At 46.6% G+C, this 576,716-nt stretch overlaps 3 protein-coding genes across 14 annotated transcripts; 2 read left to right on the plus strand and 1 right to left on the minus strand.

The window, feature by feature from the left end:
* Window positions 1-3,933: 3,933 nt before the first annotated feature.
* On the plus strand, window positions 3,934-163,556 carry secisbp2 (SECIS binding protein 2). Of its 3 annotated transcripts, none has more exons than XM_072516780.1 (18): window positions 3,934-4,066; window positions 22,572-22,714; window positions 26,617-26,899; window positions 34,764-34,884; window positions 35,614-35,846; window positions 50,832-50,916; window positions 54,109-54,251; window positions 54,361-54,501; window positions 68,260-68,373; window positions 82,568-82,723; window positions 84,623-84,755; window positions 84,929-85,101; window positions 88,576-88,726; window positions 95,409-95,556; window positions 99,373-99,593; window positions 125,056-125,210; window positions 132,666-132,864; window positions 155,305-163,556. In XM_072516780.1, exons 2-18 carry the CDS (start codon window positions 22,623-22,625, stop codon window positions 155,475-155,477), a joined length of 2,721 nt encoding a protein of 906 aa, XP_072372881.1. In that variant the 5' UTR covers window positions 3,934-4,066; window positions 22,572-22,622; the 3' UTR covers window positions 155,478-163,556. The 3 variants fall into 3 exon arrangements, with proteins under 3 accessions (XP_072372881.1, XP_072372880.1, XP_072372879.1); XM_072516779.1 differs by lacking the exon at window positions 3,934-4,066 and adding an exon at window positions 4,106-4,397 and having other exon boundaries at window positions 34,764-34,881; XM_072516778.1 differs by lacking the exon at window positions 3,934-4,066 and adding an exon at window positions 4,108-4,397.
* A 24,981-nt stretch (window positions 163,557-188,537) lies between these two features.
* Window positions 188,538-455,253, minus strand: sema4d (sema domain, immunoglobulin domain (Ig), transmembrane domain (TM) and short cytoplasmic domain, (semaphorin) 4D). Of its 10 annotated transcripts, none has more exons than XM_072516789.1 (19): window positions 455,110-455,253; window positions 313,743-314,064; window positions 278,305-278,450; window positions 277,406-277,468; window positions 276,727-276,825; window positions 276,539-276,632; window positions 274,855-274,956; window positions 268,392-268,543; window positions 259,010-259,185; window positions 256,526-256,682; window positions 254,192-254,414; window positions 250,419-250,531; window positions 237,267-237,439; window positions 234,521-234,573; window positions 225,446-225,766; window positions 223,063-223,185; window positions 204,390-204,593; window positions 190,901-190,998; window positions 188,538-188,655 (listed from the first exon to the last, which is right to left on the minus strand). In XM_072516789.1, exons 2-19 carry the CDS (start codon window positions 313,846-313,848, stop codon window positions 188,650-188,652), a joined length of 2,409 nt encoding a protein of 802 aa, XP_072372890.1. In that variant the 5' UTR covers window positions 313,849-314,064; window positions 455,110-455,253; the 3' UTR covers window positions 188,538-188,649. The 10 variants fall into 10 exon arrangements, with proteins under 10 accessions (XP_072372890.1, XP_072372889.1, XP_072372892.1 ...); XM_072516788.1 differs by having other exon boundaries at window positions 188,538-188,660; XM_072516791.1 differs by lacking the exon at window positions 223,063-223,185 and having other exon boundaries at window positions 188,538-188,660.
* A 115,406-nt stretch (window positions 455,254-570,659) lies between these two features.
* LOC140429585 (growth arrest and DNA damage-inducible protein GADD45 gamma-like) lies at window positions 570,660-572,499 on the plus strand. The gene is made up of 4 exons (XM_072516792.1): window positions 570,660-570,851; window positions 571,280-571,381; window positions 571,514-571,727; window positions 571,868-572,499. Exons 1-4 carry the CDS (start codon window positions 570,796-570,798, stop codon window positions 571,979-571,981), a joined length of 486 nt encoding a protein of 161 aa, XP_072372893.1. The 5' UTR covers window positions 570,660-570,795; the 3' UTR covers window positions 571,982-572,499.
* Window positions 572,500-576,716: the final 4,217 nt, after the last annotated feature.

Below are 576,716 nucleotides of genomic sequence, written 5' to 3' on the forward strand. Positions count from 1 at the left end.
TTCCACATCCTTCCTAAAATAAGGCGACCAGAACTGTACACAGTACTCCAAATGTGGCCTTACCAAAGTTTTGTACAGCTGCATCATCACCCTACGGCTCTTAAATTCAATCCCTCTGTTAATGAACACGAGCACACCATAGGTCTTCTTCACAGCTCTATCCACTTGAGTGGCAACTTTCAAAGATGTATGAACATAGACCCCAAGATCTCTCTGCTCCTCCACATTGCCAAGATCTCTACCGTTAACTCTGTATTCCGCATTCATATTTGTCCTTCCAAAATGGACAACCTCACACTTTTCAGGGTTAAACTCCATCTGCCACTTCTCAGCCCAGCTCTGCATCCTATCTATGTCTCTTTGCAGCCAACAACAGCCCTCCTTACTATCCACAACTCCGCCAATCTTCGTATCGTCTGCAAATTTACTGACCCACCCTTCAACTCCCTCATCCAAGTCATTAATGAAAATCACAAACAGCAGAGGACCCAGAACTGATCCCTGCGGTACACCACTGGTAACTGGGATCCAGGCTGAATATTTGCCATCCACCACCACTCTCGGACTTCTATCGGTTAGCCAGTTTGTTATCCAACTGGCCAAATTTCCCACTATCCCATGCCTCCTTACTTTCTGCAGAAGCCTACCATGGGGAACCTTATCAAATGCCTTACTAAAATCCATGTACACTACATCCACTGCTTTACCTTCATCCACATGCTTAGTCACCTCCTCAAAGAATTCAATAAGACTTGTAAGGCAAGACCTACCCCTCACAAATCCGTGCTGACTATCCCTAATCAAGCAGTGTCTTTCCAGATGCTCAGAAATCCTATCCTTCAGTACCCTTTCCATTACTTGGAAAGACACTGCTTGTGTCATCATGGAACAGATGACGGAGGGCATCGGAGGGGTGCGCGTCTATGTTGACGACGTCATCATCTGGTCCACCACACCACAGGAGCATATCAGTCGTCTCCAGCGTCTCTTTGCGTGGATACGGGAACACGGCCTGCGCCTCAACCGAGCCAAGTGTTCTTTCGGCCAAACTGAGCTAAAGTTTCTGGGGGACCACATATCCCGGTCAGGAGTGCGTCCGGATGCAGACAAGGTGAGTGCCATTACAGCCATGCCGCAGCCGGCAGACAAGAAAGCAGTGCTACGCTTTCTAGGCATGGTCGACTTCCTGGGGAAGTTCATTCCCAACCTTGCCTCCCACACAACGGCTCTTCGCCACCTAGTAAAGAAGTCCACGGAGTTCCAGTGGCTGCCCGCACACCAGAAGGAATGGGAGGAGCTCACAATTAATCTCACCACAGCCCGGTATTGGCGTTCTTCGACACCTCTCGTGATACGAAGATCTCGACTGATGCCAGCGAGTCCAGCATTGGGGCGGTACTCCTGCAACGGGATGACACTGCATCATGGGCCCCGGTCGCCTATGCCTCGCGGGCCATGACCCCCACAGAACAGCGCTATGCGCAGATCGAGAAGGAGTGCCTGGGTTTGTTAACCGGCATAGACAAGTTCCACGACTACGTGTATGGTCTCCCCCAGTTCACCGTTGAAACCGACCATCGCCCCCTGGTCAGCATCATACATAAGGACCTGAATGAGATGACCCCTCGCCTCCAGCACATCCTACTCAAGCTCCGGAGGTACGACTTCCAACTGGTCTACACCCCGGGAAAGGACCTCATCATTGCGGATGCCCTATCCAGAGCAGTGAGCACACCGCCCGACTAGGAGGGGTTCGGCTGTCAGGTCGAAGCGCAGGTGGCCTTCACATCGGCAAATCTGCCAGCTGATGATTCAAGTCTGGCCCGTATTCGCCGGGAGACTGCGGCTGACCCCCTTCTACAACGTGTGATGCGCCACATGACGGGAGGATGGCTCAAAGGACAGTGCCCACAATTCTACAATGTTTGGGACGACTTGGCCATCATTGACGGTGTCCTCCTAAAGCTGGACCGGATTGTGATTCCACACAGCATGCACAAGCTGATCCTCGACCAACTACACAAAGGCCATCTGGGGGTTGAGAAGTGCAGACGGAGGGCCCGAGAAGCTGTATACTGGCTGGGCATCAACGATGACATTGCCAACATGGTGCTAAACTGCCCCACCTGCCAAAGGTTTCAGCTGGCGCAACCCCCTGAGACGCTTCAGCCCCATGAGTTGGTGTCGTCCCCCTGGGCAAAGGTGGGTGTGGACCTTTTTCATGCTCTTGGCAGGGACTACGTCATCATCATAGATTACATTTTGAATTATCCAGAGGTCATACGCCTGCACGATTTGGCGTCGTCCGCTGTCATAAGGGCATGCAAAGACACCTTCGCTCGCCATGGCATTCCGTTTATTGTCATGTCGGACAATGGGCCCTGTTTTGCATGCCAAGAATGGTCTTCTTTTGCTGCTTCGTATGGCTTCACACACGTGACATTCAGCCCTCTGCATCCCCAGTCAAATGGCAAGGCGGAAAACGGCGTTCACATCGTCAAGCGGCTCCTCTGCAAGGCTGCTGATGCCGGATCGGATTTCTGCTTAGCCCTGCTGGCCTATCGCTCGTCCCCACTAGCCACTGGCCTCTCACCAGCCCAGCTGTTGATGAGTCGCGCCCTCAGGACCACTGTGCCATCCATTTTGGTCCCTACACCCAACTATTCTCCAGTGCTGCAAAGGATGCGACAGCAGCGTGCTCAGCAGAAGGTGGCACATGACACTCGGGCAACTGATCTTCCTGCCCTGGCACCTGGAGACAACGTCCGCATCCACCTACCAGAGGGTGGCTGGTCGGCAACTGCCGAAGTTCTCCGACGCGTGGCTCCCCGCTTGTTCCTGGTTCACATGCCTGATGGCCTCATTCGCAGGCGCAATCGCCGGGCTCTTCGCCTGCTTCCGCGCTCGCTACGTGATCATGCACCGGTGCCACGCCCTCCTATTGTTCCTGATGTCGACTTCGTGGAGCTTCCTGCCACTATGCCCATTCCTCTGTTGCCTGTGGCCAGGCCCATTCCTCAGCCGGTGGATCCTGACCCATCCTTGAGGCGGTCAACCCGAATTCGTCACCCACCTACTAGGCTGGTCTTATGAGCCTGTTTGAACAATGAACTCAATGATGTATTATGCCACAATGTTAATATGTTTCTCTTTTTGTCATTACAGGAGTTCATTTTGATGCTTAATGGTTACACGTGTTTTGTTTACGGTACAACCTCGTTGCTATGTTGCACCTGACACCTTCCTATGTATATAGTTTAGCCTCATGTACATGTTGTAGATATTGCACACACACATTCAGCTGCACTCAGTACACATCTATATTTATTACCACATAGGCACATATTCTTGTAAAAAAAGGGGGGATGTCATGATATTCAGATAAACATCATGGTGCAAACATACATACACATGATGGACAGATCAATGGACCAATCAATACACACACAACATCACAGCCAAGAGCATACACACTATAAAACGGGGAACATGACACTTCCCGCTCATTCCAGCAGGAGACAGCTCAGGGCATAGAGCTCACAGCAAGCCACTCAGACATTCACCATGTGCTGAGTGCTTCTCCAAGATAGTGTTAGGGCTAGGTCCACAGGTTAGAGAGTAATGAACGAACCACAGTAACCAGTTTACAGATGTTGTTATCGTTCGTAATAAAACTGAGTTGTACCAACCGCAACCGTGTTGGTTTGTCTATGTAGCAGAGCACCCAACACGACAGTATGGATGATTGGTTTCTTTCTCTAAAAATTGGTCAACAATGAGGATATTTTTACGACAATCCACCAACTTTAAAAAAAAATCTTTATTAGTGTCACAAGTAGGCTTACATTACACGGCAATGAAGTTGCTGTGAAATTCCTCTAAATTCCTGCAGATGCTGGAATCTGAAACAAAAACAGAAAATGCTGGACAATCGCAGCAGGTCACACCATCCGTTGAGAGAGAACGGAGCTAACATTTCGAGTCTGAACGATGTTGTTTTCGGGTTCACCAACTGAATAGACTAACAGAAATGAACCGAAGGGCAAATTAAAAGGGGCCGCACCTGGTAGGAGCATGCCCGAAAAGGATATCAAATCAAAGTGTGAAAAGAGGGGTCGATAAAGCAATCGAGTCTGAATGACTCTTTGTCAAAGCTGGCTTTATTGCAGCTTTTCAAAATTGAATTGAGATTCGCGGGTTATAACCTGTCTGCGGCTAGGGCGGGAGGAGGAGAAGCAGCAGTCTGTGCTTCATGCAGGTTGCTGGTCTCTCCGGCCTCTGAGCCTTCCGGGCTGCCGTAGTGAGGCGGGTGTTGATGTTGTGACAGCGGCGCCTGGGAACGGCTCTGAAAGATCGAGGCCATGGCCGAGCGGGGCAGCGGCCGTGCCGCCGCAAAGGTAACTCGGGGCGCGGGGCCGGTGCCTGTTCCCGGGCGAGGGAAGCCGAGTGCCTGTGCCGAGGGAGGACCGGGGGGGTTGCGGGTGGGGGCCGTGCCGCGAGGAGGAGAGTCGATGTTTCAGCACCGGCCCAGGTAACCGGCGGCACCAATTCAGGCCGAGAGTCGACAGTGAAAGGAAACGAACGGCTCAGCACTCCGGGGACAGGGGGCCATCGGCCGCTTCTGGAACTTTCTCTCGGCCTGTTAATCTGCAGTCTTTTCAAATACCTTCAGACCAAGGGAATTAAACATTATTGCAATCCTATTAATGGGAATGAAGTGAAAGACTTGGTATTCACTTGGCATTTCCGACCTCGGGACGTCACAAGTCGTTTTAAAGCAAGCGACTTAGTACTTAGAAATGTAGGTCATCTGTTTGAAAAGAATACGTCCTTAAAAATTGTACAGCCCCCCCCCCCCCCCCCCTCAGATTTCATGCCACTTTCAGCCAAATATTGACCGATTTACCGAAACTGTGGTTACTAAATATTGACTTGTTTGATCATAATTTGTGTCACTCGATAGTGGCTGGCGAACTAGTTGGTTATTTGTCCAGCTGTTTTTCGCCTGAAAATGTCTATGTTCCTATCAATGCAACAGAACGAGTTTGGAGTTTTGCATCATAGTGTTCCAGGTCATTACCGATCACAGTGGGTTTTGTTTCATATGCGAAAATGAAAACGCTACTTTACCTTCACCTAAGCCAGATTTAAGTTTTTGGTTATCAGCTAGTATTAATTGTAATCGGTCAGCATGTATTAATTATAACTGGTCAGCATTTTACAAACTCATGTATAAAAAGATTTCTGTAAACTCAAGAAAGCAGGAAGTATGTTGAGAAAGCAGTAGGTTAAAATTAATGCAACCAATCTCAAACTAGACTAAGCAGATAAATCCTTGGGAAAAAAACTATCTGAGGATGTTTACATGATATCTCTAAGAAAATTGGACAGAGTACAGAAATCTACCAAATGAAGAAAAAAACTGTGCAAGCTTCAAATTTAAGAACAGTAAAAAGAATGGAAATAATCAGCAGGTTAGTATCTGTCAAATAGGGGTGAAATTCTCCCATCCCAACCAAGAAGTCAAAAAGTCGAAAACCTGCCAGTGTAACCTCATGTTACAATTCTTCCAATGGCAGGTTGGTCTTTCCACGAACTGGTGGCATCAACGCTATTTGCATCTCATGAATGGTTGCCCACTGGCATCCCAGCAGACCGTGCACTCTTTGATCACTCCAGGAAATTGTCAGTCTAAAACCTGTTTGCTAAAGAGTGGCGTGCACAAGGCAGTCCTCTGTTCACAAGATACTTTGAGGTGAAAGAGATAATTGGAAGGTGGGCTGTGCAAGGAGGTGGCACAGGGGAAGGTGGAGGACAGCGGCTCACGATGGCAGGCAGAGGGACAAGGTGGAGGATGAAGAAGTTGAACAATGCAAGCAGAGGGAAGACTTGAGGGAGGGAAGCTGGACCCTGAGAAGTCTGCATGGAAAGCTCACAAACAAGCGGCTCAAAGGAATACCACATTGTTTACTGGAAGGGAATGCACAAAGATTGCAGATGTGGTGGTAGGTAGGGGTTCAAGTAAGCCATGGACATCTCACAAGACTATGGGCTCAGGGGAGTGTGGTTGAATCAAGGAGCTGACTTCTTGAGGCTGCTAACCATTAGCTTCTGGATAGCTGATGTCCTGCATGGTCTGATGAAGACTGGTGTGCTAAAGAGGGTAATAATGTGTGCTGCACTGTTAGGTAGATATGGCACCAGTTGATGGCGGGCGGACAAATGAGTTGCCAGCCCACCAGGAAATTCCGAGGGTAACCTGCCTGTGCATAATTAATTGGGTTCCAAGTGCAAGATCCTGCCATTCTGGCTCGTGGGAAAGGCACCACTGGAGTGGCTCGCCACTATACTTTGTCTCAGAAATTGAGAATTCTGCTCTAGAAGTCAATAATTTAGGTCTTAGACTTGCAGTGGTATCAACCTACAGCCTGCAGAAATGTTTTATATGGCCAGCAAACTTCCCACAAATATCCAGGCTAAGATTGTCCAGGGAAAAGTTCCTGGAATGATGAGGCTGATTTTTTTTTTTTGACATACACTGATTTGGAGGACAAATGGATATTTTACCAGATACAGATTGAAAGATGCAAATGTTTTGAATAGTAATATGGATTAACAGCAGGAAGCTGAGCCAATGGATAGAAATAAAGCCAAAAACCAGAAGGGTGACAGTAAGTGTGTGTGGGATTGAAAGACTGGATGTGGAGAGTCGTGAGTCTTTTGAACACTCTTTCTGAAAAGGTGGCGGAAACTGCGCCTTTGAATAGTTTAAAGCATAGCATGGTAGGTTCTTGATAACAAGGGAGGGTGCAAGGCTATTGGGGTTCGGCATGAATATGGGATTGAGGTTGCAATCAGATGAGCCACAAGAGTATTGAACAGCGGAGCAGGTTTGAAGTGCAATTTAAGGATTAAAATCCTGGGGTTATAGTGTGTTTTGAGTGTAGTGGTCGTGTTTTTGAGTGTATAAGTCATGTTTTTAAAAAAGGATGTTTTTTGTAAACCCCTGGTAGCTTCTAGGAGCCAGAAGGTGAAATTGACCAAAGGAATGTGGTTTCAATCTGGGCTAATGCACTGTGTTTGGAGTTAATGTATTTTCAGTCTGTAGATTTAATTTTCTTTACAACTTGGGGAGATGAAGTCATTGCTGGGGGGAGCTCAGGAATGCAGAGAGTCAGCTTTTGGAGAAGGCTTTGGAAAGAGAAGAGGCAAAGTCTGAACTGTCTGAAACTGAGTCCACAATTCTCTCACAGTAGGATAGTTATAAACGAGTAATATGTAAAGCAGAGAAGTCTTGTCTAGGGACAAAGAAGAAGTTGAAATACGCCAGATGTTATAACCTGCCTGATTACTACTGACTGGGGACTAATGGCAATCCCACAATCCTTAGTAAGTATGAGCTTCCCCAAGGGGCGGTGACATCATTAGCAGAGTCCCTGCATAAATAGAGCTGGCCAGTGTGGAACCAGCTAGAGAGGAGTGAGCAGGTGTGTGTGCATAGGTACGTGTGTAAGTAAGACGTTTGATGAACTGGTGACCTTTGTGGGGCAACATTTTAACTCAACCTCGTCCACGATAGGTCAGCATTACCGTTTTAATACCGCAGAGAGGACCCCAGGAGAATCCCTTGCTGAGTTTCTATTCAGGCTACGCAGGATTGCGGAGAACTGTAACTGTGGTGAAACTTTGTCAGAAATGTTACGCGACCGTTTGGTTTGCGGTATGAACAACGTGGCCACCCTGAGTAAGTTGTTAGCCGAGCCGACATTGACTTTTCAAGAGGCCATTCAGTTGGTTTGGCCCGAGAGAGTGCAGAACGGGGAGTGCAGGAGCTTCAGCGAATGGAGGTGCATGCCTTGGGGTGCAAACCCTTCGTCCAAAAGTGCCTCCCCGCACCCCTGCCGTACCTTGGGCGGGGCGGTATCTGTTTCAACACCAGTGGCTGCCGGACGTTCCTCCCCGAAGGGAGCCTTCTCCAGTGGCTGCCGGACATTCCTCCACGAACGGAGCCTTCTCCAGAGCCGATGGATGAGGAGCCATGTCAGTGTCGGACTTGTGGGCGCCGACCCCGTCGCGGACGCCGGTCCTGCGGGCGCCAGAGGCGCCGTCATTCTGACAGAAACTGGGCCAGCCCAGGGGCCGTACCATCCATTTGGATGAACTTGCGGCGACTATTCCTGAGGATGTGGAGAAGGAGGACGACTGCCTGCAGCTGAATTGTGTGGTAGCTCCTCGTGTGGCCCTCATTAAGGTGACAGTATGGGTCAATGGTCACCCGCTTGAGATGGAGTTGGACACTGGCGCAGCCGTCTCCATGATCGCCCAGAGGACATTCCACCACATCAGGCAGGGTATACAGACCCTACATTAACCAATACATAGGCCAGGTTGGCCACCTATATGGGTCAACCATTGGACATGAATGAAATTAAATGAATGAAAATTGCTTATTGTCACAAGTAGGCTTGAAATGAAGTTACTGTGAAAAGCCCCTAGTCGCCACATTCCGGCGCCTGTTCGGGGAGACTGGTACGGGAATTGAACCGTGCTGCTGGCCTGCCTTGGTCAGCTTTGAAAGCCAGCGATTTAGCCCAGTGTGCTAAACCAGCCCCTATTGCTGGAACATTGCTGGAACTACAATGACCCCCCTGGTTTATGGACGCCAGGAGCGGCGTTTCTTGCTTATCGTGGTGCGCGGCCACGGGCCTTGCCTATTGGATCTGGACTGGTTGCGCCATTTGGGGCTGCAATGGCAGCACATCCTTCAAACAGATTCTGGAGGGTTGACGGAGGTACGAGGATGAAACCCAGATGTATTCCAGCCCGGTTTGGGGAAGATAAAAGGGGCCGTAGCCAATATCCAGGTTGAACCTGGAGCCACGCCGTGCTATTTCCGGCTCGCCCGGTGCTTTACGCCTTGCTCGAGAAGGTAGAAGGGGAACTCACTCGTTTGGAGACCTTGATTATTATCAGGCCTGTCCATTTCGCATACCGGGCAGTGCCAATTGTACCTGTAATGAATGAAGCCAGATACCACGGTTCGCTTGTGTGGAACTATAAACTTACAGTGAATACGGCTTCCCGGCTCGACCGATATCCAATGCCCCGCATAGAAGATCTCTACACGAAGCTTGCAGGCGGACTCTCGTTCACAAAATTAGATATGAGTCACGCCTACCTACAGTTGGAGCTGGACCCTGCCTCCCAGCCATATATAATTATTAATACACACAGGGACCTGTATGAATATACACGGTTGCCCTTTGGCATATCCTTTGCCTGTGCTGTCTTTCAACGCGTGTTGTCTTTCAACGCGTGCTGTTTACTTAAACGACGTTTTGATTACGGGGACATCGGAGTAGGAACATTTGGACGCTGCCTTTCGACGCTTTTCTGTTTATATTGTTAAAAGTGCGTTTTCGGGCGAAGGACGTGGTCTACCTGGGTTATCGGGTGGTCCGTGAAGGTTTGCACCCCGTCGCAGAGAAGGTGCGCGCAATTCAACAGGTTCCCGCCACGACTGACAATTCGCATCTTTGTTCTTTTCCCGGCCTCATAAACTATTACGGGAAGTTCCTCCCCAATCTGACAACTACGCTGGCCCCGTTGCACCTTCTGTTAAAGAAGATTCACATCTAGGTTTGGGGTCAGACGCAAGAAAACGCTTTCCGGCAGGTGAAACCGCAATTGTCGTCGTCTGGGTTCCGAACCCACTATGATCCTGAAAAGCCTTTGCTCATCATGTGTAATGCATCCGTATATGGTATTGGGGCCATCCTGTCCCAGAAGATGGAGAACGGAGCCGAGCGGGTGATAACTTTAGCCTCCTGCACATTGACTGCAGCGGAAAAGAAGTACGCGCAGATCGAGAAGGAGGGCCTGGCGGTGGTTTTTGCGGTTTTTCGCTGGCTACGAGTATTCTCTACATCATAAACCAGGGACCCAGATAGCAAATGCCAATGCACTGAGCCGATTGCCTTTGTCGACCGGCCCCATGTCGACCCCCACGACCGGAGAGGTGGTTGCAACCCAACGTTTTATTAACTCCTTGCCTGTCACGGCATCGCAGATCCGTGAGTGGACCCAGACGGATCCAGTCCTGTCAAAGGTTCGGCACGTAGTGTATGGTGGGCAGCATAGACAGCTCCCCAGGCAAGTTGCGGGCATTTTACTCCAAGCTGTCAGAATTTAGTGTGGAAGACTGTATCCTCTTGTGGGGGACGTGTGTGATCGTTCCGGAAAAAGGACAGGAGCTGATACTAAAGATACTTGCACAATGGGCATCCGGGTGTGACCAAAATATAAATGTTGGCCCGGATCCGGGTGTGATGTCTGATGCCCAGGCCTCGACGTTGACATTGAGAAGGTGGCCCAAAACTGCTGCATTTGCCAGGAGCATCAGAAGCTTCCACTGGCCACGCCCCTACATCACTGGGAATGGCCAGGGCGGCCTTGGGCGCGCTTGCGTGCGGATTTCGCCGGCCCTTTTCAAGGATCCGTATTCCTTTTATTAATCAATGCCCAAACTAAACGGCTAGAGGTGCATAAGATGGTAGGCACAACGTCCTGCGCAACGATCGAGAAGATGCGTTTGTCTTTCAGTCCGTATGGCCTCCCCGAGGTGCTTGTCCCGGACAATGGCACTCCTTTCACAAGTGAGGAGTTTGCAAGGTTCATGAAGATGAATGGCATACGCCATATCCACACCGCTCCATACCACCTGGCTTCCAATGGGTTGGTGGAGCGCGTAGTGCAGACGTTCAAATGGGGCCTAAAGAAACAGTCTTCCGGATCTATGGACACTAGACTGGCTCATTTTTTGTTTTCGTATTGGACCACTCCACATGCAGTGACTGGGGTAGCTCCCGCGGAACTCCTAATGGGCCGGAGACTTTGCACCCTCCTTAGCATGGTTCCCCCGGACATTGGCGCAAAAGTACGCCGCACTCCAGAACGGCAGGGGCAGGGCCTTTCTCGGCATTGACTAATTCGGCAGTTTGCGCCTGGTGACCCAGTGTTCGTTCAAAATTTTGCTGGTGGTGCCAAGTGGGTCCCTGGCGTTATCCTTCGTTGCTGAACGGGTCCTATCTCTTACCAGGTGCAAGCCCAGGGTCGTCTCCAGCGCAAAAATGTAGACAACATTCAGTCCAGAAGGCCGCCTCTTTAAAAGATTCCCCGCTCCCGGAGCTCCCTTCTACAGCCACAGAGACCAAACACAGTGGAGGATAATCCTCACGGTCTTCCACTGGCGCCGCACTCAAAGCCTGCGCAGGTCGTTGCAGATCGGATGGACATAAGGACGCCGAGATGATGGAGCAGTGGACTCTGACTCAGGGATCGAGACACGGGATGCCTCCGAGTGCGAGTCCTCGGTCCCACAGCCCGTGGGTGTACAACCATTACGCCGTTTATCACGGAAGTGCCGTTCTCCTTCTCGTTACACACCACCCGATCCAGCGCTTCATTTAAATGGTGTCTGGCATGCGGCAAAACGAGTCCGACGCCCTCCTTCGCCAGGGTCTTCGGTGGATTCATTGGACTTGGGGTGGGGGGGGGGGGTGGTTGTTACAACCTGCCTAATTAATACTGGCTGGGGACTGATGGCAATCCCACAATCCTTAGTGAGTATGAGCTTCCTCAATGAGGGGGGGCGAAGAAATCATTAGCAGAGTCACCTGCATAAATAGAGCTGGCCAGTGTGGAACCATCTAGAGAGGAGTGAGCAGCAAAGGAATACTGCTGGTGTATATATGTAATTGTAAATAAAGTTATTTCTTTCAATTCTGCAAACTCGTGCTGGATTCTTCGTGGCCCTCACAAAACCAGGTCAATCAGCTTTTTGAAGATATTCAGCCAAAGGGTTCTAACAGGAACAACATTTGTATTGTAAAGCAAGTATTATTCCATGCCAAACAAGGTAGATTGAGAGCTGTATGTTTCTTGTTGTTTAATGGGAAATTGAGAAGTAGAGTTTGAGGAGTTTCAGGAGTAATTGTAAGCTGTTTTCTCCAGGTGTGAAGAGTTTAATATTGTATTCATAATAAAGCTTTGTTCTAAAGAATACCAAATCCCTATTTCCTCATGCAATCACTCCTGGAGTGAATTGTTCCTTCTGCTCAGTTGGAATTCATAACCTGGAACAAAGAAATGGCTGAGGAACTTAAATTCGTACTTTGCTTCTATCTTCACAAAAGAAGACATGAATAATGTACCGAGAAATGTTCTGAGAAATACAAGTTTTAGTGAGGAGCAAAGCTGAAGGAAATTAGCATTAGTAAAGAAACGGTTTTGGACAAATTAATGGGATTGAAGGTGGACAAATCTCCAGGGCCTGATAATCTTCATCCCAGAGTACTCCAGGAAGTAGTCCTAGAAATAGTAGATCCATTGTTGGTCATTTTCCAAAATTCTTTGGACTCTAGAACTCTGGAATGGTTCCTACAGCTTGGAGGGTAGTGAATGTAACCACCCTAATCAAAAAGGGAGGTATAGAGAAAACAGGGAACTATAGATCAGTGATCAGTCGGTAGTAAGGGATTTGCTGGAATCCATAATCAAGGATTTCATAGCAAAGCATTTGGAAAGCAGTGGTGTAACCAGACAAAGTGAGCATGGATTTATGAACTGAAAATCTGGTTTAGCACACTGGGCTAAATTGCTGGCTTTTAAAGCAGGCCAGCAGCACGGTTCAATTCCTGTACCAGCCTCCCCGAACAGGCGCCGAAATGTGGCGACTAGGGGCTTTTCACAGTAACTTCATTTGAAGCCTACTTGTGACAATAAGCGATTTTTATTTCATTTCATTTCAAAATCATGCTTGACAAATCTATTAGAATTCTTTGATGTGACTAGTAGAGTTGACCAGGGAGAACCGATGTATGTGGTTTATTTAGACTTTCAGAAGGCTTTCAACAAGGTCTCACATAGCAGATTAATATATGTAAAGTTAAAGCGCATGATATTACGGGTGATGTCTTGAGATGGAAATAAAGCTGGTTAGCAGACAGGAAGCAAAAAGTTGGAATAAATTGGTCTTTTTCTGATTGGCAGGCAGTAACTAGTGAGGTACCGCAGGGATCTATGCTAGGACCCCAACTGTTCGCATTATATATTAATGATTGGGACAAGGGAACTAGATGTATTATCTCCAACTTTGCAGATGATACAAAGTTAGGTGGGAGGGTGAGCTGGGAGGAGATTGCAGAGATGCTTCAGCGGGATTTGGACAGGCTGAGTGAGTGGGCACAAGCATGGCAGATTCAGCATTATGTGGATAAATGTAAGGTTATTCGCATCGGTAGCAAAAATAGGAAGGCAGATTATTATTTGAATGGGTGTAAATTAAGAGAAGTGGATACTCCGTGAGACCTTGGTGTCCTGTTGCATCAGTCACTGAAAGTAAGCGTGCAGGTACAGCAGGCAGTAAAGGAGACAAACGTTATGTTGGCCTTCATAGCGAGAGGATTTGAGTTTAGGAAGAGATCAGAGAATCAAAGAATTTATAGTGCAGAAGGAGGCCATTCGGTTCATCGAATCTGCACCGGCCCTTGGAAAGTACACCCTACTGAAGCCCAAACCTCCATCCTATCCCAGTAATCCCACCGAACCTTTTTGGACATTAAGGGCAATTTAAAATGGCCAATCCAACTAACCTGCACATCGTTGGACTGTGGGAGGAAACCGGAGCACCCGGAGGAAACCCACGCAAACGTGCAGACTCTGCACAAACAGTGACCCAAGCCGGGAATCAAACCTAGGTCCCTGGCGCTGTGAAGCAACAGTGCTAACCACTGTGCTACCATGCCACCCATGTTTTACTGCAATTGTATAGCGCATTGGTGAGGCCACACCTGGAGTATTGTGTGCAGTTTTGTGGTCCTTATCTGAGGAAGGTTTACCAGGCTGATTCCTGGGAAGGCGTGACTGTCATATGATGAGAGACTAAATCGGTTAGGATTATATTCATTGGAGTTCAGAAGAGTGAGAGGGACCTCATAGAAACTTACAAAATTCTAACAGGATTAGACAGGGTAGATTCAGAAAGAATGTTCCCGCTGGAGGGGGAGACCAGAACTATGGGTCATAGTTTGAGGATAAGGGGGGCACGGTAGCATTGTGGATAGCACAATTGCTTCACAGCTCCAGGGTCCCAGGTTCGATTCTGGCTTGGGTCACTGTCTGTGCAGAGTTTGCACATCCTCCCCGTGTGTGCGTGGGTTTCCTCCGGGTGCTCCGGTTTCCTCCCACAGTCCAAAGATGTGCAGGTTAGGTGAATTGGCCATGATAAATTGCCCTTAGTGTCCAAACTTGCCCTTAGTGTTGGGTGGGGTTACTGGGTTATGGGGATAGGGTGGAGGTGTTGACCTTGGTTAGGGTGCTCTTTCCAAGAGCCGGTGCAGACTCGATGGGCCGAATGGCCTCCTTCTGCACTGTAAATTCTATGATATGATAAACCTTTTATGACTGAGGTGAGGAGAAATTGTTCACCCAGAGAGTGATGAATTTGTGGAATTTGCTACCATAGAAAGTAGTTGAGGCCAAATCTTGTGTAATTTCAAGAAGGAATTAGATATAGTTTTGGGGGCTAAAGGGATCAGGGTATTGAACTTGATGATCAGCCAAATGAATGGCTTGAAGCATGGAATGGCCTCCTCCTGTTTTCTATGTAACTAAACTAAAATATTGGGATTTTGGTCCAGTATCCCAGCCAATTTTGTCTGGCCTGGGATCGTAATAGTTGAGAAACAGCACCTAATCTTCCTAGCAGGCAATTTACAGCTCCACCCGTAACATGAAATTTAACAACTTCAGACATTAACTACAATTCCCATTATTCTCTCTGGTCGTACATGTTGCCATAGTTGGATATTTGTGCCAAGGGAGAGCTCCAGGGTCCCAGGTTCGATTCCCGGCTTGGGTCACTGTCTGTGCGGAGTCTGCACGTTCTCCCCGTGTCTGCGTGGGTTTCGTCCGGGTGCTCTGGTTTCCTCCCACAGTCCAAAGATGCGCTCGTTGGGTGGATTGGCCATACTAAATTGCCCTTAGTGTCCAAATAGGTTGGGTGGGGTTACTGAGTTACCGATGGGGTGGAGGTGTGGGCTTGGGTAGGGTGCTCTTTCCAGGGGCCGGTGCAGACTCAATGGGCTGAATGGCCTCCTGTACTGTAAATTCTATGAACATCTTCAAACCTGAGACGTTTTGCAGGTGACACAGAGGCCAGCTTGACAGAGTACAGCTTGTGTACACAGCACTTAACTCAGAAATTTAGAAAATGTAAAGGGTATGTGGAACAACGTTCCAGTGAGGAATTAATAATGTTTCGCTTCAGCTCCTTCAAAAAGCAACTTGATAATTGCCTGCTACTGAAGTTTGTAATGGCTCATATCACATTTCTTACTGGGTGCAATGGTTCAATATTTTTGGAAGTGGGAAAGCTTCCAGATAATCAGGATTGTGTGATAGAGTCATAGGGATAGTTAGAAACTCTATAGTATTGTTTGATTACCTTGGGGTAGTGGCCTCCTCCTGTAGATCTTTCCCCTGAGGTTATTAGATCCATGGAACGAAGCCTGTAATACAACGTGTGGATATGGTACATATTTAAAACTGGGTTTCATAAGCAAGAGGATACTGACTTTTGGATTTTTATGTTTGAAACTGGTCATGGTATAGCGAGAGTAGATGAAGCAGGAAATATTTTGGAAATGGAAGAAGTCGATATGAAAAAGAAGTCAATTCAGTGTCTTCCAGGCTGGCAAGGTTTTGTATCTGCAGGTTTAGCTCAAGTTCTTGGACAGGGATGTTGATGCAATTGTGAGCAGTGGCTTAGAGGTGCTGATAGGACCGTAGCTTTGGTTTTACCCAACATGAAGCTGGTGGAAATTGTGACTTAGTTAATTCTCATTTATATTGTCAATTGTAAACAAAAACCCTTTCCATTTTTGGTGTGCTTAATTGACTTTCTGCAGTTCTTCCAGACATGTCATCTCCATATTAAAAATGGATATTGAGAGCTAGAGAAGGTACAGGGAAGATTTACAAGGATGGTTCTGGAGTTGAAGTTAAACTTGCCAGAAAAGGCTGAACAGAGGGGTCAAAGTCTGTGTGATGTCACACGCAGGGTAGGAATGCAGATTCTAACCTATTGTTTAGCCATGATATTGTGTCACTTACTTGTATTTTGGACCAGTCAGTGGACAATCTGGAGGATGCTTGCAGACCGCCAGTTGTCCATGGACCACATTTTGAGAGGCACTAATTTAACTGGAATCTGTATAAACACAGGAGAGGAAAAGGAACAGGAAGGACAGCACTGTGCACTGCTGCCACATAGTATCAGGGACCTGGGTTCGATTCCGACCTCTGGTTACCTTCTGTGTGGAGTTTTCACATTCTCCCTGTGTCTGCGGGGGTTTCCTCTGGGTGCACCAGTTGCCTCCCACAGTCCAAAAGATATGCAGGCTAGGTTGATTGGCCATGATAAATTGCCCTAAGTGTCCAAAGGTTATGTAGGGTTAAAGGGATAGGGTGGGGGATTGGACCTAGATGGGGTGGTTTTTCAAAGTGTCGGCGCAGACTCGATGGGGCAAATGGCCTCATTATGCACTGTGGGATTCTATTCTATTCTATGCTGATGGGTTAGATGAAGAGGGAGTTAATGTGCCAACATAGACCAGTTTGGCTGAATGGCTCGTTTCTATGCTATTAATTTAATTGATGCTTGTGAAATATGCTTTGGGTTGATCTGGAATACAATGAAAATGACACGGGTTGTTTAGGTGCTAGGCAAACTGAAGATTTTAAATTTGTCAGTTTATTAGTTTGTTTTTCAATAGGACTTGGCATCATCTTGTTTTCTTAGCTGCTTTTATGTCAGACTCAAACCAGTTCTTCAACCCAACTAGCTTGCAGATATTAGCTTAAAGCCTCCTGCAGAATGTTTGAGGTGAGGGTCCGTGTCCCTGCTGATTTCACCTGTGGGAAGTGCACCCATCTCCAGCTCCTCAGAAACCGCGTTAGGGAACTGGAGCTGGATGAACTTCGGATCATTCGGGAGGCAGAGGTGGTCATAGATAGTAGCTTCAGGAATGTAGTTACTCCGAAGAATCAAGATAGATGGGTGATGGTGAGAGGGGCTGGGAGGAAGCAGTCAGTGCAGGGATCCTCTGTGGTTGTTCCCCTCAATAACAAGTATACCGTTTTGGATACTGTTAAGGGGGACGACCTACCAGGGGTAAGCCACGGTGAACGGATCTCCAGCACTGAGTCCGTCCCTGTGGCTCAGAAGGGAAGGAGGGAGAGCAGGAGAGCAATAGTTATTGGGGACTCGATAGTTAGAGGGACAGATAAACGGTTCTGTGGCAGCAAAAGAGACTCACGGATGGTATGTTGCCTCCCGGGTGCCAGGGTCTGTGACGTCTCGGACCGTGTTTTCAGAATCCTTAAAGGGAGGGGGAGCAGTCACAAGTCGTGGTACACATCTGTACCAACGACATAGGTAAGAGAAGGGACGGGGATTTAAAACCGGAATTTAGGGAGCTAGGGTGGAAGCTGAGAGCCAGGACAAACCATGTTGTCATCTCTGGTTTGTTGCCGGTGCCACGTGCAAGTGAGGTGAGGAACAGGAAGAGAGTGCAGATAAACACGTGGCTGCAGGGATGGTGTAGGAGGGAGAGTTTCAGGTACGTGGATAATTGGAGCACATTCTGGGGAAGGTGGGACCTGTACCAGGACAGTTTGCACCTGAACCAGAGGGACACCAATATCCTGGGAGGGAAATTTGCTACAGCTCTTCGGGGGGGTTTAAACTAATTTGTTAGGGGGCTGGGAAAACGAGCTGTAGTCCAGAAGCCAGTGTCGAGAGTAGTGAGGTACTGAGGAGGGTATCAAGGTCGCAGGAGTGTACCAGCTGACAGAAAGGTGGGTTGAAGTGTGTCTACTTCAATGCAAGGAGCATCTGGAATAAGGTAGGTGAACTTGGAGTGTGGATTGGTACTTGGGACTACAATGTTGTGGCCATTACGGCGACATGGTTAGAACAGGGACAGGAATGGTTGTTGGAAGTTCCGGGGTATAGATGTTTCAGTAAAAGTAGGGAAGGTAGTAAAAGAGGTGGAGGAGTAGCATTGTTAATCCAGGATAGTTTAACGGCTGCAGAAAGGCAGTTTGAAGGGGATCTGCCTACTGAGGTAATATGGGCCGAAATTAGAAATAGGAAAGGGGCAGTCACATTGTTAGGAGTTTTCTATAGGCCCCCAAATAGTAATAGAGATGTCGAAGAAGAAATTGCAAAACAGATTATGGATAGGTGTGGAGGTCTCCGGATAGTTGTCATGGGTGACTTTAACTTTCCAAATATTGATTGGAACCTCTATAGGTCAAACAGTTCGGATGGGGCAGTTTTTGTACAGTGTGTGCAGGAGGGTTTCCTGACAGTATGTGGATAGGCCGACAAGAGGGGGGGCTACGTTGGATTTGGTACTGGTTAATGAACCGGGCCAAGCATAAGATTTGTTTGTGGGAGAGCACTTTGGAGATAGTGACCACAATTCGGTGTCTTTCACTATTGCAATGGAGAGGGATAGGGCCATACGGCAGGGCAAGGTTTATAATTGGGGAAGGGGTAATTATGATGCGATTAGGCAAGAATTAAGGAGCATAAGATGGGAACAGAAACTGTCAGGGAAAGGCACAAATGAAAAGTGGAGCTTGTTCAAGGAACAAATACTGCGTGTCCTTGATAAGGCAGGGAGGAAATGGCCATGTGAGGGAACCATGGTTCACAAAAGAGGTTGAATGTCTTGTCAAGAGGAAAAAGGAAGAGTATGTAAGGATGAGAAAACAAAGTTCAGTAGGGTCGCTTGAGGGTTATAAGATATCAAGGAATGAGCTGAAAAAAGGGCTTAGGAGAGCTAGGAGGGGCCATGAGAAGTCCTTGGCGGGCCGGATCAAGGAAAACCCCAAGGCTTTTTACTCTTATGTGAGAAATAAAAGAATGACCAGGGTGAGGGTAGGGCCGGTCAAGGACTGTAGTGGGAACTTGTGCATGGAATCAGAAGAAATAGGAGAGGCGTTGAATTAATACTTTTCTTCAGTGTTCACAAAGGAGAGGGGCCATGCTTTTGAGGATGACTGTGTGATTCAGGCAGGTAGGCTGGAGGAAGTAGATGTTCTGAGGAAGGATGTATTAGCAATTTTGAAAAACCTGAGGGTCGACACGTCCCCTGGGCCAGATGGGATATACCCAAGGATTCTTTGGGAGGCAAGGGATGAGATTGCAGATCTTTTGGCTTTGACCTTTGGGTCCTCGCTGTCCATGGGGATAGGGCCCGAGGACTGGAGAGTGGCCAATGTTGTTCCTCTGTTCAACAAAGGGAATAGGAATGATCCTGGTAATTATAGGCCAGTTAGTCTTACTTCAGTGGTCGGGACGATAGTGGAAAATGTACTGAAGGATAGGATTTATGACCATTTGGAAAGTTGCAGCTTAATCCGGGATAGTCAACACGGATTTGTGAAGGGTAGGTCTTGCCTCACAAATTTGATTGAATTCTTTGAGGAGGTAACTAAGTGTGTAGATGAAGGTAGAGCAGTTGATGTCGTATACATGGATTTGATAAGGCGTTTGATAAAGTTCCCCATGGTCGACTCATGAAGAAAGTAAGGAGGTGTGGGATAGAGGGAAATTTGGCCAATTGGATAAGTAACTGGCTATCACATAGAAGACAGAGGGTGGTGGTGGATGGAAAATTTTCAGACTGGAGACCAGTTACCAGCGGTGTACCACAGGGATCAGTGCTGGGTCCTCTGCTATTTGTGATTTTATCAATGACTTGGAGGAGGGGGCTGAAGGGTGGGTCAGTAAAGTTGATGACACCAAGATTGGTGGAGTAGTGGATGAGGTGGAGGGCTGTTTAAGGCTGCAAAGAGACGTTGATAGGATGCAGAGCTGGGCCGAAAAATGGCAGATGGAGTTTAACCCTGATAAGTGCGAGGTGATTCATTTTGGTAGAAAAAATTTGAATGCGGATTACAGGGTCAACGGCAGTGTTCTGAGGAATGTGGAGGAACAGCGAGATCTTGGGGTTCATGTCCACAGTCTCTGAAGGTTGCCATTCAAGTGGATAGAGCCGTGAAGAAGGCTTATAGTGTGTTAGCGTTTATTAACGGGGCTCGAGTTTAAGAGCCTTGGGGTTATGCTGCAATATACATGACCCTGGTGAGACCACATTTGGAGTATTGTGTGCAGTTCTGGTCAACTCATAGGAAGGATGTGGAGGCATTGGAAAGGGTGCAAAGGAGATTTACCAGGATGCTGCCTGGTTTGCAGGATAGGTCTTATGAGGAAAGGTTGAGGGAGCTAGGGCTTTTCTCTTTGGAGCGGAGGAGGATGAGAGGCGACTTAATAGAGGCTTATAAGATAATGAGGGGGATAGATAGAGTGGACGTTCAGAGACTTATTTCCTTGGGTGGATGTAGCTGTTACAAGGGGGCATAATCTATAAGATTCAGGGTGGGAGATATCGGAGGGATGTCCGAGGTAGGTGTACTCAGAGAGTGGTTAGGGTGTGGAATGGACTGCCTGCTGTGATAGTGGAGTCGGACCCTTTAGGACCTTTCAAGCAGTTATTGGATAGGCACATGGAGCACACCAGAATGACAGGGAGTGGGATAGCTTGATCTTGGTTTCGGACAATGCTCGGCACAACATCGAGGGCCGAAGGGCCTGTTCTGTGCTGTAATGTTCAATGCTCTATGTTAAAAGGTGTTTACCAATTCCCCCCTGTGTTGACCAAATGAGGATGAGATGATGCAAATCTTGTCCTTGTGATAAAATGATGCAGACCTGTTGCCTTGTTCTCCCTTTCCATACAGGCACCAGAATATCTGGTATTTTCCAAGGACAGCCAAAGACTAAACATGACTTGCAGGATCAGGAAACATCCTTTCATGTTTCAGTCACATTTGTTGTGGTGTGCTACACATTGTCAGAGTTCAGGACTGCATTTCTTGCAGCTCACAATTACAGGTTTTGCAAGTGCTTTAAACTCATTTTGTTATTTCAGAATTTACTTTAGGGTGTCTTTTCTGCAAAATCTGCAGGGTGATGGATGGTTCCTTGTCTATTTCCTGTCTTTTAAAATAGGAAGTAAATATAGTCTAGCCAATGTAAAAGCCATACCTTCAGAATCGGCCACACTGACAAAGGTCTGGCAGCAGGCATTGTTGGTCAAGGAATGTGTGTTTAACAGAAAACAAAGATCATGTTAGAAAGAAACATTTCTTATTATTTTATGGGATGTAGCGCCGCTAGAGAGGCCAGCAGTTTTGCCTGTCATTAATTGCATTTGAGAAGGTGGTGGTGAGCTGCCTTCTTGAACTGCTGCAGTCAATGTGGCTTACGGTGCGAGTTCCAGGAATTTGACCCAGCCATATTGAAGGGCCGGCGATATAGTTCTATGTCAGGATGGTTGCAGATACATTAACGATGTTCCAAATACATGGATAGGATGGATATAGAGGGGTACGGCACTACGAAGTGCTAAGGGTTTTGGCCAAGGGTGGTATCATGACCGGCACAGGCTTGGAGGCTGAAGGGCCTGTTCCTCTACTGTATTGTTCTTTGTGGAGAGGGATTTATAGGTGCTGGTGTTCCCATGCATCTGGAGAGTGACTTAACCCACAACCTTCTGACTCCAAGGTGAGGTCTAGCCAGTAAATCAGAGCTGGCATTGGGTAGTGCTAATTAAGTAAATTTGGCCTTGTTAACTTCTTATTAATTCGTTGGCTTTGGATATTGTTGGCAAGATCAGCATTTAAAAAAAAAAAAAAAAAAAATTTAGACTACCCAATTATTTTTTTTTCCAATTAAGGGGCAATTTAGCATGGCCAATCCACCTAACCTGCACATCTTTGGGTTGTGGGGGTGAAACCCACGCAGACATGGGAAGAATGTGCAAACTCCACACAGACAGTGACCCAGGGCCGGGATTCGAACCTGGTTCCTCAACGCCGCAGTCCCAGTGCTATCCACTGCGCCACATGCCGCCCTGGCAAGATCAGCATTGATTGCTCGGTCCATAGATAGCTTTGAGAAAGTGGTGCTGAGTCACCTTCTTGGACTGTTGTCATCCATGTAGTAAAGGTGCTCCCATAGTGCTATTATTAGGCAACAAGTCTCAGGATTCTGTGTAGTGACAATGAAGGAACCATGATCTGTTTTCACGTTATGATGATGTGTGACTTGGAGGAAACCTGGAAGTGGCGGGTGTGCCTTTGTCCTTCTAGGTGGTAGAGGTTGTGCATTTTGAAGGTGCTGTCATTTTGTAGATGGTAAACACTGTATCCACGCTGTGGTGGTGTTTATAATGGATGGTGTCAAGCTTTATAAGTGTTGCTAGAGCTGTACCCATCTAGACAAATGGTGATATCTAGATGAGGAATCGGGACCTAAACTATGAAGGAGTCGATTAAAGAGCTTGATACAGTATGTGAAATAAAATGAACTGTATGTTTCATTTTCATTTTGTGTTAATGAAATATAGTACAAAATATATTCCAACCTTTCACAGGGGACCAGATTATCAGCTGATGTTGAACCATTTGTGCCAAAACAGCAAGTAATGGGAGCCAAATGGTATGAATCTTCACCCGCAACACTGCCCAGATATTTAACAACCTGCTATCCTTTTGTTCAAGATCCTTATGTGGACAGGTAAATATTAATTTACAGTTCTGTAGCTTGTTTGCATTACAGCAGCTGAGAAAATGAATGATATAGCAATCCGGATTGACATTTCCAGTGTAATAGGATGACTACAGCACAGATGTTGGCTATTTGACCTTTCTTGTCTAGGTCAGCTTTTTTGAAGAACAATATAGCAAGTCCTTGTCCCCATAGCCCTCCAAATGTTTCCCCTACAGTACAGTGTTTATCCAATTTCCTTCTGGAAGGCCATGATTGAATCGGCCTTCACCACTCTTTCAGGCACTATATTCCAGATTTATAACCACTCACTGCAAAAAACATTTTTTTTTATCAGGCAATGGTTGGTCCTTTTGCTAACCTTAAATTGGTGGTGCCCTCTGGATCTCGACCCTTATGACAATTGGAACAGTTTATCTCCCATCTTATCTGTTTGTACCCCTCATGATTTTGGACACCTATCAAATCTTTTCACCCTTTTCTTCTCTAAGGAGAACAACCCCATTTTTCCATCTACCAATGTAATGAAATTCCTTGAATCTGGCGCCATTGTTGTCAACCCTTTTGTGTGCCCCTCTAAAGCCTTCACATTTGTCCTGAAATGAGATGCCCAGAAGTGAATACAGTAGTTCAGTTGAGATCAACCAGTTTTGCAAAGGTTCCTTGTCTTTATGCTCTGGGCAGCACGGTAGCATAGGGGTTAGCACAGATGCTTCACAGCTCCAGGGTCCAGGTTCGATTCCTGGCTTGGGCCACTGTCTGTGCGGAGTCTGCACGTTCTCTACATGTCTGTGTGGGTTTCCTCCGGGTGCTCCGGTTTCCTCCCACAGTCCAAAGATGTGCAGGTTAAATAATTGGCCATGTTAAATTGTCCTTAATGTCCAAAAAGGTTAGGTGGGGTTACTGGGTTACAGGAATAGGGTGGAGGTGTGGGCTTGAGTAGGGTGCTCTTTCCTAGGGCCAGTGCAGACTCGATGGGCTGAATGGCCTCCTTCTGCACTGTAAATTCTAGGATCCGATGATCTCTGTCTTTATTTATAAAAGCCAGGATCATGTCTGCTTTTTTTAAAAACACAGTTTATTCAAACTTGTACGAACAGCTCCTCAAACACGGTCACAAACATCCCCCACCTTTTCTCAAACTCCCCTGCTGAGCCCCTGACTCATACTTTATCTTCTCTAACCGCAGGAAGTCGTACAAGTCACCCAACCATGCTGCTACTCCCGGTGGCGATGCCGACCGCCACTCCAGCAAAGTTCGTCGCCGTGCAATCAGAGAGGCGAAGGCCATGACATCGGCCTTCCTCCTCTCCATGAGCTCCGGCTTCTCTGAAACTCCAAATATCGCCACCAAAGGGTCCGGGGTCCACTCCCTCCTCCATTATCCTGGCTAAGACCGTGAACACTCCTGCCCAGAATCTTCCCAATTTTTCACAACCGCAAAACATGTGCGCATGATTCGCTGGCCCCCGCCCACACCTCTCACACTCATCTGCTACCCCCTGAAAGAACCCACTCATTCTCGCCCGGGTCATATGCACCCTGTGCACCACCTTAAACTGTATCAGGCTCATCCTTGCACAAGAGGAGGTCCCGTTTACCCTTCGCAGTGCCTCACTCCGTACTCCCAATTGATCTCCATTCCCAACTCCGCTTCCCATTTCATGTATGCCAATTAAGCACTTTTGCAACCTGCCCTGCCACCTTTCACAAATTGTGCATAAGTAACTCCAGTTCCCTCTGTTCTGTACCCTTTTAGAATGTATCCTTTATTTCATACATTGCCTCTTGTATCACCATACACTTCCCTACATTAAATTTCATCTGTCTGCCCCTGGTGAGAAGCTGTTAAATATTGGATCTTTGTGGGGATTTTGGATGTCCTTGTATATAAATAACACACAGTAAACATGCTGATACAATTGGGCAGACAGAATAGTGTGTTCTTTTTATTGCAAGGAGAGGAGTACAAGAGCAAGGAGGTCTTGCTCAAATTGTACAAGGCTGTGGTGACTTCTGTGTAATTATACGTGGGGGACAATATGTGGGTGGCAAGGTAGTACAGTGGTTAGCACTGTTGCTTCACAGCGCCACGGACCTGGGTTCGATTCCTGGCTTGGGCCACTGTCTGTGCAGAGTCTGCACGCTCTCCTCGTGTCTGTGGGTTTTCTCCGGATGCTCCGGCTTCCTCCCACAAGTCCCGAAAGACGTGCTTATTAGGTGAATTGGTCATTCTGAATTCTCCCTCTGTGTACCTGAACAGGTGCCGGAATGTGGCTATTAGGCTTTTCACAGTGGCTTCATTGCCGTCTTAATGTAAGCCTACTTGTGACACTAATAAAGATTATTATTATATATAAAACCTAATCTAAAAATAAACCAGGGAAAGAAGAAATCCCACTTTTCTTGCTTGCCTTGTTTCTTTATTGTAAGTTTGTTAAAGAAACTACAGTCATGTTTCTAAAATGCCACAGTATGACTTCTTTGACCTTCGCTGAACACATTGACTAATGGGAACTGTCTTTGGTACATACTGTACTGATTATTTTACTTTTTAAGTAATTTTGTATTGATCCAAAAATAAACTGTACAACATGCAATACATTTATTCTTGTGGTACTGTGTCCAGTTAATTTCCTGAGCTAGCTGGTCTCTAGTTGATGTACAATTGCTGGCTGGACTGGAAAGGGGCAAAGTTCGCAAGGTTCCTCCTGCTTATTAGTCTCCAATGATTTCAGTGAAGGTGCATCGGTTGTCTGATGTCATTGCTGATCGTTTTAGAGATACCTGTCCCCCTTCATACTACCAACTAGAGTACCGTACTCTCGCTCAGTGTTTAGGCATGTACATATGTTTAAGGTACCTGATGACATCCATCCTATATTTCTTTTTTTTTTTAGAAAGTATTTTATTAAGGCATTTATAATTTTAACATTTTAAACAAAGAGATCCAACAAACACACGAAACCCACAATAACATACCCATTTCCCCCCAAGCGTAGACCCCAACTATAATAGTCCATGCATATGAGCCCTGTGGACCACCTTGAACTGGATCAGGCTGAGCCTGGCACATGGCGAGGACGCGTTCACTCTCCACAGGGCCTTCTCCCATAACCCGACTTCCAGCTTCCCTCCCAATTCTTCTTCCCACTTCTTCCTCACCTTCCCTGTTGGAACCCCTTCCCACTCCATCAGTTCCTTATATATTTCCGAGACCTTCCCCTCCCCAACCCCTGTTTTTGACAGCACCTTATCCTGTAGCCCCCTTAGTGGGAGGTGAGGGAAGTCCGGGAAGCCCAGTAATAGTTAATAAAGTTTGGAAGGGCCAATCCCCTCCGCGCCTCTGCTCAAGTAGGACCTTCTTCACCCGCAGAGCCTTCCTGGCCCATATCAAACCCGAGATCGCCACATTCATCTTCCTAAAAAATGCCTTGGGGATGAAAATTGGGAGACACCGAAAAACAAACAGCAATCTTGGGAGGACTGTCATTTTCAAAGTCTGTACCCTCCCTGCCAATGACCGCGGGAGTACATCCCACCTTCGGAAGTCCCCTTTCATCTGCTATCTCAACCTGCCCAAATTTAATTTGTGAAGCTAACCCCATCCAGTACATTTCAAATGCCTTAGCAAAAGAGTGGGTGAAATTTAAAAAAAAATCTCCTGTGCTGTATTTGACAGGATGTAGAAGCAAAAGACCACAATGTAAGGTTTTCATTTTTGAAAAATATGCTGGCTCATACTTCATAGGATATAATTACGCAGAGATGTTTTGAATATGCTGGTTCACTGATGGATGAAATGTACCCCTTGATGAATATTTATACAAGAGGAAATTGACTTTTCTTGCATTAGCTTCACAGCCATATTAGTCAATAAGCTATGATTTTTTTCCCCCTATCCATTTTAGGCTGCACACATCAGAGAATGGCTGCAATAACCTGTCTCAGAATTTTTCAGAGTTGCACCCATCCTATCCAGATGTGTCATCTCACCTCTCGGCAGATTATTCCTTGTGCTATGCATACAAACAGTCATCTGATTCTTCATTGAATCTATACGCACAAACACCTTTACACTGCGATGACAATTGCTTTTCAAAGCACAAGTATGGTGGCAGAGGTAACAAGAAAAAACAGCTTGGCCAACAAGACTCCACAAAGGAGAAACCATTTTTGAACCAATCATCTAAGGTACTGTGATGCATTAGGACAGCAAAACATTTTTCCTGTGTCTGTGTGAAAGATTATACTGTGCTATATGGTAACTAATTTAAGCTGCATATGTATATTTCCAAGGGAAAATTCCACGCTGAGGGCTCATCATAAGTGGTTAATTAAAAACGTTAAAAACAGTCACAGAGATGAGTAGCGGGTCAGCAGATTGGGAAGAATATAAAGAACAAAGAATGAGAAAAAGATTGATACAGAGGGAAAAACTAGACTACGAGAGAAAACTAGCAAATAATATGCAGGTGGACAGCAAGAGTTTCTATAGATATTTAAATTAAAAATTAGTTAACAAAATGAAAATTGGGGAAATTGGTCATGGAAAGTAGGGCAATGGTGGATGAATTAAACAGGTATTTTGTATCTGTCTTCACTGTAGAGGACACCTGTAAGATGCCAGAAATAGCTGTAAATCAGGAGGTGGGAGTGAGGAGCTGCAAAATTACAATCGCTAGGGAAATGGTATTGACCAATTTATTCGGTTTGAGAGCTGATAAATCCCCTGGCCCGGATGGGTTTCACCCTAAGGTCATTTTTTAAATATTTTTATTCAAGGCATTTTCATTTTGTATACTAAGCACACAATACAATACAGCCATCTTTCTCCCATTTCCTTAAACCAAAACACTCCATCCACCTTAAATCCCACTTGTCCCGCTTTATGGCTGAAATATAACACAAAAATAATTGAATAACACCCACCGCCCACCCGCTGATGTTTAGCAGTCCTTAAAGAAGGAGATGAACAACTTTCACCTCAAGTGGAACCCCCACAACCCCCCATGGCAAACTTTATTTTCTCCAGATTCAAAAATTCTGCTAGATCACTCACCCAACTTCCTACCTTGGGCGGCTCCGGAGTCCACCACCATGATCCTCCATCAGGCTATCGGGGAGGCAAAGGCTAAGACATCAACCTCTCTCACCACCTGCAGACCCGAATCCTCCGAATCCCCAAATATTGCCATCCATGGTTCGGAGCCACCTTTACCCCTAAAATTGCTTGACATCATCCCCGCAAAAGATTTCCAAACTCCGCAAATTTCATACAAGACCAGGACACGTGAATGTGGTTTGCCGGCCCCCTTCATCACCCACATCTATCCTCCACCTCTGGGAAAAATCAACTTGCATGTACACCCTATACATCACCTTTAAATTGAATTAAACTCAATCTCGCACACGAGGAGGTCGAATTTATTCTTTGCAGGGCCTCACTTCAAACTCGCCCTTCAAATCCACCACCCAGCTCCACCTCCCACTTCCCCTTTATCTCCTCTCCTTTTCCATTAACCATCCCCTATCTTGTCCTTGGACACAATCTTTTCGAGCAACGAAGGGGGTGGCAACTGCTCCTTCCTCACAAAATATTCCTGATCTGCAGGTACTGAAATCCATTCACCTTCGACAATTGAAACTTCTCTACCAGCTCTCCCAACTCTGCAAACCTGCCATCCACGAACAGATCCCTCAACCTCTCTACTCCTTCCTGCTCCCATGCCCTGTACATTGAATACAACCTTGCTGGGATGAATCTGATTACCACAGATTGCCGACCACAGCAACATTCCCTCTATCTTAAATGTTGCCTGAACTTATTCCATACCTTTAACATGACAACCACTACCGGACTCGTGGAGTATTTCGCCGGCAAGAATGGATGAGGCATCATCATCAGTGCCCTGAGATTTGTCCCCCTGCACAAAGTCTCCCCCACATCCGAACCTTCTCCACTTTCGCCACCCACTGATAATTGAGCAATGCCAAGCCACTCGTCCGCCTGTCACTTTCCACCCTAAGGTCTTTAATGAAGTAACTAATAAGACAGTTGATGCATTGATTTTAATTTTGCAAAATTCCCCATTTTCTGGGAAGGTTCCATTAGATTGGAAGATGGAAAATTTAATTCAAAAAGGGAGGGAGACAGAAAGCAGGAAACATAACATTAGCCTAACATCTTGACATAGGGAAAATGTTAGAAGCTATTATTAAAGATGTTAAAGTAGGGCACAGGAAAAATTCAAAGCAATCAGAATCCTCATTGTTTTGAGTAAGGGCATGTTTTTAAAAAAATGTATTTTATTACAAACATGTATCAAAACAGGTTACAGCGAACAAACCCCCCAGGAAACATACTTCCCAACAATCAACTATACAGTCTGTTCATATTTTTCCCTTTTTCACCCCCCCCTCCCCCGCAACAAACAAAACCCCTCAAACATGGTCACAAACATCCCCCACCTTTCCTCAAACCCCCCTGAAGAACCCCTTAGCTCATATTTTATCTTCTCTAATCACAGGAAGTTGTACAGGTCCCCCAACCAAGCCGCTACCCCCGGTGGTGATGCCGACTGCCACACCTGCAAAATGCACCGGTGTGCAATCAGAGAGGCAAAGGCCAAGACATCGGCCTTCCTCCTCTCCATGAGTTCCGGCTTCTTTGAGACCCCAAATATCGCCACCAAAGGGTACGGGTCCACCTCCTCCTCCACTATCCTGGCTAAGACTGCGAACACTCCCGCCCAGAATCTTCCCATTTTTTTGCAACCGCAAAACATGTACGTGTGATTCGCTGGCCCTTGCCCACACCTCTCACACTCATATAGAACATAGAACGATACAGCGCAGTACAGGCCCTTCGGCCCACGATGTTGCACCGAAACAAAAGCCATCTAACCTACACTATGCCATTTTCATCCATATGTTTATCCAATAAACTTTTAAATGCCCTCAATGTTGGCGAGTTCACTACTGTAGCAGGTAGGGCATTCCACGGCCTCACTGCTCTTTGCGTAAGGAACCTACCTCTGACCTCTGTCCTATATCTATTACCCCTCAGTTTAAAGCTATGTCCCCTCGTGCCAGCCATTTCCATCTGCGGGAGAAGGCTCTCACTGTCCACCCTATCTAACCCCCTGATCATTTTGTACGCCTCTATTAAGTCTCCTCTTAACCTTCTTCTCTCCAACGAAAACAACCTCAAGTCCATCAGCCTTTCCTCATAAGATTTTCCCTCCATACCAGGCAACATCCTGGTAAATCTCCTCTGCACCCGCTCCAAAGCCTCCACGTCCTTCCTATAATGCGGTGACCAGAACTGTACGCAATACTCCAAATGCGGCCGTACCAGAGTTCTGTACAGCTGCAACATGACCTCCTGACTCCGGAACTCAATCCCTCTGCCAATAAAGGCCAACACTCCATAGGCCTTCTTCACAACCCTATCAACCTGGGTGGCAACTTTCAGGGATCTATGTACATGGACACCTAGACCCCTCTGCTCATCCACACTTCCAAGAACTTTACCATTAGCCAAATATTCCGTATTCCTGTTATTCCTTCCAAAGTGAATCACCTCACTCTTCTCTACATTAAACTCCATTTGCCACCTCTCAGCCCAGCTCTGCAGCTTATCTATATCCCTCTGTAACCTGCTACATCCTTCCACACTATCGACAACACCACCGACTTTAGTATCGTCTGCAAATTTACTCACCCACCCTTCTGCGCCTTCCTCTAGGTCATTGATAAAAATGACAAACAGCAACGGCCCCAGAACAGATCCTTGTGGTACTCCACTTGTAACTGAACTCCATTCTGAACATTTCCCATCAACCACCACCCTCTGTCTTTCAGCTAGCCAATTTCTGATCCACATCTCTAAATCACCCTCAATCCCCAGCCTCCGTACTTTCTGCAATAGCCTACCGTGGGGAACCTTATCAAACGCTTTGCTGAAATCCATATACACCACATCAACTGCTCTACCCTCGTCTACCTGTTCAGTTACCTTCTCAAAGAACTCGATAAGGTTTGTGAGGCATGACCTACCCTTCACAAAGCCACGCTGACTATCCCTGATCATATTATTCCTATCTAGATGATTATAAATCTTGTCTCTTATAATCCCCTCCAAGACTTTACCCACTACAGACGTGAGGCTCACCGGTCTATAGTTGCCAGGGTTGTCTCTGCTCCCCTTTTTGAACAAAGGGACCACATTTGCTATCCTCCAGTCCTCTGGCACTATTCCTGTAGCCAATGATGACATAAAAATCAAAGCCAAAGGTCCAGCAATCTTTTCCCTGGCCTCCCAGAGAATCCTAGGATAAACCCCATCAGGACCCGGGGACTTATCTATTTTCAGCCTGTCCAGAATTGCCAACACCTCTTCCCTACGTACCTCAATGCCATCTATTCTATTAGCCTGGGTCTCAGCATTCTCCTCCACAACATTATCTTTTTCCTGAGTGAATACTGACGAAAAATATTCATTTAGTATCTCGCCTATCTCTTCAGACTCCACACACAACTTCCCATCCCTGTCCTTGACTGGTCCTACTCTTTCCCTAGTCATTCTCTTATTCCTGACATACCTATAGAAAGCTTTTGGGTTTTCCTCATCTGCTACCCCCTGAAAGAACCCACTCATTCTTGCCCGAGTCATATGCACCCTGCGCACCACCTTAAACTGTATCAGGGACAGGAAACAGTTGGCAGAAATGTGTCTTTTTCTAGTTGGCAGGATGTGACAAGTGGTGTGCTACATGGATCAGTGTTGGGACCTCAATATTTTACAATATATATAAACAACTGGATGAAGGGACTGAAGGTATGGTTGCTAAATATGTTGGTGACACAAAAATAGGTAGCAAAGTAAATTATGAAAAGGATGAGAAGGAGGCTACCAAAGGACATGGGTTGAGTGAGTGGACAAAAATCTGGCAAATGGAGTATAATGTCAATTTAGCCATTTTGGCAGGAAGAATAAAACTTTGCAGTACTCCGCGTGCAGAGGGATCTGGGTGTTCTAGTGCAGGAAGCCACAACTGGCTGGTATACAGGTGCAGCAGGTAATTAGAAAAGCTAATAGAATTATTTATTGAGGGGGAATTGATTACAAAAGTAGGGAGATTATGCTTCAGTCGTACAGGGCATTGGCGAGACCACATCTGGAGTATTATGGAGTATTATGTAGAGTATTGGTCTCATTCAAGGAAAGATGTAAATGTGTTAGAAGCCATTCAGAAAAGGTTTGCTAGACTAATACCAAGAATGGGCAGGTTGTCTTATGAGGAAAAGTTGGAGAGGTTAGGTTTGTATCCAGCAGAACGTTGAAAAGAGTAAGAGGCCACTTGATCAAAACCTTTAAGATCCTGAGGGGTATTGACAGAGTGATTGTGGAGAGGATGTTTTCTCTTGTTGGCGAATGCAGAACCAGGGGGTCACTGTTTAAAAATAAGGGGTTGCACATTTAAGATCAAGATTAGGAGAATTTATTTCTCTTTGGGGCCGTGAATCTCTGGAGCTCTCTTCAGATGCAGTGGAGGCAAAGTCTTTGAATATTATCAAGGAAGAGCTAGCTGGATTGATGATTATCAAGGTCTGGGGTAGGCAAGAATGTGCGATTGAAGTTACAAACAGATCACACATGCGGCGCGATCGAACTGCCTCGTTGTGACAGACTCCATGAAGCGACAAGTTAAGCCATTAAGCTCATTTAAATAGTCTGCACCAGATTATCCCAGCGCCCGGGAACTAACACTGGTGCGTGGGAGATGTTGCCATGGTGCCGTTTAGCACTGGTCCACAAACGTGGACCAGGCGTAACGGCATTTGGGACGGCGCGTGGGGGGGACAGCGGGGGGGAGGGGGGGGCAGTCCATTGGAGACCTCTGGATGGTCAGGGACAGGGTAGGGTGGCACCATAGCTCTCCCTCTGGCACCTGGGCACCTTGGCACTTCCAAGGTAGTGGTACCGCCAGGGTGGCAGTGCCAACGGTTGGGGCCTGAGAGGAAGAGATAATGGGCGGAATTCGTCATTCCAGCGACTAAGTGCCGGCGCTAACTGAGAATCTGAGGGTGGTTCACGACAGGAAAATCAGCCCAAACCCCTCACCGGTTCCGTTACCGGTGAGGGGCTAGCACCGGCGCTTCGTGAATCACCTGCGGATTGCGTGGAGGAAGGCCAGGTCCAGGGCCTCGCATGCGCAGGGCTCACGCCCTCTAACAGTCGCACCGAAAAACATGGTGCCGGCATACTGGGACCCTTACCCGCTCAACCTGACTCCACAGCCCACGCCCTGTCCACCCCCCAGCAGAAACCCCCCCGACCAGCGGCACAGACCCCGGATGAGTGTACGCCACTGGACACCGTCCGCAGCCGCCACGCCGAGTTCCCGACAGGCTGGGACCACACGCGACCTACGCCGTCAGGAACCCGGCCGGTCGGGGGCGGAGCATTGCCCGAGGCCATCGATACGTGGCGGGGTGTACTAGAGTACGGCGCTTTGGAGGGAGCAGAGCATCGCGAAAGCGGCGCCATCCCGATTTGGTCGGAAACTTGGATTCTCTGGCCGATCGCCGACCGCGATTTCTGCATCGGCAGCTCAAGAATCCAGCCCACTGTCTGCCCTGCTTAGTATTTCCAGGAGTATTTTCTGATTTTATTTTGGTTTTCCAACATATTTTGTTTTTATACTAGGTCTTGGTGTAAGTTGGGACTTGAGCAGCAGAATTTTAAATGACCTAAAGTTTAGGAATGGTGGAGGATGACTTGCTAGGTGTGTTTAGGAATATTCAAGTCTAGAGAATATTCAAGTCCAGAGATAACAGCAAGGGCATGGAAGAGGGTTTCAGTCAGAGATGAGCTGAGACAGGGGTGAAGTCCAGAATGTTATGATAATAGGTGGTCTTAGTGATGGCAGCTCTGGATCACATATGTCACCAAGGTTGTGCACATTTGAGTTCTGTCTTGGATATTCGCAGGGTGGCTATGGAATGGAGTTTTCATTGGGGACCAATCAATCGTCATCATTCATCTCCTCAAAACAAAACAGATTTGACGACTCTGTCTTTCCAAACTACCATCCCATCTGCAACTTCCCTTTCCGGTCTGAACATTTTGTCACCTTCCAAGTTCTTGTCCATCTTTTCCAGAAATTCATGTTTAAAACCTCCAATTAGGTTTCAGACCTGCCACAATACTGGAACAAAAACAGAAATTGTTAGACAATCTCAGCAGGTCTGACAGCATCTGTGGAGAACAGAGCTAATGTTTTGAGTCTAGACGACTCTTTGTCAATATTGGAACTGCTCGTTTGAAAGGGACAAATGACATCCTATGAGGCTGTGATAAAGATAAACTATTGTTTCTTATCCTTCTTAACCTGCCTACGGCCTTGGACATGGATGACCATCCATCCTCCTCTAATTTTAGATTTGAAGCGGAAGATATCAATACCCAGGGGGAGAGAATTCTTAACTCAATCAGCTCACATGGAAGTGAAGTTGGATGTTCAGAAGTTTAATGGAAATAATATCGAGGGATTGGGAGGTGGCTTCATGGGCAAGATGAGCTCAGAGGGCATAAGGGGAGATGCAAAAGAAACCAGAGAAATATGCAAGTTCAGGGTTAGGAGAGGGAGGACACCAAAGGAAGGTCTGCCTCTGAGGGGCAGAAGAAGGGAGAAAAGGGGTAGAGTAGTTGATTTGCTGATCTAAATCTTCGTAACAAGGAAGTCCATAAGCCCCTTGCACATGTTGGAGGTGAGACTGAATGAGACGTGAAAATATGGAGTCTTGAATCAAATCCTATTAGTTAGTTTGCAGTGGTTATCATGGAACTATACTTCAGCAATGACTTAACTTTAGAGAATGAAGAAAACTGATCAGAGAAAATGATTTGAAAATGTAACAAATACCTAATTTAAACACAGTAAACACATGCTCTTTAGCCTGTGTTGCTTATAAAAGTCCAAAGATGTATATGTTCTGTAGCTCGATCATCAGCTAACTCATTGATGTTTGCAGCTTCTGTAATTTCTAGGAAACCAGGGCCAGGAAAGAGTTGAGAAACAAGGGACAAAATGTAAATGAAGCACCTGAGGCTGGAATAGGTGAACAATTACAACAGCCAGATGCATTTGGGGATAATGCAGCCAAAGGTCGTAAGTACTTGTATATTTAATTTTATTTTTGTAAAATTTATTCTGCATTTGAGACGTGGAGTTCTCTGCAAGTGATTTCTTTCCAAACTATTTTGTATCAAAATTATATTTCTTATTGGATTTGGTTTAATATGAACTGAACCTAAAAAGCAGTTATTTTAACAAACTATTTGAATAATTAATCCATGTGATATATGCAGTTGTTTAGAAGACTGTGATGTATATAATTTTGTTGCCACAAATAGATGTAGCATTCCTATTTGGTTTATATCTGATTGATGACCCTGTGAGAGACCCTGCTTCTGAAACTCAGCAGTTCCACTGAGCATCCTACACTGATGTGAGAAAAGTGGAAACACAACTGCGTGAACCCCTGACACCCCCCCCGAGACACTACAAAAAATTCTGAGAAATTGCAAAATTATTTGCCTTTAGTTGCATTCTGTTACTGAAATGAATGAAATGAAATGAAAATTGCTTATTGTCACAAGTAGGCTTCAATGAAGTTACTGTGAAAAGCCCCTAGTCGCCACATTCCGGCACCTGTTCGGGGAGGCTGGTACGGGAATTGAACCGTGCTGCTGGCCTGCTTGGTCTGCTTTAAAAGCCAGCGATTTAGCCCAGTGTGCTAAACCAGCCCCAGTAGCTCTGTCCTTGAGCTCTATCTTATTAGCCAGTTTCTGCATGCCTGGCATTTAGATTAACAAGTATATTTTTAATCTTGTACAGAGGACAAGCAGCCTAACAGATGCCAGAACAGCAAATCAAAGCCACTTCAGAAAATTCAAAATGAATCTGAGCCTCAGACTGTGATCACACCTGAAATTGTTTTAAGTGATTTCCCCGTATTACAGAGTCCAATAATGAAGCAATCTAGCTGTGACCTCAGAAATTCTCGGGTATCCAGTAAAGTCTGCGAGCAGTCTGCCAAAATATGGCCATCAGATGATACGACAGATATGGTATGGGGAGCAGTACTATAAAATCAATTTAGATTATAAATTAACTGTTTTAATCAAAACTTATTTATCATGTGCAATCTTAGTTCTACTTTGAGGCATCTTTGGTTGCATCCAAAAGGCTGTTCATATCATTAAATACTGATATCAGAATTTGACTGATTAAGGAGAAGTTTAAAATATTGGACAAGTGCTCAAGTTAGTCCAAAAATGCCCAGAACTTAAAGAATCTAAAATCGCTAACCGACATCCGCTCCCAATCAATGCCTTGATTGAAACATTCTCTTCCTTGTTCAAAACCTTTCATTGCCTTGTAAGTCAAATCCTTTACTTAGTGACCAAATGAAAATGTTTATTTTGTCAAATTTAAATCATTGCTGGTAGTTAATATATTGTTTCAGTCGAGTTTCTCTTAATAGCAATGCATAGTGCTCTGTAATCTTGATTTAGAATTTGAATCGCCTCTAATCTTTATGAAGCTTACCTGTTTTACATTATTATATTTTTGGGGGGGGGGGGGGGGGTGGCATGGTGGCGCAGTGGTTAGCAATGCTGCCTCACAGCACCAGCAACCCAGTTCGATTCCGACCACAAGTAACTGTGCGGAGTTTGCACCTTCACTTCGTGTTTGCGTGGGTTTCCTCTGGGTGCTCCGGTTTCTTCCCACAATCCAAAGATGTGCAGGTTAGGTAGATTGGCCATGCTAAATTGTCCCTTGGTGTTCAAAGGTTCGGAGGGGTTACAGGGATAGGGCGGGATTGGATCTGTGTAGGGTTGTCTTTCAAATGATCAGTGCAGCCTCTATGGACCGAATGGCCTCCTTCTGCAGTGTAGGGATTCTATATTACCTGGATATAAAAAGATTTCCTCTTATTGAAAGAAATCATATGCATAATCAGATTTGGCATGCATTTGCAAACATAACAATTTGAATCCAACGGACATAGTGCAAGGAGAACTGTAGGGAACAGGAAATGTCAAAAATTGCCCACATGTCTGTCCTTGATCTGTTGCAATGCTCCAGTGAAGCCCGGCTCAAGCTGGAGGAACAGCATCTCCTCTTCTGATCGGGCACAGTGCAACGCTCAGGACTCAATGTTGAATTCGGCAACTTCAGATTTTGACCTTTCTCCTCCATCCTAAATTCTTCCCCCCCCCCCCCCCCCCCCCCCCCACCCCACACTTTTTAAAAATAATATTCCATACATGTATTGCCTCAATGCAAAGCACCTCCTCCCCTCTCACACCAGGCCATCTGTCATTTGCTCTTTAAAGTTGGTACTTTTTGTTGCGGTTTCTACAGCTCTTAATATTGTTCAAACTTTTTTCCCGGGACCCTCTTTTACCAACCGGTCGACCTTCGTGACTCATACCTGGTGACCTTAGTGACCCATGCCATCTGAACTTCATGACACACCATTTTTGTTTACCTGTAATGTGACAGGTGAGCCTGCTTGGTCCTCACAATCTCACTTGCTTTGTCATTCAATGTTACTTTTCTGCAAAGGACTTCAGTTGATGATTTAAGTTCTCGCTGCATTCTTTGAAAAAAGTCAAAAGATTTGTCCTCAAACTCGCCATACTTACTCTACAAATGCCTTTGAATCTGCTGGAGAGAGCTTCACAGGAGGGTTTTAAACTTTCATTTGCCAGCACTTCCCTGCAATAACACACTTGGGCTTTGCATCCCGATTTGCATTGGCATAATCCCCGTGTCTGCGTGGGTTTCCACCGGATGCTCTGGTTTCCTCCCACAGTCCAAAGGTGTACAGGTTAGATAGATTGGCCATGCTAAATTGCTCCTTAGTGTCGAAAAGGTTAGGTGGGGTTACTGGGTTATGGGGATAAGGTGGAGGCATGGGCTAAAGTCGGTGCTCTTTCCAAGGGTCGGTGCAGACTTAATGGGTCCAATGGCCTCCTTCTGCACTTTTGGGATTCTATGAATTATTAAAACTATACCTCAAGTATTCCCTTTATACTGCATTGTTCCAGATTTCAGCTTCTCAATGGCTTGCTCATCGGAGGCCCTGGAGCTCACACCAGCACTGCTTTGACGTGCCGTGGACAATCCTAAGAAGCCCTCCCCAGCAGATTCAATTGTGCGATCCTGGCCTGTTTTTGTCTCTGCCCCTCTCTTCCTCATTACAAAATGATCAGTTCTTCACACAGTCCTGTTGTTTGCTTGCTGGCAGCTACAAAAAGGAGGAAACTCTCCTCTATGATTTTGTGTCAGAGCACCTGACGTCAGTGTATGACCTGCTCTCTGGCGGGTAGACGCCATCCGTTTTTTAAAAGATCTGGGGCGTCATTCTCCGACCCCCCGCCGGGTCGGAGAATGGCCGTTGGCCGCCGTGAATCCCGCCCCCGCCGAAGTCTCCGGTACTGGAGATTGGGCGGGGGCGGGAATCGGGCCGCGCCGGTTGGCGGGACCCCCCGCTCAATTCTCCGGCCCGTAGGGGCCGAAGTCCCGCCCAGAAATTGCCTGATCCGCCGGCGTAAATCAAAGCTGGTATTTACCGGCGGCACCAGGCGTCGTGGGCGGGGTCCTGGGGGGAGCGCGTGGCGATCTGACCCCGGGGGGGTGCCCCCACGATGGCCTGGCCCGCGATCGGGGCCCACCGATCCGCGGGCGGGCCTATGCCGTGGGGGCGCTCTTTCCCTTCCGCCTCCACCACGGTCTCCACCATGGCGGAGGAGGAAGTGACTCTCCCCACTGTGCATGCGCGGGAAACTGTCGGCGGCCGCTGACGCTCCCGCGCATGCGCCGCATTTCCGCACCAGCTGGCGGGGCAACAAACGCCATTTCCGCCAGCTGGCGGGGCAACAAACGCAATTTCCGCCAGCAGGCGGGGCGGAAATCCCTCCGGCGCCGGCCTAGCCCCTCAATGTTGGGGCTCGGCCCCCAAAGATGTGGAGCATTCCGCACCTTTGGGCCGGCACATTGCCCGTCTGATTGGCGCCGTTTTTGTCCACGACCCGCCCCGAGTGTGAAAATGACTGCTCTAATAAATCCTCCATCCTTTCAGTTCTGACAATCGGTCTATGATTGAAAATTAACTCTGTTTCTCTCCTGATAGATGCTGGCTAAACTAAATAGTGGGGGGGAGGGTTCAGTTGTATGGCGAACTAGAAAATCAAAGTTAAAGGAGAAGGTAGATGTGCAGAATAATGACAAGAACTTTAAACCAGTTAAAGGGCTGAGGGCTCAGGAGAGGTTAGTAAAGTTTCCAGAACATGTGATAGAACAGAGAGTTTAGAAGGTGGCAGGAAGACTTCCGGGTGCGGCGATGACCAGCTGAGTCGCACGTTTCGGCAGCTCCCTGTGAAACGGACTTTTGGGCTCTTGATAGGAGCCCCAACGGCAATTTTAACGGCTAAAAACACCGTGCGGTAAACCAGGAGGGTGTTCCCCCTGGACACGGATGGAAAAAGGAGAGGAAAGTGGCCGGATTGCAGCGGATCCTTTGGAACAACGGCAAGGAAGGCAAGCAAAAACCAAGATGGCGTCGGAAGGTGGCAGTTTCATATGGGGCTCTGAACAACAAGAGTTCTTGAAATGCTGCGTGGAGGAGATAAAAAAGGAAATGAAGAAAGAGTTGTTGGCCCCGATACTACAGGCGATCGAAGGGCTAAAGGAGGAACAAAAGACCCAGGAGCAGGAGCTTCGGGTCGTGAAGGCGAAAGCAGCCGAGAATGAGAACGATATACAGGGCCTGGTGGTGAAGTCGGAGATACAGGAGGCACACCAGAAACGATGTGTGGAGAGGTTGGAGGCACTGGAAAACAACGCAAGGAGGAACAACCTGAGGATTCTTGGCCTTCCTGAAGGTGTGGAGGGGGCGGACGTCGGGGCATATGTGAGCACGATGCTGCATTCGTTAATGGGAGCGGAGGCCCCGACGGGTCCGTTGGAGGTGGAGGGAGCGTACCGAGTGATGGCGCGAGGATCGAGAGCAGGAGAAACTCCCAGAGCCATAGTGGTGAGATTCCTCCTAAGGATAGAGAAATGGTCCTTAGATGGGCGAAGAAAACTCGGTGCAGTAAATGGGAGAACGCGGTGATCCGCGTTTATCAAGACTGGAGTGCGGAGGTGGCGAGAAGGAGGGCGAGCTTTAATTGGGCCAAGGCGGTACTTCACAAAAGGAAGATAAAATTTGGAATGCTGCAACCGGCAAGACTGTGGGTCACATATCAAGGGAGGCACCACTACTTTGAGATGGCGGATGAAGCGTGGACTTTTATTGTAGAAGAAAAACTGGAATGAGTGGAGTATGAAAAAGAACGTTTGGACAAAGTGGTGGGGCGAATGTGGGGGGCAAAGAGGGGTTTTATATACTAATCCTGCGATGTGGTAACTTTTCTTTCTCCCACAGGTGGTGATGGGGGGAGGTGGGGAGGGAGAGGAGATGGGGCGTTGGCCATGGGAGGCGGGGCCGAGGGAGAGGCGCGGGCTTGGTTCCCGCGCTATGATAATTATGGCGGGAATAGAGAAGCAGGAAGGAGGGGGCGTCGCACGGTGCGAGCCGTGGTCACGGGGGGAAGCCGAGGTCAGCCGAGTTTGCTGACTTCTGGGAGCAACATGGGGGGAGTTAATTACGCTAGCGGGGGGTCTAGCGGGGGGGGTGGGAGGGGGGAATTACTGGGTTGCTGCTGCTGGGGAAAGGGGGGAGTGGGTACGGGAGAGGATGGGCGGGGGGGCACCGCCTGGGGGTGATACAGCTGCGTGGGAAGCGGGTAATGTTCGAGGCAAAGACTATAGTGGTGGATAACGGGGGCAGATACGTGATGGTGAGTGGCAAATTACAGGGAGAGATGGTGGTTTTGGTAAACGTGTATGCCCCGAACTGGGATGATGCCAACTTTATGAGGCGAATGCTAGGACGCATCCCGGACCTAGAGACGGGAAAGCTGATAATGGGGGGAGACTTTAACACGGTGTTGGAACCAAGGCTGGATAGGTCGAAGTCCAGGACTGGTAGGAGGCCGGCAGCAGCCAAGGTGCTTAAGGATTTTATGGAGCAGATGGGGGGTGTGGACCCGTGGAGATTCAGTAGACCTAGGAGTAAGGAGTTCTCGTTTTTCTCCTATGTCCATAAAGTCTATTCGCGCATAGACTTTTTTGTGTTGGGTAGGGCATTGATCCCGAAGGTGAGGGGAACGGAATATACTGCTATAGCCATTTCGGATCATGCCGCACACTGGGTAGACTTGGAGATAGGGGAGGAAACAGGAGGGCGCCCACCCTGGAGAATGGACATGGGACTAATGGCGGATGAGGGGGTGTGCCTAAGGGTGAGGGGATGTATTGAAAAGTACTTGGAACTCAATGACAATGGGGAGGTTCAGGTGGGAGTGGTCTGGGAGGCGTTGAAGGCGGTGGTTAGGGGGGAGCTGATATCAATAAGGGCACATAAAGGGAAGCAGGAGAGTAAGGAACGGGAGCGGTTGCTGCAAGAACTTTTGAGGGTGGACAGACAATATGCGGAAGCACCGGAGGAGGGACTGTACAGGGAAAGGCAAAGGCTGCATGTGGAATTTGACTTGCTGACTACAGGCACTGCAGAGGCACAATGGAGGAAGGCGCAGGGTGTACAGTATGAATATGGGGAGAAGGCGAGCAGATTGCTGGCACACCAATTGAGGAAAAGGGGAGCAGCGAGGGAAATAGGGGGAGTGAGGGATGAGGAAGGAGAGATGGAGAGGGGGGCGGAGAGAGTGAATGAAGTGTTCAAGACATTTTATAAAAAATTGTATGAAGCTCAACCCCCGGATGGGAGGGAGAGAATGATGGATTTTTTGGATCGGCTGGAAATTCCCACGGTGGAAGAGCAGGAAAGGGTGGGACTGGGAGCACAGATTACGGTAGAAGAAGTGGTGAAAGGAATTAGGAACATGCAGACGGGAAAGGCCCCGGGACCGGACGGATTCCCAGTTGAATTTTACAGAAAGTATTTGGACTTGCTCGCCCCGGTACTGACGAGGACCTTTAACGAGGCAAAGGAAAGGGGACAACTGCCCCCGACTATGTCTGAAGCAACGATATCGCTTCTCTTAAAGAAGGAAAAGGATCCGCTACAATGCGGGTCCTACAGACCAATTTCCCTCCTAAATGTGGATGCCAAGGTCCTGGCCAAGGTAATGGCAATGAGAATAGAGGAATGTGTCCCGGGGGTGGTTCACGAGGACCAAACTGGGTTTGTGAAGGGGAGACAGCTGAACACGAATATACGGAGGCTGTTTGGGGTAATGATGATGGCCCCACCAGAGGGTGAAACGGAGATAGTAGTGGCGATGGATGCCGAGAAAGCATTTGATAGAGTGGAATGGGATTATCTGTGGGAGGTGTTGAGGAGATTTGGTTTTGGAGAGGGGTATGTTAGATGGGTGCAGCTGTTATATAGGGCCCCGATGGCGAGTGTGGTCACGAATGGACGGGGATCGGCATATTTTCGGCTCCATAGAGGGACAAGGCAGGGATGTCCTCTGTCCCCATTACTGTTTGCACTGGCGATTGAGCCCCTGGCGATAGCGCTGAGAGGTTCCAAGAGATGGAGGGGAATACTTAGGGGAGGAGAAGAACACCGGGTATCTTTATATGCGGATGATCTGCTACTATATGTGGCGGATCCGGCGGAGGGGATGCCAGAAATAATGCGGATACTTGGGGAGTTTGGGGATTTTTCAGGGTATAAATTGAACATGGGGAAGAGTGAGCTGTTTGTGGTGCATCCAGGGGAGCAGAGTAGAGAAATAGAAGACCTACCGTTGAGGAAGGTAACAAGAGACTTTCGTTACCTGGGGATCCAGATAGCTAAGAATTGGGGCACATTGCACAGGCTAAATTTAACGCGGTTGGTGGAACAGATGGAGGAAGATTTCAAGAGATGGGATATGGTAGCACTGTCAATGGCAGGGAGGGTGCAGGCGGTTAAGATGGTGGTCCTCCCGAGATTCCTCTTTGTGTTTCAGTGCCTCCCGGTGGTGATCACGAAGGCTTTTTTTAAAAGGATAGAAAAGAGCATCATGGGTTTTGTTTGGGCCGGGAAGACTCCGAGAGTGAGGAAGGGATTCTTACAGCGTAGTAGGGATAGGGGGGGGCTGGCATTACCGAGCCTAAGTGAGTATTATTGGGCCGCTAATATTTCAATGGTGAGTAAGTGGATGGGAGAGGAGGAGGGAGCGGCGTGGAAGAGATTAGAGAGGGCGTCCTGTAGGGGGACCAGCCTGCAGGCTATGGTGACAGCCCCATTGCCGTTCTCACCGAGGAACTACACCACGAGCCCGGTGGTGGTAGCTACACTGAAGATTTGGGGACAGTGGAGACGACATAGGGGAAAGACCGGAGCATTGGGGGGGGTCCCCGATAAGAAACAACCATAGGTTTGCCCCGGGGGGAATGGATGGGGGATATGGAATGTGGCAAAGAGCAGGAATAACGCAACTGAAAGATCTATTTGTGGACGGGAAGTTCGCAAGTCTGGGAGCGCTGACCGAGAAATATGGGTTGCCCCAAGGGAATGCATTCAGGTACATGCAATTGAGGGCTTTTGCGAGGCAACAGGTGAGGGAATTCCCGCAGCTCCCGACACAAGAGGTGCAGGACAGAGTCATCTCAAAGAAATGGGTGGGGGATGGTAAGGTGTCGGATATATATAGGGAAATGAGGGACGAAGGGGAGACTATGGTGGACGAACTAAAAAGGAAATGGGAAGAAGAGTTAGGGGAGGAGATCGAGGAGGGGCTGTGGGCAGATGCCCTAAACAGGGTAAACTCGTCGTCCTCGTGCGCCAGGCTAAGCCTGATTCAGTTTAAGGTATTACACAGGGCACATATGACTGGAACACGGCTCAGTAAATTTTTTGGGGTGGAGGATAGGTGTGCGAGGTGCTCGAGAAGCCCAGCGAATCATACCCATATGTTTTGGTCATGCCCGGCACTACAGGGGTTTTGGGTGGGGGTGACAAAGGCGCTTTTAAAAGTAGTAGGAGTCCGGGTCGAACCAAGCTGGGGGTTGGCTATATTTGGGGTTGCACAAGAGCCGGGAGTGCAGGAGGCGAGAGAGGCCGATGTTTTGGCCTTTGCGTCCCTAGTAGCCCGGCGCAGGATATTGCTAATGTGGAAAGAAGCCAAGCCCCCGGGGGTGGAGACCTGGATAAATGATATGGTGGGGTTCATAAAGCTAGAGCGGATTAAGTTCGTCCTAAGGGGGTCGGCTCAAGGGTTCACCAGGCGGTGGCAACCGTTCGTCGAATATCTTGCGGAAAGATAGATGGGGGAAAAAAGAAGGCAGCAGCAGCAGCACAGGACTTGGGGGGGGGGGGGGAGGGATGGGGGGGGGTGGGTGGGGGGGGTATAGCCTGTGACAAGGCAGTTGCCAATTAGGGCTAGTTTTCATTTTTGTTATTTAATATTTATTTATTTGTTGTTTTTTGTTTATATAAAAAAAAGGTCATTATTATCTGTATTGTTATAATGTTGTGTAAAGGATGCACAATGTACTGTGTTGGTTGACCAAAAATTTTTAATAAAATATTTATTAAAAAAAAAGAAGGTGGCAGGAATCAGGCAGAGCAAAAAAAGGGACAATATGAGAAGGGAGGTGGTCAATGCAGGACTGAGGTTTTGTACCTAAATGTGCGCAGTATACGGAACAAGGTAAATGAGTTTGTTGCGCACATTGAAATTAGCCAGTACTGTTGTGGGCATCACAGAGACGTGGCTGCAAGGTGATCAGGGCTGGGATAAGAAGGGGGCGCCGCCGAGCGCTGCCCCCAGGAATCCACTCCCCACGGGGGGAGAAGAAAGGTCCCCAAGCCCCTTAAGTGAAGGGAAGGACAGGGTTAGTCAGGCCCCTTGGCCAGAGGAGGTCCGGACCGGACAGTCGGACCCAGTGGACGGCTGGCCCCAGGGAAGCGGGGTCCAGTTTTGAGTTGGCCACCCGGTGAATAGATTTAAAGTAAACTTTGGAATTGTCAGTGTAAGGTTTATTGTGTTGGTTTATTTCATAGTACTCGGGGGTTAAAGACTTCTGGTGTTTTCGTTTTATAAGAATAGTGGTTTTGTTATGTGTGGTTCGTCGTTGTGTTCGTAGTAAAACTAGACATGGAGAAGTCAGGCCGGGAGTTACAGAACAACTGTTACAGCCGGTGGGCTGTAATCAGAGCACCAGGAGGAAACCCACACAGACACGGGAGAACGTGCAGAGACCACACACAATGACCATTAGACATCTACAAAAAAAAAATGGACACTTCATGACAATCCAATTTGCATGAGATATTAGATACGATGAAATAATGGGCACTTACAAAATATAAATGATAAATAACCTTAATTGCCCCAAATTGTATTGTTGTAATTTATACATCTAGACAGACAGCTCACAGCTTGGTGTAGTTCTTTAGAATGTTCAAATTACTGCATTTGTATCTAATTCAGGTGGCTGTCATAAAGCTGTTCCTGGGAATGTGCATACGAATTTGAGCTACCAGTCAACAATTCTGTTGTGCAGTTGCACAGTCCTGGTGGTCATTTGAGTGCCCAGCAACAAAAGGATGCATTTGCAGAAGGATGACTCCCCGTTGGCCATCTTCACCCAATCCCTGGGTTTGAACCCACTCTTTATTCCCCCTTCCAACCTCTTGTGGTCACTGTCCCTGCCAGGGTGCCTCTAATTCACATTGCTCCTGAAGACAACTAAAATATTTTTACCTAATGTCAACAGAGATCAGGGAAGCATCCTTCACAGAGTGACACAGTGGTTAGCATTGCTGCATCACAGCGCTGGGCACCCGGGCCCCGGCATTGGGTCACTGTCTATGTGGAGTTTGCACTTTCGCCCCATGTCTGCGTGGGTTTCCTCCCACAGTACAAAGATGTGCAGGAAAGGTGGATTTGGTCATGATAAATTGTCCCTTAGTATCAAAGATGTGCAGGTTGGGTGGGGTTACGGTGATAGGTCGTGGGAGTGGGCCTAAGTAGAGTTCTCTTTCAGAGGGTCAGTGCAGCCTCGGTGGGTCAAATGGTTGCCTCCTGCACTGTAAGAATTCTATGATTCTAGTAGGTGTCTCTTCACTCAGTTGGCTGGACAGCTGGTTCATGATGCAGAGTGAGGCCAATAGTGTGGGTTCAATTCCTGTACCGGCTGAGGTTATTCATGAAGGCGCTGTCTTCTCAACCGTACCCCTTGCATGAGGTGTGGTGATCCTCGGGCTAAATCCCCACCACTCAGCTCTGCCCCTCAAAAGGGGAAAGCAGTCTACAGTCATCTCGGACTGTGGCAACTTTATCTCTTGCACTATCAAAAGCAACTTATTAAGTCACACACCATGGGCAGTCATTTCGATTTGCACTCTCACTACTGTATACCATTATTAAAACTCTCAATATTTAAATCATTGTTGTAATTTTTTTTAAACCTTGGAATTTGAATCAATTTGCGTTAGGCAACTGAAGACTACCTAGCGCTCATAGAACTTTTCACCAATAGAGTTTAGTGCTTTTCCTACATTACAACAGTAACTACGCCTTAAACTGGGGGTAGAATGACAGGTTTGTCAATTCCAGGAACTGGTCAAATGGGATGGCGACTATTTTCATGCCATCGGTCCAAAACTACATACATAAAATAACATTTTCTTTACGTATTGTTATTTGAGTTTTTCCATTTTTTTTTCTAAACCAAAAATTCTAAACCACTTAAAACCTGTACATTACAACACAATCAATTCACTATAAATTTAAAAAATAACCAGCACAGTTAATTCATCTAACCTGCCGCTTCCACATAAAGGAACAAGTAAAGAAAACGAGTGACAGGATGGGGAGAAAAAGGACAAATAATATAAAGAAATGGAACAGGGGCACACCCCCTTGCCTACACTGTTAGAGAAATATTGCATAATCTACGGAAAGCCTTGGAGTAAATCTGACAATGCGGAACCTGTATATTTAAGATTGGGATCCCATCCCTTTTGGAGTGAGTCCAATTTAGGTGAAGTATACAAATTACCGTGGGCAGCACGGTAGCACAGTGGTTAGCACAGCTGCTTCACAGCTCCATTGTCCCAGGTTCGATTCCCAGGTTGGGTCACTGTGTGTGGACTCTGCACGTTCTCCTGTGTCTGTGTGGGTTTCCTCCTGGTACTCTGATTTCCTCCCACAGTCCAAAGATGTATAGGTTAGGTGGATTGGCCATGCTAAATTGCCCTTAGTGTCCAAAAACGTTAGGTGGGATTATGGGGATAGGGTGAAGGGTGCTCTTTCCAAGGGCCGGTACAGACTCGATGGGCCGAATGGCCTCCTTCTGCACTGTAAATTCTATGAAGTTAGAAATTCCATTGGGATATACTCCATAATATTTTTGTACCGAGGTGGTTTATTATTAATCCAGGAGCATAAAATATTTTCTGAGCTGTAAATGTTGGAATATTATAAAACTGTTTCTCGTTGACATCAATTATCTGTTTATCTGGGAACCTCCGAATCAAAAACACAGGATTAATCTCCAAGATAATATTTAAATATCAAGTATGCCCCACCAATAGCTTTTAATTTTGACACAGTACCAGATACAGTGAGTATATTACCAATTTACACTTTTGACACGGTGGATATGCCGGGATCTATCTTGTGTCTTCAGCTTGGTGTGATATGCAGACTATGGAGAATTTTTAGTTGAGTCTCCTTCGTTCTATTACAAACCAAGATCTTATTCGCATTCTCCCAGATAACACCCCAGATTTCATCATCAATATTCACTGCAAGGTCCTTTTCCCAAATCTGCAGAACCTATTGCCTATTCATATTGGATCTAAAGCAGTGTGTCATAAAACTTGTTATCCATGGTACCAAAGCGATTAATTCATAAGATTTTTTTCCATTGGAGAAAACCTGGCGTTAAGATGCAGGTATAAAGTCTAAGCTGCAAAATATATATTTTTTTTAAATCTTGGGATATCACATTGCTCAAAAGATAACCAGAAAGCTCCTCTAAACAGGTCCCCAGTCTAATAAGCCCCTTATCCTCCAAATGTCAAAACCATAGTCTATGAGATCTTGAGGAAAATCTGGGTTACTCTGTATGGAAGAAGGAGGAGAAGTCGGCATAGAACTTCAACCAAATCACAGACCAACCGCCACGCTCTTGAGTATTAGTGATTATTGGATTCTCACATTTGCCTGGTAGCATCTTAAAATCTCTAAGATACAGCAGAGTTTGTGAAGGGTATTGAGACTGACGAGCTTCAATATTAAGCCAAATGGAAGTGGAGTCCTCTCTTATCCATTCATGTATAAATCTAAGGTGAGAGACCAGCTGATACAATTTAATGTTCGGCACACCAAGGCCACTTTTTGAACTCGGGGAAATTGCAATTTGGCCAAATTTAAACGAGGTCTCTCTTTTTTCCTTCCATACGAAAGAGCTAAACTCCCAATGGGAAATTAGCAGAAAATAAAATTGGTAGCATCTGTAGTGGGCACAGCAACCTAGGTATTATATTCATCTTAATCAGAGCTATTCTGCCCAACCATGTTATGGGTGGAGAAGAGCAGTGATGTAGGTTCCACCGTACATACACATAAGGGAATAAAGTTTTGACTATACAAAGGACAGAATGAAGAGGTAATAGGAACACCCAATTAGGTAATAAAAATAATAATCGCTTATTGTCACAAGTAGGCTTCAAAGAAGTTACTGTGAAAAGCCCCTAGTCGCAACATTCCGGCGCCTGTTCGGGGAGGCTGGTACGTGAATTGAACCTGCACTGCTGGCTGTGTTCTGCGTTGCAAGCCAGCGAAACCCTGAAGGGGACCATCTGAAGGGGAAGGAAAAATAATCCGTTTTAAAAACGAGGATATCTGCAAAGAGTACTGCTGATACCCGTCCATAATTTACAAATTTAGATGTATGTCTGTAAGCATAGGCTGGTGCTATGACCGGATTTATGTGATTTCCTTCATCTGGCTCTTTTTGAAAAGCATGTTGGGGATGTTACAAAGTCATAAAGTTGGCCATCAAAAGCAAGAAAATAAATGACTTGCATTTATCGGGCTAGATTTTACCAGCCCCCTAGGGACATGATAGGTAGCAGGTAACTCATGATATGATAAGAAAAAGAGGGGGTGAGAGTGCCTGTGGGATTGCCTGCCACCATGGCATTCTGCCAATGGTGGGAAAAGTGGAGGACAACCCTCCCATCCAGAGGCCAATTGTTCCACTTTTAAATGCCCCCCACTTACGGGCCTGTTCCAGTTTTCGGCATTTTACCAGGGTTGGCTTGATCCTCCACCTCATGGGGAGACCGTCTGGTTACCTCCCTGCTGGCTCGGTGGGAAGGATGGGTGTGCCCAAAATAAGCAGTCCAAATGGCAACTCGATCCCCTGTTCTCACTGACCACTTTTTCCTCTAGCCCCGCACCCTCCAATAGGCTGGTGGTTCTTGGGGGTGGATTTCCGTTCTCTAAAGGGACAGGAGCCTCAACAGCTCCTGATTAGCTACATGATGGACCTAAAATGTGGCCAGGTGCCCTCCAAACCGCCAGGGCAAGGTTGTGTTCGTTTTCTGGCCTGTCATCCGGTCTCCTGCCACCCCAACAAAATTAAGCCCATCTAGTGCCTTTCACAATCTAGGAAAATACACCAGGCATTTGTGCAAAGGGAGGTCCAGCGGCAGCAAAATAAATTGCCAGGTAAATGCTGTTTTAGTGTTTGTTGATTTAGTAAATGTTAGGCAGAAAATGAGAAACTTCTTATACCCATTGGAATTTAAATGAATGAGAGGTGATCTTATTAAAACATACAAGAACCTGAGGGAACTTGATAGTGCAAGAGAATGTTTCATTGTGGGGAACCTAGAACTACAGGACTGGAGTTTAAAAATTAGGGGTCCCCATTTAAGACTGAGATCAGGATAAATATTTTCTCTGAAGGTTACGTTTGTGGAATCCTCTTGGAGAGCAATGGAGGCTGAGTCATTGAATATATTCAAGGCTAAGTTAGACTTTTGATTAACAAGAAGGTCATGAGTTATGGGGAGAGCAGACTGGAAAGTGGAATTAAAGCCATAATCAAATCAGCCATGATCTTATCAAATGTTAGCCAAATGTCCTCCTGCTGCACTTGTGTTCCTCTGCTCTTTGAAAAGTGCATTGGATGTTTTTGATGTCCACTAGAGCCAAGGTGGGTCCTCAGTTTAAGGTAATCCTAAAAAGATTTAAAAGGTGAATTTGCAATTTTTTGTTAATTTGTTAGAATGTTTATTTTTCTCCCAAGCATATCTTTTTTTATATAAATTTAAAGTACCCAATTATTATTTTTTTTCCAATTAATGGGCAATTTAGCGTGGCCAATCCACCTACCCTACATATCTTTGGGTTGTGGGGGTGAAACCCACGCAGACACGGAGAGAATGTGCAAACTCCACACAGACAGTGACCCAGGGCCGGGATTCGAACCTGGGTCCTCAGCGCCGTAGGCAGCAATGCTAACCACTGTGCCATGTGCCGCCTCTCCCAAGCATATCTGACAGATATTCCCCATGCAAATGTTGAAATATCTGGTTCTATTAAATTTCGGAATCCAACTTCTTGAATGTAAATTTTGCTTGGGAACGCAGTAGAATATCATTGGAAGATGCCAAATGTATTCGACAAAACAATAAATGCTGAGCAAACTGATTTATTGCTGTAAAAAAAGACATGTCACCAAAGCTTTTCATCAGTCATCAGAACAGAATCACAACATCACCAAGTGCAGTATAAATTGTTGTTCCCTTTTGAGATATGGTATTCTTGCAGTTCTGTTCTGATTGGTGCAAGATGAAAAGTTTTGACAGCAGTCTCTTTTTCAGCAATTCTCCAGTTCTGTGCAGCCAAGCAACAAAATTACTTTTATTTATTTTCCTTTTCATTTGTAGCTGCAATTCATTTATTTGATTTTCACACTTCCATTTGTGAAGTAAGTTTTACCTCTTGCTCGTTTTCTAGGATGAGAGTTTGGGGACAACCCAGCTACCAGGACTTTCAACTTCTTCAGTGAAATATTCTGTCCCTGATTCCATGACTGTCACAGGTAGGTACATTTGCCATCCTGCCTTGTTTTTGCTTTGGATTATGTTGTGGTATTTCTAGAACTGACTGGTCAGTAAAAATATTTTTCAACATAAGTAGCCTTAGTTTCTGAGAAAACAAGGTTGAACAATAAATATATTCTCCAGATAATTATCTATACAATTTTTTTAAACAATACTTAAAAGTATTATTTATGTATGATATGTAAAATTGCAGAAAATGTTTACAGATGCATATACATATTAATGCCTTTTATTTTAAAAAAAGTTGAAATTATCAGCAAATTTTGAAAACACTTCGTTTTCATAACATTCAGAGATAGAAGTTATTTTCATATATTTTATTTAATCTAGCTTCCCAGTAAGTGTTTAATAAGATTTCAAAACATTTTAAAAATACCACTGTTAAGACCACAGCAGATATTAATTGCTGAACTTGCCAAATCCCAGAGAGAACATGACTTACGGACCATAACCTTTTTTTGGTATTCTGAAATGTACTGATTTCAGCAGCATATACTTCCAGTAACACCGTTGGGATTTTGAACAAATTAAAATATTTATTAGTAAGAAAAGAAAACTTAAGCACAGAAGTTTCAGTCACACAGTTAAATAGTCTTACAAAACATCCCCCCTCCCCACCCCCTCCCCAAATAAACCTTCGATCCACAAGTAAACACCTTGTACCACTCTCGTGAGATGTTTAGCTATAACAATAACATTACCCAAGGCAAAACTGTTGTTGTTGTAGTAAGGTTATGCCACACAACATCACTTCCACTCTGCTGTGGAAGCCCAAGAAACTTCAGAAACAAGACTGCTTTCTGAAACCCAAGGCTTTTCTGGATGACCACTTCAGACTTTGCGTCGTCCCTCAGCACATTCAGCACAAAGCTTTTTCTAGGGTGTCTTCCCCATATACATACAACCAACCCCAATTCAGCTCAACATCTCTCCTTGGATATCCTTTTTCATCTTCGATTTCATTGTTCTCAGGGCTTCTTTAAACTGTGCTTTTCAAAAATACAAAAACCTTGCATATTTTCCTATGCCCTCTACTTGAGGGTCAAATTGAATTTAATCGCCTTCCCTTGTTTACTTATGAAACCATTGCAAGTTGTAAAAGTTCCTTACACCCCTTTGAAATTTAATACTTGAAAACCCAATTCGCTATCAAGCTCCTAATGCAAATTTCTTTTTATTTATAAAAGATTTAGTGTAGCCAATTATTTTTTTCCAATTAAGGGGCAATTTAATGTGGCCAATCCACCTACCCAGCATATCTTTTGGGTTGTGGGGGTGGGACCCACACAGACACTGGGAGAATGTGTAAACTCACAAGAACAGTGACTCGGGACCAGGATCGAACCCGGATCCATGGCGCTGTGAGAACAAAGAACAAAGAAATGTACAGCACAGGAACAGGCCCTTCGGCCCTCCAAGCCCGTGCCGACCATGCTGCCTGACTAAACTACAATCTTCTACACTTCCTGGGTCCGTATCCTTCTATTCCCATCCTATTCATATATTTGTCAAGATGCCCCTTAAATGTCCCTATCGTCCCTGCTTCCACTACCTCCTCCGGTAGCGAGTTCCAGGCACCCACTACCCTCTGCGTAAAAAACTTGCCTCGTACATCTACTCTAAACCTTGCCCCTCTCACCTTAAACCTATGCCCCCTAGTAATTGACCCCTCTACCCTGGGGAAAAGCCTCTGACTATCCACTCTGTCTATGCCCCTCATAATTTTGTAGACCTCTATCAGGTCTCCCCTCAACCTCCTTCGTTCCAGTGAGAACAAACCGAGTTTATTCAACCGCTCCTCATAGCTAATGCCCTCCATACCAGGCAACATTCTGGTAAATCTCTTCTGCACCCTCTCTAAAGCCTCCACATCCTTCTGGTAGTGTGGCGACCAGAATTGAACACTATACTCCAAGTGTGGCCTAACTAAGGTTCTATACAGCTGCAACATGACTTGCCAATTCATATTTGTGCTAACCACTGCGCCACCGTGTCGCCCAACTAATGCAAATTTCTAACTCTACTTCGTTAAAAATCCACTTGCTTCATTGCTAATGCGTGCATTCAGCACCTCTACTCCTTTTTGTCTCTCAACTCTCCAGACAAGCTGGCTCCATTAACTTTGTCCAGCTTAATTAAATAATTTACGCAGCCTTCCTTACAGAATAACACAATGTTTCCCCAAAATGATTTTACAAAATAACATCGAATCATAGAATTTACAGGCTGAATGGCCTCCTTCTGCACTATCTACTCTGCATCAGCCCTTGTAAAGAGCCCCCTATTTAAGCCACACCTCCACCCTATCCCAGTAACCCCACCTCAACTTTTTGGACACTAAGGGCAAATAAGCATGTCCAATCCACCTTACCAGCACAATCCACCTTACCAGCAACTGTGGGAGGAAACCGGAACACCCAGAGGAAACCCACGCAGACACTGGGAGAATGTGCAGACTCCGCATAGACAGCGACCCAAGCCGGGAATCGAACCTGGGACCCTGGATCTGTGAAGCAACAGTGCTAACCACTGTGCTACCATGCCGCGCATCATCCTAATCATAAACTGTGAAGAAGAATCGTATTGGACTCAAAGCATTAACTCTGTTTCTCTCTCCACAGATTCTGCCAGAGCTGCTGTGTTTTTCCTGCATTTTATCATTTTATTTATTACAGAAAATATCACACATTGGTTAAATAATTAGAGGCAGGAGAAATGCTTCATATCCCAAAATTGTGATGACCTACTAACTCATGTTGTTTTATGTTCTATTACATTAAATAATAAGAATTGGTTTGGGGTTGTGTATTAATTTGCAGATTAAGTGTTTGTTCCTGTAGCACTAATGTTTCACTTCCTTCCCCAACCCCTATCAAAGTGATAGAAGTTTTTAATTTTATATATATATTTAACTATAAATCTTCATGAAATATGAAAAATATTTCTAGAGGTGTCACCTTTGATATGATATAAACTTAAACTTGAGCCATTTTAATTTTTTATATATATATATATATTTAACTATATATTTTCATGAAATATGAAAAATACCTCGCGAGGTGTCACTTTTGATATGATATAAACTTAAACTTGAGCCAATGTGTCTGCATTTTTTCCTGTATGCTAATGCTGTAAAATAAATTGAGTTATTCATTTTGTTATTGCACCAGCAAGCACAGTAGCACCACCTGCATCATCTCCATCTACTGCCACCCCATCTGCGTTGTCATGGGCCAGAATTGTTTCACAAGCACCTAAGAAACCGGTTCTCAGTTCAGCTCCACCAAAGATATCTACACGTAATGTTTCGCAGGTCAGGGTAGAACCAAAAATGACAGTTGCTTTACAGTTTTAGCTTTGAAAATAATCTAATTTTTAAGTGTCAATGTGATCAAAATGTGAAATATCAAATTATTCTGCAGAGCAATGATGATGAAACAAAACTGAAAGAAGCAGCTGGGAGAGTGAAAAAGAAGAAAAGCAAAAAGAAGGCAAAGGAACCTAAAGCTGCTTCAGAACCGAATGAGTCAAAGACAACTGTACAAGAGCTACCTCGATTTGAGGTACTTAATTTTTGTATTTGAATGTTTTAATGTGGTGGTTGAGGAGGGATAAATATGCGTTCTGAACTTACAATTTCCCTCAGCATATCAGGAGGGCTTGCAAGATTGAATGTCAAATGTCACACAGTAACTAAAGATTCATTCAACAGCAGTACTTGCAGCCAAACCTGACAACTTTATAGTAGGTTGTCTTAAATGGGCTCAGGATACAAACTACAGACTTACAAACTACAGACTGTAAAATCCATGAACGTTTTTAAACTGTAACATTTTCAGTTTGATTTTTTTCTATTATTTTTAATCTCCAACTTTATTATTTTGTTGCTAGTAACAAGAATATCAATTGAAATTTTCAATTATAAATCTGTACATTACATAACAAATCTGCTGCTTCTGTCAAGGATGATGTAGTTGCAATGTTCCCTTCAGAACTTGTCAACTAATTGAAGTTCACTGCAGTGTGTCATGTGAGAGTATCTTTAAGAAATGGGTGTTTATTATTGCAGTGATGTCAGAGTGTGGGTGGAGCTGTGCTGTCTGTCAGCTTTTTGCTGCAGGGTGTGTTTTAGTTTCGTTTTCAGAGCTGGATAGCTGCAGTCACAGCCAGAAGGTGTATTAGAGTCTCTCTCTGTAATCTAAAGACTGTAAATCGATTCTGGTGATTTAAACCTAATAGTGACTTTAACCTGATGTGCTTCTGGTAAAAGGTATTTTAAGTCTTCTGGATGTTAAAAGGAAAGCTTAAAGGATTACTTAGTGTTGTATTCTTTGAGGGTTGTATTTGAATTAATGGTTGCTAAGATGTTCACTGTTTTAAAAAGGTTAACTTGAGTTCATAGAATAAACAGTATTTTGCTTGCTGTACCGCACCTGTAGAGTGGGCCGTGTGCTCTCCATACCATAATCTATTAAAATCTGGGTCAGGTGAACTCCATGATACACTTTGGGATTCTTTAAACCCTGGCCCATAACATGTGCGTAGTGCAATGTCTATTAATGGTTTAAACTGACTATTAATACAAACAGTTAATTCAACAGTTAAGTGGTCACTGCGTCTAAATTGACTTGTACTTCATCAATTAACAGGCAAAAGCTAACGGTTACTCTACTGCAATATGCAGATAAATAAATATCAGTATAAGATTACGGGCCTTAGGATGGTCCGATCAATGCCTTTTTTTAACAATAGAAAACTGAAATATTTCAGCTTGTCTGCTTTGTTATTGATAAACTAGATTAAACTAAGCAAAATATACAATAGTATCGCTGCTGGACAAATAGCATGTCTGTTCATGGTGTGCTAACCTTCAGTGCATGTAGTGAAAGCCAATATTCAGTATCAACAAGTTCTAGCTGGCCCTGAGCTATTGAACTGAATTTCAGTATTGGGAAATAAATCGATCCTGCTCCACTCTGGGGAAAATACTCATTAAACATGTCATTTGAGGGGTCATATCGTGTGATCCAGGATAGTAGATCTCTTAACCTGCTTTTTGCAATGGCAAAAAGGACAGTGTCTCTATGAAAGGGAACAGTCTCAGTTACTTATCCCACTCTCAAGTAAGGTCTCTGCTTTTATAATTATCTTGTGAATCATTTAGACTCCAGTATTCATTAAATGCCCTTTTACTTTGCAAGACAGTTGCTCACGGAAGGAACAGTTCCAGTGTCTAATGTGTTTTAAAATTTTTGTTTCTCCCATCTAGTTCTTCACCTCTCCATTTCTTTATACACCTGTACCATATAATCTATTTTGTTTATAAAAAAAATAAAAATAAAAAAAATGTTACAGAGGGAGACTTATAAGGCTGCAGCTGGCAGAAAAACCTGGTACAAATGATAAAAACTATTAATCATATTAACTTATCACAGTGGGTACATATTGACTTATCACAGTGGGTACATAGTGCTGCCACCTAAAACAGTGACACTCCAATAAAGCCTAGGAAGTAGTTATAGTTCACCTTTTCATGCAGTGGGGAATTTTAACCAGATGTGTTAAGAGTCTGGTCTATAGTTAATTTTGGAGGGGGGGGAGATTATGACTGCAACCTAGCTTCAATGTACCATCTTCAATGGGACAGGTTTGGTTGAAACCAAGTAACCAGCTTGTAGTGCGATCAGTAACTGATAATAGGATGCTGTGGTAATTTGACCTTAAAAATGTAGTTGAAACGCATTGCTAATAAATTAGTAAATATAGTTGATCTTTAACATATAAAAATAATGACGTTTAATATACAGTATGGACACAATTGGGAGCAACTAGTAAACATCAAAATAACTAACTGGATAGAATTAGAATTAACAGCAATTAAATACCAATATACACAAGTAACAACAGCTAATTATGTCACAGCACTTACTGATGACATCTGCAATGGATTTAAATACAATGGATTTAAATAAGAAGATGAATAATAATAACTCGATAACATATGCAAAGGAAGGCCTTTTAACCTGAATTTAACTTTCCTTTGGAAAGCACTGTGGCTTTCCCAGGGCTCAGGATATTGACCAGTAAAAATAAGGCAAGTTTAAGGTGGTTTATAGGGTTATATCAATGTCAAATAACTTGAACTCTCAATCTTACTTGTAGCGGCTTTATCCATTTCCTCTGGCGAATATTCTTGTCACTGATAGGCTTTGGAGAAGTTTGAAGGCTATCACGCAGCCACAAATTGATAGTGTGACATACCCCCAAGAAAAAGAAAAAAACTTAAGGAAAAAAAGTTTAAGCCTGAGATCAGGAGTTTGGATGTTAGGAACTATAGTCCGTGGCAGGCCTTGAGCTTTCTCTGACAGAGCACTCCACCGAAGCCCACTCCCTTGCCCTATCCCCGTGAACCGACCTAACCTGCACATCCTTGGACTAAGGGGGAATTTTATCATGGCCAATCCACCTATCCTGCACATTTTTGGACCGTGGGAGGAAACCGGAGCACCCAGAGGAAACCCATGCAGATACAGGGAGGAAGTGCAAACTGCACACAGACAGTTATCAAGGCCGGAATTGAACCCGGATCCTTGGCGCTGTGATCTCACCACAGCATGTTGCTGCTGCCATGAATGGTGATTGCATTTAAAAAATCCAAGATTCCTCCTATTGTTACAACTCCAGCTGATAATACGAGACAAATTAGATCCTAGAGTGAAACCTGGCTCGACAAATATAACTATAGAAATGTTACTATGCAGAAAGAGGCCATTCGGCCTATTGTCTATCACCAGGCAAAAATAATAAAATTAGCCGGTCATTTTAATCCCACTTGCCAGCATCTGGTCCAGAGCCTTGCAAGTTACAGCTCTTAATATACAGGTTCATGAACTTTTTAAATGAATTGAACGTTACAGTCTTGACTACCAACTTAGGCAATGAATTCTAGACGCCCACTGCCCTCTGGATGAAAAAGCATTTCCTTATGTCCCCTGTAATCCTCCTACCAATCACCTTAAATCAATGACCCCTGGTATTTGACCCTCTCATCTAGGGGAAATGAGTCTTTCCGGTTTACCTTATCTAGGCCCCACATAAATTTTGTACAGTGCAATTAGGTCACCCCGTTGCTTCCTCTATTCTAAAGAAAACTACCTTCGCCAATCCAATCTCTCCTCGTAGCTACAATTTTCAAGTTCTGGCAACATTATTGCAAATCTCTTCTGCAATCTCTCCAGAGCAATTATGTCCTTTCTATAATGTGGTGACCAGAACTGTACACAAAATTCCAGCTGTGGCATAACCAGCGTTTTCTCCTGTTCCATCATTACGTCCCTGCTTTTGTATTCAACACCTCGTCCAATAAAGCATTCAAAATGCTTTCTTGACCAAATTGTCCTCCTGTCCTGCCGACATGCACTGCAAGATCTCTCACTTCCTCAACCCCTCTCAATATCTTTCCGTTTACGGGGCGGCATGTGGCGCAGTGGATAGCACTGGGATTGCGGCGCTGAGGACCTGGGTTCGAATCCCGGCCCTGGGTCACTGAAAATGAAATGAAATTAAAATCGCTTATTGTCACAAGTAGGCTTCAATGAAGTTACTGTGAAAAGCCCCTAGTCGCCACATTCCGGCGCCTGTTCGGGGAGGCTGGTACGGGAATCGAACCGTGCTGCTGGCCTGCCTTGGTCTGCTTTAAAAGCCAGCGATTTAGCCCAGTGTGCTAAACCAGCCCCTGTCTGTGTGGAGTTTGCACATTCTCCCAGTGTTTGCATGGGTTTCACCCCCACAACCCAAAGATGTGGTTAGGTGGATTGGCCATCCTAAATTGCCCCTTAATTGGAAAAAAAATAATAATTGGGTACTCTAACTTTATATTAAAAAATAAATATCTTTCCGTTTACTGAGTATTTCCTAGTTTTGTTTGCTCTCCCCAAATGCATCACCTCACACTTTTCTGGATTGAATTCAATTTGCCACCACTGCCAACTCAACCAAACCATTGATGTAATTCTGGAATTGATAACTATCCTCTTCACTATCAATGACACAGCCAATTTTTTGTCTCTTCTGCAAAGTTCCCAATCATGCCATCCACATCTGAATCTATTATTAATATAAACAACAAGCAGCAAGGACCCCAACACTGAGCCCAGTGGAACATCACTGGAAACCGTTTTCCATTCGCAAAAGTATTGAGACTATTGCCCGTTGCTTCCTGTCTCTGAGCCAATTTTGGATCCAACCTGCCACCTTCCCCTATATCTCATGAGATCTCACTTTTTCGACCAGTCAACCATGTGGAATGTTGTTTAATGCCTTAATTAAATCCACATGGACAATATCTGCTGCTTCCTCATCAATCCTCCTTGTTATTTCCTCAAACATTCTATTAAGTTAGTACCTGAACCGGCGCCGTAGTGTGGCGACGAGGGAATTTTCACTAACTTCATTGCAGTGTTAATGTAAGCCTACTTGTGACACTAATAAAGCTTATTAAGACATGATCTTCCCCTAACAAAAGCAATTTGACTATCCCTTATCAATTGTGCTTTTCTAAGTTACAGTTTACTCCAACTTTGTTTTTTAAAGAAACCATGGAGATAAATTATTCGGCACCTTTTCACTTTTGAGCTTGTTTGCCTGCTGCACAAGTGCAGGACTGGCTTGCAGCCTGAAGAGCTAAAGGAACAAGCTGCACATGTGTGCAGGCCAATTCTCGATCTAAACATAAAATACACGACCTGCGCATGTGTGGCCATTCTACATGTGCAGAAACCTCAAGTCGAGACCAACCCTCTGAAAGAATACCCTACCCAGGCCCACGCCCTATCTTTGTAACTCCATCTATTCTTTTGCACACTTAAGGGGCAACTTAGCATGGCCAATCCACCTAACCTGCACATCTTTAGACTGTGGGAGGAAACCAGAGCACCCGTAGGAAACCCACGTAGACACTAGGAGAACGTGCATACTCCACACAGACAGTCACCTACGGCCATAATTGGACCCGAGTCCCTGGCGCTGTGAGGCAGCAGTGCTAACCAGTGTACCATGCCGTCCATGATTCATTCTTGGAGGCAATTCCTGAATTGTTTGTTCCAGGGAACGGCCTTACGGGTTGGTTCATAGGGGATGAGGGATATTCACTTCAAATTTAGCTCCTGAGACCCGTGTAGAACCTTGCCCATTATGTGCAAGAACACTACAACCAGATGCAGATAAATCATAGAGCAAACTATCGGAATTTTGCAGATGGACTTCACATGCTTAGAGAGATCTGAAAACATCCTTGAGTATGCGTCAGTGAGGATACCCAGAATAATGATGGTGTGCTGTATCCTGCACAACATTGCACAGGGTGGTAAACCAGTGTTCTGATATTCGAGGTTGTATGGTAGAACCTGCACTACAGGTTCACCTGTGGCTCCTGCATGCTAGCTCCGCCCAGGAGGCGGGGTATAAATATGTGTGGCCTCCAGCTCGCAGCCATTTCGCCAGCTCCTGTGGGAGGCCACACATCTGATGGGCAGCACGGTAGCATTGTGGATAGCACAATTGCTTCACAGCTCCAGGATCCCAGGTTCCATTCCGGCTTGGGTCACTGTCTGTGCGGAGTCTGCACATCCTCCCAGTGTGTGCGTGGGTTTCCTCCGGGTGCTCCGGTTTCCTCCCACAGACCAAAGATGTGCAGGTTAGGTGGATTGGCCATGATAAATTGCCCTTAATGTCCAAAATTGCCCTTAGTATTGGGTGGGGTTACTGGGTTATGGGGATAGGGTGGAGGTGCTGACTTTGGGTAGGGTGCTCTTTCCAAGAGCCGGTGCAGACTCGACGGGCCGAATGGCCTCCATCTGCACTGTAAATTCTATGATGATAATCTGATACGAATAAAGCCTCAGTTTGGATTCAACTTTGTCTCCGGTCAAATTGATCGTGCCTCACACAGCAAAGAGGATTATGTACGGAGGAGGTTAAAGGTGCTCTCAGGAAATTTTGGATGAGGAGAAAACAATGAAGAGGAAGCAGAATATGAAGATATGACCAGACCAGTTGTGTACATTCCTGTCGGGGATGCCCTTATAGCTCAAAGCTTCAGCTATTTGTGACTCTTGCAAGAGGAAACAAACTGAAATCCTCTGCCATACCCACGCCACCAGCACTAAGCACTTCCACATCACCAGTGCCTCCTTGCACTCAATCGTCCTTCAATTATGCATTCGCGCATCACACATTGGCCCAGTGGGTACCATTATGTATCTATTAATCATGAAGTAAGTGAAAGGGTGAGTTGACACTAGGGTTGATAAAGTGAACAATTGCATAAGTGGTGCTAATTATTGTACTTTGTGTCATAAGAAAAGGAAACCTAGCAACATAATGTTTTACTTTGAGCATACCTTTGGTGAACTACACTTTGTTCAACTTGCACTTCTACTGCTTCTACGTGCTGTATCCTGTGCAGCTTACCAGTGCAAGAGATAGGCTGCTCAGATCTCTGCTGTGATTGCTGAGAAGTTTTTGTCCCATATCCTCTGGGTTTTAGGACCTTTTTCTTGACCTAGTTATGCCATTAAACTGCCTCTTGCACTCTTCCAAGACCTTAGCATAGCTCTCATGCTTACCATCTCAACTACCTCAGTGCTGAGAGCAATTGGTTTCAAGTCCCGCTGCTGTGGTAAGGTATGTCCTTCTTGTTCCTGACTGCATCCTGTAGTAATTCCAGGGATGTGGAAAAACAGCATAAGTGTACTTTACCTGAATGCTCGTAGTATACGAAATAAGGTAAATTAGATGATGGCGCAAATCATCGTGAATGACTATGATTTAGTGGCCATTACTGAAACATGGTTAAGAGATGGTCACGACTGGGAGTTAAATATCCAAGGGTATCAGACTATACGAAAGGATAGAATGGACGGTAAGGGCGGTCGTGTAGCTTTGTTGTTTAAGGATGGCATCCGGGCAATAGTAAGGGATGATATTGGTGCCATGGAGGACAAGGTTGAATCAATTTGGGTGGAAATCAGGAATAGTAAGGCGAAAAGATCACTGATAGGAGTAGTCAATAGGCCACTATAGGAGTAGTCTATAGGCCACCAAATAGTAACAGGATGGAGGGCAGGCAATAAGCAAAGAAATAACGGATGCATGTAGAAATGGTACAGCGGTTATCATGGGAGATTTTAATCTGCATATCGATTGGTTTAACCAGGTTGGTAAAGGCAGCCTTGAGGAGGAATTTATAGAATGTGCCCGGGATAATTTCCTGGAACAGTATGTAATGGAACCTACAAGGGAACAAGCGGTCCTAGATCTGGTCCTGTGTAATGAGGCAGGATTGATTAATGATCTCCTAGTTCGGGATCCTCTTGGAAGGAGCGACCACAATATGGTGGAATTTAAAATACAGTTGGAGGATGACAAGGTAAAATCAAACACTAGTGTTTTGTGCTTAAACAAAGGCGATTACGATGGGATGAGAGAAGAACTAGCTAAGGTAGACTGGGAGCAAAGACTTCATGGTGAAGCAGTTGAGGAACAGTGGAGAACCTTCCGAGCGATCTTTGACAGTGTTCAGAAAAGGTTCATACCGACAAAAAAGAAAGACGGTAGAAAGGGGAAAAATCGACCGTGGATATCTAAGGAGGTGAGGGAGAGTATCAAATTGAAGGAAAAAACATACAGAGTGGCAAAAATTAGTGGGAGACTAGAGGACTGGGAAGTCTTTAGGGGACAACAGAAAGCTACTAAAAAAGCCATAAAGAAGAGTAAGGTAGACTATGAAAGTAAACTGGCTCAGAACATAAAAGCAGATAGTAAAAGCTTCTACAAATATATAAGACAAAAAAGAGTGGCTAAGGTAAATATTGGTTCTTTGGAAGATGAGAAGGGAGATTTAATAATAGGAGACTGGGAAATGGCTGAGGAGCTGAACAGGTTTTTTGGGTCAGTCTTCACAGTGGAGGACACAAATAACATGCCAGTGACTGATGGAAATAAGGATATGATAGGTGAGGACCTTGAGATGATTGTAATCACTAAGGAGGCAGTATTGGGCAAGCTAATGGGGCTAAAGGTAGACGAGTCTCCTGGCCCTGATGGGATGCATCCCAGAGTGTTAAAAGAGATGGCTAGGGAAATTGTAAACGCACTAGTGATAATTTATCAAAATTCACTAGACTCTGGGGTGGTCCCAGAGGATTGGAAAGTAGCAAACGTGACACCACTGTTTAAAAAAGGAGGTCGGCAGAAAGCGGGTAATTATAGGCTGGTAAGCTTAACTTCGGTTGTAGGGAAAGTGCTGGAATCTATCATTAAGGAGGAAATAGTGGGGCACCCGGAGGGAAATTGCCCCATTGGGCAGACGCAGCATGGGTTCACAAAGGGTAGGTTGTGTCTAACTAATTTGGTAGAATTTCTTGAGGACGTTACCAGTGCAGTAGATAACGGGGAGCCAATGGATGTGGTATATCTGGATTTCCAGAAAGCTTTTGACAAGGTGCCACACAAAAGGTTGCTGCATAAACTAAAGATGCATGGCATTGAGGGCAAAGTGGTAGCATGGGTAGAGGATTGGTTAACTAACAGAAAGCAGAGAGTGGGGATAAATGGGTGTTTCTCTGGTTGGCAACCTGTAACTAGTGGGGTCCCTCAAGGGTCAGTGTTGGGCCTGCAGTTATTCACAATTTACATAGGTGATTTGGAGTTGGGGACCAAGTGCAATGTGTCAAAGTTTGCAGACGACACTAAGATGAGTGGTAAAGCAAAAAGTGCAGAGGATACCGGAAGTCTGCAGAAGTATTTGGATAGGTTAGGTGAATGGGCTAGGGTCTGGCAGATGGAATTCAATGTTGCCAAGTGTGAGGCTATCCATTTTGGGAGGAATACCAGCAGAATGGATTATTATTTAAACGGTAAGATGTTAAAACATGCTGCTGTGCAGAGGGACCTGGGTGTGCTGGTGCACGAGTCGCAAAAAGTTGGTGTGCAGGTGCAACAGGTGATTAAGAAGGCTAATCGAGTTTTGTCTTTCATTGCTAGAGGGATGGAGTTCAAGACTAGTGAGGTTATGCTGCAATTGTATAGGGTGTTGGTGAGGCCGCATCTGGAGTATTGTGTTCAGTTTTGGTCTCCTTCCCTGAGAAAGGACATATTGGCACTGGAGGGAGTGCAGAGGAGATTCACTAGGAATGATCCCAGAGTTGAGGGGATTAGATTATGATGAGAGGTTGAGTAGACTGGGACTGTACTCATTGGAGTTTAGAAGGATGCGGTCTTATTGAGACATATAAAATTATGAAGGGAATAGATAGGATAGATGCGGGCAGGTTGTTTCCACTGGTCGGGGAAAGCAGAACTAGGGGGCATTGCCTCAAAATAAGGGGAGGTAGATTTAGGATGGAGCGTAGGAGGAACTTCTTCACCCATAGGGTTGTGAATCTCTGGAATTCCTTGCCCAGTGAAGCAGTTGAGGCTCCTTCTTTAAACGTTTTTAAGAAAAAGATAGATACCTTTCTAAAGAATAAAGGGATTCGGGGATATGGTGTACGGGCCGGAGAGTGGAGCTGAGTCCACAAAGATCAGCCATGATCTCATTAAATGGCGGAGCAGGCCAGATGGCCCACTCCTGTTCCTAGTTCTTATGTTCTTATGTGTCATTAAATCTGGGTACTAACCTGGCTCTCCCTTTACCCATCCTAAATACCTCCTAGTACTACGTTGTCCCTTTAGTAGACTTGAGATTATCTGCTGCGCATCTTGGAGATGGTAAATATATTACCTCAAAGAAACTGAAAGCCGAGAATCCAACGTGCTGACTTTACTTCTGTGTTTAACCCATGTAATTCCACCCTCACTAATAGAGTTGATATTTGGGGCCTTAATGCCCTTGGCACATTTGCTGTGCTCACACCTGTAAGACTGCATTTGTGACTGATCATACTGACCTTCAGGACTGTTCTTTTCCTTACATGAATTTACAACCGGGTTACCCAACCACAAATACTGTGAAGTGACTTTTTAGATACTTGCTTTGCAGATTGTTTTCTTTTCCCTGGGGAAATGCATGACTTCACCCAGCAGCAACAAAATTTGGGTTCTGGGGCTTACTATGGAAATTGTAGATACCAAAATGTGGTGCAGAATTTTGTAACACTGACTGGAGTTACGATGCCTGCCAAAAATTTAGCATGTAACACATTTTTTAAAAAATAGTGAATTTCTAACCAAATGTTTTCTCACAATGAGTGTAGCTTCTGAGAAAATTGAAGATAGTAAGTCCGTTGGAAATGAAACTGTTTCACAAATTTTGGTGGGGGGGGTGGGGTTTGTGAAAATTGGATAATAGAAAACAATATGGCTAAATGCCAGACTGGTGGATGGGTTTGAGACTCATTTCATTTCAGTACATCATCTACACTATTTATGTTATCATAAAATATGGATGAGCCAAGAAGAATTGGTCTAAACTCCATTAAGTCAAACATTCTCTGCTGCTTGAAGGAAGTCTTGAAATTGCAAGTGATTGCCTTATAAGGGTGATTGGCATCAACCGCTTAAAGAAAAGCAATGCAAATGGCTAAAATAAATAAATTATTCAAGTGTATATTTCCTTCTGATTCCCAGTCATAAATAGACATTATTAAAATGTGCACATTATAAAGAGTAGAATGACCAATGATTTTAAAAATATTTCAGAAAACTATTACTGGTATCATGTTATATGTATGTACATATGGTTGTGCAACACTGTGATTTGGGAGCAAAGAGGATCACATCCATGAACAAAGAACAGCTCAGGAACAGGCCCTTCGGCCCTCCAAGCCTGCGCCGATCACGCGTCCTATCTAGACCAACCGCCTGTATCCTTCTATACCCCGTCAGTTCATGTGTCTATCTAGATAAGTCTTAAGGTCGCTAATGTATCTGCATCAACCACCTCACTTGGCAGTGCATTCCAGGCCACCACCACCTTCTGTGTCAAAAAACTTCCCCTGCACATCTCCACTGAACCTATCCCCCCTCACCTTGAATTAGTGCCCCCTTGTAATTGTCATTTCTGCCTGGGAAAAAGCCTCCAACTGTTCACCCTATCTATACCCCATATAACTTTATAAACTTCTAACGGGTCGCCCCTCAGCCTCCGTCTTTCTAGGGAGAATATCCCAGTTTATACAATCTCCTCATAGCTAATACCCTCCATAGCAGGCAACATCCTGGTAAACCTTTTCTGTACTCTCTCCAAAGCCTCCATGTTCTTCTGGTAATGTGGTGCCCAGGGGCGAAATTCTCCCGAAACGGCGCGATGTCCGCCGACTGGCGCCCAAAACGGCACCAATCAGACGGGAATGCTCCGCATCTTTGGGGGCCGAGCGCCAACATTGAGGGGCTAGGCCGACGCCGGAGGAATTTCCGCCCCGCCAGCTGGTGGAAACGGCCTTTGTTGCCCCGCCAGCTGGCACGGAAATGACATGTCGGGGCGGCGCATGCGCGGGAGCGTCAGCGGCCGCTGAAAGTTTTCCGCGCATGCGCAGTGGAGGGAGTCTCTTCCGCCTCCGCCATGGTGGAAACCGTGGCGGAGGCGGAAGGGAAAGAGTGCCCCCACGGCACAGGCCCGCCCGCGGATCGGTGGGCCCCGATCGCGGGCCAGGCCACCGTGGGGGCACCCCCCGGGGTCAGATCGCCCCGCGCCCCCCCCCCAGGACCCCGGAGCCCGCCCACGCTGCCTTGTCCCGCCGGTAAATAGGTGCTTTAATTTACGCCGACGGGACAGGCAATTTATCGGCGGGACTTTGGCCCACCCGGGCCGGATAATCGAGCGGGGGGGCCCGCCAACCGGCGCGGCACGATTCCCGCCCCCGCCGAATCTCCGGTGCCGGAGACTTCGGCAACCGGCGGGGGCGGGATTCACGGCAGCCCCGGCGATTCTCCGACCCGGCGGGGGGTCGGAGAATGACGCCCCAGAATTGGACACCATATTCTAAAGAAGCAATAGGAAGTGCAAGTTTCAGATTCCAGCATCCACAGTAATTTGCTTTTATACAGTATTCTAAATGTAGGCCTAACCAACGTTCTATATAACTGTAACATAATTTGCGAACTTTTATATTTGATACCCCGTCCGATGAAGGCTAGCATGCCAAATGCTTTCATTGCCACCATTTCCACCTGTGCTGCCACTTTTAAAGATCTGTGGACCTGCACGTCCAAATCTCACGGTGTGTTTATGCGTCTGATGGTTCTGCCATTTATTTTATAGCTCCCACCTGAATTGAGTCTACCAAAATGTATCACTTCACATTTGTCCGGGTTAAATTCCATCTGCCGTTTCTCCTCCCAATTTTGCAGCCTATCTATATCCTGCTGTATTCTCTGACAATCTTCATCACTATCCGCAACTCCAGCAATCTTAGTATCATCTACAAACTTGCTAATCAGACCTGCTACGTTTTTCTCCAAGTCATTTATATATATTACAAACAGCAGAGGTCCCAGTACTGATCCCTGCAGAACACCACTAGTTACAGACCTCCATTCGGGAAAAACACCCTTCCACTGATACCCTCTGCCTTCTAATGTCAAGCCAGTTCTGAATCCATCCAGCTAGTTCATCCCTGACCCCTTGTGATTAATCTTTTGCACCAGCCTGCCATGAGGGACCTTGTCAAATGCTTTACTAAAGTCCATGTTGACAACATCCACAGCCCTTCCCTCTTCAATCATTGTTGTCACCTCCTCAAAACACTCAATTAAGTTAGTGAGACATAACCTCCCTTGTACAAAACCAGGGGGTCTGTCGCTAATAAGCCCACTTCCAAATGTGCATAGATCCTATCTCTAAGAACCTTTTCCAACAATTTCACTATCACTGACGTCAAGTTCACTGGCCTATAATTACCCGGATTATCATTGCTACCTTTCTTAAATAACAGGACAACATTGGCTATCCTTCAATCCTCTGGGACTTTCTTCACCTCCCTTAAAAGACAATGTTTTCTAAAAGTGGACTGCTAGTTTCGGTTATGCTTTTTTTAATGATGGCCTCAAAAGGGAAAACGATGGTATCAGTCACTTTCCGCTGTATGCAGGGAAATAATAGTATACTTGAAAATAAATGTTAATAGAAGAGAATGGTCATGATATGCTTTGCTGTTGTTCTGTTTATGATTTAAGTGTACATTTGATTTGAAATATCTATGATGAGCCTGTAATTGGTTTCTGCGTTTTACATAATCCATTATCCTACCAAAATTTACCATTGTGTTACAGCATATTTACATGAAAGTTTAATGTGAGAACCTAATTAATTCCTCTTGTAGGATGATGAAGAGTTTCCGGATCTGGCGTCTGCAATAGGAAGTTCTGACAAAGCCAACAGTATTGGGCAAGACAAGTTGTTTTCCCACAAACAGGTTACTAAAACACTGTTAAAGGTAAGAACTGAATTGAGGACTGAAGTAATATTTATATTTTAAGATACACAAGACTAAAATTCAGTTTATTGACTGACTTGGAAAATGGTGTTATTTGATTTAATTCAAGTGAACCACTAGGTTCTTAATTGCCCAATTAAATTGCAAGCAAGATAATACAATTTAAGTGTAAATCATACTAAGTCATTGGCTTGTTGCTTGTTTTCCAAGCAAAATTAACTTTATTAAGATAGTTTTTTTCAATTCCATGCTAAAACTAGCAATTTTATAATCTCATTAGTTGTGACTTTTGTTGCGATTCAAGAAACACTCAATTAAATAACCCCTAAAGAGTTAAACTTGCACAATCATTGAATAGTTGTGCCTTTGTTTGCAATTGGAACCATTGGAAAATGTCATTCATAGGAGTGTTGGGAAAGGACAAAGGAATGGGAATTAGGTGGTCCACTCTTTCAAAGGTTGGTACAGGCACGCTGCTTTGCTACAAAATCATGAGATGGTAGTTCCAGTTCAGAATTCTCTCAGTCAATTTTAAAGAAAGGAAACTTGTGGGCTGGCAAGGGCAGACACACAATTTCTACTCCTGTGATTCTCGTTAGATCTATTATTTCAAACTTGTATAATTGAAACTTGCATATAATTATTGGAGCTCTTTGCAGGAGCGTATTTTTCCTGAGTGCTTTTGAACATTGATTTTTAGAGCTGCACTTGCGTCAAAGCAGCATCAATTGACGAGTTATAGTGCTAGTAACAAAACTGTGTACATTGTAATCGCCCAGATTTTGCTTTAGAGCGCATTTTACAGTGTACCCCAACAGCATGACTTATAACGATAGCAATAAGATGAACAATGTGATCAATAATTTCAAATATTTACCAAATTTCACCAGGAGGGAAAGAATAATGGATGTCAATTAAATGGAGTTTGTAAGCAAGGAATGGAGCAGCACAGCACCTTTTCTGGCTGACAAATTGAATTTACTACTGCATGAAGTGGACGTGAAGACATTTGCCTGCTTTGTGCTCCAGGCCACAGTTAGTCTGAGACGCAATGTGCACTGTTGTCCTGGGGAAAAATTGTCTGTATGGTAAATGCTTACTATGCCACTCTAAACTCTTGAGAATCCTGCCCATCAGCACAGTGATGAGCACTGTTGCTTCACAGCGCCAGGGGCCCGGGTTCGATTCCCAGCTTGGAGTTTCTGTGTGGAGCCCAAACGTTTTCCCAGTGTCTGTGTGGGTTTCCTCCGGGTGCTCCGGTTTCCTCCCACAAGTCCCGAAAGACGTGCTGTCAGGTAATTTGGGCATTCTGAAATCTCCCTCAGTGCGCTCGAACAGGCGCCGGGCTGTAACGATTAGGGGATTTTCACAGTAATGTTATTGCAGTGTTAGTAAGCCTACTTCTGTCAATAAAGATTATTATTATTATTGTTGGATATTGGCTATTTGTGGGAGGAAACTGGAGCACCCGGAGGAAACCCACACAGACACTGGGAAAATGTTTGGCTCCTCACAGACAGTAATGGAAGCTGGGAATTATTATTGGAGTCTGGCGACTAGGGGATATTCACAGTAATTTCATTGCAGTGTTAATGTAAGCCTATTTGTGACACTATAAAGTTTATTTTTATTATTATGGTACAGTATTCTGTGAAATGATGCCTCCGATCGACAGGGGATGAAGTGTCCATTACAAACAAGATCTCCACTTAATGCATCTATGGACAGTTTACTGACTGATTGATATAGAATAGGTCATGTTGGTGGTGTAAAAAATTTAATGCAGCTGTGATTTACATAGAAGAGCTATCCAGCTGGTGAACCAGTTTGCCCAGCTTAAGACTGTTGGGGGAAAATGCAAGTACTATGATGAGAGCTGTTACACATGGGGGCCGGTTTAGCCTAGTTGGTGGGACAGCTGGTTCGTGATGCAGAGCGAGACCAACAGCATGGTTTAAATTCCCATACTAGCTGAGGTTATTCATGAAGGCCCGCTTTCTCAACTGTGTCCCTCGTCTGAGGTGTGGGGATCCTCCGGTTAAGACACTACCAGTCAGCTCTCCACCTCAAATGGGAAAGCAGCCTATGGTCATCTGGGACTGTGGCGACTTTATGTTTTTACATGTCCTTCATAGTTACCTCAGCACCACTCGTCTGCTCCAGAACTGTTATTCCTCCTTCAGATATTGGAGCAGCATTGGAACACCCAAAGGAATTCTAGTCCTGTCCCAACCCATTTTGGTTGTGGCAAGTGAAATGGCAGTTAGAACCAAAACTGTTGTAATAAATAGATTTGGAAATAATGCTCTTGCAAGTCCCTAGACAGCCACAAAGATCAATGCACAATTCAAAATCCAGTTAAAGTCATATAGCAGCATAGTTTTAAAAATACAGCAAACAATGAATGACTCTGGGATAAGAGACTCCGTTATCTGGAGATGCTGGTGTTTGGAGTCTTGGAGCAGGGAATACTACGAGGCGATTTGATAGAGGTGTTCAAAATCAACAGTTTTGACAGTAAATAGGGTTTTTTTTCCTGTGACAGGAGGATTGGCATCTAGAGAACACAGATTTAAAATAACTGGAAAAAGGCATGAAGAAAAAATATACTCTGGCATACAATGTGAAATGGCGGTGGAAGTAATTTCATTATTATCTTTCAACAGTCAATTTTATTTTTTTTAAATTGAAGATAAGATTTTGAATGGCAATGGGGAAGAGCAAGGGAGTGAAAATTAATTGGGTAATTCTACCAAAGGTACAGGCATGATGGACCAAATGATTTTCTGTCCTGTATAATTCTACAATAATTAAAAGTGATTGCTTTAAAAAGTTGACTTCTGCAGGTTAGAATGTCAACACACAGCTGCACCTTGTTTGGGTAGATGACTGTGCTGTTGGCAAAGAGATGGCAAAGGAGCCATTGCATCTGGTGTTTGAATAGATTTTGCTGTTATTTGGTTTGTGATGGTAAGTAGCATAACGTATAACATTATTTTGGCCATGAACTAGGCTGCTGGGAATCTTGTGTACTCATCTCTAGTGAAGCTCCATGACAGAGTTTAATATGCATATCAATTTGCAAATAGAAACTAATTAATTGAACTGGTGATTTGATCATTTGTCAGGGTTATCCGTAGAACAGGGAAGCTCAGATTCAATTTTTTTATTCAATAATTCTAAATTTGATCCTTTTTGGGTGGGGAAGTTGCAAATCTTGTCTTGAGTTTTGGTGTTGCACTGTAGTACCGTCCAGCCCCACCACCAATGGAAACCATAAAGCGGGCAATTAATGTGAATAGGAGCATCATCCAGTTGCTGCTGCTGGTATTAACCCAGTCGCGGCTGGGATGTCCGCTATGTGGAAAGCATGAGAAGCAAACTCATGCAGAGCTGCTTGTATGCTTCTGGGTGGGGTGATGGAGGATTTCCCTAGTTCAAAGGCACTCAATGGCATATACAGGGACAAGGCATCGGGAAGAGAGTGGCCGGCTGAGAGTCACTCCTCCTCTCCATCTGTCCTCTTGCCATGTCTTGTGGCATGGGATCCAGCAACGATCCTAGACCTCTGGTGGATGTTGTACCTGCAGCAGCCACCACTCTGCTGGTAGCACTGCCATTGATAGGCTGATAGGCCAGCAGCTCTTGGCAGATCCGGGTGAAGATCCGCTGCTGTCCAGTTGTTGGGCCATCCATAATAGTCTACGACTGACTTTCACCAACTCTTCAGCTGACGGGCAGACCCATGTCACTTTCGTTAAATACCTTCCTTAATGTTTAAACGTAACTGCATTATATAACTATACAGCATAATTTTTTCACCTGTTTTTAAGAACAGTTCTGAATGGTTTAGGATAAATTATCCAGCTTTCCATCCCAACAGAATCTTTATTTTTCAATGATCATAAACCTTTCAGTAAGGAAAGATTTGCGAACTCTCTTTGTGACTGGAAATTGCAGCTTCTGTCACCACATAGATAATACTGCTCTTCTAAGATTAGAATGAGCTGGGTACAGCATGCCGAACCTCACCCCCTTCTTGAAGAAGGCCGATTTTACTTTATTGAAGCTCGCCCTTCTTTTGGTCAGTTCCGCACCCACGTCCTGGTAAATGCGCAGCTCGCTGTCTTCCCATTTGCGGCTCCTCGTCTGCCTGGCCCACCTCGAGATCTGTTCCTTATCCAGGAACCGGTTCATTCGTACCACCATCGCCCTCAGCAACTCATTCATCCGCGGCTTCCTCATAAGCGCTCTGTGCGCCCTGTCCACCTCCAAGGGCCGAGTAAACGCACCTTCCCCCAGGAGCTTCTCCAATATACGCGGCACATATGCCCCTGCGTCCGATCCCTTGCTGCCCTCCGGGAGGCTAACGATTCTCAGGTTCTGCCTGCGTGACCTGTTCTCCAGATCCTCCACTTTCTCTTGCAGCCTTTTTTGGTGGTCCTTCATCAGCCCCATCTCCACCGCCATTGCGGTTAGTTGGTCCTCGTGCTCAGCCACCGCCTCTTCCACCTTCTGGATCGCCTGGCCCTGGGCTTCCAATCTTTGCTCCACCCAGTCAATCCCCGTCTTAATCGGGTCTGGGGCTGGATTCTCCATAGACCCGCGCTGAAATTGCGTTTGCCACGGGGGCAGAGCATCGACGTTCCCGACCGGATTGCGTCCGGCACCGCTCCATTAATTCTCCGAGCTCCGGAAATTTGCTCGTCCATGAATCATGCCGCACGGGTGGGGGGCCATTGCCAGAGGCCCTCCCAGTGATACTCTGATCCCGACCAGCCGATTTCCCGGCGCCGTGGTTCTAACCACAACGTATGGCCGGTCGGGACTCTCACTCTGTCCACTGCGGCGCTGGTGGGTGGCGAGGGGATCTAGCACCGGGGGGGTGCCTTCTGGGCGGCCAAGGCGAGGTGGTCCGATGCAGGGGCGCGGAGCCAGTCGGGGGAACCGTGTTTCTTCGTGATGGTCTGAGTCCGCCATGACGCTCGGCGTGGCCGCTGCCGTGTACATGCATGGACTCGGAACCGGAAGTGCAGGGGCCCGAATCCATTGCCAAAGCTGCGTGAAGCTCCCCGGTCCCTGCTAGCCCCCTGCAGGTAAGTGAATAGCTCTTTATTTTTTGCAGGAAACTGGGGAGTGAAACGCAAGCGTTTTTACATCGGTGTGGGGACATAGCCTCATTTTTGGAGAATCCAACCCTCTTGTCTTTGCTTGGCAAAGCTCTCCTGAAGGAATTTCACCAGTTGCTCCGTTGACTGGCAATCCCATTCCCTGAGCCTCCGCCATGTTTTCCTGTGCTGCCGACTCCACTCCCTTCTTTGCCCAACGATCTCTCCTTATCAGACCACTTCTGGTCCACAAATCCATAAACTGGTGGGGATTCTTCTCCTCTACCTCCCCAGACTCCTATTTTACCGATCAAATCCCCCATAAGTCGAGGGTGGAAAAAGGATCCCAAAGGTCCACCATGAGCGAGAGCTACCAAATAAGCGACTACTCACTCCATGGCCACCACTGGCACTGGAATATTGTTGAGTTCACAGAACAGAAGCAGCCAAACAGGAAGTGTAAGCTATAAAATAATTGTTAACAGAAGAACGAAGACACTATGTACACTGTACCAGAAGGGGCTACCCACCTCCTCCACAATAGTGCTCAATACCGGGGCCCCGCAAGACTGCGTACTTAGCCCCCTACTTTACTCCCTGTACACACAAGACTGTGTGGCAGAATTTGGTTCCAACTCCATCAATAAGTTTGCTGGCGATACGACCATAGTGGGCCGGATCTCGAATAACGACGAGTCAGAATATAGAAGGGAGATTGAGAACCTAGTGGAGTGGTGCAGCGACAACAATCTATCGCTCAATGCCAGCACAACTAAAGAGCTGGTCATTGACTTCAGAAAGCAAAGTACTGTACACACCCCTGTCAGCATCAACGGGGCTAAGGTGGAGATGGTCAGCAGTTTCAAATTTCTAGGGGTACACATCTCCAAAAATCTGTCCTGGTCCACCCACGTCGACGCTACTACCAAGAAAGCACAACATTGCCTATATTTCCTCAGGAAACTAAGGAAATTCGGCATGTCCACATTAACTCTTAACAACCTTTACAGATGCACCATAGAAAGCATCCTATCTGGTTGCATCACAGCCTGGTATGGCAACTGCTCAGCCTAAGACCGCAAGAAACTTCAGACCGCCATGAACACAGCCCAGTCGATCACACGAACCTGCCTCCCATCCATTGACTCCATCTACACCTCCCACTGCCTGGGGAAAGTGGGCAGCATAATCAAAGACCCCTCCCATCCGGCTTAATAGCTCTTCCAACTTCTTCCATCGGGTAGTGGATACAGAAGTCTGAGAACACGCACGAACAGACTCAAAAACAGCTTCTTCACCGCTGTTGCCAGACTCCTAAACGACCCTCTTATGGACTGACCTCATTAACATTACACCCCTGTATGCTTCACCCGATGCCGGTGTTACTTAGTTACATTGTGTGCCTTGTGTTGCCTTATTATGTATTTTCTTTTATTTCCTTTTCTTTTCATGTCCTTAATGATCTGTTGAGCCGCTCGCAGAAATATTCTTTTCACTGTACCTCGGTACACGTGGCAGTAAACAAAATCCCAAATCCGCACTCGGGCTGGGGTTTTCATTCCAGTCCCGTCCCCCCGCTCCCAAAAACGTGTCCAACAAAAATGGAGGAGGAGCCCTGCACCTCTTTGCCTGTGGCTGCCCCCTCAGGAGTCGTCGGGGCAGGGCCAGGTAGCGTAGATCGGTCAGTTGATCAACATTTTCTCGTTGATTGTCACGACGGTACCACCTTCGGTGGCCAATCATCAGGAAACTCGTATCTGGAAACATCCAGCAGTGGCACCTCCATTTTAGAGTCTGAATCCTCGGCATCTCAGCATTGAAATCCCCGTGGGACTGTTTCTACAGCGGCATTGGGATGTCCAGGGGCTGGGCCGGGACCTCCAAAAGGACATCGCACAGGACGGAACTCCTACCGCGGAGATGGTCAAGGTGCCCATTTGATTGCTGGTCCTACACATGAATCTGGTACGACACCAGCCAGGCCTGCAGAACGATAGTGCCCGGAACCCACTTGACACCGTCTCCGAAATTGCATACATGGAGTCTGTCGTCTGATGCGAACCATCTAGATGGGGCATGTCCGGCATGGCAATGTCCCAGCTGTCTACCTTTCCACCAATATCTGGTAAAGCCAGGCTGAGGCGAGTTAGAAGCTTACGACCCATAAGTTACAACGGGGGACTTCCGGTTGCGGCTATGCGGAGCTAAGTTGCACGTTCGGCAGCTCCCACTAGAAACTGACTTTTGGGCTCTTTTTAGGGCCCCCAACGGTACTTTTTCGACGATTCCCAGTGTGGGAAGGGGACAGCAATATTGCCCCGGCACTGTATGGATTGGACCAGGAGTGGAGCGGTGAAAAAAGTGTAATTGGAGCAGAGAAAGGTGCGAGGGAGGAAGACCAAGATGGTGGCGGGTGGAGAGCAGGCAGCGTGGGCGCAGTAGTCACAGGAGCAGCAGGAGTTTCTCCAGCGCTGCTTCAGGGAGCTGAAGGCAGAGCTGCTGGAGCCGATGAAGGCGTCAATTGACAAGCTGCTTGAGACACAGACAGCCCAAGGGGCGGCGATCCGGGAGGTCCGACAAAAGGTCTTGGACAATGACTTCGAGATCTTGGGCCTGGTGGTGAAGGTGGAGGCGCACGAGGCGCTCCATAAGAAATGGCAGGCGAAGTTCGAGGACATGGAGAACCGGTGGAGAAAATAGAATCTGCGGATTCTGGGTCTCCCGGAGGGGCTGGAAGGATCGGATGTCGGAACCTACATGTTGAACACGCTGATGGGCGTGGGGGCCTTCCAGGGGCCCCTGGAGCTGGAGGGGGCCCATCGGGTGCTGGCGAGGAGGCCCAAGCCCAGCGAGCCGCTGCGGGCGGTGCTGGTGCGGTTCCACCGTTTCGTGGACAGAGAATGTGTCTTAAGGTGGGCCAAGAAAGTGCGGAGCAACAGGTGGGTGAACGCAGAGGTCCGGATTTATCAGGACTGGAGCGCGGAGGTGGCTAAGAAGAGGGCCGGGTACAATCGGGCGAAGGCGGTGCTGCATCGGAGTGGGGTGAAGTTCGGCATGTTGCAGCTGGCGCGACTGTGGGTCACCTACAGGGATCGTCACCATTACTTCGAGTCACCGGAGGAGGCGTGGACCTTTATTCAGGCTGAAAAGCTGGACTCGGATTGATGGCTGGGGCCGAGGGGATACTGAGGGGGGATGGGTCGTGTTTTGGGGGGATTGTGCGGTTGATTGGGCAATGTTTCTTCTCTGTCTGTTGGGTGGGTTCGTAGGAGGGGGGCAGGTAAAGCCTGTGGGCATTGGTGGCTGGAAATGGAGATGGGGCCCCGCGGGGTGGAGGCCCGAGCCGGGGGAATAGGGACTGGGCCTGGAAAGGAAGCTGCGCCAGAGGAGGCGGGGTCGGGTGGGGGGAAAGCGCAAGCTTTTTCCCGCGTTAAGGGTGGAAAGGGGCGGGGCCGGTGCTAGAAAGCGCGTGCTTTTTCCCACACTGAGAGGAAGGGGGTGGGGTCGGGGGAGGGGAGAGCCCGTTGACGGACAGGAGGCGGGAGGGGAGACTCCCACAGTGGGGGGGTCGATGGAGTGGCCGGGGTCAGCAGGAGTTGGCTGACTCACGGGAGTGCAATGGGGGGAGCAATGCTGCTAGGGGGAGATCGAGCTAGCTGCCGGGGGGGGTGGTTGCTGCTGAAATGGCCAAGGGGGAGCTGGAGTCTGTAGAGGAGGTCGGGTCTGCCGCTGGGGGGGAATGGGAAGTGCGGGGGGCGCGGGCATGTGGCTGGCCTAGAAAGAGTTATGGCTAATCGGCGGGGGCAGCCCCCTGATCCGGCTGATAACCTGGAATGTAAGAGGCCTGAACGGGCCGGTCAAACGGGCCCGTGTCTTCGCGCACCTGAAGGGGCTGAGGCCAAATGTGGCCATGCTCCAGGAAGCGCATCTGCGGGTGGCACATCAGGTAAGGCGAAGAAAGGGGTGGGTAGGGCAGGTGTTCCATTCTGGGTTGGATACAAAAAATCGGGGGATGGCAATTTTGGTGGGGAAGCAGGTGTCGTTTGAGGCGTTGAGCATCGTGGCAGACAATGGAGGTAGGTATGTGATGGTGGGAGGTAAGCTGCAGGGGGTGAGGGTGGTCTTGGTAAATGTATATGCCCCGAATTGGGACAATGCGGGTTCATGCGGCGCATGTTAGGCCGGATCCCAGACTTGGAGACAGGGGGCTTGATAATGGGGGGGGGGGGACTTCAACACGGTGCTGGATCTGGCATTGGATCGCTCTAGGTCTAGGACGGGCAGAAGGCCAGCGGCGGCCAAGGTGCTGAGGGGGTTTATGGACCAGATGGGAGGAGTGAATCCGTGGAGATTTGCAAGGCCAGGGGCCAGGGAATTCTCATTCTTCTCCCATATTCATAAGGCCTACTCTCGGATTGACTTTTTTGAAATGAGGAGGGCGCTGATTCCGAGGGTGGAGGACACGGAGTATTCGGCGATAGTGTTGCTAACTTTTGGTTGGCTCTTAATTTGTTACCCGTTGTATCTTTACTTAATTTGCTCTGTTTCTATAACCTTTGCTATAGAGACACCAGGTATCTTTATGATACCGCCACGAGGTTCAAGTTCAAGTACTGATCAATAATTCAATACACCAGTTAGTAAGTTTCAAATCCAAACACAGTTATCATACACAGTCAATCACTACTCATGCATGAAACTCTACTTTCTAGACTATCTCTACACTATAGGCCTATACTTAGCTATACTATACTTATACCAGGTCAGGGGAACAAATGGCCTTTCGTTCGGGTTCTGAATCTGCAGGCTTCAAAGCTGGTATGGACTAGTAGCTAGGAGCGCCTATCTCGTAGCGTGCGTTGGCTGGAGACTTACTTGGTTGGTGCAGCAATTTAGGCAGTTCACTGTCAAGGGTTGGTTCGCTGCTGAGTGACCCTGCCAAGAAGGATGAATTGAACTTGGGGACTCTATTTTATAGTCCCCAGGGGCTTCCCGCCCCTTTGGGCGGACCCCGTACCTGGTTCCAAGTGATTGGACTGCGTTCCGATCACTTGGATCGATTTCTCCAATACTGGAGCCGTTCCCTGATCGCTGGTCGGTCCCTAAGTGTCCATTGGCCTTCCTTTGTCTTGGCTCCTGCTGGCGCCGAGGAGTCTGGCTTGGCCTTATTCACCTTAAATGTTTCAATTGTTCCCGGGGATCGCTCATTAGTATGCACATGGCTGTGAGTTTCAGTGCTGTCTGGGCTTCTGCAAGTTCTAATACACAGGAGACTTTGCACTTGCTAGTTTTTGCCTGTGTTGGCTGAATTTCCCTGTAGTCTTTGCGGATCTCCATTTTAAGTCGGGAAGTGGCCAACCCAGGTGGCTACAATAGCCATCTCTGACCATGCCCAGCATTGGATGGACCTCAAGCTGGGGGAGGAGAGGGACCAGCGCCCGCTGTGGTGCTTGGAGGTGCGGTTGTTGGCGGACGAGGAGGTGAGCGGGCAGGTCCGGGGGTGTATAGAAAGGTACCTGGAGGCCAATGATAATGGGGAGGTGCAGGTAGGGGTGGTCTAGGAGGTGCTGAAGGCGGTGATCAGGGGTGAGTTGATCTCCATTAGGGCCCACAGAGAGGGGAAGGAGAGGAGAGGCTAATGGGGGAGATGGTAAGGGTGGATAGGAAGTATTCAGAGGCCCCCGATGAGGGACTACTTAAGGAGCGACGGAGCCTCCAGGCCAAGTTCGACCTGTTGACCACCAGGAAGGCGGAGGTGCAGTGGAGGAAGGCGCAAGTGGAGGTGTACGAGTACGGAGAGAAGGCTAGCCGGATGCTGGTACACCAGCTTCGGAAGCGGGAGGCAGCGAGGGAGATCGGGGGAGTTGGGGATGGAGGGGGGAGCATGTTGCGAAGTGCGGTGGGTATTAATGGGGTCTTCAGGGACTTTTACGAGGGACTGTATCGGTCTGAGCCCCCATCGGAGGAGGGGGGGGGGGGATGGGTCGCTTTCTGGACCGGCTGAGGTTCCCGAGGGTGGAGGAGGGGCAGGTGGCAGGGCTGGGGGTGCCGGTTAGGTTGGAGGAACTGGTCATGGGACTGGGGAGTATGCAGGTGGGGAAGGCACCGGGGCCAGATGGGTTCCCGGTGGAATTCTATAGGAAGTACATGGACCTGTTGGGCCCGCAACTGGTCAGGACTTTCAACGAGGCAAGGGAGTGGGGGTTCCTGCCCCCAACGATGTCTAGGGCGCTGATTTCTCTAATTCTGAAGCGGGACAAGGACCCTGTACAGTGCGGATCGTATGGGCCGATTTCACTCCGTAATGTGGATGCGAAACTGCTCGCAAAGGTATTGGCCATGAGGACTTTGTACCGGGGGTCATACACGAGGATCAGACGGGTTTTGTGAAAGGGAGGAAGTTGAATACCAACGTACGTAGGCTCCTGAATGTAATTATGATGCCGGCGGTGGAGGGGGAGGCGGAGATAGTGGCGGCTATGGACGCGGAGAAGGCCTTTGATAGGGTGGAATGGGGGTACCTGTGGGAGGTGTTGAGGAGGTTTGGGTTCGGGGAGGGGTTCGTCAGCGGGTGAGGTTGCTGTACGAGGCCCTGGTGGCGAGTGTGGCCACGAACGGGGGGAGGTCGGAATATTTCCGGCTATACCGAGGGACGAGGCAAGGGTGTCCTCTATTCCCCCCTGCTCTTTGCGCTGGCGATTGAGCCCCTGGCCATGACTTTGAGGGAGTCTAGGAACTGGAGGGTGTTGGTGCCGGGGGTGGGGGGGAACACCGGGTGTCGTTGTATGCGTACAATCTGCTATTGTATGTGGCGGACCCGGTGGGGGGAATGCGGGAGGTGATGCGGATCCTTAGGGAGTTTGGGGGTTTCTCCAGGTATAAGCTCAACATTGGGAAGAGCGAGCTGTTCGTGGTGCACCCGGGAGACCAGGAAAGGGGGATTGGTGAGCTTCCGCTAAAAAGTGCAGAAGGAAGTTTTAGATACCTGGGGGTTCAGGTGGCTAGGAGCTGGGGGGCCCTGCATAAGCTCAACTTAACGAAGCTGGTGGAGCAAATGGAGGAGGAGTTCAAAAGGTGGGATATGCTGCCGCTCTCCCTGGCGGGTAGGGTGCAGTCGGTTAAAATGATGGTGCTCCTGAGGTTTTTGTTTTTGTTTCAGTGCCTCTCCATCTTGATCCCTAAGGCCTTCTTTAAGCGGGTTGACAGGAGTATTATGGGGTTTGTGTGGGCGAAGAAAACCCCGAGGGTGAGAAGGGTGTTCTTGGAGCGGAGCAGGGACAGGGGGGGGGTTAGTGTTGCCAAACTTATGTGGGTACTATTGGGCTGCCAACGTGGCGATGATTCGTAAGTGGGTAATGGAGAGGGAGGGGGTGGCGTGGAAGAGGCTGGAGATGGCGTCCTGTGTGGGCACGAGACTGGGGGCACTGGTGACGGCACCGCTGCCGCTTCCTCCGACAAGGTACACCACGAGCCCGGTGGTAGCGGCCACCCTCAAAATCTTGGGGCAATGGAGACGCCACAGGGGGGAGGTGGGGGCTTCGGTGTGGTCCACGATACGGGAGAACCATCGGTTTGTCCCAGGGACAATGGATGGGGGGTTCCTGAGTTGGCACAGGGCAGGTATTAGGAGGATGGGGGACCTGTTCATAGACGGGAAGTTTGCGAGCCTTGGGGAGCTGGAGGAGAGATTCGGGCTCCCCCCTGGAAATGCTTTCAGATATATGCAGGTAAGGGCGTTCGTTAGGCGACAGGTGGTGGGGTTTCCGCTGCTGCCGGCACACAGGGTCCAGGACAGGGTGCTTTCGGGGGGGGGGGGGGGGGGGGGGGGTGGGGGGGGGGGGGGGGGGTTGGAGGGGTTGGAGAGGGTAGGATCTCGGCAACTTATCAGGTGATGCAGGAGGAGGAGGAGGAGGCCTCGGCGGAGGAGTTAAAGGATAAGTGGGAGGAGGAGCTGGGGGAGGAGATCGACGAGGGTGTGTGGGTGGATGCGCTGGGAAGGGTAAACTCTTCCTCCTCTTGCGCGAGGCTCAGCCTGATACAATTTAAGGTGCTGCACAGGGTGCACATGACCGGGGCAAGGCTAAGCCTTTTTTTGGGAGTGAGGATAGATGTGCGAGGTGTTCGGGGAGCCCAGCAAACCACACCCACATGTGCTGGGCATGTCCAGCGTTGGAGGAGTTCTGGAGGGGCGTAGCGAGGACAGTGTCAAGGGTAATGAATTCCAGGGTTAGGCCTAGCTGGGGGCTCGCAATATTTGGGGTGTTGGACGAGCCGGGAGTGCAGGAGGCGAAAGAGGCCGGTACGCTGGCCTTTGCATCCCTGGTAGCCAGGCGAAGGATTCTGCTTCAGTGGAAGGATGCGAGGCCCCCAAGCGTGGAATCCTGGATTAATGACGTGGCAGGGTTTACTAAATTGGAGAAGGTGAAATTTGCCTTAAGCGGATCTGTGCAAGGGTTCTTCAGGCGGTGGCAGCCGTTCCTAGACTTCCTGGCGGAGCGTTAGGAGATGGTCAGCAGCAGCCGTGTCTGGTAGGGGATCCACTATTGTTTACTGTTTAACGTTTATTTGTTTATTTATGCACTTTTGTTCTTGTTGTTTTATTATTTGTGTAAAGGGGGAGGGGTTCTATTTTTCTGTTCTGATAATCTGTGAATAATTTTGAATACAAATTATTATTATTTTTTTTAAAAAGTTCCGCCGGCTTGCAGTGTGGTGCCGGAGCAAAAATGGAGGCGAGCGCCAAATGCGCGTCAAGGGCCCTTGTGGACTGCTTGATCATTCCATGCTGGACCGCCCGCTCGGCCAAACCGTTGGGAGCGGGGTGATGTGAGACAGTGCATATATGGCATACTCCATTGGTCCTCGTATCCTGGTGTCTTTGAAATCCAACAAGCAATAGTTTTTTTTCTGTGCATGGTTGCCAGCTAAGAGTAAATAGTAGTTACTTCTCCCCTGGCTCTTTTTGTTTTAATTCAGGTACAATATTTTATTGCTACATATGACTTTTGGAATCATAAATTTTAAAAATATATTGTTACTACAGCCTATATTTGTAAAATATTGAGCATTTTTGTTTCTCTTTTCAGCCATCAGTAGATGAAGAACTAGTTTTCAGTGTGGCCATCTCCCATGCTATTGGTGGTGAACAGATCTCTTTGGACCTAAACCAGAAACCAGTCCAAATTTTGAGAAAAGAATCATTTCAAGAATATGTATCCAGTAGTCACCAGAAGAAAGCTGCGGTTTGTACAGAACTCTTGACTGCTTTCAGTTGAATAAAATTCCTGTGTAATGTGGAGAACACACTAAGGATAACCAAAGGTGTTTGCCTTGTGGTTTTGTTCAGGGAATAATTTATCTTCTAAATCGCACAGTATCTCAGATACAGGTTGATATTAAATAAATGCATTTCTGCTTCGTTTGAGGGTTGTTCTACGTTATATAATAATCGGAAAAATAACCCCACCATGAGCTCCAGGAATATTTTAAAGAATACGTTAAGTAGAAACATGTGCCTCAATATTTAGCGGAGTGGGTGAAACTGAGAAATTTGGCACAGCCAGGGACATGATGATCTCATGCCGAACTTGACAATGGGGCCTCATTAACGCTTTTATTTCCGTCCCCTGGCCAACAGGATGAATCGAACATTAGTGGGAAGAGACCATTCCAGAGGATCATTGGGGAACATAGGAAAAGAAGAAAGCCATTCAGCCCACTGAGGATGTTCTGCCATTTAATTAGATCATGGCTGATCATCTACATCAAAAACACTTTCCTGCACTATCTCCATTTCCTTTGATATCATTACTCTACAGAAATCTATTCATCTCTGTCTTTAACAAGCTCAATGATTGAGTTTCCACAGCCCTTTGAGGTAGAAAATTCCAAAAATTCCTCCTCAACTCAATCTTCAATGGCCCACCTCTTACTCCGAGATTATGTCCTCTGGTTCTAGACTCACCAGCCAAATGAAACAAGCTGGGTGTGATTGAACGGGGAAAAAGTTGATAGCAGGGTGTCTCTCGGCTCCTGCAGTACCAAGAATGGCACGCTATCAAATGGGGCTCCTTTTTGGCCTCGGTGAAGAACATCCCACTGAGACCGCACTTACCTTCAGCTCATCAGTGCAGAAGGAGATTGGGGTGCCATTTTTAAATGTTGCCCCGATCTCTCGATTCCCCCACCCCCTGACTGCGGCCTCTGGGCCCCCTCAATGCCCCAACTTACCTGTTAGGGGATCCTGGAGCCCACCCTCGCCCCACCTCATCATGGCAGGTCACCCCCGGGCCCGATCCCTGGCACGGGCAGCCTGGCACCTGGGCACTGCCAGCCTGGCACCGCCCCACTAGACTGGCAATGCCTGGACACCTTGACACTGCCCAGATGCCTGGCTGGCAGCGCCAAGTTAGCCGGGTGGTAGTGGGGGTACTACACCCGCCCAGAGCGTGAACACCTGGTGCCCACCCCCTCAGGTGCCATTACGCCTCGTCCACATTTGTGCGGGCCAGTGCTAAAAGCCGCCAAGTACGGTCTCCCAAGTACGGACATTTGTTCCAAGGCCTTGGGAGAATCCGATGCCAACATATTTATGTACGCCTAACTGCTCACTTAAACATGTAAATCTGTGGGCGTAATCCAGATTGCGACGTCTCGCAAGATCTCGTTGAATCGGGTGAGGCGCAAATCTTGTGAGAGGCCTCACCGGGTCAGGCGCAACGAGGCCATTCAACGGCGCCCCTTATCTACATCCACCCTGCCAGGTCCTGTAAGAATTTTACACGTTTCTATTAGATCCCCTCCCTTCACAACTCTAGAGAATACAGTTTTCTTAATCTCTGGGTATGTGGTTCCTTCATGGGTCTATTTGAATATTTGTTAGGATGAAGCACAAATACTTTGGTGACTGGTAGTGAGTCTGCTTCTGTTTTTCATAGAGATCCTGCAACTCCAAATTTTTTCCGGGCTTTATAACTGAAAACTGGAAATTTCAAAATAAAGTCACAATGTTGTAATAAATACACTATTGTACAATAGATCTTTAATATGTGATAATATTTAATGACTTTGGGTGCCTCTGATCATAATAAATGCACTTGCAATGCAAATATTGTCAATAACAATAAAATTGCTTTGTTTAGGAAGCTCCAAAGAAGAGTGGTAAAAAGAGTAAGGCGCCCATGCAGCTTGACTTTGGTGACATGTTGGCTGTCCTAGAACAGAAACAGCAGGAGAAGAAGTCCAAGCACACACCTAAGCCAATCGTACTTGCAGGTCAGTATTTAAATTACTCCATTCCATCTCTTCCCCTGTTGCATATTTTCAGGCATCTATTTCTTACTGTAGTTAGTGCTTTATGCTTTACATCATTCTACTTTTGAAGCATTAATTATGATTCCTTCTAGATAATCTTTTATTTTTGCTTTGTTGTGAATTGTGTGTTGCAGTTGGAGGGATGTTTCCATTGGTTTCCAAAGAAACCACATCATCCAAGAGACAGCCTCAAAGCTCAGGTCAGGAAAAGGTTCCTCACAACCCCTTGGACTCAAGTGCCCCTTTAGTAAAGCGAGGAAAACAGCGAGAAGTCCCAAAGGCGAAGAAACCAACATCATTGAAAAAGGTTAGTTGATGTAACTATTGTTAATTTTTTCCAGTTAGATAAATATTCTTTGTAGATGGAGAAAAGCACTTATGATCCTATTTGGATTACTTCCTGTTACAAAGTAAAGAAATATTGTTGTCAGTGCTCAAAAAAATACATCTCCACTGTGTCATTTTCCAAACACGTTGATTTACAGAACAATGCTGTGAAAGCAGCAGCATAACACATTCCCAAATCTGCGAAGTCACATTATTACTTCAACAAATGAGCTCATCCCCTTACACAATTACCAACCTGGATTCCACTCTTTAACTCACTGCACGGTTGGAGGTATGTCTTCTGTTGGTATCAACCAGTTCATAAAGTTTTAAAATTATTATTGTAGTTGCACTTGATAATTGCAATAATAATGAGAAATTGAATGTAAATATGCCATGGGGATATCTGCTAAGGAGGTATCTATGACCCTCATTATTTTATAGACCTCTGTAAGATCAACCCTATGCCTCCTTTGCTCCAGGGAAAAAAGTCCCAATCTATCCAGCCTCTCCTTATAATTCAAACCATCAAGTCCCGGTAGCATCCTAGTAAATCCTAGTAAATGCCCTAGGTAGCTGCCTAGGGGCAGCACGGTAGCATTGTGGACAGCACAATTGCTTCACAGCTCCAGGGTCCCAGGTTCGATTCCGGCTTTGGTCACTGTCTGTGCGGAGTCTGCACATCCTCCCCGTGTGTGCGTGGGTTTCCTCCGGGTGCTCCGGTTTCCTTCCACAGTCCAAAGATGTGCGGGTTAGGTGGATTGGCCATGATAAATTGCCCTTAGTGTCCAAAATTGCCCTTCGTGTTGGGTGGGGTTACTGGGTTATGGCGATAGGGTGGAGGTGTGGACCTTGGGTAGGGTGCTCTTTCCAAGAGCCGGTGCAGACTCGATGGGCCGAGTGGCCTCCTTCTGCACTGTAAATTCTATGAAATCTTTTCTGCACTCTTTCTAGTTTAATATCCTTTCTATAATAGGGTGACCAGAATTGTACACCGTATTCCAAGTGTAGTCTTATTAATGTTGTGTACAACTTCAGCAAGACATCCAACTCCTGTATTCAATGTTCAATGAAACCAAGCATGCCAAATGCCTTCTTCACCACCTGTCCACCTGTGACTTTACTTTCAAGGAGCTATGAACCTGTACTCCTGGATTTCTTTGTTCTGTAACTCTCCCCAACTCCTTACCATTAACTGAGTAGGTCCTGCCCGGATTCGATCTACCAAAATGCATCACCTCACATTTATCTAAATTAAACTTCATTGGCCCAATTGATCAAGATCCCGTTGCAATCCTAAATAACCTTCTTCACTGTTCACTTTGCCACCAATCTTGGTGTCATCTGCAAACTTACTAACCATGCCTCCTAAATTCTCATCCAAATCATTAATATAAGTAACAAATAACAGTGGATCCAACACTGATCCCTGAGGCACACCGCTGGTCACAGGCCTCCAGTTTGAAAAACAACCCTCTACAACCACCCTTTATCTTTTGTCGTCAAGCCAATTTTGTATCCAAATGTCTACCTCGCCCTGGATTCCATGAGATTTAACCTTATTCACCAACCTACCATGAGGGCCTTGTCAAAGGCCTTGCTAAAGTCCATGTAGGCAACGTTGACTGCACTGCCCTCATTTACCTTCTTGGGTACCCCTTCAAAAAACTCAAGCAAATTCGTGAGACATGATTTTCCACTCACAAAGCCATGCTGCTGTCCCTAATCAGTCCTTGCCCCTCTAAATGCCTGTAGATCCTGTCTCTCAGTATACCTTCTAACAACTTGCTAGACCCGTCTGTAGTTCCCAGACTTTTCCCTCCAATCTTCACGCACCTCACCTGTGGCTGTCGATGATTCAAATATCTCTGCTGGGGGACCCGCAATTTCCCCCCTAGCTTCCCGCAATGATCTGGGATACATTTCACCAGGTCCCAGGGATTTATCTATCTTGTTTAATAACTCCTCAATTAATTGTATTTTTTTATTCTGGCTCCTGATTTAGACAATTCAAGTTTTGTTTTTTTTAAATTCCGATATTGAGTTACCCCATTCCAAAATTAGTTGTAAAATTTTAATCTGTATTTGTGTAATTATTTGATAATCTAGATAAATTGATATCCAGAACAGTCCTATAATTTTGGAAAAATAAGTTGTGCAATAATGAATTCACCACCAGGTGTCACTGTACATTTAGTATATCATCTTCAGAAAGTTTACCAAGATACTAGCAGCAAAACATTCTTGCTACATCAGTGAAGTGAAAGTACTCAGCTGGTCCATCACCATTTAAGTGCAGAACCCTCTTCAGTGGAAAAAGATGTCACCAAAGTATTATTAGGTTGATTAACCTGCAAACTGCTTGATAGAGGACCAGTAACCCGGGTAAATAATGTAATAAAGATCAACTGAGTGAAAAAACATTACAAGAACAAAACACTCAAAAAGCTGCAATGATGAAAAATGAGGTCGGAACTAAATATGAAAGATCCCACACCAAAGCTGTGTTCTGATGAAGAATCCACATTCGGATATGTAAACCCATCTCTCCTCTTTCAGTGCACTACAAGTCATATTGGTTCATTTGGAAAGAAATTGGTGTGGGGTTTGCCAGCCCGGAGGTTTGAAGATAGTGTTTATCTTAGTCAGAGCATTCTAAGGGCACTAAGAGATTAGAGTTAGAGTGGGTATAGGAGAGAGATGAGTTGGAGGAAAGTCTGAACCTTGTGGACAGAAGGGAGGAATTCCGACAAAAGATCATTAGATCGAAAATGCCTAATACATTGTGAAAAAACACAGTGAAGGAAGTACATGTCTGAAACATTAGTGTGCATGCAGGGGTGTGTGGGGTGGTGCACGTGCAGGCAGAGGTGTGTGGGGTGGTGCATGCACAGAAGGGTAGCATACGTGCTGGCGCAGGGCGGGGTCAGCGGCCGTGACTTCCCAACCCTGTGTACGTGAATGACTGTTCTATATCCCCCCCCACCCGCCCCCTCCCCCACGTGTGCAGGGCTACACTCCTTCCCCCCCCCCCGCTCTTCTCCCCCCCCCTCACATGCGTGACACCCCCTCGCTTTTTCCCGACGTGCGCGTGGCTCTCCCTCCCAACCCCACTCCTTTGCGTGTAACTCCACAACTCTCTCCCTCCCTCCCCCCCCCCCCTCCCCCAACTCTCCCTCATGCACAACTCCCACCCCACACCTGACTCTCTTTTTCAGCCCCCCCCCCCCAAGCTCTCGGGATCCTCCCCTCTGCCACCTCCTTTCTTTGCCCCCCCTCCCCATTTATTTATTCCTCTTAATGCCAATGTACTTATCCTTTGATTTGGTTTCGGCACATGATTTTGTATTGACTTACCTATTCTCCCTTGCAATCCCTGGTTCAGATTTTGGATGCCTCAGGTTTGGTTGTGATTTGCTCATATTTAAAATTAACAGTAATCTTTTTCAATTAGATTATATTGAAGGAAAGAGAAGAAAGGAAACAGCGGCGTTTGCTGGAAGAAAAAGGACTGAATCCATCAAGTTGCGACATATTTTCTCAAGCACTTGCTGTAGATCAGGATGTGAATCTGGACACACAAAATGGAACAGCTGAATTAAATGGCAAGTCATTTTGTGACCATTTTGTTTGAGTCCTCTTTACCCCATAGCAGGAATGAATATTATCCCAGAAATTCTGAAACTACACATATTTATTCTGCAGTTAAGCTTTGTAAAATATCCATAGGAATCTGATAGAAATGCCTGGACCCAGCAATAGTGTAATTAGAAACAGTGACTGTCTATTTAAAGGTGACCTGTTGAAACCGGTCAGATTGGCAACAGCGGAGCATGCAATCTTGTGTTGTCCTGCACGTTGAGCTTTTCAGCACCTCTGCTCCGATGAGTGAACTCTTCTATTTTTGTTCACTAGTCAAGAGCAAGTGAGGTATTTCCAATGAGTAGGGTTAGAGGGTGGAGGATAAAAAGGACCTAGAAAAGGGAGAGTAAAAACAACTAGAAGACTGAGAAAGGGAAAGAAGGTGGGATGAGGGAGAAGGCGAGAATGTTGACATGAGTTTGATAGGGAGATGTGGAAGGTAAAGTAGAGAAAAAGGACACAAGGGGTGGTGTTGGGGAGGGGAGTAGAGGATGGAGGGGAGAAAAAGAATGATGGTTAAGTGGTCTGCTCCGATGAGGTGGCTTGATCCTGGTTGCAAACATGTTTGGGAGATGGGAGCTGTTACTTGGCTGAAGAGTATGAGCTTCAGTCGCCTGAATGAAGATTGATGTGGGTAAGATGCACATGTGAGATGTGTGTGATCCTATGCATCCACCTAAAAAGTGGATAGAATCTGTTTAATATTTTACCTGAAAGGCCAGACTGCCAGCCGAGATATTGGACGCGATTTTCTGGAAAAATGTCTTAAGTTAATTTGTGGCGGGTTTTTCAGTGAGTTTCCCGCCGGCTCTGCCAGCGAGTTCCCCACCACTATTCAATGTTACTTAGTCATTTTTGGGGACCCTGGGGAGTTTCTTGCTGGTTTAGCCCACACTTGGAATTTTCATTTTGCACTGGGGAGCTGAACTGAGATTGGGGCCACCATTTTGAAAGGGTGCCCCTATTTCTAAGTGAGCTTGTGGGTCCCCCACATCCCCCACCCATGGGCAATGTCACCCCCCACACACATGGGCACGATCCCCCTCCCCCCAAAGCCCCCTTACAGCATTCCCTCCCTTCCAGGGCCCCTACGTACCTGCCCTGCACACCCCAACCCTTTCAGCTCACCTTCCACTTTCCTTTCATGGGCATGGCCCGCCTCAGCCCCTGGCCCTTGGCAGTGCCACCCCGGCACATGGGCACCCTGGAACCTAGGCAGTGCTCCTGCCAGCTTGGCTGTGCCATTCAGGTATCTTGGCAGTGCTAAGGTGCCCACGTTCCAGGGGGGGAGCTGGGGGCCACCCTGCACTGACCCAAACCATCCAGGAGTTTGCTATGGCCCGGGAGATCCCCTGGGTGCCGTTCCACGTTTGTGTGGACCAGTGTTGAATGGTGCCTGGCTGCGGCCTCGCTGGTGAGGTCGGTGGATCCCGCAATGCCGGTGAATGCTGAGTAAATTTGCCTAAGCTGGTTTAAAACCGGCTTCGGGGCACGCCGTTGGTCCCACCCCTTGTGGGCGGGATTCTGACTCCGACGCCTCGCGGGACTTGGGTGAATCAACATCTGAGAAGCCTGCTTGAGGGTTCTCCTGGCATTCACCGGCTGCACCGCGTTCAAGCGAGAGAACAAGGTGGCTGGTCGATCACGCCCATTTTGTTCAAATCTCTGGAGTGGAATTTGAGCACACAACCTTCTAACCCCGAAGGGTGCCACTACTGAATCATAATTGACAGAACCTTTTTTACTTTCCGTTCTTATTAAATTTACAGCTTGACGTCTGTTAATTTGATTATTGCGATCTTCCTAGTTCCTCTGATTAATTTTTCCACAGTTTGAATTGAATAAATACATTTAAATCTTAGTTTACATCAAAAGAAACCTGGACCCTTTCCTAATTCTTTTTGCCACAGCAATCCTTCATCTTTCTCGCAGTCTTTCCATAATTTGATTCTATTTCTTTACTCCTTCTGACCATTTTGCCAGCACATTAGCACCCTTTCTTTTCAGATGTAGATCATTGTTTTTCAAACTTTTTTGCCCAGGAACCATTTTTACCAACTGGCCATCCTTCAGGATGCACGCAGCCGAACTTCGTGACCCACGCTGCCCAAACTTTCATGACCCACTATTTTTGATTACCTTTAACGTGACAGGTGAGCCTGCTTGGTACTCATGATCTCACTTGCTTTGTCATTCAATGTTACATTTCTGCTAAGGACGTCAACTGATAATTTAAGTTCTCACTGCATCCATTGTAAAAAATCAGAAGCTTTGTCCTCGAACTCAAGATGCTTACTCTTCAAATGCCTTTGAATATTTGAGGGTTTTAAACTTTCATTTTGCCAGTACGCCTCTGCATATAACGCACATGGGCTTGGCATCCTGATTTGCATTGGCACAATTAATAAAGTCATACCTTAAAAAATCTGCTTTATACTGCTTTGTTTCTGATTTCAGCTTCTTAATGGGTTGCTCGCCATAGGCTTTGGAGTTCACACCACCACTGCTTTGTCCTGCTTCTGAACAGCTCTCTCCTGCAGATTCAGTTGTGAGATTCTGGCCTATATGTGTCTCTGGCCCTCTCTTCCTTATCACAAAACGATCCACTTTCAGTTCTTCAGCGCTGGCAGCTATAAAATGGAGGAACCTCTGCTCAGTGATTACACGCTGGGAATTCGCTATCCCAGAGTGCAAGGGATGCTGGGACAGTGAGTAAATTTAAGGAGGAGTTAGATGAGGAACATGATTGAATGGCGGAGCAGACTCGATGGGCTGAATGGCCTAATTCTGCTCTTGTATCTTATGAACATGTGACGTCAGTGTATGTGGCGCGTGACTAACTCACTACTGCCACTTCCGGTGGGAGGACTCCATGGTTTGCTTATAAAACTAGTCCTGGGACAATGCACTGATGCCATGAAGAGGCTCTGGGACTCTGCACTGGCAGATTCGGCTGAGGGGGCACGCATGCGCGGGACGGCCGGCAATCTCAGAAGTCCATCGCAGCTGGCATTTTTAAAAGCCGGTCGCGGCTGTTGGGCATTCCTCCCGTGATCATGAACGCCGCGACCATCCCAACACTCACCACGACTCTCCCGACACCCGCCTGTGGATCGAGACCCAGAGTTTGAAAAACCCTCATAAGAACTAGGAACAGGAGTAGGCCATCTGGCCCCTCGAGCCTGCTCCGCCATTTAATGAGATCATGGCTGATCTTTGTGGACTCAGCTCCACTCTCCGGCCCGTACACCATATCCCCGAATCCCTTTATTCTTTAGAAAGGCATCTATCTTTTTCTTAAAAACGTTTAAAGAAGGAGCCCCAACTGCTTCACTGGGCAAGGAATTCCAGAGATTCACAACCCTTTGGGTGAAGAAGTTCCTCCTACACTCCGTCCTAAATCTACCTCCCTTTATTTTGAGGCTATGCCCCCTAGTTCTGCTTTCCCCGACCAGTGGAAACAACCTGCCCGCATCTATCCTATCTATTCCCTTCATAATTTTATATGTCTCAATAAGATCCCCCCGCATCCTTCTAAACTCCAATGAGTACAGTCCCAGTCTAATGTATACCATTCTTGCATCATGGGTCCCATTTGTTCCCGAATTGGAGTCAGTGCCCAATGAAGTGCAGTCCCCCGTCCCCCCCGCTGCCACTACACCTTTAACCACAATTTGATGTCCTACTCTCCCTGTTTATTCTAGCACATGCCAGGGTATATAATTCTGACAATACCCAATACTGCTCCTAGCATTGTCTCCCAATCTTCTAAATTCTTTTAATAGGTTTTTTAGGTTTCTTGACCTAATATTTTTGATTCCATCCATAAGTTCACGATGATTGGTTGCTCTTTCTCCTGTACAAAACTTTTTTTCTAGTCTATGCGCCATGGACATATCATGATTACATTTCTAGCTGTGTTACAATTTTTCTTCCTTGAACTAGCTCTTTATTTGTGCAATTTACTTTCAATTAATGACCCTGGCCAGAGTTCATATTTTTCCATAAGCTAGAGCTTCTAATTTGTTCAGAGCATCAATTTCTCAACCACTTCTCTTAGATTTTGAGGTTAATTTGCAACAGCTGTGTGAATTTATGACATTTCCCAAGTCAGCATTTGATGTCAAAAATCCTACAACTTGTAAGAATCACGGGCGGGATTCTCCACTCCCGCGCCAAAGTGCCCACGCCGTCGTGAACGCCGTCGAGTTTCACGACGGCGAGAAACGGCCCCTATCCCGACCGATTCAGGGCCCGATAATGGGCTAGGAGCGGGGCCGCGTCATTTACACGCGCCAGGCCTTGTCGCCACGTAAAGGCGGCGCCGCATACATGACGCGGCCGGCGCCGCATAACTGGCGTCACCCGCGCATGCGTGGTTGCCGTCCTCTCCGAGTCCGCCCCGCAGGAAGATGTCAGACGGATCTTGCGGGGCTGCGGAACAAAGGAGGTCCTCCTTCAGAGAGGACGGCCCGACGATCGGTGGGCACCGATCGCGGGCCAGACCCCATTTGAGGCCCCCCCTCGGTGCGGGATCTCCCCCCCCCCCCCCCCCCCCGCAGACTGCCCCCCCCCCCAGCGTACCCGCGCTTTTCCCGCCGGCAGCGTCCAGGTGTGGACGGCGCCGGGGGGAACCTGCCGTTTTGGCCTGGCCGCTCGGTCCATCCGGGCCTGAGAATAGCAAGGGTGCCGGAGAATCGCCATTTTGGGTGTCTCGGGCGATTCTCCGGCCTGCGCCACGGGGAACTCGGCGGGGCCGTTCTCGCCGCTTGGGAAAATCGCGGGAGGGCGTCGGACCGGTGTCGCGGGAAAATTCGGCGACCCAGGCGATTCTCCCAACCGGCGCGGGAGTGGTTAATCCCGCCCCACACCTTCCTATGCTCTCGTTTCAGGTTTAGCTAGTTCTATAATCTATTGTGGTGTACCTGATTCCCACTCCAAGCAAATTTTTGTTTTAGTGGTGCTTACTTCCTTTACCGGTTCACGTTGTGATATGCTCTTGGCTCGGTATTTTTGCAGATATTTTGGGTTGTCTGATCTTGAGTAAAATGCTTTTGCAAGTGAGGACACCCCGCTTCCTATTCAGGCCCCCTAAGCCCCTTCCAGCACCCCCTCCTAACCCATTACACCCCAGCCCCCCAACCTCACGGAGGTCCCTACTTACCTGCCCCGCACTCCCCCACCCTTCAAATCCCCCCTTCACCCTTGTTTCATTGGAATGGTCCCCTGACCCTTGACAGTGCCACCCTGACACTTGGGCACCCTTGCACTGGCACCCAGGTAGTGCTCCTGCTGGCTTGACAGTGCCATCTGGGCACCTTAGCAGTGCCAGGGTGACAGTGCCAAGATGCCTGCGTTCCAGGGGAGGGCCACTGTGTCACCCTGACCACCTAGGGGTCTCCGATGGACCGGGAGACCCCCCCCAGATGACATTCTGCCTGGTCCACGTTTGTGGAGAATCAAGGAAGGGCAGTGGATCCCACGCAGGTAGGTCGTAAGTCGGTTTACAACCTACTTCTGCGAGCGTCAGTCGGCCCCGCACATTTGGGGCGGAGTTCCAACGTCCAGCGGGAATCTGGAGAATCTCACGAGGCGTGGAGCCTGTCGGGCTCCCTTGAGCCCAACGCGGCTGGAGAATCGCGCCCTAATTGTCATTGAATAGCAGTGGGCAACTCACTGAAAAACCCATAAAAATGAACTAAAAAGATTCTTTCGGAGAATCGTGCCCAATCTTACAAATAAAGAAAAAATATTGAGGGTTTAATCAGTATCCTAGCCTCTGTTAGAGTCTGGTCTAGGGTCGTAATACTATTAAGGTTAATGTAGGTACCAAGTGCAAGGAATGCTTGGCTCAAGAGGAGAGGGAACAACCGATTAGTCAGTATGTGTACAAATTTTATGTTCTTAGCTGTACCTCTTACATGGAGTTTTCTGAAAACAGAATTTTCAACAGAAAAGTTAAAGGACTAGAACTAGGAGGAGGAGTAGGCCATCTGGTCCTTCGAGCCTGCTCTGCCATTCAATGAGATCATGGCTGACCTTTTGTGGACTCAGCTCCACTTTCCGGCCTGAACACCATAACCCTTTATTCCTTTATTCTTCAAAAAACTATCTATCTTTATTTTGAAAATATTTAATGAGGGGGCCTCAACTGCTTCACTGGGCAGGGAATTCCATTGATTCACAACCCTTTGGGTGAAGAAGTTCCTCCTAAATTCAGTCTTAAATCTACTTCCCCTTATTTTGAGGCGGTGCCCCTTAGTTCTGCTTTCACCCGCCAGTGGAAACAACCTTCCCGCATCTATCCTATCTATTCCATTCAAAATGTTATATGTTTCTACAAGATCCTCCCCGCATCCTACTAAATTCCAACGAGTACAGTCTACTCAACCTCTCCTTGTAATCCAATCCCCTCAACTCTAGGATTAACCTAGTGAATTTCCTCTGCACACCCTCCAGCGCCAGTATGTCCTTTCTCAGGTAAGAAGACCAAAACTGAACACACTACTCCAGGTTCTGTTGAGCAGAATGCTTTTGATGAAAATACTTAATTTAGGAAATTTTGTTCTGCAGTGTATACTATTCTGCAACCTGGAAAACATTAATGCTCTTTATAATTTTATTATTTACATCATTTTGATTCAGATTCAACAGAAGATTTGGCTAATTCTGCACCTTCATCACCCTGTCAAAATTTACAACCCCTTTCTGAAAAAAACCCTGAAGGAACATGTACAGAAAACATTCTGATGAATCCCAGTCGTCCGAAGATACATAGCAGGAGGTTTAGAGAGTAAGTGAAGTTCTGGTGCTATATGCTGGAATGAGTTTCATAATTGAAAGTGTCCCTTAATTTACTCCCTGAAGATTAGTGTTTGAATATATTGCATCAGATTCTGTAACATTCTGATCCTCTGGTATGAACGCCTGGATTGAGTGGCACTTCAGAGAAATGTGAGTTGCTAGACTGTGAGGACTGGAATGCATACAGGTGTTAGACTACTAACAATCAAACATACATCAAGCAGTAGACTTCTTGAGACCAGAAACACCCTTCAGGTCTTCCACCACTTCTCCCTTCAGCATTTGTAGCCTGCTTTCCAACTCTGTTTTCATCCCCTCCCAAAACCATGATCGATATCTCTTTCCCTCAACGTCAATTACATCCTTTTCAGAACCAAAATCATAACACCCACCAACATTTTTGCAAATACTACCTTAAATCTTGTTTTTATAAAGCACTTTCTCGTCCTTCATATACCACTCTCTCTTCACATTCATCATTGTTGCCCAACTAAGTGCTCACCTCTCTAGCTACTCTCTTTTCCAGATTCTTGCCGTAGCATCCAGACGATCCTAATCAGTTTTATAATTGGAATGTAACTAGGATTTCTTCTCTTCAAGTTCCCACTTTTCTGGCTCAGAATCTGTCGGTCAGGCTATAATGTGCGTTGAGATTTTACTTTTATATAAGGCGCATGATGTAAATATTTTCTTGTGGTTGAACTACAAAATGCAATACTGGAGATTAGATAATGACAACAACTTGTATTTATATAGTCCCTTTAATGTACTAAAATATCCAAAAGCATCACGATACTGAGCCATATTGGGGCAGATGGCTAAAGCTGAGCCAAAGAAGTAGTTTTAAGGAAGGTCTTAAAGGAGGAAAGAGAGTTGGAGAGGCAGAGATGTGTAGGGAGGGAATTCCAGTGGTTAGACCCTTAGCAACTGAAGGCCAGAATTAAATGGGTGCAAATATCTGGAGACTTTTGGGACTGGAAGAAATTACAGGGACGGGGAAGGATCAGGTTTTGAAGGTATTTGAATTTAAGAATTAATATTTATACATCAAGATGTTGCTTAACCAGGAGCCAATGTAGTTCAGGGAGCAATGGTGTGATGAGTGGGCAGGACTTGGTGCAGCAGAGTTTCGGATTGCCTCAAGATTGCAGATGGTAAAACGTGAGAAGCCTGTCCGGACTGCATTAGGAATCAAGTCTAGAGGTAGCAAACGCATTAATGAGGGCGTCAGCTGATGAATTCTGACGGGCAGAGTCAGGTGATGTTATGGAGGTGAAAATAGACTGTTTCAGTGATGGTGCAAATGTGTGGTCAGAAGCTCATCTCAGGGTCAGATATGATAGCAAGGTTGCAAACGACCTGACAGCCCCTGGTAGTTGCCGGGAAGTGGCTTGAATCAGTGGCTAGGGAATGGAGTTTGTTGTGGGGTCTGAGGCCAATGTTGGATAAATTGGAGACAGTGGAGGAATCAAGAGACTGATTTTCCACTTTCTCTCAGTGTGCCCTATCTCACCTTCTGAACTGCTAGGAAAATGGACGTCATCATGGTTAATCATAAGTGCATGTGTACAAATTGCACCATCATAACAAATTTTAGTGTAGCGGCACTATTCACCTACAGCAAACATCATGAAGGAAATGTACTTAAATGTGTTAGAAAAAAATATAAAAAACAGTTAAAGTGCATATATCTTGGTTTAATCAGTGTGAGATAAGCATTTCCGCTTGGGACAGCCTTGAGCTTGAGTATAAACTAGTATCGTGTGCAGACTTTCGGGCTCAAGTCACAAGTTTCCGACGTTTGCCAGGCACATGGTTTCGGTGTTGAGAGGGCGGGGGGCTAGCAATTTAACCACAAAATTAAGCTGCAACTCCATTCAGCAGCTAAAGTATGTGGTCTCCTCTGAAAACCAATCAATAAGTCTCTTTATATAACAGGTTTGAGTTTATTGAACAGAAAGGCAGATATCTGAATCTAGCTCTCAAGTATGCCACCGCATTTGGAAATTAAATATAATTACTTTGTATTGTTACCTTTTATAATTGGCAAATTAATTTCTCACCAAGATATTCATTAGATCCTGTATCTGTTGGTGCAAGGGAAAGTTTGGTCCTGGGGTTGGTGGTTTCATGGCAGAATAATGTGTGGGGAACTCTGCGTTGTTTCTGATTTTGGTGAGCATGATGCCATCAGTGAATACTTGGATGTTCTGTTTCCCCAACGTGGTTGACTTTAACTTAATATTGCAAAAATATTTTAATTTGCGTGAGCATTAACCGTTTATCCCATTATTAGGAAGGTAAGAACGTTAAGTGGTTTGTAAGTGAGACAATTGGGAGTTTTTTAAAAATACATTGTTCACTATTTGTCTGTCACTGTCTGCTGAGATCATGAAGTTGCATCTGTCTGGGGTTTAACCACAAAGTTTGGCATTTTATCGCAATGTTCATAATTTACATACCGTAAAATACATTTCCACATTCCTCTACAGGATGTGAAACCTTGCAGTTGTGTGAAATCTTTGATGTTTTGAAGCTTTATTTCAGAATGTATAAGCACTTTTATGGGGTAAAAACCTTCATTTGATTTGAGAGATTTTCTGAGGTCAATTACCTTCTCCTTGTCAGTTTTAATTCTATTAGTTTGTCCATTTTCTTGCCAACTTTCTGCATCAATACCTCGCCTCCCTCTGGGTCCACAGTTACGTTCTTGTCTCTTGTTCACATATCCATTATTCATATGTAATTTTTGATGGTGAGGTGACGACTACCCCACAATAGGAAGCATCACAAAAGTGTAACTCTACCCTCTCCCAACAGCACACATACTCACATGCACGTACACACATTGTTTGGGAGTAGATGAAATTTGCTTTTCCCGCATGCTGAGTAAATTCTAAAGTTCCTACTACTGACCTGGCTGAAATGAGCTAACTCCATTTCAAGGTGAGGATTGACCTTCTTTGTCATAGGGCTCTTTGTCCATAGGGCTCAGCTACTCGCACAATAAACCTGCTTAACCTGAATGTCTGTCTCTCTGTATTTAGTCCATTATAGCCTGAATGTTGCATTCTCATGAACAACCCATGACACAAACTTTTAACTTGGTCATAATTACATTTGCGTATTTCAGTGTGATATTTTGGTATTTTTTTAAAGTTTCTTTCTGGTCTTATTTTGTAAATACTGCAGACTGCAATGGTGTAGACAAACCTCAATTGTGGATCCTAAAAATACCTAGTTTGGTATCAGCTATGGGCGGCCTGGTGACCCAGTGGTTAGCACTGCTGCCTCACAGCTCCAGGGACCCGGGTTGAATTCCGGCCTCGGGTGACTGCGGAGGCTGCACTTTCTCCCCGTGTCTGCGTGAACTTCCTCTGGGTGCTCTGGTTTCCTCCCACAGTCCAAAGATGTGCAGGTTAGGTGGACTGGCCATGCTAAATTTCCCTTGGTGTCCAAAAAGATTGGATGGGGTTAGGGTGGAGGTATGGGCTTGGGTAGGGTGCTCTTTCCAAGGGCGGGTGTAGACTCGATGGGCCGAATGGCCTCCTTCTGTACTCATCATTATCCTTATTGTCACAAGTAGGCTTACATTGCAATTAAGTTACTGTGAAAAGCTTTGTAAATTCTATGATTAATTGCCCCTCAGTGTCCAAAATGTTAGGTGGGGTTACTGGGTTACAGGGATAGGGTGGAGATAAGGGCTTAAGTAGGGTGCTCTATCCAAGTTTTTTTTCTTGCATAATATGTACTTTATTGGAACATTGTTGACGCACCTCACCATGTTCATGTATTTTTCCTTCAGATATTGCAGCCAGGTGCTCAGTAAAGAAGTTGACAATTATGTGACTGACTTGCTGAAAGAACTTGTTCGTTTCCAAGATCGCTTGTACCAAAAGGATCCAATTAAAGCTAAGAAAAAACGTAGGATTGTCATGGGGCTGAGAGAAGTTTTGAAACATCTAAAGCTGAAAAAGCTGAAGTGTGTTATCATTTCTCCTAACTGTGAAAGAATACAATCCAAAGGTAAGTTCTTTATAACTGTTTCTTTTACAGGATGTAGGAAGGAGAAAAGTTAATAGGCACAGGAGTATGCCATTAAATGCACCAAGTCTGTTCAGCTATTCAGTTATATCATGGCTGACCATGGCTGTCCCAACTCCATATCCTTTTAATGTATGGATAAATATCCGTCTTAGATTTATAAATAACAGTTGACTTAGCCATCAATTGCCATTTGCAGAAGAGTGTTCCAAACTTTGCATGTGAAAGTGTTCCTAATATCACTGCTGAAAGATCAGACACTAATTTTTAGACGAGGCCCCTTAGCCCTAGACTCGTCAGCCAATAGAAATAGTTTCTATCCACCCCATCTTACCCCCTCTTAACACCTTCAACTTTGACCAAATCACCCCTTAACTTACTAAATTCAGCCTTAATTTGTACAGTCTCTCCTTGTAATTCAACCCCTGGAATTCAGATATTGTTCTAGTAAATATACACTGCACATCCTCCCGAGATCAATATATGCTTCCCATGGTGTGGTGCCCAGAACTGTTCACAATACCGCAGATGTGGCCTACTGAGTGCCTGTTTAGATGTAATTTAACTTCTATCCACATGTACTCTCATTCTCTAGATATCAAGGCAAGCATCTACTAGCCTTTCCCTGTTATTTTCTGAAATTGTCTCTTCAGACTCCACATTTTATAGCTATTCACCATTTTAGAAAGTCTTCTGTTCTATTGTTTTTAGGTCCAAAATGGATGTCTTCATATCTGCCTACATTTGCCACAATTTTGTATATCCATGTAATCCCAACAGTGCAGAAGGAGGCTATTTGGCCCATCGAGTCTTCACTGACCCTCTGAAAGAACACACAACCTAGGCCCACTCCCTGCCCTATCCCCGTAACCCTGTAATCCCATCTAACTGTTGGACACTAAGGGGCAATTTAGCATGGCCAATCAACCTAACCTGAACATCTTTGGACATTAAGGGGAAATTTTAGCATGGCCAATCCACCTAACCTCCACATCTTTGGACTGTGGGAGGAAACCAGAACACTCGGTGAAACCCACACAGACACGGGAGAATGTGAAAATTCCAAACAGTCACCCAAGTTCAGAATCAAACTCAGGTCCCCCCTTTGTCATCTATGTTTTCACCTGCAGCACGTATCTTTGTATTATGGGAAAATGTGGATATCTGTAGCTTTCTATACCACCTAAGTTGTTAATAAATACAGTGAATAGTTAAGGCCCCAACGCACCTTTTCCAGGGCACCACTGGACAGCCTGTCGATTAGAGAACCTGCGCCCATTGTCCCTGCTAGTCTCCTGCCACTCAGCTAATTTCCTAACCAGATCAATAATTTTACTTCAGTTCCATATGCTTCAACTTTAGCTAACCACCTCATATGAGGGACTTTATATGGGAGAACATTCCAACCAGACAATGTGCAGCTCGTTCAGAATATGCATTGGCCATGGTTGCAGAGAAGGCTGCAGCTGCACTGCAGTGTCTTTTGCATTAAGGGAGAACATAAGAAATTGCAACAGAGGGCTCTTCTGTTGCTTTCCTTTGTTATAACAATTCTGGTACATTATTGCATTATAACTGTTGCATTGTTTCACTTCTTGACCAAAAACGGTAGCAGTTACAAAAAGAACACATTGAATTTAGAACAGAACTAAATCCATTGTAAATCGGAAGCATGTTAATACAAGTCTTGCTGTGTTGCCAAATGACATTAAGACACAAAGTTTAACAATTCTTATGACTGTGAACATTATTTTTGGTGTTATACGTAATTATATCTAGTGTTAAATGGGAGGAACAACAGGTTAATTTTTTTTTGCCTTTTTTTCTTTCGTTCAGAATATTTCAGTGAAACCAGTGTTTTATATAGGACTGCATTTTCTGTGTCAATGCGTACATATGGAAATTAACCATTTTGGGAAGTTGCTGACTGTGGGTTTAATGAATGACTAATTGTTCCTCATGACATTGCACATGGACTATTGGACAAAAGGGCATGGAGTAGACCTCTTGGGCCCTCCCTGACAGCAGCTCTTGAAATAAAATGTCCATATTTCTGATGACCATTTTAGCTGTCCTTCTACTTTCTCATCACCCTCTTTGAATAGAAATCTTGGGATGGTCCAGACGCCCAAACGGGTGAAATAGCCTCCGTGAACATTGAACGAGGATTATTCAAATATAGCAAGGCCAAAGCCAGGCTAGTAAAGTTAAAAACGATCCAGGATGGGCCAGTGGAATTTAAAATAGTCTCATAAATATCCCAGAATTAAACGGGGACCAGAGAAGTCCCAAAACAGAAAAAGAGAGAGTCAAAGAGCCTGGAGGAAGGCAAGTTATTAAACCAGGTAAGGAAAAGTTAAGGAACTGCTTGTAGTCTTCTTTCCACATTTAAAGAGGGACAAAGGGAGTCTCCAAACAGACGAGCAGATATGGAGGGAGATGCCTCATTCACTTGAAAAGCCACCAGGTGATACACTGATAGCTGACTGTCCACTAGAGGTCAGTACTGTTTCAAAAACATGGAGTTTATGGCACAAGAGAGGGACCCCAACCAGGTTGGATCCCATAACCACCCACCCTAATGCAGAATCATGAGGCAACCTGACAGGCTTATCCACTGCATTTAAAATCATCCATAACAACACCCCCACCACAAGCTAGAGCACTGTAGCCCGATCTGTTGTGGATACAGGAGAGGCCCCTTCCAGAAGGCAATCTTCCTATCATCTGGGCCCAGTAAATCTGGCCCAAGTTCAGGAGCAGACTGACCACCTGTCGTGCCCAGCAACAGAAACTGGAACAAGCCCCGAGCCAGACGCTGAACCGGAATACCCGAGAAAAAGGCCCAAGTCCTGTTAAAATGTCTCAATCTCCAAACATATAGCCTAATTACAGTTTGAGCAGCTGAATTTTCAGGTTCCAAAGTTGATCGGGAGGAGCTTGTTGAGACTGGAGCTGCTCAGACTTGTGATCAAATGGCCAGGCACTCATCGAGTGAGATGCACAGAGGCACAGTGGTTAGCACTGCTGCTTCACAGCGCCAGGGAGCAGGGTTCAATTCTGGCCTTGGGTAATTGTTTGGAGTTTGCACTTTCTCCCCGTGACTGCGTGAGTTTCCTCTGGGTGCTCCAGTTTCTTCCCACAGTCCAAAGGTGTGCAGGTTTGGTGGGGTTGCAAGGATAGGATGGGGAAGTGGGACTAGGTAGGGTGCTCTGTCAGACAATCTGTGTAGACTCTGTGGGCCGAATTACCTTTTTTTTTGCACTGTAGAGATTCTATTCCCATGTGGATTGCCCAGACAAGCTTGACAATCATTCACCAACTGAGAGCCAAGCATCCTGTAAAACCCCAGACCCTACTTAATCAGGAGTTAGGCAGGGTTCTGCTTTGATTATGCTTGATCCCCAACAGAGGAAAATCAGAATTCTAGCCCAAATAGACTCTCCTCCAAGGACCAATTCAAATCCTCCCAAGTCACTTAAACCTTTGATATCCAAAGACAGGATAGTGCCAGAATGAAATTAACGGTGTGTCTGACATTCCAGTATGAATGAGAGAATGAATGCATACTCTTTTACTCCCTATTTTTCCTTCATAAGATCACACGTACAAATGTATCAAAAATGTTGGATTTAATTTTTTCTCCCAAGACTGCAGGGCAACTCATACCCCACTCTATATATTAAATGTATGCAGATATCCTCATGGCTATTTCTGCAAATTTAAAAACTGGACAATTTAAAAAATGACTGTAGCTACGACTGTATGACTCTCTATCAAAAGGAGCTTCCAAGGCATTATCAAGGAAACTTGCAACTTGTTATTTCTGAAGAGTCACTAATGATGTCCCTGTGGGCTGCACAGACCAAATTGAAAGAGAACTATACAAAGGCCATCTGTATTTCAAAACCCAGGCTGGCCAACTGGAGTCTACTCATCTGCGAAGGACCCCGTAACCTTCCTTTTCGTTCTTAATGGCTGGGACATTTAACAATCCCAGGATCCCAGACAAAGGATATACTTCCCTTGCCAATGTGGAGAGTTGGGAGTCATATGACATAGACCTCTAGTTTGTGAATTAATATTATCTTGTGGGACTACAATCTCAGTCTGCAGTTTACCGTACTACAAGCATTCTCACAGAAAAAGACTCTGCTTGGGTATGGACACCTGCCCCCATCTACATTGCAATTATTGAGATTTCTGTACCATCACCTAGAACATTAATTGGGGTTGTCACATTGTAAAGAGTTTAGAAGGAGCAGATTTCTTGGAATGTATTCAAGAGAGTTTTTTATATCAACATGTCAAAGGTCCAACAAGGATAGTGCAGTGCTGGAGCTTGTTCTGAGGAACGAAACCAGACAGTGTTCGAGGTAGCAGTGGAGGAGCATTTTAGTGAGAGCGACCACAATACCCTATGTTTTAAATTTGTCATAGTAAAGGAAAAAGATGCTCTGGAAAAAAAGGATTGGGGGAAGGCTGATTTTATTAAAATAAGGCAGGATCTGGCCAAAATAGACTGGTAACAGCAACTTCTGGGTAAATCTACAGTAGAACAGTGGAGGTGTTCAAATTGGAATTGGTGAGTGTACAGATCCAACATGTTCCCTTTAGGTTGAAATATAGGAGCAACAAGCCCAGAGAACCCTGGATGTCTAGGAATATTCAGGACTGGATAGGAAGAAGAAAAAAAAAGAGGCTTTTAACAGGTACAAAGGAAGCAAATCTAGAGAGGTACTCATAAAATATAGAAAGCGCAGGATGGACTGAAAAAAGCAATTAGACGAGCAAAGAGCGAGCATGAAAAAGCACTGGCGGGTATGATTCGGAAAATCCCAAAATATTCCATCATGCAAAAGGATAACCAGGGAAAGAATAGAATCCATTAGAGACCATGGGGGTAATCTATGCGTCGAGCCGGAAGACGAGTACTTTACATCTGTCTTCAGGGTGGGGTGATGATGGCATAGTGGTATTGTCAATGGACTGATGATTCAGAGACCCATGATAATACTCTGGGGACCTGTGTTCGAATCCCGCCAAGGCAGATGGTGGAAATTAAATCCAATAAATATCTGGAATTAAAAGTGTCATGCTGACCATAAAACCATTGAATATCATAAAAACCGCTACAAAGTCAATAAAAAAGAAAGAACCCGGACGGACCACCTGGCAGCGACCTAGGCACTGGAAAAAAACAATGGCAAACCCAGTCCTGTCGACCCTGCAAAGTCCTCCTTACTAACATCTGGGGCCCTGTTCCAAAATTGGGAGAGTCGTCTCACAGACAAGTAAAGCAACAACCTGTCCCATCAGCAGAGGTGTCGGTATACAGTTGGGAGGGAGTTTCCCCGGGAGTCCTCCACATCGACTCCAGACCTGCTGAAGTCTCATGGCTTCAGGTCAAACATGGACAAGGAAACCTCCTGCTGATTTCCACGTACCGACACCCTCAGCTGATGAATCAGTACTTCTCCATGTTGAACACCACTTGGAGGAAGCACTGAGGGTGGCAAGGGCACAGATGTACTCTGGGTGGGGACTTCAATGTCCATCACCAAGAGTGGCTCTATCACCATTACAGACCAAGCTGGCCGAGTCCCAAAGGACATAACTTCAGACTGGGTCTGTGACGGGTGGTGAGGGAACCAACAAGAGGGAAAAACACTAGTCCTCATCCTCACCAGCCTGCCTTCCACAGATGCACTTATGACAGGAGTGACCACTGCACAGTACTTGTGGAGACAAAGTCCTGTCTTCACATTGAGGATACTGCCTGCTAATGGTGTTGTGCAGCGCTAAATGGGATAGATTCAAAACAGATTTAGCATCAATGAGACGTTTTGGCCCATCAGCGGCAGTAGAATTGTACTCAGCTTAGTAATATGGCCCGGCATATCCCCCACTCTATCATACCACCAAGCCAGGGGATCAACCGTGGTTCAAAGAAGAGTTCAGGAGGGCATACCAGGAGCAGCACCAGGCATACCGAACAATGAAGCTACAACACAGAACTACTTGCATGCCAAACAACATAACAGCAAATGATAGATAGGGCTAAGCGAGCCCATAGCCAACGGATCAGATCTAAGCTCTGCAGACCTACCACATCCAGTCGTGAATGGTGGTGGACAATTAAACAAGTCACTGGATGAGTTGGCTCCACAAATATCCCGATCCTCAATGATGCCGATCCTCAATGATTGAGGAGCCCAGCACATCTGTGCAAAAGCCAAGGCTGAATCATTTGCAGTAATCTTTAGCCAGAATTGCCGCCTGGATGATCCATGCTGGTCTCCTAAAGAGGTCCCCAGCATTACAAATGCCAGTCTTCAGCCAATTTGATTCGCCCCACATGATATCAAGAAATGGTTGAAGACACTGGATACTGCAAAGGCTATGGGTCCTGGCAATATTCTGGCAATAGTACTGAAGACTTGTGCTCCAGAACCTGCCACGCCTCTATCCAAGCTGTTCCAGTACAGCTACAACACTGGCATCTAACCAGCAATTTGGAAAATTGCCCAGGTGTGCCTTGTACACAAAAAGCAGGAAAAATCCAACCCAGCCAATTACGGCCCATCAGTCTACTTTCAATCATCAGTAAAGTGATGGAAGGGGTCATTAACAGTGAAAATGGAAAAAAAAAATGAAAATCGCTTATTGTCACAAGTAGGCTTCAAATGAAGTTACTGGGACTTCTGGTTGCGGCGATGACCAGCTAAGCCGCACGTTTCGGCGGCTCCAGCTCCAACGGACCTTCGGGAAATTTTTGCACGACGAAACCCGGTGTGGGGTGAGTTAATAGGCAGTCCCCCCCCCAACGAAAGAGGAAAATATCGGCGGCGGCGGCGGCTACAGCGCGAGGAATCCTCGATGATAGGGACAGAAAGGAAAAAGAAGCAAGATGGCGGCGGAGAAAGCCCAGGCGACATGGGGGCCCGATCAAGACAAATTTTTAAGACGGTGTGTGGAGCTACTAAAGAAGGAGGTGCTGACCCCGATGCTACAGGCAATTGAGGGGCTTAAGGAGGCACAAAGGACCCAGGAGACAGAGCTCCGCATGGTGGAGCAGAAGGTGACGGATAATGAGGACGAGATCCTGGGCCTGGCGGTCAAAACACAGACGCACGAGGCGCTCCACAAAAAGTGCATTGAAAGGATTGAGGCCGTAGAAAACAGAGCACGAAGGAAGAACCTTCGGATTCTGGGTCTCCCTGAGGGAGTGGAAGGAGCGGACTGCGGGGCTTACGTGAGCACGATGCTAAGCTCGCTGATGGGAGCTGAGGCCCCTTTGGGCCCCTTAGAAGTGGAGGGGGCTCATCAGGTCCCGGCGAGGAGACCAAAAGCGGGAGAACCACCTAGGGCGACAATCGTGCGATTTCACCGCTTTAATGATAGAGAAGTGGTTCTGAGATGGGCCAAAAAGGTACGGAGTAGTAGATGGGAGAATGCAGTGGTACGGGTGTACCAGGATTGGAGTGCGGAGGTGGCGAGAAGGAGGGCGAGTTTTAATCGAGCCAAGGAGGTGTTACACAAGAACAAGGTGAAGTTCGGGATGCTGCAGCCGGCGCGACTATGGGTCACGTACCAGGAGAGACATCACTACTTCGAAACAGCGGAAGAAGCATGGACCTTTATTAAAGATGAGAAATTGGATCGGAACTGAGGGACTGGTATTATAGGGAAATGTTACTGTCGATGTATATAGAGATGTAAATTGGGAAGGGGGGAGACACTAAGAAATGTGGGCGCCGGTGGGGGGGGAAAGAAGAGACAGGCGGAGGATGAGGAATGGGAGTGGGGTGGGAAAGGGAGCTGCGCCACAAGAGGCGGGTCAGCTACAGAGATGTTCCCGCGCCAGAAAGATAATGGCGGGAAGATAGGCGCAAGGTAGATGGGAGTTCCCCACACGGGAGGGGTCAAGGAGTGAGCAGGAGGAGCCGGGGTCAGTTGAAGTCAGCTGACTTGCGGAAGTAATATGGGGGGAGCAATCACGCTAGAGGGGGATCTAGCGGGGGGGGGGGATAACTGGGTTGCTGCTGCAGAAATCAAAGAGGAACTGGCTAAAGAAAGGGTGGTCGGGGCTGGAATGCGACACCTGGGGAACGAGTGGGAGCGCGGAATCGGGACGTGGGACTGGCCTAGAGAGGGTGATGGCTAGTCGACACGGGAAGGGGGCAGGTAGCCCCCTAGTGAGGCTGATCACGTGGAACGTGAGAGGCCTAAATGGACCGATTAAAAGGGCCCGAGTGCTCGCGCACTTGAAAGGACTGAGGGCAGACGTGGCTATGCTCCAGGAGACGCACCAGAAGGTGGCGGACCAAGTTAGGTTAAGGAAAGGATGGGTGGGACAGGTGTTCCATTCAGGGCTAGATGCAAAGAATAGAGGGGTGGCCATACTGGTGGGGAAACGGGTATCATTCGAAGCAAGGAGCATTGTAGCAGATAGTGGAGGCAGATATGTAATGGTGAGTGGCAGGCTGGAGGGAATGGAGGTTGTGTTGGTTAACGCATATGCCCCGAATTGGGACGATGCGGGATTTATGAGGCGGATGCTGGGACGTATACCGGACCTGGAGGTAGGAAACTTGATATTGGGGGGAGACTTCAACACCGTGCTGGACCCAGGGTTAGATAGATCCAGATCTAAGACCGGAAGAAGGCCGGCAGCGGCCAAGGTGCTTAAGGGGTTTATGGACCAAATGGGGGGAGTGGATCCATGGCGATTTCTTAGACCGAGGGCCAGGGAGTTCTCCTTCTTCTCCCATGTTCATAAGGTGTACTCCCGGATAGATTTTTTTGTTTTGGGAAGGTCGTTGATCTCGAGGGTGGAAGGAGCTGAGTATTCAGCCATAGCTATTTCGGATCATGCCCCACATTGGGTGGACCTGGAACTAGGAGAGGAGAGGGAGCAGCGAGCACTCTGGCGATTAGATGTGGGATTGTTGGCGGATGAGGGAGTCTGTGGAAGAGTGCGGGGATGTATCGAGAGGTACCTGGAGGCCAATGACGACGGGGAGGTCCGAGTGGGAGTGGTATGGGAAGCACTAAAGGCGGTGGTCAGAGGAGAGCTGATCTCCATCAGGGCCACAAAGGGAAAACAGAGGCCTAGGAAAGGGAAAGACTACTGGGGGAGATCTTGAGGGTAGACAGGGAATTTGCGGAGACCCCGGAGGAGGGACTGTACAGGGAGAGACGACGACTCCAGACGGAGTTCGACCTTCTGACCACCAGGAGGGCGGAGGTGCTGTGGAGGAAGGCACAGGGGGTGAGGTATGAGTATGGGGAAAAGGCTAGTCGCCTGTTGGCCCATCAGCTGCGAAAGAGGACAGCGGCGAGGGAGATAGGGGGAATTAGAGACGAAAAGGGAGCTACGGTGCGAAGAGCAGGGAAGATAAACGGGGTGTTTAAGACCTTTTACGAAAGACTTTATAGGTCCCAACCCCCGGAGGGAAAAGAGGAGATGCGGCAGTTCCTGGACCAATTAAGGTTCCCGAGGGTGGAGGAGCAGGAGGCGGAAGGCCTGGGGGCACCAATTGGGGTGGACGAGGTTACCAAGGGCCTGGGGAATATGCAGGCAGGGAAGGCTCCGGGACCAGATGGGTTCCCGGTGGAATTTTATAGAAAATATGTGGACCTGCTGGCCCCGCTGTTGGTGAGGACTTTTAACGAGGCCAGGGAAGGAGGGACTCTACCCCCGACAATGGCGGAGGCGACGATATCGCTAATTTTGAAGCGGGATAAAGATCCGCTGCAGTGCGGGTCCTATAGGCCTATTTCACTATTAAATGTGGACGCCAAATTGCTAGCAAAGGTGCTGGCATCGAGGATAGAGGACTGTGTCCCGGGGGTGGTGCACGAAGACCAGACAGGATTCGTAAAGGGGAGACAACTAAATGTCAACGTGCGACGGCTATTAGGGGTGATAATGATGCCCCCAGTAGAGGGGGAGGCAGAGATAGTGGCGGCAATGGATGCAGAGAAGGCATTTGACAGGGTGGAGTGGGAGTACCTATGGGAGGTGCTAAGGAGGTTCGGGAATGGGTTTATTAGCTTGGTCAAACTCCTTTATGGGGCCCCAACGGCAAGTGTGGTCACGGGTCGGCAAAGATCGGAGTATTTCCGACTATACAGGGGAACAGGACAGGGATGCCCGCTATCTCCATTGCTGTTCGCGTTGGCAATTGAACCACTGGCCATGGCGCTGAGAGACTCCAGGAAATGGAGAGGGGTGATTAGAGGGGGAGAAGAACACCGAGTGTCACTCTACGCGGATGACCTACTGTTGTATGTGACGGACCCAGTGGGGGGGATGATAGAGGTCATGCAGATACTGACGGAGTTCGGAGATTTCTCGGGATATAGGCTTAACATGGGGAAGAGTGAACTTTTCGTGGTACACCCTGGGGACCAGAGTAGAGGGATAGATGGCCTGCCTCTAAGGAAAGTGGAAAGAAACTTCCGATACCTGGGGATTCAGATAGCCAGGAGCTGGGGAACTTTGCACAGACTTAATCTGACACGATTGGTAGAACAATTGGAAGAGGACTTCAAGAGGTGGGACATGCAGCCACTGTCATTGGCGGGCAGAGTGCAGGCAATTAAGATGATGGTCCTCCCGAGGTTCCTATTTGTATTCCAATGTCTCCCTATACTGATTACTAAGGCCTTCTTTAAAAAAAATAGACAGGAGCATCACGAGCTTCGTGTGGGCAGGGAAAGTCCCGAGAGTAAGGAGGGGGTTCTTACAACGTAGCAGAGACAGAGGGGGACTGGTGCTGCCGAATTTGGGCGACTACTATTGGGCCGCCAATGTGGCGATGATCCGTAAATGGATGATAGAGGGAGAGGGAGCGGCGTGGAAAAGACTAGAGAGAGAGAAAGTCCTGTAAAGGGACGAGTCTAGAGGCGCTGGTCACGGCGCCACTACCGCTCTCACCAAAGAAATTTACCACGAACCCAGTGGTGGCGGCAACATTAAATATCTGGGGATAATGGAGGCGACAGAGAGGTGTGCTGGGAGCCCTGGTGGGGTCCCCAATCAGGAACAACCATAGGTTTGCCCCAGGGAGGATGGATGGAGGATTCCAGAGCTGGCACCAGTTGGGAATTAGGAGGGTGGGAGATTTATTTATAGACGGGATGTTTGCGAGCTTGGGAGCGTTGGAGGAAAAGTATAAGCTGCCCCGGGGAAACTTCTTTAGGTATATGCATGTGAGGGCGTTCACAAGACAACAGGTGAGGGAATTTCCATTGCTCCCGACACAGGGGATCCAGGATAGAATGCTCTCGGGGGTGTGGGTCGGGGAGGGCAAGGTGTCAGAGATATACCGAGAGATGAGGGAAGAGGGGGAGGAGATAGTGGGCGAACTAAAAGGAAAGTGGGAAGAAGAGCTCGGGGAGGAGATAGAGGAGGGTATGTGGGCTGATGCCCTAAGCAGGGTAAATTCCTCTTCCTCGTGCGCCAGGCTTAGCCTGATTCAATTTAAGGTGCTACATAGAGCACACATAACGGGAGAAAGGTTGAGCAGGTTCTTCGGAGTGGGGGACAAGTGTGGGAGGTGCGGCGGAAGCCCGGCAAACCGCACACATATGTTTTGGTTGTGCCCGGCACTGGAGGGGTATTGGAGGGGAGTGACGGGAGTGATTTCGAAGGTGGTGAACGTCCGGGTCAAACCAGGCTGGGGGTTAGCTTTATTTGGAGTTGCGGATGAGCCGGGAGTGCAGGAGGCGAAAGAGGCCGATATGGCCTTTGCGTCCCTAGTAGCCCGGCGTAGGATTTTACTCGTGTGGAAGGAAGCGAAACCCCCCGGACTGGAGGCCTGGATAAACGATATGGCGGGGTTCATAAAACTGGAGCAGATGAAGTTTGCGCTGAGAGGATCGGCTCAAGGGTTCACCAGGCGGTGGCAGCCATTCCTCGACTACCGAGCGGAACGTTAGAGGGAAGTTAGATGACCAGCAGCAGCAACCCGAGGGGGGAGGGGAAAGTTTTATTTTATGTTAATTGATTAGTTTACCATGTTGGTTAGTTACTTTTTATTAGACTGGTTATTATGTTACATGTACGGTTAAAAAAAAAATTTATGTTTGATGTGTAAAGGGAAAAAATTGTGATCGAAAAATTTTCAATAAAATATATTTCAAATGAAGTTACTGTGAAAAGCCCCTAGTCGCCACATTCCAGCACCTGTCCAGGGAGGCTGGTACGGGAATTGAACCCGTGCTGCTGGCCTGCCTTGGTCTGCTTTCAAAGCCAGCGATTTAGCCCTGTGCTAAACCAGCTCCTGTGCTATCAAACGTCACTTACTTAGCAATAACCTGCTCAGTTTGGATTCCGCCAGGGTCACTTAGCCCCTGACCTCATTACAGCCTTGGGTCCAAATGGACAAAAAAGTTGAACTCGAGGTGAGAATGGCTGGCCTTGAGATCAAGGCAGCATTTGATTGTATATGGCAAACTAGCAAAACTGGAGTCATTGGGAATCGGGGGGAAAACTCTCCACTGGTTGGAATTATACCAAGCACTAAGAAAGATGGTTTTGGTGGTCAGTCTTTTCAGTCCCGGGACATCACTGCAGGAGTTCCTCGTGGTCGTGCCCTAGGCACGACCATCTTAAGCTGCCTCATCAATGACTTTCCATATGTGGGGATGTTCGCAGATTGCACAATGTGCAACACCATTCAAGACTCTTCAGACACTGAGGCTGTCCAAATGGAAATACAGCAAGACCTGGACAATATTCAGGCTTGGGCTGACAAGTGGCAAGTAACATTTGCGCCACACAAGTGCTAGGCAATGACTATTCTCCAATAAGAGAGAATCATACAATCGCTCCTTGACATTCAGTTGTATTATCATTACTAAATCCCCCACTATCAACGTCCTGGGGATTACCATTGACCACAAACTGAACTGGACTAGCCATATAAATACTATGGCTACAAGAGCAGATCCGAGGCTAAGAATCCTGCAATGATTAACTCACCACCTGACTCCCCAAATAATGTCCACTACCTACAAGCTCCAAGCCAAGAGTGCGATGGATTACTCCCCACTTGCCTGGATGAGTGCAGCTCCAACAACACAAGAAACTTGATGCCATCCAGGACAAAGCAGCCCATTTGATTGGGACCCCTTTCACAAGCATTCACTCTCTCTACCACCGACACACAGTAGCAGCAGTGAGTACCTTTGACTAGATGCACTGCAGGAACTCACCAATGCTCCTTGGGCAACACTTCCCAAACCCACGCCACTACCATCTAGAAGGACAAGAGGAGCCAATACCTAGGAACCCCACCACCTGGACATCCCCCTCCAAGTCACTCACCATCCTGACTTGGAAATATATTGCCGTTTCTTCACTGTCGCTGGGTCAAAATCCTGGAACTCCCTCCCTAATAGCACAGTAGGTGTACCTACACCTTGTGGACTGAAGCGGTTCAAAAAGGCAGCTCAGCACCACCTTCTCGAGGACGATTAAGAGATGGGCAACAAATGCTGACATACCAGTGAAACCCCCATCCCATAAAAAATTAATTACAATTTTGGAGAAGGAGGATGTAGGTTAGGACATCCTGGGCAAGCGCGTGGTCAATTCCAACCCCATTCGTCCCAGAGCCGCAACGCAAGTGAATTAACCAACGATTCTTGTAAAAATTCCCAAAGTCATTGACCCTTAGCTGCCCAATGATTACAGTCAACAGGTTTGTAAGTAGAAACACAATTACTGTTTATTTACAGCAAGAATGATTAAATATGCAATAATTACAACTGGATAACAAGCAAGCTAATCTCCTACCCCACCCTCTATCAACACATACAAGACAGACAAATACAAGGGTGAGGGTGAGGAGTGAAAACAATAAGGATAAAAGTAAAAAAAATAAGAGTCTTTGCTTCCAATGGTGGTTCTGTAGCAGGTTTTCCTTGCAGCATGCTGGTTAATCAAAGTCCTCAGTTTGCAGCTGATGACTGTCTTATTTGCAGTCATTCATTCCGTTCAGGCATCAGGCCTTCTCACTTTAGTTCTTATCAAACTGGGGTTATCAGCTTGAGGTTTACACTGGGCCCTATTTCTTTCTTGACACTTTATCTCGCATCATACCCTGCTTCCAGCTTGTGATTTCACTTAGACGTCCAGCCTCCATAGAACGGCACCCAATCCTGCTGGAGAGAGAGGGTCAGCCTTCACAGTGCCCTTATGGACAGCGTTCAGCTGGATCTTTTGAGAGTGAATTAATTAGAACCCCCAACCCAAGCTGCAGAATCAAAAGTGAGACCAAACTCATGACTCTGAGAACATTCCAGTGGGATCAGATTCAATCATCACCCGTTACCGGCCAGAGCACAGCCTTTTTGGCCCAGTCATTGGTTACCAGCCAAATCAATCAAACTGAGTCATCACTGACACTGGCCAATCAGCAATCATCAGTCTATGTCAGCACAGATTTCTGGATGCTGCTGTTTGGTTTAAAGGTACAGGCTGCTTTGTCTTAAAAGTCACAGTCCATGGATCAAAAATGTAACGGCTAAAATAAAAGAAAGGAAAAATAACGGAACAATCAGGAAGAACTCTTAAATGCTGCAGAATTCAGACTGAGGGGCTGTGAGGTTCTTGAGCAGTTTGCCATAGGGAGTACGGAGGTACTGGAGGTTTAGGCAGGCTTAAAAATGGACAAATCCCCTGGTCTGGATGATTTGTATGCCAGGCTGCTCTGGCACACAAGGGAGGAAATTACAGGGGCACTGACCCAAATTTTTCATTCCTCTCTGGCCACAAGGGAGGAATGGCCAGAGGACTGGAGGACAGCTAATGTGGGTCCACTTTTCAAGAAGGATGGTAGAGATAAACCAGGGAATTACAGTCCAGTGAGTCTCATCAGTGGTCAGGAAATTATTGGAGAACAATCTGAAGGACGGAATCAATCTGCACTTGGCGAGGCAAGGTTTGAACAGTCTGCCTGGCTTTGTCAAAGGGAAGTCATGCCTAAAAAATGTGATTAAATTTTTTAAGGAGGTGACCAGGTGTGTAGATAAGGGTAGTACAGTTGACATAGTTTATATGGATTTCAGCAAAGCCTTTGACAAGGTCCAACATGGGAGACTGATAAAGAAGGTAAAAGTACAAGAAAGCCACGGAAACATGGCAAGTTGAATCCAAAATTGGCTTAGTGGTATGTTCTGAGAGTGGTGGTGGTAGAAGGCTGTTTGTCTGGCTAGAGGCTGGTGTCCAGTGGCATACCACAGGGATCAGTCCTGGGTTCTTTATTGTTTGTGATGTGATATATATATATAAACAATATAGAAGAAGATGTTGGTGAGGGTGATGACATGAAGATTGTCCGGGTGGTTGATAGTGAAGAAAAAGGTCTTGTCTGAATCTTTAACAGTTATTACTATTAGATTCAGTCTCTTCTTTCTTATGGACACCTCCAGTCTTCGAATTCTCAGAATCTGGTTCACTACCACTGTCATTTGATGTATGATTAACGTCTGTCAACATTTTCTCAATTGAGTCATTCAATGCCCAATGAGCTTTCCTGATTACCACATGCCCTACAGTTGGTACCTCATGTGCTAACTGCAGTACTTCTTTCGGACTCTCTGTAATCATAGGTGAAATTACGACCTTCACTTCTGCCAAATCATTCTCCAAAAAGCAAGTTTACTCCTACCAAGGGGATTCCTTAACCACTCCGGCAACTGGACCTGAAACTAAATCACACTCTAATTGTACTTTATACAATTATATTATTTTTTAAATAATCTTTATTGTCACAAGTAGGCTTACATTAACACACAATGAAGTTACTGTGCAAATCTCCTAGTGAAACTGGGATACAATTTGCACCTATCCAATTTACTACTACCTCAGCTTTCATTGAGTTCTCTGTAGGGAAACCAAATCTTTCTCCAGTAAGAGAGTTGACTACTGCCTGTGTCCATTAGGATAGTTATGGGTTTGGCTGCATCAGACACAAACCCAGCATATCACTCATCCACCTCATTTTTCACACCTCCCTCAGCAGTGTTAACTTCAGTCTCCCAAGTCCAATTACAGTTTGCCCTATAGTATTCTCCACTTTTGTTCCCTTTTCGGAATCCTGCTTATGAACTCCCACAAGTCCTAAGTACTTTCCTGAAACTTCCAATGAACGTGTCCCACCTTGTTACAATGGTAACACCTAGACTTCCAAATCTCACCTTCACCCTCAGAATCTTTCTTCGTGGTCTGAGGAGGAGATCATGGAATCCCTACAGTGCAGAAGGAGGCCATTAGGCCCATCAAGTCTGCACCAACTCTCTGAAAGAGCACCCAACTTCAGCCCACTTCCCCGTAAACCCGTAACACTAAGGGACAATTTACCACAGCCAATACACCTAACCTGCACATCTTTGGACTGTGGGAGGAAACCCATGCAGACCCGGAGGAAACCCACACAACCACTGGGAGGAAGTGCAAACTCCACACAGTTACCCGAGGCCAGAATTGAACCCAGATCCTGGCACTGTGAGGCAGCAGTGCTAACCACTGTGCCAGTGGCCATCCCATAATCTCGGAACATTCCTAGCTATCCATTCCTTACCTTGGCTACGTACCTGCCTTCCTTTCACTCTCCCACTTCCTATACTTTTCAAAATTATGGGGGTGATGGAACAAAGGTTTAAATTTATGGATTAGCTCATAATCGGCTAACATAATTGCTGCCTGCCTAGCAATCTTCACCCTCTAGTCTTCAACATGTGGTCTTACGAAAGGAGGTAGGGAATTCTTAAACTCTAAGGGAACAACCTCTCTGAGAGCCTAGTTTCAACTCCCAATGCTCGAACCCACTTATTAAAATTATTCTGCTTAACCCATTCAAATTCTGCATAAATCTGTCCCCAGCTGCCTTCTTAAATTCCAAAACTTTTGCCTATAAGCCTCGGGAACCAATTTATATGCATCCAGAATAGTCTTTTTAACCCCATCATAATTCTTGTCATCTGTTCTGACAGGAAATCATAAACATCCTGTACCCGCCCACATGCAATTTACTCTGCATGGGGAACCAATTTATATGCATCCAGAATAGTCTTTTTAACCCCATCATAATTCTTGTCATCTGTTCTGACAGGAAATCATAGACATCCTGTACCCGCCCACATGCAATTTACTCTGCATGGGTAATGTCCACTTTTCTCTTGGCCACTTCATTGGGTTGCTATTTTCTCTTAAGCCCTAAAAAAAGAGGTTTCTACTTCCTCATCAAATTTTAGGAAGGTCTGTATAAATTTAAACATCTCGCCACTGGGTTCTGTTCTGTGCCTTCCTCTACTTTCTGGCAACTTCCCACTAATTTCCTATGCCTTCATCTACGGCATCTCTCCCTTTTGCTTTTCCCTCTCTCTCAAGTTCCAACTTCCTCATTTACATCTCCATCTCTTTTTCTTTTATCTCTCTCTCTCTCTCTCTCGTCAATTCTACTGATTGTTGCCATGACCCAGGCTGTGTTTCTTGCATTTCTTGCATTTCTTTCAAATGTAAATGTTGAACAATTACTTCAATTATCTCCACCTTCTCAGCTTTAGTCGGCACCTCTATTTCTAATTCACCTACTTGCCTTTTCGAAGCTCTTTTAAAGATAAGTCGTTCACCTTAAGAAGAATCTTAGCTTCCAGAACCATCCTGTTATATCACTACAAACCTGATGCGTGTTTCAATTTAAACTGTAACCCAAGTTTACACTGGTAAACGACATGAGACCACGCTCCCAGAATCTACACAGCTCGCCACGCCTCGCGGGATCTAATGCGATCGTGCGAGATGTCGTGATGTGAAGTCCGTCCATTGTTGGCGGGATCACCTTTTTCCGATTCTGCATATTAGAGTGAGACAGCTCGTCTCACTCTTAATATGCAGTTCCCTGAAGTAACTGAAGCGTTGGGATCTATCCTCTTCGCCTTTGAGACCTCCAGCAAGCGCCATTCAGTACTGGTTTCCACAAATGGGGACCGGACGGCACAGCACTCATGGGGGTCTCCCAGTGGATTGGAGGCTGCAAGGTGCATGTTCTCTGTGCAGGGTGGTACCCTAACACTGCTTGTACAACCTGGGCACCTTGGCACTGACACCAGTAGTGCCCATGCTGCTGGCAGGGGCATTGCCAGGGTAGGTTGGCACTGCCAAGGTGATTGGGTATGAGGGTGCCCTGTGCGTGTGAGTGAGGGACTGGGGACCCCCTTACAATGAGTTGGGGCTCGCAGGGGGGTTTGAGGCTGCACGGGGGGCTCGAGATATCGGGACATCATTAAAAAATGGAGTCCTGATATCTCCCTGCACTGTGGCGTTTCGGCGAGCGGGGTTCCTCAATGCAGGAAACGGGACTAAGTGTGACTGGAGTCACGTTGTGTAGTGCTGTGAGCGCCGGGAAACACGTGTTTAAACGTGCTTGCTATGAAACATAATTCCCATTTGGTTAAATCATGCCCTACATTTCTGATCAAACTGGGCCTTCAGCTCGAGGTTTACATTCAGGCCTATATGCTTTCAGCTCGTGGTTTGACTTCAGTCTCAAGAGCACAACATGCAGACTTGCTGGAGAGAGAGTCTGCCCCACAGTAATCTTTTGAAGAGGATTACTAAGATCTTTTTGGGGAGAGTTAGTTACAATCATCCATCCAGGCTGCCAGAGCCAAAAGTGAAACAAAACTGGAACCTTGTGACTCTGAAATCATTCCAGTGTGATCAAATCCAATCACCGCCTGTTACATGGCAGAGCACAACCTTTTGAGCTAATTCATTGGCCATCAGCCAAATCAATCAAACTGAGTGGCCGGTCTGTAAACACCAGTCTAAATCAGCACACCCTTCCGGATTTTTTTTTGTTTGAATTAAAGGCACAGGCCATTGCTTCCTTCTGCTTGAGGCTGCCTTAAAGACGCATATCCATAAATCATCCATGGATCAAAAATGTAACTGTAAAAATAAAAGAAAGGGGATATAAGAGAATAAAAAACCAGGGGCGGGATTCTCCCCTATCAGGCGGGGCGGATTGTCCCGGCTGGATGGAGTGGCATGAACCACTCTGGCGTCGGGCCGCCCCTTTAGGGGCCAAGCCCGCATCTTTAGGGGCTAGGCCCACCCCGGAGTGGTTGGCGCCCCGCCGGCTGGCGTGGAAGCCCTTTGGCGCCACACCAGCCGAGGCCGAAGGGACTCCGCCGGCCGGCAGGAGTCCGCGCATGCGCGGGTGCGTCAGCGGCTGCTGACGTCATCCCCGTGCATGCGCAGGGGGGGGGGTCACCTACGTGTCGGCCATCGCGGAGACCTACACGGCTGACGCATAGTAAAAGAGTGCCCCCACGGCACAGGCCCGCCCGTGGATCGGTGGGCCCCGTTCGCGGGCCAGGCCACCGTGGGGGCACCTCCCGGGGCCAGATCGCCCGCGCCCCCCCCTCCCCCCCCAAAAGGAAGGACCCCGGAGCCCACTCGCGCCGCCAGGTCCCGATGGTAAGGGACCTGGTTTAATTCACGCCGGCGGGACCGGCATAGCAGCAGCGGGACTTTGGCCCATCGCGGGCCGGAGAATCGCCGGGGGGGGCCCGCGGACCGGCGCGGCGCGATTCCTGAATCACCGGTGCCGGAGAATTCGGCGGCCGGCAGGGGCGGGATTCACGCCGTCCCCCGGCGATTCTCCGACCCGGCAGGGGGTCGGAGAATCCCGCCCAAGGAATCTTAGAAGATTGATCGAAAACTGGTTGGCAGATGGGAAAGAGTTGAAATAAATGGATCTTTTTCCAAGTGGCAGGCAGTAACTAGTGGGGTACCGCAGGATCAGTGCTAGGACCCAAACTATTCATGATGTATATTAATGATTTAGATGAGGGAACAATATCTCCAAATTTTCAGACAACACAAAGCTGGGTGGGAGGGTGAGCTGTGAGGAGGATGCAGAGATGTTTCAGCATGATTTGGACAGTTGAGTGAGTAGGCAAATGCATGGCAGATGCAGTATCATGTGGGCAAATGTGAGGTTATTCAATTTAGTAGCAAAACCAGGAAGGTGGATTTTAATCTGGCTATAGATTGAAGGAGGGGAATATGCAATGAGACTTTGGTGTCATTGTACAACAGTCGCTGAAAGTAAGCATGGAGGTGCGGCAGGCAGTGAAGTTGCAAATGGTATGTTGGCCTTCATAGAAAGCAGATTTGAATACAGGAGCATGGATGTGCAGTTATACAGGACCCTGGTGACACTACACCTGGATTATTGTATGACGTTTTGATCTCCTTATCTGAGGAAAGATGTTCTTCCTATGGATGGAATGCAGCAAAGGTTTACCAGACTGATTCCTGAGATCGCAGAACTGATGTATTAGGGGATATTGAGTCTGTTAGGATTACATTCGCTGGAGTTTAGAAGAATGGGGGAGAGGGGGGAAGACTCATAGAAACCTATAAAATTCTATCAGTACTAGACAGGTTAGATGCAGGAGGGATGCTCCTGATGGCAGTGGAGTCCAGAACCAAGGGTCACAGTCTCAGCATGTGGGGCAGACCATTTAGGACTGAGATAGAGAGAGATTTCTTCACCCCGAGAGTGATGAGCCTGTGGAATTCTCTACCACAGAAAGCAGTTGAGGCCAAAACATTGTGGGTGGGATTCTCCATCCCAGGACGCCTGGAATGCGGTCCTCGATGGGGCGGTGAATCAGACCTCGGGGGCGGGGGGAAATCAGTATCAACACCAGGCACCAATCCAAAGTGGATGCTCCGACCCCTTGCCTCCCCCCTTCTTGGCAGCGTGAACGAGGCCCACGATGCGCTCTGACGTAAATGCAAATTTTGCATCTATTTAGCGGGCTTGACGCCCTATGCGCCAGCCTCCCATGATTCTCCGGTCCCCGTATCTGGGAATCACGTTGGTGTGGTTCACTTGTCGTCTCTACCAGCTTGGCCCTGGTGTGGTGGACCTCATGGTGGTTGCTCCGCCGGCCCACTGAGATCCAGCACACCAGGGCCACGCTGCTAGAGTCCACCCAAAGCCATCCGAGGCCACACCCTTCCCAAAAATGCATTGCTTGCCCACGTTTCCTCTACCCGACCCCCCTCCCAACACTGCTACCCCAGGTACCCCAGAAATAGGGGGACCCTCCCACAGGGATCTCTGTAATATGGGGACATCCCACAAGGACCCCCTGGTGAAAAGGACACCCCACAGGCCGCCCACCCCACATAGAGTCCCCCCTCTTAAATTAGATCCCTGTCTGAAAGCCAGAGAGAAGTCCAGACATGGGCAGTGAGAAGAATTACACCTTCCAGCACCCCAGGTGTCCATTCCTGGAAGGAGCAGCTGCTGTGAACTGCTACTGCCTGCCGCAGAGCATTAGCTGCAAGCCATTCATTGCTTTATCGTAGTGGTCTGTGATTGACAACTTCTACGAACCATCTACAGCTTTGAGTCATTCATCTCCCTTCACGGTTCAGTGGCCTAAGAGATGAAATCCCAATGTTTATAAACATTAAACACATCAAAGAACATAGAAAATACAGCACAGAACAGGCCCTTCGGCCCACGATGTTGTGCCGAACCTTTGTCCTAGATTAATCATAGATTATCATTGAATTTACAGTGCAGAAGGAGGCCATTCGGCCCTTTGAGTCTGCACCAGCTCTTGGAAAGAGCACCCTACCCAAACTCAACACCTCCACCCAACACCAAGGGCAATTTGGACATTAAGGGCAATTTATCATTAGCCAATTCACCTAACCCGCACATCTTTGGACTGTGGGAGGAAACCGGAGCACCCGGAGGAAACCCACGGGGAGGACGTGCAGACTCCGCACAGACAATGACCCAAGCCGGAATCGAACCTGGGACCATGGATCTGTGAAGCAATTGTGCTATCCACAATGCTACCGTGCTGCCCTTAAGAACAAATAAATCTACACTGTATCATTTTCCCGTAATCCATGTACCTATCCAACAGCTGCTTGAAGGTCCCTAATGTTTCCGACTCAACTACTTCCACAGGCAGTGCATTCCATGCCCCCACTACTCTCTGGGTAAAGAACCTACCTCTGATATCCCTCCTATATCTTCCACCTTTCACCTTAAATTTATGTCCCCTTGTAATGGTGTGTTCCACCTGGGGAAAAAGTCTCTGACTGTCTACTCTATCTATTCCCCTGATCATCTTATAAACCTCTATCAAGTCGCCCCTCATCCTTCTCCGCTCTAATGAGAAAAGGCCTAGCACCCTCAACCTTTCCTCGTAAGACCTACTCTCCATTCCAGGCAACATCCTGGTAAATCTTCTTTGCACCTTTTCCAGAGCTTCCACATCCTTCCTAAAATGAGGCGACCAGAACTGTACACAGTACTCCAAATGTGGCCTTACCAAAGTTTTGTACAGCTGCATCATCACCTCACGGCTCTTAAATTCAATCCCTCTGTTAATGAACGCGAGCACACCATCGGCCTTCTTCACAGCTCTATCCACTTGAGTGGCAACTTTCAAAGATGTATGAACATAGACCCCAAGGTCTCTCTGCTCCTCCACAATGCCAAGAACTCTACCGTTAACCCTGTATTCCGCATTCATATTTGTCCTTCCAAAATGGACAACCTCACACTTTTCAGGGTTAAACTCCATCTGCCACTTCTCAGCCCAGCTCTGCATCCTATCTATGTCTCTTTGCAGCAGACAACAGTCCTCCTTACTATCCAAAACTCCACCAATCTTCGTATCGTCTGCAAATTTACTGACCCACCCTTCAACTCCCTCATCCAAGTCATTAATGAAAATCACAAACAGCAGAGGACCCAGAACTGATCCCTGCGGTACACCACTGGTAACTGGGATCCAGGCTGAATATTTGCCATCCACCACCACTCTCTGACTTCTATCGGTTAGCCAGTTCGTTATCCAACTGGCCAAATTTCCCACTATCCCATGCCTCCTTACTTTGTGCAGAAGCCTACCATGGGGAACTTTATCAAATGCCTTACTAAAATCCATGTACACTACATCCACTGCTTTACCTTCATCCACATGCTTGGTCACCTCCTCAAAGAATTCAATAAGATTTGTAAGGCAAGACCTACCCCTCACAAATCCATGCTGACTATCCCTAATCAAGCAGTGTCTTTCCAGATGCTCAGAAATCCTATCCTTCAGTACCCTTTCCATTACTTTGCCTACCACCGAAGTAAGACTAACTGGCCTGTAATTCCCAGGGTTATCCCTAGTTCCTTTTTTGAACAGGGGCACGACATTCGCCACTCTCAAATCCCCTGGTACCACCCCTGTTGACAGTGAGGACGAAAAGATAATTGCCAACGGCTCTGCAATTTCATCTCTTGCTTCCCATAGAATCCTTGGATATATCCCGTCAGGCCCGGGGGACTTGTCTATCCTCAAGTTTTTCAAAATGCCCAACACATCTTCCTTCCTAACAAGTATTTCCTCGAGCTTACCAATCTGTTTCACACTGTCCTCTCCAACAATATCGCCCCTCTCATTTGTAAATACAGAAGAAAAGTACTCATTCAAGACCTCTCCTATCTCTTCAGACTCAATACACAATCTCCCGCTACTGTCCTTGATCGGACCTACCCTCGCTCTAGTCATTCTCATATTTCTCACATATGTGTAAAAGGCCTTGGGGTTTTCCTTGATCCTACCTGCCAAAGATTGTTCATGCCCTCTCTTAGCTCTCCTAATCCCTTTCTTCAGTTCCCTCCTGGCTATCTTGTATCCCTCCAATGCCCTGTCTGAACCTTGTTTCCTCAGCCTTACATAAGTCACCTTTTTCCTCTTAACAAGACATTCAACCTCTCTTGTCAACCATGGTCCCCTCACTCGACCATCTCTTCCCTGCCTGACAGGGACATACATATCAAGGACACGTAGCACCTGTTCCTTGAACAAGTTCCACATTTCACTTGTGTCCTTCCCTGCCAGCCTATGTTCCCAACTTATGCACTTCAATTCTTGTCTGACAACATCGTATTTACCCTTCCCCCAATTGTAAACCTTGCCCTGTTGCACGTACCTATCCCTCTCCATTACTAAAGTGAAAGTCACAGAATTGTGGTCACTATCTCCAAAATGCTCCCCCACTAACAAATCTACCACTTGCCCTGGTTCATTACCCAGTACTAAATCCAATATTGCCCCTCCTCTGGTCGGACAATCTACATACTGTGTTAGAAAAGCTTCCTGGACACACTGCACAAGCACCACCCCATCCAAACTATTTGATCTAAAGAGTTTCCACTCAATATTTGGGAAGTTAAAGTCGCCCATGACTACTACCCTATGACTTCTGCACCTTTCCAAAATCTGTTTCCCAATCTGTTCCTCCACATCTCTGCTACTATTGGGGGGCCTATAGAAAACTCCTAACAAGGTGACTGCTCTTTTCCTATTTCTGACTTCAACCCATACTACCTCAATAGGGTGATACTCCTCGAACTGCCTTTCTGCAGCTGTTATACTATCTCTAATTAATAATGCCACCCCCCCACCTCTTTTACCACCCTCCCTAATCTTATTGAAACATCTATAACCAGGGACCTCCAACAACCATTTCTGCCCCTCTTCTATCCACGTTTCCGTGATGGCCACCACATCGTAGTCCCAAGTACCGATCCATGCCTTAAGTTCACCCACCTTATTCCTGATGCTTCTTGCGTTGAAGTATACACACTTCAACCCATCTCCGTGCCTGCATATACTCTCCTTTGTCAGTGTTCCCTTCCCCACTGCCTCATTACATGCTTTGGCGTCCTGAATATCGGCTACCTTAGTTGCTGGACTACAAATCCGGTTCCCATTCCCCTGCCAAATTAGTTTAAACCCTCCCGAAGAGTACTAGCAAACCTCCCTCCCAGGATATTGGTGCCCCTCTGGTTCAGATGCAACCCGTCCTGCTTGTACAGGTCCCACCTTCCCCAGAATGCGCTCCGATTATCCAAATACCTGAAGCAAGAGGCAAGTGCATTCAAAGCACTAAGTGCATTCCAATCACTCAAGTATTCTAGTGTTATCCTAGCTATCCGGTTTTTAGGGATCTCATCTCAGGACACCCCCCTTCACCCCTATTACAGGCGTCCCTGGGCAGGTCCCCCTATCACTGAGGTCCCTGTGGAAGGTGTCTCTGTGGGATTTCTTCCTATTACAAGGTTTTAGCAGCAACATTTCAAATTATGACAATAACCACCTTGTGAGCTACTGCATCACAAAATGCATGAAAGTAAAAGTTGTGTGTGTTTGTTTTAAACTACAAAGGTTTAGATGGCTCAGTGGTAAAGATTCTTGGGCCAGGATAAACCTGACCATTGCATTTGTGAAAAGCAGAATATTGGATTTTTAAAAAAATCCGGTTATGTTAATAATGTTAAAGTAAACATCTGCATTTTTTTTGTTTAAAAATGGTTTTCTCCAGGAGGCTTGGATGACGCATTGCATACGATAATTGAAGTTGCCTGTGAACAAGAAATTCCATTTGTCTTTGCTCTTAATCGCAGAGCACTAGGGCGCTGTGTGAACAAAGCTGTTCCTGTTAGTGTGGTTGGAATCTTCAGCTATGATGGTGCTGAGGTTAGTTCAAATCACCTTTCCAGTGGCAAGAACCAAATTTGGTTTTTTCGGAAAAATATATTAGGGATCCGAAAAACGATCATACAGTATTTTTTAAAAGTCAATTGTATTCTACAAATATCCTTTACTGGATCTGTTTCTGCTGGAGTGTGCAAATGCTGGTGTCCACTCTAGTTATATTTCATAATTGTAGGTATTATTTTAACAATAAGATGTATTTGTTGATTGAAAAGTGTCCTAAATTAATAATGATGTGGAGATGCTGGAGTTGGACTGGGGTGGGCACAGTAAGAAGTCTTACAACACCAAATTAAAGTCCAACAGGTTTGTTTTGAGTCACTAGCTTTTGGAGCGCAGCTCCTTCTTCAGGTGAATGAAGAGGTGGGTTCCAGAAACACAGACAAAGTCAATGATGCAAGGTGATACTTTGAATGCGAGTCTTTGCAAGTAATTAAGTCTTTACAGGCCCAGATGGTGCGACTGGAGAGAGGGACAATCACCCCCCCCGCCCCCTCCCAAGAACAGTTACCTCCCCACTCCCCACCCCAGATCATTAAAGTCCACATCGAGTTAATTGTCCTTTACTGCAAGTGCGGCACGGTGGCGCAGTGGTTAGCACTGCTGACTCACGGTGCCGAGGACCTGGGTTCGATCCTGGCCCCGAGTCACTGTCCGTGTGGAATTTGCACATTCTCCCCATGTCTGTATGGGTCTCACCCCCACAACCCAAAGATGTGCAGGGCAGGTGGATTGGCCACACTAAAATTGCCCCTTAATTGGAAAGAAATAATTGGGTACTCTAAATTTAAAAACTCCTAAGCTCGTTCTTTCAGATAAACCTGTTTGTGTCCTTCGGCGAATCAAACTAGTGTTCCTTGCCCTGGTATATGACCCATATTCTGGCCGGGTACAGCATACCGAACCGCACCTTACTCTTAAACAGCGTGATTTTGGCCCTGTTAAATTCTGCCTGCCGCTTGGCCAAGTCTGCTCTAGTGTCTTGGTACAAGCAGATGGTGCATCCTTCCCACTTGCATGACTGCGTGTTCTTCACCCACATCGGGATCTGCTATTTTTATCCTGGTATCTGTGGAGCCTCACTATCATTGCCCATGGTGGTTCCCCCGATTTAGATCTCTGTCAGAGCGATCTGTGTGCCCGGTATACCTCCAGGGGCTTGGCGAAGCCCTCCTCCTCGACAAGTTTTCTGAGCATCGATGCCACAAACTCTGGGTTCCTCCCCTCCGTGCCTTCCAGTAACCCAACAATCCGCAGGTTTTGCACGCGGGACCTGTTTTCTTGATTATCTACCTTCCCCTTCAGTGCCATCTGGGTCGTGACCAACCTTGCCACCTCGGCTTCGAGCGAGGTGATCCACTCCCCCTGGTCCGTGGCTGCACTTTCTAGGTCCCGCACCGTTGTCTCGTGGGCCCCCCAGTCTCCGCTCTGCTCTGTCCATTTCCTCCTTTATGGAGATTAATGCGGCCTCTATTGCTGACCCCACCATTGCTATGAGGTCCTCTTTCATCGCCGTTCTGTGTTTCTGGAATTCCATTGTGATGAACTCTCATCAGTTTCTCCATCATTGCATTGGTCGGCATTGACTATCCTGTTGGGTCCACCATGTTCGGTTCTGGGCCACCACACTGGTTTCCCTGTTCAGAGGTCAAAGTTTTCTTCTCCCTGCTCTTACTGTTTTAGCATCCTGATTGCTTGCCCGTTGACATCTTGGTTGATTAAGCAGTGCATGGGGAGTTAAGGTGGGGAACTGTTCGCACTTTTGGTGCCCATTTGGCAGGATTAGAATGCCCAATCAGAAGTTCCTAGGAGAGGGCGACTTCCAGTGGCGGCTATGGAGGAGTAAGTCGCACATTTGGTGGCTCTCGATCCGGTCGGGCTTTTGGACCTTTTCCCTGACTTTTTTGTACCTTTGAGTGCTAGTTTGGAAGGCATAGACACTCAGGCACTGATTCCAGACACAGGTGTATGGAATTAAGAAGCAGAAAGAATCGCAACAGTTGAAGAAGTGGGCAAACAAGGGCAGTGTAGAAGCTGTTGCTGAGGACAATATGGCCGATGTCCAGACCACGGTACAGACAGCCCAGCCAACAACGGAGCATCTGTTGAAGGTCATCCAAGAGGGCTTTACTGCTTTGAAGTGGGACAGTTTAGACCCAATTCAGAAGTCTAGCGAGCGTCTTGAGCATGGGCTGGATGCCCAGGATCGTACGATCCAGAAGCTGGAAAAGGTGCTGGAGGAGCAGGAGGATCACCAAACGGTGGCGGAGGTGGAGAGGCTGAAGGACCAGCAAAAAAGGCTCCTGGAAAATATGTCTCGTCAGCAGAATTTGAGAATCGTGGGTCTCCCGGAGGGGAGTGAGGGAGAGGATGCCGCAGCGTATGTGGCGGGCATGTTCCAGAAGCTGTTGGGAGATGATGTCTTCCCGTGCCCGGTGGAGGTGGACGCTGGCGAGGCAGCCGCGAGCGGGAGGCCCCCCCCCCCCACCCCGAGCGATGGTGGTCAGGTTCCACAGGTTTCAGGACAAGGAGCGGGTGCTACAGTGGGCCAAGCGCACGCAGATCTGCCATTGGAATAACAGTATCTTGCGCATCTACCAGGACCTGAGCGTGGAGGTGGCCAGAAGAAGGGCAGGCTACATGCAAGTCAAAGAGATTCTGTTCAAGAAGCAGGTGAAGTTTGGGATGCTGTATCCGGTGCGTCTGTGGGTCACACACGAGGGACGGCACCACTACTTTGAGGAGCCTGAGGACGCGATGGACTTCGCCAAGAGAGAAGGGCTGGTGCCGAACTGAGGACTTTTTGGACTTGGGTTAATAAGGCTGAACGATGTTTACACATTTTTCTGGTGCTATGTGTTTTTCTTTTTCTCTTCCTGGTCTTTCTGTTTCCCTCCTGTACTTGAGTTTTTGGGGGGATAAAAGAGGGAGGTTAAGGTATGTGGTGCTTGGGGGCTGTTTGTGCTCGGATCGGGGTGGTTGGAAGTGCCTATTGCGTATTCTGTTTTATTTGATTTGCACTAGTGTTGGGGTTCTCATTGTTTCTCGTTTTGTTTGTTTCTTTTCAGAGCAATTGCTCGAGCATGGCTGATTTGGGGAAGTGATGTTGATGAGCGAGGGGATGGGTCAGAGGGAACAAAAGGTGGGAGACTTGTGGCGCCGGAGTAGAGAGTCACCAGGCTAGCTGGATGAGCTGGTCTACAGAAGCCAGGTGGGGGGTGTGTATTTAGTTAGTTTATGGCAGGGGTTAGGTTACAGGGTGTTGTTGTTAGGGGGGATGGGGGGGTAGTTGTTCTGCTGATGAGGGAGGGACTTGGGTGCGGGATCATGGAGGAGGTCGGAGGTGGGGGCTGCCAGGAGGCAGGTCGGGGAAGTGCGACACAGGAGCTGGGGGCGGTCCCAAGAAAGGGGATGGCTGATCGGCGGGGGGGGGGTGTTGGGCAGGTGGGGGTTGGGATGGGGAGGGGGGGCACGGTGCCCCTCAACCAGGCTGATCACCTGGAATGTGAGAGGGTTAAACGGGCTGGTAAAGAGGGCACGTGTGTTTGCGCATCTGAGGGCGCTGAAAGCGGACGTGATAATGCTTCAGGAGACTCATCTGAAAGTAGCTGACCAGGTGAGATTGAGGAAGGGCTGGATTGGCCAGGTCTTCCACTCAGGGCTGGACACTAAACCCAGGGGGGTCGCGATTTTGGTCAACAAACGGGTGCAATTTGAGGCGGGCAGCACAATCTCGGATGGGGAGGCAGATTTGTCATGGTGAGTGGCAAGCTTGAGGGGATGAGGGTAGTCTTGGTCAATGTATATGCCCCAAATTGGGGATGTGGCGTTTATCAAGAGACTGCTGGGGAAGATACCTGACCTGGACTCTCACAGACTGATTATGGGAGGGGATTTTAACACAGTCCTTGACCCCAGCCTAGACTGGTCGTGCTCAAGAACAGGGAAGATGCAGGCAATGGCGAAAGAACTGAGGGGGTTCATGGAGCAAATGGGGGGGGCTGATCCATGGAGGGCTAGTCGGCCGACGGGGAGGGAGTTTTCGTACTACTCACATGTCCATAAGATGTATTCCCGAATTGATTTTTTTCATCATGAGCAGGGATTTGTTAGCGGGGGTGACGGACGTAGAATATTCGGCGATCGCTATTTCGGATCATGCCCCGCACTGGGTGGATCTGCAGGTCTGCAAGGAAAGTTTCCAGCACCCTCAATGGAGGCTGGAGGTCGGTTTGTTGGCGGACGAGGCGGTGTGTGAGAGGGTGAGGAAATGTATGCAAAACTACCTGCAGGTCAATGACATAGGGGAAGTCTCAGCGGCGGTGCTCTGGGAAGCGCTGAAGGCGGTGGTGAGAGGGGAGCTGATTTCGATCAGAGCACATAGGGATAGGACGGATAAGGCAGAAATGGACCGACGTAAGGGAGATCATACAGACAGACAGGAGATACGCGGAGACCCCGAGGGCAGAGCTATTAAGGGAACGACGAAGGCTACAGACTGAGATTGGGGTGTTGTCCACGGGTAAGGCTGTGGAGCAGCTTAGGAAGGCGAGGGGTGCGATTTACGAGCACGGGCAGAAAGCCAGTAGAATGCTGGCACAGCAACTGAGGAAGAGGGAAGCGGCCAGGGAAATAGGGAAGGTAGTCAATGGGGGGGGGGGAAACTTGGTAGGGGATCTGGCGGGGCTGAACATGGTGTTCAGAGACATCTATAGCAAGGGGCCGGAGGGGATGAGATGCTTTCTGGATGACCTTCCCAAAAGTGGGCAGGGGATTAGTAGAGGGGTTGGGGGCCCCGATCAGGACTGAAGATATATTGGTGGATTTGAGGGCCATGCAATCGGGTAAAGCCCCAGGGCCGGATGGGTATCCGGTGGAGTTTTACAAAAAGTTCTCCGAGATAGTGGAGCCGGTGCTGGCTAGGGTTTTTAATGAGGCAAGAGACAGAGGGGTTTTACCCCCGATGATGTCACAGGCCACCACCTTCCTGATATTGAAACGGGACAAAGTCCCGGAGGCAGGCTGATGTCTCTGCTCAACGTAGATGCTAAAATTCTGGCCAAGCTCTTGGCGGCTAGGATTGAGGACTGTGTGCCAGATGTCATTATGGAAGATCAAACCGGGTTCGTCAAGGGCAGGCAGCTGGTGGCCAACCTAAGAAGTACGCTGAATGTGATTATGATGCCCCCGGAGAGTAAGGAGGTAGAGGTAGTCGTGGCAATGGATGCCGGGAAGGCTTTCGACCGGGTTGAGTGGGACTATCTATGGGAGGTGCTGGGACGTTTTGGGTTCGGGGAGGGCTTTATCGACTGCGTCAGACTGTTGTACCAGCCACCGGAGGCAAGTGTGAGGACGAACAGGACGACATCTGACTATTTCAGACTGTACCGTGGGACAAGGCAGGGGTGTCCCCTCTCCCCACTGCTGTTTGCATTAGCAATAGGCTCAGCCTGATTCAATTCAAGGTCGTCCACCGGGCCCACCTGACAGTGGCCCGGATGAGTAAATTTTTCGGATTGGAGGACAGGTGCGCCAGATGTTCGGGAGGGCTGGCGAACTATGTCCACATGTTTTGGGCATGCCCAAAACTCATGGGGTACTGGCAGGGGTTTGCGGATGTTATGTCCCAGGTACTGAAAACAGGGGTGGTGATGAGTCCAGAGATGGCTATTTTGGGGGTTTCGGAGGACCCGGGAGTCTAGGGGGAGGGAGAGGCTGACGTTTTGGCCTTTGCTTCCCTGGTAGCCCAGCAACGAATTCTGCTGGCATGGAGGGACTCAAAACCTCCGAAGTCGGAGGCCTGGCTATCGGATATGGCGAGCTTTCTCGGTTTGGAGAAGATTAAGTTCGCTTTGAGAGGGTCACTGTATGGGTTCGCCCGGAGGTGGCAACCATTTATCGACTTCTTCGCGAAAAATTAATCGTCAGCGGGGGGTGGTGGGAGGGGGGTTAGGATAACGTAGGTTAGGGGGGTAGTTAGGCTGGTCTTTGTGGCAGGGGAGCTGGGTTTCTTGCACTACAACGATTGTTTTTTGCACTCTGTTTTGTATTATTGTTGTTTATTGTGACAAAATGTCTGAATAAAATTGTTTACCAAAACAAGTTCCTAGGAGAGAAACACCTTTTGTGTGACCGCTTAGCTCATGGCTGCCACCCGAAGTCCGAAAGTGCTCATAGATGGCCTTATCTTTGATTGATGTGGTACAATCAGCATGACCACATGAGGTGGAAAGTTCAAGGTGATGGTTGGAAAATATTGTTTGGGCAGTTTACATAGAGGGAGAGATTTAAGGTGGAAGTGAATTCAGGATGAGTTGAGATGGAGACATATTCTCTACTGAAAATAGTTCTGCCAACCTATGTTCTATTTTTCAATATGTCAGAAATGTTAGGACATTTTTGATAATTTAATCCACTGGAACTGCCTGGTCTCACTTCAGACTACCATTTTCTGCTGTGAGTGCATTAAAGTCAGGAGGGTATCTCGTATTATTTGTTAGTACCAGCTACAGTAAAACCTTAGAGAAAGTGGTATGAAAATGCATTCCAAAAGAGCCCAGAGAGCCACTTGGTCTTCCAGGGAACTTTAAACTTGAAACAGAATGTTTTTAATGTAACTTGTTGAGGGTGTCAACCTCTGCACCTCTGTGGAATCTTGTAGGACCAGAGCACTCCACTACCTGGTTACATGGGTCAACATGGACTATGTTGCCAACTGCACATTGGAATCAGCTGCTCTCATTGACAGGTCCTCAACTGCACTGAGGTTTGTTCTATCCTTTCATGGCTAGGCCAGCACTTTTGTTGCCCATTCTTAATTTCCTTCGAGAAGGTGGTGTAGCAGAAGTGTACTCTTGTCTACATTTGGCTCGTTTTTACTTGTCAGGCAGATTGTGAGCGATCTTACTGGCATAGGATACAGCTTGTTTGCTGAACTAAAACTGCAAACCTCTCCTGGGGAAAAAGGCTATTTGAAGCAAGACTAAACAGCTTTGATGGATTAAATTAAAGTTGAACCATCTTAAAATGATGGCTGTTTTCAGCGATAATATTGGGTGACAAAAGTAAGTGTAATTTGTATGTCACGATTTCTTCGCTGTTCAAAAATAATGTTCTGTTCAATTTCTTGGTAGATAGGAGTCCAGAAGGGTAACTTTCTGGACCATATTTGTAGTCTAATCCAGAAATCTAATAAACAAGTGCTACATTAAAGAGTTAAAGTATTTGGTAATTTGCTATGATATTTCACTAATAAAATACATATAACTGAAAATATTACTTCACATTTTCTGTTGGAAATTACATTTTTAGGAGATGAAATCTGCTTGTGCCAGTTTTAAAAGTGAATTGCAATGTGCTGGACTACTAAAAAGAGATTTACTCTATCACTAATCAATATTGTGGAATTATACTTTTATTGTATATTTCACTCAACAGAATCAGTTTCATCAAATGGTTGAACTCACTGAAGAAGCTCGAAATGCATATCAGGACATGCTTAATGCCCTAGAGCAAGAACTTATGGCAGGTGAAGAAAATTCAGCGGAGCCATTGTGCAATCTGACAGAGGATAGCACAGTTGCTTTGGATAGAGTGACCTCGCAATCATTTTCTGAAGCCAGTGAACCAGAATATGGTACGTGTTTCTGTGTAGTGGTATAACTCCAACAAACCTTCTTCACAGCGTATTTATAGGGATTCTCCCGTACTTTTATAATGTGAGATATTACTTAAATTATGATCATGCATGAAGGCAATACCTCCATACCACATTATAAATTTAAATCATTAGTCTGCAACAGTAATTATAGAACAAATTGAATTTGTATAGTCTGGCTTTAGAAATGTTTAAATTGAAGTTCTTCCTCCTCACCAGGGTACTAAGGGAGTAGGATGTATGGAAGTAAGTTCTCTAGATATTGTAAAATCTAGCGAATTTGTTGTAAATAAGTCACACCTGAGATTTTTAGAAAACAACTTGTATTTTGTAGCACCGTTAACATTATGAAACATCCCAACGTGCTCCACAAAGACATTATAAAACAAAATATGTCATCAAGCCCAATAAGGATATATATGGGGAAATGACCATAAACCTAGCCAAAGAGGTAGGTTGTAAGGTTTGTCTTAAAGGAAGAAAGTGAGGTGGAGGCACAGAGAGTTCGAGGGAGAAAATTCCAGAGCTTAGTCCAAGACAGCTGAAGGCATGGCGACCAATGGTGGAGCAATTCAAATTAGCAATACCCAAACAACTGGAATTAGCGGAGTGTGATTATTTTGGAGAGTTGTAGGGCTGGAGTAGATTTCAGATAAGGAGGAACCAAACCAGGAAGCGATTTGAATAAAGGATGAGAATTTTAAAATTGAGACTTTGTTGAACCAGGAGCCAGCATTGGGGTGATGTTTGAACAACATTTGGTCCAAATTAGGACATAGGCAGCAGAACTTTGGATAAGCTCATGTTTACAGAGGGTAAGCTTTTGGAGGCTGGTCAAGAGTGTTTCATTCAAGATTCTCTAGATTGGTTCCTGAGGGTTGTCATATGATTGGAGTCTGAGTAAATTGGGTCTGCGCTTTGAGATGATCTCATTGAAACATACAAGATACAGAAGAGAGTTGACAGGATAGGTACAAAGAGGTTGTTTCCTCTGGCTGGGGAATCTAGAACTTAGGGACACAACTCAGGATAAGGGGTTGCTCATTTAATACTGAGATGAGGAGAAATTTGTTTGCTGAAAAGGCTGTGAATCTTTGGAATTCTCCACCTCAGGGAATTGAATGCAAAATTAGGGAGGTTATACTTCAGTATGTGGCCTTACTAGCGCTCAGTATAACTGGAGCTATTTATTTATTTATTTTAAAATATTTTTATTCTCCATTTTCACATTTTCTTCCGAATTTACATGCCACCAACAAATAGTAAACGGTAATGAATACAATGTCAATCCCCCTACCAACAACAACGATCCCATCCTCCCACCAGCCCCCAAACAGCCTGCATGACAATATAAGCATCAAATAAAACTAAACCTCTCAAGGAGGAAAAAAGAAAAAGAATCGCCCCTGGTCACTGTTGACACATATAGTTCACCCCCCCCCTTAATATTCAATGCCATCCAATCCCCGAAAGAGTACCGTGAATGGCACCCATGACTTGTAGACACCCACCCAGACTCCTCCCCTCCACTTCCTCTTGTAAACTCCTCCCCCCAACCTCGATTCCTTCCCCCAACTTTTCACCCCGGCTAGACTCACCAAAACCTGTTCTACCAGGCTCCGATGGCCGCAGCCCCCCCCCAACCTCCCGTTCACTGGCCGGCTTAAACCGGCCTGCGTGCAGGCCCCTACCCGGGTCTCCTCCCCCCTTGCCCGGTCCCAGGAAAACCAAGGAATCCCCTTTCGCACATAACCCCAGCATACATACTCAAGCCCCAAAGAACCATCATTGCAAATGAAAGTCCCAACTCTTCCCTTGTCCAAATATACAGCATTGACTCATTTAGTACATACACCAACACGCACTGAAAAAATAAAGTAACATGAGGCTACATCGGTACACGACCCGCTCTCAGTCCCATTTCTTAATTCTGCCACAGTCCTTCGCAAGCTCCTCCGCTGCTTCCACCATCCCAAAATAAAAGTCTTTGGATTTGTTGGTCACCCTCAACTTAGCTGGATATACTATGCCGCACTGCACCTTGCTGATGTATAGTGCCTTCTTCACCTGGCTGAAGGCAGCCCGCCTCCTTGCCAGCTCCACCGTAAAGTCCTGGTATATGCGTGTACCAGCTCCAGCCCACTGCACCACCCGCTTCTGCTTTGCCCAGCACAGGACCTTCTCCTTCACACTGTACCTACGGAAACACTCGCCTTTGGTATAGGCCTCCACGACCGATGAGCCCGATCCAGTTTGTATCGAGAGGGATCGTCCCCTCCCCCAATAGCTCCGCCAACATCATGGCAAAATACTCCATCGGCCTTGGGCCTTCCACCCCTTCGGGTAGACCCACGATCCTCCGATTCTGCCGCCTAGATCTGTTTTCCAGGTCTTCCATTTTGGCTCGCAGACCCTTGTTGGTCTCTGTCACCTTCCGCAACTCCTTCCCCATCGAGGTGAGTTGATCACTGTGCTGCGATAATACCTCTTCCACTTCCTTCAGTGTCTCGCCTTGCTCCCGCACCTCCACCGCTACGCCTGATACCACCACCCTCACCGGGGCAATCACCTCTTCCACCAGCACTTTCAATACTGCCCCCATCTCCTTCTTTATCGTTTCCATGTGCTTTGTGAACTGTTTTTTAAGTTCCACAACCATCACTTTGGTCATTTCTTCTGCTGTGAGCGATGCGGCCTCCCCTGGTGCGCCAGCCTCCGCTTTCCTTGCAGTTCCTGCGCTGGCTTTTCCACTCACCGGCGGACTTTCATTAACCTCCTTTTTCATGGCTGTTTTTTTCCCAAGCTTGGACATTTCTCCTCCCTGTGCCTTCTTGCAGTTTTTTCAGCCTCCGTTGCCCCTGGGACCGGGCGTTAAAACCCCAAAATTTCTATTTCCGAGCGGGAGCCCTCCCGCTTGCCGTCACCGGAGGTTGCCCTGGAGCACTTTATTTAAGAAAGGTTGTAAATGCTTTGGACAGACTAGGCTTGTAGCCACTGAAGTTTAGAAGAGTAAAAGACTACTTAATTGAAACAAACAAGATCCTAATGGGTATTGTCAGGGTGGATATGGAGAGGATGTTTCCTTTTGTGGGAGAATCTAGTACTGCGTGGTCCTTGTTTAAAAATAGGGATCACCCATTTAAAACAGAGGTGAGGCGAAAAAAATTTGTGTTGAGAGGTTTTGAAACTCTCTTCCTGAAAAGGCAGTGGAAGCAGCATCTTTGAATATTTTTAAAGCAAAGGTGGATAGATTCTTGGTAAGCAAGAGAATGATAGGTTATCAGGGATAGGCGGTGTTGCTAACTTTGGTTGGCTCTTAATTTGTTGCTCGTTGTGTCTTTACTTAATTTGCTCTGTTTCTATAACCTTTGCTCTAGAGTCGCCAGGTATCTTTATGATATCGCCACGAGGTTCAAGTTCAAGTACTGATCAATAACTCGACACACCAATTAGTAAGATTCAAATCGAAACACATTTATTATACACAGTCAATCACCGCTCATGCATAAAACTCTACTTACTAGACTGTCTCTAACACTAAAAGGCCTATACTTAGCTTCGGAACTGGCCCACCAGGTCAGGGGAACAAATGGCCTTTCGTTCCATTCTGAGTCTGCAGGATTCAAAAGCTGGTATGGACTGGTAGCTAGGAGCGCTTATCTCGTAGCGTGCGTTGACTGGAGACTTACTTGGTTGGTGCGAGGCAGGTCACTTTCAAGGGTTGGTTCGAGCTGCTGAGTGACCCTGCCAACCGATTTGAACTTGGGGGCTCTACTTTATAGTCCCCAGGGGCTTCGCGCCGTTCGGGGCAGACCCCGTATCTGGTTCCAAGTGATTGGACAACGTTCCGATCACTTGGATCGATTTCTCCAATACTGGAACCGTTCCCTGATCGCTGGGCGGTCCCAGAGTGTCCGTTGGCCTTCCTTTGTCTTGGCTCCTGCTGGCGCCGAGGAGTCTGGCTTGGCCTTATTCACCTTAAATGTTTCGATTGTTCCCGGGGATCGCTCATTAGTATGCAGATGGCTGTGAGTTTCAGTGCTGTCTGGGCTTCTGCAAGTTCTAATACACAGGAGACTTTGCACTTGCTAGTTTTTCCTGGCTTGGCTGAATTTCCCTTCATTCTTTGCGGACCTCCATTTTAAGTCGCGAAATGGCCAACCCAGGTGGCTACAACCCCTTCGCGTGAAGGATCACATAACTGCGTTGTCTTCACTTCCTGACCGAGCGAGCACTCTTCACTGGCCTCTACAATGACCATAACTATGTATGAAAAATTTTTATCTAACAATTCTAAGTGGCGCTATGTCACAACAGGGACATGCATTACAACAAAAAAAAAAACGGTACCTCTAACTATCCTCAATAAACTATCCTCACTCAAACAATCAAAAATAATCTACAACATTTTAAATGTACAAATAGCAGCAACACAAGTTTGTCTGGCTTGGCAGTCAAGCACAGAGGTTTACATTCTTTCAGTTGTCTTTATTCACAAAATGACGCCGAACGAATGTCCTTTATTGTAGATCATGGGGTTCGGGGGCCTGGTGAAAACCAAAAATAGGGGATCTCATCCTGTATACCGGGGTGCGAGAGCGGTAGGCTCTCCTTCACCATTTCCTCATGCGGATAGCCTGCATGATGCTGCAGAGTATCACCAATACTAGAAGGGATTCAATTACGCATGATAGTGAATACCAGGTTATGAACGTATCACACCATGATGGTGTGTCGGTGACTATCTCAGGGTTAACTATTTCAGGGTGTAGTGTATGGTAGGGGTGGGAATCATTCACGGCCTGTGTGGTAGGGGTCAGGGGGTTCGCATTCGCGCGGAACCGGATACAAATTACAATAACGACGAAAAACACATATGATGTCTTCATTGTTCTCTTCTTTCTTTTCTCTTCCTTTGGTGTCTTCATTGTTGTCTTTCCTTTTCGTCTCTTCCTTTCCGTTTCTTCTCTCTTCTTGGAGCTTCTGGAATTCTGTGGATCAAGCATAGTTTCTGTTACTATCTTGGTTAATATCTTGTGCATTAGCATGTCTGTTTTGTAGTGCCAATTTCCCTTTATAATTTGTCACCATGTGTGACTCCCTCATTTTTTTAAAAACCGAATAGTCAGGACAAGACACTCTTTAAAAAAAAAAAAATACTGAAACAGTGCGAGCCATCTCGCAGGCTGTGCGATTTACCATCCAAGTGTTTAAGGATGTAAATAGCATAGGAATGCAAAACAAAACTTTTTGAACCAAGAGTGCCGAAATGAGGTGCGTATGGGCCGCGACAGATATGATTTGGATGGAATCCCCGGGTAGGACGGTGATCAATGCCTAGTTCCTCTGAACTATTGTCTGGGACAAACTTGTTCCATTAACAGCCAGGGGGCATTAAAGGAGTGGTGACGTGGGGCCGTGAAAAACTTTCCGAGTTTACACACAAAACTTAACGATAACACTAACGAACAAGCATTCAACAAACATGCTGCAGGTTCCATCAGAAAGGACATCATAAATCACATTTGGACTGGGGTGTAACTAGCATATGGAGGCAGAGTAGTGTGGCCAAAGAAGAGAGGAAGGAGGAGTGAAACAAAAATGAAGTGGCCTTGCTGAGGTGTCCCTGCCAGGAGAAGTGGTGGGTAAGCGCTCACAGTTTGCATGGGCCAGCTGGGACCTTGTAGCTGCTGTGGGTGGTGTTCTCTTTCATATCTGGGGGCTAGTCTAGCTGGTGGGGGTCTCCTGCAATCTCGGGCGAAGTGTCCTGACTGCCCACAGTTGTAACATGACCCCTGGGGCACATAAGGTGGAGCAGGCTCTCTGGTGCATTGTTCCCTTGGGTATGGTTCCCTGGGTGGGGGGTTGGGGTTGTTGGTGTCTTTGCTGGTTCGGGGGGCATTTGTGGGCTGAGTCCGTTGTTTCAGGGAGGCTTGACATTCTCGTGCGTAATGTCCTAATTGTCCGCAATTGTAACATTCTTGAGCTTTGGGCTGGGGTTGGCTGTTCCTGCCCTCATTTACCCATGCGGGGTTCTGGTGTGCTTTAACTGGGTTCATTTCTACCTGCTCTTTATCGGGTGCTATAAATGTGGTTTTGTTTTGGACAGATTGCTCCCAGGTGCGGGACAATCTTTTAAAACCCACTTTTCGTTGTGCGCTTCTTCCGAGGGGTCATAATTGGTACAGACTTTTTGTCCTGCCTCTGTGGAATGGGAGAGAGGGGTGCAGGTCCATTTGGCCATGTTGTCTTGGGACAAATGGGCGGGGTCTAAATTGCCGAAAATGGCTGTAAAATGGATCCACAAACGTCCAGCAAATGCTGTGGGGTGTTCTGTTTTTTTCTGTCTGCACTTATTCAGGCCTTCTACTGGGTCACCTCTGTTGTAACCAATCGCGTTTAGGATCGCCGTGTGCATCTCTGCAAGGGTGCCTCCTCCTACATTCTGTGGGTCGGGAAGGGCTGCTACAACCGAAGGGTCTAAACTCAAAACTGTGAGCTTCACTTGCTCACGCTCATCCAGGCCGTACATGGTCGCCTGCTGCTTTACTCTAGCAAAGAAGTGGTGGGGGTCTGAGGTGGGGAGGAACGGTGTGATCTTTTTGCACTCGTCCCGTAATTGGGTCACGGTTAAGGGGGTGGTGTAAAGAAATTCTGCGTCTCCTTCCGATGTGACTGTGCGGTGGGTAGTGACTGGATTCATGGGTGCCTGATCTATCTACTCTGTGGGGGGTTGGGGTGCTTTTCTCTTTTGGGGCTTTCCTTGCACACATGTTCCCTGAACATACCTATGCACGGTTTCATTTAATTCTTGCCAACCTGGGCCGTCTTCCTCATCTAATTGGGATCCAAAGGTGCTCTTAAACCCATTTTGTACTGAAAGCAAAGACTGCAGTTCCGCAATCTGCTTCCTGCATTTCGCATGATCTAATGAGCTTTGTCTGTGCTCCGTGGTGGCAGCATGGAGTGCTCTTAACGCTGCTTTTAAATCGCTGCACTGCCTTTGCAATGCCTCTACCTGTTTCTCTGTCTCTTCTATTACCAGGATCATCCACCTCTCCGTCCTTTGCTGCCAACTTCCTTCTTAAATCTATATTCCCCCTCTCGATCTCACTAACATCGACCTTGCTCATTCGATTTCTCTCTTCTATCTCTTTGCGGAGCGTCAGAACGACCTCCTCTGTGCCTCGCAATTGTGCCAGACAGGACGCGATTGCCATCGGCTTGCGAGCTTTCCCCAAACTTTTCTTATGGATTTCTGACATGTTCCCCCACCAAGTATGTCCTATATTCCTGTTTCCTCATTATCACAGAATTCACTCCAAAGGGGCCATCCTTTCCCTTTGAGATATTTCCTGATCTCTTCTTCCCAAACGGGACACTGTCCTACTCTGCTGCTGGTCGCTGCGACCACAAATTCGTGAGGGTTCATGAGGTGTTCCATTGCCTTCATTGCCATCTTTCTTATCTGAATGCTCTTTTAAAATTTGGAATGAGGGGTGCTAAGGCGGTGCTGTAAACACGGGTACGCCGTTCGCTATATTCCGGAATCCAAACTCCCGACAGTTTTTCGCAACAAAGATTTATCAGTTTTACCTTATAGCCCTGTTAGTTACGCATGCATTAACACGCTTCCGAATTATGAGGATTGATCAGAACTGCTTGAACACTTGCGGTTTTACTGTTCCCAATTGGATTCTCAATTCAAATTTTGGGTTCTCCCGGAGTGGTTAGGCCACTTCTAAGTCAGGCCCCGTCAGAGTCAGCCAGTAAATGTTGCTAACTTTGGTTGGGTCTTAATTCGTTGCTCGTTGTGTCTTTACTTAATTAGCTCTGTTTCTATAACCTTTGTTCTAGAGTCGCCAGGTATCTTTATGATACCGCCACAAGGTTCAAGTTCAAGTACTGATCAATAACTCAACACACTAATTAATAAGATTCAAATCAAAACACATTTATTATACACAGTCAATCACTACTCATGCATAAAACTCTACTTACTAGACTGTCTCTAACACTAAAAGGCCTATACTTAGCTTCGGAACTGGCCCACCAGGTCAGGGGAACAAATGGCCTTTTGTTCGATTCTGAGTCTGCAGGATTCAAAAGCTGGTATGGACTGGTAGCTAGGAGCACCTATCTCGTAGCGTGCGTTGACTGGAGACTTACTTGGTTGGTGCGGTAGCGAGACAGGTCACTGTCAAGGGTTGGTTCGCTGCTGAGTGACCCTGCCAAGAAGGACGATTTGAACTTGGGGACTCTACTTTATAGTCCCCAGGGGCTTCACGCCGTTCGGGGCGGACCCCGTATCTAGTTCCAAGTGATGGACTACGTTCCGATCACTTGGATCGATTTCTCCAATACTGGAGCCGTTCCCTGATCGCTGGCCGGTCCCTCAGTGTCCGTTGGCCTTCCTTTGTCTTGGCCTTATTCTCCTTAAATGTTTCAATTGTTCCCGGGGATCTCTCATTAGTATGCAGATGGCTGTGAGTTTCAGTGCTGTCTGGGCTTCTGCAAGTTCTAATACACAGGAGACTTTGCACTTGCTAGTTTTTCCTGGCTTGGCTGAATTTCCCTTCATCCTTTGCACTTGGCCACTTCCTTTCCATTTTAAGTCGGGAAGTGGCCAACCCAGGTGGCTACAGCGGGGTGCAGATTTGAGGTTACAACCAGTTGAACCACGATTTTGTTAAGTGGCGGAGCAGGTTCAAGAGGACAAATGGCCTACTCCTGATCCTTTTTTCGATGTATGTATGAAGCAGACAGATTTTTGGTCCCTCAAGGAGTCGAGGGATATGAGGGGTGAACAAAAAAATTGAGTTGAAGCTGAGGATCAGTCATGATCAGTGCTCATTAACACTCTGTTGGGATCACTCAGCTCCTGATCTTATTACAGCCTTGGTTCAACCATGGACAAAAGAAATAAACTGGTGAGGTAATTATGACTGCCCTTGGCATCAAAGCAGCATTTGACCGAGTGTGGCATCTAGGACCCCTAACAAAACTGAAGTCAGTGGAAAACTCTCCACTCGTTGGAGTCATACCTGGCACAAAGGAAGCTGGTTGTGATTTTTGCAGGTAAATCATTTCCGTTCCAGGACATCACCACAGGAGTTCCTCAAGTAGTGTCTAAAGTCCAACCATCTTCTGTTGTTTTGTAAATGACACAAAAGCAGAAAATACTGGACAATCTCAGCAGGTCTGACAGCATCTGTGGAGAGAAAAGGGAGCTAATGTTTCGAGTCTGGATGACTCTGTCAAAGCTGGTCTAGCGAATGGCAGAGCAGGCTCAAGCGGTCACCTATTTCCCATGTTCTTGTATTCAATAACTTGAGAAGAAAGAATGGCTGGAGATGGGACAGTAGGTTGCAGGAAAAGCTCAAGGGATGCTTTTTGAAGAGGGTTACTGACAGCAAATTTGAATGAGAGAGAGACAGAATCTGAGTCTAAATGTTGGTGATCATTACAATCAGAAACATAAGCTAGGTGGTCAGTAATTTAGTAGGATTGAGAGTGCTGGAAATGGATCTTGTGTTCAAGTTGAATTCTGAGATGATATGGGGAAAGATAGAAGGAAACCAGTTCATGGGCTAGGATATGGGGGAGCCTTGGAGGAAATTTGGCCAGCTGGGTTAGGGGAAGGTAAAGCAGTTACAGCGGCAGCTAATCAGATGGTCGTAATTTTGGTGGTAATCTTGGGGGGAGACTGTAGCATTGCGGTATTGTCACTGGACTAGTAATTCAGAGGCTCAAACTAATGCTCTGGAGACATGGGTTCAATTTAAAATTCAACTAAATCTGGAATTAGAAGCTAGTCTTGGTAAGGGCGAGTGTGTAAAATCCCATCTGGTTCACTAATGCCCTTTCGGAAAAGAAATCTGCCATCCTTACCCAGTCTAGCCTACAGTGACTCCAGACCCACAGCAATGTTTGGTGACTCTTAATTGCCTTCTGATATGGCTTCTCAGTTCAGGGGCAACAAATGCTGGTCTTGCCAGTGATGCCTACATCATCTCTTAACACAGTTTTTGAAAAATTGCTTGCAGTAGAGAAAGAAGCCACGTGAACCTTTGTATTCCAGGATGATCCTGGAAAGGTAACTAGTTTTCACAGATGAGAGTAAGACTCATTAGCATTTTGAACCAGTTGTTCGCCATTTCCGTTCAGGTCTGTGTCCCTTGGATTTAGAACAGAGTTGAGGGCCTCACTGGAAAAAAGGCCACGGTGGGAGAGAGTGATGGTTATAATGGGGACTAGGGCATCAAAGGTACAGTGAGGGTATTGGTAGCTGATAAATGTTATGATGAATGAAGGGACAAAAGCTGGATAATCAAGAATTTCAGTGTGCAGTTATAGTTGAATTGGAGAAGAGCTTTTTGTCAGCTCCATAAAATAGATTATTTTACAACCTCATGATTTAAAAAAATAAAATTAAACCCTTAAATTCCTGGCAAGGCCATGTCTCTAGGCTTTTTTTTCAGCACCTCACGCAAATGCTGAAACAAACTGTGATTTCAATTGTAAACTACAAATGTTAAATGCTGAAAGCCACATAAAATAAGACAATATTGCTATTCACATGACATACTTTTCCTTTATTCCATCCTTTATTTATTTCGTCCATTTGTACTATTTTAGTTTAAGTTAATCTGACCTGTAGATTCCAAACTTTTATGTAAACGTTTTAATTGTAATGAGCAAGTAAACTCCATAGCAGTCCCTAAAACCCAACTGCACCCAAATGATTAATTTAAGTTTAACCCTGACATTAAAGCATTAAGACCATATGATACAGGAGCAGAACTAAGCCATTGAATCCACTCTACCACTCGATCATGGTGGAATGTTTCTCATTCCCATTCTCCTGCCTTCTTCTTACCTCTGTCTTAAAGACACTCAGTAACTTGGCTTCCACAATCTTCTGCGGCAATGAGTTCCACAGATTCACCATCCTCTGGCTAAAGAAATTCCTCCTCATCTCAGCTTTAAAGATTTGTCCTTTCATTCTGAGGCTGTGCCCTCTGATTCTAGTCTCCAATACAGGTGGAAATATATTCTCCATGTCTATCTAGGCCTCTCAGTATTCTGTAAGTTTCAATGAGATCTCCCCTCATCCTTCTAAACTCCATCGTGGATAGACCCAGAGTCCTCAACCACTCCGTATATAACAAGCCCTTCATTCCTGGGATCATTCTTGAGAACCTCCTCTAGACCCTTTCCAAGGCCAGCACATCCTTCCTTGTATACGGGGCCCAAAACTGCTCACAATATTCCAATGGGATCTGACCAGAGCCTTATATAGCCTCAGCAGTACATCCCTGCTTTTGTAATCTACCCTCTCAAAATGAATGCTAACATTGCATTTGCCGGACTTCCGGTGGCGGCAATGAGTAAGTGAGCCGTACATTCGGGGGCTCTCACTCCGGCGGGATTTGAGGACCTGGTTTTCCGGTTTTGCGGGGCTGTGAAAGGACGGCCACGGGGGGCTAAGGAGCGAGCAGAGCTGCATGGAACTGCGGGAGAGCAGAAAGCAGCACAAACGGGAGAGGAAGGGACAAAGGCAAGGTGCAGGGGAAGCTGACCCGGGAGCAAAGATGGCGGACCTGTGGACCTTGGACCCGGCGATCCAGCAGGTGCTGGAAAACAGGCTGCAGGTGATAAAGAGCAGTTTTGAGTCGTTGAAGCGGGATAACCCACTTCAGAAGGCAGTGGATCAGCTGAACCAGAGACTGGATGCCCAGGACGTAAAAGTTAAGGAGCTGGTGGAGGAGCAGGCGGACGCGCAGACGATTGCTGTACTAGAAGTCGACGGGTTGAAGGAGAGACAGAGAAGACTGCTGGACAGAGTTGAGGAGCTGGAAAATAGAGCCCGTAGACAAAATCTGAGGATCATCGGCCTCCCGGAGGGGGCGGAGGGAGCTGATGCCACAGCGTTCGTGGTGGACCTGTTGATGCAGCTGATGGGGGCTGAAGCCTGTCTGCGACCGCTGGAGCTGGAGGGGGCTCACAGAGTACAGGCGAGACAGGTGCGTCCGGGGGGGCTCCCCCATCCGTTGGTGATTAGTGTTCTACAGGTTTGTGGAGAAGGAGCGGGTGCTGCAGTGGGCAAAGAGCGCTAAGAGCAGCACGTGGAATAACAGTGTCCTTCGCATTTACCAGGCCCTCAGCCAGGAGGTGGCCAGGCGGTAGCAGCCTTTAAACAAGTTAAGGAGGTGTTGTTCAAAAAGCACGTGGAGTTTGGTCTGCTCTTCCCGGCCCGTCTTTGGGTTACGCATCAGGGCCAACACCACTACTTCTCCGAGCCCGAAGAAACGATGGACTTTGTGAGGGATCAGGGGCTGGTCTCGAAAAAAGGACCCACGGACGCAAGCTAGGGTCCGAGAATTACTGGCTGAAGGGACGCCTACTGTGCCTGGACCGCAGGTCAACTGTTTACTGCTTTAAAAGTGCCTTGTGGTGTATTTTTTGTAGGCAGTTTTTGCCTCTGGGGGATGTGGGGGGAGGGTATCCCAGCCCCCGCCCCCCCCCCCCCCTTCCCCCTCTCCTCTCCCCTCTCAAATGGTCTTTTTCCTTTTTTCTGTTGTTTTTTTCTCTCCTTTTTTTTTCTGTTGTGGTGGGTACCTTTTGTTGGGCACTCTGAGTGCACTGGAGCCTGTATTGTAACAAAAGGGCGGCAGGTCAGCAATGGGGATTAAAGATGTTGGTTGGGGGCTTTTGTTTCATGTATGTCTATGGTTTTTATGTTTTTTCGGATGGGGGATGTATGGGTACTGGGTTATAGCGGTGTTATATATATATTTTTTTGGTGCTCAGAAAGGGATGTGGGTTAACACTTTTCTGTGTACACGGCTGGAACTGTATTGTACCTGGAGCAGCCTCACGGTGCTGTTTGATGTTTACATCTTGTTTGATTTTCCCATCTTAGTGAGACTGCTCCAGTGGGTCGGAGTGGGGGATGGTGTGCTGGGGAGTGGGGAATTGAGGTCGGGGAAACAATGGGAGTGAGACAAGGGGGTGCCGGAGCGATGAGTCACAGGGCTAGCAGATTGGCTAGTCAAGGGAGTCAGGTGGGGAGGGAGAATACAGCCAGTGAATGGCAGGGGTGGGGTTATCAGGGGATGTAGCTAGGGGGGGGGGGGGTTATTTTGCTGACGTGGGGGGGGATCTGAAGTAGGTAATGGAAAGGAGGTCGGGGGTTGAGGCAGCCAAGAGGCGAGCCAGGAATGGCACGGCGCATGGGCTGGGGGCGGGCCCAAGAAAGATTATGGCTGACCGGGGGGGGGGGGGGGTTGTGCCCCCCAACCAGGCTGATCACCTGGAAGGGGGGGGGGGGTTGTGCCCCCCAACCAGGCTGATCACCTGGAATGGGCCAGTTAAATGGGTCAGTTAAAAGGGCACGTGTGTTCGCGCATTTGCGGGCTCTAAAGGCGGATGTAATTATGTTGCAGGAGACACATCTGAAAGTGTCTGACCAGACTAGGCTAAGGAAGGGCTGGATCAGCCAGGTCTTCCACTCGGACTTGGATTCTAAGTCCAGGGGGGTAGCAATTATGATCAATAAGCGGGTTCAGTTTGAGGCGGAGGGCGTAGTCGCAGACCGTGGGGGCAGATTACTTATGGTAAGGGGGAGAAGAGTGGTGCTGGTGAACATATATGCGCCGAACTGGGACGACGTTGACTTTATCAAAAGAGTGCTGGGGAAGATCCCAGACCCCTAGACTCACATACGTTGATAATGGGGGGGGGGGGGTGTGGGGGGAGTTTTAATATGGTCCTTGACCCGGGGCTGGACCGGTCATGTCCCAGAATGGGCAGACTCCCAGCATTGGCAAGGGAGCTGAAAGGGTTCATGGAGCAAATGGGGGCTGTGGACCCATGGAGAGCCAGACAGCCGATGGGAAGGGGCTACTCGTTTTATTCGCATGTTCATAAAGTATATTCTAGGATTGATTTTTTTATCGTGAGCAGGGACTGTGTAGGGGAGGTAAAGAATACGGAATACTCGGCAATCACTATCTCGGACCATACCCCGCACTGGGTGGACCTGCAGGTCGGGGGGGGGGGGAATTACCAACGCCCGCAATGGAGGTTAGACGTAGGACTGTTGTCGGAGGAGGTGGTATGTGAGAGATTTTGGAAGTGTATGCAAAATTACTTGCGGGTGAACAATACGGGGGCGGTTTCAGCAGCAAACCTGTGGGAGGCGCTGAAGGCAGTAGTGAGGGGGGAGCTGATCTCAATTCGGGCTCACAGGGTCAGGGCGGACAGAGCAGACATGGACAGATTGGTTAGGGAAATTCACCAGATAGACGAGGAGCATGCGGGGTCCCCAGGAGAGGACCTACTCAAGGAGAGATGGAGATTGCAGGCCGAACTGGGGGTACTATCCACGAGTAGGGCCGTGGAACAACTTAGGAAGGCGAGGGGAGTGGTGTATGAGCATGGGGAGAAGGCCAGTAGATTGCTAGCGCAGCAACTCGGGAAGAGGGAGGCGGCCAGGGAAATAAGTAAAGTGGTTGATGGGGAGGGGAGCAGAGTGGAGGACCCGGCAGGACTGAATAAGGTATTTCGGGACTTCTATAGTAAGCTGTACACTTCAGAACCCCCGGAAGAACCGGAGGAGATGAAAAGGTTCCTGGATGGACTAACCTTCCCAAAAGTAGTCAGGGAACTAGTGGACGGGCTGGGGGCCCCGATTAGAGCGGAGGAGGTATTGGGAGGGCCTAAAGACCATGCAGTCGGGGAAAGCCCCGGGACCAGATGGATACCCAGTAGCGTTTTACAAGAAGTTCTCGGAGATAGTGGGACCAGTCCTGACAAGAGTTTTTAATGAGGCAAGGGACAGAGGGACCCTGCACTGACGATGTGGCAAGCCACCATCTTGCTGATACTGAAGCGGGACAAGGACCCGGAATCCTGCGGGTCATACAGGCCAATCTCACTGATCAAGGTCCTGGCGATTAGAATTGAGGACTGCGTACTGGAGGTGATTGGGGACGATCAGACAGGGTTTGTGAAAGGCAGGCAGCTGACAGCTAACTTGAGAAGATTGCTTAATGTGATCATGATGCCGCGACGGGCAAGGAGGTGGAGGTAGTGGTGGCAATGGACGCTGAGAAGGCCTTCGACCGGGTGGAGTGGGGCTATTTGTGGGAGGTGCTTGGACGGTTTGGGTTTGGGGAGGGACTAGTTAATTGGGTCAGACTATTGTATCAGGCCCCAAAAGCTAGCGTTAGGACGAACAGGATAATGTCAGATTATTTCAGACTACACCGTGGGACCAGACAGGGGTGCCCACTCTCCCCTTTGCTGCTCGCGCTGGCCATAGAGACTTTGGTGATGGCATTGAGAGCTGCGAAGGGGTGGAAGGGAATGACTAGGGGGGGTGGTGGTGGTGGTAGTGGAACATAGGGTCTCTCTCTATACGGACGACCTGCTCCTGTACGTGTCGGACCCACTGGCTGGGATGGAAAATATACTGGAAACATTGAGGAAGTTCGGCCGGTTTTCAGGGTACAAATTAAATATGGCCAAGAGTGAGATGTTTGTGGGGCCAGGAGAATAGACTGAAGGAGCTGCCATTTAGGCTGGTGGAGGAAAGGTTCCGATACTTGGGGATTCAGGTGGCACGAGACTGGGGCAGGTTGCATAAGTTAAATTTGACTAGGGTGGTGGAACAAATGAAGAGGGAGTTTCGGAGATGGGATGCACTCCCGCTGTCACTGGCGGGGAGGGTGCAGACTGTAAAGATGACAATCCTCCCTAGATTTTCAGTGCCTCCCGATCTTTATCCCACGGTCCTTCTTCAAAAGGACTGTCAAAATCATCATGAGCTTTGTCTGGGCGGGAAAATCCCCACGGGTGAAGTAGGCGATGCTTGAAAGGAGCCGCAGCGAGGGGGGACTGGCATTTCTGAGTCTGATCAACTACTACTGGGCGGCTAACATAGCCATGATAAGGAAGTGGATGGTGGGTACGGGGTCTATTTGGGAGCGAGTGGAGGCGGCTTCGTGCAGGGGCACCAGTTTGACAGCCCTGGTCACTGCTCCCCTACCGCTGTCGCCGGCCAGGTACTCCACCAGCCCGGTAGTGGGGGCGGCCCTGCGGATGTGGGGCCAATGGAGGAGGCATGTTGGGAGGGGGGGGTGGGTGGGTGCGTCTGTCTGGGCTCCAATATGTGATAACCATCGATTCGCTCCCGGGAACATGGATGGTTTCGAACATGGCGGGGTTGGGGATGGTGGGCGATATGTTCCTGGAGGGGAGCTTTGCGAGTTTGAGGGGCTTGGAGGAGAAATTTGGGCTGGTAAGGGGAAATGACTTGAGGTACTTACAGATGCGGGACTTTGTACGCAGACAGGTCCCATCCTTCCCACGCCTCCCGCCAATAGGGATCCAGGACAGAATAGTCTCTAGAGGAGAAGGAGTATAGGGTAGAGTCTTGGATATCTACAAGGTGCTCATGAAGGGGGAAGAGTCCCAGACGGAGGAACTGAAACTCAAATGGGAGGAGGAGCTCGGCGGGGAGATGGAGGACGGGCTGTGGGCGGAAGCTCTGAGTAGGGTAAACTCAACCGCAACATGTGCCAGGCTCGGCCTGATTCAATTTAAGGGCCCACATGACGGTAGCTCGGATGAGCAAATTCTTTGGGGTAGAGGACAAGTGCGCTAGATGCGTGGGAGAACCAGCGAACCATGTTCACATGTTTTGGGCATGTCCTAAGCTTAGGGGGTACTGGGAGGGATTTGCAGTGGTCATGTCCCGGGTGCTGAAAACAAGAGTGGTGATGTGTCCAGGGGTGGCAATTTTCGGGGTTTCAGAAGACCCGGGAGTCCAGGGGGAGAAAGAGACAGATGTTCTGGCCTTTGCTTCCCGAATAGCCCGGCAGCGAATACTGCTGGCATGGAGGGACTCAAAACCCCCGAAGACCGAACTATGGCTTTCGGACATGTCAAGTTATCTGGGTATGGAAAAAATTAAGTTTGCCTTGAGGGGATCTGTACTGGGGTTCGCCCGAAGGTGGCAACCTTTCATCGACTTCTTCGCAGGAGAGTGAACGTCAGCAGGGGGGGAGGGGGAGATTAGAGTAGCGTAGGAGGAATAAATAGGCGGGTAGGGTCTAGAGGAGAGAAGCGGGCATGTGCAGTATGGTTTGATTGAAATATTGGTTTTATATTGATGTTTGCACATTTCTGTTATCTGTAACTGTTTACAATGCCAAAAAAACCTCAATAAAATTGTTTGTTTAAAAAAAACATTGCGTTTAGGGAACTGGAGCTGGAGTTGTATGAACTTCGGATCATTCGGGAGGCAGAGGGGGTCACAGATAGCAGATTCAGGGAATTAGTTACAACCAAAGATTGGAGATAGATGGGTAACTATAAGAGGGACTGGGAAGAAGCAGTCAGTGCAGGGATCCCCTGCGGTCGTTCCCCTAAGTAACAAGTATACCGCTTTGGATACTTGTGGGGGGGGACGGGACTTACCAGGGGTAAGCCATGGGGTACGGGCCTCTGGCACGGAGTCTGTCCCTGTGGCTCAGAAGGAAAGGGGGGAGAGGAGCAGAGCATTAGTAATTGGGGACTCGAAAGTCAGGGGCACAGATAGGAGATTTTGTGGGAGCGAGAGAGACTCACGTTTGGTATGTTGCCTCCCAGGTGCAAGGGTACGTGATGTCTCGGATCGTGTTTTCCGGGTCCTTAAGGGGGAGGGGGAGCAGCCCCAAGTCGTGGTCCACATTGGCACTAACGACATAGGTAGGAAAGGGGACAAGGATGTCAGGCAGGCTTTCAGGGAGCTAGCATGGAAGCTCAGAACGAGAACAAACAGAGTTATTATCTCTGGGTTGTTGCCCGTGCCACATGATAATGAGATGAGGAATAGGGAGAGAGAGCAATTAAACACGTGGCTACAGGGATGGTGCAGGAGGGAGGGATTCAGATTTCTGGATAACTGGGGCTCTTTCTGGGGAAGGTGGGACCTCTGCAGACAGGATGGTCTACATCTGAACCTGAGGGGCACAAATATCCTGGGGGGGAGATTTGTTAGTGCTCTTTGGGGGGGTTTAAACTAATGCAGCAGGGGCATGGGAACCTGGATTGTAGTTTTAGGGTACGGGAGAATGAGAGTATAGAGGTCAGGAGCACAGATTTGACTTCGCAGGAGGGGGCCAGTGTTCAGGTAGGTGGTTTGAAGTGTGTCTACTTCAATGCCAGGAGTATACGAAATAAGGTAGGGGAACTGGCAGCATGGGTTGGTACCTGGGACTTCGATGTTGTGGCCATTTCGGAGACATGGATAGAGCAGGGACAGGAATGGATGTTGCCGGTTCCGGGGTTTAGGTGTTTTAGTAAGCTCAGAGAAGGAGGCAAAAGAGGGGGGGGGGTGGCGCTACTAGTCAAGAGCAGTATTACGGTGGCGGAGAGGATGCTAGATGGGGACTCTTCTTCTGAGGTAGTATGGGCTGAGGTTAGAAACAGGAAAGGAGAGGTCACCCTGTTGGGAGTTTTCTATAGGCCTCCAAATAGTTCTAAGGATGTAGAGGAAAGGATGGCGAAGATGATTCTGGATAAGAGCGAAAGTAACAGGGTAGTTATTATGGGAGACTTTAACTTTCCAAATATTGACTGGAAAAGATATAGTTCGAGTACATTCGATGGGTCATTTTTTGTACAATGTGTGCAGGAGGGTTTCCTGACACAATATATTGACAGACCAACAAGAGGCGAGGCCACTTTGGATTTGCTTTTGGGTAATGAACCAGGCCAGGTGTTGGATTTGGAGGTAGGAGAGCACTTTGGGGACAGTGACCACAATTCGGTGACGTTTACGTTAGTGATGGAAAGGGATAAGTATACACCGCAGGGCAAGAGTTATAGATGGGGGAAGGGCAATTATGATGCCATTAGACATGACTTGGGGGGGATAGGTTGGAGAAGTAGGCTGCAAGTGTTTGGCACACTGGATAAGTGGAGCTTGTTCAAGGAACAGCTACTGCGTGTTCTTGATAAGTACGTACCGGTCAGGCAGGGAGGAAGGCGTCGAGTGAGGGAACCGTGGTTTACCAAAGAAGTGGAATCTCTTGTTAAGAGGAAGAAGGAGGCCTATGTGAAGATGAGGTGTGAAGTTTCAGTTGGGGCGATGGATAGTTACAAGGTAGCGAGGAAGGATCTAAAGAGAGAGCTAAGACGAGCAAGGAGGGGACATGAGAAGTATTTGGCAGGTTGGATCAAGGAAAACCCAAAAGCTTTCTATAGGTATGTCAGGAATAAAAGAATGACTAGGGTAAGAATAGGGCCAGTCAAGGACAGGGATGGGAAGTTGTGTGTGGAGTCTGAAGAGATAGGCGAGATACTAAATGAATATTTTTCGTCAGTATTCACTCAGGAAAAAGAGAATGTTGTGGAGGAGAATGCTGAGACCCAGGCTATTAGAATAGATGGCATTGAGGTATGTAGGGAAGAGGTGTTGGCAATTCTGGACAGGCTGAAAATAGATAAGTCCCCGGGGCCTGATGGGATTTATCCTAGGATTCTCTGGGAAGCCAGGGAAGAGATTGTTGGGCCTTTGGCTTTGATTTTTATGTCGTCATTGGCTACAAAGGAATAGTGCCAGAGGACTGGGGGATAGCAAATGTGGTCCCTTTGTTCAAAAAGGGGAGTAGAGACAACCCCGGCAACTATAGACCGGTGAGCCTCACGTCTGTTGTGGGTAAAGTCTTGGAGGGGATTATAAGAGACAAGATTTATATTCATCTAGATAGGAATAATATGATCAGGGATAGTCAGCATGGCTTTGTGAAGGGTAGGTCATGCCTCACAAACCTTATCGAGTTCTTTGAGAAAGTGACTGAACAGGTAGACGAGGGTAGAGCAGTTGATGTGGTGTGTATGGATTTCAGTAAAGCGTTTGATCATGTTCCCCACGGTAGGCTATTGCAGAAAATACGGAGGCTGGGGATTGAGGGTGATTTAGAGATGTGGATCAGAAATTGACTAGCTGAAAGAAGACAGAGGGTGGTGGTTGATGGGAAATGTTCAGAATGGAGTTCAGTTACAAGTGGCGTACCACAAGGATCTGTTCTGGGGCCGTTGCTGTTTGTCATTTTTATCAATGACCTAGAGGAGGGCGCAGAAGGGTGGGTGAGTAAATTTGCAGACGACACTAAAGTCGGTGGTGTTGTCGACAGTGCAGAAGGATGTAGCAGGTTACAGAGGGACATAGATAAGCTGCAGAGCTGGGCTGAGAGGTGGCAAATGGAGTTTAATGTAGAGAAGTGTGAGGTGATTCACTTTGGAAGGAATAACAGGAATGCGGAATATTTGGCTAATGGTAAAGTTCTTGGAAGTGTGGATGAGCAGAGGGATCTAGGTGTCCATGTACATAGATCCCTGAAAGTTGCCACCCAGGTAGATAGGGTTGTGAAGAAGGCCTATGGAGTGTTGGCCTTTATTGGTAGAGGGATTGAGTTCCGGAGTCATGAGGTCATGTTGCAGCTGTACAAAACTCTGGTACGGCCGCATTTGGAGTATTGCGTACAGTTCTGGTCACCGCATTATCGGAAGGACGTGGAAGCTTTGGAGCGGGTGCAGAGGAGATTTACCAGGATGTTGCCTGGTATGGATGGAAAATCTTATGAGGAAAGGCTGATGGACTTGAGGTTGTTTTTGTTAGAGAGAAGAAGGTTAAGAGGAGACTTAATAGAGGCATACAAAACGATCAGGGGGTTAGATAGGGTGGACAGTGAGAGCCTTCTCCCGTGGATGGAAATGGCTAGCACAAGGGGACATAGCTTTAAACTGAGGGGTAATAGATATAGGACAGAGGTAGGTTCTTTACGCAAAGAGTGGTGAGGCCATGGAATGCCCTACCTGCAACAGTAGTGAACTCGCCAACATTGAGGGCATTTAAAAGTTTATTGGATAAGCATATGGATGATAATGGCATAGTGTAGGTTAGCTGGCTTTTGTTTTGGTGCAACATCGTGGGCCGAAGGGCCTGTACTGTGCTGTATCGTTCTATGTTCTATTTGCCTTGAACTGCCAACTGAACCTGCATGTTAACCTTAAGAGAATCCTAAACTAGGACTCCTAAGTCCCTTTGTACTTCAGATTTCCGAAGCCTTTCCCCATTTTGAAAATAGTCTATGCCTCTATTCTTCCTGCTAAAGTGCATAACCTCTCACTTTTCCAAATGGTATTCCATCTGCCACTTCTTTATCCACTCTCCTAGCTTTCTGCAGCCTCTCAGCTTCCTCACGCTACCTGTCCCCTCCACATATCTTTGTATCATCTGCAAACTTCGCAACAATGCTCTCAGTTTCTTCTTCCAGATCGCTGATGTATATCGTGAATGGTTATGGGCCCAACACTGACCCCTGCGGAACACCACTAGTCACCAGCAGCTATCCTGGAAAAGACCCCTTTATCCCCACTCTCTGCCTTCGACCAGTTAGCCAATTCCCAATCCATGCCAGCACTTTGCCCTAACACCATGTGCTCTTATCATATTAAGTGGCCTCCTGTACAGCACCTTGTCAAAGGCCTTCTGGAATTCCAAATAGATGACGTCCACTGGCTGTTCTTTGTCTAACTTCCTTATTACCTCCTCAAAGAATTCTAACAGGATTTATCAGTTATGAGACCCCCCCCCCCCTTGATGAAGCCGTGCTGACTCGGCGCTATTTTACGCTGCACCTCCAAGTACTCCACAATCTCATCCTTAATAATGGCCTCCCTAAAATCTTACCAATAACCAAAGTCAGGCTATCCAGTCTATAATTTCGTATATTTGCCTCCTTTCCTTCTTAAACAGGCCTGTTACATTAGACATTTTCCAGTCTTCCAGGACCGTTCCTGACTCCAGTGATTCCTGAAAGATCACAAGCAATGTCTCCACAATCTCCTCAGCTATCTCCTTCAGAACACTGGTGTGTCCACCCGGGTGATTTATCCACCTTCAGACCTTTCGGTTACCCCAGCACCTTCTCCTTAGAGATGGCCTCTACACGCTGCCCCCTGATTCTTTAATTCTCTGCTGCTTGGGAAAATTATTTAGTATATTATAAATATTTTAAATGTCTGTCCAAAATACTTTATTACCCTTAAGTAAACCAAAAATTGGAAAATATCAACTTTATGAAAATAGTTTTGGATTTGAGGTGCTATTTGCACCTTTGTGAAATGGGACCATAATATTATGCAGTCAAACAGTTCTATTGTTTAAAAAACAAAATGCGTAATATTCTGCATTTGCGTTTAGTTGGAATACTTGATAATTGGTCTATTTTACTTTTTTTTAAACTGCAATTGATTAGGAGAATGGTAACTCCCAATGGATATAGAACAGATTCAAGAGGGAGATTGTAATTTGATTAGTTTAACTCTGCAATGAAATTATATGATCTATCACTTTTACAGTTACTACATGGAAAAACTTGCTCAGGAGGCAGTGTAACCCCGACCACTCAGAGGCTGAAAACACAGAAACGTCAGAGACTCTCCATTGTGACTCCGAAGAAGAATCTGGTGATTCAATACAGAAATTTCCAAAATCTGTTCTTGATTTTGAATGTCAAGCAGCAATAAGATGAAAGAGTGTGGTTTCTCATAGCACTGTACAATGTTACTGCGGCTCTCTATCCACTACTTTGTGCAGGGACTAGTGATTAAAATTTACAACAAATGAAAAGGTCTTTCATAACTGTCACCTTTTTTTAAAAAAATGTAGATTTCTATAATCCCCAAGTGAGATTAAACATAATTTAATTACATCCCACTTTTGCAAAATCTAATTTGCTGAAAAATGTTAATTGTGCAATGTTGAACATCAGGAATCCTTCAGTATCTAAAGAAATTAAGTTAAGAATGATCCAAAGCTGAAAACTAATTCATTGCCCAGGGATAACTCGGAGATTGAAACTTGTGATATTTTGCTCCAGTGCCACTCCAGTCTTAGCGTCCCAGAAATCAGTCTGACAATTCTTGTACACTGCAGTTTTACAACTTTCCTGAAATTCTTAAGGGCACAATTTACCGGCCACGTCCTGCCAGAATCGGGCAGGGCGCAGCCAGTAGATACTGGGAGAGGCCTCCCCACAGTCCCCACGGTCATTACACCTCGCGAGATCTAACAATGGGATCCCCAACCGGGCAACATTTAGTACTGTCCCGCCCAAATGGGGACTGGTGCCACAGCACTTTAGGGATGGGAGGAGACCTCCCACATGATGGGAGGCCTCCAGGTGTTCGGCCTCCGGGCAGGGTGCTGCATCTGGGCACCGCCGGCCTGATACCCAAGCTGGCAGTGCCAAGGAGCCAGGCTGGCATTTTGTCCGTGCTGGGGATCAGGTGAGGGCAGGGGGGGGGGGCACTGCTTGTGTGTGGTAGGATGCAGGGAGGAGAGGGTCCGGGGGTTGAGAGATCGGGGATCCATTTAAAAATGGCATCCTAATCTCTTGCTGCACTCAGGAGCTCGACCCATTGGAGCTCCTCAGTGCAGGAAATGTCGCTGAGTTCAGCCTCTGGGCGGGGCCCCACTGGGGCCCAAAATAGCAACCGAGTGCCGTTGTAGCGCCGGGTACAACCCCGCTAATACAGAACAAATACATCCATTGCAAAACTGTCAGTAATAATCTATCTTTTTGCTAATCCAAATTACTTCACAATATGAAATGAACCAGTGGAGAGGCACTGAGGCAAACAAATGTCACCAAAGCCTTCCCTGGGGCATAATGTTCAAAAGTGGCCTCTCCAATAACGTTATATAAAGTCAGAATAATTTGTCAAATGTCCTATAGTACATTGAGAGGATATTATCTGTGAATGGTGAGAAATTGCCCTCTATCTAAATGGGCTTCTCCCTTATTTGTAAACATTCAAAATTTGGCACTTGTGATATCTATTTACAAACTCATCACTTATCACAGAATATCATATAATTTACAGTGCAGACGAGGCCACTCGGTCCATCGAGTCTGCACCGGCTCATTGAAAGAGCACCCTACTCAAGCCCACACCTCCACCCTATCCCCACACCTCCACCCTATCCCCACAACCCAGTTACCCCACCCAACACTAAGGGCAATTTAGCATGGCCAATCCACCTAACCTGCACATCTTCGGACTGTGGGAGGAAACCGGAGCACCCGGAGGAAACTCACGCACACACGGGGAGAATGTGCAGTCTCCGAACAGACAGTGAACCAAGCCGGGAATCGAACCTGGGACCCTGGAGCTGTGAAGCAATTGTGCTACCGTGCTGCCCACACTTAATTGGTTCATATTTCTTTGAATATGTAGAATATAAAATTTGCTAATGGTATTAAACTGCAAGGCTAGGTAAGTATACAACAAAAATATCCTCTTCACTCATCCCTAAATAGTTTGATCAGCAAAGGAATTAGCACAACCTTTGCAAAAATCCATTCATTGTTCAGTCAATCAAAGTAATTCCATTTATCATCACTTTGAATTCAAAACGTTTTCCGTTTATGTGACTAATTAGTTGATAATACCTGAATCAACTTTATTTAATCATAATCAATTGCAAACAAGCTTATTTAGAAAGGACGTGATTGACCCCTCTGGTTAGGATTTGCTTCAGCTGTGGTTTCTTGCAACCCAAAAGGGAATAAAACATGTTGCACTAATAAAAGCAGAAAGCAGCTTAAACCTTTAACCCAGCAAGTCTTTCTAACCAATAAGTAAAAACTACAAAAGTGTGAATTTGTCATGATATACTGGGTGTTTACAAAATACTTGTGGAACTTTAAACCGGAAGAACTTTGGATGTACACACAATAGAAGAAAATTGTAGTCAGCACTTAGAATATACAGTGCAGAAGGAGGCCATTCGGCCCATCGAGTCTGCACCGGCTCTTGGAAAGAGCATCCTACCCAAGGTCCACACCTCCACCCTATCCCCATAACCCAGTAACGCACCCAACACTAAGGGCAATTTTGGACACTAAGGGCAATTTTATCATGGCCAATCCACCTAACCTGCACATCTTTGGACTGTGGGAGGAAACCGGAGCACCCGGAGGAAACCCACGCAGACACGGGGAAGATGTGCAGACTCCGCACAGACAGTGACCCAAGCCGGAATCGAACCTGGGACCCTGGAGCTGTGAAGCAATTGTGCTATCCACAATGCTACCGTGCTGCCCTAAATGAAAGCATAATTCATGAAGTTTAAACATAGCACAGAAATTTCTGGACTTCAACATAATAGCCATCTTTTATGATGCATTTTTCAATACAATTTTCTAAGTTTGTCTTTTCATTCCATTTCAACATATGTGTTCATATGCCACTTAGTTTGCTTTCATGTTATTAAAGTTGCACCAGAATTTTATAAACCCCCTATATTGCTAAACAGCTTTACTTCAGTTAGCTTTGCAGAAACACAAAAAAAATTAGCTCCAAAAGGTCCTAGTTTACTTGCACATTACCGCAAGATTAACTTTAAAAGCTGATGTATCAAAAATTGATTGGCAACTTGCACACACATTTTTTTTAATTGGCTGTAACATGGTCAGATCAAAGGTGTTTAAATATCTGTACATTGGCAAGATGCTGTCTGAATGAATTCATAAGTACCTGTTGGCTGCAATTTGGAACTGGAAAAGAGTAGTGACATTTTTTTCTAAAAAAGAGTGGGAAATAGAACCACAGAATCCCTACAGTGCAGAAGGAGGCCATTAGGCCCATCGAGTCTGCATCAACCCTTAGAAAGAGCACAAGAGGCCCACACCCCCTGCCCTATCCCCGTAACCCCATCTAACCTGCAGATCTTTGGCACTGAGGGGCAATTATTAGCATAACCCTAACCCTTGGGACTGTGCCTTTAACTTCATTTTATTGTGCAGTATACTGTTGCTATATCTGGGAACTATCCAAATTCCAACTTGTAGCAAAGTATAAACATGAGTTCCATGGTAATAAAATTGTATACTGTATAACTGCTGCAAAGAATGCAGTTGATAGATTATCAGTGAGATGTTATGACAAATTTATAATACTTTAAGCTTGTTCCTCTGCCAGAGCAAACTATTCCAGTCAAACATCTTGGGATATGGCATGAGCCGTATGCTGTCAGAGATACCTCCACAAGAAAGAGTGGTCAAGTGACTCGCATGCGACGGGTGCTACAAGTTATAACCTGGCTGACCACACATTACATTTATAACCCTGATTCATTACTTAAGAGTTGAATGAGACATCAAATCTAAGTCTTTAAATTTGATTTACTTTATACGGGAGCTAGAATATTAAACTGGATTCAATGTACATTGAAACATGAACTCGTTTTATAGTCATCAGTTACATACAAGATATGTCCAACAGTCAGGATTTATTACTTCATATGTAACAACCTTATTGGTTATGCATGTACAGATGTTCATTTTATTCCAGCACTGATCCAGTGGGGTTAGGTGAGTTGTAAAAATACATGCTATATGGAATTAATTGGAGATGAGGAATGTGAACTTTATTCGTAATCTCTTGCACAGACATAATTCTGTCATTCCTACAATCTTTACTTATTCACCTTATTTAAAATAGTAACTTCAGCATGCGTTTTAAAACTAAGTCCTGGGATGTGGGCATTACTGCCAAGGGCAGCATTTATTGCCCATCCCCAATTATCCCTGGACTGATGGGCAAATGAGAGTTGTGGATCTGGAGTCACATGTAGGCCAGACCAGGTAAGGGTGGCAAGATTTTTCCCCTAAATTACATCAGTGAACCAGATGGATTTTTACAAAAATTGATACTGATTTCATGATCGTCATTAGACTTTTAAATCCAGATTTTCATTGAATTCACATTGCAGCATCTGCCACTTGAACCCCGGTCCTCAGAATATTATGCTGTGCCTCTGGATCACTAATCTAGTGACAATGGGCAGGACTGTACGCAAATCCCACTATGTGTTTCGCGGCAGCGAGGGTGACCTGCCATTGGTTGGCGGAGGGATCCTCTGGTCCTACCGTTGTCAACGGAATTTCCTGTTGAATGCATCCCCCACAGTGAGGAAACCCGTGGTGGGGGTGCATCATTGGCAGGACTGTAAAATGCCACTTGTTAAGGGCAGCACTGTGGCGCAGTGGATAGCACTGCTGCCTCAGCGCTGAGGCCCCAGGTTTGATCCCAGCTCTGGGTCGCAGTCCGTGTGGAGTTTGTCATTCTCCCCGTGTTTGCGTGGGTTTCGCCCCAGAACCCAAAGATGTGCAGTGTAGGTGGATTGGCTATGCTAAATTGCCCCACAATTGGAAAAATTGAATTGGGTATCTAAATTTTTTTTTTTTAATGCCACCTGTGTGAACGACAACCTCTATGCCACCATCTTCCCCACCATTGAATCCAAGAACACTTCTCATTTATTGTTAAAGTTTTATATTATAAATCTATTCAATTTTCAGGCCAGTGTGATCAGTACATTGGTATGTTGTTAAACACTATTTGTATGGAGACTGATGATGGTCCTGTTTGTCGCAGTAAGACTCCATCTCATTTCTTTAGCTTATCAGCTAATTAATTTTATACTGTAGACTTTTTGCCTTTATATTGAGCCGTCCTCAAGTTGTAGCAGATTATCCAAGGACAATTAGCTGAGATGTATCAAAGAATAATATTTTTTTTTCAAGTTCACAATGCTGCCTCAATCACTTTGAAGTATCAGCCTCAACAATCCAAGGGCTCTGCTGGTATAATCACCAAGCAGATGATTCTACTCTTAAACTGGCTGATTTTTCCAGGTTTGGGGAATGTGCCCTAATTTTGATACTGCAGGTGCCTGTCTGCATAATTATAGACCTACCTTGATCACCTACAAGAAAGGGCAGCAAAAAATGTGGCCATTCAAAAATTTTTATGTTTTCATCAGCACTACAGCAATTTTTAGAAGTGCCTCATCAGCCCCTTTCATAAGAGGGATGATAAGACCAAATTAGCATTGTTGTTAGAGATCCAGGCTTGAATCTCGTGGATCATACCAAGACTGGGGTGAAGTTCGATATACCTGGTTGAATCAGCATCTCAACATAACCCAGTCCAGAGATGAGGGAATTGCTAAACCTGACCACTTTAATATTGGATGGACCGTTCCACCCTAAACAGGTCCCCATGAAAACTTGGAACAAAACCTGACCAGACTTATGTACTTTCTCTGTGTAAACCCTGGAGACAAACAATAGGAGTGCATCAGAAGGATGACATTTTTGGACCCAGTATTTTTGTCTCTGAACAGTAACAATCCGGAATGCCTCCAGTTCAGCTTTAACCTGTGCTGAGTTAGCTGGTATAGCAGCAAAGGTGTTACAATTGGTTTTAACACCCATTGGTTAGGGAAGGGAAAATCTATTCATGGTTCCTACTGCTGATTGCTATTCGGTAACCCCAACTGGATATGCAAGCCCCACTGGACATGGGGCAGCACAGTGGTTAGCACTATTGCTTCACAGCACCAGGGTCCCAGGTTCAATTCCTGCTTGCAGAGATGCACGTTCTCCCAGTGTCTGCGTAGGTTTCCTCCGGGTGCTCTGGTTTATACCCACAGTCCCGAAAGACGTGCTTGTTAGGTGAATTGGACATTCTGAATTCTCCCTCAGTGTACCGAGTGTGGCGACTTGGGGATTTTCACAGTAACATCATTGCAGTGTTAATGTAAGCCTACTTGTGACAATAATAAAGATTATTTTAAAAGTGTGTGGACAGTAGATAAAACAGAATTAGACATGGCTTAATTCACTCCACCATTATATAGTCTGTTCAATGTCTAAAATCATGGGAATAATTGCCGATCAGTGAGATACTGGAGGTCAACCCACCTATATAGTGAAGGAGTCAAATCCTTCAGGAGGAATGAGGAAGAGGTGAAAAAAGTGGTTAAAAAACAAAATGCAGGGTAACTATATAAATCCTTGATTGCCTCAATTTCAGCAAGGAATACATTTCACAAATCTATTTCCGTTTTTTACCTAACATGGTCTGATAAGCATACTTTAGCTTGAGGGTTCTTTTTTTTTTCTAAATATTTTTATTTTTCACATTTTCACCCAAATTTACACCCACCACCAATAAACAATAAGCAGTAACGAATACAATGCCAATCTCAACAACAACAATCCCATCCTCCCACCAAACAGCAACCCGCATGCTAACATAAACAAATAACAAAAAGGAATCAGGAATCACCCATAATCACCACGAACACATACAGTCCCCCTTCCCCCACACTTATGTTCGATGTAATCCAATTCTTGAATGTGCATAATGAATAACACCCATAGGGCAGCACGGTGGCGCAGTGGCAGCATTGCAGTCTCACGGCGCCAAGATCCCAGGTTCGATCCCGGCTCTGGGTCACTGTCTGTGTGGAGTTTGCACATTCTCCCCGTGTTTACGTGGGTTTCGCCCCCACAACCCAAAAATGTGCAAGGTAGGTGGATTGAACACGCGAAATTGCCCCTTAATTGGAAAAATGAATTGGGTACTCTAAATTTTTTTTTTTTAAATGAATAACGCCCATGCGTTGTATAACCCCTCTATCCTTCCCCGCTTGAGGGTTCTTTTACGCAAAATTAAAATAAACTAAAATGCCACTTTCATGCTTGAGCTCCTGTTATTTTTGTGTTTTTCCAAAAATTATGATGGACTTAGTCTATCCTTGTTTTAAAACACTTATTTATCCTCAACTCAATGACTTTACGTCTATTGTTTAATAATTCTTTGTTTTTAATGGTTAGATTGACAAATCCAAAATATGTACATCCCGGATTATAAAGAAATTATGCTGAGGATGGTTTCATAAAATGGCAAATATACAAAAAATGCCTGCACTGCCTTGAACATACAGGCAGCTCATTCTGCTTTGTGGATTTATTAAAGCACCATACAAAACAAGTGTGCTTTCATTTTGTTTTTATTCATCACTGTTCCTTCTATTCTTTACCTGGAATCTGCAATAAAATGTGAAGATAAAACAACTGCACAGCGGTTGAGCTAGTTATGGAATAGCAAGAACAGTCCAAGAGAGTTGTTGTTCTGCATGCCACTTGCGTCTAAACATTCTTTAATTGGTTCAGGTCCAAGACCTTGGGTTGTGATGGAGATTTGAACCAGTTCCAAGATCGCTAAATGGACATCCATTTCCAAAAGCGTTCTTTTTTGCAAACAATATTAAATGTGAGTGCACCAGCTGGAAATGTTGTTAAGTTTTGCTGCTCTAAAAAGAAATAAAGGAGTCCCCTAAAAGGTCAACTTTTTTGAACTATGTGACAGAAGGCACCTTTATTCTTGCTTTTAAAAAAAGCTGCAATTCAACATGAGGTGATTGGTGATAATGGAAGCTGCCTGCTGATCTCTAGCTCCATATACTTGATTTGTGAAGGCAATAAATACTGTTTTATTATTGTAAAACTGTGACTTTTATTTTAAGGATAGGTTTTGTGGGAATTAATTAAATGAATTTAAAGCTGTGGAATGTATATTGAATTGCCTTTTTTCAGAAAGACAAGCATGTAGTTGCTGTAATCTTTTATAAAGGCTAGTTCAGTACAAATGAATGTTACATTTGTAATCTGTACATTTATACTAGGTGCATATGATTCAAATTTTGCTGCTTTTGAGTATTTTTGAAAAATAAAACACTTTGACTAAAAAAACATACTGCAGTTTCCTTTAAAGAGAATTCAACTTTGGCTGCTGAAACTCACCTTGCTGATGTCTGTCTAAAAATGTAGAGAAACTTGATGCACATTGTAAGAGTGGGGTAATATAGAACAGAACTTACGTCCTCAATCTTCTCTGCTGTATAGAACCTTAGTTAGGCCACACTTGGAGTATAGTGTTCAATTCTGGTCGCCACACTACCAGAAGGATGTGGAGGCTTTAGAGAGGGTGCAGAAGAGATTTACCAGAATGTTGCCTGGTATGGAGGGCATAAGCTATGAGGAGCGATTGAATAAACTCGGTTTGTTCTCACTGGAACGAAGGAGGTTGAGGGGCGACCTGATAGAGGTATACAAAATTATGAGGGGCATAGACAGAGTGGATAGTCAGAGGCTTTTCCCCAGGGTAGAGGGGTCAATTACTAGGGGGCATAGGTTTAAGGTGAGAGGGGCAAAGTTTAGAGTAGATGTACGAGGCAAGTTTTTTACGCAGAGGGTAGTGGGTGCCTGGAACTCACTACCGGAGGTAGTGGAGGCAGGGACGATAGGGACATTTAAGGGGCATCTTGACAAATATATGAATAGGATGGGAATAGAAGGATACGGACCCAGGAAGTGTAGAAGATTGTAGTTTAGTCGGGCAGTATGGTCGGCACGGGCTTGGAGGGCCGAAGGGCCTGTTCCTGTGCTGTACATTTCTTTGTTCTTTGATTTTGACTTTTTACTTTCTAAATGTAACTAAAATGTCTTGACAGCTTAAATATTACAGCATTTGACTATCAAAGAAAGCCTAATTTTGAATTTCAGTATTCTCTATCAGTCAGACCCATTTCAATTTCGTGTTTTGTCATGTTTGGCTCTTTTGTCAAGAAACACACTCTTGTCCATTCTGCTCAGTCGACCAATCAGCAGAGAAAAATATTACATGGACTGAACAATCAGCAGCAAGAATCTAACATGAACTGACCTATTACAAACAAAGCGGTGGTAAGATCTTGCACATATTCTTCATCACCACTATAGGTAACTGTCGTGTTATTCACCCTGGGGTAACACGGACTGCAACTGGATGCAGTTGTACTTGAAAGTAGACTCCAAACTTTGATGTTCAATACGCTTTATTGAACTTGTTAAGCAGTGCACACAGCTCGCTGTGGGTTTGACACTCTACTAATCTAAGCGTGCTTACTATAACTAACTAGACTAGCTCTGAGCCACATGTAGAAGGTGCGAACTGATATATACACCCTGACTGTCACTACAGTTGTCACCAGTGGAAAGAGGCAGTGTGTTGAAGCCTCGTGTGTTTTATAGTGGGAGACCACCTTCCAGTGCCCTGCCTGGTGATTGGTTGTGTTCTGTCCTGTGTGTTGATTGGCTGTACTGGGTGTCTGTCACTGCCTGTCTGTATCTCATTATGTGCATGTGTGCATATCATGACAGTAACTACCTCTTTGCTTGTTCCAGCCATTTCTCCAGATGAAGTTCAGATTATGCAGCCTGAGATGTTGAGGCCTATTTTCAGCCTTTTGGATACGTTCAAGTTCAGAGTTGGAAGTCTTCAGTTTTTCGGCGGTCCTCAATGTTAGCTTCGGGATGAGTGCAATGAAGAAGACATCAGCAAGAACAGCATTAGAGCTCTGCTGCTATTGGTGGACCTTAATGCTGGCTTAGGCCTAACGCCGATACAATATCGATTCAATGGTCAAGTTATGGCTGCAAGCATCCAAGCTGTAGGCCTGGGGTTATGTAATACTGTCAGGGTGTCAAATGAAGATGTTGTACGTGGGCACATCCGTGGACCAGTCCTTTGAATTAAAGTGGGTGCTGTTCGAGTTGTGGATTGAAAGCTCTGGCTGTCGTCTGTCTGCCACATCTGCCAAGTGTTGAATATTTCAACATCACATTCAAAAATAACGTGGGATGCATCAATACTCTGAGGGTTTTCAAAGAGAAAGGAAGCTGGGCCTGCTGTCGTTCCTTGCTGCCAAGGTTCTGTCCATTGCAGCGGAACTTTAGTGTTGGGTGGGGTTACTGGGTTATGGGGATAGGGTGGAGGTGTTGACCTTGTGTAGGGTGCTCTTTCCAAGAGCCGGCGCAGACTCGATGGGCCGAATGGCCTCCTTCTGCACTGTAAATTCTATGATTACAACCCCCCTATCCCCGTGGTGGATGTGCTCACATTCCTCACCAGGAAGAACACAGAGGTCAAGGACCCATTTAGTATCTAGACAAGCAAACGACAGTCCAGGGTGACCTTGAAGGTGGATGCCAATGGAGCCATTTGCCATCCTCCCTCCAGCTTTGCCAGCAGCGGAAATCAAGGCTATTTGGTATACAGGGGGCAGCCCAGAGTCTGCTGCACCTGCAGTGAAACAGGAAATATGGCCAACAACTGCAGTGCAACTTTCTGCAAGCAAGGTGGCCATTTAATAAATAACTAAAGAGAACAGGAGGTGCAACCTATGTGGGACTGCCACCTATCTCTACAAAGCCTGCCCATAACACAGTGCTACCCATGCTCAAGTAATCAAAGCAAGAGCAATAAGCGGGGCTGCCTTAAAGGAGAATCAGGCCATGTCCTCCAACAAGGCCCTCAGTGCACAAGATGATGGCAAAGAGGTTTGTGAGCAAAAGGTGAAGGTTTCCAGAAATTGATCAAACCCCTTAGCATCCTGTCGATTAAGCAGAATCAATGAAAAGGAGGCAGCAGCAGCAGGACAAGATGGGGACTGCACTGGCAAACGATGAAGAGAAAAAAAACAAAAGAAGAAAACACAAAAGGGAAAAGATGCTATCCAAGAGAGCAGCAAGTGGCTGATGTCCGAAGCAGACACCAGTGGCTGCTCCTCCTTGGTTGAGGAGGGCAAGAAAGCTGCCACCACAAAAAGAAAAAAGCAGCAAAGCACCAAGGTGGTAAAGGATTCAACGGGCCCCCAACTAAAAATCACAGAGCTGGAGATTGAGCCGAATACACTGCAGTACATCAGGGAGGGTGAGAGTTACCGGGACACTTTTTTTTAAGGAGGCGATCACACCCCTTAACATCTGCTTTGGAAAGTGGTCATGGACAGGAGGGTTTGACTGCAGCTGAGGCAGTCAAGGGGTCTCCGAGCGCAGGAGTGTCAGCCTCTACAATTGTCCATAGGTTTGAGGTTCTTTCAGCTTGTTTGGATGAGAGTGGGGGCTGCAGTCTGACTGACCATGGCATTGTGATACAGGATGACATTCAAGTGGGGGGAGCACATAAGAATACAGTGGTAGGGGAAAGTATAGTGAGGGGGATTGACACTTCTCTGTAGCATGGAGTGAGAGTCCAGACGGCTGTGATGCCTGCCCAGTGTCAGGGTTCGGGACATCTGCACAGGGCTAGAGAAAAGCTTGCAGTGGGGGGGGTTCTGCCTATCCAGATAGGTTCTGCCTATCCAGCATGAGCTAGGTATCAAATTAAGAAACCGAACCTCAAACATAATAATTTCTGGATTATTACTTTAGCCATATGCCAAAGTGTCATAAAACAAATACAATTAGGGAAATGAATGAGTGGGTCACAGGCTGGTGTGGGAGAAGTGGGTTCCAGTCCTTGGACACTGGCACCAGCACTGGAGAAAGTGAGATATGTACCAGTGGGACAATCTATACCGGAATTGTGCTGGGGCTGATATTCTAGCGAGCCACACAACTAGGAAAGTAGAGTTTAAAGTAAATAGTAGGGACAAGGGATCAAATTTCGAACAATGTGGTATTCCAAAGACTAGAGACACGGCAAAAGACCGGTACTAATGGGAAATGATAAACAGACCGTGACAGGAAATGACAGAGAGTACAAATCTAAGAATAAATCAGGTTAAGAATAAATCGAAGAATAGATAAGGCTAGAAAAATAACAAAAGGCCAAACTTAATGTTCTGTATCTAAACTGTTATGGGCCAGGGTTTAGAGAACCCCAAAGTGTATCATGGAGTTCACCTGACCCACAACCTTTAATAGATTGCGGTATGGGGAGCATACGGCCCACAGGTGTGGTACAGCAGAAATCGAAAAGTATTTTTTAAAGCAAAACAATGTTTATTCTGTGAACTCAAGTTAACCTTTTTAAAACATAGTGAACATCTAAGCAACCATCAATTCAAATACAACCCCCAAAGAATACAACACTAAGTAATCCTTAATAACTTCCCAAACAACATCCAGAAGACAAAAGAAACACCTTTTAACAGAAGCACTACTGAGAACATTTATAATTCCGAATTCACCAAATGATCAAGAGATAGACTATTCATGGCAGAAAGAACAGCAGTACAGCTGCTTTGTCTGGCCTCAGCTCCAATACTGAAAACAAAATCAAAAAGACAGATACACCCAAGCTTTTCTCAAAGTGAAACCAAAAAGCAGAGCCAGAGCGCAGCTCCACCCACACTCTGTGACATCACTGCAGTAACATGAGCAGCCAAACATTTCTTAAAGCGACATTCTCATGACACCTCCCCACAAGAAAAAAAATAAACTATCAACTTCAAGATAGTTTCATTTTTCACCTTTTCACTATCCTTTAAGAAATGCACGCAGTAAATATACTTTTTTGTTTCAAAAAAACAACACACGCAAACAGGTATAATAATATAGTCCATTTTTTCCCCGTTCTTCCTCCAACTGAAATCCTTCTCGATTGACAGTCTCTGAACAAGAAGGTCTCTGCACGATCCGTCTATTTTCTACGCCTCGGCATTTCTCTTTAAAGTCAGATACTTTAGTTCAATCTGATCACAGAGTCCCTTGTAATTCTCCAACACAGGAGCATTGGTTATCACAGCTTTCAGGCAGTCAAATGCCTGTTGAAAGTCCGTTGTTCACTGAAATTTTCAATGTTTCTTCACCAAGTCCATCAGTGGAGCAACCATGCGACAAAAACTTTTCACAAATGTTCGATCAAATCCACTCATGTCAAGAAATCCCATTATTTCCCTTCGTCTCGAGGGTATCGGAAACTCCTCAAGGAAACTGACCTGGGTTTTTCCAAATTCACTTTTGGCTAGGTTTATCACCAAACCCGCCTCCTGAAGTCAATCGAATAACTCCATCAGATGTTTTAAATGTTCTTTCGATGTCTGGCTGAAAATTACCAGATCGTCGATGTATACCGCACAATTGGGTAATCCTGAAACGACTTTGTTAGTTAACCGTTGAAATGTGGCTGGGGCATTTTTCATGCCAAATGGCATAACTTTGAAGTGGTATATACCATCTGGAGTCACAAAAGCTGAAATCTCCTTCGCCCTTTCGGATAAAGGTACCTGCCAGCAACCTTTAAGTAAATCCAATTTGGAAATAAAAGCTGATTGTCCCCCTTTCTCAATGCAATCCTCCAAACATGGGTTAGGATAAGAGTCCGTTCTTGTAACTGCATTAACATTTCTATAGTCCACACACAACCGTTAGGTATGTCTGATTTAGCCACCATTACTATGGGTGAGCTCCATTGGATGCAACCCACTTCAATTATGCCATTTTTAAGCATACTCTCAATCTCTTTGTTAACCTGTGCCAATTTTAATGGGTTAAGTCTGTATGGATGTTGTTTGATAGGAACAGCATTACCCACATCTACATCATGTGTAGCCATTTTAGTACTTCCCAATTTATCTCTACAAACTTGCCCATGTGATATCAATAACTCTTTCAGGTCAGTTCGCTTTTCCTCTGGAAGGTAACTCAACAATTTATCCCAACTTTTAAGAACAACCTCATTTTCCAATTTAATTTACGGTATGTCAAATTCACAGTCATCTGGATTTGGTTTGTCACTTTGAGTTAGAATCATTAAAACCTCCTTTTTCTCTCCTTCCCTTTCAAAGTACCTTTTAAGCATATTCACATGACACATTGGGTGAGTTTACCTTCTATCCGGCGTTTTTACCACATAATTCACCTCACTTAATTTCCTTTCAATCTGATAAGGTCCACAAAACCTTGCTTTTAAAGGTTCACCTACCACTGGTAATAACACTAAAACTTCATCTCCAATGGCAAAACTACGAACTTTGGATTTCTTGTCCACTACCCGTTTCATAACATTTTGTGCAACTTTTAAATGTTGTCTAGCCAATTCACCTGCTCTATTTAATCGTTCCCTAAAATTTGACACGTAATCCAATAGTGTAATTTCCGATTTCTCACCCACCAATTTTTCCTTAATCAATTTAAGTGGTCCTCTTACCTCATGATCATAAATTAGTTCAAAAGGACTAAATTTGGTTGACTCATTAGGTGCATCCCTAATTGCAAACAGTACAAATGGAAATCCTTTATCCCAATCCTCGGGATAATCTTGACAATAACCCCTCAACATTGTCTTTAATGTCTGATGCCACCTTTCTAATGCTCCCTGCGATTCTGGATGGTACGCAGTTGATTTAAATTGTTTTATTCCTAAGCTATCCATAACTTCTTTGAATAACCTCGAGGTAAAATTTGATCCTTGATCCGATTGTATTTCTGTGGGTAGTCCATATCTGGTAAAGAATTTAAGTAATTCCTCTACAATCTTTTTAGCTGTAATATTACATACTGGAATGGCCTCTGTAAACCTAGTAGACACATCCATTATTGTCAAAAGATATTGATTCCCACTTTTTGTTTTAGGAAGCGGTCCTATCCAATCAATTAGGACCCTTGTAAAAGGTTCCTCAAATGCTGGAATGGATATTAAGGGCGCTGGTTTTATCACTGCTTGAGGTTTCCCAATCACTTAACATGTGTGACATGATTGACAAAATTTAACTACATCTTTATGTAGTCCAGGCCAATAAAAATGTTTTTATATTTTAGCCCGAGTTTTCCTTATTCCCAAATGACCTCCCACTGGTACCTCATGTGCAACTCGCAACACCTCCTTTCTATACCCTACCGGCAATACTACTTGATGAACTGCCCACTTTTCATCCGCCTGCAAATGTAAAGGTCTGCATTTTCTCATCAAGACATCACTTTTATGGTAATAACAATCTGGTATACACTCAGATTCCTCTCCGTGTATGCTTTCTGATACATCCGTTTTATTTCTACATCTTTCTGTAACTCCGCCAATTTTCCTGAACTAAAAATATCCACCTCATCCTCCACCTCTTCTTGTTCTTTTTCAACCATCTGATCAAAAATCGTTTCTGATAATTGCACTTCAACTTCATCTTCACTCTTTGATTTCTCTTCGTCTTAACCTGTGACTTTGCGACCTTGTGACTACACAATCGGGGAAAATCCCAGGATATTCGTCCTTCAACACTTCAGTTGTCTGATTTTCCACTGGCTTATCAACCACAGTAGACATCACTCCCACCTGCGATCCAGCTATATCATTACCCAAGATAAACTGTATTCCTGGACAAGATAGTTTCTCTGTTACTCCTACTACCACTTCACCACGCTTTACTGGACTTTCCAACCTTACCTTATATAATGGAACACAACTCCTCGCACCCTGAATTTCACATTTTGCCACCTTTTCTGGCAATATTCTTCTACATAACTCCTCATCTCTTACCATTAAAGATTGGCTAGCTCCCGCATCTCTTAAAATTGGGACTTCTTTACCTGCTCCTCCTGATACACGAGTAAACTTTACCCACACAAGTAAATTGTTTAAAGACATCTGGCACCTTCTTATCAATCACGTCTTGATCAGGCAGTACAATATTTTGCACCTTCTTCACTTCATTGGGCTTTCCTTTACCACTTTAACAAATCCCACTGTCTTATCCTGTTTTACCACATCAGCCTTCCCAATGCTTTTCTTCAACCACCAACACTGTGACTTTACATGGCCTAGTTTATTACAGTGAAAACATTTGAAAATTTTCATTTCTTTTCCACCCTCCTGGATTTCTTTTTTAATCTGAGGTACACTCTCCTTATTATCTCCCATCAGATCACCTTTGCCTTTACCACTTGAGTATTTCTCATGTCCCCAGTTTCTATCCCTCACATGCTGAAACTGATGTCGGAAACCAAGCTTTGATTTATGAACTAATTCATAATCATCTGCCATTTCTGCTGCTAACCTAGCAGTTTTAACCTTCTGCTCTTCCACAGGAGTTCTCACTACATCAGGAATTGAATTTTTAAACTCCTCCAAAAGTATAATTTCTCGGAGAGCTTCATACGTTTGGTCTATTTTCAAAGCCCTTATCCACCTATCAAAATTTCTCTGAGCCTTTCAAACTCCATGTATGTTTTGACCAAATTCTTTCCTTAAATTTCTAAACCTTTGTCTGCAGGCTTCAGGCACTAGTTCATATGCACCAAAGATGGATTTTTTCACCTGTCCATACGTCCCAGATACCTCCTCCGGTAGTGATGCAAACACTTCACTCGCCCTACCTATCAGCTTTGTTTGAATCAATAATACCCACATGTCCCGTGGCCATTTCATTTGTTTCGCTACCTTCTCAAATGAAATGAAAAAGCTTCTACCTCCTTCTCGTCAAACCTGGGCAATGCTTGGACATATTTAAATAGATCCCCACCAAGCCTTCGTCTATGATGCTCTTTCTCACTATCCTCATCACTATCTCCAACTGTACGTTTCCCTATACGCCTGCCAATTTTAACTGACTGTCATGTTTCATGGCCATTTTCTGAAGTTCAAACTCTCTCTTTTTAGCTTTTTCCCTGATCTGTATCTCCCTTTCTCTGTCTTTTTCCTCTCCCTCTGTCTTTTTCCTCTCTATCTCTTTCGTATTCAAGCTGCTTTAATTCTTTCTCATGTTCCATTTGTTTAAGTTGTAACTGAATTTTTGCCATTTCCAATGAGTCAAACAGGCAACTTTAAATGCTCAGCCACCGCCATAATTACCTCATCTTTTTGCATTTTGTCAGGTAATGTTATCTGCAATGTTTTTGCCAAATCTAACAGTCTGCTTTTAGTCTCTGTCCGTAAGGTACTGCATGTGACTGTCTCCACCCTCAAAAACTTCAGAGCCTTTGAAAAGCCATTGTCCACAACACACTCCCTACTGACTAGAATATCACACCTGAAAAGCAACCACAATATGCTCACCTCATTGTGTTTAAGTTCACTAAGCCAATCCAATAGATAGACTTTTAGCCCCCTCGAGCACCCAATTGTTATGGGCCAGGGTTTAGAGAACCCCAAAGTGTATCATGGAGTTCATCTGACCCACAACTTTTAATGGATTGTGGTATGAGGAGCACAGGGCCCACTCTACAAAAGTGGTACTTCAGAAATGGACAAGTATTTTTTAAAACAGCAAAACAATGTTTATTCTATGAACTCAAGTTAACCTTTTTAAAACATACAGTGAACATCTTCGCAACCATTAATTCAAATACAACCCCCAAAGACTACAACACTAAGTAATCCTTTAAGCTTTCCTTTTAACATCCATAAGACTTAAAAACAAAACCTTTAACAGAAGCACCTCAGGGTTAACTTCACTACTGAGAACAGTTACCATGTTGAAATCAGCAAATGGACATTCATAAACTTGCAGAGATTCACGCACATCCTGCTGTGATTGCAGCTTCTCCAAAACTAAAATGAAACCAAACCCACCCTGCAGCAAAAAGCCTAAAGCAAAAGTAAAAAGCTGACAGGCAGCCCAGCTCCACCCACTCTCTGACATCACTGCTGTAATAAACACCCATTTCTTAAAGGTACTCTCACTACAGATATTTACATACACCCATTTATAAACACTCATTTCTTAAAGGTAGTCTCACATCCATTGAGGCTATCAGAGGGATTTCACATTCCACTGATTTGTTTAGTTGAGTTAAACCCACACAGGGCAGCATGGTAGGGCAGCATGGTAGCACAGTGGTTAGCACAGTTGCTTCACAGCCCCAGGGTCCCAGGTTCGATTCCCAGCTTGGGTCACTGTCTGTGTGGGTCACTTTTCCACGTGTCTGTGTGGGTTTCCTCCGGGTGCTCCGGTTTCCTCCCACAGTCCAAAGATGTGCAAGTTAGGTGGATTGGCCATGCTAAATTGCCAAAAAAGGTTAGATGGGATTACTGGGGTGGGGTGTTCTTTCCAAGGATCGGTGCAGACTCGATGGGCCGAATGGCATCCTGCACTGTAAATTCTGTGTCAATGTCTATATTGTAATTGAGCCTTTTGACTTTGGGACCGTGCCCATTCCTGAACACCATTTTGTTGTCATGGTGACTGGTGAGATAACTCCTTGATATAGCATGTTCTCAATTTCACCCTTGTCTTTTTCCAACAGTGTTGAGGAACTTTCCTCGGTGGGAAGAGGCAAATTGTTTAGCATCAGCTCGCAGGGTGATATGACGACTCGTTCTTCAGTGTTCCCAAGCCTGTAAATAATCTTGGAAGTTCATTCCTGAATGTACTGCTGTAATCCCCATCAGCAGCTCCATCAACTTTATAGATTAGCTTTAATTTTAAGCATGTCTTTCTGCTTCGTAGAGAAGATTCTTGATTCTGGCTGACATGCAGAGGTTCAATGTATTCTTTATCATTGTACTTCAATTGTGCTATGAGTTGGCCCATGATTTTCAGTGAAGTCCTACCCGGGCCCAGTAACTTGATAGATAAAAGCTGTAGTGTAATGTGCTTAAGCTATTTTACTTTGCCAGATCAAATTGTCCAATTTAAACTCCGATATATATTTTCCATTCAGTTTACTTCCCTTGGGAAAGTTATGTCCTTTCTCTCTGGTTCTTCCTCTTCTTGTGTGTGGTTTGACTTTAATACTTTTTTCTTCTTGCAGGGCAACAGCGTTTTAGATCGGCAGACGGTTTTAAAATGTCCCATTTTTCTACAGTTGTGGCATCAGCTTCCCCTGCTGGACATTCTTCCCTTATGTTCAGGTTTTTCCTGCCACACCGAGAGCATTTCAAGATGGTGGTTGACAGTTTTCCCCATTTTCACAGGCTTCGGCTTCAATGCACTTTCCCTCATATGGCCCAAGTACTGAACAGCTCACTCATTCCTGTCCATGGGGCCTCACCTTCTCCATGAAGAAATGCTCCATTTTGTACTGCCTTGACGAGAGTTAGATCCTGTCATCTGCAGGAGATCTGATAGACTTCATCTAAGATCCTAACTACTATTCAATCACAAATTAGTTCATTGCTCAATGTTCCACAGTCACAATTGTTTACATATCTGGAAAGATCATTGATGTACGAGTCTTGCTCTCGCCTTTCTTTGCTTTTGCTTGTTCAGTTTTCTCCTTTCGATAATATATTTTTTGTGCATACTGTAATATGAATCAAATGCTTGAAGGACTTAGTCATAAAAAGTTGAAATCTCATCATCTCCCTGCAACGTTATTTCATCATTGGCAAGAGCTCCAAATGCAGGAAGTAATGTGCTGATCCGATCCTTATGGTTTTTTTTGTGCTAACCAGAAGTGGTTCTAGCTCTGGAAAACCTCTGTCCAGTTGTCTCAACTTGCATCTGCTGCACCTACGATGCTCTGACTTTCCGATGAGATTTTAATCTGTTCCTTTCATCCTTCTTTCAAGAATCTCTTCACTTGCCAGGTCTATAGCTGCTTCTTGGGACTTTTTTCTGGGTCTTTTACTCATTATCTGCTACCAAGTATTTGACGTGTGTTTGGGATCTAGTAACAGGATGGTAGGGCAGGCAATAAGCAAAGAAATAACGGATGCATGTAGAAATGGTACAGCGGTTATCATGGGAGATTTTAATCTGCATGTCGATTGGTTTAACCAGGTTGGTAAAGGCAGCCTTGAGGAGGGGTTTATAGAATGTGTCCGGGATAATTTCCTGGAACAGTATGTAATGGAACCTACAAGGGAACAAGCGGTCCTAGATCTGGTCCTGTGTAATGAGGCAGGATTGATTAATGATCTCATAGTTCGGGATCCTCTTGGAAGGAGCGACCACAATATGGTGGAATTTAAAATACAGTTGGAGGATGACAAGGTAAAATCAAACACTAGTGTTTTGTGCTTAAACAAAGGCGATTACAATGGGATGAGAGAAGAACTCGATAAGGTAGACTGGGAGCAAAGACTTCATGGTGAAGCAGTTAAGGAACAGTGGAGAACCTTCCGAGCGATCTTTCACAGTGTTCAGGAAAGGTTCATACCGACAAAAAAGAAAGACGGTAGAAAGGGGAAAAATCGACCGTGGATATCTAAGGAGGTGAGGGAGAGTATCAAATTGAAGGAAAAAACATACAAAGTGGCAAAAAATTAGTGGGAGACTAGAGGACTGGGAAGTCTTTAGGGGACAACAGAAAGCTACTAAAAAAGCTATAAAGAAGAGTAAGGTAGACTATGAAAGTAAACTTGCTCAGAACATAAAAGCAGATAGTAAAAGCTTCAACAAATATATAAGACAAAAAAGAGTGGCTAAGGTCCTTTGGAAGATGAGAAGGGAGATTTAATAATAGGAGACGGGGAAATGGCTGAGGAGCTGAACAGGTTTTTTGGGTCAGTCTTCACAGTGGAAGACACAAATAACATGCCAGTGACTGATGGAAATAAAGATATGATAGGTGAGGACCTTGAGATGATTGTGATCACTAAGGAGGCAGTATTGGGCAAGCTAATGGGGCTAAAGGTAGACAAGTCTCCTGGCCCTGATGGGATGCATCCCAGAGTGTTAAAAGAGATGGCTAGGGAAATTGTAAACGCAGTGATAATTTATCAAAGTTCACTAGACTCTGGGGTGGTCCCAGAGGATTGGAAAGTAGCAAACGTGACACCACTGTTTAAAAAAAGGTCGGCAGAAAGCGGGTAATTATAGGCCGGTAAGCTTAACTTCGGTTGTAGGGAAAATGCTGGAATCTATCATTAAGGAGGAAATAGCGAGGCACCTGGAGGGAAATTGTCCCATTGGGCAGACGCAGCATGGGTTCATAAAGGGTAGGTCGTGTCTGACTAATTTGGTAGAATTTTTTGAGGACATTACCAGTGCAGTAGATAATGGGGAGCCAATGGATGTGGTATATCTGGATTTCCAGAAAGCTTTTGACAAAGTGCCACACAAAAGGTTGCTGCATAAACTAAAGATGCATGGCATTGAGGGTAAAGTGGTAGCATGGGTAGAGGATTGGTTAACTAACAGAAAGCAAAGAGTGGGGATAAATGGGTGTTTCTCTGGTTGGCAACCTGTAACTAGTGGGGTCCCTCAAGGATCAGTGTTGGGCCCACAGTTGTTCACAATTTACATAGATGATTTGGAGTTGGGGGACCAAGTGCAATGTGGCAAAGTTTTCAGACGACACTAAGATGAGTGCTAAAGCAAAAAGTGCAGAGGATACCGGAAGTCTGCAGAAGGATTTGGATAGGTTAGGTGAATGGGCTAGTGTCTGGCAGATGGAATTCAATGTTGCCAAGTGTGAGGCTATCCATTTTGGGAGGAATAACAGCAGAATGGATTATTATTTAAACGGTAAGATGTTAAAACATGCTGCTGTGCAGAGGGACCTGGGTGTGCTGGTGCACGAGTCGCAAAAAGTTGGTGTGCAGGTGCAACAGGTGATTAAGGCGGCTAATCGAGTTTTGTCTTTCATTGCTAGAGGGATGGAGTTCAAGAGTAGGGAGGTTATGCTGCAATTGTATAAGGTGTTGGTGAGGCCACATCTGGAGTATTGTGTTCAATTTTGGTCTCCTTACCTGAGAAAGGACATATTGGCACTGGAAAGTGCAGAGGAGATTCACTAGGTTGATCCCAGAGTTGAGGGGATTAGATTATGACGAGAGGTTGAGTAGACTGGGACTGTACTCATTGGAGTTTAGAAGGATGCGGGGGATCTTACTGAAACATATAAAATTATGAAGGGAATAGATAGGATAGATGCGGGCAGGTTGTTTCCACTGGTCGGGGAAAGCAGAACTAGGGGGCAAAGCCTCAAAATAAGGGGAAGTAGATTTAGGACCAAGTTTAGGAGGAACTTCTTCACCCAAAGGGTTGTGAATCTCTGGAATTCCTTGCCCAGTGAAGCAGTTGAGGCTCCTTCTTTAAACGTTTTTAAGGAAAAGATAGATACCTTGCTAAAGAATAAAGGGATTCGGGGATATGGTGTACGGGCCGGAGAGTGGAGCTAAGTCCACAAAGATCAGCCATGATCTCATTGAATGGCGGAGCAGGCTCGAGGGGCCAGATGGCCTACTCCTGTTCCTAGTTCTTATGTTCTTATGATCTAGACGGGGTTCTTTGGGTTTCTCTATTTTCCCAAGCTTGAGACTAGTTATTTATATTTACAATATACATCTTGGAACTCTGTACAAGTTGGAACTTCTCCTCCAGATATCTGTATCTAAATTATATGGTATTACATTATCATTACTTGTGGCAGTGTTGTGATGATATTGTCACTGAACTAACATACTGGAGACCCAGGGTAATGCTCTGGGGACCCAGGTTTGAATCCCACTACTGCAGATGGTGAAATTTGAATTGAATAAAAAAAGGTTTAATGATGACCATTAAACCATTGTCAATTGTTGTAAAAACACGTCTAGTTCACTTCCTTCAGGGAAGGAAATCTGACATCCTAACTTGGTCTCGCCTACATGTGACTCCAGACCCACAACAATGAGGGAGACTCTTAAATGCCCCTCAAGGGCAACGAATGCTGGACCAGCCAGTGATACCCACATCCCATGAAAGGAAAATAAATCAGCATCATATGCTTCTGATGTTAATTCTTTACTCTACAATGTCAAAAATCGACTGATCTATTTAAATGTCCTCAACAACAAAGTGTTCACAGCCTTCTGGAGTAAACAATTCCAGAGATTCACAACCCTCTGCATAAAGAAACATCTTGGGCGGGATTCTCCATTAGCTGATGCTGAAATCATGAAGTGCGATTGGGCGGAGAATAGGTTCTGATGCCATAATAGCGTTGAGTGCCGATTTGATGCCAAATCACAATTCTTGGTCACCTCGACAGCAGCACCAATGCGTCCGGAATGCACATACAGTAAACGCCGTTTGAATATCATTAGTGGGCCCGACCCGGTTATCCTCTGGAACCCCCGCGATTCTCCTCCTCCGATGAGCTAAGTTCCCATTGGCGCGGTTCACGTGTGCTTTTACAAATCTTGAAACTGATGTTGTGGCTGATGATAGAGAGAGGAGATAGGACACAGAGAGGCACGACTGTCGTATGACGGGCTGAATACTGGCTGGGCAGGCTGGGGTAGGGGACCCCTCCCAGGGCTGGGGGAAGGGGGGGTGACAGGCTGACTGGCCGGGGTGACCCCCCACGGGACTGGGACGGTGTCCTTTCTTTGGTCGGTAATTTTGAAACCATGACGGCTGACTGATATGCTGCTGCTGGTGAAACAGAGGGGGGAAAATCATAGAATAATAAAAATTATGAATATAATATAATAATCTTTATTAGTGTCACAAGTAGGCTTACAGTAACACTGCAATGAAGTTACTGTGAAAAGTCCCTGGTCGCCACACTCCGGCGCCTGTTCAGGTACACTGAGGGCGAATTCAGAATGTCCAATTCTCCTAACAACACGTCTTTTGGGACTTGTGGGAGGAAACCGGAGCAAAACCACGCAGACATGGGGTGAGTGGGCAGACTCCGCACAGACAGTGACCCAAGCCAGGAATCGAACCCGGGTCCCTGGAGCTGTGAAGCAACAGTGCTAACCACTGTGCTACCGTGCCGTCCTACTGGAACATAGGAGAAGGCAAGATTGCATAGTTGGTTGGGCTTAATCTATGGTCTCACAAAGAGACCAGAATGTGTTATTGGCAGAACAAAGGTAAGTAATGTGTTAAAAGACAACTACGAACAGGACAGATGGCTCAAGTGGGGGGGGGGATGGGGGGGATGGGGGACAATGGTGAGGGAAAACAGATGGGATGGAAGAAATGAAAATGAATTGATAGAAATAAATATGGGATGAAGGTGGAGAAGAGAGTTCACAGTATGAAGTTGTGAACTCAATGTTAAGTCCAGAAGGCTGTAATGTGCCTAATTGGAAGATGAGGTGCCACTCCTTTAGTTTGCGCTGGGCTACAGTGGAACATTGCAGCAGGCCAAGGATGGCGCAGGATGGTGGGTCGAAATGGCAAGCGACATTTACATTCCCTTTGTCTTTCTGTCCACAACATCTTTGTCAATCTCCGATTGCTGACCATCTGCTCCATGTTTCCCTCCCTCCACAACAGTATAAATCTGACATTATTTTCCGCTCTCTAGCTTTGACAAGAGTCATCCAGACTCGAATCGTTAGCATCTGTGGAGAGAGAAGGGAGCTATCAGACCTGCTGAGATTGTACAGTGGCAGTAAAGTTCTGGATGAGTTGTAATTTATGCATGGAGGAGCTTAGAAAGGTGTTATAGAACTTGGTCCTGGGAAAGGTGAAATTATCTATGAAAAGAATAAATAGATGCATAGGCAGCTAATATTTTGGAAGTGATACTGATGTTAGTGATCATTGGAGCTGGGATCATTGTGTGGCCAATGAAAATAAGGCAAAGTCAAATGAGGGTCATAGCTGGCCTGAAATCCATCCTTGATCTGCTACTGTAAATCCCCTGAATTGAGATACTTTCAGCACCAGATGCTCAAGAATAAGGTGCCCGTCCAGCAATGATTAAAACAGGAGTGTTCCTGCCAGGATAAAAAAGCAATAGGAGTTGATGATTAGCACTGGACGCCACTTTCCATTGTCACTAGCAACTCTTGTGTTCCATCTACTATTGTCAAAACATTGTAAGGTATTAATATTTTATAGTTCAAGAAAGACAAAAGCTAGATGAGGTATCCATTATGATTTGCAATGAGTCTCAGCTTTTAAGGTGGACATGGTAAGGATGCAAACATCAAACATCTTCATAGGTTGTATAGCCAAGTCTCTTTATTACTTTCACTGTAATTCCATGTATTGCAATGACAGAGGCTGTATAAAGGGAACAGTGTTGAACTTTGTAAATGCACAGATATGAATGAGTATTTATGTAGCATCTTTTTATGACCTCAGATTTTCCGAGCACTTTACAGTCAATGACATGTTTTTGTAATGTGAAGGATGTGGCAGACAATTTGTGCACAACAAACTTCCACACAAGCAATAGAGTAATGATATAATGACCAGGGGCGGGATTCTCCCGTACCTGGCGGGGCGGGGGGTCCCGGCGGGACGGAGTGGCATGAACCACAACGGCGTCGGGCCGCCCCAAAGGTGCGGAATCCTCCGCACCTCCAGGGGCTAGACCCGCCCCGGAGTGGTTGGCGCCACTCCGTCCCGCCGGCAGCAGGATAGGGGCCTGGCGCCACCGCCGGCCGGCGCATGCGCGGTAGCGCCAGCGCATGCTGGCGTAATCCCCGCGCATGCGCACATGGAGTCACTTCCTCACTGGGAATGGCGGATGACCACGGCCTCCGGTGCTGAAGGAATAGAGTGGGGGCACCTCCCGGGGCCTGATCTCCCCGCGACCCCCCCCATGAACCGCATAGCCTGCCCGCGCCGCCAGGTCCGCGAGTAAGGGGCCAACTCCAATTTACGCTGGCGGGACCGCATAGAACGGGCGGGACTTCGGCCCATCGGGGGCCGGAGAATCCGGACTGCCCCGGGGCCCATTGAGTCGCGTCGGACCCCGCCATTCTCCGAGGCGGGCGGTGCGACTCTCACCACGCCGTTTTTTTGGGGGCGGGAGAATTGGGAGGTCGGCGGGGGTGAGATTCACGCCGACCCCCGGCGATTCTCCCACCCAGCGGGAGGTCGGAGAATCCCGCCCCAGATGTTTTCTGATGTTGGTTGAAGGATAACTATCGGTCAGAATACCAGAAGGAATTCCCCAGCTCACTTTCAAATATTGCCAAATGATCTTTAAAGTCCACATGAGAAGTCAGTTTGGAACGCCAGCTAAGCCACAGCTGACAACTCATGCTGACAACTCATGCTTTTATTTCACAATGCAATGTTGTCCCATCATTGTGCCATATTGCATATTAGGGTGAGTATCAAGTAACAGGACAAGGTTACTTAGAATTGTAGATACTTCCATAAGTTGGTGTTGCCCTGGACATCCATATTATATCCAGATTCTACAAAGGAAAGTCCCAAAATATGACCTGAAAATGTGCTTCTGCATGGGGAGCAGGAGCAGTACTGTTCCGACTACTTAAACTCCTGTGAGACGGTGATAAGCACAACTTTGAAATCTTCATCTCAATAGTCCAAATGACATCTGAATAAACCTTACCTGGAAAAAGGCTAACACATAAAAATGACGTTTTAGATGTGAAGTCAGGTCCTCCAGCTCAGGATTCAGGGCCAGTGTCTGTACGAACATATGGCGACATCCATATAGCTCTTGCCACCTCTTCAAAGCTCTTTGGTTTTGTTCACCTTCAGTGTTATTTCTCAGATAATGTGTGTGGGAATTATAGCATGAGTTTTACTGATGCAGAGTAGTACAACTTTATATTCAAACAAATCTGAAAATCTTTTACACTTTATTTAAAATATTTGGAACAAATTCACACTCTTTCGTCAAAAGAATACATGTTTTATACACAACATAGCAGTTTTGGTGAAATTCCAAATACTGGCACATGAGTAATGACAACTTAAATTTGTTCTGTAGAAAGCAAAAGTAGCATTTTAGCTGTTTTCTGTCTGAGCCGAAGGCATGATTTCATTCCCAGTAACTGTTATGCAGTACCATGTGAGGATGTCCAGTCGTATGTATTGTTATTTCTCTTGGTTGCAAATCTTTATAATTAAGATTCTTACAATAGTTATGCGCTTAAAAACGGTTCCTGCCTTATATTTACACAAACGTCTTTGTTGCAAAGTCAAATAAATGATCCAGGATTCTAAAATTATTCTAATCTCTAGTAGTAAGGAAAATAATGCATTGAGAACTGGATTCCATTTCTCTAAACTAACATCTCCTTATAACATCTCGTTTATACATTTGCCAAGTATCTGAGACTAATCTCACATGGGAGTGTTTCGCTCTACAATGGAACCCTGTTCTGCGGTGCTAATTGTTTTTTTGCAGATCTCACAGGCACAAACAAGTATAACAGCCTTCATTGTGATGGTAAACATGAGAGAACCTCAGGCACTGCTGCTTCCGTTAAAAATGAATTTTTGATGAGTAGCAAGCTTTACAATTGGCTTTGAGTTGGTCAAATTTAGGATGCCGTAGACTTGAATCGAAGAAGCACATGCATAAGCTCATTAAACTTTGGTTGACTGGGAGTAGTCTTAGAATTATCATGATAGGACTTCCGGGTGCAGCGATGACCAGCTGAGTCGCACGTTTCGGCAGCTCCCTGTGAAACGGACTTTTGGGCTCTTGATAGGAGCCCCAACGGCAATTTTGAAGGCTAAAAACATTGTGCGGTAAACCAGAAGGGAATCCCCCCTGGATACGGATGGAAAAAGGAGAGAGTGGCCAGATTGCAGTGGATCCTTTAGAACAGCGGCAAGGAAGGCAAGCAAAAACCAAGATGGCGTCGGAAATTGGCAGTTTAACATGCGGCCCTGAACAACAAGAGTTCTTGAAATGCTGTGTGGAAGAGATCAAAAAGGAAATGAAGAAAGAGCTGTTGGCCCCGATACTACAGGCGATCGAAGGGCTAAAGGAGGAACAAAAGACCCAGGAGCGGGAGCTTCGGGTCGTGAAGGCAAAGGCAGCCGAGAATGAGGACGATATACAGGGCCTGGTGGTGAAGACGGAGACGCAGGAGGCACATCAGAAACGATGTGTGGAAAGGTTGGAGGCACTGGAAAACAATGCAAGGAGGAACAACCTGAGGATTCTTGGTCTTCCTGAAGGTGTGGAGGGAGCGGACGTCGGGGCATATGTGAGCACGATGCTGCACTCGTTAATGGGAGCGGAGGCCCCGGCGGGTCCGTTGGAGGTGGAGGGAGCATACCGAGTGATGGCGCGAGGACCGAGAGCAGGAGAAATTCCCAGAGCCATAGTGGTGAGATTCCTCCGTTTTAAGGATAGAGAAATGGTCCTTAGATGGGCGAAGAAAACTCGGAGCAGTAAATGGGAGAACGCGGTGATCCGCGTTTATCAAGACTGGAGTGCGGAGGTGGCGAGAAGGAGGGCGAGCTTTAATCGGGCCAAGGCAGTGCTTCATAAAAAGAAGATAAAATTTGGAATGCTGCAACCGGCAAGACTGTGGGTCACATATCGAGGGAGGCACCACTACTTTGAGACGGCGGATGAAGCGTGGACTTTTATTGTGGAAGAAAAACTGGAATGAGCGGGTTATTAAAAAGAACGTTCGAACAAAGTGGTGGGGCGAATGTGGGGGGCAAAGAGGGGTTTTATGTACTAATCCTGCGATGTGGTAACTTTTCTCTCTCCCACAGGTGGTGATGGGGGAGGAGGGGAGGTGGAGGAGATGGGGCGCTGGCCATTGGGGGCGGGGCCAAGGGAGAAGCGCGGGCTTGGTTCCCGCGCTATGATAATCATGGCGGGAATAGAGAAGCAGGAAGGAGGGGGCGTCGCACGGTGTGAGCCGAGGTCACGGGGGGAAGCCGAGGTCAGCCAGAGTTTGCTGACTTCTGGGAGCAACATGGGGGGAGTAATTACACTAGCGGGGGATCTAGCGGGGGGGGGGGGTGGGAGGGGGGAATTACTGGGTTGCTGCTGCTGGGGAGAGGGGGGAGCTGATATGGGAGAGGATGGGCGGGGGGGGGGGCACCGCCTGGGGGAGATACAGCTGCGTGGGAACCGGGTGAGGAGCTGGAAAAAGGTGATGGCTAATCGACAAGGGGGGGGGGGGGGGTAGGAAGCCCCCCAACTCGGCTGATCACGTGGAACGTGAGAGGGCTGAACGGGCCGATAAAGAGGGCACGGGTACTCGCACACCTTAAGAAACTTAAGGCAGATGTGGTTATGTTACAGGAAACGCACCTGAAACTGATAGACCAGGTTAGGCTACGCAAAGGATGGGTGGGGCAGGTGTTTCATTCGGGGCTAGATGCGAAAAACAGGGGGGTGGCTCTATTAGTGGGGAAGCGGGTAATGTTCGAGGCAAAGACTATAGTGGCGGATAACGGGGGCAGATACGTGATGGTGAGTGGCAAACTACAGGGGGAGACGGTGGTTTTGGTAAACGTATATGCCCCGAACTGGGATGATGCCAATTTTATGAGGCGGATGCTAGGACGCATTCCGGACCTAGAGATGGGAAAGCTGATAATGGGGGGAGATTTTAATACGGTGTTGGAACCAGGGCTGGATAGATCGAAGTCCAGGACTGGAAGGAGGCCGGCAGCAGCCAAGGTACTTAAAGATTTTATGGAGCAGATGGGAGGTGTAGACCCGTGGAGATTTAGCAGACCTAGGAGTAAGGAGTTCTCGTTTTTCTCCTATGTCCATGAAGTCTACTCGCGAATAGACTTTTTTGTGCTGGGTAGGGCATTGATCCCGAAGGTGAGGGGAACGGAGTATACGGCTATAGCCATTTCGGATCACGCTCCACACTGGGTGGACTTGGAGATAGGGGAGGAAACAGGAGGGCGCCCACCCTGGAGAATGGACATGGGACTAATGGCAGATGAGGGGGTGTGTCTAAGGGTGAGGGGGTGCATTGAAAAGTACTTGGAACTCAATGATAATGGGGAGGTCCAGGTGGGAGTGGTCTGGGAGGCGTTGAAGGCGGTGGTTAGAGGGGAGCTGATATCAATAAGGGCACATAAAGGGAAGCAGGAGAGTAAGGAACGGGAGCGGTTGCTGCAAGAACTTTTGAGGGTGGACAGACAATATGCGGAAGCACCGGAGGAGGGACTGTACAGGGAAAGGCAAAGGCTACATGTAGAATTTGACTTGCTGACTACAGGCACTGCAGAGGCACAATGGAGGAAGGCACAGGGTGTACAGTACGAATATGGGGAGAAGGCGAGCAGGTTGCTGGCACACCAATTGAGGAAAAGGGGAGCAGCGAGGGAAATAGGGGGAGTGAGGGATGAGGAAGGAGAGATGGAGCGGGGAGCGGAGAGAGTGAATGGAGTGTTCAAGACATTTTATAAAAAATTATATGAAGCTCAACCCCCGGATGGGAGGGAGAGAATGATGGGCTTCTTGGATCAGCTGGAATTTCCCAAGGTGGAAGAGCAGGAAAGGGTGGGACTGGGAGCACAGATCGAGGTAGAAGAAGTGGTGAAAGGAATTAGGAGCATGCAGGCGGGAAAGGCCCCGGGACCGGATGGATTCCCAGTCGAATTCTATAGAAAATATGTGGACTTGCTCGCCCCGGTACTGACGAGGACCTTTAATGAGGCAAAGGAAAGGGGACAACTGCCCCCGACTATGTCTGAAGCAACGATATCGCTTCTCTTAAAGAAGGAAAAGGACCCGCTACAATGCAGGTCCTATAGACCTATTTCCCTCCTAAATTTAGATGCCAAGGTCCTGGCCAAGGTAATGGCAATGAGAATAGAGGAATGTGTCCCAGGGGTGGTCCACGAGGACCAAACTGGGTTTGTGAAGGGGAGACAGCTGAACACGAATATACGGAGGTTGTTAGGGGTAATGATGATGGCCCCACCAGAGGGAGAAACGGAGATAGTAGTGGCGATGGATGCCGAGAAAGCATTTGATAGAGTGGAGTGGGATTATTTGTGGGAGGTGTTGAGGAGATTTGGTTTTGGAGAGGGGTATGTTAGATGGGTGCAGCTGTTGTATAGGGCCCCAGTGGCGAGCGTGGTCACGAATGGACGGGGATCTGCATATTTTCGGCTCCATAGAGGGACAAGGCAGGGATGCCCTCTGTCCCCATTATTGTTTGCACTGGCGATTGAGCCCCTGGCGATAGCGTTGAGGGGTTCCAAGAAGTGGAGGGGAGTACTTAGGGGAGGAGAAGAGCACCGGGTATCTTTGTATGCGGACGATTTGCTACTATACGTGGTGGACCCGGCGGAGGGGATGCCAGAAATAATGCGGATACTTGGGGAGTTTGGGGATTTTTCAGGGTATAAATTGAACATGGGGAAAAGTGAGTTGTTTGTGGTGCATCCAGGGGAGCAGAGTAGAGAAATAGAGGACCTACCATTGAGGAAGGTAACAAGGGACTTTCGTTACCTGGGGATCCAGATAGCTAAGAATTGGGGCACATTGCATAGGTTAAATTTAACGCGGTTGGTGGAACAGATGGAGGAGGATTTCAAGAGATGGGATATGGTATCCCTGTCAATGGCAGGGAGGGTGCAGGCGGTTAAGATGGTGGTCCTCCCGAGATTCCTCTTTGTGTTTCAGTGCCTCCCGGTGGTGATCACGAAGGCTTTTTTTTAAAAGGATTGAAAAGAGCATCATGGGTTTTGTGTGGGCCGGGAAGACCCCGAGAGTGAGGAAGGGATTCTTACAGCGTAGCAGGGATAGGGGGGGGCTGGCACTACCGAGCCTAAGTGAGTATTATTGGGCCGCTAATATTTCAATGGTGAGTAAGTGGATGGGAGAGGAGGAGGGAGCGGCGTGGAAGAGATTAGAGAGGGCGTCCTGTAGGGGGACTAGCCTACAGGCTATGGTGACAGCCCCATTGCCGTTCTCACCGAGGAACTACACCACAAGCCCGGTGATGGTGGCTACACTGAAGATTTGGGGACAGTGGAGACGGCATAGGGGAAAGACTGGAGCCTTGGGGGGGTCCCCGATAAGAAACAACCATAGGTTTGCCCCGGGGGAATGGATGGGGGATATGGAATGTGGCAAAGAGCAGGAATAACGCAACTGAAAGATCTGTTTGTGGATGGGAAGTTCGCGAGTCTGGGAGCGCTGACCGAGAAATATGGGTTGCCCCAAGGGAATGCATTCAGGTATATGCAACTGAGGGCTTTTGCGAGGCAACAGGTGAGGGAATTCCCGCAGCTCCCGACACAAGAGGTGCAGGACAGAGTGATCTCAAAGACATGGGTGGGGGATGGTAAGGTGTCAGATATATATAGGGAAATGAGGGACGAAGGGGAGACTATGGTAGATGAACTAAAAGGGAAATGGGAAGAAGAGCTGGGGGAGGAGATCGAGGAGGGGCTGTGGGCAGATGCCCTAAGCAGGGTAAACTCGTCGTCCTCGTGTGCCAGGCTAAGCCTGATTCAGTTTAAGGTATTACACAGGGCACATATGACTGGAGCACGGCTCAGTAAATTTTTTGGGGTGGAGGATAGGTGTGCGAGGTGCTCGAGAAGCCCAGCGAATCATACCCATATGTTTTGGTCATGCCCGGCACTACAGGGGTTTTGGATGGGGGTGACAAAGGTGCTTTCAAAAGTAGTAGGAGTCCGGGTCGAACCAAGCTGGGGGTTGGCTATATTTGGGGTTGCACAAGAGCCGGGAGTGCAGGAGGCGAGAGAGGCCGATGTTTTGGCCTTTGCGTCCCTAGTAGCCCGGCGCAGGATATTGCTAATGTGGAAAGAAGCCAAGCCCCCGGGGGTGGAGACCTGGATAAATGACATGGCGAGGTTTATAAAGCTAGAGCGGATTAAGTTCGTCCTAAGGGGGTCGGCTCAAGGGTTCACCAGGCGGTGGCAACCGTTCGTCGAATACCTCGCAGAAAGATAGACGGAATGGGAAAAAGAAGGCAGCAGCAGCAGCCCAGGATCGCGGGGGGGGGGGGGGGGAGGAGGAACCAGAAGGACTCTCAGGGTTGTTAATATATACTGTATAGTATGTATAGGTCGTTGCTACAGATAATTATATATTGGACTGTTAAATTATATTTTTGGAGAGTGTTACTTGTGACAAGGCAGTTGCCAATTAGGGCTAGTTTTCATTTTTGTTATTTATTATTTATTCATTTTTTGTTTATAAAATAGGTCATTGTTATTTGTGTTGTTATAATATTGTGTAAAGGATGCACAATGTACTGTTGGTTGACCAAAAATTTTCAATAAAATATTTAATAAAAAAAAAAAAAAAGAATTATCATGATACATAGCTATAATAAGCTACCAATTCAGTAAACTGTTGTTACCCTTTCAAAGTTCAAAATCAAAAAAAGAGCTCTTCTGCCACTGGCAAGGTTAAATTTATTCATTTGTCGACGCTTGGAACAAAATGACAGATGAACTTCATTCATCAAATACAAATCCTTTCCTGTGCATCTTATTTTAAGTTCTCCTCTTCACAGCTGTCCTGGAAGAAAGGTTTTGAAAAATGGTTATAGTTCACTTCACAGTTAAGATAGCTGAACTGTTGGAGGTTAAGACTGCAACAGATTCCACAGTACTAACAACATCCAGTGGCATAGTTAATGGCCTAGATTTTGCTGTCAGTGGCAAAGAGACAGTTTTTGCCTGTGACCTGGACTAAAGCACCCCATAAAGATTGGTTGATTTCTGTTCCATGGATTTCCCTGATGTTGATTTTATTTTGGTACTAACTGTTGGGGATACACAGCAACCAGTAACAGCCACATCAACAGGCAGGCTAAGCAGTTTGAAGAATTCTCTCAACAGCAGGCCAGAAACAAAATACTCAGATTATCCTCCTCATTTTCAGCCAAATAAAGATTATATAATATATAATCTTTTATTGTCACAAGTATGAAGTTACTGTGAAAAGCCCCTAGTCGCCATATTCCGGCGCCTGTTCGGGTAAGCTGGTACGGGAATTGAACCCGCACAGCTGACATTGTTCTGCATTGCAGACCAGCTGTCTAGCCCACTAAGCTAAACCAGCCCTTATAATATACACATGGGAATTAAGTTAGAAGCTGAAATATCATAAACATTTTAAAAAATTATTTTAAAATTCTATGAAATTTTAACCGTGACAGAAAAATTTGACATTCCACAAACACAAAATTACATTTTCAGGGTCAGAGGGATTGTTCAATAGTAATTATGATTTGGTACAATATTTAAAACCCCCATTCAACAAGGCATAACATTATCAAGAGACTGTACAGAAACAGTAACAATATGAAAAAGTGGATGCTCACGGGCGTCAACAGCACTTTTTGAGGAGCGGGCAAGTCACTGGCAGCAACTTCCGGATTTTTATGTTTAGCTGCACACGTGTGGATGCCAGGAGTTGCTGTCCCTTTCATATTTGATGACAAATGCTGGCCGTTTTGCCATCATTACAATTAAAATATTCAGGCCAATTAGTTTAACAGGCTATGTCACAAAGTGGGAAAAGCACAGATTGGGCCTGGAAATTCCCATCAAGATTTTCTTATTTGTTTCTAAAGCAAGAAACTTGCTTTGTCATAGCAAGTCAGTGAATATTAGGAAGTCAATCTCGGTGGTTTTATTCTAACATCCAGTTGGTGTTTGATAATGCTCTGAATGCTCTGTTTCATGGATTTCCCTGATGTTAATTTTATTTTGGCACTAACTGTTGGGGATACACAGCAACCAGTAACAGCCACATCAACAGGCAGGCTAAGCAGTTTGATTGAAGAATTCTCTCAACAGCAGGCCAGAAAAAAAATACTCAGATTATCCTCCTCATTTTGAGCCAAATAAAGATTATATAATATATAATCTTTTATTGTCACAAGCATGAAGTTACTGTGAAAAGCCCCTAGTCGCCATATTCCTGTTTGGGTAAGCTGGTACAGGAATTGAACTCGCACAGCTGACATTGTTTCTTCATAAACTGCACCCTAGGTTTGAGTAATACCACATGCTGAGTTTGAACAGGGGGTGGCTGGGGAGCGCACATGCGTGATGAGGACAAGAGGATGCAGCTTTTCTTACACCCATTTTACACCCCCTCCCTACTTAGGTAAGCCCAAGAAAAGCTGAAAAATGAGCATGAGAAGGGAGGAATAACTGAGCAAGAGTACAATGCTCTTGTATGAAGAACTGTCTAACGGAAATCTGCTTTGAACCTACATCCTCTTGTGCTCGTCACGCAATGTAGATTGAAGTAATTTCTCAGATTTAGCATTTAAGTGCCGATAAAAGTGCCCACCTACTCTGCAATATTATGGTAGGTTAAGGGCTGAGGTTCTATTCCCAGTTACATTTCCTTGTAAAACAGCAAAGCATTGGAAACTAGCAAAGCAGTGAAAGTCAAACTGATGTCAAGCCATGGAACTCTGATCTATCGATGCCTAAAGACTGGTTCAAGATGTACATTCTATAGGAACACATTGCCAGGGCTTCGAGACAAGGAATGAGCTACTTAAGAATGTGAAGAAAAGTAAGTGCAGAAATGCAGGTAGGAATCATGTTAACAAATTCAGGTTTGTACTTAATTCTGAAGTTTTCTGAAAGGATTATGGAGTCTGAAACATTGGAAATTAATGCACGCCCTTGAAAAGAATGGAATTTGAGCGCTACTGTGGCTTAAAGTTGAAACTTTATGGAGATAACTGGGAATGCTACAGAATAATTGACACTTGTTTGTGCTATTTATCTTACCCAGGACTTCATCCAAGTCTGCATCATTTGTTCATGGTCATCTATTGCCTTCTTCCATTTTGCCAGTTCCTTCGACCACCTTTTTTGGGCTCGGTCATCTACATTAAATGTATGCAAAGTAAATGCAACAGCCCTATCACAGATATCTAATCTTACTATATTTGGAAATTTAAAATTAATCATATTTGCATGTGTAATATGCAAAACCAGATGAAATGAATAAACAGTGTTTTGTGTTTAAAAACCCACGTGTCCATAATTGTAATCCCACACCTGTGGAAAAAGCCGTGAAATGAGTCAGCTTGCATCTGCTCAAATTCAATGTTCCAATAAGGAACTGATCATTCAAACCACCTCACCAAATAATTTAGTATCAGACCAACAAATAGTATCATAGAATTTACAGTGCAGAAGGAGGCCATTCGGCCCATCGAGTCTGCACCAGCCCTTGGAAAGAGCACTCCACTCAAGCACACACCTCCTCTGCCCCATCTTCTTAACCCAGTAACCCCAATTCACCTTTTTGGACACTATGGGCAATTTAGCATCGCCAATCTACTTAACCCACACATGTTTGGACTGTGGGAGGAAACTGGAGCACCCGGAGGAAACCCAAGCAAACACGGGGAGAACGTGCAGACTCCACAGACAGTGACCCAAGCCGGGATCTCAATGATCTTCTATGTGTTCTGCCAAAATCACTTAATTGTTAGCAAGTAGAGATAAAGTGGAAGGGGATTTGCTGAACATATTGAACCGGCTGGAGCCCCTGACCATGTCTCTAATCAGTGTTAGGTATGCAAAGGGAAACAATGATGTCATTGTGAAGAGCATTTTTAGTACACAACAGAAACAACAATCCATGAGATAAAAAAGTCAAAAAGTACAAAATACAGAAATCTATTGTTATGGGCGAGGCCTTTTCAGAACCCCAAAATGTATCATGGAGTTCAACCAACCTCTCCCTTTAATGGATTTGTTGCTTTTCTTAGCACACGGCTTTTTCCCTAGGTGTGGGATTACAATTATGGACACGTGGGTTTTTAAACACAAAACATTGTTTAGTCCATGAACTCAACTTAACATCTTAAATAAACATTGGATCTCTTAACACCGCATACTTCAAAGATAACTCAGAAAATATTGCAACAGTAAATAATTCCTTAAAATGTTCCTTCAAACTTCCAAAAGACTTAACACCTTTAAACAAAATCACAACAGGTTAAAGGCTTCACTATTATAAGTTTAAATCACCCAAATGATCCAGAGATGGTCTTTTATGGCAGAGATCCAGCTCACTGCAAAACACAGACACACACAAGGTGTTTTCAAACTTGCAGCTCTCTGAAAACACACAGACACACAAAAGCTTTTTAAACTGCAACTAAAAACCTGCCAAAATGTCTGACCGAACGCCCAGCTCCACCCACTCTCTGACATCACTGTTTTCTTAAAGGTACATTGCTTAAACATCCATGTCTTAAAGGTACCCTCACAAGACACTATCACTGATAAATAGTTGTCTAGTCATCTAGGTACACCTATTTCCCACTTTGAAAATGTACGACATGGTAGCCCATAAACCTTATCTATATGAAGTGGTGCACCCAGTGAGCTTTGGCTGTTGTTCTTTCTTTTCAAAATAATTTTATTCTCCTTTTCACATTTTCTCCCAAATTTACACCCAACAATAAACAATAATCAGTAATGAATGTAATGTCAATCCCCATATCAATAACAACAATCCCAATCTCCCACCAAACCCCAAACATTAGCCTGCATGTTAACAGAAACAAATAACAAAAAGGAATCAGGAATCACCAATAGTCACCATTAACACATACAGTCCCCCTCCCCCCCCAACCCCAACCCTCCGAACCCCACCCCCCTAATGTTCGATGTAATCCAATTCTCAAAAGTGCATAATGAATATGGCAGCACGGTAGCATTGTGGATAGCACAATTGCTTCACAGCTCCAGGGTCCCAGGTTCAATTCCGGCTGGGGTCACTGTCTGTGCGGAGTCTGCACATCCTCCTAGTGTCTGCGTGGGTTTCCTCCGGGTGCTCCGGTTTCCTACCACAGTCCAAAGATGTGCAGGTTAGGTGGATTTGCCATGATAAATTGCCCTTAGTGTCCAAAATTGCCCCAAATTGGGTGGGGTTACTGGGTTTCATAGATTATCGTAGAATTTACAGTGTAGAAGGAGGCCATTCGGCCCATCAAGTCTGCACAGGCTCTTGGAAAGAGCACCGTATCCAAGGTTAACACCTCCACCCTATCCCCATAACCCACTAACCCCACCCAACACTAAGGGCAATTTTGGACACTAAGGGCAATTTATCATGGCCAATCCACCTAACCTGCACATCTTTGGACTGTGGGAGGAAACCGGAGCACCCGGAGGAAACCCATGCACACACGGGGATGTGCAGACTCCGCACAGACAGTGACCCAAGCTGGTATCGAACCTGGGACCCTGGAGCTGTGAAGCAATTGTGCTATCCACAATGCTACCGTGCTGCCCTGGGTTATGGGGATAGGGTGGAGGTGTTGACCTTGGGTAGGATGCTCTTTCCAAGAGCCAGTACAGACTTGATGGGCCGAATGGCCACCTTCTGCACTGTAAATTCTATGATAATCTATGAAAATAATGCCCATGAATTGTAGAACCCCTCCACCCTTCCCCTCATTTCAAACTTGACCATTTCAAGCATTCAAGAATTCCAGCAGGTTCCCCCTGCCACACCAGGGCACAGGGTGGAGGGGTTGATCTCCGCCCTAACAGGATCCGCCTTCAGGCGATCAACGAGGTGAAGGGTACAACATTTGCCTCCATGCTCGTTTCCAACCCCGGCTGGTACGACACCCCGAATATGGCCTCCTGAGGGCCCGGGTCCAGTTTCATGTGCACTTTAGAGATTATCCTAAAAACCTCCTTCCAGTAATCCTCCAGCTTTGGACAGGACCAAAACATACGAACGTGGTTTGTGGGCCGCCCCCCCCCCCCCAATGTTCACACACATCTTCTACCCCCTCAAAGAGCCGGCTCATCCTCGCCGTTGTAAGGTGGGCCCTCAACACCACCTTCAGCTCTGTGTAGCCCGGTTGAGCTGATGGACCTGGTTGGGCACAGGGGTATGCACTATGCTAACATGTCAGCCTTTCACCCCCTGCAGACAATGGATATTGGAATGCAACCAGCAATGGTGGCCTTCCTGCTAATTGCCGCAGCCCTGGGGGATGCCCTGAGGCTGTACGAGCTGGAGCTGCTCGATGAGGAGGAAGCTGCAGTCGCGGAGCCTGCCCCAGAGGAACAGGAGGCAGCCACTGTGGAAGGAGAGCCGGCTGCCCAACAGGCCGAGGAGGAGGAGGTGCCAAGGAGGCGCCACATGAAGCCTCGTGCGTATCGGTGGCGCTCGTCATTCGAGGACCTGAAGGATTGGGCATGCCATTCGAAGACTCCAGCTGAGAAAGGGGACAGTGCGACATATCTGCCATGGGGAATAGGGAAGATGATATGCCATCAATAAACACACGACGAGTGATGAATGTAACTGTGGCTTTAATACACTAAACAGCAAGCCTACTGGCCTCTGGTCCCGAACTGGGGGGGGGGGGGGGGGGGGGGAAGACACTAGCCACCTTTATACATGAGCCCGAGGGGAGGAGCATGTCCAACACAACACAATGCAACACAGTGGTTTCCCACATTCACCCCCCTCTGCGGCCAACCCAGACCAACCCACCCCTCACAGCCCTCTGACAGAGCACAGAGGCAGTTTGTAACAGTGTGAACAGGTGTTTAATGTGACAACATGCCCTAGCCCCAATCGCTAAACTGAGCCATGCACCCGTGCCAACTTAACTGGTGTCTTATTTTCTGGCCTTATGGGCCCTTACTGTTACGTCTATGTGGATCCCCAGACGGTACATCAGGGGTGGAGGTGGCCTGCTGTGATTCCTGCTCTACGACCTGGGTCCCCTTTTTTCTGGTCGACTGGGCCTGGATGGGCCCGGCTCGCACATGGCGGGTGGCGCAGCAGCTGGGGGCAGCCCCGACAGGCAGCAGGCAACGCTGCTGGGCCTAGAAGTTTTAGGGGGAGATCGGGCCTGGCAGGCTTTTGCAAAGTGGCCCTTCTTCCCACAGCTGTTACAAGTTGCGTTCAGTGCAGGGCAGCGTTGTCTGGGGTGGCTGCCCAGGCCGCAAAAGTAGCACCTCGGGCCTCCGGCGTTGGCCGGCCACTGCGTGGCACAGGCTTGCGTCGCACCCGGGTCGGATGATGGCGGCGCCCATGAGGTCCACGAGGGTGCCGCGTGATCGGAGGTGTAGGCTTCCATGTTCTGGGAGGCCACCTCCAGCGAGTTGGAGAGTTGCACTGTCTCTGGGAGGCCGAGTGTACCCCTTTCGAGTAATCGCTGGCGGATATAGTTTGATTTCATGCCCACGACATAAACGTCCCTGATCAGCAGCTCCGCGTGCTGGGTAGCCGATATTGCCCGTCAATCACAGTTCCGGCTGAGTACCCGCAGAGCACGCAGGAATTCTGCAAGTGATTCCCCTGGACGTTGCCGTCTCGTGGCAAGGAGGTCCCTAGCATACACCTCGTTAACGGACTTCACGTATTGTCCCTTCAGCAGCATTATTGCCTCTGCATACGAGAAGAAAGACTCTTGGGCTCACCCGTGCGTGGAGGATCTGCTTCTTCTGGAGGTCTGTGAAGTCTTCGGTGAAGAATACGAGGTATGCTTCAAAGCAGCTTAGCCAGTGCTCAAAAGTTTCTGTGGCATCGGCTGCCTGTGGGTCCAGCTCCAGGCGATCAGGCTTGAGTGATGAGTTCATCGTAAGGTTTAGTGTATTAAATTGATATGCCATCAATAACACACGACGAGTGATGAATGTAACTGAGGCTTTAATACACTAAACAGCAAGCCTCCTGGCTTCTGGTCCTGAACTGGGGCGGGAGCGGAGACTAGCCACCTTTATACATGAGCCCAAGGGGAGGAGCCACAGGCGGAGCCAGCCGGGACAAGCCCAGGCATGTAACAACACAACACAGTGGTTTACCACAGAAGGACAACCACTCCCAGTGGCCGTCAAGGTGACGGTCGTCCTGAACTTTTATGCCACGGGGTCCTTCCAGGCGCCGAGTAGAGATCTGTCTGGGATCTCAGACCTTGGTGCACAGGTACATCTGTGCTGTCATGGAGGCCCTATATGCCCAGTCACCATAATATATCCATTTCAATTTGGACCGAGCCCACCAGGATACTCTGGCGGCAAACCCCGCTGCCTTCGCCGATATACTCCGGGTTCGGGGGTGATCGACAGGTTGAATGCCGCCCTACGATCACCGGCAGATGACAGGCCGCTCTACACAAACCAAAAGGGGTTCCGCTTGATGAATGTGCAGCTGGTGTGTGACCATCGGATGCACATCATACATGTCTGTACCCGATACCCGGGCAGTTTGCACCACGCCTTCACCCTGGCACAGCGGGTCTGGTCCATGGGATGGAGGATGATGACAACCCGCTCTGCGATGAGCTCTGGTGCTCCGCATCATTTGACAAAGTCTGACTCCTGCCCACAGTAGCACTTTCTTCCGTTCATCTGGGAGATCCCTGCATGCGAGCTGGCCATTCCATTGCACGGTCCCATTGGACCCCTGGGGTGGCAAAGAAGGGGATGGTGGCGGGGAAGGTGCGACACTGGAGTGGTGAGTGCTGGCTGAACTATGGTCAATGAGTCAAGACCACCTCCAATGTCCACCAATTCTCTTCCTCTCCCCCCCTCTGCGGCCAACCCAGACCAACCCACCCCTCACAGCCCTCTGACAGAGCACAGAGGCAGTTTGTAACAGTGTGAACAGGTGTTTAATGTGACAACATGCCCTAGCCCTAATCACTAAACTGAGCCATGCACCCATGCCAACTTAACTGGTGTCTTATTTTCTGGCCTTATGGGCCCTAATGTTACGACTATGTGGATCCCCAGACGGTACATCAGGGGTGGAGGTGGCCTGCTGTGATTCCCGCCCTACGACCTGGGTCCCCTTTTTTCTGGTCGACCGGGCCTGGATGGGCCCGGCTCGGGTGTCCCGGGAGGCGTGGTGCCACCCTGTTCTGCCCACCGCCCACCAGATGCGCCAGGACAGGAGGGGGCGGGGGTTCCGAGATGCTGCAGTGTTCCGGTACCTTCCCTGCCGGCGGTATGGGTGCCAGCATGTGGTGCAGGATGCGGGTTCGCTCGCCCTCTGAGTTGGGGATGTGGTGGAGTAACGGGTGTGTGGGTCGGGGGTTGGTGCCAGGGGCACAGTGCTACCTACTCACCCTGGCCGTCCTGAGATCATCTTGCAGTTTTTTTACGGCACTGCAGGTCGGTCCGGATGGTGTTACTCGTATCGTTTACCGCCTCTGCCACCTATGCCAAGGCACGCTGATTGGCGGACGGCAGCAGCTGGCAGCCACCTTCCCGGGCCGGGGTACAGGGTGGCCTTCCTCTCCTCCACGGTGTCCAGGAGGGTCTCAAACTTGGCGCCGGCGAATCTTGGGGCCACTCACCTTGCTGCCATCTTGTTGGCTGGGATGGTGTGTGGGGGGAGTGAAGTGTGTATATGCGGCTGCAGCTTGTCAGCCTCCTGAGTGTCAGTTGCCAATCCAGCGAATCCCACACGGTTTCTTATTGGAATCAATTGTGTTCCACGAGGTGCTGGTGTTCGCCCTTCAACGGTCTCGGAATCGGTTCAGGTGCTGTCATGGAAGTCCACGAATCCTGCCCCTGCGTCAACACTTAATCCCATGAAAGGAGGAATCCAGCCCTTTGATTCTACTGAAGTATATGGTTCAACAGAGTTAAAATTACAGGTTGATGACCGGTCATCAGAAATTAATTGGATTCTTAAGTTAATGTGTAAGGTAAAGATAAAGTCACCATAGTCCCAGATGACCATAGGCTGCTTTCCCCTTTGAGGGGGAGGGCTGACTGGTGGTGATTCAGCTTGAGGATCCCCACACCTCAGGCGAGGGGCAAGGCTGAGAAGACGGGGCCTTCATGAATAACCTCAGCTAGTGTAGGAATTGAACCCGCGCTGCTGGCCTTACTCTGCATCAAACCAGCTGTTTAGCCCACTGAACTAAACCGGTCTCCCAAGTTAATGTGTGCATATATATGCCAGATAAACTTGTATTCAAGTATTATAGAAGATTTGCATATTCTCCTCGTTTGTGCGTGGGTCTCACCCCCACAACCCAAAGATGTGTAGGCTAGGTGGATTGGCCACGCTAAATTGCCCCTTAATTGGAAAAAATTTAAATTTATGAAAAAAAAAGAATAATTATGAGGGGTCTGTACAGAGCAGAAGGAAAACCTTCTTCAGGCAGCAGCTAATTAAGTTCTGGAATGCACTGCCTGAGAGTTCAATTGAGGCATTCAAAAGAGAATTAGACTGTTAGCTAAAAAGGAAGAATGTGGAGGGTTATTGGGAGAAGGCAGGAGAATGGCACTTGTTTAATAGCTCATTTGGAGAGCCAGTGCATCCATGACAAAAGCCTCCTCCTCTTCTGTAACAATTCTGTAATTCTGAGAGTTGATTCAGTCCTTATAATGGAAAATAACAAAGTACTGCAGATGCTAGAAATTTGAAAAAGGAAAAGAAAATGCTGGAAATGCTCAGCAGCTCTGGTCGCATCAGCGTCAATGTCTTGTGATGGTAGTCATTAATCCAAAACTTTAACTCTGTTTCTCCCTCCATACTTGCTGCCAAGAGACCACTTAGCGGAGATGGCAAGGTGACTACTCTGTGGTTCAGAATAATGACTCATGGGCTCATTTCCGATTTCTGCTGAAGTTGACTTGAGACCTGCCTCCTCACCTTGCCCTGACAGTGGAAGGCAATTGCAAACCAGCACTCAACAAAAACCATCAAGAAAACAGCTGAAACCATAGAACATAAGAACTAGGAGCAGGAGTAGGCCATCTGGCCCCTCGAGCCTGCTCCGCCATTCAATGAGATCATGGCTGATCTTTTTGGACTCAGCTCCACGTTCCGGCCCAAACACCATAACCCTTAATCCCTTTATTCTTCAAAAACTATCTATCTTTATCTTAAAAACATTTAATGAAGGAGCCTCAACTGCTTCACTGGGCAAGGAATTCCATAGATCCACAACTCTTTGGGTGAAGAAGTTCCTCCTAAGCTCAGTCCTAAATCTACTTCCTCTTATTTTGAGGTTATGCCCCCGAGTTCTGCTTCTGAGGATGAAGCTTCACAGCCCATGAGCCAAGGCCCTGCCTTCGGGCAGATATGCAGGTATGACTTGCTGCCTCACCTACTGAGTACGTCTAGCACCTTCTATTTTTATTCTGTAAATGGGCCTTCATTGGTCAAATGTAAAAGAAAAAAAACTGTAGTGATAAGGACTACGGCAAATTTTCATAACTTGCATGTTTTAATAGTTTGAGGAATGCACTTCCTAGGTTAATTCATAGAAAAGAGTGAAGTATAATACAACTTAATTGAAATAATCTTTTGTATGACTCCAACAACTATATCAGCTCTGTCACTTTGATTTGTTCCCCTTACATTACTTAATTTTTTGTTTTGTCCAGACTTCCCGCAGCTTCAATTGCTGCCACATAACACAAACGGTTGTTCCTTGCAAAGCCCACGCTTGAACATTTCCCACTCAGGATTTTTGTTTAATAACCTTAATGTTTTTGTAAATATTATTGACAGCGAGAACCATTCCCTTCTACTGAGTCAGTTCCCTTCATTCAAGAAATCCTTGTTGAACACCATGCGCACTGGCTTCATGGTGGTTTCTTCTCTGACCAACTTTCTCACCATTTCACCTGGGGGCATGAGGGATAATTTCCATCGAGACTTACTGGGCAGTAATCTGGTGGGATGAAAAATCAGACTCGTTCTACTGCAGGAGGGTGAATGTCATGATTTCAATATTGCTTCAAACCCAACTACTCAAGTACAGGGGCAGTAGCCACGAGTATAGAGGTTTTCTTTGCACATTTTTATATCTTCATAGAATGATACCGCACAAGCTGAGGCTATTTGGCCAATCATGCTCTGCCAGCTCTTCAGAAGAGCGATTCAATTAATCACACAATGCTGCTTTCTCCCCTTAGCCTGGAATGTATCTAATTCTCATTGGAAGGTTGCTGTTGAATCTGCTTCTACCACTCTTTCAAGCAATGCATGCTAGATCCTAACAACTCACTGCATAAACATTTGAGATCTATGGCCAGACCCTCTATTTTCACCCTTCCCACAGCAACCTAAGAGGGAATCCATTCAGACTGGACGACGTTTCTCGGAGTTTTACAATCTTTAACTGAAATATTTAATTCATCATATTCAGTATTACTATTGTTAGTTATTTCAATTAATCTTTATTTTTATCCTATCCTTACTACATTGACAGTATCCTCATCTTTCATGGAGACAGATGCAAAGTATTCATGTAGTACCTCAGACATGTCCTCTGCCTCCACAACAAGATCTTTTTGATCCATAATTGCTTCCACTTTTCCCTGACCGCCTTTTTACTTTTGTGTTTCCTTTTATGTTAACTACTAATTTATTCTCATCCACATTCTCTTTGCTCTCTTATTCACTTTTTCAATTTTCCTCTAATTCTATATATTCGTTTTGGTTCTCTGCTGTAATATGAACCCAACCTTCTCATAATACACTGACATAGTTGCTGAGCCATACAAACCAAGAAATTCCCAAACTGTCCTCTGTATTGATGGGCAGTGTCGACATAAAGCACACCTGAAGCCACTTTGCCACTTTTCACACGTACATACACCTGGTAATGATGTAACTAACGGGCCATCCAGGGTTGCTCCATCCCCGCGAACCAAGTATGGCAACACCTTTCAGCATTATTTTTTGTGATGGGATCGTTAAGGGTGATTAATAACATTGGGCCCGATTTAACTGGAAAAGTTTGAAGTGCCATATTGGGAGTGACTTGCTTCCTGGCGGCACTTGATGCTGGAAATGATCGGCCACGTGCGTCATGACGGAATGGCTGTCCCGCCAGCTGATTCGCTTGGACCACACCTGGCAGCTCTCCGCTAACAAGGGGGAGCTGCTCATAAACACTCCCTCTGAACACACTCCACTCAGCACACAGCCATGCCACCACGTAGGCCTCTACAGTGTACAGGCTGCTGGATGCCGTGGAGAGGAGATGGGATACCCTATTCCCCCAAGGGTGTCAGAGGACCAGGCACAGGGCTGCCAATGCTGCCTGAGAGACAGTGGCAGTCTGTCAATTCAGGCAGCATGACGAGGAGGACCTCTGTCCAGTGCAGGAAGACCAATGACCTCATCTGGGCTGCAAAAAATACCGGCCACCTGACATTGGCCCCACCTGCCACCCCCCTGACCTCTGCTCACCCGCCAACAAGTTGGCGGCTGGCATCTCTCGCATCTCCCCCATGCTCCTGCCCAGCATATTCCTGCACCTGTGCTCCAGCATACTCTGGCATCCACCAGCACAAGCCCTCCACGCCCAGGTGCAGTGCCCACACATGCCACCTGCCATAGACTCTTCCCCCCGCCGCCACCACCAGCGATACATCAGGCGTGCGGCTCACAATGCCGTCTCTTTGTCCCCACTGGAGAAGTTAGCCCATAATAGGGCAGAGAGAGCCCAGACAGACAGCAGCAGGCTTCCGGACATCAGAGTCCTCACTGCTTATGTGGAACAGTCCCTGGAGATTGCGAGGATAGAGCAGTCACCAGCAAGGCTGATCTGCAGCACATAGGTGAGGACCCACTGCCCCTTCACCAAAATGACCTGTCTCAAGTGAATTGTTCATGTCAGACAAAATGATCTTTCCCTCTCACTGACCACATGTCCACTGTCTTTCAGGATCACCATCTGATGGGGCCGGGCCATCCGGGATCGCCCCATCCCCATGAACCAAGAAAACACCCTGGCAGAGAGCTCTGCGGATGCCACCATTGAGGTATCACAACTGTCATCCCCAGCCTCCGCCAGCGCAAAGAGACACACCTCAGTGGGTGACATTAGTGGACAGGCTTCTGGGGCAAAATCTGGTGAGCACCACACAGTTGCTGATGCACATCAGGTGGAGGCAGGAACATCCAAGGCAGTCAGCAGTCGGAAGTCTGATCCGATCCCAGGACTCAGCTGAGTCTCAATCAAATGCAAAGCCTCTGGACAAGGTTATCCCGGAGCTGATGCAGACGTTAAGGTGCGACCATGAGATTCAAGAGTGGATGTCAGTGACACTCCGGTGAGTGCATAGCCGATTGGAGGAGTTCCAAAGGCTACGGGGCTGGAGATAATGCCAACTTGTTGGGGGTGGAGGAGGGGGGTCAGATTGGTGGCAGGCAGGACCAGTGCTGGTGTTAACTTACCCTTTGTGGCCCAGTAGAGGTCATTGGTTTTCTGTTCTGGACGGAGGTCCTCCTGGTCATGCTCCTCAAACTGACTGTCACTGCCACTGCCTCCCGGGCGGCATTGGTGGTCCTGTGGCTGGTCCTCTGCCAGCCCCCCCCCCCTCCCCCTCGGGTGAACGGTGTCCCATCTCACCTGCACGTCATCCAGTAGCCTGACCAGGTCGGCATCCCCGAAGTGTGGAGCAGGTCTACATGGTGACATGGCTGTGTGCTGACTGGAGTGTGTTCAGAGAGAGTGACTTTGAGCAGCTCCCCTTTGTGAGCAAGGAGTTGCTGGACGAATCAGCTAGCGGGACAGCCATTTCTGCTGTGAAGCTTGTGGGGGATCATATCCGGCACCAAGTGCCCTTAAATACAGGCTTGGCCAGGGGAGATAGCACGGTGGCACAGTGGTTAGCACTGCTGCCTCACAGGTCCAGGGACCTTGGGTGACTGCTTGTGGAGTTTGCACTTTTTCTCCGTGTCTGTGTGGGTTTAATCTAGGTTCTCCGGTTTCTTCCCACAGTCCAAAGGCGTACAGGTTATGTGGATTGGCCATGCTAAATTGCCTTTTGGTGTTGAAACGTTAGGTGGGGTTACAGGGATAGGGCGGGGGAGTGGGCCTAGGTAGGGTGTTCTATCAGAGTAGGTGTAGTCTCAATGGGCCGAATGGCCTCCTTCTGCACTGTCGGGATTCTATGATTCTAAGTTACGGCCGATACGGCACTTAGAATATTTCCTATTAAATAGCGTCCATTAACTTTGCAGATTTATTGCAATTTAAAAAAAAAACATTTTATTACTTTTTCTGAGTTCCAAAGCCAGGGCTCAGAGTGTGGTCAGGGGCGAGCCCCTAATCCAGCTCCCCGCCCGCTCCAAAAAACAATTCAAATTCAAATTGAACCCAATTCATTTTTTTCCAATTTAGGGGCAATTTAGCGTGGCCAATTCACCTATCCTCCACATCTTTGGGTTGTGGGGGCGATACCCACGCAGACACGGGGAGAATGTGCAAACTCCACACGGACAGTGAACCAGAGCCTGGATCGAACCTGGGACCTCGGCGCCATGAGGCAGCAGGGCTAACCCACTGTGCCACCGTGCTGCCCTCCCATTTAGCTTACTTTATGATGTGTATTATTGGAAAATTATTAAAAGATTTACTAATGTTTAATTTCAGCAATGTAATTCTGCAAAATGCTCGTGTTAGTCCAATTGCATTTATTTACACATGCATAGATACTTTGTATTGATGAAAAACACTCTCTTACCTAGCCTCCCAATGTCTACCCTCCAAAACACAATCACTCCCACTTCTCTGCTGACCTACTTTTGCTTTAGGTTTCCAACACCCTCCGCAGTAAGCTGTACCTCTCCTTCCACATCCTGAAATCCTCTTGGTTCTGTCCTTTCGTGCATCCCCTTCACTCTACCATTGGTGGCTCTGCTCCCTCAAATTTTCTCAAGATTTCTGCCTTTATACCTTTCAACGTCTTCTCGGCTCCAACCTTTTCAATTCAACTTTAGTCACCCGTCTTTAATCTCTTCTTTCATGTTGGATTTCCAACGTTTATTTATTCCACTAGATTCAAATCACAACGAGGAGTCGTTATCAAGATCCTGGGTTTTGTCACCATGGAAACAGAAATAGCTTGTGCTGAGACAGAAATGCAGATAAGGGAGGCCTGGGGTCTGTTCTGGTCACAGAACTTTCTGGGAATATGATTGGTTATCATTCGGGTGAGGGGAGTGGTGAGGGGAAGGAAGAGGGTAAAAAACCTTGGGATGGCAGCACGGTGGCGCAGTGGGTTAGCCCTGCTGCCTCAAGGCGCTGAGGTCCCAGGTTCGATCCCAGCTCTGGGTCACTATACCTGTGGAGTTTGACATTCTCCCCGTGTTTGCGTGGGTTTCGCCCCCACAACCCAAAAATGTGCAGGCTAGGTGGATTGGCCACACTAAATTGCCCCTTACGTGGAAAAGATGAATTGGACACTCTAACTTTATTTTTAAAAAACTTGGGATATTCTTGGTGCAAGTTGTTTCTTTGCTTACCTCCAACTACAATGAGTACATCTGACTTTGCTTTTCCGTTTTTGGATGTAACATGACAGTGATATTGTGTGTCAGTTATTACTGTGTCCTTCAGCCAGCTGATAACATGGATTCGCCCATCTTTTAATGGCTGAGTTTGGTGCTTAATGGAATCAGTCATCCTTTGACCATTTTTCTTCCAAATAAAGTGCAAATCTTTGGGTCCTGTGGAAAGTAATGATTGTATAAATTATCACATTTGTGTCCTGGTTTCTCCTCCCAAGTTGCTCCCCTTTAAGGTTCTCAATACGATATCATCTAATCAGGAGCGACGCCACGAGTGTAGATTTGTGACCGACTGTCGGGAAAGACAACTGAAGCAGATTAATCTGGCAAGTGTTAGTGAAGTAGATAGCCATGCTGACTGCCAGTGAAAATCAACTGGGGCAAGTGAGCTCAAGTGAAAACAAACCTATGACTTAGCTGCTTGAAGGAAATATCTGGAGATACCATGGCACTCAGTGGAATCCTCCTCAAGTAAAAAGCCAGTGAAGATATTGGATTGCTGCAGACATTGAGTACTACATTTTCTTGCCATGGAGTCCTTCCCAAGTATGATGTTGAAGTAAACATTATTGTTTGACATTAGAATATTGATCCTGCTATTTACAAATTTGAGTAACCGCTGAACTGGTAACTGTCAGTTCTTTTTTTAGTACCAACAGATCTTCATCTTCCAATTGCTGTACTTTTATTCTAGCTATATTTGATAGTTGGGGCGAGCATATTATCAGACTCAAATGTGCTGTACAAAAGCCACAACAGCTGTTCCCTTCAATATTTTCATTCAATTTTAATACTCACTCTAGATCAGATTATAACATGCATCTTCCAGGATCGTGTCACAATGGGCATTGACTGAGCAGAGCTGCATAGACACCCAGCTCTAAAATCCCCTCTGAAACCTCTGCTTTTCTCCCCCACTTTCTTCTTCCACAACACTTCTGAAAACTACCTTTGATCATGTTTTTGGTAATTTGCCCATTTATCTCATTATTAGCTCAGTGTCCAACTTTGGTCGATAATGTAACTGAAGTGCCTTGAGACATTTTATTAAAGGTACTATAAATACAAATTGTCGTTGACTATATTTGCATTTTCAGCCATGAGTTCCCACAGTCACTTAATAATAATAATAATAATCTTTATTGTCACAAGTACAGAAAATTATGCCCCTATTTGGATTTTAAAATGTAGCCTACAGTGATGGATTTAGTTCCAAAAATGTTTTCGAGGAGAAACTGTCCCGTGTCTAGATTTCCTTCGATTCTAACACCTTCTTTAAAATCCTATTTTCAGGAACGAAGTGTAAACATCCCAAATGTTTCCAATAAAAGGCAACCCTGTGAAGACATTACTTCATGTTTCAAAGGATTCACAGGTCTCATCACTCTTTTAAAAAAATGTTTTATTCACGGCATTTTCATATAAACAAACAAAAGTAGAAGAACAACCATACAACATTCTCAACCACAAACAGCAACCCAACCCCCCCATTCTCCCATCCTGACTTCTCCATTTTAACCCCCTTACCCCACCATTCCGTTCCCCCCATTGCTGACTCCTCAATCCAAAGAAATCAACAAATGGCTTCCACCACCGAGTGAAGCCATTGACCGACCCCCTCAGGTCAAACCTGACCTTCTCCAGCCTCAGGAATTCTGCCAGGCCACTCACCCACACCGCTTTCAGCGGCTGAGTCCCCCCATCCGAGCAAAATCCATCTCCAGGCCCTCAGGGACGCAAAGGCCAGGACATTGGCCTCTCTCGCCCCTGGACTCTCAAGTCTTCCAACACCCCGAATATCATCACCTCTGGTCTCAGGCCACCTTCACCCCCAACACCTTGGACATCACGTCCGCGAACCCCTGCCAGAACCCCCTCAGCTTCAGACATGCCCAAAAAACGTGGACGTGATTCGCTGGCTCCCCGCGCACCGCCCACACCTATCCTCTACCCCTCAATAAACCTACTCATCCGAGTTACTGTCAAATGAGACCTATGGATTACTTTAAACTGAATGAGGCTTAAACGCACACACGACGAGGACGCATTCACCTTCCATAGGGCCTCGGTCCACATTCCGGTCTCCACCTCCCCTCTCAACTCCTCCTCCCACTTACGCTTTATGTCCCCCACCACAGCTCTCTCCCAGTCCATCAACTCCTTGTAGACCTCGGACACCTTCCCCTCCCCATCTCATCCTTCAACAGTTCCTTATCTTGCAACCCCAGGGACGGCAGCTAAGGAAAGGGCGGCACCTCTCTCCTTGCAAAATACTGGACCTGCAGGTATCTGAAGCTGCTCCCCCTGAGCAACTCGTACTCTTCCTCCAGGTCCTCCAACTTCGCAAATTTCCCCACGATGAACAGATTGTCAAATCACTTAATCTCTTCCTGCTGCCACCTCCGAATCCTCACATCCAACACCGCACCCCCCCAATACAAAACTATGGTTTTCGCAGACCACCGCCACACAGAGGCACCCTCCAGTCGGGCCGACACCATCACTGGGCTCACGGAGTGCCTGGCCGGCAAGAACGGAAGAGGCGCTGACGACAAAGCCTTTAAACCAATTCCCCCACACGATGCAGTCTCCATCCGACCCCATGGTGACGCCTCCCCACGATCCATTTCCTAACCATGGCGATGTTCGCTGCTCAGTAGCAGTTCATCATGTTCTGCAATGCCAGCGTCCTCCTCCCTTCACCACCGCTGCACAAAAGCCCTCCTGACCTGTGGCGTCTACCCCGCTCACACAAACCAAGAGGTCGGCGCATTAACCTTTTTGAAGAACAAAGATTCTGAGGTTCTGAAACATGAACAGAAACCTTGGCAGCACTGTCATCCTTACTGTCTGCACTCGTCCCACCAGCGACAGCAGCAGCACATCCCAATATCAGCGAGATGGAAGCAAACAAACAAAGAACAAAGAAATGTACAGCACAGGAACAGGCCCTTCGGCCCTCCAAGCCCGTGCCGACCATACTGCCCGACTAAACTACAATCTTCTACACTTCCTGGGTCCGTATCCTTCTATTCCCATCCTATTCATATATTTGTCAAGATGCCCCTTAAATGTCCCTATCGTCCCTGCCTCCACTACCTCCTCCGGTAGTGAGTTCCAGGCACCCACTACCCTCTGCGTAAAAAACTTGCCTCGTACATCTACTCTAAACTTTGCCCCTCTCACCTTAAACCTATGCCCCCTAGTAATTGACCCCTCTACCCTGGGGAAAAGCCTCTGACTATCCACTCTGTCTATGCCCCAAAGCCTGTGAAAATGTAGGGGAGAGTTCCTTCCTCTCCCTTGCCTCATTATACACCCTCACCAGCAGTGGCCCCAGGTCCCCCCCCAAAAAACATTTTATAGAACTCCACCAGGAACCCATCTGGACCCAGGGCCTTCCCTGTCTGCATTGCCGCCATACTTTCTGTAATAACCTGCACAGGACTCATCCACCTGGGGATGATTGTTCCCAGTGTTCAATTGGACTGAGTAAACCCAGCACTAGCATAAAAGGCAGGCAGCTGTAGAGCCAGCTAAAAAGGAATGAGGACCCGGTGAAAGGGAACCGGCCCTGTGTATGTATGATGCTGTTGCTGAAATAAAGGACTTTTCAGAAGCATGTTGGACTCCCCAGGCTTTATCACACTTTCCATCACCTCCCTCAACCCAATTGGTGCCCCCAATCCCTGAACCAGCTCCTGTTCTACCCTGGAACCCGTCCAAAAATCGCCACAATTCCCCCTCCCGGCCGGAGGCTCCGACTCCTATTATCGTGCCGAAAATGCCTCAAACACGCCATTCACCCCCTCTGCATCAAACACCATCTTACCCTTATCGTCCTTTACTTTGCCAATCTCCCTCGCCGCTCAAGTTCAGGTGGCTGACGACCAGGTGTGTAGAGTTATCTTTGTAGTTGGTCCAGATACAGCAATATGAAATCTGTACAGAGAGACTAGGTCTGTCCTTCAGGTGATGGTGGGACATCTCCCAGCTGATACAGGCTTTGAGGAGCAAACTACTGAGTAGGAAAGATGGCTAATTGTGCCGTTAGGCATGATGGTAAAAGACAACAATAGCTAACATTGTGCCATGAGGCATGATGGAACAGACAACAATGGCTAACATTGTGCCGTGAGGCATGATGGGAACAGACAACAATGGCTAACCTTGTGCCATGAGACATGATAGTAAAAGAAGCTAACAGAATTGTGCATGTGAAAAGCTGCAGCTCTCTGCAGAATGAATTCCATGGGAACAGACAGAATGACTACTTGCAACTAGACATTTTGCTGCTAAAACTTTGTTTTGGGACAGTATGAAGTCTGACAACACCAGGTTAAAGTCCAACAGGTTTGTGTCATGATATTCAGGTAAACATATAGCACAAACATACATACATACTGATGGACAGATCAACGGACCAATCAACACACACACACCACAGCCAATCACAGGCAAGAGCATACACAGTACAAAACAGGGAACACGACACTTCCTGGGCATTCCAGCAAGAGACAGCTCAGGGCACAGAGCTCATAGCAAGCCACTCAGACATCCACCATGTGCTAAGTGCCACTACAAGATAGTATTAGGAATAGGTCCACAGATTCTAGGGTTATGATCGAACCTCAGTAACCAGTTTACCACTGTAAATAAATGTTAGTAATAAAACTGAGTTGTACCATTCGCAACCGTGTTGGTTCGTCTGTATGGCAGAGTACCCAACACACCATAGTACCAAGAGTAACTGTAGGACCTACCTACATATCCTCCGGAATCTGCCATCCTGCGCCATGGACACCGTCAGCACACCGCAGCCGCTACAAGCCGCTGGAAACCTCGGCGTTAATTGGAAGCTGTTCAAACAGCGCTTCCAGCTCTTCCTGGAAGCCAACGAAAAGGAGAGCGCTTCGGACACCAGAAAGATTGGCATCCTCCTCTCCACGGCAGGTCAACACGCCATCCATGTCTACAACTCCCTGGTGTTCGCGGAAGGTGAGGACAAGACCAAGTACAAAACGGTCCTTCTCAAACTCGACCAACACTTCAACGTCGAGGTCAACAAGAGTTGAGAAAGGTATCTCTTCCAGCAGCACCTGCAGGGTAAGGATGAGCCCTTTCAATCTTTCCTTACTCATCTCCGTATCCTCGCACAGTCCTGCGGTTACAACACCACCTCCGATTCCATGATTCAGGACCAGATCGTTTTTGGGGTCACCTCGGGCACCCTACGCCAGCAGCTCTTAAAAATTAAAGGCCTCACCCTAGCCTCCGCAATCGAAGCCTGTGTCCTGCATGAAAACGCGACTAGCCGCTACTCCCAATTTCAGGCGGCCGAATCGGCGCGGCAGGGGTCCTACGCGGCTGGAATGGCGAGGCAGGCCTCCTACGAGGCCGAACAGGTCCAGGCGATCGAATTCCTCCCGGCCCGCGGCCCGGACGAGGGCGGCCATTTCGCGCGCTTTTCGAGGCCTCCGCGTTTGTGCGCGCCAAAAATGACGTTGACACAGAGGGACGTGAATCAGTTTGTTTCAATATCACTAGCTTTCGGAGGGCTGCTCCTTCCTCAGGTGGAGGATCGAATGAAGAGGTATGTTCCAGGTATGTTTCTGGAACATACCTCTTCATTCACCTGAGGAAGGAGCAGCGCTCCGAAAGCTAGTGATATCGAAACAAACCTGTTGGACTTTAACCTGGTAAGACTTCTTACTGTGCTCACCCCAGTCCAATGCCGGCATCTCCACATCACTTTGTTTTGGAACAGCGAGAGCAACACTCTCTCAAGGATGGATAAGCACTGTGAGTTGCTGGATTGTTTATATGAACAAACTATAGCAATAAACCTGGGATCAACATTCGCAAGGCAACCCTGGTGACTCTGGACCAGTCGCGGCCCCGGTTGCTCCAAACGGCAACGACGACGGTGCTGGTTAACGGGTACGAAACTCCATGCCTGATCGACTCTGGGAGCACAGAAAGTGTTATCCATCCGGATACGGTAAGACGCTGTTTCCTTTCAATCCACCCGAGTACCTGGATCCCATTCCGTAGAAATCAAAGGGTTCTGCATCGCGAACCTCACAGTGCAAGGGAGGGAGTTTAAGAATTACCGACTTTATGTCCTCCCCCACCTCTGCGCTCCTACACTCCTGGGGTTAGAGTTTCAGTGTAACCTCCAGAGTTTAACGTTCCAATTCGGCGACCCTATACCCCCACTTACTATCTGCGGCCTCGCGACCCTCAAGGTTGAACCGCCTTCCTTGTTTGCGAACCTCACCCTGGATTGCAAACCCTTCGCCACTAGGAGCAGACGGTACAGCACCCAGGACTGAACATTTATCCGGTCTGAAGTCCAGCGGCTGCTGAAGGAAGGCATAATCCAGGCCAGCAATAGTCCCTGGAGAGCTCAGGTGGTAGTTGTAATGACCGGGGAGAAGCAGAGGATGGTCACAGACTATAGTCAAACCATCAATAGGTACACGCAGCTGGATGCGTACCTTCTCCCCCGCATATCCGACATGGTCAATCGGATTGCACAGTACAAGGTCTTTTCCACCGTGGACCTTAAGTCCACATATCACCAGCTCCCCATCCGCCCGAGCGACCGCAAGTACACTGCCTTCGAAGCAGACGGGCGGTCTACCACTTTTTAAGGGTTCCATTCGGCGTCACTAATGGAGTCTCGGTCTTCCAAAGGGAGATGGACCGAATGGTTGGCCAGCACGGTTTACGGGCCACGTTCCTGTATGTTGACAATGTCACCATCTGCGGCCATGACCAGCAGGACCACGACGCCAACCTCCGCAAATTCCTCCAGATCACTAACACCCTGAACCTCACCTACAACAGGGAAAAATGCGTGTTTAGCACCGACCGTCTAGCCATCCTTGGCTACGTAGTGCGCAATGGAGTCATAGGCTCCGACCCTGAACGCATGCGCCCCCTTATGGAGTTCCCCCTCCCTCACTGTTCCAAAGCCCTGAAACGCTGCCTGGGCTTTTTCTCTTATTACGCCCAGTGGGTCCCCAACTACGCGGACAAGGCCCGCCCGCTAATTCAGTCCACTACCTTCCCCCTGTCGACAGAGGCCTTCCAGGCCTTCAGCCGCATCAAAGCGGAATCGCAAAGGCCACGATGCACGCCATCGACGAGTCCCTCCCCTTCCAGGTCGAGAGCGACGCATCCGCGTAGCTCTGGCGGCCACTCTCAACCAAGCGGGCAGACCCGTGGCCTTTTTCTCCCGTACCCTCCACGCTTCAGAAATCCGCCACTCCTCAGTGGAAAAGGAAGCCCAAGCCATAGTAGAAGCTGTGCGGCATTGGAGGCATTACCTGGCCGGCAGGAGATTCACTCTCCTCACTGACCAACAGTCGGTAGCCTTCATGTTCGATAATGTGCAGCGGAGCAAGATCAAGAACGACAAGATCTTGCGGTGGAGGATCGAACTCTCCACATATAACTATGAGATCTTGTATCGTCCCGGAAAGCTGAACGAGCCGTCCGATGCCCTATCCCGCGGCACATGTGCCAACGCACAAGTGGCCTGTCTTCAAGCCCTCCACGAGGACCTCTGCCACCCGGGGGTCACTCGGTTCTACCACTTCGTGAAGACCCGGAACCTCTCCTACTCAGTCGAGGAGGTCCGAACAGCCACCAGAAACTGCCAAATCTGTGCAGAGTGCAAGCCGCACTTCTTCAGGCCAGATAGAGCGCACCTGATAAAGGCTTCCCGTCCCTTTGAGCGCCTCAGTCTGGACTTCAAAGGCCCCCTCCCCTCCACCGATTGCAACACGTACTTCCTAAACATGGTTGACGAATACTCCCGTTTTCTTTTCACCATCCACTGTCCCGACATGACCGCGGGCACGGTCATTAAAGCCCTCAGCACCATCTTTACACTGTTCGGTTTCCCCGCCTACATCCATAGCGATAGGGGGTCCTCCTTCATGAGTGACAAACTGTGTCAATTCCTGCTCAGCAAGGGCATCGCCTCGAGCAGGACGACCTGTTACAACCCCCGGGGGAACGGTCAGGTAGAGAGGGAGAACGGAACGGTCTGGAAGACCGTCCTACTGGCCCTACGGTCCAGAAGTCTCCCAGTTTCCCGTTGGCAGGAAGTCCTCCCGGATGCCCTCCATTCCATCCGGTCGCTGCTGTGTACAAAAACTAATCAAACGCCTCACGAGCGCCTCCTTGTCTTCCCTAGGAAGTCCTCCTCCGGAACGTCACTTCCGACCTGGCTGGCAGCCCTGGGACCCATCCTGCTCCAAAAGCATGTGCAGGCGCACAAGTCGGACCCGTTGGTCGAGAGGGTTCATCTCCTCCATGCGAACCCTCAATATGCCTACGTGGCATACCCCGACTGCCGACATGACACGGTCACCCTGTGGGACCTGGCACCCGCCGGAGCTCCCCACACCCCAACACCAGTCACCCCCTCCCTCCCGCCGGTGCCCCCCACTGCCACTCCCTTCCCGGGTGGATCGGTCCTCCTCCCGTGCCCGCCCAGGAGTAGTGAAACAGGAACAAACATCGCGATGCTCCCAGAGACGACAGTGCCCGAGCCAGCGCCTGCACCACCACCGGGGCTGAGACGATCGGCAAGGATGACCAGGGCACCCATTCGACTCATCGAATCTGCGTGATAAAGTACGATCTGTAAATAATTCAGTGGCCCAGTAAAAGCGGCATTGTAAATAGTTAACAGTTGATATCGTTGCATAGCCACTGTGTTAATGGAATCCCAGTATCGACCTTGTAAACCCCTACCACCATGCGACCCACCACCCCGCCGGGTTCTTTTTTAACAAGGGGTGAATGTAGTGGTATGTATGAGGGGTAGTACGGTACCCAGTGATGCAGAGAGGTTATTGGTAGACAGACACTGGGTCCTGATTGGATCTGCCGCCTACTGGCTCCACCCAGTAAGGCGGAGTATAAGAACCCGGGTTCTCCCAGCAGCCGCATTCTGTAACCGAGCTGCTCGGGAACAAGTCTGCGTAATAAAGCCATCGATTGACTTCATCTCTTCTCACCTCGTGAGTGATTGATTGTGCTACAATATAGCAGGTACATCAGAACATGGAAATAAGGCTGGATGATCCTCCATCAAGATGTAAAAATGTCAACTCAAAAGTTTTGTTTTTACAAGATTCAGTCACATGAAGAAGGTATTTCAAGCCTATTTAATTTCATGTTTTAAAAGTTCCAACTTGTTTCCCCTTACAGCAACTCAGACTTCAAATATTGTTTTGGCAGATGTACTTGTAACATTTTCCACTTACATTTAAGCTTTCAAGCATACTCTGTTTCTTCTCATTATTCACCTACCTGTCTTGTTTCAGGAGTAATTGTCTGCCTACCAACCAGATTGTGTTAGTAAGTTAATTTTTAATGCATTCATTAATTATTTATTGGTATCAAACTTCACTTTCCTGCTCACTCCACACACTCAGTGGCCCCTGTATAATATATTTATCCTTAATCTAACTCCATTATCCTCACCCTCAAAGTGTAGTGCAAATCTGTAACTCACTCCCTAAAAGGCTCTGAAAGCTGGGTCAATTAAAATTTTCAACTCAAATCTTATGTTTTTGTCAGGGAATCACAGGATAGGAGTAAAAGTGAGTAAATGGAGGTAAGCTACAGAGCAGATGTGATCCAACAGATTGCCAAAACAAGCTTAAGGTGGCCGAATGTTCTCAAGAAGTGATGATTGTGAGGCTAAGTTTAGGTTTTAGAAGCCTGGATTGTGGGGAGAAAGGAAGGTTGAGATAAGGATTGTCACAGTCACAGAATAGCCTAATTCTGCTCCTATGTCTTACGGTCTAAACATTTAATCAACAATCAGCCTCCCTATCCAAACATTATAGGAAGAAAACAAAATCAACCACACAAAAATCCCCTCCCCAAACAGCTCCAACTATACAATGAACAATCCCCAATATCACCCAGATACAACCCCCACCAACAAGCCCCAATACACCACGCCCTTCTCCACTTGATCACAATCCCACCCAAAAATACAGATGCAGAAGAACTTAACAATGAACAAACAGCAAAGACCATAGTCCTCAAGCACTTCAGATCCCCCACCAATCCGTGCTTCTTAAAGTCATTCGCTTCCTCCAGCACATCAAAATAGTTGTCTCTTTCCTTGAAGGTAACCCGAAGACAAGCCAAGTTCACCAACCCAAATGGTACATTGCTCTTGTACAGCACAGCCTTGACCTTATTAAATGCCGCACGCCTTCTTGCCAGCTCTGCCATAATATTCTGGTATATTCTGATGACATGGTCCTCCCATCTACCATCTTGGTGTTTGTGTTGGGGGGTGGGGGTGGTCGGGAAGATCCCCTTCCCCACCAACTTTCCAAATATCTTGGGAGATGTAATCCATGGCATTTGTACCTTCCAGGCCCTCCAGCAATGCAAAAACTTCTGAAGATCTGCTGCCTGGAGCAATTCTTCAGATCATCAATGTTGGCATTTAACGCCCTCCACTTCTCTGCCATCAACGCCATCTCTGTCTCCAGAGACAATCTGCTTGCTATGGTCAGAGAGCACTCCTCTGCCTTCTGCATCATTGCCACCTGTCCCCCTATCTGCTGAACCATCCTGTACAAGAGCACCCAAGTAGATGCCATGGCCCCCTCAATTGCCATCTCCAGATCCTCAGCGATCACTTGTCACTGCTTCTCAAATTCACTTGTTCTCGGTCATCTACGGAGAGGGCAACACCGCCGCAGACACCTCCGCCATTTTCTCCCCTTCTGAGGCTTGAGGTGCTTCAGAATCCGACGAAGATCCCTTGCCTGACTTCTGTCTCATGTTGCATCCACCAGACATCACTCTCAAGAGGGTATCCTATTCTGTCATATGGCAAAAATTTCTTCCCAAACATCACTTGTTAATCAGCCAGAAAGGGCCAAAAAACCAAATCCCCAGTTGGGATCCACCATGTATGCGACTGCTCACTTCACAGCTACCACTGGAAGTCAGAGCACTAACATTAATAATATTGATAAAATAAAGGTAATTGGCCATTGTCCACAACGAATCTCTCCATTAAAGAAGGACAATTGGTTATATGTAGGTCATGGGGCATCACCCGATAAAGGTGTGGTAAAGGCAGGCTTCCATGAACTACCACAGCCGCAACGGGGATTGAACCCACACCACTGGTGTCATTCTGCATCACACTCTAGCTAGCCAACTGAAAGACAAGAAGAGATTTGAGGGAGAGTTTGGAAGTTAGAGGCTATGCAATTTACATTTCAAGCTTGCCCTTTTCTGTCAAAGAGTGCAAGACAGCAGCTACAAGAGTTTTACTTGTAAATGGAGAAGCGATTCCTGTCTTGGGCTCCAAAAGAGTCAAGAACTGGCGAAGAAACAAAAAGATAATCAAGTTTCTCGGAAAGAATATTAGCAACAGAGGAGAAATCAGAAGTTCAATTTGAGGTCAGAAATATATGATGCTAAAAATGGCTTTATTGGAGGATTATGGGGTTAGAAAACAAATGCAGCAATTGGTTCGACCTGCAAGAGACATGAAGAAACGATGAATTGAAAGAAACAAGGGACAAAATGAGTTCCGGTTCGGGCATGACGAGCAGGGAGTTTCTCAGCACTGCAGCACCGAGAAACGACCCCACTATGCTTTTTTTGCCCTCAATGGGGACCTTCTCGTGGAGACTGCACTACATCACTTCCTGCACTGATGAGCTCAGCTCAACAGTCATAAAGACAGCCCGAGGTATCTCACCGTGGGCTCCGGACCCCCTCCTTGCACCTAACCTACCTCTTACAGGGTCCTTAAGTGCCCCTCACCCCACCATAAGGAACCCTGGACCAGATCCCTGGCACGGTCAACCTGGCACCTGGGCATTGCTAAGGTGGCCGGTTGGCAGTACAAATATTCCAGGCTGGGAGTGCCAAGGTGCTTGGATGCCAGCCTTCCCAGACCCTGACCCCTAGGGGCCTCAATGGCCTAAGAGACCATAAAGCCTGGTTCACATTTGTGTGGACCAGTGCAAACGTCACCCTGGCGAAGTTTCCCAGGCTCAGCCGTTAGGTCCTGGGTGCTGGGAGAATCCGTTGCTGACATATTGAAATGAGCCTAATGGCTAGCGCGAAATCCAGATCGTAACATTGTGCGAGATTCCGTTTCGAGCGTCACGAATCTTGCGAGATTCAATGGCCTCGTCACGTCACCAAGGCAGCACGGAAGCATTGTGGATAGCACAATTGCTTCGCAGCTCCAGGGTCCCAGGTTCGATTCCGGCTTGGGTCACTGTCTGTGCGAAGTCTGCAACATCCTCCCAGTGTATGCATGGGTTTTCTCCGGGTGCTCCGGTTTCCTCCCACAGTCCAAAGATGTGCAGGTTAGGTGGATTGGCCGTGATAAATTGCCCTTAGTGTCCAAAATTGCCCTTAGTGTTGGGTGGGGTTACTGGGTTATGGGGATAGGGTGGAGGTGTGCTCCTTGGGTAGGGTGCTCTTTCCAAGAGCCGGTGCAGACTTGATGGGCCGAATCGCCCCTTCTGCACTGTAAATTCTATGATCTATGATCACAAGTCTGGTGCAACGAGGTTGGTTAATCGTGCCCTAGATCTTTCTTGCTCGTTAAAGTTAGGAAAAAAATGTTAGAAAATTGCACAAATTATGTCTTTTAGTCATTGAAGGGATGCTGCATCATGCAGACGTATATTCAGTAGATATTTCTCAATGTGCCCATTTTTTAAAAACATAAGAGTCCAATGCGGAGAAGTCATATGACTTTCAGCTTAAATCCATTTAAGTGCTGCAGTTATTTAGGTGAATATTCACAGGCGATTCAGCCAGTCCCTGGGGCCGGTTGAAGTGGAGCGAACTGCCCGAGTTGGCTAAAGGCATCCAAGTAGTCACAAAGTCACCAAAGAACCGCTCAAGAAGTGGAGGAAAACCCCACAGCGGAGCTACTCCACCTTATGTTATCTGGGTGCTGACCCAGGTCCACCCTTCCACCCAGGTCTCTCCCAAGGTCGTGAGCGTCATGAATGCCTTTTCGAGTGCATCGTTTCAGAGGCCTTGTATCTCATTCGCTACAATAAGTGGCACACCCATCTGAGATCCAGAGCACCGTCCGCCTCATGCTGCCTGGGGAACTGGCCAAACAGCATCTCAGAGGACCCGAAAGTGGTCACCAAAACAGTTTAGGGCCCTAAACTGTGCTGAATTAGTTGATCTCACATTAGTTGTGTACTACTATCCTTGTCTTCAGTGCCCCCAAGCTAGAAAAGGACCACAAATCAATAATCAGGGTTCCAGGAGTCAGTTCAGTGTTCAACGGTGTACATATTAGTTCACTCCATGACCATAAAGTTGAATAGTGTCAGAAAGACATGGGTAGAAGTGCAATACATTTGACTGTGACGTTCAATTTATATATTACAAACCAGCTACTGTACTATTTTCCCATGTTCTTTCCCACCTTCCTCGCTGCCCCCTGCCTCAATCCAGTTGAATAACCTTCCAGCACTATCTGTTGGGTGTCAAAGAGCTATTGAAATCCATGGATGAATACTGGTGTCTTCTAAGTGCTACCTACTTGTGGTACATTTTGGCAAATTCAGGCATGTTGCTGTGCATGGTTTCCTGATCACTAAACACATACTCAGTAGTTGTTCTAAATTGACAATACATTGCTCATGGATGAGGCACCCTGCCTGAAGCACAAAGCTGATAAATTACTCATGTCCCAGCCTTCAGGAAAGTGGGCAGAAAGAACATTGAAAAGAAAATAGTACGGGAACTGAAAATAGATCAAATCAAGTTTATTACTTTTCATACTCATGTCTCAACCACTCAACCCAACAAACATTCTCAACATACCTGATAGAAAGCATGCATTGTGTTAAGAACCCTGATGTTAAATGCAAGGGCATACTAAAACCCAAATGGGTAACTTGGAACACTGGTTCTTAGGGAGGTATATTTTCAATTTGGTGTACTGAGAGAAAAACATGTGAACCAGGGAAGAATCCAATCATTTGAGGATCAATTAATAAAAAATATTTATTAACTTAAAAGAAAAAAGCAAGGACTATAATATGCTACAACAGCACTCTTAACTACACTAATGGCTATACACACATATACACATGAAGTTACCCCTTTGTTCCCAAATACCTACGTTTCCTAGGAGATGCCCCTTGTTCCCAAACAACATATAACACTACGAGCTAAATCCAGCAGATAATTACCACGCATAGGTTATTTGGCCCACCTTTGGGAAAACCGTTTCAGTGAAGGAGTCATCTTTCGGTTTGAGTTTTGCATTTTAACCAGCTGTCCTTTTAACAATAACTTGTTTTCGGGGACATTGCTTTCTGCAGCTGGTTGTGGCTGTGATTGTAGCTGCTGCTACCGTGATCCTCTCTCCAGCTTTTGTGCTATGGATATATTATTCTTTCCCTTTGATGTTACCCATCCTGCAGACCTGGCTTTTAGCACTTACCTGCCAATCTCCCTCATCTCTCCACTTTGAAGTTACCTCTTCTACATCCCACTGTTTTCCCCATGTCACATAGATAACACTTGCTTTTCTCACTGGTGTGCTACTTCGCATGTGAAAACACTCCTTCAGCAGCTGCCCTTATCAATTTTTTCCCCCCAATTTTATTTCATCATAATTTTCCGCAATTCTTAATTTTAAAGTGTGTATGTATCAAATAAAATAAATACCTGTTGTTAATCACGAGCTGTAATTTACTGTTGACATTCAGAATTTGCCTAAAGTGTGAATTATGGTGATTCAGTCGTGGATTTCTTTTCAAAAAAACAAACACACATTGAAGCACCAGATAAACAGAAAGATTCACCATGCAAGAATTTATATAATTTGCAATATATTTAAGTATGTTCTCGTATGTTAGTAAGACCAGATTTGCATGGAGAGAAAGGACCAATTGGCTTTTAATATAATTGCAGAATTCTAGTTCAAAACAACTGCACGTTGCTTCAACATCGACATGAGAAATATTAAGCCAGTTTCAGACACAAATAAAAACCTTGCCATTGGTAAATCATGAAAATAATCGTTAACATTCATAAAATGAATGATAGGCTGCCTAATACCAAAACAATTGGTTGCAAGGCTGTAACTTCTGCCAGTTTCACAAACCTCAGATATCTGCACTCTTATAATTCTAAACTCGATGAGTATTCCCTTTGGAAAAGATATCTCCACAACTTTTACTTTTTGAAAGAAAAAAATCCGAATGTCTGTTGAGACATTTGGAGAAAAATAAATTTTCAAATTTGTGGCATGCAAATAAAATTAACATAATTTTCTTTGCAGCAGAAAGCATATTTAGTCACAATCGCATTTTTTCATGAGTATATAAAATGAAATCATCAAATAGCTTATGCATCGACTGTGATGCCAAGACTACGAAACGAATAAATCATAACGTACAAGTAATCGTGAGTGACCAGAAGCAAATAGTGTTTGTAGTAAAGAACATAGGTGCAAACGAATACGATTAGGAATTGTTGTATTCAATCATGGAATGTGGGCATTACTAGCAAGTCCAGCATTTACTGTTCATCCCTAATTGCACTTTTTAAGTGGTGAACTGCCTTCTTGAATATAATGTTGGGTCATTGTGCCTAGGTTACTGAAGCTAGGCAACTGGCAGCTAAACGGAATTCTCTTCCCATGGTCCTATGGATGGATTTTATAAAAGCTAACTATATGTAGAGACAGAAGAGTATTTTTGTCAAATTACCTGTTCCTCAGTTCAAAGTTTCTGGATTATTCAGGTAGGAAATGATATTCTCAGTATTTGAATTCCAACATTTGAGTGTAAATGCTCGGAGCAGAATGATGCAATGATTTTGCCACCTTGGGATTGATTTGCCCTGAATGGACAAGTAGCAGAAGCATTACAGAAGCTGTGCTGTGGAAGGCAGCTTGCTTGCAGCAACAAAGTGGATTGCAGAAGCAGAGCCCAGGGTGAAGTTTGACAATTTGAAGAATGCCAGATCTGCCAACAACCGGAACAAGTGAGCAGCCCAAAAAATGAACTTCAGTTCGAGCACATGGATGCAAGGTCCTGCTGTAATTCTGGAGTGGAAGGGCTCTCAGGTCTTAGCTGGATTTGGTGAATCATGAACATTTCTGCAGGCCTAAGACAAACAGCTAAACCACCTTCCCACCATCATCAATCACATAGGACCATCACCCCTATCTAATAAGACAGCAGACAAGTGTTTGAAATGTCTGGCAGTAATTTGTGTTAGAAAACATCCTGGTTCAAAGCATTAATTCTACTTATTAATTAAATGATAAAAGGACAACCACGATATTGGTCCAGCTGAAAGCAAATGGCTTCCGAATATCTCAGTAGGTTGCCATAGATGCGACCATTTCAGAGTGTCAGGTCACAGCTACGGCATGTCAAAGAAGCAGTGTTGAAAGTCAATCCGCCAACGCAGCTAATACTATAATTTCCTTTGGGTTTCTCCTGCTCTATCAGCTCTGACAGAAACCCTATTTCTATGTAAAAACAGATTTCTGCTGAAGTTCAGCCAAGGGTGCAATGGCAGTGAGAGAAAATTCACCCCTTAATCTATTTACAGCAATAAGTTGTTGCATCTCAAGAATCTTGTAAGGTTATACCATTTGAGAATGGTAAGACTTGCATCAGTTTAGGAACATGTCAGGTCAAACCAACTAACAAGGATGACTGCAGTATGTAGTATCAACTCAGAATAGAAACCGATGCAAGGAAACCCAAGAGGAGAATGCAGGGGATTGCAACTAAACATTACTTTTAATCTAATTAGTCTGACCAGACTTTGAAAATGTAACTACCAATCCTATAAACAGCAGTGCTGTTGTACCTTACCAGGAGAAGGAAATGACAGGAACAGTGCAGCCACAACAGATAATAACTATAGCTCAAGTGATGGGTTTTAAATATATTTAAGCTGTGTATACAACCTATTCAGGTTGTGGTGCATCTGAACTCAACATTGACAAATTTAGGGGCAGCACGGTGGCGCTGAGGTCCCAGGTTCGATCCGGGCTTTGGGTCACTGTCCGTGTGGAGTTTGCATATTGTCTCCATGTTTGCGTGGGTTTCGCCCCCCACAACCCAAAGATGTGCAGGGTAGGTGGATTAGCCTCGCTAAATTGCCCCTTAATTGGAAAAAAAATTGGGTACTCTAAATTTATTTTTAAAAACTTTGACAAATTTGCTTTGCGTCACAGAATCCATTTTTGGACCCTGCAACACAATTGTTTCAGATTCACATTTAGTCTTTGTAATTACAGTAATTCTCAAAAGAGAAAAAATAATTCCCAATATTCTGGTTGTTGATCCTTACAATGGTCAAGTTCCAGAACCAATAACATCTGTCGCCAGCTACTTTTTTGGTCTCCCAACAGTTTCATCCGAGCATTCATCACCAAGAAGGGTAACGTGGACAACTGGTTATCGTTAAACTAATAAGGACTGGCTTCTTGCGCCAAGGAACTAAAATCAAGTTCCCTAATTTTTGCAGAATGTTCCTCCTTTTCTATCAAAAAGCAATCTACCAGAAAATGCACTATGCTATTCACCTGAAAGGAACGCAAAAATATTTACCTCAGTTTTGAAAGCAAGGTTTTTTTATATGATCAAACTCAATGAATATCAGATTTGTAAAGTGGGTTTTCCAGTTCAACCAGAACATGCAGAATTAAGTAACCAATAATAAACAAATTTAATAGAGATTATTAGAACCACACGGGTGTCAATCTTAGTCAAAACCAAGGCTTAAATTTGAATCTCTCAGCAATGACGTGTGCTGTTAGCAAACTGCAGCCTCGCTATCAGAGATTAATTCATCTTTGAGTCGCTGGAGACCAGCATAAAATACAGAAAATAAATTTATTTGGGGCTTCTCGTACTCCACTGCTATAGCTCCAGCTGAAGGCTTGTTTATACATATAAGCAGATTTCCAATAAGAGCAGCCAAGCTGGTCAAGTGAGAGAGGCCCCAAGGAAATTCACCCCATAACTTCTGAACACGAAGTAATACCAAATTTGTTGCAACTCAATGAACTTGAGGCTTGCAATAAACAGTACCATTGAAGGATAGTGTGCACTAAAAATAACACAAGTACATAATATCTGCATCATTTTGAAACATGCTCACAATACATGTAGGTTACTTGCGAGTACAAGTCTAATAAAGTACAATGGATTTTTGTTTAGAATTTTATTGTGCAATTTTCTTTAAAAAGAAACTATTTCAGCTTATAATCAAAAGTAATCAACACACATATCCATTTAACCAAAAACATATAACAAATTATTAGCCAGGGTGAAAGACATAAAAACAAGAAAGTCTTTCTGGGTCCCTGATGAACTCTGCTTATGTTGTTAACAGAATCTCAGGGACTGGCTCTGAACTCTGAAACATTTACAAAATGTCAAACCTATGTGCTCATTTACTACATTTAAAACATTTGTCATTTGTAAGGAGAAGAAAATGATTTCACAGTACTAAAAAGGACAGTATTGCCTCTACCCCTGCCCCCCACCCCCCAAATAAAGTATAAGTGAAGTACTCCTGTTTGCAGATGCTCACTCACCAATAGCTTGACAGAAGAGGTGAACAGATCCAGGGCTACACACACTATGTATCTGGTCGCTCAGCAGTGGTTGTAACAGCTGGACCACTGTACTGTCTGCACTGGACCAATCATGAGAAGACCCTTCAGATGGGGTAATAGCAAAGGAAAGACCAGGCCCAAGAGGTGGAGGAGGGACCGATAGGAGTGAAAGGTAAAACAGGAGAAGCTGTGAGACAGAAAGGCACAAACCGAAAAGAGTTCTAAAGATACAAATAACAAAGAAAATTGATCATGCATTTAAGGATAAATGAGTCAATAGACTGAGTGAGGCAAAAGTTACAGAAGTAGTGGTATTGAAAGGATTGCATAAAATTTTGGCATGGTAAGGCTGGCAGAAAAGCACACAAGATTCAATTAAATTTTCAGTAGTCTAAAATGCTGTTTCTGTACAAGATGTTTTTGTTGGCTTTAACTTCTATTTACAATTAAAAAAATAAAAAGGTAGTTTTATACACGATTCCTATACAATTAAAGAACTGACTTATACCACTAAGTGTACCACATGGAATGCCCACTTCCCTAGAAGTTAGCTTTTCATTAAAAAACTTGAGACATTTTTTGTTGAACGAAACAATTTCAAAAGGAACCTGTTTTTGCTTATATACAGTCGCAAATAAAGATGCCAGAACACAAAATGAAATGAGTTCTTATACATAATTCAAATATAAAATGTACAGTGCTGCTATAGCAGTGAGAGATTAAAAAGCTGGTTAATTGCACCAGTTGCTCATATTCGCAATAGCAGTTCAGTGGGTTACTAAAACAATTGAACATACATAGCAGCAAATCTCAGGTTCCAATGCTGCTTTAGTCAGCCCCTCCCAAAGTCCATCAGATCAGGCTTTTACAAAATACAGATTCAAACAGCAACAACTTTGCAGCCTGTAAGAATTTGCTCATTTAAAGAATGCAGCCAACCAATTTTTCATTTTATTTGTGTCCTTTGTACATGCTTTGTCTCATGCCACACCGGTTAGAAAAATTCATCTCTGTGGCAATGTGATTACAGATCACACAATGCTCAACTGAGCATCAAAAATCTTCCACTAGTATGAAAAGTCTTTGCAACTAGGCCATATGCCTTGATAATGGCTCAGGAACAGCATTTTAACAATGTACATTTTTTTTCCTTTTAGATCGCATTACTTCTATTAATCTCATGGACCTCATTGTAACACACACATTATAATCTAAAGCTACTTGAAGTCTGTATAACATAGCCTTTCCTCAATTCTTCTCAAGAGAGAAGCAAAAGAAAACACACAGATCTACTATTCATTATCTGATCCCTGAGGTGCTGTACAATGTTAGCTATACAAAGGCATCAACCTACATTAGATGCAGCAATAAGCTACTATTATTTCTATCAGAATATTACTCACATTTTCAGTGCAATATAAAATACTACATATACAGCATACGCAAAAAAAGATTTATGCTCCAATTTGGACAGCACTTTGAGATTTACCAATTTGATAAATTAATAATTTCCAATTTGGAATGAAACTCAAATGATCTGTATATTGAGCACATATGAAAACTATTCTGAGATTGCTGAATGTAATGCAGGTTGAACATGTGAGACTTATAGTCACTTTTAACATTATTTTCCAAGAACTTATCGTATGACTGAAAATCATCAAAGCATTTCATGGTTTCCATTTTTTTCTAACTTCCTTCCTGTTCTCAAACTTGCAAGCAGCTTATCTGAAATACAACTTTAAGCAATATCAAAAATGCTAGCAAAGACTCTGCGCTTCCTCATCAATGAATTTAATATCTGGAATATCTGCATCTTTCTCTATATCAATGGAACCAATGGAGTGGTTTTCTTCGATTTGCTTGAGCTCTTGGGGTTTTTCTGTATTAGGAATTTTTCCATTCCCACAGTCTGATTCAGTTTCATAACCCCTGTCCCCAGCAGCAATCTGCTCACTACCTTTATTATCTGAATTCATCTTCACTGCTTGTTGTTTTACCAGCTCCTCAGACACATCAGAATCAAATTCTGGTTTCTTCCCATCACTGACTATATACATGCGTAGTTTCAGACAAGGACTCGGCAAGTATTTCATGTAACAATTGTAGCTAACTAACATCAGGAAAAGAAGCATAATCACCACAAATAAAGTTAACAGAACTCCGTCATTTCTTTCAGCCGTTGAAGGCTCACTGACACCTTCTGCGTCTACTCGTGAAATTAAAGATGTAGAAATTGTGAATGTGGGAGTTGAAGTGTATGACACAGTTGAAGTGAACACGCCAGTTTGAATCTGGGATGTGACAGTGTGAGGAGACCTCCGTTCTTTATCTGTGCTTGTCTGGGTTGTTGCAGAATTACCTTCCATCTTGGTAAATGGTGCAGTTGGGGAAGTTGTTAGAACTTTAGTTGGGCCCTCTACGATCAGAGAATATCTTTTCACCAGCTGTTCATACTGACGTCCCTTCACAGTTTCTACTGTCCAACAATCATAGGTACCAGAATCCTCTTCAGTAACAGAGAACAACAAATTGTTCTGAACAACTCGATATTTTGAATTTTCACTGAGAGCTTTGTTATTTAACTTCCATGTAACTTTAGCCAGTCTAGACATAGGTAGGCACTTCAATTCTTGAAACCCTTCTGGCTTCACTTTGTATTCTTCAGTTGATGCAGATTCCACTATAAAGTACAGGAAAACAATCAGGTCATTTGTTTTTACAGTACTGTCAAACTCCTGTTCCACATGAATATTCAAAATTTATGTGGAACTCCACTGCAAGAAATGCACATTTTAAAGTAGTGATTTACGGTTTTGCTTCATAGAATTACATAGAATTTACAGTGCAGAAGGAGGCCATTCGGCCCATCGAGTCTGCACCGGCTCTTGGAAAGAGCACCCTACCCAAGTCCACACCTCCACCCTATCCCCATAACCCAGTAACCCCACCCAGCACTAAGGGCAATTTTGGACACTAAGGGCAATTTAGCTTGGCCAATCCACCTAACCTGCACATCTTTGGACTGTGGGAGGAAACCGGAGCACCCGGAGGAAACCCACGCAGACACGGGGAGAACGTGCAGACTCCGCACAGACAGTGACCCAGCGGGGAATCGAACCTGGGACCCTGGAGCTGTGAAGCAATTGTGCTAACCACCATGCTACCTTGCTGCCCGTGCTGTTCATTATAAATATGAACAATTTTGAATAGTTTATTCTACAATCCATTAAATTGTTTTACAACTGAATTTAGAATAGAATATAATTACAATACTTTTGATATTTTAACTGCATTTATTGATATCCACATACGTCCAATATCTATTAGTTTATCTTTAAATGAGCTGAGAAATGAAATTATGAAGTAACAAAACTTTTACACAAGGCCCTCAAACACAAAGTTTCAACACCTACCTTCATTGTAACCGGGTTTGCTCTCAGAGCTTGGATTTATCAGCATACAAAGATAAAAGACTCTGAATTGTCTATGCTTAAAGATTAAAGTTACTGCATGAACCTATGTAGGTTTACTTTTGAAGATCGTTGATTTATTGACCCAACCATGACATTAATGAAGAACTTTAAATACCTTAATAGTGACTATTTTAATTTCCATACTTAGAAACATTATAATAGGCATTCCGTTAAGCCTACTGAAGGCTACAAAGGTATGTTATATCCATTCAAAACAATCACAAGATTTTCTTCATCAAAGCAGTCTTGCCAACTGACAAGCTTTTTGCCATTTGATAACAACAGTAGATTTTAAGGGAAATAAATGAGCACATTTTTTAAAGTTCTGCTTTCATCAGAGAAAATTTTACAATTTATAGAACATAGAACATTACAGCGCAGTACAGGCCCTTGGGCCCTCGATGTTGCGCCGACCTGTGAAACCACTCGAAGCCCATCTACACTATTTCCTTTACTGCTGCCCTTACTGGGAGGATAATTAACCCATGAGCAGCCAAGGTCAAATTTTAAACACAGTTTAGGGATTGAATGCACATCCAGCCATGAATTTGTTTTATTTGCTTACAGATGTCCCTAATCTATACAAAAAACTGTAAACAGATATGCTAGTTACGTCAGAGTCGTCACAATCATCTTTCTGAAATTGGCCAGTAGCGGATGAGGCCAATCTGGCCACCAAGTTTACTTACAAATTTTCTTTCTTTCTGCTGGGAGGACAATTAAAAAAAAAAAAATTTTTTTTAGAGTACCCAATTCATTTTTTTTTCTCCAATTAAGGGGCAATTTAGCATGACCAACCCACCTAACCTGCACATCATTTGGGGTGAAACCCACGCAAACACGGGGAGAATGTGCAAACTCCACACGGACAGTGACCCAGAGCCAGGATCGAACCTGGGACCTCGGGGCCGTGAGGCCGCAGTGCTAACCCACTGTGCCACCGTGCTGCCCTTACTGTGAGGATAATTAACCCATGAGCAGCCACGGTCAAATTTTAAACTCAGTTTAGGGATCGAATGCACATCCAGCCATGAATGGTGGTAAACAATTAAACAAATAACCAGAGGAGGCGGTTCCACAAACATCCCATCCTCAATGATGGGAGAACCCAGTATATCAGTGCAAAAGATGAGGCTGGAACCTTTGCAACCATCTTCAGTCAAAAAAAATGTAAACATTTTTAATTATAAATTTAGAGTACCCAATTAAATTTTCCAATTAAGGGGCAATTTAGTGTGGCCAATCCACCTAGCCTGCACATCTTTGGGTTGTGGGGACGGAACCCACGCAAACACGGGGCGAATGTACAAACTCCACACGGACAGTGACCCAGAGCCAGGATTGAACCTGGGACCTCGGCGCCATGAGGCAACAGGGCTAACCCACAGCGCCACCCTATCTTAAGTCAAAAATGTCAAATGCATGATCCAGCTCAGTTTCCTCCTGAGGTCCGCATCATCACAGATGTCAGTCTTCAGTCAATTCTATTCATGTGATATCAGAAACAGCTGAATGCACTAACAGCTAAGGCTCTGACAGATGTAGTACTTGCGCTTAAGAACTTAAGATGATCAGAGTGCGAGTCCAAGCGTGTGCAGCAGTGGTCAGAGCATGAGACCAAACGCACGTCGTGACAGTCCAAACCTGCGGAATGGGTGTCAGAACGAGAGTTCAAACTCGCAGAGCGGCGGTCTGAACAAGAGTCCAAGCTCGCGGAGTGGTGGCTGGAGCACGAGTCCAAACCCATGCAGCGGCGGTCAGAGCACGAGTCCAAATGCGCATGCGGCAGTTGGAGCGCGAGTCAAAATGCACGCAGCAGCGGTTGGAGCGCGAGTCCAAATGCGTGTGTGGCGGTCGAAGCGCAAGTCCAAATGCGCATGCGGCGGTCGGAGCACGAGTTCAAGTGCACGCAGCAGCGGTTGGAGCGTGAGTCCAAATGCACGTACCAGCGATCGGAGTATGAGTCCAAATGCACGCAGCAACGGTTGGAGCGCGAGTCCAAACGCATGCAGTGGCAATCGGAGCGCGAGACCAAGCGCACGCAGCAGCGGTTGGAGTGCGAGTCCAAATGCACACAGCAGCGGTTGGAGTGCGAGTCCAAATGCACACAGCAGCGGTTGGAGTGCGAGTCCAAAGTTGTGGAGCGGCAGTCGGAATGAGAGTCCAAACTCGCGCAGTGGCGGCTGGAACACGATTACAAACTCGCGCAATAAGGGTTGAGCGCTGCATGTGTATGTTATCTTAAAAACAGGAGTCAGACAATGAGGAGCAGCAGAGCTCATCTCACAGCGAGTCGTCATCATCCTCCTCCATCCTGTGGACAAGACCCGCTGAAACTGCCAACCAAGGACCAACACCTTGCGGTGATGCTGGTATGACCCTTTGGGGGAAGGGGGGGGGGGTGTCAGAAGCTGTGGTAGTGTGAAGGAGTGGAAGGCTAGAGGGAAGGTGGAGTGAAGGACTGAAGGAGAGGGAAGGAGTGGATGGACTAAGGGAGAGGAAAGGGGTGAGAGGCTCAGGGGAAGGTAGAATCGATGTGGGTGGGCAGGGTGGCGGAGCTGCTGGTGGCAAGGCCTCTTAGTTGGTAAATCTGGAGGCGATGAGGTTGTCCCATGTGCGTTGGCCCTGGATCACATGTTGAGCGGTCTGCTCTGCCAGCTCAGGCCCCACACCCAGATCCTCCTGGACACCATCCTAGTTAGATGCCTGCTGTTCTTCCTCCTCCTCCAGCATGTTGTCCCGCTGATGCGCGACGTTGTGCAGGACGTAGCAAGCTACCACAATGTTCCAGACCCTCGAGGGCTTTATTGGAGTGCCCCACCAGAGTGGTCCAGGCATCAGAAGCACATCTTGAGCACGCTCATGCATTGCTCAATGACACTCCTGTTTGCTGCGTAAGTATTATTCTAACAATTCTCCACCTCAGTCTATGGCTTCTGCACAGGTGTCATTAGCCATGCCCACAGCGGGTAATCCTGGTCATCCACTAGTCAACGCCCATTGAGGGAGCACCTTGAAGGTGCCGGCAACCAACGAGTTCACCAGGATGTATGCATCATGCACGTTGCCTGGATATTGGACGCAGACGTGCATAGTGGAAACACTTCCTATTGATGAAGGGCACCCCATGTCGAACCGGTGCTCGGAGAATGACATTTGTGTCATCGATCGTCCCTGGAGCTGGGGCATGCCAGCGATGACAGTAAATACTGCTGCCTGAGAATCTTGTTTGGTCTGATCCACGTTGAAAGTAATGTAGTCTGATGCCCATCCGTGACTGTGCGCATTTGAGAGATCCCACACAGGTCCCTACTCGAGCACTAGAATGAGCCAGAGGCATAAAGCTTCAGGGCAACCTTCACCTTAATGGCTATCAGGAGCAGGCGTCCTCCTCCATCACCCCCCCCCAATACCGGTGCTAGGTGCACCACCATCTGGTACAGGTGGCGCATGGTCTCCTTGGTGAGGCTGAGGTACATGCAGTCTAGCAGCTCCTCAAAAGATAGGCGCAGGCGGTATACATTGCCTCTTACGGTGCCTCCTACGCACCTCCTCAGCCTGTTGGATGGCCGGCACTTGGGCCTCACCGGCTGGTTCTGGCACAGACTTTTCTTGTGCAGGGTCCTCCCTGGGTTGGCCCTAGAGCTCTTACTGCCGTTCAGCCGCTACAGAGTCAGCAGCTGCCATGTAGATCGCGAGCATTGCTGGCTGTCGTCCAAAATCCATGTCCCTGCAGGTGGAACGGCTGGTGAGAAAGATGTCAGCAGTAAATGGTTTGGGTTCCACCAGGGCCATTTGGCTCCAGATCTCATCAAAGCATTGGTCCAAGCATGCGCTAAGCAAACAAGGGCTATAGAGAGTGATTGCCCTTGCCATTAAGGCAGAATTTGACCGAGTGGCATCATGGAGCCCGAGCAAAACTGGAGTCAATGGAAATAAATGGGAAAACTCACCAATAGTTAAGAGTCATGCCTTACACAAAGGAAAATAGCTGTGGTTGTTGGAAGCCAATCATCTCAGGCACGGGTGTGATGAATGTAGAAATTTCAGATATACTGTATTATATGGATTTGGTGCAGTCAGGATTAAAAGGTCGGGGAGTGGGGATGGGGGAGGAGTATGACTGCTACAGAAGTCATGTTTTTAAAAATCCTAATTTGAAAGGCAGCAGGCTTTTTGGACACACAGGTGCAATGAAAACATCGTAAAAGTTGGGCAATTAGACTTCTGTTTATATTAAGAGCATTTCCTGGGGAGTCGACAAATGGAGACATTGGGCGGGATTCTCCGACACCCCGGCGATGAGTCGGAGAATCACCGGGGGTCGGCGTGATTCCCGTCCCCACCAGCCGGCGAATTCTCCAGCCCCCCAAAAATCCCCCCCTGACGTGAATTGTGCGCCCCCCCCCTCGGAGAATGGCGAGGACCGGCGCGACGCAAAGGGCCCCGGGGCCACACGAATTCTCCGGCCCGCAATGGGCTGAGCGGCCGCCCGTTTTAGGCCCGTCCCGCCGGCGTAAATTAAGGTAGGTACTTACCGGCGGGACTCGGCTCCACGGGCGGCCTCCAAGGCCCTCGGGGGGGGCACGGGGGGATCTGGCACTGGGGGGTGCCCCCACAGTGGCCTGGCCTGCGATCAGAGCCCACCGATCCGCGGGCGGGCCTGTGCCGTGGGGGCACTCTATTCCTCTGCGTCGGCTGCTGTAACAGTCCACGATGGCCGAGGCAGAGATGAACCCCTGCGCATGCACTGGGATGACACCAGCATACGCTGGTGCTCCCGCACATGCGCCAACTCGCGCCTGCCGGCGGAGACCCTTCGGCACCGGTTGACATGGCGCCAAGCCCCTTCTGTGCCGGCCGGCACGGCGCAAACCACTCCGGTGCCGGCCTTGCCCCTGAAGGTGCGGAGGATTCCGCACCTTTGGGTTGGCGCGACGCAGGAGTGGTTCACGCCACTCCTTCGTGCCGGAGTTGCCAGCCCCGCCGGTTTGCGGAGAATCCCGCCCATTGTGTTTAGTATTATTAAGATTATGTAGTTAATGGGAAGAGCCAATGGCTGAAGCAGTCAGGTGTTAAAGTTGCAGTTTAAAGAAGTTTAGTTTTAGATTGGGATTTGTTCCGAATACAGTGAGGTTTCTCGGTCTGTGGGCAGACTAGCAGCTTCTATCAAGACAGTTCAATCAAAGATTAGACTGGGGACAGGATAAGAGCAATTTCAAAGGCTGGCAGTTTAAACAGTAGTGGAGCCAGGCAAGAATCTGCAAGCTAGGTCCTGAAGGATACTGTTTTCTCAAAATGGTTTATCCAAGACATCTCTTTCCAGCAAGTATTCCAGAGTCTGGTAACTGTATTTAAAAGTGGATTGTGGTCCAAAATGGGTTTCTGTTTGAGTCGAGATAAAGATAGTAGTTAAGATTGTTTCACTGTATTGCTAAGCATTGTTTAACCAGTAATTGAAAGCTATTATTTGTCATTATGCTGCTAAAGTTAATAACACGGTGTTGGCAATAAAGTTTCTTTTAATATACCGTGGGCGGGATTCTCCGGCCGCCCGCCGGGTCGGTGAATCGCCAGGGGAGGCGGCGTAAATTCCGCCCCCACCGGCTGCTGAATTCTCTGGCGCCGGGGATTTGGCGGGGGCAGGAATCGCGCCGCGCCGGTCGGCGGCCGCTGGCAGAGGCTCCCCCCCCGGCGATTCTCCGGCCCGTGATGGGCCGATTGGCCACCCGTTTCGGCCAGTCCCGCCGGCGTATGTTACACCAGGTATTTGGCCAGCGGGACCTTGCTGCGCGGGTGGCCTCCGGAGTCCACGGGGGAATGGGCCCCAGGGGGTGCCCCCATGGTGGCCTGGCCTGCGATCGGGGCCCACCGATCCTCGGGCGGGCCTGTTCCGTGGGGGCACTCCATTGATCCTCGTCGGCCGCTGTGGTCCTCCGCGATGGCCGACGCGGAGATGAACGCCCCCTGCACATGCGCGGGGGTGACGCCAGCACACGCTGGCGCTCCCGCACATGCGCCAACTCGTGCCGGCCGGCGGAGGTCCTTCGCCGCCGGTTGGCATGGCGCCAAGCTCCTTCCCCGCCGGCCGGCGCGGCGACAACCACTCCGGGGTCGGCCTAGCCCCTGAAGGTGCAGAGGATTCCGCACCTTTGGTGTGGCCCGTCACCGGAGTGGAGAATCCCGCCGCACATGCCTATTTGTGGGCGAAATCAATCCTGGAGCGGCGTATCCCTTCCTCACAGTCTTACAAATTAAATAAAGTATTGGGATTTCTGTCCAGTATCCTAACAAATCTTGGAGTCTGGTCCGGGATCATAATACGGGACAATGCTGTCGGAATTTCTCAGGGTGATGTCCTAGGCCCAACTATCTTCAGCTGATTCATCAATGATATTCCCTCCAAAATAAGGTCAAAGTGGGAATGTTCACTGATGATTGCACATTTTCCAGTTCCACTCACAACTACTCAGCTACTGCATCTAGATAAAGGTAGGCACTTCAGTCCTTGATACCTTCTTGGCTCCACTTTGTGTTCTTCAGATGATGTCGACTTCCACAATGTAGATTTCACTAGAGATTAAAGTGTGCAACTAGATCGGAACAACATTCAGGTTTGGGCTTTGCGTCACACAAGTACCGCACGCTGATCATCCCCAACAAGGGAGAATCTAACCATCTCCCCCTGACATTCAACAACAACACCATCACAAATCTCCTATCATCAACATCCTGGGGTTACCACTGAACAGAACTTAACTAAACTAGACATACAAATGCTGTGGTTGCAAGAGCAGGACAGGGAATTCTGCAGCAAATAACTCATCTCCCAACTCTCCGAAGTCTGTCCCCCATTTATAAGGCACTAGCCAGGACGGTGATGGAATACTCTCCACTTGTACTTGGATGAATGAAGCTCCAACAACACTCAAGGTATTCAATACCATCCAGGGCAAAGCAACTTGCTCGGCACTCAACCTACTACCTTAAAAATAGAATCATAGAATCCCTACAGTGCAAAAGGAGGCCGTTTGGCCAATCGAGTCTGCAAAGACCCTCCGAATGAGCATCCTATCTAGGCCCACCTAACGGTTGGACACTAAGGGGCAATGTAGCATGGCCAACCCATCTAACCTGCACATCCTTGGATTGTGGGCAGCGGCAGGATGGCACAGTAGTTAGTACTGCTGTCTCACGGCACCGGGGGCCTGGGTTCGATCCCAGCCCCAGGTCACTGCGTGTAGAGTTTGCACATTCTCCCCGTGTTTGCGTGGGTCTCTCCCCCACAACCCAAAGGTGTGCAGGGTAGGTGGATTGGCCACACTAAATTGCCCCTTAATTATCAGAATTGGGCAATTTAAATTTTAAAAGAAATCTTTGAATTGTGGGAGGAAACCAACCCAGCCACCCAAGGTTGGAATTGAACCCGGGTCCCTGGTGCTGTGAGGCATCAGTGCTAACCACTGTGGCTGCCCCTGCCACCGTGCTGGTGTACCTACACCATAAGGACTGCAGCGGTTTATGACACGGTGAATCACCATTTTCTCAAGGACAAATAGGGATGGTCAACAATTGCTGGTCTCTACTCTGACGCTCACATCGCATGAATTAATTTTTTAAAATCCTAGATGGAAATATATACTCCATTTTCTGATGCTTCAAGGTGTTGTGTCATTGCAGCTTCCCAAGTTTCTATTTATTATTTAAGTGTAGTTTTCAGTGACATTGCTTCCCAATATTGATTAGGTTTGTGACAGCCAATGCAGAAGTGGATCATCAGGAAGTTCCAGTTTCCTAATGCACAAGACCAATCATTTGCCAATTCTTTAGTGTCTTTGGAACAGCAGGAACCAAGATTTAATCCATCAATTACCAAATCTAGATATCTGGAACATGTTAAACTGCTCGTGACAATTAAAAGACATGTAGTGAATGAAGGGCATTAGCATTTGTCCACATACCATCTTCAGCTCTGCAGGCAGCTGCAGTCCCATTCAAACTCTGAACCAAATTGCTGTGGAAACAGAACAATTCATGTCCATAATTAACACTTGGAATCAACCAATTGAATACTTTTGAAATATAGTCACTGCTGTCACCTGGGAAATGTGCCAGCCCATTAGCTCACAGCAAGGTCCCACAAATAGCAACTTGATTATGACCAGATAATCTGCTTTTGCAATGTATATTGAGGGGTAAACAGTGGCCAGGACACCAGGTAGAACTCCCCACTTTTCTTCAACTAATGTCAGAGGATATTTTACCTTCACCTGAAGGGGAAGACTGGACCACATGTCATCTGGAAAATGGCATTTCCAACAGTGTAGCACTCCCTCATTATTGCACTGAAGTATCAGCCTCGGTTACACACTCAAGACTCTGGTGTGGGCTTAACTCCACAGCATTCTGATTAAGCAGGAAGATGACTATTGAACCACAGGTGACGGGTAATAGTTGAAATGAAAAGGTGACATAATTAACAAGTATGTGTCAGACATGCCTGGGAAAGGTTTTCACCACACATGCCTTTTATTTAAGCCAGGAGCAAAATATAACACTTCACTTCGGCATGGAAACTTCTAGCTGCTCCTGATCAATTCAGAGAACATAACGGCTGCAATTTTCCCTATCTGTGAAAAAGTGTTCCGCCCAGTGGGAATGCCAGTGATTCCTGCTCGCGCTAGGAGCAACACTGATGTGCCATGGTATGGCACTTGAACATTTTTGTTTAGCTAAATCTGCTTTTCTGTGCCATTCCATGGCACACCGGATCCACACTGCAACTGAGGGGGGCAGGACCTAATCTCTCGGATAGAGCCAACTCTGGTCTCAATAAATCGCCCCCAGATAGCTGGTGGGGCACTGCACTTTCTAGAACCCATTGAAGAACAAAGAGGCAGCCTAAAAAAACTGTGGTTAGAACACACCTGCTACCCTGAGTTAATGGATCCCTGCAGAGCTATAAAAATAAACAATCTGAATCTCCCCATTGAAATTGCCTCGATCTGTCTATCAGAAAGCTTTTAACAGGCAATAGGGTGTGAAATTGAATGTAAACAATGCTGTTCAAAGCTGTCAGCCTTCTAGGCATACACACAGACTACTTTAAAAGGCAATGAAATTGAATTTGCAAAATCCACTTCAAAGGTTTTCACCACTTTAAAGGGATTACTTTAGCTTCATCTCACAGACATTTAAAGTTGACATATGGAGAGATTTTTTAAAAGGGTTTAGGGATTTGGATAAGAATACTTTCACTTTATTATGAGGAATGTGCATTTCTGAGATACTGAGTGACTGCTTAAATGGTACAGGTCTACAGATGAGAACATTTTCACTTTATTATGAGAACATTTTAATTTTACATACTGACCGACTGTTTGGTCCGGTTGATGATAAATCAAAGTTTTATGTATTTAAAAGAAAATTTGATGGGGAGAGCAGCAGTCAAACAAGCACCATCCCAGGAAGGATACCGGACTTGAGTATTTCCAGCCCAGCGCAAGCCCCCCCTGACCCCCACCCTTGGCACCCTGGCGGCAATTGTTGGGAAGGTACTTGCCACGTTGCAACCCATTGGACTGCAAAGTGCCAGGTCCACATTCCTCAATACTTGCACCAATTCACACTAGAGCATCTAAGCTGGCTGGAGACTTGTGCATTTTGGCCGTCATTGAGATGCAAAATAGCTCTATTTATATCAGGTCTGAGCAGGAAGCTCGATGGGGACATCAGGGTACCTGCTATGGCCGGGCACGAAGACTCGCAACAGGACTGCAGTCTGGCATGAATCCTGATTTCAGCCCGCATGGGATCCTGCAGACCATCCCGAGTCCCGGGTTTAGCAAGTGGCCCCAGAGTATCCCGACCAACGTCCATTTGTTCAGCAGCAGTTACAACACCCACAGCAAAGATACTTCAAAGACAGTTTCAGTAAGATCCCAAATCCACTGTAGTAGATAAGGGGTAGAAAGTCATGCAAAAAAAAAGATAAAAGTCCCCAATTCTTTTTTTTCCAAGGGGTAATTTAGCGTGGCAAATCCACCTACCCTGCACATCTTTGGGTTGTGGGGTTGAGACCCACGCAGACATGGAGAGAATGTGCAAATTCCACACAACACTGATCTGGGGCCGGGACCAAACCCGGGTCCTCAGCGCCATGAGGCAGCAGTGCTAACCACTGCATCACCGTGCCACCTTAAATAAAATGATATTTTTTTAAGGTGAGAAGAAAAAATAAGCAACTGCATCTTAAACAAATACAAGAAATTAAAATCCATTGTGGAAAACAGGGGACAATCCACAATTTGATTGCAAGGCACTTAATTCAGATAATCATATATGCAATGAAGCTGCAACTTGCAAAATTATTTAATTTGCTTAATTTGAATGATTGGATATTTGATTTCCTTTTAAATACATAAAACTTTGATTTATCATCAACTGGGAGGAGGTGGCTCTAAGACACAAATAGTGCTAGATAAACAGCATTTAAAATATATTAGGGCCCTGCATCTTTCAGCAGCAATAAGACAAGTAATATACTACTTCAATAAATTTGCTGCATGATAATGATTTTGTTCAGCAGGGTGAAGCCAAACATCAATACCATCAATATACTCTAATACCATAGCATATGCATGAAAGCCCACTGGATGGCCAAAATAGGTATATAAATTTACGATATTTTGTGTTACATACACAGACCTCTCATGGGTATCCTCTTTCGTAATCCAGGTGCAGATTTTATTTTGGGGGTTCCAGGCACAATAGGGATCTCTTGCCAAAATGCAATCCATGCAAGTTCTGTACTTTTCACAAAAAGCAACAGGGACTTGAACAACGCCAGAATGAGATCCTGCATAAAGATTCTTTTTGTCCTACAAGTGGAATGACATGAATACTCTATTAATTTAACGAGTGTTGCTGAGCTGTAGAAAGATTATGAACACCATCAAATGTAATCAAACATTACTAGAAGAGATCAAAGTAGCAGGGAACGCTAAAATCAAAACAAAAACTCTCCTCGTTAAAATTTCCAGTTCTGAAGATGTCTGGCCATTGAGCAGATATTTTCCCATCAATCATTAGTTTGGGTCTTTTAAGACCCAAATTCCGGAGAGGAGGTGAGAGTGACTTCCTTTACAACAAGGCAGCATTTGACCAACTGTGGCATCGGGGAGCTCCACTAATGGGAATAAGAAGCAAAGTTCTCCACTGGCTGGAGCCATGCCTAGAATAAAGGAAGATAACTGTGGTTGTTGAAGGTCAATCATCTCAATCCCAGGATATTACATGAGTTCTTCAGGGTAGTGTCCTAGGTCCAATCATCTTTAGTCATTTCATCAATGATCTTCTCTTCATCTTAAATCAGAAGTGGGATTATTAGCTGATAATTTCACAGTATCCAGTTCCATTCACAACTCCTCAGACACGGGTGCACCACAGTGTGCCAGTCAATGACTATCTCCAACAAGAGAGAATCTAACCATCTCCTTTTGACATTCAATAGCATTACCATCACAAGCAGCCATCAACATCCAGAGAGTCAGCATGGCCCAGAAACTTAACTGGATAAGCAACATAAACACTGTGATTAGAAGAGATCAAAGAATAGCTATTCTGCGGCATGCAAGCCACTTCCTGGCTAACCTTTCCAAAGCTTTTCCACCATCTGCAAAGCACAAGTCAAGAATGTGATGAAAATCTCTCCACTTGTGTGGACGGGTGCAGCACCTACAATACTCGAAGTTCAACACCACCCAGGACACAAAACAGCCTGTTCAATTTGGACCGAATCCGCCACCCTAATATCACTTCCTCCATCACCGGTAGTATGTACCATCTGTGTGATAAACTGCAGAAACTTGCCACGGTTCCTTCAACTGCACTTTTTAAAACTCACAGCCTATACGGTCTAGAAGAACAAGGTCAGCAAGCACCATCACCTGAAGATCCTATTCTGGGTCACACATTATCCTGGCTTGGAAATATATCAGTTTCATCTACATCAAAATCTGGACCTTTAACAACACTGTGGATATACTTAAACTACATGGATGGCTGCAGTTCAAGAAGGCAGCTCACCACCACCATCTCAAAGATTGTTCTTGATGGGCAACAAAAGATGGCCTTGCCAGCAACGCTCACACCCCATGAACAAAATAAAATGGATTGGTAGTGGGACAGAATTTGGCATTCCTCCCCATCCCATATGTATATCAATCTCTGGCTTGGATTGGCTACACTTTTGTTTAGATCTGCACTGCAGGTATGATTCATTACTCACCACAGTTGCATTGAGTGAAGTCACTGTCTTTAAGGACGGGAGAAAAAAGAAAGAATAGGGAGGCCGTTTTTATTGTTGCAGCTGCAGAATATTGGAGATCCTGGATGCCAGTGTGCTCCACAGCAATCACATCTGCAGTAAGTGTCTGCAGCAAGAGGAACTCCAGCTCAGAGTTGGTGAACTGTAGTCTGAGCTTTGGATACAGCCATGCACTCGGGATGGGGATGATCCAGTTGTCATGGTTCTTGTGGGTACCAACAGCATAAACAGAACTCTGTTCTGCTTGGGGATTATGCCAAATGAAGAAGCAAAACCACAAAGGAAATAATCTCTAGATTATTAACTGAGCCATGAGCGAAATGGGTTTCAATTCATGGGGCACTGGCATGGTGTTCACTGAACCATGGTGGGACCAGTGGTCAGGTGAGTCATATAACTAGGGCAATAGACAGGGGGCGCGATTCTCCACTCCTACGCCGAAGTGGCCGCGCCGTCGTGAACGCCGTCGAGGTTCACGACGGCGCGGAACGGCCCCGATCCCGACCGATTCAGGGAATTCGGCGAGAACCTCGGGGGGGGGGGGGGGGGGGTTCCGCGAAGGCCGCATGGTCACCGTGCGATGCCCGAATGACGCACCGCTGCGTCATAAATTGCGCGAACCGCGCACAGAGGACCCGGAGGAGAACTGAGGAGATGGCTGAGCCCCGAAGAGCCGCACCGAGGTTCCGGGATACGGACCTGGACACCCTGGTGGATGAGGCGGAGCGGAGAAGGGACACCCTCTGCCCAAGACGTGGGCATCGCCAGCCATCCAGCGCGGTGAGGCGCGGCTGGCGGGAGGTGGGCACTGCAGTCAGTGCTGTGGACCCCCGGACGGGGGAGCAGTGCCGCAAGAAGCTGCACGACCTCACCCCGGGCTGCCAGGGTAAGTGCCATGAGGGTGCCCCCAGGCTCCCCCCCGGCACGGGGGGGGGGGGGGCGTTGGGAGTGTTGGGGGGGACTGGGGCATCAGGGGCGATGTTGGGGGGGGTCAGAGGGTTTGGGGGGGGTCACGGTGCCCAACTATCTACTCGACCCACATGAGCCCCGGGACCCCCCTGGAGCGAACCCATGGTGTGCTGTCTCCTGAACCAGCAACAATGTTGTCAATATCTGCATGCCCTGATGATACCCGCCTAATGGTGATGCTTTATCCAACGCCACCGCCCCCCCCCCCCCCCCCGGACAAGACAGCGCATAACCAGCGGGAGCGCATGAGAACTGGAGGGGGTGCTCCGGTCCTGCACCCCCTAACCATTCACGAGCAGAGGGCCCTGGTCCTCGCTGGGGGTATCCGCCAGGTCGGAGGCGCAGAAGCAAGTGAGAGAACCCTGCATGTCCTCTCCACCCCCAACCCGTCATCGCGCCCCTCACACTCTGGCCACTGCATCCCAGATCCCATCCCCCCTCGCACTCTGGCCACTGCACCCCAGATCCCATCCCCCCCTCACACTCTGGCCACTGCATCCCAGATCCCATCCCCCCTCACACTCTGGCCACTGCACCCCAGATCCCATCCCCCCTCACACTGTGCACCCACCACCACCATACACCCGGGCCACCGTGTCTAACAAACCCCGAATCTTTTATGTTTCCCAGGGCCATCCGCCGAACCTTCAGGGACGTCTCGCCCAGGAAGCAGCACAACGCCACCCACCGCATCGGCACCCAGTGACGCACGCCAGAGGTTGGCAGTTGGTCGGACAGGAGGGCAGACCTCACAATCTGGGACACAGGACCGGGAAGCTGAGACCTCCGGGACAGACATTAGTCAGGGGCACAGGGTGGACAGTAATGCCGAAGCCCACATCACGGCCACACACCCGCTGGATCGAACTGGAGGTCAAGACGACATGGCCCGCATGGAGCTTGCGCCTGGCCATGAGGGGGACCAATACACACCAGACTTCTTGACGGATGATGACCTCGAGCTTGCGGCACTGCTGTCTCCCACACCGTTCACCATCGCAGAGACACTCACCTCGGTTGGGCAGATAAGTGATGAGGCTCCCGGGTCACGGTCTGGTGCGCACCCCGCAGCCGAGCCGGTACAGCAGGTGGAGTTTGGAGCAGCCGAGGGGCTGGACGGTCAGAGGGCAGCCCAGGCCCAGCAACCAGCTGCCACCCAGACGGTTCCCGGTTCCTGGATGTAATTGACCTACCCGGACAACCGATGCGTATGGACACCCAGGGACTGAGTAACGGGATGAGGGCCATCTTCCAGGACCTGCACACGCAGCTGGAGGAGTCTCCAGGAGCAGGGAGTGGTGCCGCTCATCGCAGCCACCCAGGCCGACACCGCACGGGTGCCGTCCGCGGTGGAGGCAATGGGTGAAGGGGTTTTGGCCATGGGTCAGGTTCTGCAAGGCGTTGGGCTTACCGTGCACGCGTCATCCATGGCCCAGGAGAGGGCTGCCCTCTCACAGGTAGCCATGCGCCAGAGCCAACACATCATTGCCGCCACTCTCCGGGCCCTGGCGGAGTCTCACCATGCCATGGCCTGGTCCCAGCAGGCGATGGCAGAGTCCCAGCAGTCAGTCACAGAGAGCATAGACCGCCTGGCGCACGTGATGGATGGCATCGCGCACTCACAGGTCGAGATCGCACAGACCTTGGCAGGAATGTGGCACTCCCTGGGCTCCGTCTCGGCGAACATTCGGACCGTGGTCGATACCGCTGCAGGCCTCCAGGACTGGCAGCACCAGGTGTCGGGGGTGCAACGGGGCATGTCTCCGAGCGCATCTCCGTCCCACAGTGAGGCCCGGGGGCCACCGGGCTCCCCGAGGGAGGAGGAGATTCTGGGACCCGTCCCGGTAGCTCCACCAAGGGACGTCCCGGTACACTCGGCCTCCCCCCGTTCCATCCCTGGCGCATCTGGTGGGGAGCGGGCAGGTCAGGGTGGCACCACGCCACCCAGCACGCCCGCAGAGCAGCCTGGCCCATCGAAGCCGGGCCGCCCCAGGAAACGTGTGCCGAAGGGGAGCCATGTCGAAGGGCGTGATTCACAGCAGTCCACCTCCACTCCTGCTGTACCATCTGGGAACACACCTCGACGTAGTGGTAGGGCCCGTAAGGCAAAGTCGTTAGGCACACAAGAAGTTGGCACGGGTGCAGGGCACAGTCTAGTTGTAGTGGGTAGGGCACCTATGTTCACCACACGAATAAACGCATTGTTAAATTTGACTTGTAAGACTGTGCTATGTCCGGTGCCAGGGGGCTCGGGAGGGTGCCCGATTGGCGTCGTGGTATACGAGCCGTTCAAGGTCTGTTCCGGATGTGGTGACCCTCTCTTCCCCCCCCCCCCCCCACCCATAATCGGATACCGTTGTCCTCGGTACACCGACGCCAGCCACCCCACACGGTGCATGTGGTGAAATATCCGTCACGAAGGCTGTGACCACCGGAGTGCATGGTTCAGCTATAGCCACGAGTCAGACCTTGGCTGGCGAATCTGAGCACACAGCTCATCGCAGAGCGGGCTGTCATCATTCAACATGGCACTGATCACACCCACTTACCCAATCATCAATGTTGTGCAATCCCGTAGTGCCGCAATGGTAAGGTGATGTGGAATTGTTGCCGTGAACGCGGTGCGGGGGGTGGTGGGTGCTGTGTGGTGCCCGTGTACAGGAGTGACGGTGCAAGTGGCAGTGTTCATCAAATCCCACCCCCACAGTGCGTAAACCGTGCGGCCACCAACGCGTCACGTGCCCGCTGTCCTCGGCGGTGCCGTCACGCAGCCTCCTGGGCGTAACAAGCAGCCGGGCAGTGTCTGTGTCCTGCGCCCCTCCCCCCACCCTGATGCGCCCCATCATCCTCATCCTCCTCCTCCCCATCCCCCTTGTTTGCGTTGGTTCCGGTGCCGTCGGGTCCTCCCTCCGGCTCCTCCACCAGGTCATCTCCCCTCTGCATGGCAATGTTGTGCAGCGCATAGCAGACCACAACTATGTGACCGACCCTGTCGGGCCGGTACTGCAGGGACCCTGCTGATCGGTCCAGGCACCTGAATTGCATCTTCAGCAGGCCGAAGCACCGCTCCACCACACCCCTGGTTGCTGCATGCGCCTCGTTGTATAGGCTCTCCGCGTTGGTCTGATGCCTCTGTATTGGCGTCAGCAGCCATGACCTCAATGGATTGCCCTTGTCGCCCAGCAACCAGCCCCTCAGTCGGGGGGGGGGGCATCCATCGAACATTGCGGGGATGAACGACTGTGCCAGAATGTAGGCGTCATGCATACTGCCGGAGTACTTTGCACACACGTGCATGATCTTCATGTGGGGGTCGCACACCACCTGAATGTTCATGGAGTACGCGCACTTCCTGTTCATGAACACGTCCCTGCTGTCTGCAGGCGGGCGCATGGGGACGTGCACACCATCGCTGACACCCTGGACCATCGGTATCCCGGCCACCTTGGCGAATCCACGTGCCCGTGCTTCCTGCTGTGCTCGGTCCTCGGGGAATTGAATTTACCTGTCCGCGATGGCGTACAAGGCGTCGGTGACGGCCCTGATGCACCTGTTGAACAATGCCTGTGATATCCCGGAGAGGTCCCCGCTCGGCGCCTGGAAGGAACCGGTCGCATAGAAGTTTAGGGCCATCGTCACCTTGACAGAGACTGGTATCGCGTGTCCTCCTCCCATTCCACGTGGTGAGAGGTGTGCCACGAGCTGGCATATATGTGCGACCATCTCCCTGCTGAACCGTAGTCTCCTGCATGTGATGCCCGGTAGGGCCTCGAACGACATTCTGTCACGGTACACCCTCGGCCTTGCTGGACGCCTGTGGCGCCCTGGCACCACCATCAGTGGATCCTCGTGCTCCACCTGCTCCTCCTCCTCCTGCTCTCCCCCCAAGCACTTCCTCTGCATTCCTCGCCGTCTGACGGTCAATGTTCCCCTCGGCATCCCCCTGTACATTCGGGTCCTGAGCGCCTGCGGCCTGCGTGTCGACGACGGGCCACTCCGCGGCCATCCCTTCTGCTGCACCATCGATCGCTGCATCTGCAGCCACTGTGGGCCGTCCGACACTATGCTGCCGGATGGCAAACTCCAGAACTGTGGCTCCAACCACGACAGTGAACATCGCTGTCTGGTTGGCATACATGGTGACCTGCAGGAGGGTGGTGGGGGACAGAGAAACGACATGTTACTCGGAGGTTCTTCCGCACCTTGTCAGCCGGGCTGCATGGGATACCTGTGTGCCCCGGTGGCCTGGTCGCGCTGCAGACACGCAGCCAGCCTAACACCTGGTCACTGTCTGCGCCCAACGGTCACTTCACACCGTACTGCTCACCGGTGTGCCACTCGCCTGTGCCCATCAGCCACACGCACACTGCGGCCGTGTCCCCGTCACCGTCCTGCCATATCAGGGCGGCTGACATGTGGCATCTGCGGATGGACGATACCATCCACACTCTCCCTCACCCCCCTCCCATCTGCACACTCTCCCTCACTCCCCCCCCCCACCTGCACACTCTCCCGCACCCCCGTCCCACCTGCACACTCTCCCTCACCCCCCCCCACCTGCACACTCTCCCGCCCTCCCCTCCCACCTGCACACACTCTCCCTCCCCCCCCCTCCCCCCACCTGCACACTCTTCCACACCCCCCTCCCACCTGCACACTCTCCCGCACCCCCCTCCCACCTGCACACTCTCCCTCACCCCACCCCCCCCCTCCACCTGCACACACTCTCCCGCACCCCCCCCTTTGGCCGCAGCCTTCTCAGGGAAGCCGACCCGGTCTCCGGGCGATGCGCTACAGTCCGCTCACCTCCTCCCTGCTCAGCGTCAGCCAGCACGACTGGCTGACCACTTTAAATAGGTGTGAATGGCGACGGCGTGAACTGGGGTCACGCCGTCGGGACTTCGGCCCATCCGGGCCTGAGAATAGCAGGGGTGCCGGAGAATCGCCGTTTTGGGTGTCTCGGGTGATTCTCCGGCCTGCGGCCCGCGAAACTCGACTGTGCCGTTCCCGCCGCTTAGGAGAATCATGGGAGGGCGTCGGACCGGCGTCGCGGGAAATTTTGGCGGCCCAGGTGATTCTCCCAACCGGCGGGGGAGTGGAGAATCGCGCCCAGGCTTTTTATGGGAAGCTGGGGATCACGAGAGGAAATGCGGTAAAATAAAAAGGACAAGACAGTAGAGCAGTGTAGAGATGTGGGTAATGATAACCAGTGTGTGGCAAAAGGTACAAAAAGTATAAACTTAAAAGTACAGCAGCAGATAAGGCCAGAGTTTCAAAAATGGTAAAAGGCAGAATTAGAGGCTCTGTAACTGAATGCACACAGCATTCCTAACAAAACCAATGAATTGCCAGCACAAATAAATATGCAAAAACTGATTGCCATCTCAGATTCATGGTTGTAAAGTTCTCTTTTGAAACTTATTCTTCCACGGGATCACTGGCAAGGCCAGCATTTAGTACCCATACACAATTGTCCCCGAGAAGGTGCTGGTGAGTCACCTTCGTGAACAACTGCAGTCCATGTGGTGTAAATACATAAACAGTGCTGTTAGGAAGGGAGTTCCAGATTTAGACTGAAGGAATGGCGATATAGTTCCATGTCAGGATGATGTGTGGCTTGGAGAGGAACTTGGAGTTGGGGGTGTTCCCATGTATTCGCTGCCCTTGACCTGCTAGATGGCAGATATCATGGGCGGGATTCTCCACTCCCGCGCCGGTTAGGAGAATCGCCTGGGCCACCAAAATCTCCCGCGACGCCGGTCCGACGCCCTCCCGCGATTCTCCCAAGCGGCGGGAACGGCCCCGTCGAGTTCCGCGGGCTGGAGAATCGCCCGAGACACCCAAAATGGCGATTCTCCAGCACCCCTGCTATTCTCAGGCCCGGATGGGCTGAGCGGCCAGGCCAAAACGGCAGGTTCCCCCCGGCGCCGTCCACACCTGGTCACTGCCGTCGGGAACAGCGCAGGAACGCTGGGGGGGGGGGGCGGCCTGTTGGGGGGGCGGGGGGATCCTGCACCGAGGGGTACCTCAAATGGGGTCTGGCCCGCGATCGGTGCCCACCGATCGTCGGGCCGTCCTCTCTGAAGGAGGACCTCCTTCCTTCCGCAGCCCCGCAAGATCCGTCTGCCATCTGCTTGCGGGGTGGACTCGGAGAGGACGGCAACCGCGCATGCGCAGGTTGGCGCTGGCCAACCCGCGCATGTGCGGGTGATGCCAGTTATGCGGCGTCGGCCGCATCATGTATGCACCGCCACCTTTACGTGGCGACAAGGCCTGGCGCATGTAGATGACGCGGCCCCGCTCCTAGCCCATTATCGGGCCCTGAATCGATCGGGATAGGGGCTGTTTCGCGCCGTCGTGAACCTCGACGGCGTTCACAACGGCGTGGGCACTTTGGCGCGGGAGTGGAGAATCCCGCCCCATGTGTTTGGAAGATGCTTTCAAAGGAGCTTTGGCAAGTTGCTGTAGTGCATCTTGTAGATGGTAAACACTGCTGCCACTGTGCATCAGTGATGGAGAAGTGAATGTGTGTGGTGGTAGATAAGGTATCAATCAAGCGGGCTGCTTTGTCCTGGATTGTGTCGAGCACCTTGACGTCGTTTTTGGAATTGAACTCAGTCAGGCAAGTGGAGAGCATTCGGTTTAGCTCAGTTGGTTGGGTAGCTGGTTTGTGATGCACAACGAGGCTAACAGCACAGGTTCATTTCCCATACAGGCTGAGTTCATTCATTTAGGTTCTGCCTTCTCAACCTTGCCCCTTGCCCGAGATGTGGTGATCCTAAGGTTAAATCACCACCAGTCATCTCTCCACATCAAAGGGGAATGCAGCCGATGATCATCTGGGACTATGGCGACTTCACTTATTGTTTAGGTCATGCTGCTCTTGGACACTGACTGCTTCAGTATCTGAGGAGTTGTGAATGGTGCAGAAAATTGTGCAATCACCCAAGAACATCCACACATCTGACCTTATGATGGAGGGAATGTGAATTAATGAAGCATCTGAACATAATAATAATAATAATAATAATAATATAGGCCGGGATTCTCCCGGAATCGGCGGGGCGGCCCGTACCGGCGCCAAAGAGCGGCGTGGGGCCGCCCGGAAGTTGCGGAATCTTCTGCATTCCGGGGGCTAGGCCGGCGCTGGAGGGGTTGGCGCTGCGCCAACCAACGCCAAAGGGCCACCGCCAGCCGGCGCGAGTTGGCGCATGCGCAGGACCGCCAGCGTGTTCTGGCGCATGCGCAGAACCGCCGCCGTGTTTCCTGCGCATGCGCAGCAGGTTTCTTCTCTGCGCCACCGAAGAGTGCCCCCACGGTACAGGCCCGCCCGCAGATCGGTGGGCCCGATTGCAGATCCCCCCCCCCCCACACCCCACCCCCAGGACACCGTTAACCGCCCTCCAAGCCAGATTTCGCCGGTATGGACCATGTCTAATCCACGCCAGTGGGACTGGCCGAAAATGGGTGGCCGCTTGGCCCATCAGGGCCCGGAGAATTGCTGGGGGAGGGCCGCTGCCAACGGCCCCTGACCGGCGCGGCGCGATGCCTGCCCCCGCCTGAAAACCGGCGCTGGAGAATTCAGCAGCCGGCGTCAGTGCGGGATTCACACCGACCCCCGGCGATTCTCCGACCCGGTAGGGGGGTCGGAGAATCCCACCCCTAATCTTTATGAGTGTCACAAGTAGGCTTACATTAACACTGCAATGAAGTTACTGTGAAAGTTGCCTAGTCGCCAGATTCCGGCGCCTGTTCGGGTACACTGAGGGGGAACTCAGAATGCCCAATTCACCGAATAAGCAAGTCTTTCGGGACTTTTGTGGGAGGAAATCAGAGCACCGGTGGAAACCTACGCAGACACGGAGAGAACGTGCAGACAGTGACCCAAACCAGGAATCAAACCCGGGTCCCTGGCGCTGTGAAGCAACAGTGCTAACCACCGTGCTACCGTGCACCCCAATGTCAGGCTGAGGACTTTATTCAGGGAATCTCCTGTAGCAATGTCCTGGGACCAAGATGATTGACCTCCAACAACCACAACCAGGTAGGTGCGAGGTACGGTTCCAACTAATGCAGAATTTTCCTCCTAATTCCCATTTTCTTCAGTACTGCTAGTGCTCCTTAAAGTTACACTCAGTCAAACGCTACCTCGATGGTATGGCCAGTCACTCTCGTCTCACCACTGCAGTTCAGCTCTATTGCTTATCTTTGGACCGAGATTGGGACTTAAATATTTAAGGTTGACATTTTGGAAGGATAAGAAGTTAGGAAAAGATGATGGGTAGCTCTGCTAATTAGTAGAGTAGTAAAGGACGACCTTAATTCAGAAGATTACGATGTAGAATCAGTTTGGGTGGAGATACGAAATGGCCAAGCTACAGAGTCACTTAGGCAGCCGATAAACTGCAATCACAACAGTAATGATCTATGATCTATGAACTACACTATAGGACATAGTATAAAGAAATAATGGGGGCTTGTAAGAAAGGTACTGCAATAATCATAGGTGATTTTAATCTTCTAGATGGAACAAATCAGATTTTCAAAGGTTGCATGGAAGATGCATTCATAGACTACGTTCAGGACAATTTCTTCGAATAATATGCCATAGTGCCAACCGGAGGACAGGCTATTTTAGACCTGGCAAGGGCAATGAGACAGGATTAATGAATGACCTCAATAAAGGAGCCTCGAGGCAACAACGATCATAATATGTAGAATTTCACATTCAGTTTGAGGGTATGACGTGTGGGTCTAAGACGAATGTTTCAAACCTAAAAAAAGCAATTACAAGGCTATGAGGATTGCGTTGGCTAAATTGAACTCGGAAATAGTTTAAAAGGTAGGACATTTAAGGGGGCATTTTGTAACTGTGTAAGGATATTTTCCACTGAGAAAGAAAGACAATGAGAAGGATGCACCATTCGTGGCTAATTAATGTGATACAGGATAGTATCAGATTAAAAGAGAAAGCATACAATAATGCAAAGATTAGTGGTAGGTCAGAAGATCGGGCAGATTTTAGAAACCAGCAGAAGAATGGCTTAAGAAATGAGGGACAAATCAGAGAATGAGGGAAAGCTAGAATCATCACAGAATTTACAGCACAGAAGGAGGTCATTCGGCCCATCGAGTCTGCACCGGCCGTTGGAAAGAGCACCCCACTCAAGCACACACCTCTTCCACCCTATCTCCTTAACCCAGTAACCCCAATTTCTTTTTTTTGGACACAAAGGGTAATTTAGCATAGCCAATCCACCTAACCTGCACATCTTTGGACTGTGGGAGGAAACCTGAGCACCCGGAGGAAACCCACGCACACATGGGGAGAACGTGCAGACTCCACACAGACAGTGACCCAAGCCGAGAATCGAACCTGGGACCCTGGAGCTGTGGAGCAACTGTGCTAATCCCTATGCTACCATGCTAGCTAGGAACTCTTTACTATCTAGTTTTGTAAGTATTTAAAAAAGGAAAAGAGTAACAAAATGAGCATTAGATCCTTAAAAGGTGAGCTAGGGGATTAATAATGGAAAAATGCAAAATGGCAGGAGTGTTGAACAGGTATTTTGCATCTGTTTTCAATGTAGAAAACCTTTGACAAAGGATCATCTGGACTCGAAACGTTAGCTCTTTTCTCTCCGTACAGATGCTGCCAGACCTGTTGAGATTTTCTAGCATTTTCTCTTTGGCTACGGTACAGAGGGTTCAATTCTTGCCTTCGGTGACTGTCTGTGTGGAGTTTACACTTTCTCTCAGTGTCTGCGTGGGTTTCCTCCGGGTGCTCCGGTTTCCTCCCACAGTCCAAAGATGTGCAGGTTATGTGGATTGGCCATGCTAAATTGTCCCTTAGTGTCCACAGATGTGCAGGTTAGGTGGGGTTATAGGAATATGGCGGGGGCAGTGGAACTAGATAGGGTGCTCTTTCAGAAAGTAGGTGCAGACCTGATGGGCCGAATGGTCTCCATCTGTATTGTACGAGTTATATGGTTCTATAACTATTTAAACACAAAGTTTTAATGACAACTAGCATCTTTCAATTCTAAAAATCCCAAAGTGCTTCACAGAAGCATAATCGTCCAAAATTTGACACTGAGCCACTAGGTTTGTGCCCAAAATGTAGGTCTCCTTCCTGAAGGAGAGTGCAAAGGTACAGAGGGGTCTAGGGAGCGAATTTCAGAGTTTGGTGCTTAAATAACTGATGGCTTGGCTGAAATAGGAGGAGCAAAGGAAACCTGGGATGCACAAGAGGTCAGACTAGAGGAAAGTGGAATTCCGGGACGGTTTAATGTTGAAGGAGATAACACAGATAGGGAGACATGACAAATATGTTGAATGAAAGGTTAATTTAAAAAATCATTATAATTTCCAGTATTAAATGTTGGCAGTAGAGCTCCAATTCCTCTCAGTAGTCCTGGTACTACATTACAAGATAGCATCATAATATTGCTCTTAAAATATGTTCTGATAATGAGGCAACTCAGGCTCCTGTGCCAGATTATCGTCATTTTTATAATCATCTTGAGACAAACATACCATAAATTAATGTAGTTTGCACTTACCCCCTTGGACAGGAGTAATGTCAGCACAGGTTCAGAATCAGGGAAAATCTGCAATTCTTCAATTATGTGCATTTCATTACCATAGTTAGTTGCTTTGTGCAATAATCCTTTATCTGAAAAACACAAGTGCATTTTAGAACATCCATTTTCATCACCTGTAAACATAGCCTTGTATTTCCATTATTCAGGCTTCAGAACTCGCACATTGTCTGTATATTTACACTTCTGGTTTTGTATAAATTTACCATTGCAGTTTGTTACAGGTAAAAGGGTACTGCACTGGGACATGCCCATTCAGCAGCTGACATTGGGATCTCTTTGGCTTGGGGAAAGTAGAATTCCGTCCAGGAACTCTACTTTCCTCCAGTCTGTTCAAGACTGGGGACAACATTAATCACACTTCCCTTGGGTTGGCATGTTCCAGTTTATTTCTTGGCAAGCACGAGGGAATTGTTGGGAGAAGTGGAACATTCACCAATCCCCAAGCCAAAGAGATCCCAATGTCAACTGCTGATTGGGCATGTCCCAATGCAGTACCAGTTTACCTGTAACAACATCATTTCCAGTTCTCGTCACAGGCCCATACCTTAGTCCTAACTCAATCAACGAGTAAACATACCCAAAACTTTTTTTTAAAAAGTGAATAAGACCTTTAGTGACTGCTTTGGCATTGTGTATTCTGATTCTTTGTATCATGGTTAAAAGAAAATCAATTTTCATGTTGTGATGATGGAAAAACTTTCTATCAAAGTCCTCCACACAAATCAGGAGTAGCTTTAAATTGCAATGCAATACTTCACAATATACAGTTAAAAGACTGAGCAATATCATTCACATGGTATGTTTAATCAAGACCCTGTTTGCGCCGTCAGGTAAATGTAAAAGATCCAGTGGCATTTATTTTGAGGGAGTTCCCCCAGTGTCCTGGCTAATATTTATCCCTCAGTTATCACAACAAAAGAGAATTTCTAATCATTATCACATTTCTGCATGTGCAAAGATTAACTGCTGCATTTCCTACAATAGCAACTTACACTTCAAAAAGTACTTAATTCGCTGTAAGGTACTTTGAGACATTCTGAGATCATGAAATACAAATCTTTTATAAGATTTATAACTTCAATGTCTTGATCTTGCATTTCTCCCTACTTTTTAAACTTCAGTTTTACAGGTTTTCTTTTGTATTATTTTAAGCCACATTTTTGCTTGTGCTTTAAAGGCTGCTGGCTTTAGTAATCAGTTGCCAGGATGCTAAAGACTGGTCTGATCCTCCTATGCACCAGAGTAGAACATAATGGGCTGGTTTCTCCGATTGTGAGGCTATGTCCTCACGGCGGCGTGGGAACGGTTGCTTTTTACGCCCGAACATTTGGCACAAAACGGCCATCGATCCTCCATTTGGCTGGGGGCTAGCATCAAGCGTAGAGCACCTGGATAATTGCCGGGTCCGTGCCGGGCATGTGCAACATGCCGCCGGCCGCTTGCAGAGCCGGCCTGCGAGATAGTGCCCCCCCCTTTGACCGACTTGTGCGCCCCGGACCGCCCCCCCCCCCCCCCCCCACCCACAGTGTCCCTGGTAAAGTCCACCCTGCCAGCGGATCGGTCCTCCCCCGACTGTGGCGGTGCTGGACCGAGTCCGCAGCCGCCATGCCGAGTTCCCGACGGGTGAGACAATGAGAGAACCACGCAGTCGGGAACTCGGCCGGTCAGAGGCAGAGCATTAGGGGCGGGCCTCAGGCTTCGGGGGTGGCGGGCCTCAGGCAATGTCCTCTTTCGACATTTTGGAGGTGATGGAGCATCACGAAAACGCACCGCCCCCGATTTGGTCGGGAACTTTGATTCTCCGGGCGATCGCTGAACACGATTTTGCCGTCACCGACCGGAGAATCCTGTCCAATGTCCCTGGAGAACAAAAAATAGCACTTTTCTCTGGGAGTCACGTCACTGGAGCCATTAAGCCAAAACATGGATGTTTAATATTGAAATATTTTGTCAGCAAACCTGGGAGCTTCACAGCAACAAAGTAAATAAAGAAAAACAATATGATCCATCGTTGCTTACAACTCCTAGTTACCCCACCGTAAGTTGGTAGCATTGTCTCAAGATAGAATGAGAAATATGGAGCCATGCAACCCAATGATTGACAAATTCGTATTCACAGGCACTTCATCAGGTAGGGTTTGCTGAAAAAACAGGTTGAAAACTTTAAAAGAATAGTTTCCTCAGACTGGCTTCATGGACTTTACAACAGGTTTGGGTGTGGACCATTCCACAGATGGTTAGGGAATGGCATAAGGCACAGCTGGGTTTAGGAGACGAGGACAAACATATTCCAAAATATGAGATGTGAAGAGCGAGAAAATAATATAGGCTTCATACAACATCAACTTGCACTTATACAGCATCTATAATGCAAAGAGACCCCCAAGGCAGTTCACAAGAGCATATCAGACAACATTTGTCGAGAAACATGAGAACTGGAAGAGATAGGTTTAAGAAACTCAAAATAGGAGGTAGAGGTTTAGGAAAGGAATTCCAGAATTTAGGGCCTAGAAATCTAAAGATGCAGTCACCAATGGAAGAATGATGGAAATTAGGAATCCACGAGAGACCAGAATTGGAGGAAAGCAGAGTTCTCAGAGGCCTGTAGGAGGTTAGCGAAATAAAAAGAGACTTGGAGCGGGATTCTCCACCTCGCCACTTTTCTGCCCCGACCCGTCGGCAGGATTCTCCGTTACGCTGGCCGGTCAATGGGGTTTCCATTGTGGGGGAGCCCTATGCCATCGGCAAACCCCCGGGCACCAGCAGAATGGAGAATCCCGCCCATGGGCTTTGAATACAAGGATAACAACTTTAAAATTAAGGTGTTGCTGGACTAGGAGCCAATATAGGCCAGTGAGCAACAGGGGTGATGAGTGGATTGAAAGTGTGAATGAGAATGTGGTAGCAGAGTTTTGGATTCATTGAAGCCTACTTGTGACAATAAGCGATTATTATTATTAAATAGGCAGTTAGATGAGAAGCTAATACTATGGTGAAGTACTAACACAAATTGGTGGATCCATGCAGTTTGAGTGCATAATTTATTTCACAAAAGAGGTGTTAAAATAATTAAATAGGTGTGTAAAAGGCTCTTCTGTAGGGCCATATAACCCTCTCGTCTTGTGCGGCCTGTGCAGAGGCATCAAATTCACTTTGACTGCAACCTCTCCACAAGGAAGGGTTCAAAGGGAAGGGCAAATTGATTTTTCTTAAGAGTGACACAAAGAATCAGAATGCATGATGCCAAAGCAGTCATTAAAGGTCTTATTCTCTCTTGTTTCAGTTTTGGGTATGGTTACTAGTTGATTGTGTTAGGACTAAGGGACTATGGGCCTGTGGAGGGAACTGGAAATGATGGTGTTACAGGTAAAATGGTACTGCACTGGGGCATGCCCATTTAGCAGTTGGCATTGGGATCTCTATTGCTTGCTTCTTGGGCTTGCTTCAGACTTTTTTTGTTTCAGAGTTTCTCGGATAGTCTCAAAGCTTAAGCCCACAAGAGATTTCCCTTGTGTGTTCAAAATTTTGCCAAGTGTTAGCGAAGCTTTTCTCTTGTACATGGAGTTCCTCCATCAAACAGTACTTATTTATGCAATTGCTTTGTTCTTTTTATGTGCTCAGCTAGTTCTTGTACCTTTGATCAAGTCTCCATCCTTAAACCAGCATACAATGGATATACCCGCCCACCACAAAATACTGTCATAAATTTCCACATTCTTACAAGGGCTCACCTGTACCCACAAACATGACATCATAGAGTTTCTTATCAAGCGCTCTAACTCTGTCCACAACAATCTGTATATAGTTTGCATTTTTCTTCACCAATGTAGGTCTATTCCCAATGGGTTTAACTGGGTCTGCCATCAGAGGGTGATCCTTTACAAATTGGAGAGTTTTGTCAGGTAACATGAGTGAGTTGTTGACATTCAAAGTTCTTGCCTCATTGTTTATACACTGAAAAGGAAATCGAATAATGGAAACAACATTACAATATCAATTACTTACGCCCATAACTACATAGTTCAAACAAGTGCAAATTACTTTTCAAATCAGTGGAATTGTAACCAGTCTATCACTACTGTTCTACGCTTCCAATTAATAAAATGGAAATGTTTACAATTGCAACATTTTACTTTTTGTTTTAGTAAGTGCACATTTTAAATGCACACTTATATCACCGACTTATAATATCAAAGTGTCCAATAAATTACCTACACATAACCTTGAATTATTTAGGTTGTTGACCCCTTCAGCACAATGTTAATGAAGTTTCAAAAGCACATGCTACTTTTACAATACCCCATGAGTTTTTCTTAAATTCGTTCTTGGGATGTGGGCGGTGCCGGCTGGGCCAGCATTTGTTGCCCATCCCTAATTGCTCTTCAACTGAGTGGCTTGTGAAGCCATTTCAGCGGGGGACAGTTAAGAGTCAACCGCATCGCTGTGTGGGTCTGGAGTCACATGCAGGCCAGACCGGGTAAGGCCGGCAGATTTCCTTTTCTGAAGAACATTAGTGAACCAGATGGGTTTTTATGACAATCGTCATAATTATACTTTTAATTACAGATTTTTGTTGAATTCAGATTTCACCATCATGGTGGGATTCGAATCCGGGACCCAGGCATTACCTGGGTCTCTGGATTACTAGTCCAGTGACAATACCACTATGCTACTCCTCCCCTGAGTACACAACTGAAAATGTTTTTGGAATAAAAGTTCCAAATGTACACAAACTGTATTATACAGATCACTATTTAACTGTAGTTAGAAAGGTTTAAACTGGCAAGTAGTAAATTTGCAATTATCAAATTACAACTAATAGCCTACAGCTGTCACATCAAGCTGGCAGACCGTGGGTGAAATTCTCCATTTGGGAGACTAGGTGTTGACGCTGGGACTGAATGGCATGCAGTTCGCATTGCCGTTGGGAGCGTCATTCGGGGAGCAATTTGGGACACGCTAATGGGGCCAACATTCTGCTGACGTGAATTCTACCCGCTGGGACCGGAGTTCCCACCAAGAGACTGACAGCTGGAGCGGTTTTTAAGCACTCCCGTTACCATACACTCACTGCAGCCCCCAAGGTGGGTCAGAGAAGGACCTGACCATTGCCTGGGAGGTGGTGGCAGAGGTAGTCAGCGCTCCCAGTCTCAGCAAGGGTAGACAGCTGCTGGGCCGGAGTGGGTCACTGGTGAGGCCTTTGTCCTGAGAGGGGCAGAGAACCAGGCAGAATTCCAAAGGCTGAGGTGAAGAAGGTGTCCTATGATTGGAGTGAGCTCTGCTAATCCACTGCTTCCTCTATAATGGGGCAGCCCCTCTGAGTGCCAACCCCACGTGAGCTCCTGATTGAGCTTGGTCCTTGATATAGCTGGGGTATGAGTGTGTCCAGAAGGGCAGCCTGGATGGGTGCCCAGATGACCAGAGGCCTTCTAAGCATTTATAGGACACAGGCAGCACTCAGCAGTGTGAGCAGCTGGGAGCCTGTAGTACCAAAGAGGTGCATTTAAAAGACAGACTGCAGCAGTGGCAGTGTCTGAGCCAGGCCACCCCAATCCCGAGGGGACACCCCAAGTCCACGGACTTAGCACCAAGTCACTATCCGCTACTGCCCCCGGCCCGGGCAGCCATCCCCCCCATCAAGCCTGACAGTTTTCAACGTTTTTTCAGTATTTTTCTAGACTCACACTCCCCCTCCGCAGCCATGGCACCCAGTCCACCTTTGTCAATACTTGTAGTAATTCATGCCACGAGACCTGGGCCTGAGAGGGGCGGAACACTGCCTAAGGGCGGAGCAGTGTCCAACCCGCTAATCGCATTTAAATGCATGCAAATGCTGGTTTTGCATGCCGCCGCTGGCGTGGGCAGCATACCTCATTATCGCTGTCAGCGAGGGACAGGAGCATGGCGCCCAAATCGGTGTCGGGCGCAGATCTCTATTTTGGCCAGACGCCCAATTGTTGGCCCGATTGCGGTTCGTGTTTGGGGGTCTGAGGTGGAGAATTTCACCCCCTGTACTTCATTTAAAATAACTAAACGACTGGAGCAGAATGGTCATGTATACTCACTGAGCCAGGACGAGGTGTTGGAACTTGTCCATTGTATCTGACCCATTTTACATGAGAATATTCAAAAGTAGCACTTTGCATGTATTTCCCTTTTGAGAAAACATCCTCCACCTTGGACATATTAAAGGCACAGACTGCAGATACTTCCAAATTACTCCTGACAAGGTCATAAAAACAATGATTATAGAATTCTACTTTTACACAACTATAATTGTGGATATAGTTTTGTCATGTGACCATCGTGCCTACAGGTACAGACTTTTGGATAACACTTCCTTTTAATAAAGCCAGGAATCTCTTGCCCACTTTTTCACAATCTATTTAAGAGTAATTCTCTTGCTGGCTTCAGAAAGATGAGATACTTGAACCTCACAGCCAAATGGCCTTTTATCCACTTTTAAATTCTATGATGCTGTAAAGGGTTACAAAAGGTTATTCACAGATGCAATATTTGTACAAAGTAGTTGCATTAAGATAGCAATGCCAAAATTCTGTCAAAATTATATCAGATACACAGTTTTCAAATACTGATAATTGCCGTTACATTTATCAATGGAGTGGGTGGGGGCATGGGTTTATTTCTTCGATACAATGAATTTAAAAACATCTAGGTTATATCTTTTGGGGACGCGCAGCATTTTAAAACTGTCAAATTCGCCTCGGTTTGTGTGTAACCACAAGTACCCTCTGTGCAAAGTAAGCTGTAATTGAAGTCAAGAACCCTCCACAAACACTATCTGCATGTACGCACCTAACTACTTTGACACCCTTCCTTAACTGGAAATGCACTAATAGCACAGTTTATGAGGGAGCAAGCCGGTTCTCTCTAGCCTACTCATATGAAACACTATCTTCATCACATATTGGCTAGAGAAAACTCTCTCAAGTTTATCAACTCTGAGTAACAGGTATCCATGGACCTAGCTGCCACATTCTTCATGGGAATTAGACATCTAACCCTTTAGCTGATTTGTTAATATTTAATTTTAATTTAGAATTTCAGCTGTTTAATTCTGACTTGCGTGATAGTCCATTTATGATGCTCTCGGAGAAGGGAGTTAACTTATAATAAAGGGAATTTGAAGATTTGCGTTCATCCAATGTGGCACAGCTCTGGGTGAAGCACTACTCTATTATTTACCAAAGTTAAATATTTTTTTTAACTAATGTACATACACCAACGAACAAGAAAGTATCTCATTGTACATCGGATTCACTAGTCTGAAAAAGAGAAGTTTTTTTCAACTACAACAACTTGCATTTAAATACCACCTTTAACATAATAAAACATCCCAAGATAATTCAAAGAGACGATTTAAAACCGAATACAGCACTGGGCCACACAAGGAGATACTATAACTAAAAGCTTGGTCAGATGACTGATAACCAACGACTTGGTCAAAGAGGAAATCGAGGTACTGAGGCTGAAAAGAAGTTTAAAGATAGAATCTGTGAATTTAGGGCATGGGCAGCTGAAGACATGGCCACCAATAATGGTCATCAATAATGGTTATATTAAAATTGTGGATACTCAAGAGGCTGGAATCACAGGAGCTCTTATATCTGGCAGAGTTGCATGGCTTGAAGGAATTAAAGGCCATAAAGGACTTGAAAACAAGGATGAGAACCTTAAAGTCAAGACGTTAACAGGGAGCCAGTGTAGGCCAGCATGCGCATGGGTGATGGACAATCAGCATTCGGAAAGTTATGTCAACGGCAACAGAGTTTTGGATAACCACTTGTAGGATAGATTGTGGGAGGCTGGCCAGGAGTGCAATAGACTAGTCAAGTCCAGAAGTAACAAAAGCATGAATGTGGGTTTCAGCAGCAGAATAGCTGAGGCACTGACTGGCAGAGTCAGGCAATATTTTAGAGCTGCAAATGTGGGCTTAGTGCAGATATAGGTTTGAAAACTCATCTCAGAGTCAAATATGCTACCATGGTTACAAAGAGTCTCACTCGGCCTCAGACAGCTCCAAGGAGGAGGGACAGATTTGATGATGAGGGAGGGGAGTCTTGGAACTGAAGGCAGTGCCTGCAGTCTTGTCAATATTTAACTGGAGGAAGTTTCTGCTCACCCAGGGCTGAATTTTAAACTAGCACTAAGATAAGGAAAATGTCACCTTTGGCACTATCAACGTGTTCCATGCTGAAAACAGAACCGTTCACAAAAATTCAGAGTGTGCGGGAATGTGGAAGAGTGATGAAGAATTAAAGATGGAGGGCGAAATGCCTTGGAGTGACTTGTAAATTGATTAATTATTTTACATTTCAGCTCAGCAGCTCCAAATTATGTACACAGTCCTTTAAGCGTGGCTGTTGGGGTCAGACTGACCTGTTACCCAATGAAGGATGAACTTACCAATGTACAGGGAAGAAACCAATACACAAACATTGACAATTACACTTTTCTGAATGATTTTACTTTAAAAATGTCTTTTACTGTGAAAACTAAAATCAAAGCAAAATTGTAAAGTTGCTTACCACTGTGATGTAAACACACCATAAAACACTGTTTCCTTCCAATTTGGAGTTTTCAAAATAAAAACATCCTGAATGACATTGAAGACAAAATTGGATTCAGGCAGAGTGCAAATCAGCTTAGCTTTAAGAAATGATGTCCACCTCTTCTGCAGAATTCGTGATCCTCCAAGGTCACCCTAAAAATAATCAAGTATCATTATTTTAAGTTTGCTGAACATTTGCACAAATTTATAACGCTTGCAGGTACCCAATTCTTGGCAAAGGCCTTGATTAATTTAAAATCAATTTAGCCACATGGATTAATTTAATCTCAGTAGCAGGTGAAAATATTCTAAATTACCCCCAATCTGCAGGTCTCACAGATTTTAGCGGGACTCATCACAAGGTGATCAGGAAGTACCTTATCAAGTCTGGAGGCCTCCGGTCATATTAACATTTTAGCCTAGATCAGCTCGTGCTACTGCAGACTGGACAGCAAAACTAAGAGTAGTCTATGTAAATTTACCACTCCTGGATAGGTTGCTGAGACACTGGAGGAGCTGTGCTAAATTCAGCATAACTTCATTGCTTTTATACTCTATGCCCCTATGAATAAATCCCAGGATAGTACATGCTTTATTAACTACCCTCGCCACCTTGATCTATGCACCCAGGACCCTCTGCTTTTGCATGGCCACTTTTCTGCCTGACCCCTCGACTCCCTGGTCATTCAGAAATCTGCTTAACTCAGCCTTCAATATATTCATGATGTGGAGATGCCGGCGTTGGACTGGGGTGAGCACAGTACGAAGTCTTACAACACCAGGTTAAAGTCCAACAGGTTTGTTTCGATGTCACTAGCTTTCGGAGCGCTTCTCCTTCCTCAGGTGAATTATATTCAATGACCCTGGCTCTACTCGGGAGAAAATTCCAAACACTAATGACCCTTAAGAGAAGAAATTCCGGAGGGACTTCCGGGTGCGGCTATGCAGAGCTAGGTCGCATATTCGGTAGCTCCCGCTTGGAACGGAATTTTGGGCTCTTTTACATGGCCCCCAGGCATTTGTTTGACATTTCCCGGTGTGGGAAGAAGACTGCAGCATTCCCCTGACAGTGTCCCCCAGGAATGTTATGTCTTTTGGCTACCAGACCCGGCAGAAACAGTAAAAGATTTGGCTGCAACAGGATAAACAGGGCCTCTTCCAGCATGCAGGCAGGGGAAGGGCAAGCTTAAAGCTGCAATCTGACTTGACTCTATCAAAGGTGAATTCTAGCAGCAGAGGGAACAACTGTGAAAAGATCTACCAAGGCCATTGAAGAAGCAGGGACGAGTCTTCCGGTGGCAGCCATGGAGGAGTAGGTCGCGCATTCGGCAGCTCCCGTCTGGAACGGACTCCCAGACCTTTTTCAGGAGTTTCCATAGACTTTTGGGGACAGACTGGTGAAGTGAACACTGCCAAAAGGATTCCCTCTCGACTTCCGGTTGCGGCTATGCGGAGCTAAGCCGCACGATTCGGCAGCTCCCGCTACCACGGACTTTTGGGCTCGTTAGAGGAGCCCCAACGGAACTTTTTTTTTTTTTTTGACGCAGCCCGTGGGGAAGGGAAGAGAGAGGTCCCCCTCCAACTTCTATGAAACGGACCAGAAGTGTAACGGCCAAAGGAGCGGCACTGGAGCAACGGGAGAAGCGAGGGGAAGAAAACAAAATGGCGGCAGCCAGGGACAAAGGGGAACTGCAGGAGTTCATCAAGCGCTGCTTCGAGGAGCTGCGCAAGGAGATGTTGGCGCCTATGCTTTCGGCAATTGAAGGACTCGGGATCACCCAGAAGGCCCACGAAGCTAAGATCCAGGAGGTACAGAAAAGAGTCAGTCAGAACGAGGACGAGCTCGTGGGCCTGGCGGTGAGAGTGGAGTAGAACGAGGCGCTACACAAGAGGTGGGCGGGAAGACTCGAAGACCTGGAGAACAGGTCGAGGAGAAAGAATCTGCGAATCCTGGGTCTCCCTGAGGGAGTGGAGGGGGCTGATGCCGGGGCATACGCAAGCACGATGCTCGAGGCGATGATGGGCACGAAGGCCCCTTTGAGGCCGCTGGAGTTGGACGGGGCACATCGGGTGCTGGCGAAGAAGCCCCAGGCAAATGAGCCGCCAAGGGCGATGGTGGTGAGGTTCCACCGGTTCACGGACAGAGAGTGGGTCCTGAGATGGGTCAAGAAGGAGCGGAGCAGTAAGTGGGACAATGCAGAGATCCAAATATACCCGGAGTGGAGCACGGAGGTTGCAAAGCGGAGAGCGGGTTTCAACCGGGCCAAAGCGGCGTTGTACCGGAAAGAAGTGAAATTCAGAATGCTGCAGCCAGCGCAACTGTGGGTCACATACAAGGGCCAACACTATTACTTTGAAACGCCTGAAGAGGCGTGGACCTTTGTACAAGCCGAAAAGTTGGACTCTAACTGAGGGTTTGTGAGGGTGGGGGGGATGTTTTGGGGTTTGATGTGTGATGGTTGTTGTATATACGGGGTCAATCACGCGCAGGAAATGTTACATGGGCTGGGGGAGAGAGACAAGGCCAAAAGGGAATGGGGCACAGAAGAGGTGGTCGGGACGGGGGCCCCCCCTCTGGGGGACTGGATGGTGAGGGAGGCGTGGACACGGGACTGGCCCAGAAAAGGAGATGGCTAGTCGGCAGGGCATGGGGGGGGGGTGAGAGCCCCTCCAATCCGGCTGATAACGTGGAATGTGAGGGGCCTTAATGGGCCGGTGAAGAGGGCTCGAGTGTTCCCGCACTTAAAGGGACTGAAGGCGGACATGGCCATGCTCCAAGTGACACACCTGAAGGTGGCGGACCAGGTCAGGCTAAGAAAGGGATTGGAAGGGCAAGTATTCCACTCGGGACTGGACGCGCAGAATAGAGGGGTGGCAATATTGGTGGGAAAGCGGGTGTCATTTGAGGACAAGACTATTGTAGCGGACAATGGAAGGCGATATGTAATGGTGAGCGGTAGGCTGCAAGGGACGTGGGTGGTGTTGGTAAACGTATACGCCCCGAACTCGGATGATGCAGGGTTCATGAAGCGCATGTTGGGGCGCATTCCGGATCTGGAGATAGGAGGCCTGATAATGGGAGGGGACTTCAATACAGTGTTGGATCCAGCACTGGACCGCTCCAAATCAAGGACTGGAAAGAGGCCGGCGGCAGCCAAGGTACTTAGGGGGTTTATGGATCAGATGGGGGGGGGGGGGAAGTGGACCCATGGCGGTTTGCAAGGCCGCAGGCCAGGGAATTTTCTTTATTCTCCCATGTACACAAAGCCTACTCCCGGATAGATTTCTTTGTTCTGGGTAGGGCGCTCATCCCGAGGGTGGAGGGGACGGAGTATTCGGCTATAGCCGTTTCAGACCATGCCCCGCACTGGGTGGAACTGGAGCTGGGAGAGGAGAGGGACCAACGCCCGTTGTGGCGGCTGGATGTGGGACTGCTGGTGGACGAGGTGGCGTGTGGGAAGGTGAGGGGGTGTATCGAAAGGTACTTGGAGGCCAACAACAACGGGGAGGTGCGGGTGGGGGTGGTATGGGAGGCGTTGAAGGCGGTGATCAGGGGAGAGCTAATTTCCATTAGGGCTCATAGGGAGAAGCAGAGGGTATGGAAAGGGAGAGGTTAGTGGGGGAGATTTTGAGAGTGGACAGGAGATACGCAGAGGCCCCGGAGGAAAGATTACTTGGGGAAAGACGACAGCTCCAGGCGGAGTTTGACCTGTTGACCACGGGGAAGGCGGAGGCACAGAGGAGGAAAGCACAGGGGGCGACCTACGAGTATGGGGAAAAGGCTAGTCGGATGCTGGCACACCAGCTCCATAAGAGGATGGCAGCGAGGGAAATAGGGGGAGTCAAAGATGGAAGGGGAGCCACGGTTCGGAGTGCGACGAAAATAAACAAGGTATTCAAGGCCTTTTATGAAGAGCTGTACCGATCCCAGCCCCCAGCGGGGGAAGAGGGGATGAGACGATTCCTAGATCAGCTGAGATTCCCGAGGGTGGAGGAGCAAGAGGTGGCTGGTTTGGGGGCACCAATTGGGTTGGAGGAGCTGAGCAAGGGTTTGGGGAGCATGCAGGCGGGGAAGGCCCCGGGACCGGACGGATTCCCGGTGGAGTTCTACAGGAAGTACGCAGACCTGTTGGCCCCGCTACTGGTGAGGACCTTTAATGAGGCAAAAGAGGAGGGGACCCTGCCCCCGACAATGTCGGAAGCGACAATTTCTTTGATCCTAAAGCGGGACAAGGACCCACTGCAATGTGGATCGTACAGGCCGATCTCGCTCCTCAATGTGGATGCAAAGTTGCTGGCAAAAGTGCTGGCCACGAGGATCAAGGACTGTGTCCCGGGGGTAATCCACGCGGACCAGATGGGATTTGTAAAGGGCAGGCAACTAAACACCAATGTGCGGCGGCTCTTAAACGTGATGATGATGCCATCGGAGGAGGGAGAGGCGGAGATTGTGGCAGCTATGGACGCGGAGAAGGCCTTTGACCGAGTAGAGTGGCAGTACCTCTGGGAGGTGCTGCGGAGGTTTGGGTTCGGGGTAGGGTTTATCAATTGGGTTAAGCTCCTTTACAGAGCCCCGATGGCGAGTGTAGTGCCGAACCGGCGGAGGTCGGAGTGCTTTCGACTGTACCGAGGGACGAGGCAGGGGTGCCCCCTGTCCCCCCTGTTGTTCGCATTGGCGATCGACCCATTGGCCATGTCATTGAGGGAGTCTAATAAATGGAGGGGGGTGGTCCGAGGGGGAGAAGAGCATCGGGTGTCGCTATATGCGGATGACCTGTCGCTGTACGTGGCGGATCCAATGGAGGGGATGGTGGACGTCATGCAGCCTCTAAGGGAGTTTGGGGAGTTTTCGGGCTATAAGCTCAATGTAGGGAAGAGTGAGCTCTTTGTATTACAGGCGGGGGACCAAGAAAGAGGGATAGGGTCCTACCGCTGAGGAGGGCGGAGGGGAGCTTTCGGTATCTGGGGATCCAGATAGCCAGGAGTTGGGGGACCCTACATAAACTGAATCTGACGAGGTAGGTGGAGCAAATGGAGGAGGATTTCAAAAGATGGGACATGTTACCGCTCTCGCTGGCAGGTAGAGTGCAGTCGGTCAAAATGGTGGTCCTTCCGAGGTTTCTGTTTGTGTTTCAGTGCCTTCCCATCGTGATCACTCAGGCCTTTTTTAAGAGAGTAGGCAGGACTATTATGGGGTCTGTGTGGGCGAATAAGACCCCGAGAGTAAGGAGAGTGTTCCTGGAACGCAGTAGGGACCGAGGAGGGTTGGCGCTGCCAAACCTGGGGAGCTACGACTGGGCAGCAAATGTGGCGATGATCCGCAAGTGGGTTATGGAAGGAGAGGGGGCGGCATGGAAGAGGATGGAGATGGCGTCCTGTAAAGGAACGAGCCTGGAGGCCTTGGTGACGGCACTGCTGTCGCTCTCGCCAACAAAGTATACCACGAGCCCGGTGGTGGCGGCAACGCTAAGGATCTGGGGCCAGTGGAGACGGCACCGGGGTGCAATGGGAGCATCGGTGTGGTCCCCGATCAGGGGTAACCACCGGTTTGTCCCGGGGAAGATGGACGGGGGGTTCAAGAGCTGGAATCGGGCGGGGATTGGAAGAATGGGGGAACCTGTTCATCGACGGGACGTTTGCGAGCCTAGGGGCACTGGAGGAGAAGTTCGAGTTACCCCCGGGAAATGCCATTAGATATATGCAGGTGAGGGCTTTTGTGAGGCGACAGGTGAGGGAATTCCCATTGCTCCCGGCACAAGAAATTCAAGATAGGGTGATCTCGGGTGTATGGGTCGGGGAGGGCAAGGTGTTGGAAATACACCAGGAGTTGAAGAGGGAGAAGCGCTAGTCGAAGAGTTGAAGGGTAAATGGGAGGAGGAGCTGGGGGAGGAGATTGAGGAAGGTCTGTGGGCTGATGCCCTAGGTAGGGTTAATTCCTCCTCCTCGTGTGCCAGGCTCAGCCTGATACAATTTAAGGTGGTCCACAGAGCGCATTTGACGGGGGCGAGGTTGAGTAGGTTCTTTGGGGTAGAGGACAGATGTGGAAGGTGCTCAGGGAGCCCGGCGAACCATGTCCATATGTTTTGGTCATGCCCGGCACTGGAGGGGTTCTGGAGAGGAGTGGCGGGAGCAATATCTCAGGTGGTGAAAGTCCGGGTCAAGCCAAGCTGGGGGCTAGCAATATTTGGAGTAGTGGACGAACCGGGAGTGCAGGAGGCGAAAGAGGCCGGCATTCTGGCCTTTGCGTCCCTAGTAGCCCAGCGAAGGATCTTGCTAATGTGGAAGGAGGCGAAGCCCCCCCAGCCTGGGGGCCTGGATAAATGATATGGCTGGGTTCATAAAGTTGGAGAGGATTAAGTTCGCCTTGAGAGGGTCTACGCAGGGGTTCTAGAGGCGGTGGCAACCGTTCCTAGACTATCTCGCGGAGCGTTAGAGGAAGGTCGGTCAGCAGCAGCAGCAACCTTGAGGGGGGTGGGGGTTGGAGGACACGTCCTGGGAGGGGGTGCGGAAGGGGGGACTGCCTGGGAGGGTGGATGAGCAAGAGATAACATGAAGGGTTGAGGAAACTGGCACGTACGGGTGAGGGCCAGTGTACAAAGCTGTGTAAATATATCATTTTGCCATGTATATATCTTGCTCTGCGCGATTTCTTGGGTTTTTTTTGTTACGGTGGGGGGGGGGGTTATTGTTTGAAAGGGAGAAAAATTGTGTTAAAAAACTTTAATAAATATTTTTCTTTTAAAAAAGAGAAGAAATTCCTTCTCATCTCCATCTTTATTGGGAGACCCCTAATTTTTAAATTGTGCCATTAGATTTCCCCACAAGGGAAACAATCCTCTCAGCATTTACCTCCATCAAGCCCGCTCAGATTCAATAAGGTGATCTCTCATTCTTCTAAACTCCATATAGGCTCAATCTTTCCTCGTAAGAAAACTCGTTCATTACAGGAAACAGCCTACTGAACATTCTCTGAACTGCCTATGGCTCTCTTTAGCAAGGTGACTAAAAGTGCACACAGTCATGTGCAATAAATGCCAACATTCCATTTGCCTTTTTAATTATTTGCAGAACCTGCATGCCGGTGTTTTGTGGTTCATGTGCAAGGACACCTTCTCTACTGCAGCATTCAATAGTCTCCATCTCCATTTAAATAATACTCTTTTCTATTCTTCCTGCCAAAATGGACAACCTCCCATCTTCCCATATGATACGCCTTCTGCCGAATGTTCGCCCACTCATTTAACCGGTCTATATCCCTTGGCAGATGCTGTATCTTCCTCACAACTCTCTTTCCTACCTATCTTCATCATGGTCAGCAGATTTGGTTACAATACAGACTGTCCCTTCACCCATGTCATTAATATAGCATATAAATAGTTTGAGGCCACAGCACTGATCCCTTTGGCACTTCACTAGTTAACAGTTTGCCATCCTGAAAATGATCCATTTATCCTGACTGTTTCCTGATAGGTAACCAGTCTTCTATCCATGCTGACGTTTCATCCCCAGCAGCATGAGCTTGTGTAGGAATTTTTTATATGACACCTCATCAAATGCCTTTTAGAAATCCAAATACACTATATCTACACTACCCTACATCCCATTTGGTACATCCTCAAATATAATTTGTCAAATACCATTTCCCTTTCGCAAAACCATGCTGATTCTGCCCGTTTGTATTTTGACTTGTCCTGCTCCTACCGCTAAATGTATTCTAGCATTTATCCCAATGTCGGATGGTATGCTAACTGGTTTCTGTCTCCCTCTTTTCTGAAATAGAGGAGTTACATTTGCAGCTTTGCAATCTGCTGGGACCGTCCCAGAATCTAGGAATTTTGGAAGTTCACGCAGCCGCTTCTTTTAAGACCCTAAGATGCAGGTCCTTGTGTCAGCCTTTAGATTCATTAGTACTCTCAATTTCATGGAATCACAGTGCAGAAAGAGGCCATTCGGCCCATCGAGTCTGCACCAGTCCTTGGAAAAAGCACCTTATTTAAGCCCCCGCCTCCACCCTATCCCCGTAACTCAGAAACACCACCTAACCTTTTGGGCATTAAAGGGCAATTTAACATGGCCAATCCACCTAACCTGCACACCTTTGAACAATGGGAGGAAACTGGAGCACCCAAAACCCACGCAGACACGGGGAGAAAGTGCAAACTCCATAGACAGTCACCCGAAGCTGGAATTGAATCTGGGACCCTGGAACTGTGAGGCAGCAGTGCTAACCACTGTGCCGCCCCATTACGTTTTCTATAGTGATAGTGATTTTTCTAAGTTTCTCCCTCCCTTTTGCTTCCTGATTTTCAACTATTCTTTGGATGCCGGTGTCTTCTATGGATAAGACAGACACAAAATGCGTGTTTGAAAGCTTCTTCCATTCTTCTTTCCCATTTTTCATTCCCAGTCTCATTCTCTAAAGGACCCATGCTCCCTTTAGCAACTCTCTTCTTTTTTAGACACTTGCAGAAGCTTTTGTGGTCTGTTTTTATCCTTTTATACTTCTGAATAATAATAATCTTTATTAGTGTCACAGGTAGGCTTATATTAACACTGCAGTGAAGTTAGTGTGAAAATCCCCTAGTCACCACACTCCGGCACCTGTTTGGGTACACGGAGGGAGAATTCAGAATGTCCAATTCACCTAACAGCACATCTTTTTGGGGACTTCTGGGAGGAAACCGGAGCACCCGGGGGAAACCCACGTAGACATGGGGAGATGGTGCAGACTCCACACAGACAGTGACCCAAGCCGGGAATCGAACCCGGGTCCCTGACGCTGTGAAGCAACAGTGCTAACCACTGTGCCATCCTGTGGCTAATTATCTCTCATATTCCAATTTCTCCCTTAAAAAAAAGATATCCTTTGGTGGTTTTTAAAACTTTCCCAATCTCCTGCCCTGCCACTGATCTTTGCAGCATTATACACCCTTTTTTTCAATTTTGTATCACCCTAAACTTCCTCAGTTAGCCACAGGCCCATCCATCCTGTGGAATCTTTCTTCCTCATTTCACAGTAACTTAATGTAAGCCTACTTGTGACAATAATAAAAGATTATCTTTGTTGAGTGTTAAAAAATATCACCACTGCACCGCTTACTTTTAACCCATTTTCCTCGTCCACTTTAGTCAACTCTGGTTTTCATATCCTTGTAATTGCCTTAATTGAAGTTTAAGACACCAGTTTGGGCCCATATTTCTCATTCACAAACTGAATGGATTATGATAGAATTGTCTTCTAAACCAGCTACTTTACAAACCAGTAATTCTTGGCAAAAGAATATAAGATAATTCCTGATACACAAGCTCTTAGCATTAGAATTTAAGAAACTGAAATGGCTACTATTGCCAAATCTTACCTTGCACACTCTAGCTACTCTTGGCACCAAAAGCTCGCTATTAAATTCATATTCAACGGACACTTCAGTGAAGAAAAAATAGACTTTATCATCGCCACCATCCAAACTACTTTCACTCTCTCGGATCACATCTGAATAGACAAAACTTGGCTCTGCAGAAAAGAAACAAACATAAACTTGGCAACTGGAAAACCATTTGAATATTCTGTGAGTAACAATCCTCGATTAAAGACTCAAACCCATTAGGGGTAACCCAACAAAAATGGACCAATACCCAGGAAGCAATGTTCATTCACTCAATTTTCTGAATGAGCTGTGTACCTGGCCTATACTGAAATACATCACTTAGTTTAAGAAGCTCTTGCACATCAACAAACAAAATTATGTGCTTACTTCCTAGGCATGGGAAAAACGTTGACCAAGTTCTAAATGGCAGGAGCAGAGGAGAAGAGCTGGTCCAATAGTGGGGAGCCACATCGGGATGGCTCCCCATAACTAAATCCGTCCGGGGGAACTTTCCTATTGCTGGGCTGTGAGATGAACAGCTGATTTACACAATTAAACCCCCAATTCAGAATCATTTTGCAGGGACACCAGCACACTGCTGATGGCAGGGCCACTTTCTGCTACGTGGAGAGGATTCAGCTTCATAGAGGCAGCCTGCCTGTCACAACTCCGGAGGCCATCAGAGTCTGAGGCTCCATGTTGCAGAGAGGACCATGCTCAGAAAAGACAGCTCCCTAAAGCCAAACAACACCTCCCCCCACACTCTTTCTCCCCTCCCTCCCCCCCCCCCCCGCCCCCCACACTCCCCCGCCCTCTGATCAGCGTGGTCACTGCCCTTGGCCATTCTGAATTTTAATTACTTACTTGCCTGAGGGGGGCTTCCAATGGAGGCCCACCTCTCTAAGTGACACTGGTGAGACCTCAGAGCTGCTAATCCTCTGCAACATCAAGAGCCGACTGCCATCCTGAATTGGATGGTTGCCCCAGAGAAGACCAACTGGGAGGCCACCTTCATTAAAAGTGGCAAACGGCTCCTGCTGGCAACCAATGGAGGTTTGGTTCTCCTGTTCCAGGTCAGGGTCCCCAAGCCCATGGTAAAATTCTGCCCACAGCATCGTACGCTACTTACTCAAGCCAAAAGAATTTATATAAGATCGTAAGAAATAGGTGCAAAAGTAAGCCTTCAAGCCGGCTCCACCATTCAATTAGAGCATGGCTATGATTGTGGCCTTAACTCCATCTTCCTGCCTGTCCCCCATAACCCTCCACATTGTCAATCAAAATCTGTATAAATCAGCCTTGAACATATTCAATCACCCAACTTTCACAGCTTTCCGTGGAAGAGAATTCCAAAAACTAACAACCTCCGAGAAAGAAATTCCTCCACATCTTAAATGAAAGATCACTGATTTTTAAATGTTTGCCCCAAGTTCTCGATTCCCCTAGGAGATCGAACAGCTTCTCAGCATCCATTTTGTCAAATCCTCTCAGGATGTGGTTGCCCCTCATTCTTCTGAACTCCAATAAGTATAGGCCCAACCTGCTTCTTTCCTCATAAAACAACCCCTTCATTCCAGGAATCGGCCTCGGGAATCTTCTCTGAACTGCTACCAATGCAAGTATATTCCTCCTGAAGTAAAGAGATCCAAATTGTACACAGTAATCCAGCGACAGCCCTGCCAATGCCACGTACAGCTGTAGCAAGACTTACTCTAACTACCACTGGACATTAGTTCTTAAAACAAGCTTTATTTAGGGACCCCGCCATTTTCCTAGGTGCACTGCTGAAGTTTAATCAGCTAAAACCACAGAGCTTATCAATACAACGTTCCAGAAAATAATCCGTTTTTAGCCCAGCTTGTGACTCACTGCCAGTTAGAGCAGAGGTTTCTATGGAAACCTGGTACAGAGTTAATGAATCCCAACCTCACTGATATTACCTGGAGGGGTTGACCTATTGGAGAGCCAAAATATCCGATCAATTATCAGTACCCTGCTTGAGGTATTTTAAAAAATGACTTATGGGATGTTGGCTGGGCCAGCATTTATTGCCCATCCCTATTTGCCCTTGAGAAGTGGTGGTGAGCTGCCTTCTTGAACTGCTGCAGTCCGTGAGGTGGAAGTACACACACTGTGCTGTTAGGGAGAGAGTTCCAGGATTTTGACCCAGTGACAGTTGTTATGGGCCAGGATTTAGAGAACCCTAAAGTGTATCATGGAGTTCACCTGACCCACAACTTTTAATAGATTGTGGTGTGGGGAGCACACGGCCCACTCTACATGTGTGGTACAGCAGAAATGGAAAAGTATTTTTTAAAGTAAAACAATGTTTTTCTATGAACTCAAGTTACCCTTTTTAAAACATAGTGAACATCTTAGCAACCATTAATTTAAATACAACCCCCAAAGGATACAACACAAAGTAATCCTTAAGCTGTCCTTTTAACATCCATAAGACTTTTTTTTTTTAAACCATTTTTAACAGCAGCACATCAGGTTAAAGTCACTACTGAGAGCAGTTATTAGTTTTAAATCACCAAAGGATCGATTTAGTCTTTAGATTACAGAGAGAAAGACTAATACCCCTTCTAGCTGCGACTGCAGCTATCCAACTCTGAAAACGAAACTAAAACACACCCTGCAGCAAACAGCCTAAAACGAAAGTACAAAGCTGATAAGACAGCCCTGCTCCACCCACACTCTGACATCACTGATAAACACCCATTTCTTAAAGGTACATTTCTTAAGCACCCATTTCTTAAAGGTACTCTCACATGACACAGTGAAGGAACAGTGATATATTTCTAAGTCAGGATAGTGAATGGCTTGGAGAGGTACTTCCAGGTGGCGATATTCCCAGGCATCTGCTGCCCATGTCCTTCTAGATGGTAATGGTCATGGGTTTAGAAGGTGCTGTCTAAGGAGCCTTGGTGAGTTCCTGCAGTGAATCTTGTGGATGGTATAAGCTGCAGTTACTGTGCGTCAGTGGTGGAGGGAATGAATATTTGTGGAAGGGGTGCCAATCAAACGGGCTGCTTTGTCCAGGATGGCATCGAGCTTCTTGAGCATTGAAACTGCTTCATCCAGGCAAGTGGAGAGTATTCCATCACATTCCTAACTTGTGCCTTGTAGATGGTGGACAGGTTTTGGGGAGTCAGGAGGTGAAATAATCGACCCAGGATTCCTAGGCTCTTAATTTGCTCCTGCAGCCACGGTATTGATATGGCTAGTCCAACTCAGGGCCTGACCAATGGCAAACCCCAGGATATTGATAGTGGGAGATTCAGTGATAGTAATGTAATGACTGACATGAGACGATGGTTAGATTCACCCTTGTTGAAAATGGTTATTGCCTGGCACTTGTGGTGTGAATGTTACTTGCCACTTGTCAGCCTAAGCCTGGATATTGTCCAGGCCGTGCTTCAGCAGCTTCAGTACTTTGAGAAGTCACGAATGCTGAACATCATGCAGCATCAGCAAACATCTCCACCTCTGACCTTATGATGGCAGGAATTCATTGATGAAGCAGCATACCAAGTCAGATTACCAAGTCTGCCACATAGGATTGACTTAACTCTGAATTTCTAATTCAAGATATGTAATGTTTGAGCCATCTTAACCTCCAAGAGACTGCTCTCACCCCCCAGTTAGAAGGACAAATGATTAGTTGTTAAGTAAACAACTGATAAGTGACGGTTTAACCCTTGCAAGCTGAACAGGAAATAGAAAGGCACATAATAAACAGCATGGTGAACAACAGAATTATGAGATGCTCACAGATTCAAGGTGTGACAGAGGGGCTCAATTGTATTGTGTCTCATGGACAGGTTTTGGGGAAGTCAGGAGATGAGTTGCTCACTGTAGAATACGCAGCCTCTGGCCTGCTCTTGTAGCCAGTGTTTATGTGGCTGATTCAGTTAAGTTTCTGGTCAATGGTGACCTGCCACAGGTTGATGATGGGGGATTCAGAAATGATAATACCATTAACTGTCAACAGCAGGTGGTTAGATTCTCTCTTGTTGGAAAAATTATGAAATGGTCATTCACCTGATTTGTTATTTCAGAAATGCGTCTTTTCAGACAGTCACATTTCTTTATACTATTGCACTTCAAAAGTAGTGCCCTAGAAGCAGAAGTTTGAAATGTTTTGACATGCTACATAAATCATGTATTACTTAAGTTATGGAATACAACCATCAGAAAAATATAGTAGGATACTCAAAGTTTATCCAGGTTCACTGCTACCTGATTGACTAAATCATCAATATTGAATTCTCTGGTTCTTTAACTCCTGGAAAGAACAAAAGTATGTTTGTATCAATCATGGTTCTGACTTGCCCATTTGTACCTGCTGTTCAGATAATAGGTCTGCATCATTCAATTAGGAATGGATGGGATTTTCCGGCTGCTCCTGCTGCCGGGAACGTCTGGTCCTGCCAATCCCCCCAATGCGGGATCCCCGACAGCAGGGGGTGTGAACAACGGAAAACCCCATTGACAGCGCCGAGTTTGAAAGATTCTGTCGCTGGCCAATGCCAGACAGCCTCTACCGCCGCAAAACATGCCATGGGTGTGCAGAAAATCACGCCCAATGTTTTTTCAGGGCTCTTATAGCCTGTTTGTTGCACAGTGTGCAGGGACCTTGGAACTGATTTTGCAAGGAATATCGGTAATATCAATTTTGCATCACCTCCAAAGTAAGACTGCTAAGAGGGATCGCTTAATTCCATCTCTGTGCCACACGGAACATATATCCTGATATGAAAACATCTCTGTTTTACAGTTAAAGTTTCTGATGTTAGAATTTTTCTTTCAAAGTTGATGTTTACTTGGATTTTTACAGAACTGATTTGTTTTTACCAAACACCAAAAGAATGAAACAAACTCAATTCCTACAGTACCTTTCACAACCTCAGACTGACTCAAGGTGATGCACAGCCAATGCAGTACATTTGAATTATCTACTTCCAAGGCAGTCCCCTGGGATTGAGGATGACCTGCTTCCACTTTGATTCAATGGGTTCGGAGAGTCCAATGCTTGACCTGCAGACTCTGCCACATTGCTTGAAGGGCCAAGTAGGTGAACTGTTTGGAAGATTACGTGCTCTATCATTGTGTTGGGCTAGCACTGCTGGCTCACAGCTCCAGGAACCCGGGTTCGATTCCGACCTAGTATTCCTTTAAAGTCTCTTGATGTGTTTGGTGCCTTCCCAAATGAACCTTTGCCATTTTGGTCAGTCACATGCCAGGCATTTCCATGATTTGGCAGGGATGTTTTGAAAACTGAAGCAATATACCAGCCTGCTCCAGGAAAACCTATTCTCAAGCCCAAGGTTTTACTCCATGAGCAAAACTTTTCAGCAGTGGACAAGTTCTTTTATTTTGGCAGCACACTCTTGAACAGGCACAAGTGGCCTACTCCAGCTCCTAATTCATACACTGATGACAAGACACATGCAAAAATTGCAAAGCAAGTGTAGCCTTGGGCAGACATGAAACATTAGTCTGGGAATGTAGAGGAACAAGTCTCTCTATTAAATGAACATCTATAGAGCCTTCCCACTCTAGGCATGCGAATCTTGGACTGTGTACCAGTGCCATGCCCAGAAGTTCAACCACTTTGATTTAAGCTGCCTTTGGAAGCTTAGGAGGATCAGATGGCAGGACAAAATACTAGACATGGAGGTGCTTACAGGAGCTGACATGTCAAGCATCCATATGATAGTGACACAGTTACAAGTGAGCTGGGCAGGACATGTAGCCAGAAAGGCCGATACTTACCAAAGCAAATCTTCTATGGAGAGCTGCAGCCTGGGGGGCACTCTCATGGTGGTCAAATAAAGTGTTTCAAGGTCATTCTGAAGGCTTCACTAGGAGCTTTGATATCGAATTTGTGTTCTGGGAGGGGCTCTCCCAAGATCACAGCTCCTGACGCAACTAACTAAAAAAAATGATGCAGTCTCCTTCGAAAGCAAACTCAAAACAGAGGCAGAGAGAAAACCTGGAGACAGCAACTCGTCCCAAAATGCAGTCGCTTGCGGTATCCTGTCCTACTTGCAACAGAACCCTCTGGGTGCAGATTAGCCGTAACAACCACCAATGTACCCACAGGAACCCTACCAAACACCCGAGATGATGAAAATGGTCAACTTTGCTTCAAAGGATGAAGAAGACAAAGTGTTTCTGTTGTCCTCTTGGGAATCTCCTGCTGTGCCCAAGTTCCGAGTGGAGCAGTTGAAATAACAATCTACATTTCAAATTGAAGAAATGCTGCAGCAAACCTGTAGAGAGCAAGGTATCACAACCAACAAACAAAATAAATGATTAGATCAAATATTTTGATGTTGGTTGAGGGATAGATGTTAGCCAAGGCAATGTAGCACTCCTTCAGTATTGAAGTAACTGAACAGATGACCCATAAAACAGAGACTGGAATCTTGAATTAAAATATGCTTACCATTTAACCAGGGTATTGCATACTCTGTCCGTAAATGGCTCCGAAGAATGACTGTCTCACTTCCCAGGAAATTATATACTGTTCCCGAGTAAAGCTCACCATCTGAAATAGTATAATAAAGTGCCCTCTTATCATAATGCAGCTAAGCATTTTAATTGTATATGTTCAGTCAACATATATGAATGGAAATATATTTAATTATCTTTTAATCAATTTAATTTGTAGTGCTCTGATTTTCACTTCAAACAGTAAGGAACCCATTCACATCAGCAATTCCCTCATTATATTCTCAACTAACTATTAGGGGAATATGGAGATGTGAAGTAGTGAAGAACTACTTTCCATGCAGGTAGGGAGAAGAATGTGAATAGACACTGGAAGATAGCCCCAACTGTTTTCAAATTCTCTCCAATTTACGAACTATGTTCATGAGGATAAAAGATGTCACTACTAGTAATTCCATTTCTGGTAATGATCAAGGCCGCCCTAATTAACATGAAGTTCCATTCATTCCATGGGGCAGCACGGTACCACAGTGGGTAGCACCGTTGCTTCACAGCTCCAGGGTCCCAGGTTCGATTCCCGGCTTGGGTCACTCTGTGTGGAGTCTGCATGTTCTCCCCGCGACTGCGTGGGTTTCCTCCCGGTGCTCCGGTTTCCTCACAAGTCCTGAAAGACGTGCCGTTAAGTGAATTGGACATTCTGAATTCTCCCTCTGTGCACCCGAATAGGTGCCGGAATGTGGCCAACTGGGGTTTTTTCACAGTAACTTCATTGCAGTGTTAATGTCAACGTACTTGTGACAATAAAGATTATTATTATTCTAGCTTGAAAATGTGTCCCACCTTGACCTCAGTAAAGCATCTCCATCCTGCAGCTTTTATGAATCCACGTATCGCATTGGCCAGTCTTGGAGTTAAATTGAGCATTTGGTGGAGTTGTGGATAGTACTGACCCAGAGCTCAACAGGAAGCAGCTGAGATCACCAAACCCATCTGACAACAACCAGCAAGGTGAGGCTTCACTAGTTTTTTTTAAAAACTCTCCCACTAACAATTAGCATTATTATTGGAACAGCAGACCACATTGGTTGAGCATGAATTGTACTGGTGGCCTTTTCTCACCTTCTCATATGTTGAAATGACTTTGATCACATCGGTCTACCTGGATTAAAGCCCAGCTGCTTAGGAGAAATCAGTGTGTTAACCTACTTTAACATCCTTAAATAATTTATCTCAATGTACAAAAGGAAATATGAAAGATTTCCATCTAAATTCTAAGACTTTTAACAGAATGCTAAGCAAGAAACTTACATAGATTATCATAGAATTTACAGTGCAGGAGGAGGCCATTTGGCCCATCGAGTCTGCACCGGCTCTTGGAAAGAGCACCCTACCCAAGGTCAACACCTCCACCCTATCCCCATAACCCAGTAACCCCACCCAACACTAAGGGTAATTTTGGACATTAAGGGCAATTTATCATGGCCAATCCACCTAACCTGCACATCTTTGGACTGTGGGAGGAAACCGAAGCACCCGGAGGAAACCCACGCACACACGGGGAGGATGTGCAGACTCCGCACAGACAGTGACCCAAGCCGGAATTGAACCTGCGACCCTGGAGCTGTGAAGCAATTGTGCTATCCACAATGCTACCGTGCTGCCCACAATTGGATACTTACCAACCATTACTGAAGTGTATCTTTGAGCAGGATCAAATGGACACTTTCCTTTACCTTCTTCTTGTCTGCCTTGCAGAGTAAAATTCTTAATTGACTGAGTGGAAAATAAATGGCCAAATAAATTGTTTGATTTAATTCAATAAAGAAAATTGAAAAATATTTTACCAATGTTAAACATCCATACTTACAAGGTAATCACAGGTTGGTTGAAATGCATAAGTCCCACACACATAGAGGCTTTCATTATTAAATTCATGCAAGATGCGTATGTAGTTCAGACATTCCGTCTACAGTAAAATAATAAATGTGTTGAAATAAATGCAACCTCTAAACACATTAAGGTCAACAAATTGGCATGGTTTACAGACAACACGTTTACAACACCAGCTCTGAAATTCACTAGGGTCTCTCTTAGCCTCCATAACTTTGTCAGGATACTAGGCAGAACCCCAGGAAACCCACAAGAACAGCTAACAAGGAACATATCTGAGCTTTTCATAGTGTCATAGAATTTACAGTGCAGAAGGAGGCCATTCGGCCCATCGAGTCTGCACCAGCCCTTTTAAAGAGCACTCCACTCAAGCACACACCTCCTCCGCCCCATCTTCTTAACCCAGTAACCCCAATTCCCCTTTTTGGACACTAAGGGCAATTTAGCATCGCCAATCCACTTAACCCGCACATCTTTGAACTGTGGGAGGAAACTGGAGCATCCGGAGGAAACCCAAGCAAACACGGGGAGAACGTGCAGACTCCACACAGACAGTGCCCCAAGCCGGGATCTCAATGGTCTTCCAGGTGTTCTGGCAAAATCACTTAATTGTTAGCAAGTAGAGGGGTTTTCAAAGTGGTTAAATGAAAATTTACCTCTCGGGATTTTCCTTTGGCCGCACATGCCTTTTGTTTTCTTTCTGTGACTTTCCAGTACACCTGAAAGGACAGATAGAACCCAGTTCAGAGATTTTGGAAACAAATGCTTTTTTGTGAATGTAACATGAGCACCACTCCCTTGAGACTGCACTGGAGTATCAGTCTTGACTTCTGTGATCAAGTCCCACAACCCACGATGTTCTAACTCTGTGGCGATTGTTCTAACAATTGGCTGATACCTATAGTTGAAAGTACTTGAGCCATTAATGGATACAGATGCTCAGAATCAATAAAGTTGCGATTCAACATTACAAATATGAGAATCTAAAACAATTTGTAAATAAATCTACATTAATATTGGCAATGTGTGCTAGACATAGTTCATTAGCAGTGAGATAATAGAGGTAGTTAAAATTCAGGGGTTTAATGGGCAAACACAGAATATGTGGGTGGAACTGCATAGATATTTAAAAATTGGAATGTAATTGAAGAATTACACAAGTATTCATCAGATAGTCACTAGGAGGGTACTTTTTATTGTTCTTTTAACAAGTTTATAAAGTTGACAATCACTGATAGAACTTATTGGGCGATGTACCTGAACTGTGCTCAGTTACATGGAACTGTATGCATCACTAAATTCAGATGAGAGCAAAATATTTATGATAAGTATAAGCACTGGCAGATATAATGTAAAATAAAAACAAAAAACTGTGCTGCTGGAAATCAGAAATATTCAGTAGGTCTGGCAGTAAATGTGGAGAGTCAAGGTCGAGTCCAATATGGTTCTCCTTTGGAACCCATTCCGAAGTTACAAAAAAGTGTCTTATTGGACTCAAGTTTCTCCCTCTACAGTTGTTAAATAGGGCTTTACAAAAATATTTCTTAAAAGTTACCTCAGATGTTTTATTTGAAATATCTGTCATTTTCACAGCAAAGATAGCTTCCTGGGCACCTATATACAGTACCCCTCTATCTTCATTCAGCAACAGTGTTGAATAGTTTGACACTCCAGTTTCAGAAAATTTGACCAAAGATACTTCTGTGAATGATAATGAAAATTGATGTTATTAGTACTCTTAAAGAGAGCAAAATAGAAGGCTTGAAAATGAAGCCCATCTAGCCCATGTCCAAATCCACTGGAGGACCAAGTGGTATAGTATCTTTTTACTTCCAGGCATGGCACAAGTTCAAATTTGATCCAGCCCAGAACATTGGTGGACAGTTTCTTTCCTTTGCTATCCATACATCAAATGAGTTTGACCACTCTTGGTCTGGAACCTGTCCATAGTTCAGCATAAGCTGACCAGTTTACTTCAGAAGGGAACACAAGGATTGTAATAATGTGGAAATGAAAGTCTGCAGAGTGGTAACTTCAGACTGTTGGATTAATGTTTATTCTGCACCTGGAAATTCTTTTTACTTATTGGTCTATAATCATGTCTGAAATATATTTTAAACTAATTATTAAAGTTAAGCCAGTAAATGGTTTTAGAATAAAAATTAGGAACTGCATTTCATCTATAGCTTCAATGGGTAATTGATTTAGCAAATGGCAATATTAGGCTGATCCTTTGTTGATTCTGGTAGTTATGTATTTTTTTTAAAATCAGACAATCAAGCAGTTTCTCAGGGTACATTCACACATTACCTTTGGCTTCACTAAGAACTAGTTCCTGACAAGTGTGCAAATGGGATTGATGGCAAGTCACTCTCATCTTCACGCCAAAGGAACTAATTGATTCAGACCTATCTAATTTCTAGGCCAGAATCTTTCAGGACCTGGCTTGTTGGTCTCCATGCAATTCATAAGAGAATTTAGTAAAATTAAATTACAGTTAAAAGGTGATGAAATTGTCTGTGACAGGCAGTTGAAAGACTTACACCCCACCCTAGCTAATCTGACAATTATCATCATCTGCATTTCTGCAAGAGGAACGATACTGGTGTAAATGTTCTGGGTGTAGTCAAATGCTGATACAGCCACGTCAACTGCATTAAGAATAACTTCATAGGCTACTTTATACCTCAACACGTCCATATAAAAATAAGATTCATGGATTCCAAACAATTTCTTAAGTAATCTTCAATTCGTTAGTATGCTGTCTAAATGAGAACTCTCACTGATCTTGCTGAACTGCACCGTCATGTCTAACTGTTTATACAGAACCGCATCTACACACTGACCTAGTTCTACTGCACTGCAGCTAAATTATACAACGCTGTAACTAAAGATGCTTCGTTCAATTTTAATTTTGTGCAAACGGATGGGTTATGTACCATGGATAAATGTAATCTGCTTAGTTCAGAAATTGTACCCAGCGATCATGTGAAAATTATGCCTACAGCATAAAGTGCAGTGGTACTAAGCTGGTTGAAAGGAGAAAGGTGGGAAGAGACAGCAAATTGCATATGGCTTTACTCTTTATAATTAGAAGTGCATTCTTTGGCGGGCGGCATGGTGGTGCAGTGGTTAGCGCTGCTACCTCACGGCGTCGAGGACCCTGCTCAATCCCAGTCCTGGGTCACTGTCCATGTGGAATTTGCACATTCTCCCTGCGTCTGCGTGGGTCTCACCCCCACAACCTAAAGATGTGCAGGGTAGGTGGATTGGCCACGCTAAAATTGCCTCATAATTGGAAAAACTTTTATAAAAACTACTTTCTTTGCCAATGATGCATCTTCAGAATGATTTCTTTGGAATATTGTGTTTCTGGTAACATGACTTATTTCAGTTGTGTGTGCTCTTTTAGACGATACAAACTAGGAGCAGCAGTAGGCCACTCGAGTTTGCTTCACCATTCAATAAGATCACGGCTGATCTGATTATAACCTCTTGCCTACCCTGATAACCTTTCATTCCCTCCCCTTGTTTATCAAGAATCTATCTAGCTCAAGCTGAAAAATATTTAAAGACGCTGCTTTCACTGCCTTTGAGGAATGGAGTTTCAAAGACTCACTCTCCGGAGAAAATATTTTTCCTCAACTGTCTTAAATGGCAACTCATTTTTAAGTGACCCCTTAGTTCTAGCGGTCTTTCCACAAGAGAAAACATCTCAACATCCACCCTGTTAAGACCCCTCAGAATCCTGATGTTTCAACCAAGTCACCTCTTACTCTTCTAAAGTACAGCAGATGCAAGCCTCGCCTATTTAAACTATCTTCATAAGACAACCCACCTATTCCAGGAATTAGTCTAGTAAACCTTCTCTAAACTGCCAGAATGTCAGAAATAGGAAAGGAGCAGTCACCTTGTTAGGAGTTTTCTATAGGCCCCCCAATAGTAGCAGAGATGTGGAGGAACAGATTGGGAAACAGGTTTTAGAAAGGTGCAGAAGTCACAGGGTAGTAGTCATGGGTGACTTTAACTTCCCAAATATTGAGTGGAAACTCTTTAGATCAAATAGTTTGGATGGGGTGGTGTTTGTGCAGTGTGTCCAGGAAGCTTTTCTAACACAGTATGTAGATTGTCCGACCAGAGGAGGGGCAATATTGGATTTAGTACTTGGTAATGAACCAGGGCAAGTGATAGAATTGTTAGTGGGGGAGCATTTTGGAGATAGTGACCACAATTCTGTGACTTTCACTTTAGTAATGGAGAGGGATAGGTACGTGCAACAGGGCAAGGTTGACAATTGGGGGAAGGGTAAATACGATGTTGTCAGACAAGAATTGAAGTGCATAAGTTGGGAACATAGGCTGGCAGGGAAGGACACAAGTGAAATGTGGAACTTGTTCAAGGAACAGGTGCTACGTGTCCTTGATATGTATGTCCCTGTCAGGCAGGGAAGAGATGGTCGAGTGAGGGAACCATGGTTGACAAGAGAGGTTGAATGTCTTGTTAAGAGGAAAAAGGTGACTTATGTAAGGCTGAGGAAACAAGGTTCAGACAGGGCATTGGAGGGATACAAGATAGCCAGGAGGGAACTGAAGAAAGGGATTAGGAGAGCTAAGAGAGGGCATGAACAATCTTTGGCGGGTAGGATCAAGGAAAACCCCAAGGCCTTTTACACACATGTGAGAAATATGAGAATGACTAGAGCGAGGGTAGGTCCAATCAAGGACAGTAGCGGGAGATTGTGTATTGAGTCTGAAGAGATAGGAGAGGTCTTGAATGAGTACTTTTCTTCTGTATTTACAAATGAGAGGGGCGATATTGTTGGAGAGGACAGTGTGAAACAGATTGGTAAGCTCGAGGAAATACTTGTTAGGAAGGAAGATGTGTTGGGCATTTTGAAAAACTTGAGGATAGACAAGTCCCCCGGGCCTGACGGTATATATCCAAGGATTCTATGGGAAGCAACAGATGAAATTGCAGAGCCGTTGGCAATTATCTTTTCATCCTCACTGTCAACAGGGGTGGTACCAGGGGATTGGAGAGTGGCGAATGTCGTGCCCCTGTTCAAAAAAGGAACTAGGGATAACCCTGGGAATTACAGGCCAGTTAGTCTTACTTCAGTGGTAGGCAAAGTAATGGAAAGGGTACTGAAGGATAGGATTTCTGAGCATCTGGAAAGACACTGCTTGATTAGGGATAGTCAGCACGGATTTGTGAGGGGTAGGTCTTGCCTAACAAATCTTATTGAATTCTTTGAGGAGGTGACCAAGCATGTGGATGAAGGTAAAGCAGTGGATGTAGTGTACATGGATTTTAGTAAGGCATTTGATAAAGTTCCCCATGGTAGGCTTATGCAGAAAGTAAGGAGGCATGGGATAGTGGGAAATTTGGCCAGTTGGATAACAAACTGGCTAGCCGATAGAAGTCAGAGAGTGGTGGTGGATGGCAAATATTCAGCCTGGACCCCAGTTACCAGTGGCGTACCGCAGGGATCAGTGCTGGGTCCTCTGCTGTTTGTGATTTTCATTAATGACTTGGATGAGGGAGTTGAAGGGTGGGTCAGTAAATTTGCAGACGATACGAAGATTGGTGGAGTTGTGGATAGTAAGGAGGGCTGTTGTCGGCTGCAAAGAGACATAGATAGGATGCAGAGCTGGGCTGAGAAGTGGCAGATGGAGTTTAACCCTGAAAAGTGTGAGGTTGTCCATTTTGGAAGGACAAATATGAATGCGGAATACAGGGTTAACGGTAGAGTTCTTGGCAATGTGGAGGAGCAGAGAGATCTTGGGGTCTATGTTCATACATCTTTGAAAGTTGCCACTCAAGTGGATAGAGCTGTGAAGAAGGCCTATGGTGTGCTCGCGTTCATCAACAGAGGGATTGAATTTAAGAGCCGTGAGGTGATGATGCAGCTGTACAAAACTTTGGTAAGGCCACATTTGGAGTACTGTGTACAGTTCTGGTCGCCTCATTTTAGGAAGGATGTGGAAGCTCTGGAAAAGGTGCAAAGAAGATTTACCAGGATGTTGCCTGGAATGGAGAGTAGGTCTTACGAGGAAAGGTTGAGGGTGCTAGGCCTTTTCTCATTAGAGCGGAGAAGGATGAGGGGCGACATGATAGAGGTTTATAAGATGATCAGGGGAATAGATAGAGTAGACAGTCAGAGACTTTTTCCCCGGGTGGAACAAACCATTACAAGGGGACATAAATTTAAGGTGAAAGGTGGAAGATATAGGAGGGATATCAGAGGTAGGTTCTTTACCCAGAGAGTAGTGGGGGCATGGAATGCACTGCCTGTGGAAGTAGTTGAGCCGGAAACATTAGGGACCTTCAAGCAGCTATTGGATAGGTACATGGATTACGGTAAAATGATATAGTGTAGATTTATTTGTTCTTAAGGGCAGCACGGTAGCATTGTGGACAGCACAATTGCTTCACAGCTCCATGGTCCCAGGTTCGATTCCGGCTTGGGTCCTTGTCTGTGCGGAGTCTGCACGTCCTCCCCGTGTCTGCGTGGGTTTCCTCCGGGTGCTCCGGTTTCCTCCCACAGTCCAAAGATGTGCGGGTTAGGTGAATTGGCCAATGATAAATTGCCCTTAATGTCCAAATTGCCCTTATGTTGGGTGGAGGTGTTGAGTTTGGGTAGGGTGCTCTTTCCAAGAGCCGGTGCAGACTCAAAGGGCCGAATGGCCTCCTTCTGCACTGTAAATTCAATGATAATCTATGATTAATCTAGGACAAAGGTTCGGCACAACATCGTGGGCCGAAGGGCCTGTTCTGTGCTGTATTTTCTATGTTCTATGTTCTAATGTAGCGACTAGGGACTTTTCACAGTAACTTCATTGCAATGCAAGCCTACTTGTAACAATAAAGAATATTATTATTACACCCTTCCATAATTAAGGAGACTAATATAGTACACTGTACTCTAGATGGGGTTTCACCAGTGGTCAGTACAACTGAAGCATAACCTTCCTGCTGTTATAGTCAATTCCCCTCACAATAAATGACAACATTCTATCAGCTTTCCTAATTACTTGCTGTACGTGCCCTTTGTGATTCATGCACTAGGATACCCAGATCATTGAACGTCAGAGCTCTGCAATTTCTCGCCATTTAGATAATATGCTTCTTTTTCAAATCTTCCTGCCAAAATGGACAATTTCACATTTGCCCTAACTATACTTTTTTGCCAGAACTTTTCCCACTCACTTAACCAATCTATATCCCTTTGTAGCTTCCTTATGTCCTCCTCACAACTCACTTTCCTTTCTTACCTTTTGTGTCATCGGCAAATTTAGCAATCATACCTTCTGTCCCTTCAACCAAGTCATTTCTATAAAAATTTCAAAAGGTTGAGGCCCCAGCACTGATCCCTATGGCACACCTGTCATTACATTTTGTCAACCAAAAATATGATGCCTATTCTCAGTTTCCTGTTAGCTAGCCAATCTTCTAGCTAAATATTTCCCCCTGCTCCAGGCCATACTTCGCTCCCAGCTATCCATGCCAAAAAGTTGCCCCATACACCATAAACCTTTATTTTCCACAATAACCTTTGATGTGGTACCTTGTCAAATGCCTTCTGGAAATAAGTACAGTATATTCATGGGTTCCTCTTTTTACACAACACGTGACTCCTTCAAAGAACTCAAATAAATTGGTTAAACATGATTCCTCTCTTACAAACCCATGTCGACACTGCTGATTGCCTTGAATTTTTCAAAGTACACTGTCATAACATCTTTATTAATAGCTTCTAGCATTTTCCCTTTGACAGATATTAAGCTAACTGGCCTATGGTTACATTTTTTATTTTCCCAATCTAGTGGAATCTTCACCGAATACTAGGAAATTTTGGAAAACTAAAAACAAAACATCAACTCTCACTAGCCAATTCTTTTAGGAGCCTTGGATGAAGTCCATCAGGACCCAGGGATCTGTCAGCCTTCAGAGCCAACAATTTGTTAAATGCCACTTCCCTGGTGATTGCAATTTTCTCCAAGTTCCTACTGGCAGCTTAGTTCTAATGTTAAGGTTATGTTCCCTTATTCTTGACTTCTCCACCAATGGACCAGTTTCATTCTAATTACTCTTATGAAATTTGGAGGCAGTTTCAACAGAACTTCGGGTTGGGGGCAGGGTCAACGGAAATGCTGATTCGGGGGAACCATAGATTTGAGCCAGGGAAGTGGCATGGAAATTTTCGGGGGGGGGGGGGGGCGCAAACCACGTTCATATGTTTTGGTCCTGTCCAAAGCTGGAGGATTACTGGAAGGAGGTGTTTAGGGTAATCTCTAAAGTGGTGCACGTGAAACTGGACCCGGGCTCTCGGGAGGCCATATTCGGGATGTCGGATCAGCCGGGGTTGGAAACTTGTGCGGATGCAGATGTTGTAGCCTTTGCCTCATTGATCGGCCGATGGCGGATCCTGTTAGGGCGGAGATCAACCTCTCCGATCAACCTGTGCCCTGGCATGGCGGGGGACCTGTTAGAATTCTTGACACTTGAAAAGGTCAAATTTGAACTGAGGGGAAGGATGGAGGGGTTCTACAATTCATGGGCGTTATTTATTATGCACTTTCGAGAATTGGATCACATCGAACATTCGGGGAAGAGGGGCTGGGAGAGTTGAGGAGAGAGGGGCTGAATGTGTTAATGGTGACTATGTGTGATTCCTGATTCCTTTTTGTAATTTGTTTATGTCAACATGCAGGCTAATGTCTGGGGTTGGGTGGGAGGATGGGATTGTTGTTATTGTTATGGGGATTGACATTACATTCGTTACTGGTTATTGTTTATTGTTGGGTGTAAACTTGGGAGAAATAGGAGAATAAAGTGAAAAAGAATTGAATTTTTTATTTTTTTAAATTACTTTATGAAGTCCTTTAATTATCTTAAACACTTCAGTTATATTACCTTTTGTCATGTGAGAGTACCTTTAAGAAATGGGAGTTTTTAATTGGGTGTGTATATAAATGTCTGTAGTGAGAGTACCTTTAAGAACAGGGTGTTTACTACTGCAGTGAAATCAGAGAGTGGGTGGAGATGGGCTGTCAGCGTTTTACTTTCGTTTTAGGCTGTTTGCTACAGGGTTTGTTTTAGTTTTGTTTTCAATGTTGGAGTTGAAGCCAGACAGAGCAGGTGTACTGTTGATCTCTATGCTATGAAAAGACTATCCCTTGATCATTTGGTGAATTCAGAATTATAAATGTTCTCAGTAGTGAATGTAAACCTAATGTGCTTCTGTTAAAAGGTGTTTCTTTTGTCTTTTGGATGTTGTTTGGGAAGTTATTAAGGATTACTTAGTGTTGTATTCTTTGGGGGTTGTATTTGAATTGATGGTTGCGAAGATGTTCACTGTAGGTTTTAAAAAGGTTAACTTGAGTTCATAGAATAAACATTGTTTTGCTTTAAAAAAATACTTTTCCATTTCTGCTCCACCACACCTGTAGAGTGGGCTATGTGCTCCCCATACCACAATCTATTATAAGTTGTGGGTCAGGTGAACTCCATGATACACTTTGGAGTTCTCTCAACCCTGGCCCATAACAAATTGGGGGCTCGAGGGGGATACAAGTCTATCTATTGGATTGACTTAGTGAGCTTAAAGACAGTGAGGGGTGAGCACACATCAGATGTGGTATTCTAGTTTAAATGGGGAGTGTGTTGTGGACAATGGCTCTTTCAGAGGCTCTGAGGATTTTGGGGGTGGAGACGGTCACACACAGTACCTTATGGACAGAGACTAAAAGCAGACTGTTAGATTTGGCAAAAACATTGCAGTTAACATTACCTGACAAAATGCAAAAAGATGAGCTAATTATGGTGGTGGCTAAGCATTTAAAGTTGCCTGAGATACAGTTGGACTCATTGCAAATGGCAAAAATTCAGTTACAAATTAAACAAATGGAACACGAGAAAGAATTAAAACAGCTTGAATACGAGAAAGAGGAAAAAGAGCGAGAGAAAGAGATAGAGAGGAAAAAGAAAGAGCGAGGAAAAAGAGAGAGGAAAAAGAAAAGGAGGGAGAAGGAGAACAGAATAGGCCTAGCAGAACAAAAAGAAAGAGAAAGGGAGATACAGATCAGGGAAAAAGATAAAGAGAGAGAGTTTGAAGTCTAGAAAATGGCTATGAAACATGACAGCCAGTTAAAATTGGCAGACGTAAAGGGAAACGTACAGTTGGATGATAGTGATGAGGATAGTGAGAAAGAGCGTCATAGTCGAAGGCTTCGTGGGAATCTATTTAAATATGTCCAAGAATTGCCAAGGTTTGACGAGAAGGACGTAGAAGCCTTTTTCATTTCATTTGAGAAGGTGGCTAAACAAATAAAATGGCCACAGGACATGTGGGTATTATTGATTCAAACAAAGCTGGTACGTAGAGCTAGTGAAGTGTTTGCATCACTACCGGAGGAGGTATCTGGGACGTATGTGGAGTTGAAAGAATCCATCTTGGGTGCATCTGAACTAGTGCCTGAATCTTACAGACAAAGGTTTAGAAATTTAAAGAAAGAATTTGGTCAAACATACATGGAGTTTGAAAGGCTCCAACAGAGTAATTTTGATAGGTGAATAAGGGCTTTGAAAATAGACCAAACGTATGAAGCTCTCTGAGAAATTATACTTTTGGAGGAGTTTAAAAATTCAATTCCGGATGTAGTGAGAACTCATGTGGAGGAAGAGGGTTAAAACTGCGAGATTAGCAGCAGAAATGGCAGATGATTATGAATTAGTTCATAAATCAAAGCTTGATTTCCAACATCAGTTTCAGCCTGAGAGGGATAGAAACTGGGGACATGAGAAATACTCAAGTGGTAGAGGCAAAGGTGATCTGATGGGAGATAATAAGGAGAGTGTACCTCAGATTAAAAAAGAAATCCAGGAGCGTGGAAAAGAAATGAAAAGTTTCAAATGTTTTCACTGTAATAAACTAGGCCATGTAAAGTCAGTGTTGGTGGTTGAAGAAAAGCACTGGGAAGGCTGATGTGGTAAAACAGGATAAGGCAGTGGGGTTTGTTAAAGTGGTAAAGGAAAGCCCAAGTGAAGCAAAGGAGGTGCAAAAGATTGTACAGCCTGATCAAGGGGTGATTGATAACAAGGTGCCAGATCTCTTTAAAGAATTTACTTGTGTGGGAATTTACATGTTTGCTCATGTGTATCAGGAGGAGCAGGTAAAGAAGCCACAATTTTAAGAGATACGGTAGCTAGTCAGTCTTTAATGGTAAGAGATGAGGAGTTATGTAGTTTGGGAAGAATGTTGCCAGAAAAGGTGGTAATATGTGGAATTCAGGGTGAGAGGAGTAATGTTCAATTATATACGGTAAGGTTGGAAAGTCAGTGAAGAGTGGTGAAGGAGGTAGTCGGAGTAATAGAGAAACTATCTTGTCCAGGAATACAGTTTAGCTTGGATAATGATAGAGCTGGATCGCAGGTGGGGTGATGCCTACGGGGCTGATAAGCCAGTGGAAAATCAGACAACTGGAGTGTTGAAGGACGAATATCCTGGGATTTTTCCGGATTGTCTAGCAACAAGGTCGCAAAGTCACAGGTTAAGACAAGAGGAGAAATCAGAGAGTGAAGAAGAAGTTGAAGTGCAATTATCAGAAACGATATTTGATCAGATGGTTGACCAAGAACAGGTGGAGGATGAGGTGGATATTTTTAGTTCAGGAAAATTGGCGGAGTTACAACAGAAAGATGTAGAAATAAAACGGATGTATCAGAAAGCATACACGGAGAGGAATCGGAGTGTATACCAGAGTGTTATTACCATAAAAGTGATGTCTTGATGAGAAAATGGAGACCTTTACATATGCAGGCGGATGAAAAGTGGGCAGAAGTTCATCAAGTAGTATCGCCGGTAGGGTATAGAAAGGAGGTGTTGCGCGTTGCACATCAGGTACCAGTGGGAGGTCATTTGGGAGTGAAGAAAACTCAAGCTAAAATCCAGAAACATTTTTATTGGCCTGGACTACATAAAGATGTAGTTAAATTTTGTCAATCATGTCACACATGTCAAGTGATAGGGAAACCTCAAGCAGTGATAAAACCAGTACCCTCAATACCCATTCCAGCATTTGAGGAACCTTTTACAAGGGTCCTAATTGATTGCGTAGGACCGCTTCCTACAACGAAAAGTGGGAATCAATATATTTTGACTATAATGGATGTGTCTACTAGGTTACCAGAGGCCATTCCAGTACGTAATATTACAGCAAAAAAGATTGTGGAGGAGTTACTTAAATTCTTTACTAGATGTGGACTACCCACAGAATCGGATCAAGGAACGAATATTACCTCGAGGTTATTCAAAGAAGTTATGGATAGTTTAGGAATAAAACAATTTAAATCAACTGCGTACCATCCAGAATCGCAGGGAGCGTTAGAAAGGTAGCATCAGACATTAAAGACAATGTTGAGGGCTTATTGTCAAGATTATCCTGAGAATTGGGATAAAGGAATTCCATTCGTACTGTTTGCAATTAGGGATGCAACCAATGAGTCAACCAAATTTAGTCCTTTTGAACTAATTTTTGGTCATGAGGGAAGAGGACCAGTTAAATTGATTGAGGAAAAATTGTGAGTGAGAAATCTGAATTTACATTATTGGATTATGTGTCAAATTTTAGGAAACGATTAAATAGAGCAGGTTAATTGGCTAGACAATATTTAAAAGTTGCACAAAATGTGATGAAACGGGTAGCGGACAAGAAATCCAAAGTTCGTAGTTTTGCCAGTGGAGATAAAGTTTTAGTATTGTTACCAGTGGTAGGTGAACCTTTAAAAGCAAGGTTTTGTGGACCGTATCAGATTGAAAGGAAATTAAGTGAGGTGAATTATGTGGAAAAACACCAGATAGAAGGAAAACCCACCGAGTGTGTCATGTGAATATGCTTAAAAGGTACTTTGAAAGGGAAGGAGAGAAAAAGGACGAGGTTTTAATGATTCTAACTCAAAGTGACAAACCAAATACAGATGACTATGAATTTGACATAGCTCAAATTAAATTGGAAAACGAGGATGTTCTTAAAAATTGGGATAAATTGTTGAGTTACCTTCCAGAGGAAAAACAGACTACCCTGAAAGAGTTATTGATATCACATGGGCAAGTTTGTAGAGATAAATTGGGAAGTACTAAAATGGCTATACATGATGTAGATGTGGGAAATGCTGTTGCAATCAAACAACATCCATACAGACTTAACCCTTTAAAATTGGCACAGGTTAACAAAGAGATTGAGAGTATGCTTTAAAATGGCATAATTGAAGTGGGTTGCAGCCAATGGAGCTCACCCATAGTGATGGTACCAAAACCAGACGGTACCCAACGGTTGTGTGTGGACTATCAAAAGGTTAATGCAGTTACAAGAACGGACTCTTATCCTATCCCACATTTGGAGGATTGCATAGAGAAAGTGGGACAATCAGCTTTTATTTCCAAACTGGATTTACTTACAGGTTACTGGCAGGTACCTTTATTCGAAAGGGCGAAGGAGATTTCAGCTTTTGTGACTCCAGATGATATATACCAATTCAAAGTTATGCCATTTGGCATGAAAAACGCACCAGCCACATTTCAACCGTTAACTAACAAAGTTGTTTCAGGATTACCCAATTGTGCGGTATACATTGACGATCTGGTAATTTTCAGCCAGACATGGACAGAACATTTAAAACATCTGATGGAGTTATTCGATCAGCTTCAGGAGGCGGGTTTGGTGATAAACCTAGCCAAACCTAGCCAAATGTGAATTTGGAAAAGCCCAAGTCACTTTCCTTGAGGAGTTTCCAATACCCTCAAGACGAAGGGGAAATAATGCGATTTCTTGGCATGAGTGGATTTGATCGAACATTTGTGCAAAAGTTTTGTAGCGTGATTGCTCCACTGATAGACTTGCTGAAGAAACGTCGAAAATTTCAGTGGACAGCAGACTTTCAACAGGTATTTGACGGCCTGAAAGCTGTGATAACCAATGCTCCTGTGTTAGCGAATTACAAGGGACCCTGCGATCAGATTGAACTAAAGTATCTGACTTTGAAGAGAAATGCCGAGGCATAGAGAAATGGACAGATCGTGCAGAGACCTTCTTGTTCAAAGAGACGGTCAATCGAGAAGGATTTCAGTTGGAGGAAGAAGAAAAATGGACTATATTATTGTACCTGTTTGCGCGTGTTGTTTTTTTTTTAAAACAAAAAAGTATATTTACTGTGTGCATTTCTTAAAGGATAGTGAAAAGGTGAAAAATGAAACCATCTTGAAGTTGATGGTTTTGGTTTTTTTCTTGTGGGGAGGTGTCATGTGAGAGTACCTTTAAGAAATGGGTGTTTACGACTGCAGTGATGTCAGAGATGGTTGGAGCTGGGCTGTCTGTCAGCTTTTTACTTTTGTTTTAGGCCGTTTGCTGCAGGGTGTGTTTTAGATTCGTTTGCAGTGTTGGAGCTGAAGCCAGATAGAGCAGGTATACTGTTGATCTCTGTGCCATGAAAAGCCTATCTCTTGATCATTTGGTGAATTCAGAATTATAAATGTTTTCAGTAGTGAATGCAAACCTAATGTGCTTCTGTTAAAAGGTGTTTCTTTTGTCTTCTGGATGTTGTTTGGAAAGTTATTAAGGATTACTTAGTGTTATATTCTTTGGGGGTTGTATTTGAATTGATGGTTGCTAAGATGTTCACTGTATGTTTTAAAAAGGTTAACTTGAGTTCATAGAATAAACATTGTTTTGCTTTAAAAAAATACTTTTCCATTTCTGCTCTACCACACCTGTAGAGTGGGCTATGTGCTCCCCATACCGCAATCTATTAAAAGTTGTGGGTCAGGTGAAATCCATGATACACTTTGGGGTTCTCTAAACCCTGGCCCATAACACTTTTAACATTCTATACTCAAGAGAATACCTAAACCTCCCTCTCCATCTTACCACATATCATCTGGTAAATCTATGATTCAATTGATCCTTCATGAGGTACGATGCCTAATGCTGAACGCAACACTCTTGAATTGGGGTAACCACAGTTGATATAACGGAGACTTAACTTTCACTGCCTTGTACTCCAGCCCCCAAGATAAAGCAAACCTTTTTAGCTGTATTTGTAAAAACAAATTTGTATATGTCGGTTCACCTTTAGTGATTTCTGCACTCTTAAAAAGTCGCTGCTTCTCTGGAGCACCTAGTTTTTTGCCATTTATAAAATACTCTGATCTCTCTCTCTTTTGAGTCCAAAAAGTGGGTTATTTCACATTTCCCCACATTGAACCCCATGAAATAGTTACTGTATAGCAACAGGTCTTGCATGCAGTTCCCTTCTGCTTGTGCAGCTGATAGGAGTGTATCAAAATTTGACTACCCCCACATCATCAGTTACACCAGCATCATTCCACTTTCAGAAGTGAAGATGATAATAATTGTCAGATTAGCTAGGGTGGAGTGGAAGTCTTTAAACTGCCTGTCACAGATCATTTCATCACCTTTTGACTGGAATTTAATTATACTAAATGCTTTTATGAATTTCGCGAACAACAAGCCAGATCCTGAAAGATTCTGGCCCATGAATTCGATAGGTCTGAAACAATGAGTCCCTTGATGTAAAGAAGAGAGTGACTTGATTGCACAGCTTACTTAAATGGCAATTTGTACCCCAACTCACAAACTAAAGTTCTAAGTAAAATGCCAATCACAGCACAGGCTGGCAGACTATAGAACAGCAGAGCTCCTGTTATAAAAGTGACTCTATAGAGTTCAGCTTTGACAATCGTGTGCTGTACACATTATTTTATCATACAAACCTCTCTTAATCTATGTAATATCCTCAAGCTCTACAACTCTCAGATACCTTCAATTCTGACCTCTTGAACAGCACTGATTTTGATGCCTCAACATTGAGTCATGATTAAACGTTAGCCATATTAAAGTCACAATGTAAATGCAATTTGCTATTGTTGTTTCATTTTCAACTTTTTAAAATCTGACAGGACAAATATCAGAATCGTACTATGTCCCCAAACATGTCAAACAGTCTGGTCACTAATACTACTGCCAGAGACTTCTTGTACATACCTAACATCTTGCAAACTAAAATAACAATTTTTGTGATCCAGCTTTACAATACTTAACAGTTGTTTTCAAAGATTTGCCGTGTGGCAAAAAATAAAAGGCTTGATTTCAAAGTACATATTCATTTTGAGTCCAAACAACCAGCAACCATGTTAGCCTATTCGAGGAACCCTTAAATATTGAAAGTCAGTAATATTTAGCACTGGTATCCCAAGAGATACTGGATCATGAATTAGAATGTTGCCTTGGACAGTACAGTAGATGGCCTGCAGGCCCATTTCCCCCTGTGGCACTGTTGCAGGCAGAAAGGGGGTTTAATTTTAAAACAGCCCTGATTTCTCCCCTTATCACCAGTCGGTAAACAGAAATGTGTTTAAATTTTTTATTTGCCTCTTTAGAAGAGGTGGAGCATTTTTCCCTAACCCTTCAACATTGGAGTGATCTAATCCTCTCTTAACCCCACAGCAAACCCGAGATGTGGAAAGAGAGTTTGCAATGTCCACCCTTAATGTATTAATTCAATAATAAAGGGATGGGTGGGCGTGGAGGAGGAGGAGGGGGAGGGGGGCGACATACAGTGCAAAGACCACAGACAAAATAAGAATTATTGTTTCATGCGAGCCCAGAGTCCAGAATCAAAAGTCCAATTCCTTCAGGGAAGTTAGCATGCTGAACCTAACGCAGGGTAATCCACTTTACCAGTAGCGGCTAACTTCTATGATGGGAGAAGCACGTAGAGATGGATTAGACTTGCAGTAGGCACCAGTACAGTATTTCAGACATTTCAGTAGAAAGTGTAGATAATGGGCAGGCAATTTAAACCTGGACATAGCTCTAGTTCTGCTTGTATTTTGTTGATGGAAGATGGCAGACCAACTCCTTCAGTTTCACAAGGCAATATTACAGGTTCGAGCAGCTTGGGGAGGAGTCATGTGACACAGCTCCCACTTCTTCCCCCTGGTTTGGACAAAGAATGTATATTCCTGATCTGGATTCTTGTGATAGTTAATCCTTCATCCATTAATGAGTTTACCAGAGGTTTCAGAGTCCTTTGTCCTTGCAGACGGATTGTCTCCATTGGCCAGAGTCTGCCTTGGAAATGTAAAGTGCCTTTGTGCATTTCCTTGGAATGTAATTTCTGTAGCCATGGGGCATTAGCAAAACTTTAGAGATAATGAAATTGCTGTGGTTTTATGAAGACTAGAAATTATTTTTTTGAGTCAAAGCCTGCCATGGCTTTAGTCAGTGTAAAGCATTTATCTATTATATTCAAAAAGAATAATTTTATAAAGTAGCCAGTATGATATAGTTTTTTTGTTCATGTCTTCTTGGCATGACAGCAGTATAGACGTAAGAAACCAATTAAAACAAGTCAGGCACATGCTGTAGTGAGCAAAATGGCACATGACCCAGGTCAGGTTACTTTTAGTGGGAAGGCAGGTAGTCATTACAAACACTGCCTGAAATGTGATTCAGTTCACAGTCTTCCAAATTCACTTCTTTACATTGAACATTAGATTCAGAGAATGCAGTCACAGAATTCACAACTCTGCCATTCTGGCTACAGGTCTTTTCAGATGTTGGGGAAAATGCCCATTCAGGCAAGCAACGTGGAAACATATTTGCTGTCCTTCTCGCGTAGGCTGACCTCCTGCTGACCAGGTCAGAGTGCTCAACAAGTGGCTCCGGTGATTAGCAGCAGTGGCAGTGAACAAGATTGTTTCTGAATGCATGGGACGCTGAGCCAAATGGTCTCCTCTGTGGTGCATATTTTCCAAAGATTGCTTTTTTAAACATGAAACTCATCGCATGAGTGATGTGATTATTTATTGTATTAGGCTGGCTCAGGATATAGCCTAACATGCAAAAATTGGAAGTGGGAACTTGGATGGGTGAGGGGGAGGCACGGATGGACAGTTGTTATTTCAACTGCATCTTCTGTGGGAGCAGCAATAAGGTTATGAGGGAGCATGACTTGCCACTGGATTACACCATAAAAGACAAAACATTGAATACCAGCTGGTAGTGGTACTGAACAGCTGTGCACCTCAGGAAGAGATTTATGACAGAAAAAAGGCAGTTACTAGGGAAGAAAGAACCTGCCGCAGCAGTGACTTCGATCTGAATGAACATGAGTAAAGCATTGTCTGTAACTAGGAAATACGTTACTTTCAAAGTAACAATTTAATCATTCTTTTTTAAAGAGAGATGCCAATCTCCATGGAGACAACATTGATTGCGCTTTTTCTCCCCCACCCAGAAAAACTAAAAGATTCCTGTACCAGGCACAGATTTTTGCATTTTGTCCTGATTGTACTGAAATACTGAGTTTTGTATGTGCTCGTTCTGCCACAGCTGTGTTTCCTTTAACAATGTAAATGGTTGCTTTCAATTTGTTGCCTAGCAGCACTTAGACACGTTCGCAGAAAAGCACACTGGCATTATGCAGAATGTCTCCAGATCAAAGAGGAGGACAATGAGAAATTTCAAGCAAAAATGATAGCCCAAGCACAGTTATGATATAACTATCCAAGGATTAGCAATGTAAAAGATTATTTTTCTCAGTACATTCTTTAATTTAAAAGCCAAAACACCACCACAATTACAAACGCTCACTGCAAATGCAGAATAGCTATTTTTGTTCCTCACAGGTATTCTTATATGTTAAACAAAAAAGGATATTTTGTTGATCAGTAAAAACTCATGCCAACATCCAAAACAAATGTTCTGGTTACTGTCCTCATTGCTGCGTGCATATTGGCAGATGTATTTTCTACATTACAACAGAGACTGCAGTTTAAATAGGTTTCTCATTGGTTTAAGCAGAGGCGGACTGACATTTTTGGGGGCCCCATGCACTCTTTGCCGGGGGCCCCACGTCACGCCCCGCCCCCAATGAAGTCGAGCCCCTGCTTTGCTCACGTCTTGGCTCTCGCTCGGGTGGCTGGGCCTGGAGCTTCGCCAACTGCGTATACGGCTGCCTGGCTGCTGACTATCTGGCCTGGCCTCTGCTCTCTCTCACCTTCGCAGCCCCATCCGGTTGTTGCCCAACCTCTCTCTCAGCCCTGCCTGGCTGGCCTCAGGCTCTAAGTCGTCCACTCCCACTGGCCGCTGCTCCCACATTCCCCGAAACTCGACACCGATGCTTGCCTGGCCTGCTTTGCACCTCCCTACTGCTGCTCTACTCACCTCTCAGCTCTTGGGTGGCCGGGCCTCTAGGCCAGACCATGGACGACCTCATGTGCTCCTGATTGGTTGCCACTGCTGGCTATCTAGCTTGCTGGCCTCTTTTCTTTTTGATTCATAGCCTGCCCTCCCCAGCCATGGCCTTACTGCTCCCCTTGATGGCTGTTGGCCAACACCTCCCCCATGCCTCGCTGAAGGTCTCGCAGGCTTGCACCCCAACGTTAGGTTGGCGAACTCACTTTTGCCTCAGGCTGCCAGCCAGACCAAACAGCAGAAGCCTGGCGGCTGCTGCGCACCTTTACTCACTGAATAGTCAGAAGCTTCACACCAATTGAGGGATCCGTGTCTGAACTGCTCCAAGACTCCACCACCTATCAACATCTAGCAAACTGTTTTCCCAAGTTAAAGGCAAGTCCACCAATCAGAGCACGCTATTGTTCTATATTGCCTGCAACTGTAATAATAATAATTTTTATTACTGTCACAAGTAGGCTTACAATAACACTTCGAGTGAAGATACTGTGAAAATCCCCTAGTAGCCACACTATGGCATCTGTGTGTGTACACCAAGGGAGAATTCAGAATGTCCAATTCACCTAAACAAGCAGGTCTTTCGGGACTTGTGGGAGGAAACCAGAGCACCCTGAGGAAACCCACGCAGACTCCGCATAGGCAATAACCCAAGCCGGGAATTGAACCTGGGACATATATGTCTGAAATAGAACCCCGTCAGGCCTAGCCAGAGGCAGAACCTTCTTCAACAGAGAGGGCGACGCCAAAGGAAAGGAGGGAAAATTGTTGCATGAAAACTCACAAATTTGGAAATACCCGAAAAGACTGGAACCAGGCAGTTGGAATTTCTCAGCTAACTCCGTAACTAGCAAACCTTCCCCCCACAAACAAACCGCTTCAGACTCTTCCCCTCCCAAGATTTAAACGTCCTGTCTAAGCCAACTGGTAGGAAAGGGTGATTACTACATATGGGGGCTACCGAACACAGGAAAAGGAGCTTGAAATGCTGCCTAAACTACTTCCAAATTCTCAGAAGAGACCGCCACTGGATTCAAGGAAAGTCCAACTGGGGGAAAAAGGTAACAGTGCAGTACCTATTGCACGAACAAAGAAAAGTACAGCACAAGAACAGGCCCTTTAGCCCTCCAAGCCTGCGCCAACCATGCTGCCCGTCTAAACTAAAATCTTCTACACTTCCGGGGTCCGTATCACTCTATTCCCATCCTATTTATGTATTTGTCAAGATGCCCCTAAACATCACTATCGTCCCTGCTTCCACCACCTCCTCCGACAGCGAGTTCCAGGCACCCACTACCCTCTGTGTAAAAAAAACTTGCCTCGCACATTTCCTCTAAACCTTGCCCCTCGCACCTTAAACCTATGCCCCCTAGTAATTGACCCCTCTGCCATGGGAAAAAGACTCTTGACTATCCACTTTGTCTATGCCCCTCATAATTTTGTAGACCTCTATCAGGTCGCCCCTCAACCTCCGTCGTTCCAGTGAGAACAAACCGAGTTTATTCAACCACTCCTCATAGCTAATGCCCTTCATACCAGGCAACATCCTGGTAAACATCACTCTCTAAAGCCTCCACGAAGATTAGAAGTAGTGCAGGATTTTGCTTCTATTTGTACCCATATGGAATCAGGATCAGCAAATAGGGTTGCTGCTGCAATGGCTGAGGGGGAACGGAAAACGGAAGAGGTGGTCAGGGCAGGGATTCCCCGTCTGGGGGACTGGAGGGAGCGGGAGACGCGGGTAGGTAGCCCCCCAATCCGGCTGACCACGCGGAATGTGAGAGGCCTAAATGTGCCGGTTAAGAAGGCCCGAGTGTTCGCGCACTTAAAGGGACTGAAGGCAGACGTGGTCATGCTTCAGGAGACACATCTGAAGGTGGCAGACCAGGTCAGGTTAAGAAAGGGATGGGTGGGACAGGTGTTCCATTCGGGGATGGATGCGAAGAATAGAGGGGTGGCAATACTGGTGGGGAAGCAGGTGTCTTTTGAGGCCAAGAACATAGTGGTGGACAACGGAGGCCGATATGTGATGGGGAGTGGTAGGTAGCAGGGGACGGGGGCGGTATTGGTAAATGTATACGCCCCGAATTGGGACGACGCTGGATTCATGAAACGTATGTTGGGGCGTATTCCGGACCTGGAGGTAGGAAGCTTGATAATGGGTGGGGACTTCAACACGGTGTTGGACCCAGCACTGGATCGCTCCAGATCCAGGACCGGAAAGAGGCTGGCTGCGGCAAAGGTGCTCAGGGGGTTTATGGACCAGATAGGGGGCGTAGATCCATGGAGATTTGCCAGGCCTTTGGCCAGAGAATTCTCTTTTTTCTCCCATGTTACCAAGGCCTACTCCCGGATAGATTTTTTTGTTCTGGGCAGGGCATTGATCTCGAAAGTGGAGGGGACGGAGTATTCGGCCACAGCCATCTCGGACCACGCCCCGCACTGAGTGGAATTAGAGCTGGGAGAGGAGAGGAACCAACGCCCGCTGTGGCGGTTGGATGTGGGACTGCTGGCAGACGAGGGAGTATGCGGGAGGGTGCATCAAAAGATATCTGGAGGCCAATGACAACGGGGAGGTGCAGGTGGGAGTAGTATGGGAGGTGCTGAAGGCGGTGGTTAGGGGAGAGTTAATCTCCATCAGGGCTCATAGAGAGAAGAGAGAGGGCAGAGAAAGGGAGAGGCCTTCTTCGAGGAGCTGTATAGGTCCCAGCCCCCAGGGGGAAAAGAGGGGATGCGACGATTTTTGGACCAACTGCGGTTCCCGAGGGTGGAGGAGCAGGAGGTGGCTGGTTTGGGGGCGCCAATTGGGGTGGAGGAGCTGGTTAAAGGACTGGGGAGCATGCAGGCAGGGAAGGCCCCGGGACCGGATGGGTTCCCGGTGGAGTTCTATAGAAAGTATGTAGACCTGTTAGCCCCGTTGCTGGCAAGGACTTTCAATGAGGGGGGACCCTGCCCCCGACAATGTCGGAGGCAACGATCTTTTTGATCCTGAAGCGGGATAAGGACCCACTGCAATGCGGGTTGTATAGGCCGATCTCGCTCCTCAACGTAGATGCTAAGTTGTTGGCAAAAGTGTTAGCTACGAGGATTGAGGACTGTGTCCCGGGGGTGATTCACGAGGACCAGACGGGATTTGTAAAGGGCAGGAAGCTAAACACCAATGTGCGGTGGCTACTGAATGTGATTATGACGCCATCGGTGGAGGGCGAGGCGGAGATAGTGGCAGCCATGGACGCTGAGAAGGCCTTTGACCGAGTAGAGTGGGAGTATCTCTGGGAAGTATTGAGGAGGTTTGGGTTCGGGGGAGGGTTTATTAGTTGGGTTAAGCTCCTGTATAGAGCTCCGGTGGCGAGTGTGGTCACGAACTGGCGGAGGTCGGAGTATTTCCGGCTGTATCGAGGGACGAGGCAGGGATGCCCCCTGTCCCCTCTGCTGTTTGCATTAGCAATTGAACCTTTGGCCATGGCGTTAAAGGAGTCGGGGAAATGGAAGGGGGTGGTCCGAGGGGGAGAGGAACATCGAGTGTCGCTGTACGCAGACGACCTGTTGCTGTATGTGGCAGATCCAGTGGAGGGGATGGTTGAGGTAATGCAGATCCTAAGGGAGATTGGAAACTTCTCGGGCTATAAGCTCAATATGGGAAAGAGTGAGCTCTTTGTGGTGCATCCGGGGGATCAGGGAAGAGGGATAGACGACCTACCGTTGAGGAGGGCGGAAAGGAGCTTTCAATACTTGGGGATCCAGGTAGCTAGGAGCTGGGGGGCACTGCACAAACTTAATTTGACGCGGCTGGTGGAACAGATGGAGGAGGACTTTAAAAGGTGGGACATGTTGCCATTCTCGCTGGCAGGCAGGGTACAGTCGATTAAAATGGTGGTCCTCCCGAGGTTTCTTTTTGTATTCCAATGCCTCCCAATTGTGATTACCAAGGCCTTTTTTAAGAGGGTAAGCAGGAGCATTGTGGGATTTGTGTGGGCGAGCAAGACCCCGAGGGTAAGGAGGGGGTTCCTGGAGCGTAGCAGAGATAGAGGCGGGTTGGCGTTGCCGAATCTGGGTGGCTACTACTGGGCAGCCAACGTGGCGATGATCCGTAAGTGGGTGATGGAGGGACAGGAAGCGGCGTGGAAGAGGTTGGAGATGGCGTCCTGCAAAGGAACGAGCCTGGGGGCGCTGGTGACGGCACCGCTGCCGCTCTCGCCGACAAGGTACACCACGAGCCCGGTGATGGCGGCAACGCTAAAGAGCTGGGGGCAGTGGAGACGACATAAGGGCGCGATGGGAGCCTCGGTGTGGTCCCCGATCAGGGATAACCATCGGTTTGTCCCAGGATGGATGGACGGGCGGTTTCAGAGCTGGCATCGGGCAGGGATTAGAAGAATGGGGGACCTGTTCATCGATGGGATGTTTGCGAGCTTAGGGGCGCTGGAGGAGAAATTTGGACTACCCCCGGGAAATGCCTTCAGGTACATGCAAGTGAGGGCGCTTGTGAGGCGGCAGGTGAGGGAATTCCCACTGCTCCCGGCACAGGGGATTCAAGACAGGGTGATTTTGGAAGTATGGGTCGGAGAGGGCAAGGTGTCGGCGATATACCATGAGATGAAAGAAGAGGGGGAGGCTTTGGTAGAGGAGCTGAAGGGTAAATGGGAAGAGGAGCTGGGGGAGGAGATTGAGATGGGGCTATGGGCTGATGCCCCAAGCAGGGTTAATTCCTCTTCCTCGTGTGCCAGGCTTAGCCTGATACAATTTAAGATGGTTCATAGAGCGCATATGACGGGGGCGAGGCTGAGTAGGTTCTTTGGGGTGGAGGACAGATGTGGGAGGTGCTCAGGAAGCCCGGCGAACCATGTCCATATGTTTTGGTCATGCTCGCCACTGGATGGGTTCTGGAGGGGAGTTGCGAGGACAGTATCTAAGGTGGTGAAAGTCCAGGTCAAGCCAAGCTGGGGGCTAGCACTATTTGGAGTAGCGGACGAGCCGGGAGTGCAGGAGCCGAAAGAGGCCGGCATTCTGGCCTTTGCATCTCTGGTAGCCTGGCGAAGGATCTTGTTAGTGTGGAAAGATGCGAAGCCCCCCAGTGTGGAAGCCTGGATAAATGCTATGGCAGGGTTTCTCAGGTTGGAAAGGATAAAGTTTGCCTTGAGAGGGTCTGTGCAGGGGTTCGCCAGGCGGTGGTAACCGTTCCTAGACTATCTCGCGGAGCGTTAGATAGAGTTCGGTCGACAGCAGCAGCTACCCAGGGCGGGGGGGGACGGGGGACGACGTCGACGACATCTCTTTCTGGGGGGAGGGGAAGGGGTAGGGATAGGGAAGGGGGGTTCTCCGGGGGGGGGGGGCATCTGAGCAAGCAAAACATAAACAATCCGGAAAACTGATATGTACGGGAGGAATCCAATGTACAAAGTTCTGTATCATATTGATTTGCCATGTTTATGCCTTGCTATACAAGTTTTTTCTTCTTTTTTGTTCCGGTTTGGGGGGGGGGGGGGGGGGGGGGTTGTTTAGATGGTTGAAAATTCTGTTAAAAGATTCTTAATAAACATATTTAAAAAAAATTTTAAAACTTGTGCCCAGAAAAGGACTGATCTGTTCCCTGTAAGAACACTATTCACAACGCCCTATGCTGCTCTTGCTTATGTATTTGCTTTGTTTGGCCCCTTGTTCCCCACTGTAACCAATCACTGTTTTTCGATGTACCATTTGTCAATGTACGCTGTCGATTATTCTTTTTTGTTTACTATGTACGTACTGTGTACGTTCCCTTGACCGCAGAAAAATACTTTGCACTGTACTTCGGTACATGTGACAATAAATCAAATCAAATCGAAAATCAAATAAAAAAATGCTAAACAATTTCATTATGTCATTCATGGAGGGTACTGGGTCTGTAATATAGAGAAGTATGTCATCCGCGTAGAGACACGATGCTCCACCCCTCCCAGATTTATTCCCTCCACTTAACGGAGGACTTCAGCACTATTGCAAACGGCTCTATTGCCAAAGCAAACAAGATGTGGAGATGCCGACTGGGGTGGGCACAGTAAGAAGTCTTACAACACCAGGTTACAGTCCAGCAGGTTTGTTTGGAATCACTAGCTTTCAGAGCACAGCTCCTTCATCAGGTGAGGAAGGAGCTGCGCTCCGAAAGCTAGCAACTCCAAACAAAGCAAACAAGAGCAGGGACAATGGACAACCCCAGTTCAACAGAAAAAAAGAGTTCAGGACATTCGTACAAACACTTGCAGTTGGGGGCCTTGTACAATAGACAAATCCAAGAAATGAATTTGTGGCCAAAACCAAACCTCCCAAGAATCTAAATAAATACTTCCACTCCACTCAATCAAATTCTTTTTCAGCATCAAGAGATACAATCACCTCCGGTTCAGCACCAAGGAGGGAAAAAGGACAACACTTAACAGGCAGTGTATATTGGCCAACAATTGTCAGCCCTTCATGAAGCCCACCTGATCCTCTGAAATTTTCTTTGGGAGGAAAGGCTCCAGCCGAAGCCCCAGCACCTTGGCAAGTAGCTTGACGTCTGCATTCAAAAGTGAATTAGATGATACGAGACACATTATGTCTGGTTTATGTTCTTCTTAAGAATCAAAATAAATAGAGGCCTATGTGAGGATAGAGAGCAATGATCCCCGGGTTAAGGAGTCATTGAACATGTCCAGAATTAAAGGTACAAGTTGCTCCAAGAACTTCTTATAGATTTGAATCGGAAAGCCATCCAGACTGGGGCTTTGCCAGATTGCATCAATCCAATACATTTTCAAATTTTCGTTGAGTATATTCAATGATTCGGGTGGCGCGGTGGCGCAGTGGTTAGCACTGCTGCCTATGGCGCTAAGGACCTTGGTTCAATCCCGGCCCCGGGTCACTGTCTGTGCAGAGTTTGCACATTCTCCTCGTGTCTTCGTGGGTTTCACCCCCATAACCCAAAGGATGTACAGGTTAGGTGGATTGGCCACGCTAAATTGCCCCTTAATTAGAAAAGTACGGTAGCAGTGGTTAGCACTGTTGCTTCACAGCGCCAGGGTACCAGTTTGATTCCCGCTTGGGCCACCGTCTGTGCGGAGTTTGCACGTTCTTTTTGTGTCTGCATGGGTTTCCTCCGGGTACTCCGGTTTCCTCACACAAGTCCTGAAAGACGTGCTGTTAGGTAATTTAGACATTCTGAATTCTCCCTCCGTGTACCCGAACAGGCGCCGGAATGTGGCGACTAGGGGCTTTTCACAGTAACTTAATTGCAATGTTGATGTAAGCCTACTTGTGACAACAAAGATTTTTTTTAAATGAGGGATAATAAGAACATCCCACTTTTAGTTCCAAGATAGATTGCTGCCAAATGAATGATAGTTTGCTATTTACTCAAGAGATCGATCTCTTAACCAAATAGATTTGAATTTATATACTCTTTTCGACAATATTCTCAAAGAATCTTTAAAAACATTATAAAGTCCAAATGCTTGAAACATACAAAAGAAAGCACCGGGGCAGCACGGTAGCATTGTGGGGCAGCACGGTAGCATTGTGGATAGCACAAATGCTCTACAGCTCCAGGGTCCCAGGTTCGATTCCGGCTTGGGTCACTGTCTGTGCGGAGTCTGCACATCCTCCCCGTGTGTGCGTGGGTTTCCTCCGGGTGCTCCGGTTTCCTCCCACAGTCCAAAGATGTGCGGATTAGGTGGATTGGCTATGCTAAATTGCCCATAGTGTCCAAAATTGCCCTTCGTGTTGGGTGGGGTTACTGGGTTATGGGGATAGGGTGGAGGTGTGGACCTTGGGTAGGGTGCTCTTTCCAAGAGCCGGTGCAGACTCGATGGGCCGAATGGCCTCCTTTTGCACTGTAAATTCTATGATTCTATGTAAATGTTTAATGGTTGATAATCACACTAAACCTGTCCGGAGTCTTCCCTCCTTCACTCACTCTTATACACTTGTGTGTCTTGATCTTAGAATGTCAAAGGCTGCCTGATGTTTTTCAATAGGCTGAGATAGCTTTCATGCAGTTTCCTGATAGGAGAGTTCTTTATAATGTGACTTGAGCCCAAATTAGAGAACTAGCTCAGCGTAGTATTAAACTATTAAGCTAACCAAATGCTGTGTTGCCAGATTATTTTCCTCATCTTGAACACAATCCAAGTGGTACACTGGAATTCACTGAAAGATGTAAAAACAAGTTCATCAGTAATCTATGATCGAAAAATTACACTGGTGCTCTCAGAGCTCGGACCAACAATCAGATTACAAACCTATTATTAGTTATTAAAAGGAAGACTTTAAAGACATCCATTAATGTTATCTAAATTAGAGAGTCACTGAATTGAAGTAGACGGAGGACTTCGGCCCACAAAGTGTACTTATCCAAATTATGCACTGCTCACTTAATAGAAAAGTAAACTCATCTGTTGCTGCCATCCTTATCTATGTTTTTAAAAAAATCTCTAGGCATAACTATTCCAATTCACTCTTTGGCCAGCTTCCAATGTTCTAACCTCTGCAAACCGGAGGTCATCCAAAGCTCTCTAAATCCCAATTGGCACCAAACCCCATTTACCCATCACCCTCTGCTTGCTGATCTACACTGGCTCCAGGTGATGCAACGTCTCGATATTAAAATTCTTACCCTGGTTTTTAAATCTCTCTAGCTTTGCCCTTTCCTATCTTTGTAATCCCCGCCCACCCAACAATCCTCCCAGATATCTACTCTCCTCCAATTCTGGTCCCTTGAGTATCACTCCATCATTGGTGACCATGCCTTCAGCTGCCAAAGCCCGAAGTTCTTGAATTCTTCCTGCTAGACCTCTCTGCACCTCCACTGCTTTCCTCCTCTAAAGCATTGTTTAAAACCTACCTCTTTGATCAAGTTGTTTACCTTAATATCTCTAATTAGCTTGCCATTACATTTTGTTTGATAAGCACCCCAGGGCTGCATTAAGAATGCTTATATAAATACAAATTATTCTCTATTCATTCAATTTAATATTTTTCTTCCCAAAGGCAGCTTTTTAAAAGAAATGTACAGTTTAGCAATTTATTAGTCATTGTTGCTTAAGAAAATGTTGAATTAATGGTTAACTTGAATTTAGAGAAATAGATTGCACCATTTTAATCGCAACATCTCAAGACAGTAGAGGTTTATGACTGTTACTTCACTTACCATTCAATGTCTTGAAACAGTAGCTTAGTACTCTTTCCATATTTAAGCAAACATCTCTGTATTTTTGTTCAGATGAACTCAATAAATCCTCTACACATTACGATTGAAAATAGTGGGCTGGATTCTCCGATCCTGTGTCTATGTCTGCAGAATCTATCTGGTCTTACAACCAGAAAGTCAGCACGGCCCCCACACTGATCCTCCACTAAGTGGGGGGGCGAGCAGCCACGCAGCATAAAGCCCCGGACATTACCTGCGATACGGACGCAGAATGGCCAGGTCCGTGGTCACGCATGTGCGCGGCAGTGGCCTGCGTCAGCTGCGCCATGCAACATGGTGCGGATGTATCCCCCCTTACCACCCTCCACCAGTCCCCCCAGCCTTCACCGAAGCACCTACTGCCAGCGGAACAGCTCCACCACCGCGCCCCCCCCCCCGCCCCCTCCCGCCCCCTCCCGACTGGCGATGCTGGACACTGCAGCCTCCGCGCAAGGTCCCCGAACCGTGTGAGCACATGTAAGCAGCGCTGTCGGGGACTCGGCCCATCGGGGGCTGAGCATCGCGGGAGGGCCTCAGGTGACATCCTGAGGCCGTCCATACGGAGTGTGGCGTACACCCAGAGTACGCCGTTTTTGAGGGGGTGTGGAGCATCGCAAAAATGGTGCTGCCCCGATTCCAGTGTAAACAGGGATTCACCGGCCGATCGCCGAACGCGATTTTGGTGTCGGTAATCCGATAATCTCACCCAGTGTGTTTATCAAGGGATTCCCCAGGCACAGGGCACAAACCTCGCTCATTAAGCTCAATATATGTACTGATTTAACATACATGGCTCAGCTGCCTCCGTTATTGCAATTTAATTGTTCAGAATTCCTAGAGCTCTGGTCACTGGTAAACACATTTACAAGGATATTTGGAGCAAACTCAGAAAAATAATTCTTGATGTAGCATTTGAACCTGGAAATAGTTCTACATGGGTAAGATATTAAACCATGAGATAAAGGTGGTGGACAATTTGAAGCAACTTTAGCACCAGAAAGCACATCAAAGTTGTGTCAGATGGGAATAAAATGGTGGCACGGCACTGCTGCCTCACAGCGCCAAGGAGCCGTGTTCAACTCCAGTCTTAGGTGACTGTGTGGAGTTTGCACATTCTCCCAGTGCCTGTGTGGGTTTCCTCTGAGTGCTCTGGTTTCCTCCCACAGTCCAAATATGTGCACGTTAGGTGGATTGACAATGATCAATGTGCAGGGTCACGGGAATAGAGTAGTGGGCCTAGTTAGAGTACTCTTTAGGAGGGTCGGTGCAGACCCGATGGGCCGAATTGCCTACTTCTGCACTGTAGGGATTCTATGGATTAGAGCAAAATAAATTTGAAAAGTAAATACTAAAACATTGACAGGCAAAATCAAAATTAAAATGTGTTATGTTGAAAATATTACAAATGAAATATATGAGAAAGGAATATCATAGTTAAAAAGGAGTTAATGGTTCTATATGTGCAGAAATTCTCACATTTAGTTGGGTTCTCATAAATGGTATAAACCAAAAGAGAAAATGCTGGAAAATCCCAGCAGGTCTGGCAACATCTGTAGGGAGAGAAAAGAGCTAACGTTTCGAGTCCAGATGACCCTTTGTCAAAGCTCGGTATAAATGTGGTTGAGGTACCCTCAATAATGACGCTTAGAGTGTAAGCGGTAAAGAAGGCTTTAATAGACTAAGAACTATGCTACAGATGAGACATGTGCTAACCGCTGCACAGCCCACAAGGCAGCCTCTTATATATGGCTCACAGATGGGTGGAGCCAGAGGCGGAGTCCCCAGGGTTCCAAGCCCGGTCTTAAAGGGGACATCACCTTACATGATGACAAGGCAGTAACCGTTCATCACAGTGGTCTTCAAAACCTTAAACACTGTTTTGTACTGACGCTTCTTTCCCCTGTAAACCAAACCCTAATTTATTGTTCTGATCAGCCATTAATTTACAGCCAGAGTTGAACAGAGGTTCTAGCCCAAAAATGTGTTGCTGTACCAAGCAAAAAAAGAAGATGATATAATTAATTCTACTCAAAACAAGGGAAAACTAATCGGTCACTGTCCAGTATTTAATGCAAAATAAGTGTCAGGCACACAGAAAGAGATGTCTGAATGACATCTTTACGTTTGATGTTTCAGAACAGGAAATACTACTGTCAACAGGAGCATGGGTGCCGCTCTGAATCCGAAGTGTCAATGAACATATAGGACTGCAGACAGTCCTTCAGTGGTATCATCTGAGCAAGAGACATGCTTGCATCAATCCAGCGAGACCACCAACATGAATGTCAACAGAAATTACTGGAGGAGCAAGGCAATTCGCTGTTAACAGGAAACACAGGGAGACACTTAGAGCAAGCAAAACAATGTTGACAGCACGAGTTAAGAAAAAGTGTGATCAAAAAAAATTTAACAAAGCAAAGACAAAGTGGGAATTCTGTGGCAAATAACTCATCTCCTGACTCCCCAAAGCCTATCGGGCTATCATTTCGATAATCTTTTTATTCTTCCTGCCAAAATGGACAATTTCACATTTGTCCATATTATACTCCATTTACCAGAGTTTTGCCCATTGACCTAATCAATCTATGTCGTTTTATAGACTCCTTCCGTCGTCTTCACAATTTATTTTCCTACCAATAGGCAGGAATGTGAGGATGAAGTTACAATCAGATCAGGCATGATCTTACTGTATGGCCGAGAGGCCTATCTCTGTTCCTAATCGTATGTTCGTCCGTACAATGACAGTGCCGCTTCCAGTTTCGGCAGATTTCAAATTAAAATACTAGCATGAACAGTTAGAAACAACAGTCAGTTTACTGTCAACAAAGTGCGAGCTTGACTTCCGGTGACGGCGGGTGGGAGGCGGCCGCACAATGGAGAGCCCCCGCTCGGGAACGGCAATTTCGGGGCTTTAAGCCCGGTCGCAGGGTCCGCGGAGGCAGCAGAAGAAGGAAGAAGGCACGGAGGAGGGACTAAGAAGACACAGGAGGGAAAAAAAACCCAAAGAAAAATGTCGAGGGTGAGCAGAAAAAGGCCGAAAAAAAAAACAGCTGGAGGTCCGTCGGGGAGTGGAAAGGTCACCACGGGGTCACCAGGAAAAATGGAGGCTGGAGCACCAGGGAAGGCCGCACTGCTTACGGCTGAAGAAATAACCAAGGTGATGGCTGTGGAATTTGAAAAGCAGTTGGCGCAGATTGCAAAATGCATGGAGACGGTGAGGAAGGAGATGAGGGAGGTCTTGAGTGTGCTGGTGGAGGAGGCGGTTTCCCCGGTGAGGACGGAGGTGACGAGCGCAGTGGCGGAGGTGCGAGAGCAAGGGGAGGCGCTGAAGGAACTGAAGGAGACGTTATTGCAGCACGGTGATCAACTTGCCTTAATGGGGAAAGAGATGCGGAAGGTGATGGATACTAACAAGGATCTGCGAGGAAAAATGGAAGACCTGGAAAATAGATCCAGCCGACAGAACTTGAGGATTGTGGGGCTGCCCGAACGAGTTGAAGGACCGAAGCCGACTCAGTATTTTGCCGCGATGCTGGCAAAACTACTGGGGGAGGACCCCTCCCGATATGAACTGGATCGGGCTCATCAGTCGTGGAGGCCTGTACCAAAGGCGAGTGAGCCGCCAAGGGCAGTGACTCTGTGCTTCCGTAGGTACAGGGTGAAGGAGAAGGTCCTGAGCTGGGCCAAGCAGAAGCGGGTGGTGCAGTGGGCTGGAGCTGGTATACGTGTATACCAGGACTTTACGGTGGAGCTGGCAAGGAGGCGGGCTGCCTTCAACCGGGTGAAGAGGGCACTGTACATTAGCAAGGTGCGGTGCGGCATTGTATATCCAGCTAAGCTGAGGGTGACTTACAAGCTCAGGGACTTTTATTTTGGAACGGCGGAAGCAGCGGAGGAGTTTGCGAAAGCAGAAGGACTGTGGCAGAACTGACAAATTGAGGAATGGCTATGTGCCGATGTAACCTCATGACTGTATTTTCTTCTTTTTTGTATCACTGCGCGCGGGTGTAGAGATTAAAGGAGCCAAGGTGGTATATATTTGGACAAGGGAAGGGACGGGACTTTCACTCAAAATGAGAGTTCTTTGGGGTGTAGGTGGATAGGCGGGGTTTGTGTGCTAAAAGGGGATCTTTGGGCTTTCCTGGGGCCGGGCAAGTGGGAAAGGGACCCGGGCGGGGGCCTCCACGCTGGCCGGTGTGTGCCGGCCAGTGAACGGGAGTGAGGTGGGGGGAGGGGCTGCGGCCATCGGAGCCTGGCAGAACAGGGTCCGAGTGGTCTAGCCGGGGTGGAAAGTTGGGGGGGGGAAGGAACCGAGGGTAGGGGGAGGAGTTTTACAAGAGGCAGTGGACGGGAGGAGCTGGAGACCTGGGGTGGGAGCTGTGTAAGATTAAGGGTGACTACGGGTAATCCCTGATTTATTATTGTCATTTGTTTATGTAAACATGCGGGTTGAGGTTTGGGGGTTGGTGGGTAGATGGGATCGTTGTTGTTATTATGTGGACTGACATATTTTGCTGATTATTGTTTATTGTTGATGGATGTAAATGCGGGAGAAAATGTGAAAATGGAGGAGAATAAAAACAAATTTTTTTTTAAAACGTGCGAGCTTTGAATAACAATATTAAAAACATTTTAACTAAAAATAAATCCTGCTTTTTGGAAATGCTAAAAGGATTCAAATGATTGTTGGAATTGTTTAGCTAAATCAACCTCAATCAGATCAAAATTATTTTCCTTACATGACCATGGTAACAACTTTAATAGCCAGAAAACAGCAGGTCATTATTTAGTCATTTTCTCTTCATGGCAAGTGTAGAGGTAGGAAGACTGAGTTTAGGCGGTAACAGCAGACTTGCTGCAATGGGGGAGAAGAATCACAGGATTAATTATGGCAATTTCCAAGCGAAGTCTACAAACCTGCGAGTTCTGCAGTGGCCTGAGGAAAGGGTGTGACAACTTCTGAACACAAGAAAATTACTGCAAAAGATACTGCATGATTGGAATCGGGTTTTTAATTGACCGGATATTTTTATCTCTGCGATATGGAGATGATGAGATACAGAGGTGGCCCAATCTGCTATTTACAAAAAAACATCTGGACGAACTGAAAGGCTTTTGACTAGTCAGTCAACTAGGTTCAATTCCAACCCAGACTGATACAATTAAAGTCTCCATTAAGTGAAACATGTTTGGGAAGACTCAATTCAGTCCTTAGTGAACATGAGATCAGCACAAAACTGCTCCCAATTTTGGCACTAACTAGGAATCGCACTCAGATAGATTACAGGATGAGGGAAATGGAAAAATTGTTGCTCAGATGCAGACGGTATGATTTTCTGAGGTTGGGGCTGAGATTCATTGTAAGGCCAGAGATGAGGAAATATTACTCTGCCTAATGGTTGGGCTGTATCTGATTTAGAAGTGTTTGATCCCAACTCTGGGTGCCTGGAATAGGAAACATATCATTCTCCAGCACTAATATCTTCACCCAGATAAGTACAAAAAATAAAAATTAATCCATGAGGACATTTATTCTACTTAGAATGTAAGGAAAGGCAAGAATGAGAAGAAAAGTCCTTTGGTCTATTGAAGCTCATCCGCTCGAGTGGTCCTAATGTAGTTAGCCAGCCTCCAACTACAGACCATTAATATCTTTGGTCCTAGTGCTAGGGACTCGGACGGGGCAGAGTTTGTAAGGAGCATCCAGGAGGGCTTCTTAAAACAATATGTAGATAGTCCAACTAGGGAAGGGGCTGTACTGGACCTGGTATTGGGGAATGAGCCCGGCCAGGTGGTAGATGGTTCAGTAGGGGAGCATTTCGGGAACAGTGACCACAATTCAGTAAGTTTTAAAGTGCTGGTGGACAAGGATAAGAGTGGTCCTAGGGGGAATGTGCTAAATTGGGAGAAGGCTAATTATAACAATATTAGGCGGGAACTGAAGAACCTAGATTGGGGGCGGATGTTTGAGGGTAAATCAACATCTGACATGTGGGAGGCTTTCAAGTGTCAGTTGAAAGGAATTCAGGACCAGCTTGTTCCTGTGCGGAAGAAGGATAAATACGGCAAATTTCGGGAACCTTGGATAACGAGAGATATTGTAGGCCTCGTCAAAAAGAAAAAGGAGGCATTTGTCAAGGCTAGAAGGCTGGGAACAAACGAAGCCTGTGTCGAATATAAGAAAAGTAGGAAGGAACTTAAGCAAGGAGTCAGGAGGGCTAAAAGGGGTCACGAAAGGTCATTGGCAAATAGGGTTAAGGAAAATCCCAAGGCGTTTTACACGTACATAAAAAGCAAGAGGGTAGCCAGGGAAAGGGTTGGCCCACTGAAGGACAGGCAAGGGAATCTATGTGTGCAGCCAGAGGAAATGGGCGAGGTACTAAATGAATACTTTGCATCAGTATTCACCAAAGAAAAGGAATTGGTGGATCTTGAGTCTGGAGAAGTGTGTGTAGATAGCCTGGGTCACCATTGAGATCCAAAAAGAGGTGTTGGACGTCTTGAAAAATATTACGGTAGATAAGTCCCCAGGGCCTGATGGGATCTACCCCAGAATACTGAAGGAGGCAAGAGAGGAAACTGCTGAGGCCTTGACAGAAATCTTTGGATCCTCACTGTCTTCAGGTGATGTCCCGGAGGACTGGAGAATAACCAATGTTGTTCCTTTGTTTAAGAAGGGTAGCAAGGATAATCCAGGGAACTACAGGCCGGTGAACCTTATGTCAGTGGTAGGGAAATTACTGGAGAGAATTCTTCAAGACAGGATCTACTCCCATTTGGAAGCAAATGGACGTATTAGCGAGAGGCAGCATGGTTTTGTGAAGGGGAGGTCGTGTCTCACTAACTTGATAGAGTTTTTTGAGGAGGTCACAAAGATGATTGATGCAGGTAGGGCAGTGGATGTTGTCTATATGGACTTCAGTAAGGCCTTTGACAAGGTCCCTCATAGCAGACTGGTACAAAAGGTGAAGTCACATGGGATCAGGGATGAGCTGGCAAGATGAATACAGAACTGGCTGGGTCATAGAAGGCAGAGAGTAGCAACGGAAGAGTGTTTTTCTGATTGGACGGCTGTGACTAGTGGTGTTCCGCAGGGATCAGTGCTGGGACCGTTGCTGCTCGTAGTATATATAAATGATTTGGAGGAAAATGTAACTGGTCTGATTAGTAAGTTTGCAGATGACACATAGGTAGTTGGAATTGCGGATAGCGATGAGGACTGTCAGTGGATACAGCAGGATTTAGATCGTTTGGAGACTTGGGCAGAGAGATGGCAGATGGAGTTTAATACGGTCAAATGCGAGGTAATGCATTTTGGTAGGTCTAATGCAGGTAGGGAATATACAGTGAATGGTAGAACCCTCAAGAGCATTGACAGTCAGAGAGATCTAGGTGTACAGGTCCACCGGTCACTGAAAGGGGCAACACAGGTGGAGAAGGTAGCCAAGAAGGCATACGGCATGCTTGCCTTCATTGGCCTGGGCATTGAGTATAAGAATTGGCAAGTATGTTGCAGCTGTATAGAACCTTAGTTAGGCCACACTTGGAGTATAGTGTTCAATTCTGGTCACCGCACTACCAGAAGGATGTGGAGGCTTTAGAGAGGGTGCAGAAGAGATTTACCAGGATGTTGCCTGGTATGGAGGGCATTAGCTATGAGGAGTGGTTGAGTAAACTCGGTTTGTTCTCACTGGAACGACGGAGGTTGAGGGGTGACCTGATAGAGGTCTACAAAGTTATGAGGGGCATAGACAGAGTGGATAGTCAGAGGCTTTTTCCCATGGCAGAGGGATCAATTACTAGGGGGCATTGGTTTAAGGTGCGAGGGGCAAGATTTCGAGGAGATGTATGAGGCAAGTTTTTTTTTTTTTTTACACAGAGGGTAGTGGGTGCCTGGAACTCGCTACCGGAGGTGGTGGAAGCAGGGACGATAGTGACATTTAAGGGGCATCTTGACAAATGCATGAATAGGGTGGGAATAGAGGGATACGGACCTAGGAAGTGTAGAAGATTTTAGTTTAGACGGGCAGCATGGTCGGCACAGGATTGGAGGGCCGAAGGGCCTGTTCCTGTGCTGTACTTTTCTTTGTTCTTTGACCACCTGGTGAATGATTTCACATTTCTAAAATCATTTTTAAAATTACCTTTAAAAGTAGCAACTGCAAGTTACAGAACTGGCAAAGCCCAAGACAGTAGGTTAATATTTAACTAAGTCCATCCACCCCTTCCCACCAAAAGAATACACATCCAATTTTCTTACAGCTAGATTAAGGTAGTATAAAAGTATGAAAATGAAAGGCAACAAGAACAAAGTTCAAATCATATTTTGATATAATACTGTCAAAAAACACACCCAGATGATGTAACAGTTTTCCATTTTAAAATGATTCATGATAGCTCCATAAAAGAATGATTGCAGTTCTACAAAAAACTTTGTAGAAATTATTCCATTGAGTGCTCTGGAACTTGAAACAACATTGCATGGTTATTTGTTAAATCTGAAAATGTAAATCTTACCTCCATATTCCCACACCACTCTCGGAATGGCAGGGCCAGACCATGCAGTCTGAAGTAGATGGAGAACCATGTACAATATTACAGGTGTCATATTCAATCTTATCATGTGGAATTTGTAGATTCTTCAAAAGATGGAAATATCCAGAAACCCAGAATCAAATCAATTATTCAGACATCACAGACATCGAAAAAAAGGACAATCCAAATGGGTGGAAAAAACAGAGTGTGCTACATGAGCTGGTCACGTGAAGAACTGATGATATATTTGATGTTCTGCATACCATCCAAAAGATCTTGTGAAGTGTGGTTCCAAAATGCAGGTCTGTGGGATTTTGGGGGTGGAGATTGAGAGAGAAAGAAAGAAAAGAGTTACCAGCAAGATTTAAGGAAGTATTTCATAGATGCTGAAATTAAAGCATTGATGGTTATTCGTACAATTGCAATTACATGAAACTAATTCAATTAACTTCTTCCTTTTCTCACCAATATTCACCCTTCCTCCCTTGAATGCATTCCCTTCTCGCTGGGGTACCATTCCTCAGCCAACAGTTGCCCTCAGGTATCTTTCTCAAGCGGCCATTATTCAAGTGAGCCTGGACTTCAAGAGTGGTGACTGCAAGGGTGCAACATCACACCATGCCCAATGCAGCTTTCCCAAATGTCTGCCTGAATCACTGGATACTGATCAACATCTGGGGCGAAATTCTCCTACCCGCCCCGCCACATTTCTGCCCCGACCGGCCGGCGGGAGTCTCCGTAACACCGGCCGGTCAATGGGGTTTCCCATTGTAGGGCAGCCCCACGCCGTCGGGAAGCCCCCAGGCGCCGGCAAAACGGAGACTCCCGCCGGCGGAGAATGACGCCCCAGAATCTTGTTTTTCCTTCTCTAAACTAGAAACGCTCAAGGCAATTGTTGCTACACTATAAACACCCTGACTGAGATTAGCTAACTCAGCACATCAGATAAACAAGCTTTGGACGTTTTATTCCCAGGTTAAACTTGCTGGGCTATCACTAAAAGAATTTTATCTTATACAAGTTTCCAATCGACCAAGGAACCTTTTGGCAATGGAAATCAATTTAAGAAGTAATTGTGATGCATGCATTGCTTTTACAATGTACATTTAGCTCCTAAAGTACAATTTTCTTGTTAAGTACAAAACTTGTTGAAACTAGATGAACACCTAAGCTAACCTTTAGCTTACTGGATTCAAAAGTAGTCACTTTAAGGCACAGAGATTTTCTTTCACCTAAATCAGAAATTGGATCCTAATCCGACTATCTGAACCATCAACCAGAAAGTCCCAAGTTCTTTTAAAAAGAGAGAAAAAAACCGGTAGAGCCAATAAAACATAAAATCATGGGATAGGTAATTAGGATTCAGATGTCCTACACTGTTCTGAAATTCCCACAGCTGAATTGTAGTCTTCTAATCACACCAGAAATCTGGTACTTTATACAAATTTTAAAAATTGTAAAAAAACACATGCATTCTTCAGGCATTAATCCTACTACCCCTGAACTTCACATTATCCGTGTTATTCCCTGTAAGAAAAGAACCAAAACTTAAAATGCCAATGGTGGCTCAGGAAGAGCTTCACATTGGACAATAGACAATGCTGCAACCCAAAGCAACAGTCAAATTGCTCCATGCTACTTTGGAAGTAGCTGCAAGTCAATGTTTTAAAACAACTGCATCAAAGGTAGTCTATGGCTGTTTGATATTGTTTTTAAATTTTGTGAAACGTTAACACGTGTACCCAAATACATATTTTTTCTGTTTTTAGTAAGATCGTCTGATAGTGAACACAAAGAACATTTCCACCCGATCCTCTGATCAATTGAAAAGAATTTGTTAAAGAAACGCAGCCTACTGCTGCCACCTTGCCCGTGGCCCACAGCAAATCAGTCGGATGTTAACGCATTACCCAGTTTTGAAAGTAAAATTTTAGTCTGTACAATATACTTTTTAATTTTAAATTTTCCTCAACAAACCCATTTTGCTCTTCAACAAACCCATTTTGCTCTTCAATTTCCATCAAGTTACACAAGTATTACAGATGACACTATTTATTTAAAGCAATAGATGTCTGTTGACTGAGAAAAAAAAACATATCTGCTACAATGGAAAACTTACGAGCCTTTCGCCTCCTTTTAGAACTGAGTGTAACATTCCCTTTTTCTGACTACGCTTGTTTTTTCTCCATTAAATGCATTCTACCACCGTCCTATTATTGCCATGTACAAACTTCACCTTACACCTGTACTTGAAAACACTTTCTAAATTTTGGTTATTTTTTAACAACATAACAGCGGTCGCATCAGTAAAGAACAGGAGGCAACTTTCCAAGCAATATAAATGGAATACGACCGTGAGAAATATTGCTGCAACATTAGAAAGTATTGCAAAATCTGTTTCGTAAACTGAAGAAGTTTAAAGTCATTCAAGAATTATTCCAAGTGCCTAGTATCCAATTGCTTTTTATACTAAACCTATTAGGATTTTGTTATTTGTGTGGTTGTCCACATTACCAGAATATAGTGTCAGAACAATACATATTGAGGCATTCAGACAACAGAGATGCGAACAAATTTACAATCTTGAGACATGATGAGCAAAACAGATTTGTACACTCGTGGAAAATGTTTGGATTGATCAAAAAAATATTACAAGTTAACCACAATAGGAGAGTTAAAGAACTAGTGCAAAGGATGAGCAGACACTTTTTCCTCATGTTCCCATGTATGAACAAATTTACAGTTTCAAGGAGTAACAAACAAATCCAGAAATTAAATTATTAACCTAGCAGTGCTCAGAACAAGGAACAAAGTTATGATACCTAACTCGTACAGCAAGGAGCCAAAATGCATGCCTTCAGTAACTCTTGGAACCAGCTTCTACAAATACTGTCGGCCAGTGGTTTGTTACTCCAAAACTGCACAGGAAATGTCTCTTTTAACAATATTCAGAGTATGTCCTGTAGGTGGCGTGTTAGATGTCGGTGTAAAGACTTAATGAGATAAAACAGAAAAATATCATTATGAGTTAGATTTTTCTTTACGGGGAAGGGGTGAAACTTTTTCAGGTCAATTTTCCAGACTCTAGGATTGTAGCAAAAAGGGTTATATTACTAGTATCACTACTGCAAATACCTCCTAGCTGAAACTGGTTTATGAACATTAGATAACTGCTCTCTTTTTTAAACCCAGTCAGTTAAAGTTCAAGAACACTGTAGCAAAAAACTGGTGAAGGGAACAGGTTGTGAAACTTAAAGAAAGAAAGAAGGGATGTTGCGGTTGTACAAGACCAGACATCTCAAAAAAAAAAAGCAGAAAAAGAAAATTACATTTCAAACTCCAGCTCTGAAAATCCTACATTCAATGCAGTTGACAACCAATATTCCCCAAAATTATACAAAGGCCCAGTTTAAATCTCTACTCCAGTTACACACATAGAAAAGTACTGTGGGATAATTACTTTGAAAGAATAAACATGCTGTCTTCATTAAACAATGTGTAAAGTGACACTGCCACAACCTGTGGGTACACAATGCCGCAAAAGTGAATGCAACAAGATCGGAAGAGCTGTGTGTGGAACTGCATTAGTATTTCATTCCATAAAAAGTGTGGAAAACTTCCATTTAAATGTCCCAAGACAATTTGCAGGAGCATTTTCAAACAAAATTCAACACTGAGCCACATAGAGATATTAGGCCAGATGACCTAAAGTCTGTTCAAAGAAGTAGGTTTTAACAAGCTTTTTAAAGGAAGAGAGAGGAAGAAAGGTGCAGACATTTACAGAGGGAAGCTTAGGGCCTTGACATTGAAGGTAGAGCCATCAATGCTGCTGTGATGAAAATTGGGGGTGGAAAAGATGCCAGAATTGAAAGAACGCATACATTTTGGAGGATCGTGGGAGGACATTACAGAGGTAGGGAGGAAAAGGGGCACAGAGGGATTTAAAAACAACAATGATACATTTAAAATTGGGGCATTGCAGACTGGGAAGGCAATATAAGTCAGCAAGTGCAGGGTTGATGGGTGAACATGACTTGGTGCGAGTCATGAGATGGGCAGCAAGGTTTTAAATGATCTAAAGTTTATTGATAAATGGAAGATGGGAGACCAGCTAGGAGTACATTGAAATAGTCATATTTAGACAAGTCATGGATTAACAGCTGATCTAAAGTGGGGCACCACGGTAGCACAGTGGATAGCAGTGGCTTCACAGCGCCAAGGTCCCAGGTTTGATTCCTGGCTGAGTCACTGCCTGTGCGGAGTCTGCACGTTCTCCCTGTGTCTGCGTGGTTTCCTCCGGGTGCACTGGTTTCCTCCCACAAGTCCCGAAAGACGTGCTGGTAGGTAATTTGCACATTCTGAATTCTCTGTGTCCCCGAACAGGCGCCGGAATGTGGCGACTAGGCGCTTCATTGCAATGTAAGCCTACTTGTGACAATAAAGATTATTATTATTAAGTCAGGTGCTGTTCCAGGGGTGAAAGTAGACAATATTAGTGAGAAAGCAGATACGTGGTCAGATCTTGGAGTGAAATTCAACACCAATCTGATTCAGCCTCAGACTGTTGCCAGGAACAGAGGTGGGGTCACTGGTTCGGGATTGGAGAGAATAGTTTAATCCGTTGCAATATTTAGCTGGAGAAAATTTCTGCTCATTCGGTGTTGGAAATCAACAAGCAGCTTGACGAATCTGTCATGTTAAGCACACTGAGATAACACGGGCTGCAACTGGATGCAGCTATAACTCAAGTAGAGTCCAGACCTTGAAGTTAGTTCAATTTGATTTGTTGAACCAGTCGCACAGTTAGCACAGTTCTCCGAGAGTTCGACTCTCTGCTAACCCAAGTGTGATTTCTCTATCTGACTGAACCAGACTAGCTCTTAGCCACGTGCTGTATGCATTACGTGGTATGTACACTGGACTCACTCTGTAAATGTCCCTAGTAGAAAAAGGCAGAGTGTGAGTGCCTTGTGCCTTTTATAGTGGGAAACCACCCCCAAGTGTTCTGCCTGCTGATTGGTTATGTCCTGTTCCCTGTGCTCATTAGCTGCCTGTCTGTATCTCATTAAGTCATGTCTGCATATCAAGACAGAATCAGAGTCTGGAAGGAGTTGAGTGAGGTTGTGATGGGATGAATCTGGAATAATATTGAAACTGGTATGTTTCAGATGAGGGTGTAGAAGGGAAGCACACACGCAAGAAATAGGACAGGGCCAAGGGTAGATCCTTGGGGTACACTGGTGGTGTGTGGCAGCAGGAAAAGGAACCATTGCAAGTGATCCCCCCGGCTATATGGCGCGATAGATAAGAATGGAACCAAGCGAGGGCAGCAGGATACAGAGAGATGTCAGAGGAGGATACTGCTGTGGTCATCCATGCCAAAGGCTTCAGGCAGGTTAAGAAGAGTAAGAAGGGAGAGGATACCTGGGTCGCAGTCACATTGGGTGCCGTTTGGGACTTTGGTAATGGGCTTTTCAGTACTTTGGCAAGCAGAAACCTGATTGCAGATATCCAAATATTAGAGTGGCAAGAAAGATGGGTGGCTTTGGAAGACAGCAACGGGTACAAGGAAAGGAAAGTCAAGATCAGAATTTACAAGAGAGGTCAAGGATACTTTTTTTTTGAGGAAAGGGGTATTGACAACAGTTTTGAAGGGGAAAGGGGTTGAACCTGAAGAAAGGCAATTTTTAATAATATCCAGCTGACGTAAGGGCCAAGATGGTAAGCTAGGTGACCACAGTTTAGTGAGAATAGGGTTAAGATAGCAAGAAGTAGCTCTCGTGAACAAGATGAAATTGAAGAGGGAATGTTAAGAGGTAGGAGAGAAAGAGAAATAGGTGTGTTCACGGCTACAGCAAGGGAAGCTTAGGCAAAGTTTTGCTTAATGGGCTAGGGAAAGGAGAAACTCAGAACTACAGCTGAACAGATGGTCTCAATATTAGCAGCAAAAAGTACATGCTAAAATCACAACTTGCAAAGTTCTTAGAAAATAGCGATGTCTGGATCTTCTAAACAGCAGAAGATGATTCAGAAACATCAATGACGAGCGCTTTCCTGAACTACATAATTAAATGGTTAAGGACAGTCTCCCACCCTGAAAGCAAAATATTGTTCCGCTCCAATCCCAGATCTGGCATTCTCAGAGCTATATTCCCATCTTTCCCACTGCTCTGTTCAAGGCCTAACCACTGCATGGAAACCACAATGTTCAAAGTCACAAGCAAAATTTGATGGAACTGTGACCTATGTTCTGTATTTCATCAGCCTCTTTGATGTCTTCAATGCTGTTGACCAATTGATCAAGTTCCAGTGTTTCTTGGTTACACTACTGTCTCCTAGTTCCATTTACATCTTTCCAACTTTAGATATTACATTGCCCAGAGAATTTTTTCCACCTTTGTCTAAAGAGGCACCACAGATGTACCCTATTAGCCATGGGCTGTCACCCTCTTCTTCATTTTCATGCCATGAACTGAAGAGTAGGAGACAATTTGCAAAAGCTGGATTGGAAAGCTTCAAATGAGAAGTGATAGGAGAAACAGGAGCATGTTTGGAAGGCACAGCGCTTTGTTGCAAAGGATAAGTTCTTACCAACACACAAGGACAGTTAACCATTCCCCTAAAGTTTCTGTGGCTACCCCATGGTCCAATGAGATACCAAAATGCGCACTTTTTTATTTCCAAATTCTTCCACAGCCTTATGCCACCTCACCTTAATAATATTCTCTAGGTTTATTTACCACTGGATTACTCCGTGTCCCCTATTCCATCACTGATGGCCACTCGTTTAACCCCTACCTCCTGTTCACTAACACTTCTTACCCATCTCCCTCTGTGGTGCCTGTTTCCACGAGACTTTCAAAAACCTCCTTACAACTCTAATATTTGACAACACCTCTATTTAATAATCCTTATTTTATTGTCGTTGCAACAATCCGTGGTTTCAACAAAGTGAGACTGTAGGGATGATAATATGTACGATTGTATTTGGAGCTTAAAAGGAACAAGAAATAAAGTTGAGAGAAGCAGCAGCAACAAAATAGATAAAGAATAATAACAAATGAAACTAAGTGAGACTAAAGATTAGAGACAAGGGTGGGGGTCAACTACCAAATGATCGATCGTTCATCTTTTCTTCAGTATAGAGATCTTGGGAGAAATGACCCAGTATTTAAATCTGGTTAGAATTGATAGGATAATCAGAAGTTATTGAGAGGAAGTGTTTAAAATAAATGAGCAAGTTTCCTAGAGAAAGGTTTTGCAATAGAAGAAATCTCTCTTGATCTATTAGGGCAGCACAGTGGCACAGTGGTTAGCACAGTTGCTTCACAGCTCCAGAGTCCCAGATACAATTCCCTGCTTGGGTCACTGGCTGTGCAGATGTTCTCCCCGTGTCTGCATGGGGTTCCTCCGGGTGCTCCGGCCACAGTCCATGTGCAGGTTAGGTGGATTGGCCATGGAAAATTGCCCTTAGTGTCCAAAAAAGGTTAGGTGGGGTTCTTCGGTTACAGGGAAAGGGTGGGGTGCACTTTCCAGGGTCCGGCGCAGACTCAATGGGCCGAATGGCCTCCTTCTGCACTGTAAATTCTATGATTCGAGATCAAAAGCGATCATGAGGCTTTCCTTGGTGGGCATATATATTCACCAGCACCACGGGTGCCCCCTCCAACCTCTTGTTGACCGTCACGGATCCGCCACAAAACTACCAGCCGAAAATGCCACTCTCTTACTCACCAGCATCGTTTACCCCCCCCGCCCTTGTTGTTATTTGTAGCCTTGAATGAAACACTGCTCCACTCACTCCTTTCTCAACCTCGTTTGATCTGCACCTTTTAAATGAGTCTCATACATGAACGCCACGTCTGCCTTCAAGCTCTAAGTGTGCAAAGACGTGGGACCTCTTGATCGGCCCATTCAGTCTCCTAATGTTCCAGGTGATCAGCCTGGTTGGAGGGCCCCAGGCAACATCCTCCACCCCCACCCCCACCCCAATCAGCCATATCCAGGCCCAAGTCCTACCCACCTCCCGGGTCTCCTCAACATGACGGCTGCCATTCCCCACCCCACCAACCAACTGCGCTACCCCAGCTCCTTCCACGTCAGCAACCCGTTCCCCTACTCTTCCCCCAATCCAAACAACACACCATCCCAACCCCACCAACCGCCCCTCCCAAGTCACAAACAAAGAAAACCATCCCCACCCAAACACCCCACCTCCCCTCCCTCTGTCTCTCCACCACTCCCCATCTCCTCCCACCCCCCTCCCCCCACACTTCACTTCCGTTAACTAGCCCATCAGCTAGGAGGGTGACCTCCACCTGAGGCAACCGCCTCTTCCCTCCCAAGACCCCCCTCTCACCAGCTTCTCGAACATTTGAGCCACAAATGTTATGGCCTGTGTCCCCTCGATCCCTTCAGGCAGTCCCACAATCCTGAGATTCTGCCTCCTCAAACGATTCTCCAAGTTGGCCACCTTCTCCCGTAACATCTTTTGGCCCTCTGCCATCATCATCATTTTAGCTTCCAATGAGACTAAATGGTCCTTGTGGTCAGCCACCGACGACTCCACCTTCTGGAGCGATGCATGCCATGCCTCCAGCCTCTGCTCCACCCGCTCTACGACAAACCGAATCGGCTCTGCCACCTTAGCCAAGTCTTTTGAGGCCTCCTTCCTCTGCTGCTGGAATTTGGCTTTTAAGAACACCAATGGCTGCTCCGAAGACCACTGCGCGGGCAACAACGCCACAGAGCTCTCCGCCATCTTCCCCTCTTTCACACCTCAAGAGTCCTCCTGAACTGACTGTTATTCTTTATTAGTTGCACTCCTCGTTTTGTAGGACTTAGAGAGGCTCATTACTTCTCACTGTTCTTTCATTTTCCACCTGCTTAACACCCTTCAAAACGGGCAAAAGGGACTAAAAAATCCAACCTCGGGCAGGAGCCCCTTAATGTGTGAGCACTCACTCCATGGTCACCTCCAGGAGTCAAATTTCATAATCTTTTACTACAGGTAGCCTTTACAGCATGTTCCTTTTCACATGTTCATCATTCATATTTAACTACTGTTAGGCTTCACCTCACTATTTAAAATCCCATTACCTGGTGACAAAATAGAAATACTATGATGCTTAGCAGATCAGTCAGCATCGATTAAGGGGAAAAGGCAGTGTGACATTTGAAATGTTTACCTGTCTTTTCTTTATACAGGTCATAGATGTGGAAACAGGTTCAACTTGTCTTTGGTGTTTACACGTTTCTCAAACAAATAGTTCATCATATTTAACCACCCTATTGCCTTGAAAGCATTTTCCTTCATCTCCCTATCAATCTTGAGAGTTGCTGCCTCACAACACAATGCCTAGAAGTAAATATCATATAATCTTCGTTATCTGTGCAAAGATTTTGCCTCCTAAATCTCTTGCATTTAACTTTACATCATTGCGACTACTTAATTACTAGAAATGGTATGCACCTATCCTTTCACAATTTTAAATTGTTCTATCACATTGCCCTGTTACCTGCGTTATAACAAAATAAATCCGATTTTAAAGTTGTTTAACTGTTGAAAGAATTCGGTGAGCTTTGTCAAACAATCATTACTTTTTGAAATCACTGCTGGCTTCTTCTAGCTTTTTTTCAGTAGTCAGAAATGTGGTAATTTCACCCTTAGTTATCTACAGCTCGGACTCGAATTGTTGGATTTTGAATTCGAGCAGTGGGTTTTGTGGCAATTCCCACACTGACCTGTCTATTTCCAGCATTTTGGTTTCAGATTTCTAATATTTGCAGAGGAGAGTTTCTCTTTGATACTACGGACAAATAATACAATTAAAGTATGCAGTAAGGGATGTAACTAGACTCTCTTAGATCAGTGTGAATGCTGAGTGACATAAAAGCTCGTTATGCTTGGTGTAATCGCAGTGGAAGCTCTTCTGCAGGGTGATAATATCCCCTTCATTGTGGCATCATAATCCGGAGCCAAGTACAATCTTCCTTCGACTCGGGTGCTGCCAGAGGACTGGAGAATCTCCGATGTTACATCCTTGTTCAAAAAATGGTGCAAAGACAAGTCCCACAACTACGGGTCAGTCAGTTTAATGTTGGTAGTGGGAAGCTTCCAGAAGTTATAACTTGGAAGCGGTGGCACAGTGGTATTGTCCCTGAACTAGTAATCCAAAGACCCAGGGTAATGTTCTTAATCGGGTTCAAATCCCGCCAAGGTAGATGGTGAAATTTGAATTCAATAAAAATATGGAATTAAAAGTCTGATGATGACCATGAAACCATTGTCGATAGTTGTAAAAACCCACCTGGTTCACTAATGTCCTTTAGGGAAGGAAATCAGCCATCCTTACCTGGTCTGGCGTACATGTGACACCAGACTAACAGCAATGCGGTTCACTCTTAAAATGCCTTTGAGATGACCTAGCAAGCCACTCTGTTCAAGGGCAATTAAGGATGGGCAATAAATGCTGCCCCAGCCAGCGATGCTCACATCCCATGAATGAATTTTTTTTTAAATTAAGTTACTTGGGCAACTGGGACGATGTGGATTTTGTGACGGTGTTTGTGAAAGTTCCGAACCTGGATACACACATGTATGAACATGGCGGAAAGGCCAGCAGGATGCTCGCGGATCAGTTGAGGCAGCAGGTGGCGGCAAGGGGGATTGGTCGGATGAAGGATTTGGGGGGGTAAGGTGGTCACGGAGTCGCGGTAGTGGACTTTTGAGGCCTTTTACCATAGGCTGTAGTTTGGAGCCATTGGGGTGGTGGTGGTTGGGGGGGCGGTTGATGAGGGCACGAGCTGGTTTCTGGACGGACTGGAGTTCCCTGTGGTCGAGGAAGTGAAGGTGGGTGCCCCGATCGGACTGAGAGGACTGTGTGCCGGGGGAGATAGGGGAGGACCAAATGGGGTTCATGAAAGAGCGGCAGCTGTCAGCGAATATTAGAAGGCTCTTGAGTCGGTTTATGATGCCCCTCATGGGGCAGGAAATGGAGGTGATAGTGTCTATGGATGCGGAGAAAGCATTTGACCGGGTTGAGGGAGGGTATTTGTTTGAGGTGTTGGGCGGTTTGGGTTTGGGCAGGGGTTGGTGGATTGGGTTGGGTTGCTGTATAGGGCCCCACGCGAGTGTTTGTACAAACAGTGTGATCTTGGGGTATTTTGGCCTGCATCGGGGAACGAGACAGGGGTGTCTGCTATCTCTGTTGTTTTTAGCTTTGGCAATTGAGCCTCTGGTGATGGTGCTTAGGAGTCTCTGGAGGTGGGTAGGGAATGCAGCACTCGGTCTCCCGGTTTGCAGATTACCTTTTTCTTTATATTGTAATATTCTTGTCGGATGGCCTTAGTAATATCACAAGAACATTTGCAGCAAAAGCTATAAACGATTTATTAACAGTAACTGTGGGTAAACTATATACAAAAGAACAGATGAATAACAGTAAGATCAAGCACAAGCAACATCTCTCCAGCTTCCTCCAGCCAGACTGAGGGGCCACCTGACTCTAATATTCACTTATATACTAATGAGACTCCGAGTAGTCAGTTGGTGAATTACAACACAACCATGATATCACTACATATATTACGAACCCAGTGGAGAGCATCGATAGGGTCATGGTGATATTGGCTCTTTTTCGGGGTACAAACTCAACACGGGAAAGAGAGAGATGTTCCCGGCGAAATGCGCGGGTGAGGGGAGAGGATTTGGAGAAGTTGCCGTTTTGGCTGGTCAGGGCAAGTTTCAAATACTTGGGGATACGAGTGCTGCATAGTTGGGCCCTATTGCACAAGCTGAACTTGACGAATCTGGTGGAGGAGGTGAAAGAGGATTTTAAGAGGTGGGATGTTTTGCTGCTGTCGTTCTCGCCGGCCAGGTATTCCACAAGCCCAGTGGTGGTATCAGTGCTAAGGGTGTGGGGTCATTTTAAGATGGATGGGGCGTCACTGCGGGCACCGGTCTGTGGCAATCACAGGTTTGCTCCGACAGTCCTAGATTCCACATATCGGATATGGGAGGACGAGGATTGAGTGCTTTAGGGACCAGTTTGTGGTGGGGATGTTTGCAGAGTTGGGAGCGAACATTGGAGGAGTTGCAACTTCTGAGGGGGAATGGGTTTCGATATCTGCAAGTTAGACACTTTGTTAGGAAGGAGTTGTTTATGTTTCCGAAGTTACCGCCCCCGGCGCTGCAGGATTAACCTCAGACGCGATTGGGGGGGGGGAGGGGGGAAAGAGAGGAGAGGGGGGGCTTCTGGTGATGGGGATATGCTTAGTAGTCGCACATCAGGTGGCTTACCTCCATACAACAGAAAATAGTCACTTTTGGCCGAATTTAGCCTGACAAATCGTACTTAAACATCGCCCCACCCTCAACAATGGTACGAACAACAAAATGCCAGGAAACAACAGTTAAGGGGCCGCAGGGACACCAGAAACTGCGGCAAAGGACAGGAGCGGGAGCAAGCGGGTCGGCAGACCCACGAGGCGAGGGGTCCCCAGCCTTGCCCGAGACAGGGACACTAGCGACCCAGAAAACAAGCCTCCCCCCCCCCCCCCCCCCCCCCCCCCCCGGCCATGGATGGAGGATGTTCCCAACCAAGGAACTAAACGCAATGAAGGATCGCATTAAGGCAGAGGTAAAGTCGACAGTCAAGGTGGTTGTGGTGCTAGCCGCAATGCAGATGCCACTTGACGGCATGGGGAGGAAACTGGAAGGGGGAACACAGTCCGAGAGCTGGAAAAGGCATCGACAGATCAGGGAGATGGGAAGCCGAGATCAAGAGGTTGGTGGTGACCCAGGTGAGCCCGAAAGTGAAGGTCGAGGACCAGGAAAATCAGTCGAGGAGGTAGAACATTCGTATAATGGGCCTGCCAGAGGGGATCAAAGGCAGGGACCCAACTGACTACATGGCCCAAATGCTGGGCAACCTGGTTGGGAGGGACAGCTTCCCCAAACCGCCAAGGATCAATCAACCGGGCTCACAGGTCACTCCAACCAAAGCCCAGGGCCGGGGAGCAGCCGAGGGTGATAATAGCCAAGTTACACAAGTGTCAGGATCCTTCGCTGGGCTCGACAGATAAAGGCGTGCAACTGGGAAGGACAATAAGAGTGTACCAGAACATTGGGGTGGACCTGGCAAAGCACAGAGCCAAATTTAACCACGCAAAGGCGGCCCTGTACAACACAAGATCAGATTTGGGATGTAATTCCCAGCCATGCTCTGAATAACTTACAAGGGCAAAGAAGATTATTTCATTGCCCCGGCAGAGGCGGACGAGTTCATCCATAAGAACAGTTTGGACAGGCAACAAGAGAGGCAGCAGTGAGGAAGACACAGAGGTGAAGGGTGGGGGAAAAATGGACAAATTTGTGCGGGCCTGCATCGCCTCGCTATGAACAAGGGAACTAGCTCATAGGAAGGAGGGGGCAAGGGCTGCATGGCGCAGGAAGGGAGGAGACAGTCGGGACCTTAACAGAGCAGGCATAGGAGGGATTCAGATCGGGTTGGGGGGGGGGGGCCTCTGGACTGGTTTCAGCAGATCAATATCGGAAACGTGGAACAGAATGGCACCATAAGCAGCCACATTGGAGGGTCCCTGTACAAAGAGAAACTCCGGAATGCAGGGGCTCACCCACAGCGTGTACACACAGTTGGCGGCCATGTTGGGTGGACTCTAGTCAAACGGAAATCCCAGGGTGCAAGGGCCCGGCCTCATGATGAGAACAGTGGCCACGGCCATTTTGGAATGCCCCTGAACAAAGGGAAACCCCAAAGTGCAGGCTCGCCTCCACAAGGTAAGTAGGAAAGGGGTGGGGGGGGAACAAAACCCCCCCATCAGGATAGTCACCTGGAACATCAATGGACTTAATGGCCCAGTGAAAAGATCTTGGCCTCTGACCACCTGAAAAGTATGGAAGTTGGCATATTCTTCCTCCAAGAGATGCACCAGAGGGAGAAGGACCGACTACGGGTAAGGTAGGGCTGGGTAGAACAGACCTACCATTCCTGTTATGGGACGAGAGCTAGGCGGGGTATTTAGTAAGAGGACGATATTCACCAAGCCGAGGACGGTTATGGACCAAGGAGGACAGTACGTCATGGTCAACGGGTTCCTGGTAAACGTGTACGTGTCCAACTGGGCGACACGGAATTTATGAGGATCACGGCGGAAATCCCCGACTAGACATGCACTGACTGATCACGGCAGGATGGGGGGGGGTTGTGGGGGGAGACTTCTTCAACTGTGTACAGGACCCACTGACGGACAGGTCAAACCCCAGAATGGGGAAAACAACAGACATGGCTAAGGAACTGGGAACGTTCATGGAGCAGATGGGAGCAGTGGACCCACTGCGGTACATGCTCCCAAGTGAGATGGCATTCCCATTTTTCTCGCCAGTACGCATGGTCTACACCCGTATCGACTTCTTTGTAGTGGGAAAATCGGTGCTTCCAGTGATAGTAAGAGAGGAATAAATACTCCGCGATTGCAATCTCGGATCACGCTCCACATTACATGGATGTGATGTTGGAGACGAGCCTTGCCCAACGCCACACATGGAGGTTGGACACCACCCTATTGGTTGGCAAGGTCTTCTGCCAGAAAATATCACAGGCCAAAGGCAGGAACGTCACTAACAACCGGAACGAAGAAGTCTCACCTTTCACGTTCTGGAAGGCACTGACGGCTGTGATTAGGGGAGAAATAATCACCTCTAAGGCTCGCAGAGACAGGGGAGAGAGGGTGGCTAGGCAGCAACATCTACTCAACCCTGGAGGTCGACAGGTGGTACTCCCAGGCCCCGACCGTAGAGTTTCTGGCGGAGAGGAAGAAGCGACAAATGGACTTCGGGACCCACACCAGCCAAACTTCATGACACATCATTTTTGATTACCTTTAATGCAACAGGTGAGCCTGCTTGGCCCTCATGATCTCACTTGCTTTGTCATTCAATGTTACATTTCTGCGAAGGACTACTGCTGACAATTTAAGTTCTCACTGCATCCGTTGAAGAAAATCAAAAGGTTTGTCCTCAAACTCGCGTTTTGAAGTTTTGAGTGTTTTAAACTTTCATTTGCCAGTACCTCCCTGCATATAACACACTTGGGCTTCGTATCCTGATTTGCATTGGCACAATTATTATAGCCATACCTTAAAAAATCTTTATACTGCTTTGTTCCTGATTTCAGCTTCTTTTTAATGGCCTGTTCAGCCGAGGCTCTGGATCTCACACCAGCACTGTTTTGTCCTGCTGTGGATTCTCCTGAGCTGCTATCTCCAGTAGACTTGGTTGTGAAATCCTGGCCTGTTTGTGGCTCTGGCCCTCGCTTCCTCATTACAAAATGATCCATTTTAAATTCTTCAGTCCTGTTGTTTGGAGGAATCTCTCTTCAGCCCAGGGCACATTGTGTCAGTGTACGGGAGCACGTGACCTGCTCTCTGCCGCCGCTCCAGGTTGGAAGGCTCCATCGATTTTTTTTTAAAACTGCTCCAGGATCAGCAAGCTGATGTCAGGAGGAGGCAGTCTGCCTTGCTTGACTCCGGGCCTGCGCGCCACTGAGGGGGCACGCATGCGTGGGACAGCCAGCATTCTGAAAGCCGGTCGCTGCCGCCATTTTTAAAAGCCGGTCGCAGCCGTTGGCCACTACTTCCCGCGATCGGGAACGCCGCAACGCATGGCCCCATGACATTCTCAACACTTGCCTGTGACTCATGGGTTTGAAAATGACAGAATTAGATAATAGTTACCCGTTGTTTTTGCTGCATATTTGTTACAGTTTTTGTTCTAAATAAAAAAGCATTTGTGTACATTTCATTCTAGCTTTTGTTATAAATATAAAGCAATTGTGTTTAAATTTACAACCCTGGTGACTGTAATTATTGGCAGCCAAGGGCCAAAGACTTCACGTATTTTTATAAGAATTATCGGCTAAATCAATTGTGTTGAAACTCCGGATAAAGTGAAGCTGGAATTGACCATGCCCTAGCCCAGGGTGTCGTCACATCCACCCTTCCACATAACCCACCTTGCCCACTTACCACACCCACCCTGCCACCCTACCTACCCATTCACTAACATTCAAACTGGACCTATAAACTTCCAATAGGCTGCTCGTAAGAGGAAATGCTTCCTGCTTTTCCCCCAACTCTGTTCTGCTGCGTCAGAACTCTTGGGACGGACGCTGCTCTCTGCATTTTTGGTAAATACGAGTTCAGACGATCAGAAAGGAAAAAGAGAACAACATCAAGGAGAAACATTTGAGCAGGGTGGAAATCAGGCAACAACAGCCACTCCTTGGAAGATTCAGGCCATTAAGTTTAATAGGAGACCTCAATACTATACCCAGCTATCCTTCACTGTGAAACAAAACATTCATTATGCATGTTGCACATTTGCACATTGCAGTGGCCAAGTGTTTAATCCAGCATGCAACACAATTTACTCTACACTTCTTCAACAAGGCATCCATTAAACCCAGCAGCACCATCTGTATACTAATTACTACACTCCACACCAGTCCCTTTGACTTGTGTGTGCTCCAATAATGTTACTGCTATGTTCAAATTGTCTTGACATCATACATTGTTCCCATATGGCATCTCCGCTACCTTTCAGAACCAATTATATCAGACATAAAGCAGTTGTACAGTGAGATCGAGAATATCTTCAAAATAGTCTAACAATGCAATGAAGAATAAAAACAAAATTTTAGCTGAAAATCATTACAAATCAATCCAAACATAAAATATTACATTGCACTAAGCAAAATTTACCACATTGATATCAAAAGAGTCATTGTATTTATTATTTGGGGACGAGATCCTCTCCAGAATAGGCAGTGGACTATCTCCTGGCTAATTATCAAGACGGAAATTCCAAATTTGCCAAAATGTATGAATTTGTAATCTTAAAGCCAGGAAGAATGATATATACATTGTTGCAAAAATATGGTTCAGAATGTTTTGGAATATGACTTAGTTTCAGGAAAATAATTTTTAGGTTGGAGGTTAATCTGTGAAATGCAAGATAAATAGTAGTAACGCTGATGTAAATGCAATTTAAACAAGCCTGGGTTTGCTACATTTAAAAAAATAACCGGTCTTTATCTTACAAGGTGAGAGCTAATGGGGAAAACGTATTAAACAATGGGTGACCCATTTCTTGTCCCCTTTGTGGACCCAGAGCTTGGAGAAATAGTTGTAACATTTAATTACCAATATAAATTATTCATATGAGTTACATAATCAAAGAGTAACACTGAAGGTAAAATAATTCATTTGCATTTCTGTTTGAACCATCCAAAAGCATGCCGCATTGCCAAGAGCCTTGGTTAGAAGGCTATTTTGTTTAATTTATCTGTGTGCGCTTGCTGACAGAAGCATGTTTCTGCTTGGGGCCAGCAGCAATTACAGATTTGGTCTTGTGTGGGCTGCAACTCAAGAGTTTGGAGAGCCAATAGAAATTAAAATTAGTCATGCCTGCACTTAAACAGCGAAAATACTAACTTCATTCGCAATGTGGAATGTGGGTGGGGCTGATTCTTAGTTTGGATTTTGTGAGGGAAAAGCAGCTGGAAGATTTGCTCCAACTTGCAGCTAGTAGAAGACATCTACAGTGGTCCTCACAAGGTGTTGTGGTAGAAAGCAGACAGCAGAAGTAGCTTTGAAAATAGTGAGAAGGCAGTTGCGTATCTGCCAGAAACCTGATTTCTAAAGGAGCTCACGGGTGAGGGAGAACCAAGTAGAATTGAGTTTTGGCACAAGTCTTTTTAACTATAATGACACGGTAGTGGTGCTTTTATTTTTGCATGCAATAAAGCTTTTGTTTAAGAACTTGAAATCTTGTGGCATAGTGCGGGCAGTTAATTACTGGGCATTTGGACTTCTTTAAAAGTTAATGCTTCTTGACAGGATCACAATAACATATATTTAATGTTCAACAAACAATGGCTCTAGCCAACAGCTTTTATATAAATACAGTTGCAGTAAGATAATTCCATCCTGTTTATTTCTATTTTAACATTTTCTGGCAGGTATGATTGGAGCCCTGATCCACTAAAGACAAAAAAAAAGTGACATTTTCATTCAATTCAGAGAAAAGAACTGATCATCACTTGCCTGATTTCTGTTCCAAGAAAGCACAAAAACCATCAAATGGCGCACCTCAGTTGTTCAACTTTTCTTATTTGCTGTCTTGCCTCCTCTCCACTATGACTTGGAGCCGGAGACACCACTGATCAAAAATAACTTTTAAAGCATCTTGATTCTGATTTTTCACTTTCCTTAACCAAAAGGAAACTGTAACACAATTAAGCCCAAGCAACAATGAAGTAAACATTGTCATTTAACTTCCATTTTCAAACTTTTTAAAAAACTGAAATCGAAACAACATTTTTCACTCTATTATTAGTCACCAATAACTGTCATTATTTATGGGTTCAGGTAGATTTAAGTAGGTCACTAGATTCTAAACCTATTCTGGATGGAGTACAGAAATGCAGACCATACAAGCCCAGAGGGTCACTGCATAGCTTCTGGAGAACAGCTGACTGGATTACCCAGAGATTCACTGGAATTTCACTTTGGCCAGCACACAATCTGAATCACAAGCAAAGATAAAGAACTTCAGAAACCCCAATTTGAATTATATTAGTGCCATTCCAGTGAATTGGTATTTGAGATGGGAAACCAAAGTCCAGGTGGAAAAGTGCCTAAATAATCTACAACCACAAACATACTTAACCGTCTTTTTAGAAATGGCTTATTTATGAGGGTTTCTTGGAACTTAGAAACATAGTATCTGCATACAAGACCATGCTTCTATTTTGGGCTTTGTCAGAGATCGACAAACCACTGCCTGAACAAGCAAAAAGCCTTGTCCACTTGCTCTTTGATGTGCGATGGCAGCTGCTTTGGAGAGGTGACTGTGAATCTCTGAAGTGCTCTCTACAATTTTTTCCACCAGTTCCAATCAATTTATGCTGTACAAATTATGCTGTTGAAAATTTTTCAACTAAAATACCAATGATTCACATTACTAACAGTGTTTTTTGAAAACTGAAGAAAGGCAACATTTACCCAGTGCCTGTAACACAATTTCCCAAGGAGCTTCAGGTACTGCAGGGAACTTGGCTGAAAATAATTAAGATAAAACTTACTATGCATAGCAAGCATCTTAAGTGCAAGTGTAAATTGTTCAACAATTTGCATGGTCTCACTGATAAAGCTGGTAGGACACTGGTCTTTACATTGCTAACTTCTTCTGCGGCTGGTTAAGCTTTTTTCAGAAAGGAACATAACTATCTAGCTTCAGCTGTTAAACCAAGTGACAGACAGGCTTTCCACAAGCTCTTGTCCCCTGGCTCCTGCAAAAGACTCGTCAGATACGACATAGGATTTAGAGAGAGTCAAACATTTCCAGTTCATTATTTTTGCATTCAGATTTTAGTTATTTTATGAGCGTTCCAGCTTTATTTCTTTAAAGCAGTGAAACGTTGATGGGCGGGAGGGGTTTTTTTTGCCAGAAAGAATTTACAGCAACACAAAAGACATTTGAAGGTCTGTTCACTTGGTAACTTTTACTGGTTGCTTCATTCAAGCATTTGATCTGAGCTAACACTGGTAGTGAATGGCAGCAACCCATTCAAACACAGAATATGTCAGCCAGGTTCAATGCTGTCCTTAATAATATTCACATATACGCACTTTTCAAAGGGGACAATCACGTTTGGAAATCCCACCTAATTTTTTTCCAACTCGAACCAGAATGCGATAGCCAACTGAGGTGCCCTGAAGGGATGGCAGAAACTGCAAATAGTGTCAAGTTGAATATGGTAAGCATTAGGCCAAGTACCAAAGCATTATTCCTGATGCAGTCAGTGTTGTTTCCAAAAGTACTCAATTTAAAATGGGCGTCATTATTCCAATACAGAGATTGGCTGCATGTGATCTCTTTATCGATCTTTGGATATCCACAAACTCAGGTACAATGGCCACTTACTTACCCCCACTGTCAGGAGAGGCAGGGAACCATGTCATGTGTCATGATATTCAAACACACATATCATGATAGACACACCAACAGACAAATCAGAACATACAACACATCACAGACAAAGACAGGGACAGTATAAAAGGACAAACACGACACCTAGTGGGCAGTAGATCTGGGGACAAGGACAACGACAAGACCTGTTTTAACATCACAGACAGGGAGTCCCCACGTGCAGAGTATCAAGACAAAACTGTAGATAGTAAGTTTGAATAAAACAGCGTTGTACCAAATACAACTGTGTTGGCTCATCTGTGTGTCAGAACGCCCAACACCACATGGTACAGGAGTGGATCGATACCTGCCGACTAACCTGCCATTCTGGACATGGACCTCACCAATAAACCGCAGCCGTTGCAAGTCGCGGGGAACCTTGGTACCAATTGGAAGCTCTTCAAGCAGTGATTCGACCTGTACATCCGAGCCAACGAGAAACAGAGTGCCTCGGACGAAACAAAGATTGCAATGCTCCTCTCCTACGCAGGTCAGCACGCCATCGATGTCTTCAACTCACTGGTGTTCGAAGAAGGCGAAAACCAATCCAAGTATGACACAGTCATCCTCAAGCTAGACCAGCACTTTAATGTTGAAGTGAATGAAAGTTTTGAAAGATATCTCTTTCAGCAACGCCTGCAAGGTAAGGAGCTTTTTCAACCCTTTTTGACGCACCTCCGAATTCTAGCGCAGTCGTGCGGTTACGGCAACACCTCAGAGTCCATGATCAGGGACCAGATTGTTTTTGGCGTTGCCTCCAGTGGCCTACGCCAGCAGCTTCTTAAAATCAAAAGCCTCACCTTAGCGTCTGCAGTGGAAGCCTGTGTCCTCCACGAGAATGCAACCAGCCGTTTTGCCCAGGCGTCCGAATTGGCACGGAGGGGGTCCCCAGCCGTCGAATCGGCAAGCCAGGCCGCCCACGACGCCGAACGCATCCAGGCCATCGATTATCTCCCGACCCGCGGCCCCAACGAGAGCGGCCGCTTCCCGTGCTTTTCGCGGTCTCCCACGCTTGTGCGCGCCAAAACCAACGGCACCATCGAGGGACGCACCGCGCAGGCGCGCCCAATGCAAGATCGCACTGCGCATGCGCAGTGGCGCAACGAACGCCGTGACGTCATGACGTGCAGCAACTGTGGAGCTGTACACTTAAAAGGGCAATGTCCTGCTAAAAACCGACAGTGCCTCCGATGTGGCAAGATGGGCCACTATGCTGCCTACTGTCGTGTGGCTCAACCCATGGATCCTACACATCTCCGACAACCTCGCAGACACGTCAGGACCGTCCAGCCCACGCATCAAGACTTCCAGCTAAATGATGCAGATGACCAGGATGCCTTCCGGGTTTCCGTCATCGATGTAAACAGGGTCAACGCCATCAATCCGGCCGATGAGTGGAGTGCCACCCTAATGGTCAACCGATCGCACGTCACCTTCCGTCTGGACACCGGCGCATCCGCCAACCTGATTGCATATTCTGAATTCCAGGCCATGAAGGTCAAACCACCCATCACGCCATCCTGGCTCAAGATGGTTGATTATAACGGGAACGTCATCCCGTCCATGGGTTCTTGCCAGCTACAGGTAACTCACAAAACGCACACGGCCACACTCCCCTTCGAAGTTGTTGGCTCATCAAAAGATTTGTTACTGGGCGCACAGGCATGTAAGGTCCTTCACCTGGTACAGCGCATTATGTCTCTCTCTCCAGATGAGATATCCGACTTCCCGGATGCTGAGTTCCACGCAAATCTCCATTCCCTCCTTGCTCACAACCAGGAGGTATTTGAAGGCATGGGGACATTGCCATACACTTACAAGATTCGCCTCAAACCGGACGCCATCCCGGTTGTTCGCGCACCTCGCAGGGTTCCTGCGCCACTCAAAGGCCGCCTCAAGTTGCAGCTGCAGGCTCTTCAGGACCAAGGGGTCCTATCCAGGGTCACGGAGCCCACGCCATGGGTCAGCTCCATGGTCTGTGTAAAAAAGCCCTCTGGCGAGCTCCGCATATGCATAGATCCTAAAGATCTAAATAACAACATTATGCGGGAACACTATCCCATCCCCAAATGATAGGAAATCACCAGCGAGAAGGCCCAAGCCAAAATATTTACCAAACTGGATGCGTCTAAAGGATTTTGGCAGATCCAATTGGACCCGGCCAGCCGAAGGCTATGCACGTTTAACACCCCTTTCGACAGATTCTGCTACAACCGGATGCCATTTGGCATCATCTCGGCATCTGAGGTTTTCCACCGAATCATGGAGCAGATGATGGAAGGCATCGAAGGGGTACATGTATATGTGGACGATATCATCATTTGGTCCACCACTCCGCAGGAGCACATGCATCGTCTACGATGTGTCTTCGCCCGCATACGACAAAATGGCCTGCGTCTCAACCGTGCCAAGTGTGCCTTTGGCCAGACTGAGCTGAAGTTCCTCGGGGACCACATCTCACAATCAGGGGTCCGTCCCGATGCAGACAAAATTAGCGCCATCACAGCCATGCCACAGCCGGCTGACAAGAAGGCTGTCCTAAGATTCTTGGGCATGGTCAACTTCCTTGGGAAGTTCATTCCCAACCTTGCTCCTCATACAACGGCTATGCGCCATCTCGCGAAGAAATCAACAGAATTCCAATGGCAACAATCGCACCAGCTGGAATGGGAGGAGCTCAAGCACAAACTGGTCACGGCACCAGTGTTGGCGTTCTTCGACACGGCTCGCCCCACAAAAATCTCAACGGATGCCAGCCAATCTGGTATTGGAGCAGTACTCTTGCAGAAAGATAGCACGTCGTCATGGGCCCCGGTTGCATATGCCTCACGAGCCATGACCCCTACGGAACAGCGCTACGCGCAAATAGAAAAAGAATGCCTGGGCTTGTTAACTGGATTGGACAAGTTCCACGATTATGTGTATGGTCTTCCACGACTCACGGTCGAAACTGACCACCGCCCCCTGGTCAACATAATAAGCAAGGACCTGAACGACATGACCCCTTGCCTCCAGCGCATCTTACTTAAACTCAGGAGGTATGATTTCGAACTAATCTACACTCCGGGGAAGGATCTCATCGTGGCGGACACGCTCTCCCGAGCAGTGAGTACACCACCAGATGCGATGGGGTTCGTATGTCAAATTGAGGCACACATTACTCTGACAGCAGCAAATCTGCCAGCTGACGACCCAAGTCTGGCCCGCATACGCGCAGAGACAGCGACTGACCCCCTTCTACAGCGAGTGATGCGCCACATGGCGGAAGGGTGGCTCAAAGGGCAGTGCCCGCAGTTTTATAATGTGCGAGATGACCTTACCAACATTTCGGGGTCCTTATGAAGTTAGACAGGATTGTCATTCCGCACAGCTTGCGCCAGATGATTCTTAATCAACTACACGAAGGCCACTTGGGAGTCGAGAAATGCAGACGGAGGGCCCGAGAGGTGGTATATTGGCTGGGTATTAATGAAGACATAGCCAACATGGTGCTCAATTGCACAACCTGTCAGAGGTTTCAGCCGGCGCAACCTCCGGAGACGCTTCTACCACATGAGATGGTGACGTCCCCCTGGGCGAAAGTGGGTGTTGACCTATTTCACGCGCTCGGCAGAGATTACATCATTATTATAGATTAATTTTCCAACTACCCGGAAGTCATGCCTCTACACGATCTGACGTTGTCCGCAGTCATTGGGGCCTGCAAGGAAACATTTGCTCGCCATGGCATTCCAATGACTGTCATGTCGGACAATGGACCCTGTTTCGCCAGCCGTGAATGGTCGTCCTTTGCCGTAGCATATGGTTTCACTCATGTGACGTCCAGCCCTCTACATCCAAAGTCGAATGGGAAGGCAGAGAAGGGCGTTCACATTGCCAAGCGGCTCCTCTGCAAGACGGCTGCTGCCGGATCGGACTTTAACCTCGCCTTGCTGGCCTATCGATCGGCCCCGCTAGCCACAGGTCTCTCGCCAGCACAGCTCCTGATGGGTCGCTCCCTCAGGACGACGGTGCCATCCATCCTGGCACCAACAACGGACCATGATACGGTTCTTCGTAAGATGCAAATGCAGCGTGATCGCCAGAAGAGTCTGTACGACACACGGGCGACGGACCTTCCCCCCCTGTCCTCCGGAGACAAAGTACGCATCCATCTACCGCATGGTGGCTGGTCAGCACCGGCCGAAGTTCTCCGACGTGTGGCTCCCCGCTCGTTCCTGATACGCATGCCGGATGGGTCAGTGCGTCGCCGCAATCGGCGCGCCCTTCGCCGACTTCCACGCTCGCAGCCACACTGTACACACACGCCGGATCCTCAACAGACTTCCGAGGATGACTTCGTGGAGCTGCCGCAGATCACGCCCCTTCCATCGCCACCCAAGGCCAGGCTTGCACATCAGCCGGTGGTTCTTGACCCACCCTTGAGGCGGTCAACCCGAATTCGTCGCACACCTATTAGACTGGACTTATAACACTGCTCATACATTTAAAAAGTTAAACACTACTGTATTATAACCTGTTGTTGTTTATCGTTCCAGATATCGTTTGACCGGACCACTATTCAAAGTTTTTTTTCGCATTCATGTTTTGTTATGGTACAACCTCGTTAGCATGACTCACCCGACGTCGCCCCATGTAAATAGTTACGTCATATGCACATGCTGTACACAACACACACACTCTTAGATGCACTCACGACACAATTATATTTATAACCACGTAGGCACATATCTTTGTAAAAAGGGGGGGATGTCATGATATTCAAACACACACATCATGATAGACACACCAACAGACAAATCAGAACACACAACACATCACAGACAAAGACAGGGACAGTACAAAAGGACAAACACGACACCCGGTGGGCAGTAGATCTGGGGACAAGGACAACGACAAGACCTGTTTTAACATCACAGACAGGGAGTCCCCACGTGCAGAGTATCAAGACAAAACTGTAGATAGTAAGTTTGAATAAAACAGCATTGTACCAAATACAACTGTGTTGGCTCATCTGTGTGTCAGAACGCCCAACAGCACATCATGGACTTTCCAATCTGCACTGGTTCAGAGCTACCCCTAGATAGAATTGTACATTTACCCACTGAGCATCACACATTTGCTACAAGCACAATTTATGGCACATTAAACAGAGGAAACCATAATGCTGTGGCGCTGGCTATTGTGTCAATCTTTAAGATTGCAGAGGTTGACCATTTGGGTTTGATAAGCAGGGCTGCTGTGTTAAAGTTTAGAGAGCCAATAATTAATTCCATGTTCACTTTGTATATTTTTTTAAAAATAATTTTTATTGAGGTTTTCATAAAATATCAACAACAGAATGAAAAAGGAACCCAACAGAATTAAATGCAAAACAAAATAGAACAACCCCCGTGCCCCCCTCCCCCTGTACATAAATAATAAATTAACACCCCGAATTAACACAAAGCAAACATAGCAAATATATACACCCCCTCAGATCCCCCAGTGTAAATAAACAAAAATTGAATAGCCCCCCCCCCCCCGGGCCGGGTTGCTGCTGCTACTGGCCATTGTCTCACTTTGTATATTGATGATCCACATATGACTTTACACACAATTCTGAAAGCTCCAATCTGATGTTCATATTTACTGTCGATAAATCAAAGCAAAAAAGCTGATTTTAAGACTTGGTGAATATTAAACATGAGCTCTTGGAGGCAATCTTTGTTCTGTTATCAAAGAAAGATGAATTCAGACATTTTAGCTCTATCAATTCCTCGCACTGCATTTATCATCCTTACTGCTGTATAGCTCGGTTATGTTACGAACAAACATTGCTAATACGATCTAATTTTATATTGCACCTAGCGTTTGTTGCTAGGAAACCTTTGATCCGTCTCTACCTCGTCAAGGCGCATCACTGAACAATGGCTTTTTTTTTAAAATACAAAAGAACATTATTAAATCTTCACGGGGTTCAAAACTGTTTAACACCTTGTCATGTATTTAAAATAGCATACTTTAGTGCAAATGTTTGACATTTTCATTTACTAAATATTCCTTTTCTCATCTCTTTTGTTTTCCACTGATCAAGTGGGTGGCTCAGAAGGAAAGGAGAAAATAAAAACTTAATTAGCAACTCCACCAAGATCCATCATATATTACAGGATTATTGAACATTTAGAAATAAATTTATTTTGATGGATGGGGACAGGTTTGCCTCATTAACGAAGTTTCCAATTTTGAATTGGTTTTTAATAGAAATAATATTTTTACAGCAAAAATTGCAATTTGCAATGGGTACTAATGCTATAAGCCAAACAACTGGACAACAGCCATTCATAAAAATAAAGTAGTATTTCACGGATTCCAAATAAAAATCTAACAAAACCACAGAAAATAAATTTATTTCATAAGACAGATATGCTGTTGTATGTAGCGTTTATACACAAGAACACTGTACCTCAACACAAGAGAAACGCCTGCCCAGTTACATGAGAAAGAACTTGGCAAGTCAGGTACCATTAGGGGAGTACTGTAGCACAGTGGTTAGCACAGTTGCTTCACAGCTCCAGGGTCCAAGGTTCAATTCCCGGCTTGGGTCACTGTCTGTGCGGAGTCTGCACATTCTCCCCATGTGTGCGTGGGTTTTCTCCGGGTGCTCCGGTTTCCTCCCACAGTCCAAAGATGTGCAGGTTAGGTGGATTGGCATTGCTAAATTGCGCTTAGTGTCCAAAAAGGTTAGGTGGGGTAACTGGGTTACAGGGATAGGGTGGAGGTGTGGGCTTGGGTAGGGTGCTCTTTCCAAGGGCCGATGCAGACTTGATGGGCCGAATGACCTCCTTCTGCATTGTAAATTCTAGGACTGTAAATTCTATGAACTAAAAATAACTATTTACTGAAACTGAATTTTTAAATTAAAGATTCAATCTTTTACTTGCTTCCTTTAGAGTAAAGTTACAGTACAAAAGAACAGTTTGCTATTTTTAATACTCCCACTAACAAATTAAGAAATCCCACCATATTATCTTATCAGGACTTCTCTTGGTCATGCCCCCAATTGTCCATTATTAGCAATATAATGATCTGATAATCTGATTTTTTAAGTGATGTTGGTTGAGGGGTAAATATCGACCAAAACACAAGAACTCCCCGGCTCCTGTCTGAATAGTGCCAAGCTATCCTTTACGTCACCAAGGGGACGGACAGGACCTTGGCATAATGTCTAAGCAAACAATAGCACTTCTGACAGGGAAGCACTGTTGCAATGAGATGCTACCCTTATGTGCTGACAATGCAGCACTGAAGCATCAACCTAGATTAAGTGTTCAGATTTCTGGAGTACAGTTTGAACTCACTGGTGAATGCAAAACTATTACTTTTCGCGCACATTTTAGAAACAAAGGTTTAAAGTTCTATGTTTGCAGATTGAAGAGAGGCAACAATTGACACATTCCACAGGCCCAATGTCTTATTCAAAATATGAACAGTTCACTAAATTTCACTTGGTTTTGTCGTTCAGGTGTAAGGATTGAACATTAGTTTTTTGTGCCAAATGGAAATTTTGCTTCGAACACAAGTATCTGCTCTGCATTATGTCAGAAAAGCATTCCAGGCCAGTAACAAAATCAATATTATTCCAACTTTTCCAGCTAAGAACAATTTTTCCAAGTCAGGAATATTAGATCACACAAGGTCGCAGTCAAAGGGGAGGAGATTAAGTGAGATGTTATCTGTGGAAAACTTAATTTTACTCTCAAACCAGAGTTAGAATTTCCTAAACAAAGCAAGTCACGGTTTTGATCCTATGCTAAACCACCTTTTGCTGGATGGAAATAAGATCTAGCAGTTATTCCTACCTGAGCATTAAGATTCCACAAAAAGTTGGGATTCTTCTCTAGGTTTTGGCAACGTGAGGAAAACTTTTTTTTCAATTATTTCCATATTGGCTTGTATTATTTAATATCTTCAAAAATGAAAACTTGTCAATTGACAACCAGGAAAGTTATACTGGACACTAATTCCTAAAAAAAGCTCTTGGATGGCAAGAGTCAAAACAATGAAAAATATGAAAATCTGACAAGTACTCCCGCTTCCCTTTCGCTGTCCCTTGCCTCGACCTGACCTTGGCCACAGTAATAAAGGCCCTGCACAGCATCTTCACACTGTTCGGATTCCCTGAATACATCCACAGTGACCGGGGCACATCGTTTATGAGCGATGAGCTGCGTCAGTACCTGCTCGGTGAGGGCATCGCCTCGAGCAGGACTACCAGCTACAACCCGCAGGGCAACGGGCAGGTGGAGAGGGAGAACTCGACAGTATGGAAGGCCGTCCTTCTTGCCCTCCGGTCTAGAAGTCACCCGGTTCCCCGCTGGCAGGAGGTCCTCCCCGACGCGCTCCACTCCATTAGGTCGCTCCTCTGCACAGCCACGAATGAGACCCATCACAACCGCTTGTTTGTCTTCCCCAGGAAGTCCATCTCTGGGATCTCGTTTCCATCCTGGCTGACAACTCCGGGACCTGTCCTTCTCTGGAGCCATAAGATCGACCCCCTAGTCGAGAGGGTCCAGCTGCTGCACGCAAAGCCCCATTACGCCTACGTCGCGCACCCAGACGGACGGCAAGATACAGTCTCCCTACGGGACCTGGCACCCGCTGGTTCCCCGGCCAACGCTCCATCCCAGCATCGCCTACCGCCACCAACCGTGTCTATTTTGCCCCCCTGGGGCTCCTGTGTCCTCCCGCGCCTGCACTGCCCCCCGCGCCTTCACAGCAGCCACCCACCTGCCGACCACTACCCCGCAACCGTCTCTGACAGGCAGGGCGGAAGCTCCGAACAACACGCTCTCGAAGTCACCATCATCTATGACGTCCGTGCCCACCGCACCGCCAGAGCGGAGGTCTAAAAGGACTATCCGGCCTCCGGATAGACTGGACATTTGACCCACGTCACCCCTGCTGGACTTTGTGTTGTTTTTTTTTTTAAATAGGGGGTGAATGTGGTGAAATGTATTCACCAGGAGATGTGGTGCCTGTGTAACCGTTAACCTTTAAGGATTGAGCTGGAACCCCGGTGGGCTCCGCCTCTGGCTCCGCCCACCCGGACGGTATATAGTCCCGCGCCCAGTGCGTGCGCTCATTTGTACAGAAGTCACTGGCAGGCTAGTTCTTTGTGTAATAAAGCCTTCGTTCTCTTGCTCATATGGTCTCGCTGTGAATTGATGGTATATCAGACAGTGTATTCAATCCGGTGAACAGTTATCAAAAGGTTAAAAATACAGCTTCTTGCAACAGAAATCGGAATCTGCACAGCTCCCTGATCATCATGGCAAAGAAACCCATCCATTGATGAGCCTCAGTTCTAGGCCTGGCAACCCTCTTTGAAGGAACTGTAATACTGTGTTTCCTAGACAACTATTCGCTACTCTGTTCTGCTCTAGTGCCAGATATCTATTTCCAGCATCTCTAGAAAGGTCAGTATGTTACTGGAATCAGGATTGTCTGGGTCTAAGCAGGCCACAATGCCTCTTATGTGCCTGAACACATAATCCCCTATCCCTGCATATTATATAGCGCAACGGGCCTCATCTGGATGTAATGGTACTCTATTTTTCCAAAAGTCCAAGCTATTGCTAGGGGAAGTTTTCAAGCAGGTCACATTTTTCGAAGTTGGAGAGCTATCAATGGAAACAAGAGAAAGAAACATTTTGCTGACAGTTTAAAATGGAAAAGGGAGAAATGCTCTGCATTGCTACTCAGTTCAGCTCATGTGAATTGTCTGCAGCATATCCTGCAAATTTTAAAACGTTAGAGAAAACTAACTGCAAGAGACAAAAGTTTCAAACAGCTTTTTACCAGATGACTGAAAAGTTGAAGTGGTATTCTCCATACTGCATTTACACATCTTCTAAATGGTTTACAAAAATAATAGTGCAGAACTGCCTATTTATTGTATGGCAACGTATGTGCAAAAATCTAATAGGGCCCAATTTGTGAGCAGCTGATACGAAACTTTTGGGTTAGCATAAAGGGAACATTGATGGTGAGGAACTGGTAAATGCGGGTATTCAGAGGGACCTGGACATCCTTGCACATGAAGAACAGAAAGCTAATGAAGTTATAGCAAGTCATTAGAAAATAGTATTATCGTGTGCAGTTTTGGTCATCTTAATCAAGGAAGTACATAGAATCATAGAATTTACAATGCAAAAGAAGTTACAGTGCAAAAGGAGGACATTCGGCCCATCTAGTCAGCACCGGCCCTTGAAAAGAGCACCCTACTTAAGCCCACGCCTCCACTCTATCCCCCGTCACCCAACCTAAACTAAAGCTTTGGACACCAAGGGGCAATTTAGCATAGCCAAACCACCTAACCTGCACATTTTTTGACTGTGGGAGGAAACCGGAGCATCCAGACAAAACCCATGCAGTCACAGGGAGAAAGTGCAAACTCCACTGACCCGAGGCCGGAATTGAACCCGGGACCCTGCAGCTGTGTGGCAGCGGTGCTAACCACTGCACCATCGTGCCACCCATACATGCCTGAGAGGGATTGCAATGATAGTTTATTTAGCTGACTCCTGGAATAGGGAATTATCCTGTGAGGAGAAGCTAAGTAGACAGGGTCTATTTCCCAGATGCTGGAAAGATATTATCCCTGGTCATGGCGTCTAGAATTAGGGGTCACTGTCTCAGAATAAAGGACTGGCATTTAGGACTGAAAAGAGGGTAAATTTCTTCACTCAAGGGGTTGTGAATTTTTGATATTCCCGACCCCAGGGGTTGAAGATAGAATTGTCATTGAGTATATTTGCGATAGAGACCAATAGATTTTTTGGATACGAATGAGGGATATGCGAATAGCACTGATAAATGGAGTTCAGGGAGATCAGCATTGATCGTAATGAATGGGAGAGCATGCTCAAAGGGGACAAATGGCCTACTCCTTCTCCTATTTCTTATTTTAAGTTTTAACATTCAGCTGGCCTGGCTGCTAGAAGCAATCTAGTTGAACAGTGGAAGGTGGTCTGCTTTCCAGTTGATTTTAAATACCCATACACAAGGACCAAAGACAACTACTGACCCAATTACAACATTCCAGAATTTTTACACTGTAAGAATATATTAGTTCCCCACTTAATAAGTTTATGGAGAAGTCACCATCTTTTTGTATCTTTAATCTTACCATGCTAAGCACCACAAATAAAGACCATTGTTAGAACTAGAATAATTCCCTCAGCATTACCTGTGGAATCTCCCTGTTAATAACTATTTTGATTACGCAGGGGCCAAGCTGCTGTGAGTCTAGCCAGTGCTTCTTCAGATAACCTTTCCATCCATATTCTACCATCAGCTTGGAAAAATGGAAAATAAACAGATCTTCAGATCACCATGTACATGGCCAGATTAAATTAAAAGGTAAAATGCATAGACGGAGACATAGCACACAATATGGGCCTCGAGACCAAACCTTGCACAAGTCAAAGAATCTTTAAAATGTTGAACGAGAATATACATTACATGCTTTCACTACTGATGTGACCATCAATTCACACAAGACGATTAGTAGAAGTGAACAGTGGTTTTAATAAGCTAGATCTGTGCCTGCCTGCGACTACTCTGTACTGAGTGCCGCCTACAGGCTGCAGATCTATATATCGCCCCCGAGGGGGCGGAGCCACAGGCGGAGCCCACAAGGGCATCAACATAATACAATACAATACAGTGGTGAATTGTAGCAGCGATACCTTCACCACATGGAAAATAAACAGATCTTCAGATCACCATGTACATGGCCAGTTTAAATTAAAAGGTAAAATGCATAGACGGAGACATAGCACACAATATGGGGCTCTGGACCAAACTTTGCACAAGTCAAAGAATCTTTAAAATGTTGAACGAGAATATACATTACATGTTTTCACTACATTAGCCTTAAGTTTTTATTTTCCGTGTAGTACACTTAAATTGGTGCACCAGTGCTAGACTAGAAACCCTGCAAGTTGAATGCATATGTATTTTAGCACATGCTTATTTTTCACAAACCATGTTACAAAGCATGTCCAGTTATGAAAATGAAACATTGTGAAATACATCAATTTAAGATCTGAAAGTACAGAGGCAATTGACTTCTTTTGAATAATTTGGAAGATGTTGCATCTAAAGCAAACATGAGTTTTGCTTTTGCAAATGATCGAACAGGATGAAGGATGCGCTGAGACTCAGAGAAGGAAGTAGCAACCTTTTGAAATCAATCTCGAGACCAAGGGCACAGCACTCCTATGGAGAACAGAAACAATGATGGGAACTGGGATATAGAGCAAGAGTGCACAGTTAACTGGAGACAAACTATTCAAGCAGGAAGGTGAAATGCATAAAGGTCACTGTGATCGGTGAAGTGATGAGAATATTAACAGACTTTAAATGAGACTCGCACTTCGGCAATAACAATAGTCCCAATAGTGCAGACACAGAAATAAATCACCAGAAATAAGCACTGCACTGGCTGCATTAAATACGTAGAAACTGCTGTTCCAACTAAGATAATTTGTACTTTTTTCAATGCCAAAGGCATAAAGGAAAGAGGCTAAATAAAAACACATGCTGGAAATGTGAAACAAAAGCAGAAATTTCTGGAAATATTTGACTGATCAAGCACCAGAGGAAAGAAGAGACAAGTTAACATTGCCTCACAATGCTGATTGACCTACATGTCAATGCAAACACTGTATGCAAACCTTACTTTGCTGGAAATTTGTTAGCATTAAACAAAAACAAGATAAGCTGGACAGTCATGGCGGTATTAAACTAAGTATTTTAGCCATAAAACTGGCACCCTCACCAGTACACCCTTCATAGATTTGGTGCTAAAGAAAAAGAGACCCAGAGCTAGATTTACAGAGTCCAGACGACTCTACCGACCCGGATGCTGAAGTTCTGACCCCATTTCCAACAGATCCCATTTTTGCCACTAAGTGAAAGGCGGCAAGACGTGATTCATACAAGGAAAACCCAAACTCAGTGATGTTATTTGAATTCCATGCGGTGTCTAAACTGAACCATTTTGGTTGTTGCAAGGGCCTCAACTGACACTGGGGCAGTCATAAGTTAATGCAGTAGATGTAAACACTCAAAGGGTGGATAAGGTCCATTTATCTAAGGTGTCCGAAAGATGTGCAGATTATGTGAGGTTATGGGGTTACAGGGATAGTGTCGGGGAAAGTGAGCCTAGGTAGGGTGCTCTTTTGGAGGGTCGGTGCAGATTGATGGGCTAAATGACCTCCTTCTGCACTGTAGGGATTCTATGAAATATGATTTGAAGTTTTTTTTTTTTTTTAATATCTCCCACGCCAAATCTATACAAAACAAACTGGCCATCATTGTCAGTACTTGTTAAAAACCTCTGCTGGATTGCTTTGATTGGCAGGCCAGTTGCTGTAGCATTTCAAGCAGTAGTTGACAACATTTCATTAATAAAATTACTTCATCGTGCAAATTTGGCCAAGTTTCAAAAACTACATTTATCATAACAGGGAATTCCAAGTTCACAGTTTGACAAGAGTATTAAAAGATAAGTCATTTTTGATATGGGGTGTGAAGTTTATATCAAGAGAGAAACCACTTGAATTAAAAGGATTGAATGGCTTCATGAATGGGAGTTTTTTCCACTATCAAATACCTCCAATTAGATGGTCAGAAGTTTATTTTATTTCCACACGAGTCCGGAGATCTGGCCATGCTGGATACTGTGCGCGTTGACATGGAGAGGGCATGTGAGGGGTGAAAGCTAGAGGGCCCAATTGCTTTTATCACAATTGAGTCCAGAGAACCAAAGCTGGCCTTCTAACCAGCCCATCAATCACATTCTGTTTTGAGAACAGTGATAAGATAAACAGCTCTACAGTTATCTTCAGGATTGTATTTCTAAATCACATGGAATGCAGAAATTATCATTGTGGGTGACTTCCATACATGAGCTAGTACCAACATCACCTGGCTTTCAACAACTGGTTATACTGGCACCGACAAAATGGGAAGTATGAAATTTATTTTATGGCTCAGCAAAGATTTGAACAGGAACATTAATAAACTTAAAAGAATGAGGCATCTTGGTTGCCTTTATACTCAAAAGAAATGTCATTACATTTACTACCTTTCCACAAGATTACACTGCATTCCAGTCAAAATAAATCAGCAAATTAAATTCTATCCCATTTCAAGTCAGTCAATGGAATATAATTTGTATGGCAGACACGGACTGTTTAATGACAGCTTCCCACCACCCATTCCAAACTCGGGCTTGGCGTTTTAAAATTTACTTTCAGCTGAAGATTTGATTTGAGAATTTAATTCAACATTTTCATCAAAAATAATTACAATTAGCAATTTTCGCTGACTGATATAGCTGTGTGCTGTTGACTCGTAACCAGTTAATATGAACCACATATTGCAACGCAAAGTATAATTTCAAAATTTGACAGTTGTTTGCACTATATAATTAAATCTATTTATACTTTGATCCAACGTTCAGAAAATGCCGCTGTCATCTACTGCATCATTTACTCTAAGCTGCTTCACAATTCATCAATGGGAAAGTTACAGCCGCAATTATCCTACAGTATAATCATGCTTCACATTCTAGTTGTCAACTTCTATTATAATCATTTGTTCATATAAAATCAACGTTAACTGTTATTGCCTTTCAACTATAGGTCACCGTTAATTCTAGCCAAGTGCAATGGCTCATGAAACCTTTAAAACCTTTAAAATCATTGCAATTGAAGTATGAACCTTAAACCGTGCACCATGTTTACTACTCAACACCATAGAGAACTAGCGAGGACTGAACAAAATAAACTCAGATGTTCTAGAAAATTAAGCCATCGGCACAAAGTCTTTGTGTAGCAACACGGTGGTGCAGTGGTAAGCACTGCTGCCTCAAAGCGCCAAGACCCGGGTTCAATTCTGGCCTCGGAAGATTGCGTGGAGTTTGCACTTTCTCCCCATGTCTGTGTGGGTTTCCTCATGGTGCTCCGGTTTCTACACAGTCCAAAGTTGCGCAGGTTAGGTGGAATGTGTAGGTTGGGTTAAAGGATTGTAGTGGTGGGTGCTCGTTCAGAGGGTCGGTGCAGGCTTGATGGGCCGAGTGGCCTCCTTCTGCACTGTAGGGATTCTATGTATAATAAAGACTCCCATCCTTCTCCAATGCATGTACGAGATGAAACAAAGTCACCTCGATAATCAAAGAAATGAGCCTGCATTCAGTGTGAACTTGTTAAACATTCCTCCAACACGCAACAAATTAAAGCAATACCTTAATTCAGTGTTTTCCAAACATTTTTTCCGGGACCCACTTTTGCCAACTGCCTGACCTTCGTGACCCACAACGGCCGATCTTCGCAACCCATGCCATGTTTGCTTACCGTTAATGCGAAAGGTGAGCCTGCTTAGTCCTCATGATCTCACTCCAATCAGGTTCACAGGAGGAGAGGGCAATGCGCAGCTCGGGTGCAGAGTTCAGCCAGTTCCTTTCTGCTGTCTTCAACGGAAAATCCAACCTCACACACGTAGGTCATCATGAAGGGCGATAGCAACAAAATACTTGTTTTACTCAGCACTGGATACTTCTGGCCCATGCTATTCCAGAATGCTGACAGCCTCAAGAGCGTTTGGTGTGTTCTTAATGTGATTTCACAGGTCAGGTACAGCAATGTAATCTTTTCCTTTGAAGTCAGCTGTAAGTTAACAACAGACTCTGGGGTCTCGACCTCAAAAAGGAATTTTTCACCCCCCCCCCCCCACTTCTCTTTCAAAATCTGAAACTTTTCCTCTCATTTTCCAGTACTTCCCTGCACACAGCACACATGGGCTTTGCATCCTTATTTGCATTGGCACAACTGACAAAACCATACCTTTAGAAATCATCTTTATCTTGTTGTGTTCCTCAGTTAAGCTTTTCCCTTGTAGGTTGTTAACCAGTGCATCTGGAGCTCTGCACAGAGACAAATACAAGCATTGTTCTGTCTTGCCCTGGACTCTACTGAACAGCTCTCTCCAGCGGATTCAGTTGAGAGATCCTGGGCAGTAGGCACACTGCCTATTTGTGGTCTAGCCGTCTCTTCCTTGGAAAAAAACGATTCATCGTCACAGTCCTCTTGCCTTGCTTGCCAACCTCGAGAAAATGGAAGAAGCGCTGCTTCGTGATTTGGCACCGAATATTAAGGGCGCTGGATGTCAAGTGTATGTGCAGGGTGCATACTGCCCACTGCTGCCGCTTCTGGCCAGAAGATTGCACACAGCTTCCTTTCCTTCTTAAACAGCAGCATCGGCCACCATCCCGAATAAAAATGCCAGTAGCGGTAATTGGGCACTTCTCCTCCAATCGGGACCATCACGGAAACGCCACGGACAATCGCTCCACGACCCGCAATTTGAAATACCCTGCCTTAATTAACATCCTATAGCCATAAATAACACCCCAAACTATATAAAGAGTACAAACACCATATTCAATCAGCAAATGTAGTCTCAGTTATAGTCAAAAATAAAAGATTCCCAAAGATCAAAGTCATAAAGTGTTAGTATTATACATGATTGCTGAGCAGTGTTTTCGCTTATCCATGAAAACAAACCAATTAAAGCAATCAATTTTATTTTTGTTTCAATAACATCACAACGGCTCAGTGAGTAAAAGCACCACCCAATGTGATACTGAGTTATACAGAGCAGGCAACTCCTAGGTACAACACTTAACAATTGTTAACTCCCTGGTTTGACAGAGAATGAGGGCCAAAATTAGGCAGGGCTATTCCTCTTCATCCTGATTACTCTCTCATAAACTGATTGAATATGTATACGTGTAGGTTAGGGGAAGATTACACATGGTTATAATGTTTCCACATTCAAACAGGTTGACAATGTTTGCCCAAGTTCACACATGCTAAATCATCACTGGCGTGAGGCAGAAAGGAGCTGCTGACATCTATCACAGTGTGTCCCAGAACAAGAATAATGGAGAAATGGGAGGCCATCCAGGAAAATATTGGATAGTTGATTCTGGAGGTGACACGGTACAGATGGTTTTCAGTGGCAGATGGATAGAGGTAGGAGGGCAGAGGTGGATGACGTTATTGTGGAGGAAGTAGAGATTGTATGATAGGCGGAAGAAGAGATTTGCAAATCAGTTCGTCAGAAAAGATGCTGGGATTGTAAATAAAGCAGAGAATGTCAGAAAACCAACAGATAATAATTTCAATGACTGACTTATGAAATTCAGTCCTATGCCAACTGCCTGAACCATATGGTGCTTGTTGTTGATGAAACCTGTTTGCAATAGTCCCCAGGTGGATTGTCATTGATTACCCTTCATCGGATAGTTTGAGTAACCACCCACAGTGGTGGCAACATAACCTGTGGCACTTGCAGCAGTCTAGAATATTAATAAGTGAAAAAATAATTTAAAATAAAATTAGCACTGAATTTTTAATGCACATCTTTGGATTTTCTCAGCTCCATTCATTGCAGCGGAATTTCTTTGGTTGTTTCCCATAGATTGTTATATCTTTTTGCAAAGAGAAAAAATTTACCATGCTACCAACAGGATATGCAAATATCCTTGCTTTTTTTTCATAATTCAGTTGAAAATGGACTAAGCTGTTAGCTGGCTTCCTGACTCACACCCGCTCCCGCTCGTGGTCCACCACAGAATCCCTACAGTGCAGAAGGAGGCCATTCTGCCCATCGAGCCTTCACCGGCCCTTGGAAAGAGTACCTTACTTAAACCCATATCTCCATTCCACCCCCGTAACCCAGTAGCCCCGTCCAACCTTTGGACACTAAGGGGCAATTTATCATGGCCAATTCACCTAACCTGTACATCTTTGGACTGTGGGAGGAAACCCACGCAGACACGGGGAGAAAGTGTAATCTCCGCACAGGCAGTCAACCGAGGTTGGAATTGAACCCGGGTCCTGGGAGCTGTGAGGTAGCAGTGCTTGCCGTGATTTTTAAAATTTTGATCTTCGTGTTTACATCCCTCCATGGCCTCTCCCTTTCCCATCTTTAACTTCCTTCATACCTCAGAAAACTCTCCATTCCTTGTGCTGTCCCATGAACTTCAAATGCAGATTCAAGTGAAAGCATCCTTCAATAAAAGTACATAAAATACTTTTATGGCATTCTCTTACCATAATTAAACCATTTCTTCTTCTTTTAAGACCATAGGATAATGGATGTTCAACAGTCAATTATAAAGGGACATATTTTGAGAGGTGGGTACCGCAAATTATTCAAAGGTAGATTGCAAATTTTTTTGCTTGCAGTTTTATGCAATTTGACAAAAAAAAAAAAAAAAATTGGTAATTTAAAATCGTACTTAAAAATGAGAAAAGAATCCCAGCCACATTTGAGTCCAAGTTTCCTGTTATTTAAAGAATTGTTTCTCCAGCTTCTTTAATGTTTGAATGAGGTTTGCAGAGAAACTAGAGAAGCGGATGCCAAATTGTAGAAGGTGGTTAAGTTGGATTTTGTGTGGGTTTTGAAAAGACAAAGAAATAGAGTCACGGAGGGGATGAGAACCTAGTGGAGTGGTGTAGCAACAACAATCTCTTCTTCAATGCCAGCAAAACTAAAGAGCTGGTCATTGACTTCAGGAAGCAAAGTACTGAACACACCCCTGTCAGCATCAACGGGGCCGAGGTGGAGATGGTTAGCAGTTTCAAATTCCTAGGGGTGCACATCTCCAAAAATCTGTCCTGGTCCACCCACGCCGACGCTACCACCAAGAAAGCACAACAGCGCCTACACTTCCTCAGGAAACTAAGGAAATTTGGCATGTCCACATTAACCCTTACCAACTTTTACAAATGCACTATGGAAAGCATCCTATTGGGCTGCATCACAGCCTGGTATGGCAACTGCTCGGCCCAGGACCGCAAGAAACTTCAGAGAGTCGTGAACACCGCCCAGTCCATCACACAAACCTGCCTCCCATCCACACCTCCCGCTGCCTGGGGAAAGCGGGCAGCATAATCAAAGATCGCTCCCACCCGGCTTACTTACTCTTCCAACTTACCTCGGTACACGTGACAATAAACAAATCCAATCCAATCCAATGAGGGAACGATTTCCATTCAGCACAGTGGGCTAAATAGCTGGTTTGTAAAGCAGACCAAGGCCAGCAGCGCGGGTTCAATTCCCGTACCAGCCTCCCCAAACAGGCACTGGAATGTGGGGACTTTTCACAGTAACTTCATTTGAAGCCTACTTGTGACAATAAGCGATTTTCATTTCATTTCATTCCAGGAACTAGGTCCAAGATGACTGAAGGTTTTGCCACCAGTGACTGAAAAGGATGGATAAAAACAAATTACTGCGGATGCTGGTCTGAAACAAATGAGAAAATGCTGGAAAATCTCAGCAGGTCTGGCAGCAGCTGTAGGGAGAGAAAAAAGCTAATGTTTTGAGTCCAATTACTCTTTGTCAAAGCTTTGGATGTGCACAAGAGACCCAAGTCAAAGAACTGAAAAGACTTTGGAGGTTGCAGGAGTAGTGTAGAGTGAGGCAGTGGACAGATTGAAGATTTAATTTAAATATTTTGAGGCAAAGTGAAGATAGGCAATATGGAAGTGTGACTCAGGCATAGTGTAGGACAGGAAACAAGCAGCTGTGTTTTGGATATACTACAATTTATGGAGGCAGGACAATGGAAGGACAGCAGGAAGAGCTCTGGAGCAATGGTGTCTGGAGGAGGCAAAAGCATGGATGAGGTTTTCAGTTTGGGAGAAGCTAGAAGTCAAAGTAGAGGCAAGGACTGTTACAGAAGTGGCAAGAAGCAGTCTTTAAGCAAATTCAACAGACGACCTGCAAGTTTAATTACAAATAATAAAACAGTTTGATGGATCAGTACTGCCAGAACTTGCAGTTATATCGCTACTTGTACAACCAATGGCTGCTTCAAAGCACTTTGCAGCCAATACAGGAGTCAGAGTGGCTATTTTCCACATAGCAAGTTCCCACGAACAACAATATGATAATGAAAATTACATCGCTTTTTTTTTTAAAGTGATATTTGAAATAGTGTCATGGGATCTTTTACATCCACCCAGGTGAGTAGATGGGATCTCAATTTAATGTTTCATCTAAAAGGTGGCACCTGACAATACAGCACTCCCTCAGTACTGGGCTGATCTCAGGGAGATTTTGTTTTGAGCACCACATTCAGAGCTCTATATGAATCCTAAATCCTGTAGTGTCAAGACGAATCACAAATGGACTACTTCCCAATGGGTCTGGCCACTACGGGGGCGTTCTTTGGTCCTGTGCTCAATCCCCCTCCTGCTTAATATAGCCTAGAGCAGGGCACAGATAGCACAATTTATTTAATCTGTGAATGATAATAAATTGAGTAGTGGAATCAGGATCTTCAAAGAGATTATAAATGGATTTGGATAGTTTGGGGGAAGTAGGTCCATGGTTGACAAATGCCCTTTGACATATACACATAGCTTACATAAAGAGTACAAAACAAGTTTTTTACACACAGAATGATCAAATGATAAAACAGCATTTTGGTAGAATTTTTAACAAAAGTTTCCTTAATTGTTTAGAGTTCTCTGTTTATTGCCTCTCTTGGGAAGTGGGAGTGTGGATTTGGAAAGGGAAGTGTGAAGGCACTGGGATGAATTAGTGAAGTATGGCAAGTACCTATGAGCTTGTAGAGATTTTAAAATTCTGAATACATATGAAAAGTAGAAGGGACAAAATGCTGTTTTCTCAAAGTTATTGACTGAGCAGTGCAACTTGGACAGCGACTTTCAGATACTGCATGTCCCTTGCCTTACGTCACTGTACTATTCATACATTAATTAATGGCAAGCATCTTTAGCCTCACTATTAATTTGTCAAAATGCTGGCCCATCAAGCACAATTAAACCCATATTTTCATTGGAGTATCAGGCTTTATAAATTCATATAATAAAATATACAGTAAAGAAATGGGTCATTTAGCCCATCAAATTTATCCTGGCAGTGATACCCCACTCAAATCCCCTCTAATTTTATCAACCTTATCGCAACCTTTCAGCACATATTTCAATTCCCTCTTCTCTCACGTACTCATTTAGTTTTCTTTTGAAATCAACTAAGTATTTACCTCCACCACTTCATGTAGTAACAAGTTATAACTACCTGTACACATTCCAAAGAAATGTCTCCCTAGAGGACAATGCGTGGACGACGACACCGGGACAGACAATCATCAACACATAGAGAAAAGTGCGAGAGGAGATTGAAAACAGCGTGGGAATGGAGGGAGAAATCAGAGTGCCAGCTTGCAATTTAGAGCTAGTGGTGACAGGTTTCAAAAGCGCTACAGGATGGAAGCAGCTGATTAGATGAGTATAATTTGGTGAGTACAGTTGGGTAAGTATTTCATACTTTTATCACTTACAGATGGCACGGTCTTTACTTTGTGGTTTATAGTTTGTATGGGCTATATTCTGTAGTAGTGCGGACCAGGAAGAAGGGCCCTGAGAGTAATTGATTTTGTTTGATTTTATGCATCTTGCAAAAAGGTTTAGTTAAAGGGGTGTGTCGTGGCAGGGGAGTTCAAAGCCATGCTGTGCTCCTCCTGCTCTACCTGGGAAGCCGGGAACTTTTTCACTGCCTGGGCCCAGTATGTACGCAGCAAATGTCTCCAGCTGCAGCCCCTGGAAGCTCAGGAATTGGAGCTGGAGCAGCCGCTGGAGCTACTGTGGAGCATCCGCGAGGCGGAGAGTATCTTGGGTAGCAGGTATAGAGAGGTGGTCACATCGCAGGCCATGACCCCACTTTTGGGCAGTCCCTCAGCATCTGCAGTGGGTTCTGCGGTGACTGAATAGTCCAATCCTGGATCCGCAGACTCTGCCACACATTTGGCAGGTGGGTGGGCGAGACACTCTAGATTCTGAACTCTCCGTCTTCTGTTTACACTTGGCCTCTACGTGCTTCACCCTAAGACACTCAAGGTAATTGGTGCCTTTGCGGATACTTCTTCTCCAGTTTGTACGCTCTAAGCAAGCGATTCCCACATATTGATGGGGATGTTGCATTTATTTAGGGAGGTTTCAGAGTGTAACATTTCCTATGCCTTCCTAGTGATCGCTTGCCAATGTGGAGCTGAGAGTAGAGGACTTGTTTCGGGAGCCTGGTGTCAGGCATGCGGGCAATGTGGACCGGGCCATCACAGTTGGAGGCAGGAAGGGAATGGGTGACCACCAGGCAGAGCAAGATAACTAGGCAGGCAGTGCAGGAATCTCCTGTGGTCATTCCCCTGCAAGACAGATACGGTTGGAGGGATTGGCCTCTCAGGGAAAAGCAGTGGCAGTCAAATTTGTTGCACCATGATTGGCTCTGCTGCCTGGGAGAGGAGTAAATGTGGGAGTGCAATAGTTATAAGGGATTCAATTGTATGGGGGGTGGGGGGGGGCAGGGTGACCAGCCAGTTGTTGTGGTACACATTGGTGCAAACAGCATAGGGTTGAGGTTGTAAAGGCAGTTAGGACAGAAGTTGAAAATTAGGACCTCAAAGATAGCTATCTTAGGATTTCTACCAGTGCCACATGCTGGAATTCCAAGAAAGAGTTAACAGCAGAGCACGTCAACAACAGTAGCAGGATAGAGAGTCATCATGGATTTATGAAAGGGAAATCATGCTTGACAAAACTACTGAAATTGTTAGAGAATATATCTGGTAGAGTTGAAGGCTTGTGACAAGGTCCCACCCAAGAGATTAGCATGAGTTTGGGGATAGTGCATGAAAATGGAGAGAAAACCGGTTTACAGGCAATAAACAAAGTAGGAATAAACACGTATTTTTCAAATTGACATGCAGTGACTAGTGGGGTACCGTAGGGATCAGTCCTAGGACCCCAGCTATTCACAATGTATATTAATGATTTAGATCAGTGTTTTCCAAACTTTTTTTCCCCCGGACCCACTTTTGCCGATCGATCGACCTTAGGGAACCGCAGCCCACTTACATTTGCTTAGCTTTAATGCAAAGGGGAGCCTGTTTGGTCCTCACGATCTCACTCCAAGCAGGTTAACAGGGGAGGCCAATGCGCAAATCAGGTGCAGGCTTCAGCCAGTTCACAGGTCAGGTACAACAGAATAGTCTTTTCATTTGGACACAGTACGAAGTCTTACAACACCAGGTTAAAGTCCAACAGGTTTGTTTCGATGTCACTAGCTTTCGGAGCGCTGCTCCTTTCTCAGGTGAATGAAGAGGTCTGTTCCAGAAACACATATATAGACAAATTCAAAGATGCCAAACAATGCTTGGAATGCGAGCATTAGCAGGTGATTAAATCTTTACAGATCCAGAGATGGGGTAACCCCAGGTTAAAGAGGTGTGAATTGTACCAAGCCAGGACAGTTGGTAGGATTTCGCAGGCCAGATGGTGGGGGATGAATGTAATGCGACATGAATCCCAGGTCCCGGTTGAGGCCGCACTCATGTGTGCGGAACTTGGCTATAAGTTTCTGCTCGGCGATTCTGCGTTGTCGCGGGTCCTGAAGGCCGCCTTGGAGAACGCTTACCCGGAGATCAGAGGCTGAATGCCCTTGACTACTGAAGTGTTCCCCGACTGGAAGGGAACATTCCTGCCTGGTGATTGTTGCGCGATGTCCGTTCATTCGTTGTCGCAGCGTCTGCATGGTCTCGCCAATGTACCACGCTTCGGGGCATCCTTTCCTGCAGCGTATGAGGTAGACAACGTTGGCCAAGTCGCACGAGTATGTACCGCGTACCTGGTGGGTGGTGTTCTCACGTGTAATAGTGGTATCCATGTCGATGATCTGGCACGTCTTGCAGAGATTGCCATGACAGGGTTGTGTGGTGTCGTTGTCACTGTTCTGAAGACTGGGTAGTTTGCTGCAAACAATGGTTCGTTTGAGGTTGCGCGGTTGTTTGAAGGCAAGTAGTGGGGGTGTGGGGATGACCTTGGCAAGATGTTCATCGTCATCAATGACGTGTTGAAGGCTGTGAAGAAGATGATGTAGTTTCTCCGCTCCGGGGAAGTACTGGACGATGAAGGGTATTCTGTCGGTTGTGTCCCATGTTTGTCTTCTGAGGAGGTCGGTCCGGTTTTTCGCTGTGGCGCGTTGGAACTGTCGATCGATGAGTCGAGTGCCATATCCCGTTCGTACGAGGGCATCTTTCAACGTCTGTAGATGTCTGTTACGCTCCTCCTCGTCTGAGCAGATCCTGTGTATACGGAGCGCTTGTCCATAGGGGATGGCTTCTTTAATGTGTTTCGGGTGGAAGCTGGAGAAGTGGAGCATCATGAGGTTATCCGTAGGTTTGCGGTAAAGCGAAGTGCTGAGGTGACCGTCCTTGATGGAGACGAGTGTGTCCAAGAATGCAACTGATTTTGGAGAGTAGTCCATGGTGAGTCTGATGGTTGGATGGAACTTATTAATGTCATCGTGTAGTCCATTTGGAGTCATTTAGTTTAAATGAAAACATAGTTTTCATTTGGAGTCAGCTGTAAGTTAATAACTGACTCTGAGGTTTTGACCTCAAAAAAGGTTCTTCATCCACCACTTCTCTTTCAAAATCTGAACATCTCGTCTCATTTGCCAGTACTTCCCCGCATACAACACACAGGGGCTTTGCTTCCTTATCTACACTGGCACAATTAACAAAACGGTAAACCAAGAAATCATCTTTTCCCAAGTTAAGTTTCTTCTTTGCAGGCTGTTAACCAGAGGCCTTGAGCTCTGTACAAAGCTAACATTGGCATTGGTCTGTCCTGCCCTGGACTCTCCGAAGCGACTCTCTCCATCAGAATCAGTTGTGAGATCCTGTCCAATAAGCAAATTGCCTACTGGTGTCTATGGCTGTCTCTTACTTGTAAGAAAACAATTCATCTTCACAGTCCTCTTGTGCCTTACTTGGCAGCAGCTAGAAAATACACGACGTTCGCCTCAGTGATGTATCGTCAAAAGCATGTACATCAAGTGTATGTGCAGCACACTGACCTGTTCACTAGTGACATTTGTGGCCTGAGGACTGAGCACAACTTTTTTTTTCTCATTTAAAAGGCAGCAGCTACTGCCATTCGGAATACAAATGCCGGTCGCGCCACCGTGGGAATGACGCGACCAATCGCTCTGCCACCCTCCCGACACCTGCCGGCGCGCGACAAACTCACAGGCTGCGACCAACACTTTTAAAAAATTTAGATGAGGGAATTCAATGTAATATTGCAGATGACACAAAGCAGAGTTGTAAGGAGGATGCAGAGATGTTTCACTGTGATTTAGACAAGTTTAGTGAATGGGCAAATGTATGGCAGAAGCTGTATAATATGGATAGATGTGAAGTTATCCTCTTTGGTGGGAAAAACAAGAAAGCAGATTATCTGAAAGGCTATAGATGGAGAGGAGGAAAATGGCAATGAGACCTGGTGTCCTTGTGCATTAATCGCTGAAGATAAACATGCAGGTACAGCAAGTAGTAAAGGCAAATAGTATGTTGCCCTTCCTAGTGAGAGGATGCAAGTACAGGAGCTGGGATGCCTTGCTGCAGTTATACAGGGCTTTGGTGAGATCACATCTGGAATATTGTGTGCAGTTTTGGTCTCCTTATCTGAGGAAGGATGTTCTTGCTGTGGAGGGAGTGCAGCGAAAGTTTACCAGAGTGATTCCTGGGATGGCGGGACTGACATATAAGGAGAGATGGTGACGGTGGACATTAGAAGAATGGGGGGGCCGGGAGTATCTCATAGAAACCTACAAAATTCTAACAGGACTAGCCAGTGTGATGGTTTCAAAATTAAATCTGCAGGCCTCAGACATTCAAACAATCAAAGTGCTTTATTTAGAAGTTGTTAACACCACAGGCTGCTATGTTATACTTTCCATTTGCCTGCGTAAGCAACCATTGGTCTCTCTTAAAGCATCCTTGTTCCACTGCAAGACTGCTTGTGAGAAAACATTAGACATACTAAGAATACACAATATTTTCCTTCCGCTTTAAACCGAAGGTTCCTGACACAATGAACAGTATAGCATTAACAATCAATCAACAACAAAAGTCAATACGTTAGATGCTTCGGAGTCCGTTGTTCTCGGTGTGATTGTCGGAGAACCTCAGGCGTGTCTGCCTTTTAGTACTTACTGCAATCTCTGGTGTCTTTGGCTTGGTTTGGACGCCATCTGTGGTCGTCTTAACCGGAGTCTGGTTTTCAACTGAGGTACTGCTTTGCCCATTTGGTTTGATTAGTGTCACGTTCTCGGGAAGATGCAAGCCATCTCTTGGCACATCTTGATTTGGACTCTTTGTTAGTTCAATCTCTGGCAGATTGGTTCTCGTCAGCAAAAGTTGATCCACATGCTTCCTCCATATTGTATCGTATCGAGTTTGTATGGTACAGGAGATCAGTCCTGTCTGTGCTAAAATGGTGGCAGGCATCCACTTTTCACTTGTACTACAATTCCTTATCAGAACCTCTTGACCCTGGTGAAAAACATGTTTTTTGTTCTCCCGCCATATGATCTGATCCTGTTACTTTTTCCTCAACAATTTATTTGGTCTTTGGTGGTTTTAGCAAATCGAATGTTGTGTGTAATTGACGTCGAACTATTCGCAAAATCTAAGAAACTTAGGTTGTTTGGTGTGCAGTATTCCGGTACGTGGGCAGGAATTGGCTCAAGCATTTGGACAATGAACCTTGTTCTCAACTAATGCACAATGATTCGCACAGCCGCCTCGCAACGCCAGGGACCCGGGTTCAATTCAGACCTTGGGCGACTGTGTGGAGTTTGCAATTTCTCCTCTGCTTGGGTCCTCTATGTTCTCCAGTTTCCTCCCATAATTCAAAGATGTGCAAGTTAGATGAGGTTATGAGAATAGGGTAGGGGAGTGTGCCTCTGTAGGGTGCCTTTTCAGAGGATCGGTGCAGACTCGATGGGCCGAATGGCATCCTTCTGCGCGGTAGGAATTCTATGGTTCTATGGTCAGTACAAAACATTCATTTGTGCCAGAGTGATAAGGAGCAGATGGGATGTGCTAAATTCAGTTCTCCTTCAAGTAGTGTATAAACTCTTGCAAAATGAATTATGGCCTATTATCGTTCATGAGTTGTTCAGGGTAACTGAATCTGAAGATTTCGCCCAGCTTCTCAATTGTTTTCTCCACGATGCTGCCTTTTTAAATAGCAACTTTCGGCCATTTTAAGTGAGCATCGACTAGAATGAGACACGTACACCCTTCAAACGGTCTGGCTTAATCAACATGTATCCGCTGCCAGGCCTTTTCTGGCCATTCCCACAGGTCATTCATTCTGAATTTACCCTGTCTAATCCTGTTAGAATTTTGTAAGTTTCGATGAGATCCCCTCTCACTCTTCCCAACTCCAGTGAATATAGTCCCAACCAATTAAGTCTCTCCTCATATGACAGTCCCGCCATCCCAGGAATCAGCCTAGTAAACCTTTGCTGCACTCCCTCCATCGCACATCCTTCCTCAGATAAGGACAACAAAACTGCACAAAATACTCCAGGTGTAGCCTCACCAATACCCTATACAATTGCAATAAAACATCCCTATTCCTATACTCAAATCCTCTTGCTAGAATGGCCAACATACCATTTGTCTTCTTTACTGCCTGCTTACTTTCAGCGACTTATGCACGAGGACACCAAGGTCTCGCTGGCGCTGAGCATCCATCTCTCAATTTACACCCACTCAAATAATAATCTGTCTTTCTATTTTTGCTGCCGAAGCGGATAACCTCACATTTATTGCATCTGCCATGCATGTGCCCACTCACTCAGTCGGTCTAAATCCCCCTGGAGCATTTCTGCATCCTCCTCACAGCTCACCCTCTCATCCAATTTTGTATCATTTGCAAATTTGGAGAGAATACATTTAGTTTCCTCATCCAAATCATTAATATATAATGTGAACACCTGTGGGCATTGTGGGAAACCATCATCCCAACGCCATAAGGTGATGTGTCACATACCAGCTGCAGGGTCAAAATATGTTCGAGCTTCTGACTTTAGTCCCGCCTCTTTGGCTTGCACGAATGCTCTTTCACATTGAGCCACCCATTTCCACTTTTTCTTTTAACACAATAAATTTTAGAATAGTAGCCAGATTAACGACAAATCTTCCATCGTAATTTAGTAAGCCCAAGAAAGATCAAAGTTGGTTCACATTCTGAGGTGCGGCTACCTCAGTAATGACTGACTTTCTAAGACAATCTATGCAGTCTCTTGGCGTCAACAGGCTGTCTCAGATATTCGATTGAAGATTGGAAAAATTTCACATTTGTCGCTTCGGACTCGTATTCCATAATCTTCTGATCTCTGGAGTGTGGCATCTAGGTTGCGGAGATATTCTTCCTCATTCTTTCCAATGTCATCTAAATAAGACTGGATTCCATCTAATCCGTTTAAAATTTGGTCCATAGTTCGTTGAACAAAGTTGGTGCGGAAGTGGTGCCAAATGGTCGTCTTTTAAATCGAAATAACCTTTTGTGTGTGTTATATTTCTGTCACAAAGATGAAATGCATGGGAGTGTCCACACTCTGGATTCTTGTAAACCACAATGAGAGGTTTATCATAGAATTTACAGTGCAGAAGGAGGCCATTCGGCCCATCGAGTCTGCCCCAGCTCTTGGAAAGAGCACCCGACCCAAGCCCACACCTCCACCCTATCCCCATAACCCAGTAACCCCACCCAACACCAAGGGCAATTTTGGACACTAAGGGCAATTTATCATGGCCAATCCACCTAACCTGCACATCTTTGGACTGTGGGAGGAAACCGGAGCACCCAGAGGAAACCCATGCACACACGGGGAGGATGTGCAGACTCCGCACAGTGACCCAAGCCGGAATTGAACCTGGGACCCTGGAGCTGTGAAGCAATTGTGCTATCCACAATGCTACCGTGCTGCCCGTTTATCAAGGGTGTTGCTCATACAACCAAGATGGTGATTTGCTCAAAGCCCACGCAAACGTGACGTCATAACACATCATGTGAAGCATAACCAGCAGGAATGTATTCCCACATATATAACTGTGTGTCACAATTGTCAAGAACCGTTGTGATTCTGGATCCACCTTCATTTGAAGATATGCTTGATTGAGATCAATTTTACCAAAGTGTTGGCCTCTAGCCAATCTAGTGACTAAGTCATCAATCAAGGGCAGGGGTACTGCTCTGCACACATACAGGATTAATAGTGATTTTAAAATTAGCCCAAAACATACAGATCCACTCTTTTTGATCACGAGTACGATCAGCATGCCCCAAATACTCACGTTAACGGGTTCAAGGACTGATTTTGAATCAGTCATGAGATTTAGCCTGGCCCAGGTTAACCTGATCTTTTCCAGCAAAGTTCTTCCCACTAACGCTGGATAATTTCCTTTGACTATGTGAAAGGCAAATCTGCCATCTGTCCATTTAATTGCATTGTTACATCAATTTGACGCCTCAACAAAACGACTTCACCAGTATAGGTTTTTAAATACTATCTTTGAGGGTTTCAGAGCAATATCTCAGAGTTTCACTTTCTGCTATCCACGAGGCGGCTGCCCCAGTGATCACCTCTATCTTCACCGGCTGACTGTCCAGTAATGGAGTGGCCCAGTAACTGTTTGTTTTACCAGCAATAGCCAGTATCTTTATTGACAGTTCATCTTTGTTTTTCAGATTTTCATCATCCGCAATATTTTGGTTGTATTTTAATGCTCTGGGTTTAAATCCAACCAAAGCAGCTTTCCAAATTTTTAATGCAATGAATACATCTGGCATATAGAGCGAGTCTCACGAATGGTGATCATGAAGATAGATAGTTTTTTTTGAAGAATAAAGGAATAAAGGGTTATGGTGTTCGGGCAGCCATGATCTCATTGAATGGCAGGGCCAGCTCGAAGGGCCAGATGGCCTACTCCTGCTCCTGGTTCTTATGTCACTATCAGTTGTGGCTCCCTCTTAACTGTCCTCTAAAATTGCCGAGCAAGTCACTCAGTTCAAAGGCAATTACAGATGAGCTCATCCCCCTCCTTTCCAATCAAGGACAGCACAAAACTAGTTTCCCTGGTGAAAAACATAGCACTCACTAACTGTTAAGTTCAGAGATCATAATGAATTTCAGTGACTGCTGATGTTGGTGCTTTACCGGCCAAAGGAATATATAGGAGTGCAGCAGTAACACTACAGTCTTCACCCCATGTGCCAGATAATACAACAGAGATGTGACAAATTTGCCACTTTGCAGAGTTTTTCTAAAACGTATCTGCAGTCAAGTAATGCTTCGTTTTTATTACTAGACAAGAGAGGGAGAGTAGCACGCTCAAATTTAAATTTGTGTCATTCCCTTCCCATTTTATAGTTTTATAGAAAAAAAGTGTTATGATTCCAGTTGGTGTTATATCTGGATGGTGTTATGGGCCAGGGTTTAGAAAACCCCAAAGTGTATCATGGAGTTCACCTGACCCACAACTTTTAATAGATTGTGGTATGGGGAGCACAGGGCCCACTCTACAGAAGTGGTACTTCAGAAATGGACAAGTATTTTTTAAAACAACAAAAGTGTTTATTCTCTGAACTCAAGTTAACCTTTCTAAAACAAAGTGAACATCTTAGCAGTCAGTAAATCAAATGCACCCCCCAAAGAATACAACACTAAGTAATCTGTAAGCTGTCCTTTTAACACCCAGAAGACTTAACAAACCTTTAAACAGAAGCACATAAGGTTAAAGTCACTACTGCGAGCAGTTATTAGTTTTCAATCACCAAAGGATCGATTTACAGTCTTTAGATTAGAGAGAGATTCATACACCTTCTGGCTGTGACTGCAGCTATCCAGCCTGAAAACAAAACCAACAAGACAGACTCACCCAAGCTTTTCTCAAAGTGAAATTAAAAAGCAGAACCAAAGCTCAGCTCCACCCACACTCTGACATCACTGCAGTAACGTGAGCAGCCAAACATTTTTTTAAGCGACATTCTCATGACACCTCCCCCCAAGAAAAAAAAAACCCATCAACTTCAAGATGGTTTCATTGTTCACCTTTTCACCATTCTTTAAGAAATGCACACAGTAAATATACTTTTTCGTTTTAAAACTAAACAACACACGCAAACAGGTATAATAATATAGTCTTTTTTTTGTTCTTCCTCCAACTGAAATCCTTCTCAATTGATAGTCTCTTTGAATAAGAAGGTTTCTGCACGATCTGTCCATTTCTCTACGCCTCAGCATTTCTCTTTAAAGTCAGATACTTTAGTTCAATCTGATCACAGAGTCCCTTGTAATTCTCCAACACAGGAGCATTGGTTATCACAGCTTTCAGGCCATCAAATGCCTGTTGAAACTCCGCTGTCCATTGAAATTTTTGACGTTTCTTCAGCAAGTCCATCAGTGGAGCAATCACGCTACAAACCTTTTGCACAAATGCTCGATCAAATCCACTCACGCCAAGAAATCGCATTATCTCCCTTTGTCTTGAGAGTATCGGAAACTCCTCAAGGAAAGTGACTTGGGCTTTTCCAAATTCACTTTTGGCTAGGTTTATCACCAAACCCACCTCCTGAAGTCGATCGAATAAGTCAGATGTTTTAACTGTTCTTTCCAAGTCGGGATGAAAATTATCAGATCGTCGATGTATACCGCACAATTGGGTAATCCTGAAACAACTTTGTTAGTTAATCGTTGAAATGTGGCTGGGGAGTTTTTCATGCCAAATGGCAGAACGTTGAATTGGTATATATCATCTGGAGTCACAAAACCTGAAATCTCCTTCGCCTTTCGGATCTTGGTACCTGCCAGTAACCTTTAAGTAAATCCAGTTTGGAAAGAAAAGCTGAGTGACCCAATGCAATCCTCCAAACGTGGTTAAGGATAAGAGTCTGTTCTTGTAACTGCATTAACTTTTCGATAGTCTACACAAAACCGTTGGGTACCGTCTGGTTTAGGCACCATCACTATGGGTGAGCTCCATTGGCTGCAACCCACTTCAATTATGCCATTTTTAAGCATACTCTCAATCTCTTTGTTAACCTGTGCCAATTTTAATGGGTTAAGTCTGTATGGATGTTGTTTGAGTGGAACAGCATTTCTTACATCTACATCATGTATAGTCATTTTAGTACTTCCCAATTTATCTCAACAAACTTGCCCATGTGATATCAATAACTCTTTCAGGTCAGTTCGCTTTTCCTCTGGAAGGGAACTCAACAATTTATCCCAACTTTTAAGAACATCCTCATTTTCCAATGTAATTTGAGGTATGTCAAATTCACAGTCATCTGGATTTGGTTCGTCACTTTGAGTTAAAACTTTATCTCCACTGGCAAGACTACGAACTTATGATTTCTTAACCGCTACCAGTTTCATCACATTTTGAGCACCTTTTAAATGCTGTCTAGCCAATTCACCTGCTCTATTTAATCGCTCCTTAAAATTTGACACGTAATCCAATAATGTAATTTCCGATTTTTCACTCACCAATTTTTCCTTAATCAATTTAAGTGGTCCTCTTACCTCATGACCAAAGATCACTTCAAAAGGACTGAATTTGGTTATCTCATTAGGTGCATCCCTAATTGCAAACAGTACAAATAGAATTCCTTTATCTCAATCCTCTGGATAATCTTGACAATAAGCCCTCAACATTGTCTTGAATGTCTAATGCCACCTTTCTAACGCTCCCTGCGATTCCGGATGGTACACGGTTGATTTTTATCACAGAATTTACAGTGCAGAAGGAGGCCATTCGGCCCATCAAGTCTGCACTGGCTCTTGGAAAGAGCACCCTACCCAAGGTCAACACCTCCCCCCTATCCCCATAACCCAGTAACCCCACCCAACACTAAGGGCAATTTATCATGGCCAATCCACCTAACCTGCACATCTTTGGACTGTGGGAGGAAACCGGAGCACCCGGAGGAAACCCACGCACACACGGGGAGGATGTGCAGACTCCGCACAGACAGTGACCCAAGCCGGAATCGAACCTGGGACCCTGGAGCTGTGAAACAATTGTGCTATCCACAATGCTACCGTGCTGCCCTTTAAATTGTTTTATTCCTAAACTATCCATAACTTCTTTGAATAACCTTTAATTTGATCCTTGATCCGATTGTATTTCTGTGGGTAGTCCATATCTAGTAAAGAATTTAAGTAACTCCTCCACAATCGTTTTAGCTGCAATATTACGTACTGGAATAGCCTCTGGAAACCGAGTAGACACATCCATTATCGTCAAAAGATATTAATTCCCACTTTTCGTTTTAGGAAGCGGTCCTACGCAATCAATTAGGACCCTTGTGAAAGGTTCCTCAAATGCTGGAATGGGTATTAAGGCACTGGTTTTATCATAAGACCATAAGACATAGGAGCGGAAGCAAGGCCATTCAGCCCATCGAGTCCACTCCACCATTCAATCATGGCTGATTTACTAAACTGCTTGAGGTTTCCCTATCACTTGACATGTGTGACATGATTGACAAAAAACTACATCTTTATGTAGTCCAGGCCAATAAAATTGTTTAAGGATTTTAGCTCAAGTTTTCCTTATTCCCAAATGACCTCCCACTGGTACCTCATGTGCAACTCGCAACACCTCCTTTCTATACCCTACCAGCAATACTACTTGATGAACTTCTGCCCACTTTTCATCCGTCTGCATACGTAAAGGTCTCCATTTTCTCATCAAGACATCACTTTTACGGTAATAACAATCTGGTATACGCTCAGATTCCTCTTCCGTGTATGCTTTCTGATACATCCGTTTTATTTCTATATGTTTCTGTTGTAACTCCGCCAATTTTTCTGAACTAAAAATATCCACCTCATCCTCCACCTGTTCTTGTTCTTTTTCAAACATCTGCAAAAATCGTTTCTGATAATTGCACTTCAACTTCATCTTCACTCTTTGATTTCTCTTTGTCTTAACTTGTGACTTTGCGACCTTGTGACTACACAATCGGGAAAAATCCCAGAATATTCGTCCTTCAACACTTCAGTTGTCTGATTTTCCACTGGCTTATCAACCACAGTCGAAATCACTCCCACCTGCAATCCAGCTATTTCATTACTCAAGATAAACTGTATTCCTGGACAAGATAGTTTTTCTATTACCCCTCCCACTACTTCACCACTCTTCACTGGACTTTCCAACCTTACCTTATATAATGGAATGCTACTCCTCTCACCCTGAATTCCACATATTACGACCTTTTCTGGCAACATTCTTCCCAAACTACATAACTCCTCATCTCTTACCGTTAAAGATAGTCTAGTTCCCGTATCTCTTAAAATTGTGACTTCTTTACCTGCTCCTCCTGATACACGAGTAAACTTTACCCACACAAGTAAATTATTTAAAGAGATCTGGCACCTTCTTATCAAGCACCTCTTGACCAGGCTGTACAATCTTTTGCACCTCCTTCGCTTCACTTGGGCTTTCCGTTACCACTTTAACAAACCCATCCTGTTTCACCACATCAGCCTTCCCAGTGTTTTTCTTCAACCACCAACACTGTGACTTTACATGGCCTAGTTTATTACAGTGAAAACAATTGAGACTTTTCATTTCTTTTCCATGCTCCTGGATTTCTTTTTTAATCTGAGGTACACTCTCCTTATTATCTCCCATCAGATCACCTTTGCCTCTAACACTTGAGTATTTCTCATGTCCCCAGTTTCTATCCCTCTCAGGCTGAAACTGATGTCGGAAACCAAGCTTTGATTTATGAACTAATTCATAAGCATCTGCCATTTCTGCTGCTAATCTCGCAGTTTTAACCCTCTGCTCTTCCAAATGAGTTCTCATTACATCAGGAATTGAATATTTAAACTCCTCCAAAAGTATAATTTCTCTGAGAGCTTCATACGTTTGGTCTATTTTCGAAGCCCTTATCCACCTATCAAAATTAAGCCTTTCAAATGCCATGTATTTTTGACCAAATTCTTTCCTTAAATTTCTAAACCTTTGTCTGTAAGCTTCAGGCACTAACTCATATGCACTTAAGATGGATTTCTTCACCTCCTCATACGTTCCTGATACCTCCTCCGGTAGTGATGCAAACACTTCACTAGCTCTATCTACCAGCTTTGTTTGAATCAATAATACCCACACGTCCTGTGACCAATTCATTTGTTTAGCCATGTTCTCAAATGAAATGAAAAAGGCTTCTACCTCCTTCTCGTCAAACCCTGGCAATGCATGGACATATTTAAATAGATCCCCACCACGCCTTCGACTTTGACACTCTTTCTCACCATCCTCATCACTATCATTCAGCTGTACGTTTCCCTTTAAGTTTGTCAATTTTAACTGACTGTCATGTTTCATGGCCATTTTCTGAAGTTCAAACTCTCTCTCTTTATCTTTTTCCTGAACTGTATCTCCCTTTCTCTTTCTTTTTGTTCTGCTAGGGCTATTCCTTCTTTTCTCCTTTCTTTTCTCTCTTTTCCCTCTCTTTCGTATTCAAGCTGCTTTAATTCTTTCTCATGTTCCATTTGTTTAAGTTGTAACTGAAATTTTGCCATTTCCAATGAGTCAAACTGTATCTCAGGCAACTTTCAATGCTCAGCCACCACCATGATTACCTCATCTTTTCGCATTTTGCCAGGTAATGTTTTTGCCAAATCTAACAGTATGCTTTTAGTCTCTGGCCGTAAGGTACTGCGTGTGACCGTCTCCACGCCCAAAAATGTCAGAGCCTCTGAAAATGCCATCGTCCACAACACACTCCCTACTGACTAGAATAGCACACCGGAAAAGCAACCACAATATGCTGATCCCTCACTGTCTTTAAGTTCACTAAGCCAATCCAATAGATAGACTTTTATTCCCCTCGAGTCCCCAATTGTTATGGGCCAGGGTTTAGAAAACCCCAAAGTGTATCATGGAGTTCACCTGACCCAAAACTTTTAATAGATTGTGGTATGAGAAGCACAGGGCCCACTCTACAGAAGTGGTACTTCAGAAATGGACAAGTATTTTTTAAAACAGCAAATCAATGTTTATTCTATGAACTCAAATTAACCTTTGTAAAACAAAAAGTGAACATCTTAGCAGTCAGTAAATCAAATATACCCCCCAAAGAATACAACACTAAATAATCTGTAAGCTGTCCTTTTAACATCCAGAAGACTTAACAAACCTTTAAACAGAAGCACATCAGGTTAAAGTCACTACTGCAAGCAGTTATTGGTTTTAAATCACCATAGGTTCGATTTACAGTCTTTAATTACAAAGAGAGATTCATACACCTTCTGGCTGTGACTGCAGCTATTCAGCTCTGAAAACGAAACCAAAAGACAGACACACCCAAGCTTTTCTCAAAGTGAAACTAAAAAGCAAAACCAGAGCTCAGCTCCACCCACACTCTGACATCACTGCAGTAACATGAGCAGCCAACCATTTCTTCAAGCGACATTCTCATGACAAGGGGAAGATCCAAGAATGGAACCCTGGCTCAAAAGGTCAGGGCATTTTTAAGAAAACATGGGAGGAGCAGAATCATAGGACTACTAATTAGTTTTAACAACAAAATAAATTATTAAACGGGAAAGGCTAATTATGATATATTCCTTCATTCACTTCTTAGGTTCACAAATATACACAGATTTTAAAGTTAACACAGGTTATAAAGTATATCTTGGCCTATAATAGTGTCAGTAACACACAGTCCCTTTCAACACACAGGTTGGCTGTGGCCAGACACACCACTCTGAGCAGCACGGTAGCATTGTGGATAGCACAATTGCTTCACAGCTCCAGGGTCCCAGGTTCGATTCCGGCTTGGGTCACTGGTCTGTGCGGAGTCTGCACATCCTCCCAGTATGTGCGTGGGTTTCCTCCGGGTGCTCCGGTTTCCTCCCACAGTCCAAAGATGTGCAGGTTAGGTGATTGGCCATGATAAATTGCCCTTAATGTCCAAAATTGCCCTTAGTGTTGGGTGGGGTTACTGTGTTATGGGGATAGGGTGGAGGTGTTGACCTTGGGTAGGGTGCTCTTTCCAAGAGCCGGTGCAGACTCGATGGGACGAATGGCCTCCTTCTGCACTGTAAATTCTATGAAATTCTATGAACCCAAGTAAATTTCTATGGATCTCTCCTCAAAATCGACCCAGATGATTCTTATATTATGAGCCATCTTGTCTTACTGAACTCCGACTTCCACACAAGTGATTTTAAATTCCACTTTCAAAATGACACACTTTCAAATTTTTGTTTAAACAATGCTTTCTCCCAGCACCCTCCATCAAAGTTTCTCTTTCAGGTTTTACATCTTCCTCTTCAGGATTTCTTTTGTCATGACCGTTACACAAACTCTTCAGAATTGTTTTCACTATTAATTCCCAGGCTGCATTAAGATGGCATCAAACGTTTGATTTATCTCTGAAGTCAGCTTTCCCCACTTTAAATCTGGTTACTGTAGCTATCGGTTTATCCTTTGTATTCTCTTGACAAGTACCTTGTTCAGCTTCCTGGTCTCGGTTCTCTTAACTTCAGTCTTGCTCAAGACATTTGTTCTGTTCCAATTCCTTGGGTGTCTGGAATTTATCTGGTTCTTTGGGGAGTCTGTCTTATTGCAGCTATCTTATCCTGTCCAGCTTTTCTTCTGGCTGAGCTGAGAGGTGTTCACTCACTGGTTTCGTTTCAACTGCAATATATCCAGCGAAAAACTAAACTTTAAAAAACTTTTATACCGTAAAGGTGTCCCGGTTGCTAAGCAACGGCTTTATGCTTCTAGTTACTTTCATGCCTCAACTTCACCAAGATCAAAAGAAGCACAGGTTGAACTGAAATCAAAACCCCACAAATGCGAACACCGTTGCCTAGCATGAATCTAACTATAGGTTTACCCATCCTTATGCAGAAACAATTAAACCCACTTAAAACTATGCTTTCTGATATTTACGAACACAAATATAAACCCTGTATAGAATTCTTCTACCTATTGAGAATCCTTAGTTTTGAATTAATTGCGGCCATGTATCAACTGAATCTGTACACTGCGCTGCCTTTTGATAAGTATATAGGGTTAAGAAAAAATGTGAAAACATTAAGCAAGAGTAAGTTTTAATAAACAAACAGGTGATGGAGGCTCTCGAAATCGAAAATACTGCATTATTAACTATATGTTTACCCATGTGCTGTTGGTCACACAGCAAAACAACTGTACTTTGCAGCATTTAATTGTTCGATCTTCGGCTGCCCTGACAGATAAGGCACTAATATTCTTCCAATATATTAAAAAATCAAATCTCTCTACACGTCATCCAATGCCTTTCCTGGCTACTACCCTGCACAATCTGTAATTTTCTTTTTCTATGGTTCTCACTTCAGGATCTCATGAAGCAGCTGATCTTAAACAATAAAAAAAAACAATCAAGTCTATTTATTAATCAACTAGGAACAACAATATTCTAGTTTTGGAGAAGTGGGTTTTTTCGTTATTAGGTTAATAGGCTTCAAGTGGTATCTGGTCTTCCATTGTGTAAAACAGTCTATGGTTAACAAGGCTGAATGCTTAATTCATTTTGAATATCCCTTTAAATGAACAAGACACTTTCCTTCTGACAAAAAGTATGACCCACAGCATCTTTTCACAGTAACTTCATTGCAGTGTTAATGGAAGTCTACTTGTGACAAAAAAGATTATAAAGATTATTATTATTACACCAAAAGGGACTGCTTTCTATTTGTAGTATTTTCTGAAATTTAGTAATCCAAGATTTTAAATTAAAAAGGGGGAAACACGCACAATAGAAATTAACTTAATTTGGGCAGAGGGGGTAAAGAGATGGAATGGGGGAGGGAAACAAAGGCATAATATTTAAAGTGGATTAATTTTCAGCATCTTCAATGGCTTAATGAACAAATATACTTTGCCCACCTCAGAGAAATGCCCACACTATGTAGGAAGCTCGACCACTTTAACTATCCGGGCAGGTGTTGGGCAAGGGTAAGGCACCTCCTTAACAGGTCCCCTGTGTCTTTGAGAGGCATCCCTCCCACCTCAACCCTCCTTCCTTGGCCTCTTGAATCCCGCTCCCAGCCCCTTACAGAGGCCCCTGATGCCAGACATACCCGGGCTCCTCAGTATGGGACTGCAGTGGCCCAGCAGTCGTCATATGGAAGCTCTGCCACCGATGGTGGAATAGAACGAGAATAGAGGGTCCAATACAGGATAGGAGTACAGAAAGTCACATAGGTAGGGAGAGGTCTCATAACAGCTGGGTGGAGAAAGTATAGATAGATCAACCATGAACACGCATAAAACACATTTTTAAAACAAATTATTGTTGGCCCATGAAGAAGTGCAGGTCTCCATCAACACCGTTCCAGATTTTCCACCCGCACCATGATCAATTTACATGTGACATGTAATTGCTGTCACTTTTATTTGGATGAGATCCAATCACCAACATCAAATCAGGCCAGCATAGGACAGCTCCATTTGCCCTCAAGTGTCTTTAACCTGTTAAAAACTCTAGGAAAATAGCAAATCCAGAACTGCCAAGAGAAAAGTGTTAAATCAAGAACAGGTTTGGGCCATAGGTTTTATTTTGTTCTCTCTCTCTTCACCCAAATCTGTTCTCATATCTACTAAAATACCTCAGGCGAATGTAAATACTGATAATATCTAAAAAGCAGCTAGCATAAACATGTCTCTATTAGTTAGACTTACAGACTCAGATCATATGTGCTAATTAGTCATGTGATATTATCACTGGTATGATCTCTGCAATCTGACATCAAGAAGCTACCAATGATTTCCAGAACTCTTTAAAGGGATTACCCAAGGAGGCACAAACATTGGACTTCTCCACAAGCAAGCACTCATCCTTTGAAAGAATCTTATTGGAAACAGGTTCCTGTTTACATCTCAATAATAAGGATTATCAATGAAAAGAAACCACAATTATTACTTCTACCATTCATTTGTGTTACTTAACCTTAATATTTTTGAGTGTTGACAGCTCACCAAGGGGGCAGTATTAAAATGCTGCTTTCCTTGATCTATATAAATGACCAAGACTTGGGGTGTGCAGAGCACAATGTCACGATGAGCTGAAGAAACAAAATGTGGAAGGAGAGTGATAAGACTTAAAGAGGACAGAGTCAGAAAAAATTTAATGCAGCGAATCATGGAGATACATTTTGACAGGAAGAATAAGGAAAGGCGATATGAACTAAAGAGTACAATTCTAAAGTGGATGTAGGAACAAAGACCTGGGGGGCATATATACACACACAAATCGTTGAAGGTAGCGGGTAAGTTGAGAAAGCAGTTCGGAAGACATGTGGAATGCTGGGATTTTTTTTTTTTAGAAAATATTTTATTGAGGCATTTATAATTTTAACAATTCTAAACATCAGGTTTTAACATGGACAAAACAATATAACCACCCCCCCCCCCCCTCCAGTAACAAACCCCAGCCAACATGGCTTTACACAAACAGCCCCCTTTCCACTGGTTCTCTTGCCCCTACTCTCACCCCCCCCCCCCCCCCCCCCGCGCGCTTTCCGCTGGTTCTCTTGCCCTTACTCGCCCCCCCCCCCCCCCCCCAGTCTCTGATCCAGGACTGTATTAAATTGCAATTAACCAATGAGAGTCCAGGTCAGGGACCCTTCCCAGCACCCGCCTCATAAATTCGACATCGTCCTAGTTCGGGGCATAGATGTTCACCAACACCACCGGCATCCCCTCCAGTTTCCCGCTCACCATAATATACCTTCTCTCAGAGTCTGCCACTATACTTCCCACTTCAAACACCATCCACTTATTGATCAAAATCAATCACCACTCCCTTCGTTTTGGAGTCCAATCCCGAATGAAATACTTGCCCAACCCATCCCTTCCTCGGTCTAGTCTGGTCCCTCACCTTCAGGTGGGCCTCTAGTAGCATGGCCGCATCCGCCTTTATTCTTTTTAAATGTGCGAATACACGGGCCCTCTTGACCAGCCCGTTCCACTTGATCAGCCTGGTCGGGAGACACCCTATCGATCACCCGCCACCCTACCAATCAACCATAGCCCTCTTGGACCAGCCTCTAGCCTGCGGGCTCCCACCATCACGATTCTTCTCCTATTACATTTTAAAGCCCTTCTCCTGTCAGCAGTACATCCCCCCCGCCCTGCCCAGTCCAGTTCCCCAAACAACAACCCCTCCCCCACCATCCCCCCATTAACATTCTGCTCATCCCCAAATGCGCTTCCGTGAACTAGCCCACCCAACTAGCCTGGCAGCCCCCACCCATGGCACCTAGCATCCTACCCCCACTGATTCCCCCCCCTTCCCCACCCCCCCACCGCTCAATCATCCTGCTAGTGCAACCAAAAACAACCCCATCCCAAGCCTAATCGAAGAGATCAACTCCCCATCTTCCAACAAAGAACAAAAACAAAAACAAACCTAAAGCTGAACAACGGCACCAAACACAAATTAAACGCAGCACCAAAGCATCTCCATCAAAGTTCAATGTCCACCATTTCGATAAATTCCATCGTCTCCTCTGACGTCCCACGGGACAGCTCCCGGCCTTCATAAGTCACCCGCAGACGTGCCGGGTACAACATCGTAAACTTCACCCCCTTCTTGTAGAGGGTCACCTTGGCATTATTGAAACTCATTCTTCTCTTGGCCAGCCCTGCACCCAGGTCCTGATGTATTTGAAGTTCACTGCCCTCCCAGGTGCAGCGCCAGGTCTGCCCAGCCCACTTCATGATCCGTTCCTTGTCCAGGAAACGGTGCAAACGCACCACCATCGCCCTCAGCGGCTCATTCCCCTGGGGTTTCCTCATTAGCGTCCTATGCTCGATCCACCTCCAGAGGCCGCGCGAATGCTCCCCCCTCCCAGCAGCTTCTCTAGCATCCTCCCCACATACACGCCAGTGTTGACTCCTTCACTCCCCCAGGACAGGCCCACAATCCTAATATTCTGCCGGCGTGACCGGTTCGCCAGGTCTTCCAACTTTCTCCTGTTGCCGCCTCTGCTGATCCGGCATCAGCCCCATCTCCACTGCCATCCAGGCGAGCTGCTCCCCATGTTCCCCTGCCACTTTCTCCATCTTCTCGATCGCCTGACCCTGGGCCTCCAGCCTGGTTTCCACATGGTCAATCACTGTCTTAACTGAATCCGCCGCTCGGGCCAGGTCCTCGTGTTGCTGGGTGAACTTCCCATTCAGGAAGCCCACCAGCTGCTCTTTTGACCACTAAGCCGGCAGTGCCGCTCCTCTACCTCCACCATCTCCACATGCATTACAGACTCCACACCAACTTTTGCAGTCTGTTCCCCTCTTTTGTGACCGCTTCTGGCTCCCACAGCTCCATATACCAGTGGGTTGCTCTCGTCTACTAACATTCCTGCACCATTGTGCCTCCTCACATCCACTCATTAATCAGGGAAAAGGTCCGAAAAACTACCACAAGCGGGAGCCACCAAATGTGCGACCACTCACACCATGGCCGCCACCGGAAGTCAAAATCTGGCATTTATAAAGAGTAATGGAATAATAATAATAACAATAATCTTTCGTGTTACAAGTAGGCTTACATTAACACTGAAGTTACTGTGAAAAACCCCTAGTCGCCACGTTCCGGCGCCTGTTCGGGTACACAGGAGATTTCAGAATGTCAAAATTACCTAATAGCACGTCTTTCGGAACTTGTCGGAGGAAAACGGAGCACCTGGAGGAAACCCACGCAGACACAGGGAGAACATGCACACAGACAGTGACCCAAGCCGGGAATCGAACCTGGGACCCTGGTGCTGTGAAGCCATTGTGCTAACCAAGTGATGGTGAACCTTTATAAACTGATTTGGCCTCAAGTGGAGTATTGCATCCAATTCTGGGCACACAATTTAAATGTGAAAGTTTTAGAGAGGGTGCGGTAATGAATTACAAGAGTTTTTCCAGGATTGAAGGACTTGTTACAACAAGACTTTGAGAAGCTGGGATTGTTCTCCTTAGAGAAGATCGCCAGCAGATTTGATAAAGATGTTCAAACTCATCAGGGGTCCAGACAGAGTGAATAGAGAAAAACGGTTGACTTTGGCAGAGGGGTCAAGAGTACCCAATTCATTTTTTCCAATTAAGGGGCAATTCAGCGTGGCCAATCCACTTACCCTGCACATCTTTGGATTGTGGGGGCGAAACCCACGCAGACACGGGGAGAATGTGCAAACTCCACACGGACAGTGACCCAGAGCCGGGATCGAACCTGGGACCTCGGCGCCATGAGGCGGCAGTGCGTGTGGTCAATAATGACATTGATTTAAGGTGTTTAGCAAAAGCAGCAATAGATGACATGGGAGAATTTTTTGTTTTTACGCAGTGTGTGTTCAACATCTGGAATGCATTGACCGAGTGGGTGGTGGAGGCAGATTCAACTGTGGTTTGAAAAGGAAATTACCTGAAGATAATTACCCGGTCTATGAGGAGAGGGCAGAAGAGTGGGATTATCTGAACTTGTCGTGCAAAACATTGGCACAGACTAGATAGGCTAAATGGCCTACCTCAGCACTGTGATTATGATAGAGAAATATCACCATTTTAATTCAAAAACTATTATCTAAAGCAACATCCAAAACTAGTTGATCTCACTTATTTAAATCCCCAAGCATTATTTAAAAATTGTCTTTTTGCCTGTGGTTAGCACGACTGCCTCACAGCGCCAGGAACTTGGGCTCAATTCTGGCCTTGGGTGACTGCCTGTGTGGAGTTTGCACATTCTCCAAGTGTCTGTGTGGGTATCCTCGGGTGCTCCGGTTTCCTCCCACAGTCCAAAGATGTGCAGGTTAGGTGGATTGGCCATGATAAATTGCCTCCACGTGTCCAAAGATGTGTAAGTTAGTTGGGGTTACAAGGATAGGGTGAGTGATTGGGCCTAGGTGGGGTGCTCTTTCGGAGGGTCGCTGCAGACTTGATGGGCCTAATAACCTCCTTCTGCACTGTAGGAATTCTATGGATTCTCCTTTCTTGGGATCTCTTCCCTATTCCACCTCATGGTCACATCTTTATTTTCTCTTCCCTTTTTGACTCATCCATTATCTATCATTTCTCTCTCACAACATATGACCATTTATTTTGTTCTCTTGCTCCTTTTTTCTACACATTCTCTCAGTTCGTATTTCTATTTTTACATAAAACAATTTTTCTTCACTTTCCCATTACAGCTCAATTTATTTTCCCTCGCTTTAACCAGGAAGTACCTAGTCAATGTTAAGGTCATCCATGCCTGAATAGGCACAACAGCAAGAAAACCTGGCAGGGGGGCGCTGGTCAAACATACATGGAAGCCTGGGAAAATTGTACCAAAGCCCAGCATGCACAGAACAGCAAGTAGCATCCGGAGGAATATCCAGGAAAAGTTGTTTGATAATATTTCAATGAAATGTCTCGAGACGTTTTACGAATTAAAGAGGTTATAAAATTGCAAGCAGTTTTTGCTAATCCTAAAATGGAGCAAAATAAAAGAATCAACAGTCCCAGAAGATTAGTAAACAGGATATAGGGAGGCAGGACAGTGCTTTATGGTAAATAAAAACTTAGGTTAAATTACAATACAGAACTAGGTGGCACAGCAGTTAGCACTGCTGTCTCACAGCACCAGGGACCTAGGTTCAATTCTGGCCTTGGGTGACTGAGCTCCTTAAACTGGTGAGGGATAAAGGGAAAGGGAATGACAGGGAAATCAAAAACTGTTGTGAATGCTAATTTTTTGGTGCCCTGTGTACAATGGTGAGAGTTTAAGTCCTTTTGATTTGGTCACTTTTTAAGTTTGCTAAATTTGAGATTAGCATACTTTGCATCCTGTATACACAGACATTAATTAAACAAAACATTTAATTAAAAGCTTAGCTAGTTGTGAAGCACTTTGAAACATGCTGAGGATGTGAATGGCACTATCTTAATGCAAGTTTATTTCCCGAACGATATGAACTTTGAACCTGGTCTGCAGAGTTTAGTAATACAGGTTGATATCCATTGGTGTTGGAAGTCTTTGGACACAGAGGGGATTGGCATCTCAAAACCAAAACCAGGATTTGTTTTTTCTCATGTTTTCATCCTCAACATGCTAAAATTGAAATCACATAGGTACATCAATTTGTGCAATGACCTACCAGGGCACAAACTAATTCCCTCTGAAGCCTCATAGATTCAATAGAAGTAGTTATGATCAAGGAATGTGACCAATGTCCATACCCAAAAAAGACAAAGATCGAAGGAGCGATAACAGAACCACCAGATGTCATTTACACTGCCCATCTCACTAATGAAGTAGATGACAGCTTACCAATTGTATTTCAGGTTCAGCAATGGACATGCACAGTTTACAACTTCCTTACAAAATGTCACTACTAAGTTCTCAAATCTCTTCACAGTAAATATAGTCAAAAGATACAGGAGGTTGCCAATACAAATTGTATTCAACCACAATCTGCAACCTCATAGCCTGGCATATTCCCCACTCCACCATTGCCACTAGGGGATGAAGAGTGCAGTAGAGCATGCCAGGAGCAACATCAGGCATAGTGAAAAATGAGGCGTCAACCTGGTGAAGCTACAACACAGGACTATTTGTGTGCCAAACAGCATAAGCAGCAAGTAATAGACAGAGCTAAGCGATTCCACAACCAAGGCATCAGATCTAAGCTCTGCAGTCCTGCACATCCAGCCATGAATGGTGGTGGACTATTAAACAACTCACTAAAGGAGGAGGCTCCACAAATATCCCCATCCTCAATAATGGAGGAGCCCAGCACAGATGTGCAAAAGACAAGGCGGAGTCATTCCCAACAATCTTCAGCCACAAGTGCCGAGCGGATGAGGTCCCCAACATCACAGATCTCAGTCTTCAGCCAATACGTTTCACTCCATGTGATATCAAGAAATGGCTGAAGGCACTGAATACTGCAAAGGCTGTGGGTCCTGATAATATTCCGGCAACAGTACTGAAGACCTGTGCTACAGAACTTGCCCCACCCCTAGCCAAGCTGTTCCTAGCCAAGTGATGGAAGGAATCATCAACAGTGCTATCAAGCGGCACTTACTCGGCAATAACCTGCTCATGGACACTCAGTTTGGATTTCACTAGGGTCACTCAGCTCCTGACCTCATTGCAGCCTTGGTTCAAACATGGACAAAAGAGCTGAATGCCAGAGGTGAAGCGAGAGTGATTGCCCTTCACATCAAGGCAGCATTTGATCGAGTATGGCATCAAGGAGTCCTAGCTAAACTGGAGTCAATGGGAATCAGGGGGAAAACTCTCTGCTGGTTGGAGTCATATCAGGCACAAAGGAAAATAATTGTGGTGGTTGGAGGTCAATCATCTCAGCTTCAGGAGATCATTGCAGGAGTTCCTCAGGGTAGTGTCCTCGGCCCAACCATCTTCAGCTGCTTCATCAATGACCTCCCTTTCATCATAAGGTTAAAAGTGGGGATGTTTGCGAATGACTGCACAATGTTTAGCACCATTTGCGACTCCTCAGATAATGAAGCAGTCCATGTCCAAATGCAGCAAGACCTGGACAATATCCAGGCGTGGGCTGACAAGTGGCAAGTTACATTCATGCTACGCAAGTGCCAGGCAATGCCCATCTCCTACAAGAGAGGATCTAACCATCGTCCCTTGACATTCAGTAGCATTTCCATCACTGAATGCCCCCTAATCAAAATCCTGGGGGTTACCATTGATCAGAAACTGAACTGACCTAGCCACATCAATACTGTGGCTACCAGGGCAGGTCAAAGGCTCCTGACCCCCCCCCCCCACCACCAAAAAAAAGCCTGTCCACCATCTACAAGGCACTAGTCAGGAGTGTAATGGAATTCTCTCCACTTGCCTGGATGAGTGCAGCACCAACAACACTCAAGAAGCTTGACACCATCCAGGACAAATCAGCCCGCTTGATTGATCCTCCTTCCTCAAACATTCAAACCCTCCACCACTGAAACAGTGGCAGCCGTGTGTACCATCTACAAGATGCACTGCAGTAACTCACCAAGGTTCCTTAGACAGCATCTTCCAAACCCGCAACCACTACCAGCTGGAAGGATAAGAGCAGCAGATACCTGGGATACCTGGAGATTCCCCTCCAAGTTACTCACCACCCTGATTTGGAAATATATTTCCGTTCCTTCGCTATCGCTGGGACAAAATCTTGAAACTCCCTCCCTAACAGCACAGTGGGTGTACCTGCACTTCAAGGACTGCAGCGGTTCAAGAAGGCAGCTCACCACCAACTTCTGAAGGGAAACTAGGGATGGGCAATAAATGTTGGCTTAACCAACGACTTTCACATCCCGTAAATTAATTTTTTTTAATTATGTTTCTTTTACTAGGGTTACCCTCTCAATCTATGCCAAGCAACAAATATCAAAATGTGCAAGAGGGCAAATTGCCCCCAAGCCTTCACTAATGCTTTTCTAAACCAACCACCAAGGTATCTATAAAACGCCTCGAGATAGCTTAACTCCAGGAAAGGTGGTACCACATCTGCTGATAGGGCGTGGTTGAGGACAGTGCATCACAGCAGAGAATGGATTTGAATGTTTTTCCCAATACTATCATGGCTCCTCAGAATACAAAGTAATTTTCTTTTAACTTTTACCCCTCCACTGCTGATGGCATCTACTATTGGATGAAATAACAATAATAATCTTTATTGTTACAGGATTATTATTATTAATAACAAAGATTCTTTAAAATGATTATTATTATTATAGTAGGCTTACATTACACTGCAATGAAATTACTATGAAAATGTGTCAGCCTCTTCTAATTCTTTATTGATACCATAAAAGAAAATTACTGCGGATGCTGGAATCAGCTTTGACAAAGAGTCATCGGACTCGAAATGTTAGCTCTTTTCTCTCCCTACAGATGCTGCCAGACCTGCTGAGATTTTCCAGCATTTTCTCTTTGGTTATTGATACCATCCCAAGCAGCATAAACACACTCTTGATCATTGCCTGGACCTCAAGATTACCATTCCCACAATCACTTGCATTATTCACACTGCCCACCATCTCTCCAGATAAATTGTCATATGTTTACAGAATTGAAATGAGAGAAATTGATGAAGTGTTTAAATCTTTGCATTTCACAAGACAATTTTTTTTTTCAAACAACTGCCCATTCAAAAGCAACTTTAATGCATGCAGTTCCTCTACCATAGCATAACATCCCAAGGCACTTCACAGAAGCATCATCAGGCCAAATGTGACGCGAAGACACACAAACGCGACTGGGACAGATGGCGAAAAAGCTTTAGGTCAAAGAGATAGGTCTTAAAGAGTGTCTTAAAGGAGGAGAGGTAGAGAGGTGCAGGGGTTGAGAGAGGAATTCCACAGCTTCGAGCCTCGACAGCTGAAGACACAGCTGACTGCGTGTGGTGGAGCACAAGAAGGGCAGAATTAGAAGAGTGCGGACGGGACGGGGGTGGGTCAAGATAGAAAGGAACGAGGCAATGTGGGGCGGGAGAAGGGGGGGTCTGGACACCACATAGGAAAAACAGATTCTCTGACAAACGTGCTTCCCTGATCAAGACTGCTTTACGAATAGTGTCTCTGGAGGGAAACACGATTGCAAGGTATTGGTTTCCCACATACTTATGAGACTCTTGATCCCATCGGATGGGAAAGTATAAATAAATGTCTGTGCCAACATTGTCGGCGCTCAAGCAAACAAAAGTAAAACAATTTTGTTCAACAAAAAAAAAAAGCAACTGTTTTCAGCTAACGTGAAAATATTATTCCTTTTGGACTAGATTTAAAATCCCTATAATCACATACACAGCTTTAAATTAAATTGAGATAAAAATACAATCCTATGTTCTAAAATCAATCAAATTCTGGCTGTTAAAATATTTCTGCATTGGTAATGTGATGCCCATGAAAGCACCAAACTAATTTCCAAAGGGGATGTGGTCAATACAAATGGTACCTTTCCGTTTTCATACTCTCTGGGGATTTCCAACTAACAGCAATTTGGAATACCCATGGGCAATCAAATGCACTCCTCATTCTCAGAGGGCATACTGCTTAAAGCACAATGATTTAATTGTACTAGTTTCCAAGAAATTAGGCCCCTTTTGTTCCATCCTGTTTTTGTACTTTGGTCATCCCACAGTAAAATGATACGCTGATGCATTTTCATCCTCAAGGTGTAGTTACATTCTATTGATTTAAGGTCACAATGTTGCACTTTCCTGACCACATTGCTAAGATTTCTTTTCAATATTAAATAGAAACAGTTTTTTCTGCAAAACATTTGCACTTAGTCAGTTCACTGAATTAAGTACCATCAGAATTCATTAATACGCTAACTGTGTTTGTAGCAATCTGCCCAATTAAAGACTTTTCAAAAGGGTTATAATTTCCTTGATGTTAAGAAGCGGCCTTACACTCTTCAATTTTTGGTATATCAAAATAGAGGCCATCACAAGCGTAAATTTTTCCCCACTTCTAATAGGACTACAGCCATTTAAGGGACAGATGCATTAAATCTAAAGAAAGCAAAGAGGCTAGAGGACTGGCGAGAATGTTTAAAAAAGGTACAGCACCCTTGCAAATTAGATACACAAACCGCCTCATCACAAGAATAAGAGCTCACAGGTTTCATTCTCTGGCACACACTGCCTGAAAAAGAGTGGTGGAGTCAGATTCAATAGTAAATTCCAAAACTAAATGGGATATGTTCGTGAAAGGAGAAATTTGTGGGGCTATGATGATGAAGGAGCAGGGGAAAGAAATAATTGGATAGCTTTAAAGAGCTGGCAGAGATACAATGTGCCAAATAGTCTCCTTACGTTTTGTTCTTCCATGGCCTGTATTTTGCTGAATAAAACACAGAATCTGAACATCGCATACCAATACAAATTAGCCAGCAACTTGTCATAAGGGAAAGATTCCACACCACCACCCCCCGCCCCTCAAATTGTGAATCACCATAAGCTGTTTGGCCAATTCGCACCACTCCCCAATGACATATCCCCTTTAATTTTCATGAAGTTGCTTAATTTAGTTTTGTAATTTAGAGTACCCAATTCATTTTTTCCAATTAAGGGGCAATTTAGCATGGCCAATCCACCTAGAACATAGCAGAAGGAGGCCATTTGGCCCATCGGGTCTGCACCGACCCATTTAAGCCCCCACTTCCACCCTATCCCCTCCTAACCCCACCTAACCTTTTTTGGTCACTAAGGGCAATTTAGCATGGCCAATCCACCTAACCTGCACGTCTTTGGACTGTGGGAGGAAACGGGAGCACCCGGAGGAAACCCACGCAGACACAGTGACCCAGCGGGGAATCGAACCTGGGACCCTGGCGCGGTGAAGCCACAGTGCTATCCACTTGTTCTACCGTACTACCTAGCCTGCACATCTTTGGGTTGTGGGGGCGAAACCCACGCAAACACGGGGAGAATGTGCAAACTCCACATGGACAGTGACCCAGAGCCGGGATCGAACCTGGGACCTCGGTGCCGTGAGGCACCAGTGCGAACCACTGCACCACCGTGCTGCCCTGTTTTTCAATCTTAACTAACACTGGTTTAAGGAGATACTTTGTCCTGTCATTCACCAACGTCTCAATGACCTGTTGCCTTTGGTGTGCCATCAGCTCATTATTCAAACACTGTGGGAAAGGAGCAGAAAATGTTAACGCAAATACCTCCACAACCAAATTTTAATAGGGCATTGAAGAATAGTAGCCCTCCAGCAAAATCTACAGCAATGATTCCCCACCTCCCCTTATTTCACAAATTGTGCTGGAGGGGCGTGATCGAGAATTTTTTTTTAAAGTATGAGATGTCAACAAATAGTCATTGCACAACTTCAGCCCACTAGATAAAAAGACGATACTGGTCAAAGTTTATGAATGGACAGTCTTCACTTCCTCTTTATAAGAAACATAAAGCTTACAAGCACACTTTATAGTTTTCAAAAGAAGTCTTACATATTGCAGCATTTACAAAAATCTTCTTTCCTACGTTTCTGATGCTAATTGCTTGCACAAACCTATGGGGCAACTTTACCTGCAGAGATTAAGTTAATGGAGAAGAAAGTCAACTGTGGTTTAAACAGGCGTCGCACTCACACCTATTCCTCATTCCTATTTAATCTTAGTTTAAAATTACTCCTTAAACCAAATTAACTTGCAATGTCCTCAAAGCTTAATCAATGTTCCAACGCTATAATTTACTTTGCCTTCACAATGTTGCACACAAGGGCAGCACAGTGGCGCAGTGGTTAGCACTGCTGCCTCACAGAGCCGAGAACCCGGGTTCGATCCTGGCCCTCGGTCACTGACCATGTGGAGATTGCACATTCTCCCAGTGTCTGCGTGGGTCTCACCCCCGCAACCCAAATAGATGCGAAGCTGAGGTGAATTGGCTATGCTAAATTGTCCCTTAATTGGAAAAAAATAATGTTGCATGCATAAGACAGAATTCCAAGCAACAATTCATTCTAGAAAGACTCACACATGGCAGATGAAGTTTAGGAAGCTTCAGTGCTGGTACCCTATTGAGGTACAGAGTCAGCAAGTCTTGTTTGGCAAAAAACAAGGTGCATTTGTTGGGCTATTTCTTATGGTCATTCATGGCAAATGTCAGTGTTTCATGCCAACAGATTAAACTCAGTTGAAGTGGGAGACAAGTGCAAGCAAACTTAAGGGAAACACCAGAGATGAGTGGCATCCTGAACTGGGAAAATTGGATGAGTGTGTCTCTTGGTAAGGGTAGGCAGCTGGAGTGGATGCAATATCTTAATAAAGTGGGACTGGAGGAGACAGCCACCTTTGTGAATGAGCAACTGAGGTGTGGAGGATTGAGAGTAAATGACTAGGAAGATAAATTTTGGATAAACAAAGTCTCCTCAATTTGCTGAAAACCCCAATACCACTTTGGTTTAGTTTTAGAGATTTTAAAATATTGAAATATTCAAATGCTTCGAGTGAACCAGATTCAAAGTTTTTTAAATTAAAATTTTCAATTGTTCCAAGGGAGAATGGTGCAAAATCCACCATTAATGTTCTGTCTTGAAAATCTGGATTTCCCCTTCAAGTTCCATACACTTTGTTGTTTTCTTTGAATTCAAGTGAAGGAGTGTGGTGTACGCCTACTGTGTAAATTATAAAGCTCATGTAACTGCATGTTTTCACTTGTTACGGCCATTCTTGGGCTGTCAGCGTTTTAAGACCTGTACCAGATTTTTCTTTAAAACAATTATTGCTAGCTAACACTTACCAGTTTATAATCTTGCAGCGAATTAACAACTGTCCGGATTTTTTTAATGTTAATAAAAATGGGTTTCCGCCAATCAAGACGAGTGCAGTGACTATGTTACTGGCCAATAATGTAGAGGCCTGGAGTAATAACCTTGTGAAAAGGGAGTTCAAATCCTATCATGGCAGTTTGCAAATTTGAACGTAATTCTAAAACTCTGCATGTAAAAATTTAGTATCAGTAAAATGTGATGACAAAGCTGTTAGATTGTTGCAAATCCAGACCAGTTCATTTGTGTCATGTGGGGTGGATCCTGGCATCTATACCCTCCCTGGTCTATATGGACTCCAGTCCCATATCAACATGGTTGACACTAAACTACTTTCTGAAGTGGCCTTTATCTGCCTGCAATTTACTGTAATATTCTACTGTAATATTCTATCAGTGGAATGATGCAATGACAAAAATTCCCCTCAACCAGAGTGATTTACAGTTTAAGGAAGTAGATTTTAAAGGAGTCCAGTTAAAGAACATACGCAAGTTTAAGACTGTTGCTGCAATCTGTGTTGTCAATTGGTCCAAAAATATTTTTAAATGCCTTTTATTTCACTTCAGACATTTTTCTTTAAAACCAAGTTACCCTTAAGCTAGAAATCAGATTTCAAGAATGATTTACAAAGGTAAACTTCAACACTTATCCTATAATTCCCATAACTAAACATTTCCCTACTGAGCAATGAAATATTGGGTTAATATGCATAACAATCTGAAGTTTTGCTGTTGAAGTGCTTATTTCAACTAGTTCACTTTTTTTTTTAAATGTATCCAGTCACAAATATGGCAAACCTTTCTCAATGGCATGTAGATGCCAGCATCAAGGCATAACGTGTGAAAAATTTAAGCAATCAATAAAATTAACTTCGCTTAGTCAAACAATTTCCCTCTTCAAAGGCAAAGACCATGAAAAACTAATGGTTAACAAGCATATATTTTCTAGGATAGTTTATTTTTATTAGTCAGTACTCCGCTATTTGAATGTACGTAATCTCATTGTGTTAAATGAAGATTTGAGTAATTGATGTAAACTGCATAAAAGGGACAGAAGCAACAAAGGAACAGGAGTAGGCCATTTGGCCCGTCAAGTCTGCTGATCATATACTTCAATGCCACTTTCGCACACTATCCCTGCATTCCTCAATGTCATTGGTCTCCAAAAGTCTATCAATTTCGGTCTTGAATGCACTCAATGATTGAACTTCCACAGCCTTCTTGGGGTAGAGAATTCCAGAGTGAAGAATTTCCTCCTCGTCTCAGTCTTAAATGGCCTACCCCTTATCCTGAGATTATGTCCCCCTTGTTTTTGACTCACCAGCCAGGGGAAACATCTTATCTGCATCTAGCCCATCACGCCTGTGAGAAATTATTAAATTTCGATAGGATCACCCCTCATTCTTCAAAACTCTACAAAGCCTGAACTTGACTGAGTGACAAGAAACAGCATAGTGGTTAATGGATATCTTTTGGACTGGAGGCAGGTTTGCAGTGGAGTTCCCCAAAGGTTAATGTCATGACCCTTGCTCTTCCTGATAGATCTTGATACCTAGATCTTGGCGCATAAGACACAATTTCGAAGTTGCAGATAATAGGAAACTTGGAAGCATTGTGAACTGTGAGGCGGATAGTGTAGAACTTCAAAAGGACACAGACAAGTAGGTGAAATGGGCAGGCAACTGGGGAATGATACTTAATGCAGGAGAGTGTGAAGTGATTCATTTTGGCAGGAGGAACGTATAGAGACAATATAAAAAGGCATAATTCTAAACAGGGTGCAGAGGAATCTGGGTTTATATGTCATCGATGGTGATAGGCCAAGTTCAGAGAGAAAACCATAAAGCATACGGAGCCCATTATTAATAGAGGCATACAGTAAAAAAGAAAATTGTTAAAAACTTGGACTTGGCCTCAACTGGAGTACGGAATGTAGTTCTGGGTGCCACAAGTTAGGAAAATTAGAAGACATTCAACAGAGTACAGAAAACATTCATGAGAATGGTTCCAGTGATGAGAAACTTCAGTTATGTAGTTGGATTGGAGAAGTTGGGACTATTTTCAATGGAGACGGTTAAGAGGAGATTCGATGGAAGGGCTGGTCAGAAGCAGAAACTGTCCCCATTGATGAAAGAATCAAGAACAAGAGGGCACAGATTTTAAGATAAGTGACAAGAGCAGCAATGGACTCATGAGTAGCAACATGTTCACGAAGCGGGTGGTTAAGATCTGGAATGCACTGCCCGAGTGTCTGGTGGAGGCAAGTTCAATAGAGTTGCTCAAGTGGGAAATGGAAAAGGAAGAACGTGCAGGAATACAGGGAGAAGGAGAAACAGTGGCACTAGGTAAATTGCTCATTTGGAGAGCTGTCGCAGGCATGACAGGCCAAATGGCCTTCTTCTGTGAAAGGCAAAAAGTTCAAAACAGACAATACAAACTCAGTTCACAGTGGGGTTTAAAAATTCATTGGCCACTGATTTCACTACCTAATTCAAATAAACCAAAGGATGATGGGTGTGGAAAATGAGAAATGGTACAACAGGATCTGAAATAGACTCTTAAACTAGTTCAATACTGGGTGCTCAAATGTTCCATTTCGTGGATCCATTGACCCAGAATTTACAGGTGTGAACTACAACAAAACTATCAGCGCTTTCCCTCATTTTCTAACATTAATAACAAGGTGCGTGGAATACACATGTGCAACTAAACACAAATATAGAAGCTGCTTTCGGTGACACTCAGCTCCTCTACAGGGGCAGTTGCAGTCTTTACAGATGCAATCAACACAGAATCCATGATTTGCTGTCATGTTTAAAAACAACTGAGCACACTATTGAACATTGTATAATTATGTTTTTAAATGGCATTCTAAGTTACAATTACTGAACATCCTCAAGTCGAGTGATATTCCCTCAGAGTTAAAATTCCACATGCTAATGAAATTTCAGGTTTGACTCACATGTGCTTCCCAACCTTTATTTAGCTTCCGGTAAAATGATAAGTGAATTATAATCCATGTTTATTAAACTTCCTGGTTTGCTGTTTGGAAATTCTTCAATTTGGCTGTTCAGGTTGCTTGATGACATTACTGTTGCTGGGCACCACAGATGGTGCCAGATGGAAAGTCACATCAAAACAGGGGAAAATCAAAACCCTACATCCACTGAATCTTTTTGGGCAGATTTAAAGTTCAGCAACGAACGGCATTCCTTGGGCGTAGACTACAAAATCAGCGCTTTTAAAATATCAAAAATCTTGCTTTTTAAAAAAAAACTCAACCAAAAGATAGGTACATTTCTTGCTCTAGATTAGTGTCATGTGCTGTGGGTAAAGGGGAACCTGTGGACATACTGTTCTGGAATTTCCAGAAGGCATTTGATAAGGTTATAGCAGAAAATAAAAACTCATGGTGTAGTGGGTAACATGGATTATCATGGACCACAGCTCGAATATTGTGTGCATACTGTGTGCAGTTTTAGTCTCTTCACTCAAGGAAGAGGTTTACTTGATTGATTGCTGGAACTGGGTTGTCTTATGAGGATAGGTTGGACAGGCTGGACTTGTTTCCACTGGAGATTAGAAAGGTGAGGGGTGACTTGATTCAAGTAGACAAGATCCTGAATGGTCTTGACAAGGTGGAAGAAGAACGAATGTTTCCTCCTGTGGGCTAGTCTAGAACTAGGGGACAATGTTTTAAAATTAGGGGTCACCCTTTTAGGACAGAGATTAGGTGAATTGTTTTCTCTGAGGGTTGGATGACTTTAGGACTCTGCTCCAGAAGGCAGTGGAGATGGTGCTATGGAATGGTTTTACCGCAGAGGGAGATTGGTTCCCTTGCCTAACATTGGAGAGACCATGCAGATGCTGCGACAACGGATGAACGGACATCGCGCGACAATCGCCAGGCAGGAATGTTCCCTTCCAGTCGGGAACACTTCAGCAGTCAAGGGCATTCAACCACTGATCGTCGGGTAAGCGTTCTTCAGGACGCGTGACAACGCCGAATCGCCGAGCAGAAACTTATAGCCAAGTTCTGCACACATGAATGCGGCCTCAGCCGGGACCTTGGATTCATTTCGCATTACAATCACCCCCCACCATCTGGCCTGGGCTTGTGAAATCCTACCAAATGTCCTGACTTGAGACAATTCACACCTCTTTAACCTGGATTATCCCTCTCTCTGGATCTGTAAAGACTTAATTACCTGCAAAGGCTCGCATTCAAAGTACCGTCTTGCATCATTGACTTTGTCTATATATATGTTTCTGGAATCTACCTCTTCATTCACCTGAGGAAGGAGCAGTGCTCCGAAAGCTAGTGATTCGAAACAAACCTGTTGGATTTTAACCTGGCGTTGTAAGACTTCTTACTGTGCTCACCCCAACCAACGCCAACATCTCCACATTATAATAATAATGTTTATTATCGTCACAAGTAGGCTTACATAACACTGCAATTAAGTTACTGTGAAAATCCCCTAGTCGCCACACTTCACTGCCTATTCAGGTACACGGATGGAAAATTCAGAATATCCAATTCACCTAACAAGCTTGTATTTCGGGACTTCATTCATCTTCCTTCATGCTTGAGCAATTCTGAAGTGCTGTAACCACAATGTTTACAAACATCAACCACTTCAAAGAAAGTTAAGCTATTCCAATCACTCGCTTCATGCTGGAGTGATTCAGAAATGCTCAGCTGGAAATTAACAGCACTTCATTCTCTTTGGAGTGGGTTGATGTTTGTAAACATTGTGGCCAGAGCACTTCAGAGTTACTGCACCATGAAAAATGAATGAAGCAAGGCTGAATGCTGTTTGCTTCCAGACGGGGTCTCTTTTCTGGGGGATCCCTTTATTCAGGGGGTTTCTGGGGGGTCCCCCAATTGAGGGGGCAGAAATTCCAGGAGTGGTGGGCTTATTCGTGATGTGGGTGGCTATCCACAGGACCTTGTCATCAGGCCGCCTGCTCAAAATCCCTCGTGTTCCTCACCATGCATAAATTTGCATTGAGAGTGATAGTGAATGCTGGGACCGCAAATCAATTCCAATTCACCCCCAGTGGGAAAACATCCCGGCAAATGCTTTTGGCCTAATTAATACTATTTCTTCCTTGTGTGGTGCAATCCTAAAGTTTGCGTTGGTCAATACAGTGATATTAGATTGCATTCATGCAATCATTAAAACTATAAAGCAAAAAAAGTCTCTTGGAAGTAATTGATTTGGATAGAGCAATTAGCGATGCAACATGTTGAACACATACGCACGTACACAACTGAGATCAACTACATTACAGATTAGGAACTAAACTTGGCAGCTTTTCAAAATCTATCTCCATTTAATTAAGAACATGGAAGGAGGCCATTCAGCCCAGCATGTCTGTGCAGGTCAAAAGGGAGTCATCCAGCCTAATCCAAATTACCAGCCTTGCAGATTCGGCACTTCAAATGCATAGCCAAGCTCTTTTTAAATATCAGAGTTTCTGCTTTTCGCACCTTTTCAGGCCAGGTGTTCCAGATCGCCACAATCCAATGGGTGAAACGTTTCCTCTTGAAAATGTTGGGAATATGGCAAATTAACGAGATTAACAGTGAATTGGAGATGAAAATAAACAGAAAAGTAAAACACTAGTAAGCACCTAAAGGAGTACATAGAACATAGAACATAGAAAATACAGCACAGAACAGGCCCTTCGGCCCACGATGTTGTGCCGAACCTTTGTCCTAGATTAATCATAGATTATCATTGAATCTACAGTGCAGAAGGAGGCCATTCGGCCCCCTGAGTCTGCACCAGCTCTTGGAAAGAGCACCCTACCCAAACTCAACACCTCCACCCAACACCAAGGGCAATTTGGACATTAAGGGCAATTTATCATTGGCCAATTCACCTAACCCGCACATCTTTGGACTGTGGGAGGAAACCGGAGCACCCGGAGGAAACCCACGCAGACACGGGGAGGACGTGCAGACTCCGCACAGACAATGACCCAAGCCGAAATCGAACCTGGGACCATGGATCTGTGAAGCAATTGTGCTATCCACAATGCTACCGTGCTGCCCTGAAGAACAAATAAATCTACACTATATCATTTTCCCGTAATCCATGTACCTATCCAACAGCTGCTTGAAGGTCACTAATGTTTCCGACTCAACTACTTCCACAGGCAGTGCATTCCATGCCCCCACTACTCTCTGGGTAAAGAACCTACCTCTGATATCCCTCCTATATCTTCCACCTTTCACCTTAAATTTATGTCCCCTTGTAATGGTGTGTTCCACCTGGGGAAAAAGTCTCTGACTGTCTACTCTATCTATTCCCCTGATCATCTTATAAACCTCTATCAAGTCGCCCCTCATCCTTCTCCGCTCTAATGAGAAAAGGCCTAGCACCCTCAACCTTTCCTCGTAAGACCTACTCTCCATTCCAGGCAACATCCTGGTAAATCTTCTTTGCACATTTTCCAGAGCTAAATTGAGTATGAAATTCAATTTGCCCAGTAACAAGATTAGCAGGAGTCTTGCGACATTGAGGTGCAAATCGCCATATCAAAAACATTGTTTACCAGAAATCAGTGGGGCTATACAAATTATAACTTCTAAAGGCAAGAAATTGGAATTCCACAGAGGGAAACAAAGAGATTGAACAGTATAACTGTTAACACCTTCAATGGGAAAGAGGCTAGTTCTCCATCCAACTGCTGGACAGACCATGTCCATCTGTGATCCAACATGGGAGGCATATTCCAGCTAACATTTAGAGCCACGGCAGATTGCAGATATTCTCCTTTATAAAGACGCTGTTTTGTACCTTTGCTGAACCCGTAAGAGATGTTTTCCCAGACTTGGTCACCTAAGCGGTATTGTATCGTAACTATTAACTGGAGTTGACCTATAGCGTTACAAAAATTGGATGTTGCTTGGGAAAAGGGGTGTTCCAGTAAATTCAGGGAATGTGGCTATATTTTGGGAACAAGAGGTAACTTCAGGTAAAACGGCGTGTTTAGTTATTCATATATGCAATTGTCAAAGTATATATTAGTCTTTTGTCGAGTTTTTTAAATTTTCTTTTTCTTTAATAAATGTTTGTCACTGGCTTACACAATGACTGGATTGGTTCATCACTGGGTTGTACATGGTTCTTCATATTATTCCAAACAAAAATACATCAAGATCCAGTGGACGATTCTCCGCATGTTTCTCGGCGGTGAGGGGAGGCGCGCATTCTCTGTTCTTGCCTCTGTCAAGCCACCCCACACTGCCAGAAAACCCATGAGGTGTGGTTTGGGGGGGGGGGGGGGGGGGCCGCCAGCATGACCAGAGAAACCCGCCGCTAATGAACCAGCCAGAGATTTGGAGGTTGAGATATTCTCGCAGTTTACATCAGCAGAGTCCTTAACAGAAACATCTTCCTTCTTAGCCTAAATTTATAACTCCTGGTTATGGAGTCCCCAAAGAGAATAGAGCCTTCCTAAACATCCTAACTAAATCCCTCAATTTATACACTTCAATTAAGTCTTCTCTCAACATCCTGTTCCAAATAAAACAACCCTAGGCTAGCCACAATCTTTCCTCATAACCAAAGTTCTCCAGTCCAGGCAACATCTTTTTAAATCTCCTCTGTGCCCTCTGTAGCCATCTGGGAAGGTCACTTCCCGATTACAAAATGGGATACTTTGCAAAGATTGCAGGGAAAATGTACAATACTGAGAAAACAAGCAGGTTCAGGGATTGTCTGCATATTGGAGCCGCAGCTCCCAGACAAGACCAAAACTGCAAACCCATTAGCATACTAATGGCCCATCTCCGGGAACAAAATAGTAACATTTGAGTAACCGATACTAAGGAGACACCCCGGCGCCAGAGGAGACTAGAACAAAGCAGGCCACCTAGGACACGCCCAGCCATCAGGGCACCCACCCCTTTATTGGAGGAAATCGATAGGAACGATCGAGAAACGGCCCAATTAATTGGGGCCAAGTTCAAGGCCCGCCCAAAAGCGCGCAAAGCCCCTTTTGGGTATAAGAAGGATCGCTCTCTTGGCTTCGGGTCTCACCGAGGAAAGACCTGTCCAACAGCTGTACCAGAACAAGTAAGTCCAAGGTCAACGCACGCTACCAGACAGACGACCTTAGCTGTTCCCCTTCACCACTTCGACCCCAGCAACCTCAGAACCGAACAACGGCCTTTGTTCCTCTGACTGAGTGGGTGCCCGAAGCTAAGCATAGGCTTTAGCAGTAGTGATAGTTTAGTCTGTAGTATTTGTGCATGAGTATATTTAACTGTGTGTGTAAATAAATAAGCATTTGACTTTGAACTAACTAATTGGTGTATCGAGTCTTTGATCAGTATTCGGTTTGAACCTTGTGGCTGTATCAAAAAGATACCTGGCAACTCTAGAGCAAAACTTAATTAGAATTAAGGAAGGCGACCATATTCTCCGCCATATTCAGAGCCAAATCAAGAGAAACATTAGCAACATTTACTGGTGACTCTGGTGGGACTCGACTTAGAAGTGGCCTAGTCACTCCGAGAGAACCCAAATTTGAATTGGAATCCAATTGGAAACAGAAAAACCACAAGTGTGAGAACGATTCTGATCAAACCTCCGAGATTCGGAAGTGTGTTAATGCATGTGTACTAACAGGGACATAAGGTAAACCTGAGAGATCTGGTTGCGTAAAACTGTCGGGAGTTTTGTAGGCCGGAAATTAGCGTAATCCGTACCTGTGTTTACATCACCACTTCATCACCCCCTGTTCCAAATTCAGTAGAAAACCCAGAGAGCGAAAATGGCAATGAAGGCAATGGAACGCCTTATGAACCCCCAAGAATTCGAGGTCGCAGCGACCAGTAGAGTAGGACAGTGTCCCGTATGGGAAGAGGAAATCAGAAAGTAACTCAAAGGGAAAGGATAGCCCCTTTGGAGCGAATTCTGTACGAATGATGAAACAGGTCCCAGGCGTATGGGACATACTTGGTGGGAGAACCTGTCAGAGATCCACAAGAGCTTAGGGAAAGCTCGCAAGCCGATGGCAATCGTGTCCTGCTTGGCACAATTGCGAGGCACAGAGGAGGTCGTTAGAATGCTCCGTAGAGAGATTGAGGAGAGAAACAGAAATAGTGAGGGAGATGTGAGAGAGTTTGAGAAGGAGAATAAGGATTTGAGAGAACAGTTAGCAGCGAGGGACAGAGAGGTGGATGATGCCAAGTGGGCACACCAGTCTTGTCTTGCCCATTTGAGTAGTTTTCAGACCCAGTATGATAAGGCCTACCAGGACACGCAATGCACAGTCTTGGTAAGACAAGAAACCGAGCAACAGGTAGAGCAATTGCAGAAACAGTGCAATGATTTAAAAGCAGCCCTACAAGCACTCCACACTTCCACGACAGAACAAAGGCAGAGCTCAGTAGATCACGCAAAGTGCCGGAAGCAAATTGCAGAATTGCAATCTCTGCTTTCCGTCCAGAATGGGTTTCAAAGTACATTTGGAACCCATTTAGACCAGGAAAACGGCCCCGATTGACAGGAGTTAAATGAAACTGCCCACAGATACGTACATGGGACATGTACGCAAGAAAAATCACAGAAAAGGAAAGCACCCGAACCCCCGACTGAACAGGCAGAACACACCCCCATGAAGCCTGTAACCACACACCGCAGGGCCGCAGCAGAAGGAAACGGAGATTTACTATATACAACCCCGTTAACCGTGACCCAATTATGGGACGTGTGTGGAAGAATTACACAGTTCCTTCCCACATCAGACACCCACCAGTTTTCGCTAGAGTTAAACAGCAGGCTACCATGTACGGCCTGGACGAAAAGGAGCAAGTGAAGCTCACAGTTTTAAGCCTCGACCCTTCAGTCGTGGCAGCCCTTCCCGACCCACAGAATGTAGGAGGAGGCACATTCCAAGTGGTGCACACAGCAATCCTGGATGCGATCGGCTATAACAGAGGAGACCCCTAGAAGGCCTAAACAAGTGTAGGCAAAAGAAAACGGAGCACCCCACAGCGTTTGCTGGATGCTTGTGGATACATTTCACAGCAGTTTTCGGAGAGTTAGCCCGCGCCCATTTGTCCGCGGATAATATGGCCAAGTGGGCTTGAATCCTCGTCTCTCAGACGAGGCCCACAACGAGAAATGGATTTTGAAGAGATTACCCACGCTTGGGAACAATCCGTCCAAGGCAAAACCACATTCGCAAAACCCAAGGAAGAGCAGGCAGACATGAATCCAGTTAAAGCGCACCAGAACCCCGCATGGGTAAATGAGGGTAAGAACAGCCCACCACAGCCAAAGTCCCAGGAATGTTACAACTGTGGACAATTAGGACACTTTGCACGAGAGTGCAACGCGCCCCAAAAGCAGCAGAGAAACCAACAGACAGGCACCCTAAATAAGAATAGGGCAAAGCCTATCCATAGTGTTAGCGCCCGTTCAGAGAACATAGACATGAACGGCACCGACTGACTGTGTTCGGGCTCTGCAACGCCCTTTGGGACAAGTCCGGTAGACCAGTCGTAGCAGGCAAAGTCCGGGGACACCCCATAGAATTTCTTTGGGACACAGGAGGGTCCCGCACCACACTCAATTCCTCCACGATGTTTCAGCGAGACAAGTGGCCCACAACAGACACCATCACACTCAGCGGCATTACAGGTCATTTACGACAAGGACACATCACAGCCCCTGTAGCGATACAAATAGGGAACATTACAACTAAACACCCCGTAGTTTTGGTCGATCTACCCCAGACAGCTGAACAAGCTCCCACAACCTCTCTTTTGATCCAGTTAATAAATGTGTATGGAGAATGGCAAAGGCAGCACGAGCTCCCGCCACGCTCACAGTTGGAGACTATGAAAACAGAATTAGCTCAGTAGGAGACTTCTGGTTCGACTCTCAAGCCATTAGTCAGGACAAACAGGTTAGGGAAGTCCTGCAGCAACACAAAGCAGCATTTGCACAGCACAAGCACGATTGCGACAAAATAGCTGGCTTGGTAAACATTACAGGTCCCCACCCCAGACCCCCAAAACAGTACGGTTTTCCCCAAGAAGCAGAGGGAGAAATCTCCAAAGTAATAGAGAGTCTGCTTGATCAAGGCGTACTCAGATCAGTAGCCTCCACGAACAACGTACCTATTTGGCCCGTCAGGAAACCCAATGGATCATGGCAACTGACCATTTATTACCGGGAACTGAACAAAGTTACCCCAGTAGCAGCCCCCACCGTAGCCATGAGTCCAGAGACCATGCTCAAACAGGGACTCCAGTCAAAAAAAAATTCGGTTTTGGACATTAACAACGGCTTTTGGTCCATTCCATTGGATAAAGGGTGCCAGTACAAATTCGCCTCTACATTCCAGGGACAACAATACACGTGGACGTGCCTTCCACAAGGCTTCCACAACTCCCCCTCCATTTTCCACCGACAGCTGGCAAATGGACTAGCAAAATTTTCCCGACCCGATTGTCTGGTCCAGTATGTAGATGACTTGCTACTACAGACCGACACAAAGGGAGAACACATTTGGTTTCTCGCCGAACTCCTAGGACTCTTAAAACAGATTGGATGTAAAGTTAACCCCAAGAAGGCCCAGATTTTGCAGGAAAAACTGATTTACTTGGGTACAGTAATCACTCATGGTAAACGCGAGATTGAGCAAAAGAGAATTGACTCGATCGTCAAATTGCCCCTTCCCCATAATATCTCAGCCCTCCAGTCATTTTTAGGACTGGTTAGCTACTGCCGAAACCATATCGACGGTTTCACCACAAAAGCAGCGCCCCTATCCGAACTTCTCAAGAAGCATGCACCTTGGGAATGGCTTCCACAGCATACAGATGCTGTGGATGCTTTAAAAAGAGCCCTCCGCACAGGTCCCAGATCCACTTTCCCCGTACGCAATCTAAGTTGCAAGCACCGACCAAACCCTTTCGGCCGTGCTCCTCCAGGAACGCCATGACCAATTACGCCCCGTGTCATACGCCTCACGCGTGTTAGATCCTATCGAGCAAGGATTTTCTGCCTGCGAAAGGCACCTGCTCGCAGTTTTTTGGGCAGTACAGTACTTCACCTACACTACAGGACTCAATCCCATCACCATTCTCACTGAACACACCCCAACACAGCTATTATTAGACGGTCGACTTAAAGATGGCACAGTCAGCCAGATCCGTGCAGCCCGTTGGACCCTTCTTTTACAGGGACGGGACACTGCAGTTAAAAGAACCAAGACCCACACTTTCCTAGCCGATAATTTCCAATATGCATGTCCCCCACATGAGTGTGAGATCACCACCATAAAACACGACACAGGCCCATTTATCCCCAAGTCAGCTCCCAGGAAAGCAGGTAATACACCCCAGAAACCCCAGCTCACAGGCACGTGCGCACCCCTGAAAACTTATGTGGACGGCTCTTCCACAGTTTTGAACGGAAAGAGAATCATCGGTTGTGGCATTTATGTAGAGGACGCGCAGGGACATGCCCCAGATGAGATTTCACTAAAGTTGCAAGGACATCTAGGCTCGCAGGCAGCAGAACTGGCAGCCATAGCTTACATTGTAGACCACCCTGACTCGTTTACGACCCCGGCAGGCATATATTCGGACAGTTTATATGTCTGCAATAGTTTAACAGAGTTCCTACCCCTGTGGGAAACTAGAGGATTTGTTTCCGCAGACGGAAAGCCCCTACCCTCAGCCCCATCACTCCGACATATCCTACTGACAGCTAAAGATAGGAAATATGGCATAATTAAGGTTCGAAGTCATCACCGTTCTTCCCCACCGCCCCCCCCCCCCCCCCCCCCCGCCCTCCCTGGTAACGTTAAAGCAGACGCCCCAGCGAAGGCAGGTTCCAGTCATGGTTACTTTTGGAACCCCGTCGAGAGCACCCCAGTACACGGTTCCGGTCTCAGAGACCAACATTCAGGATCTAGCAAAGGCCCAGAAGGAAGATGGAAAAACGCAGGGGAGTTTTAAAAGGAACCTTCCCAACCCCGTTTGACAAGTTTAAGAACGCAATTACCACACATGACGGTGTGATTTTGAAAGAAGGCATTTATGTAGTTCCCAGCCAGGACAGGAACGAGATTATCTGCCAGTTCCATGACAATCATGGACACCAAGGCATTGAACCCACCCTAACCCACCTCCGACCTCTCTGCTGGTGGCCTGATTTAAAATCCGATGTTACTCAATACATTGAAAATTGGTTGATCTGTGCCCAGAACAATCTGGACAGATATGCAAGAAAGGCTCAGCTTAGTCTCACCCGCCCTGTTAATGGCCGCTGGACGAATGTGCAGATAGATTGTATCGGACCCCTACCCCCCTGCAGAAATGGTTTTAAGTATGTGTTGGTGGTCATCGACACCTTCACAAAATGGGTGGAAGCTTTTCCATCCAGAACGAATACGGCCAAAACAACAGCTAAAATCCTAACACAGTTTACAGTAGGGCAGCAAGTGATGCTTTCCCTATACAACCCCAGTTCATTTCTTTCCCCAAAATTTTCCGGACCGTACTCCATTTCAGACAAAGTCAGCCCCTCGGTATACAAGATCACATATCCCAACGGCAAGTCTGCGTGGTTTCACATAAACCAGCTTAATGCTTATGGCTCGCAGAACAACCATGCACACCACATCTTGCTCGCAGCAGCAGACGAGCACGCCCCGCCCACAGATGACGTATTCCTACCCTCCCCCAGCCAGTCCAGCCCGGGTACCAGGCCCCACTCCCAGCGAGTCAGAGCATGATTCCAGTGACCCCTTCAAAATCACGTACATCAAAGCCCCTGACCCAGACCCACCGCCCGACGATTACGGATTACAACCTAGCAGCTCCAACCTCGACACACTATTCTGGCACCGCGACAATTCGTTCAGGCTCATTCGGAATGATGAGATGGACCCCAATTCACCCCGAGCAGCTTTAGTCAAACTACTCCAGTCAAGAGTACGGCAGCCTGGAGAAGATGACAACAGAGTCTGACTGCCACCAAACGAATCCCTTTGCGACCCTGTTTGCTACTGAGCAATGAGGTGTCCACATGATCGAAAAAAGGAACCGATGGAGAGATACGGTGTCCTTTCTGATGGAACCTGCACCATGTTTGTCGTATGTTTGTTCATTTAATGTACATGTTAAATGTTGTTTGGGAATTTGAAAGATTTTCATGGCCCCACGCCACCACCCTTTTGATGCCCATTTGGCTGTTAATGGAACAAGCTTGTCGACAGACAACCGTTCAGAGGAACTAGTTTGTCGGCAGACACCACTCATAGCTACTCTCCTGATTCGATCACGAGAGGCAGTCACCCACGACGACATCGTTCTTAAACGTTATTACTGGTCGCGCAGGCAGTGGAGAAACGGCACTGATCACCGTCTACCCGGGGATTCCACCCATTTCTTACCTGCCGCGGCCCATATGCACCCCATTTTGGCACTTTCAGTTCGAAATTCTTTTGTTTGCTTTTGGCAACCCTTAGGTTGCTTCCGTATGCCATTTACATCCTCAAACACTAGGATGGTAGATCGCACAGGCTCCGAGACGGCTCGCACTGCGTCAGTATTTTCTCGGATTTCTTGTCCCAAAAAATGAGGGAGTCACAGGTGGCGACCAATTATAATGGGTAATTGGCAACAAAGGACAGACAGACAGACATACGAGATCTTAAGCAAGATAATAACAGATATTATGCTTGTGTCCACTGAACTCCGGAAACTCAGGAACCCCAGAGGAAGAAAAAGAAGACCGACAAAAGGAAAGATGAAGACAACCTTCATGTTTTTCACCTGGATCTTAGCGGGATCCCTTCTGTTGTGCGCGGACGCTACCCTCCTGACCCCCTACCACACAGGCCGTGAATGATTCCCACCCCTGCCATACACGGTACCCCGAGATAGTTACCCCCTAGACAGTTACCGACACCCCAACCTGGTGTGACAAGTTTATCACCTGGTATTCACTATTGTACATAGTAGAATCACTCTTAGTACTGGCGATACTCTGCAGTGTCGTGCAGACACTTAAGACTCAGAAATTGGCGAAGGAGAGCCTACCGCTCTCATACCCCGGTATACACGTTTAGGTCCCCTATTTTCAGACTTCACCAAACCCCCCAACCCCTTGAGTGAATTAAAGTGCACCCGTTTTTCTTTGTTCAATAAAGAAATGTAAACCTCTGTGCTTGACTGCCAAGCCAGAGAAACTTGTGTTGCTGCTATTAGTACATTTTAAAGTGTTGTAGAATTATTGTTAATAGTTTATTGAGGATAGTTAGAGGTTCCAGTTTTTATATTTTGTAATGCATGCCTGAATTTCATAGCGCACCGTAGAGTTTTATACCGATGTAAGTAAAATAATTTTAGGTAAAAATTGTGTTTCATAGGATAGGGCAGTGTAGAGCCCATGAAGTGCTTATGGGTGCCCCGCTTGGTCAGAGAACGAAGACGACGCGGTTATGAGATCCTTCACGCTTCGCGTTGAGGATCACAAGGAGGGTGTGTAGCCATCTGGGATGGCCACTTCCCGATTACAAAATGGACACTTTGCAAAGATTGCAGGGAAAATGGACAATACTGAGAAAACAAGCAGGTTCAGGGTTTGTCTGCATATTGGATCCGCAGCTCCCAGACAAGACCAAAACTGCAAACCCATTAGCGTACTTATGGCCCATCTCCGGGAACAAAAGAGTAACATTTAAGTAACCGATACTAAGGCAGACACCCCGGCGCCAGAGGAGACCAGAACAAAGCAGGCGAATGGCCACGTAGGACACGCCCAGCCATCAGGGCACCCACCCCTTTATTGGAGGAAATCGATAGGAGCGATCGAGAAACGGCCCAATTAATTAGGACCAAGTTCAAGGCCCACCCAAAAGTGCGCAAAGCCCCTTTTGAGTATAAGAAGGATCCCCCAAGAGAGAATCGCTCTCTTGACTCCGGCTCTCACCGAGGAGAGACCTGCCCAACAGCTGCACCAGAACAAGTAAGTCCAAGATCAACGCACGCTATATGACAGACGACCTTAGCTGTTCCCCTTCACCACTTCGACCCCAGCAGCCTCAGAACCGAACAACGGCCATTGTTCCTCTGACTGGGTGCCCGAAGCCAAGTATAGGCTTTAGCAGTAGTGATAGTTAAGTCTGTAGTATTTGTGCATGATTATATTTAACTGTGTGTGTAAATAAATAAGCATTTGACTTTGAACTAACTAACTGGTGTATCGAGCCTTTGATCAGTATTCGGTTTGAACCTTGTGGCGGTATCGAAAGATACCTGGCGACTCTAGAACTAAACGTAATTAGAATTAAGGAAGGCGACCATATTGGCCGCCATATTCAGAGCCAAATCAAGAGAAACACAATTAGCAACACCTCTCAAGTGCAATCATGTTTCCTATGATAGGTAACCAGAAACGTATATCATACTCCAGCTGTATTTCAACTAGTGTTTTCTACAGTTTCGGCATACCCTCCCAGCTTTTATATTCCATGGCTTGGGTAACAAAAGATATCCCGTAAATCACCTTGACTTCCTCTACCCACTCAGCCACATCCAGGGATTTGTGGACATGCATTCCAAGGTCCCAATGTTCCTCTACACTTCTCAGTATCCTACCATTTAATATACACCCAAGACATGCAGTAATATTGCCAACCACTTGATCATTTGGTTATACATGCCTCCCCTTAATCTGCACCTGATGCCCAATATTCTATGGCATTAAATGTACAAATGATTTAACTTAGCTCATTTGAAACAAATGTCTGTGGAACAGTTTCTGTAAATTTCCAAAGCTCCTCTCACTATAAAGTCACAAGTGGGAAACACATGTTCCAACACTTTTTTTAAAAATGTGTTCTAGGGACGTAAGCGACCCTGCCGAGTTTGTATTTGTTGTCCATCACTAGTTGCCCTGAAGGCAGAAAGAACTAAGCACATAGCACGAGACTGGAATTACAAATAAATCAGATTACGTAGAGGTGGAAAACTCCATTTGTTCAAGGACATTAATGAACCAGCTGGGTTTTAATGTCATAATTTCCTGGTAGCAGCTTATGTTACCATATTATTGAAGTCAAGTGAGCAAATTGCCTTTCATGGCCGTGACAGTCAGTGGTAGGGGCGCAGTTAAGGTCAGGAAACCCAGAAGTGCAAGTTTCCCTCAATCTGGGCATGCGCGTTTCTTTGGAAGCATGATTGGCTGCCAGGTGAAGGTGCCTCCAGCGAAGGTCACAACCCAGGATCAGGCATATTTTGCGATTTTTCTGGGGTAGAGACTGAGGGTGAGAGGAAGCGAGGTAGGGTTTGGTATAAAAGGTTAGCTGTTTGGATCTGGAGGAAACACTCCTGTTCCTCCTGGCCCACATGCAGTGCTGTAAAGGCACTCATCTTTATTGATTCAGTTCTTCCCACCTCCCTTTACCCAACTGGTTTTCCGAACCCCAGAAAACAGGAGCAAAAATACAAGTCTTATCAAAATGGAAGCGCACTGCACCCCTTTAAAAGGTTTCAACAACCAACCAAACTCCAGAGCGTGGATTGGTCATCTGCCTCTTGTCCCACTCCATTAAAACTGGAAATGGATGGGCCCAATGCAAGTTGAATTCATGTTTCAAATATTTGACATTTTAGCATCCCCCCAGACCCAACTCATCCATTTGTGAGGTTAAAAATTAACCCTATCAATTTGTTAATCCAGCATAATCCACTGGTCGACCACAGCCATTTTTCATCAGTGAATCTTAGTAACAAGTCCCAGGACACTTTATTCATTTGGGCCAAACCCAATCCTGATTTTATACAAAGTCATATGTGACTGAATGAGAGAGGTTGTAGGCAGCAATCTGACAGGGGAGTGGGGGGGGGGGAAACTGGATGTTTTACCAGACTTTGTTCCTGAAACTCAAAAAATAATTGAAACACCTTAATTGCTACCTTGGCAGTGATCAGCACAGGCTGCATACAGAGCTTGTTTTTTCTCTAGATGATAATAATTCAACTTTACACTGAGGAATTGCTTTTGGTTTGGGAGATTTTGGATCACTTGCACCTATCAATACATCAATATCAATGCATCAGATCAGAGAGTTGTGTCAAGAATCTTATCTACTGGAGAGGAGGTGCCTCCAAAATCAGTAACTATTTGACAACTCGATGATGCATCCATACAGACATGCCAATTGCACCTTTCACAAGCCATATATAAATCAATATTGAAAGGAGTCTATCCTACTAATAAAATCTGAGAACAATCTCTCCCTGATCCCCAAAGGTAGAGCACTGCATATGAATCATATTTTGTTTTTTAACATTACTGTTTTAATTACAATGCTCAGATCAAATGACTGGATTATTCAGCTTTGAATTTTTATTAGGTGATCATTTTCTATGTCAGCCTGCTATACTCCACAGCTGTAATCCCGGAACTCAACTACCCTCCCCCATTTCTAATCTTCCCTTCACAGCACGGAAAATACTGTGCATCGTAAAATTGTTTGATCATCTCAACCTTTTTGAACTGTTAAATAATACAGCCTCAAATGACTTTGGTAATTTATTCCACATATTCACAACTGTGGGGGTTTGGGTCAGAACTTTCTTCTATTCCCCGGGTTCGATCCCAGCCCTCGGTTACTGACCATGTGGAGTTTGCACGTTCTCCCAGTGCCTGCATGGGTCACACACCCACAACCCAAATACGTGGGATAGGTGAATTGTACACAATACATTGCCCTTAATTGGAAACAAAAAGAATTGGATATTCTAAATTTATTTTTTTAAATCTCTAATTCCCCTTGTTAAGTTTGCCCCAGTCTATTTCCACACACACAAACACAGATGCGAAAGAAAAGTGTAAAATAATCATGAAAGTAAAAGGAAAAAAGGTCTTTGTTTCAGATGGACACCTTCCAGTTGGGAAGGGAAGGGGAAAGAGCAAGAGAGACGAGGACCGGGGGGGGGGGGGGGGGGGGCGGGGGGCCGAGAGGGGCAGCGGGGGGCGAGAGGGGCAGCGGGGGGCGAGAGGGGCAGCGGGGGGCGAGAGGGGCAGCGGGGGGCGAGAGGGGCAGCGGGGGGAGAGACGGGCAGCGGGGGGAGAGACGGGCAGCGGGGGGAGAGACGGGCAGCGGGGGGCGAGACGGGCAGCGGGGGGAGAGACGGGCAGCGGGGGGAGAGACGGGCAGCGGGGGGAGAGACGGGCAGCGGGGGGGGCAAGACGGGCAGCGGGGGGGCGAGACGGGCAGCGGGGGGGCGAGACGGGCAGCGGGGGGGCGAAACGGGCAGCGGGGGGGCGAGACGGGCAGCGGGGGGGCGAGACGGGCAGCGGGGGGCGAGACGGGCAGCGGGGGGCGAGACGGGCAGCGGGGGGCGAGACGGGCAGCGGGGGGCGAGACGGGCAGCGGGGGGAGAGACGGGCAGCGGGGGGCGAGACGGGCAGCGGGGGGCGAGACGGGCAGCGGGGGGCGAGACGGGCAGCGGGGGGCGAGACGGGCAGCGGGGGGCGAGACGGGCAGCGGGGGGCGAGACGGGCAGCGGGGGGCGAGACGGGCAGCGGGGGGCGAGGCGGGCAGCGGGGGGCGAGACGGGCAGCGGGGGGCGAGACGGGCAGCGGGGGGCGAGACGGGCAGCGGGGGGCGAGACGGGCAGCGGGGGGCGAGACGGGCAGCGGGGGGCGAGACGGGCAGCGGGGGGCGAGACGGGCAGCGGGGGGCGAGACGGGCAGCGGGGGGCGAGACGGGCAGCGGGGGGCGAGACGGGCAGCGGGGGGCGAGACGGGCAGCGGGGGGCGAGACGGGCAGCGGGGGGCGAGACGGGCAGCGGGGGGGGCGAGACGGGCAGCGGGGGGGCGAGACGGGCAGCGGGGGGGCGAGACGGGCAGCGGGGGGCGAGACGGGCAGCGGGGGGCGAGACGGGGCGAGGGGGGGCGAGACGGGGAGAGGGGGGGGCGAGACGGGGAGAGGGGGGGCGAGACGGGGAGAGGGGGGGGCGAGACGGGGAGAGAGGGGGGCGAGACGGGGAGGGGGGGCGAGACGGGGAGGGGGGGGCGAGACGGGGAGGGGGGGGCGAGACGGGAAGGGGGGTGGGCGAGACAGGAAGGGGGGGGCGAGACAGGGAGAGGGGGGGGCGAGACGGGGAGAGGGGAGGGCGAGACGGGGAGAGGGGAGGGCGAGGGGGGCGTAGGCAGAGCAAGGCGGGCGAGGCGGAGCCTCACGGGGAGAGGGGGGGCGAGACGGGGAGCGAGACAGGGAGAGGGGGGCCTCACGGGGAGAGGGGGATGAGACATGGAGCGGGGGGGGGCGAAACGGGGAGCGAGACGGGGAGAGGGGGGCGAGATTTGGAGTGGGGTGGCGAGACGGGGTGAGGGGGGCCGAGCACAATTTTGGCGCGGAGAATCCCACCCCTGCTGTCTGCACTGCTTGTACAGAAATGTAGGCCAGAGAGTTATGTTTTGCGATTTAAAGTTGCCATTAACTTAAAAGCATTCAATTTGGAGCCTCAGAAGGTAACTTCATCATAGAGATGGGTGGAACCTAACTTCGAGGGTTTCAATTTATTGGTGTGTTTGTGGGGGAGCGACTGTTCTGCAGTGGAAAGAGCTACATTGAAAATGTACTGCTGTTAGCTGGGTCTGCACAGCTGGGGTTCAGGCAAAGTCCCAGGAGCTGTTTGATAGCTCTGTGCAGTTAGGGCTCAGGAGAAGTCCTGGGGAGCTGGGAGCCATTTATGGCTTGATGTAGCTGGAGAGATTGAAGCTTGGTGAAATCCAGAACCAGTGCTAACTCCCTGAAGCTGTTAAGAGCTGAAATTGCGGTAGCCGGTAGAGGCTAGAGGGCAGACTTGGTAACCATAGGGAATGGGGTCCCAGGAAACAAGAGTGAAATCCTGGGAGGTGTAGTCATCGAGGCAGTCCGGGTCAGAGCAGATTTGGAGGGAATTTAGAGGCTAAATCTTTGAAAAGTTTGTCTCTCTCATGAGGGACTCCAGAGGCTCAATGAGCATGACCCACAGCATTAACTGACATCTGCATGGGATATATCTTGGTTGCATTTGATATTCAATGTGTCGTGTGGGAGTACAACCACAGTTTGTCTGTTAATTCACATTTATTTCATGTTAATTCTTGGGAGTAAAAGATAGCTATTGTAAATCGTTTTACTTTTCTGGCTGTTTCTAAACTGGTTTGTTCAAAATAGTGTGGCTTTATTGTCTGAGCGAGTGTCCTGAATCTCAAACTTTTTCTGCTTTAAACCACATGTTATTCATTCCTGACTGGATCGTACCATAAGCTTGGGGTCTGGTCTAGGATCATAACAAAATAAATGATCCAACTAGAAGTGCAGTGAACTTGAGGGTGTATGCCTGAATTGGTTAATGAAGAAGAAATCTAATGATCCAAGATTATTTCACATTTGAGAAGTTCTTTTAGACAGGTCCTAATTGCAGAGCAGAGAAAGTTTATTCGAAATGACTAACCCTCAAATCGCCCTGATAGCTGCAAAAAGGATTGTTGAAAATGTACAAATACGCACGAAAGGTCAAAGCAAAATAATCTCCAGTTAACATTTGTTTCAAGTATTTTCTGGATAAAGATTTCAAAGATTAAGAAATTCAGTACAGTAGGGTCAGGAAGGTCATATCCACAGCTCAAGTTACTCTCTTCTCTTTCCACTTCAAAGCAGTTTCATCACTTTAAAATCCCATCATTAAAAATTTTGGAGCGTCAAATTAGATTATGAGGTTATAAATCAACTGACACTTCCACACAAACATAGAAAGAGCAATGTGTGCTACAGAAGGCCAGAGGAAATGGGATGAAAACCTAACAGAAACTGAGAAATAAACTCCAGTACTCTGCAGTGAGATTTCAACATCACTTCTAGGCAACATCAGTAGGGTATGTGTAATCTTCTTTTACTGATCACTGCATGAGTCAGCTTTAATACTCCATTCTGTTCCTAGTTCCTACACGATGCTTTGCTGAGAGACTGAACTTTTCTGCCTCTTAAATATGATGAATGGAAACACGAGATCTACCTGTATCCGATGTCAAACAACTTGCACAGTATTGGCCGATATCAAGTTATAAAATTAAACTTTTTAGAGGCTGATCCGGTGTCATGGTGGGCAGGAACAGGTTTATGTGAGGTGAAGTGAGGTGATGGAGAGGGGAGAGATGGTAAATTGAGACATGATGATAACAAGACAAATAAATTGGGAAGAGTATATTTATGGCAATTTTCTTAAACAAAAACCCTGAGAATTTTACAATAATCTTCAACAAAACAATGCCATTGGAATATTTTCCATACCCAAGTCAGTGCCCACTGCACTTTCATTATGACTACACGTACTTGACATATATTCCAGGCTCTTTCTGAGTTACCATGCTTTTAAAGCTGCGCTTTCACTAGTGTTGACATGTAGAGAGCTCGGTGACTGGAAAGAAAAAGTGATTATTTGTGAAAAGTGAATTAGGATTCCAAATTGATCACCTGAAGAATTCCAACTTCTAAGGTGACTGTTCACCAGTTATCTGCCAAAGGTTCTCTGCTCATTTCCCTGGCCTCACGATCTTAGGTTATCAGCTACATGTAGGAGCCTCCCATTGTCAATTTCTTCAAGTTGTTGAAGATCATCATTCTCTTTCGCCTTCGGTCTACATCCCTCTAATCTTACTTCAATCACCCCTTCAGCGAGTTCTCGTGCCTTAGAATGTGGTCAATCAAATCTTGTTGCCTTTTCTTCATGATATTCGTTCACAATCCTTCTTCCTCCACCATCCTAACATTTTTTTAAATGGCTTTAATGATCTCGCCAACTGACCCTTTCCATACTTCTCAACTTTCTAGTCTTTGGTTGTCCGCCTTTCTCACTGTCCACATTTCAACCCTGCACAAGACGACATTCCAAATCACTGTACACTGGATGAAGTAGAGAAAGGTGTTGAAGTAGGAGGTCCATTGGTGCAGGTTTACAAATGACTAAGTCCTAGCACAGATGATCGACGGATACTAATGGATAGAATGAATGACATAATGGAAGTTTACAGAATGATCAAGACCGCGATTTGGAATGTCAGGGTGATTGTTAGGTGCAAAGCGAAAATGTTACTCGAGGACTCATTTTAATGTACCAAGTTTCTGCTGAGGTTGTTTTATGTAGCATGAAGATGGCTCAAGGCATCAAGGTAAATTTAGCAAGGAAGCTGGATCATTTTGGCACTTGACAAAATTAATTTATTTGCTTAGGGAGATTTCAGTTTGTAATTCAAGAACATGACGTCAAAAGGTAACAGTCAGTTGACAAACACAAGGGAGGTCACAATTCAAATTGAGGCACTATTGTGAGGGGAAAAAGGAAAAAATTAAGATCTAATAAGTCAAGAGCAAAATGAACTTGGCACTACAGCATGCCTGGTAGCTAATAGAAGAATGCATTTCAATCCTATTTGTCTTGAAAGTGAGAAATATTATTTATTTTGATTAAAGGGGGGTGTTGTGGAGACAGGAACGGTAAAATGCAAAGTATTTCTCTTCTTCCTACTGTGGGCAAATATGGTTGTCATAGCTCTATATGTGGCATAGTGGCCACACTTTAAAAGGAACTTCAATGATTGTAAAGCTCTTTGGAATGTCCGATGGTAACGAATGGTGCTACATAAAGGCAAGTTCTTTCTTTACAATACCAAAAGAATTTTAGCTAGATTCAAAATTGCAGTCATAAAAAGGTAGATCCCAACATACATTAGCTACCAATTACAAATCCTTCAACCGAAATGCAGGAAAGATAAATCGGTCTTCCTCGGATAGACTTCATTCTTGGGCAGGCAAATTTCATGCTATAGAAACTAAAACAAGCTTTTTTTGTTTGGAAATCACATGCTGAGCATGACCAAATTTTTGTTGTCAGGTCATGATGTTGAGGATTCATAGCTAGCCTAATCCTACATTACATATAGACCAAGCACCTGTACAATAGAATCAAATCATTTTGACCTAGAGTTGGTCTAAATAAAAAAAGGTCAAATTAAAATCCCGAATCAAGGGCGTCATTCTCCGACCCCCCGCCGGGTCGGAGAATGGCCGTTGGCCGCCGTGAATCCCGCCCCCGCCGAAGTCTCCGGTACTGGAGATTGGGCGGGGGCGGGAATCGGGCCGCGCCGGTTGGCGGGACCCCCCGCTCAATCCTCCGGCCCGGATGGGCCGAAGTCCCGCCCAGAAATTGCCTGTCCCGCCGGCGTAAATCAAAGCTGGTATTTACCAGCGGGACCAGGCGGCGTGGGCGGGCTCCGGGGTCCTGGGGGGGGGCGCGGGGCGATCTGACCCCGGGGGGGTGCCCCCACGGTGGCCTGGCCCGCCGATCCGCGGGCGGGCCTGTCCCGTGGGGGGCACTCTTTCCCATCCGCCTCCGCCACGGCCTCCACCATGGCAGAGGCGGAAGAGACTCTCCCCACTGCGCATGCGCGGGAAACTGTCGGCGGCCGCTGACGCTCCCGCGCCACATTTCCGCGCCAGCTGGCGGGGCAACAAACGCCATTTCCGCCAGCTGGCGGGGCAACAAACGCCATTTCCGCCAGCTGGCGGGGCGGAAATCCCTCCGGCGCCGGCCTAGCCCCTCAATGTTGGGGCTTGGCCCCCAAAGATGCGGAGCATTCCACACCTTTGGGCCGGCGCGATGCCCGTCTGATTGGCGCCGTTTTTGGCGCCAGTCGGCGGACATCGTGCCGTTGGGGGAGAATTTTGCCCCAAAGATCTAACAAGCTTTATAGAAATGATCAGTGGCGAAATTCTCCCGAAACGGCACGATGTCCGCCGACTGGCGCCCAAAACGGCGCCAATCAGACGGGCATCGCGCCGCCCCAAAGGTGCGGAATGCTCCGCGTCTTTGGGGGCCGAGCCCCAACATTGAGGGGCTAGGCCGGCGCAGGAGGAATTTCCGCCCCGCCAGCTGGCGGAAACGGCCTTTGTTGCCCCGCCAGCTGGCGCGGAAATTACATCCCCGGCGGCGCATGCGCGGGAGCGTCAGCGGCCGCTGACAGTTTCCCACGCATGCACAGTGGAGGGAGTCTCTTCCGCCTCCGCGATGGTGGAGACCGTGGCGGAGGCGGAAGGGAAAGAGTGCCCCCATGGCACAGGCCCGCCCGCGGATCGGTGGGCCCCGATCGCGGGCCAGGCCACCGTGGGGGCACCCCCCGGGGCCAGATCGCCCCGTGCCCCCCCCCCCCAGCACCCCGGAGCCCGCCCGCGCCGCGTTGTCCCGCCGTTCAAAAGGTGGTTTAATCCACGCCGGCGGGACAGGCAATTTATCGGCGGGACTTCGGCCCATCCGGGCCGGAAAATCCAGCGGGGGGGGGCCACCAGCCGGCGCGGCCCGATTCCCGCCCCCGCCGAGTATCTGGTGCCGGAGACTTCGGCAACCGGCGGGGGCGGGATTCACGCCAGCCCCCGGCGATTCTCCGACCCGGCGGGGGGGGGGGGGGTCGGAGAATGACGCCCCAGAAGTGGAGAAATCATTCACACTTTCGGAACCGTGTCAAAATTGTACGGAATATAGAAGGCCTGAGCAGTTGTCAAATATAAACAGTAAAACCCGGAGGCAAGTACTGCTGTGGTGGAGGCCTGCTTCTCCACCCAGTGCCTCAGTGTGGCTGGGAGTTCCTATACCTCGAGAAAGTCAAGTACATCGTGAGGGGAGCAATTGTGGGGTTTTACCAGATGGCAGCCGCTTATTGTTTATTTTAAGGAGATGGTCAGTTATTTTCTGGGGGGTGGGGTTATGTTATGCTTTGGGATTATATGAGTGCATTGGTGTTTTATTGTATTATTTTGTAGTGTATATAAAATGGGGAAAATTTGAATTAAAATATTTATAAAAATATAAACAGCAATGTTTAGTAAATACGCACCTCATAGTTGTTTATATACACATATTAAGAGCTGGTAAAGGAGCATTTGAAGAACAACTCAGTTTATCTTTACTGGGACTTCCAACCAGATGGCAACAGTGAAGAATGAATTTTACTATTTTAATACATGTTTATTCACCAATTTGTCAAAAGAAAATTTTTGGCCCAAGGCACTGCTTATAACCCAAGTTAGAGTTGAATGTGAAAAGAGTGCTCTGTGCACATTAACAAAGTGGGACCAGCAGCCCATCTCTAATCCGTTGCAGTGGCAGTTAAAACAGGGGAGACTATTTTCAAATTATTCCGCACGAAAGAATGGAAATTCTGGTTTATAATATTTGAAGTCTTTAGTAACAAAGCAAGCAACAAATTCCCTACTGGAAAAATATTCTTAATTATAGGTTATCACCTATTGGACCTGGATCCACAAGTAATTTGAAGCTCAATCACAATACGTTTTTAATACGCAAACCACAAATTACACCTGGCAATCAAAGACAACAAAGTACCTGAAATACCTCTCACTCTGGAGACCAGGAAATTGCTTTTGGAATTCCCCTTTCTTTTCCAGGGCCAAAGTATCATGCCCCTATTTATCTTGATTTGGGGTTGAGAGCTCTGTTGAGATACTGGGTATAATTTATTTTGAGGGAAAAATACAACTACAAACCAAGGTGGCTGAATGTTTGTTGGGAGTATTTTTTTGTATAAATCCTCTCCGTGCATTGCTCCAGCATTTCAGATACTCCATGGGCAGGATTCTCCAATAATGCGGCTATGTCCCCACTCCAGCGTCAAAACACGGGCGTTTCACTCTGGACTTTGCTGAAGAAAGTCCAGAGTGATTTGTCTACCTGACGGGGGCTAGCAGAGCCTCAGAGTACTCCTTGCAACTCTGGCTGCCAATATGGGGCCCTGCGCTTCCGGTCAGGATTCCGCCCATTCACACCGGATTTCGGCATCAACGCCCATTCTCTGCCCCCGCGCCGATCGCGATTTTGGGGCGGAGGCTCGGAGAATCCCGCCCCATGTCTTTAATAGAGTTCACTTAATTAAAACTTAAACTGCTGTTCAGGCCCTGAAACAGTTGGCTTTCGTGTTAGTAAAAGCTAGTTGGGAGTCCTCTTGCTGATTATCAAATCAACCAGACTGTGCTAAGTTTCGAGGAGATATCAATATGAACATACTGCCAAGGTTCCTCTTCCTGTTTAGATCCATACCGATCTTCATCCCCGAGGCCTTCTTCCAAAACATAGACAGCTTAATCATGGCATGTGTGTGTGTGGTGGGGGTAAAAATCCAAGATTCCCCAAACCAACACTGCAAAGGAGGAAAATTAAGTGTGGCCTGGAATTACCAAATTTGCAGTACTACCACTGAGCAGCAATGGCGGAGAAAATGAGGGGATGGGTACATGAACCCAACTCGAAATGGGTGCGGATAGAGGAGGCCTCCTGCAAGGCGACGACCCTTCAGGCCCTAGCCATGGCAGCACTCTCATCTCCCCGACAAAGTACACATCCAGCCCAGTGGTAGTTGCCACACTGAAAACGTGGAACCAAATGAGGCAACATTTCAGACTGATCGAGATGACCCCCATCTGCGGAAACCACAGGTTCCTACTAGCCATGCTAGACACCACCTTTAAGAAATGGAGACAGGACAGGGAACGCCGCCAGTCAGGGACTTCTACATAGGAAACAGACTAGCGACGCTGAACGAACTGACGGAGGAATGGAAACTAGACAGAACAAGAAATGAGGCACCTACAAATAAAACACTTCTTCCGCAGAGACAGTAGGGTACCCCAGGGCCCCAGAGACCACACTATTAGAGGACCTGATGAATATGGAATGTAAAGAAGGGTGAAACCGAGAGAAAATATAAGGACAACTACTGGACAGGGCCCGAACGCCATTAGACGAGACCAGACAGAAATGGGGGACAAACTGGGAACAGAAGTGGGTTGGGAAATCTGGGACGAAGCACTGAACAGGGCCAACACCACCTCCTCCCGCGCAAGGCTTAGCCTCATGCAGTTCAAAGTGGTGCACAGAACACACCTGACCAGAACCCAAATGAACAGATTCTTCCCAGAGGTGAAATGTGAATGGTGCCAGAGAGGCCCGGCCAACCACTCCCACATGTTTTGGGCCTGCCTCAAGCTTGTGGTGTCCTGGACAGCCTTTTAAGAGCCGATGTCAAAGGTTGTGGGGGTGAGGGTGGTGTCGTGCCCAAAAGTGGCAATCTTTGGGGTATCAGAGCAGCCAGAGCTACACATGAGGAAGAGGACCGACGCCCTAGTTTTCCTTTCCCTAATCGCACACCGGAGAATCCTGCTCGGCTGACCATCATAGAATCAACAGTGCACAAGGAGGCCATTTGGCCCATCAAATCTGCACCGGCCCTTACAAAGAGCACCCCTGAAGCCCACGTATCTACCCTATTCCTGTAATCCAGTAACCCCCATTGAACATTTTTTGGACACTATGGGCAATTTAGCATGGCCAATCCACCTAACCCGCACATTTTTGGACAGTGGGAGGAAACCGGAGCACCCGGAGGAAACCCACGCAGACACAGGGAGAACATGCAGACTCCGCACAGACAGTGACCCAACCGGGAACCGAACCTGGGACCCTGGAACTGTGAAGCAACTGTGCTAACCACTATGCTACCGTGCTGCCCATCAGCAGCACCACCCACGGCTGCAGACCGGCTGGCAGACCTGGCAGAATTTCTCCACTTGGAGAAGATCAAATACACCATCCGAGAGTTGGAGGAAGGCTCCCTTAAAGCATGGGGGCAATTTGTCAGCTTGTTCCAGGACCTATTCAAGGCCAACAATAACTAGAAAGGAAGAAAATGTTTTAAATTTAGAAGAGGACTGACAGGAATACACAACCTAGAGGGGGGGGGGGGGGGTTTCCAATTTAGAGTACCCAACTCATTTTTTCCAATTAAGGGGCAATTTAGTGTGGCCAATCCACCTACCCTGCACATCTTTGGGTTGTGTGGGCGAAACCCATGCAAACACAGGGAGAATGTGCAAACTCCACACGGACCCAGAGCCGGGATCGAACCTGGGACCTCGGCGCCGTGAGGCAGCAATGCTAACCACTGCGCCACCAGGTGCTGCCCCAAGAGGAAGGAACCTTTGAGTAATAAAGGTTGAGAATGGGGGGGGGGGAAAGCAGAAGTAAAGGGGAGGCACACCCCTAACGAACAGGGCGGATAGCGCGTCGAGACAGATAGTGACAAAATGTAAATAGATACAAAGAATCTGATGTACTAAATAAGGAACACGAAATGTAACTGCATATAAAATTGAAAATGGCAATAAAAATATATATTTTTAAAAGTATCAAAGAGAAGACCAAGGTATAATAAAAGTAGAACTAAAACATAATAAAGAGTAATGGAAGCAAGAGAGTTAACTTTGAGTCAACGTGATTTCTTCAGAGCTGAAGGAGGGTTGGAAATGGATGGGTTGCTGGCGAAAGGGGGAGGAAGAACAAAGGGGAGTGTGTAGGATAGGATGGGAGAGTTTGAATGATAAAGATGTTTGGGAACAAATCGCAAAAAACATGGCAATGGTTGTAGTAAAGGGACAAAGTGTTTGTCTTAAGTGAATGTAAATGATAGATTAATGAACGTCCCTGCCCAAAGGCAAAAACAAGTACAAGAGTCAAACTGGCACATCTCTGGAAAAAATATGGGGGTGGTAAGGTTAAAATTGAGTCCAGAAGGCTACAAGTTGAAAATGTGGTTCAAGCTTGCGTGAGCTTCATAGGTACACTGCAGCAGGCCAAGGACAGATATGAAAGCAAGGTGGTGAATTACAATAGCAAGCAGCCAGAAGCTCACAAAAAGGCACATCTAACCAGGACCCATAGCAACACCTTTTATTTGGAGACAAAATAAAGGGGAAATTGTTCAATGTGAGAACATATTCATCCAGGCAGAGGAGTGTGGTGGAGGATGGGGACTGGATGGGCTTCGGTTCAAGGAAGAAGCGGACAGCCCTCAGATAGTCCTCAGGGGAGTTGAAAGTGTAGAGATATTGGGCATCCATAGTGAAGAGATGGTGGCTTGAAATGACTCCTAAAGGTAGGGAGAGACTGGACAAAGGGAGAAAAGCAAAAGTGCAGTCCATATAAGAAGAAATAAGTTCAAGGGGGCAGGACCAGGCTGAAACCTGTTTGGCTAATCTTGTTTGGCTTCTGGGAAAGAGTAGAAGCAGACAGTTTGTAGTTTGGGAACTAGGTGGGAAGATCACCAGAGGAGTGGAGATCAGTGACAATCCTAGAAACAGCCGCTTAATGTTCATGGTGGAGATTGATACGCCAGACAATAACAGCACCATCCTGGTCAACCGGTTTGATAACAATGCCAGGGGTTTGACCCGAGAACAAGATGGGGCAAGTTCAAAGAGAGACAGGTTTGAGTGACGAATGCAGGATTTTTGATATATTGGATTATAAACATTTGGCAATTTAAGGGTTAAAAGTTTGGTTTAAGAGTGTGTTTGACTGCAGTAGTCATGCTTTTAAAATATTGTTCTGCAAGAGCAGAAAGCTTTTCAGAGCCAGAGGTGAAATTGACCAGAGAAAAAAACCTGGGCTAATGCAATGTTACATAAGAACATAAGAACTAGGAGCAGGAGTAGGCCATCTGGCCCCTCGAGCCTGCTCCGCCATTCAATGAGATCATGGCTGATCTTTTGTGGACAAGCGGAAGTCCCTGGGGAGTTAGTGTGTTTTCAGCCTGGGTAGTTGATTTGTTTTCAGCTTGGGGATACGATGCAATTACTCGATGGAGCCAAGGTATTCAGTCATTTTGAGAAAGCTTTGAGTTTTTGATGTCGCTCCCTTTAGACCACAAGTCTTTGCTCTCAAAGTAGGATAGTGAAAAATGATTAATAGTATCTGTAGCCGTACAGACTTGTCGGAGGACAAGGAAGCTTGACAAACAAGTTGAAACAGCTTTTTGAAGTCATCCCAGAGTCTGCAGGGGTTCTAACAGGAACCAAAACTATTCTGGAAAGCAAGTATTACTCTGTGCTATTGGGTTGTAGGATGGATTAAGAGCTGTATGTTTTTCTCTTTCTTGTTGTTTACTGGGGAATAGAGATAGCAACTAAGGGCATTTACTGTATTTAATAGTGTTGTTTATGGGGTAATTGTAAACTATTTTCGGGTGTGATGTCAATTGTATTATTGTATTAATAATAAAGTTGTGTGTTAAAATACCAAAACCCTAGTTCTTCGTGCAGTCAAGCCTGGAGCGAAGTATTCTTTCAGCCCAGTCTTACAAAATAAACTAAAATATTGGAGTTTCGGTCCAGTATCCATGCGACTTTTGGGGTCTGGTCTGGGATCTTAATAAAAGAGTGAGTGAGGGGGCAGAGGACTTAAGGCAGCTGAAGTCATGTCTACAATTGTTAATGGAAAAAATAAGAGCAGGTAAAAAGCCAGAGGGAAGGGGTCCAGATGGAAGGAGAATACTGGAGGCAGTTGAAGGGCCTGCTGGTCGGAGAGAGAATTCCTGGCAAAAGTAAGCATTGAGGCAAAGGCGACAGAGGAACAGCTTCTCGTCATGCTGGGCTCAAATTCCATTGCCATGCGGGCGTAGCGGTATATAGCAGAGTCCTTTGCTGAGTTTAGGTGATTCAGTGTCAAGAGAGGGGAAGGTCAGAGGGTATTGCAAATATCCAGCAAGCAAACTATACTTTATCTTATAATATTATGCATGATCACGTTCCAGAATAGGAGAATAGAGCTCACTGATTGCAGGAGGGGAATTAAACACAGTGTTCTCATACAGGTCTGAAAGCTTTATTCAACACAGGAATAGCAGGTCACATTTGACTCCAGGCACAAATGAAAAGCATGCTTGCATCCAGATTTTCCCAGAACTAATCAGACTTGGCTACATTCCTATGACATCTGAAGGGTGCTCAAGTGAAGCACAGCTGTCACCTTGCTAACTGCTTCTTACCTCCCACTGTCAGTTCCAACACAGCAATGCTTTTCCCCCCAATTTACCTTGCACGACGTGCAGAAACTAGCCAAGCAAAATGCTATTTAAAAACAGGAACAATTTGAAATCAGACTAAAATAGCTGAACACATTTCTCTTTGCATTCCTAGAAACTGCCCACAGTTCCTTTCTTCCTTAATGCCTACGCTTGATGTGTAACTTTTTTTTAAAAAACAATAATTATTTGTCTAATAAAAAGAGATGTTATTGCACACAATTACTGATGTGCTTTCTGAAGAGGATGGGGGGGGGGGGGGGGGGGGGGGGGAGCTGCACTGTGTGAGGTGCCAACTTTCCACTAAGCAACACCAAAAAATAGATAACCTGGCCATTATCACATCATTGTTTAGAGGGGTTTGCTGTGCAAAAATTGGATGCCATGTTTCCTACATTATAACAGTATCTACATTTCAAAGAGCTTTGGGATGTCCTGCGTTCAAGACAGCTTGCATTTACATTTTGTTTTTCCTTCATACCTTAATATCTTGTTAAAAGTAACCTGCCCTTTGGTTTCTGTTACCTAATCTACAAGCATGATATCACAATATCAAAAGCAACTCCTTCACAAAAATGTGCTTTTTTAAAAAAAATCTTTATTGTCACAAGTAGGCTCACATTAACACTGTAATGAAGTTACTGCGAAAAGCCTCTAGTCGCCACACTCCGGCGCCTGTTCGAGTACACCGAGGGAGAATTCCGAACGTCCAAATTACCCAACAGCACATCTTTCAGGACTCGTGGGAGGAAACCGGAGCACCTGGAGGAAATCCACGCAGACACGGGGAAAACGTGCAGACTCCGCAGAAAGTGACCCAAGCCGGGAATCGGACCTGGGACCTTGGGCGCTGCGAAGCAACAGTGCTAACCACTGCACTACCGTGCCACCATTACTATTTATGTAAGCAATTACATAAAAATTGAAAAGGGACACTGTACGATTGTTCCGTTTTGCCACTTTTAACAGAAATGACACACCAGACACAAAAAATAAATGGTAAACAGTTCGAAGTCCGCTAATCACCTCTAGCCTCATTGTTACTGAAACCTAAACTTACTGTCCGAGGTCGGGAACTCAGTTCCCGATGAACAACGGGTCCCCATGCATGCGCTGGTCAGGAACTGGACCACACACGGACAATTCAATTATTTTATGCTCTGCAGGTAGACGACTAACCCTGCAATGCCTGCTCAGAAGAAAATTGGCGGTGCAAAAAGACAGGTCAGATGCTACAGAGCAGCATTATCAAGTTAGTGTCCCAGTGGGAGGACATGGAAAGGTCAAAAATGAAGTCGCAGGTAAGGGATAAAAGATGGGGGACAAAAACATATCCGGTCAAATCATGTTAACTGCTTAACTCCTGCTCCATTCACCCCTTGGGGGGAGGGGAAGAGTGACTGGACCCAACTCACTTACACCTGCAACTTCTGAATCCCAACTCAAACCTTTATCCCTTTGTCTGCAATGGCATTATTGCGTCTATTAATCTGCTCAACCGCACGTTCACCTTCTCTATCTTTGAAAGCCATAATCCCCAATAAAATCATTACTCTCTCTTCCTCTGACCATTCTGCCATCTCCACTCCCCAAGTCCTGGGAATACAGGCTTGAGCAGATATGGTGGAAAACTGGATTAGCCATTCACCAACAAGTCTGGTTTGACCAAATAAAGCATCATTAGGTCCCAACTCAGGGCCAGAATAATCCTGAAATGGAAAGGTAACCCTGAATCCTTTTCTCTACTATCAACCTTCTTCACTTGAACCCCTCTCCCCGTCTCCTCCACCCTCACCTCCAAGAATATGTTCAGTAAGAAGTCTTACAACACCAGGTTAAAGACCAACAGGTTTGTTTCGAATCACAAGCTTTCGGAGCACAGCTCCTTCCTAAAGGTGAATGAAAAAGTGGGTTCCAGAAAGACATATATAGACAAGTCAATGATGCAAGACGATACTTTGAATGCGGGTCTTTGCAGGTAATTAAGTCTTTGCAGGCCCAGACGGAGCAAATCAAAACCCAACTGTCCGCCGGCCTCAGGACCCAGCACCACTGTCTTCAGACTTAATTAACTGCAAAGACTCGCATTCAAAGTATCGTCTTCAATCATTGACTTTGTCTATATACATGTTTCTGGAACCCACCTCTTCATTCACCCGAGCTGTGCTTCGAAAGCTAGTGATTCGAAACAAACCTGTTGGACTTTAACCTGGTGTTGTAAGACTTCTTACTGCGCTCACCCCAGTCCAACGCCAGCATCTCCACGTCAAGAATAAGTTAGAGGAGTTCAAGGGTTTAAAATTCAGAACGTCTGATCAGTTGCTTCTGCCACTTCTCTGTTCCACTAGCCCATCAGGCCAAATATCCTCCAAAGTGTTCCCTTGACCTAGCCCTGATCTTGCATCTTTCTCGATTTTCTGCATCTCCCTTCAAGCCCGCTCCAAGCTCATTTTGTCCATGACATTCAGTCCTGCCGCTTTAACACATTCCCACTAAACTGTTGACCACCAACTTCCCTTCCTATTCTACATGTTGGCTGATACTCTGAACAATTTTCTCTTCAGGTTTTGGCCCTCTCTCTTTTAAATCTGCTCTTGCCCTGCGGGTGCTTCAATCTGGGCCTGATGGTTTTGGACATGAATTTTTATAAGGAATTTAAGGTCTTGCTAATGGATCCACTGATTGGCATGTATAATGCCTCATTTGAATAAGGTCTGCTGCTTTAGATGCTCCGCAAAGCGAATATCTCCTCAATTCTGAAGGCAGGCAAGAATCCTGAAGAATGTGCATCCTATAGGCCAATTTCACACCTGAATGTAGATTTGAAATTGCTGTCTAAAGTGTTGACACTGCACCTAGAAGGAATTCTCCCTACGATCATACGATGACCGGGTTCATAAGAGCCAAAGTTTGTGTAATAAGGACATTATGAACGGTCATTCCGGTCTTTCAAAAATGGATCGGTGACCTCCTTGGATGCAGAGAGATTTTGATCGGGTTTTATTTATTTTATACACTGCAGAAGATCAGGCAGGGAGGGGAGTTTGTCAAGTGGATAAAAGTGTTTTATAAAAGTCCACTGGTGGTAATTCTTACTAACCGTTAGAGATCTGCTCATTTTTGTCTCCAGCAAGGGATTAGGCAGGGTTGCCCATTATTGTCCGCAACAGCTATTGAACCCCTAGCTAAGGTAATTAGACAGGATCACACGGTTTTTGGGCTACACAGTGGAGGGAAGCAACATTGGATAGACGCAGATGATATTTGCATCTAAGCCAGATGTTTCTGTTCCCGCTATTATTGACGTTGTGGGTAGATTTAGTTTTTGCCTCAGGTTATAAAATTAATTTTATGGAGTCTGAGGCTATGCCAATGAGAAGGTTGAGAGGAGGATCCTCTCTCCCCTTTGCTAATTTCCAATTTCAATGGTCCCCTTCAGGGTTTACTTATTTGGGTATTGTGGTTACCCTCTTCTTTAGACATTTGTAATGGACAAACATCCCCCCTCCACTCACATCTATTAAGTGGGACCTGCACCGTTGGTCCTCCTTGCCGATATAGTGGTTGGACAGGATCGCATTAAGATGAATGTGTTGCCTGGATTATTGTATCCTTTACAGATGCTGCCAATCTTGTTGTCTGCTATGGTCCTAAAGGAAATCAATGGGATTTATATGGAACAAAAAAAACCTTGGCCAAACTGCAGCTCCATGGCTCAAAGGGGGGTTACGAGTGCCAAATATTAAAATGTATTGGTTGGATTCTCATCTCAGATGCATACGGGAATGGGTCAGAGAGGACCCCTCTTCTATTTGGCTCGACATTGAAGCAGGTCAGTCTTTACATGCTTAGGAGCCCTGTTGTTTCAAAGGGATCTCAAGGCGGGGCCTGTCAAATGCAAACATTCCAACTATCAATACTCTGAGCATGGAGGACAGTCCATCAGCTGGAAAGGAGATCAAGATTAACTGCTGTTCTCTCCCCCATTCAGGGTAACCCAGATTTCCCAATAGGTCTCATGGACCATGGATTCAATATCTGGAGGGATGGAGGTATTTGTAGGTTGGGCGACATGTTTAGTGGTGCTTCCTTGCATCTTTTCAGCAGCAATGTCAACAATTTGATATCTCAAGACACTCTTTTTCAAATATCTGCAACTCAAGAGACTTCATCCTCAATAAGACAGCTATGCATTTTGACACTTCTGCCCCCCCCCCCCCCCCCCCCCCCCGGTGGCAAAAAAACCTGATATCCACAGAACCTAAGGAATTAATCAACTTTATGTTCTAGATCCTGAGTGTATATTAGAAAACTTGTGGTCTTGGGAAGAAGACTTTGCAGTGAATATTGATAAGGAGGCTTGGGGTAATATGTGGGAAAATGCCAATAGAATCTCAGTCTGTACTATAACGAAGGAGACTCAGTTCAAAATATTACACTGTCTGCATATCACACCAAGCTGGAGGCACAGGTTTGGCCCTTCTATATCCTCATGCTGCCAAAAATGCCAGGTAGGCGAGAGAAACTACATACAGTGTGTGTGGTCCTATGTCCCCTAAAATGAAATCCCAGTGGTCTTGTTACTTAAAGAGCTTAAAGATATTTGGTATGGCCTTAGAATTTGACCCCTTGTTCCTAATTCTAGGGCTCCCAGGTAAGAGAATTGACACGAATGGAATAAAGCTGTATAATAGCCTTACTTTTGTGGCATGAAAGAACATCCTTTGCTCCTGAAATCTCCTTCAATTCAGAGTTGGCATAAAATCATGGAATGTATTTCAATGGGGTTCTTAACTTGCATACTCCGTTCAAAAATGATGTATATATATATATATATATATATATATATATAGGGCGCGATTCTCCAGAAAGATTTCTTAAGAGTGGTAGCGAGCAGGAACTGCCGTGAACTTCCCGCCGCTCAGCCCAGTGAGGTCGGCAATGCTATTCAACGTTAATTGGTCCACTTAACGAGGTCCCAGGGGCTTCTCGTCGCAAATGAAGGCTCGCCAGCCTATTCACCTGCACAGCACTTGCTAGCCCCCTGCTAACAAGGTCGAGCAGCACTTAAAAAGGCTCTTGCTCACCCAACCCCAGCCAGCTCACAACAATGGAGCCCAGGAGATTGGCCCCAAGATGCCGGGTTGCATATCTGGCCAGGCTCCTAGACGCAGTGGAGGCCAGGAAGGATGTCCTGTTCCCCCGAGGATCTGGGAGGGTCAGCCACAGGGCAGCCAGTGCGGCGTGGGATGACGTGGCGGCAGCTGTGAGACCAGGTGACTGGCCTTCAGTGCGGGAAAAAGGTCAACGATCTACACCGGGCAGCACGGATGAGTAGACACCGACCCCCCCCCCCCCAACCCTGAGACCTTTCTGCCCCGCGCGAGCATCCACCCCCCCCCCCCCCCAAACTCTCCATGCGACTCCCAACCCTCCCTCCAACCACCCCAGCCCTTCCTTCAGCCCCCCCCGTCAACCACTGTGAACCACACATGTGGCTAATGATGCTCTCTCGGTGTCTCCTCTCAAAAAGCTCCCCTACAATCGCCAAGAGGGCCCAGACTGGCGGAGGCGTGTCACACATAGAATCCTCACCTCCTTCGAGGAGCGGGCCCTGGAGGTGACTGAGGACAGAGTGGTCACCAATACTGAGGCTGGAACAGGTATACCCAGAGATGATGGAGACTTTAGGATGCAGCCAGGACATTCAGAGGGAGATCTCAGCAACACTCCAGCAGGTCCATAGACATTTGGAGGAGTCCCAGAGGCCACGGGAGTAGGAGATGCCACTGAGGCCAACATTGCTAGGGTGGTGACTACAGTGGAGAGACTGGTGCACAACGTCAACATCATGAGTGAATGTGCACCAGTGATGGCCATGGATGATGGTGTAGGCAGAATGTCCGCCTCGCTGGGGGGGTGGGGGGGGGGGGGTCATCCAGGCTGGCCTTAATGAAGTTCTGCGGGCCATGTCCCGCTCTCAGATTGGACTGGCTGAGGCACTGCGGAGCTTGTCCCAGTCACATGTGGGCATTGCCTAAGCTCTGCAGGGCATGTCACAATCACGGAGGAGCATCACCGAGGGTGCGACACGATTTGCAGACCATGGGGAACTGCCAAGTTGGCAGAGCCAGATTATGCAGGGACAGCCAGAGCTCGAACTAGTTGCCCTCCGTCCCAAGGTGAACCCTAGAGCCCTATGGGCACCGACTGAGAGGAGGGGACGCTGGGCGTCAACCCGGACCTGTCCATGGAGTGGCGACGGTGGCCATGAGCTCCCCGAAATCCACCCCTCTGATGACAGTCTCACATCCAGCTCACAGGGCAGGGCAGCACGGCTGTGCATGTGCTGCCAAGTGAGCTGGGGCTCTCTGGCCCCAGAGGGCCCCTGCCAGGGGCATTGAAAGCCACGGGATGTGGTAAGCAACTGGCTGCCTCCACCTCTGATGTGCGTTCTGGAGACACACCTAGACGTAGTGGTAGAGCTAGGATCACTGAGGGCACCATAGGGAGGATGGGGAATTGTAAAACACAATGAACAGCCTTGTGCACAGCTGGTATGGTGCCTCTATGATGAACCTTTGGCCCATCTCTCCAGACATCCCCCCCCCCCCCCCCTTTCCCCGTGGCACTCAGGGCGTGGACATGCCGCTGGAGCTGTGTCCCATCCCTGCTGCATATGTAATATTGCCTCCCGCAGTGTTCAAGCACAGTGTCAATGCATCAAGGTGTGATTGGGGTGCTAGGCAATGACTCCCATATGCTACATGGCTCGCCCAGCCACAGGGATTCACTTGGTTTGTGTGAAGTGTTCATTTAACCACAATTGCCAATTCCCTATCAGCAATAGCCTCAGCCGCATGGCTAGAAGCCTCGGCAGTCGATGGGGGTTATGTGTGGTCGGTGGGACAGACGGGCAGGAGCAAGGTGTGCCCCCGGAACGAGTGGACAGGATCCAGGGGTTAACATGGTGGCGCCACGTACAGTTGCCCCCTCAGCGCCTCCCCCACCCTCCCATGGCAGCCCACTCCTGCAGATTTTCCCCACCTCCAGCCAAGGGTCCCCCCACCCCCCGCCGAGCACTGGGGTGGCAAGCCCAGCGCTCCCGGGCTCTTTGCCCGAGAGCAAAGATGGCTACTCACCTCCTCGATATCCACAGAAACTCTTCTGCCAAGTTCACGTTTTTAAAAAGGAGTATTAATTGGCGCCAGCGTGACCACTTACTGGAGAGGCCGCTGAAAGACTGGAGGCCATTGGATATGGGGTGGCTCCCGTTAATTGTATGGTAATGGGGCTTAAGTGATGATAATTGGTTTCTCACCATGCTACAGCGAGATCCTGATTTCGCCTACGGGAGTGGGCTGGTTGCATCGCAAACTGTTTGGCGCCTGGTGCAGATCGCGTTTTTGCCTCTCCCGCTATTCACCAGCCTCGTTTCGATCAAGCGGAGAATCGCACCCATAGGTACCATAATGTCTGACTTGCTCATACAAGGTGTCTCATAAGTAACTCGCTACAAATGAAGGTGTGCACCATTTTGCCATGTTTTCATGACTTTATCCTCTTCTTCCCCCATCCTCCAGTTTATCCCTTCATTTGTTTTTTTTCTTGAATAAACAGAGGTACCGAGTATGATGATTAAACTGAACCAACAGTGTTGGTGTACTCCTGTCTTTTTCTGTATTCATGTATGGAGAAAAATCTATGCTGTACTGTACGTGTTTTGAGGGTTTCCCGTGTTATTTGTAAAATATAAAAATTTGAAAACAATATATTTTTAAATAATCTGCTATTTATCACCTCTCTCCTCAAAAAAATAATTCGACACACCAGCCTTGCAAACTACCAACCATTTCTAATATCCCTTTCCTCCCCAAAGTCCATGAAATGTCACCTTCAATTCAGTGCCATTTTTCTGGCAACTCCCTCCAATCTGGTTTCAAACCCTGCCATAGTTCTTGCCAAAGTCATAGATGGCACCCGGTGTGACTGTGACAAAGGTCAACCTTCTTGGCCTGTCACCTCTGAAACAGTTGACCACCCCATCCTCATTCAATACCTCTGCACTGTCATCCAGCTAGGTGGAACGCCTTTCAACTTGTTCCAGTCTTAGCTTTCTCACTGCAACCAGAGTATCACTTGCGTGCTCCCACCCCATCACCTCTGATGCCCTGCAACGATCTAACCTTGGCCCCCACCGGCTTATCTACTTGCTGCCGCTTAGCGACATTACCCAACACATAGGGTAGAATCTTGCCTTTAAACGAGGGTTTGAACCATATACACATACCAATTCCAATGGTGCCGGAGTTCCACCCTGCCGGTGCGATTTTCACCAAAGACAGACCATTAACAGGACACCTCCAGGAGCACGGTCCATTTAGGTATGGAAGGCAGGCTACACAGGTCAGGTCAATTGCAGCCCACGGGGCTGTGGGCAGTTGGCAGCCACAGAGGTAGGCGCTGCTACTGTAGGTTAGTAACAGAGGCAAATCAAGATGGAGGCAACCCATGAAGATTTTTTTTTTTTTTTTTTTAAATGGTAAAATTAAACTGTGGCTATAGCTGCCATGCCATTATTGCAGAGGAAATGTCCTCCATCCCACAAAATAAGGCCACAGCCACAGCTGAGCTGCCGTGATAGCAGCTTGTGGAGGTGATGGAGAATTAAAGGACACAGTGGATCCCAGCCTGCCTGACTATGGCCTCAGTGGCTTTCCATCCACCTCTGGGGAAATCCCTAACGTTTCCCTCGAAAGGGGCACTTAACTGATCTTAACTACCCAAAACTGCCAGGTGGCAGCCAGTTCCAGGTAGACCCCACCTCCAGCAAGATTGCTTGGTAGTGGGAAAGAGTCAGGTAGATAACTCAAGGCACAACCCCACCCTCCCATCTCTTATCCAACTGATGAGATTCCATCTTTGTATTAATTTTCGGGCGACACAGTAGCACAGTGGTTAGCACTGTTTCTTCACAGCTCCAGGGTCCCGGTTCGATTCCCGGCTTGGGTCACTGTCTGTGTGGAGTCTGCGTGTTCTCTCGGTGTCTGCGTGGGTTTCCTCCGGGTGCTCCGGTTTCCTCCCACAAGACCCAAAATACATGCTGTTAGGTAATTTGAACATTCTGAATTCTCCCTCGGTGTACCCGAACAGGCGCCGGAGTGTGGCGACTAGGGACTTTTCACAATAAATGCATTAATGTAAGCCTACTTGTGCCAATAAAGATTATTATTCACATCTATGCTGAATATACCCAGCTCCACCTCACACTTGCTGCTACATTAGCAGACTTCTTATCCAACATCCAGTACTGGATGAGCAAAGTACCCTCCAACTATTCGGAATATTGAAGCCATTGTCTTCGATCCCTGCCACAAACTCCAAATCCTAACCACGAACTCCATCCATCGCCTGGCATCTCCCTGCGCCTGAACCTGACCATTCAAAACCTGTGTCTCATAGTTACGCCCAAGATGAGTTTTCAACCACATATTCCCACCATCATCATGACTATGACATTTCCACTTCCTCATCACTGGGCTTGAGCCCTGTCACAGCTCTACTGCTGTCAAAACTATCATCAATCAATGCTTGTTACTTCTAGATTTGGCTATTCCAATGCACGCATGACTGACCTCCCATATTCTACACTACAATAAAATTACAGCAATTTATACACAAAACATACAACAACACAGAATAACAAAAACCTGCTCCCCCAAGTTACCCTCCAACCATCTCCGTCAAATTAAAATGTTAACGGAGATGCCTCGAAATTTTTTACGTGGCCACTACCACCGGGTTAGTCGAGCATTTCTTCGGCACCACCGGTAATGGAGCCGATACCAACGCTTCTAGGCTTGCTCTCCTCACAGACTCTGCTTCCATCCGGACCCAAAGCATTTCCGAATCCCCATAACACTCTAGAACCTCTTCACTATTAGCAGCCTAGTAGTAGTATTGAAAGTTTGGCAAAGCCAAGCCCTCTACTTGTTTCTCCCACTGGAGCACAGTCCTCCTGATCCTCAGGTCCTTACCCACCCAAATAAACCCAGTCAATCTCCCGAAAGAACATCTTGGACAAGAATATCGGCAGGCACTAGAACAAAAATTTAAATCTCGGCAAGATATTAAAATTAACCTATTGCACTCAGCCCGCCATGGGTAATGGGAGACCATTCCATCTTTGCAGGTCAGTCTTGATCTTCGCCACCAGACTTGTATAATTCAACCTCCGGAGTGTCTCTCAGTTCCTTACTATCCTCCAAATACTGAAAATGACTTCCTGCTAGCCAGAACGGCCCTTCCCTAAGCCCCACCCCACCCCCTCTCTTCCTCGGTTCCCAAACCACAAAGTATTCACTCTTTCCTATATTTATCTTATAGCCAGAGAAGGCCCCAAAACGCTGCAAGGTCCCCATAATGTTATCCATTGATGACTCCAGATCCCTCACATATAACAACAAACCGTCGGCGTATAGTGAGACTTGTGCTCCACCCCTCCTCTAACTATTCCTTCCCATGCTTTCGAGGACTTGGCTAGTAGCTCTATTGCTAATGAAACAACAGAGGGGACATCAGACATCCCTGCCTGGTGCCCCGGTATAGATGAAAGAGGTCAGAAGTCACTTTTGTTAGTGCAAACTGGCAAATGGGGCCACATACAACAGCCGCACCCACGCTACAAAGCCCGGTCCAAACCTAAAGTTCTCGAATAGTGTGAATAGATAGTCCCACTCTATCCTTTCGAACGCTTTCTTCGCATCAAACGAAATAATGATCTCCGGAACCCGACCCTCCCCGAGATAGGCACCACGTTCAACAGCTGTTTCGCATTTACTGTCAACCACCGTCCCTTGACAAATCAAGTTTGGTCTTCTCCCACCACCTCCGGAAGAAGGGGTTCCAGCCTAACAGCAACGCCTTAAAAAACAGCAGCACGGTAGCACAGTGGTTAGCATTGCCGCCTCACAGCAGCGAGGTTCCAGGTTCGATCCCGGTTGTGGGTCACTGTCCATATGGAGTTTGCACATTCTCCCCGTGTTTGCATGGGTTTGCATGTGCTGGATTTAGCCATGCTAAATTTCCCCTTATATCGGAAAAAATGAATTGGGTACTCTAAAGCACAGTTGCTTCACAGCACTTGGTTCCGAAGTTTGATTCCCAGCTTGGGTCACTGTCTGTGCGGAGTCTGCATGTTCTCCCTGTGTCTGCGTGGGTTTCCTCCAGGTGCTCTGGTTCCCTACCATACTACAAAGATGTGCAGTTAGGTGGATTGGTCATGATAAATTGTCCTTAAGATTCCAAAAATTTTAAGTTGGGTTACTGGGTTCTGGGGATAGGGTTGAGGTGTGGGCTTGGTGGGGTGCTCTTTCCAAGGGCCGGTGCAGACTCGATTGGCCGAAAATCCTCCTTCTGCACTGTAAATTCTATGAATCTACGAACAGCTTTGCATCCACATTTAACAGGGAGACCGGACGATATGACCCATAGTCTACAGAGTCTTTGCCCTTTTTCAGGAGCAGGGAAATCGATCCTGCCTCTGCGTCTGTGGCAAACCACCTCGCTCCAAGGAATCCCTGAACATCCCCAACAATAGAGGGGCCAACAGGTCTACAAACGTTTGATAAAAGTCCACCGGGAACCTATCGGGCCCCGGTGCCTTCCCCAACTGTAGCATCAATTTCAACACCTTCTTGATCTCTTCCAACCCCAGTGGGCTCAGGCTCGGCGCCTGAAGTTTCACATCTCCACCCCTCTTCAATTTCGATTTTGACATCCCCGATTCACAGCTGTTTGTTCTGTCAGGAGCCCAAACAAATCACACCGGAAGTCTACTCTCGGAAAATTTGAGGTCAACCAAAATTCTGCCGCCCGCATGCTTACTCGCACCAAGTCCCATTTGCCTGGGCTGGCTGCCTACATTAAGTGAGTCAAGCAACACCTCAATTTTAAAATTCTCATCCTTGCGTTGAAATTCCTCCAAGGCCTCCCCACTCCCTGCCTCTGATGATTTTGGGCTGTAGGAGATTTTAAAGATGTGTTTGTTCATCCAATTCTGGTCTCTTGTGCCTCTCCAATTTTAATTGCTCCATCGCTTTATGACCATTAGTTGCCTAGCCCCTGGTATTCCCTCCCTAAACCTCTACACCTCACTTTTCTTTCCTTTAAGACACTTGGTTAAAGCCCAATGGTCATGCTCTGGCCATCTGCCATAACAGTTTTGTTTTCTAATGCTCCTGTGAAGGGACATTCTAGTACAATAAAAGACACTACATAAATACAAGTTGCTGTAGTTACATGATTTGAAAAGCAGAGATTTAGTCTTAACTAAATTAATTTCTTCAGTTAACAGCATCAAAAATTAACAGGTCATTTATCTTATTGCTGTTTGTAGGCCTTGCGCTTTGCCAAAACTTTGCTCACTAAACAGTGGCTACACTTCAAAAAGCAATTCATAGCATGTGAAGCATGTTGGGACATCTTTCCCAAATGTTCCTTCAGGGGATAACTTTAAATCTTTGATTAAAACTAATTCCAAAGCTAACCAGCTAACTTGCAGTTCAAACACAATCTCTCTGCTCTCTTCTGATCAGTTTTAGCTAGAGAACATAAAATCAAATACTAAATGAGCCCACACAATATAGTATTACAGAGACAGACGGCAGTGTACTTTTATTATAATGTACTTTATATTCTGGACATTTGCAAACTATAATGGCAAAGTGTTTCTGCAATACAAAGCAAATATGATTCACAATTATATTCTTCCCTGATCTAAAATAAATGGGAAATACTAAAGGAATTCAAACAGCAGTAGGGCGGCACAGTGGCGCCTTGCCTCACAGCGCCAAGGGCCCGGGTTTGATCCCAGCCCCGGGTCACTGTCCGCGTGGAGTTTGCACATTCTCCCTTTGTCTGCGTGGGTTTCACCCCCACAACCCAAAGATGTGCAGGGCAGGTAGATTAGCCATGCTAAATTGCTCCTTAATTGGAATTCTTTTTTTAAAAGATCAGCAATTTTCAATTTGCTGGTTTGGGGCTTCAGCTGCAAAGACACGGGAAGAATTTTTATCCTAAAGAAATGTTACCCTAAAGTACACTGCACAAGAACAAAACTGACACCAGTCTTAAAGGTCCATCCTGTACTTATAGTGCAGCTTCTCAAGAATTCTGTTTGTGGAATTCTAAAAGTAACAATTGCCACTGTGCACACTTCTCTGGCTGCTCAACTCCCTGGCCTGCAACCTTGATCAACTTAATTTTGCCTTTAAGCCACACCACAAGCAGCAATACTTTTGCTTTACTTTTTCTGCATCAAAGACATCCACGCCAGCACAAAGTTCAGATTGCAAATGCTTTATCCAAAAAAAAACACAAATCATTTATAAATGTCACTTTTTTGCATTTTCTTCTCCCAAAAATACCAGTCAGAATTTAAAATTGCTAATGAGTAGCCCCGTTCTAAGCGCTACATTTAAATATTTAATTCTTCAATAATCTTTCACTTGTACGACTTAAAAAAGGGAAGCTAAAGGCTTCTTTAAAAGAAAATCCTTGATGACAGCAGTGTTACAAACGTATGGTTTATAGGATTATGATTTTTTGGGACTGTCTCACTCAGGTGGAATGAAGAGGATCATGTGACCTGCTCTGAATTCCACCCGACAAGAAGCTTGGGTGGATTGGCTGTTAAATGGTAAAAGGGGGGCAGGTTGTTTTACGGGGAAGAAGATGCAGGACAATAGCAAATGCCTCTGTGATGACTGTGTGGGTATAGGCTGTTAGCCTCCAAGTGAGTTGTTAGGAATGTCAGGTTTTATAAACGTTCATCTTTTAATTGTCTTAGTTGGCGGGGTTGGGAAAGAAGATAGGTAATTATCATTTCAACCTGGATCCATAGCAAGCATTGTAGTATTGAGTTACACAGTATTTCCAAGATGTTTCCGACACTCTGAGACAAGCTTAGTCCTGCACGAATCTGAGAGCGCAAGAGGAAGATCGATAGATATAGCCAGTCCTGCACCTGGAGTCTAGAAAATGCTGCCTTCATTAAGCACCACACAGAAGGTGGGTGGGAGCTAATCTCAGATTGAAAATGTCAAGTTTGTGAAGACTTTAAAGAAAAGAGATTGGAAGATCAGGACAGCATAACCCTCATTGTGAAAGTCAGGCCTGCAATTAGAGGTATCTAGGCTGGGAAAGGAAGCAGGTCATTGGATGCAGAAAATAGCTTTGGACTGGTTAAGGGAGAATAAATAAAAGTTCCGAGTAAAGTATAAGCACGATGAGGGAAATCTATTGCTTTACAGGTTAAGTGGCCGAACCCACAAACAAAAACACAATACTGGATAATCTCAACAGGCCTGACGACATCGGTGGAGAGAAAAGGGAAATAACGCTTTGAGCCCAGATGACTCTGTCAAAGCTAAAGAGAACTGGAAAAGGGGTCAGAATTATACAGTAATGGGAGGCGTGGAGCAGTGGGGCTGGATAGGGGGCCAGCGATAGGTGGAGATAGACAAAGATGTCAATGACAGAAAATAAAAATGTAAATGGGGGTGATTAAGGCTAAGGAGGGTGCTGATAGTGGCTCATAAAGAGATTAAAATGTGAATGGCAGAACAAAGGTGAGCAGTGTGTAATGGGCAACTAGGAGCAGTTGGCTCAAGTTGGGGGAGGACAATGATGAGGGGGAAATGTGTATTCCAGAACCAAAATTACGGAGGGGTTTTTTACACAATTTTTTCCCCCAATTAAGGGGTAATGTAGCATGGCAAGTCCATCTACCCTGCACATCTTTGGGCTGTAGAGTGTGAGACCCATGCAGACAAGGGAAAAATGTGCAAACTCCGCACGGACAGTGACCCGGGGCCGGGATCGAACCTGGGTCCTCAGCGCCGTGAGGCAGCAGTGCAACCGCTGTGCCACCGTGACGTCTCTTAAAACCCAAATTAAGCATATCAGGCCCAAATACCAAACAATTGAACAACTAGGATTTTTGTCCCGCCACCCCTCCGATATCATTTGCAAGTTTCAAAATACGCAACATTTTATTACAATTTCTACAGAATGGGAAAAAGCTCAAAAGCAAGACCATTAATGTTTTCAACATCCATTGGTTCAAACAAAATATCGTAAGATTGGAAAATTTCTCTTGTGCTTTGACAAAGAGTCATCCAGACTCGAAACGTTAGCTCCCTTTTCGCCCTTTGATGCTGTCAGACTTGCTGAGATTGTCCAGTATTTTTTGCTTTTGTTTCAGATTCCAGCATCTGCAGTAATTTGCTTTAACCCTTTCTTTCAGTTGCCGCCAAAAGAGATAAAGTTGCCTTTTTTAAAAAACTTCTAGTCAATGTTTTTTTTTTGTTTGTAGCAGTAAAAGTCTTAAAACTTGAAACCTTGTGTGATTCTTCCAGTCAATTACTGGAAATTCAAGTATCTTCTAAAAACGTCATCAGTCTCAAAGGGGATTGTAACAAGGATAAATATGGTCTTTCACTGCCTCCGACCAGCCCACCCCACAACACTAGTCAGATTCAGGATGATTGATAATCACTTGTGCCATTCTAATAAGTGCTCACTTCTTAAATCTCCTGCAGTTGAGTTAGATAACGCAACTAACAGCAAAGGTACAATAATTGCAAATTATATTTCCATAGGTGGGCTTTATATGTTGAAGCTTTTGTCATTTATCTACATAACGAAAATGTAACTGTGCTAGGAGCGAAGACGGAATATTCGGGAGTTTTTATCTCCCTTGAGCCTGAAGACTTCCTTTAAACTCAGCAGGACAACAAACAAAAATATTGGCTGCAATGTATCAAAACAACTCAAGTAGCATTGTAAGGTTAACTTATCAAGTTAAATCCCAACATCTGATCATTTACCCTTACATCTATTGTCGGCCAAAAGTTTCTGTTTCATTTCAGTCAATTCATTAGAATACTGAAAAGGATAATCTCAAAATTTCTGATCATTTCTACAATATATTTAAGTACTTGGGAGTTATTAAATAAGGAATTATGGCTTCTCCATGTGAGTGAGGAAAGGGAGAGAGACAAAGTACAGAATGTTTAAGATCAACTTTATTTTCAATATTTTTATTTTTATTATTATTTGTACTTCTATCTTGGTTATGTAAAAATGTTGGTTGGAAAAGCTTTAATAAAATATTTATATTAAAAAAAAAACTTTATTTTCAATATGACCGCAAACTGAAAAGGCTGGCACAATTCACAAATAGATTCTTTGGTTTCTGTCCCCCAAACTCATTTTGCACAATTTGCCTTCCACAATTCTTTAGAAAAATAGCAACTCAGCTTATCTGCTATCTTTCGTGATTCAGGTAGAAGGTGGTCAAATTAGAGGTGAATCTGCAGTCCATTTGTTCACCAGCATAACAAAATCAACCACCTGCAACCCGTTATATTAAAAAAAAAACACTATTCTCTTGAAAATTACAAATTATCAGTTACTGCAGAGATCAATCCATCAGCCTGGAGCAAGCAATAATCATGGCTACTAAAGATTGTAGTCCAAATCAAAAGTATACATTAGATTAAATCAAATGGTTGATGTTGGTCCTTAGTGAACGGATTATCACTTTTAGCATAATCCAGTTCGAGAGGTACCGCAGAGGTCTCAGCTCAACTCAGTCAACAGCACTTTCATCCATGTTAAAAGGTTCAAGTCCCATAAAAAGAATTAGAGCTTATAATTGCAATTGTTTTTTTTCTTTTAAATAAATGTAGAGTGCCCAATTCATTTTTTCCAATTAAGGAGCAATTTAGCATGGCTAATCCACCTAGCCTGCACAGCTTTGGGTTGTGGGGGTGAAACCCATGCAAACACGGGGAGAATGTGTAAACTCCACACGGACAGTGAGCCAGAGCCTGGATCGAACCTGAGACCTCGGCGCCGTGAGGCAGCAGTGCTAACCACTTATAATTGCCGTTATGAGTCAGTATAGAATTATCAATAGCATCGCAGCTCAGGTGAGCCAAACCAAGACCTGTTCCAGTAGGGTAATTTGAAGAGCAAATAACCTAGTGACCTGACCAACATTCCACTCCATTGCTGATGTTGAATCCTGCTGCAACAAAATTGGCTTCCCAGATAACAGTCGCGGCATTTCAAAGTAATTCAATGCACACAAAGCAATTTGATGGAAAAACAGGCACTATATCAATTATTTCTTTCAGATATAACGCGTGCAGGTTGCACACAAGTTGGCACTTTCGTTTCTGTGAGAATGCAGCCATGCAAACGCACAAAAAAAAAAATGGAGGTTGATCAGTGGCTAAGGTAAACTCACCCGAGCAGAATCAATGTCTGAAGAATACATAAGCAGCTACAGAAACTTTGGGATTCTTTAATGAGCTGAAGGGGAAGAAGAGAAGGATTATCGGTGTTCCTCGCTGGATGAGCTATGATGGACAGAATCACCTTCCTCAGCTGTTTCTAGCATGTAAATTTGACACACCTGCACATTATTTAGCAAATCTGAAATTTGAATTCACTGTTCTTTTCTCGTGTTAAGGTTTTTGGCTGAAGTATATGAGACGCAGGTAATCATTAATGATCTAGATTTTTTTCCATGTCGCTCTATAGAAATGCTCGATTTCCAACGGGAAAGTGGAAAAGCATTCTTGTCTATCAAAGACATTTTAAAATTTATTGCATAACGGAGCCTTCCGAACAAATTGAATTCTCAATTCAGTTCATCTTAAACTAGTGCATGCACAGAGGTATAAAAACAAACAGGGGCCATAATTACTAAACATTATATAATCCGGAAATTAAATTTGCATGAGAACTACAAAGGAACACTTGCGCAAGGTTTCTGCTTAACAAAACAACTCAGGGATCACATAATTAAAGCCAGCCGAAGTATTACATCAAATAAAATGTAACAAAATATGGTGAACAGCATTACTTTGTGTTTTCTATTTCATGTGCATTTCCAGAACCAAATTTAAGTTTTTGTTTACAATTTTTTTTCCCCAATTAAGAGGCAATTTAGCTTGGCCAATCCACCTACCCTGCATATCTTTGGGTTGTGGGGGGTAAAGCCCACGCAGACAAGGGGGGAATGCGCCAACTCCACACGAACAGTGACCCGGGCGGGATCGAACCCAGGTCCTCAGCGCCATGAGACACCAGTGTTAAACACTGCGCCACTGTACCGCCTCTTAGAATTAAATTAAGTATATCAGGCCCATAGACCAAACGACTGAACAACTAGGATTTCCTTCCCGCCACCCCCCAGTATCATTTGCAAGCTTCACAATACACAAACAACATTTTATTATAATTGCTACAGAATGGAAAAAAGCTCAAAAGCAAGGCCATTAATTCTTTGTTTTCAACATTCATTGGTTCAGGCAAAAAATGTGAAATTGGAAAATGTTTAGTTTTGTACAAGTTTACATTCATTTTCTGTTGATAAGATTAGTTGGCTCCTGTTTTTATAGATTAGATGCAAATTGGTAATTACCTGTAATGTGTCTTATTAGCTCTGGATCAAATTCAGCATCTTCTTGTTCAAACTCTCGACCTTGTGGAGAATATGATATCCTAACATGAGGGATTCAGAAACATGGAGTCCCAATAGATTTGATGTAAACCAACAGAGTTCCTCTTTTCAAAATGGGTCATAAAACAGATTCAGGCACCAGAGGCATTAGTCTCACATCAATAGAATGTATAGTAATGAAATCAATTATCAGGAGTAAGCTTGAGGATTACCTGCTTGACAATAACTTAGCGAACAACAGCCAACGTCCATTTGGAAAGGAACACTGTAGGAGTCGGCCATTTGACCCATCAAGCTTGCTCCACCATTCAATTAGATCACAGCTAATCATCTACCTCAGTGTCACTTTCCTACGTAAATATATAAATATTATCTAGAAATCTATCGGCCCAAACTACATACTTCATTCTTCTATTTCCATACAATTAACGGGAGGAACCCCATATCCAGGGCCTTCCCAGCAAGTGGTCACGCTGGCGCTGATTAGTCCACCTTTTGAAAAAAAGTGAACCTGGCGGATGGGTTGCTGCGGGGAGCCGAGGAGGTAAGCAGCCATCTTCACTCATAGGCAATGAGCCCGGGGGCACTGGGCATGCTGCCCCTGTGCTCCGGGGGATGGGGGTAGGAAATCAACCATGCACTGGTCCTCCATGCCAACCCCTGGACCATGTGGTCCCGTTACTGGGGCAACCCTAGTCCCTGCCTGTTTGCCCAACGACCGCCCATAAGCTCCACTGACCATCTGGCCTTGCGGCTGAAGGCTATGGCTCAGAGGGAAGAGGTTAAGTGAGCATTTCACACATCACAAGTGGACCCCCGTGAGCGGACGTGCCATTATAACTGTAGGGCTCATTGCCCAGCCTCCCAATCACACCTTGATGCAGGCACTGTGCTTGAACACTGCGGGAGGCAGTACCAGAGATGCAGCAACCAACCTTGATCACCAAGGAGATGGGCCCCAGCCCTGGGCACATGTGCGTGGCCGGGTGTGCGTGTCCGGTGTGGGGATGGGGCATGGAACCAATGGTCGGCCCGCATCACGGAACAAAGAGCCAGAGACGCCATACTGGTTGTGGTGAGGATATTTTAATGTTCCTCGTCCAAGTGTACAGCACTGCCCCACTCTCCCAATGGTGCCACCCCACTATCCACACCCTCACTCCCACCCCCCTGAAAATGACCCCCTTCCCTTCCCCCAACACACACTCCACTCCTTACACCCCACCTGCACCCCACCAGTGCCCTCTCAGAGATTATCGGTGTGCTTGGCCTTCCTCGCTCTACTGCTACGTCTAGGTGTATCCCCAGGATGTACATCAGAGGTGGAGGCAGCTAGCTACTCACCATGTGCCCCAGAAGCCTGTCCACTAACATTGCCCCCCTGATGTGTGTGTCTCTGCGCTGTTGGAGGGTGGGGATGACAGCTGTGACACATCGATTGTGGCATCCTTGGAGCTCTCCTCTTGAGTTGGTCTCCAGGGAGGCGCGGGGAGGGGGTGGTGAATGAACACGTGGTCAGTGGGAGGGATGGATCCTAACCCTAACCCCCAGTCTGTATGGCATAACAACTCACGTTGGCCAGGTTCTCCAGGTGGATCCTCCGCTCTGCAGAGTGCGCCAACGTCCGCATTGGTGACCGCTCAGTCCTCAGCCACCCGTTACCTCCAGGTCAAGTTCCTTGAAGGTAGTGAGGATTCTTATGCCAGCACCCCTCCGCCAGCCTGGGCCCCTCCTGATGGTTGTTGGGCAGCTTCTCCTGCAGAGACAGGGAGGCATCGTCAACCACAAGTGTGGTTCACATTGGTGGTGGTGGTTTGCGGCCCTGGCGAATCGGCTTTGGAGCCTTCATTTGCGGCGTGAAGCCCGTGGGCCTCGTTAAGTAAGCCAATTAACATTGTATTACGTTGCCAGCCTCACCAGGCAGTTCGCAGTAGTTCCTGATCACTACCGCACTTCGCAATCTTTCCGGAGAATCACACACTATACCTCAAAATAGGGACTGGTTTAGCACACTAGGCTAAATCGCTGGCTTTTAAAGCAGACCAAGGCAGGCCAACAGCATGGTTCAATTCCCTTAGCAGCCTTCCCGAACAGACGCCAGAATGTGGCGACTTGGGGCTTTTCACAGTAACTTCATTTGAAGCCTACTTGTGACAATAAGCGATTTTCATTTCATTTTCATTCAAAATAAAATGTGCTTTCCTCCTGCACAAGGGTGACATTTTTCTTTTACCGTATCGGCCAACCTGCTGCCTGAGTAAGCTGATCAAAATTGTGCTGTGGGCCTTTATCCATTAGGAACTGGAATGAAACTACAGAAAGATTTCACACAGGACTATTACACCCAACAATGCAGAATTTTATCAACCTGGTTCAGATTTGAACATAGCACAGCAGGTGCAAGCAGTGCACATTCCATCGCCCTATATGTTTTTAAATTCTCTTCCCATCAGAGGTTTGTCTTGGGAATCGCAATAGGAATCGCTGGATGAAGGAAAGACCAAGGTCCACCCAGTTCTCCCTCTACCATTCTTCCAGCTACACAAGAGGAAAACGATGCAGTTCTCGGCTAATCACATCAATTAATCACTCTAAATTAGTCTATCACAAAACCAGATACAAGGCAAGTAAAATCCAGGGGTGGAAAGATTTGGGAACCATAGGTCCAAAGTGACCTGCTCGCCCAAGAATGCGGCACTTCACTCCTATGTCATGGCTCAAATTATTCAACTACAATATCGCAAAAGACATTTTTCTGAGAGAAATCTTTCCAATTTATAGATGAATGAATGAATACTGCATGCTTCTGCTGCCCACCTATGACGTTTACTCTATAACATTTACTCGACCACTTGCGCTATTAAATAATGTTCCGCAGATTTGTTTTGAATTTATCCCTCAAACATTGAGTCCTCTGGTTCTACTGTTCTTGTCGATGTGAAACAGTTCACCTTGGTATACATCAATGCTTCCCAAACCATTTCCCACTGTGCCCCATTTTGAGGCTTGAAAATTGCTGTGACTCCAGATGGTGGTAGTTCAGGGGGAGGAGGAGTTTAAAGTGTTTTTTTTAAACTATTTCTTCACGGTTCTTTCTGGAGCAGGATTAGGTTAGGCACTCCCACGATTGAAAATAAAACAGTAGGTAGGATTTAAAGGGGCCTCGGAGCGGCTAACGTGCAGATTGAGTGTTACGGCAGCCACTGCTGCCTCAAAACTCACAATCCCGAAATTCTGGGTCGCAATCCAGTTTAGGAAGCCCTGGTTTACATTATCTAGTCCCTACAGAATTTAAACAACAGCAATTATATCACACCTCTGCTTTGTTTTGCAGTGGGAACGTACTTAATTTACATAATTGCTCCTCATAATCCAATTCCTCAGTTGCTCCTTTGTGTTCTTTCAAGAATTAAAATAACCCTTTTGTAATATGACAACCAGAAGTGTACATCGTATTCCAAGTCCAACCACATCAATGATCCATTTCAACTCAATATTGAATATTTAACCCATTTCAACATTTGAATTACAAAACTCACTACCACTGATCATTGCCCCCAGAATTTGCTTATTTTCGTTTTAAATAAAATGTCCTTCCTCGATTTTTTTTGTTACCTTGCGAAGCACTTGAATTTCACCTGCCTGTCCAATTCTGAAGAATATTCAAATCACCCCATTGCTTATCGTGTTCTAAACAGTCGTTTCCTCACGTTATTGCTCATGACTTTGTGGAACTAATCTGTTGTTAAAGCATTAGAATTATTTTACATCAACATGCAGCTCTTCTGCATCTTTAGCAACAACCTTTCTGGTGATTCAATGGAATAGTAAAGTTACAAAAGAATTTATAGATCTATTATCATCTGGTATACGGGTAAGAAAATATTATAGCATTAAAAACATGACATAAACCCTTAAATCAGTACTCAAGTCGTTAGCACTGCTGCCCACGGTGCTGAGGACCTGGGTTCAATCCCGGCCCCAGGTCACTGTCTGTGTGGAGTTTGCACATTCTCCCCATGTTTGCGTGGGTCTCGCTCCACAACCCAAAGATGTGCAGGGTAGGTGAATTGGCCATGCTAAATTGCCCCTTAATTGGAAAAATATAATTGGGTACTCTCATTTTATTTTTAAAAATGGGATGAGAGATATTCATTTTACATTTACTTCTCTTCCTTTCAATAAAACCCATGTACATTTAGTTATTCCTCCTGAACACAACTGGGTATTATTTTGTCACAGAAGTTTCAAAGTGCCAAAAGGTTTGACTCCCATCACACCCAAATTAGGATGTGCAATTCAATATTGGAATGAGATTGCTTGTGTTTTACTTCTCACAATTTTCTTCAGCCCCAATTCCCCCATCAAAAAGAGTTTCAAAATGCTTTCTGAATCTATGCTTGAATTGAGCTGTGAGTCGCAGGATACAAAGCTACTCTTCCTATCAACTGTATATGAAATGAGCTTGGATGGCTTCAACCCAGTTCCTATTGGATGCAAGCCCACAGGATAAACTGTCCCAAATTCAGCAAAAATTGGCAGTGTTTCTTAAAAACCACAAAGATGGCTTGTGTGGGAAATTTTGCAGTGGTATTGTAGAATGTACTTTTTGAAGTTAGGGATAAAGCCCATTGTTGGCAGAATGGAGTGAGTTTTACCCTGCATCGATTGTGTGTTACACAAGCTTATGCTTGTTGGCAACACTCAACGCCAATAATCCACAAATGTTACATTTCTCAATTTACTCTTCTTTCAGGAACACAAAATCCATCCAAATTTTAGGGTGAGAAAGTGTGTTTAAATGTTTCAAAGCATTGCAAGAAAATAACTCACCAATGCTCAAGCAAATTAGGGTATGTCAGCTTTGCAACGTTACAGGAAAAGAAAATCAAGATTGTGATCACTTTTCTATAATTCTCAGAAGGATGGTATCATAATATAGCAAAGCACCAAAACAAACAACAATGCAGTTTCACAATCCCAACTCCACAACAGCTTATATCTATATAGTGCCTTAACGTGACACTTCAAGGCACTTCACAGGAACGTTGTACAGTAAATCAAAATTTGACACTGAGTCACAAGAGATGCTAAGTGACCAAATACTTGACCAAAGGAGGTCAGCTTTAAGGAGCATCTTCAAGACGAAAGAGGAGTCAAGAGTTAAGAGAGGTTAGGGAGGTAATCTCAGGTCTTAGGGCCTACGCAGCTGAAGGCAGTCACCAATGGTGGAGTGATTAAAATCTGCATTCTCAAGAACCAGAATTGGAGAAAAGCAGATATCTCAAGAGGGTTGTGAAGCTGGAAGAGATAAGAGATGGGGAAGGACAAGGCCATGAGAAATTTTAAAATCAAGGCGTTGCTTCACCAGGAGACAATGTAGCTCAGCGGTGGATGGAATGTACTTGGTGGGAGTAAGGACAAAGGCAGCAGTGCTTTGGATGACCTTGAGTTTATGGACGATAGAACGTGCTAAGCTTCTGGAGTACATTACAATAGTCAAATTTAGTGATAAATTGTGGACCAGGATTTCAGCAGCTGACGCATTAACAAAGTTAGGGAGGTCGAAACAGACAGTCAGTGATGCTGCAATTAGGTGTTTAAAAGATTTTCTCTGTATCAATTATAAGACCAAGTTTTCAAACTGCCTGGTTCAGCCTCCGACAGATGCCAGGAGACAGACACAACTGGTTAAAGAAGAGTTTGTGGCAGGGACTGAACTCGATGGCTTGTGTTTTCTCAATTTAATTGGACCAAATTTCTGCTCATCCAGTAGTGGATGTCAGACAAGCAGAGTCTGATAACTTAGCAACGGTGGAAGAGTCAAGAGTGGTGTAGGGAGGTAGAGCTGGGTGTCATCAGTGTACATGTGAACCTGATGTACCAACGTTGGGCATCATGTAAATTAGAAAGAGATCAGCCAAGGATACATCCTTGGAGTCATCTGATGCAATTATGCAGGCATGGGAAGGGAGCCACCGCACGTTATTCTTTAGCTAAGAGTAGCTAGCACTGGAATCAGGCGAGTGCAGTCCCATCAAAATGAAAGATAATTATAAGGTATGGGGAGGATGGGGTAATCAACCTAGTCAATGGTTGCAGACAGATGGAGAAGCACAAGGAGGGTGTTACCTTTGTCAGTCACACAGGAAGTAATTTATAACTTTTATAAGAGCTGTTTTGGTATTGTGGCTGGCGCCTATATAATACATTAGTGAATTAAGTCTTATATAAGTTTCAAACTTAAGCATGTTACTATTCAAGTCAGCCAAAGGTCACATGCTTCAAGAGGAAAGTACTGAAAATCAGAGGTCCTGTCACCTGGTACACACCATTGACAGAGGCCTAGGGACAGGCCTCTTAGCTTCACATGTTCACTGCTGAGGTAAGTGTTTGGTACAGGGAGACTGTAGAGAAGGAAAGAAGATAAAATAAAACAAATTAAATCACTTTAAAATTGAGGTACTGAATAGTGTCAAAATATAAATACAATATTTTCCAGGAACTATCAGTGCCAATGATTTGACGTGTGAAATAAATTTTCCAGGCACCATCGCCATAGTCCCTTCATGCATAAAACAAGGATAACATTCTTCTTGATCACTATGCAGTAGTCAAGCTTGACGTTTTTCACTGTCCTGGCCAGGGGCAGGATTTGCTGAACAAGAAACATTCGGAACAAAAATTTAAATCACCTGACTCTATATAGCTACACAAATTCTTAAACAGAATGTGGTCTCTATTCATAAACATTAATGGGTCTCCAGAAAGTTCCCACAAGATATGCTTTGCATTGTGGGAACTTTGCTGAATACCATGAAGACATTAGTCACTTAAAGGTTCTGCAGAAAACTGATCCAATCCACAAAGAGTTTTAACAACTAAACCACGCACTGATGATGATTTAAAGACACAAAGCAAATGCAATTTGCTTTAAAATACAGCCATGTTAATTATTTCAATAAAACACTATTTTTTGGAATGTGAAGCTGTTGTCTCATTTAATGGATGTATGTGTGACCTGGGGCCCACAATAAATGTTAACATTTTGTTTTTGGGAATAGTCCCATTGAGAGGTTACAAAAAAAAAAGACAGCTACAAAAAACAAATAATATTTTGCACCATTTTAATTACATTAATGAAATAGACCACGATGGCCAGTTATTTCACCATGTTGAATCCAGACAGTATGAAAATGAAATCGCTTATTGTCACAAGTAGGCTTCAAATTAAGTTACTCTGAAAAGCCCCTAGTCGCCACATTCCGGCGCCTTGGTCTGCTTTAAAAGCCAGCTATTTAGCCCAGTGTGCTAAACCAGCCCGGATTGCAGATTGCTATAAAATGTTGTATTGGATTAAATGTGAATTTGCATGTTCAACTAAAGATGACTAAAATGAAAAAAGATGCATTGATTCAGGCATGTCAGAACTCAGTTAAATGTCAGCGGCAGCCTTTTGCAGTTGCAAACTTGTCCTGTATGAATAAAGTGCTGTTCAGAAGAGTCACTGAAAATTTGCAGAAAAATACACTTGAAAAGACCACTTAAAATGAATTATTGCAGAGGCAGTTTTATTTATTATAAAAGGCCCCTTCAGTCTTGCCTTTCACTAATTAAACTCTAATTTTCAATTAAGCACACTTGAGGAACCCTGGAATTAAACTGTACTGTAAGATAAATTGCCATCTGAAATGTGGGTAAATGATTAGCTCACCTTTCAAATGTAAACCCGTCCCCATGTTTGGATTTAGTAAATGCACATAAGCAAGCTTTTTGTTTACTTCCCAATCCATATTGTCTGATTTTTTTCAGTCAAGACAGCATAATGTTTATTCAGTGTTTATAACATTGGAAAAGATATACAGAACTTGTAAACAAACTGTTATTGCAGTGCCAGTGAGGAAGAGGAGATATGTGGCACAGTTCTCATTTTCAGATTAAAGTCCTTGCCAACCACAGTATTTCCACTGTTCAACTGGGTCAGGTCACTATCTGAATTCTCTCTCCAACCTCAAGAAGATGCAGTCTGCTCGCAGTTTTATCTTTGAGAAAAAAAAAACCACAGTACCTTTTTATTACAATCTCCTGGTGCCTGGCAAGATAATTCTTATCAAAACACATTTGAACAAATTTGGAGCTCACCCTCTAATTCTCACACAGATTTACTTCTTTTGTTATACCTTAGGGGGTTGCAATTTCTTAGTATAACCCAAGTCTAATAAGCAATAATTTTCTTCTCGAACATTTAAGTCTTATGTCAGATTTATTTGGTTTCTAAACATGCTTCATTATTGACCCATTTTGGGCTCAACCTGTAAACACGTAACAAACAATGCATCGTGTATGAAAAAATAAAACGTAGTAGATATCTCGATCCATAGTTCAATCTATTATTCTTCGCATTTTCTGATTTTCTCCTTCCTCTACAAAATACTTTTTTTTAAACCACACACAGGAATAGAGTTCCACAGATGCAGTTGACCTTCCAGAACTGACCCAAAGAACCAATTCTTCACATGAGCTCTTGACAAAATCTCCACTGGCTATCAAAAGAATCACAGCCAAGCTCAATCACCTCCTTAACCGAAAGATGTACTTGTCAGCTGAATTGGACGTTCTGAATTCTCCATCACTGTACCCGAACAGACACCATAGTATGGCAATAGGGGATTTTCACAGTAACTTCATTGCAGTGTTAATGTAAACTTACTTGTGACACTAATAAAGATTATATCAAGAACCCAACAATTTTACAACGTGGGAGACCATTCAACAAGTGTCTATGTCACTCATAGCTACAGTAATCCCAAATTCATCCCATTGCTGCACTCTCACCACAGCTCTTCTACTGTTTAAAATGTTTAGCAATGGTGCGCAGTTATGATATTACAATTATTTTTTAGACAAGACTGCTTTAACAGTTAGTTTTCTTTTAAACTTTGAACCGAGTTTAAAGACTATTTCAAAATAACTCCAAGCTACCAGTCAGAATTGTGGATTTCAGACTGAGTCTCCTCATCCAAGTGGACAACATAATTTAATTATGGCTCATTGTGACCTTGTCCAAGTGATAACAAAGTTTTGTTGCCGCCTCATTGTAAGAATGTAAATTGTGCCCTGGCCAAGACAAAAGCTAAGAATTACAGGTGGCAGAAGGGCTGTTTGAGCCTTACTTGTGAGATGACTTGGCACTTTGTCCAGGACACATGATAACAGCAGCCATCTTAACTTACCTGCAAAAAGCACTGAGAAAGTGCAGCAAGCTGTCCAGAGACGGATCCACCACCTTGATCCACAGAGAAGTAGACAAGAGCTTCAAGCCAGGAAGAGAGATCCAGGAACAATCTGTTGCAAGTAATTGGGCATAAAGATGCCTTGCCTGCAGAACTAGAAGCCAGGAACCTCCCTGTAAACCTGATTCCATCTACAAAGCTCATATGTTTAAGCAATCTCCAGGAATTCAACAGTAGAAGTCATTGCAGCTGCAGAGGCATATCTACAACTTCAAGACCTTCACTTCAGACAACGCAATACCTTAACTTCAAACCACAATACAATACCTTAACTTCAAACCTATCAGACCTGCACTGAATATTGACTAGTTTTGATTTACATTTATTAGTACCATTTTATTTTTAAACTCATTTTGTGTATGTGCTAGTAACTTTATCTTTTCTTCGGTACGTTCCAGAGCAACAAAGAACAAAGGGGGCAGCACGGTAGCATGGTGGTTAGCACAATTGCTTCACAGCTCCAAGGTCCCAGGTTCGATTCCCCGCTGGGTCATTGTCTGTGTGGAGTCTGCACGTTCTCCCAGTGTCTGCGTGGGTTTCCTCCGGGTGCTCCGGTTTCCTCCCACTGTCCAAAGATGTGCAGGCTAGGTGGATTGGCCAAGCTAAAATTGCCAAGAGTGTCCAAAATTGCCCTTAGTGCTGGGTGGGGTTACTGGGTTATGGGGATAGGGTGGAGGTGTGGACATGGGTAGGGTGCTCTTTCCAAGAGCCGGTGCAGACTCGATGGGCCAAATGGCCTCCTTCTGCACTGTAAATTCTATGCAATTACAGCACATAAATAGGCCCATCAAGCCTGCGCCGATCCAGATTCCTTATTTAGTACCCAATCTATCGCTACCCTTCCACTCCCAGCCCGTTCACATGACTATCAAGATATATCTTAAGCGTTGCTATCGTGCCTGCCTCCACCACCTCCACTGGCAATGCGTCCCAGACACCCACCACCCTCTGCATGGGAAACTTTCCCCGCACATCTCCCCTAAACTTTCCCCTCTCACCTTGAACCTATGTTCCCTTGTAATTGAGTCTTCCACCCTGGGAAAAAGCTTCTGACTATTCACCGTGTTTATACCTCTCATAATTTTGAAGACCTCAATCAGGTCTCCCCTCAGCCTCTGTCTTTCCAGCAAAAACAATCAGAGTTTAGTCAACCTCTCCTCATAGTTAACACCCTCCAGACCAGGCAATATCCTGGTAAATCTTTTTTGCACTCTCTCCAAAGTATCCACGTCTTTCTGGTAGTGCGGAGATCAGAACTGCATGTAATATTTCAAATGTGGCCTGACTAAATATAATAGAGTGAAATAAACAAATAAAGCAAAACAATTTGATGCCGAGTTTAAACTAATTTTACATTGGATTTCTCACTCGACGGGTAAGAAAATACACACATCAACGACAAATTTGGGGAAACATCTTTTAAAGCATCTGTGCAAGCCAATAGTTTAATCACATTTACCCAACCTCTTCCCATATCATAGAATTTACAGTGCAGAAAGAATTTACAGTGCAGAAGGAGGCCATTCTGCCCATCGAGTCTGCATCGGCCCCTGGAAAGAGTACCTTACCCAATCCTTCGCCCCCACCCTATCCCCGTAACCCAGTAAGCCCATCTAACCTTTTGGACACTAAGGGGCAGTTTAGCGTGGTCAATCCACCTACCTACCTGCGCATCTTTGGACTGTGGGACAAAACCAGACCACCCGGAGGAAGTGCAAACCCCACATAGACAGTCACCCGAGGCTGGAAGTGAACCCGAGTCCCTGGAGCTGTGATGCAATAGTGCTAACCACTGCGCCGTCCAAAAATTTCAACATCATCCAATCTAATCTTGAATATGAACACAGTTTCTGTCTCACATACTAACCTTAGAACTAAATTCTACTGTCTCACAACCCGTTTTGTTTTGTAATTTATTTAAATGTGGGTGCTCTGGTTCTGCACTGTAAATGCCCTATGGGGGACATCATCCACAAGTCTGCAAGAATAAGATACTCTTAATCTTTTAAATGTGATCTTGTACAACTGCTTGTTCTTTTTTTAAAATTTAGAGTACACAATTCATTTTTTCCAATTAAGGGGCAATTTTAGCATGGTCAATCAACCTAGCCTGCACATCTTTGGGATGTGAGGCGAAACCCACGCAAATACGGGGAGAATGTGCAAACTCCACACGGACAGTGACCCAGAGCCGAGATCGAATCTGAGACCTCGGCGCCGTGAGGCAGCAGTGCTACTCACTACGCCACCGTGCTGCCCCCCAACTGCTTGTTCTTGACCCTCAACTACTGGAGTCTGTATGATTTTTTTTCGACCTCTTCTATCCTGGCATAATTTTAAAACACTTCTACTACAGCATCTATAATTTGAGGATAGTATTCATTTAGAATATGAAGTTTTCTTCATATTTGCATTTCCTCACTCCAGGCAGGACATTTCATCTATTAACACTGATCAAAAGATTTTTAACTTCTATTATACTTATCAGCCTTTTCTATTTCTACAGAAATTGACCCCATATTTCAACTCTCTTCATAACTAGTTTCCTAGTCTTGACATAATTCTGGTGATGGGGCAGCCAATACTGCAGGCAACAAGTCCATCCGCGCTCAAACCAGTTTACTTCACAGCTCTATTTGTTTAACAGCAAATACCATTAGCCTTTTAAGGAATTAGCTAACTTACCTCACACTTGAAAGATGTACTCAAATCTCATGGTCTCTGTATATTTAACCCCGTCAGTATGTCTTTTAATGGTAAGCATACTTCCATTCCTCACTTTTCCTCCCAAAATGCTTCAGCACACATTTCACTCCATTAAACTTCACCTGTTTATGCTTACTTCAAGTCTGCCAGTCTACATCGTTGTTTACCAAATCTTTACTTTTGTATCATCAGTAAATTTCTATATTGTGCTGCCTACACCCAAGTCCAAACCACCTACATACACAGAGAACAAAAATAGACATTGTATTATCCCCCCCCCCCCCAAAGAAACACTACCCCAATTAAGTTTGTTCATATTTTGAAGAAATCAATGCCAACCGTGCTTAACTATCCCAGCATTTTCAAATGATAACTAACTTGAACTTTAATTTTGAAACTTTGCCTCATAAGACGATTGCTCCACCTGACAGAATGGAGGAGGTAAGTAATGGGATGTATTAAGAATTAACAATGCTCGTGTTTACAATATAAATAAATGATTTTCAAGTAGATCCTGTTACGATCTTCAGAGACTGATACATTAAATTTGAACTTCCAGTTAATGACTGAAAGGAGGATCACACAAGATTTCAAATTTTAGGACTTTTACCTTAACACACAAACTAAAGCAGCATTAGCTAAACACTATTTCAGTCGGCAACTTATGCTCTGAACTACAGAAAAGATTCTCTATTTAACATTTAAAATGACCAAAACATTCTCGATATGATTATACTTTACTCTGCCCCTCAAGTAGAAACTTTTGTCCCTCAAATAGACACTTAATTCTCAGAGAACCTGTTCAAAGTGATTCTTAGATCATTTTTCCTTTAACAGCCAACTTCTAATCCTTGAACTGTTTTTTAATGGCGTGAGTTAGCTGAGAGATCTCGCATTCTAAACAAAGCGAGGCAAATCTTCAAGCTTGGTTTAGACTCTCAAGACCTTGGTCTCTTCAATCCAAGCATGGGCTCCCACTAGATTTTGTATGGTGAACAACAGAAATCTTTTGCCCCTGTTTGACTGCTCTCTTTTTCTCTCAAATGTTTTGCAGACTTGAGTTTGTGATATTTAGGAAAATCTGCAACTATATCCGACAATGGTTTCCAATGGACTCTTCCCTGCTCAAAGCCCAAGTCCATCGTAACATTAGTCATATGGGCTTTGTATCCAGATAGAAATGCCAGTTAGCCATCAGCTAGACAGAAACCCCCCAATTTACTTCTATCTTGGAATTAGACAGTTTCAAGTACAACAATTTACCAACAAAAAGGCATTCCTAACACAGGTTGATTACATATAAAAAGACCTGGCATTGGCTACATTAAGCAGCTGGGCTGAAGAATGGCAGGTGCCATTTAATGTGGACAACTGCAACATTATAAGATTAAGAAAGGATAATAAATTGGCAACAAAAGTAAAGTGAATTATATGAGACAGGAGAGGAATTTGAGGTTACTGGCAGACAGACTGTCAAAACCTGCGGCAGCAGGTAAGAGAGTAAATTGAATCTTGGCCTGTACAGCACAAACCTCATTAAGGTCTGGAGTTTTAACAGATTGCTCAAATCTTGTCATCTTTATTAAAACATTTAGGTAGTGGAGAGAATACAGCAAAGGAAAACTATAGTGATGGCTAGGATTAGACTCGCGAGTTAGAAAGAGAGAATGCTTATGCTTGGAAGGTCATAACTGAAGAGAAAGATCAGGGTGATGTTATGGAAGCATTCAAGTGACAAGTGTTTTTAAGATAACGATAGATAGTTTTTTGAAGAATAAAGGGATTAAGGGTTATGGTGTTCGGGCCGGAAAGTGGAGCCGAGTCCAAAAAAGATCAGCCATGATCTCATTGAATGGCGGAGCAGGCTCGCGGGGCCAGATGGCCTACTCCTGCTCCTAGTTCTTATGTTCTTATGACACAAAATAAACATCAACATGTTTTAAATAATGACAGATCCTACAATAAGAGGTATTTGAAAAACGTAGCATACACAAAATGACTAATTTTATCTTAGCTCGTGAAATCTCAGTTTCTTGTCTTTTGCCCTTGAACAATGCGCCCAAGGCTTTTCGGAATTGGTCAGAAAGAGATGGCTAAGAGTCTAGAAGTGCAGATACGTCCCTACAAAAGCAAATTCTGACTGAATGGGAAGCATCCAACCTTAATCCTGCCAGCCCACAAGAATAAGAAAATTGCTTTCTCAAAATACTAGCCTACAGCCAGACTGTAATGAAATATTCCATGTCTGCTGACACTTTTTTTAAAAATTGCCACTAATGTTCCTGCGCCATGCTTTTTTATTATTCTACTGTTCAGCCCATCACTAATCCAAAACTTTGTGCTTTTCTGAACGACTTAAAATCTAATCACTTGGGCTATCTCGTTTAGCTAATCAATATGATTAATATCCAAGTTTGGAATTGCCTAATTGATACTTCCTCATCCATTTTCTTTGCAAATGTGATGATGTCCTGCTCAATGACTTTAGCCCTTCAACTTGGTTCCACAATCTAAGAAATGGCAGAAAAGTAGCAGGGTGAACGGTATGTGACACGGCCTTTACAGATATGGATACTCAAAACAAAATTCTCTAACTTTGAAACATTTTTTCAAACAAGGGTGATTTATAGAAATATCTGCAAAATTAACCTTTCGATGCACAAACAATTGTCGCTCTTTCTCAGAGCAGGAACTTAAATATGCTGGTGTCCGACATCCTGAACTGCCTCACCCAAGTGGTCATTCTTTGGACACAAACTGAGGCACCACCAGCAGGCTATTTGATCTCGGATATTTGTTCATAATAAACCTGTACACACACTTTCCAGCTGTTTGTTTTGATGTTTTAAGTTTCCTTTGAGATTCCGTTTACTTTGATGCAGCATCCCATTAAAGGGCTGCCTTTTAATTTATCCCTCAATTTGCTGATTTTGTTTATTTAGTTACACTTTCCAGCTGAAGTCGCGGGATAGCAATCATACTTAGATAAGCTCACCGATTTTTCTCTCCCTAGTTCAGAGTTTTAAGACAGTCTAGTCAACTATTGCAGTCACGGCTGACATGATATGAAAAAAAATTAGTACAATGTTTCTCTTTACAACGTCATTACTCTTAACATTGCTCAAACATTCATGGTGTTATAGCAGATTCTGTACAAATAAAGCTCCAAGACAGCCGACTGTGTGAAACTTTGACTTTCCAAGTAAACAAATGTTTACTGTAGAAGCTTCATCTATTTATACTACAATCGAGTAGGAATTTATCTCTCGGCCGAAAAAGTACAGCGTGAACCTGCTACATTCCAGTTTACAAGTACAGCTGCCACCTTTCCAACAATTCAGTTCTCAAACAACTTAGCAGATCTGTGCTTTGTAAATGCAACACCAAATGCCATGGCAGGTTGTTCTTGACCCTGCTTATTGCTAAGCAGTTAGGACATACAAGTACAATCACTCCACCCTAAAGTACTGGATTATGACCTTTGCGATTTGCATTGGATAGAAACACAGCAGAGATGGGATCTTATTTTGGGCTACCAGCCATTAACTGTACCAAGAGCCATGCAATGAACTGCTGCCACTACCAAAATTCATTGGCCAGGAACATAGCGCAATAGGATCACCTATGTTAAGAGTGATGAAACTTAGTGTACAACATTCCACCATACAAGCTTTTAGACAAATACCTATGTGAGCAACTGATTTTCTTCCAGATAGCTTGCCAATATAAAAGTAGCAGGTGTAGTCAATACTACTACAACTACATCATGTCAACAAGTTGCATATTATATAGCAGCTCTAATGCTGAAAGTTGTCCGTAGTTACTTTGCAGAGGAATAGGGAAAATAGATGCTATGCCAAGGAAGGAAAGATGTTATGACTGATCAAGACCTTAGTCAAAGCAGCGGTAGGGGGTGGGGCGGTCTTCAAGGCTGAATGGAGAGATGGAGGTGTCTAGGGCGGCCATTCCAAAAGTCTAGGCAGCTGAAAACACAGCCCAAGATAAATGGAGAGGGAGATACAGAAGACCAAACCAGGAGGCTGGGGAGAGGCCACTGCAGGTCTGAAAGATGATAACAGATGCAGGAAAGGGTGTAACCACGGATAATTTACAACTTTTAAATGTGGTTCTATAGGTCAGGGGTATAGGTCAACAAGAAGGATGGGTGAGCAAGATTTGTTAAGATCTTGAATAATGAGATCTTAGATAGGCCAAGGTTTATACAGTGGTGTTCTTGATTTTATTTCTGTTCAAAAGTCTAATTGTATTTAAAAAGACCATCATCGCAGTTAATAAAGCAATATTTAATATATCATGTAATACAGTTTGTGTTTGAAATAAAATATGCAAAATATTCTGCACAAATACTGACAACGCCAACCTGATGAGATTATTCTCTAGCATTCAGCCGATTAATCACATTATAATTATTTGTTTCATTTTTGCAGTGAAAATCAAGTAAATATTGAAACCATTAAAATAGTTTGTGAAATCGAATTCTGTCCAACATCCCTCTCGCCATACTTCCAGACCAAAGCCATAACTTGCTTATAAACGGAAACGATCAAGAACAGTCAGATATTTCAAATGCCTATGAAATAAAGCCTCCAATCAACATCTCCCTGCAAGGCATTGCTGAGATCAAACTAATTTGTCTTTGCATTTCTTCCCAAGTTATGCTCCACCACCACAAAGGTGCAATCAGTTGGTTTGGCACTTTCTTCCCCTCTATGCTATACACTAAAAATTAATAAAGGGGCACATTTATCGATGGGACGCTATGTAAAAGTATATAATGGAAAATAACTGATTTCAAAGTAAATCTAACCTGTGCAAGATAATAATAGCAATTACAACATCTTATGGTTTATCATTACGAATATTAACAAATTTATAGTTAATTATATATTTTATGCAATTCAGAAAGTTTAGAAAATACACTTTACAATGGGAATTGACAGGATCTGATAAATTTCATCTGATCGCAAAATGCAAATCCCAAATAATTTTTTGCTGGCGTCATAGACCTAAGGAGGTCAAAATCCATTCTGGCAATCACAATATTGCAAATAAATATGTAAAGTCTGAAAAATAATCTATTGCCCAACCAAACAATAGGTCTGTTTTAAAATGGTTCATAGATGTTCTAGCACTCAAGCTGTAAAGCAAATGCAAGTATATCAAAGGTTTGTAACTTTAAAATCCTATTCATACCTCTCTCTGGGGGTAAAACAATGACACTGTCCTCCATTTATAAACTGCTAATATTTGTGTCGATGCTGATACTGGTGTTGTTTTATGTACCAAACAGTGAAAAATCAATCAGGTCTTTCAAAAGTAGATCCCTCCTATACTCATTTTTAACATCCCACCCTGTCATTAATCTTTCCTCCAAGCACCCTTCAACCAACCCCATACAACAACCCAACTGAGAAAGCAGGGCAGTGGCCTATTCCCAACTCTTTGTTGGTGTGGTATTCAAACTACCGATCAGCAGTCATGGAAGACCAATATGCATCGATTTACATTTTAGAGCAAGGCACCTAGCGTCAGCCCACAAATTCGGTGACTTAGATTGCTAACATGTTGTACACCACTGAACAAACGAAAACATGGTCAGATTTTGTTTGTATTGCAATCTACAAATTCGTGAGTGGCACTGCCCTTTGACTATTTGAACTCAAACTATAAAGAAAATCACAGAAATATATTATTTCCTGAAGGTGAAAAGCAATGAACCGAAACAGCTGGACAAGTAGTGCTCTTGTTTACTGTAAATGCCTATGCACAGCTCCTAATTTCTCCCATACAAGAGTGCTTCAATTGGAGACAATTATTTCTACATATCTCAGATAAGCATCTTGAAAGAATCCAATGTTTTCTCCCTCGCCACCCACCCGCCCCCACCAGATTTGGGGGGGGGGGGGGGGGGGGTATCGGAGGACGGTGGACAACAAGCGGTGTAAATGTAAATCTGCAATCAATTGAGACAACCTTTCCATTCCCAATTAATACCTGAAGTGCCAGACCTACAACCTAAACAAACGCTCGAGCCACAACAGTGGCACCAAGTAAAAACGTTGAATCAATTGTTTGTTTACCCCGAGGGCCGTCCAATTCAAAACGATCTCCCGAAGAGAGAAACACACACAAAAAAATGTGGCCTGACCCACCCCAGCAACTATTTCACTTGGTTTTTTTGTAAAATAGATACAAGTATCGAACGAGCAGAGAAGGAGCCGCGCGTGTGGTTTCAGCAAACTCCGCAGGATCAGTGCCGTAACTCCTTGCAAACTACTGCAGGTCGGCTGCAGGCAACCCGAGATTAGTTTTAAAATACATGTTTTTAAAGGGGGCGCGGCGGGTGCCGAGAAGAAGCAACGCCGCCAATTGAAGTATTTGGACTGCAGCAGCAGCAGTCTCCCCTCGCGAAATGCATTTCTACAACAACATGTTTTTTTTTTAATTAAAAAGCGGACGCCGATGTGGGACTCACCGGAACAGTGTACAGGAAACGTGCAGCTTGTCCGCGCTGCAGCTCTGCAACAAGTCCACTCGGAGCCGCGGCCTGGGCGCCTCCCCGCAGTATGGCGGTCAGAGGTGGACGAGCGTTAATAAGGCGCCTCGTCCCGCCTGCAGCACCCCCCCCCCCCCCCCCCCGGGGCGACAGTCAGAGCCGGGCTACAAGACAGCCTGTCGCCCTCTCTGTCAGCTGCTTCCCCCTTTCCCCGTTATGTTTAGATGCGCGAGACCCCTGAAGGGGATTTTGAGAGGGGGGGGGGTAAAGTTTCCGTTGGAAGATGTCTCGCGGCTGCATTTACCGCTCATCATTTTCACCCCCCCCCCCCTCCTTCTGTTAACGTTTGCAGTTGAGGCGCCCGGTGGACTTTATTCTTTTTCTTCGCCGTGCCACGGAGGGGGTATTTTTTTTCCGAACCAAAATAAATAAAAAGGATCGACAGCAAAACCAACGGCAGAATTGTTTTACGGTTTTTTTTTTTTCTTTTAAAGTTTGTTTTCAGTTTACTTTCGCCTTTCCACGAACTACTTTTAAACATCAAGCAGCTTTTTTTTTAAGAATCTGCCACGAGGGGAAGGGTCTAATGTCCATTGCCCGGCACCACTTGCCAATACTGTGTAATAACCAGTGGTGATTGTATTGACTTTCGGCTGTCTTTATGAGTGCGCTCTATCATTCTGAGGCCAGTGGCTGGAATCGTTAGTTTTTAGTTAGCAATGCTGTACTGATGCAGGGTCGCATACAAGATTAAACTAGCATGGGAGAACTTAATCACGTGAGTTCTCCCAACCTTTGTCGGTGTTGAATATTCTAAAAACCTGAACCCATTTCTGCTGTTACCCTTGTGTCCAGATTAAACAGTTTGGGGTATCTGTCCTCCACAATGAATTCCGGATTTGGCTGCGTTTTCTGCTTCACCGCAGCAGACAAATGACATTATATTAACTCATATACACAATTTCTCGGTTAAATCGAGAATAGAATTGCACTTCTTCTGAAATCTAGACATAATATTCAATTTAAGCAATGCGACCGCAACCAAAGTTAAAACATTTGTGTCAATACACAGTAGTCCGCAACCCTTGGACCACATGTTGGAAACTGACCTTGCAGAATAAAATATTTACTGTAGTTGTGATAGAACTACTCTTTCCAACGTTTTGCCACCTTGCGTGCTGTTTTGAAAGAATTATGATGTTATTCCAATATAATTTTGGAATGTTGTCAGTAGATAACATTTTCAAACATTTTTTTCTAAACTAAAATTTGTGAACAGAATTGTAGCCCAAAACTCCAACTAAATTTCTTGGAATGGCTGCAAACAAAATTAAATGAAGTCCAAAATAAAATTCAAAGTTGTGTAGGAGTCTGCCAGCTTTACCATTTGACTTGTATTAATGTCACTAGTTAAAAATTGAAGGTAAATTATATGATATGAGTGTGCACTGGAGGAGCAGCACCTCTGTGCCTACTGATTTGGTTTCAGGCAGGCCACACTCCATGCTCCAATTGATATGTGATAAACAGCTGTAAACATCTCTCTTTCTGAGTCATCCACTGCCCAATGAGCCTTCCGAGCTCCCACATCCCCCACTGTTGGCACCCCAGGTGCTAACTGTAGTGCTTCCTTCAAGCTCTCTGTAATCATGAGTGAAGCTACAACTTTCACTTCTGCTAAATCATTCTCCAAAAGTATGTCTACTCCTTCCACTGGGAACTCATTAACCACTCCAGCAGCACGGTAGCACAAGTGGATAGCACTGTGGCTTCACAGCGCCAGGGTCCCAGGTTCAATTCCCCGCTGGGTCACTGTCTGTGCGGAGTCTGCACGTTCTCCCCGTGTCTGCGTGGGTTTCCTCCGGGTGCTCCGGTTTCCTCCCACATTCCAAAGACGTGCAGGTTAGGTGGATTGGCCATGCTAGATTGCCCTTAGTGTCCAAAAAGGTTAGGAGGGGTTATTGGGGATAGGGTGAAAGTGAGGGCTTAAGTGGGTCGGTGCAGACTCGATGGGCCGAATGGCCTCCTTCTGCACTGTATGTTCTATGTTCCAACACCTACTGGACCTGACGCTAAATCACACTCCAAATGCACTTTATATAATGAAACGAGGAAACAGCCTCCATCTATCCCATTCACAAATATCTCAACTTTCACTTGGATCTCTGGAGGAAAAAACAGATCCTTCTCCAGCATGAGAGTTTGAGTAAACCCTATGCCCCTTAAAATTTGAGTTTAACTACATCAGTTGAAGAAAATGGGTGACTTTCTCCTTAGACATAAAACCGGCATATCCCTCATCTACCTCAATCCTCACACCTGCTCCCACAGCAGTGTTTACCTCAGGTCAAGTCCAGTTAACACTACAGTCTGTGCTGTACTATTCTCCACTTTTGTTCCCTTTTCAGAATCCTCCCAAGAACGCCCACAAGTACCATGGGCTTTCCTTGCAACTTCCAACATTCTGAACTTACGTATCCCACATTGTTACAATGGTGATACCTAGGCTTCCAAGTCTCACCTCCATCCCAGTGCCTGCCTTCCTGATCAGGGGAGGAATTTTTTTTTTTTTCATTCACGGGATGTGGTCAGAAGGTGGTGGTAAGTTGCCTTCTTGAACCACTGCAGTCCCTGAGGTGGAGATACACCCACTGCTGTCAGGGAGGGAGTTCCCCAGCGACAGTGACGGAACAGTGATATATTTCCAACTCAGGGTGTTGAGTGACTTGGATGGGAACCTCCAGGTGGTAGGGTTCCCAGGTATCTGCTGCTCTTGTCCGTCTGGATGGTAGTGGTCATGGGTTTGGAAGGTGCCGTCTAAGGAACCTTAGTAAGTTACTGCAGAGCATCTTGTAGATGGTACACACGGCTGCCACTGTTTGTCGATGGTGGAGGATTTGAATGTTTGTGGAAAGAGGAGCAATCAAAAGGGCTGCTTTGCCTGGATAGCAGCGAGCTTCCTGGGTATTGTTGGAGCTGCACTCATCCAGGCAAGTGGAGAGTATTCCATTACACTCCTGACTTGTGCCTTGTTGATGTTGGACAGTCTTTGGGGGGTCAGGGGGTGAGTTACTCGTTGAAGGAATCCTAGCCTTTGACCTATCCTGGTAGCCACAGTATTAATATGGCTAGTCCAGTTCAGTTTCTGATCAATGGTAACCCTCAGGATGTTGAGGAACTCCTGCAGTGATGTCCTGGAGTTGAGATGATTGACATCTCAGAGATCTCGGAGTAACGTCTGCTATCCATTCTCTACCTTGGCTACCTGCCTTCCTCTCACTCTCCCACTTCGTATCCTCTTCAAAACTCTGCAAGTGATGGAACTAAGGTTTAAATTTATGGATTAGCTCAGAATTGTCAGCCATAATTGCTGCTTGCCAAGGACAACACGGTGGCACAGTGGTTAGCATTGCTGCCTACGGCGCTGAGGACCCGGATTCGAATCCCGGCCCTGGGTCACTGACCGTGTGAAGTTTGCATGTTCTCCCCGTGTCTGCGTGAGTTTCCTCCCACAACCCAAAGATGTGCAGGTTAGGTGGATTGGCCATGCTAAATTGATCCTTAATTGGAAAAAAACTAATTGGGCACTCTAAATTTAAAAAAGAAAATAATTGCTGCTTGCCGAGCAGTTTGCACCCTCTTCAACATGGGTTCTTATTACAGAAGATAGGGAATTCTTTTTTTTTTAAATTTAGAGTACCCAATTCATTTTTTTTCCAATTAAGGGGCAATTTAGTGTGTTCAATCCACCGACCTTGCACATCCTTGGGTTGTGCAGGTGAAACCCACGCAAACACGGGGAGAATGTGCAACAGTAGGGAATTCTTAAACTACTCTAAGAGAACAACCTCTCTCAGAGCCTCATAGGTAGATTCAACTCTTCATGCTCATAACCCCTATTAAAATTGTTCTGCACAACCCTTTCAAATTCTACAGACTGTCTCCTTAAATTCTGAACTTCTTACCTATATGCTTTGGGAACCAATTCATATGCAGCTAGAATAGTCTTTTTTACCATCTCATAATCCTGATAAGGCAACATAAACATCCCTGTTCCCGCCCATCAACTTACTCTGCATGGGTAATGTCCTCTTTGCTTTTGGCCACTCCATTTGGGTCGCTATTTTCTCAAAAGCCCTAAAGAAGTTTCTACTTCCTTCTCTTCCAATTTTGGGAAGAGCTTGTATAAATGTAAATATTGTCATAATGTGCACTCGTGCACATAATGAGATACAGACAGGCAGTGACAGACACTCAGTACAGCCAGTCAACACACAGAACAGAACACAACCAATCACCAGGCAGAATACTAGAAGAGGGTTTCCCACTATAAAACACACAAGACATCAGGACTCTGCCTCTTTCCACTGGTGACAACTGTAGTGACAGTCAGGGTGTATATATCAGTTAGCACCTTCTACACGTGGCTCAGAGCTAGTCTGGTCTAGTTAGTTATAGTAAGCACGCTTAGGTTAGTAGAGTGTCAAACCCACAGCAAACTGTGTGCACTGCTTAACAGGTTCAATAAAACGTATTGAACGAACTTCAACTTTTGCAGTCTATTTTCCAGTACAACTGCATCCAGTTGCAGTCCATGTTACTCCAGGGTGATTAACACGACAAATATATCGCCACTGAGTTCCGTTCTTGACTTAAGCTCCCCTCTACGTTCTGGCAGCTTCTTACCTATTTCCAGTACCTTAAGCTGGATGTCTTTCTCCTTTTCTTGGTCCTCGCTCTCTCTCTGTTTCTTTTCTCTTATTTTCTTTTTCCTCTCTCCTCATTTCCATCTTTTGCTTCATCTCCATTTCTATTCTTTTTAATTCCCTTTCATGCTCTAACTGCAACCAAATTCTCTCCAGCTCCATTTCCCCACCATAAGATATCCCTGATGCTACACTATCTCGCCGGCTCCCATGTGCTCCGAGCATCTCCATCAAATTTAAATGCTTCACAATTGCATCAATTACCTCCACCTTCGTAGCTTTGGGTGGTACATCTACTTTTAATTCACCTGCCATTGCAATTAGCCAGTCTTTGTGAAGGCCTTTAAGTAAGCCAGAGTTAAGTCTTCCACCTGAAGAAAATGCTTAGCAGTTTCCAGAGCCACCTTGTTATATCACTACAAACCTGCTGTCTCTTTTTAATTTACCTTGCAACCCAAATTCACCATCGAATGTTTCAGATCCTGGACGAGCCCCCAATTTATGATAGGGCATACTGGATGGAATTCTCTCAGCCCAGGCCAGGCCGGAGAATCGACGGGATGGGCGCGAATCGCGCGTCGCCGCCCCAATGCCGGTCCGCCAATTCTCCAGAGAGCGGAGAATTGGCGCCGGCGCTGTCGGTGCGCCGCCAGTTGGGGGCCACACTATGTGGATCCCCGGCGATTCTCCGCCCGGGATAAGCTGAGCGGCCATGCAAAAAATCCGAGTCCCGCCGGCGCCGTTCACACCTGCTCTTACCCGGCGGGACCTCGGCGTGCATGCATCATGGGGCGGCCTAGTGGAAGGGGAGGGGGGTCCGAGCCCGGGGGGGTCCTCCGCTGTGGCCTGGCCCGCAATCGTGGGCCTACCGATCGTCGGGCCGGCCTCTCGGGCTGGGGGCCTCTTTTGATCCGCACCAGCCCCTGTAGCCCTACGCCATGTTGCGTTGGGGCCGGTGCGGAGAAGGGAGCCACTGCGCATGCCGCATTGGCGCCGGTCCCACTGCACATGCGCAGACCCACGTCGCCCATCTGACACCGGGATCGGCAGCTGGAGTGGTGTGGGTCGCTCCAGTGTCGTGCTGGCCCCCTGTAGGGGTCAGAATTGCTGCTCCTGAGGCCATGTTGATGCCGTTGAGAAATGTGACGGCATTTACGACGGCATCAACACTTAGCCTCAGCATCAGAGAATCCCGCCCCCTGGGTTAGTGCACGGTCAATTCCAGCCCCACAGACCCTCGGGTCCCAACACAAGTGAATTTACCAATAATTCATATAAAGGTTCTGAGATCTCTGGCCCTTGACTGCTCTAATGACTTGCAGGCATCAGATTTGTAAGTGAAATACAACAACTTTATTTATAACAAAAATAGAGATAAGGCATGCAATAATTATAATAGAACAACAACCACCTAATCTATTACTCCCCCCTTTTACTGTCCCTGCCGCTACCCAAACACACATAGAGGGAGGGGAAGGGGTAAAATAATAGGAATTCATATGAAATGAAAGATGAGTGTCCTTGCTTCGGATGTTGAAGTGGTTGCAGCAGTAGGTTGCCCTCCCACTCACGTTGATGCAACAGTCAAGAAAGCCCAACAACGTCTCCACTTCCTATGGAAGCTAAAGAAATTCAGCATTTCTGCATCAACTCGCATAAACTTCTACAGATATGCCATAGAGATCTTCCTATCCAGTTGCATTACAGTTTGGTATGGCAACTGCTCGGCTCAAGATCGCAAGAGTGTTGTGAACTCAGCCCACGCATCACACAAGCTTGCCATCCTCCCATTGATTCTGTCTACACCTCCCGCTGTCCCAGGAAGGCAGACAGCATTGTCAGTGACACTCACACCCAGGCTTTGCCCTCTTACAGACCCTTCCATCAGGCAGAAGTCTGAAGACCCGCACATCCAGACATAGGTACAGCTTCATTCCCACAACTGCTGGACTCCTCAATGACTCTCCCTTGAACTGATCTGTTCCCTGTAAGAACACTATCCACGGTGCCCTATGCTGCTCTTGTTTGGCCCTTGTTCCGCGCTCTAACTAATCACTATTTGTCGATGTACCATTTGTCAATATACTCTGTTATTCTTTTGTCTATTATGCACGTACTCTGTACGTTCCCTTGGACGCAGAAAAATGCTTTTCACTGTACTTCGGTACATGTGACAATAAATAAATATCAATCAATCAGGATGTGGAATGATTGGAACCGCTGGTTGGATCGCTGATGAGGAGCTTCTGGTAGTGTGAGGCACGATCAATTTGACTTAAAGACGAAAGTTGAATCCAAACTGAGGCTTTATTGGTATCAGATGTGTGGTCTCCCACAGCAACTGGCGAAATAGTTGTGAGCTGGAGGACACGCATATTTATACCCCGCCTCCTGGGCGGAGCCATCAGGCAGGGGCCACAGGCGAACCTACCGTACAACCTCTAATATAAGTACAACAGTGGTTTACCACATTCACCCCCTATTAAAATTGAGTCCGGCGCGAGTGGTGGATAACTATATACAATCATGATTTTAATATTTACAGAGCAAAACAAATGTCTCTTGGTGTCCGGTGGACCGGTCAGAGGTTCAGCCGGTTTGGGGCCTTGATGGTCCTTTGAGAGCGACGAAGTGGTGACAGCGATGTTGGTGCTGACCTGGTCGAGGGTGACTCCGGGAGCGTGCCAAAATCCTCTTCATCGACGGGCATGGGCAGGGGGAGAACAGACGTTCCTGTGGGGGGGGGGGGGTGGTGTTGTGAGCGACGGGGGAGGGGAGGGTGGCGCCGGGGACGACGGGGGTGGTGTGGGGGTGGAACCTGCTGGTGCCAGGTCCCTGAGGGAGACAGTATCCTGGCAGCCATCGGGGAACGCCACGTAGGCGTACTGGGGGTTTGCGTGGAGCAAGTGTACCCTCTCCGCCAATGGGTCCGCCTTGTGGAGTCGCACATGTTTACGGAGAAGCACGGTTCCCGGAGTTGTGAGCCAAGTCGGGAGCGATACCCCGGATTGGGCGTCCTGGGGAAGGCAAAAAGACGTTTGTGCGGTGTATTGTTAGTGGCAATGCAGAGTAACGAGCGAATGGAATGTAGTGCATCAGGGAGGACCTCTTTCCAGCGGGCGACCGGGAGATTTCTGGACCTTAGGGCCAGCTGGACGGCCCGCCTTACCGTCCCATTCTCCCTTTCTACCTGTCCGTTTCCCCGTGGGTTGTAGCTTGTCGTTCTGGTGGAGGCGATACCCCTGCTGAGCAGGAACTGACGCAGCTCGAGGATCCCCTGTCACTGTGAATGTAGGCAGCAAAACCGAACAGAGTGAAGATAGAATTGAGGGCTTTAATGAAGGTGGCAGACGTCATGTCGGGGCAAGGGATGCCGAAGGGGAACCGAGAGTATTCATTGATCACACTGAGGAAATATGTGTGACGATCGGTGGAGGAGAGGGGGCCTTTGAAGTCCATGCTGAGGCGTTCAAAGGGGCGGGAGGCCTTCACCAGGTGAGCGCGGTGCGGCCGGTAGAAGTGCGGCTTGCATTCCGCACAGACCTGGCAGTCCCTGGTTATTGTCCTTACTTCCTCGACGGAGTAGGGCAAATTTTGTGCCTTAATGAAGTGGTAAAACCATGTGACCCCTGGGTGACAAAGGCTGTCGTGCAGGGTCCGGAGTCGGTCTACCTGTGCGCTGGCACATGTACCTCGGGATAGGGCATCAGGGGGCTCGTTGAAGTTGCCAGGGCGATACCTAATCTCATAATTATAGGTGGAGAGCTCGATTCTCCACCGCAAGATTTTATCATTTTTGATCTTGCCCCGCTGTGTGTTGTTGAACATGAAGGCAACCGACCGTTGGTCAGTGAGGAGAGTGAATCTCCTGCCGGCCAGGTAATGCCTCCAATGCCGCACAGCTTCAACAATAGCTTGGGCCTCTTTTTCGACGGATGAGTGCCGAATTTCAGAGACATGAAGAGTGCGGGAAAAGAATGCCACGGGCCTGCCTGCCTGGTTGAGGGTGGTGGCAAGGGCGACGTCTGATGCGTCGCTTTCTACTTGGAAGGGCAGTGTTTCATCTACAGCATACATTGTGGCCTTGGCAATATCAGCTCTGATCCGAAGAAGCCCTGTTGGGCCTCGGACGTCAGGGGAAACTGTATGGACTGTATGAGTGGGCGGGCCTTGTCCGCATAGTTTGGGACCCACTGCGCGTAATATGAAAAGGACCCCAGGTAGCGTTTGAAGGCCTTGGGGCAGTGGGGGAAGGGGAGCTCCATGAGGGGGCACATGCGGTCAGGATCGGGCCCCAGAACTCCATTCTGGACCACATAGCTGAGGATGGCTAAGCGGTTCGTGCTGAACACACACTTTTCCTTGGTGTAAGTGAGGTTTAGGAGAGTAGCGGTGCGGAGACATTTAGCAAGGTTGGCGTTGTGATCCTGCTGATCATGGCCGCAGATGGTGACATTGTCTAGGTACGGAAACGTGGCCCACAAACCGTACCGGTCGACAATTCGGTCCATCTCTCTTTGGAGGACCGAGACCCCGTTAGTGACGCTGAAGGGGAAGTGATATAGATGGCCATCTGCCTCGAAGGCGGTGTATGGACAGTCCGATTTACGGATGGGGAGCTGGTGGTAGGCGGATTTCAGGTCCACCGTTGAGAAGACCCGGTACTGTGCAATCTGGTTAACCATGTCAGATATGCGTGGGAGGGGGTACGCTTCGAGCTGCGTGTACCTGTTGATGGTCTGGCTGTAGTCCACGACCATTCGGTGTTTCTCCCCAGATTTAACCACTACCACTTGAGCTCTCCAGGGGCTGGACTTAGGACCTGATGAAGGTCTTATCCTGGGTGCTATACCGTCTGCTCCTGGTGGTGACGGGTTTGCAATCTGGAGTTAGATTCGCAAAGAGGGAAGGTGGGTCGATCTTTAGGGTCGCGAGATTACACACAGTAAGGGGTGGTAAGGGTTAGGCTCGGGAGGTTGCACTGGAAATCCAGGCCGAGGATAAGTGCAGTGCAGAGGTCAGGGAGAACGTAGAGGCGGGAAGCCATGGAATTCTACGCCCTGGACCGTGAGCGTGACCGCACAGTGCCCCCGGATTGCTACGCAATGGGATCCGGAGGCCAGGGAGACTTTTTGATTGGCGGGGTGTATCGGGGTGTAGCGCCTTACCGTATCCGGGTGTATAAAGCTCTCGGTGCTCCCGATAATCCAAACTGATTCTACCATACAACCTCTAATATAAGTACAACAGTGGTTTACTACATAGTGCAGCCAGTCAGAACCCCCAGCTAAAGAGTTTCCTCTGGTAGATTCACTTTAATTTTTATTACCCTGGGCCTTCATTCAAAAGGACACCAGGATTAGCAGCAGTCGTTTTGAGATAAGCCAGAGTTCCCCACATGAGATTTTAAAAGGACTTTTAAACTACTGACCCTGCTTTTAGTTGTCGGCTGAGATTTCTTTAAGATTTTCTTCATCTCCCCTGAAACCCACTGAGAGCTGTCTTAGCCTGAGTTTTACTCTTACTTGGTTTCCAGCCTCATTTGAACGTCCTCCAGCTGTGCTGAGGAGAAAACAAAGGTCGTGATTCTACGCCCTCCTTGCACTCTCGCTCAAGCGAAACAAAACCGGTAAATAATAGGCACAACAGCGCCTATACTTCCTCAGGAAACTAAGGAAATTTGGCATGTCCACATTGACTCTTACCAACTTTTACAGATGCACCATAGAAAGCATCCGATCGGGCTACATCACAGCCTGGTATGGCAACTGCTCGGCCCAGGACCGAAGAAACTTCAGAGAGTCGTGAACACCGCCCAGTCCATCACACGAACCTGCCTCCCATCCATTGACTCCATCTACACCTCCTGCTGCCTGGGGAAAGCGGGCAGTATAATCAAAGATCCCTCCCACCCGGCTTACTCACTCTTCCAACTTCTTCCATCGGGCAGGAGATACAGAAGTCTGAGAACACGCACGAACAGACTCAAAAACAGCTTCTTCCCCACTGTTACCAGACTCCCAAATGACCCTCTTATGGACTGACTTTATTAACACTACACTCTGTATGCTTCATCCGATGCCATCATCATAGCCATCATAGATGGCTATGATGCCAGTGCTTATGTAGTTACATTGTATATGTTGTGTTGCCCTATTATGTATTTTCTTTTATTCCCTTTTCTTCTCATGTACTTAATGATCTGTTGAGCTGCTCGCAGAAAAATACTTTTCACTGTACCTCGGTACACGTGACAATAAACAAATCCAATCCAATCCAATCCAATCCACCCCATCTTCAGACGAGTACAGAGCCAGACAAGCCCATGACAGGGACTGTGAAAACGACCAGGCTGTGCCTTATGCCAATTGAGCACACAGCTCTTGCCCCTACCCGGACCAGGAGTACACGTGTGTGTCATGCATAGCTCTGTGGCATGGCCCACTGTACCCCAGGACTATCTCCACCTTCGCACTCTTCACTGTCTTCTCCAGGACTGTCTCCACTCTCTCACTCCACCCTGTTGGCTCCTGACTGAGAACTCTGACTTTCAATGAGGTCCCCATTGCCCTCATGACTGACCATAGTCTCTGTGCAACCCATCCCTCTTGAGCCAGACTAACATACATCCCCTTTCATGATCTGGTGTCTGCGAGCACCTTCCCCCATACATGCATGTGGGGTGGAATTTTCCATTCTCTGTTGGCTGAGGCCAGAAAACTGGGCATGCAGCTCACAGGCTTTTCTCTCCAAGTAATCCAGCACTCTGGGCAGAAACATTCTGTGGGCATGGCCCACACCATCATGCTGGCGTGGCAGGGCTGAAAAAATCCAGCAGCTGGGAGTCCCAAGATTGGGGCACCTATGGAAAAAACAGGAACACTCTCCCCCCACGTGCAAATGGATTTCCCCCCCCGCCCCCGCCATGGACATAGGAGACACCTCCCATTGACACAGGGAAATCCCCCCACATGGGGAACCACCCTAATATGTAAGTGGAAGCCCCCCAACGGAGCTCCCCAGAGAGTCCTCCACCACTGCCCCATGGCACTGCCTCTTGGCATTGTCTTCTGGCAGGGGGCAGTGCCAGGGTACTGTGCTGAGGCAGTGCCAGGGGAAGTGGGCAGCACAGTGGCAAGGTGGTTAGGACTGCTGCCTCACAGTGCCAGGGACCCGGATTCAAATCCAACCTTGGGTCACTGTCTGTGTGGAGTTCATACATTCTCCCCGTGTCTGCATGAGATTCCTCCGGGTCCTCCGGTTTTCTCCCACAGTCAAAAGATGTGTAGGTTAGGTGGATTGCCACGCTAAATTGCCACTTAGTGTCCAAAAGGTTAGGTGGTGTTATTGGGTTATGAGGAAAGGGCAGGAACGTGGACCTAGGTAGGGTGCTCTTTCATAAGGTCAATGCAGACTCGACAGGCCAAATAGCCTCCTTCGACACTTTAATGATTCTATGATGATTCTAAGTGCCAAGGTGCAGGAAGCAGTGCCGGGGCAGGGGCCAGTACTAGGGTGTCAGGGCAGTTCCAGTGTGCAGGGACAGTGCCAGGGTACTACCTGGCATGTCCCTCTCCCCCTGGGGGGGGTCTATAATTACCTGTGCGCCCCCAGCAGGTTTTCTTTCTCTGATTCACATTTTTAAAAAGCAGTTGTAAACCCTTGCATCAGCGAGGGGGCAGTTCCATATATGGGGGGAACAATATTGGGTGGGAAGTCCACTAATTGTATGAAAATGTATTGAAATGAGGTCCTTGACCTGCTTGGGTGGGAACTTTGTTACGTCGCTGGTGTCGCATGGGGAGAATCAGAAAATTAGATCTTGCGGGCGGGATTTTCATTTTCCAAGTCTCGCGATATTCCCACATCTCCGTTTATGCTCACGGTGAACGTATGTCAGTGTTTCCCTTTCCCTTGTCAGGACTATGTGTCCCACCCCTCGGTCTCCCCTCTGCCTGTCAATGATTCCCCTCCCTCCCTACCTCATTGCAACAACTTCTTGTCCCTTTGTTCCCCGTTATGTTTTCCCCCTCCCCTACTCCAGTGATGGGCAACCTACGGCCCAGGGGCCATACGCGGCCCATCAGCGTTTTGAGTGTGGCCCACGAGACATTTTGTTGACTGTTACCCACGGCCAGAGTTACCACATTCCGTTGGTTTCCATCCGTGTAGTTTATTTCCTTCCGGCATGACTAAAATGCACGTAAAGCTAAGACACGTGAATTGAACACTGATTGCACACAATGACTGTGAGAGCCGTACACTTCCTCTCCGTCCATTAAAATGGAAATATTTATTTTCTTTTTGTCATTTGAAGTCGATGACAGTTCCATTAATATATAAATGATTAAGCATTTTCTATAACTTATTAGCAAATACTTGACATGCCTTCAATGTATTCAATCTTATTCAAAGGTCATAGTTAGTGAACAAGCTCTATTTCAATGTTGAGGCCCACTGAGATGAAGGGGAGCCACTCATGAGGCCCACTCACCCGTCTACGTTGTCTATCGCTGCCCTACTCCATTGTAATAGCTTCCTTTGCCCCATCATGTGTTCTCCCTCCCCAAATCTCTTGCCATGCCTTCCTGCCCCTCTACTCCCACCATGTGTCCCTTAATTTCTCCTCCCCGCCCCCGCCCATCGACACAATGTTGGTCTCTATTTGAGTATGCAGTTCTGCCTGAGTACCACTGCATAGGGGTGTCCTCCAGGACTATGGAGGCACCCACTAGAAGCAGACCAACCCTACACCCTCATTAGTGCAGTATTCTAACTGCAGCATCTCATCTTCTTCCTCCTCCTTTACCTTTGCCTCCTGCTCTGCCTCCTCCATGGCATGCGCCTGTTCCTCAGATTCTCATCTGATAAGTGTTGTTAGAAGCTATTCCCTCATGATGGTGTTGTTGAGCAACAAGCAAAATGCTGGAACAATTCCTGTGACTTTCTCAGTTGAGTACTTTAGCAGTCGGGGCCCCCAGGGTGGCTCAGGCAGTGGAATCATTACTTCAGGACATTAATGGTTTGCTTTATTAAATTTCTTGTGTCAACATGTCTCTCAATGTCAAAAGAACAAAGAACAAAGAAAAGTACAGCACAGGAACAGGCCCTTCAGCCCTCCAAGCCTGTGCCGACCATGCTGCCCAACTAAACTACAATCTTCTACACTTCCTGGGTCCGTATCCCTCTATTCCCATCCTATTCATGTATTTGAGTGGAGATTTGAGTGCAGATTTGCATGGAGTGCAAATCTGGTTGGGTTGTGAATCAGAGTCATGGCCATGTAGATAGCCAACCTTTGGTTTGTCATAGTATTTGAAATACAGCTAACACAGAGGATTACAGAATGCATGCATCATGACTGCTGCCAGGATATTGGGCATTGACCTGTATAATTCGCTATCTTTAAAACACCTCAATGTGAAATTCCCTTGGGTTCATTTAATGGCAGAGTTGGCATGAAGCTTGTGTCCAGCGATGTGACTACAGTCAATGTACTTTGCACCATGGGGATATCTGCAATCTGAACAAACCCTTGTGCTTGCTCCATCTGCTTTCTTCTGGCAAGAGGGATTAAGATGAATGTTATCTCCCTTTGCACAAAGAACCTCTTAAACAGCAGTGCATTGCAAGATGCTTCTGTTATCTCCAGCAGCAGGCTTGAAGGAGTCAGATGTATTAAAAAGTCATAGTTATAGTCACCTTCACAGCCATTGACAATGCCCTGTTCTGATGCTGGAGTTGTGGCTTCAACAGTTGGTATATTTCAGAATCTTGGTGAAGCATAGACATCTCAGATATTGATTGTTGCTCGACATATGGTTGGAGGATTGTTCCACAAACCACTGGGTGATGTAGCCTCCTGTTGAAAGTTTTTCCCCCTGTTACTCTTCACCCTTCCAGTAGGTTGTCCTGCACTGCATGATCTCTGCTCATTCTCATGCTCAACGACAAGAGGAAGGCTTAAGGCTTACTTGTCCACCCATGAGTGAAAAAAACTTGTTTATGCCGAAACCTGGAAAGTAGAATCATAGAACCCCTACTGTGCAGAAGGAGACCATTTGGCCCATCAACCCTCCAAAATAACATTCTATCCAGGTCAACTGCCCTGCCCAATCCCCGTAATCTAACCTGCACATCCCTGGACACTAAAAGGCAACTTAACATGGCCAAATCGACCTAACGTGCAAATCATTGGACTGTGGGAGGAAACCTGAGCACCGGGAGGTAACCCACACAGACATGGGAGAACGTGCAAACTCCACACAGTCACCCAAGGCCGTAATTGAACCTGGGCCCCTGGCACCATGAGGCAGCAAAGCCAACCACTGTGTCACTGTGCCGCCCATAACAACAGCAGATAAATATTTCAACATCTGTCAAACTGCTTGCTTGAAGACTTTTGAATTTTAAGGGTTGTCGTTTGATGAGAGGCTGAGTAAATTAAGCATATATTCTCTACAGGTAAAGGAAATGAGAGATGATCTCAGTGAAATATACCAGATTCTGAAGAGGCTTGCCAGGGTAGATTCCCTGGTTGGGGAATTTAGAATACAGGGATATAGTCTCAGTTTAGGGGACTGATAAATTAGGGCTGAGATGAGGTATAATTTCTTCAAACAAAGGGTTGTGAATCTTTGGAAGTACCAGAGGGCTGAGGAAGCTCCATCTTTGATTATATTTAAGGCTGAAATGGACAGATTTTTGGCCACTCAAGGAATCAAGGAATATGGGGATTGGGTGGGAAAATGGAGTTGGGGCAGAATATCAGCCATGATCCTATTGAATGTCAGGCTCAAGGGGCCACATGGTCTACTCCTGTTTCTATTTCTTATGAATAGAATATTCTTCAGAAAGAATTAGGTGAAGACAAGTGGGAGGATGCTCAAGTGGAGCGTGAACCAATTGAGCCAAATGGCCTGCCTCTGTGGTGTGAATACGGTGTAATTCAATGTTAAGTGGCAGCACGGTGGCGCAGTGGGTTACCACTGTGGCCTCACGGCGCCAAGGTCCCAGGTTCAATCCTGGCTCTGGGTCGTGTGGAGTTTGCACATTCTCCCCGTGTTTGCATGGGTTTCGCCCCCACAACCCAAAAATGTGCAAGCTAGGTTGATTGGCCACGCTAAATTGCCCCTTAATTGGAAAAAATGAATTGAGTACTCTAAATTTACAACAAAAAAAATATTCAATGTTAATCTGTTGGCACTTTTTTCCCTATAGTGGGCTTTTATTCCATTCCAGCAAGATCGATTTGTTTACAAAAGATAAAAGAAACTTCAGGTTTTATCACCCAAGGTAACAAAGGAGAGAGCTATTTTAAATACTTTTGTGGCATGGTCACTTTTGCAATGTAGAAAATGCAACAAACCATGAGGAAATTACCAAATGTTGTGCAGGCATCATTTTTGACCATGACACCAGGAGAAACTCCGCTATCCCTTTTTGAATAGTGGCATGGGATCTTTGAATGGGGCCTTGGTTTATTATCTCATGCAGAAGACAGAGTAGTGCTCTCTTGGTCTAGGTTATGTGGTCAAATGTCCAAAATGGAATTTGCCCCATAATCTTTTGACACAGAGGTGGTCCACTTACATGCAGAAAAGCATTCGTGCCAATGAAGATATTGGTACTGTATTAATCTGGTATTGTTGTTATTGTTATTAAATAGTACTATATAACTTTGAACAAGTGTTGTCTTGGCTTTATGAAATGTTAATACAATGTTATCTCCTGGAGTAGTCTGCTGCTCCAAAAAGACTTGCTTTAAGAGCTAATATATATATATATATATATTTGTACTGTCACAAAGGGCTAGGTTTCCCTGCGGATTTCAGGACCCCGACGTCAGGACCAAATGGGGGTCTGACTTGCTAGCAGTCAGGCCAACAGTGCCATCCTCCAGGAAGCAGCCTTCTAATTGGTCACCTCCAAGCTTGCTGTCCCATTAAGGACATGGATCTTGAGGGTGCCTTAATATGGAGATGCCCTCATTGGTCCACTTGGAAGTACTACACTGAAGATTCCGAAAGCCAATGGTGACATTGGGATGGAGGGGTAACCCGTCTGCATTATTGGAAACAATTGCAATTGTGACATTTTTTAAAGCGGCCCATCATTGGGCTTGGAGCCTGCAGCTTTGACAGCACCCAGGCCTGTCATATAGGGAGGAGTGTCTATGTATGGCGGAGTCCTCTCTGTTGGTGGTAAAATTCCAACAATGTCACAAAATCACCCCTAAAGGGCCTTAACTACCCAGTCTGGCTAACTGCCTCCATGAAGCGGGCATCCAATTCTGTTACCATTCTAACCATGGAAGGTTCCATGGTGGTAAGAATGTGTTGCCAACCTGACACAGCTCCCTGTTATTTTCCTGGTTACCCCACCTCCAAGTCATCACACAGTAAAATTCCTCGCCAAAGATTTGCTCTACAATTATATTGTTTTTGTTGTCACATTATTGTTTTTTATTTTCAAAATTTACATTGGGCAAAGGTCACAATTTTAGAGTGGAATTACATCATTGTGACAATCACATCGCTATGCCTTTCTGTTTATAAATTGAAGAGAGAGATCATTTTTGCTGCAACATGTGTCGATGGCAACATGTATGGCACTACCAAGCCATACAATAAGGAAGGTCACAGGTTCGATTCTTGATCTGTGCTAAGTTCGCCTTTCTCGGGCAAGGCAGCTAGAATTGGTTTCAGCATTTTTGAGCTTGAGACAAAAAGTAAATACAATTTCCTGTAAAATGCACATGGTGGACAGTCAGTTGGAATAGGATCAAATTCAGGAGTGATATGCTCCCTGATCAAACAGCTTGTCAATGCTCACTGTGTGAATTGATAGGTCAAGTGCCAGGAGGTAATTGAAAACCATACCCCAGAATTCGTACTCAAGTCTCTAATTAGTATCTGACCTGTATTCATGACATTTTCCTGCTGTATTGTTTAGAGATTGTGCCTTTGGCCATAAAGGTTACTATTTTGTGAACTTAGTGGAAAGCAAGAATGAAATGCAGGCCAACTTAAACAAATATTGTATGATAAGTATAGTCTAGCAGGCGTTCTATAACTAACTTCTCAAATAACACTGGAATGGTCTCAGTTATAGGCACTGAAATACATTAAAGTTTTTCCATTAGTTCTGACTCAACAGGAGACAAGCCTGGGCCACGAGAATAAATATTGATCTCAAAAGATGAACGTTCGTAAGATTCAGGATACAACAAAGAAATAGTTCAGAATTGGGAGGGTGCAGAGATATCTACCTGAAATTATCACTACAGTGTGAAAGAGCATAAAAGAAGGTGAACAAAATATTTGAGTGCAGAAACAAAATATTGCAGATGCGGGAAATGTTAAATGAAAACAGAAAATGCTGAAAATTCACAGGAGGTCAGGGAGCACGTATGGAGTAAGAATCAAATTTAAAGTTTCAAGTTGATGACCTTTCATCAGAACTGGAAGGAGTTTGAGGTGTAACTGGTTTTAAGCAAGTTTGGAGGCGGGGAAAGGGAAGGGGAGGAAAGAACAAAAGGAAAGGCCTGTGCTCGGGTGGGAAGCAGGGTTATTAAAAAACAAAATAGATGATGGTGCAAGGCAAAAGTAGGATGTTAATGTGACAAGTAAGAAAACCGAAAATGGGTCTGCTATTTGCGTGTTTAAAATGTAAAATGATGTATATATATATATATATTATATATATCTTATAGAGTATAAGTTGTGTTTAATCATGAGAAATGTTTAGAGTTAAAAGGCTTTGGAAAAATGAAGCCGTCTGTTTATATTGCTGGTTCACTTTTTATAAGGGGGAGGAGTGCCAAATGCAGGATTTTAGATGTATTGGAATGTGTACATTTAGCAATTTAAGGACTAAAAGCCTGGGATAGAGTAGCCATGATTTTAAAATAATCTTGTTTTGCAAGACCAGAAGGTTTTTAGGAGCCAGAGGTGAAATTGACCAGAGTAATGTATTTTCAGCCTGGGCTAATGCAATGTTGTTTGACTAGGGGGAGTCCCTGGGGAGTTCATGTTTTTCAGCTTGTGGAGATGATGTCATTGCTGGGTGGAGCTAAGGTATTCAGACATTTTGAGAAAGCTTTTTTGAGTTGACTTCTAATCTGGCTACCCTTTTAGACCACAAGTAAAGTATTTTGGTCTCCCAATAGGATAGTTAAAAAAAGAGTAATAGTATTTAAAACAGAGCAGACTTGTCTGAGGACAAGGGGAAAGCTGAAACACACCGTTGAAACAACATTTTGAAGAAATCCAGCCAGCTTCTGCAGGAATTCTAACAGAAACCAAGTCTGTTCTGTAAAGCAACTATTACTCTGTGTCATTGGGATGGGTTGGGAGCGGTATGCTTTTTCCCTTTCTTGTTGTTTAATTGGGAATAGAGAAAGAGTTTCTTCCGCCGGAGGAGAATTGCAACCGATTTACGTTCCCCCTGGGAGTGCAAATTGAGAAGCATTCTGTATCCCGTGCCATGCAAATGTATGCATGGCGAGGAATACGAAGGATTGCTGAGGGAATCCCACTATCTTACCGACATTTTGAGCGGCTGATCCCATAGCGAAGTCCTGCGGCCGACCACCCCTCCCCCCGTACCACAAATCAGTCCCCCATCCCTCCTCTCACCGTAAAGCAGCCCCCACCCCCGGATTTTCTGAGGGCCCTCCCTTCTCCCCCAATCATGAAGAAGCCCCCCCAGGACCCTCTTAATAGGTAGACACCCTGGGACCCCCTTAATAGGGAGACCCCCCAGGAACAAGGAATAGGAAAGCCCCCCTGAGGGACCCAATGAACAGGGAGACCCCTCCAGAGACCCCATGAATAGGGAACATCCCCCCCCCCAGCTACCACTAACTGAAAAAACACCACAGAGACCCCTAACTGAAGAAACCCCTCACAGAGACCCCATAACAAGAGGGACTCCCCAGAGACCCCTGAACAAGAGGGACCTCCACAGAGACCCCCTAACTAAAGCCCACTCCATAACCCCCACAGGAAAGAGACACCTCTCTGTAATCTAGAGGGCAGTCCAAGCAGATGCAGTGAAAAATATTACAGCTTTAACACTTACCTGGAAGCTCCAAATGTCCATTCCTGGAAAGAGAACAGCTGTGACCTGTGTTTCAACCCCTTAGTTCCATTAGCCGCAAGCCATTCATTCATTTCTACTAGTGGGCTGTGATTGACAGCTTCCACATCCCACTGCAGCCTTGATTCAGTCATCTCCCTTCATGGATGAGTGACTCTAAGTGCTGAGACTCCAATATTTACATACATCAACCACATCAAAAAGATTACTAGGTGCATTCCAATAATGCAACCATGTCTCCAGATTCCAAACAGTGGTCTCTTCTCTGCGGGAGGATGTGGGTTGGCATGAGGGATCTTTGGGAAGTGGGATCTGTGGGTGGGTTTCCCTTTAGTCAGGGGGCCCTTTGGGGGATTCTCACGGGGTCTCTGTGTTGGGTCTCACTAGTTAGGGGGTCTGTGGGTAGTTCCTTCAGTTAGAGGGTCCCTGGGGGGGGGGGATCTCCCTATTCATGGGGTCCCTGGGAGGGGGTCTCCCTATAAACGTGGTCACTGGGAGGGTTTCCATATTCATGGGATCCATGGGTGGTTTCCCTATTAAGGGGACCCCTGGAAGGGTCTCCCTGGAAAGGGGATGCCTGGGGTGGTCTCCTAGTATGAGGGTCCCTGGGGGGGATCTCCCTGTTAAAGGGGTCTCTTGGGGGGGGTGGCGAGGGGTCTGGTAGAGGAGTGCCATGCAAATGTATTCTCAATTTGCACCCCCAGGGGGAACGTATGGACAGGTAGTGCATTGTGGGGGATGGGTGGCCCTCAGATTAGCTTTGGGGCTAAGGTGTTACCCCCTTGGCCTGTTGCGAGGGCCACCAAGTTCGGCTCACGTTTCTTGAGACCAGTTGTTATCCGCACCCAGGTGATCCGCGGCCCTGGGGACGGGAGAATTAAGAAGAGTCGGTATGAGGGTGCCGGGCCGCTAAATGGATGCAAATTAAGACCCATTTGCATTGATTTACATCCTCCGCTGGCGCGCGTTGTGTGAACCTCAATCCCGGGGCCAACGGGGGATCGGAGCATTGCGATCGGATTGGCACCCGCCGTCGCCTGGCGCCGATCCGGATTCTTCAATCCCCCGTTCCATCGGGAAACGAGCTTCAGATGTACCAGGATGGGGAATCCACCCCAGTAATTGAGGGTATTGTATTTACTGTATTGAGTAGTATTGTTTAAGGGATAATTGTAAGCTATTTTCGGGTGTGTTTAATATTGGGCATGACCTTCCGGCCACGCTGCACCAGAAAAGCAGGTCGCTGTGGCGCAGCGTGGCCAGTGAAAGCCGGGAGACCCCGCTCCCGGGATCTACCCGGCTCGCGAAATTCAATGCAATCTCGCGAGACACTGCAAGTGGAATCGCGCTCACAATGGACATGATCAGTTTTTAGCATATCTGCATATTAGAGTGAGGCAGTAAGCCTTATTCTAATGTGCAGATTCCCAAAATCATTTGGGATTCAATCCCTTCGGCTCAGGGACCTCAGCCGAGTTCCATTTGGTACTGGTCTCCACAAATGAGGGCCAGACAGAACAACTATTGTGGTGGTCTCCAAGGAGATCGGAGACCCCCAGCTGCATGCCCTTTGGGCAGGGTGGTGCCCTAGCACTGCTGGTGCCACCTAGGTGCCAGCCTGGCACTGCCAAGGTGCCCAGGTGGCACTGCCAGGTGCCAGGTTGGCACTGACAATGTGCCCAGGTGGTGCTGCCAAGTTGGGATTTTTTGCACACGTGCAATTGGGCTGGGGTTGCCCACTGTGGGTGTTCGGGAAGGGCTCCCATGTTGCGATCGGGCTGGGGGGTGGGGGGGGGGGAGTTCAGGGATTTTATTTTTGGGCCTCGGAGATCGGGACGGTCTTGATCTCTCACTACAACGGGCAGTTCCGGCAAGCGGAACTCCTAGTTGTAAAAAACAGGGCGTTGTGTGACCACGGCCGCGGGCTCCCTGTTTAGGCCCCTGATTCAAAGCAAGTCTCGTAGAATAGCCACGTGTTTCTCAGCACTGCGAGTGCCGGGCTACACACGCTCGCTCGGGGACTTTGTTCCCTTTTGTGAAGATTGCACCAATTGTGTTTTTAAAAAATATTTCTTTATTCTCCTCCTTTTTCACATTGTCTCCCAAATTTACACCCACCAACAGTAAACAATAATCAATAACAAATGTGTCAATCCCCATATCAATAACAACAATCCCATCCTCCCACCAAACCCCAAACAGTAGCCCGCATATTCACATAAACAAATAATAAAAAAGAATCAGGAATCACCCATAGTCACCATCAACACACACCGCCCCCCTCCCCCCAACCCTCCCACCCACCCCACCCAACTAATGTTCGATGTTATCCAGTTCTTGAAAGTGCATGATGAATAATGCCCATGAATTGTAGAACCCCTCCATCCTTCCCCTCAGTTCAAACTTAACCTTCTCAAGAGTCAAGAATTCCAACAAGTCCCCCTGCCACGCCAGGGCACAGGGTGGAGAGGCTGCCCTACAAACCATCAGGATCCGCCTTCGGACGATCAACGAGGCGAAGACTACAACATCTGCCTCCGCACCCGTTTCCAACCCTGGCTGGTCCTACACCCCGAATATGGCCACCCGGGGCCCGGGTCCAGTTTCACATGCACCACTTTTGAAATTACCCTAAAAGCCTCCTTCCAGTAATCCTCTAGCTTTGGAGAGGACCAAAACATATGAACGTGATTAGCGGGGCCCCCGCCGCAACGTTCACACACAACTTCTACTCCTTCAAAGGATCGGCTCATCCTCGCCCTCGTGAGGTGTGCTCTGTATACCACCTTCAGCTGTATCAGCCCCAACCTCACGCCCGAGATGGAGTCATTCACTCTCTGGAGCACCTCACACCAGAACCCCTCCTCCATATCCTCTCTCAACTCTTCCTCCCACTTTGCTTTGATCCCTTCCAGTGGTGCCTTCTCGTCTTCCAAAATAGCTCCGTAAACCGCTGACACTACCCCCTTCTCCAGTCCCCCTGTCGTCAGCACCTCCTCCAGCAATGTGGAGGCCGGCTCCACCGGGAAGTTCTGTATCTCCTTTCTGGCAAAATCTCGAACCTGCATGTATCTCAACATTTCCCCCTGTCCCAGCCCATACTTTGCTTCCAGCTCCTTCAGCCCTGCAAACCGACCCCTAAGAAACAAATCTTTCAGTGACACCTATTATGTTAATAACAAAGTTTTGTTTTAAAATACCAAATCCCTATTTCTTGTGATACCACCCCTGGAGCGACGTATTCTTTCCGCACAGTCTTCCAAAAATAAAATAAAATATTGAGGTTTCGGTCCAGTATCCGAGCCATTGTTGGGGCCTAGCCTGGGATCGTAATAGCAGGGGGAGGCAGGCAGCAGGCATAGTGCCATTCCCCTAGTCCCCAGTTTTATGCCCCACTCCAGCTTTCCATCTTGCCTCGGGGGTCTGTGAAGTTTTGTCCCCTAACTTTGTTTCTTTCTCCACAGATACTGCCTGAGCTGTGTGCACATCCTGCATTTTCTGTTCATATTTCATATTTTCAGTATCTGCAGTATTTTGCGTTGCTCATTCAGCTGGCAGGTTTAGCTTCTGTCATTCACCTGGTGTTACTTCTTGAAATGTTATAATTATTCCATTGGAAGTGTCTTCACCAGAAGACGGTGATTAGAGGGACACAGGACAGAATACACTGCTGTCCCATTTTAGGCAGCTGACACCACTGCCAGGCTGTTCTTTCAGGCTCACAATGGTGGGAAGCAACCAATATTGAAGTGCAGTTTGTAAACCATCCCGTGTTACGTTATAGTGGTTAGCAGGAAGTCAACGCTTAAATAAATAACTGTATCCAGGTTTAGGGTCATACAAAATCTATGTTACACAGGACAGCTTATAATGACTCTTTTTACTATTGTATTGAGTGTGCGACAACAAACAGAAACAAATTAAATATTTGATCAAAAGGAGGAAGTCAATGACTTATAAATTTAATCTCATTGAAAAATCACTAAACATGATATGTGCATACATTTAATGTTTGCAAAGTTAATTAGAAACTATTGTCATATATTTTATTCCATTGCAAGGGATTCAGGATCTTGTTGCAAATAAATAATCTTTGATGCAAATTCAGTTTAAATTTGTGTGACTGATGACACGATGGGTACTTATGAACGGCAGGTGCTTTGTGGAAATGTTACACTGTGAACCTTACCAATACTGGATGAAATGACAATTATCTATGGCACTAGTTGGAATCAGTTAAATGTTAAATGTTTGGATGTTGTGATTAGGGGAACGGGCCAAACAAGAATATGGGGCAGAATTCTCCCAACTGGGACTAAGTAAGGGACGACGGAGGCCGGTGGCAAACCATGCCATATTTTCCAGCCCCAACCACTTTAATCAAGCACTCAAGGGTTTAGTGCTGTTTTCCGTGGCAGGCTGGGTATGATGGTCTGTGTTCTACCATTCTATCTGGGTGCCATATTTAAAAGGCATCAAACATCACTGTCACATCTCCAGGACACTCTGAGGCTGGAAGATGGATATCTCTTCACTGCCAACTGAAGCTAAAGGGTCACCTGAAAGATGCTAGCCCCCACCCGCGTCCCCTCCCCCTCCTTCCCCCATTGCCGTGGTGTTCCAGGATTCAGGATTGCCGGCAGCCTTCATCCTGAACTCTGAAGGCAGTCCCAGGCATTGTTGAGGTGTGTCCCAACTTCTGCACACCATGATGTTCCAGACGTGTTCAGGACTAGTGTGTTTTCCTACTGGCATCGCAGAGAATCAGGCATGGGGGAAGATTCCGGTCGAGCCTCCATCTGCATCCCATTAGCCGGATGCAAATCAGTTTCACGCCACCTTCCAGCGGGTTTCCCGATCCGCCATGGCAGGCTCCAGCAGATAGTTCCACGGGAAAAATCCCACCAGCGTGAAAATGATTTTTGCACTCTGGCTGACTTCTCCCCCCTGCCCACTATTGAACCCACCAGAAAGGGCATTGGGAAAAATCAGCCCATAAGAACAGGAAGGGCCATCCAGCCCCTTGAACCTGTTCTACCATTCAAAGAGATCATGGCTGATCTGTATCCTAATTCCATCCATTCACCTTGGTTACATGTCCCTTAATGCCCTTGAGTAGCAAAAATCTAACAATCTCAGATTTAAAATGATTGATTGAGCTAGCATTCCTTGGACAGCACCTTTCAAACCCATGGCCTATACTACCTAGAAGGACAAGGGCAACAGACACATGGGAACACCACCAGCTGGAAGTTCCCCTCAAAGTCACTCACTATCTTGACTTGGAAATAAATCGCCGTTTCTTCACTGTCGTCAGGTCAAAATCCTGCAACTCCCTCTGTAACAGCACTGTCGGTGTTCCTACTCCTCAGGGACTCCAGAGGTTCAAGAAGGCATCTCAAGGGCAATTAGAGATTGGCAATAAAAATGCTGGCCTAGACAGTGAAAGAATAAAAAAAACTGTTGTTTTCTGTGGGAGAATGTTGCACACTTCTTCGACCCTATTCATATTTTAATAAATTTGGAGTATCCAATTATTTTTTTTCCAATTAAGGGCAATTTAGTGTGGCCAATTCACCTAACCTGCACATCTTTGGGTTTGTGAGGGAGAGACCCACGTAGACACGGGGAGAATGTGCAAACTCACACGGACAGTGACCCAGAGTCGGGATCGAACCCGGGTTCTCGGCATTGTGAGGCAGCGGTGCTAACCACTGCGTCACCATCCCACCTGTTCGACCCTTTTCCTGAAGGAATATTTCCCAACATGTCTTATGTATAAACTTGCTCTGTTTTTAAGACTTATGGCTAGAATATTACACTCCCTACAATTCCGAGATTTTAGGTGGGGGTGGACTATGAAATTGAAGGAGCGAGATCCCCTCCAGCTTCCCGCCCGCCCTGACCACTCAGCGATTTTACACGGTGGCTGGCAAGGCCACTTATTATTATTGGCCACTTAAGGGCCATTTCCCACCCAGCGTCAAGTCTCAGGTTGGCAGAACTTGCACAGTGAAGGCTGAAATTGAAGTTAGATCCCGTGAAGTGCGGTAGGGGAGGGGGGGGGGTGGGCAATCAGGGACCGCCCCTTAAGGTCCTGTGTCTTCCCCTCCCCTACCACACCCCAGCCTCTCCCTGAGACCCTGATCACCCCTTCCCTGTCCCCCCCTCAGGCATTCCAGACCCTCCTCACCCAGTGAACCCTAGACTTAGGCTCTCCTCCTGCGTTTTCTCTTCTGTTCACTGCAGCACTATCACAGCAGGGACTGGAGAGCTGCCGGCCAATCTAATTGTCTGTCTGCCCTGTAAGGTCATAGTTCACCCCTGAATGAGGGGCGGGCAGGAGTTCTGTCTGCAGCCAAATGATGCTCATTCGAGTGTGAAATGGTTGAGGGGCATTGCATTCCCTATCAACTCTTTGGATAGTGGGAAATGAGACCCCACCCTCTGAAAAATTGAGGCCTCTGTTCCCTTTTCCTAGATCCCCTCATGAATGGAAAACATGGGCGAAATTCTCCGTTATCGGCGGAAAGTCCGCCGATCGGCGCAAAAAACGGCGCAAATCCGACTTGCGTCACGTCGGAAAAATGGGTCGATAGTCTCCGGCCCGAAATGGGTTAGCAGCGACGTAACGGGATTCGCGCTTGCGCAGTGGTTCACGCCGTGCAGCGTCATACGCGCTGCACGGCGTGACGGCTCATAAGGCCGCGCTGCTCCCCCCCACCCGACCGGAACACCCGACCGGAACACCCGACTGGATGGCTGGCCGCCGCACAGCCCCGAGGTTTGAGTTACGCGATGTGGAGTCCCTCCTGGACGCGGTGGAGCAGAGGAGGGACGCCCTGTATCCCGGGCACGGCCGCAGAGTTGCCCCACGCCACAGCCGGCGTCTGTGGAGGGAAGTGGCAGAGGCCGTCACCGCTGTGGCCCTGACACCACGGACAGGCACCCAGTGCCACAAGATGGTGAACGACCTCGTCAGAGCAGGCAGGGTGAGCCTCCCCATATCCCCCCCTCCCCATATCCCCCCTACCCCATATCCCCCCTCCCCCATATCCCCCTCCCCCATATCCCCCCTCCCCCATATCCCCCCTCCCCCATATCCCCCCTCCCCCGTATCCCCCCTCCCCCACATCCCCCCTCCCCCATATCCCCCATATCCCCCCTCCCCCATATCCCCATATCCCCCCTCCCCCATATCCCCCCTCCCCCATATCCCCCATATCCCCCCTCCCCCATATCCCCCATATCCCCCTCCCCCATCTCCCCCTCCCCATATCCCCCCTCCCCCATATCCCCCCTCCCCATATCCCCCCTCCCCATATCCCCCCTCCCCCATATCCCCATCCCCCATATCCCCCCTCCCCCATATCCCCCATATTCCCCCTCCCCCATATCCCCCATATCCCCCCTCCCCCATATCCCCCCTCCCCATATCCCCCATATCCCCCCTCCCCCATATCCCCCATATCCTCCCTCCCCCATATCCCCCCTCCCCCATATCCCCCATATCCCCCCACCCCCATATCCCCCCTCCCCCATATCCCCCATTATCCCCCCTTCCCCATATCCCCCCTCCCCCATATCCCCCTTCCCCCATATCCCCCCTCCCCATATCCCCCATATCCCCAAGTGAATCCAGCCCTAACCTTAACCTCTGCAATGCACGCGCAACCGATGGTGTGCATTCATATACCTGCCTAACACTGTTGCCTTTTACCCCTGCCCCCCCACCCACAGGAGAAGCGCGCACACAACAATAGGGAGCATGTGAGGACTGGAGGAGGGTCCGCTGATGAGAGGCCATTGACCGTACACGAGGAAAGGGCCCTGGAACTGGCTGGCGGACCTGAGGACCGGGAGGTTGCTGATGCAGAGGTCGGGGGCGTACTAGCGAGTGAGCCACCGACAGCCCGTCCCCATATCCCCCCTCCCCTATATCCCCCTCCCCCGTATCACCTGATCACTGCCTGATGTCTAACCATGCATGCTTCATTGTGTATCGCAGGACCAAACGTCCAGGCACCCATCCCCGCAGATGCAGACCGCCCGCAGGATGCCCCTCGGAGACCACGGGAGACGGAGAGACCCGCACCCTCCAGCATGCGACGCCCACAGGATGCCCCTCGCACACCACGGGAGACGGAGAGACCCGGACCCTCCAGCATGCGATGCCCGCAGGATGCCCTTTGGAGACCACGGGAGACGGAGAGACCCGCACCCTCCAGAATGCGACGCCCGCAGGATGCCCCTCGCACACCACGGGAGACGGAGAGACCCGGACCCTCCAGCATGCGACGCCCGCAGGATGCCCCTCGTACACCACGGGAGACGGAGAGACCCAGACCCTCCAGCATGTGACGCCCGCAGGATGCCCCTCGGAGACCACGTGAGACGGAGAGACCCGGACCCTCCAGCATGCGACGCCCGCAGGATGCCCCTCGGAGACCACGGGAGACGGAGAGACCCGGACCCTCCAGCATGCGACGCCCGCAGGATGCCCCTCGGAGACCACGGGAGACGGAGAGACCTGGAGCAACAGGGAGACGACACCCCCGTCACGTGCGGGAGCGACCACCCAGCGACGAGGGGGGCAGACACAGGCCCCCGTCACATCCGAGCCAGGACACTACTACCCAGGACACCACTACCCAGGACACCACTACCCAGGACACCACTACCCAGGACACCCCTACCCAGGACACCCCTACCCGGGACACCCCTACCCGGGACAGCACTACCCAGGACACCCCTACCCGTGACAGCACTACCCAGGAAGACGAAATACCGGACAGTGACTCAGAGTGGATGGGTGGAGACGAACCCCCACCCCAAAGTGCCATGGACTCAGAGTGGGACGAAGAGCACGACACAACGCCACTGCTGTCACCAACACCCTCCACCATCGCAGAAACACTCACCACGGTTGGGCACTTTAGTGATGAGGCGTCTGGTATACTCACTGGTGCGCACAACACAGCCGTCCCGGTACAGCAGGTGGAGGTAGGAGCAGCAGAGGGACCGGGCAGTCGGAGGGCAGCCCAGCCCAAGCGAACATCTGCCGCCCAGATGGATCCCGGGTTCCTGCAGTTACCACACCCACACATAGATCCAATGCAACCACCGACCCGGAGACGAGCGAAGAGGGTGACGGGCGGCTTGCGGCGGCTGCGGTCGCAGGTGGAGGAGTCCACCCGCGTCCAGGAGCTGGGAGTGGTGCCGATCATGCGTGCCACCCAGGCTGACACCGCACGGGTGGCGTCCGCGGTGGAGGTAATGGGTGCGACAGTGTCAGACATGGGGAACGGTTTGCGAGGCCTGGGGCCTTCCGTGCAGGCGGCGTCTGTGGCCCAGGAAATGGCTGCCCTCTCACAGGAGGCCATGAGCCAGTGCCAGCGCCAGATGGCAGAGGCGCTCAACGCCATAGCCCAGTCTCAGCAGGCCATGGCCCAGTCTCAGCAGGCCATGGCCCAGTCTCTGCAGGCCATGGCCCAGTCTCAGCAGGCCATGGCCCAGTCTCAGCAGGCCATGGCCCAGTCTCTGCAGGCCATCGCTGAGGGCATCGGCGCCAGTGGCCATGTGCGAGCCGGCGTCGCACTGTCACAGACAGGGTTTGCCAACCCCCTGGGCTCCATGGCTGCAAACCTGCAGACCCCTGTCGATACCAGCACGGGCCTCCAGGACTGACAGCGCCAGATGTCGGGGGGGCGTCGGATGGCCAGTCCGTTCGCATCCCCCACCCATGTAGAGGCCTGGGGGCCATCGGGCACCCCGAGGGAGGAGGAGGTGGTGTGGCACGTCCCGGCTCCCTCTGTAGGGGAGGTCCCGGTACACCGCGACACCTCGGACTCCCCCCCTTCCGTCCCAGGTGCATCGGGTGGACAACGGGCAGGACAGGCTGGCAGCTCGCCATCCCAATCGCCCGGGCCGCAGCCTGGCCCATCTAGGCCAGGACGCCCCAGGAAACGGCCGCCAAAGGGATCCAGTGTCAGAGGGCAGGAATCACAGGAGTCCACCTCCAGTTCTGCTGTACCGTCTGGGGAACCACGTAGACGTAGTCAAAGGGCCCGTAAGGCCAAACAATTAGACACTGAGTAAGTTGGCACGGGTGCAGGGCACAGATGAGTTTTAGGGGCTAGGGCACGTGCATGAACTCCTTTGGTTATTAAAGTCAATGTTACACCTACCGAAGCTGCCTTTGTGCTCTGTCCAAAGTGTGCGGGGGTGTCATGTACGTTGAGCGCAAGTGTGTGTGTGAGGGGTGGTCTTACCTCAGCCCCAGGTGAGTCTGCCCCCTTCCCCCTGGGCCGCCATCAACATCCCCCGGGCAGAGGATGGGACCGTGCGCTGCAGTGTCACAGCCGCATGCAGGGATGGTCCGGGTGGATGGTGGTACTGTGGCCATGGGTCAGACATAGTCCAACGATGTAGAGCCAGGAGCTCATCGCAGGGCAGGTTGTCATCATCCTCCATGGCCTGCGATAGACACGCGTCCACCCTCAACTGTGTGAGCCCGGCCCGTTGTGCCGCAGGTGGATCGGCAATGGGGGGGGGGGGGGTGTTGTGCATGCGGGTGGGGTGGGTGGGGTTGGGGAGGGGGTGAGGGTGCTGGGTGGGTGGATGGGTGGGGGGTGTGGGTGGTCGGCTGTTGCCATGGTGTGCGGTCTGTGGCCATACTACTCGATTCCCACGCCCATCTAATCAGTGAAGCGGGCGTCTATCAGTCTGTCCCGTGCCCGCTGGGCCAGCCGGTAACGGTGGACACCCTGTGTCTACCCCGTCTGCCCTGACCATTGCCCCCATCCCCCTCATCTGGGGAGGACTGGGCCTCTTCCTGCTGCTCCTCCACTCCGCCCTCCTCTGCCTGCGGCACATCGCCCCTCTGCTGGGCTATGTTGTGCAGGACGCAGCACACCACTTTGATGCGGCAGACCCTATCTGACCGATACTGGATGGCGCCCCCAGAGAGGTCCAGGCACCTGAAACGCATCTTCAGCACGCCAAAGCACCTCTCGATCACTCCCCTTGTCGCTACATGGGCATCATTGTAGAGGTTCTCCGCCTCATTGCGTGGCCTCCGTATAGGCGTCAATAGCCACGATCGCAATGGGTAGCCCCTGTCGCCCAGCAACCAGCCCCTCAGCCGGGGATGGCGTCCCTCGTACATGCCGGGGATGGATGACCGCGACAACACGAATGAGTCGTGTATACTGCCTGGGTGACGGGCGCAGACGTGCAGGATCATCATGCGGTGGTCGCAGGCCACCTGTACGTTCATCGAATAGGTCCCCTTCCTATTAGTGAACACGGCCCTGTTATCTGCAGGTGGCCGCACGGCGACGTGCATCCCATCGATCGCGCCCTGGACCATGGGGAACCCGGCCACGGCAGAGAAGCCCACGGCCCGGGCATCTTGGCTGGCCCGGTCCACGGGGAAGCGGATGTAGCGGTATGCCATGGCATATAGGGCATCTGTCACTGCCCGGATGCACCGGTGCACCGATGTCTGCGATATGCCGGACAGGTCCCCACTCGGTGCCTGGAATGACCCCGTTGCATAAAAGTTCAGGGCCACCGTAACCTTGACGGACACGGGGAGAGGGTGTCCCCCGCCAGTGCCACGCGGTGAAAGGTGTGCCAGCAGGTGGCAGATGTGTGCCACGGTTTCCCGGCTCATCCGGAGTCTCCTCCTGCATTCCCGGTCCGTGAGGTCCTGGTATGACTGCCGGGGCCGGTACACACGGGGTGCCCTCGGGTGCCTCTGTTGCCATGGGGCCGCGACGTCCTCCTCCCCCTCCTCGTCCTGTCGGTCAGGTGTCCCTCCAGCCTGGGCGGCTGCCGCCTGCCCCTCTGCGGCAGCCTGCGCCGCCTCTCTGGCACGCTCCTCCTCCTCCTCCTCCTCCTCCTCCTCATCCAGGGCAACATAGACATGAGCGGCTGCCACCACGGCGGCCAACATCGCTGGATGATCTGAAAACATGACGGCCTGGTGGGGGGGAGGGGAACGACGACATGTCATCATTGCCCATATCCCCTCCTCCCCCCAGCCAGGTGGCACGGACCGCATGGGTCCAACTGTTGGACGCTGGCACCTGGCCAGGTGGACCAACTCACTTGCCCTCCCATCCCCCTCCTCGGCACAAACCCCCCCCTAACCCCCAACCTCCACCCCGCACGGAACCCCCCCCCCAACCTCCACCCCAGCACGGAACCCCCCCCCCCAACCTCCACCCCAGCACGGACCCCCCCCCCCCAACCTCCACCACGGCACGGACCCCCCCCCCAACCTCCACCCCAGCACGGACCCCCCCCAACCTCCACCCCAGCACGGACCCCCCCCCAACCTCCACCCCAGCACGGACCCCCCCCCCACCTCCACCCCGGCACGGCACGGACCCCCCCCAACCTCCACCCCAGCACGGACCCCCCCCCCCCACCTCCACCCCGGCACGGCACGGACCCCCCCCAACCTCCACCCCAGCACGGACCCCCCCCCCAACCTCCACCCCGGCACGGCACGGAGCCCCCCCCCCAACCTCCACCCCAGCACGGACCCCCCCCCCAACCTCCACCCCGGCACGGTCCCCCCCCCCCAACCTCCACCCCAGCATGGACCCCCCCCCCCAACCTCCACCCCGGCACGGCACGGACCCCCCCCCCAACCTCCACCCCAGCACGGACCCCCCCCCAACCTCCACCCCAGCACGGACCCCCCCCCAACCTCCACCCCAGCACGGACCCCCCCCAACCTCCACCCCAGCACGGACCCTCCCCCAACCTCCGGCACGGCACGGACCCCCCCCAACCTCCACCCCGGCACGGCACGGACCCCCCCCAACCTCCACCCCGGCATGGACCCCCTCCCGGCACTCCCCCGGAGCCCAGCCTACTCTAACCACCGCCCCCCCCCCCCCCCCCCGCCGCACACACACACACACAAGCCGAGACAAACCTCTCCTCACGCATTCAGACTGCGGCCACGCCATCGCCTGTCCAGAGCCAACCCCCCAGGCCGTCACTCACCTCCACGCTGGTCGGCGTGAGCCTGGAGCACCGGGTCACGCCGATGAAAAGGAGGTTTGATTCACGTCGACGTGAACGGTCATCACGTCGACGGGACTTCGGCCCATCCGGAAGGGAGAATATCGGCAGGCCGAAAATCGGCTGCCTTGCGCAGACCCGTGACATTCTCCGCGGCAGCGGCGCCATTAACGCCCCGCCGACTTTTCTCCCTTCGGAGACTTCGGCAACCGGCGGGGGCGGGATTCATGGCGGCCAACGGCCATTCTCCGACCCTCTGGTGGGTCGGAGAATGACGCCCCATTTCTCTCTATCCACCCACTGAATTGATTTCAAAACCTGAAACACCTCAATCAAATCACCATTGAACCTTCGAAATTCCAGGAAATACAAACCTGGTTTATGTAATCTCTCCTCATAATCTAAACCTGAAAGCAATTGGAACATTCCAGTGAGAACACGCTGCAATCTTTCCAAGGTCAATATATCTTCTCTAACATAGTTTCAGAACTACACACATTTCTCCAAGTCTAAACAAGGCTTTATAAATCAGTAACAAAACTCCCTGGCCTTTATATTATAACCTTCTCGAACATTCCATTGTCTTTTGCAAATATTTTGTATCTGACTTTTACATTTTAATACTCTGTGCAAATGGACTCCTTTTAATCCTCCACTAGCTTTACACCATTTAAAAATAATGACTATTGGTTCTTCCAAAGCAGATGAATGGGGATGAGTTAAATGTTCTGCTCCTGAGTATTAATTGTGTAACAATATTTTCCAATGTTAAATAATAGCGGAGTATTGTAGACATCCATCGACCGATTTGCAGATTAGAATAGAATGACACCAGTGCAGGAGGAGGCCATTGGGCCCATTGAGTCTGCGCTGACCCTCTGAAAGAACATCCTAGGCCCACTTAACCCAGTAACCCCACCTAAAGGTTTGGACACTATGGGGCAATTTAGCACAGCCAATTCACCTAACCTGCATATATTTGGACTGTGGGAGGAAACTGGAGCACCCAGAGAAAACCCACGCAGACAAGCGGAGAACATAAAAACTTAACACAGACAGTCACCCAAAGGGGAATTGAACTTGGGTCCCGGGCTCTGTGAGGTAACAGTGTTAACCACTATGCCACCATGCTGCCTGGATTTTTTGTGGAGTTGTGGAGACTCCATGGCATGTCCAAAATGCCAGCTGGACACCAGGTCTAGAACTCTCAATACCATATCCAGCAGAAACCATTTTGCTGGAAACCTGAACTCAGCAGGGCCATTTGAACTCAACGCTTTGGAGATGCTGGAAATGCTCTTTATGGATGGATGCTGTTGAGTTTTTATAATGATAGAAGGACTAATCACTTATAAGGGAGCTTATTTATTTAGTCTAGGCACAGTTATACAAAGATGGAAAGCTTGAGGACATGATGAACAGACACACGTCCCTTGTAATTATGACATGCTGCTATCCCTTAAAGACATCTTATAACAGATACATTCTGTAGAACCTGTCAGCTGTCAAGTCATTTAAATGCCAAGCCCTTTAACAATGGAATTTAACAATTACCTGCCTATGTTTCTGAGAGGTAAAAAAACCTCAAGCTGCCAAGTTATTTAAATGCCTAGTCCTTTCAAAATTGAAAACAACTGCCTGCCTGTGCCTGAGAGTTGGAATAAAAATTAGTTGGGTGGCACAGTGGTTAGCACTGCTGCCTCACGGCGCTGAAGACCTGGGTTCGATCCCGGGTCACTGTCTGTGTGGAGTTCGCACTTTCTCTCTGTGTCTGTGTGGGTCTCACCCCCACAACCCAAAAAGATGTGCAGGGTAGGTGGATCGGCCATGTTAGATTGCCCCTTAATTGGAAAAAAAGAATTCGGTACTCTGAATTTATTTTTAAAAGTAAAGAAAATTCCGTTCTAGACATTTAAATAACTTTAAGTGCTATCAATTCAGCATTATTAATGCTTGACTGCTGTCCACAGCCTGTCATAACCATACTGGATGGCTGGAAAATCACAGTTTGACTGACAACTCAAAGATGTTATTATAAGATTATCTGCCTTAGATATTGGGCGATGAATACAAATGTTTGTTTTTATAGGGGATTAAGTAATATTTATATTTGTTCATGTGATATAGACATAACTGGCTAAGCCAGCATTTATTGCCCATTCTTAATTGCCCTTGAGAAGGTGATGGTGTGCAATCTTTCTCAACCACTGCTGGCCATGTGGTGTAGGTAGGTATACATCATTACTTATGCCTCACCTATACTTCACACAGTTCCCAATGCAGCAGAGAATCAGGTTTCAGGGGTAAAAATGGGTTCAGCACCTTGTGATGCTCCAGCCTTGTGCTGGCAGTGGAATCAGAGTTCTCGCCCGCGCGTCAGTGGGAGAATGCAAATGGATTTTCATGTGAGAGTACCTTTAAGACATGGATGTTTAAGCAATGTACCTTTTAAGAAAACAGTGATGTCAGAGAGTGGGTGGGGCTGAGCTCAGGTCAGCCATTTTGCAGTTTAGTTCTGCAGTTTGGAGGAAAAGAGCTGGGTGTGTATCTGTGTTTTGTAGTGAGCTGGATCTCTGCCATAAAATACCCTCTCTGGATCATTTGGGTGATTTAAACTTATAATAGTGAAGTCTTTAACCTGATGTGATGTTGTTTAAAGGTGTTAAGTCTCTTGGAAGTTTTAAGGAATTATTTACTGTTGCAATATTTTCTGAGTTATCTTTGAAGTAAGGGGTGTTAAGAAATCCAATGTTTATTTAAGATGTTAAGTTGAGTTCATGGAATAAACAGTGTTTTGTGTTTAAAAACTCACGTTTAAAAACTCACCCTACAACTAGGGAAAAAACCGTGTGCTAGGAAAAGCAACAAATCCATTAAAGGGAGAGGTTGGTTGAACTCCATGATACATTTTGGGGTTCTGAAAACGTCTCGCTCATAACAATTGGGGGCTCGAGGGGGATAAAAGTCTATCTATTGGATTGGCTTTTGTGAGCTTAAAGACAGTGAAGGATTGTTGCTTTTCCGGTGTGGTATTTTAGTTCAAGTGGGGAGAGTGTTGTGAACAATGGCTCTTTCAGAGGCTCAGAAGTTTTTGGGGTTGGAGAATGTTACACGTAGTACCTGTAGCCACCTAAAATGGCTGATTCCCGATTAGAGTGGTCAAACCCCGATCTAAAATGGCGAACGAAAGAGGCTGATGGGAAAATCAGCCAACAGGACTCAAACGGACAGCTGCAGGTAAAACAGTGTATTCGCCTCTGGGGAAATCGGCCCAGACCGATACCTGCAGCCATCAACATCACAACAACCCAGCCATCTGCATATTAAGCAGCCATCACCGGGGACAATTGCTACACATTAGCAACATAAAGCCGATCCAGACCTTTCGGCGCCAGCAGGGGCTGACACAAAGGAAGGTAGACGACCACCCCCCGATCAAGGAATCACCCTGTTATTGGAGCATATCGAACCAAGTGATTGGGACCAAGTCCAATCACTTGGAACCAGGTACGAGGTCCGCCCCGAGAGGCGGAAAGCCCCTGGGAACTATAAGAATAGGGGCCAAGTTCAGATCGACCCTTCTCTTCCTGCTTGCAACCTTAATAGGGGCCAAGCTCAGATCGACTCTTCTCTTCCTGCTCGCAACCTTCGAGACCCTTCGACAAAGACAACTGTAAGTGTTACTCCAGCGATCGCTACCAGATAGGCGCTCCTGACTATCGACTTGTACCAGCTTTTGAATCCCGCAGGCTCAGAACCAATTTGAAAGGCCATTCGTTTCCCTGACCTGGTGGGCCATTTCCAAAGTTAAGTATTGGCCTTTAGTGGTAGGTAGTAGTCTAGAAGTAGGATTATTGTATAAGTATTTATTGCTGTATATAATAAATGATCGTTGATTTAACTTTTACTAAGCGGTGTGCTGCATTATTAATCATTACTTGAGCTTGAACCAAATGGCGGTATCAGAAAGATACCTGGCGACTCGTGAGTAAAGGTGACAGAATTAGAGCTAATCAAACTAAGGCTAATAAGAGCAACATACATTATGGACAGAAACGAAAAGCCGACTGTTAGATTTGGCAAGAACATTGCAGTTAACATTACCTGACAAAATGCGAAAAGATGAGGTATTTATGGCGGTGGTTAAGCATTTAAAGTTGCCTGAGATAGAGTTTGACTAATTGGAAATGACAAAAATTCAGTTGCAGATTAAACAAATGGAACATGAGAAAGAATTAAAGCAGCTTGAATACGAGAGTGAGAGAGAGGAAAAAGAAAAGGAGAGAGAAGAAAGGAGAAAAGAAAGAATAGCCCTAGCAGAACAAAAAGAAAAAGAAAGGGAGATACAGATCAGGGAAAAAGATATAGAGAGGGAGTTTGAACTTCAGAAAATGGTCATGAAACATGACAATCAGTTAAAATTGGCAGACGTAAAGGGGCACGTACAGTTGGAGGAGATGGATGAGGATAATGGGACAGAGCGTCATAGTCGAAGACTTGGGGAGGATCTATTTAAATATGTCCAAGCATTGCCAAGGTTTGACGAGAAGAAAGTGGGAGCCTTTTTCATTTCATTTGAGAAGGTAGCTAAACAAATGAAATGGCCACAGGACATGTGGGTGTTACTGATTCAAACAAAGCTGGTAGGTAGAGCTAGTGAAGTGTTTGCATCACAACCGGAGGAGGTATCTGGGACGTATGAGGAGGTGAAGAAATCCATCTTAAGTGCATATGAGCTAGTGCCTGAAGCTTACAGACAAAGGTTTAGAAATTTAAGGAAAGAATTTGGTCAAACATACATGGAGTTTGAAAGGCTCAAACAGAGTAATTTTGATAGGTGGATAAGGGCTTTGAAAATAGACCAAACGTATGAAGCTCTGAGAGAAATTATACTTTTGGAGGAGTTTAAAAATTTAATTCCTGATGTAGTAAGAACTCATGTGGAAGAACAGAGGGTTAAAACTGCGATATTAGCAGCGGAAATGGCAGATGATTATGAATTAGTTCATAAATCAAAGATTGGTTTCCGACATCAATTTCAGCCGGTGAGGGATAGAAACTGGGGACATGAGAAATACTCAAGTGGTAAAGGTAAAGGTGATCTGATGGGAGATAATAAAGAGAGTGTACCTCAGATTAAAAAATAAATCCAGGAGGGTGGAAAAGAAATGAAAAGTTTCAAATGTTTTCACTGTAATAAACAAGGCCATGTAAAGTCACAGTGTTGGTGGTTGAAGAAAAGCACTGGGAAGGCTGATGTGGTAAAACAGGATAAGACGGTGGGATTTGTTAGAGTGGGAAAGGAAAGCCCAAGGGAAGCAAAGGAGGTGCAAACAATTGTACAGCCTGTTCAAGAAGTAATTGTTAAGAAGGTGCCAGATGTCTTTAAAGAATTTACTTGTGTGGGTAAGTTTACTCATGTGTTTCATGAGGAGCAGGTAAAGAAGTCACAATTTTAAGAGATACAGGGCCTAGTCAATCTTTAATGGTAAGAGATGAGGAATTATGTAATTTGGGAAGAATGTTGCCAGAAAAGGTGGTGATATGTGGAATTCAGGGTGAGAGGAGTAGAGTTCCATTATATAAGGTAAGGTTGGAAAGTCCAGTGAAGAGTAGGGAAGTGGTAGTAGGAGTAACAGATAAACTCTCTTGTCCAGGAATACAGTTTGTCTTGGGTAATGATATAGCTGGATCGCAGGTGGGAGTGATGCCTACTGTGGTTGATAAGCCATTGGAAAATCAGTCAACTGAAGTATTGTAGGACGAATATCCTGGGATTTTTCCGGATTGTGTAATAACATTTTAAGGAATTATTTACTGTTGCAATATTTTCTGAGTTATCTTTGAAGTAAGGGGTGTTAAGAGATCCAATGTTTATTTAAGATGTTAAGTTGAGTTCATGGAATAAACAGTGTTTTGTGTTTAAAAACCCACGTGTCCATAATTGTAATCCCACACCTAGGGGAAAAGCCGTGTGCTCGGAAAAGCAACAAATCCATTGAAGAGAGAGGGTGGTTGAACTCCATGATACATTTTGGGGTTCTGAAAATGCCTCGCCCATAACAGGATGCAAACGGGTCTTAATGACCCCCACACAGACCCCATAAATAGGTGGATCCCCAGAGACCTGCATATTAAAGCGGCCCCACCCAAGGGCCCCATTAACTAAAGGAACCACTCACAGAGATCTCCTAAATAAAAGAACCCTCCACAGAGACCCCCTAACTAAAGGGACTTCCCCAGAGACCCCCTAAATAAAGGGACATGCCCCCCTGAGACTCTCTAACCAAAGGAATCCACCCTCACAGACCCCCAGCAAAGAGACCCCTGTCTACTAGGGAGTAGTCCAGACAAGGGCAGTGAAAAGAATTACTGTTATAACACTCAGTTGGGCATACAAAAGAGTTGCCAATTTCCAGCTCAGCACTTCAAAATCACTCAAGCGTGAAGGGGGTGATTGGAATGCACTTAACTCTCTTTGAAGTGGTTGATGTATGTAAACATTCTAGTTAGAGCACTGCAGGGTTACTTATCCATGAAGGGAGATGAATGAATCAAGGCTCACAGCTGTGTTTGTGGAAGCTACCAATCACAGTTAGCGGGAACACAAATCAGTTCCAATTCACCTCAGAGAACATAGGGCAAGATTCTCCGTTTGGGAGACTTGTTCTCCCACCGGGGCTGAATTGTACTAGTTTTACATAAACTTGCAGTCTTAAAGCCGGATGCGATTCAGTGTTCGATGTCATGCAAATACATTCATGGTGTGGAATATAAAGTTTTCCCAGGGTATCCCGTTCTCAGGCCGCCATCTTCAGTAGGTGGCCTGATAACGCGGTCCTGCGGCCACCCCCCCCCCTCACAGGGAACCCCTGCCTAAGATCTCCTCCACAGATCCCTCCCACACACAGACCATCCCCTCCCAACACAGACCACGAACCCCCCCACCCCCCAGAAAAGGGAGCCCTGTCAGGAAGCTAGAGAGCTGTCCAGACAGGGGAATTATAGCTGTAATACTAACCTTGCAGCTCCATGTGTCCATTCCTCAAAGGAGAGCAGATGTGACCTGCACCAGGTTACCACAGATCCATTATCTGCAAGCCATTCATAGCTTTCAAGCAGTGGTCTGTGATTGACAGCTTCTACAAACCATCTGCAGCTTTGAGCCATTCATATCCTTTCATGCTTCAGTGGCCTAAGTGGTGAAACCCCAATGTTTGTAAACATTGACCCCATCAAAGTGAGGTGAGTGCAGTGAAATCACACGCTTGAGTGACTGGAATGTACTTAGTGTTTTGGCTGGAGCATAGGGTACTGGGCCCGCTAATCACCATTTGGGCCTCCAGTCTCCGCTCTGCTCTGTCCATTGCCTCCATGAGGTCCGATTTTGCTGCCTCTCTGTGCTTTTGAAGCTCTGCAGAGATAAACTCCATCAGCTTCTCTGCCATTTTCAGATATGATTCGCCACATGGGTCCCCCCGGTTCTGCGGTTGGAGTTTTCCTCTTCTTGCTCTTGCTAGCCTTACGGCCTGGCTGCAGATGCGTCGTCATCTCACTCAGTTGGGTAGTAAGTGGGGGTTCAGTTGGGGAACTTTTTCATACACGTTGTATCCGTTTGATGGGTTATAAAGGTATAATGAAACGGTCCCAGAAGAGAGCCACCTTTCGTGCAAGAGCTCAGCTCATAGCCACCACCGGACGTCTGCTGAATATTTTACCAAGTATCCTATTATTTAACAAATGCACAAATGTCACACACACTTTAAGTGCTATTCCAGTATATTTGGTGTGCCTAGAAAGATCATTATGGAAAACGGCTCTTAATTTGTTGGTAAGCAGTTTTGCAAGAAGTGGAATATCGATCACACTACCTCTTTTCAGCGATACCTTAGATCTAACAGCCACGCTGAATAAATGACTTACATGGTGAAATCCCTAATTCTCAAATGTAGATAGACCAAACAAGATACACCCATTGCAGTGTTAAATCTGAGAGCAACACATTTAAGTGCAACAATTCTTTTGTGAGGACCACGAAGAATCGATCACGAGTTTTAAGGATACAAAGAAATAACATTTATTTACAATAACTAATAAACAAACAAAGAACAAAGAAAAGTACAGCACAGGAACAGGCCCTTCGGCTCTCCAAGCCTGTGCCGACCATGCTGCCCGACTAAACTACAATCTTCTACACTTCCTGGGTCCGTATCCCACTATTCCCATCCTATTGATGTATTTGTCAAGATGCCCCTTAAATGTCACTATCGTCCCTGCTTCCATCACCTCCTCCGGCAGCGAGTTTCAGGCACCCACTACCCTCTGTGTAAAAAACTTGCCTCGTACATCTACTCTAAACCTTTCCCCTTGCACCTTAAACCTATACCCCCTAGTAATTGACCCCTCTATCCTGGGAAAAAGCCTCTGACTATACACTCTGTCTATGCCCCTCATAATTTTGTAGACCTCTCAGGTCGCCCCTCAACCTCCGTCATTCCAGTGAGAACAAACCGAGTTTATTCAACCGCTCCTCATAGCTAATGCCCTCGATACCAGGCAACACATATATATACAACAGCAGCAGCAACTTCGCTTGCTGCTCACTCCTTCCTGGCTGGTTCCAAACTGGCCAGCTTTATTTATACAGGGAGACTGCTAATGATTTCTCCGCCCCCCTCATTGGGGAAGCTCATACTCCCACAGGATTGTGGGATTGTCATTAGTCCCCAGCCAATGGTAAGCAGGCAGGTTATAACAAATTCTACCACCGGTAGAGCTCATGTTTAGCAGACCAGCGGGTACCAATTTACCTATTTGTATCCATTCAACTCTCTCAGAAACTAGAGAGCAACTGCAAGAGAAGATGACCAATATGCACAATAAAAATGCAGAGTTCTTTAATTCATTTTTGTGGTATGTGGGCATAGCTGACTAGGCCGTCATTTATTGCTCATCCTTAGTTGCTCTTGAGAAGGTGGTGATGAGCTGCTTTCTTGAATCGCTACAGTCTATGTGATATAGGTACACCCACAGTGTTGTTAGGGAGGGAGTTTCAGGATTTTGATCCAGTGACATTGTAGGAATGGTAACATATTTCCAAGTCAAGGTGGTGAGTGACTTGGAGGGGAACTTTCAGGTTGTGGAGTTCCCTGTGTCTGCTGCCATTGTCCTTCTGGATGGTAGCGATTGTGGATTTGGAAGGTGCTGCCTAAGGAGCCATGGTGAGTTTGTGCAGTGCATCTCATAGATGGTATACACTGCTGTTACTGTTCGCCGGTGGTGGAGGGAGCGAATGTTTGTGGAAAGGATATGCACCACACAATGTTTGTGGAAGGGGTACCAATCAAGCTAGCTGCTTTTTCCTGAATGGTGTTGAGTTTCCTGAGTGTTGTTGGAGCTGCAATCATCCAGGCAATTGGAGAGTATTCCATTACAGTCCTGACTTGTGTCTTGTAGTCAGTGGGAGTCAGGAGGTGAGTTGCTCATTTGAGGACTCTTAGCCTCTGACCTGTTCTTGTAGCCACAGTATTTTTCTGACAAGTCCAATTCAATATCTGGGCAATGGTAATACTCAGGATGTTGATAGTGGGGGATTCAGCGATGATAATGCCATTGAATGTCAAGATATATTGGCTAGATTCTCTCTTGTTGGAGTTGGTCATTGCCGAGCATTTGTGTGGTGTTGATGTTACTCTCTGCTTGTCAGGCCAAACATAGATATTGTCCAGGTCTTCCTCCATTTCCACATGGACTGCTTCATATCTGAGAAGCACGAGTGGTGCTGAACATTGTGCAGTCATCTGCGAACATCCCCACTTCTGACTTTATGATGGAAGGAAGGTCATTGATGAAACAGCTGAAGGTGATTAGATCTAGGACACTACCCTGAGGAACTCCTGCAGTGATGTCCTAGAACTGAGATGATTAATCTCCAACCACACCCATCTTGCTTTGTGCCAGGTATGACTCCAACCAGCAGAGGGTATGAAATTGCCAAATTTAGAGTTGGGACAACAGGTTCTCATCCAGGATCCCATAAAACGTATCTGGCAATCAGCCAAGGTGACAAGGATTTGTCCGCAACCAAATCCTATTGAGTCCTATTAGGTGTGAGTTGTAACCGAGGAAAAATCAGTTGTTTTCCAACTCCTAACTAATGTACAGTCCTATTGGAAAAGATCTGCAGCCAAGAACAGTATCAAAGAATGACAATCTCATAGATACCGTGAGCAATTAAAGAAACCTCCAGACAAAGTTACCATTACAAGATCTGGGCACACAGCAGATTACCTCGATGTTTAGAGACTCATAGATTCATCAGCTTTATACACATCGCTAATGTTAGCTGAACATGAACATGTATAGTAAATAGCTATAATTCTTTTGAAGGGGTGAAACTATCTTTAAAATAAAAGCGGGGGGAGGTTTTAGACCATAAGACCATAAGACATAGGAGCGGAAGTAAGGCCATTCGGCCCATCGAGTCCACTCCACCATTCAATCATGGCTGATTTCAACTCCATTTACCCGCTCTCTCTCCATAGCCCTTAATTCCTCGAGAAATCAAGAATTTATCAACTTCTGTCTTAAAGACACTCAACGTCCCGGCCTCCACCGCCCTCTGTGGCAATGAATTCGACAGACCCACCACTCTCTGGCTGAAGAAATTTCTCCTCATCTCTGTTCTAAAGCGACTCCCTTTTATTCTAAGGCTGTGCCCCCGGGTCCTAGTCTCCCCTGCTAATGGAAACAACTTCCCTACATCCACCCTATCTAAGCCATTCATTATCTTGTAAGTTTCTATTAGATCTCCCCTCAACCTCCTAAACTCCTAAACTGTAATATGTCGTTAATGGATAGCAGCATGACAAAAGTAAAAGGGAAATGTGTCATGTGATCCAGTCTTGTTTTCGCTCTTGCTTTTGACCAGAGCACACGCACACATAGCCCTGCTGCTGATGTATTCAAGATTTCTTTCAATGTGTAAATGTTCTCATGTGCCTAGTCTAAATAAATGAACCCATAACGTGTTTATGGAGGATACAAGTGTCAGCCCATATCTAATTACACTTAGATACAATGCCAAGGGAACATTTTATACCCTTTTGAAGGATCGTTGTTTCTGATTAAAGTTTAAGTTGAACTTTTTGGTAAATGGAAAGTTATTGTGGCTGGCTTTTACAAAAGTATGACTTGCCATCCAATGAATAGCTTTCAAAATATGTTTTAAGTGTATTCTGTTTCTTGTTTTATTTTCTCTCTCTGTGTGGTCAGTGATTTTAAGGAGTTTTCATCTTTGTGAGTCACAAACAGCCTTGTGTTCCTTTTGGGGTTGGGACGATGTCAAACTTATTATTTGTGTTCTGTGTCCCACACCATTTCAGAATAAACATCATTGTTTTGAACATCTGTTTTCCCCAAAAAATCATGGTGTGGGTCTTTAAAAACAAGAGTTTTGTTACCCATATTTCCAGCTATTTGTTTGTTTGGGCAAAGGTGAACAAATTGGAGACTAACCAGTCTCTTTTGTTTCAGTGCCTTCCGATTTGCTTAAGTTCTATTATAATGTGCTAACCAGGTGCGGGATTCTCCGACCCCCCGCCGGGTCGGAGAATCGCTGGGGGGGGCGGCGTGAATCCCGCCCCCGCCGGCTGCCGAATTCTCCGGCTCCGGGGATTTGGCGGGGGCGGGAATTGCGCCGCGCTGGTCAGTGGCCGCTGGCAACGGCCCCCCTGGCGATGCTCCGGCCCGCGATGGGCCGAGTGGCCGCCCGTTTTAGGCTAGTCCCGCCGGCGTAAATTACAACAGGAACTTACCGGCAGACCTGGCTCCGCGGGCGGCCTCTGGGGTCCTAGGGAGGGCGCGGGGGGGATCTGGCCCCGGAAGGTGCCCTGACGGTGGCCTGGCCCGCGATCGGAGCCCACCGATCCGCGGGCGGGCCTGTGCCGTGGGGGCACTCTATTCCTCCACGTTGGCCGCTGGAACAGTCCGTGATGGCCGACGTGGAGATGAACCCCCCCTGCGCATGCGCTGGGATGACACCAGCACATGGTGGCGCTCACGTGCATGCGCCAACTCTCGCCGCCGGCGTAGGCCTTCGGCGCCGGTTGGCGTGGCACCAAGCTCCTTCCATGCCGGCCGGTGTGGCGCAAACCACTCCGGCGCCAGCCTAGCCCCTGAAGGTGCAAAGGATTCCGCATCTTTGGGGCGGCCCGACGTCGGACTGGTTCACACCACTCAGTCCCGCCAGAGTTGCCCGCCCCGCCGGTTCGCGGAGAATCCTGCCCCAGGTCTTTAAACACAAATTGATGATACTTAAACTTCTCTCAAATGGGGTACAGTTTCTTTCCGACACCGTCTGTTGTTGGTGAAGTAGTTAATACAGATCTTATAAATCAATTACAGCTCTTAACCACTATCCTGAAAAAAATAGGTTCAGCAAACTGAAGCGTTCAAACATTTATTAGGATACAACAATTATATACCTGCCCAGTGGTCCTATCTCATAATTTCCCTGTCACAAAGTGGCAGTCTTTCTTAAATTCATTTGTGGGATGAGGGTCGCGCTGGCTGGGCCAGCATTTACTGCAAATCCAGGAGGGCATTTAAGAGTCAACCACATTGCTGGACTTTTCAGTCGCGATTCTCCAGAAAATATCTAAGTTCATTTGTGGCGGATTTTTCAGGGAGTTTCCCGCCGGCTCTGCCGATGGGTTACTCACCGTTATTCAATGACGCTTAGTCATTTTTTTCCGGCCATGGGTAGTTCCTCACTGGTTTAGCCCACACTTAGAGCACAATCTTCCCAAAAGGGAACAAAGTCCCGGAGCGAACGCGTTTAGCCACGTGTTTCCTGGCACTCGCTGGTGAGAGATCGGGACGCCATTTCTCCGAGGCCCCGAAAAAATCCTCAACCTCACCCCCAGTCCGAACGCAAATGGGAGGGTCCCCCAGCTCCCCCAACACCCACGTCGGGCAACTCCAGCCCAATCGCGTGCAAAAAATGCCAGCTTCGCTCCTGCCTGCTGGCAGTGCCACCTGGGCACCTTAGCAGTCTCATGCTGGCACCCAGGTGGCACTGCCTGGGTGGCAGGCTAGCAGTACCAGGGTGCCAGGTAGCACCAGCAGTGCCAGGGCACCACCCTGCCCAAAGGGCATGCAGCTCAGGGCCTCCGATCCCCTTGGAGACCCCCACGAGTGCCATTCTGTCTGACCCCCGTTTGTGGGGATGAGTTTTCTTTTCAAAAAATATACTTTATTCATAAAAACATAATGACTTCTGTTGTGGGCAAAATCTTGGAAAGGTTTAGAAGAGATATAATCATCTGGAAAGGAATAATTTGATTAGAAATAGTCAACACGGTTTTGTGAAGGGTAGGTTGTGCCTCACAAACCTTATAGAGTTCTTTGAGAAGGTGACCAAACAGGTGGATGAGGGTAAAGCAGTTGATGTGGTGTATATGGATTTCAGTAAAGCGTTTGATAAGGTTCCCCATGGTACGCTACTGCAGAAAATACAGAGGCATGGGATTCAGGGTGATTTAGCAGTTTGGATCAGAAATTGGCTAGCTGGAAGAAGACAAAGGGTGGTGGTTGATGGGAAATGTTCAGACTGGAGTCCAGTTACTAGTGGTGTACCACAAGGATCTGCTTTGGGGCCACTGCTGTTTGTCATTTTTATAAATGACCTGGAGGAGGGCGTAGAAGGATGGGTGAGTAAATTTGCAGATGACGCTAAAGTCGGTGGAGTTGTGGGCAGTGCGGAAGGATGTTACAAGTTACAGAGGGACATAGATAAGCTGCAGCGCTGGGCTGAGAGGTGGCAAATGGAGTTTAATGCAGAAAAGTGTGAGGTGATTCATTTTGGAAGGAATAACAGGAAGACAGAGTACTGGGCTAATGGTAAGATTCTTGGCAGTGTGGATGAGCAGAGAGATCTCGGTGTCCATGTACATAGATCCTTGAAAGTTGCCACCCAGGTTGAGAGGGTTGTTAAGAAGGCGTACGGTGTGTTAGCTTTTATTGGTAGAGGGATTGAGTTTAGGAGCCATGAAGTCATGTTGCAGCTATACAACACTCTGGTGCGGCCGCATTTGGAGTATTGCGTGCAATTCTGGTCGCCGTATTATAGGAAGGATGTGGAAGCACTGGAAAGGGTGCAGAGGAGATTTACCAGAATGTTGCCTGGTATGGAGGGAAGATCTTATGAGGAAAGGCTGAGGGACTTGAGGCTGTTTTCGTTAGGGAGAAGGTTAAGAGGTGACTTAATTGAGGCATACAAGATGATCAGAGGATTGGATAAGGTGGACAGTGAGAGCCTTTTTCCTCGGATAGTGATGTCTACCGTGCGGGCAGCATGGTAGCCTTGTGGATAGCACAATTGCTTCACAGCTCCAGGGTCCCAGGTTCGATTCCAGATTGGGTCACTGTCTGTGCGGAGTCTGCACGTCCTCCCCGTGTGTGCGTGGGTTTCCTCCGGGTTCTCCGGTTTCCTCCCACAGTCCAAAGATGTGCAGGTTAGGTGGATTGGCCATGATAAATTGCCCTTAGTGTCCAAAATTGCCCTTAGTGTTGGGTGGGGTTACTGGGTTATGGGGATAGGGTGGCGGTGTTGACCTTGGGTAGGGTGCTCTTTCCAAGAGCCAGTGCAGACTCGATGGGCCGAATGGCCTCCTTCTGCACTGTAAATTCTATGATTCTATGATAATCTATGATAATCTAGCACGAGGGGACATACCTTTAAATTGAAGGGAGATAGATATAAGACAGATGTCAGAGGTAGGTTCTTTATTCAGAGAGTCGTAAGGGTGTGGAATGCCCTGCCTGCAACAGTAGTGGACTCGCCAACACTAAGGACATTCAAATGGTCATTGGATAGACATATGGACAATAAGGGAATAGTGTAGATGGGCTTTAGAGTGGTTTCACAGGTCGGCGCCTGTACTGCACTGTAATGTTCTATGTTCCATGTTCTATTGCTGTAAATTCAACTGTGAGAGTAAGACAAAGGCATACAGGTTTAAACTCGGAAAAGCTGCATTTCGTGTTGATATCAATATTTTTTTCATTTATGATGCATGATGATTGTTCTTTAGGGGGGGCGCAGACAAAGTCAGCGAATTTCTATAAAATTCTGAGGATATTCCTTCGTAGCTGTTGTGAAATAGTCCGAGTGTGATTATTCTGTGCCAGGTTTAATCTGGTCCCCACTGGTGGGTGAACCTGAAAAGCTACTCAATTTAAGTTGAGTTGACTGAAAGATTTCAGTTCAGGAAAGAGTCGGATTGATTGGTGTCGACCCGATGGCCCGTTACTTGGCTTCAGTCTTGTCTGTGTGATGTTTCCAAATTACAGCTAACTGTCTGGTTTGCTGTTGGGGTGTCTGTCAGCCGGCCAGTCCACTCTGCTTCTTATTCATGGGCCATGCATTCTCCCGTATCTCCCCTTGCAAAATCCATTTTCGTGAAACGTTTTCTGTTTGCTATCCTGATCTTACCCAGTAGTTGGGATAACTATGTAAATTTGAGGGTGCACCGCAACCCTTTTTAAACCTGCCCGCGACCCATTTGTTCAGTGATCACAAACGTGTACTTTGACATTTGTCATATGTAACAATTTCTGATAAATATCTTCCAGTCATGTTTGCATTTTAAAATAAACTATGAACACTGAATATATTTACAGCTCCTGGTGCTATAATCTTTCAATTACATTCAAATTGTAATTAGAAAATACCAAGTAGTTAACAAGGGAAAGTCTTTATATTTGTCACAGCCTTATTGTTTATCTGCATAGCAACAAAAATAGCTGCACCAGCTCTTGTAAAAATGGTTATCTGTCTACTTTCATTGGTTTCCCATCAGACTTGGACTTGTCACCTTTAGTTGTTGTGTTCACAAATAAAGATGCAGTTGTAAAGTGGTCAAGATATAAATGTACGTACAGAGCCTGACGCTTATCTCATGTAATCGCTGTGGTCACTTTTTCAGCACCTTTAACTCATTTCATTAACCTTGCTGTCACACTTATATTTATGGACTTCATCTAGACATTTAAAAATAATTTCTTAACGTCAAAATATTAGTCCAATAATGGATAGAGTGTTGGACTGGAAAAGGGGGTTGTGTCGGCGGTTTCCGGGCTATTTTGGAAGAGGAGAAGACACCACTGGAAGGGATCAAAGCAAAGTGGGAGGAAGAGTTGGAAAAGGGTATGGAGGAGGGGTTCTGGTGTGAGCTGCTCCGGAGAGTGAACGCCTCCACCCCGTGCGCGAGGTTGGGGCTGATACAGCTGAAGGTGGTATACAGAGCACACCTCGCAAGGGTGAGGATTAGCCGGCTCTTTGAAGGGGCAGAAGATGTGTGTGAACGTTGCCGGGGGGGGGGGGGGGGGGGGGGGGGGGGGGGGGAATCACATTCATATGTTTTGGTCCTGTCCAAAGCTGCAGCATTACTGGAAGGAGGTTTTTAGGGTAATCTCTAAAGTGGTGCATGTGAAACTGGACGCGCCCTCAGGAGGCCATATTCGGGGTGTCGGACCAGCCGGGGTTGGAAACGGGTGCGGAGGCAGATATCGTAGCCTTCGTCTCGTTGATCGCCCGGAGGCGGATCCTGATGGTTTGTAGGGCAGCCTCTCCACCCTGTGCCCTGGCGTGGCGGGGGGGATCTGTTGGAATTCTTGACTCTTGAGAAGGTTAAGTTTGAGCTGAGGGGAAGGGTGGAGGGTTCTACAATTCATGGGCATTATTCATTACACACTTTCAAGAACTGCATAACATCGAACATTAGTTGGGGGGGGGGGTGGTTGGGGGCGGTGTTTGTTAATGGTGACTATGGGTGATCCATAATTCCTTTTTGTCATTTGCTTGTGTGAACATACGGGCTAATATTTGGGGTTTGGTGGGAGGATGGGATCGTTGTTATTGATATGGGGATTGACATATTCGTTATTGATTATTGTTTATTGTTGGTGGGTGTAAATTTGGGAGAAATGTGAAAACGGAGAAGAATAAAAATATTTATTTAAAAAAAATAATGGATAGAGTGTTGGGCAATTGTGGTAGCTTGAGGCAACACTGAGGAGGCTTCTTGTGTTGTAAAATTGGTTTACTGAGAACAGCAGAAAGGTTAACTATATACAGGCATAGCGGTCTCTTAAACATGGCTTCACTCTACGGCTCCCAGGTCCACACTGCTACCAGGGCCCCTGCATTTTCCCCATTTGTCTGGATTTGCGTGCTCATGCATGATAGGCCTGAGTCAGTCATGTGGCCCGTGAGGGATCGGCCCTTAAAGGGACCATGCCACCACATCCTGCCCCCTTAAGTCCCTCAGTAACATATGTACATTATAAGTCATTTAGAGTTAACTATGTTCAATAAAGGTTGAAACATGAAAAAGGGGAAATCCAAAACAGTCCTTCACAGTCTGACAAGGGACCTCTTAGGCCTAAGGGACTGCCTCAGTCCCTGACGAGTTCCTCCCCAGCCTTTGTCAACAGCAGGAGGTTGCATCGAGGACTCGACCAGTACTTCAGAGGTTTCCCCTCTCCAGCTCCCTCATGGGTCGTAGGCCGGGCCTCTATGGAAGCTCCCAGTTCCCTCAGTTCAGGCTTTGTCGCAGGGGGATTGGTGATGCCTGCTAGATCCACATGTTCAGTAGTTGGGGTTGTGGCCTCTCTGCTCTTTACAAGGTCTACGTGCTTACAACTAAGGAGTCACTAGAGGGAGCACTAGAGATGTATAAATAGACAGACGGAAGCCAGGATCAGTCTCTTCACAGGAACAGCAGCTAGTAACCAAAGGCAGACAGCTCAGCACAGGTGTAGATAATCATAAGTATTTCTTAATCAATCATGTTCATGTAACATCTACATGATGGAAGGGGATATTTGTGGAGCCTCCTCCTCCAGTGAGTTGTGGCTGCCACATCCAGCCACCATTCATGGCTGGATGTGGCAGGACTACAGAGCTTAGATCTGATGTATTTGTTGTGGAATTGCTTAGCTGTGTCTATTACTTGCTGCTTATGCTGTTTGGCACACAAGTAGTCCTGTGTTGTAGCTTCACCAGGTCGACACCTCATTTGTAGAGGGGCATGTAGTGATCTGCATATCTGCATGTACACAAGGGGCTAATGTAAATACACTACAACTAAGTAAGCACTAGAGGGAGCACTAGAGATGTATAAATAGACAGACTTCATTTTTCGGTATGCCTTATGCTCCTGGCATGCTCTCCTGCACTCTGCATTGATCTCCTGACTTGGTGGTTATGGTAGAGTGGGGGATATGCCGGGCCATGAGGTTACAGATTGTGGTTGAATACAATTCTGCTGCTGCTGAAGGTCCACAGCGCCTCATGGATGCCCAGTCTTGAGTTGCAAGATCTGTTCAAAGCCCATCCCATTTAGCACGGTGGTAGTGCCACACACCACGTTGGAGGGTATTCTCAATGTGATCAACCCTCCTAAATTCATATCTAAATAATTTATATAAGCCACAAACAGCAAGGGCTCCAACACTGATCATGGGGCCCCACTGGACATTGGCTTCCACTCAGAAAAACATTCCTTGGCCATCACCCTCTGTTTCCTGCTACTCAGCCACTTTTGGATCCAGTTTGCCAAATTTCCTTGGATACCATGGGCTCCCACCTTCGCTATCAGTCTCCCATGTGGGACCTCATCAAAAGCGTTGCTGAAGCCCTAGTAGACTACGCCAAATGCAGTGTCAATGTGTCAATGCATTAGCAAGTGCGAGCTGTGACAATTCCAAAAGAGTATAAATGGACACAGCTGGAACAGTTGTTGGGGGGAAATTATAAGTTTGTATCTCTGGGTCGGCTGGGGTCAGAGGGCACCTCGTGGGAAGCACAATAAACCTGCTGAAAGTAAAAGGCACGCTGCTGTATTATTCCTCCATCATAGACTATCAGTTAGCATTAACATGTTAATCTTAAGTCTTGGTGATTGTTTCCTGCAAAATAAGTTTTTTGTCTTCAGCCTCTGAAGGAAAAGACATAGACTGCTACTGACAAATTCAACTTGAAGGACGGTTCAAAATATCAGACCTTGACTATCCACTGATTTTCTCAGAGGCGAAGCCATATCAGGAATGGACATGTGGGCAGGGGTTCTTTCATTACCCTGAAAGAAGCATGTCGTGCCTTTGACTTTGTCATTTCCTGGAAACAGTAGGATTAAGAGTAGAATATTTTCAGAGGAACATGAATGATTTGGATAGTGAAGAGAGACTGGATCTTCTGTTACAGTTTTTGGATACATTTTACAAAAAGGATGACTTATTGCAAGCATATGAAGCTTGGTCAGCCTTAGATACATTTAGAAAAACAGATGGTAAGTCCATGGAGGAAAATATCATGGACTTTGACAAATGGTATAAGTTTGCGGACGACACAAAGGTTGGTGGAATTGCGGATATCCGCAACTCCACCAACCTTTGTGTCATCCGCAAACTTACTAATCAAACCAGTTACATTTTCCTCCAAATCATTTATATATATAACGAACAGCAAGGTTCCCAGCACTGATCCCTGCGGAACATCAGAAAAGCCCCCTTCCATTGCTACTCTCTTCTATGACCGAGCCAGTTCTGTATCCATCGTTAAAGTTACTTGATTGTGCGTGCATTTCTTATGTCAGTAGATTTTACTGTTAACAGGGGTCTGATTCTGAAGTAAAGACTCTTTTAGACTAAATGACTGCTGCCGTCATATATTTCTAGGAAGACAATCATTTCCAGCTACTTTCATATTGGATACAGTCAACTCTGCAATAAAAAAATGATGGAGGATTCAAAGGTGGCCTATTTTAGAGTTTGGCAAATTGTGAGATGCAAATTCTAGTACAAAGATCGGACTATTGATATTCAGTCTGAAGATGGCCTTACTTTTAACCAATTTGAGAATCGAGGTTAAAAAGTGAGAAATCAGCGTGATTCCAAGTATCAGCGAAAGCCTTTGCGATGACGCATGAAATTGAGAATTCCGAGGCTGAAAATGATGTTGCGGGGGGGGGGGGGGGGGGGGGGGGGGGGGTGCCATGATGGAATTGTGTTGGTCACTGACAGATTGAATCCAGTGATGACCATTTTGAAGACTGATTCATTCAGCTCTGCAGTTTTAAAAATAAATTTAGAGCACCCAATTCATTTTTTCCAATTAAGGGGCAATTTAGCGTGTTCAATCCACCTACCTTGCACATCTTTGGGTTGTGGGGGCAAAACCCACGCAAACATGGGGAGAATGTGCAAACTCCACACAGACAGTGACCCAGAGCCGGGATTGAACCTGGGACCTCGGCGCCATGAGGCTGCAGTGCTACCACTGCGCCACTGTGCTGCCCGAGCTATGCAGTTTTTGATAGCAGTTGTACTTCCACAGTGAGTTGGATGGATTGGCTTAACTGCTACGTGGAGTCTCTTAATGAGGCAGATCGGTGGAAGGTCAAGGAGAATGAAAGCTCTATGTACTTCGGGATTAGAGATGTCTTCCAAAAGGGAATTGCTCCTTTGCAGGATAGCTGGGATTAGTCTTTTCATCAGTGCAGATGTGGTTTCTAGTGACATACCCTCGTCTGTTAAGCAGGTCTTCGATGAATAAAGCATAAATGCCACGAGACATGAAAAATGACAGACTGATCATGTTCGGGAAAACTGAGGATCTACATTTTGCTCGGTCATGCCATTACTGTCTGCCATGAAGGAAGCTCTAAATTTCTCAAGAAATTCATGAAGTTTTGTTAACTTCTGGGAATAAGAACTAGGTACACAAAAAGAAGATAATTTGCAAGTTGATTAGACAGTTTGCACATCTGGGGCATAAAAACTGAAGGCTTCACTGTGTGATGCTGGAGCATTTGATAAAGAATACGACAACCTTATTGAGCAAATCACAACTCAGCTTGAAGTTTGTAGAAAATACTGCAAGACACCACTGCGTCCTGTTGCGACCTTGCCACTAGCCAGGGAGTTTAATAATGCAATGGCAATGGACTTAACAGTATGAGACAAAGGTAGTGGTGCTTGTTTTGTTACACTGTACAATTATGATGACCGGATTTAGCATATCCACTGAAATATATGGTAACGACAAAGTAACCATTATTGATAAGGTCATGGAGAAACAGGTGGGAACAGAATTAAGGACAACAGCGAAATTCCTTTTAAATAATGGCGGAGAATTTGCCAATGAGAAATTTTGAGACATATGTGAAAATTTGAACACCATTGTTCGGCACACTACAGCTGAGAGCCCTTTCAGTGATGGTCTGCGTGAGTGAAACCATGCGGTGAGAATCCTCCAAGTATGAAGACTAATGCCATGACACTGGACACGGGTCTGCATATTTGGGTACCCCTATTGTTTTGTAGATTTATGGAATAGAAAGCCTTCCTGTTGTGGTGGAGGACTTGTATGGGAGTAGGCAGGATCACGTGAATTCCGTGGATGACTCCCTACACCTGATGAAATCTCCTTTCCTGTTTTACAGCTTCCTTCGGAGAGGTGATTGAATTCTTGGCGCCCAGCAATCAGGACATCTGTAATCTGTGTTTGCAGCAATCTGAGAGACGTTCCCGATGTCACCTGCCCTCCGAACACATAACCACAGGTGGCGCCCAGTGTGCATGGTCTGGTGCTGAGCTGCAGGCGGGTGGTGAACTCAGTCATTTCCTCACTGAAAGGCCAGAGCCACCTGACTCACTGTTCCTCTGTAAAGTCATGGTTAGATGTCTGGTTCCTCTATATTGTGTACGTCATGTTCTCACTGCCCTCCCCTATTTCACCTGCATCTAGAAGCCTGTGTTGCCCCCTGTTGGCTTCCTTGTTGCTGCCTCTGTCCTTGATGTCACAGCCCCAACGGCAGGTCCAAATAAAATACCCATGTATTCACAATGTTGAGTGCAGGATCTTTCAAAAAGCGCTCTCTGAGCTCAACTCAGCAAAACAGCAACCAAAAAAGAAAGCCTGGGGTGGGATTCTCCAACCCCCCGCCGGGTCGGAGAATCCCGGGGTGGCGGCACAAATCCTGCCCCGCCGCCCCGATGCCGGCTGCCGTAATCTCCGGCACCGTTTATCGGGCAGGGGGCGGGATTCACGCCATGCCGGTCGGGGGGTGTTGGCAGCGGATCCCCCGGCAATTCTTCAGGCCCCGATGGGCTGAGCGGCCGTCCGTTTTTGGCCAGTCCCGCCAGCGTGAGAGCGTGAGTTACGCATGGTCCCACACGGCGGGACCTCGCAGAACGTCTGGGGCGGTCCTCGGGGGGGGGCATGGGGGGATCCGACCCCGGGGGGGGGGGGGGGGGCATGGTGGGGGCACTCCTTCCTTCCGCGCCGGACCCTGTAGGGCTCCACCATGACCGGCGCAGAGAAGAGAACCCCCCATGCATGTGCCAAAACAGACCAGCGGTTGTGCATATGCGCGAGATCACGCTGGTCCTTGGTGCATGTGCAAACTCGCGCAGTCCCTTCGGGGCTGACTGGAGCGGTGCCATCCCCTCTGGTGCCCACCTAGCTCCCGAGACAGGTGAGAATTCCTCACCTTGGGGGCCCGATGACGCCGGAGTCGTTGGCGCCGGTTTTCCTACCGGCGTGGGGTCTTAGTCCCCGGAAACGAGAATCCCGGCCCAGAAGTCAGCAAAACACTTGCCAGTAGCTTATCAAGTCCAAGCAGACTGATCTTAATGGAGGTAAATATCCATTAAATAGTGCCGGAGGATCCTAAGTGTGGGCTAAACCGGTGCGAAGTTCCCCAGGATACAAAAACGTGACTAAGTAACATTGAATATCGGTGGGGAACTCGCCGGCAGAGCCGACAGGAAACTCCCTGAAAAATCCCCCACAAATTAACTTGGAAATTCTTTGGGAGAATTGCACCCCCTGTTTCTGAGCTTAAGTGTTGACGCTAACGCAGGATTCGAGGATTTTCATGACAGCAAAACTGGCACCGAACCTGGGTCAATTCAGCAGCTCTGGAGGGACAATCGATTCCAATGAAAAACGGTGAGGGATTCACCGGGTCCGTGATTGACACTCGGGAGGTTGACAAGCAGCAGCTGTATGGACACATTACAATCCCCACACACACTCATCCCAGCCGACAAGAGGGCACTGGGTGCGCTGGAGCTCCAACCATCCCACTGATGGGTTGGCTGGGGCCAGAAATCACCTAGGGGGCGACCTGTGGGGGACACCTTACGATCCGTGGCCCTAAGTTCACAGTGGGCTGTTAGCAGCGTGCGCAGCTGCATGGCTGCGTTGCAGGTTACAGCAAAGATGTTCTGTGCCCTTCCAACCCGACCCCACAGCCCACCTCCTGGCCACTCCCGCTACTCACCCGGAACTTGAAAGAAGGCCCCGGCCAGCGGCACAGCTGTCAGAAAACTATGGCGATGCGGACACTTTCCGTACCCCCTCTCTTTCCCTCAGGAGCCGCACCGCCGATTTCACGATATTTAAAAGCACCAGTGAACTGCGCTGACGGGAACTCGGTCCATCTGAGGCGGAGCATCACTGAGTCCCCGGGAATACTGGGTCGGGCATTAATGATGTGCAAATGGTGTTTACTGCGTTCCGGGCCGCATTGACCCCGCAGTCGAGGTGATGGAGAATTGCAATTTGGCGTCAAATCGGTGCCAGCCGCGATTTGGGTGTCGAAAACTATTCACCGCCTCATCGCGTTTCCTGATTTGGACCAATGGAGAATACCGCCCATTGTTCTTGTGGTATGAGTAGTCAATTTCAACTGTTTATAACTTACATTGGCTGTTTCTAAAAGCTTTTGATAGTTTTCAAGTTTGGCATTTACGTCATGATTTTTATCTCAACAGAATCCATTGAGAGAGCCAGCAAATATGTGATGGGCCGAATGGCCTCCTCTCCTGCTATAATCGTGCAATAATTCTATGAAAGACATGAAACATTAACCCGAAGCCTCTCTCTCTACAAATGCTGCCTGACATTTCAAATGCTTCCAAGATTTTCTGTTTGTGTGTTGTAAAGGATCGTGTATTAGCTCACTGTGATAATCGTTCCTTTACACTTTTATTAGCTCCTTTGTCTTGTCAATGAATACCAAGAATCCCTTAATCGGGCAGAGATAAGAACATATGGGGATAGAAATAAAAGACAATGATTGATGTTGGACATTCCAGGAAAATCTTTTGGCAGCTCAATAACTACCAAGAGATGAACGAGTTCAGCCCAGGAGCTAAGGCTGCCCTCTGCTGCCGAAAGCATTCATAGCAATAACTAGAAATTGGTTGACGAACCAAAATTGAAGCTTCATGTGAAACATGAACAGGCTGTGAAAATGTTCCCTGAATCCTTTTGTGATGATCCCAGTTGGTGTTACTAATAGATAGGAAGATTCAAGAATGGAACCCCAGCTCAAAAGATTATAATTTGACTTCCGGGTGCGGCTATGCTGAGCTAAGTCGCACGTTCGGCAGCTCCCGCCAGAAACGGACTTTTGGGCTCTTTTGAGTACCCCAATGGCAATTGTTCGACGGTTCCCAGCGTGGGAAGGTGACAGTGCGGTTCCCCCGGCACTGTATGGATTGGACCAGGAGTGGAGCGGCCAAGAAAGTGATTTTAGTGCAGCAAAAAGTGCGAGGGAGGAGAAGCAAGATGGCGGCGGGTGGAGACCAAGCAGCGTGGGCACTATGGTCGCAGGAGCAGCAGGAGTTCCTCAAACGCTGCTTTGCGGAGGTGAAGGCAGAACTGCTAGAGCCGTTCATCGGCCAACCCATCTTGTCGATCGACAAGCTGGTGGAGACCCAGAAGGCCCAAGGGGCTGTGATCTGGGAGGTGCGGCAAAAAGCCTTGGAGAACACGGATGAGATCCTGGGCCTGGCGGTGAAGGTGGAGGCGCACGAGGTGCTGCACAACAAGTGGCAAGAAAAATTTGAGGACATGGAGAATCAGTCGAGGAGGAAGAATCTCCGGATTCTGGGTCTCCCGGAGGGAGTGGAGGGGTCTAATGCCGGGGCATATATGGTCACGGTGCTTGATCTGCTGATGGGCGCGGGAGCTCTCCCGAAGCCCCTGGAGCTGGACGGGGCTCATCGAGTCCTGGCGAGGAGGCCCAAGGCCAATGAGCCGCCAAGGGCGGTAATGGTGCGGTTCCACCGCTTTGTGGACAGGGAGTGTGTCCTGAGATGGGCTAAAAAAGAACGGAGCAGCAGGTGGGAGAACACAGAGATCCGAATATACCAGGACTGGAGTGCGGAGATGGCCAAGAAGAGGGCCGGCTTCAACCGGGCTAAGGCGGTGCTACATCGGAAGGGGGTGAAGTTTGGGATGCTGCAGCCAGCGCGATTGTGGGTCACATTTCAGGATCGACACCACTACTTCGAGACGCCGGAGGAGGCTTGGACCTTTATCCAAACTGAAAAGTTGGACTCAAACTGAGGGTTTGATGGGAGGGGTGCATACTGTGTTTTGGGGGATGTTCTGTTCTGTTTTCTTTGGTGCTGGGTGGGGTTGGGCGAATGGTTTGATGTGGGGGCTGTGTGATGTGGGCGTCGGTGTTGGAACGACAGGGCCCCGCGGGAGGGGTGGGGGGGGGGGGGGGGTGGTGGAGGCCTGGGGATGGGGAGTTGAGACTAGGCCGCCAAAAGGGAGCTGCGCCAGAGGGGGCGGGGCCGGCTTGTATGGAAAGCACGGGCTTTCTCCCGCACTAGGGAAGGAAGGAGGCGGGGCCGGGGGGGAAGGGCGGTGCTGGAGAGGAGCACACACTGATTGCCAGGGGGAGGAGGAGGGATTCTCACACTGGGGGGGTTGATGGAGTGGCGGGAGAGGCCGGGGTCGGCAGGAGTCAGCTGACTTACGGGAGTGCCATGGGGGGAGCAAAACGGCTAGAGGAGGATCTAGGGGGAACTGGGTTGCTGCTGCATTGGCCAAAGGGGAGCTGGAGTTAGGGGAGGGAGTCGGGGCGGAGGTCCGCCTGCTGGGGGAATGGAGGGTGCGGGAGGCGTGGGCACATGGCTGGCCTAAAAAGGGAGATGGTTAGTCGGCAAGGCGGAGGGGGGGGGGGTGGCGGGAAGCTCCCTGATCCGGCTGATAACTTGGAATGTGAGGGGCCTGAACGGGCTGGGTGTTCGCGCACCTAAAGGGACTGAAGGCAGATGTGGTTATGCTCCAAGAAACGCATTTGAAGGTGGCAGATCCAGTTAGGCTGAGAAAGGGGTGGGTAGGGCAGGTCTTTCACTTGGGGTTGGACGCGGAGAATAGAGGGGTGGCGATTCTGGTGGGGAAGCGGGTGTCATTTAAGGCGCTGAACATTGTGGCAGACAAAGGAGGTCGGTACGTGATGGTGAGTGGTAGGTTGCAGGGGGTGAGGGTGGTATTGGTGAACGTATATGCCCCGAATTGGGATGATGCCGGATTTATGAAGTGCATGTTGGGTCGGATTCCGGATTTGGAGGCAGGGAGCCTGATAATGGGGGGGGGGGGGACTTCAACACGGTGCAGCACTGGACTGGAATAGGTCCAGGACGGGTAAGAGGCCGGCTGCTGCCAGGGAGCTCAGGGGGTTTATGGACCATGTGGGGGGAGTGGATCCATGGAGGTTTGCCAGGCTGGTGGGCAGGGAATTTTCCTTTTTTTCCCACGTCCATAAAGCCTACTCCCAGATAGATTTTTTCATTGTGAGTAGGGCGCTAATCCCAAGAGTGGAGGACACGGAATATTTGGCCATAGCCATTTCAGATCATGGCCCGCATTGGGTGGAGCTGGAGCTGGGGAAGGAGAGGGACCAGCGCCCGCTGTGGCGCCTCGATGTGGGACTGTTGGCGGATGAGGAGGTGTGCGGGCAGATTTGGGGGTGTATCGAAAGATACTTAGAGGCCAATGACAATGGGGAGGTGCAGGTGGGGGTAGTCTGGGAGGCGTTGAAGGCGGTGGTCAGGGGAGAGCTAATCTCCATTATGGCCCATTGGGAGAAGAGGGAGAGGAGAGAGAGGGAGAGACTGGTGGGGGATATATTAAGGTTGGACAGGAGCTATGCAGAGGCCCCCGAGGAGGGACTACTTAGGGAGCGACGGAACCTCCAGATGGAATTCGACTTGCTGACTACTGGGAAAGCAGAGGCGCTTGGAGGAAAGCGCAGAGGGCGGCGTATGAGTATGGGAAGAAGGCGAGTCGGATGGTGGCACATCAGCTTCGGAAGAGGGAGGCAGTGAGGGAGATTGGTGGAGTTAGGGATATAGGGGGGAATACGGTGCGGTGTGCGGTGGGAATAAACAAGGCATTCAGGGACTTCTATGAGGAGCTGTACAGGTCTGAGCCCCCAGCGGGGGAGGGGGGGATGCGACAGTTCCTAGATCGGCTGAGGTTCCCGAGGGTGGAGGAGGAGCAGGTGGTTGGGCTGGGGGCACCGATTGGGCTGGAGGAGCTGGTTAAGGGACTCGGGAGCATACAGGCAGGGAAGGCACCGGGGCCAGATGGGTTCCCGGTAGAATTTTATAGGAAGCACGTGGACCTGCTGTGCCCGCTGCTAGTGAGGACTTTCAATGAGGCGGGGGAGGGGGGGACATTGCCCCCGACAATGTCCAGGGCGCTGATCTCTTTGATTTTGAAGTGGGACAAGGACCCATTACAGTGTGGTTCGTACAGGCTGATCTCGTTCCTCAATGTCGACGCTGGCGAAGGTTCTGGCTACGAGAATTGCGGACTGTGTCCCAGCGGTGATTCATGAGGACCAGACGGGATTTGTGAAGGGTAGGCAGCTGAACCCCAATGTGCGGAGGCTCCTTAATGTAATTATGTTGCCTTTGGTGGAGGGGGAAGCGGAGGTAGTGGCGGCTATGGACGCAGAGAAGGCCTTCGATAGGGTGGAGTGGAGTATCTTTGGAAGGTGCTGCGGAGGTTTTCGTTCGGGGAGGGGTTCATCAGTTGGGTTAGGCTACTATATAAAGCCCCGGTGGCGAGTGTGGCTACGAACCGGCGGAGGTTGGAGTACTTTCGGCTGTACCGAGGACGAGGCAGGGGTGCCCCCTGTCCCCCTTGTTATTTGCACTGGCAATTGAGCCGCTGGCCATGGAATTGAGGGAGTCCAGGAACTGGAGGGGATTGGTTCGTGGGGGAGAGAAACACCGGGTGTCGCTGTATGCAGATGACCTGTTATTGTATGTTGCGGAATCAGTGGAGGGGATGGCAGAGGTCATGCGGAACCTTAGGGAGTTTAGGGACTTTTCGGGGTATAAACTTAATGTGGGGAAGAGTGAGCTCTTTGTGGTGCACCCAAGTGACCAGGGAAGGGGGATAGACGAGCTTCTGCTGAAAAGGGCGGAAAGGAGCTTTCGGTACCTGGGGATCCAGGTAGCTAGGAGTTGGGGGGCCCTGCACATGCTCAATTTGACGCGGTTGGTGGAGCAGATGGAGGAGGATTTTAGAAGATGGGATATATTGCCACTGTCACTGGCGGGTAGGGTGCAGTCAGTTAAAATGACGGTCCTTCCGAGGTTTCTCTCTGTATTTCAATGCCTTCTCATTCTGATCCCTAAGGCCTTTTTAAACGGGTAAGCAGGAGCATCATGGGATTTGTGTGGGCGAATAAGACCCCAAGGGTAAAAAGGGTTTTCCTGGAGCGTAGCAGGGATAGAGGAGGGCTGGCGTTGCCGAATCTATGTGGCTACTACTGGGCAGCCAATGTGGCGATGATCCGTAAGTGGGTAATGGAAGGGGAGGTGTGGAAGAGGCTAGAGATGGTGTCCTGTGTGGGGCACGTGTCTCAGGGCGCTGGTGACGGCACCGTTGCCGCTCCCGCCGACAAGGTACACCATGAGTCCGGTGGTGGCAGCGACTCTGAAGATTTGGGGGCAGTGGAGGCATCATAGGGGTGAGGTGGCGGCCTCGGTTTGGTCCTTGATTCGAGAGAACCATCAGTTCGTCACGGGAAGGATGGATGGGGGGTTTCGGAGCTGGCATCGGGCAGGGATTAGAAGAATCGGGGACCTGTTCATTGATGGGACGTTCGTGAGCCTAGGGGCGCTGGAGGAGAAAATTGGGCTACCCCTGGGAAACGCTTTTAGGTATATGCAGGTGAGGGCGTTTGTGAGGTGGCAGGTGAGGGAATTACCACTACTTCCAGCACGCAGGATTCAGGACAGGGTGATCTCGGGGGTATAGGTTGGAGAAGGCAAGCTCTCGGCGATTTACCAGGAGCTGCAGGAAGAGGAGGAGGCCCCGGTGGAGGAGCTAAAGGGCAAATGGGAGGAGGAGCTCGGGGAGGAGATAGATGAGGGTCTGTGGGCTGATGCCCTGAGTAAGGTTAATTCTTCCTCCTCTTGTGCCAGGCTCAGCCTGATACAGTCTAAAGTTGTCCACAGAGCGCATATGACAGGGGCGAGGTTGAGTAGGTTCTTTGGGGCGGAGGACAGACGTGTGAGGTGCTTGGGGTGGCGTTTGGGTTAGGGTGGGGAGTTTCCCTATTTGTGTTTTTATTGTTATATGGGGGGTTATTGTAGTTTGGGGAAACTCTATGTATAATTCTTGCGGGTGGTGTTCTTATGTTCTTGTTTCTTTTTTCTGTAGGGGAGGGGGGTTTGTTGAAAATCTGTTGAAAATTTGAATAAAGATATTTTTTTAAAAGATTGTAATTTTTACTGTTTGTTAGAAAACGTGCAGGAAAAGAGCCACAGGATTGCTATTTCGTTTTTAACAGCAAGAAAATAAAAATTCATTGAACATTCAGTTTGATTACAAGACAAGACTCCTTTACTCCCCCTTATCTTCATAAATGTATGCTGTTTTCAAAGAAAACACCCCACTCTGAGAGCAAATGGCCAAAGCCAATTAACTGATCATTCGTGGATTTCCTCTCTAAATTGCCCCAGATGATTGTCATGAGTGGTTCCAAACTCCACTCCCAAACAGAGACGCTTTAAAATACTCTTTCAAACAATGCTTTCCATCAGCTGCTTTCATTAATAGTCCAACTCCAGGTTTTCACCTCTCCCTTCAGGCTTCCTTTGCCTTAAATTCGATTTGATTCGGGTTCGATTCTGCACGTTCTCCCCGTGTGTGTGTGGGTTTCCTCCGGGTGCTCCAATTTCCTTCCACAGTCCAAAGTTATGCAGGTTAGATGGATTGGCCCTGCTAAATTACCCTTAGTGTCCAAAAAGTTAGGTGGGGTTAGGGGGTTAAGGTGGAGGCGTGGTATTAAATTGGGTGCTCTTTCCAAGGGCTGGTGCAGACTCGATGGGCTGACTGGCCTCCTTCTGCACTGTAAATTCTATGAAAAAATTCCACAAAATGCAGCCACCGATTTCCACAATAATTTCAAATAATGTCTCTCCAACTGGAGTAATCTCACAAACTTTAGAACCATTTCAGATATCTTCCTGGCTTTGGACTATCTAACACCTTTTCAGCTGTCTGTTTTGTTGAACAGTATCATGTTTAGTCACCGTTTCCTCTATTCCTTTAATTTCAGATTTCCTGTAAACCTCCCTTCATTGCCCTAGTTCCCTTACCTAGCTGTCCTTTAGAATTCTGCACTTGTTTTCCTAACCATTATTCCATGGTATAGCTTTTCTTCTTGCAAAGCTGAGAGAGGTGTTACCTCTCTAGCTCCCTATAACCAATTGCTATAAATTCAGTTAAAACAATCACAACAGCCTTACTACCCCAAAGGTGTCCCTGGTTACTGAGCAACCATTTTTTACTTCGAACGTGTTTACTTCTCACGCCAATATCCTCTCTAAACATAACAGAAGCACCGTTTGAACTGACTGAAAAACCCATATGCAAACACATTTGTCTAACATTAATGATAACTAGAGTTTTACTCTTTTAACACAGAATCGCTAAATTAAACCCACTTAAATCCATGACCTTGGCCAGAATTCTCCATTTAGGAGGCGCGATTCTCCACTCCCACGCCGGTTGGGAGAATCGCCTGGGCCGCCAAAATTTCCCGGGACGCCGGTCCGACGCCCTCCCGCGATTCTCCCAAGCGGCGGGAACGGCCCTGTTGAATTTCGCGGGCCGCAGGCCAGAGAATCGCCGGAGACACCCAAAATGGCGATTCTCTGGCACCCCCGCTATTCTGAGGCCTGGATGGGCCGAGCGGCCAGGCCAAAACGGCGGGTTCCCCCTGGCGCCGTCCACACTTGGTCGCTGCAGTTGTGAGCGGTGCGTGAAGACTGGGGGGGGCGGCCTGCGGGGGAGCGAGGGGGGATCCTGCACCGGGGGTACCTCAGATGTGGGGTGGCCCGCGATCGGTGCCCACCGATCGTCGGGCCGTCCTCTCTGAAGGAGGACCTCTTTCCTTCCACGGCCCCGCAAGATCCGTCAGACATCTTCTTGCGGGGCGGACTTAGAGAGGACGGCAACCACGCATGCGTGGGTTGGCACTGGCCAACCCGCACATGCGTGGATGACGCCAGTTATGCGGCGCAGGCTGCGTCATCTATGCGGCGCCGCTTTTACGCGGGCGACAAGGCCTGGCGCGTGTAGATGACGCAGCCCCGATCCTAGCCCATTGTCAGGGCCTGAATCGGTCGGGACCGGGGCCGTTTCGCGCCGTCGTGAACCTCGACGGCGTTCACGACGGCGCGGCCACTTTGGCGCGGGAGTGGAGAATCCCGCCCTATAGGTGCGATTCTCCCAAAAGTGAACAAAGTCCCCTAGCGAGTGGGTTTAGCCACGTGTTTCCTGGCACTCGCGTTATATAAGGGGCTTGAACGGGGAACACGCGGCCAAGGCTGCACATAGTCCCGTTTCATATAGTGGGAAGCTCCACTTGCCGGAACTCCCTAGGTGTGGGAGACGGAAGTGCCATTTTTAAATGGTGTCCTGATCTCTGAGGCCCCCAAAACAATCCCCAAACTCATCCCCTCACAAATGCACTATTGGAGGGTCGCCAGACGCCTCCCTGCCCCCCCTCCCCACCCCCCCCCCCCCCCCCCCCACCCCCAGCACCCATGCCGGGCAGCCCCAGCCCAATCACGCACGTGCAAAAAGTGCCAGCTTGACATCTTGGCAGTGCTAACATGGCACTCTGGCAGTGCTCCAGCCAGTCGGTACTGCCAAGGTGTACAGGTGGCACCAGCAGTGCCAGGGAACCATCCTGTGCTAAGGGCATGCGGCTGGAGGCGTCCGATCGATCCCATGGGAGATATCACGAGTGCCGTTCCGTCTGGTCCCCATTTGTGTGGACCAGTGCTGAACAGCACTCGCCCGAGGTCTCTGAGATGAAGACAAAAGCGTCAGGTGCCTTGGCATCCTGCTTAGCTCTAATATGCAGATTTGCCAAAATGTGATCCCACCCACAATGGGCCGGATTTACTTTGCAACATCTCGCGAGATCGCATTGGTGTGGTGAGCTTTGCTGATCCCTGCTTCCTCTGCAATGGGGCAGTGCTTCTGAGGAGTGCCAGCACCTGGTGGGCCCCTCATTGAACTCTTCTTTGCCGTTTACTTCATTGGTGACCAGGATGAATTGGAGCTGTCAGCTGCCTTCCCTGAAAGAGTGTGGACTGAGGGAGGGACTTTTGTTGCTGTGAGGCCATTTTTTGGAACCTGTATAGAATCATAGAGGAAACCCAGGCAGACATAGGGAGAAAGTGCAAACTTCATACTGTGACTCAAGGCCGGAATTGAACCCTGTTCCCGGGAGCTGTGAGGCAGTAGTGCTAACCACTGTGCTGGGTATTGACAGGTGAGTGCTGAGCTGAGGATCGATGCCTGCTTGTGGAGTGTGTGTGCTGGAAGAGTTCTGGAGTCTGCTGTATCTGGCAGTACTGGAGGTGATGTCATCAGGGTGGTTTCTGGTGATGGTTACACAATGTCTGTTTTCCATTTGCGGCCTCTTGGTGATGCTGGCTTGCTGTGGCAAAATGGTTTACTGGGGAGACCTTATTAGAGTTGGCTGCTGCCCTTTTGGACTGTTATTAGGGTTTAAGTGTGGTGTTGATTTTGAAAGACTGTTCTTGATTTGGACTATGAGATGGACTACAGTGGTATTTTACATCGCTATTGATTGTTATGATTTGATTTATTGTCACATGTACCGAAGTACAGTGAAAAGTATTTTTCTGCGGCCGAGGGAACGTACACAGTACGTACATAGTAGACAAAGAGAATAATCAGCAGAGAGCATTGTCAAATGGTACATCGACAAACAGTGATTGGTTACAGTGCGGAACAAGGGGCCAAACAAAGCAAATACATGAGCAAGAGCAGCATAGGGCGTCGTGAATAGTGTTCTTACAGGGAACGAGGGGGAGTCGTTGAGGAGTCTTGTAGTTGTATGGGAGGAGCTGTTCCTATGTCTGGTTGTGCGGGTCGTCAGACTTCTGTACCTTCTCCTTGATGGAAGGGTCTGGAAGAAGGCAATGCCTGGTGGAAGGGGGTCTCTGATAATGCTGTCTGCCTTCCTGAGGCAATGGGAGGTGTATACAGAATCAATGTGGGGTGGCAAGCTTTTGTGACGCGTTGGGCTGAGTTCATCCCACACTGCAGTTTCTTGCGATCTTGGACTGAGCAGTTGCCATACCAGGCTGTGATGCAGCCGGATAGGATGCTCTCTATCGCGCATCTGTAGACGTTTGTGAGAGTTGACGCAGACATGCCAAATTTCTTTACCTTCCGTAGGAAGTAGAGACATTGTTGGGCTTTCTTGACTGTTGCATCAACATGAGTGGACCAGGACAGACTGTTGGTGATGGTGATCCCCAGGAACTTAAAGCTATCGACCATCTCCACTTCAGAGCCATTGATGCAGCCGGGAATGTGTATCGTGCTACGCTTCCTGAAGTCGATGATCAGTTCCTTGGTCTTTCCGACATTTAGAGAGAGTTTGTTTTCGGTACATCTCCCTCCTGTAGTCTGATTTGTCGTTGTTTGAGATATGGCCCACCACAGTCGTATCATCTGCAAACTTATAGATTGAGTTGGAGTTAAATTTTGCCACACAGTCATGTATATTGGGAGTACATGAGCTCACATCCTGGCGGGGCCCCGGTGTTGAGGACTAATGAGGAGGAGGTGCTGTTGCCTATCCTGACAGATTGGGGTTTGTTGGTGAGGAAGTCAAGGATCCAGCTGCACAGGGAGGGGTCAAGTCCAAGATTGCAGAGTTTGGTTATTCGTCTTGTCGGGATAATGGTGTTGAAGGCGGAGTTGTAGTCAATGAACAGCAGTCTTACATAGGTGTCCTTGTTGTCGAGGTGTTCGAGTGTTGATTGCAGAGCCAGTGAGATAGCGTCTGCTGTGGGCCGGTTGTCGTGATAGGCAAACTGCAGTGGACCGAGACTGTCTGGGAGGCTCGCAGTGATCCGTCTCATGACTAGCCACTCAAAGCATTTCATGATAACAGACTTCAGGGCCACCGGTCGGTAGTCGTTGAGGCAGGCTACCTTGTTCTTTGGTACTGGTATTATGGTGGTCTTCTTGAAAGAGGTGGGGACCTCAGAGCGGAGGAGTGAGGTGTTGAAGATATCTGCGAATACACTCGCCAGCTGGTCTGTGCAGGCTCTGAGTGCTCGCCCAGGGTCTACAACGGGGCCCGTCGCTTTCCACGGATTCACTTTCAAGAAGCTCTTACCTCTGAGGTTGTAAGAGTGCGAATGGGTGTGTCCAGGGACGGGTGGCACTGATGCATTGGCTGATTGCTGAAAGCGGGCATTGAGCTTGTTCAGATCATCGGGTAGGGATGCTTCAGCCCCAGATATTCCGCCTGGCCTTGCTTTATAGAATCATAGATTTTACAGTGCAGAAGGAGGCCAATCGAATCTGCACCGGCTCTTGGACGGAGCACCCTACCCAAGCCCACAGCTCCACACTATCCCCATAACCCAGCAACCCCACCCAACACTGAGGGCAATTTTGGACACTAAGGTCAATTTATCATGGCCAATCCACCTAACCTGCACATCTTTGGACTGTGGGAGGAAACCGGAGCACCCGGACGAAACCCACGCAGACACTGGGAGAACGTGCAGACTCCGCACAGACAGTGACACAGCAGGGAATCGAACCTGGGACCCTGGAGCTGTGAAGCAATTGTGCTAACCACTATGCTACCGTGCTGCCCGTGATCTTATGTAGGCCCTGCCATAGTCGTCGTGGGTTAGTGTCGTTGGCCTGGGACTCCAGTTTGATGCGGTATTGTCTTTTTGCATCCCTGATGGCTTTCCGTACGTTGTACCTGGATTTCTGATATAGGTCCGGGTCGTCAGACTTGAACACCTCCGTGTGGAACTTCAGCAGGGATTGAACCCTTTGGTTGAGCCAGGGTTTCCGTTTGGGGAATACCCGTATTGTCTTCTTTAGTACACAGTCCTCGACACACTTGCTGATGAAATCTGAAACGGTGGTTGCGTCCACAGTCTCCAAGCAGTCGCGGAGGATGTCCTCAGATTCGTCGGACCAGCACTGCATGGTTTTCTTGACTGGCTGAGCCAGTCAAGAATTGATGTTGCTGCATGGCTGCAAGTTTTCCACCTACAGACACTGTTGTATGTGGACCGTATTATTATTATCTTTCTTTGTGATGTGCTTGATTGAATTGATACTACACATTCTGGGGTGACTCTCCCTGGGTGGTTGGTGGGTGCAGTTAATTCTCCTTTTTTTTCTGTATGCTGAGGTGAGTGTTTATGGGGTTTTCTAATGATCTCCCCCCCCACCCCCCCACCCAACCTGGTCCCCTTGTGGTTGAAGTTATGCGGTGCTGGTAAGGTGATGGATCAGATGCTATGGTGGTGCACTTCACCGGACTTGGCTGTTCGTGGCCTTTGTCTGGTTAGTGGGGGTGTTGGGCTGGATGTAATGTTTGGTGGTGCCTGTCTTTTTTTGTTGTCGTCTGGCCATTGTGGTTTTGTTGTACTGGTTTTTGTCCTTTGTTCTCGTTTTTGTTTTTTTTTGTCTCCTCCATGGTTGTTTTAGTAAGTTTCTTTCAGACTTGAGGGGAGAAAGAGGGAGAAGAGGGTGTTGTAATGTATTTTTGGGCCAGAAGAGGGTGGTATAACCCTGCATAGGACTCATCCTGGAATGATTGTTCCCTAGTGCTGATTGTGTGGTGAGTGAAGCAGCACTAGTAAGCAGCTGACAGAACGGAGTCAGGATGAGATGTGTAACAGGTCCTGTGTAAATACTGCTGCTCTGCTGAATAAATGTCTTTCTTATGAACTCTTTGGACTCCCCTTTGCTGTTTACTTCAACCAGATAATCCATTTTTTGTGATGATGGTTGAGGGGTAAATGTTGGCCAAATACCCGTCCTGCCCTTTAAAATAGATCCATGAAAGTCTTTTAACATCTCATTCAAAACAATGGGCTGGATTCTCCATTATTGGGACTATGAACCACACCGGCATCAAAACGGTGGCGTTTACTCCTGAAAATCTTGGATTAAAGGGACACCAATTTCCAGCCCTTAAGGGGGCTAGCAGGGACCTGGAGTAAATCTCGCAGCACTTCCGGGTCAGAAGCCGCACATGCGCACGGTGGTGGCTTCCAGTAGCCACGCCGTGCTCTATGGCGGACTCGGACCGCGGAGGTAGACCCACAAAGGAGACCCCCCGATCGGCCGCGCAACCGACCCTCAAACCCTGCACAAACATTGCCTATAAGGCCCTCCCTGGCCTCCGATCCACCTACCCCCCGCAGCCACCAGAGTATCCCGACCGGCAGGACCAGGTTAAGTCCACGCCGTCGGGACTTTGGCCGGTCGGGGGCGGAGGGTGGCGGAGTGGACTGTCGTGTTAGGTACACTGGTCTAACACTGGCTGCAACTGGATGCAGCTTAGATTAGAAAGATACTCCAGACCTTGAAGTTAGTTCAATCAGGTTTATTGAACTAATAGCACGGTTAGCACAGTTCTCGGTGAGTTCGACTCTCTGCTAACTTAAGTGTGGTTACTCTGTCTGACTGAACCAGACTAGCTCTTAGCCACGTGGTGGAGGTGTGAGATTGTAACAACACCCTTGACTGACTCTCTAGATGTTCATCAGTGGAAAGAGGCGGAGTGTGAGTGCCTCGTGTCTTTTATAGTCAGATCCCACCCCTGAGTGTCCTGCCTGCTTATTGATCATGTCCTGTTCGCTGTGTTCATTAGCTGATTGTCTGTATATCATTATGTGTGTGTCCGCATATCATGACATCTCCCTTTTTTTTATGTTTGGATGACATAAGTGAGCGTATTTACAAGAATAGGCCAATATTAACACATATACATGCAGTGGATGTGAACGTACGTACATGTGAAAACAGCTGTCTAATGCGAGAACACAGAACATAGCAAACAGAACAAATGTTCATAAGTCCAGTCTCTGTGGCTTGCGTCTGATCCTGGTCGACCGCTGGAGAGGTGGTGGTGGGGACGACAGCGCCTTGATGGGCGGGATTGAAGCCTGACTGGTGGCCTCGTGAGTCGAGGTATCAGGAGGTGGCAAAACAACAGAAGGAAACGGAGAAGAATGTGGTTGCGGGCAGGCAACTTTGCGCAGTGCCCGTCTGTTTCGTCGCACAACAGAACCATCAGCCAGATGCACAACATACGAGCGGGGGGCAGCTTGTCCAACAACGACAGCTGGAGCTGACCAGCCTCCATCAGTGATCTTGACCCGATCAGTGTCTGACGGGGATAACACGGGAAAATCGGTGGCATGAGCATCATGGCCCTGTTTTTGCCAGTCTCGGAGTTGCTGCACCTTCTGCAGCACCGGGAGATGATCAGGTTGGGCACATGTATGGCTGGAAGTGTCGCTCGCAGGTCCCTGTTCATCAGGAGTTGAGCCGGCGACATGCCAGTGGACAGTGGGGTCGCCCTGTACGCAAGCAGCGCGAGATAGATGTCAGAAGCAGAATCCGCGGCCTTGCAGATGAGCTGCTTCACTATGTGCACCCCTTTCTCAACTTTTCCGTTTGACTGTGGATAGTACGGGCTGGAAGTGACGTGTTTGAACTGATACGACTGGGCAAACAGAGACCATTCATGGCTGCTGAAGCACGGGCCATTGTCACTCATGACAGTGAGTGTGATACCATGCCTGGAGAACGTCTCCTTACAGGCCTTGATGGCGGTCTGAGATGTGAGGTCTGAGAGCTTCACGACTTCAGGGTAATTGGAAAAGTAATCAACGATTAACACATAATCACGACCATTTGCATGAAAGAGGTCGATGCCAACCTTGGACCACGGAGAGGTTTCGATTTCATGCTGCTGAAGTGTCTCCTTACTCTGCGCTGGCTGGAAGCGTTGACAGGTCGCACAGTTAAGGACCATATTCGAGATGTCCTGGCTGATCCCGGGCCAGTAGACAGCCTGCCTGGCTCTGCGTCTGCACTTTTCCACACCCAGGTGTCCCTCATGGATTTGATGGAGCACCAAGCTCTGGACACTGTGTGGAATTACAATCCGGTCCAGTTTGAGGAGGATGCCATCAACCACCGTCAGGTCATCCTTTACATTGAAAAATTGAGGGCACTATCCTTTTTGCCAGCCATTGCCTAGGTGTTCACGGATACGAATCACCTTCTCATCAGATGCCGGGAGGGTGCTAGCACACAGATGCACCTGTGACTCTACCTGTGACTCAATTTGCCGTATGACGTTCAATGGTTCACGAGGCACGGTGATGGAGCAGGACAGTGTATCGGCAATGATGAGCTCCTTGCCAGGCGTGTAGACCAGGTCAAATTAGTACCTCCTGAGTTTCAGGAGGATGCGCTGCAACCGAGGCGTCCTGTCATAAAGGTCCTTGTGGATAATGTGGACCAGGGCCCTGTGGTCCGTCTCGACTGTGAATGTCGGCAGGCTGTAGACATAGTCGTGAAACTTGAGAATGCCAGTGAGAAGGCCCAGGCATTCCTTCTCGATTTGTGCATACCTTTGTTCAGTGTGCGTCATTGCCCTTGATGCGTAGGCAATCGGTGCCCAGGATGAAGTGTCATCGCGTTGCAGCAGGACCGCACCGATGCCATCCTGGCTCGCATCTGTCGAGATTTTCGTTTCCCTGTCTGGGTCGAAAAATGCTAATACGGGTGCAGTGGTGAGCTTGGCTTTCAGCTCCAACCACTCTGCCTGATAGGCCGCCTTCCACTCGAAGGCAGTGGACTTCTTCACCAAGTTTTGTAAGGCTGTGGTGTGCGAGGCCATGTTTGGGATGAACTTGCCCAGAAAATTGACCATGCCCAGGAAGCGCAACACTGCCTTCTTGTCTTCCAGGACCTTCATGGCTGCGATGGCCTTGACCGTGTCTGTTTCGGGGCGCACGCCCTGCTGAGAGATCTGGTCTCCTAGGAACTTGAGTGTCGACATGCCAAAGCAACTTTTGGCCCTGTTCAGCTTCAGGCCATTGGCGTGGACACGGCAGAATACCTGCTGGAGACGGGAAACATGCGGGTCGTGGACCATATGATGCCGTCGTCCACATGCACACGAACCTCTTCGATGCCCTCCATCATCTGCTCCATGATGCGATGAATTATCTCCGATGCCGAGACGATGCCGAACGGCGTACGGTTATAGCAGTATCTGCCAAACGGTGTGTTGAAGGTGCAGAGCCTCCTGCTGGACTCTTCCAGCTGGATTTGCCAGAATCCATGTGACGCATCTAACTTTGTGAAAAATCGTGCATGTGCCATCTTACTGGCGAGTTCCTCCCGCTTCGGGATGGGGTAGTGTTCACGCATTATATTATGGTTGAGGTCCTTGGGATCAATGCAGGTGCGCAGGTCTCCAGAGGGTTTTTTAACCACCACCATCGAGCTGACCCAGTCAGTCGGTTCGGTTACCCTGGAAATGATCCCCTGCTGCTGCAGCTCATTGAGCTGTTCCTTCAGGCGCTCCTTCAGCAGAGCCGGGACCCGGCATGGTGCATGGACCACTGGCTTGGCATTAGGTCGCAGTAGGATCTTGTACCGATCTGGCAAAGTGCCCATCCCGTCAAACACATCTGGATACTGAGCAAGGATGTCGTTAATGCCAGCTTGAAGATCCACGCTGGAGGATGTCGTTGAATAAACCCGCCGCACCAGGTTTAGCTTTTTGCAGACATGCGCGCCCAGTAGGGATGCCCTGTCCGTCTTGACAACTTCAAACCTTAGCCATGCATGGGTACTCTGGTTGGAGACGAGTAGATGGCAGGACCCCAGTGCCGTGATGGCATTACCATTATAGTCCAGGAGCTGGCAGGCTGCTGGAAGGACCGTAGGGGGCTTCTTGATGCGTTTGAAGTCTTCCTGTGAGAGGAGGTTGGCAGAAGCACCTGTGTCCAGCTTGAACTGGATGGAGCAGCTGTTGACCTGCATCACCGCACACCATTCGTCCTCCGAATCCACAGCAAGGATGGACTGAATGCGGGATAGGTTAGGTGTGGCATGTTTACGTGTGGTAATGATGCCTACTCGGTAGGCGGACTACAGGCACTCGTCCTCTGGATCCGTTGTACTGCCAGGATCAGAATCCTGTAATCGTCGTTGCACATTCTGGACGCGCCGTTGTCGGAATTGGGAGCGCTGTCCTCTGACTCGTGGTGCAGACCTGCACAAGACTGCATAGTGTCCAGGCTTCCCGCAGTTTAAACATCACCTGCCTCTTGCAGGGCAGTGTCCCTTTAAGTGGGTGTTGTGTCATGTGAGAGTACCCTTTAAGAAATGAGTGTTTAAGAAATGTACCTTTAAGAAATGGAGCTGCTCATGTTACTGGAGTGATGTCAGAATGTGGGTGGAGCTGAGCTCCACTTCTGCTTTTTAGTTTCAGTTTAAGAAAGCTTGGGTGTGTCTGTGAGCTGCACTGCTGTTGATCTCTGCCATGAAGGACTATCTCCTAATCATTTGGTGAATTCAGAAGAATTATAAATGTTTTCTGTCTTGAATGTAAACCCTGTGCTCCTGTTTGAAGGTTTGTTAAGTCTTTTGGATGTTAAAAGGACAGCATACCGATTACTTAGTGTTGTATTCTTTGGGGGGTGTATTTGATTTACTGGTTGCCAAGATATTCACTGTTTGTTTTAAAAAGGTTAACTTGAGTTCATAGAATTGTTTTGTTTTAAAAAACCACTGGTCCATTTTCTGCTTTACCATACTTGTAGAGTGAGCCGTGTGCTCCCCATACCACAATCTATTAAAGGTTGTGGGTCAGGTGAACTCCATGATACACTTAGGGGTTCTCTAAACCCTGGCCCATAACAATTGAGGGCTCGAGGGAGATAAAAGTTTATCTATTGGATTGGCTCAGTGAACTTAAAGACAGTGAGGGGTGAGCATATTGTGGTTGCTTTTCAGGTGTGGTATTTTAGTTTAAGTGGGGAGTGTGTTGTGGACAATGGCTCTTTCAGAGGCTCAGAAGTTTTTGGGGCTGGAGACAGTCACATGCAGTACCTTACGGACAGAGACTAAAAGCAGACTGTTAGATTTGGCAAAAACATTGCAGTTAACATTACCTGACAAAATGCGAAAAAATGAGGTAATTATGGCGGTGGCTAAGCCTGAGATACAGTTTGATTCACTGGAAATGGCAAAAATTCAGTTGCAAATGAAACAAATGGAACATGAGAAAGAATTAAAGCAGCTTGAATACGAAAGAGGTAGAGAGGAAAAAGAAAGAGAGAGAGAGGAAAAAGAAAGAGAGAGAGAGGAAAAAGAAAAGGAGAGAGAAGAAAGGAGAAAAGAAAGATTAGCCCGAGCAGAACAAAAAGAAAGAGAAAGGGAGATACATATCAGGGAAAAAGATAAAGTGAGAGAGTTTGAACTTCCGAAAATGGCCATGAAACATGACAGTCAGTTAAAATTGGCAGACGTAAAGGGAAGCGTACAGTTGGATGATAGTGATGAGAATAGTGAGAAAGAGCGTCATAGTCGAAGGCTTGGTGGGAATCTATTTAAATATGTCCAAGCATTGCCAAGGTTTGACGAGAAGAAAGTGGATGCCTTTTTCATTTCATTTCAGAAGGTAGCTAAACAAATGAAATGGCCATAGGACATGTGGGTATTACTGATTCAAACAAAGCTGGTAGATAGAGCTAATGAAGTGTTTGCATCATGACCGGAGGAGGTATCTGGGACGTATGAGGAGGTGAAAAAATCCATCTTGTGTGCATCTGAACTAGTGCCTGCAGCCTACAGGCAAAGGTTTAGAAATTTAAGGAAAGAATTTGGTCAAACATACATGGAGTTTGAAAGGCTCAAACAGAGTAATTTTGATAGGTGGATAAGGGCTTTGAAAATAGACCAAACGTATGAAGCTCTCCGAGAAATTATACTTTTGGAGGAGTTTAAAAATTCAATTCCTGATGTAGTGAGAACTCATGTGGAAGAGCAGAGCGTTAAAACTGTGAGGTTAGCAGCAGAAATGGCAGATGATTATGAATTAGTTCATAAATCAAAGCTTGGTTTCCGACATCAGTTTCAGCCTGTGAGGGACAGAAACTGGGGACATGAGAAATATTCAAGTGGTAAAGGTAAAGGTGATCTTATGGGAGATAATAAGGAGAGTGTACCTCAGATAAAAAAATAAATCCAGGAGGGTGGAAGAGACATGAAAAGTTTCAAATGTTTTCACTGTAATAAACTAGGCCATGTAAAGTCACAGTGTTGGTGGTGGAAGAAAAGCACTGGGAAGGCTGATGTGGTAAAACAGGATAAGACAGTGGGGTTTGTTAAAGTGGTAAAGGAAAGCCCAAGTGAAGCGAAGGAGGTGTGAAAGATTGTACAGCCTGATCAAGAGGTGATTGATATGAAGGTACCAGATCTCTTTAAAGAATTTACTTGTGTGGGTAAAGTTTACTCATGTGTATCAGGAGCAGGTAAAGAATTCACAATGTTAAGAGATACGGGAGCTAGTCAATCTTTAATGGTAAGAGATAAGGAGTTATGCAGTTTGGGAAGAATGTTGCCAGAAAATATGTGGAATTCAGGGTGAGAGGAGTAGTGTTCAATTATATAAGGTAAGGTTGGAAAGTCCAGTGAAGAGTAGTGAAGTGGTTGTAGGAGTAATAGAGAAACTATCTTGTCCAGGAATACAGTTTATCTTGGGTAATGATATAGCTGGATCGCAGGTGGGAGTGATACCTACTGTGGTTGATAAGCCAGTGGAAAATCAGACAACTGAAGTGTTGAAGGACGAATATCCTGGGATTTCTCCAGATTGTGTAGTAACTAGGTCGCAAAGTCACAGGTTAAGACAAGAGGAGAAATCAAAGAGTGAAGATGAAGTTGAAGTGCAATTATCAGAAACGATTTTTGATCAGATGGTTGAAAAAGAACAAGAACAGGTGGAGGATGAGGCGGATATTTTTAGTTCAGGAAAACTGGCGGAGTCACAACAAGAAGATATAGAAATAAAACGGATGTATCAGAAAGCATACACGGAAGAGGAATCTGGGAGTACACCAGATGTTATGACCGTAAAAGTGATGTCTTGATTGAACTAAAGTATCTGACTTTAAAGAGAAATGCTGAGGCGTAGAGTATTGAACGGATTGTGCAGAGACCTTCCTGTTCAATGAGACTGTCAATCGTGAAGGATTTCAGTTGGAGGAAGAACGGAAAAAATTGACTTTATTATTATACCGGTTTGCGTGTGTTTTTAAAAAAAAAATGAACAAGTATATTTACTATGTGCATTTCTTAAAGGATAGTGCAAAGGTGAAAAATGAAACCATCTTGAAGTTGTTGGTTTATTTCTTTTTCTTGGGGGGGAGGTGTCATGTGAGAGTACCCTTGAAGAAATGGGTGTTTAAGAAATGTACTTTTAAGAAATGGGTGTTTATCAGTGGTGGTTCTCCTCCTGGAAACAAGAATTTAGATACTTTCAACCCAAAATAGCCCGCTAAATCCAGAGAAAACCCCCTCGCCCTCCTCCAACATCACCATGACGTGCCTAGCAGCAGCAACCCTAGGGACCATAGATGGCAAAGGAAGTAAGAGCTGTGAGGAGGACCAAGGCGATGGCAAAAACACAGGGCGTCGAGGTCCCGGCCACACCTGAGCAGTAAGGACTGCCAGAACGAACACAAGGCCTCCTCCCGATGGACGAATGGAGGGAGTTCCTAACGCAGGAACTCCAGAACTCAAGGATGCTGTCAAAATGGAAATGACGGTAAATGTGGTAGTAGCTGAGGCTCTCAGCACCCTGCAAGCGGTGTTGGAGAGGACGGAAAAATAGCCGGAGATGCAGGGAGCTGGAGAAGGCTGCGACTGACTGGAGACAAAAATGACAAGGTTTGTGGCAATGCAAGGGCCACAGAACACTAAGGGTGAAATCGGTGGCACCACCAGAACCTCTGCATTGTGGGTCTACCGAAGGGAACAGAGGGCAGGACCCCTATGGAGTACATGGCCCAGATGCTAGGCAAAACAGTAGGAAGGGAAAGCTTCCCAAAGCCCACAGGTCACTCCAGCCAAAGCCCAAGGTTGGGGAACAGCTGCGGGGCAGCATTGCAAAGCGGCACCGATAACAAGACCAGTGTGGTAGTCACCACTGTTGTATTATATTGTATATATGGGTATTACGGTAAGGCCCCTGTACTACAGGTACGGGGGTAGATCCCTGCCTGCTGGCTCCGCCCAGTAGGTGGAGTATAAATGTGTGTGCTCTCCGAACAGCAGCCATTTTGTCAGCTGCTGTAGGAGGCCACACATCTCTGTGTAATAAAGCCTTGATTACATTCTACTCTCGACTCATCGTAATTGATAGTGCATCAATTTATTACGCAGAGATTTTTCAGAGATGGATCTCCGTATCAAGCCTGATCGCCTGCAGCTGCATCCTCAAGCAGACAACGCCAAAAAGGACTTTGAACATTGGCTAGCTTGCTTTGAAGCATACAGCGGGTCTGCGCCAAACCCAATCCCAGAAGCACAGAAGCTCCAGATTCTGTACACGCGGCTGAGCTCCAACGTTTTTCCCCTCGTCCAGGACGCGCTGACCTACGCAGAGGCCATGGCGCTACAGAAGGAGAATTACGCTCAGCAGACCAACAGGATCTGCGCCAGGTATCTCCTGTCCACGCGGAACCAACTTCCCAGTGAGTCTGTGGAAGATTTCTGGCGTGCCCTGCTCGCCCTGGTGAGATACTGTGACTGCCAGGCCATTTCGGCCACTAAACATTCAAACCTGCTAATGAGAGACGCATTCGTTATGGGCATAGGGTCTGACTACATCCGCCAGTGCCTCTTAGAAGGGTCCACGCTTGACCTCGCGGCGACCAAGAAACTAGCGCTCTCGCTCACGGTCGCCTCGCGCAATGTACAGGCTTATGCCCCCGACCGCACAGCCCACCCCCCCTGTGCATCGTGGACCCCGCCAGCGGCCACCCCATCGTGGACCCCATCTGCGACCTCCCTCAGCCAACCCCACGCCTGCGCCGTGCGGCAGCCAACCAACCCCGGGGGACCCAAGTGCTAATTCTACGGATAGACAAAACACCCCCGGCAGCGCTGCCAGGCGCAGAGCACGCTTTGCAAGGCCTGTGGCAAGAAAGGACATTTCGCTGCAGTGTGCCAGGCCCGCTCAATCGCCGCTATTGTCCCGGCACCCCCCCTGTGCGGCCAGGGGCGCCGCCATCTTCCTCTCCTCAGACCACGTGCGGCCCGTGGGCGCCACCATGTTGCTCCGCTCACAACACGTGCGGCCCGTGGGCGCTGCCATCTTGATTGCCTCAGAACCAATGGGCGCCGCCATCTTGCCTGCCCAGGACACGTGCGGCCCGTGGGCACCGCCATCTTACCCGCCTTAGGACACCTGCCCGTCGGGCACCTCATTCAGCCGCTCATCGCCTGCAACTGCCAACGACCAGCCGCGTCTCGCCTCGGTCACGATCAACCAGTCTTGACCGCACAACCTCGCGACCGCTTCGGCAAAGGTGAAGGTCGATGAGCACGCGATATCCTGCCTTCTGGACTCCGGGAGCACTGAGAACTTCATCCACCCTGATACGGTAAGGCGCTGCTCCCTTGCGGTACACCCCGCTAACCAAAGAATCTCCCTGGCCTCCGGATCCCACTCCGTGGCGATCCGGGGGTACTGCATTGCCACCCTCACCGTCCAGGGCATAGAGTTCAGCGGCTTCCAGCTCTACATCCTCCCCAACCTCTGCGCTGCCTTGCCACTCGGCCTGGACTTCCAGTGCAACCTCCAGAGCCTAACCCTGAAATTTGGCGGACCCCACCACCCCTTATTGTTTGCGGCCTCGCGACCCTTAAGGTCGACCCGCCTTCCCTTTTTGTAAACCTCACCCCGGATTGCAAACCCATCGCCACCAGGAGCAGATGGTACAGCGCCCAGGACAGGACCTTCATCAGGTCTGAGGTCCAGCGGCTGCTGTGGGAAGGTATCACCGAGGCCAGCAACAGCCCCTGGAGAGTCCAAGTGGTAGTGGTGAAAACCAGGAAGAAAAACAGGATGGTCGTTGACTACAGTCAGACCATCAATCGGTACACGCAGCTCGACGCGTACCCTCTCCCACGCATATCTGATATGGTCAATCAGATTGTACAGTACAGGGTCTTCTCGACAGTGGACCTGAAATCTTCCTACCACCAGCTCCCCATCCGTAAGGCGGACCGCCCATACACTGCGTTTGAAGCAGACGGCCGCCTTTACCATTTCCTTAGGGTTTCCTTTGGCGTCACCAACGGGAGATGGACCGAATGGTTGACTGGTACGGGCTGCGGGCCACTTTCCAGTACATGGATAACGTCACCATCTGCGGCCACGACCAGCAGGACCACGACGCTAACCTTTCCACATTTCTCTACACCGCCACACTCCTCAACCTAACTTAAAACAAGGAGAAGTGTGTGTTCAGCACGAACCGATTAGCCATCATAGAACATTTCAGCGCAGTGTTGCGCCGACCTGTGACACCACTCTAAAGCCCATCTACACTATTCCCTTATCGTCCATATGTCTATCCAATGACCATTTGAATGCCCTTAGTGTTGGCGAGTCCACTACTATTGCAGGCAGGGCATTCCACGCCCTTACTACTCTCTGAGTAAAGAACCTACCTCTGACATCTGTCTCATATCTATCTCCCCTCAACTTAAACTTATGTCCCCTCGTGCTAGACATCACCATCCGAGGAAGAAGGCTCTCACTGTCCACCCTATCCAATCATCTGATCATCTTGTATGCGTCAATTAAGTCACCTCTTAACCTTCTTCTCTCTAACGAAAACAGCCTCAAGTCCCTCAGCCTTTCCTCATAAGATCTTCCCTCCATACCAGGCAACATTCTGGTAAATCTCCTCTGCACCCTTTCCAATGCTTCCACATCCTTCCTATAATGCTGCGACCAGAATTGCACGCAATACTCCAAATGCGGCCGCACCAGAGTTTTGTACAGCTGCAACATGACATCATGGCTCCGAAACTCGATCCCTCTACCAATAAAAGCTAACACACCGTCCGCCTTCTTTAAAAAAAAAATGTTTATTAAGAACTCAACAAAATTTTCAACCTTACAACCCCCCCCCCCCCCGCCCCCCCCGCCGCCCCCCCCCCACCCCCCCGTAACAAAAAGAAAAGAAAAGTTGCATAGCAAGACATAAACATATCAAATCAACATAATACAGAACTTTGTACATTGGATTCCTCCCGCACATATCAACTTTCCTGAACATTTATGTATTTTCTTGCTCAAGTGCCCCCAGGAAAACCCCCCTTCCCCGTCCACCCTTCTTCCCCCCCCCGAAAGAGATGTTCCCCCCTCCTCTCCCCCCTCCACCCCCTCCCCCCCCCCGGGTTGCTGCTGCTGCTGACCGAACTTCATCTAACGCTCCGCGAGATAGTCTAGGAACGGTTGCCACCGCCTGGAGAACCCCTGCACAGACCCTCTCAAGGCAAACTTTATCCTCTCCAACTTGATAAACCCTGCCATGTCATTTATCCAGGCTTCTACACTGGGGGGCTTCGCATCTTTCCACACGAACAAGATCCTTCGCCGGGCTACCACGGACGCAAAGGCCAGAATGCCGGCCTCTTTCGCCTCCTGCACTCCCGGCTCGTCCGCCACTCCAAATAGTGCTAGCCCCCAACTTGGCTTGACCTGGACTTTCACCACCTTAGATATATTTCTCGCAACACCCCTCCAGAACCCATCCAGTGCCGGGCACGACCAGAACATATAGACATGGTTCGCCGTGCTTCCTGAGCACCTCCCACATCTGTCCTCCACCCCAAAGAACCTACTCAGCCTCGCCCCCGTCATATGCGCTCTGTGAATAACCTTAAACTGTATCAGGCTAAGCCTGGCACATGAGGAAGAAGAATTAACCCTACTCAGGGCATCAGCCCACAGACCCTCTTCAATCTCCTCCCCCAGCTCCTCCTCCCATTTACCCTTCAGCTCCTCTACCAAAGCCTCCCCTTCTTCTTTCATCTCCTGGTATATCGCCGACACCTTGCCCTCTCCAACCCATACACCCGAAATCACCCTGTCTTGAATCCCCTTTGCCGGGAACAACGGAAATTCCCTCACCTGTCGCCTCACAAATGCCCTCACTTGCATGTACCTGAAAGCATTTCCCGGGGGTAGCCCAAACTTCTCCTCCAGCGCCCCTAGGCTCGCAAACGTCCCATCAATGAACAGGTCCCCCATTCTTCTAATCCCTGCCCGATACCAGCTCTGAAATCCTCAATCACGTTTAGGAGCCTCCGCACATTGGTGTTCAGCTGCCTGCCCTTTACAAATCCCGTCTGGTCCTCGAGAATCACCCCCGGGACACAGTCCTCAATCCTCGTAGCCAGCACTTTTGCCAGCAACTTAGCATCCACGTTGAGGAGCGAGATCGGCCTGTACGACCCACATTGAAGTGGGTCCTTTTCCCGCTTCAGGATCAAAGAGATCATCGCCTCCGACATTGTCGGGAGGAGGGTCCCCCCCCTCCCTTGCCTCATTGAAAGTCCTCACCAGCAACGGGGCTAACAGGTCGACGTACTTCCTATAGAACTCAACCGGGAACCCATCCCGTCCCGGGGCCTTCCCTGCCTGCATGCTCCCCAGTCCTCTAATCAGCTCCTCCAACCCAATTGGCGCCCCCAAACCAGCCACCTCCTGCTCCTCCACCCTCGGGAACCTCAGTTGGTCCAAGAATCGTCGCATCCCCTCTTCTCCCGCTGGGGACTGGGATCTGTACAGTTCCTCATAGAAGGCCTTAAATGCCTCATTTACTTTCACCGCACTCCGCACCGTAGTTTCCCTTCCATCCTTGACTCCACCTATCTCCCTCGCTGCCATCCTCTTACGGAGCTGATGTGCCAGCATCCGGCTCGCCTTCTCCCCATACTCAAAAGTCACCCCCTGTGCCTTCCTCCACTGTGCCTCTGCCTTCCCTGTGGTCAACAGGTCGAACTCCGTCTGGAGATTTCGCCTCTCCCTGAGTAGTCCCTCTTCAGGGGCCTCTGCATATCTCCTGTCCACTCTTAAAATCTCCCCCACTAACCTCTCCCTTTCCCTGCCCTCTCTCTTCTCCCTATGAGCCCTGATGGAGATTAACTCTCCACTGACCACCGCCTTCAGCACCTCCCATACTACTCCCACTGCACCTCCCCGTTGTCGTTGGCCTCCAGATACCTGTCAATGCACCCTCCCGCACACTTCCTCGTCTGCCAGAAGTCCCACATCCAACCACCACAGCGGGCGTTGGTCCCTCTCCTCTCCCAACTCTAGTTCCACCCAGTGCGGGGCGTGGTCTGAAATGGCTATGGCCGAATACTCTGTTCCCTCCACTTTTGGGATCAATGCCCTGCCCAGAACAAAGAAATCTATCCCGGAGTAGGCTTTGTGTACGTGGGAGAAAAAATAAAATTCTCTGGCCAAAGGCCTGGCAAATCTCCACGGATCCACTCCCCCCCATCTGGTCCATAAACCCCCAAGCACCTTGGCCGCAGCCGGCCTCTTTCCGGTCCTAGATCTGGAGCGATCCAGTGCTGGGTCCAACACCGTGTTGAAATCCCCACCCATTATCAAGCTTCCTACCTCCAGGTCCGGAATACGCCCCAACATACGCTTCATGAATCCAGCATCGTCCCAGTTCGGGGCGTATACATTTACCAGTACCACCCACGTCCCCTGCAACCTACCGCTCACCATCACGTATCGACCTCCATGGCAGCCAGTCCCTGGGGTCAGGTCCTCTCTCTGACTGTCCACCCCCTCGCGAGTTCCTACCTCCACTCGATGTACTGGAGCAGCTGTGTGGTGCACACCAGGGTGTGTCCCAGGAGCCTCTTCACTAAGGTGCCCAACCGAGGTGAGTGTCTCTGGGATGGTGGAGGGGGTTGGACACAGCTGTGACGGGAAGTCAGTGTCATCCACAGACTCGAGCTCCAGGGTGTCCTGAGTCTCTGGCGGAGAGCTGTCATCGGAGCTGCTCTCCTCGTCAGTGCTCAGCTCACGGGGGGCATGCTTAGACTGCAGGAGGGAGGGAGGGGAGAGAAGGGGTGAGGGTGTTGTGAGGTTAAGGGTAGTGTGTAGGGGGGGTGTTCACACACATGTCACGGGGAACTACAACAAGCAGGGTGTCACTTCCTTGCCTGCGGCCACCCTCCATCCTGGCGACCTCCCATCCCTTAGGACACCGACCACGTCCACCGCCCACTGCTTTGCCAAGGTCAGGGGCTGCAGGTCCGGAGGTCCCCTCCAGTTTTCTCCCTTTCCCGGCGGTTATGAGTGGCCTTCTCCTTGGGTGGGGAAAACAGAAAATGACAGTGTCAGAAGTCCAACGTATGCAGCCCAGTGGGTGGGTAGCTGGTGGCCATAGTGCCCAGGGCAGCCGATATGGGTGCTGGCATGTGGTGGTGCAGAGTTGGGGTTCGCCCGCCTTCCGGGATGTGGGGGGGGGGGGGGGGGGGTTACGGGTGTGTGGGACGCGGGTTAGTGACAGGGGCACAGTGCTGCCTACTTACCCTGGCCGCCGTTAGGAGGTTGTGCAGTTTTTTCCAGCCCGTTCTGGACAGTGTTGCCCATGGTACTGACCACCTCTGCCATCTGTACCCAGGCACGCCGAATGGCGACGGCTGGCAGTCTCCTTCCCAGGCCGGCATACAGGGTTAACCGCCTCTCCTCCACCGCGTCCAGGAGGGTCTCTAGCTCGGCTTCTGTGAATCTCTGGGCTGCTCTGCTTGCTGTCACCTTGTTGGCTGGGATGGTGTGTGTGGGGAGTGCAGTGTGTATGTGTGGCTGCAGCTTGTCAGCCTCCCGAGTGTCAATTGCGAAACCGGCGAATCTGGCACCGTTTCTCATTGGAGTTGATTGTGTTCCACGTGGCACCGGTGCTAGCCCCTTTAACAGTAGCTGAATCGATCCAGGTGTGGCGCCAGTTTTGCTGTCGTGGAAGTCCATGAATCCTGTGCTGACGTCAACACTTAGTCTCAGCAATGGAGATTTCTGCCACCCGCTGCATGTTTTTTATTAGTGTATTAGAGAGTGTATCGTGACTTCCGGGTGCGGCGATGACCAGCTGAGTCGCACGTTTCGGCAGCTCCCGGTGGAACGGACTTTTGGGCTCTTGATAGGAGCCCCAACGGCAATTTTAACGGCTAAAAACACCGTGCGGTAAACCAGAAGGGTGTTCCCCCTGGACACGGATGGAAAAAGGAGAGGAAAGTGGCCGGATTGCAGCGGATCCTCTGGAACAACGGCAAGGAAGGCAAGCAGAAACCAAGATGGCGTCGGAAGGTGGCAGTTTCATATGGGGCCCTGAACAACAAGAGTTCTTGAAACGCTGCGTGGAGGAGATAAAAAAGGAAATGAAGAAAGAGTTGTTGGCCCCGATATTACAGGCGATTGAAGGGCTGAAAGAGGAACAAAAGACCCAGGAGCAGGAGCTTCGGGTCGTGAAGGCGAAAGCAGCAGAGAATGAGAACGATATACAGGGCCTGGTGGTGAAGTCGGAGATACAGGAGGCACACCAGAAACGATCTGTGGAGAGGTTGGAGGCACTGGAAAACAACGCAAGGAGGAACAACTTGAGGATTCTTGGCCTTCCTGAAGGTGTGGAGGGGGCGGACGTCGGGGCATATGTGAGCACGATGCTGCACTCGTTAATGGGAGCGGAGGCCCCGACGGGTCCGTTGGAGGTGGAGGGAGCATACCGAGTTATGGTGCGAGGATCGAGAGCAGGAGAAACTCCCAGAGCCATAGTGGTGAGATTCCTCCGTTTTAAGGATAGAGAAATGGTCCTTAGATGGGCGAAGAAAACTCGGTGTAGTAAATGGGAGAACGCGGTGATCCGCGTTTATCAAGATTGGAGTGCGGAGGTGGCGAGAAGGAGGGCGAGCTTTAATCGGGCCAAAGCGGTACTTCACAAAAAGAAGATAAAATTTGGAATGCTGCAACCGGCAAGACTGTGGGTCACATATCAAGGGAGGCACCACTACTTTGAAACGGCGGATGAAGCGTGGACTTTTATTGTAGAAGAAAAATTGGAATGATTGGATTATGAAAATTAACGTTTGGACAAAGTGGTGGGGCGAATGGGGGGGGGCGAAGAGGGGTTTTATGTTTTAATCCTGCGGTATGGTAACTTTTCTTTCTCCCACAGGTGGTGATGGGGGGAGGTGGGGAGGGAGAGGAGATGGGGCGTTGGCCATGGGAGGCGGGGCCGAGGGAGAGGCGCGGGCTTGGTTCCCGCGCTTTGATAATTATGGCGGGAATAGAGAAGCAGGAAGGAGGGGGCGTCGCACGGTGCGAGCCGTGATCACGGGGGGAAGCCGAGGTCAGCCAGAGTTTGCTGACTTCTGGGAGCAACATGGGGGGAGTAATTACGCTAGCGGGGGGTCTAGCAGGGGGGGGGAGGGGGGAATTACTGGGTTGCTGCTGCTGGGGAAAGGGGGGAGTGGGTACGGGAAAGGATGGGCGGGGGGGCACCGTCTGGGAGAGATACAGCTGCGTGGGAACTGGGTGAGAAGCTGGAAAAAGATGATGGCTAACCGGCAAGGGGGGGGGGGGGTGGGAAGCCCCCCAACTCGGCTGATCACGTGGAACGTGAGGGGGCTTAACGGGCCGATAAAGAGGGCACGAGTACTCGCACACCTTAAGAAACTTAAAGCAGATGTGGTTATGCTACAGGAAACGCACCTGAAACTGATAGACCAGGTTAGGTTGCGCAAAGGATGGGTGGGGCAGGTGTTCCATTCGGGGCTGGATGCGAAAACCAGGGGGGTGGCTATATTAGTGGGGAAGCGGGTAATGTTCGAGGCGAAGACTATAGTGGCGGATAACGGGGGCAGATACGTGATGGTGAGTGGCAAATTACAGGGAGAGATGGTGGTTTTGGTAAACGTGTATGCCCCGAACTGGGACGATGCCAACTTTATGAGGCGAATGCTAGGACGCATCCCAGACCTAGAGACCGGAAAGCTGATAATGGGGGGAGACTTTAACACGGTGTTGGAACCAAGGCTGGATAGGTCGAAGTCCAGGACTGGTAGGAGGCCGGCAGCAGCCAAGGTGCTTAAGGATTTTATGGAGCAGATGGGAGGGGTGGACCCGTGGAGATTCAGTAGACCTAGGAGTAAGGGAGTTCTCGTTTTTCTCCTATGTCCATAAAGTCTATTCACGCATAGACTTTTTTGTGTTGGGTAGGGCATTGATCCCGAGGGTGAGGGGAACGGAATATACAGCTATAGCCATTTCGGATCATGCCCCACACTGGGTAGACTTGGAGATAGGGGAGGAAACAAGAGGGCGCCCACCCTGGAGAATGGACATGGGACTAATGGCGGATGAGGGGGTGTGCCTAAGGGTGAGGGGATGCATTGAAAAGTACTTGGAACTCAATGACAATGGGGAGGTTCAGGTGGGAGTGGTCTGGGAGGCGTTGAAGGCGGTGGTTAGGGGGGAGCTGATATCAATAAGGACACATAAAGGGAAGCAGGAGAGTAAGGAACGGGAGCGGTTGCTGCAAGAACTTTTGAGGGTGGATAGACAATATGCGGAAGCACCGGAGGAGGGACTGTACAGGGAAAGGCAAAGGCTGCATGTGGAATTTGACTTGCTGACTACAGGCACTGCAGAGGCACAATGGAGGAAGGCGCAGGGTGTACAGTATGTATATGGAGAGAAGGCGAGCAGATTGCTGGCACACCAATTGAGGAAAAGGGGAGCAGCGAGGGAAATAGGGGGGGTGAGGGACGAGGAAGGAGAGACGGAGCGGGGAGCGGAGAGAGTGAACGAAGTGTTCAAGACATTTTATAAAAAATTGTATGAAGCTCAACCCCCGGATGGGAGGGAGAGAATGATGGATTTTTTGGATCGGCTGGAAATTCCCAAGGTGGAAGAGCAGGAAAGGGTGGGACTGGGAGCACAGATCACGGTAGAAGAAGTGGTGAAAAGAATTAGGAACATGCAGACGGGAAAGGCCCCGGGGCCGGACGGATTCCCAGTTGAATTTTACAGAAAATATTTGGACTTGCTCGCCCCGCTACTGACGAGGACCTTTAACGAGGCAAAGGAAAGGGGACAACTGCCCCCGACTATGTCAGAAGCAACGATATCGCTTCTCTTAAAGAAGGAAAAGGATCCGCTACAATGCGGGTCCTACAGACCAATTTCCCTCCTCAATGTGGATGCCAAGGTCCTGGCCAAGGTAATGGCAATGAGAATAGAGGAATGTGTCCCGGGGGTGGTTCATGAGGACCAAACTGGGTTTGTGAAGGGGAGACAGCTGAACACGAATATACGGAGGCTGTTAGGGGTAATGATGATGGCCCCACCAGAGGGTGAAACGGAGATAGTAGTGGCGATGGATGCCGAGAAAGCATTTGATAGAGTGGAATGGGATTATCTGTGGGAGGTGTTGAGGAGATTTGGGTTTGGAGAGGGTATGTTAGATGGGTGCAGCTGTTGTATAGGGCCCCAGTGGCGAGTGTGGTCATGAATGGACGGGGATCGGCATATTTTCGGCTCCATAGAGGGACAAGGCAGGGATGTCCTCTGTCCCCATTACTGTTTGCACTGGCGATTGAGCCCCTGGCGATAGCGCTGAGAGGTTCCAAGAGATGGAGGGGAATACTTAGGGGAGGAGAAGAACACCGGGTATCTTTATATGCGGATGATCTGCTACTATATGTGGCGGATCCAGCGGAGGGGATGCCAGAAATAATGCGGATACTTGGGGAGTTTGGGGATTTTTCAGGGTATAAATTGAACATGGGGAAGAGTGAGCTGTTTGTGGTGCATCCAGGGGAGCAGAGTAGAGAAATAGAAGACCTACCGTTGAGGAAGGTAACAAGAGACTTTTGTTACCTGGGGATCCAGATAGCTAAGAATTGGGGCACATTGCACAGGCTAAATTTGACGCGGTTGGTGGAACAGATGGAGGAAGATTTCAAGAGATGGGATATGGTAGCATTGTCAATGGCAGGGAGGGTGCAGGCGGTTAAGATGGTGGTCCTCCCGAGATTCCTCTTTGTGTTTCAGTGCCTCCCGGTGGTGATCACGAAGGCTTTTTTCAAAAGGATAGAAAAGAGTATCATGGGTTTTGTTTGGGCCGGGAAGACTCCGAGAGTGAGGAAGGGATTCTTACAGCGTAGTAGGGATAGGGGGGGGCTGGCACTACCGAGCCTAAGTGAGTATTATTGGGCCGCTAATATTTCAATGGTGAGTAAGTAGATGGGAGAGGAGGAGGAGCGGCGTGGAAAAGATTAGAGAGGGCGTCCTGTAGGGGGACCAGCCTGCAGGCTATGGTGACAGCCCCATTGCCGTTCTCACCAAGGAACTATACCACGAGTCCGGTGGTGGTAGCTACACTGAAGATTTGGGGACAGTGGAGACGACATAGGGGAAAGACCGGAGCATTGGGGGGGTCCCCGATAAGAAACAACCACAGGTTTGCCCCGGGGGGAATGGATGGGGGATATGGAATGTGGCAAAGAGCAGGTATATAGCAATTGAAAGATCTATTTGTGGATGGGAAGTTCGCGAGTCTGGGAGCGCTGACTGAGAAATATGGGTTGCCCCAAGGGAATGCATTCAGGTACATGCAATTGAGGGCTTTTGCGAGGCAACAGGTGAGGGAATTCCCGCAGCTCCCGACACAAGAGGTGCAGGACAGAGTCATCTCGAAGAAATGGGTGGGGGACGGTAAGGTGTCGGATATATATAGGGAAATGAGGGATGAAGGGGAGACTATGGTGGACGAACTAAAAGGGAAATGGGAAGAAGAGCTAGGGGAGGAGATCGAGGAGGGGCTGTGGGCAAATGCCCTAAACAGGGTAAACTCATCGTCCTCGTGCGCCAGGCTAAGCCTGATTCAGTTTAAGGTATTACACAGGGCACATATGACTGGAACACGGCTCAGTAAATTTTTTGGGGTGGAGGATAGGTGTGCGAGGTGCTCGAGAAGCCCAGCGAATCATACCCATATGTTTTGGTCATGCCCGGCACTACAGGGGTTTTGGATGGGGGTGACAAAGGTGCTTTCGAAAGTAGTAGGAGTCCGGGTCGAACCAAGCTGGGGGTTGGCTATATTTGGGGTTGCACAAGAGCCGGGAGTGCAGGAGGCGAGAGAGGCCGATGTTTTGGCCTTTGCGTCCCTAGTAGCCCGGCGCAGGATATTGCTAATGTGGAAAGAAGCCAAGCCCCCGGGGGTGGAGACCTGGATAAATGATATGGCGGGGTTCATAAAGTTAGAGCGGATTAAGTTCGTCCTAAGGGGGTCGGCTCAAGGGTTTACCAGGCGGTGGCAACCGTTCGTCGAATATCTTGCGGAAAGATAGATGGGGGAAAAAAGAAGGCAGCAGCAGCAGCCCAGGACTTGGGGGGGGGGGGGGGCCTGAGACAAGGCAGTTGCCAATTAGGGCTAGTTTTTATTTTTGTTATTTAATATTTATTTATTTGTTGTTGTTTTCTTTTGTTCTTGTTTAAATAAAAAAAGGTCATTATTATCTGTATTGTTATAATGTTGTGTAAAGGATGCACAATGTACTGTGTTGGTTGACCAAAAATTTTCAATAAAATATTATTTAAAAAAAAAAGAGAGTGTATCGTGTATTTTCTTTGAGGAAACAACTAGCAAGGTGGGTGAAGGGGAACCTGTAGATGCGGTGTACTTGGATTTCCAACAGGCATTTGATAAGATACCACATCTAAGGTTACTCCACAAGACCAGGGAACATGGGTTAGGAGGTAACTTATCAGCATGGATAAAGGATCGTTAGCTAACAGGAAGCAGAGTAAGGGTAAATGGGCATCTTCAGGTTGGCAAGTTATAATTAGTGGAATGCCCCAGGGATCAGTGCTTGGGCCTTAACTATTTACAATCTATATTAATGACTTGGGTGAAAGGACTGAATGTACAATGACTAGATTTGCTGATGACGGCACGATAAGTAGGAAAGTAAGTTACTAAGAGAAGGCAGAGAATCTGCAAAGGGTTAAGTGAGCGGGCAGAAAATTGGTATAATGGAGCATAATGTGCGAAAATGTGAACTTAGTCCACTTTGGCAGGAAGAACAGGAAGGCAAATGGAATGTTGTTCACTGCAACGGAATAAAGTATGAAAGGGAAGTTTTACTGCAGTTGTTCAGGGCCTTGGTGAAACCACATTTGTAGTACTGTCTCCGGTTTTGGTCTCCTTGTTTGAAAAAATGTATAATTGCTTTGGAAACAGTTCAAAGAAGGTTCACTCAACTCATTCTTGGGATGAAGGGCTTACCTTATGAAGGAAGGTTGGACAGTTGGGCCTACACCCAAAGGAGTTTGGAAGAATGAGAGGTGATCGTGTTGAAACATGTAAGTCCTTGGGGGGTGGGGGGATACAGAGCAGGAGAGGTTGGATCATTGAATACATTCAAGGTCTAGGTAGACATTTTTGATCTCCAAGGAAGTCGAGGGTTATGGGATGGGTGGTATGGTGGTGGGGCATGGGGGGGCGATGGGAGGGGATAGGTAGGAAAGTGGATTTGTGGCTCCAATCAGATCAGCCACCATCTTATTGAATGGCAGAACAAGCTCAATGGGTCGAAAGGCTCTATTTAATATGATCTGATGATATGATCTTACCTCTGATCTTCCACTTGGGTTAGGTGGGATATTGAGAGAGAGGCACAGGGAAATTCTCCCCCCTCCCCCCCCACCTAATGCTTTTGATGTTCTTTCCCATCATAAAAATAGTGCCATGCATGTGCTTTGCAGCAACATGTTAACTTTCTCTGTAAAATAGAAAAACTTGCATTTATATTATACCTTTGACCCAAAACGTGGAATCTCCAACAGTGCAGCACTCATTCAGTATTGCATTGGAATGTCAGCCTGGATTTTGTGCTCCTGTTTCTCGGGTAGGATTTTGACCCCAAAAACCTCTGACCCCAGAAGTGAGAGTGTAAGTGACTGAGCCACGGTTGACATTGGTTCGAATGGACATCGTCAATCTCTAGCCCTTATGGTGGTTAACAAATAAATAGCTGTCATCTGTGGCCAATTTCAAAGAAAATAACTGATTCTGATTAGAGGTGATAAAGCTGAAATATTTAACTCTTTCTCTCTCCACCGATGCTGCCAGGCCTGATGATTGTTTTTAGCATTTTATCTTTTTATTTGGTATTTTCAAATGTTCTTTTAATGACTCGACTAATATGGGTCGACTTGCCAACAAATCAGCATCCTTTCCTCATGCAGTATAAATTGTTGGTCTCTTTGAAATTTGGCACTCTTGCATCTGTCCCAATGAGAGGAAGACAAATAGATCAATAGCAATTTCTCTTTCCAGCAAATCCGGCAATATAGTGACTAGTTTCTGTTATGTATGGGAATATATTTCAAACTATTACATGTAATTGCATATTCATCCAGCAGATGGAGCCTATTGATAGAGGTAACACATTCAGTCATTTATGAAGATGATTTTCTATTAGTTCATTCAGGCATTAAAAAAAAAATTATCATGCTGAGTAGAACGGAATTTTACAAGTTGTTGTGCTTTAATGATAACCACCATAGTTTAAAGAAATGGTTGGAAATCATGTCTGGTAATAGTAATAATAATCGCTTATTGTCACAAGTAAGCTTAAATGAAGTTCCTGTGAAAAGCCCCTAGCCGCCAATTTCCGGGAGCGCCTGTTCGGGGAGGCCGGTACCGGAATTGAACCCGTTCTGCTGGTCTTGTTCTGCATTACAAGCTAGCTGTTTAGCCCACTGTGCTTTCTTCAGTATCTGTTGATACATCCAGATTGGCGAGACTGCACAGTCAGAAAATGATGGGTGGGTAAATAAATGTGACATGCATGTGTCGGGACGCATTCTGGGCTCCAGAGTTCAGGATGGAGGCTGCCCGCAACCCTGGACCACTGCTGGTATTAACCCTGGTGTGTTTGCTTTGGGGCTCTCGTGGGGAGGGGTAGGCATGTAGTCCCAGAATCACAGAATTATATATTGCAGAAGAGGCTCTTTGGCTCATCAAGTCTACACCGATGCATGAAATACACCTAACAAGCCAGCCTAATCCCATTTTCCATAGCCTTGAATGTTATGATGTGCCAAGTGCTCATCCAGGATGTCAGACAACCCACCTCTACCACCCTCAGGCAGTGCATTCCAGACCGTCACCACCCTCTGGATAAAAAAGCTTTTCCTCAAATTCCCCCTTAACCTCCTGCCCCTTACCTTGAACTCGTGTCCTCTCTTAGGTCTGATCAAAGGACCCGACATCGGGGCGGGGCAGTGTGGCACCCTTCAGTCCTTGCTGTCGATTCCCCCTTGCCCATTCTTCCCCTGTGAAACACACACCCTGACCCCCCCACCACCCCCCATTCTGCCATCACTCACCTGTTGCTGGGTCCCTCCTCGGTCCTGGGATTCGGACTCAGGTGGGTGTCATACCGGCAGCAGCCAGAGCCGCCTCCATGGTGCCGCTGAGTAGAAAGAATTGCTTTTTGATTGGCCAGCAGCTTGTGGTGGGAGAGACTTCCACACTCAGGGTCTTGATCCAGGGATAAGGCCTGCAATTTGCCTGAGGGGTGCAAGATATGGTGGGCCTTGTTGAAATGAGGCAACATGGGGATCCATCCCATCAGTTCCCCAGCGGGTGCTGAGACTCCCATTACCTCCACAGGAATTCGGCCCATAGACTTTCCAAGGAGAATCATTCTTGTTTTTTTATCCATTACTTTATCAGAGTTACAAAGCCAAAGCTCATAGTGGCGGACCCCTAATCCAGCTCCTTGCCTGCTCCAAAAATCAATTAAAACTGAATCCAATTCATAGTCTCCACAAGAGAGACATACCAGATCCAGACATTACACTTGATCCCACGCGCATCTTAGTCGAAAGGCCAAGAAGCGATGGAGAATCATTCTTGAAGGATAAGGAAATGGAAGAGGTTGAGGGTCTTTGAGTGAGACATCTTTACATAAGTAGGTGGTTTAAGCTCCTATGTGTTTGTCTACCTTTTCTTGTCCAAGATTTCTGACCACTGGTCTCAATTTCATTTGCCAAATTTATCTGCTTTCATTTCCATCTGCCTTACTCCCATAACCGTAGCTATTTACACATGTCTTAATGATATTTTATTCCACTCATTATGATCCATAATCTAATGTTAATCTTCACAAGCTACTGGACTTCATTTTAGTATGTTTTATTTTCCACTTCCTGTTGTTTTACTCTTTTAAATACTATTGATCCAGAATTATTTCTATTTCTGTTTGAGATTTGTTAAATTTTTGCTTCCATTTCAAATTTACAGCATGGGCAGAATCTTCCAGTTTCCCACTTTCAGATAGAGAAGGTGGGGGTGGGGGGGGGGCATAAAATTAACTGGGCGGCCTTCCTGCCCGCCCCCAACCGATCTGCAATTTTACAGGGGATGGGTGATGCCTCAGGTGGCCTGCTTGCCCTTGCCCCAATTGAGGCCTGTAAGTGGCCTCCTGATTAAGGGTGGATGTCCCACCTCCAGTCAATTAATGCTCCTTGGAGAGTTAAATAACTTCTGGGCAGCTGTCATCAATAAAAATGCATTACCCGCCCACTCTTCAGGTGGGGAGATGGGAAACTCCATCATTGGAAAAATTGGGACTCACGTCCTTTTCATTTGTGATTACGTACAGCATAAGTAGTTTCGAGGCTATGTAAAGAATTCCATCTGATTCTCCGGTTCAGGATGTCTGTCTCAAACAGATTGCCTCATTTATACATTTTCAGATACTTTTCAGGAAGTATCACGAAATTGCATACTCCAACTTTTGTGAAACACTTACACATATGGAATTGGAGGAACACTTATAAATGTTCTTATTACATTATTACAACCACACTACCAATGTGGCATCATAAACTGAACATCATTATCCTGGATGAGCATGTGACTCTCCTTTCCTATCCACATATATTTCTTACCAGGTAGTGGGACAGGCCACAAGCTGGTGGCTATCAATAAAAGTCGGCCCTTCTGCTGTTTGATTGTATTTTGAATCCTAGTTCTGAGATGATTCCTGCAATATTCTTCATTTCTGGAACAAATGTTTCGATCTCTGCAAAATGCAATGAAGAGTCATTAGTCAGCTAATTCATCCACTGCAACACCTTGTGTGTAGGTAATTTTATCGGACATAAAACCTGCCAGTGTGTTTTTTGTGATTAATTTTGATATCTGTACTAATTTATTTTGGGGAACTATATTTAAATTGGAAAAATCAATATGATTATAATAAATACAAAGGCCATGATTTTCGCATCACATTGCGCCCGGCACTGATCCCATTATGTCGGCTGAATAGCGGGAGGTGCAAGTCTCGCCGGGAGCGTGTTTGCCATTCTCCCAGACTGGTCCCGATGGCTTGATAGGATCTCGCCTAGGAAGGGCGAGAACCTGATTAAACCTAATTTGCATTCATTTTAATCTCATTAGCGAGATTAAAGTCTTATGTAACAGCCTCCCAAGAATCAACTGGCATCCAACCCCCCAGTAGGCATCGTTTAGTTATGCTCTGCAAAAGTGGAGACCAGGCGCCATGGATACCGAGGGGAAGAGAGGAGGTGGGTAACTCTCTTTATTTACTGACATGCAGCTCAAGGGCAGCATAGCTGATGCACCGGGGCTGTGGGGGGCCCTTCAAGGGGATTAGGGTTGTTTGTTGGGGCTGGAGGGGCCAGGTCGGGGCTCGCGCCTGGGACGAGGGGTTGCGTATATGAAGCATTCAAGGATCTTTAAACACTGTGGAGACCCAGAAAAGGGGCAGCTGCAGCCAATCTGTCCTACAAAAACTTCTCAGGACAGAGCCATACTGCAGCCTGTCTGTCCTACCAAACTATCACAGGACAGAGCCATACTGTAGCCCGTCGATCCTACCAAACTATCACAGGTTGAGCCATACTACAGCCTGTCTGTCCTGCCAAACTATCACAGGTCAGAGCGATACTGCAGCCTGCCTGTCCTACCAAACTATCACAGGTTAGAGCCATACTGCAGTCTGTCTGTCCTACCAACCTATCACAGGTCAGAGCCATACTGCAGCATGTCTGTCCTAACAAACTATCACAGGACAGAGCCATACTGCAGCCTGTCTGTCCTACCAAACTATCACAGGACAGAGCCATACTGCAGCATGTCTGTCCTACCAAACTATCACAGTTCAGAGCCATACTGCAGCCTGTCTGTCCTCCCAAACTATCACAGGACAGAGCTATACTACAGTCTGTCTGTACTACCAAACTATCACAGGACAGAGCCATACTGCAGCCTGTCTGTACTACCAAACTATCACAGGACAGAGCCATACTGCAGCCGATCTGTCCTCCCAAACTATCACAGGACAGAGCCATACTGCAGCCTGTCTGTACTACCAAACTATCACAGGACAGAGCCATACTGCAGCCGATCTGTCCTCCCAAACTGTCACAGGACAGAGCTATGCTGCAGCCTGTCTGTCCTACCAAACTATCACAGGTCAGAGCCATACTGCAGCCTGTCTGTCCTACCAAACTATCACAGGACAGAGCCATACTGCAGCCTGTCTGTCCTACCAAACTATCACAGGACAGAGCCATACTGCAGCCTTTCTGTCCTACCAAACTATCACAGGACAGAGCCATACTGCAGCCTGTCTGTCCTACCAAACTATCACAGTTCAGAGCCATACTGCAGCCTGTCTGTCTTACCAAACTATCACAGGACAGAGCCATACTGCAGCCTGTCTGTCCTACCAAACTATCACATGTCAGAGCCATACTGCAGCCTGTCTGTCCTACCAAACTATCACATGTCAGAGCCATACTGCAGCCTGTCTGTCCTACCAAACTATCACAGGACAGAGCCATACTGCAGCCTGTCTGTCTTACCAAACTATCACAGTTCAGAGCCATACTGCAGCCGGTCTGTCCTACCAAACTATCACAGTTCAGAGCCATACTGCAGCCTGTCTGACCTACCAAACTATCACAGTTCAGAGCCATACTGCAGCCTGTCTGTCTTACCAAACTATCACAGTTCAGAGCCATACTGCAGCCTGTCTGTCCTACCAAACTATCACAGGTTAGAGCCATACTGCAGCCTGTCTGTCCTACCAAACTATCACAGGACAGAGCGATACTGCAGCCTGTCTGTCCTACCAAACTATCACAGGTCAGAGCCATACTGCAGCCTGTCTGTCCTACCAAACTATCACAGTTCAGAGCCATACTGCAGCCTGTCTGTCCCACCAAACTCTCACAGGTCAGAGCCATACTGCAGCCGATCTGTCCTACCAAACTATCACAGGACAGAGCCATACTGCAGCCTGTCTGTCCTACCAAACGATCACAGGACAGAGCTATACTGCAGCCTGTCTGTCCCACCAAACTATCACAGGTCAGAGCTATACTGCAGCCGATCTGTCCTACCAAACTATCACAGGACAGAGCCATACTGCAGCCTGTCTGTCCTACCAAACTATCACAGGTCAGAGCCATACTGCAGCCTGTCTGTCCTACCAAACTATCACAGGACAGAGCTATACTGCAGCCTGTCTGTCCTACCAAACTATCACAGGACAGAGCTATGCTGCAGCCTGTCTGTCGTACCAAACTATCACAGGACAGAGCCTCAGCTTCAGTCTGACTGTCCTACCAAACAATCACAGGACAGAGTCATACTGCAGCCTGTCTGTCCAACCAAACTATCACAGGTCAGAGCTATACTGCAGTCGGTCTGTCCTACCAAACGATCACAGAACAAAGCCATACTGCAGGCTGTCTGTCCTACCAAACTATCACAGGTCAGAGCTATACTGCAGTTGGTCTGTCCTACCAAACGATCACAGGACAGAGCCATACTGTAACCCGTCTATCCTACCAAACTATCACAGGTCAGAGCGATACTGCAGGCTGGCTGTCCTACCAAACTATCACAGTTCAGGGCCATACTGCAGCATGTCTGTCCTACCAAACTATCACAGGACAGAGCTATACTACAGTCTGTCTGTCCTACCAAACTATCAAAGGAATGAGCCATACTGCAGGTTATCTGTCCTACCAAACTATCACAGGACAGAGCCATACTGCAGCCTGTCTGTTCAACCAAACTATCACAGGTCAGAGCCATACTGCAGCCGATCTGTCCTACCAAACTATCACAGGACAGAGCCATACTGCAGCCTGTCTGTCCCACCAAACTATCACAGGACAGAGCCATACTGCAGCCTGTCTGTCCTACCAAACTATCACAGGTCAGAGCCTCAGCTTCAGTCTGTCTGTCCTACCAAACTATCACAGGACAGAGCCATACTGCAGCCTGTCTGTCCTACCAAACTATCACAGGTCAGAGCCTCAGCTTCAGTCTGTCTGTCCTACCAAACTATCACAGGACAGAGCCATACTGCAGCCTGTCTGTCCCACCAAACTATCACAGGTCAGAGCCATACTGCAGCCGATCTGTCCTACCAAACTATCACAGGACAGAGCCATACTGCAGCCTGTCTGTCCCACCAAACTATCACAGGACAGAGCCATACTGCAGCCTGTCTGTCCTACCAAACTATCACAGGACAGAGCCATACTGCAGCCTGTCTGTCCTACCAAACTATCACAGGACAGAGCTATACTGCAGCCTGTCTGTCCCACCAAACTATCACAGGACAGAGCTATACTGCAGTATGTCTGTCCTACCAAACTATCACAGGACAGAGCTATGCTGCAGTCTGTCTCTCCTACCAAACTATCACAGGACAGAGCCTCAGCTTCAGTCTGACTGTCCTACCAAACAATCACAGGACAGAGTCATACTGCAGCCTGTCTGTCCAATCAAACAATCACAGGACAGAGCCATACTGCAGCCTGTCTGTCCTACCAAACTATCACAGGTCAGAGCTATACTGCAGTTGGTCTGTCCTACCAAACGATCACAGGACAGAGCCATACTGTAACCCGTCTATCCTACCAAACTATCACAGGTCAGAGCCATACTACAGGCTGTCTGTCCTGCCAAACTATCACAGGTCAGAGCGATACTGCAGGCTGGCTGTCCTACCAAACTATCACAGTTCAGGGCCATACTGCAGCATGTCTGTCCTACCAAACTATCACAGGACAGAGCTATACTACAGTCTGTCTGTCCTACCAAACTATCACAGGACAGAGCTATACTACAGTCTGTCTGTCCTACCAAACTATCACAGGACAGAGCTATACTACAGTCTGTCTGTCCTACCAAACTATCACAGGACAGAGCCATACTGCAGCCTGTCTGTCCTACCAAACTATCACAGGACAGAGCCATACTGCAGCCGATCTGTCCTACCAAACTATCACAGGACAGAGTCATGCTGCAGCCTGTCTGTCCTACCAAACTATCACAGGACAGAGCTATACTACAGTCTGTCTGTCCTACCAAACTATCACATGTCAGAGCCATACTGCAGCCTGTCTGTCCTACCAAACTATCACATGTCAGAGCTATACTGCAGCCTGTCTGTCCTACCAAACTATCACATGTCAGAGCCATACTGCAGCCTGTCTGTCCTACCAAACTATCACATGTCAGAGCTATACTGCAGCCTGTCTGTCCTACCAAACTATCACATGTCAGAGCCATACTGCAGCCTGTCTGTCCTACCAAACTATCACATGTCAGAGCCATACTGCAGCCTGTCTGTCCTACCAAACTATCACATGTCAGAGCTATACTGCAGCCTGTCTGTCCTACCAAACTATCACAGGACAGAGTCATGCTGCAGCCTGTCTGTCCCACCAAACTATCACATGTCAGAGCTATACTGCAGCCTGTCTGTCCTACCAAACTATCACAGGACAGAGCTATACTACAGTCTGTCTGTCCTACCAAACTATCACATGTCAGAGCCATACTGCAGCCTGTCTGTCCTACCAAACTATCACATGTCAGAGCCATACTGCAGCCTGTCTGTCCCACCAAACTATCACAGGACAGAGCCATACTGCAGCCTGTCTGTCCCACCAAACTATCACATGTCAGAGCTATACTGCAGCCTGTCTGTCCTACCAAACTATCACAGGACAGAGTCATGCTGCAGCCTGTCTGTCCCACCAAACTATCACATGTCAGAGCTATACTACAGTCTGTCTGTCCTACCAAACTATCACATGTCAGAGCCATACTGCAGCCTGTCTGTCCTACCAAACTATCACAGGACAGAGTCATGCTGCAGCCTGTCTGTCCTACCAAACTATCACAGGACAGAGCTATACTACAGTCTGTCTGTCCTACCAAACTATCACATGTCAGAGCCATACTGCAGCCTGTCTGTCCTACCAAACTATCACATGTCAGAGCCATACTGCAGCCTGTCTGTCCTACCAAACTATCACAGGACAGAGCCATACTGCAGCCTGTCTGTCCTACCAAACTATCACAGGACAGAGCCATACTGCAGCCTGTCTGTCCTACCAAACTATCACATGTCAGAGCCATACTGCAGCCTGTCTGTCCTACCAAACTATCACAGGACAGAGCTATACTGCAGCCTGTCTGTCCTACCAAACTATCACAGGACAGAGCCATACTGCAGCCTGTCTGTCCTACCAAACTATCACAGGACAGAGCCATACTGCAGCATGTCTGTCCTACCAAACTATCACATGTCAGAGCCATACTGCAGCCTGTCTGTCCTACCAAACTATCACAGGACAGAGTCATGCTGCAGCCTGTCTGTCCTACCAAACTATCACAGGACAGAGCTATACTACAGTCTGTCTGTCCTACCAAACTATCACATGTCAGAGCCATACTGCAGCCTGTCTGTCCCACCAAACTATCACATGTCAGAGCCATACTGCAGCCTGTCTGTCCTACCAAACTATCACAGGACAGAGTCATGCTGCAGCCTGTCTGTCCTACCAAACTATCACAGGACAGAGCCATACTGCAGGCTGTCTGTCCTACCAAACTATCACATGTCAGAGCCATACTGCAGCCTGTCTGTCCCACCAAACTATCACAGGTCAGAGCCATACTGCAGCCGATCTGTCCTACCAAACTATCACAGGACAGAGCCATACTGCAGCCTGTCTGTCCTACCAAACTATCACAGGACAGAGCCATACTGCAGCCTGTCTGTCCTACCAAACTATCACAGGTCAGAGCCATACTGCAGCCTGTCTGTCCTACCAAACTATCACAGGACAGAGCTATACTGCAGCCTGTCTGTCCTACCAAACTATTAAAGGACAGAAAAACAGCTGCAGCCTGTCTGTCCTACCAAACTATTAAAGGACAGAAAAACAGCTGCAGCCTGTCTGTCCGACCAAACTATCACAGTTCAGAGCCATACTGCAGCCTGGCTGTCCTACCAAACTATCACAGGACAGAGCCATACTGCAGCCTGTCTGTCCTACCAAACTATCACAGGACAGAGCCATACTGCAGCCTGTCTGTCCTACCAAACTATCACAGGTCAGAGCCATACTACAGCCTGTCTGTCCTACCAAACTATCACAGGACAGAGCCATACTGCAGCCTTTCTGTCCTACCAAACTATCATAGGACAGAGCCATAATGCAGCCTGTCTGTCCTACCAAACTATCACAGGACAGAGCCATAATGAAGGGCAGCACGGTAGCATTGTGGATAGCACAATTGCTTCACAGCTCCAGGGTCCCAGGGTCGATTCCGGCTTGGGTCACTGTCTGTGCGGAGTCTGCACATCCTCCCCGTGTGTGCGTGGGTTTCCTCCGGGTGCTCCGGTTTCCTCCCACAGTCCAAAGATGTGCAGGTTAGGTGGATTGGCCATGATAAATTGCCGTTAGTGTCCAAAATTGCCCTTAGTGTTGGATGGGGTTACTGGGCTATGGGGATAAGGTGGGGGTGTTGACCTTGGGTAGGGTGCTCTTTCCAAGAGCTGGTGCAGACTCGATGGGCCGAATGGCCCCCTGCTGCACTGTACATTCTATGATCTATGAGCCTGTCTGTCCTGCCAAACTATCACAGGTCAGAGACATACTGCAGCCGATTTGTCCTACCAAACTATCACAGGTCAGAGACATACTGCAGCCGATCTGTCCTACCAAACTATCACAGGTCAGAGACATACTGCAGCCTGTCTGTCCCACCAAACTATCACAGGTCAGAGCTATGCTGCAGTCTGTCTGTCCTGCCAAACTTTCACAGGTCAGAGACATACTGCAGGCTATCTGTCCTACCAAACTATCGCAGGTCAGAGCCATACTGCAGCCGATCTGTCCTACCAAACTATCACAGGTCAGAGACATACTGCAGGCTATCTGTCCTACCAAACTATCACAGGTCAGAGCTATACTGCAGCCTGTCTGTCATACCAAACTATCACAGGTCAGAGACATACTGCAGGCTATCTGTCCTACCAAACTATCACAGGTCAGAGCCATACTGCAGCCGATCTGTCCTACCAAACTATCACAGGTCAGAGCTATGCTGCAGCCTGTCTGTCATACCAAACTATCACAGGACAAAGCTATGCTGCAGCCTGTCTGTCCTACCAAACTATCACAGGACAGGGCCACAGCTGCAGTCTGTCTATCCAACAAACTATCACAGGTCAGAGCCATACTGCAGCATGTCTGTCTTACCAAACTATCACAGGTCAGAGCCATACTGCAGCCCATCTGTCCTACCAAACTATCACAGGACAGAGCTATACTGCAGTCTGTCTGTCCTACCAAACTATCATAGGACAGAGCTATACTGCAGTCTGTCTGTCCTACCAAACTATCACAGGTCAGAGCCATACTGCAGCCTGTCTGTCCTACCAGACTATCACAGGTCAGAGTCATACTGCAGCCTGTCTGTTCTACCAAACTATCACAGGACAGAGCTATGCTGCAGTCTGTCTGTCCTACCAAACTATCACAGGACTGAGCTATGCTGCAGTCTGTCTGTCCTACCAAACTATCACAGGATTGAGCTATGCTGCAGTCTGTCTGTCCTACCAAACTATCACAGGATAGCCCTGCTGCAGATTGTCTTATGAATTTCCATTTCACCCCCCCTTGAGGTTCTGAGGGGCTCTGTGGGTTCAATGTTGCAATCTGCCTTCTTTTCTACCCATTACACTTTGATGTTCACATTCCATTTCAGACCCCTATTGACTCTGATATGTCTCTAGCTTGACAGCTGTAAGCAATGTCAACGGAGGGATTAGACTTGTTAGTTTTGATAGCACTTCACAATCCCTGAAATCTCAAATGCCTTCTGGAAAGAACAGGTGGCCTGTCTGAGAGGATGAGTTGGGGACTGATGTTCTGCAATGTTTTATGCCTGAACAGGGTGCCTGTACTCTAGGAGCGTCAGCACCATAGAGGCAGCTGCTAACAATGAAACACTAAAGAGCAGGGCTTCACCACTGGGGATCCTCTTGTGACCAAAGAATGACTATCTTGATGAGAAGAAGATAGTTGAGCACCTCATAATGTTGCTGGCATTGGTCTGCGGTCTCGGGGCTCCTGATCTGGCTTGGAGGGATTGTGCACACACAACTAGCTCACTGGATGGCATGCTCAGAGACAGCAGGGTAGTCATGGTGTGGGTGGGGAGGCTTGGGGGATTTGAGGGTCCCGGGATGGAAACCTTAACTGATTGTCAGTTTCTGTCCTCCAAATCCTTCCAAATACAAGGATGAATGTTAGAGTTGATCCCACGGAGGTTAACAATTTTCTGTCTGTTGCAGCCGAGGGTGGCAGACATTGCTGAAGGCATCAAAGCTAAGTCAGGCTAGAACCTGCACCATATCTGCAGTGGGCCGCTGCACACCTTCAAGATCTGGCCACCCGTCAAGCTGAGGGAGCCAGAAGGGGAGACCAATGATGAGCGAAGGTGTACAGGAGTCGATGGCCCTACAATGGGCTGATGGACACCATGTGCCACAGAGATCTGTGTCTCAACAAAGAGATGGTGCAGCACCTGTACCATGTCCTCACGGATACGGCACCCCGTGGAGGTAGAGGACACCCGCTCCCAGTGGCAGTGAAGGTCACAGAAGTCCTTAATGTTTAGGCCACTAGGTCATTCCAGAGCTCGAGCAGGGACCTGTGTAGCATCCTGCAGTCATCAGCACACAGATGCAGTTGGGAGGTGATGGATGCTCTGTATGCCCGGGCAACTGACTACATCACCTTCGACCTGGACCAGGCCCACAAAGATACCCAGGCTGCAGAATTCGCCACCATCACCAGGATGACCCAGGTCCAGGAGGTGAAGGATGCCACGCATCCTGTCCTGCAAGCACTGGGGCATATGCCCTATAACAGGAAGGTGTTCCATTCTCTGAATGTACAAATCCTGTGTGACCACCGCCTTAAGATCATGCATGTGTGTGCCCGCTATTCTGGGAGCATGCATGACAGGTACATCGTGGGGCAGTCGGAGATCTCCGGTGTCTTTGAGGACCATCCCAGGATGACCGGTTGGCTTGTGAGGGCAAAGGATACCCACCACTGAGGTAATGGCTCATGATGCCAGTGCAGAGGCCTGAGACGGAGGCAGAGACCCAATATAATGAGGCCCACACTGCCAACAGTTCTGTCCTTGAGCAGTGCATCAAAATGTGGTTCTGCTGCCTGGACCGCTGTGCTGGTGCTTTGCAGTTAACCCCCAGAGGGACTCCCGCTTTGTGGTCATCTGCTCTGCTCTCCGCAGCCTGGCATAGCAGTGGGGTGACACGCTGGAGGAGGAGGAACCTGTGGCCTTGTCGTAAGGAGGGGCTGGAGGGCGGTCCCGAGGAGGACTCAGAGGTTGGAGGACAGGCGGCGGCAAGGGTCTGACGTGCCAGGAGAACCAGGGAGATGATCAGAGTATCTAGACTTGCATGAAATGAGGCTGTATGCCCGTTCCCCTTCCCCCCGATCCCCCTGCACCGCCCACCTCCCAAGAGTCTATGTTACATCACACCAGGATGATGGGCCTGTGTTGGCACTGTCAGCGGGTCACTATTCAAGGCAGGAGAGTGATCACACCTTAGGATGTGACTAAGTCTGGCTCCTGTCTTTCTGCTGACTGCGTGCTCACACCCAGCCTCGTGCCGGAGTCTGTACCAGGGGCTATTTATTTTGGACCACAGTTTGGGGGAGGGGTGAGAGGGAACGTCTGCATCCACTGAGTGATGGGGCTTGCAGTTCAGATTGTCCATCACTGTGGCTTTCCTATGCTCTTTCTGGTGCCATGTCTTGTAGGGCCTGTAGCAGGAAGCGACTCCAGGTGGGGAGAGAGACACACCTTATTGTGAAGATCAAAATGACAGAGGCTTTACGCGTTTCAAATGTGAAATGTTTTACTGGTGAACATTTTGACGTGACAATTATCCATTCCCCCAAGCTACGGGAGAATCAGTGCCCACTCAGTGCTCCTCACTCTTCTTGATCCTCCATAGTCCAGTACAAAATAGAGGTGTGTCCCCAGGATGGACATCAGAGGTGGAGGCAACCTTTGATACCCTTGGCGGTCATCCTCTGGAGAGCCTGAAGCCAAAGGGCCCCGGCCAACTTACCGGTGTCACAGGTGTCGCAGTGCCACCCTGTTCTGCCGCTGCCCTTGAGATGCACCAGTTTCACGGCTCTGGTTTATTAGCTGTAGCAGCTCGGGAAGAACCTTGTCCAGAAGCTCAGCATCTGGCTGCGGCCCAGCAGGTTCTGGGTTCCAACAGACCTCTGACTACTGTCTCCCTTGGATGTCCTTGCCTCGACCCAAGAATAATAACAACAGGTTCTTGTGCTTTAATCTGGGAGAGAGCAGCTGTATGGTGCTCACCAGATAGTGACCCAAAAGCCTATCTGCTGATGCACCCACCAAGGTGCGTGTCCCTATGATGGTGGATGGTGCGGATCAAAGCTGTGATGTATTGCCGCTGTTCTCTTCGGAGCTCTCCTCTGAGGTGCTCTCTTGGGTGGCAGCGGCGATAGTGTCCCCCATAGCCCGGCCTCATCCAGTTGGCGATCCTGCAAGATAATGGATATGGGTTCAGTGAAAGGGAAGGATTATTGTCTGGGCCATCAACAGCTCACGAGACAGGTCATCTGGATGAAGGGACAGTGGGTCCTCACTTCTCTGGCACAGGTCACTGCTCTCTCCTCGGGCAGCCACAAAATCCCAGGGCCCTTTTCTCACAAGGGGTGAGGATAGGAACACTGGAATTCTGTCCCCGTCTTCTCCTTTTCCTTCTTATTGTGGGCTATCTTCTCCTGCGGGGACAAAGAGAGGGCATTGTGAGCCACATGCTTGATGTGTGGGCACTGCACCTGGATATTACAAGGTTGTGATGGTGGGTGCCAGGGGGGTTCTGAGGAACAAGCTTGGAGGTTGGATGTTGGGAGGGTGCGAGGTGTCAGCCAATGGATTGGGGGGGGGGGTTGGGAATTGAAGGGTGGTAGGTGGGACTGATGCCAGGAGAGAGGTGGTAACTTGCAGCTCGCAGGAGGTTGTTCATCTTCCTACATCCTGGTCATCCTGCCTGCACTGACTGCAACTGCCACTGCCTCCCAAGTGGCATTTGCCAATGTGGTGCTGGTTGTCTGACCCCCTCAGAGGTACAGGGTGCCCCACCTCTCCGCCAAGGCATCCAGAAGCCTAGCCTGGTGTGCATCCAGAAATCCAGGAGCAAGTCTCCATGCTGCCATCCTCCTTGCTTGACTGGGAGTGAGTAATGAGAGACCGTTGAACTGCTGCTCCCCCTTGTTAGCTGTGAACAGCTGAGCCGCGAGTCGGCAAATCAGACGCGGAGTGACTCCAGCGTGGCGAGTTTCACATGGCAGCTTCTTTTTTGCACTAGCTGTGGGTGAATACCAATCTTGATCTTCCCATTATAGCCGTCACAAATCCTCCCGTGAATCCCGCCCAAAATTACAGTCATTTTTCAGCTGAATTTCACCTATTAACTGGCTTTACTGATAAAAAAATTTATGAAATGGTTTGTAAGAAAACACAGACTATGAATATCTTAAAAAGCTCTCTCCCGGATTAAAGCACAAGAACCTGTTGTTATTATTCTTTACAATTAAGTAGTCCTATCTATTTAGTAACTTTAACTTAGTTACTTGCTGTTCCTTACCAAGTATTCTTGTTTAATGGCAGCAACATTAATATCGGGCAGACATTTCATACTAATAAACAAGATAGAGTTGAGGGTATATAATGTATCATGTGCTTGTTGTTAATAGTATCAATTCCTTCTGACCTAACATAACGCAGCAAAATATTCTTTGCCATATATATGACTAAGAAATTGTTTTAATTTGTTTTCAGTCAGTTTCTAGTTCTACATCACACCGCAGGTTTTGTAAAGGAAGTGTTTTGTCATTGCAAGGGTGCCTGCAAGTAATCTGATGTCCTTCATAAATAAAGAACCTTTTTAGTCAGCAGAGGAGGTAACTTGGGAATGATAATATCAGCCCCCATGAGCTTTGATTTAGTCCATTTAATCTATGTTCCTGTTTTTATTTTAGGGCATTTGTGTTCATATAGGGCAACAAGTTCCACAACTTGATTGTAAAGTAGGTTATCATGATTCACTATACATTATTAGGAACAGTCAAGCTGATTGATTCATGTATAAAACCTTGACTGTTGGTGGTTTTTCCACTGGGCACTCCTTGCAAGATTTCAAGATCATGTGATTTCTACATGGAATCTGTTTGAAAAGATAACATTGTAGAAAAGGATATGTGCTTATCTAGTTCTGTTCAATTGAGAGAAAACAGTGTTCAAGGGTAGTAAATGTCACATTATTAATGATGCATGCCAGCCCGTATTCAAAACAACTCAAATGTATATAAACATTTCCAGGTTTCAAAAATGGTGCAGCAATGTTGGGATATTTTAAATGTGTATCCCTGCTTATCGATGATAAAGTAGCTGTTAGCTATATAAAGCATTACATTGTCCTTTCAGCCTAACACGAGACTGTTGAACTCCCACTCGGGCTCAAGGCTATTTCTATCTTAGCTCACATTCCATCTCAACTACCTTTTATCACTACGTTCAACATTACTAATCCAGGCTATTATAGATGGATGGCTTACTGTGGTGATGCGTTCTGTATTTAGGAGTAAAAATCACCCTGTCACAACAATTGTGCTTCCTGTTGGACCAAACTGTTATGTTGATTGCTGTGGTTATGAGTCAACAAATATTTCAGTTCCATAGAATCCCTACAGTGCAGAAGGAAACCATTCGGCCCATTGTGTCTACACTGAACCTCCAAAAGTGCACCCCACCCAGGCCCATTCCTCATCCTATCCCTGTAACCCCACCTAACCTTCACACTTTGGACACTAAGGGGCAATTTTAGTATGGTCAATCCACCTAACCTGCATATTTTTGGACTGTGGGTGGAAACCGGAGCACCCGGAGGAAACCCACGTGGTTACTGGGAGAATGTGCAGACTCTGCACAGACGGTGAGCCGAGGTCAGAATTGAACCCGGATCCCTGGCACTGTGAGGCAACAGTGCTAACCACTGCCAACATGTCACCCCCATCTATGGTTCACCAAAATATAAAACTTGGGTGTTTTTGATTGCCCCAAAATGTGTGATGCATCAATGTGGTGGATTCATAGGCATTATTGCGGTGGTATATTCTGGAGTGTGGAAGCCAGTATCTGTCTTGCATTTTGCTAACATTAAAGCTAAAATCAAAGCAATTTGTTCTTGTTCCAAAAACCAGGTCAACAATAACTTATATTAAAGATGTTTTATGAATTTAATAAAACATCGTGAGTTCTTTCACAGTAGTATTATAAAACAAAGTTATACACTGAGCCACATAAGGACCTATTAGGTAAGATGACCAAAATCTTGCTCAAAGCGGTAGGTTTTAAAGAAGAAAAATGAGGTAGGACAGGCAGAGAGGTACAGGAAGGCTATTCCAGAGCTTGGGGCCTGGATTTTCCATCCACATACCCATGCCAGGTTTACCCACGGCAGAAGCAGTGAGCTAATGGCCACCGGCAGGATCTTCCAGTCTCGCCGAAGTCTATGGACTTGTGTAGCCCGCTCACCCCGCCACCGGGTACCCTGCTGTGAGGGTTCAACGTCAGAGGGACCAGAAGATCCTGTCATTGGGAGAAAAACCCACCCGAGGGCTCAGGCAACTGAAGGTGCAGCCACCAATGGCGGAGTAATCAAAATTGCATATTCTCAAGTGTCTCAAAATTGGTGTGAGACTGGAGGACGTTTGGAGATAGGGAGGAACGAGCCTATTGAGAGATTTGAGACAAGGATGAGGTTTTTAGAAGTAAAATATGGTTTGATGGCGATGTAGGCCAATGAGCACAAAGGTGATAGATGAATGGGACTGACTCCGAGTTAGGACACAGACTGGGGAGTTTTAAATGATCTCCAGTTTACCAAACGTGGACCAGCCAGGGGCACACTGGTATAGTCAAGTCTGGAGGTAATTAAGATGTTAATGAGGGTTTCAGCAGTCGATGAGCTAAGATGGGGACAAAGTTGGGCAATGCTGTGCGAATGGAAATTGGTGGCCTTAATGGTAAAATGAATATGTAGCTCGAGGCTCATCATGGGATCAAATGTGACACCATGGTTACGAACAGGTTAGATAATTTCAGAATGTTGCCAGGAAGGAAGATGGAATCAGTAGCACGTGAACAGAGTTTGGAATAGGGACTAAAAGCAATGGTGGAATTTTCCATTTTGGGACAAGACCGGTGGCTGGCAGGAGAGATGGTTTGATTCCTGCTGGGTGGCAGGGCAAGTGAAGGCACGCAATCTTCCACTTTTTACTCCTTAATTATGCATCAATGAGGAGATCAGCAAATTGTGTGGTGGGCAGACAGGAAGTCACCCATCCCAAATAACCTCATGGGGTCCAAGGTCCTGGTGCCGTATTGAAAACACACCCAGACAGCCGTTCATTCTCTGGTGGCCTAGGAGTTCCGCAATACTTCTCCAGAGTCCTTGCAGCTGCCGCTCTTACAGGAGAAGCTGGCAGAAGTGAGCAACCACACTCTGGGACATACAAGGGCACCTCTGGCATTGCCTTTCACTTCTCTCTAGATAAGTGCACTGCCGTTTTTACATCCACAGTTGAGCCAATGCTCGCCATTGCAATGGTCCATGTTCACCAGCGTGTAGACCATTTAGAGGCCCCACTGCCTCTTTTGCTAAGGCCTTTACTCCTCCTGGCCCTGTGCCAATTGGCAATGGGCCGCCCTCCTCATTTGGATGAGAGCCATTACCAAGGCCTGCAGCCTGTATCATCGATGCCTCAGTGGATGTGTGAACAAATTGAAGTGACACATTAAGTGAGCATGTCCTTTTTTCGGTTTCCCTCTATCTCAAAGCCAGCTGGCAAGTGCTAAGCCCTTGACCTGCTCTCCGTTGAGACATGGTATGGCCCCCTCCCCCACCCCAAACCCCTTGCAGGTAAAGGATATCTTGGAGGACCGAATGCTTATGGATACATTGCTCTTTGAACAGGACGATGAGAGCCATGTGCAAGAAGCCTCACTCAGACATTCTTTGCTTGTCTCCACTACCTCTACACTATCTGGAGTCCACTGGCAGCATAGAGGCACCCACCTGCTTCTGACTGCATCCAATGGCAAATGGCACAAATGGACAGCAGCTCCAGATCATGCTGGGACCATGATGTTATGAGTCCCATGAATTAGAAACAAACGTTTTGCAATGTTGACATCACCATAGAGAAGAGCAAGTGGTACTCTTTGACATCCAGTTGCTTCATAATATTGGGTGGTCCCTTAAGTTGACCATTGTGTTGAGCATGAACTTCACCCACCTGAAAAGACCATTGTTCCACCACAAAGGATCTCAAACTGACCACCTTTCCAACTCCCTCCACTGCTTTCTACCTCCCACCTTTCATCTACCAACATCCATAATCCTCGACCCAACCAATATCACAATTTCCTCACCTCTCTCACCCTTGTAACTCCCCCCCTCACCTTGGACCCTATTGTGATCCGCGATGCAAGCTTTTCCTCTCCTCAGAGCCGATACCTGTTACCATCCTCATGCCCCAACCCTGTTATCCAAGCCACCTGTCTTGTCGCTCCCCATGACCCACCGGGTGAGACTGTCACATACCAAACTCTCACCCTGGACACCTGCCACTCGACAAAATTCTATTCCCCCATCTGACTGCGACTGTTCCCTCCTATCACCAGTAGCCTGAGTTCTCCCCAGAGGGCTCTAGATTTGGCAGTACCACCCTTTTTATTTTTGTGGGGGCCTGTCTACACTCTGCCAGTAGAACTCAATTTTGAATGCCACCCACTGATTTGACACTGTTTTCCCTTCAAGGAGCTTTATCCAGTCCATTTTCTCCAATTCCCATCTCAGTTTAGAATTCCTGTCCTATCTTTGTCTTTTCCCATAATGGTGCTAAATCTGACTGTACTATGAGTACAATCTCCAAAATGGTTCCCCCACTGCTACTTCATCCAGCTTACTTTACTCAGATTAAATGTAGAATTGCACCCCTCAACCCCCCCCACCCCCACCTCACCCCCCCCCCTTCTAACGACAGTAACTTCATTGCAGAGTTAATGTAAGCCTACTTGTGACAATATCGATTACTATTACTATTAACGTTCTCTTGAATGCAGCTTAAGAATGCTGTGACCTCTGTGCCCTTCTCACTGGTTGTATCCCAATTGATATTAGGGTAGGGGAAGTCTTCAACTATTGCTGCCCTATTTACTTGCATTCAGAAATCTGTCGACCATAGAATCATGGAACCCCTTTAGTGCAGAAGGAGGCACTAAAGAAGGAGCACACAACCTACGCCCACTCCCCCGCCCAATCCCTGCAACCACACCTAACTTTGGACATTAAGGGGCAATTTAGCATGGCCAATCCACCTAACCTGCACATCTTTGGACTGTGGGAGGAAACTGGAGCACTCGGGGGAAACCCACGCACACACGGGGAGAAAGTGCAAACTCCGCAAAGACAGTCACCCAAGGCCGGAATTGTAACCGGGTCCCTGGTGCTGTGAAGCAGCTGTGCTTGCTACTGTGCCGCCACGATATCTTCTCTTCTAACGCCCGTCCATTATTTGAGGTCCATAGTACACCCTTAGCAGTGTGGCAGATTAGAAATGTTTCTGTCTTTGTCCCATACTTTGAGATCAGGACTGGGCCAATGTTTGGACCTGGGGATCACATCTGGGTGTGAAAATAGTATGGCAATAATTAATGAAAAGACAGACAATTGATGTTCATATAGGGACAAAATAGTACGTTTGAACAATGCACTGTTAGAATATTGCACCATTGGGTTGTTTGATCATTTAACCAACAACTATATTGCCCCTTTTGGAACACAAATGGTATTAAATCTAACTCTTCACTACACTGCACCACCCAAAAGATTGGTAGATTTCTTATTTATTGGTGACTTATTTGCATTTAAATCTGTAGTTAGCTGTGTTGCATAATCTGCATTTGTCCACTTGACTATAGCAATACCCAAAATGTATTGTTAATTCCTCGGGGGGGGGGGGGGAGAGAGAGAGAGAGAGAGAGAGAGATTGGGTGGGGGATGGGGGCGGGGGGGCGGGAGAGAAAGAGCTGTGTTATGTTCTTGAAGTCAGTTCTGTCATTAAAAACAAATTAAAACAATGTGTTTTCTTGTTCAACTGAAAAATCAATTCTTCATCAATCATTTCTGCATAGCAAGTAATAGTTTTTCATGACAAACTAATGTTCTCAAATTTATTTTGGTTTCAAGGCACAACATGGCAGCAACATTGACCAAACATTCTTTCAAAAACTCCTCTTCAGCAAAAGATTTATTTTGTTTAACGTTTTTAAATGCCAGAACATGACTTGCCTTTGCAGTGATTCCAGATTTCTCAGCTTTTCTTGCCTTTCCCTCCGTTGTTAAGTTGCTGCCATAACTAAGATGTTTTGTTCTAAAATGGCGGTTAAGATTGTAAATACCACAATGTTCTCCTTAGAAATGCAGGTATTCGGTCTTCGAGCCCTTGTTTGTGAAAATGATTTGACGTTCCATTCTTAGTAGAAAATCGAACTCACATTTTTCCTTTGCGCTAGTCTTGTGTTAGGCATTGCCAAGTGCTGTATGCCTAGGAAATTGGGAGGCATATGAAAAATCTTTGGGTCGATAGATGTTATTTCAAACTGAAATCAATTATTGACATAGATCCATTTAATAGGTTTTCATATTTTACACATTTTAGTAATCAAGCACTTAAATAATAGTGATAATGTAATGCAGTTTGAGAGTTGGATGAAAAGCTGCCATGCACAGGATGTGGCCCATGGGGCACAGATTGTCCACCCCTGGCCTAGATGCAGCCCATTGTATCAGCTCTCTGCTGGGTAATGAGAGTAGGGCAGAGATGTCATCAGACATGGTTGCACTATTTTATTTACCCAAATTGCTGAGGAGTAAAACATCCATCCTTCCCACTCCTTTAAAGAGCTATGCAACATTTTAATGCCTCAACTTTAAAGCATTATGTGTAAGTTATGGATCTGTTTATCTTTGCAGCCACTGGTTTTACAATGCTGATGGTTGACTTTCTCAGAGATGGATACCGGAAACGAAATGGCACATCCTAGACCAGGGCTTTTTCGAAGTGTGGGTCACGACCTGCGGGTGGGCGGATGTTGGGAGGGTTGTGGAGCGATTAGTCGTGGCGTTCCCACGGTGGTTCTGATTGCGGGGGAAGCACCCAACTGCTGCTACCGGCATTTTTATTGAGAATGCCTGTCGCAGCCATCTTTGGGAAGGAAAGGAGGTGGTGTGCAGTCTTATGGCAAGAAGCGGCAGCAGTGAGCAGGTCACATGCCCTGCATGCACACTTGATGTCAAGTGCCCTGTATGTCCGTGCTTTTGGCACCAAATCACAGAGGAAAGCTTCTTCCATTTTCTAGCTATTGGCAAGCAAGGTGAGAGGATTGAGAAGATGAATCACTTTCTTACAGGAAAGAAACAGCCAGAGACACAAATAGGCAGTATACCTACTGGCCAGGATCACTCATCTGAATCTGCTGAGAGCTGCTCAGGGGAGTCCAGGGCAGGATAGAGCAGTGCTAGTGTGAGCTCTGGACAGAGCTCCAGGGCCTTTGGTTAACAACCTACAAAGTAGAAATTAACTCGGGAACAAAGCAGTATAAAGATGAATTCTTGAGGTATGGTTTTGTCAATTACACCAATGCAAAGAAGAATGCAAAGCCCATGTGTGTTACATTCAGGGCAGTACTGGCAAATGAGAGGAGAGGTTACAGATTTTGGAAGAGAATTGAGGTTGAGGCCCCAGAGTCAGTTATTAACTTAGAGCTGACTCCAAATGAAAAGACTATGCTGCTGTACCTGAACTGTGAGCACATTAAAACACTCCAAAAGCCCATGGGGCTGTCAGCATTCTGGAGTAGCATCTCCCAGGAGTATTCAGTGATGAGTAAAACAAGTATTTTGTTGCTATTGTCCTTCATGATGACCTACATGTGAAAGATTGGATTTTCTGTTTTCACAAAGATGAAGATGGCACAAAGGAACTGACAGAAGTCTGCACATGATCTTCGCATTGCCCTCTCTTCCTGTGAACCTGATTGGAGTGAGATCATGAGGACCAAGCAGGCTTCCCATTCACATTGAAGGTAAACGAACAGGGTGTGTGTCGCAAATGTCAGCCGCCGTGGATCCCGAAGGTTGGCCGGTTGGCAAAAGTGTCAACTGTCCTAGACACAACTTCCCGGTCAAACCTTGGCTCTATAAACGTCTCCTTTTTCATTCCGGTGCAGCAGACTTTGACTAAATCTGCTGCCTGCCTGGGGTACATCCATGACGTCAGTACTCCTAGCTTGTCACCTACTGCTGTACTGAGAAACTCATGGCAGAAACCCGTGACCCTGAGTTGACATCATCCTTGAATGAAGGGACAGTCGATGACAATGACTGAGAACTAATTGTTGCTGACTGCGGCACCCTTGCTGTTCATTAGTACTGAAGTATGGTTCGTGTGCATATATTTGTTTTGCAGGAAGAAAAGTGCGAAATTGGAGAGGAAAATTTTAAATTAGCAGTGGGAAATATGTTGACCTGTGGTGTTGTATCAGCTGCAGCCACTAGATGGATCATTGACACACAAAATTATGCTTATTCAAGCTGCGAATGAAGACAGTTTGATGCATTTTAATCAACAAAGCTCGAACTCTGCCCCCAGTGCAGAATTATCAAAAACATCTATTGCAAGTATTTTATAAAGCGATTTCATGTAAAAGATTAATGCACACATCTTCATCAAGGACCTAATTTTCAGGAGTGCTTTTGATAGCTCAACATTAAACACAGCAACAATATTCATCGCTGCAGGAACGTTTAAGCAGAAAATAAAGATGACAGCTGACAGAAGTTATTTTTGTTATTTGTAAATCGTCTGTTTGTTAAGTATAGAAGGTGCAGTAGTGTTTAATAAACGGGTCCAGTCCGTCTAATCAAGCAAAAGATCAGCACTAAAGAATTTTAGAACTGCCACTAAGTTTTTTTGTCCAGGCTGGAATAACCTGTAGTTAGTTTGCGTTCGATATTAGTGAGCTAAAATAACAAAAATTTCGCTAAAACTCCTCACACTATCATCCCACTACCCTCATTCAACCTCGAGCACATACACATGCATACGCACACAGACATGCACAACTCCCACTAAAGTGGCAGCTGTAGCAATGTTTCAAAGAAGAAAGGGTTCATCTGACCGGGTTCTTAATATTGCCACACGCCCAAAACTCCTCAAAATCCTTTTGTGTTCCCCATAGATATGGTAATGAGCAGCGTGTGCCGTGAATGTCTGCCTGGGACAAAAGAGACGTTTGCTCAGCTTTTTATAGCAGCTCTTCTTTTCGCTATCTGCTGCAATAACGGAAAATAATATTTCAATGTTAATGAAGATCTGGAAGGCGAATTAAGTGAAAGAATGACCTGCCATGCATATTATATAGTCCTTCAAATTTAAAAAGAATGAATATTTTTTAAAAACACGAAGTTTAGAATGTGCGATGGCGGGTTAAAAGCTGCTGAATGCAATGTTTTATCCGGAATTTGCTCTCTTTCTTGCATAATCAATAATATATTACTTTATTTAAAACCAAGCACCACCTTGCCTGGTAACAATAACAAACACGAGCTGAAACTCTTGTGCCTGGAGCCCCGCCCCACGTGGGCAGCCGGCCACCGCACAATTGACTAAGGCTCGGGCCTCTGCACCAATCGGAGGGGATGGAAGCCAGCTGGCGCCTGGTGCACTATAAAAGGAGCCGGCACCGAGCGGCCAGTTAGAGCGATCGGTGGCAGCAGCTGGGAGACAGCTGGAGCTGGTGAGAGGGGGGGAAAAAAAAACAAAAAGGAGAAAACAGACCGACTACAACTACTTGTACCTTCAAACTGCGAGCATTCCCCACAGCCTGGGATACAAATATGACCCTGGAGGAATTCAGCGGCGTTGAGGAGAAGCAAGTGGAAAGCACTGAAAGGTAAGGAGTGTGTCCCCACTATTTGGGTGCTGTGTACATTAGTTCAGGCTGCAGAGTGCATGGGGGCTTGCAGTCCCTCGCTCTCGTGTACGGGACTGTGTTTCCATCCAGTGGATGTGGTGCAGGCGAGCTCTGCTGTTTGGAACCCGCCGTCTCGAGTGATGGTGTCGGTTAGTGCGCGAGAGCCGGGTGCTAGCGGACACTGGATCCGTTTAAAAAAAACCCCAGAGACCCAAACAAAACCCGACACTTGGGCTGGCAGCAAATGACCCGCATTTTAAAATTTAAAAAAAAATCCCTGCTTGCTCCAGCTGCGCAACAGGTCAGCGCTGTGCTGCGGCGAGTCAATCTCATTTGAAAGTTCGTGTCTTTTTTTGTTTTGTGGGATTTGTCCATTAACGTGCCTTATTTTTTTGTTGTTGTTTCAGGATGCAAGTTGCTGGCAAAGCCCTGGAAGAGCTGCTGAGCTCCGCGCAACGGCAGCACTGCCTGACCGTTGGAGTCTACGAGTCTGCAAAAGTCATGAATGTGTAAGTTTCGCACACCAACTCTTTTCAAAATGCACCGCACCAAGATCCATCCCCATCACTTGTGAACACATTTCTCTGGTTTGTATTTGAGCTTCTGGTTGACCTTTGCGTATTTTGATTATTTTTTTGCAGTGACCCTGACAGCGTGGTGCTCTGCCTCTTGGCCACTGACGAAGAGGATGAAGGCGACATTGCTCTGCAAATCCACTTTACTTTAATTCAAGCATTTTGCTGCGATAATGACATTAACATCGTAAGACTGAATGACATTCAGAGACTGACCGAGATCGTCGGCAGTGCGGCTGACAACGAAGAGCCCAGGGATATGCATTGCATCCTAGTCACGGTGAGTGCTGCTTCACCAAACTTAATTGTAGCAACTGGTTTTCATGTTGAAACCTGTAACTCTTAATTGATTTATTTTGAAGTAGAAATACTTGGCAATGTGAGCATGTACCTGACTTCTTGCATTTTTATCATGTCTAGAATCCAAACCAAGACTCCTGGAAAGATCCAGCTTTAGAAAAACTTGGTGTCTTCTGTGAAGAAAGTCGCTGCACCAATCAATGGGTCCCCAACATTTCTTTTCCTGAGCGATGAAATTGTTCCATTGACTTGGTGTTGCTGGAAGTATTGTATTTTGAAGTCACTTTGTCAAAGGAAAAGTGTTGGCTTCATGGATCTGTGGATTAGACTGGTATTTTGGTCAAGTCACATGGACATGTGACCAGTATATTGCTGGTTAAGTGGAGATGGTGAGGATTGATGACCAGGACCAATGACTGCAACAAGTTGGATGAATGGACTGTTGCACATGATCACTTGGATCTGGAGTGTGAGGCAAGTGAGAAGTCTACCATGCAAACCTGCACATGCCACAGAGCCCTGTTTCTGTCAGTGGAGGAGATTAAATGATGGATAAAGATCAGCATGGACGCTGTCGGAGTCATCTTATTCTATAACTACAGTTTAACTTTAACTCTAGAATGGAATTCGGGCATCTAATTTGCAGCTCTTGAGCTCAATTTTTAATTGACGTACATTTTTTTAGAAAATGGATACTTGGTTCATTCTTCATGTAAAACCGAAGAATTACTGAAATAAAGGCTATAAATGGTTTTTGTCTATTGCTTTTGTGTGATGATCATCCAACTGACTATAAAAAGCTTAACCACTGATATCTGTACTTGCATTGATGACACTTCCACCCACAGGTGCTGCCACAGAAATTTGCTAAGTGTGTTGGTTGTAACAGCGTGCAAAATCTATGTAGAACCAGGGGAAATCCTACCTTGGGGAAACTACTCGAGTGGTAATCTTCATAATCTGTACTCTTCTATTTAACTCCAAGCTCTATATGGAAAATGCTAGGTGAGGTGATTTTTTTTTTTTTTTCTTGATCAAATTGCCTCTTGATCCTTTGGAGCTGAACATTGATTCCAACTTTTTTTTTTTTTTTTGTTTGGGTTTTATTTCCTTCTTACAGCCCTCCTTGACTGCCAAAGATGCATTGACACATTTTAGGATACAATTTCCATCCTCTGGGGACTAAGCCAACAATTTAGAAATATACATTTTTTATTTGTGCTCCAGTGTTTGGACCCAGGTTAGCAATAGTGATGCAGGTGTTTTTTTTTTTTTTTAAACCAGTAAATCAATCTTTCTGCTGCTTATCCAGCCAGGGCTATCCTATCTAATAGGTAACTAGAGCATTGCCATCTGAGCTTTGTAGATAGTCAAATATCAGTGAACTGCACTGTTAGGTGAATTAACACTGCCCTGGATTGTGAACCTGTGAAAGGTATCAGATTATTGAGCCCAAAATAAAAGGTGACTTAATTGTAATCTTAAAATATTACCTTGGATTTGGCTCTTAGCTATCATGAGATCCATATTTTAAATCATTAGATTACAACAAATGTTAATTAACTTCTGTTACCTTAAACTCCAAATAAACATAACTTGGCTCCCTAAATGAGATATCCTGAGGTTCTTTCCTTTGGACAACTGATCACCGCTTCGGTTACCAGGAGCTCACCATATGGTTCTTGGGACACAATTCATCGGGAAACACAATTTCACAGCCACCATCCTCCAGATTAAAGTATGGGCATAGGTACAGGTGCTAAAATGACACTTTCTTCCTCTTCCCCTTATCCCTGATAAACCAGCTCCTATTCATACCTGCATGGTTTCCACGTCTTAGCAAGGCTATTTTTAGCTCCAGACTCTGCTCACCTAAAATTCTCATTCATGACTTTGTTCTTTTAGGTGTGACTTTTCTTCTGCTCCGATTCCTGCCTTGCGTTCTTGGTGAACTGGAGCTCATCCAAAACTCGACTACCTGTATCCTAACTTATACCAAGTTCATCCTAACACCTGTGTTCATTGATTTGCATTGCTTCACGGTCCAATAACACAATGCTAAAATTCCCATGTGTTTTCAAATCCCTCCATGTTCCTCCTCTCTCTAAAACCTTGATCTCCAATCCAATTTTGATACCTGGTGACCAAGGCAGGCCAGCAGCATGGTTCAATTCCCGTACCAGCCTCCCCGAACAGGCGCTGGAATGTGGTGACTAGGGGCTTTTCACAGTAACTTCATTGAAGCCTACTCGTGACAAGCGATTTTCATTTCATTTCATCCCTGATTTTCATCACTTCGTTGGTGACCATGCCTTCATCAATTTAGATACTTAGTTTGGAATTCCCTTCCTACACCTTTTTGCCCCTCTGACCGATGATTTGCCTTAAAAGCTACTTTCACAAAACTTTTGTAGTTATCCTAACATTTTATGCAGCATGGTGTCAAAAGTTTGTTTGATGTTTGCTGCTGTGAAGTACCTTGGGGCATTTTATTATTCTGAAGAGGCTATATAATGACAAATTGTTGCTGGTGAAGTGCATTCTGTGCTGTTCCTCAAAAATATTCAATAAATAAATTCTTGGCCAATACGTCTTGGGGGCTGGTAAAGACCTACAAACAGCCTTCCACTGGCCCTGGTTCTTAAATCTGACTCTGGCCTATCCAAAGGAATGAAACATAAATATCAGTGTTTAATGCAGGTTGAGTAACGCAGAAAACCTCAGTTGACTTGGAAATGCACAACCTACAATGGCACACATATAACCTAAGTGTTTGCAGATACACATCCATTTAAGTGAAGCTTCCAGTCATATTGGTCACTTTGTGAAACTAAGGCCAATAAAATTTACTGAACAAGTGTGCATTCGACAGGACTTCCTATCTGCCCAGTTAAAATTGCGTCAGTTTGTAAATTGCATCTATGTACAACTATTGACATTTGTTCATGAGGCACCACTGGTACATTTGGGACTTAAGTCAGCTCCACAGTAAAATTTATAGTTGATGAACTTGTAGCAAAAACCGGACGAAAGTTGATTTTCCCAATTTTAACACACTGGGTTGGATTTAACACACTGAATCAGATCGGCTTATGGTATTTTGCGATGCATTTCACAGCATAGGCCACTGCTTCAGATTTTATGTTTCAGGGGGTCATTAAGAGACAGATGATGTCAATGTCAATTTTGAATTGATTAGAAGGAAAGAATGCTGATGCAAGTCCAATGATTATGGATTCATGATCTGCACTCTTGGGAACAGCTTTACGTTACCATTTTTCTTACAGTTGCTTCCACCATATTCGTGTCATTTGGTTGGATCTTGCTGTAAAAATAATGATATTAACAACATAGACAATCATGAATGCACAGGTTACCCAGAAAGTTCAGGGGATTAAGACATCTGAAGTGAATTATGAATCTGCCAAACCTGCTGCTCAATTTATGCTGCAGTAATTTGCTTCACACAAATAGCATCTCGCCCGTAGGCCATTATTTTTAATCAATTGCTGTATTTGCACATTAATTGGCCATTAAACTTGCCACAGAAAGTTAAGTTTGGTAATTAATAGTGTAGGTACTATGACAACAACTTGTATTTATATAGCACCTCTAACATAATAAAATGTCCTAAGGCATTTCACAGGAGCAAATGGAGAGTATCCTAACAAAAGTCCTGACTTGTATCTGGTAGGCAGTGGAAATGATTTTGGGAGTCAGGGCATGTGACACTCTCTGCCACATATATCTTTTTCTATTCTTTACAGATTGTGGCAGCACTGGCAAAGCTATGATATTAATGCCTCGAGAAACTGTTAGTGAGCTGCCATTTTGAACTGCTGCAGTCCATATGGTAAAGGGATTTCTAAGAATTTGACCCTATGCTGAAGAAGGAACAGTGATGTACTTCCAACTCCAGATAGTGTGTGAATGGAGGGGAATTTGCAGGTGACGGTGTTCCATGTACCTTCTGGCCTTAAGCTTCTAGGTGGTAGAGACTATGGGCGGGATTCTCCGTTTTGCCGGTGCCCGGGGGTTTCCTGACGGAGTGGGGCTGCCGCACAATGGGAAACCCCATTGACCGGCCGGCGTAACGGAGAATTCCGCCGGCGGGTCGGGGCAGAAAAGTGGGGCAGCGGGGCGGAGAATCCAGCCCCATGGGTTTGGAAGGTGTCGAAGAAGGATTGTACACAGCACTGCATGGTGCACACGTTGGTGGAAGCAATAAATGTTTAAGGTGATGGTGGATGAGGTGTGAATCAATTGAATGCATTTGTTCTGGATGGAGTTGAGGTCCTTTTATGCTGTTGGAGCTACATTCATCCAGGCAAGTGGAGAGTATGGCTTGTACCTTGCAGATGGTGGAAAGGCATTGGGGAGTCAGGAAGTGAATTATTCTCTGCAGAATTCCCAGTATCTTGCATGCTCTTACAGCCACAGTATTGATGTGGTAGGCCTAGGTAAGTTTCTGGTGAATGGTAATCCCCAGGATGTTGATGATGGGGAATTCCATGAAAGTAATGTCACTGAGTGTCAAGGGAAGATGGTTAGACTCTTGCCTGTCAGAGATAGTCATCGTCCTGCACTTTTGTGGTGAGTACATAGTACAACTAATTTAACTGAATTTTCAAAAGGCCTTCAGTGAGGTGCCTCATGATCGACTAAAAAAATAAGGTCAAAGAATGTGGAGTCGGGGTCAGGGGACAGAATGAATTTCTAGCAAGCTTCAAGACAAAGCAGAGATTGGAATAAAGGGTAATTATTCAGAGTGGCAGAAGGTTGGAAACAATGTTCCACAAGCATCTATGCTGGGACCACTGCTGGTCACTATGTTATGAAAGGGATATGAAGGCAGTAGGGAGGGTGCAGAGAGGATTGATAAGGATAATATTAGAAATGCCAGAGTAATACGTATTAGGAAAGGATTGACAGATTGGGTTTTGTTCTCTTGAAACAAAAAGACTGAGGG

This window comes from Scyliorhinus torazame, chromosome 9 (genome assembly GCF_047496885.1).
Source record: "Scyliorhinus torazame isolate Kashiwa2021f chromosome 9, sScyTor2.1, whole genome shotgun sequence".
Lineage (NCBI taxonomy): Eukaryota > Metazoa > Chordata > Chondrichthyes > Carcharhiniformes > Scyliorhinidae > Scyliorhinus > Scyliorhinus torazame.

Excerpts from the sequence above, each read along its gene's own strand:
- secisbp2 (XM_072516778.1), top strand. The coding sequence starts at position 4,362 with ATGGCCGAGCGGGGCAGCGGCCGTGCCGCCGCAAAG. Across the intron at positions 84,756-84,928 it reads TAAGCCAATCGTACTTGCAG|TTGGAGGGATGTTTCCATTG; the intron begins GTCAGTATTTAA and ends TGTGTGTTGCAG. Across the intron at positions 85,102-88,575 it reads AACCAACATCATTGAAAAAG|ATTATATTGAAGGAAAGAGA; the intron begins GTTAGTTGATGT and ends TTTTTCAATTAG.
- LOC140429585 (XM_072516792.1), top strand. The coding sequence starts at position 570,796 with ATGACCCTGGAGGAATTCAGCGGCGTTGAGGAGAAGCAAGTGGAAAGC. Across the intron at positions 570,852-571,279 it reads CAAGTGGAAAGCACTGAAAG|GATGCAAGTTGCTGGCAAAG; the intron begins GTAAGGAGTGTG and ends TTGTTGTTTCAG. Across the intron at positions 571,382-571,513 it reads TCTGCAAAAGTCATGAATGT|TGACCCTGACAGCGTGGTGC; the intron begins GTAAGTTTCGCA and ends ATTTTTTTGCAG.
- sema4d (XM_072516782.1), bottom strand. The coding sequence starts at position 313,848 with ATGATAAGATTGAATATGACACCTGTAATATTGTACATGGTTCTCCAT. Across the intron at positions 276,826-277,405 it reads CCAAAGGAAAATCCCGAGAG|ACGGAATGTCTGAACTACAT; the intron begins GTAAATTTTCAT and ends ATTTTACTGTAG. Across the intron at positions 274,957-276,538 it reads ATACACTTCAGTAATGGTTG|ATGGTGAGCTTTACTCGGGA; the intron begins GTAAGTATCCAA and ends ATACTATTTCAG.